This window comes from Papio anubis, chromosome 6 (genome assembly GCF_008728515.1).
Source record: "Papio anubis isolate 15944 chromosome 6, Panubis1.0, whole genome shotgun sequence".
NCBI classification, from domain to species: Eukaryota; Metazoa; Chordata; class Mammalia; order Primates; family Cercopithecidae; genus Papio; species Papio anubis.
Window position 1 is genome coordinate 129202817 of NC_044981.1, and position 576716 is coordinate 129779532.

At 37.2% G+C, this 576716-nt stretch overlaps 1 protein-coding gene, 2 long non-coding RNA genes and 1 pseudogene across 19 annotated transcripts; 3 read left to right on the top strand and 1 right to left on the bottom strand.

Moving 5' to 3' along the window:
- Positions 1–96137: 96137 nt before the first annotated feature.
- EYA4 (EYA transcriptional coactivator and phosphatase 4) lies at positions 96138–380759 on the bottom strand. 17 transcript variants are annotated; one of them, XM_031667414.1, is made up of 20 exons: positions 380366–380759; positions 346937–347034; positions 239079–239128; positions 174954–175078; positions 173498–173566; positions 164968–165045; positions 160428–160494; positions 159071–159213; positions 158784–158927; positions 156678–156757; positions 152793–152976; positions 143128–143264; positions 141310–141393; positions 118059–118148; positions 111768–111826; positions 111509–111669; positions 109127–109241; positions 105086–105207; positions 103002–103102; positions 96138–99511 (listed from the first exon to the last, which is right to left on the bottom strand). In XM_031667414.1, the coding sequence occupies exons 2-20, from the start codon at positions 346967–346969 to the stop codon at positions 99431–99433; spliced, it is 1923 nt and encodes a 640-aa protein (XP_031523274.1). In that variant the 5' UTR covers positions 346970–347034; positions 380366–380759; the 3' UTR covers positions 96138–99430. The 17 variants fall into 17 exon arrangements, with proteins under 17 accessions (XP_031523274.1, XP_031523276.1, XP_021793528.2 ...); XM_031667416.1 differs by having other exon boundaries at positions 143128–143261; positions 152811–152976; positions 164968–165060; XM_021937836.2 differs by having other exon boundaries at positions 152811–152976; positions 164968–165060.
- Positions 111928–113830, top strand: LOC108585265 (annotated as a pseudogene).
- A 31825-nt stretch (positions 380760–412584) lies between the features above and the next one.
- Positions 412585–419713, top strand: LOC108585323. The gene is made up of 4 exons (XR_001901468.3): positions 412585–412955; positions 413607–413755; positions 416952–417094; positions 419564–419713. It is a non-coding gene; the product is annotated as an uncharacterized LOC108585323 (long non-coding RNA).
- Positions 419714–447348: 27635 nt separating this feature from the next.
- LOC103884026 lies at positions 447349–462286 on the top strand. The gene is made up of 3 exons (XR_646469.4): positions 447349–452980; positions 453692–453816; positions 462070–462286. It is a non-coding gene; the product is annotated as an uncharacterized LOC103884026 (long non-coding RNA).
- The last annotated feature ends 114430 nt before the right edge of the window (positions 462287–576716 follow it).

Below are 576716 nucleotides of genomic sequence, written 5' to 3' on the forward strand. Positions count from 1 at the left end.
TGAAGGGTTCTGGATTTGTAAACTGGTTCAAGTCTGGAAATTTGTTGAGAGATCATGATTCCCTGTGGAAGATGTCTACTCACTAGACCTGGAACTTACTCGCTTATACACATCAAACAAGAATTTAGGAGACTTCCCACTTATTTCTTCTCTAGGGACATCATGACAAAGTAGCCAATCCCATAAATCTCTGTCATCAGACTATTCTGACTACTGCTTTGATCTACTTGGCCATTGCAATAACCATGACTACTTTATATTTGGTAATTTAGTGCCACCACTTGGTCCCTGCTGCCCCAAGATCCCACTATCCCATTGCATTGACAGATCCCAGTTGGGTAGTAGTAGGTCCAATGCTAATTTGTGACCTACAGAGAAGAGGGACCACAAAGCCCTTTGAGAATTTTGGAGCTCCCCTGACAAATGTATTCCTAAAATTCACAGTGAAAGGTGTGCCCTTCCAGGCTGGGTGAGCAGCTCTTACATGATAAATCCACCCTAGTATTCTAGTCTCCCTATGCCATGGAACATCTTCTTCTACAGTATATCAAGGCAGTTCTGAAATTTCGACTTCATTTTTCATCAACTTTGGATACATGTTTTAACCAAACCCTTGGAGCATTTTCTAACCCTTAAAGCTACAACATTTAATCCAGAATCTCTGCTTAGAGAGGTCATATCAATAAATTTGGCCAGATCCAGCTTTACATTCCTTCTACCATTATCTTACACCCTTAAGATCCACTCCTACACATATTCCCTGAATTTCTGTTTGTATAAGTTGGAAAAATTGTGCAGTTCTTTTGGAATAGCTAATGTCCACATGGGTCACACTTTGTACTTCAACTTTCAGAGCCTGATGGGACTTGAGTCTTGTTATAAGTGTAAAAGCAAAGAAGGGTGGTGGAGGTGAATCCTGAGGAGAATCAACAGTGTAATTTAAGGCAACTCCCTTAGGGGAGGTCATTACAGCTTCTTTAGGTAAAGCAGTGCTAATTTCCTTGGTCAGGTGTAAAAGGGCTGCTTCTATGAGCAAAGAAGCCTCAGCAGAATCTAAGGATTCAGTGTCCCAGCCTCCATTGGGATCTGCACATATGTCCATATTTCAATTTGCAGGATCCCATTTCTTCTCAATCAATGCCCCCGTGTTAGCCAGAAGACATCCTGAAATTTTGGGAATTTGATTTGTGTTGTAATTCAACTACTCACAGGCTGACACTCTGTCTGGTTTTCAGAAATGTCAGCCCTGAAACTACAAGAGACAAAGGTTTACAAAGTTTTCAAGTCATTAATGCCGAACTTAAATTGGGCATTTTAAGCCCTACCCTCTCACTCTCCCACCAACCACAACTTTCTCCAGTGCATTTAGGAGCCATTAGCCAATCCCAATTATACTTTTTACTTTACCAGAATATTCTAAGATATCAAATACATAGTAGCTCAGAACCTTACTTTCCATGGGTATTTGATTAGGAGTATTCAATGGAGATATTTTGCATTTCTCAGTTGCCACAGGATGCAGTGAGCTATCCGTGTCCTCTTTACCATTGGAATTAGAATCATTAGCATCTTTAAATCTAATCACATTAGACAGCCAATTCAAAAAATTCATCCTTAAGATTCTTTCATATGAGGAGAAGCACTCCTCATATGAAAATCTGTATCAGTCAGAAAAAAAGAATTACACTGTCATCACACTATAACATCATCACCCCGTACTATTGACACATTACACCATCGCCTCCTGACAACATTGTCACACTACGTCGTCACACCACACCACACCATCATCACACCAAACATCATCACACTCACCCTAATCACACTAAACCCTCAACAAAACAAACTGTTCACACCACAGCATCATCTTATCATCTTTCCTACCAACATTACAGCACACCATCTTCACCAATACCTCATCATCATTATCATCATTTTTGGTACCAAATTAGATTGATTTGAAAGCATATTAGATAGTGGCCAGGGTTACTTAAAACAGTAAAATTCTGAAGGAAAAGTAAAACTCAATTCATATTTATCTATATGATCACCATTGTCAAGCTATCTTTATTATTCTCATTAGTCTTATAATCACGTCCCAAGCCACTACAGGCTCTCAATTTTTCATACATGTTTTACTTAATCCTTGTGTGACGGTTAATACTGAGTGTCAACTTGATTGGATTGAAGGATGCAAAGTATTATTCCTGGGTGTGTCTGTGAGGGTGTTGCCAAAGGAGAGTAACATTTACATCAGTGGGCTGGGGAAGGCAGACCCACCCTTAATCTGGGTGTTCACCATCTAATCAGCTGCCAGTGTGGCCAGAATATAAAGCAGGTAGAAAAACATGAAAAGACTAGACTGACTTAGTCTCCCTGCCTACATGTTTCTCCCATGCTGGATGCTTCCTGCCCTTGAACATTGGACTTCACTTTCTTCAGCGTTGGGAATCAAACTGGCTTCCTTGCTCCTCAGCTTGCAGATAGCCTATTGTGGTACCTTGCAATTGTGTGAGTTCATACTACTTAATAAACTCTCATATATATATATGCACATATATATACACACACACACACATCTCATATATATTGGTATATATGAGATGTGTGTGTGTATATATATATTATATCCTATTATATATATTTATTATATTAGTTCAGTCCCTCTAGAGAACGCTGACTAATACACCTTGCAACAATCTTTCAAGGTATTTATTGCGACCCCCCACCTAGTAGATGAGGAAACTGTGACTCACATAGCTGGTAAATTGCAGATTCAATATTGAAATTAACATCTGCCTGCCTCCAAATCCTTTGCTTCTTGCCTTATAGCATGTTGTTATATTTGGAAATACCTATCACTTTCAGTAACTTTTGACCAATAAATGGCTTTTATATATCTGTAACCTATTGAGACAAATAGAAAAATTCATACATCAAATAAACTCATCTCTACAGCTAAATCATGTGAGATAAAACCAAAAGTACTTTTCTAGTGTACAAAAATATTAAGAAGACTTGGTGTGGTGGCTCATGCCTGTAATCTCAGCACTTTGGGAGGCAGAGGCAGGTAGGTCACTTGAGCTCAGGAGTTTGAGACCAGCCTGGGCAATATGGCAAAACCCATCTTTACAAAAAGTATGAAATTAGCTGGGATGGTGGTGCACACCTCTACTCTGCTACTCTGGAAGCTAAACTGAGTATCAGGCGATACTCTGGAAGATCACCTGAGTCTGGGGAGGTGGAGGCTATAGTGAGTCATGATCGGGCCATTGCACTCCAGGCTTGATGACAAAGCAAGACCCTATCTTGAAAAAAACAAAAAAGAAAAAAACTTTTTTTTTTTAAAGTGTTAGAATTTTTGGAAGACAGTCCTTTGTTTGCCCTTTATTTGAATTGCTTTGGTAAAGGACACAGTGCCACATAATAAATGCATTTCATAAAGTAAATTTATTTCGTTCAAGATTCATATGTCGACACGGTACATGCAAATAAGTAGCATAGAGCCCATTGGGGATTCTAAGAAAATCATATTGCCTAGTGTGTGATAGACACCTATGAGACAAATGGAAAATAACAGCATTTTTAAAATTTAACTTTCAGTAGGAAAATAATGGAAATACAAATTAAACTATACAGTTCACCATACAAAAAGAATTTTAAATGAGGGTAAGTAAAGTGCAGTAAAATAATCTGGAAAATAACTATAAACCTTTAAAACACTAATAATAAATAAATGTTATCTGAATTAAACTGACAAGTTTTAATGGGGCATATGTAATTTATTTGTGCCTTGATGAGGCCATAATTTTATCCAAAGCCCATATCCAAATTTTTTTTTCATAATGAAAATAGAGTAGCACACATACCAAAAAGTCCTTTGAAAGATGCTATAATTTAATCCAAAAAGATAGTGAAGGCCCATGTCCATTTTGGGGAGCTTGTGTTTTTTTTTACATAACATGGTTTGCAACAAAAAGCTGGCTGTGGAAAGCACTTTATTCATAAGCAGCCAATATATTTGCTACAATGTGTGTTCTTTTGGTCTTAATCACATTGCAATCTTTTGGGACTATTTCAATAATAATAATTGCAACAATTAATAATATCCAACTGGAAAAAAAATCATGACTGAGTTGCACAGTGATGACCTACAGAAACTTTATGGAGTATATGTCCTACATCTTGATGTTTTTCATGCAGAAGAGCTCATTCTCCTGAGGCACTGCCTAAGTAGTTCGTGGGTGGTATTGAAGACTCTGGTCAAAGGGCATAATACAAGTACAAATTTTGTTTAATGCAAAGAAAGGAAAAATTACACAAGACGAGAGTATAGATTAATTTCAACAATATACACTTTCACAGAATGTGCCCATCTGCGATTACCTGAGCTGTTAATTGATAAACTAAACCCCCGTTACAATTCATTGCCTCTCCAAAGTGATTTGTAGTGTTTTATTTTTATAAATTGTGCTTTAGTCTTTTATTCTTAAATTCTATACACCAAATGATGGAATCCATGAAATTTAGAACCTCTAAAATATCCCAAGATATGTGACCTTTCTCTTACCTTTTACTTCGAAGAGTGTTGGTAAGTTGATAAAGTGAATGCATTGCTTCATTAAACAAGTATTTGTGAGAGATAATTTTTCAGATACTTAAACCTTGAATATCAAACATGAACCCTTGCACCCAGGAGCTTACCATATTTAGAAAAGGCAGATATGTAAATAAATAAATACAGCATAACATGATAGAGGCACACGTAAAATACTGTGATTGAATGAAAGAACAATAAATTCTGGAGTGTGAATGGAAATGAAGAGTTCTCTGTGAAGGTATTCCTTGACCTGGGACTTAAAGGATGTTCTGTAGACAGACTAGAGGGAACAAGCATTCCCAGGAAAAGAAGTAAAGAACAGCTGCCTAGGTGTCAAGGAGAGAAACAGCACGGCATCCTTTCATCCCCCTTGCAAAAGGTTTAGTCAATAAGGAATATTGTATTTTCCAGTTAGTCACAAGAAATGACACAAGTATTTCTGAGCAAGATGTGTCCCTAGTAATGGAGTGTCAGAGGACACAATAGCATATGAATGATGGTTTGATCAAGTGGTATCCACACAGCACAATCCTACAAGCCAACCTTTTATGCTCTTAATGTTGGTGTCCTCCCAGGATTCCAACACTGTACATAGATAATGATTCCATAGCACCAATGATATTTTATTTAGTGACTATTTATAACCCCAAGCACATAAATAAATGATAATCCTGTGTGAGAAGTTCAATAATGAAAGTATCTTCAAAATAAAGAGAAAACCCAGAGAAGGGGAAAATTAATAATTAATAATAACAATTTTGGGATTGAGATGTTTCAAGAAGAATTATTGAAAGAGTAATTTGGGCAAAATATTGTTGGAACATAAATTTTGATGGAAATAAGAATGGTGGAAGATGAGTATGTCGGTTAGGCTGCCATTCTGCAACAATAACAGAGAACCCAAATTAACCAAACAGACAAGGGTTCATTTTTGTAATATAGTCAGGAAGTTTCATTTCAGTAGATCAACTATCAGGGCCAGTGTCTCTGCAATTCTAATGCCCTTTCTTCATGGTCACAGAATAGCTGCTATAGCTCTAGACATCTTATCTTTATTTTTAAGTCAGGAAAAAGGAGGAAGAGGGGAAGTGGAGGGCACTAACATATCTTTTTCCCTTTCCTAAGGATAACAAAAGCCTTTTTTAGAAGTGCCTTCACTGATTCTGCTTGTAAGTCTCTCTTCAGCCAGCATTGTATCACATGGGAGCCCCTAATCCAAAGGGAGGTTGGGGAAGTGACAGTTTAGCTTTTCAGGTTCTATTTCAGAGTGGTAAAGGAGAATAACAGTTGAGCATGAATATCAGATTAAAAACTGTCTCTGCAACATGAGCTTTGAGAGAGAAGCAGATTCTATATCATGAGGATTTTCAGTTTTCTTTTTATATGACAGGTTAAGGACTTTTAATTTTACCTTGTAGGGAATAGGGGGTCCAGTTTTTAGTTTTGAGAGGTGTGAACAAACCTGAATATTTGAATAAAGAGCTGCTTAAAGGCTTGATAAGAGAGGCACACTCAGGAAGGCCTTATAAATGTGAAAGTGGTTTGAAAGAAAATGAATATGAAAAAACCATTGTGCAAACATTGATCTTTCTAGCTCTTGGTGCACATAGTAATTCCATATCTGAGGATGAAAGGATATAATCACACACACACACGCACTTATAGATACACACACAACATCTACGTACTTCCCATGCAAGTTGTAGAGCTACATTCCTACATTAATTTTGTTCATCATCATAGTTACTTCGTCAATTTCCAAGTGGGCAATCAGTATATTTTCTGGTGCATGACTCCATCTTTATTCAGTTCCCTTGGAAGGAGCCTTTGATTACTATCCTGGTTTACAAATGAACTCTTAAAAAATATGAATCGGAACCAGTTCAGTTCCCTAGTTCTATATGTTAGAGTGGAAGCCGATCATTGTCTTCTTCATTATTGTGTTTGTAATCGAATAGGAGTATCCATTGCAACCACACAGGAGAAGGGTAAAATGAACAGTTTTTTTTCATCTTACCACCAGTTAGAAAATTAGTAAGAATAGAAAGGATTCTGGCATAAAATGTGAAAGAAGGACTTTCCCCAGACTGTTCCTATTTTTTTAAAAATAGCCATTTCTCAGACTCAATCTCTGAAGCAAAACTGCTCACTCCACTTTCTAAAATAAGGAAAATCATAGATGAGTTTAAGGAGTAAAAGAGCACTGCACTTATTAAATAAGTGTACAGGAACAAAAACATAAAGGAAAAATGTAGATAAACACAATTGCTTCTATTTCTAATGAAATAAAAGAGGTGAAGAGTCCCTTGGTGAGTCAGGAGAATGCCAAAAGAAAAGTCTATGAATGGGAGCTGGGCAAAGAAGTCAATGGAAGTCCCCCTGGGTAGCACTGGAGTGGGATGTGCCTGAGGTCTCCACAGGCAGGCACTCTCTGAAAAAAAAAAAAAAAAAAAAAAAAGGTATGAGCAGAATGTGAAGCAAACTGCCAAACTGCACAATGGGTCAAGAGGGAGTTGGACAGAGTTTTGGACACAACGAGAAAACACACAGCTGCTCCCAAGATTTTTAAACTGAGGATGAGGAGTTAGTGTGTAAATGAACTGGTATTTCCTGGGCAGCCCTGCACTGAGATCTTGTCTCCTCCAAGTCCCAAGTGTTGCACTATTTTTGCTTGAACTCTTACATCTACATAAGCGTGCATGTTTACCTGCTATATCTAAGAGTTAGTAAGACCTGATCTTGATACTAATGAGATTTTCACTGCACTTCTTGATCTATTTTTCTGTCACCTTGGTGCTGGTCAATCCTTGTAGGACTCTGAATTATAGTGTAGAAATGGAAAGAGGAAAGGATATCTACTTTTATTGATCTCCTGTATCTATACCTGTATCTACATTTTATTCTCTAAACAGCAATAAGCTTGCGAGGCAGATATTATTGTCATCATCATTTGCATTTTAATAATGATGAAATGGGGATGCAGAGAGGTTAAGCAACCTCATGGAAACAAGCACCAAAAGAAAAAAAAAAAAAAAGAATCACAAAAACAGATGCCCTGCTTAGGAGACAAGCTCTGTGCTGGAGAGGCATGGCTGAGGTCTCACTGTTTTATAATCTGGGACCAGAAAGGTTCTGGTTATGCATCTCCAATAACTTAAAAAGGATTCAGGGGACATCAGTGGACCAATGGTATTTACTGGGCTCTCACTGTATGTACAGGACATGATGATCAAGTGCTAGGGGAGAAAAGAAAAGTAGAAAACAAATTAGAGCACCTTCTACCTAACTGTTTAAAATATGAATAATGCATAAATATGTTTGAATATGAAAGAACAAGGATGAAGTGCTGATTATTTGCACGCATACTAAAGGTGGCATGTGTCTCAACTGCTGAGAAAGTGGAACGAGGTGAGATAATTCCACCTTTCATGGAGGCATGTTTATTCTTGTGTATGGCTCCTTTTCTCCCCATCTATAATGCTTGCTTCACTCAATGCTTTTTTGAATATTCTTCAAAGTTTGGTTCTTCGAGAAAAAATCTTTCCCTGCAATGTCAGCACAAATTCATGTTTTCCTTTTACAATTCCCAGATGAATTCCTTTTGTGTGCCCTCTGCTCTGATTTAAAATTTAACTTAGACAGCAACTCCTGCTTTGCATTGGCAAATAATCATTATCCCTGTTAAAATGAACTGTAGAAATGCTGCTGTCAGAGTTTGCAACAGGTAGCTGTGTGAAACAGTGTGATACTGTGTGAACTTCAAACAGAACGAGGCAGGGTCTCCTCAGATTTCTTCTCTTGCTTTAGAAATGTTGAACAGTTCTCATTCTGGCACACAGGATGGGTATAAGGGGTGAACATAGGCTGACTCTTCCTAATGTAACTTTGCTATAGCATTTAACATCCTTTCTTCTTTACACTAGGGAAAGCATGTCTGTAATGAGAATTTCTTCTTTCTTGTTCATCATATACAATAGGTAGAGATTCATCGACATCTGATGACGGTGCAGGAGCCACTGAGGCATACACTATCTCCTTCAGCCATGGTCTTGTGGCCTCTGTGGAGGAAAATGGTTTTCCTCCTGAGAATGATGCTCAGATGGACTCAGATGCATATTTGAACAAAACTGTAGCCTTTAACTTGGAAGGGGGAGGACTGTTTAAAGTTCTTGATATTGAGTTTGAGTTGTTATACTCATTATTTATGCATTATTTATGTGAGTATATAGACATAAGAAAGTCTTCAGGCTCCTGGCCTGGCATGGTGGCTCACACCTGTCACTGCAGCACTTTAGGAGGCTGAGGTGGGAGGGTCACTGGAGCTCAGGAGTTCAAGACTAGCTTAGGAAACATAGTAAGACTCCATTTATACAAAAAATAAAACAAGTTAATCAGGCATGGTGGTACACATTTGTGGTTCCACATACTTGGGAGGCTGAGGAAGAAGGATTGCTTGAGCCCAGGAGGTTGAGGCTGCAGTGATCCATGATCATGCCATTGCACTCCAGCCTGGGTGACAAAGTGAGACTCAATCTAAAAACAAAGAAACTCTTCAGGATCCTGATAATTAGTCCTATAACTATATGCTTTGTCTACTGAAAGGACTTGAAGTTTCTGAAGTGGGGATCCTACATTGGGTCATTTGTCATGAAAAATGAGAACCAGCAGCAGTTTAGACCTATAGCCTACAAGTGCCAGTCACTGGGGTCTTCCCTGAGACACTCTTAAGGATAGAGATGGAATCTACTAAACGTAAGGAATTTGCATCACTCTTAAGTTCCCCTTGTTGATTAATTGAGATATTTACGAGAGTCTGAGTAACTTCAGAATCTAGAACTACCTTTATTTTGTATTAACACACCATGTTTTAGAGAGCTGATATAGAGCTCCCAGTGCTTCACCACGTTGGATATAATGTTTAACCAGAAATGAACCTGGGACCATAACAAATTCATAGGATTTTCTTTTCCTTTTTTGAGTAGGGATGCTTTTCTTCCTTTTTAATTTTTTTATTACATTTTAAATTCTGTGACACATGTGCAGAACGTGCAGGTTTGTTACAGAGGTATACACATGCCGTGGCGGTTTGCTGCACCCATCAACCTGTCATCTGCATTAGGTATTTCTCCTACTACTATCCCTCCTTTAGCATTCCAGTGCCCCACAGACCCCAGTGTGTGATGTTCTCCTCCCTTTTTCCATGTCTTCTCATTGTTCAACTCCCACTTTTGAGTGATAACATGTGGCGTTTGGTTTTCTCTTCCTGTGTTAGTTTGCTGAAAATGATGCTTTCCAGCTTCATTCATGTCCCTGCAAAGGACATGAACTCATTCTTTTTTATGACTGCATAGTATTTCAAGGTGTATATGTGCCACATTTTCTTTATCTGGTCTATCATTGATGGGCATTTGGGTTGGTACCAAGTCTTTGCTATTGTGAACAGTGCTGCAATAAACATACGTATGCATATGTCTATAAAATAGAATGATTTATAATCCTTTGGGTATATACCCAGTAATGGGATTGCTGGGTCAAATGGTATTTCTGGCTCTAGATCCTTGAGGAATCACCACACTATCTTCTACAATGGTTGAACTAATTTATACTCCCACCAACAGTGTAAAAGCATTCCTATTTCTTCACATCCTCTCCAGCATCTGTTATTTCCTGACTTTTCAATGATCGCCATTCTAACTGGTGTGAGATGGTATCTCATTATGATTTTGATTTGCATTTCTCCAATGACCAATTATGATGAGCTTTTTTTCATTTATTTGTTGGCCGTATAAATGCTTTCTTTTGAGAAGTGTCTGTTCATATCCTTCACACACTTTTTGATGGGGTTGTTAATTTTTTTGTTGTACATTTGTTTAAGTTCTTTGTAGATTCTAGATATTAGCCCTTTGTCAGATGGATAGATTGCAAAAATTTTCTCCCATTCTGTTGGCTGCCTGTTCACTCTGATGATAGTTTCTTTTGCTGTGCAGAAGCTCTTTAGTTTAATTAGATCCCATTTGTCAATTTTGACTTTTGTTGCCATTGCTTTCAGTGCTTTAGTCATGAAGTATTTGCCCATGCCTATGTCCTGAATGGTATTGCCTAGATTTTCTTCCAGGGTTTTTATGGTTTTAGGTCTTACATTTAAGTCTTTGATCCATCTTCAGTTAATTTTTGTATAAGGTGTAAGGAAGGGGACCACTTTCAGTTTTCTGCATATGGCTTGACAGTTTTCCCAATACCATTTATTAAATAAGAAATCCTTTCCCCATTGCTTACTTTTGTCAGATTTATCAAAGATCAGATGGTTGTAGATGTGTGGTGTTATTTCTGAGGCCTCTGTTCCATTTCATTGGTCTATATCTCTGTTTTCATACAAGTACCATGCTGTTTTGGTTACTGTAGCTTTGTAGTATAGTTTGAAGCCAGGTAGCGTGATGCTTCCAGCTTTGTTCTTTTTGCTTAGGATTGGCTATACAGGGTCATTTTTGGTTCCACATGAAATTTAAAGTAGTTTTTTCTGATTCTGTGAAGAAAGTCAACGGTAGCTTGATGGGGATAGCACTGAATCTATAAATTACTTTGGGAAGTATGGCCATTTTCACAATATTGGTTCTTCCTGTCCATGAGCATGGAATGTTTTGTTTGCATCCTCTCTTATTTCCTTGAGCAGTGGTTTGTAGTTCTCCTTGAATAGGTCCTTCACGTCCCTTGTAAGTTGTGTTCCTAGGTATTTTATTCTCTTTGTAGCAATTGTGAATGAGAGTTCACTCATGATTTGGCTTTCTGTTTGTCTGTTCCTGGTGTATAGGAATGCTTATGATTTTTGCACATTGATTTTGTATCTTGAAACCTTGCTGAAGTTGCTTATTAGGTTAAGGAGATTTTAGGCTGAGACAATGGGCTTTTCTACATATACAATCATGTCATCTGCAAACAGGGACAATTTGACTCTCTATCTTCCTATTTGAATACCCTTTTTTGCTTTCTATTGCCTGATTGCCCTGGCAAGAACTTCCAATATTGTGTTGAATAGGAGTGGTGAGAGAGGGCATCCTTGTCTCGTGCCAGTTTTCAAAGGGAATGCTTCCAGGTTTTGCCCATACAGCATGATATTGGCTGTGGATTTGTGATAAATAGCTGTTATTATTTTGAGACATGTTCCATCAATACCTAGTTTATTGAGTGTTTTTAGCATGAAGAGGTGTTGAATTTATTGAAGGCCTTTTCTGCATCTATTGAGATAATTATGTGGTTTTGGTCGCTGGTTCTGTTTATGCGATGTATTACTTTTATTGATTTGTGTATTTTAAATGAGCTTTGCATCTCAGGGATGAAGCTGACTTGATCGTGTTGGATAAGCTTTTTGATGTGTTGCTGGATTCGGTTTGCCAGTATTTTATTGAAGATTTTTGCATCGATGTTCATCAGGGATATTGGCCTGAAATTTTTTTGTTGTGCCTCTGCCAGGTTTTGGCATCAGGATGATGCTGGCCTCATAAAATGAGTTAAGGAGGAATCTTTTTCTATTGTTTGGAATGGTTTCAAATGGAATGGTAACAGCTCCTCTCTTTTTTTTTTTTTTTTTTTTTGAGACGGAGTCTCGCTCTGTCACCCAGGCTGGAGTGCAGTGGCCAGATCTCAGCTCACTGCAAGTTCCGCCTCCCGGGTTTACACCATTCTCCTGCCTCAGCCTCCGAGTAGCTGGGATTACAGGCGCCCGCCACATCGCCCAGCTAGTTTTTTGTATTTTTTAGTAGAGACGGGGTTTCACCGTGTTAGCCAGGATGGAACAGCTCCTCTCTGTACCTCTGGTAGAATTCGGCTGTGAATCTGTCTGGTCCTGGGCTTTATTTTTGGTTAGTAGGCTATTAATTACTGCCTCAATTTCAGAACTTGTTATTGGTCTATTCAGGGATTCAACTTCTTCCTGGTTTAGTCTTGGGAGGGTGTATGTGTCCAGGAATTTATGAATTTCTTCTAGATTTTCCAGTTTATTTGTGTAGAGGTGTTTTTAGTATTCTCTGATGGTAATTTGTATTTCTGTGGGATCAGGGGTGATAGCCCCTTTATCATTTTTAATAGTGTCTATTTGACTCTTCTCTCTTTTCTTCTTTTTTAGTCTGGCTAGCAGTCTGTCTATTTTGTTAATCTTTTCAAACAACCAGCTCCTGGATTCAGTGATTTTTTTGAAGGGTTTTTCATGTCTCTACCTCCTTCAGTTCTGTTCTGATCTTAGTTATTTCTTGTCTTCTGTTAGCTTTTGAATTTGTTTGCTATTGCTTCTCTAGTTCTTTTAATTGTGATGTTAGGGTGTCAATTTTAGATCTTTTCTGCTTTCTCTCGTGGGCATTTAGTGATACAAATTTCCCTGTAAACACTGCTTTAGCTGTGCCCCAGAGATTCTGGCACGTTGTGTCTTTGTTCTCATTGGTTTCAAAGAACTTCTTTATTTCCACCTTAATTTTGTTATTTACCCAGTAGTCATTCAGGAGCAGGTTGTTCAGTTTTCATGTAGTTGTGCAGTTTTGAGTGAGTTTCTTAATCCTGAGTTGTAATTTGATTGAACTGTGGTCTGAGAGACTGTTTGTTATGATTTCCATTCTTTTGTATTTGCTGAGGAGTCTTTTACTTCCTGTTAAGTGGTCAATTTTAGAGTAAGTGTGATGTGATGCTGAGAAGAATGTATATTCTGTCTATTTGGGGTGGAAAGTTCTGTAGATGTCTATTAGGTCCACTTGGTTCAGAGCTGAGTTCAAGTCCTGAATATCCTTGTTAATTTTCTGTCTTGTTGATCTCTCTAATATTGACAGTGGGGTGTTAAAATCTCCCACTATTATTGTGTGGGAGTCTAAGTCTCTTTGTAGGTCTTTAAGAACTTCCTTTATGAATCTGGGTACTCCTGTGTTGGGTGCATATATATTTAGGATAGTTAACTCTTCTTGTTGCATTGATCCCTTTACCATTATGTAATGCCCTTCTTTGTCTTTTTTGTTCTTTGTTGGTTTAAAGTCTGTTTTATCAAAGACTAGGATTGCAACCCCTACTTTTTTTTGCTTTCCATTTGCTTGGTAAATATTCCTCCATCCCTTTAATTTGAGCCTATGTGTGTCTTTGCATGTGAAATGGGTCTCCTGAATACAGCACACCAATGGTTCTTGACTCTTTATCCAATTTGCCAGTCTGTATCTTTTAATTGGGGCATTTAGCCCATTTACATTTAAGTTTAATACTGTTATGTGTGATTTTGATCATGTCATTATGATTCTAGCTGGAGTTTTTGCCTGTTAGTTGATGCAGTTTCTTCATAGTGTTGATGGTCTTTACAATTTGGCATACTTTTCTGTGGCTGGGAACTGGTTTTTCCTTTTCATATTTAGTGCTTCCTTCAGGAGCTCTTGTAAGGCAGGCCTAGTGGTGACAAAATCTCTCAGCATTTTCTTGTCTGTAAAGGATTTTATTTCTAATTCGCTTATGAAGCTTAGTTTAACTGTATATGAAATTCTGGCTTGAAAATTCTTTTCTTTAAGAATGTTGAATATTGGCCCCCACTCTTTTCTGACTTGTACAATTTCTGCCAAGAGATCCGCTGTTAGTCTGATAGGTTTCCCTTTGTGGGTAACCCAACCTTTCTCTCTGGCTGCCCTTAACATTTTTTCCTTCATTTCAACCTTGGTGAAACTGTGTCTTGGGGTTGCTCTTCTTGAGGAGTATCTTTGTGGTGTTCTTGGTATTTCCTGAATTTGAATGTTGGCCTGTCTTGTTAGTTTGTGGAAGTTCTCCTGGATAAATCCTAAAGAGTGTTTTCCAACTTGGTTCCATTCTCTCTGTCACTTTCACGTACAGCAATCAAACATAGGTTTGGTCTTTTCACATAGTGCCATATTTCTTGAAGGCTTTTTGTTCATTCCTTTATATTCTTTTTTTCTCTAATCTTGTCTTCATGTTTTATTTCAGTAAACTGATCTTCAATCTCTTTCTTCCACTTGATCAATTTGACTATTGATACTTGTGTATGCTTCACAAAGTTCTCATGCTGAGTTTTTCAGCTCCATCAGGTCATTTATGTTCTTCTCTAAACTGGTAATTCCAGTTAGCAATTCCTCTAACCTTTTCTCGAGGTTCTTAGCTTCCTTGCATTGGGTTAGAGTGTGCTCCTTTAGCTCGGAGGATTTTGTTATTACCTACCTTCTGAAGCCTATCAATTCGTCAAACTCATTCTCCATCCAGTTTTGTTCCCTTTCTGGTGTGGAACTGTGATCCTTTGGAGGAGAAGAGGTGTTCTGGTTTTTGGAATTTTCAGTCTTTCTGCACTGTTTTTTCCTCATTTTGTGGTTTACCTACCTTTGGTCTTTTATGTTGGTCACCTTCAGATGGGGTTTCTGTGTAGACGTCCTTTTTGTTTATGTTGATCCTATTCTTTTCTGTTTGTTAGTTTTTCTTCTAATAGTCAGGCCCCTCTGCTGCAGGTCTGCCGGAGTTTGCAGGAGTTCCACTCCAGATCCTGTTTGCATCGGTATCATGAGCAGAGGCTCCAGAACAGCAAAGATTGCTGCGTATTCCTTTCTCTGGAAGCTTCATCCCAGGGGGACACCTGCCAAATGCCAGTTGGAGCTCTTCTGTATGAGGTATCTGTCGATCCCTGCTGGGAGGTGTCTTACAGTCAGGAGGCACAGGATCAAGGACTCACTCTGTTCCTTAGCAGAGCTCGAGGGTTGTGATCTGCTGATAGATCTGCTGCTCTCTTCAGAGCCAGTAGAAAGGAACGTTTAAGTCTGCTGAAGCTGTGCCCACAGCCACCCCTTTCCCCAGGTGCTCTGTTGCAGGGAGATGGGAGTTTTATCTCTAAGCCCCTGATGGGGCTGCTGCCTTTCTTTCAGAGATGCCCTACCAAAAGAGGAGGAACCTAGAGAGGCAGTTCGGCTGCAGAGGCTTTGCCGAGCTTTGGTGGGCTCAGCTCAGTACGAACTTCCTGGTGGCTTTGTTTACACTGTGAGGGGAAAACCACCTACTCAAGCCTCAGTAATGGCAGACGCCACTCCCCCCACCAAGATGGAGCATTCCAGGTCACATTCAGACTGCTGTGCTGGTAGCAAGAATTTCAGACCAGTGGATCTTAGCTTGCTGGGCTCCATGGATTGCTTAGCTGCTGAACTAGACCATTTGGCTCCCTGGATTCAGTCCCCTTTCCAGGGGAGTGAACGGTGCTGTCTCACTGGCATTACATGCATCACAGGGGTATGAAAAAAAACTCCTGCAGCTAGCTCAGTGTCTGCTCAAATGGTCACCCAGCTTTGTGTTGAAACCCAGGGCCCTGGTGGTGTAGCCACCTGAGAGAATCTCCTGGTCTGCGGTTTGCGAAGACTGTGGGAAAAGAGTAGTATCTGGGCCGGAGTGCACTGTTCCTCACGGCACAGTCCCTCAGGGCTTCTCTTGGCTAGGGGAGGGAGTTCCCCAACCCCTTGTGCTTCTTGGGTGTGGTGATGCCCCACCCTGCTTTGGCTCACCTCCATGGGCTGCACCCACTGTCTAACCAGTGACAATGAGATAAGCAGGTACCTCAGTTGGAAACGCAGAAATCACCCGCCTTCTGCATTGATCTTGCCTGGAGTTGCAGACTAGAGCTGTCCCTATTCAGTCATCTTGCCCGCCACCCCAGGGATGTTTTTCTAGATCATTTCTAAAGTCATTGATAGCTTTATCCTGGTTTGGACATTCATTCATTCAGCAAATATTTATGATATATCTCTTGTGTCCTATACATGCTCATTTCTAGGCCCTGGAGATAAGATAGTAAACAAGATAAACATTCGTCCTGGGGAATTTTCCAAAACGACTAGAATAGAGATAATCTACTTCCTATTCCCAGTTTTATCATTAACAGGATGTTTAACTTGCAATCAATTACCTACCGTGGGCCTTAGTGTCAGTATTTGAAAAAAAGAAAAAAGCTATGGATTAGAATGTTTCTTTCTGCTTTAAAATTCTGTGATCTTACACTCCTTTCATGGTTTCCACACTTCAGGAGAAAAGCACAAATAAAAACAATACCGAAAGAAACCAGTATGTCTGCTGCCCTTAATGAGCAGTTTTCCTTTACCAAAATGTATTCAAATAGCCTGAAAAGAAACTTGACTCAGTCCAAAGTAAAAATTCAGACAGAGAGACAAGGGATTCAAACCATGTTTAAAAAAATTAGCAGCAATAAACCTTTGTAGGGCCAAAGAAGAAGGAATGAATCTGTGATCAGTCTGCTGACCATTTATGTGTTGAAAAAGTAATAGCTGTAGAACTTGTAAGGCTCTTCCTAAAGCTGTTTCACAGATGTGATTACCATAAAGAAGCAATCTATTTTTGGTTTTACAAAGTACACAGAAACAGGAACATAAAAGCACTTAAAATATTTTCAGAATTAGGAAAAGATAAAGTATATACTTTTCCACTTCATTCTAGTTGTGGACCTTTTGCATACTACAAAAGGCTGCAATCCAGCCCACTTTCTGGATAAGCTTTTCTTCTTCTACTTTGTTTTTACACACCAGTGCCTGCCCTCCGGCTATATAGTTTCCCAGGCACAATTATCACTTATTCTAAGACACGTTTCCTGTGAATTTGAAGGGTAAAGTTTGACCTTCAGGTGTCTCAAATGCTCACTCTATTTTTTAATCTTCATGTCAGAAATATAAAGAGACCATGACAAATTAATTCTTACATGTATTCTTCAGCTTATCCTGGGAGATGTTACATATCTTTCCAAAGTCTAAGAACTCAGGCCAAGTACAAATGGGTCAGTTTCCTATGTCATATAAGATTTATGAGAGCCAGACTCTGTCTATCTAAGTGGAATAAAATAAACCTTCCATGGCGAATCCACCTTTAATACCTTAGGGTATAATTTTATATTATCAGCTATCACACAGGTATGTGTTTCAGCAAAAGCTGCCTCATATTATTGGGGTTAGATAATATTTTGACTTTTTTCTTCTCTTCTCCTGTGGCTTACGCAGATAGCCAGCTCAGGGGTTGGCCCTGTGGCAGAGTGGAAGACAGATCACTTTCTGGTTTGTGTTTCCAAAAGCCTAAACTCATCTGAAAACTCACAGGGCTTGCAGAGGAGGAAGCATGGAGGAGGGATGCTGCCATGTTAGGGGCTTGCAGGGCTTGCAGAGGAAGGAGCATGCAGAGGGCTTCTAGAGAAAGGAGCATGGAGAGGGTTGCAGCAGTGTTAGGAGCTTATAAGGGAGGCGGGGCTCCAGCACGGTGTTATCAGCCTCAGCAAAGATCCCTTGCCTTAGGATGATGCAGCAGCAGAGACCAGCCATCTCCATGACAACACAGCATAGAGGAATCTGCTTCCAACTCAGATGTCCTGCTGTTCTGCTCATCTATGATAAGAAGTAGGTGAAGCCAATCAAAGGCTTCCTAAAAGAATTGGCTATTTTTATTTTAAATTCCAAAGGAGGTGAGAAACTAATATGCACAAAGGCACAGAGGTGAGCACCAGAACAACCCACTAGAGATTGCAAAGTATTTCCAAACTCACTGGAGATGGCTGGAGAGGAGACAGACTAAGGGATGCTGAGCAGGGATAGCATGAAAGGGAGGAACTAGTCATTGATTAGGTTGAAAAGACTGGCTATGACCCAAGGGGGTGACCAAAGACTGAGGTAATGAAAACTCTTCCTGTTGAAGAACTATGCCTGTTGCATTTGGGTAAACGGAGATGATCTGGGAGGAAGTTGGAGATGATTCTAGGGAGATAACCACAACAATTCAGGTGTGAAGTGGGAAAGGAAGAGGCATGGCAAGCAGAGTGGGATTTTAAGACAGAATTAACAGCCTGCAGTCATGTTAGATTGGGGGTGTTGGCAAAAAAAAAATGCTTTAAAATGACTAACCAACCAGGAGTCTGATGCTTGTGGTAGGTAATCTTGGTACCATGGGAGGTAACAGCACATTTATAGGAGATGAGAAGGGAGAGAGGGTGAGAAGAGGTGGGAACAAAGCGGAAAATTGTAAAGAAAAGTGAAAATGAAGACCATAGTTTCACTAATTATATGATATGCAAAAATGTTAGGTATAATATTTTTATGATCAGAATATCCAGTGTCTTAATAATTATTTAAACCATATCTTACTGATGAGGACACTGAGGGCCAGGGAGACTATGACTACTTCGTCCAAGACTGTTCAGCTGGTCATTGGAGAATGGGCACCCAAAGCCTGTGTCCTCACTGTCCATTAGGCCCCACCATACTGTGACACTGTAGCTCTTGGCTCCATCCTGCTGCCCCATGCTGCCTTTCTTGCTTACTGACTTTGTTCATGAGGGTCTTGCCCCCAAGGTTGCTGCCAAACTTTGCATTACATTTCTCTAGTGCATCAAAGAAAGGCTGGCTGTCAGGACCTATGCTATTTAGGCCTTTTACTAAGCTATGTCCACTTTCACTCAGAAATGTTCTTTGCCCATCCACTCTATGCCAGGCAATGCTTTGATACAGCAATGGAAGAAGTTGTCCCAATTCGGGGAGCTAACAATTTAGTGGGAAGAGACAGAGAGTAAACAATAAATAAAACGTCCGGTAGTGACAATAGCCATGATGAATAGAATAGGGTAAAGGGACAATGAATAACCAGATGGGTGATCAGAGAGAGCCATTCTAATAAGGTGACATATGGGAGAAACCCAAATGCAAGGAGAGAAGGACTTGTGTGGTTAAGTGGGAATAACCTAGGAACAAAGAGTGCAGCAAAGTTCTGGAAGTGGGAATGTCCTTGGTATGTTTGAGACTGATGGGACTGCAGCAGGCTGAGCAAGGGGAAAGAGAGAATGAGGTCAGAGAGTTGGCATGGACACAGACTCCATGAGGCTTGTAGGCTGTAGCCTTTGGTTTCTGTTGTGAGTGAAAAGAAAAACCATTAGATGGTTTAAAGTAAAGGAGTGACAATCTGGTTTATAATTTCAATCTGGTTTATAATTTATAGGAATCTCTCTGATTGCTGTATGGGGAAAAGACTGTAAGGGTGCATGGGTCAAAGTAGAGACACCAACAAGGAGGTCTTTGCACTAGTCTAAGGGAGAAATGATGGTGGTGTGGTCTAGGGTGACAGGCATAACACAGGGTTAGCACTGGGGTACAATTTGAAGGTAGAGTCAACAGAATTGCTGATAGATTAGATGGAAGTCCGAGGACTCACAAAACGCTTTAGCCATGATAATTTATTTTCTAATTTATGAGTGAGAAAGACTTGGAAGGCACAGATTTAGTGGGAATTAGGAGGGAGAGATAAATAATGACTCGTGTATGGGATATTTCAAGTCTGAGATGCCCTTAAGAAAGAAAAGTAACTCCTGACATCAGAAAACTGTCCTGGTACCAGCTAGCTAGGCCTTAGTGTGTGTTCCTGAGAGTCTTGACTGGAAGACTTTGACAACCTTTAGATATTCCAGTAGAAATATTGCAAAAGTCATAGCCTATATCAGAGAGAGGATCAAGGCTAAAGACAGAAATTTGGTATTCATCTGTGTACTCAAAGCCTCAGCACTGACTTTGTAAGCCATTTCCTGATAGTGGATAGAAGAGAAGATGATGGAGGACTAATTCTGGGTTGCTCAGTATGTGGAAATTAGGGGGACGATGAGAAAGATCCAGCAAAAGAGATTAAGAAAGACTAAAGTAATAATGACTAAAGTAGAAGGAAAACTGAGAGAAAGAAGAATACAAGAGAAGCCAAGTTAAAAAAAAAAATGTATTTCAAGACACAGAGAGTGAGTAACTGTGAAATGTGAGTGGTCAAGTAATCTAAGGATGGAAAGAAACCCAAGTTATTTGGAATGTGGAGGTCATTGGTGATCAGAGAAACACAGTTTTGGTGGAGTGATTGGTATGAAAGCTGGCTTAGAGGGGCTTCAAAAGAGAAAGTAAAGAAAGGAATGTAAAGACGGTAGTATAAATAACTCCTCTGAAGAATTTTGTTGCAAAGTGGGGAGGGGAGAGGTGGAGCAATAGCTGGAGAGGAATATGGGGATATGAGGTAAAAGGAGGTGTTTTTGTTTGTTTAAGATGGTGAATATAGCATGCTTGTGTGCTAATGCGAATGACTTAATAGAAAGGGATTAACAAATGACGCAGGACAAAGGGCACACTGGGGTGAGTCACAGGATGGGATTCAGAACACAAGTTCATCCATCACAGAAGGGCAAACAGAGTGTGAGGTCCAGTCACACCAAGGTTGGCTGATAGACATGTGGGTTCGAGCACGTGAGTGTTGACTCGTAACCCTTCCGACAGTATTCTGTGAGTATTTCTGAGGGAAATAAGGAAGGTGACCACTTGAATGAGGACAGGAAAGAGAGCACAGGAAACTTGAGAAGGAGAAATGGTTGTGAAATAACTCTAAGAGAGTGGGAGAGTCTTCCCATTGATCTTCCTTCTCTCCAAGTCCCCCATCTTAGCAAATAAGGAATCTTAGAACGGATGACAATATTATAGGCAGTCTTTCATTAAGAAATACAACTCTTTCTCTATATGCTATATAGTATATATACAGTTGACCCTTGAACACAGATTTGAACTGTGTGAGTCCACTTACATGTGGATTTCTTTCCCATAAATATTTTGAAAAAATTTTTGGAGGTTTGCAACAATTTGAAAAAGCTCACAGATAAACCTAATAGCCTAGAAATATTGAAAAAAATTAAGAAAACTTAGATGTGTCATGAATACATAAAGTATTCTAGTAGATGCTAGTCGATTTTATCATTTATGACCATAAAATATACATGAATATAAGATAACTTAAAATTTATCGAAATGTAGGCACACAAACACTTACAGACCACCTATGGCACCATTTGCAGTCAAGAGAAATGTAAAGTTGCAGTATTAAATCATAACTGCATAAAACTAGCCATACTACATACTATACTGTAATAATTCTGTAGCCTCCTCCTGTTGCTATTGCAGTGAACTCTAGTATTGCGAGTATCTGCTTAAAATGCCAAATGACCAAAACACGCACATCATCTCCTCATTTCCGCTGAGCAGTTCGCCTCTCCAGTAAATTGCATATTGCAGTACAAAGTGATCTGTCAGGCTTCTCTTGTATTTGTCATTGTGTTTAGTGTGATACCGTAAACCATGAATAACAGCATGGAACCAACATTAAGTGCCACTAGTGATGCTTGGAGTACTCCCAAGAAGCAAAGTCATGACATCACAAGAAAAAGTTGAATTGCCTTATACGGACTTTAGATTCTGCCATTTCAGACACACAATTCATCTTGTCAACAGGCAACCTAAACTTGTGGGATCAATAATATAGTATAGCGCTATATACGCATTTTCTCTTAGATTTTCTTAACACTTTCTTTTCTCTAACTTACTTTTTGTAAGAATACAGTGTCTAATACATATAACATACAAAATATGTGCTGATTAACTGTTTATGTTATTGGTAAGACTTCTGGCAAGCAGTAGGCTATCAATAGTTAAGTTTTTGGGGAGTCAAAATTTATGTGTGGATTTTCAACTATGCAGGAGGTCAGTGCCCCAACCCTCATGTTGTTAAAGGGCCAACTGTATATATACCATACACATATATGTAGTTTCAATTATATGGTGTGTATATATATACACACATATATACACACACATATATATATACACACACAAACATAAATAGAAAATTTGGTTTTATTAAATATGATACTTATTGGAAAAATATTGAATTAAGGAATAAAATAATGCCTGCACATATTGTAAAAACTAATTGAATTTTGGGGTATGTATTATGACTTTGAGATTTTTATGATTTACTACTTGTTTTACTTTTACCCAGAAACCTTGAAAGTTACATCATTTAAATCAGTGGTTCTCAAATGTGAGTGTGCATCAGAATCACTCAGAGGGTTTGTTAAAATATGTATTGCTGAGCTGCACCCCCAGAAAGTCTAAGAATGTCTGGGGTGGGGCCTGAGAATCTACATTTCCGGTGTGTTTCCAGATGCTGCTGCTGGACCAGAGACCACACTGTGAATCGCTGATCTAGAGTCAAGGGATCTTGTTGGTTTTCCTGTGTGTGAAGAGCAAAAGGGACCTGGAGAGAGACATGAAAAAGGTGGGCAGGTCTCTACAGGACACAAGAAAAGAAAAGAACATACCTATGCGTCACAGTTGGGTGGGACCCAGAGTAGCTTTCAATCTTCATTTCTTCCTTTTTTTTTTTTTTTTTTTTGAAATGGAGTCTCACTCTGTATCCTAGGGTGGAGTGCAGTGGCCTGCAACCTCTGCCTCCCCGGTTCAAGTGATTCTCCTGTCTCAGCTTCCCAAGTAGCTGGAAAAACAGGTCCGAGCCACCATGCCTGGTTAATTTTTTGTATTTTTAGTAGAGACGCAGTTTCACCACGTTGGCCAGGCTGGTCTCGAACTCCTGGCCTCAGGTGATCTGCCTGCCTTGGCCTCCCAAAGTGCTGGGATTACAGGCGTGAGCCACCGCGTCCGGCCTCAATCTTCATTTCTTGCTTTAGTTTCCAACTACTGCACTTCTCATCAGCCCTGCAAGAAGAAATGTCTAAATAGACTACACTCTAGAACTAAGATAGGATTGCATTCTCCTAGAAAATAAACTCTGTTAATTATAAAGCCTTTTCTCTTCCTATTTTTGAGGTAGTTCCTAGTATTTATGAATGTCCAGCCTAAAATAGAAAATGCTGCTTTGATAGATAAAGTAGTCAACCTTTTAGCAGCTTGTGCCAGCTTCCACCTTGTAGAGGGTCTTGATTCCAGTTTTCTTAAGGTGATGCAGGCAGTGGCCTTACGTTCCCTCACCACCTACTCTTCTCTCTTGTTCCTGCTTGCCAACTGAGCCTAACAGGCCCCTCGAGACTGGCCAAATCCATTTGTTAGGAGTCCATGCAGTAAATATGCCACTGATCTCAGCCCATTAGTAGAGCTTCTGCCAAAGGGCCATCTGCACCACAGCTCCGCTGGGCTTCTTGCTTCAGTTTCCTCCAGATCTTTATGTTTTGTTTATAGTCAAGTACACAGTTCCCACATAATAAATGTCGACTAATAACTTGACCAACATCTACAGTAACACAAATGTGGATGTTTTGTAATATTAACACATAAAATGGGAACTGAGAAAAGGTGGGCTATTTCATATGCAGTATCAAGTATCTGTAACGTAGATCAAATCACAAGGCAGTTTATTTTATAAATTTCTTACATGGCAAACATTCCAACAGGTAATAGGCATTCATTACAGTTATCAAAGCAAACAAAAAAGAATTAAAGTACCTGTAATGCCATCACCTATACATAGATGCAGTTGTGGGTTTGGCAACTAGCCTTTCACACAAACACACACTTGCATGTGTGCACGCCATGCACAACACATATGTGATAGAACTAGACATGCTTTTTGTGACCTGTTTTATTTATTTATATTTTTACTTAATACATTATGAATAGGCTGGGCACAGTGGCTCATGCCTGTAATCCTAGCACTATGGGAGGTCGAGACAGGCAGATTGCTTGAGCCCAGGAGTTTGACACCAGCCTGGGCAACATGGTGAAACCCCATCTCCACAAAAGATAGAAAAAATTAGCCAGGCATGATGGTGTGCACCTATAGTCTCAGCTACCCAGGAGTCTGAGATGGGAGGATCACCTACCTGAGCCTGGGAGGTCGAGGGAACCTGGGTGACAGAGTGAGATTATATACATATATATAATATACATCCTTACACATCATTAATCTCATAAATTTCTGCATAAGTATTCCATCATCTGGATGAACCATAGTTTATTTATAAGTTAACCAGTCCTCTATCGGTGGATATTTCCTCTCAATTTCTTACTTTTATTGTAGTGCCACATTCATTTAACAGTGTTGTATATAACTTCAGTCCATCTTTACTAAGTTCTTTAAGACAAATTTTTAGAACTTTCATCTTGAAGATATTAATGCATATTACCAAATGATCTTCTAGAAATCTCACGAAAATGTTGTTTCTATGTGTGGAAGAATGAAACTGGATCCCTACCTTACACCACATACAGAAATCAACTCAAAGACAGATTAAAGACTTAAATGTAAAACCTAAAACTATAAAATCCTGGCGGATGACCTAGAAAATACTGTTATTAACATATAATCTGGCAAATATTTCACAACAAAGACTCCAAAAGCAATTGCAACAAAAGCAAACATTGACAGATGGGATATTATTAAACTAGAGAGCTTCTGCACAGCAAAATAAACTATCAGCAGAGTAAACAGACAGTCTACAGAATGGGAGAAAACATTTGCCAAACTGTGCATCCAACCAAAGGTCTAATATCCAGAGTCTATAAGAAACTTAAACAAATTTACAAGCAGAAAACCACCCCATTAAAATATGGGCAAAGGACCTGAACAGACACTTTCCATAAGAAGATTAAATGTGGCCAAACAAGCACATTTAAAAAAAATGCTCAATATTACCAATCATTAGAGTAATGCATATCAAAACCACAATGAGACACCATCTCACATCAGTCAGAATGGTCATTATACTAGTTCCTAACAAGTTCCTAATGGTGCTTATACTAGTTCCTAATTAGTTCAGCCATTGTGGAAAGCAGTGTGGTGATTTCTCAAAGAACTTAAAACAGAATTATCATTCAACCCAGCAATCTCATTATGGGGTATATACTCAAAGAAATATAAGTTGTTCTACCATAAAGATACTTGAATGCTTATGTTCATTGCAGCACTATTCACATAGCAAAGACATGGAATCAACTTAAATGCCCATCAGCAGAAGACCGGACAAATAAAATGTGGTACACATACACCATGGAATACTACACAGCCATAAAAAGGAATGAGATCATGTCCTTTGCAACAACATGGGTAGAGCTGGAGGCCATTATCCTAAACAAACTAACATGGGAACAGAAAACAGAAAACCACACGTTATCACTTATAAGTGGGAGCAAGACAGTGAGAAGACATGGATACTAGGAGGGGAACAACAGACACTGAGGGCCCACTTGAGGGTAGAGGGTGGAAGGAGGGAGAGGGTCGGGAAAAACACCTACCAAGTACTATGCATATTATTGGGTGACAAAATTATCTGTACACCAGACCCCCACGTAATTTACCTCTATAAGAATCCTGCAATATGTACCCCTGAACCTAGAATAAAAGTAAAAAAAAAAAAAAAAAAAAAAAAGAAATTACAAAAAAATACAATGTTATTTCTTGTAGACAATGAGACTGTCCATTTCACTAATATTTTTATAAACTATAGCTACCATCAATTTTCCAAACACTTTGTTTTAATGTGTATTTTCTTCTTAGCTAAGTGACACTAAGTCTTGTCTGCCCAATATTTACTGGCCATTCATATATTTTTCTTTTGTGAATTTCCTATTAATATTTTTTGCTCATTTGTCTACTTTTCCTATTTTGAAAGCATATGTGGTAATTATATTTATGGGTCAGTTTGACTGGATTAAGGAATACCTAAAAAACTGGTAAAGCATTACTTCTTCATGTGTCTGTGAGTGTTTCCGGAGGAAATTGGCACGAGTGAGGATCGAGTAAGGAAGACCCACCCTCAATGTGGTGGGCACCATTCAATCAGCTGGGTGCCCAAGTAGAGTAAAAAATGAGAGAAAAGGATTTTCTCTCTCACTCTCCTGGAGCTGAGACATTCTCCTCCGTCTCCTGCCCTTGAACATCAGAACTCCAGGCTTTCTGGCCCCGAGACTCCAGTACTTACACAAGCAGAAGCTCCCAATCCCTGCGTTCTCAGGCCTTTGCCTTCAAGTTACACCACTAGCTTCCTTGGTTTTGAAGCTTTAGGACTTAGAGTGAGCCATACTATTGGCATCCCAGGGTCTCCAGCCTACAGATAACTTATCCTGGAACTTCTTGGCCTCCATAACTGCATGAGCCAATTCTCCTAGTTAATCCTCCCATATATCTATGTGAAATCTATGTCATCTGTCTACATCATCTCTAAAGCTATCTATTAACATATCTTCTATCGATATTGTCTCTCTGGAGAACCCTAATGTACCATGATTTTTATATATTAGCAATATTTGTTTGTTTTATATGTTGCCATGTCTTTCAAGCCTACTTTTGGCACTTCAGTTTTGTTTATCGATTGCCTTTAACCTTTAGATATTTTAGATCTTGTGATGGTTAACTTTATGTGTCAACCTGACTGGGCTGTAGGGTGCCCAGATATTTGGTAAAATATTGTTCCACGTGTTTGTGTTAACAATTAAATTGTTAGACTCAGTGAAGCAGATTGCTATCCCTAATGTGAATCCAGTCAGTTGTAAGCCTGAAGAGAACAAAAATGCTGATCCTTACCCAAGATACAGAGAATTGTTACTGCCTGATTACCTTTGAACCGAAACACTGGCTCTTCCCAGCTCTTGAGATCACTGGCGTTTAGACTGGAACTAAGTCATTGGTTCTCCTGGGTCTCCAGCATGCCAAATAACCCTGAAGATCTTAGGACTTGCTTGCCTCCATAATCATATGAGCCAATTCCTTATAATAAATCTCTTTATCTCTATAAAATGCATCCTATTGGTTCTGTTTTTCTGGGGACCCCTGATTAATACAGATGTTTGTATCCCTACATGGTCATATTTATCAACATTTTCCTTTAATGTTTCTGTTTCTGGCACCGTTACAAAGGGGTATTTTACAATATGGGGCTTTCTCAAAGTAAAATTTAGAAAACAATTTTTGGTTATTCTAAATAAACTTGAAATGTTTTACCCTTCATTGCAGATCTTGCTCACTCCAGGATTTACAATAGTGTCTCCTCAGCTGGTTTGTTCTCTGATGTGACCCCAGATCTCCAATGAAGAGTTGTTGAAGGCTGCACACTCTTTGGTAAAAGGATGTTAGCTCTAGTCATGAGAGGAACTTAAGAAACATCATTTAAAAAAATATCAGGGATGGCAAAAAATAGAGGTTAACAGTTTCACTTTTGAAGTCATACAGACCGAGTTCAAAAATGCTTTCTATTACTTATTTGCTGACATTGGGTAAATTAAATGTAAGGTCAATAATACTTATCTAACGGAATTGTTAATATTAAATCAGACAATTCATATAATCCACTTTACATGTTTAGTATGTAATAAACGGAAAGTAAATTTTTTCAGAAGTTATTTCCAAATTTCAAGGGTCTTAAATCAATTAACTTTTTCCGTGTCATGCTCAACACACGATGTTGAACAAAATAGCAATTATTCTCAGTTCTTGATTCTAAAGTCTTTGAAGGCAGGGACTTTGCATGTCATTAATATTTGCATTCCCAGAACCTCTTACAGTGACTGACACACATAAATACTTGTCAAGTGAATTAATAAAATTATAAGTTCAAATATCAAAAGAGTTTATTTACATTCTATGAATCAGAAATAAAATATCTTAGCTAAACTCATGTTTTACCTTTAGGAAGACTATAAACGTTTAAATAGAATTATTGAATTGATTGCTTTGGTGAAGACTTCAGAGATCATAGACCTTTAGATAAAGAGGAATTAAGCTAAGAGCACACTACTGTCGGGGATTACAAAACAGAGGGAATGGGAGCACATTTTAGAGAACATTGTATGGTGGATAATATATATTGGGGGTAAATTAATTGCAGCATGGAGTAATAATTCCTTAAGTGACAAAATGTGTAACATAAAGGACACCATGATGGTATTTTTATCAACACAAGGCTCTCTCTTAAGGGTTTCATTCATGTTGAGGCTATATCAATTATCTATCTGTATCTACGTATTTATCATCTATCTCTCTATATGTCATCTTTTTATCTTTCTGTTTAATAGTTTAAAATCTCTATCAATGTGTAGCGGCTTTGTAGTAACACCTTTACATCATGTAGAGACACGAGTTAATAGACTTTTCTCCTTCCACTGAGTGTCCAAGATGATGGATAAATGGTTGACATTCATCAACTGAATATATCGGTCAAAGTAAATTAACTTAGATGAAAGAGATTGGTAAGCATAGAGCAGATATGAAGTAATATAAGAATAGGAGTCCAAAACTGTCTACCATGATGGATGCTATTGTTTGAATGTGTCCCATAAATAGCATATGTTTCAAGCTTAATCCCCAGTGCAATGTGTTGGGAGGTGGGACCTAATGAGAGACCTTGTGAATGGATTAATGCTGTTATTGCAGGAGCAGATTCATTACCTTGGGAGTGGGTTCCTTACAAAAGGATGAGTTTGGCACTCTTGCCTCTCTTTCTACCTCTTTGCCCTTCTGCCAAAGACTAACAGCCAGAAGGCCCTCACAAGATGCTGGTCCTTCAATTTCGGACTTCCAGCATCCAGAACTGTGAGAAATACATTCCTTTTCTTTATAAATTACCAGCGTGTGGTATTTTATCATAGCAGCACAAAATAAACAAAGACATTGGACAACAAATTAGAAAATGATGACAGGATCAAAGATTCATTAACTTATTACTTAATGTTCATCAAGCCCTGCCTGTGATCAGTTACTTGACCAAGGCTTGGGGGAATGTAAAGATAATGAAGAATAGGCTCCTATACCCAAAGAACTTACAAGCTAGTCGCAAATAAACCATCTTATAAATTACAGAGTATTGGCTAGGTGTGGGGGCTCATGCCTCTAATCCCAGCACTTTGGGAAGCTGAGGCAGGTGTATCACTTAAGGCTAGGAGTTCGAGACTAGCCTGGCCAACATAGCGAAGTTGTCTACTAAAGCATACAAAACTTAGCTACTGTGTTGGTGCATGCCTGTAATCCCAGCTACTCGGGAGGCTGAGACATGAGACTTGCTTGAACTGTGGAGGCGGAGATTTCAGTAAGCAGAGATCACACCACTACACTCCAGCCTGGACAACAGAGCTTGACTCTGTCTCAAAAAAAATTACAAAGTATTTATCATAAAATTTGTTGATTAGTCTTCATGCTATCCTTGCAAAATAAGTATGGCATATATTATTAGGCACATAATACACGAAAGTGAAAAAGTAAACTGAGGCTCAGATGGAATTTTCATAAATATTATGACTTAGTAACAAGTTCCAAAACTAGAACCTTAACATTTCAGTACATATTTAATTATACTCTGATGATCTTCTAGGCTTGTGGATATTTTGATTAAAAGAAATAGTGGGAATGACAATTAAGACAATCCCAGACATTCCCCAATCAGAGGTTTTGTGTTTTTTTTAATAAGGTCATGGTAATATGGGACCAAGATGCAGCAGACATTTTTGTATCTCTTTTAACACTTCTGTTTACATTTTAGGATGAAAATTGTGCACTCACTAGCTTTTATAAATCACTGTGACCACATGGTTTCCTCCTATTGTTCTATTCAGCAACTTGTGTAGTTGCAGAGGGATCATCGAGAAATAACATAGTAAGATTCTGCAAGACAATCAGCATCAGCAGAGGAGGATGCATACTTGTCTTACATGTTCTGCTTTCTGAGGAACAGCAGACATCCAGGACAACAGGGTCTGCGAACACCGATGTTTACAAAACCATGAGACAGAGGGTGTGCCTGCTGGATGCAGAGGCTTATAGCAGGATGGAGCTTGTATCCTGAGTAAAAAATAAAAAATAAATAGAAAGATAATACAATAGAGAGAAGAATATACCCAAAGGAAAGAGTTTCTTATGGACTGAGAAGAACCAGAGGGGAAGAGAGAAGGGATATTCACACCACTCTTCAAGTATACTTCCAAGTGTGCTTGTAATGGGCTGCAAGTAAGACCATGTTCTCTGTGGGATGGATTAATAAAGGCTTCTTGGCTTTTTATTTGTAGCAAGCATAATGCATAGCTAGTTTGCCACATATACTTAAATTTATTTATTTAAATGAAGTTTTAAGTAATTTTTAAGATTTTTCTATTAAAAATATTGACAAAATAAATTAGAAATTGTAAAAGACATCATTTGGGCTCTCTGCGTAGCTTATGTTGATCCCTAAGAATGCCTCTCTTCAGTCACGAGGTGGAATCTCTATTACCATGTTTTTGTGTTTACCACTGATCCTTTGGCTACAGTTAATTGGGCACAGATATTCATGTTTCCCAGTGTGGCCAAGAGAATCTTCCCAATCTGCTTTTCTAGAGAATTTGGAATTGGGAGTCAGTGATAATTATTTTTTCTTAGGATTTGAGTAGAACAAACATTTTAGAATTGGGGCTATTGAGCCTCCATCTTCTATACACCAGAGTACGGATAAACAGAGATGTTCAGAGAGGGACAGAGAATGAGAGATGAGATAGCCTACTGCCATTCTGGTTTCCAGAGTCATATTACTACATCAACAGTGATATATTAATGGATAGAAATAATATAGTATGTTAAATATGATTAGCTAGAAATGTGAAATATAAAAGCCAAATAAATCTGAAAAGGAAAGGGGAGATAGCTGGCCAAATGAGAGCTATAGTTACCAGGAAAAGCATCTTTTGAACATAAACTCTGTCATCAGTTATTCCAACTCTACTACCCAACAGCAAGCTCCTGAAACCTTAAGACCCATTCCTCGTAAGTGATCTCTACTTCTGGTATAATCTTTCATCAGTTTTCTAAGTAACTATCAACATTCTGTTTATTCCCTCACTGTGATGGTTAATACTGACTGTCAACTTGATTGGATTGAAGGATGCAAAGTATTGTTCCTGGGTGTGTCTGTGATGGTGTTGCCAAAGGAAAGTAACATTTAAGTCAGTGGACTGGGAAAGGCAGACCCACCCTCAATCTGGGTGGGCACAATCCAGTCAGTTGCCAACCTGGCCAGAATAAAAACAGGTAGAAGAATGTGAAAAGACTAGACTGGCTTAGCCTCCAAGACTACATCTCGCTCCAGGATGCTTCCCGCCCTTGAACATTGGACTCCACATTCTTTAGCTTTGGAACTTGAACTGGCTTCCTTGCTCCTCAGCTTGCAGATGGCTTAATTGTGGGACACCACTTTGTGATCATGTGAGTAAATACTCTTTAATAAACTCATATATTATAATATATATATGTGTGTGTGTGTGTGTATGTATATATATCCTATTAATTCTGTTCCTCTAGAGTACTCTGAGTAATACACTCACCAAATATTTTTAAAGGTCTATTATATGCTAGGAATTTTTCTGTGTAGTGGTTAAACAAATATGAACAGGTCAGAAAAAAAATAGCCCATTTTTCAAATAATTTAGTCCTAGTTATATGAGGAAGAAAAAAGAACAGAGAAAAATCTGAAATAATCAGGAAAATTGTGAGATGATTATAAGCACTATACAAAGAATTGAAATATTGTGATGTGATATTGATGGGCTGATATCATATCATAATATTTTGATCTGATATTGATAGTTGCTTTGCACTGGATGGCCTTGGAGGGTGCTCTGAGAAGTTAACTTTCCGGTGGAGCTCTGGCTTAGCTGGTGGAAATGGAGCTGGAACAGTGGAAGAGAATACTTCAGTGAAGTAGTTTCCAAAGTGTGGTCCAGAGACTCCTGGGAGTTCCCAAGTCATTTCAGGAGATCCACAGGTCAAAGTTATGATCACAATAACACTAAGAAATCATTTCACTTTTTCACTGTTTGACATTGACACATGTTGTAAAAGCAAAGGTGAGTAAGACTTTGAACTTTCAGCAGGAATCAAGTCAGCGGTTATCAACTGTGCCTATAGTCATTGTATTTTTTTTTAACGTTAACCAAATATAGTCTTAAAAATGCTAATATTGGTTGCTCTGAGCTTGTTTGGATTATTTACTTATTTGTTAGAGACAGGGTCTTTCTCTGTTGCCCAGGCTGGAGCATGGTGACATGATCATAGCTCACTGTAATCTCAAACTTCTAGGCTCAAGCAATCCTCCTGCCTCAGCCTCTAGAGTAGCTAGAACTACAGATGTGAACCAACATACCTGGCTAGCTTTTTATTTTTTAGTTTTTTGGTAGAGACATGATATTGCTATGTTACCCAAGCTGATCTCAAACTTGTGGCCTCAAGTGATCCTCCTGTCAGTCTCCCAAAGTGCTGGGATTTCAGTTGTGAACCACTAAGAAATCTGCCCTTCTATCCCCTAAATCTGTAAATATATAGAATTTTTAAAACTGAAAATAAAATGCTAATTTCATTTTACAACTTCTTTGATGAAGTGGGAAAAATGATCAACTTTATTATATATCTTGCCCTTAGAGTACACATCTTTTTAATAGTCTAGGTGGTGACAAGGGAAACAAACACAGCCTACTTCTTCTGCATACCAAAGCATGGTAATTGTCTTGGGGAAAAGCCTGTAATTTAAAATATATATTCTTATAGGAAAACTCCAGCCACTTAATAAAGAAGTGTCTCAGCCTGTTTGGACTGGTATATCAGAATATCACAGAATGGGTAGTTTATAAACAATAGAAATTTATTTCTCACAGTCTGGGAAGCTGGGAAGTCCAAGATCAAGGCACCAGCAGGTTTGATGTCTGGTAAGGGTTCACTTCCCTGCCAATAGATAGTCATTTTCTCATGGTGTTCTCACATGGCAGAAGAAGGAAGTAAGCTCTCTTGAGACTCTTATGAGGACACTAATCTCATTCATGAGGGCTCTACCCTGAAATCCTTGCTCATCTAATCTCGATTACCTCCCAAGGCCCCACCTACTAATCCCATCACATTAGGCTCTCAACATACAAAATATAAATTTGGGGATGGGCGGACACAAACATTTAGTCCCTGCGAGAAGTAATAATAGAATTATAAAATCATCATTACTGATAAACTAATGGATCTAGGCACTTATCACAAAAGTGAAATTCAACCAGATATTATGTGCTTCCTGAGGGAAGACCACACAATGACCATAATTAAATGAGTAAGTAAATAAATAAATAAATAAATAATAAATAAATAAGCAAGACTTTAAATCAAACTACCAACATACAGAAACCATAGATGACAAGGGGTTATGTTAAATAACCCGAGGAAATGCAGTCAGCAAAACGTAGACTTTGGGAAATTCTGCAGGACAAATAATCTAGTTTCTTCAATATAAAATTTAAAAAAGTAAAAAAATAAAGACAGAAAGTTCAGAAGTGCGGACCTATAGGTTAAAAGAGATTATAGATCATAAGAAATGTTGAATAATCATAATACATGGATCTTTTCGACACTGATTTTTAAAAATTCCTTATGATATTTATGAGACAATTAGAATTTGATTATTGACTAGTTGATAATATTTTATTAACTGTAATAATAATTATTATAGTTCCATTTTTAAAAATATCTTTATCTTTTATAGACACATACTAAAATTTTTATAGATTGAATGTGAACAATAAATCCATGAAACCAAAAGTAGCATCAGGCTTACCGATAAACTATAGGAGAAAATTTCTATAAATCAGGAAAAAAAAAATATGTTCTCTATCTCCATTATCATTTAATAATGTTGGAAATGTTTAATAATTGACTTCACAAGTGAACTAAATGAAGACTATAATATTTACAACAGAGGAAGCAACATTATCATAAGTTACAAAGAAAATTCTGTAGAACATGAACTGAAAAACAATTAGAAATAATAACAAAAAAAAAGTAAGTCTACTGGTTACAATAATAATGTAAAAATAATGAACTCTCCTTCACACAAACAAGAGCTTTGAAGTATAAAGATAAGCAATGTCACATTCAAAATGGCAGCAAAAATGTACAACACCCAGGCATAAATGTAACAAGAAGTATGAAGGACTATATGAAGAAATATTTGAAGCTTTAATGAAACACGAAAAGTACACAGAAGAAACTGATATAACAAAGATATCCACTTTGTAAGTTAGTCCGCATATTCTGTACATTCTTAAACAAAAATCAATATGATTTCGCGGTAGAGAAAACCAATATGATTTGGGGGGTAGGTTTGGGGAAAAAGTATGCTAAATTTCTTTTTAAAAATGAGCAGGTAAGTATGACTAAGGAAAGCAGTAGGTTTTAAGTCCTCCATTGCCTGTCTCCCACTCTGAGAATGAAGGAAAGCCAAGACACCCTGCACTGTCCATCCACAGTGGGCTCACTAATGGGGGCTTTGGCTCCCACAGCCCCGCTGAGCCCAGCTGAACAGAAGAGGACACTGTCAGCAGCTGTGAGCCCTCACACAACATCTCACTTAAAATGTCATGTGTGCTACTTGGTTTAAATTGTCACCCCTCCAGCAACCACAAACAATGCAGACACAGCAGATGTGTTTTCTATTTAGAATTAAACAGTTTATCTCAACCACTGTCATTGTTATAGGGAAAAAATAAATAAATATCCATCTTAATGTAAACTTCAAAAGGTACTTTCTGGCAACATGAGATACTTTCAAATCCAAAGTCCTCTGAGAAAACTAGGATTCGACCACAGATTTTTTTTTCAAATCGGGATGCTGGCAGCTTCAAGAGTAGTAAAATGTAGCCTGGTCAAAAGATTTTTGGCTAGATACTACATACAATAACTCATGTCATTGATGCTTAATGGTCCAAAACATTAAGTAAACATCATAAATGTCTTTTGTTATTAAACGTTCCATTCAAACATTTTGTTTAACTCTTGTGTAATGGATAGAAAATAAGAAAGCTATAGTAGAGACTGGCTTTCACGATAATCTCTGATTCACATTTCGGAGATGTTTTTAAAGATGTATGCCATCCTCAAAGTTACAGCAATAAAATAGCCTTCTGTCTTTAGAGCATGCATTCTATCTCTGAAAGTTAGGCTACTTGTAAGTTTGACTCTGTTAGGTCAACTTCAAATTACCACCCATGTGTTCAGAAGACTATAACTTTGTTCTCTCCAAAGTTGGGAGTCAGCCTTCCTCTGTGATAAATAAAGTAGAAATATGGGTGTTTTCTTAATGTGAGGTTACAAAGACAAGGAAAATGCTACTTTTCAAAGATCATTTTACAAGAATAACAATTGCTGTAGTAAAAGGAAAAACTGAAATTGGTTCATAAAAAATGGCCTATCAAGACAGTGATCGCCTAGTGTTGTCCACCCAGTCCACAAATCTTGACATAAATGCACTTGTGTTTCCATAATCTGAAGGTTTTGTTCAGTCGTTAAAACATGACTCATTTTATCCTGGATCTAACCTCAGCTTTTCTCTTGCAGTGTTTTTTCAATCCATAGCTAAAACATTAGTGAAAAGCCCTGCAATGACATTGAAATTGTTATGTTTTCCCATCGAACTTCTTTTCTTCCAGTTAGAGTAAATACAGTTGCTCAGCTCCCTACTTGGATTATATATTCTCATAAGCCTCAAGGACTGAAAGAGTTATCAGGATGCTTTCTGTTTCTATCAGGGAAGAGAACATCCAAACAACACAAACCAAATGGACCTCCATTTATATTTTATAACTTTTATGTAAAAAAGACCTCGAATCACATTTGGTGCATTGTAACCCATCTCAGTCAATTCTAACTGTATGTTTTGCATCACATGCGGGAGGCATTTCTCAGGAAAAGGTACCTACGTTGTTCTAAATTGTGTTTTTCTAAATGAAACTCCTGGAAGTTGATGTTTTCATAGTGTATTTATGATTCGTCAGTTTATTCATTCATTCACTCAATGTTTTATCTGACAATTTTTTATTAAGCGTCTACTATGCTCTAAATCAGAAAATCCTGTCCTTATATTGATAGAATTGCTAGTTATATTCCACTTGGTCTGCCATATTTCTGCTCCTGTACAATGAATACAGTTTTTTCTCTATAAAATTCATCCAAATCCTTTAGGACAATCACCCCCTGTTATCTATTGTGGAATGACCAAGGCCTCTGTGTTGTACATTTAACTATAGTTATATAGGATCTAGAGTCATAGATTTTTGCATGAACGCTCTAAAAATTAGCAGGCATGCATAATTTTATAAGAGTAATAGCAGGTAAGGAGCAACAGCAGCAACTAAAATACTGTCATTTATCTTCTGAGCTTGGGAAAAATAAATATTCCTAACATGTATTCGAAAGCATTTGTATTTTCACTGGTTCCAAGATCTGATGCCTACACACAAGATTATAGAGAAATTTTGAAATATACTCCATAAGCAAACATGTAGTTAGGGAAATTCATAACGTATTGTTTCTCTATCAAAAAGTCTTAACATTTCCTGCTATCAAACCACTATTTGAGAAAAGTGGTATTTCATGGCTCAACTATCTACATTTTGACAATGTCACTGCATTATAAACAAAAATATTTCTGGGTTGATATTTGAAATCAAATATTATGCAAAGGGAATGAGGAAAATCATGAAAATGTATAAATAATAAAACTGGGCTTGCTGTTTTCTTATCTATTTTTGTCGCAACAGAAGCTTTACTGGACTTTTGGAAAAGAGAATATGTTAGTAATCAAAATTGTCAATCAATACCAAAAACAATTCCTTTTCCACTGAAGGATTTTAGAAAGGTAGAAGCAGGAAAGAGAAAAACTATGAGCTTCCTCCTGAAGAGATCAGTAACTATTAAGAGATTCTGGAATATTCGTATCTTGCAAATCATTATTTCATTCTCCCCATTTCACTGCATTAAATAACATCACTGAGAGAAATTTAGCATCCACTTTATTAAAATACCAAAGAACATTCCTAGATAATATTATTTGGTTGAAGAAAATTTAAATGTCCTGAAAAATTCCCACACTATTAACAGCCATAGAACCATTAAAGCATAAAGGACTCTCTTAATGACTTTCCATGGCAGTTCAGAGCATGGGGCATAGGAACATTGTATTACAAATCTCCAATCTACTCCTATTAACAAAGCACGCGCTTACCTCTGTTCATAGGCTTGTTAATGACAACCAGTTTTTTCATTAGCTTACCAGAAGAGATATGCTTTGAAATAAACTTTGGGGAGCTTTATATATTTATGTAGAACTGTTCTTTAAAAAGATGAAGGCAACACAGAAGTCAATAAGAACTGTGAACTGGGAGCCAGGATGCCTGTGTTCTGGTCCGTGCCTTGACTCCATGTAGTCATCCAGGTCCAGGGGTGGCTTGTCCTCTCCACCTCTGCTTCTCTCTTTGAAGACTTTTGTGCTTCCCTCATAATAAAGATTCTTGGCACTTAAAGTGTGTAAAATATGTAAAGATTCTTTACATTCTAAAAAGAAGAAACAAAATGCTAGGGGGGAAGGGAACCAGAAGATTTTCACATGATTTACATCGTGTTGAAGACAGGGCGAGTAATTAAGGAGGATGTCCTTCCTAATGAGAGAACTTAGTAAGGACCTTAGGTTTCAAAGGCAGACTTAGAGGTAACTTAGACAATAGGTCTCATATTGTTTTATGGTTTACCTGTAATACGAGGAAGGAAATCATTCTTTAGGGCACTCCATAGCCTGTAGCACCAACATGAAACTAATGTAAGGAAGAATTTTGGATTATTCATACCAAAGTCTAATTGCAGCCCAAGCAATAATGTTCAGTACATTCTTTCTGTGTGATTATTGCTTTCTGTCTTTTTGTCCTTCAACCTGAGGAATGGCTCCAGTAGAAATGTAATTTTGAAATAGGTCCCGTATTTATGGGCTGCCAGACATTTTTTTAAAAGTTGCATTTTATAACTTGGGTATTTGAGGAGAAATTATGCACAAATGCCCATCCAGAAAAATTCTCTTTATTACAAAGATTTGAAAACGCATTCTGAATTAGAGATTTTCACTGGTTAAAAGAGAATGCTATTTCATCAATTCACTTGTAAAGCAATAAGGATATAAAAACAGGAGTCCAGAGCTATAACAATCCTAACTTCTATTCACATGTATTATATCTGAAAAGGGGTCCAATTTTCTTCTTGTGCAAAGCAAAAGAATATTTAGCCATAATATTTCTTTTTAAATATTAAAATAGTTTATTATGTAAAACAAAACAATTATGGAAGTCCTGAGTGATGAGATGGTTATTTCTTCTTACTAGTACAAAGGAATCAAACATAATGAAATAAATTACAATAAATGTAAAACATCATTTTAGACACAATCAAGCATGAGCCAATGCATAGCCTCTATTTCAAATGAAATGACAGCCTGCTATCTTAAAAGAGTAGTTGGTTCATAAATTGACTAGAAAGTGCTTCTTTTAGCTTTTAGTGAACATCCTTTCATAAGAATGCACCCAGAGATAAGATATTCTCCAATGCTCAAAGTGGTCCTCTGATTACAGGAGAATTTTAGTGTTTACACATCCTAAAGGATTGGAAGAGCATGAGGCAATGGAGAATGCTGGAGTCTCATTCTTGTGACTAATTTTTTTGTAACACATCTCTTTCCATACTTTTAATGGCTAAACCTCTATAGATAGTGGATTAGCCAGAGCTTTTTCAGTGGCAAGTGACATAAACCCAAATGAATTTGAGCTCATGTAACCAAACTATGAAGGGTATGGATGGAACAGAAATGCTCTGACAATTTATGCTAGGTTCTGAATGCTGTTAGCTTATTACCATTCAACCCCCACTCCCCAACTCTCTCTCTCCTTCTCTCTCATGTTGCAGTCACTATCCTAGACATTGGAATACAATGGTGAACAGAGCAGCAATAGAACTCTCCACCCTTATGAGGTAGCATCGTTTCATAAACCTTTAAGCATGAGTTTAGTGTAGTCAGACAGATGGAGAAAGGGCAACACTGGAAGAGGAAGCAGCTTGAACAGTTAACCAAGGGAGGGAAGTGCATGTGATGGAACATGCCAGTAATAGCTTGGGATCAAGCATGGGCATGAAGAGGGAGCTGAAAGCTAAGGTACAGTTGAAGGCCAAAGGGCACTGGGTGCTACAATAACAAGCCAACAACTAAGATATCATTCTGAAGATGAGTTAACAGAATCTGGAAACATTGTAGGTAAAGAAGAGAGAATTGTCCAAAGTGAGTGTAAAGTTTCTAATTCTAGAAACTATGAAGAAGCATACCCCGTTGCCTCCACTCACAGACTTTACATATAGCCACGCCAAACTATAATGTGTCAGTATGAGTCAGGTTTCTCCAGGGAAACAGAATCAACAGGATAGAAATATATATGAAAGAAAGAAAGAAGACAGAGAAAGGGATTTATTATAAGGTACTGGCGTGATTACGGAGATTAAGAAATCCCAAGATCTGTAGTTAGCAAGCTGGAAACCCAGGAGAGCCAATGGTGTAAGTGCCAATCTAAAGGCTAGCAGGCTCAAGACCTAAGAGCCAATGTTCCAATTCAAGTCTGAAGGCAGGAAAAGATCAATGTCCCAGATTGAAGAAAAGGAGTTTCCTCTTGCAGTAGGATCAGCCCTTTTGTTCTATTCAGGCCTTCAACTGATTAGATGGCCACCCACATTAGGGAGGGCAACTGCTTTACCCTCACTAGAGGGCAGTCCATCAATCAAATGCTGATCTGACCTGAAAATACTCTCATAAATACACCTAGAATAATGTTTGACCACATATCTGGGAAACCTGTGGCCCAGAAACTTGACACATAAAATTAACCATCACAGTTGGGTTTGCGCACATTTTTGAGCCTTAGTTCATGAGAATTCCTTGGTTTGAAATATTTTCTCCAACTTCCTGCCCTTTCTTTTCTCTCAATCCTATTAGCTGCTACCTTCATCTTTGAGAATACCTGCTCATCCTTAAAGAATTTGCTCAAATGTCATCTGTGAAGTCTTTTCTGAATCTAATCATTTTTTAGTTCTCCTAGCACCCTACATTAACTCCCAATATAGCAAATACCGTATTATTTTAATCACTGGTTTAAATTTCTGCCATCTTGTACTAAAATGTGATTCCCCCAAAGATATGAATGATTTTTTCTTTTCACTGTTACATTATTTTATTTCTCCTAGTGGTGTGTGTGTGTATATATATATATATATGACTTGAAAACAGAGGCTCACACAGATATTTGTAAACAATGTTTGTAGCAGCATTTTTTCACAATAGCCAAAAGGTGAAAACAGCCCAAGTGTTCATCAACAGATAAATAGATAAACAAAATGTGATATATCTATACAATGCAATATTATTCATCCATAAAAAAGATTGAAATTTTGATATGTGCTACAACATGAATGAGTCTTGAAAACTGAAATAAGCTGACTGTGTTTTTTTGTTTTTTTGTTTTTTTTGAGACAGAGTCTCTTTCTGTCACCCAGGTTGGAGTGCAGTGGCGTGATCTTGGCTCACTGCAACCTCTGCCTCCTGAGTTCAAGCGATTCTTTTGCCTCAGCCTTCCAAGCAGCTGGGACTACAGGTGCAAGCCACCATGATCGGCTAATTTTTTTGTAGTTTTTGTAGAGACAGGATTTTGCCATGTTGGCCAGGCTGGTCTCGAACTCCTAATCTCAGGTGATCTGCCCACCTTGGCTTCCTAAAGTGCTGGGATTACAGATCTGAGCCACCACGGCAGGCCAACCATGTTTTATTCATTGTTGAATAAAATTCAACAATGTTGAATTGATTTTATTCAACAATGAATATCTACCACTTAGCATGGCTGGAATATAGGTGGTACATGTATAATGATTTTGCCTATAGATTTGGAGCCAGAGTTTCCGAGTTCAAATCTTAGGACCTTCACGTCCTATTTATACGATCTGAGCTAGTCATTTAACTCTTATGCCTCTTTTTTCTTATTTGAAAAGGATCAAGAGAAGGTGTAACAAATGTACCTATCTTGTAGGGTTATGAGGATTGAATTAATTTGTAAAGAGATTAGAAAAATATCTGAAACACACTAACACTAACAAATGTTAATTATTATCATTATCATTGTTCATGTTATCATATAATGAATTTATGGATGAGATGCAGGTTGGAGAGAAGTTCTTAATATTTAAGAGATATGGCTTTTAGAAAAAAACTATTAACTCTGAGGAAACTTAAATTGTTTTAAAAGATATTTTGTGTCATATCACTGAGAGCATAAAAGAATGGACACTGAAGCCATGCCGCCCAGATATAAATCATGGCTTACCATGCCCTAGCCATGTAGCCTTGGATAAACCGCCTAACTGTCTGAGCTTCAGTTTTCTTTTCTAAAATGGGATTCGAAGAGGTTGTTATGAGGACTAAATGAGATAATGCATGTAAAGTGCTTGACATAGTGTCTGGCACAAATTAAACACTGTTTAATAAATGTTAGCTGATATTAATAGTGTTAAACTAATAGTCTTCATTGAATTCTTGACTCTCTTTGATTAAAAATATTAGTTGGTGATTTTTAATATTCTATCTACCTTGATTTTACCTACAATTTTAAGGGAAGTACAGGCTATTTTATGTTGTAATAAGGTTTTAGTTAGTTTTCCAGAATGCCTACATATGTAGTCATAAACAAGACATTCCTCCAAAGCTGACCCCAATCATTCATTACTGCCTAGACATGGAGGAGCAAAATTCTTCATCTTTGTGTAATGTTAAGCTCAGTGCATGTCCTAGTTTTAAAAATAAGACAATTATGCAGATAGAGAGAACAGATGGATTGTATCGGTGGGTGTTTATCATTTTTTAATATTTTGAAACCAGATGTGCTACATACACATTGCTGGTTGCCTTCTAAGGAAGCTTCATTGGTGGGTTACTAATCTTTAACAAGAAATTACAATGTTTTCATCCAACTTAAATCAACTATTTTTAATATACAATTGGACAACCACTGCTGTAAGCCTTTAGAAAATAGAAAACAGATGCTTAATACAAGAAATACTATCAGCCAAGAAATTCCTGATGATCTTTTTATAAAATGTAAACTTACATATTTTATGGGTATGTTAATGAACTGCTATAGAACAGCCTCAGCAGTCAAAACATTTCATGAAAATAGACGTGAACAATTTGTCACTTGTTACCATATTCACAGAAAATCCTTCAGTTGCACTCCTGGGAAAATGGGCATAATAGTGGTTCTTACTAGATTATTAACAACATCTGTTATTTGCTATAAACCTGATTGGATATGTTGGAGAAAGGAGGAGTTAGTATAAACAAACCAATATGCCTCTATTTCTCTAGGTGTTTCTGTTAGACCTGGCAAAGATCCCTTGCAAGGGCATGAATACTTCTATGTTTATTGTACTCACAGGAGAAAGGTACAGTGGAGTTCACGGCCATGCCAGAGAGATTGTGTTGTGCTTCAAGATGTCTTTGGCAGAGAAAAGTCCGACAGAGACTTAGACCCTTGTGAGCAGAATTAAGGACTAGAAGAGTCTAAAGGGAGCTTTAACATCTGTTCATTAGGACAACCAGTAAATCAACCTTCCATTGGCTCAGTTCGACTACAAAACTGAAAACGAGGAAGTAGCTAGTTCCATCTCTGAATTGTGCCTCCGCCGGATGCAGTTGTATGTTCCCTGTACCTCCACAAACTGGGACACTGAAGCAAGCGTTGGTAGAGTGGGATTTAACCCCTCCCATAACTCCACCCCATCACCAATGTCAGTCTCATATACCCTTCACCTTGGTTTGTGATTTCTAATGCTGGTTTGGAGTATAAGGGAGCAAAGTGAAGAAAAAGTAGAAGAGCTGAGAGACAACAGTCTAAGGAGCAGGGCAAGTACTTTGCACTTAGCATCATCCCAAAGAAGAGGATGGGCTTTTAAGCTATCTATCTTTCTTTCTTTCTTTCTTTCTTTCTTTCTATCTATATATTTATATATATCTCTATCTATCTATCTTTCTCTATCTATCTATCTATCTATCTATCTATCTATCTATCTATCTATATCTATAAAGCATCTTGTCCATTCCTCCTCACCACTGTCCCTGGGAGGGAACAGAGGCCTGATTATCCAATGGTGCTAAAGTCATCAAATTTATAATAGAAAAGGATTTTCTCTCCTGGAAATATACCCAAGCTATTTTCTTTGTTTAAAAAAATAAAGATCTGCTCTTATGATCCTTTGTTAAGTTTAAAAAAAGAAAGGAGATACGACCATACCAAGAATTTGCTGCCTGTGGAAAGGTTTAGACAAATAGGCTTTCTTACCTTAGTAAGCAAGGAGTGAAAATCCTGGTCTTGAGAAAATTCAACATAAAATACAACATTTATAGCATAACGCCAGTGTTACTGTCAAAAGACTTAGGATATCCATAAATCTGAGGAGGTAGCAGAAGATGAGTAGGCTCTACTTAGTGTTATATACTTTTCAAGATACATAAATATAATTAACATGCTCATAAGGAACTTACAGGCTTCTAGAAGTGATAAAAATGAACGTAAGTATGACAGAGACGGCTATTTACTAATAAATGTATCTTTTAAACATCCAGGTAAATGGCTGCACACCCCTGGCAATTAGGTGTTACATATTATTAGATTCTGGTTAATGAAATGTAAGCAGAAGTATTGCTTGGGATTTCTAGAAGGCTTCCGAAGGGTAGTTAATCCGTTTGAGAAGAGGGCCTTTTTATTCCTTTCCTTCTCATTTCCTTTCCCCTGTTTCCTGGAATATGTATGATTTGAGTTTTATCAGCCAGCTTGAACAATTAGGTGACTTTCAGGATGAAAGTGCTAGGCTGGGCAAACACCAGAAAATAGAATCTAAGACTGGATCCTTTTGAGCAAGGAATCTAAACACCATTCCTAAACTCAGAGATCCCAGTTGCTTTTACATTAAATAACAATGAAGCCTTGTCTTATTTGGACCAAATCAAATATTAAATGCTACACTATATTATTATAATTAATCCTGGGAAGTGATAAGTGCTATTATATAGATACAAATCAAATGCCAGGAGAAGAGAGGAAGGAGAAATCATGATGATCAGGGAGGAATTGCGGACGAGATGGTGTATTAGTTGGCTCAGCTGCCACAACAAAATACCACAGACTGAGCAGCTTAAACAACAGAACTGTATTTTCTCACAGTGCTGGAGACTGGAAATCAAAGGCCAAGGAGCATTCAGAGTTGCTTTCCAGTGAGGCCTCTCTTCCTGTCTTGTAGACGGTGACCTTCTTTGAAGGCTGTGTCCTTATGTGACCTTTCCTCTGTGCACATGCAGAGAGATTTCTGGTGTCTCTTCCTCTTCATATAAGCACATCAGTCCTATTGGATGAGGGCCCCACCCTTATGACCCCATTTAACTTTAATTATCTTAATTAACTCTTTAAAGTTTCCTACCTCCAAATACAGTCACACTGAGGGTTAGGTCTCCAACATATAAAATTTGGGGAGAACTAATTCAGTCCATAACAGGTGGTATGCGAACTCAGCTTGTCAAATTGAGTGGGACTTATATATACAGAAACTTCCAGGGTTAGAAACCAGGGGATCAAATACTTGGAGGTAGGAATATCCAGGGTACACACATAAAATAGGAGTTAGTCCAATCGATTGAACGATAAAGACCATAAAGAGAATTGGACTATAAGAGTCATAAAATAAAAGAGTTGGACAGCAAGCTGGGGGTTTGAATGCCAGGTTCAAGTGTGTACTTCATGGTTCAGAGAATGAAGAGTCATTGAAGGTTTATGAGCTGAGGAATGACAGGATCAGAGTTGAACTTCAGAAAGATAATTTGTGAGTAGTGTATGAGAGATTGGAGTGAGTGGAAACTGGAAGCAGAAAGACCAGTAAAAAGACTATTGCAATCGTTCAGGGAAGAGATAATGACTTGAAAGTTATATTCGATTAAATGGAATCATTGTTTTGCTTTTAAAGTGGAATTCTTAATATTTTCCTTATCACTATTTTTTCCATTTGATTTTTGGCATTCTCATTCTGCAGCTTTTCTTTTGGCTTTTTGTGTTCTGAAGATTTACTCCTACTATTGAGAAAGTCCTATACGGAAATACTTGAAATTCACACCTAGTGATTAATAAATTTTTGGAAGCGTCACAGGGAGAATAAATCACCTGTCAGAGATCCATAATGCCCACAATGCAGTTGTATCTGGTTATCCACATGAAACTTTACAGTTTCGGTATTCATATATTCATAAAAATGTACATCACAACTACAAATGTAACTGTCTATGGAAAATGCTAAACTTGGCATTTGAATTTTATTGAGATGTTATTCAACCATACAACCTGACTACCAAATGAATGCTTACCATGTAATACATACCATTCAAAATAAACACCAATGTTTATTATATAAATAGGAATTTAAAAAACAAAACAAAACTTCTTAGCAAAACCACTTGTATAGCAAAAACAGCATGTTTTGCTTGTATTTTAGCTAAAAGTTGTTTAGTTTTTCATTTTTTTTTTCAAAACAACCTCATTTCTTCTCATGCTGGAGTTCAGCTAATAGTTCTATCTACGATAACTAGAACTCCAAACCATTTGGCATCAACCCAGCTGATACTTAGCCGAAATAATTTAAATAGTTATTGTTTCCAAATAGCCCCTCTCATTTAATAGCTACTTTCTTTCCCAGACTAGAAGCCCGGTGGTTTATCGCACATCCTTGTAGTTTCTCCATAATGCCAGCATCGTAATCCTCTCTCCTAGTTTGCAGAGCAAGACTACTTAAGAAAATAAATAGATAAATTGATAAAATATATCATTAATCAGTAAATAGCTACTAACTTGCCATCAGGAGCAAGAGAATGAGCTAAGCACTGTTGGGAATACAAATAGAAACCCTGCTCACTGACTTACAAGCTTTTGTTCCAGACAATAAAAATAAAAATAATAACTTTTCCCAAACTCTTCCAATCAGATAATTCCAAGAGCTCCAGCCCACTTGAAATTCCTCTGGAATCTTATCCCCGTGCATACCTTTCCTCTGCTCAACCCCCCTGCGATACTTTCTATTGTGGAAAAGTACACATAGTATCTACCATCTTTGCCATTTTTAAGTGTACAGTTCAATGGTATTAAAACAATCATAACAGTGTGCAATCAACACAATTATCCATCTCCACAACTCTTTTCATTTTATAAAGCTGAAGCTCTATATCCTTCAAATAAGAACTCCTCCCCTCTCCTCCCATGCCCTGGAAATTGCCATTCTACTTCTTGCCTTTATGATTTTGACTACTTTAATTATCTCATATAAGTGGAAACATATAGTATTTATCTTTTTGCAACTGGTTTATTTCATGTAGCATCATTTCCTTAGGGTTCTTTCTCTTTTAAGGCTGAATAATATTCCATTGTACATATATACCGCATTTTGCTTATCCATTAATCTGTGGGTGGACACTTGGATTGCTTCCATGTTTTAGCTATTGTGAATTATGCTGCTATAAGCATGAATGTACAAATATCAAGACCCTGCTTTCAATTCTTTTGTGTATATACCCACATGTGGAATTGCTGGATCATATGGTAATTCTATTTTTAATTTTTTTTTTTTTTTGAGACAACTGTCATAATGTGTCCCACAGCAATGGTTCCATTTTAGATTTTTGTTGACAGTGCACAAGGGTTCAAATTTCTTCACGTCCTCACCAATACTTATTTTCTGAATATTTTTGATTATAGCATCCCAATGGATATTAGGTGGTATCTCATTATAGTCTTGATTTGCATTTTGCTAATGATTAGTGATGTTGAACATCTTTTTATGTGCTTATTGTTTTGTTGTATATCTTCTTTGGATAAATGTCTATTCAAGATCTTTCCCATTTTGGAATTGGATTGTTTGTTTCTCTGTTTTTGAGTTGGAGGAGTTCTCTATATTATTCTGGATGATAATCTCTTATCAGAAACATGATTTGCAATATTTTCTCTCATTCTGTATGTTGCCTTTTAACTGTTGATACTGTCTTTTGATACACGTTTTTCAGTTTTTATGAGGTTCAATTTGTCTATTTTTGTTGTTGTTGCCTATGGCTTTGTTTCATATCCAAGAAATCATTGTCAAACTCAATATTGTAAAGCTTTGCCCTGTTTCTTGCTAAGGTTGCCGTAGTTTTGGTTTTTACATTTAGATCTTTGATCCATTTTGTGCTTGTTTTTGTATATGTCGTTAGGTAAGGGTCTACCATCATTCTTTTGCATTCAGTTATCCAGTTTTTCCCAGCACCATTTGTTAAAAATGCTGTCTTTTCCTCACTGATTAGTCTTAGCATACTTGTCAAAAACCATTGAATTATGTATGTGCGGGTTTATTTCTGAGCTCTGTATTCCATTTCAATTGTCTCGTTCTATATCTTTATGCTCGCTCCACACTGTTTCAATTACTGTTGCTTTGCAGCACATTTTGAAATCAGAACAAATCTAGCTTTGTTCCTCTTTTTAAATATTGTTTTGATATTTGGGGTCCCTGGAGATTCCACATGAATTTTAGGATGGGTTTTTATTTCTGAAAAAAAAAAAAAAATCCTTGGGATTTTGATAAGGATTACCTTGAATCTGTAGATCATTTTGTGTAATATTGACAACAATATTAAGCTTTCCAGTCCATTAATGTAAGATGTAGTACCACTTATTAATGCCTTCTTTAGTTTCTTTCAGCAATGTTTTGTATTTTCATCGCGCAAATCTTTCACCTCCTTGGTAAAGTTAATTCCTGAGTATTTTATTCTTTTTGAGAGTATTGTACACAGAATTGTTTTAGTAATTTCATTTTCAAATTGTTCATTTTTAGTGTACAGAAAAGCAACTAATTATTTGTGTTGACTTTGTTTCTTGCTGTTTTGCTGAATTTGTTTATTAGCTCTAACAGGGTTTTTTTGTAGACTATTTAGAGTTTTCTACATATAGGATATTATCTACAATCATAACTAATTCAAATGTTTACTGCTTCCTTTTCCACTTGGATGTGTTTTATTTCTTTTTCTTGCCTAATTGCTCTGGCTGGGACTTCCAGTACTATGTTGAGTAGAAGTGACAAAAGTGAATATCTCTGACTTGTTTCTGATCTTAGAGGAAAACCTTCTAGTTTTTCATCACTGAGTATGACATTTTCTGTGGTTTTTTTATACATGACTTTTATTATGTTGAAGTTGTTTCCTTCTATTTCTAGTTTGTTTAGGTTTTTTTTTTAATCATGAAAAGAGTGTTGGATTTTGTCAGATGCTTTTTCTCCCTCAAGTGAGATTATCATAAAGGTTTTTCCCCCTTCATTCTGTTAATATGATATATTACCACATTGATTAGTTTTTGTATTTAGAACCATCCTTGCATTTTGGGAATAAATCTCACTTGGTCATAGTGTATAATGCTTTACATATATCATTGAATTCAATTTGCTACTATTTTGTTGAGGATTTTTACATCAATATTCATAGGGATACTAGTCTGTAGTTTTCTTTCCTTGTAGTAATCTTGTCTGGCTTTGATATCAGGGTAATGCTGGCCTCACAGTTGGTTCCCGATGAGTAGGAAGTGTTTTTTTCTCTTCAACTTTTTTGAAAAGTTTGAGAAGGCTTGGTTTTAGTTCTTTAAATGTTTGATAGAATTAACCAGTGAAGTCATTAGGTCCAGGGTGATTTTTCTATGCCAGGAGATTTTTGCTTACTGACCAATCTCCTTATTAGTTGTGGAACTATTTGTATTTTCAATTTCTTCATTATTTAGTCTTGGTAAATTTTGTAATTCTTGAGATTTGTCTATTTCATCTCTATTATCCAATTTGTTGGAATACAATTGTTCCTAATACTTACTCTATTATAATCTTTTTCATTTCTGTAGAATTGATAGTAATATTCCTATTTTCATTTATGATTTTAGTAATTTATGCCTTCTCCTTTGTTCTTAGTCAGTCTAGCTAAAGGTTTGCCAATTTTGTTGATCTTTTCAAATAACTAACTTTTGGGTTTATTAATTTCCTGTATTGTTTTACTATTATCTTTTTTTATCTTTGCTCTAATCTTTATTATTTCCTTCTGCTAGTTTTGAGTTTAATTTGTTCTTTTTCTTGTTCTTTCAGTTGTAAAGTGAGGTCATTGATTTGAGATCTTTTTGTTTTTTTAATGTGTTTAAATTTATCCATTAGCACTTTTTTCACTCCACTGCATAAGTTTTGGCAAGTTGTGTTTTGCTCTTATTTATCTTTGAGTATTCCTAATTTCCTTCATGATTTCTCCTTTGAGACTTTCATTGTTAAAAAATGTGTTATGGCTGGGTGCAGTGACTCACGCCTACAATCCTAGCACTTTGGGAGGTGGAGGCAGGCGGATCACCTAAGGTCAGCAGCTTGAGACCAGCCTGGCCAACATGGTGAAACCCTGCCTATACTAAAAATACAAAAAAAAAAAAAAGTCAGCTGGGCGTGGTAGCTGGCACCTGTAATCCTAGCTACTCCAGAGGCTGAGGCAGGAGAATTGCTTGAAACCAGAAGGCGAAGGTTGCAGTGAGCCAAGATCGCGCCACTGCACTCCAGCCTGGGCAACAAGAGCAAGACTCCATCTCAAAAAAAAAAAAAAGTGTTGTTTAATTTCCAAAAAATTGTGAAGTTTCCAGTTTTACTTCTATTATTGATTTCTAAATTCAATGCATTGGGATCAGCTATTTTACATGATATCTATCTTTTTAAATCTTTTTAAATTGATTGCAACTTAATTTGTGGCCTAATATAATATGTTTTCTATCCTAGAAAATGTCCTTGTACACTTAAGAAGAATGTGTATGCTGTTGTTTGGGGTAGAATATTCTGTATCTATCTGCTACATCTAGTTGGTTTATTGTGTTCTCTATTTTGATACTTATTTTCTGTTGGTACTGTTTATTATTAAAAGTGGGGTGTTGAAGCTTCCAACTATTAGTATATAACTGTCTATTTCTCCTTTTAATTCTGATATGCTTTGCTTTGTATAATTTAATGTCATTAGACCTGTCACTAGATATGTAAATGTTCCTGTTTTTTCTTCTTGCTGTATTGACGTTTTTGTTAATATCTATAATGTCTTTCTTTGTCTCTTGTATTTTTATTTAATGTCTATCTTTTCTGTTATTAGAATAGCTACCCCTGCTCTCTTTAAGTTACTATTTACATGGAATATCTTTTTCCCTCCTTTCATTTTCAAGCTATTTGTGTCTTTGTATCTAAAGTAAGTCTCTTGCAGACAGCATAGAATTGAATCATGTGATTTTTTTTCCAGTCTGACAATCTTTGTTTTATAATTGGAGTGCTTAATCCATTTACATTTAAAGTAATTACTGATAAGGAGGGACTTCTGTCATTTTGCTGTTTGTTTTCTGTATGCCTTATTGTTTTTTTGTTCCCCATTTCCCACGTTGCTGTCTTCTTTTCTGTGTAGTTTTTTTAAGTGAAATATTTTAATTCCCTTCTCATTTCCTTTTGTATATATTCTATAGATTTTTTTGTGATTACCATAGGAATTACATATAATATCCTAAAGTTATAACTGTCTAACTTGAATTCATATTATCTTTCATTTAATAATGTACACAAATTCTACTCCTTTACAGCTTCATCTCCACCACTTTTCATTACTGATATCACAAAATTGTGTCTTTATATATCATGTGCCCCAAAAAACAAGCTAATAATCCTTCTAAATACATTAGTCTCTTAAATTACATAGAAAACAAAATGTGGAATTACAAATCAAAGTTACAATAACACTAACTTTTTTTGTTTTTTTTTTTGAGATAGAGCCTTGCTCTGTCGCCCAGGCTGGAGTGCAGTGGAGCAATCTCGGCTCACTGCATCCTCCGCCTCCCAGGTTCAAGTGATTCTCCTACCTCAGCCTCCTGAGTAGCTGGGACTACAGGCGCCTGCCACCATGTCTGGCTAATTTTTTGTGTTTTTACTAGAGGCGGGGTTTCACCGTGTTAACCAGGATGGTCTCGATCTCCTGACCTCATGATCCTCCCACCTCGGCCTCCCAAAGCGCTGGGATTACAGGTGTGAGCCATCACGCCTGACCCTAACTTTTAGACTAATACTTAAAAACAAAATGTACTAGTCTCTTGAATCACCTAAGAAACAAAAGGTGGAGCTACACGCTAAAGTCACAGTAATATTAGCTTTTATAATTGCCCATGTATTTACCTTTATTAAGATCTTTATTTCTTCACCTGGCATTGAGGTAGTTTAATGTACTTTCATTTAACCCTGAATAACTTCCTTGAGCATTTACTGGGGGCCAAGCTAACGGTAACAAACTCTTTAAGTTTTTGTTGATTTGAGAATGTCTTAATTTCTCCTTTACTATTGAATGAAAATTTTGCCAGATATAGAATTTTTGTTGGTAGATTTTTTCTCTTATAACACTGGCCTTCAAAGTATCTGATAAAAAATTTGCTGATAATCTTATTGCGAATCTTGTGTATGTAACAAGTTGCTTCTCTCTTGCCGGTTTCAAGATTCTCTCTTTGTACTAAGAGCAAAAATTGACTAAAATTAATCATAATTTACTGTCTAAGCCTTCTTCGGGAAGTTGTAAACCTTCAGTAGACTTCAGAGTTCCCAAATAGTTAAATCAGATTCTGCCAGTGCAATTGTTTTCTAAGTAAGAAGACAGATTCCTGTTGCTTCCTACTCTGCCATCTTCCTGGAATCCTCCCTATGCTTGCCTCTTAATGCTGCTTCTCCATGATCACATTTCTATTCTTGCTCTACAGGTATCTCCCATGTTTCTGTTCTATAGCTCTCACTGCCAAGTGATGACTGCCACCCGTGCAGTAATCGGATGCTTTCTCTTTCTCTGTCTGTAGGTGGTGGTTGATCTAGATCCATTCTCAGGGTAGTGCCCACCTGTGTTTCACCTGGCTTCAGCACAGCCTTTTCACTACCCCTGCACTACAAAGCAGCCTACAAAGCAGAGCTTCTTGGTGATCTCCAGTTCTTGTAGATATTCTAATTTAAATGAAATGAAGAATATGTTTCTTTATAATTTTTTTTTTTTAATTCTGATACTGGATCACGGGAACTGGACAGAAGGACCATCTTAGGGACTAAAATTAAAAAAAAAAAATTTCCACTTCCATGGTCTTACTACACTTTATCATTTCCTTAGAATGAGTTTTTTTTTTTTTTTTCTCTTAGTGGTTCTCTGTCCCTCAGGCTTCCAACTACCCAGATAGATCTGAATCCCTGGGTAAAAAAGCTTAGGCAGAGAGAAGTTGGAATTGCAACAACAAAGCTTCAGATGGTCATTTAACTGGCTAACTAAAATTTTTCTTCTGGGCCTATGTCTTAGGGAGGAAGTTTCCATCCCATCAAATAGCAGTTGACTTTGCAGTCCATGGGAAAGTGGAGCACAGGTCAAGATATGGGAGAAATTCCTACTGGAAGGAACCAGAAACAAGTTGATGTATGGAATAATCGCATTGCTCGAAATAATGAACTAAACTAACCTATTTCTTGGAAGAGTAGAAGCTGACAACATTCAAAAGATTATGTATTTGAAAACTACATTTGACACTCTCAAAAAACAAAATAACTCCAAAACTGGATCTTATTTCACATCTTCCCTGAAGGGTAACAGCGTTCCCATAACTAGACTCTAGTTAGTGCCCACTTGGTTTTCAGGTGAAGACTTCTGGATGAAGGTCCTCATCCAATAGATCAGGAGCATTCTCCCATCCTGGTCCCCAACATCCCTGCAAGCACCAGGCTTCAACCACGGAGTTGTCTGTACTTTTTTTAAGTATTAGAAGAATATTACAACAGTCTTACATTCTAGGTATATTAGCCTGTTTTCACACGGCTATAAAGAACTACCTGAGACTGGGTAATTTATAAAGAAAAGAGGTTTCATTGACTCATAGTTCCACATGGCTGGGGAGGCTTCAGGAAACTTACAATCATGGCAGAAGGCAAAGGGGAAGCAAGACACATCTTACATGGCAGCATGGGGTTGGGGGAAGTGCCTCACACCTTTAAACCACCAGATCTCATGAGAATTCACTCACTATCACAAGAATAGCATGGGGGAAACAGTCCCCATTATCCAATCACCCCCCACCACATCCCTCCCTCAGCATGTGAGGATTACAATTTGAGATGAGATTTGGGTAGGGACACTGAGCCAAGCAGTATCACTAGGGATAAACCCTACTTGGTTATTATGCTTTGTCCTTTTAGATATTACTGGATTCAATTTGGTAATAATTGTGTTTCTTATAATGTTCTTGTTGGGTTTTGATATTAGAGTTATACTGACATCATAAGTTGAGTAAGAATCTTCCTACACTATTTTTTAAAAGAAAGTTATGTAACATTAGTATTACTTCTTTCTCAAATGCCTCATAGAACTAACCAAAGGATCTGCCTGGTTGTAGGCTTTTCCTCGTGGGAAGGCTTTTGACTATGAATTAAGTTTTTAAAAAATAGTCATAAGGCTATTTATATATATTTTCTATATCTTCTTGCATCAGGTATGGTAAATTTTGTCTTTCAAGGAATTTGTTCGTTACAATTAAGTTGTCAAGTGTATTGGCATAAAATTCTTCATAATTTATTTTTTAAGAGAAAATAATATTATATTAGCTTGAATGCTTTGTTCTTTAATTAAACTTTTTCCTTTCAGATAATGATAGCTTCAGATGCACTTTTGAAAAATTACACAGACAGAGCTCCTGTACACTTTACCCAGTTTCCCCCAGTGGTAACATATTGCAAAACTATAATACAATATTACATTCAGGTTATTTAATTTGATAGAGTCAAGATACAGAATATTTCCATCAGCATAGAGAGCCTCATGTTACCCTTTTCATTCCATTCTTTAACTCTGTCAACCATTAATATGTTTCCCATTTCTAAAATTTTGGGATTTAAGAATGTTATATAAATGGAATCATACCTATGTACCCTTTTGAGACAAGATCTTGCTCTGTTGCCCAGGCTGGAGTGCAGTGACATACTCATGGCTCACTGTAGCCTCTACCTCTCCCCAGCTCAAGTGATCATCTCACCTTAGCCCCCTGCGTAGTTAGGATCACAGGCGTGTGCCACCATTCCTGGCTAACTATTATTTTTTTCCGATGTTACCCATGTTGGTCTCAAACTCCAAGGATCAAGTGATCCTCCCACTTTGACCTCTCAAATTGCTGGGAGGTTGGATTTTTCTTCTTCTTCTTCTTTTTATCTTTTGCTGTATTTTTTATTTCTAAAATTTCCATGAATTCTTCTTCTTCTTTATTTTTTTTGCTGAGTGAAACTTTCTATTTCTTTGCTGACATTTTCTGTTTTCATTTGTTTCAGGCACATTTATATTTTTTGTTGAAGCACTTTTATCATAGCTGCTTTAAAGTCTCTGAGAGATAATTCATCTCTGATTGTCTTTTTTATTGAGTTTGAGATCTTCTAGTTTTTAGTATGACACATTTTTAATTGAAATACAGACATTTTGGATATTAGATTGTGAGGCTCTGAATCATCTTTAAACCTTTTTTTTTTTAAGCTGGCTTCCTCTAACACTATCTGGCAGAGGAAGTGACAGATACTGCCTATCTACCGCCAGGTTGTGGTAGAAGTCCAGGATCTCCACTCAGTTTCTACTGACACCCAAGCAGAAGGGAGCTCCTTGTTACTACTGAGTGAAGGTCAGAGTTCTTGCTCCCCACTAGGTCTCTTCTGATCTCTGTTTTTTCTATCATGGGTTGGGGAGAGATCACAGGGGTGTCTCTCTGTGTGTGTGTGTGTGTGTGTGTGTGTGTGTGTGTCTGTGTGTCGGGGGGGGGGGGTGGGGGGTGTTTAGATACAGAAGAGCAGTTATTTTCTAAAAGTTTTTTCTCTTGCTAGGCTGCCCTTCTCTTGGCCTTTGGGCTAGGGAGCACAGGCTACATTCAGAGCTTTTTTGTTCATGCTTATTAGCATTTCTGGCTTCTCCTGGATCCAGTTTAGAATATGTGAGCCAAAAATCAAACGAACAAACAGGTAACTTAACAACATGTCAATTTTCTGGTCCTGAGGTTTCTAACTAATCTGCTTTCTTCTTTCAGAATCCTCTCGTTTTGTTTTACATACTATTTCCAGGGATTTTAGTTTTTCTTAGAAGGAGAAATACAGAAAAGTACATCTACTTCATCTTCCTAGAAGCAGAAGTCTTATCATCCTTTGAATTTTTGGAAGACCCTTTAGCTAGATTCCCTTGCTCTCCAGCAAACTACAGCTTTTTAAACACTTCGGAATGATGTTTCTTCACTGCTATATGTGTCCTTTTTTAACCCACTAGGTCTAATAACATAGGTCATAATAATAAATTTAGAAATCCCTTTGTAAGTGTATACCAATCAGGTGTACATAGCCATAAAGAATACAAAAGAAAATACAGTTGATTTTATTCAACATACACTGAGGACAATCCGTTCTAAAAATATAGGGCCACTTATTACTCTTAATTCACTCATCTAGACTTGGGAAATCACCTAGATTTGGCAAATTTCTTTCCCTGAATTCTGGTATTCCTCAAGAACTCAAAACTACATGAAATATACTCTTTACTAATATCTGATTGATGCATCTGACTTAATTAAAGATTAGGGAATATTACCAGAAATAATAATAATAGTTTGCATCTACTTTTTCTTTTGATATTTGCAATAATTTCCAGGTAATAATTTAAGAGATGTTAGTCTTCCAATTTATAGATTAAAAAATGGGTTCAAAAAGAAGTGACTTGAAGGGAAGAATGTTTAGTTATAGCTGACTGAAAGCCAAAACTAGTTATATAGTTTCATGTTTTATATCTAGATCTACTATTCATTTTGTGTTAACTTTCATATAAGGCATTAGGCTTCTTCTATATCCTGGAACAGTGTGCAGAATTGTATTTCCTTTTCTTTTCTTTTTCTTTCTTTTTTTTTTTGAGACAGAGTCTTACCCAGACTGGAGTGCAGTGGCACAATCTCGGCTTACTGCAACTTCCGCCTCCTGGATTCAAACAATTCTCATGCCTCAGTCTCCCAAGTAGCTGGGATTACAAGCGTGCGCCAACACACCTGGCTAACTTTTGTATTTTTTTTTTTTTTTAATAGAGATGAGGTTTCACCACATTGGCCAGACTGACCTTGAACTCATGACCTCAGGTGATCCACCCGCCTTGGCCTCCCAAAGTGCTGGGATTGCAGGCGTGAGCCACCGTGTCCGGCCCAGAATTGTATTTCTTCACAAATATTCAGTAGAATCTATTGGTGTAGGCCAGGAGTTTCTTTTTCAGATAGTTTTAAACAATAACTTCAATTTCTTCCATAGTCATAGGACAAGTTATGTCATGTGGGTTGTTTTTAGTGGTTCTGAAGGAGTTGAGTCTCTTCCTTTAAGTTCTTTCTCCAGCCTGCTCAGGTCTCCGTGTCAGCTCTGCGGGTTCTTCTCCTCTCAAATCACAACTCCCCATATCTTTAGTAACCTGCTGCCTCAGCTTTTTATTGTAGGAGAAAAGAAGTAGCAAAACAAATACAACATAAACAGAAAACATAGAAAACAAAACTTCCATCATCCCTTCAATTAAAATTCCTCTCTCTCATTCTGAAATGCTGAAGATAGGGGCAGTGTGATCCCTGTGCCGTCCACCTTGCACACATCTTCCTTCTAATTTCAGATGTTCTGTTTCTGCTCAGGACTTGCAGGAAAATGGCTTTTCCTGTGTTGTCTAGGTTCGGGCAATGTCACAGTGTGTGATGTGTGCAGATCACCCTGGGGCATGATATTTTACCATTCTCATGACGTAAGGGCTTGCTTTATCAGGTCTTCTGTAAGTGTTTTAAACACAATAAACCAACTATGCCTTCACATTGCTTTGGGAAAGTCCGTCTTTCTTACTTGTAAAGAGAAAGAACAGAAGAAAGATTTTTCAAGATAAAAATCTTATTAAGGCAACTCTTTTAGTATAAACAACAACAACAAAAAACCAACAAAATGAATCAAGGAGCCATTCATTCCTATAATAGAATCTTTCATTTACAAAACATTTTACAGGTTTCAGAGTACTTTTACATTATTAGTTTGGCATTTCCAAATGTATTTGACCCCAAGAAATTAATAATATCAAATAAGGGAATAATAGAAAAATATGATATATAAAGTATGTTTAGATTAATGTAAGCAGCAAAAAATTATCTCACAGATTAAATGGCTTCCAAAAAACAATCAAAATTCAATTTATTAAAAACTATACAGAATTCTTATGAAACTTAATTTGGGAAATACATTAGATATTTACAATTGTGTGAGATAGCCGCAGTAAGTTTTATGATGTCCACAATAGAAAAGTAATTCTTCTCAGTTACTAATACTTTCAAATGATTATATAAAACCATTGTGACAGAAAGTAATGGAGAACATGATATAAAATATTGAATTCATCAAATTCTTCTAATGTTCCTTTCCAGACTTTTTCTATGCATATTATTGTTTTAATGCATGGCACATTATCAATTCCTATTTTTCATTCAGCAAATACTATGTCAAAAACATTTTTCTAATTGCTTTATTCATAATTCTCATTTTACTGGTTATACAGTTTTATAGGATATTGATAAGCTAAAATTTATTTGTTGCCTTTCCAACTGTCCTTTCAATTTAAAATAATACCGAAGAGCAAGCAACATGAGCAGAGGGATGGTGTGTCACTTTACGCTGGTCATTGTATTTCCAGTCCCTAAATCAGTGTATTGGAGGTGCTCAGTAATTACTTCTGGACTTTCTGAATGAATGGAATCCTATCTTTTGAACTATGTTGCAAAATTGTTTTACAAAATGACTGCTTGCTTTAATATTTACTAAAACTAGCAATGTATGAATATACTAGTTTAATCATGTGCACATTAAAACTATATATTTCATTGATTTAAAAATACTTCATTATTTTTATATTTTTCTTATATAGGTTGTGATTTACATTTTTTTGGTAATGAAGTTGAATATATTTTCATGTTTGTTGTCTAATAATATTTGCTCTGTTTTTAATTGTTGGTTCAGATGAGGGAAATAAGATTCTGGAATGTTGGATGATAATCAAGAAATATGCACTTAAATGAAATTAGTCAAGTATCAAATCTCTTTCTGATACATTAAAATATGATCTCTACCATGACACCTCAAACATAATTTTTAAGTGACTGTTTTGATTAATTTAGCTCACAGTGTGTTATATATGTGAGACTCTCAAGTTAAAATATTTATGGCTTGTCCTCTGTAGAAATTATAAATACATTATTCTTAAATCCCGGATTTTCATAGATTTAATTTAGTTGGATCATCAGTGATTTTGCTAATATTAGTAATAACCAGTAATTACTGAGTATTTTAATTCAATAAATTATTTTCTAAAATTTTAAAATGTAAAATTACTTAAAATGTTTTGAGACTTAAGAGGTTTTTATTTATAGGTTAGAATCCCTTCCACTACTTATGTATTTTGAGTTAGTTGTATTTTGCAAGTCACAGAGTAATTTCTGAATTTTAAATACATCTTCACAGAAAACACAAACAACTTTGGGGTCTGGGGAAGAAGAATGATCTTAGCTTCTTTCAGAAGGGTTTTATGGACATTGGGGCTAATAACTTTCTGCAAGGAGGTTTACAGAGGGCTAAAACTGCAAAAAATATGACAAATAACGCTTTAACTTCTACCCTAAAGTCAGTTTACTTCATCATTGCTGAGATACTGAAGAAAAATTAGAGTTTCATTAATAAGTTGGATGCTGCTTCTAAGTGTTTAATTTCTAGTACTTCTTGACAAGTTTATTTTATGTGAAGCATATTTAAATCTGGTGTACTAGAGTTAGGGCAATAAGGCCAGGTTTAGCTAGAGGGAGCGCTGAGATTGTCTCATCGAAGGTAGCTGGTTTTAAAAACCTTCCTCGGGATGATACATGCTCCGTGGCCCTCATATGACACACCCTGCTGGGGTAACTAGAAAGAGCTGAGCTTTTAGTCACCAAAGCTCTGATCCTCGCTTCTCAGTGAAACTCCTGTCAATTGCAGGCAGGAATGATGGAATACTATCTGGTATGTTAATATTTGAGAAACTGCTCATAGTTTTTTGAGGGGGTCGTAATTTGTACAAATATACACATGCATACACACGTATGTATGTACATGCACACATATGTATACTTGTTTTCATATGGCAATATACGTGTCTTCTGTAATTCTTTTCCTGAGAACTAATGTTTTTTCTAGATGTTTGTGACAACATCACACGTATCAGGTAGGCAGTGCCGAAAAGGAGCCTATTCCCAGCCAGGAATCGGCCACAGGAACAAAGCGGGCTGCAGTTTTCGAAAGCTTTAAGCACCTACTCTGCAGAGTGTTGTGATTGTACTCCCCCTCTTGTTTAGGCTCGGAATAATCAGTATTTATGCAGTTCGCAGAAATTCTGTGTAAAATACAATATTAATATTGAAGTATAATACATTATACCACGGCTTCTATACAAGACATGCTGCTTCTACTTTATTTCGTGGAATAGTTCTTAGGTTAATTTGTCAGTTGAGATTTGAGACTTTGAAAAAGAAAGACGGGATATTAGAGACAATCCGAACAGTTAAAATACATCGCCCTCTGGTGTTCTTCTGAGGTATTGCTAGTGGGAAGCTTTTCAGAAACCTGAATAATGAAGGGAAGGAGGAAAGAAAAGGATTGATGGCGTTTTTTCCTTTAACTGAATAAATTTTAACAATAATTAGGTTATTTCTAGGGCAGGCTCAGGTGAGGTGTTCTTATGAGGAATAAAGAAACGTCTTTATTTTTATCTCATTCCTTAGGTTTTTGTTTTTGTTGTTTTGTTTTGTTTTAGTTTTGAAACGAAGTTTCACTCTGTTGCCCAAGCTGGAGTGCCATGCGCTATCTCGGCTCACAGCAACCTCCGCTTCCCAGGCTTAAGCGAGTCTCCTGCCTCAGTCTCCCCAGTAGCTGGGATTGCGGGCGTGTGCCACCACGCCCAGCTAAATTTTTTTTTTTGTATTTTTAGTAGAGACAGGGTTTCACCATGTTGGCCAGACTAATCTCTAACTCCTGGCCTCATGTAAACTGTCTGCCTCGGCCTCCCAATGTGCACACTACCACCGCGCCCAGCCTAGATTTTGTTGATACGGTTCGTGTTACTGTTGTTTTTCCTCAGCCTTGGGCAAGTTATTTTCTGCTCAAAACGTTTGACCCTGTATCCTTTGGCCTCAGAAAGCAGTAAGTGCAATCAGCGTGTCATTGAACAAATATCTGTGGTGCTCCTTCTATGTGTCATGTACCGTGTTAGGTGCTAAAAGAAAGATGGAGGGGATACTTGGAATTTTCTCACTTGAGTCTTTTCGGATTATCCAGGTTTTTCTTATTATTTAATCAAACTTGTTTTTTTCACAGACAACACGAATCTGCAAGTAAACATAGGACCAGCTTCCTCTACTGTTTGGGAATTGCAGACAAGTTCAAATTCTTCCCCCAAATTTCTCAGACTCCTCGGAGTTATCTCAAATCTGCTTGAGAATCGTTCTGTATCTCCACGTAGCCCATCTCCAGAAGCTACTGAAGCACATGCATCGAAAGTCACTTCAAGTGGGAAAAGGGTCCCTGAATTCCTTCCGCGCCCCACGCTGCTACATAAAGGGTCATGTTGAGCCCTCAGTGGCAGAGATTTCAATCTATTGTTTTAAAACTTATTTTATTTTCTATTTGCTTAGAGACTTACAGATCAGTCAACTTTCCTCTGTAGAAACTGAATCCTTGGTAGGATGAGGCATTCACTTAAATGAGGATCAGAAACTGGAAGAGAGGGTTGGAAAAGTCTGGAATGTTGGGCACTGTTCAGAAAACGCTGGTTGGGGAGAATGAAGAAGTATGTGAAGCAGAGAGCAAGGAAGCATCACGAGGGCTTTGGACACTTGCAACAGGAATGAGAGGATGCAAAATGCAGGGAGAGTGGTCAGTGCTGGAAAAGTTGCAACAATGCCAAGTGTAAGCTCTGGGTGTGGCAGTGCCATGGGGTGGCATCTCCCTGCCTCTACCTCAAGGGTTAAGTGGCCAGCAGTATCCCCAGGCTTGGGCCTGGCATTAGGGCATAGTTGTAATGGATGAAATAATAACCAGACGCAGCACCCTAGCCGGCCTATTAGTTAGCATTAAAGGATCCAGGACTCAGTTACAAAATCCAAATAGAGAAAACCAAAAGGGACTGAGATCTGAAGCAAAGTGAGTCAGAGACTGAAAGAGCAGCTGTCCTGATAAATGCAAGTATGGAAGAAATTCACAGAACCAAGTTTCCACACCCACCGTGTTTTATGTTTGTTTGTTTGTTGTTTTGTCTTGTTTGGCATACTCAAGGCCTATGCCACGTATAGGAAATTGACATCCTGCAAACGAAAATCATATCCCCAATTCAAGTTGGTTCAAAGCCCAAAGATCCCCAGAACACTGGACTGAATGATGCAGTAAAGTATTTTCAAAATTAGTTTACTTTTCTCCACCTACACATCCTCTCCCTCTTTGTATCTTAGAGACCCATATCCAATTCCAGAACCCTACAATTATTGTTTTAATTAATTTGAGATGAACTAGTTCATAATACATGCTCATCATGTTCTCTGAAATCACTTCTGTTTATGTCTCCACTATAGCCCTTCCTTGTTGGAGTTTTCTTAGTTGTTTTTGTATCTACTATTTTCATTTGTATTAGAGCCCCTTAAAAGCAGAGACCATGTCTTCTTATTTATTTTTGTATTATTAGTACTTAGCACAGGATATGCCTGTGGTTTTTTCTAAAGGTGGTTTGTCAATATTTTGCTGAGTAAATGAATGAATTGATGAGTGATAAAGGTACATTCTAATAAACGAATTGTAGATAAACTGAGACTGGGTCAATTCATTTATATTCACTTACATGGCTAGCCTTTAAGTTTCTATTTGAGATTGGCTGTCAGGAGCTTAAACAAATTAAAAATAAGAAACAATACCCCAATTAGGAAAATGTTCCATATTGTTTAGTTTAGTATACCAAACGGAATTCAAAAGAGGCACCCTGGAATATTATAAAATGTAACTCAAGCTATAAGTTCATTTTGTCCATAAATCTCAGGTGTGCTGTATTTTGGAGGAAAATCTAGGTTTGGTGGTCAGCACTGGGAATGATGACTGATTTCTGATGGTGGGTTATCTAGGTGGGTGAAGTAGAAAATCATAGATGCCACCTCGTGGCTTTTTGGGAGACCCATTTTTTATCATTTTTATTTTAAAAACAATAATTGCTCTAAAACTTTTAGAACTCAAGATATATTTCTGATTAGGCACAAGTAGCAATTGTAATATAGTAAAACTCAAATTAAATAAAATACCTGTAGTTTTGTCTTTCCTTCTTTCTTCCCTCCTCCACTCCCCAGCAGGACTGAATATTTTTAGATTGCTTATCTGAGTGATTGTCTCTGATCCTGGTAAACTTGTTGACCGTGTTTACTCTGTGGGTACAATTATTTGAGCAGAATCAATTCTAGTTTTTTAAATGGGCAATGTTTTACTTCCAAAAATTGGAAACCACTTGCCTATTGGGATTTGTTACAATTATCTAAGTTGGTTTACTTCTTGCAGAAATTATAATCCTGTGTTTCTGAGACCAGTATTTTATTAATATCTGAGGAGTAAAACAGATTCCCATTCAGCCCTTTCCTAGTAATGATTCTTATCCTTCCTAATCTTCTTTGGGGAGTAAGGAATCACCCAAGGTTGTTCCTTTTATTGCTGTTTTGAAATGTTTGGCTCTGTGCCCAGAAATTGACTATGCACAAGGTATAGGAGTAGAATATACACTCTTGATAACCTGGCTCCTTGGTCATGTGAACTGTATCTTGATATTAATACAGGAGTTACCAACAGGTTAAAAGATGTCTTAAAAACTGAGATAACCTCTTTGAGAAAAAAATATTAAACATTTTTTCCCACATTCTTTTTCTTAAAAAATTATTTGCTCTGTTTTTAAAAGTTACCTAATTTAATAGTTACCAAGATTTCAGTATAATAACTCAGTTTCAAGTTTTCTATTATCAATAAACAATTATAAACATTCATAAAGTAGAGTAAATGGTACCCTATAACCTTGATATAACCATTACTCAGATTCAAAAACTATCAATAGTTTACTGCTTTTGTTTGCCTCTTACTTTTTCCTTACTTGTTTTTTTTTTTTTTTTTTTTGCTGAAATATTTGAAAGCAAATCTCATATTATTTCACCTCTACATTAAAAATATTTTAACATAACCACAATGGCATTATAACACTTAACAAAATTAAAAGTGGTTCTTGGTCGCATATAATATTCAATTAATAACTGATTTCCAAGATTGTATCAAAATATGGTTTTTACAGTTGTTTGTAGAGGATGCACACATCCAGTGTCAAAAATGTAGCCGAATTCCAACATAATACACATTGATTAGGAACATAAAGATAAAATCACCTGTATGAACTTTGTAAAACTTTAAAATGTAATTGTGTTCTGCTATTCTCGATATCATCAACATATATTTAGAAAACAATAGTGCATATGTGTGGTATTTTTCAGAATACACACAGTGTTAGATGATCGTATGTATTTGTAGTATTTGTAATAATTTTGCAACCCCTCTTTAGGCTGTGAGTCTTTGATCTAGACTAGGTATGTTAAATGATTAGAGAAAATGCTAATTTAGATAAAGATTTGCATTTATTTCAGTATTTGTTATATTGTTATTGTATTTTGTTTACTGGTTTTATTAAGAATTATAAACTAACCTCTCTTGGTGGAATTTTAGTTATAACTCTGGATTATTCTTCTAGTGATTTTCTAAGGCTTTATGCTGTGGAATGCTTAATACATGAGATAACTTTAGATCTTTTGGCATACTAAAATCTGAGAGCTTCTTTATACTTGATTTTGCCTTATTCCATTTTTATAATACTTTTTTAGTTACTCACATATTCCTAAATCGTGAATTTTACATTATTCGGAAGTTATTTTTAAAATTAAAATGATGCTTTATGAATTAAATTCTAAAAATTATAATCTCAAGGAAGTGAAACTTACTTATTGTAGAAAATTGAGAAACTGCAGAAAAGGAAAGGAAGAAAATGATCTCTTATAATCTGGTGACCTAGAGAGAACCTGTTAATATACTGAAGTATTGCCTTCCAGTTTTCCCTGTTATAATTTGGCTCATTGGGCCTATACAACTAAATATTCTAGTTTTTCCTGTTTCATTACGCTTAGAAATGTGATTTTTACAGATGCCATAATATTTCACCATATTTCACTTAAACACTATGTCTTTGCTGAGCCTATAGTTATTTATAGCTATTATAACTAAACCAATAATTATTATTCTATGATTTCATCTAATTATTTTTTAAAATAATTTAAACTTACTTAGTAATTATTAACTAGTGATAGCTCTTTTAAACTAACTGTACTATGAAATACTGAACACTTTTTTTGTTGTTGTTTACTTCGACCTCCAAATAGCGAGAATCTGTTCTATGCCTTCCAAATTCCTAGGCACATGACATCTGCTCATTCCTTCTTCTCACCACCACCCTTTACATCTTGTTGCATTATCCCCCACCTTATTACCCAGGGAACTTTTAAGTTCTCACTCAATCAAGCTGTCCCTAAAATATTTCCAACTCTTACTCTCTGAGATTCAGTCCTATCATTGTATATCCCAAACAACACAAAATGTTCAGGGGAACAAAATGGACTTTCAGTGACCAGAATCTATCTTTTAAGGGCAGTTATAGAGGCAATTTTCCTTCGTTAAACAAATAAATATCTAATAATTTGCCCTGAACATTTTCCAGGAATAGCTGTGGAGTTGCTAAGAGGTAAGGCAAAGAAATATGTCAGATACTTAGCACAATGCTTGGCACATAGTGCTTAATAAAAGATGATAATGGTGGTGGTGATGATGATGATGATGATGATGATGCTGGATACATCTCCATGAATATATTGGGCTGACCCTTGTGAAATTGGCATTTTCATAAACCAGTGGTATATAAAATTATATTCCATATAAGATGTTAAATTATGTTTAACATATTTAGAGAAAACCTTCTGGGTTGAAAAATAGACGAAACGTACTTGAAAAAAATTCACTGAACTGAGAAAGCTCTGCGGGTTCTATCAATTATTTTACTACTACTAATTATTATTAGTATTACATGTGTATACATGTTCTTCAACTGCAAAACTTGAGTCTAGTATACACAAATCCCTCCTGCTGTGAATAACCTGGAAAAAAACAGGAGCTGGAGGGTTAACATTTTAGCTTGGGGGAAATAAAAGACGAAGCAGGAAGAGACTTGGAAAGACAAAAAGGAAGGCATGATAAAATAAACCAGATCTTGGCTCTGGCGCGGTGGCTCCCACCTGTAATCCCAGCACTTTGGGAGGCCAAGGTGGGTGGATCACGAGGTCAAGAGATCAAAACCATCCTGGCCAACATGGTGAAACCCCATTGCTACTAAAAATACTAAAATTAGCTGGGCGGTGCCTGTAATCCCAGCTACTTGGGAGGCTGAGGCAGGAGAATCGCTTGAACCCGGGAGGCAGAGGTTGCAGTGAGCCGAGATCGCACCACTGCACTCCAGCATGGCAACAGTGCGAGATTCCGTCTCAAAAAAAAAAAAGAAAAAAAAAAAGATCCTAAAAAACAAAAATAGATCGTTTTCGGAATGACACCTGGGCAGCTTAAGAAACAACTATAAACTTTGACATAAAATTATCATGAGTTGAGATAGAGAATAAATTTGGACCCTTACCTTACACCATATAAAACTATTAATTCACAATGAATTAAATAGATTAACGGCCTAAAACCAAGACCTGAAACTATAAAACTCCTAGAAGAAAACATAAAAGAAAAACTTAAGGACATTGGATTTGACAATGATTTCTTGAATACGACATCAAAAGCACAGGCAACAGAACTAAAAATAGACAAATGGGACTACATGAAACTTAAAACTTCTGCACATCGAAGAAAGCAATCATCAGAGTGAAAAGCGACCCTTGGAATGGGAGAATATATTTTCAAATCTGATAAGAGATTATTATTCAGAATATGTGAGGAAATTCTACAACTCAATAACAACAACAAAGATAAACTCAGTTAAAAAATGGGCAAATAACTTAAATAGACATTTCTCTAAGAAGATATATAAATGGCCAACCAGCATAAGAAAAGATACTCACTGTGATGGTTAATACTGAGTGTCAACTTGATTGGATTGAAGGATGCAAAGTATTGATCCTGGGTGTGTCTGTGAGGGTGTTGCCAAAGGAGATTAACATTTCAGTCAGTGGGCTGGGAAAGGCTGACCTATCCTTTATCTGGGTGGGCACCATCTAATCAGCTGCCAGCATGGCTAGAATATAAAGCAGGCAGAAAAACATGAAAAGACTAGACTGGCCTCGCTTCCAAGCCTACATCTTTCTCCCATGCTGGATGCTTCCTACCCTTGAACATTGGATTCCATGTTTTTCAGTTTGGGACTCAGACCGGCTCTCCTTGTTTCTCAGCTTGCAGACAGCCTGTTGTGGAACTTTGTGATTGTGTGAGTTAATTCTTAATAAACTCTCCTTTATATATATAAAAATTCAGAATAAACTCTCATATTACATATCCTATTAGTTTTGTCCCTCTAGAGATCCCTGACTAATATACATTTTGGTATCAGGAGTGTTTCTAGAGGAACAGAATATTAAGAATGGAGTTCTTTAATTGGTTTTGGGGTTTCCGGAGGTGGCTGCTTAATATAATTCGACCCAAAAATGCTAAGGATAATACTTCTAATAGTATGGAGAACACTGATAGTGCTTGGCAGAGACTGTTTAGACAGTTATGCAAAATAAATGCATTTGACACTCCTGATTCATCGCTTATGAGAGGCAAGCAATTTAGTGACTCTATACATAATATCTTTGACCATATGTGGAGAACCAAGGAATATAATAGACCTGGTTGGTTGCTCCTAAGTTCAGCGGACAAAGTGATGAAAAACAATGATGAACTCAGGGATTCTAATTTCCTGCTTCAGAAGCAGATATTGAGCCTCAAATCTGCTAAGATTGCCCTGAGTGAGACTCTTAGCTCCTGCAGAGAAAGAGCTGAAATTGGGGAAAAACAGACACAGGCTCTTATCATGTGAGTGACTGACCTGCAAAGAAAGGTGCATGCACAGCCTTGCCAGGTGTCCACTGTTAAAGTGAGGGCACTGATTGTAAAAGAATGGGATCCTGTAACTTGGAATAGGGAATGTGGGAGGACTCTGATGAAGCTGGGGATAGTGAGTTTGCAAACTCTGATGAACCTTCTTTGCCAGAAGAAACAGCTTCCACATCCCAAGTAGTAGCAACATCCCCTCCCTGACCCATGCTGCCATCAGCCTTTCCACCTTTGTCTAAGGAGATAAATCCTGTGCTGCCTGAGGCAAGAGTGATGGCCTCCCTGAGGCAGTTGTCAGGCAATATAATGTTGATTCTCCTCAGGAGCCACCCCAAACACCCCTGTTTGCTTCTAGAGCTACAACTAGATGAAAGTCCTGGTGGGACCCTAGAGGTGAGATTCCGAGCGTGACCCATGAGGAGGTATGTGACACTCAAAAAGAACTGCTTGAGTTCTCTAATTTACATGAGCAGAAATCTGGAGAATAGGCATGGGAATGGATATTAAGGGTGTGGGATAAGGATAGATGGGACATAAAGTTGGATCAGGTTGAATTTATTGATTTGGGCCCACTAAGTATGGGTTCTGTATTTAAAGTTGCAGCTCGGGGAGTTAAAAACAAAAGACTTTATTAGTTTATTTGCTTGGTTAGCTGAAATATGGATTAAAAGATGGCTCACTGTGAGCCAGCTGGAAATGCCTGATCTCCCTTGGTTTAATGTAGATGAAAGGATCCAAAGACTTAAGGAGATTGGGATGGTGGAGTGGATTAGTCACTTTAGATCTACTCATCCCAGCTGGGAGGGTACAGAAGATATACACTTGACCAATGCCTTGTGAAATAGATTTGTGAGGGCAGCACCTGCATCTTTGAAGAGCTTTGTGATTGCTCTTGTCTGTATGTCAGATCTAACTGTGGGAACTGCAGTCACTCAACTACAAAATTTAACTACAATGGGGATAATTGGATCACGAGGTGGCAGGGGCCAAGCTGGGGGAACTCAACCATCAAAGGCAAGTTGGGCGTAGCTACCGTCATGGACAGCAGAAGCAAAGCAACAATCAGAATAGTCTGACTCGTGTAGAGCTCTGGCATTGGCATTGGCAAATTAATCATGGTGTTACTAGAAGTGAAATTGATAGGAAGCTTACTGCATTCCTACTTAATTTATATAAGCAGAAAACTTCTAGGTCGAATGGACAAAAGACTAATTTGAATTATAAAAACAGAAAATCATGGCCCCTTAATCAATTTCCAGACTTGAGCCAGTTTACAGACCTAGAACCTTTTGAATGAAGGGGTGGCTGGGTCACCTTGAGGAAGGACCCCACTATATTACCGACAATTTATGCAGTGAATCTTTCTCCCCAAGGAGACCTTTGGCTTTTTACCAGGGCATCTGTGCAATGGGAAAAGGGAAATGATCAGACATTTTAGGGACTACTGGACACTGGTGCTGAGCTAACATTGATTCCAGGGGACCCAAAACGTCATTGTGGTTTTCCAGTTAAAGTAGAGGCTTATGGAGGTCAGGTAATTAACAGAGTTTTAGCTCAGGTCCGACTTACAGTGGGTTCAGTGGGTCCCTGAACTCATCCTGTGGTCATTTCCCTATGCATAATTGGCATAGATATACGTAGCCGCTGGCAGAATCCCCGCGCTGACTAGCGTGAGGTAGGGTGAGGGCTATTATGGTGGTAAAGACCAAATGGAAGCCATTAGAGCTGCCTCTACCTAGAAGAATAGTAAATCAAAAACAATATCACACCCTTGGAGGGATTTCCGAGATTAGTGCCACCATCAAGGACTTGAAAAGACACAGCAGTGGTGATTCCCACCACATCCCTGGTCAACTCTCCCATTTGGCCAGTGCAGAAGACAGATCAATATTGGAGAATGACAGTGGATTATTGTAAGCTTAACCAAGTGGTGACTCCAGTTGCAGCTGCTGCACTAGATGTGGTTTCATTGCTTGAGCAAATTAACACATCTCCTTGTACCTGGTGTGCAGCCGTTGACTGGGAAAATGGCATTTTCTCCATTCTTGTCCATAAGGCCCACCAGAAGCAATTTGTCTTCAGCTAGCAAAGCCAGCAATATATCTTTACTGTCCTACCCCAGGGGTATATCAACTCTACAGCTTTGTGTCATAATGTTATTTGGAGAGACCTTGATTGCCTTTCACTTCCAGAAGATATCACACTGATATCACTCTGGTCCATTACAATGATGACTGATTGGATCTAGTGAGCCAGAAATAGCAAACACACTGGACTTACTGGTGAGACATTTGTGTGTCAGAGGATGGGAAATAAATCCTACTAAAATTCAGAGACCTCCTATCTCAGTAAAATTTCTAGGGGTCTAGTGGTACGGGGCCTGTCAAGATATTCCTTCTAAGGTGAAGGATAAGTTGCTGCATTTGGCCCCTCCTACAACCAAGAAAGAGAGGCCCAATGTCTAGTGGTCTTATTTGGATTTTGCAGGCAACACATTCCTCATTTTGGGTGTGCTACTTCAGCCCATTTATCAAGTGGCCCAAAAGGCTGCCAGTTTTGAGTGGGGTCCAGAACAGGAGAAGGCTCTGCCACAGGTCCAGACTGCTGTGCAAGCTGCCCTGCCACTTGGGCCATATGACTTAGCAGATGCAATGGTGCTTGAAGTGTCAGTGGCAGATTAGAATGCTGTTTGGAGCCTCTGGCAGGCCCCCATAGGGGAATTACAGTGGAGGCCTCTAGGATTTTGGACCAAGGCCCTGCCATCTTCTGCTGATAACTACTTTCCTTTTTAAAGACAGCTCTTTGTCCGTTACCTGGCTTTGGTGGAAACGAAATGTTTGACTATGGGTCATCAAGTCACCATGTGACCTGAACTGCCTATCATAAGCTGGATGCTTTCTGACCCATCTAGCCATTATGTGGGTTGTGCACAGCGGAGTTCCATCACCAAATGGAAGTGATATATAGGCGATCGTGCTCAAGCAGGTCCTGAAGGCACAAGTAAGTTACATGAGGAAATGTCTCACATGCCCATGGTCTTCACTCCTTCCACCCTGTCTTCTCTTCCCCAGTCTGCACCAATGGCCTCATGGGAAGTTATCTATGATCAGTTGACAGAGGAAGAGAAGACTAGCCTGGTTCACAGATGGTTCTGCAGGATATGGAGGCACCACTCGAAAGTGGACAGCTGCAGCACTACAGCCCCTTTCTAGGATGTCTCTGAAGGACAGTGGTGAAGGGAAATCTTCCCAGTGGGCAGAACTTCGAGAAGTGCACCTGGTAATGCACTTTGCGTAGAAAGAGAAATGGCCAAATGTGCCTACATCTTTCTCCCGTGCTGGATGCTTCCTGTCCTCAAACATGGGACTCCACGTTCTACAGTTTTGGGACTCGGACTGGCTCTCCTTATTCCTCAGCTTGCAGGTGGCCTATTGTGGGACCTTGTGATCGTGTGTTAATACTTAATAAACTTCCCTTTTTATATATATATATATATATAATATGTAATATGTTATATATAATATATAACAACTATATATATCCTATTGGTTCTGTCCCTCTAGGGAACCCTGACTAATACACTCACCATCAGTAATTATTTGAGAAAAGCAAATCAAAACCGCTATGAGATATCACCTCATACTCATTAGCATGGTCACTATCAAAAGAACAGGAAAATAGCATGCTGGCAAGGATGAGGAGAAGTTGGAACCTTTTTGTTGCACCATCATGGGAATGTACAATGGTGCTGTTGCTATAGAAAGTAGTATAAATCTTCCTTAAAAATTAAAAATTAAATTACCATATGATCCAGCAATCACCCTCATGGGTATATATCCAAACAAATTTAAAGCATGATCTTAAAGAGCTATTTGCACACTCATGTTTATTGCAGAATTATTCACAACAGCCACGAGGTACAAGCAACCCAAGCAGCCATTGATACATGAATGCATAATGAAAATGTGATATATATACACACATACCATGGAATATTATGCAGCCTTTAAAAAGAAGGAAATCATGTCACATGCTACGACATAGATGAACCTCAAGGACATTATGCTAAGTGAATAAGCCAATCACAGAAGGACAACTACTCTACGATTCCATTCATATGAACTATTTAAAGCACTGTAGTCAAAATCATAGAGACAGAAACTAGAAAGGTAGTTGCCAGAGGCTAGGTGGATAGGGGAGGGGCATTAGTGTTTCATGTGCGTAGAATTTGTTTCACATGATGAAGAATTTCTAGAGCCCTGTTGCACAACAATGTGAATATACGTAACATCCCTGAACTTACATTTTAAAATGGTTAAAACGGTGAATTTGATGTTATGTGTCTTATTACAATAAAAAAGTGTGAAGCTGAAGCACATGTCATCTCTTCTCATAGATGTCCAAAGTTTAAAAGTACAGCTTTGGGTTGTAAGTTATTTAATCAATGAAGACTCCAGTTTCACTGAAAACACAGGTGATGACAAAAATGATAGGACTTAATACCACCAAAATTTCACACTTCTGGCCATCTGCTTTTCAGAGTCAATGAGTCTTGAAGACAAATTAACATGTGGCATATGAAAGAAAGGCAAGAAAATTGGGACTCTGCCCAGACCTTCAAAGACTAGCACTATCCATTCTGTTTGAAAGCAGTTCTTTTATATATGGACAGGTCTTTCACATTCCAGGCCAAACTATTTCTTTATATAAACAATCTCCTGTAGCCTAATTCATCCCATGCTCCTCTGTGATAACTATTCAGCCTCAAGCACAGTAACCCAAGTGCCTGATTGATTGCACTTCTGATCAATTCTTTTTGTGTTTGGTGCTTACATCTGACTTACTGTTGCTATGTGAGGTACAGGATAAGTTAGAATAAGCAATGAAATGTAAATCTTCATAGAGCTATAAAAGCTGAATTCTTTTGTTAAGAGATCTGTACACTAGCAACCAAGGGCATCGCTGGCATTTAAATATAGATCAGTGGCTGCACCAGCAACAGGAAGAGTATCTGGGAACTTGTTAGAAATGCAAGTTTTGTGCTTGTAATCCCAGCACTTTGGGAGGCCGAGGCAGGCGGATCACTTAAGGCCAGGAGTTTGAGATCAGCCTGGCCAACATGGTGCAACCCTGTCTCTATTAAAAATATAAAAATTAGCCAGGTGTGGTGTCAGGCGCCTGTAATCCCAGCTACCTGGGAGGCTGAGGCATGAGAATCACTTGAACATGGGGAGGCAGAGGTTGCAGTGAGCTGAGATGGTGCCACTGCACTCCAGGCTGGGCTGGAGTGAGACTCCATCTCAAACAACAACAACAACAACAAAAACAAAAACAAAAAAAAGAAAGAAAGAAAAAGAAAAGAAAAAAGGAAGTACAAGTAAGTTTTGAAGTCTCTCTTCAAACCTATTGAGTAAGAAGCCCTGAAGTTGGGGCCCTGAAATCTGTATTTTCACAGCCCTCCAGTTGATTCTGAAGCCAGTTGAAAAAGCAATTGCAACAAAAGCCAGAATTAAGAAATGGGATCTAGTCAAACTAAAGAGCTTCTGCACAGCAAAAGAAACTGTCATCAGAGTAAAGAGGCAACCTACAGAATGGGAGAAAATTTTTGCAATCTATCCATCTGACAAAGGGCTAATATCCAGAATCTACAGAGAACTTACACAAATTTACAATAAACAAACAACCCCATCAAAAACTGGGTGAAGGATATGAACAGACACTTCTCAAAAGAAGACATTTATGTGGTCAACAAACATATGAAAAAAGTTCATCATCGCTGATCATTAGAGAAATGCAAATCAAAACCACAATGAGATACCATCTCATGCCAGTTAGAATGGTGATCATTAAAAAGTCAGGAAACAACAGATGCTAGAGAGGATGTGGAGAAATAGGAATGTTTTTACCCTGTTGGTGGGAGTGTAAATTAGTTCAACCATTGTGGAAGACAGTGTGGTGATTCCTCAAGGATCTAGAACCACAAATACCATTTAGTCCAGCAATCCCATTACTGAGTATATACCCAAAGGATTATAAATCATTCTACTATAAAGATACATGCACACTTAAGTTCATTGCAGCACTATTTACATTAGCAAAGACTTGCAACCAACCCAAATGCCCATCAGTGATAGACTGGATAAAGAAAATGTGGCATATATACACCATGGAATACTATGCAGCCATAAAAAACAATGAGTTCATGTCCTTTTCAGGGACATGGATGAAGCTGGAAGCCACCATTCTCAGCAAACTAACACAGGAACAGTAAACCAAATACTACATGTTCTCACTCATAAGTGGAAGTTGAACAATGAGAACACATGGACACAGGGAGGGGAACATCACACACTAGGGCCTTTCGGTGGGGTGGGAGCAAGGGGAAGGAGAGCATTAGGACAAATACCTAATGCATGTGGGGCTTAAAACCTAGATGACAGGTTGATAGGTGCAGCAAACCACCATGGCACATGTATACCTATGTAACAAGCCTGCACGTTCTGCACATGTATCCCAGAACTTAAAGTAAAATTAAAAAAAAAAAAAAAAAAGTAAGAACATTGAGAGCCACTACCATAGATCTTTTCCTGTGTGAAAGAGGCCAAATAAAATCCAAGTCCTACCAGCAGATGTGTGAAGAGTGACAGCAGGTGGCAGTGTTCGACTGTTTCTACCTTTTCTAGCACTCTATTCACCATAGAGCAAATGAAATTTGTCACAGGTTACTGGTCATTTAGTGAAAAAAAAAATTTTCATTGCTGTTTTCCATTTCAAAAAACAAAACTTTAATTTTCTGTAGATACAGCACCAAAACCTAAAAATAAAACATACACTTTTTTCCCTTTGTGAAATTTAACTTTGGAGGTAGTTTTTAAACTGTATTCCATCAAGGTAATAAAATGCCTATACTGGGACCCTCTTAAGGTATATTCACATGAAGTCAACAAGATTTCCTCCAGCCCCCACCCCATGCCCTACCACTCTGTACTATTTTGTTTTCTATTCTGTGCTGCCATGACTTTTACTTGACCAATTTATTAATATATAAATATCAGTGCGAACACTGAACTTAAGGATAGTTTATATTTTGAAAAGGGTTCCTTGCGGTGTAGGCCAGAATATTAACCATAGTCCATTGGATGGACTTCAAAAGAACTATTGTTGTCTTAAGAGATTACATGACACATACATGATTTTATAGCAAGAAAGTCAGGAGCAAGTCAGGAGTCAGGCTTTCCAAGCAACTGATTCTTTTCCCCACTAGTGGAACCAACTCCAGTTGCTTTCTGATCCTCAGCGGCCACGGGGATCCAACCTGACCCGCCCAGAGCCTTCTTGAAGGCTGCCCTCTGAATGACCCTTCCTAGATCCCAGAGACTGGCCCACTGCACTGGGCTTGCTCAAAGGAGGACCAGAAAGACCATATTGAGCTCCAGACATTGCCTCGTCCCTTTCACCATACTCTCTAAACACAAAGAGTTTTGAATTTTAACATTATTGGACCCTTAAGAGCTTTTCTTGATAAATGGCTCTTTGGATGACAGGTACAATAGCATCCAATGCCTTCTCCAAGACGAATGACTACTGTAATAACAGCAGTACACTTAGGGCTATTCTGTCTACAACTGAAGCTTTTGTTTTCTGATATTCTTTTATCGCTAACACCAATTTGTTCCTGTCAGCAAACATAAGCTATCGAGGCGGAATGCCATGTACAGAAGGCAATGTTTGGTCTTCCCTACTGGCATGTTAAATATACTTTCCTGATGCAATGTTACATTTAATGTTGTGCTGCTGGGGAGAAAAATTCATCAGTGTCTCTTCAGCTCATGATCCTATCTTGTCTTGAGATCACGTTTCATTATTCCTCAAGCCAAGAATACACGGGGTCTGGTCTATGGCCAAATAATGTGATTCTGGGACATAGATTGGGATTACTGAAGATAAAGTGGCCTGGCTATGAGGCATACTGTAAGAACACATGTGCTTATTAGATTGCATCCCATCTCCGCGGCGGCTGCCCTCCTGCCAAAACTGAATGCTACTAAGCACATACCTCCCCTCAGCTCTCAAGTGAGTCACAAGTTTGCTTTCATTCCAAAAGCAAAACATAACAGTGAGAGAGGCCCAGGGCCGCTTAAGAGCTACAAGCTGTCGGTTCGTGTGGGGACAGAGCCTGCCTTCCAGCTGAGGCAGCACCCCGATAATGCCAAGTGGCGCCTTCAGCATTCTCACAGGTGCAAGCTATTTCTTCCTGAATGAATCACCGATTCTCCTCTAAGTTCTTTGTGCTACTCACTGTTGCTTACATCATAAACACATGGAGGCTGCAAAGCTTCACACTTTGTTCCAAACGTTTAAAAGGAGCCTTTAGCCTGTCTCGCTCCTTATACGGCAATAACTGATCTCTGAACCATTCTCAGCTCAGGCTCTTATCTTGGAAAGGACCATGGAAGTCAAAGGCAGTATCAATAGTTGAAGACCTCCAGTGTTTTTTTTAATGGACCAGATATAATAAGGCAGGTATATGGCCAACCACTTTTCAAATGGAATTACATATGTGAGACCACAAGGAGGAACTCATGAGCCTTAGGAGTACTTTAACATCCAATAGTGAAGCCCACTTCGTCTTAAGTGAAAGATCTAGGAGGCAGAAATGGCTCTGTAATTTTATTCTTCCATTTGCAATCTCCCTTATCCAAAGGGCCTTAAGGTTATGGGCAGGTCTCACAGTTTCTTAAGGGCCCTAAGGTTAGGTGAGGGTCTCATAGTTTCTTAAAGTGTAGAGTGCAGACTATCTGTGTCAAAATCATTGGAAGTGCTTCTTAAAGGTTTATTCCTAACCCCATCACATACCACTCACTCCTCGGTGAACAGAATCACTGAGTTTGGGACCCCAGGCATCAGCATTTTAATGAGATTCTTGGGTAATCTTTTTGGACACTGCATTTTGGGGACCATTTATTCAGGAACTTAAGAGACTTTCACACTACTGATAACAATGTCATTCCCTGAATAGTTGTCATGGAGTATGATGAGCTCCAACCATGCCTTCAGTTAAACCCTTGCACAGAATTGGCACTCAGAGGTGGTTGTTCTTCCTGTGTATATATCATCCGCTGAGATATACACCTCTCAAGGGCAATAATTAGGTCTTTCACTTCCTTTATTTTTTTTCAGCAATGTTAATGACAGTGCCATTGTACTGTGACATATATATGTCACAGTAAACAAGACATATAATCTTGTAAAATTAGATGTAAAACAAGGCATATAGTCCATAAAATGAGCCAGAGAAAATTATTTGAACTTACTGTATTGTATTTGAAGGACATTCTACTGGTATTCTGTTGGAATAGGTTTGCCTGATTGCCTAATTTCACTGAAGCCCACAAGGACGTGGCAAGGTTGACAAGCAGGCTTAACTGGTTATTGGCAAAGTTCTGTTAAGAGGACAGTCCTTACTAGCTGAGTTGGAACCTGGAGTGACCCAACAGAGGTCCAAATGCTAGAATACAGCCTGACATACTAGGTGTTCAATAAATGCTTGATGCATAAAAATGAGAACTGTGATTCTATTGCTTTGAAATATTTGCTGATTCACAGTTTCCTTATATTCTTGTGCAGTTATTTTATTCTTATTATCCTACACATTTGCCCTAATGATCAGAGAGTAATAAATAACAATAAAACTTAATTTGAAAAAATTCATTGGCATTAATTAAGGGAAAGGGTCACAGTGAATTCTATCAGACATTACTGAGGCTCCCAGCTAAAGAGCCTAACTTAATACCACTTAGACAACTTAAAACCTTAGATCGAAGCAGAAACTCTAGGGAGAATTAAGTTTTAGAGAAAATCAAAATGCTCAAACCTCTAGGAAACTATCCCCAGAACCTTTACTACTTCTCCTTCTATACACAGGCACCGTCTCAAATATGGTAGTTGGACAAGAATATTGCACATGTATTACCACATGCAGTTCTAATGCCTCCTTCTATTTAGAATGCAAGCTCAGTGAAGACAGGAACTAAAAATACACTCAATAATCTCATAGGCACAAATAAGTTAGAGTCTAAGTAGCTTGCAGGCAGTTAATAAATACCTAAATACCGGAATGAATGACAACCAGGATTCTGGCAAAAAAAGTAGCCAGGAAATCTCCACATGCCAAGAGGGGTTTGCCGGCTGGTAAGGAGGATGCTCTAGGGAGGGGCCAGTGGAAAGTTCTTGCTTGAAAAAAAAATTCTGAGTCGAATGCTTACTTATTTCCAAGGACCAGCCTGACTCTGTATGTGCCGCTCTGGAGAAATAAAGAAAGAAAGAAAGGAAGGACAAGGAAAAACAAGAGCAACAAAGAAACTCTAAGTGGCAGCAAACAGATTTGAGGCAAAGGCATCTATTTGTGCTCGTTCATACAGCTCCTCAGCCTCTGTCCTGTGCCTGCTGCAAATGAATGACCCCTTCCCATTGGGAAACAGGTGTCTCCTGCCAATTAGGATTTAAAAATCAACAGGGGCTTCTTAAGAGAATGATGACAAGTCTAATTGCAAGAAGCAGCTGTAGAGCCCTTGGCTACACTAGGGCTGGTTTTATTAATCCCCATTTTGCTGGGTGCCTGGCACTGAGCTGGGGTCAGCTCCCCTGTCACAGGGTCGAAGCTGTAAAATGTAGGGCGAGTATTTAATGACCTGAGCTCAGCAGGAGGGATTAGAGTGCCCTTCCCTGACACAGGGAGTTGGGCATGTAAAAGTCAAGAGGGCACAAAGGCACTGTCAACAAGAGACAGCAATTCAAAGGGTTGCCACCACTAGAGAAGTGACCAGCAGGCTTACACAACGCTCTGTTATTTATTCAATCTTACCGTGTTTACTGGTCTGTTGTCAGAACCCCACTCCTATGTCCAAGGGAAGAACCTGGAGTTTCTTAGGAGCATGGCCTCAGTATGATTACTGATGTTTGCATTTGCAAACATACATATTCTTATATTGTGTAAATCCTGGTTTGAAGAGATCAAAAAAGTGTGGTAGTATAGTACATCATCGGTATAGAATTGGCAAAGCAAAGCAAGACAAACAAATCTGTGCATTTGAATGGCCTATTGAGACAGACATTTTAAAGATAAACTGAAGCTGTTGATTTGAAATGGTTTCATAAGATTTCCTAGTGGCAGAGCCTTCCTAGAGTCCCCCTTCTATGGGTGTGTTCTCTAGGCAGCATGTACATTCATATGGGCTCATATGCATTTATATATATACACACACACAGACACACACACATATATATACACACACAAGCATATGCAAATAGCAGCTCTCCAGCAAGCCCTCCTTACCCTCTGTGCTTCCGTAAGACAACATTTCTTCGAGTGCCTTTACTATTTGCTTTTATACCCAGCTCATTCATCACTAGAGTGCAAACTGTGAGGGTTCATTGTGTTTTCATTGTATTTGTATCCTTACCTTCTAACGTGGTACCTGACATACAGTAAGTGCTCAATAAATATTTCTTTGAACTACCACTTCCCCAACCAGGAGGTGTGGAAACTACCTGCCAAAGAAACGCTAACAACTGCCAAGGCAAACATACAGCAATCATGTGGTTCCTTTGCCATCTAAGAAGTCATTCCTCTAAAATGCCAGTGACAACAAGAAAGTCCAAGAAACATTCCTCCAGAAACACATGCAAACATCCACTGTGGAATGCCATGGCCTTCTCTCATAAGAATAGCTCAGTGAGAGCCCAGCAGAGAGGAAAATGAAACCAGAGACTAACACTTGCTCATAGAAATGTATAGACCTTAATTTAGGCAGTGCTGAAAGGTCAAGGTCAAGTGGATTAACAGGCTGAAGAGTTTTCTGTAGGGAAATTCTGCAAGTCCTATGAATACGTTTAGGTCTACATGTAGAAACTAGGCCATATATAAACAAAATCTTTTAAAACTAGCATTTACTGGGGATTTATTATCTTCTGTTCCAGTCAATAGAACCCAGAGTGTGTTGGTCCCACAGTGCCATGCTAAGAAGTTTCCACTTGGTCTCTTAAAAGATCCTGGCATCACGCAGAGAGACAAGCTTAGTTCTGTTCCTTATCACCCCAGTGGGCTCATGCAGGATGTATTAGAAGGACAGGGACTGCGGGAGACAATTTAACTCTATTAATAATCATCTTGCCAAAAAGGAAGTAAAATCTTTAATTAGAGATATGGCCAAGGGAGTGAATTAAGGGGAGAGCTTTGAAGAACATTTTACAGATAATATTGATAAGCCTGGGAAAAAGGGAAAAGTAAGGGTCAATACTAAGTTAAAGTTTGAGAGTTTGGAGAACTAGGTGGATGGTATGGCATAAACAAAGATAGGAAGGGGAAGAGAAGTTTCCGGTTTGGAATTTCCAGTGAAATGCTAAATTTGGACACATGAAAGAAAAAAAAATTTGTTAAGATACACTTGTAAAAAGCTGACAGATATTACCCTGGGGTCTGACCCTATAATTAATAAAGAATGTTTCCTAAATAAACTATTTTAACATAACATTAGTTTGACGCAAAGGTAATTGTGGTTTTTGCCATTAAAACCTAGATCGATATGTAGAAAAACAAGCCTGTATAAAGTGGTAAAGATTCATCTTATAATTTCAAATAATGTGAATATAGCGTAAAAGGAAGAGACCAACACACTGAATCCCAAATACACAAAGCTAAATGTGTTGCCTGAGGAAGGAAGAACTTTGGAAGAGCTTTGCTGGTCTAGGCACAGTTTCATTGAGCAAAGAAAGACCTTACAAAGGATCTGGAGAAGAACTGTTTTGTGTTGTGTTGGTGGCGGAGGCAGGAGAAGGGTGCCGCAGTCTGGGATGCAATGTTTTGTGTGGGTGACAGAGTGGGTTGATTTCAGCCTTAGAAGCATATTCTCTAGAGAGGATGTGTCACTCACTGGCTGACTTTAAATATGTAAGGCTGCTGTTGATTGGCTGGCTTTGAGAATTGTGTTCTCTGCAGCAAGTTGTCACTAATTGGTTAGGTAAGTTTAAAATCAGCTCTGGTGTTTATTTGTTACCACAGCCCTTGAACTAAAATTTATTGATTAAACAGGATTAAAACAAGTTTCTACTCTTTACTGGCTAGCAAAGCTATAGAGCTCTTGGACTTTTCCTGGGAATATGGGGTCTTCAGTTTTTCTTTAATTATTCTCAATAAATATAAGACCAATTCAGTAACAATCTAATAAGCTATTTCACTGCATTACTGCTCTGGAAATCTTTTTTTAAAAAAAAAAGTCTCCATTTTTTCATTGTGAAACCTTGTCTCTACTAAAAATACAAAAAAAAAAAAAAAAAAAAGTTAGCCAGGTGTGGTGGTTGGCGCCTGTAGCCCTAGCTACTCAGGAGGCTGAGGCAGGAGAATGGTGTGAAACCGGGAGGCGGAGCTTGCGGTGAGCCCAGATTGCACCATTGCACTCCAGCCTGGGCGACAGAGTGAGACTCCATCTCAAAAAAATAAGTAAATAAAATAAAATAAAGTAAAAGTGTCTCCATTTTTTAACTTCTCATAACAATAGAAAGATAAGTAATCAATCAAAGATTTCTGAAATTGCCAAATGCAATTTAATTTGTGTGATCTTACCAACTAATTAATCTATCATAATTTGGCTAACACCTAACGCATCTTTTCATTTTGCTTATTTTCATGGCATTATGCACTGTTTTGTCCTACATGGAAGATTTCAAATTCAGTACCGAAGTTAGTTGAATTCAGAATGGTTCCTTACTGCACTTAGAAGCTATGTCTATGTGCTGTGGGTTTTCCCTTGAAAACGATTAGTTGTGCCTGTCATACTGTTTAAATACTTTGAATTCTAAGGCAATTTTTGGTAAGGCACCATTTGGTTCCCTTACAGCTGATGTCTGGGGCTATATGTGCTTCAGCTGTGGTGCTGGTCCTGACAGGCTGACAGAATGCTTGCTAAGTGGATGTCTAAACACATATGTCTAAGCACATATGCTTTCTCTGCACGGGATCAACAGAAGGCCTGCATTTTTTGGAATCCATTACACTGTTTATATTGTGATGTAAGACGTGGAGGCCATTTTAATTTTTTTTCTAACATGGCTGAAAGAGAATCCACCTCAAACATTGTTGAACTGGAAATAGCATTCAATTCCAGATACTATACCATATAACTTTTGTTATAACACTTATTCCAGGGCATTGAAGTTGCCTGTGATCCTAATTCTATCCCTCCACAGTCTCCAAAGTCCCTAGAGGGCCAGACCTGCTTCCTTTGATGTTTGGGTCGGGTAGCTGGACGAGGGTTTGATGCATAATAGGTGCTCAGTGTTTGCTGAATAAACTGATCAGTAAGTTTTTAATGTCAAATGTCAAAATATTTCTTCTGTGGAAACATAACATATTCCTTTTCTTATGCTCATTTCCAACTTCTACAACTACACACACACACACACACACACACACACACACACAGAGAGAGAGAGAGAGAGAGAGAGAGAGAGAGTAAAAATATGATCAGGCAATAGGTCTTTTGATTCTGAATCCAGTGCTTTTCCTATCATCACTTACTGGTCTTTTTACAATATTTTAATTTTTTTCTAGAATTCCAAAACAGTTACTAAGTATCATTTGTATGTCAAGTTCATTGAACTCTTTAAACTTAGTCTCCATATATTCACTAGAATCAAGTGTGGAGAGTGGAGTTCTTATGATCAGCTCTTTGCCAACACTGAACCACTTAAACATTTTCACAATGATTATCCTGGATACTTCAAGCTACTACACTCAGCTTCTTCTTTTACAAAAATGACATTAAAATGTCTCCAAAGAAAGGAATTCTAATGACAAAAAGGAGAAATAAAAAATACATTGTATAATATAAAATCCATTTCAGGTTTGATTAAACATCAAAACATCTTGTAAACCCACAGTCCTATGTGTAACAGGGAAATCACTTGGTTCTCTTTGGTTACAATCTCACATGCTCAAATCACTCATTCCTTCCCTCCTCAGGCAAGAGCACATATTACAACCTTTGACCTCAGGGATGCTTTGGTTGAGTGGCAAAAAGAAGAGCATGCCTTTAGCCAGAAGGAAATAAGCTAGAACATATTGGCATATATGGCTTTTACAGTTGATTAGGAACTGAAACTCACTTTATAGAAATTGGAGCATTCCTATTGCTAAAGAATCTTGGGACAAATCTTGTGTAAGTCAAAAACAAACCCTAAGATACAAATATAAGTGTCCATAATGCATCTGTCAAAGGCACAAACCAGGCTGCTGATATGAAACCAGTAACAGGCTCCTTTACTCTCTTTTTGCCTTAAAATGGAACAGTCACCTGACCTGGAAATAACTAAAGGACAGCTCACATTCCATTGCCCTAAACCAGCAGTCCCCAACCATTTTGGCACCAGGAACTGGTTTCCTGGAAGACAATTTTTCCACGGATGGGGATCGAGTAATGGGTTTGGGATCAAACTCTTCCACCTCAGATCATCAGACATTAGATTCCTGTAAGGAGCACACAACCTAGATCCCTCGTGTGCAGAGTTCTCAATGGGTTTCACAATCCTCTGAGAATCTAATGCCGCCCTGATCTGACAGGAGGCGGAGCTCATGCGGTAATGCCGGCTCACCCGCCTGCCAGCCTGCTGCTCACCTGCTGCTCTGCGGCCTGGTTCCTAATAGTCCCCGGGATTGGGGACACCTGCCCTAAACAATCCAATCATTGAAAACAGGCAGTGGTACTTACATGTAGACACTATAACAAATCAATGTGAGCTTAATGAAAATCAGGTACTTCTCCTGAAGGATATTTAATGAACTGTGAACTGTGCCAACTCAGACATTTTAACGTATTTTCTCCAGAGATTTGTGTCTAGGTAGAAATAAAGAATGGAATGCCTGCAATTTCTGGACCAACTGCTTGGGGGCAGAGAAGGCATATGTGGACGTTTAGGTGGGTCCAAGTCTTTGATTCTGTTCCCCTCCTACTTTTCAATGGAATGAGGTAATACATTTTTAAAAGTAATTGATAGGGCCAGGTGCAGTGGCTCGTCTGTAATCCCAATGGTTTGGGAGGCTGAGGCGGGAGGATCACTTGAGGTCAGGAGTTTGAGATCAGCCTGGGCTATGTAGCAAAACCCTGTCTCTACAAAAAAATTAAAGGTGTGGTGGTGTGCACCTGCAGTCCTAGCTATTTGGGAAGTTGAAGCAGGAGGATCATCTGAGTCCAGGAGTTCGAGGTTACGGTGAGCTATGATTGTCCCACTGCACTCCAGCAGGGATGACAGAATGAGACCTCGTTTCTTAATAAAATGATTACAATAAATTAAACAGGCTTTTAATGTTCTTGGGCAAGAATAGCCAGTTTTTCAACTGCAAGGCACATGGAAATGCCTGACATTGCTCTGTCAAGGAGGGTGTGTTAAGACATTTCATGACAACAGTATGCTGTCGTTCAGGTGTACTGTCAAGAAAATTGGACATTCCTTGGAATAATATAAGATAGTTTATTAATAGTTGTTGATCCTGGTTGTGCATTAAAATATCCAGGGAATAAAATAATGCCATTGTCCAGGTCCCAACATAAACTAGTTAAATCAGTATCACAAGAACAAAAAACCAAACACCACATGTTCTCACTCATAGGTGGGAATTGAACAATGAGAACACTTGGACACAGGAAGGGGAACACCACACACTGGGGCCTGTGGTGGGATGGGCGGAGCGGGGAGGGATAGCATTAGGAGATATACCTAATGGAAATGACGAGTTAATGGGTGCAGCACACCAACATGGCACATGCATACATACGTAACAAACCTGCACATTGTGCACATGTACCCTAGAACTTAAATAAAAAAAAAAAGAAATCACAACTAAAGAACTTATTCATGTAATCAAACACCACCTGCTCCCCAAAAACAATGGAAATAAAATGTTAAAAACAGATTAAAAAAAGAGAGTGGTTTCAGTATTCTTAAACCTCCTATGTAGTTCTAATGTACAGCCAAGGTTTGGAATAATTCATTTAACCCTTTAAAAGATGCGTCCTACTAACTAAATGAGCCATCACCAATTTCTGTCCTTAGACATGATTCTACCTGCCTCTCGGCTCTACTGAAGTTTGGCTTGGGTCAAGTCCATTTCCTCTATGTCTTGTCCTAGTCCTACAGTCTCCTAACTACTCTTGCAGCCCTCAACCACATTTCCACCACCTCCCTCCGTTCTCCACAGAGCTACCAGAGCGGTCTTACCTGAAATGAATCTGACCATGACATTCCTCCACTGAAAACCTACTGGCCCTCCAGCATGTATCCAATATTGGTTTATTAATACATTCAAACTCCTCACAACAGGTATTCACAATCATTCCTAATCTTTTCTGCTGCCTTATTCTGCAGCTTCAGCTTCCACTACTCTAGGCAAATTAAATGTTTTCCCCAAGATAGAGTTGCTAGAGACATTACAAGATAACCAGCTAAATGTGAATTTCAGATACACAAAAAATATTTTTGTTAGTAAATGTCCCAACTATTTCATTATTTACCGTTTACCTTAAATTCAAATTTAGCTGGATGTCCTGCATTTGTATTTGCTAACCTGGCAATGAACCCTAAGAATTCCAGGGAACAGGCCACCACCCCTTTCCCTGTCCACATTGCCACTGCCCCTTTTAGCAGGCATTCCCTTGCTTGAGTGCCCAGAATGGGTTGAGGACCTGCTTCTTTCTCCCAGAAGGTCAGGCCCTCCTTCCTCTGCACACACACACTTCTTTCTTCAAACTCCCACCTAAGGTGAGAATTGTCTCTGTGCCTGTCCCCTCATCTACTCTCCACCCCCAGGCAGGATGAGGGGCAACATGATGTCAGGAGCTGAGTCTTAGTAGTGCCGGGCACACTGGGGTTCAATAAACACTTGGGAAGTGACTCAACCGCACTTCCTGGGCATCCTGGCTGATACAGTAAAGCAGGACCATTACCTTAGTTTTCAGTAGAAAACAATAGGAGCAGAGACAATACTAAAGCATTACCCTTTCCGGATCATTGCCAGCATCCTCATGTCTCCTATAGAAGCCCATTTCTGAGGATACTGTATCCTCCAGATACCGTGGCATGCTATTTTTGGATTCTTTCTTCTATCTTACAAAAAAAAATGTTTTTTGTTTTTATTGTCTGTTATTTGTTTTATTGTTAATTTCCTTTAAAGGAACCTCCACAGAAGGCAGACTCTTTAAATATCATCTCATTTAACCCTCACAGCAACCACAAGAGATGGGTAATGGTTAGGGGTGGGAAGTTTAAGGCTCAGTGAGGTAATTACCACAAGCTAGCAAGAAGCACTCTTGCTACCTGAATGACTCATGTACATCCTACTCTGAATGTGCTCTTTCTAACTGACTGCACCAATTCATCTCACTTTTCAATCTGTTTTTAAGTGTCAATGCCAGCTTCATCCAAGAGTGAGGTGGCCAGCCTCCAAAGTAGCCCCAGCGACCCCCCGCATCCTAGTATTAACATCCCATGTAGCCCCCTCCCACACTGTACCATGTTTGAGCTATATGACAAATAGCATATGGAAAAAGGTATAGCAGTTCTGAGGTTAGGGTAAAAGACTGCAGCTTCCATCTTGGGTCCTCTCTTGCTAGCTTGCTCCGCCTCTTCCTCTTGGATCTCTTTTTGTGAACAAGCAAGCTACCATGCTGTGATTAGTCTCACAGTGAGGCCTATGAGGCAAGGAACTGAAGACTCCAGCCAAGAGCCAGGGAGGAACTGATTCTTGCCAACGACCACTTATGTGAGCTTGGGAGAGAATTCTTCAGCCCATCAGGACTTGAGGTGACTGCAGTCCTGGCTGACACCTTGATTCTCATCTTCTTAAGAGACCCTGAGCCAGAACCATCCAGCTAAGCTGCTTCCGGCTCCCTGACCCTCTAACACTATGTGAGACAATATGTGTTTGATGTTTTAAGCTGCTACATTTTGGAGAAATTCATTATGCAGCAATAAAGAACACACAAGGAAACAAGTAAGTCTCCAAGAGGTTTTCTGGTAACAGTTGTGTAGAAGAAAACTTCAGATGTCTAAAATCACACTACTTAGCCCATTGCTTGCCTCAGCTCCTCAGATGTTGATGGACAAAGACCTTGTCTTAAGGTAGAATACTGGTGTCTAAGCCTTGCTTCGAATGTATCATCCATGGAGAGAAAATTGACTTAGGGCTCTCTTTCACCATCTAGCAACTGGGGAGCAAGTGTTCCCTCTTAAAGCCTTGACTCTCCCCAAGGCGCTGGTGGGTGGTTATTTATGGTTTATTCTGAGTTATTACTGCATAACATCCCCACAGGCAGTTAGCACAGTATTTATTGAGCAGCCTTTAATGATGAATAGAGTGAGAAACACCAGGCAAAGAATATGGTAATAACAGTACATAAATTTTATTTTCATTTAGCATGAAAACACCTGATTTCCTTCAACACTGTAAACATGTCACATTATTACACAGTGAAAGGCTGATGAATTTAAACATTCATGTGTACATTGTTTTGAATGGAAAATGTACTTTCATTCCACTTGCCTCCACCATTACAGATCATTTTGTTTTTATTTATTTCACTTCAGTTTGTTTTAATTAAAAAACAAAATACAAGCAGAGAAAGTAACTGGAAGGTTTTCTCAGGATGGGATTGGTTATTTTCAAGACATTTGACTTCTTATTCTCCTCAGAAACAGAGAGACGGCCTCAGAATAGAACATTTTATGGTCAGAGTTGGCAAGTACCTCATGGTTTGTAGTTAATAAACATGATTAAACTAAATGTTCAGAAGGAAATTCTGCTAGACCATTTTTTTTTAAACAAAACAAAACAAAACACAAAGAATGCACTCATTAATTATGTATAATTTTGTCATTGGATAAAGAAGGAAATTTCAGACTAGGAAAGCAACGTATTCCTAGACATAATGTTAAATAAATACATGCCTTCAAGCTTGAATTATTGCCCTGTAAAAAGACAGACAAATGTCTCAGCAACAGCCTCATTACTGTCAAGCTCATGATTTGTTGCTCCATTGACATGATGATGTGCTTTCTAGCACTAAGGTCTTGTCTGTTGTAGAAATAGAAACTCTTATGTTTAGAATTTATCATTTAGTTATTTTAAAAAACGTTATGGTTGATCAAAAAGCATGGTATTGATCAAAAAGCATGGTAAAGAAGCTCTCAGTATGTGTGCCAGTATGGGTGTGTTGGAGTTACATTAGAAACGGGAGAAAAGGAACACCTGTACACTCCTAACTACTATGCTAGTCCTGTTAAGCAGAATGTTGGAGGCTTAACATGATTCAGCAGTGTCCTTTCTATTTAACACATTGCTTGCCTATGAGTGGGACTGTCTTGAGTCAAGGTTATAGGTCACACATTTTTCCAAAGAAGAAAAATTAAGGAGTGGTCACAGGATCAGGCATCCTATTCACTGAGTTCTAAATTGCGTTTCACGGTAATTTGATGTGGTAATGGGATGGCGTTGGAATGCAAGAAGTGGATGGAGCACTGCAATTCTAGCCCTGGATATCTGTGTTCTCAAGAGGTGTGGCCAAATCGCAGGGTGACATAAAGTGAGGTGCCAGGATTCATCCAAAGCACCACAGTTTAGAGGGGAAAATATTTTAAAGTAACAATGTTAAACTATTGTGAGACATTTGAAGCCCCTTTCCTTAACAATAACTATCCATCTCTTCCTGGTCTCACATGTCTTGGCCACTGTATAGCTGGAAAGAGCAGGAGACCTAGGAAATAACACAGTCAGGAGTCCCAAACTCACTTTTTATAGTTTGAGTAACCAACTCTAACATCCTTTCCTCTCTAACATCTTATTCTAATCAATCCTAAGCACTGATCAGAGGGCATCCTTTGAGCTGCTGGTTCCAACAATTAACATTTCCAACTGGACATTCATGTATACTCTCTTGACCACAGATGACAGAAACTAAAGTCAAACAAATTTAAGGAAAAAAGAATAAATAAGTTTTGGGCTTACGAAACTAGAAATTCCAGGCATGGTCGTTGAGTTGAAGTTCTGTCTCCTGACATCCTAAAACCAAATTCTCTGACAGCATCAACAGGGCCTGGGTTCTGAGCTGTTTCCCACATGTTGGCTTCATATTCAGATTCTCTCTCAATGTGGTAGGAAAGATGGTTCTGGCAGTTTAGGCTGACATAGTCACCAGAGATCCTGATCCCAGAAAGACAGTGCATCTCTCACAATGACTTTGGAGAAAAGTCTTGGGGTGAGTTTTCACAGGCTTAGCTTGGGTCCTGAACCTATTCTTGGGCAAATAAATATGACAAAGAGGGTGGAACATGTTGATTGGCTAGGGTTCAACCATATGCCCAGGAGTATAGTAGTTCCCTAAAAAGGGGGATGCCTTGTACACACACAAAAGTCAAGTTTACTGTGAAAATGGTAACCCAAGGAATGGGAGAAAATGTTTGTAAATCTTGTATCTGATGAGGAGTTAATATCCAGAATACACAATTCAACAACAACAACAAAAACAACCCAACTAAAACATGGGCAAATGATTGAATTGACATTTCTCCAAAGATATACAAATGACCAATATGCCATAATCATTAGCTAAACGCAAATTAAAACCACAATAAGATATCACTTCACACCCATTAGCATAGTTACTATAAAAAACAGAAAATAATAAGTGTTGGTGAAGATGTGAAGAAAAGTAATTTTTATACACTATTGTTAGAAATGTAAAGTGGTGTGGCTGCCATAGAAAACAGTATGGTAGTTTCTCAAAAAATTAAAAATAGATATGATCCAGCAATTCCACTTCTGGGTCCATATCCAAAAGAACTTAAAGCAAGGACTCAGTTATTTGTATACCCATGTTCATAGCATCATTATTTGGAAGAGCCAAAAGGTAGAGGCAACCTAAGTGCCCATCAACAGATAAAGTAGAGAAACAAAATATAGTATACACACGTATTATTATTCAGCCTTAACAAGAAAGAAAATTCTAACACAGGCTACAAAACAGGAGAACCTGAAAGAAATTTTGTTAAATGAAATCAGCCAGTCACAAAAGGATAAACACTATATGATTCTGTTTATATGAGGTACCTTGAGTAGTCAAATTCATAGAGACAGAAAGTGGAGGAGTTGCTATAAGGTACTAAGGGGAGAGGAGAATGGGGAGTTATTGTTCAGTGGGTAGAGTTTTGGTTTTACAATATAAAGAGTTTTGTGGATGGACGGTGATGACGGCAGCACAACAATGTGGATGTACTTAATGCCATTGACTGTACACTTAAAAATGGAGTATGATTGTTACCTTTATCTGTATTTTACCACAATAAAAAAAAAAATCATCTCCACTAGGCAGAGGTTGCAGTGAGCTGAGATTGCGCCACTGCACTCCAGTCTGGCAACAGAGCAAGACTCCATGTCAAAAAAAAAAAAAAAAAAAAAAAATTCATCCTCACTATAGAATTTCAGAAGAGGTAAACTTGGCTAAGTAGCTTTTCTCCACTTACCCTTTTGGAACTTGCTTCTGAACATCTTCCATTCAGATACTCCTAAAATCACGCTGACTCCTCAATGCTCCACCATGGTTTACTTCTCCTATACTAGGTGGCCCCAGAACCTTCCTAATTCTCCACTCTAATCAGAAGCCTGTCCAGTACCCTTTTTGGAACCATGCTGTAGGTTAGGGAGCCTGTAAGTCTGTTGTACTAACAGCAGTTGATATGCATGCTGAAAGGTGTTTTGAAAGGGAGGAATCTGCAAAATGTATCTTACCTTAAATGCAAACTAATTGAGAAGCTTTAATTGAATAGTTATCTCTTGGACCTTCACATAGGACTGGATATAATTCCAATCAACAAGTCAAATAATCAGCTTAGGGTCCTTTGACCACTTATCTGCAAAGCTAAGATTCCTACAGCATAAGGGCCATTTCTCACATAGGCAACACAGGAATTACTTGGATGGCAATTATGTTCACAGAGAGAAAAAAGAGTGACAGTTAACTCCATTGCTTGCAATCTCACCTGCTCTTGATGGCACTTTCTCTCAGATCATACCCCTACAACTGCTAAACAACTCAACGGAAGTCAATGGACAGAAAATACAGTGCAATGAGCCTATTTTTCAGTTCAGATAATATCTGCCTAACGGACTAAGTTCCAACTCTGTCTGTGCTACCTACAGGTTATATAATCTTGGGAGGTCACTTAAACTATACAATTGGACTAAGAATACTGTCTCTCGTGGGTGTTATAATTAAATGAGGTAGCATATGGTAAGGTAAACATTGATTAGTCTCTGCATTAGTTGATTAGTGTCTTCAAATGTTCGTTTCTTTGATTAGTCTCTTCAAACGTTAGTTTCCTTCCTCTTCTTTTCAGTATGCTTGCTGAAGAGCCAGCTACAGAGCGAGTGACTGAATCAAAGTCTGGACACATCCTACATGCTCCCATTCCCCACCTTGCTACAATGGTGTCAGCTGTCTGTGCCCAGAAGATGGTGCTAAGGTTGGATGAATAAAACAGTAACAGGCGCTTCAAGGATACAGAAGAAGGTACATAGATAAATATCCCCATTTTGCCTAGACAGAAACAAGAAAAACATTCTCTTTTCTCTTTTTTAAAACCAATTATTGAGTCACACATGGCAACACTATGTATTGCCAAAAGTGGCCAGTTTGTGGTAGTAGGTTTTATTCAGAAAATCAGTGGGTGATGAAAATTTAGAAGATGCACTCGTCATTTGTAAAACTGTAGATGAAAGTTTAAAAGATGATGTTATACCACTTTTTCTTCACTGCCCTCATCAGTGACTCCATCCCACCCTCCTGCTGTTCTCAAAATTGATGTAGAAATAATTTCATGAGCCAAACAGGATGGTTTTATAGGTGTGTGTTTGGCATTAACTTTATTTCCTATTCACACACCAGATATTACTGCCTGCTCTTATGAAATAGTTTATTCCACCATAAATTTATGTTTTAATGATCACTTTTTTTTGGAATACATTAATCTGTCTAAAAATAGGTGACTAAATCATCTGTCATTCTGCTGTGAAACCCTTTAATGTTTTCTTTGGGAAATAAATTAGAATGCCACATTGGTTTCCAAGCAGACATAAGCTGACGATGACTTTTTTGTACAACAGTTACTGATGAAAAGCTCACTGAGGTATTTGGATTTCTTCAGGGCTGTAAATCCAGGCATGTTACTACGTTATCTACTGGAAATTGGGGTAATGCAGGAGATGGGAAAGCATGGTGTTAAATCAACTGGTGACCCCAAATAATTTTCCATGGTGTTCATCAGACATGCACACTCTATATTACTGTCATCATTCCTAGCCTTTCCACTATGCTGTCTCAAGTTTGCACAAATTGTAAATGCTTTTAAATGATTAACTGGTGTGACATAATCGAATTACTTAGGGTTTTATTTACTGTGCTCCAAGTAATTCAATTATGACCTCGCATGGTGTTCAACAGACAATAATGAAGTTGCTACAAATTCAACTTTGCACTGGACAACTCCATTTGAGGATATCACCACCTCCAAATTAACAATTACAGAAACTGGTCTCAGTATCTTGCTCCAACAACAAGCATCACCCACCACAATAAAAACAGCAAGTAGAATCTTTTTACTTCTTTTGTGTTTCTGGTCTCAGCAAACTGCACTACAATCTACCAAACTGCCCAAGCCAGAAACCTCAAGCTCAGGCTGAATTCGCCTGAGGACATGAGGTGCAGGAGCAAACACTGCGAAGTCCTAAGGTACTCTTAATACCCTAATTTCTTTGAATCTATGCACTGTCTCATACTCACACCCATCACCTAATTCAGGAATCTCTCCAGGATCCTGCACCAGCCTCTTAGATCCCTCACTTTCCTCAGCCTGGCCAGAGTAACTGTTATAAAATATAAACTGGGACACAAAAATCCTCTGCTAACAAACCTTTCATTCAGTACCTACTGATCCCTGGGTAAAACTGAAATTGGTTGATGCTGTATTAAAAATCCTCATGATGTGGTCCTTGTTTATTTTTTCTTACTGTTCCTTTTATTCACTCCATGTTCCAGAAACAAGACTAACTTGCAGTTCCCTGACTACACCATTCTACCCTTCTCCCTCTTACTTGCAGTCTCTTATATATTTTCCACTTTGCTTAGATGCTCCCAATCCAGTCCTGCAAATGCTCTGGACTTCTCAGTTTTGTCCTTGGGACTTCAGCTTTGGACTCATTTTCTCCAAGAATCTTCCCTTTAAGGGCTGGTTAGGTTTCTCTGCAAGTGACTCCTCATGCCCCTGTCCTTTTCCTCTGCTAACACCCTTCATTCGTTATCTTAAGAGTCATGCCCACTGAAAAGCTAAGAACCTTAAGGGTAAGGACGGTGATGAGTTGAGGGTCAGCACTACTCTGCTGTGGTTCCGTGGAGGCTGACTTACTTGGTGGTCTCTCTACCTTTTCCAATACACACTCTTTCAGTTCTGTGTATTTTCACTGAAGGCTCACCAGAAAACTAAAATGGCAACGTCATAGCAGACATAAGGCACGCAAATCTAAGATTTCATGACCACAAAGGACAATGCCTTGTCCTTTAGCCATAGAGACACTGTCCCTGCAAGCTGCAATCAAAAGGCATTTTGTTGCGAGGGAAAATAATCATCTGACTTGTATAGAGTTATATGCATTGTTAGAGATTCTTTAGCATATTACGTTTGGAGATTTTTCAGATTGTGTGCTAACACAGACCTGGAAGGTTCTGTGGATGAAGGAAAACTAAGCAGTAATGGCTACTGTTTCCATTAAAAGTCAGAACTTGGGCACGATGAACATTTTCCCCTTAAGGCTCTGAGAGAGCATCTTTGTTGACTGCAGTATATCCCAAGAATTGACTCTGGCCCAGTCAAATGTAGACTGCTTTGTGTAGTGACCTGTGTATTAGAACACATGTATACTTTGCCAGAATTACATCCAATAACTTTTAAAGAATATACAAAACCATGCAGAGATGTTAAATAAGGGTTATCAGTCTGGGTGCAGTGGCTCACACCTGTAATCTCAGCACTTTGGGAGGCTGAGGCAGGAGGACTGCTTGAGTCCAGGAGTTCGAGGTTACAGTGAGCTATGATGGCGCCACTGCACTCCAGCCTGGGCAACAAAGCAAGACCCTGGATCAAAAAATAAATGGTTATCTTTTGCTAACTAAATAAAATCTGACACTTTAAAACTTCTTTTTGTTTGTTTGTTTCAGGGACTCAGAATCATGAACCGCACAGTTTGCAGACAGATCTGATTTTTACATGTTTTTGTGTGTGTGGCTTTAAGTAATTTCAGTCAATTAAGCCTACTAATATTGCATACTTTTTCTTTTATGAAAGGGAAAAAGGGAGTATAAAGCAGGCAATCACTGATTCATTGTAAACATTTTTTTATCCAGACGATCATTCTCAGGTCACATATAACCTTTTTTCCATGACATCTTTGCTTATGGCCATCCTTGCTCTTTATTTTCATAAGTTATTAGGCCAGCAAATACTCCAGCTAAGGTATAAAAATTTACACAGGTCCTGTGTATGTTTTCTTCTCTCCTTTTCCCTTTCAAATATAGCTCGACCATTTTTTTCTTTTTTTGAGACAATCTTGCTCTGTCTCCCAGGCTACAGTGCAGCAGTGTGACCACAGCTAGCTGCAGCCTCCACCTCCCAGGCTCATGCGCTCCTCCTGTCTTGGCACCACGAGTAGCTGGGACTACAGGCACACACTATCACATCTGAATATTAAAAAGAGAGAGGTGGGGGGGGGGGGGGAGAGAGAGAGAGAGAGAGGTCTCTCTATGTTGCCCAGGCTGGTCTTAAACTCCTGAACTCAAGTGGTCCTCCCACCGGCCTCCCAAAGTGCTGGGATTATAGGAATAAGCCATCACACATGGCTCTCTACCACTTTAAATCTCTTCAATTCTAGATCATGCTCATGTAAGTGTTTTCCTAAAGTTTATACATTGTAATGGATGAATCAACAACACAAAAATAAATGTGTATCATGTTGGATTGATCTAAGAACTAAGTATTTTTTATCAGTAAAGAAGGAAAATGCTAGAAGTGTTGGGGAAGCAGGTGCAATTTCAGAGAGGAGGACCTTTGCAGCCAAGAAGGTGTTCTTTAAGAACTGAAGAAACATAGGGCATAGGTGATACAAAGATCGGGGTGAAACCCTCTTCAAGTAGAAGGAATGGTGAGTGCAAAGGGCCTGCAGCAGGTGGGTGGGTGCAGGCATGTGCCAAACATGGAGGTGGCTGTTTGGCAGTGAGTTGTGAGACAGAGGAAGGGAGAGCTCACCAGGGATGGTGCCTGTGGGCCTTACAGTCCATTGTGAAGGTCACTGGTGTTTGTGCCAAGTGAGCTGGAAAGCCAGCTGCTGGAGGTTTCCAAGAAGAGGAGAGATATCCTCTGATGCACAGCATGGCTCTGGCTAGTGTGATGAGATATGGTGAAAGGGTGTGAGGGCCAGAGAAGGGAGACTAAGCCAGAGGCTGACGTACTTATCTAGGTGAGAAAGGATGCCGGTTCCAGCTGGGGTAGTAGTCGTGGGAGAGGTGAGAAGAGGCCGGTGCAGAAGCACAAGCTCAGATTTAGACACGGTGATTTGAGAGGTCCTTTCTTCCAAGCAGGTATATAAATAGGCAAACAAGATACAATTGTTTGGGGAGCTGGGATATGATATATATAATTTAGTCTTTCTCACAAATTCAATTTTAATGGCAACTGGATATAAGAGAAAACAAAGGAAGTTTACATATTAAATTTATTGTAAACATTTTCCATTGTTTTCTTGTAAACCAGTATTGATTTTTGGATGGTGTAAGGCTTACTAGAATGTTGCCACATAACTCCACTTAAATATCATTAATTTGGAGGCTAACATTTTTAAAGGCTGTGAATGAGCAGAGGTTGATCTGAAACTTGCGTTTGGTTTACACATGAACAACAGATTCACAAATAAAGAAATACTATACACCAGGCAATAAAGGAGCTACAAAATCTGTTACAGAAAACTACCTTTTTTTCCTCTTGGAAGATACTTATAAACTACGTCCCATATTCACCTAGAGGATACTTGCTTTAAATATTCTAATAGGTCTAAATATTTTAATTACTTTATCATTAGTGAATTGTGGCTACGTTATCCATTATACTTATTTGAATGTAGCTATCTGTGTGTAAAAAATTATGCAGCTGACAACTTTTCAGGAAAGCAGCCCACTTTTAGTCGTAATTAGTGATGTTTTACTGGGTTACATCTCATTTTGCTTTAACTGAAAATTATGCAACTTAGGCATAAAAAAGAAAAGTTATGAAGACCAGAAACCTAAATACAAATTTCACATGATTTAGAACCAAGCTAAATAAACACACAAAAACTCTACAACATGGGAGGGTGAAGGAAATGAAAACAATTGCAAAGGTATTTATTGAGAAATAGTAAAGATATACATATTTTTACAAGCTTTTAATATTAATTTACATTTCTTTAAATTACGTAGGCCCCGATAATCTATACTTTACTAATACATAACAGAAACCCTTGACATTGTGAGATGTCCATAACGCTACCGTAGTTGGGAGTCAAAATGCAACTTTGGCTCATGATGCTTAAGTTTGTTTTCAAAAGAAATACTAAATGCCATATTCACTGAGAATGTAGGCTTGTCATAAACAAATGTGCTTTAAAAAAACAACTTCATACAGGAGCATGCTGTTGACACTATTCTGAATCTTAGCTCATCACAGACTAAGGAGAAAACATTTTTAGAGACAGTTATTACCTACTTGTTGTGTGCAAACTGTATGATTCTAAAATATGTTTTTGCCTCTGAATTTGATTTACAAAATTTTGCAGGGGCATAGTGTTCTAATTGTATGCTATAATACTGTAGCCAGGCCACCTATTTTGTTACTGAAATTACGTGGTCTTGATATTTTTAAGGTGCAACACAAGATGGTTATCTTTTGTAATAATATACCAAGCTGTATACATAAGAGCCGAAAACCCACTTTAGTTACAGAACATTTTTCAAACTGGTTTACAATAAGGCACAATAGTCCATATGTCAATAGGAGGTGGGAATGGCCAAGGGGTTCGTTTTGTGTTTTTTAGTTCAGTTTTCATTTTTCAGGTTAGAAAGGAGGAGGATTTTCTGTTCCTAAGGTGGGAAGGGAAGAGTTCTATTTTGTGCATGCTCAACGTCCCATGGCCAAGCTGTGATGCTGGCTTGTGGGCCTGCACCATTGTTGTGCCAGACAAGCTGTTCTCCGTCAACCTAGCATTTAGGTTTTATGCCGGCAGCCTCTTCTGAACACAGAATCAGAAAAAGAGATGTGTGTGAGAAACTGCATGGGGTGATGCAACCAGCCAGCTTCTCTTTGCCCTTCCAAAGGGTGTTTCTTTCTGCACCTGCAGACTTAGCAGCATAAAAAGCCTTGCTTGTTTGATATGAAAAGACTTACAAATTTATACCTAATGTCACAATTCTATCATTTAAAGAAACCAGCTATACAGTAAAGATAATTTGTTTTTATTCACAGTAATAAATACTTAAGGTTTTAGTGCACAACATAATTAAGTACTGATAATCAAGGCAACACTTAAATTTTTTTAACTGCTATTTTCAATCTAAGGGCCAACAGAAGTATAAGATTTACTATCATTATTTTTATATTATTAAACGTATTCCAACTTCAATTTGCCTGGAATAGTACTTGGGGCAGAGGCAGCCAAAAGCTACAAAATTTAAAGGGTAAGTTTAAGGTTTAGATGATGAAATCACAATCTTGTACAAAATTCGGATCTCAGTATCTTTCTGCCCAGTATAAACATGGCCTTAGCATTCAGTAAAGAAATACAGGTTTGTAGCCCAAAGAAATGAAATCTATTTCCACAGTGAATGTTGTAATCTGTGAGCAAAATGTAGACTTTATTGAAGCCACAGAGGCCTCAGTTGATGAATTCATGAACCAGCCTCTGGCTAGGGGCACTGACTAGTAGCCTGACTCTAGCATCCACATTATGACATTTTAAACACAGAACTGCAGGTGCAGACACCATAAAAATACTCTAGTTCTTAAAGTCTTAAATTTCCACAAGGGAAATCATGTCACAGGAAGTAAGAGGAGAACTGTATCGTGTTCCCAACATGGGCTACACACAGGGAAAAAAAACCATGCAAACACAACGATGACGGGCTCTTCTTGTAATGAATGCCATCCATTGCGCAGTAACAATACAGGCAGAAACTAACATATGCAAGTCTGTCATGAGGAGAACCTACATTGATGTATTCAGATGGAGAACCAGGTACTATTTTACTATTGTCATTTCAGTAACGCTGCCAAGATCCAACTCACTTGCTGATTTAATTTATGATGATATTCTAGGTAACATTTTCATAAACTCATTGCTTTCATCAGACGCCATCTGGGAGATATGCCTTCCATTACTGATGATATTATCATTTTTGCAATGGCATTGGGAATAAACACACTTAGCTTTATTTTAAGCCATGCCCACTCAATGTGAATTTTACACCATGTCCATGGCATATTCTAAAAAAGTTAATGTGATAATTGCTCATGATTTGCATGATAATGTCCTCCTCTATGCAACTTACACATATCAAAAGTCTCAACCTCAAAACCGTGCAGGTTGTCATGAATATGGCTCTTAGTTTTCTCCAGTAAAACTGTAGAAGGGGTACTTGAGACTTCTACATACATTTCACTTTCTAAGTGAAGGTCCCACAGTCTTTCCCAAACTTTCTGCTTATGGTTGGATGCGCAAATAGTTGCCTCATACAATTATTGGAATTATTAAGAACCCAAATACAACACAAGCTTTCCTTTATTGTTGTTGTTTTCTTATTGCAACAAATACTCAGTTTCTTGCTGATGCGGTAATTAAGCTTTGAGAGCTTGACTTTTAAATTTGGTCATGTTAAGAATCATCACAAAGGATTTTTTTTTCATTATCTACAGAGATTTTAACCAAAGTTACATTGTAACACACAAATGCTGTCTTGTCTTTAAGGCACAACACATCAGTATGAACATTCTGTTTGCCAAACTTAAAAAAGAGACAATATTATATTCCCATTTCCCCTCCCACTCCCCTCCCCGACAAATGAAAGGAAAATTGCATCCACTTTGAAAGTCAGCTGCTAATAAAGTCACAGTAAATTATTTTCATCAATAATTTACACAAATTACAGGTCTAAATAGGACTGTCCTTATACAGTCTGAGTGCATTCCAATTCAGATTTTCTGGGCTAGGTAGGCTAAAGTCAGATTCAAACCTCAGGGCTGAGAAGATCTCCCAATTTGAGGAATGTTGTTGACCACCTTGTCAGACGGAGCATGTGTGTTGCTGCTTTGCCAGGGTAAGAGTTCTTTGCTAAAGCTGCTCATTCCAGTTTGGACTCATTTGGTGTGTACCAGCAACCTCCACAGATTTTTTAAAAACCCATTAAAGTGTTGTAAATATAAGACCATAGAGTTTCTTTTCTGTAGCACTAAAGTTTAACTCCATTCAGCAATCTGAATTCTTCATTCTGGAATTTTTATTCCAAATATGATTTCATCCATTAAGACAATTTATATGTGTAGAGCCAGAGGCATTGAATCACACATAAAAATTCAGTGTACTTGAAATATAAAAAATGGATCTCCGGCTAGAGAACACAGTTACAAATACTCTAATTCCAGTGCTTGGTGGAGAGCCAGGAGGTCTGAGTGACTGGATATCCTCCAGAAGGGCATGTTGTGCTGCATGGTTAGGAGAAGGAGGGGTGGGAGAGAGAAGGGGAAGGAATGAGGCATGGAGAGAGATCACAACCATTGTCTCAATTAAGCAGCAGCACACACAGGGCTGTGTGGCCCACCCACGTTCAGGGGAGGGAGTCTAAAGGCGGGATGATCATACGTGAAGGCTTGGCAGCACCAATATGGCATTGTCAAAGTAACAGAGAAATAGATCTGAACTGGATTTTAATGAGAATAATAGCAAATAGTAACACTGCTTAGATAGTTTAACATTTATTCTGGAAGTATCACTACCAACATCGACATCTGGGAAAGCAAGTGGGTATCACAATCCTACCTGGCTGATGGAAAGCAAGTTTGAATCAGTGCATCTCTCCTACAGGCCTCTCTCTCAGTCAAAAATAAAATAAAACAAAATGATAAGCTTCTTAATTTTGTTAATCTAGGAAGAAAAGAGGGTGAATTCCTTTCTGTATAAAAATAATTTGAAGCAGGACTATATAAAGTAGAAAAAATATGGGGATTATAACTTTCTTACTTGTCTGGGACAACCGATAACTTAAGCCAGTCGAGTCGACCTGGTTTATTTCACTGGCGTAGAATTGACAGAAAGTATCTAGCATACATTTTCAATGGGGAAGATATCATCCCCAAGGGGACAAAAATGAGTTCTTGTGGGGCAGAAAATCTTAGACATTACAATGGTTTGTGCCCTCCAAAGATATACTATAATAGTATACAGTACATATGTGGCATTAAAATTTCATGAAAGGGAGTAATTAGAAAAAAATTGTCTAAAGAGTCCCCACTGGCGATGATAATGAAAAAGAAAAACACTGCACTACAGGAACTGACAAAACAAAAGCACGATTTGTAAGTTTGGGCTGATGACAACTTCTAGAATATGCACATATAAAATATTCATGTATATAAGGGAAATGAGTATACAGATATAAAACATGCAAATGATATTTTATGTAAGAACTAAGTAGCATAATAATCCTTAATGCTATATAATTCCTTGCTGCACACTACGGTAACCACCAGCCACATGTGGCTATGGAGCACTTGAAATGTGGTTAGTCCAGTTTAAAATACATAACGCATTTCAAAGACTTAGAACAAAACAAACAAACAAAGAGAAGGTAAACATGACTTCAACAATTTTTACATTAATTAGATATCAAGACAATTATTTTGGATATACTGGGTTGACATGTTATTAAAATTAATTCTACCTGTTTCTCTTTAATTTTTTAAAATGTGGCTTCTAGAAAATTTCAAACTACATATACAGCTTGTATTAATATTATATGTTTCTGCAGAAGAGTGCAGACATTCCTATTCCTAAACTTTGATATTTCTTCTTAAATTTCTCAAACAAAGTATGTCTAGGTCAAATTAAGGCACAGAAATTCACATAGAAGTAACTTTTTTTCATTCAGCTCAGATCTATTTGTAACAACAAAACAGTACTTAACATTTCTGCACATGCGATTACTGCTACATCCAAAGAAAAGCATGCATTCTGGGTACTAGAGAAACCAACCACCTCTGCTTTAAAATAGAATAATAAGCCTTCACCATCACCAAAACTGTACGTACATCAACAACCATTTGGAAATAGCATTCTATCTGATATTCTTTTCCATTCAGGGTCATGCCTTTCCCTCCTGAAGTTTTAGGTATAAAGAAGATGGTATAACAACTGGGGAAACCAAATCTAAACATTAATGCTGTGGAAAACAGGTCGACTGGGTTAAGTTTTAATCGTCAAAAGCATACAGTGTTACTGGTTTGGAAAATTGAATTATATTAGTCCTTACCTACATATACGTGAATTTAATTTGTATAGGCTAAAAGACACATACATTGAGCAGGAGTGGGGCTGTATTACTAATCACTGGCTGCTCTTTGTTGTGTATAACTATGGTGTCAATAAGAAACATCACAACATGGACTCACGACATTGACAAACTCCAGAAGATATTTCAGTGGAGTGTGACTGGAAGCATTTCAAGTAGTAGTCAGCAATGAAAGCTGTATTTCTTGAGGCTGCAGCCCTGACCTCATACAGGACGTGCTTGGGGCCAGTGTGCTGTCTTGGGTCATTGACACTGCTAATGAAGGCTGAGGTGTTCTGTGGGAGGCAGAGCCTGTACCTACTCTCTTAAATGTAATCGAAAAGCATGGAGATTTTCAAGTATGGCTGCCAATACTGTCACCAAACCTTCTAAAGTGGAAGTGCTTTCCTTTTCTTCATTTTCCTTGATTTAAATTGACCAGAAAAACACATCAATTCCTTTCTCTTTCTCTTATAGCCATAAACTTTTCTACAAAACTGTTCGACTGTTTTTTGAAAACAGGTAAACACTCCAGCACATGCAAGCGGCGAAGCCTTTATTAGATGATGATTTAAAATCTCCTTAGGGTGATACAGAAAACATTCTTTCTATGTAAAACAGTATAAGCTGGTATGCCATTGTTTAGAAATACTAATTCATCATTTGGCTTTGTTTTGTAAATTCTATCACTTTTATCTTGGCTAGATGATATTTTTCTATCATTCAGTGAAGGCAGCAGTAGACCTTAGGGTGGAGTTGACCAACAGTCTGGTGTTGGGGGCCAATCCTGATATCACTCTTCTTTTGATGTTGAACCAACCATTTAACGGTTTTTAATTGCCTTGGTTTCTTCTTCAGAAATATGGGACAGATGAAAAGGCTTATTAAAATACTGAGGGCCTATGGGATCTTCTGAATGTGTTCAAAGCCAGCTGCTTGGCTTCAATCAAGTACCACTGGCTCACTACAACAGATGAAACTCTTCCAGGAGATGTGAAGCACATTATGGCTAAGACAAGTTGGTACAAAAGGATCTGAGCAATACATCCCATTTCAGTAGCACTTATTAAAATCTCTTGTAGTAGTTTTTCTTCAGCTATTAAATCTGCCCTCAGCATTCCTTATCATAGAGTATGCCTACTTCCAGGCACTCACGAGGACTATATGGCATGTAGGTCTCATGAACTACTTACATGACTTTTGTATGGAGCTCCTTAATCTTTATCTTGCTATATTTCATGTGCTTAACAATGGTTATTCTCCCCCCATCTTTCTTGCAGATCCCCTGGCTCATTTATATCTGTGCACATGGTATGTGTTTTAATATATACAGATGCATCTATATAAGCATGTATATATATGCCCACACAAATATATATATTACTATATATATTTACTGTGTGTACATACATTTAAACATATAAATAAATATAACTAACTTTCCCTGCATTTCCTATCAAATTTCAGGCAAAAAATGCTAAACTCCAAATGGTTTATTTGAATGTAAGTATTGACCCTCTCATGCTCTTATTGCTTTGCATCTATAAATTTAAATCATTTGTCAAGCTGCCATTGGGCCAAACTACAGAAATGCAAACAAAAAGGCTTGCATTAGAAGTATCACACCAACATTGTTTGAGACAGGTTACCTTTTTTGCTGCCTGTTCTTCTTCTACACCATCCCCAATTACAACATACACTACTTTTCTGCCAAACCTTTGCATTATTCGTTCAAAGCAACTTTCTTTTCCTGGAAGATAAACGAGATAAAGTTCAGAGTGAAGTTACCTGGTTAGCGGCATGCTCCTCATCTCGGCCATCTCCAATCACAACATAAGTTATGTTAGTGCCAAATCTGGACACTATACGCTCAAAACAGCTTTCCTTGCCTGAAAAACAATGCACTGCTTATTCTTCCAGCCACTGCATTCATTAACCTAAAGATTCATAAAGTGTTAAGTTAATGCCTCTTGAACATCACTTAAACTGGCTCACAACCTCTGGGTTTATGCAATCAACACATATTTGAATAACGTTAAGGCATTACTTAGGACAGATGATTAAACCAATGTGTTTCACACTCCAAAAATATCAGTAGGGTTAAGCATTTGACCTAGAGAAAATATTAGTGTGTTTTCCTCCACCACCAGAGTATTGGGGAAACTTTACAGGCAACTATAAGTTTTAACAACCTTTGTTTGTTTAATTCTGTAAATCAATTTTCAGTAGTATAGACAAGTCAGCTAAATGTGTTCTAGAGAAAAACTGAAGGTTTACTGCTAAGAAAAGAGGAAATACTAAGAAGTGAATTTACCTTGACAAACAACTCCTTTCTTCAAGTGGATGACAGTTAGCCTGCTCAAATAACTTCTACTAAGGGTGCAGTCTGACTGGGCCACAGTACTGACAACACTGGTGTCCTCTGATTGCACTACGGGAACATCACCACGGAATTTCTACATATTCTTTGTTTTTAAAACATTGGCATTATTCTCTAAATTTCACTCCAGAATGTTCATGCAGCCATGGCTACTTCTGCTTTTTTTCTTAATCTGATGGTTCAGAACTCCAAAAAACACTAGCTTACAGGAAAAAATAAAAATGTTTTTTTTTTTTTTCAGATTAAAGAATATAAGGAACTATTTGGCCAACAGAAAGAATACTGTCTTTACTAAAATAAATGTTTATTCTGCTATAAAATCATCAAAAAGCAAAATTTTCTTCTTTCTATTAGTCCTGCTGACATAAATACACACATTTAGATTAAAAATGTATGGTACTGATATCCAGGCTCTGAACTGTAGGGCTTAGGACAATGTGAAATTTACTCTACGGAAGCTTGGCTCTCCTTAACTGTACTCTTGAAACAGCTGCAACTGGAGGCTCCTTTTGCCAGGGCCAACATCAGACCTCCTCAAAGCCTAGGGCAGGTTATTTTTGGTGGGGGATTTTAGGATTTTGAACTTCTCTTGTCAATGTGCCAGAGCCTAAGTTTGTTGACCTTCAAGGCATATTATACAACCCATTTATTTTCCCAAGTATTTCCTTGACAGACAATGGAATACATCAGTTTTCTTTGAAGTCTTTCAATACAGCAGAAGTTGATGAAGTTTTACTTTTGAATGTTCATTAGAAGTTGGAGTCTGCGAGAAATGAACTTAAAAATCAAAGATGGCTCCACAAACAGATATTATCTAAATAAACAAGGTTGTGGCTCTTTGATTGCTACTGCACATTTTTGGAAATGTAGATTTCCAGTCACTCATGTGTTACGAATATTCCTATTATGTTTTCTGATTCATAAAATTCTTTTAATTTTTTCTGTAATTAAAGGCACTAGTTCAATCCATCAAAGAATCCCCTGCAAAGCCAAAATAGTATTTTTATCTTGGATCTAGATTACTGCATATGCAAGGATGCAACATTATACTCTATACTAATTAAACTATTAAACACTATGGCTAGAGATATTACATATTATTTAGATAACATGTGCTGTAATAGTCTGTGAAATACAAGAATGAAATATCTATACTCAGATATTGAGTTCTTAATGTCACTAGGCAACAGTTCTCAAAATATTCATACATGTACAATGAGTTGCAGGGACTTTGTAATTTGAACTTTACCCAAATTTGTTTCATATACTAAGTGAAATTGCTGAAAAAGGGAACCATGCAGAGACACACAGATGTGGACACATTCCATACAGAGTTCAAAATAATTTCCTTACCTATTTTAGTTGCACTGTAAATATTCTCAATGGGGAAAGCACCTCCTAAACTATAGAGTAGAACCTTCGCAAGTGCTGGGATCAGCTGGGTTGTCGTTACCAAGACATTTACGCAATTACTCCTAAAATAGGGAGGAAATATACACATTTGTTTTCTAATACTAAATAACTTCTAATAGATTTGAAATTGTCACTGTGGTCTCTAAATTCCTTAATTAATGGTCCCTTTCAATATTCATTAGCTATTGCCTATCAGCAGACAGACACTCCTCAAATAATGGCAGATTATTAAGAAGAATACACAAACCCATGACTATCTGTGATGCTTAAAGTTCTACAACATATTTTGTCAAAACAATATGCTATTAAAAGTCATACGTAGGTAAGTGTTACAGAATGAAAACATGGTAGAATGAAATAAAGCTTAGGCTTTTTAAGTTTAGAGATGTGGTTTTGATATGAACTTTCATAACTTGCACTGGGTGATATTCAGAGTTACATTTCTTTTTAAATTATAAACACTGTATATACTTGTAACAGAAAAATTTGTGAAAGACAAATATAAAGAAGAAAACAAAAAGCATTAATTATTATGTAACCATCCAGAGATAACTGCTCTCTCCATTTCATGCATTTACTTTCAGTGTTTCTGTTCACATATAGATTTTGTTTTCCCATTGGGAACATTCTATGTATTCAATTTTGTATTCTACTTTATGTATTTATATCATGAGCCTATTTGTTTATATCTTTTAACTATTACTTCCCCTCTCCCAACAAAACAATGTATAAAAACTACTCTACCATGTAGATGCACCAGCATTTCTTAAAGTTAAATTCAGTTGCTTAAGTGGCTTTTGATTTCTAAATATTATAAGTAATGCTACCTAAATATATTCTTACATCTTTGATTATCCTTAGACTATATTCGTAGAATAATTAGGGTCAGAGGGTAAGTTAATTTTGTTAGGGGTTCTAATACATAATTCAACAAAGCATCTGTTTTTCTGACATTCCAGGCATTTTGTGAAAACTATTGGGTTGGTGCAAAAGCAATTTTGTTTTTTGCCATTAAAAGTAATGGCAAAACTGCAACTGTATCAATATGGTAATACATGTGGATAACTCAGCAAATTCCATAACAACTATTCAATGTATGTTGATTTTTCTCCTCCCTTCCTTGTTATATCTTTATTTATTTCTGGAATATCACATATTCCTTTAGTTGCCTTAAAGCCATCTGTTTAATAATTAATCTGTATATATTATATAGTATATATAATCTAATAATGTAATAATCTTTTTTTAACTTATAGAGAAGACATCTTTTAGAAATAATGAAAGTTATCAACCTCCTTCTCAGAGAAATGCACACTCCACAACATTTTACACATCATGTCAGTGCTCAGGGGTCCTCACACTCCAGCGTCCTTGACATTTGGTCTCTCTTGTCAACAATTACAGGGGACATGAGATAGCAAGTCCATTTCAAATGGCCTTAACTGTTAGACATTTCTTCCTTATATAGAGCCAGAATCTCCCTTGCAGGATTCCTACTCATTGGTCCCAGTTCTTTCCTTTCCAGACACAGGGAGAAATCTAATTGATTTTCAGCCTAATATCTGAAACAGTTGAAATTGGTAATCTTGTTCCACACATGACTCTTCTGACTAAGCTCTCTGGCTCCTCCTTCCATCTGTTTCTTTTATGTGGTTCCCACAGTCCAAACCCCTGTGACTACCATACTTGACACAGGCTGCTTCAACCCTGTCACAGCCCCCACTGGAATATTGTGCCTAGAACCCACAAACTAAGCTGCCATGGCTTCCCCAATCAGACACACGAAGCTGCTTCCCCTCCACTCTCCATTTGGACTTTCTGCTATCCATGCAGCTCCGCCTGTGCCACGGGTCAGAAGCTGTGCAGGATGTGACAACTATTCATTTACTTCCATGTTCTTAATATTAACTTTTTTTTTCTGCCCTGTCAGGCTTTTCTCCATTCTGATTCAATTAGTCCAAATAAATCTTTCTCTGAACGCTGTGTTCCCCATACATTTATTAAGCATGCTTTTTTTCTTCTTTTTTTTTAAAACTAGCAATTTGTCATCTTATTCATTAATCTTTTCTTTTGTAACTTCTATTTTAAGTTCAGGGGTACAAGGGCAGGTTGGTTACATAGGTTAACTTGTGTCATGGGGACTTGTTATACAGATTATTTCATCATCCAGGTATTAAGCCTAATATCCATTTTTTTTCCTGATCCTCTCCCTCCTTCCATTTTCCACCCTCTGAAAGGCCCCTGTGTGTGTTGTTCCCCTCTATGTGTCCACATGTTCTCATCATTTAGCTCTCACTTATAAGTGAGAACATGCGGCATTTGGTGGGAGTGTGAATTAGTTCAGCCATTGTGGAAGGCAATGTGGCGATTCCTCAAAGACCTAAAGACAAAACTACTATTTAACCCAGCAATCCCAGTACTGGGTATATACCCAAAGGAATATAAATCATTTTATTATAAAGACACATGCACACACATGTTCACTGCAGCACTATTCACAATAGCAAAGACATGGAATCAACCTAAATGCCCATCAATGATAGCCTGGATAAAGGAAATGTGGTACATATACACCACGGAATACTATGCAGCCATAAAGAAGAATGAGATCATGTCCTTTGCCAGGACATGGATGGAGCTGGAGGCCATTATCCTTAACAAACTAACACAGGAACAGAAAAACACATACTGCATGTTCTCATTAATCTTTTCTTTTTTTGAGTTAGAGTCTTGTTCTGTCTCCAGGCTGGAGTACAGTGGCATGATCTTGGCTTACCGCAACCTCCGCCTCCCAGGTTCAAGTGAGTCTCCTGCCTCAGCCTCCTGAGTAGCTGGCACTACAGGTGTGCACCACCATGCCGAGCTATTTTTTTTTTTTTTTTTTAGTAGAGACAGGGTTTCACCGTGTTGGCTAGGATGATCTCGATCTCCTGACCTCGTGATCTGCCCGGCCTCCCAAAGTGCACACAGGTGTAAGCCACCGTGCCTGGCCCATTAATCTTTTCTTAATGGAAATGCTGACAGATTCTTTTTTTAGCTTTTATTTTAGGTTCAGGGATACAGGTGCATGTTTGCTATATAGGTAAACTTACCTCACGGGGGTTTGCTATATAGATTATTTCATCACTCAGGTACTAAGTCTAGTACCTAACAGTTACTCTTTCTGATCCTCTCCCTCCTCCTACCCTTCACCCTCAAGTAGGCCCCAGTGTCTGTTGTTTCCCTATATGTGTCCATGAGTTCTCATCATTTAGCTCCCACTTATTAAGCATGCTTTTATTTATTCACCTAACTCAGATACAAAATCATGGAAGCAGACAGTACAGAGATTCAACTCTACCTTACCAGCTATCATGTTCCAGACTTACATCACTTTATGAATTAGCATATATGGCACCTGGTTGTACAACTGGTTACAAATCGATTTAATTCTGCTCTCTATATTGACAGAAGTCAGAATTTCACTGTTTAGTTCAAACAACAAAATGGTTAGAATTTTTTCAAGAGCTTTCTCTTGCTTTTCTGATGTGCTCACATTATGTGTATTATCCATTATGGCCTAACACCTAAAACATGCATTTTTTGTGTAAACAGTACTGTTTGATATTTGCCATCACCACCTTGTACTTTGCCACCTACTGAGTTCTGTTTCTTTTTTCATTAGAAGTCATGTAACCATTCTGTGGGTATTATCAGTTGCTATGAGAAGAAATGGGTGGTGAGATAGGGTCTCCTATTTATTCCGAGAAGTAGCAACCTTCTCTCATCCCAAAACACCTTTCTCTCTCTCTCTCTCTCTCTCTCTCTCCCACTCGCCCCCTCTCATGCACATGCACTGAAACTGAAAAATCACTGAACTCAGAATTGGTAGGTACCTTAAAGTCTAAAACAGTCTAGGAATTAAAACATTTTTTATCTATATTGTACAATCAGAACTAAATCTTCAAAACGATAAACAAGAAAGGTAACAATTCCACTTACCTAGTGCTAATAATTGATAAAGATTTAAGTGCATTTGTTAGCCAGGAATCTGTCAGACCTTCAATCTCTGCCCTTAACTGTAGCCAGGCATCCCTCTTGGCAGGGCCAAGGAGACCTGCAACACCAAAAAGCAAGGCAGAGTTGAGAGATGAATATTTTCTCAGAATATCTAGTTTAGATTCCCTTCTGTCTGGAGTAGATCATTTTTATTTCAGTACATATCAGAAATGCAGAGAGATACAGATTTATGTCCATATTGATCCTTCATTTCTGAATTGATTACCCATTCATTACTTCAATGAATATTTACTGAACTTCTAGGTCTCAGGTAGTGCCAATGAAAAGTGGCCCCAGTTTCTGCTCTCACTGATCCTAGAATCTGGTGCAGTGGATCTCACCTAAAGAGCTTTGAACATGCCTCTGCCTGGATCTCATTCCAAGGGACTGTGATATTTGAGGTCTGGAGGAATAGTTGGGTTCCACCAACCTAGGGACACAAACCCCAAATGTTTTGACTGTCTGAAAAACATTTAGCTTCTTAATAATCACAATCATTCCCACTTTCAAACAGTAACAATGGCATCATCATATGTAGCTGTTAAAATGTGTCTAATACTACTGCTAATGCTACTATACTTTGTACTGTAAGAAGAAATTAATTTTGTTTAAAATCATAAAGTGTAGGACAGTTATAGACAATAGTGAATTACAACATTGATGTTATAAGAAAAAAGATAGATGTGCTAATTTTTTATTTTAAAAGATCCAGTTCTTGCTTTTATGATAAAACGAGATCATGTAAATCCATTAAAAAGGAAGGTTTCTTATTGAAATTGTGTTTTAGAATGTCGGGAGCACATATACACTTGTATGGTTTTTTTTTCAATCAAAATTTATAGTTTCTAGCAAGCGTCATTTGTCCTCATTATAATAAAGAGATGCTCATGTATGACAGAAGACTCGCAGTTGTTTAAAGTTTCTAAGATACAAGATTATTTCTTAGTGTTCTTGTTAACTTAAAATAATTTTATTAATACACCGCAAGAAGGAAATTATGACATCTGAATGATAAAAATTAACTCAGGTTTCTCAAGGGGATATTTATTTTAAAGCTAAATGTATTATCTACCATTGATTTTTAACTAGAAAATCTACTTATTTGATTTTACAAAAGCATCATGTACAGAGCACTAGAGTGAGTCAGGAAATCAGGGTTTCTCCTCAGAACCCCATGCAAGTGAGTAGCTTGAAGGGTCAGTTTCTTATTTGGAAATGAATGTCTTCCATATCTAAGCTCCCTTTTGGGGAGCTTATTAAACTCTTTGGCTCTACATCTTTTGTCCTCTGGGAGTTACTATGTATCCACCGAGCATCTCTTACATGTTTCACTGCTAGGCACTGGGGATACAAGGTGACCAGACACACAGCCCCACCCTCATGATGTATATGGATAGATGTGATTATATACTATATATGAACATTTTACTACATTGTATTCTATGACATATATGTGAATATATGTATATATAGTGTGCACAAGTATATTTAGTTGTATCATTCTGTTTTGGATTCCAGTTTATGTTCCTCGGTCATTCTTCCTTTTTAGAAAAAAAGAGAAGCATATAAAGAAACAAAATCCTGGGAGATTAATCTGATGTGACCTAATAGCAAATTTTAGGAATCTTGTTTACCTAAAATTGATTCTAATAAGATATCATCAAAGTTTATTTTATATATAAAAGCACATCCAGGATCACAGTTTTGATATCAAAGGTTTTGCTATCACCTGTAAAATATGCGAAGGGGTATAAAATGGTTTTGATATTACCTATAGATTATCTGAACTTATGATAGTCATACTTGACACTATGCATGAGAAAGATACACTGTCATAAAACATTATTTTTTTAAAAGATAAACCTGTTGAAAGTCTTTGAAATGACATGAGTAACTGTTTACATTTATTTTTTATGGGATTCTGGAAAGATAATGCTTGCTAACAACCCTCCTTCAATGACTGAGGCTCTCTTCTTGAGAAAGGTCGTCTTCCCGCTGCCTCGGTCAGCTCCTCTGTCTGGTTTTCACTGATACTGCTCCAAGCACCAGCTGATAAAGGGTAAACTAAATGCCCTGCTATAAATCTTGACCAAACATCTGGGCACAAGGTTACACAAAGAATTCCCGATTCATGTGACAGTGATGCATGTGTTATTTTGTAGTAAAACTTTTTCCCACCAATTCTAAGGAACTTCTGGCTCAATGTGGTTTAATATGAGCTTTTGTTTGTTTCTTTTACAGCAGAATCGTCTTTAACATGAAACTACAGTTTGAATTCTACCTATACCCCGAGTGCCTTTGTTAGATTTAAAAAGCCACACATACCTCCAACATTGTTCTTGTAGGTGTTATATAATTCTTTTACTCTTCTGTAACGAAAAGCCAACTTCCTCATCCAGTCAACCCCTCCTCTTACACCTGTTGGCAAACAAAGGTTTGCACTACTTGCAGCTGCATGGAAGCCATCAGTTGCAAAACTGTAGGTACTGTAACACCCAAAATACATTAAAAAGAAATAATTACATGTGCAAAACTCCACAGCCGAATTTCTGTAGGAAACAGCATACTGAAAGGCATAGCTTACCTTAAATCCTGCCCGTTATCATCAGAGGAAACATCATCTATATGAACTTGATCACATTCCTGTTAAAAACATTGGAAAAGTTATTTGTTTTCTAAATGATGCTTGTTATCATGTTTGAAGGTGTTCCCATCTTCTCATTTGATCAGACTACTGCCAGAAGATGGCAGCGTGTGCCCGTCCATCTCACTGCCTCGCTCTTGGTTTCTTCTATTGGGAAATGGCACCATTTCTACCCCAAAACATTTAAATCCAGAAGAGTTCCATAGAAAGGAGGGGAGAAATTACACGAAATGAGGGTTTCTTTAGAGCAATTTAAAAAAATTAATCTTAAAATTATTGATAAGAAATTCTCTCGAATCTCTGTAATCATTTGAGTTCCCTTCCAGCCATTTCCGTTGTGCATACTTAAGCATGGCTAATCTGAAGATACACAAAACTTATTTGGTCTAACACCTCAGATGGCTACTATTATCTGTCATTTGTTGAGCGGCAACAGGGGGTCTTGCCTTCAGATTATGGTGCCCTGTGGAATTTCCACGACTTCCTGCTGGACCAGAACCATGAAAGAACCATGCTGGTGTTATTTTAAAGTCCTGACCTTTTGACACAGAAAAAGGGTAATAATCATAGAAACTGACATTTTCTTTTTGTCAAGTTTTTAAATTTTCAAATCAAAAAGACTACTTTTAAGTAAAAGGAAAATAATGAAGATTTATCATCTCAAATGTGCTATAAAATTCCAATCAAAATAAACTTTATGTAAGTATACCCACACAATTGACCTGATTTTAAGTTACAGTGTGCTCAGAACAAATGGGAACTTTTCTGGAAAAGGATTCAATCCTTCTTTGCTGTTCTGAGTCTCAGTCCATCTTCAAATAATCTGCAAAGTTCCAGAGCAGTATTATAAGCTCTAAAGGTGAAATCTGGTGAGCGCATTTAAAATGCTTAGTTCTCAGAATAATAAATATATAATCAATAAAAATAAATTACTTATAATAAATAACTGCAACCTCAGCGTATAGTTTAACATTTTGGGCCTCCTTAGTACCCCCTCAAAGTATTTTACTCATACACACAGATTCTGACTATGTACATGGTGCTCAGCATTCAAAATTATTATTTTTTTAAAATCATTAAATTTGAAAATACACCATACTAAACAAAGGTTTTTCAGCTACTATTTATATTCATTATTGGGCTTGAAAGTATCTGACAGTCAAATATTTCACATCTAGTCTCCAGATTTCCACACAGAATGTATTTAATCCGGTTCCAGTTGAAAGGTTGAGTTGACTCAGGCTTCCTTTAATATATAAAATTCAGTGACTAGCCCAATCAGTACCTTTTGAGTATGTAACTTGAAAATCCAGGTAAGTTAAAAGTTCATATAATTTACAGAAATTATAGGTTTAGTAAGTTTTGAATAAATCTCCACCTACACGTATGGGTCAAAAAATATAACCTGACTGGAAGTGCCCTGGAGTGCGGCATTTGGTTCACCAGGTTACATCCCCACTTACGGTACAATCTAGCATAGAATAATCACTCCACACTTCTTTCTTAAATAAATGGGAGAAGTCTAGAGAAATGCTAATTCTTTACAGGATTACCACAATCATTTAAATTTTCTAACACAAAGTTATGATGATATAAAATAAAAGCATTCTAAATGGTGAGTAGAGTAAGAAGATATTTGTGTGAAGAGTGGAAGGAAGGGAGAGAGAAGAGTACAGAGACTGCCGACGGAATGGCCTGGCCAGACGGCTATTTAGAAAAAGTCTTCCCCTCTTTGACCAAGTATTGGCTGAAAGGAGTGCAGTATAAACTGTAACCAAAGGAGGCATTATGCTTCCTGAAAAACATCCAGTAAAGGCATTGCAAGCAATGATGGTAACTGCCGGACTGGGCTTTAAGGAAAAGAGTGGAGAGATTTTACCCGTTAGCATAGGGGTTGGAAATAAAGTTTTTCTCCCAGAATATGGAGGCACCAAAGCAGTTCTAGACGATGAGATTATTTCTTATTTAGAGATGGTGACATACTTGGAAAGTCCGTAGACTGAAATAAATCACTATTGAAATGGTGTCACATGAAGTTGCCCATTCCATTGAAGTTCTGAAATCTTTCCTCATGTAAATAACTTCTGTGTCTCTCTTTTATAATAAATTAGTGACATTCAAAAAAGTGGAGGAATCCTTGTAAATTTCCCTGGTAATCAGAAGTTATTTCTCTATCTAATACTCTCTCCTTGTAATTTTTAGAGAAATTCCTCTGACATTAAGTATTAACTCGCATGATTAATTTGTACACAGGTTGCCCAAAAACTTATCTTTTACTCCTGAGGACAACAGTATATCACACTTATTGGACCAGAAGCTCCATGATTGAAGTTATATTTGAGATTTTTCCAAATTTAACTTTTCTTTAAATTTATGCCTAGTTAACTATGCCTGTTGACTCTGGACGGTTGCCTGAGGATTACAATCCAGTGAAAGAAACCTGAACTTCCATTATTTACATTTTTAGAAAAGGCTAAATAATTGTTCGTCAATTATTTTTCACTCTGACAAACTCTTTAAGAATCATTTTGACCAAAAAGTGAAATACTAAAAACGCTATAATGTTTTGGCTTTAACAAATTTTAGTAGAACTCAAACATTTGAAAATATTCTAGAACTAACCTTAAATACTTTAATTTTGTTTTACAAGGTAACCAAAAAGTTGTCACTGATATTTATCAGTTATAATTCACAGCAGTCTTTTCTCACTTTTGCCATCTCAAACTTCCTGGAGACTTCTTTTCTGGAGATTATTCTAACTGAAATAGCACTTTATTTAAATACACAGGTTTCTCTTGTTAGGGGAGGGTAGTGTGGGCATTTGCCTTCTCTGCAGTTGAGCAGGATGCAGTGAAGTGTCTATTAGGAGGATTTAAATTTGTATCTTTTAAGGAATTACGTGAGGAACAGCTGCTACTATATATGTTGAAGTATCTACTGAAAGATTTGAGTGTCAAATTTAGATGTTTAGGTTTTACAAAAAAGCACCCCGAGAGCTTAAATATTCAACATCAACAATGACAACATAATAAGCTAATGGTAGAGTTACTCTCTTGAGGAATTCTTTTTGTCAACAAGAGTAGAAATCATTTAATTCCAGTTATGGAGCCCAAGCCACTTTTTGGCTGTAAGAGGTTTATTGAAATAAAAAATTGTGTGAAAGTAAAACTGCCTTTCAAAGTCAGATGCAGAAGGATAGGGGGCTATATGTGTAACTGTACTGAATGCTTTTGAAAGCTATTGTTTTGATTTTATTAGTTTTAGTGCTTGTTTACTCAAGTCAGTAAAAAACATTTGTGTTTCCTTGGGCACTTTATATGGATGTGCAAGCATTTGTGTGGCACGCATGTGTAGTGACAGTTCAGTCAATTTATATGCAGTAACTCAATTATTTTATTGATTAAGTATAGTATTGTTGAATAGCTAAGGTCTGTGGTTTGAGCCAAATAAAATTCTTATCACATTCTAAAACACAACTAAAAAGCTATATGCTCAGAGAAGAGAAAGTCAATGCCAGTATTTTCTCAGGAACTACTTCTAACAAAGATCCTGCCAGGTATTTCTGAAATACATATAACATAGTACCTGAACTAAAATAATGTCTTTAAGTGCCATGCATGACTGCAACATGTTTTTGATATACCAATATTCATTTCAAACTTGCTAAAGTTAGTTACAAATTCATTATATGCTATTTTCACCTTCTCACTTTAGCATTCTTTTAAAAGTTGGGTAGTAAATTTATTCCACCTGGCTTCTAACATGCCAGTAAAAAAGCTAAAAGTTCATTTATTCTACTTATTTCCAGTAAAAAATAATTAACCAAATGAAATAAGCACTTTTAGTTGGATACTACCACACAAAATTTCTTTTTTCTTTTTACACCTTTGAAAAGACTAGTAATATTAAGATCCTCTTTACAATGAAACTCATCCATACTGATCAACAGAAAAACTAATCCCAAAAGTTACCGCTGTATGTAAAAAATTCAAGTTCTGGAAAGGTTAAGGTGTTTGTTATTATCAGGTATATATAAAATCATTCTGTATTCATAAGTAGCAGGATCAATTTAAATCAGGTTTTAGAGAGGTGATTATTTGTTATCTAAAACTGAAAGCTTGCCTAGTAATATTGACCTTTCATACTGTCCATTGTAGAAAAAACAAGAATGCCTCTTTAATCAGACAGTAATTGTATTATTTAGTAAAAACACTGACTCACTGTAGAGAAGAAGAACAACAACAACAGCAAAATGTTGTTACACAGATTTCAGCACACACATTTATGGACACTCATTTTTACTCTCATGTCTCAAATTTAACTCAAACTGGATTTAAGACCTTGTCATTGAAAAAACAAAACAAACATTTTCTAACTAGCGCGTTGGTGGGAGAGTAAATTAGTTCAACCGTTGTGGAAGACAATGTGGCGATTACTCAAGGATCTAGAACTAGGAATATCATTTGACCCAGCAATTCCATTACTGGGTATATACCCAAAGGATTACAAATCATTCTACTATAAAGACACACGCACATGTATGTTTACTGCAGCACTGTTCACAATAGCAAAGACTTGGAACCAACCCAAATGCCCATCAGTGATAGACTGGATAAAGAAAATGTGGCACATATGCACCATGGAATACTATGCAGCCAAAAAAAAGAATGAGTTCATGTCCTTTGCAGGGACATGGATGAAGCTGGAAATCATTCTCAGCAAACTAACTTAGGAACAGAAAACCAAACACTGAATGTTCTCACTATTAAGTGAGAGCTGAACAATGAGAACACATGGACACAGGGAGGGGAACACCACACACTGGGGCCTGTTGGGGGGTGGAGGGCTAGGACAGGTATAACATCAGGAGAAATACCTAATGTAGATGATGGGTTGATGGGTGCAGCAGATGACGGGGTTGATGGGTGCAGCAAACCACCATGGCATGTGTATACCTACATAACAAACCTGCACGTTCTGCACATGTACTCCAGAACTTAAAAGTATTTTTTTAAAAAGTTATTTAAGTAACTCAATAACTTGGCTTTTCTTTCTCACACACTTGAAACATTTTCAGCATAGGATGGGTCAGAAGTATGTGCTCTGGAACTAGGCAAATCTGCTTCAAATTCCAGTTCTACCACTTAGATAGCAGGTAACTTTAGATGTGATTTGTATGTTGTGGACCATAGAGTTTCTCCCTTGCATAAATAATGTGATAAACACATTTACTTCAATACACTGTTAAGTAATTAATGGAAAGTTCAACATAAAATATCTAGAACAAGGTAGGGGTTCAGTAGTAGTAATCTCCCTCTCAATTCATCATATGATTATAGACAAAAACTTTTATTTAATTATGAAACTATGAGATAAAAAATAAATTTAAACATGCCATCTGAAAAAAAATGAAAGAGAAATCTCTATTTCAGCACAGTTATGCTTGACTGAGAAGTACTTCTGCCAAGAACCTGAACTACTTAGTTATTTCAAATTGTACTATCTGAATGTCTAATAACCTAGGACACAGATGGCATACCTTATTGCAGTACATGTTCAACTACTCTGAGGCTATTTTTCCTTGGGTCGTTTCATTTTGCTGTTGTTTTTATTTTCTTTTTCTCTTATTTGCCATTTAGACACTGTCTTGCCATTTGAGGTTGAAAACGGAAACATAATTTTTAAAATGAGAAAATAAATGCATTTAAATGCATCAAACATGCTTAAATAGTTCTAGCACTGTTTTTTTATCCAGAAGGGAAAGAAATGAGGAATGATAATGTTAGCTAAAGTTAGGCTTCAGATTATCCACAAAATTAAATGATCTATGCTATCACCACGAATAGTGTCTGTGAATATTGTTTAGTGATTAACCTAAATAAGCTCCTGGTTAATAATCTGGAAGAGCTAATGCTGATTCCAAAGGTGCCAAGCCTCTTGTGGCTGAAACACTAAAAGAATCAAGAGTCACGTACAGCTGTGGACAGTAAGGACAGCAAAGCCAAAAGTCTCCTCTTTGGAGACATTTTTGTTCTACATATATATAATTCACGAACACAAATTAACTTTCTGCTTATATTTGTAAATAAAACTTTTCCTCTTGACAAGAACTTTATGCTTCTCTTGAGCTAAATTTTTATCTTTCTGTTTTCTCGAGGTTATCTGCAGATATAGAAACCATCTAAGAGGTCTGCTGTTGGACAAAACTATTTTACCTGGTATAATTCTTACCTCTAAATCATTAAAAAACAAATGAGTGTCAGCAAGATTAAAAATCATTTCTTCCATGCGGAGTCCAAGGGTTACAGCCATGGGGGGATCCTGTAAAGAAAATGTACACATAATGAGGTAAAATTTCAGTAAGCACTTATTATTAAAAATATTTTAAGCACATATTGCTGTGGTGGAAGAGAGAGGAGACTGCATGGGTTTTTACTGAAGATTCAAAAGATTTCTCAGTCATCCGGAAAGGTGACTTTCCAGAAGGTTCAGATATACCAAACGCACAGGCACACCTGGGAATTCAGACATACGTAACGATGACACAGCATACATTTTCACACAAAGCTGTACGTTCAGGAGGGAAGGAGGAAGGGAGCCATTCAGTTCATATGACCCAGTTTACATATAATCTATGGAAGAATTTTCTGGAGAAAGGTATTTGGATGGGGTGCTGAAGAATGGAGTAAACTCGCTAAAAAGAAAGGGTGTCTTTTTAAGAATAATGACAAATAATGAGAATTAAAAGACAGAGAAAAATAGGTCAACTGGGTATTTATAAGACTTGAGCAGAGAATGTTATCCGGAGGTGAAACAGGAAGAGCTGGCAGAGGATGGTGCAACCATCACTTAATTTTTGATTGCATTTTTATCAACAAGGTAAGAGGAATCTCCCTATCCAAACATGTGTAGAGTTTGGTCTAACCTGCATTTGACTAAGGTTGAAAAAGTGAGGGGTGAGAATAGCTAAAAGAACATTAGTTCTCTAAGCATAATCCAGGTATAAAATATATGCTTTGGGAAGTTAATGAAAGTGACGGGATCAGTAAAGAGTTAAAATGACTCAACTTTTGTTTACAGAAACCAAGATATTAAACAGCAGCAAGGAGTTGAAAATCAAGACCAGAGTTGTTACTTTAGCATAATTAACTGCAGCTGAAGGCCTAGCATGAAGCGATATAAGACTAAAAAGTAATGAGCATTTGGGGATAGGGATTGGAATAGAGAAGTAATTCATGCTCAAACATTGTGTTTAAAATTCTCAAAGTTGGAATGATGGCTAAAGAAGAACTGCTCATAGATGCAACTCAGAAGATATGGGAAAGAAAAAACCTGGAAGGGACAAACCCTTAAAATCTGAGACCAGAGGGGTGTTAGCAGGGAGAAGAATAAGGTTTTGAATAAAGCTGACAAGTCCAGAAGGATACTATTGGTTTTGGCTGGGAAGTTATTTTGGAAGACCTCAGAGGGTGATTTGGGTTGAGTGGCTGGGCCAGGAGCCAGACTGCAGGGATTTGAGAAGAGAGAGCCGAAATTGTGTTTTCAACATTCTAATAGTTGGCATTTCAAGAAATGTATCTCAACTTGGGAAAATGTAACACAAACTTTACTCAATTTATGATAAGAACATGCAACCCAGGTCAGGCCAAGCAGTATTCATCTACACCCTGAACTGATTCCATCTGCAAGGAGAAACCACTCTTCATGCCACATCTCCACTAAGATAACCCATTTTATTCCTACATTTCCTTTCATCATATTTTGAGGGGGAAGCCCTAAAGTGTAAACATATTTGAGATGTCATCCTGTGTTCTGTAGCCATTAAAACCTGGAGAATAGGAATTATATGCTAAGAAAAAGGCACTGAGTGCTAAGGGGTCATTGGGGTATGAGAGCTAAACTAAGACTCGATGTGAGTGAAGATAGAGATAAGAAAATAATACGTTGGATTTCAACATAATTTTCTAATTGTTTACATCTCCTCATTTAGAGATTTATGTGGATTGCATAGCCAGAGATTCTCATTTCTCAGTAATGGATGCTGACTCCACATATCTGATGGCATCCTGGTATTCTGTCATCTGGTAGCTTGACTGTGCTGCTGGATTCATCCGTCTTCCAGTGACAGAACCATTTGGCACTATATACCCAAAGATCAAATCAGTTCTGTTTTAGCCAACATTCATTCATTCAAAACAAGAATAAAATTATTAGTAAGTAGGCCAGGCACAGTGGCTCATGTCTATAATCCCAGCACTTTGGGAGGCTGAGGCAGGCAGACCATTTGAGGTCAGGAGTTCGAGACCAGCCTGGCCAACATGGTAAAACCCTGCTTCTACTAAAAATACAAAAATTAGCTGGACACAGGGGTGCGTGCCTGTAATCCCAGCTACTCGGGATGCTGAGGCACGAGAATCCCTTGAACCCGGGAGGCGGAGGTTGCAGTGAGCCAAGATCATGCCACTGTACTCCAGCTTGGGTGATAGAGTGAAACTGTATCTCAAAAGAAAAAAAAAAAAATGTTAATAAGTGCCAGTTTGTGTCTCAAGGGGTTTCAAAGCTCAGAAGGGCCCTTTGCTCTGTTTCCTTCAAGGATACAATTCTTTTCTCTTTCTTTTTTTTTGTTGTTGTTGATCATGTTTTTGTTGAAATAAAATCTCTAAAGGTGGTATAAGTTTAAAAAACACATTTTGTCTTTTTTGGTTGAAAAATTCCTATTATTAATCTCTGTATTTTTGGCAGGGTTGGGGGGAACTAGGCATTAAATAGGCTGAGGACATTCTATGAAACTATTCTGCCTAGTCATGGAACCATGAACAAAGTCTACAGAAATATCAGGAAAAATCAAATGTAATTATAGCATGAAAACATATAATTCCATTAGTGACGCTCTGTGCTTTTGAGGAATGTTCACTGATGCAAGACAATAAAACTGAGCTCCACACTACTCTGTTATGTTTCTGATGATTACTGCCCTAAAGATATATATTTCAGATAGCAGTTCAGAAGTATCTGATTTAAAAGGTTTTCCTTCTGGAGACCAGGTTGGTTAGGCTCTTATCCTGTGATTTGCCAATTTTTCTTTTTAAGTTTTAAATACAATTATTGAATTTCTTCACTTCATTCTTCACATTCTTTGCATTTGCAGATCAGATTTATGGGGATGGGAGAAAACATACTGTTCCTTTTGATTGTTACTTTGATCAATTCCATGCTTCTGAAGTACGTAACTCTCTGTGCTACCCAAACAGTGATAGGAAAATCCATGAAGAATGCATTTTGTACATCTGATAAGCATGCAAACAAGTATAATTTTAAAAAAAGCAAAATGCAAGAATCTGCTAGCAAGCAAGCATGGCATGTGGTATGATAAAAACTGCAGTTGAGCACCCCACTGGAATGCAACCCCACAGCACTAGGAGGGCTGGTCATTTGTTTTTCAAGCTGTGGCGGTTCCACATCACACACTCTATGAGAGCCAGGACTTAGTAAGCATTTTGGCAAAATATCATTTGTAACTGGGAAAGTTTAGGTTTGTGGTTTGCTGGAGTGTGAACTAGCTGTATTTTACTAAGGTTTCCAGAGAGCAAGGCCTATTGAAAGAGAGATGTTTCGTCAGCCATGCCAAAGGCTTGGCACAGATGGGCCGGGGATAGTCATGCCATCAGCCAAGGAAAACCATGCCTGTAAGAGGTGATGATCTTGTTTCTAAGAGAATGTCTGGGGCGGGCTTACTTTCAAATATCTAATTTTACTTTTTGTTTTTTTCCAACTTACTAAGTCACCAGGACAGCTAATTCTAAGTGAGCAGATTACAGCACTGCATTTTTCCAGCTAAAGGACTCACAGATCCAAGAATCCAAGAAAGATGACTGGACATTTGGTGGGTGTAGCCTTAGCAATGCTGGGCACCCTCCATCTTGCCAAACTGCTGTGAAGGAGCTGCCAGCACCTGCAATTGCACTGTTTTATCAGGCATTTGAGAATGAAACATACTTTTGGATTGAACTCAAGTTTTATACAGAGATGTTTGCTCATTTTCATTAGATGTTTGTAGAATTACGGGCACCTTATGAATCAAGCGTTGCTTTTTTTTTTATTTGCATTTAAGTGTAGTGAGTGTTGAGTTTAGGGTCTAAAATGAGGTGATAGCAAAAACTTGGATAGAGGAAAAAAGTGGGATAATAAAGGCACTAACAGGGTTTTGTGGAAGTTCTGATATATATTATACATATTATAAAAGTTCCAAAAGGTTCAAAGTGTCTACAACGGAGTTTAATAGGAGGAAAATTGAACTACTGCCAATTTATTCTGTATACTGCTGTATCAAAATACTGAAACTATTCCCCAGACATTTTACTGAAAAGAGAGAGAGAGAGAGACAGAGAAGAGGAAGATGAAGAAAATAAATAGCTCTTGGCCTTTAAATGTGTGGTTCTAAGCCAGATGTTACCAGTGTATAATCAAGGCAGGATCCAGTAGAGCACTTCTCTAAATCAAAATACTAACGCCTATTAGCCATGTGAACACAGAGCATAAATTGGAGCCAGACTGTCTGTCTATGGGCCTCTGCCCTGCATTGGGCCATCAGCTGGAATTCCTCCTCTAGGGACACACTGCAAAAATATCTCTGGAGAGGCAACAATTATGTATTTTTAAAGAAACTAAGGACTTTTTTTTTCTTTTAAAGACATCAACCTCTTGAAACAGGTTTTTTTTTAATTTTTATTTTGGGACTCGTAGCACATGTGTAGACATGGGCACACAGAGATAGAAGATATGCAAGTTCATCACGGAAGAAAGAAGGCAGACCAGCTCTCATGAACCTGGTGGAAAAAGTTACTGGATTTTTTAGAATACATATACTCTCTAAATCATAAGAAATAAAATGAAATTCAGTCACAAATCACAAGGGAAATTTTACAAATGTGATACTTGTCTATGATGGATAGGTAGTGGGCTTACAAGTTCTTAGGAGGAACTGGAGAATGGTTTCAGGAACATTCATTTACTCATCACATATTTATTGAGTGACTATTATGTATTAGAGACGTTCAAATTCTAAGCAGAGAGCAGATAACCAAAAAAGCAAAGCCCCTACCTTTATGGGGTTTATATTATATTATTACCCGATAAACAGACAAGAAAACAAGGGAATATCAGGTGGTGATAAAGCTACGAAAGAAAAACCAGGATACGCAGATACAGAAGTGATGAGGATGACTGGAGAGGGCTAAAGAGAAAGCCCCTTTCAGGAGGCAATGGCAGAGACAGAAACAAAGGCCTGACAAAGGCAAAGGAGCTAGGCATGAACAGGCGCCATGGTGGCGAACATACGGAGAGCCCAGAGGCGAGGACAAGTGTGTGTGAGAGAAACAGTGTGAGGAAGGGGGACCCTGACCAGGGAGGGGAAAGGAAACAATGATTTTAAGAATGCAAGAGTGCTCCACTGAATGTCTGTGAGAGACCACAGCAAGATAAGCCAAGAAGGAACACTTGATTTGGCAACGAGGTGGCTCCTCAGACTTGGCAAGTGTCATGTTATGGCAAAGCTGGAAAGAGCAGAGAAAGAGAGCAGTCACCGGAGGGGAAAATGGGCTCAAGAAGCTCTTCTAATGATAGGAATGTGACAGCAGACATGATGGTGTGATGGGAAGAATCTAGAAGAGTGAGAAACTGGTGGCTTAGCGAAAGAAGTTCTTTCAGGAATCCTTGGGTAGCTGAGGGGGGCACAGAACCAGGGTGCGAGAGGTGCAAGAGACAGCAGAGACTGTGGCTATAGATGTAGGGGGCACGGATTTGGTGGTGCAAAGATGACAGAATTCGTTTGCTTTTTTCCCCCTAGTAATTGAGGAGGTTTGTACAGAACTGGGAGAGGTATGCTTGCTCTCCCTTCAGCTCTTCAAAACCTGCAACAGGAAGAGTTCATGACCCCAAGAGTGCTTGCACCCACTTGAGATTTGTGGCCACATTCAGCTGCTGAGGTACAGGCAGTCAGTGGGGTTTTCTGCAAGATGAATCTGATGGAAAAATAATGGGGTAAGGATAGAAAGGCATTATGGAAAAGTGAGGTTATAGTGGTACATAAAGAGGACTCCAAGCTGGGAGGATGACATCTAAGACAGGGGTTCTCAGACTCCACTATGCATGGGAAACACCTGCGGAGCTTTCACAATGCCTGTTGCTCAGGCCATACCCCATACCAACTAAATCGGATTATCTGAGGTGGGTCCATGCATCAGTCATGCTAAAGCTCTGCAGTGAGTCCAACGTACAAATGAGATGGAGAGTCAGCAGATGACAACCTTGCTGCTCAAAGTGTGGTACACAGACCAGTACCATTGGTATCACCTGGGAGCCTGTCAGAAAGGCACACCTATAGACCCTTCCCCAGATCTAGTTTGCCAGGTAGTTTAACAAGATTATCAGGTGATTCATATACATGTTACTTTTGAATAAACACTGGCCTACGAGCTATTATAATGAGAGACTGGGATAGTTAAGAAAAATCAGAGCTGGCATGACCTTCTGGCTTTCCAAGAGTTAAGCCTCTGGGGTGCTTCCACAGGATGGCTGGTCTTGAGCCAGCGTGATCACTGAGTAGAACTGCGGCTTAGTGTACTTTCTCGGGAACTAGACTTCTCTAGAGTTGCCTACGAGGAAGAGTGCCTTTTCCACCCTTCACCTCCATAAAGATCATTCTGTGGACTTAACTTCAGGGACCCAATGTCTGATGGTGTCTTTTTCTTAGTGATGTAGCCAATTGTCTGCTGGGGAGCTGGTAAAGGTGAAAAGCCAGCACATTTTGCATTACAAGATTTTGTTCACAATTCAAGTGTTCAGTGTAAGCAATATATTTGCAGTTGAACATAGTTAATGTTGTCGAGCTTAAATTGTGTGATGAAGGGGATCATCACACAACTTACCACTAGAGGCTTCTACAGGTTCAATCATAAGGGAATCCAAATGTATTAAACTAATAACAGAATAAATGTACTTCACGGTGAATTACAGTGGTAGTACATGGCAACAGTGTAACATGGCACTTGGATGGAAAGAAAAATATCATGTTGGTGAGAATGACCGTGGGAGGATGAGTTAGAAAGCACAGGGCCCAGAGAAAAGTGGCAGAGCAGAGGTGGCAAATAAACACAACTAACGAGGCTCCTCAGGACTTCGGGAGAAAGGTGATTGACATGTTAGGAGACCGCTATAGGAGGAAAGGCCTAGGAGAGGGTTGATGATGATTAAAGAATACTTAAGGTAAGTTAATGTTCTAATCCCCCACCTCCTCAAGATATTAGATTAAATGATTATCAACTGAGATCAAAGGAACTGAAAACTTCAGGGCAGTTTACAGAAGGCTGCTCTATGTGTTTTAAAGAGATTAGTTACCATTATCTCCTCTGGTACATTAGCTTCAAGTTAATCAATGTGATGTCCTTTCAAGATCGTTCCCCTTTTCTAACGTAATTCCCACAATTACTTGGTAAAGACGGGCTTAAAAAAAGTAATATATTTGGCTATTTAAGAGATCACACAGAGCCATTCAATTTAATTTTTAAAAGAAATTATCAAAATAAACATATACTCAACACAAAGCTCTGAAAGGGGAGACAATAGGTAGCAATGATTCCCCAGTTCTCTAGGGAAGAGTTTGAGATATGTCACTGTCTTTGATTTGGCTTTATTTTCACATGCATATGTATGATATGTCTGTACACACTATATACGTACACATGAACACACAATCAAACTTACTATAAGCTGCCAGTAAAAACATTATGCATTTTACAAGGCTTGTAAATTCTGTAATCATTCCTTTTATATAATATATACCAAAACCACTCTCTAGTCACCCTGCCATAGGTGCTACTTCTCTGCAACACTGAGCTTGCTGACTCATATTATGAGGTAAAACAACAGATACAAATATAAAATGCAAATTTCCTTAGAAAAAATTCAGTTTCCTGTATTTCAGATTTCCTTGAAACTAAATAAATAGGTCATGCTTACTGAATGTTTATTCTGTGGTGAGTTTTAATGCATTAACTCATTTAACCCTCAGAATCAAATTACTACTTTTATTATTCTCCTCATTTTATATACAAGACAACTGGGGCTCATAAATGCTAAATAAACTACTCAAGGTCACATGGGCACTAGGAGGGAGAGGTAGAATTTGAACTCAGGGTCATTCTCCCTCCAAAGCCAGAGCCCTCTAAGCATATGGTATTTGTTAGCTCTGCCATTAGGACTGCCTCAGATCCATGGTACTAACACTTGATTAATTCTATTACTTTCTATTAAACCATGTTGGTTTTCTTTAGTCCAAATGCACAAAAGTAAGCATTTATCTTCATGACTAGCCTATCATTTAAAATCCAGTCAAATGCCATGTTAGAAGTATTTTTCTACATAAATGTGTGTAGACTATTCAATACACAAGTAATCAATTGATTAATTCTGATGAACATATTATTTCACCAGCACTATTGTTATATGCGATGTTGTCTAAAACAAGTAAGCAGTCTGGGGAATCTGAATCTGAGTTTCACATTATCAGGCAACCATTCACTTTTCCTTCAGTTCCTTCACTTTTTACCCCTGACTTGGGCTATTTCCTCTGTGTCCTTACTGTGGAATAACTTTAGAGTATCACAGCTTCACAGCACATGATACATTAATGATCCAAAATAAACCAAATCCCTAAAGCGCAATTTATTCAGTTTTCTTCACCCTCCCCTGAAAACAAAAGGAATCACTGCAAGTTATCAGGTAAAATGATACATACAATTGATCAGGGAACAGAAATAATGTTCATAAACTCTAACATGATGGATGATTCCTGTTCTACATCCTGTCAAATTTACAAGCTCCTATTTTAGAGTTTTGCAGCGCAGAAACTGTACATGGCAATTGGTGCTCAGCTGCAAAACCCATCACCAGCCTCATAGCAGCAGGGCTCAGATAGCGAGGTTCCTCATTCACCATCATCAGAAATGTCCAGGAATAGTTCTTCTTGGAAAAGCAGTGTTGACAATTGAACAGAGTCAAAAAGTGATAACATATTAGGAAGATGCTTGGGAAATTCACATTATTTAATTTATAAATGACAGTAGACTTTTCCAAAGGTTTCTTTAATTAAAACACAAAAGTTAGTTAGGACAATTTATGGGTAAAAGGTCATTCCTACATTATTGTGGTCCACACATTTTATTTTTATAGGTTGTGGGGAAAGAACATGAGACCAAAATAATATAGAGATTAAGAACCTATCAAATAGATATGGATTCCACTGACCTTGCCACTTACGAGCTATATACAGTGGTACCAATCACACAGGGTGATGGTAAAAGCTAATGAGAGAATGTATTTCACAGGACACTCAGCCAAGGGCCAGGCACACAGTAACCAGTCAAAAATGATACTCATTATTGTCCACTAATTATGGGTGGGGGGAGAGAAAGAAAGACAGTGAGATATGTAGGTAGGTATGGTAACTTCAGGATATGATTGACATCTCTGGTCTTTATAGGTGCAGCTCCCAGCTCGCTATACTTGAGGCCACTGCAGTGCCACTTCACCATTCTGCAGGAGTAAACATTGACCTTGCAGGTCTGAAAACACCTGCCTTTAGTTATTTCTCATTTTGGAGAAAGAAGGTATATGTTTAGGAATTTTCTCTAACCTAGGAGGTAGATGTAGTTATCACTGTGGAGTGTCACTTTTATATAAGTGTATTATCTCATTTAAGCCACCCTGTAACCCCTGAAGGAAATGATTTATAACCATTTTCAGATGAAACAGGCTCAGAGGTCAAACAGTTTGCCCTTAGGCACAGCCAGGCACAGCCAGGCACAGGAGGTCCTTCTGACTTTTAGCTCAGTGTTCCTTCAGCTAGTCGACTGCCTTCCAGGCTGTATTGTGAGCAAGCATCAGGATTCAGGAACCCCTTTCATGGTGACCAAGAACAATGGGAAAGGGGTGGTCATGTAGGGGAAATGGGATCTCTCCAGTCCCCCATCTGTACATTTTACCTAGAGCAGTTCTGCCCTTAGATGTTCTATACAGTGACGCTCTCAGTCATATGTGTGTAGAGGAATCTCTGGCTAAAATAATAAAAAAATCACTATGCTATACCAGAATGTTACACTCTAAAATGCATATTGTGGAAGTAAGACTGATCTAAGAAATGAAAAGAATTAAGAACCCATAATAATTTTAAGGACTCATAATAATTTCAAGCTTAGACAATCTTAACACTATAAAGGTCTTTTCCCCGCTCCCAGAAATAATGGCTCTGGTCACTTTTGTTATCAGCAATGCAAAGTTCTGACTTAACTAATTGTCAGAATGACCTTATTTCAGTCAGTCCTCAAGGTTATTACTGATGACATGAGGGAACTGAGGGATTAAACCTAGTTATAGAGGATTCTTTTAAACATCTCATGACCTTTATTATGACAACATGCATTGAATGGCTATAAAATGTAAGCATTCCCTGTATCTATTTGACCATGGCCTTTTCTCAAAGACTATTAATTAACATGTTCATTAGTTTGCTCAAGGAAAAAAAGTCTGGGAAATACTCTACTCTAGTGGTTCTCAAAATGCAGCCCAGGACTATGAGCTTTACCTGGAAATTTGTTCCAAAACCAGTGGTCCCACTCCAGATCTCCTAAATCAGAAACTCTAGGTTGTAACCCAGCGATCTGTGTTTAACAGGCCCTGCAGGTTACTGTGACTCACACTCAAGTTTCAGAAGCACTGTTCCTATTTAAGGCACGGCCATTCTTACTGCACAGCATCTTCTAAGTGGTCAACTTGTGTACGCTCTTATTCCTCTAAATTCTACTCTCTACATAGCAGATAATGACAAACTTAAAACTCCCCTAACAGCTTCCCACTGCAACCAGAAAAAAAACCCAAACACCTTACTATAATGAAGAGTCCTTGCCTGATCCAGCCCTTGCCTACCTCTCTGTTCTTATCTTCTACTATTTATTTTTTATTTTTGTGGGTACATAGTAGGTGTATATACACATGGAATAAATGAGATTTTTGTTTTGTTTTGTTTTGTTTTTGTTTTGAGACAGAGTCTCACTCTGTCGCCCAGGCTGGAATGCATTGGAGCCATCTCAGCTAACTGCAACCTCTGCCTCTGGGGTACAGGTGATTCTCTTGCCTCAGCCTTCTGAGTAGCTGGGATTACAGGAGCCCAACACCACACCTGTGTAATTTTTGTATTTTTAGTAGAGACAGGGTTTTGCCATGTTGGCCAGGTGGGTCTTGAACTCCTGACCTCAGGTGATCCACCTGCTTCGGCCTCCCAAAGTGCTGGGATTACAGGTGTGAGCCACTGCGCCTGGCATCATGAGATATTTTGATACAGGTATACAGTGCATAATAATCACACCAGGGTAAATGGGGTATCCACCACCTCAAGTGTTTATCATTTCGTTGTGTTACAGACAATCCAATTAAACTCTTTTAGTTATTTGGTAATTTTATTTATTTATTTATTTTTTACTCTGACACCCAGACTGGACTGCAGTGGTGTGCACATGGCTCACTGCAGCCTCAAACTCTGAGCTCAAATGATCCTCCAACGTCAGCCTCCTGAGTATCTGAGAATACAGCCATGTACCACCATGCCCAGCTAATTAAAAACAAAACAAAACAAAACAAAACAAAACAAAAAAACCTTTTTTTTTTTTTTTTTTACTGTAGAGGCAGGGTCTCACTATGTTGTCCAGGCTAATCTCCAACTCCTGGCCTCAAGTGATTCTCCTGCCCCACCTCCCAAAGTGTTAGGATTACAGGCGTGAGCTACTGTGCCTGGACTCTCTTAGTTATTTTTAAATGTACAATAAATTATTGTTGACTATAGTCAACAATATGAGGAGCTCAAATTTTCCTATTGAGTTGAGCTTTTGATGTGCTATCAAATACTAGATCTTATTCATTCTGTCTAACTATATTTTTGTACCCATTAACCATCCCCACTAATGTACCTCTCAACAACTACCCTTCCCAACCTCTAAACCTCATTCTACTCTCAATTTTTAGCTTTTAAATAAGTAAGAATATGTGAAGTTTGTCATCCTGAGCCTGGTTTATTTCACTTAAAGAGCGCCAGTTCCATCCATTGCTAAAAATGATAGGATCTCTGAATAGTACTCCATTGTGTATATGTACCACATTTTCTTTACCATTCATCTGTTGATGGATACCTAGGTTGCTTCCAAATCTTGGCTATTGTGAAAAGTGCTGAAATAAACATAGGAGTACAAATACCTCTTCGATATACTGATTTCCTTTCTGTCGGGTATATACCTAGCAATGAGATTGCTGGATCATATGGTAGTTCTATTTTTAGTTTTTGAGGAACCTCTAAACTGTTCTCCATAGCGGTGGTACTATTTTACATTCCCAAAAACAGTGTATGAGGGTTCCCTTTCCTGTACATCCTCATTGGCATTGACTGTCTTTTGGATATAAGCCATTTTAAGTGTGGTAAGATGGTATCTCATTGTAGTTTTGATTTGAGTTTCTCTGATGATCAATGATGGGAACACTTTTTCATGTACCTGTTTGCCATGTGTATGTCTTTTGAGAAATATCTATTCAAATTTCTTGACCGGTTTTTATTCAGATTATTAAATATTTTCTCATTGAGTTGAGCTCCTTACATGTTCTGCTTATTAATCCCTTGTATAATGGATACTTTGCAATATTTTCTCCTATTCTGTGGATTATCTCTTCACTTTGTTGACTGTGTTCTTTGTTGTGCAGAAGCTTTTAAACTTGATGGCTCCCATTTATCCATTTTTGCCTTGGTTGCCTGTGCTTGTGGGGTACTGCTCAAGAAATCTTTCCCCAGTCCAGTGTCCTGGAGAGTTTCCCCAACGTTTTATTGTAGTAGTTTCATAGTCTGAGATCTTAGATTTAAGTCTTTAGTCCATTTTGATTTGATTTTTGTATGTGGCAAGAGATAGGGGTCTAGTTTTGTTCTTCTTCGCATGGATCTCCGTTATCCCAGCACCATTTATTGAAGAGACTCTCCTCCCCTCAATGTATGTGCTTGGCAACTTTGTAAAAAATGATTTCACTGTAAATGTGTGAATTCGTTTCTAGGTACTCTATTCTTTTCATTGTTTTATATGTCTGTTTTTATGCCAGTACCAAGTTGTTTTTGTTACTATCATTTTGTGTTATAATTTGAAGTCAGGTAATGTGATTCTTCCAGTTTTATTCCTTTTGCCCAGGGTAACTTTGGCTATTCTGGGTCTTCTGTGGTTGCATATACATTTTAGGATTTTTTTTTCCTATTTCTGTGAAGAATGTCAGTAGTATTTTGATAGTAATTGCATTGAATTGATAGAATGCTTTGGGTAGAATGAACATTTTAACAATATTGATTATTCTAATCCACAAACATGGAATCTCTTTTCATTTTTTTGATTTATCCCATCAATTTTTTATAGTTTTCACTGTAGAGATATTTCACTTCTTTGGTTAATTCCTAGGAATGTTATTTTATATGTAGCTATTATAAATAGCATTACTGTTTAATTTCTTATTCAGATTATTCACAGCTGGAATATAAAAATGCTACTGATTTTTGTATGCTGATTCTGTATCCTGCAACTTTACTGATTTTATCAGCTCGAATAGTTTTTTGATGGCATCTTTAAGCTTTTCTAAAAATAAGATTATATCATCTACAAATAAGGCTAATTTGACTTCTTCCTTTCCAAATTGGATGCTCTTTATTTCTTTCCATTGTCTAACTGCTCTAAGTAAGACTTCCAGTACTATGCTGAATAACAGTGGTGACAGTGGGCATCTCTGTTGTGTTCTAGATCTTAGAGGAAAGGTTTTCAATTTTTCCCCATTCTGTGTGATACCAGCTGCAGGTCTGTCACATATGGCTTTCATTGTGTTGAGGTATTGTCCTTCTATACTCAGTTTTTTGAAAACTTTTATCAGGAAAGGACGTTGAATTTTATCAAATACTTTTTCAGCATCAGATGAAATAATCTTTATGTGTTTGTCCTTCATTCTGTTGGTATGATGTATCACATTGATTGATTTGCATATGTTGAACCATCCTTGCATCCCTGGGGTAAAGCCCACTAGGGTCATGATGAATTGTATTTCCAATGTGTTGCTGAATTCAGTTTGCTAGTATTTTGTGGAGGATTTTCACATCAATATTTATCAAGGATATTGGCCTGTAGCTTTCTTTTTTTGATATGTCTTCATCTGGTTTTGGTGTCAGAGTAACACTAGCCCTGTAGAATGAGTTTGGAAATAATTCCCTCCTCTGTTTTATGGAATAGTTTGAGCAGGGTTGCTATTAGCTCTTCCTTAAATGTTTTGAAAAATTCAGCAGTAAAGCCATAGGCTCCCAGGCTTTCTTTTCTTTTCTTTTTTTTTTGTTTTTGCTGGGGGACTTTTTATTACAGCTTCCATCTCCTGTTATTGGTCTCCTCACGTTTTGGACTTCTTCATGATTTAATCTTGGCAGCTTTGTATGTTTAATTATTGGTCCATTTCATCTAGATTTTCCAGTTTATTGGCATGTAGTTGCTCACAGTAGCCTCTAAGAATCCTTTGAATTTCTGAAGTATCGGTTGTTATGTCTCCTTTTTCATTTCTGATTTTACTTACTTGAGTCTTCTCTCCTTTTTTCTTAGCAAGGCTGGTTAAAGGTTTGTCTATTTTATTTATTTTTTTAAAAAACCAACTTTTCATTTTGTTGATCTTTTTTTTTTTTTATTTCAATTTCATTTATTTCTTCTCTGATCTTTCCCAGTTCTTTAAGAACTGGGAAAGCATCATTAGGTTGTTTATTTGAAGTTTTTCTACTTTTTTTGATGCAGACAATTACAGCTATAAACTTTTCTCTTAGTGCTGCTTTCACTGCATTCCACAGGGTTTGCTATTTTGTGTTTCCATACTCAATTTTTTCTTTCAAGAAATTTTTAATTTCCTTCTTAATTTTTTTCATTGACCCATTGGTCGTTCAGGAGTTATTGTTTAGTTTCCATGTGCTTGCATAGCTTCCAAAATTCCTCATTATTGATTCCTAATTTTACTCCATTGTGGTCAAAGATACTTAATATAGTTTCAATTTTTTTGAATTTTTAAAGACTTTGTATTGTCTATATACTATATACTATATACTAATATATAATCTATCACTGAGAATGATCCATGTGTGTAGGAGAAGAATGTATATTCTGCAGTTGTTGTATGAAATGTTCTGTAAATATCTACTAGGTCCATTGGGTTTTAAGTCTGTACAGATTAAGTCCAATGTTTCTTTGTTGATTTTCTGCCTGGATGATATGCCCAATGCTAAAAGTGGGGTGCTAAAGTCTCCAGTGACTATGGTATTGAGGTTCTCTCTCTCTCTTTAGTACTAATGATATTTGCTTTATACAGCTGGGTACTCCAGTATTGAGTGCATACACATTTAAAACTGTTATATCCTCTTGCTTATTTGACTCCTTTATCATTATATAAAGACCTTCTTTTGTCTAATTTTTATAGTTTTTTTTGTTTTACTTTTTGTGTTGAAATCCACTTTGATGGGTGTAACTATAGCTACTCTAGCTCTTTTTTGGTTTTCATTTTCAGGTAATATATTTTTCCATCCCATTATTTTCAGTCTCTGTGTGTCTTTATAGGTGAAGTGTGCTTCTTGTAGGCAAGAGATCAATGCGTCATGGTTTTTTATCTATTCAGCCACTCTATGTCTTTTGATTGGAGAGTTTAGTACATTTACATTCAATGTTATTACTGATAAGTAAGGACATACTCCTGCCATTTTGTTATTTGTTTGCTGGTTGTTTTGTGGTTTCCTCTTCCTTCTTCTTGCCTTCCTTTTACTAAAGATGATTTGTTTGTTTTAATTTCTTGCTTTGTATTTTTTGGTGTATCTATTGTATATTTTTGATTTACAGCTATCATGAGGCTTGCAAGTAATATAACTCATTAATTGAAATTGATGGCAATGTAACACTGGTTACATAAACCAACAGACTAACAAACCACTAAAGAGAAAACTAATTTAAAAATCTACACTTTGACTCTGTCCCCCTGCTTTTTAACTATTTGTTGTTTCTATTTATATCCTATTTTACTGTCTATGTCTTGAAAAGTTGTCATTGTTATTATTTTTAATTGGTTCATCTTTTAGTCTTTCTACTTAAAATATGAGTAGCTTACATACCACAATTACAGTGTTACACTATTCTGTGTTTTTCTGTACTTTATTGTTACCAGTGAGTTTCTTAACTTCAGATGAGTTCTTACTGCTCATTAACACCCCTTTCTTGCAGATTGAAGAACTCCCTCTAGCATTTCTTATAGGATAAATCTGGTGTTGATGAAATCCCTCAGTTTTTGTTTGTCTGGGAAAGTATTTCTCCTTCATGTTTGAAGGATATTGTCACTGGATATACTAATCTAGGGTATATATATATAAAATATATATATATATATATTTAATCCTTAAGCACTTTAAATATGTCATGTCACTCCCTTCTAGCCTATAAGGTTTCCACTGAAAAATCTGCTGCCATGTACTGGAGCTCCACTGTATGTTCTTCATTTCTTTTCTTTCACTGATTTTAGGATCCTTTCTTTATTCTTGGGCTTTGAGAGTTTGATTATCAAATGCTTTGAGGTAGTCTTTTTTGGGTTAAATTTAATTGGTGTCCTAGAACCTTCTTGCATGTGGATATTGATAACTTTCTCTAGGTTTGGGAAGTTTTCCATTATTATCCTTTTGAATAAACCTTCTAGCTCCGCCCCTCCATCTCCTGTTTATGGGCAATAACTCTTAGATTTACCCTTTTGAGGCTATTTTCTAGATCTTGCAGGTATGCTTCACTGTTTTTGTTTTCCTTTTTCTTTTGTTTCCCCTGGCTGTGTATTTTCAAATAGCCTGTCTTCAAGCTCACTATTTCTTTCTTCTGCTTCATCAATTCTGCTGTTATGAGACTCTGATGCATTCTTCAGTATGTCCATTACATTTTTCAACTCCAGAATTTCTACTTGATTCTTTTTAATTATTTCAATATCTTTGTTAAATTTATTTTATAGGATTCCGAATTCCTTCTCTGTTATCTTGAATTTTGTTGAGATTTCTCAAAAACACTATCTTGAATTCTCTATCTGAAAGGTCACATATCTCCATCTCTCTAGGATTGACCACTGGGTGCCTTGTTTGGTGACGTCATGTTTTCCCGGATAGTCTTGATGATTGTGGATGCTCATCAGTGTCTGAACATTGAAGAGTTAGGTATTTACTGGAGTCTCTGCCTCTGGGCTTCTTTATATCTGTCCTTTTTGGGAAGGCTTTTGAGGTATTTGAAGGAACTTGGGTGTTGTGATCTAAGTTTTTGGTCACTGTAATGCTATCTGCATTAAATGAGGGCACCCCAAGCCCAGTAATACTGTGGCTCCTGCAGACTCATAGAGATACCCTCTTGGGGGTCTTGGATAAGGTCTCAAAGAATTCTCTGGATTACCAGGTAGAGACTTGTTCTATTCCCTTACTTTCTCCCAAACAAATGGGGTCTCTCTCTTGTGTTGAGCTGCCTGGAGCTGGGGAAAGGGTGACACATAAGCACTTCTGTGACCACCACCCTGGGACTGTGCTGGATCAGACCTGCAGCCAGCACAGGACTGGGTCACATTCAAAGCCTGTGGTAACCACTGCCTTGCTACCACCTATGTTTGCTCAAGGCTCTACAATCAGCAGGTGGCACAGCTAGCCAGGCTTGTATCCTTCCCTTCAGGGTGTCAAGTTCCCCCTGGTCCCTGGTGGGTCTAGAGATGCCATCTAGGAGCTAGGACCTGAATTTGGAATCTATCTGGTGCTCTATTAGGAATCTACCTGTTATTCTATTCTACTGTGGTTGAGCTGGCACCCAAGCCACAAAATAAAGTCCTTCCCACTTTTCCCTACCTATTCTACAAGCAGAGAATTATCTCCCATGACCACCACTGACTGCTCCAGGCCCATAGCAAGTACTGTCTAGCGATCACAGATGTCCATTCAATGCCTAAGGGCTCTTCAGTCAGCTCGTGGTGAATGCTCTCATGCCTAGGGCTCTCCCTTCAGAGCAGTGGGCTCCCCTCTGATCTAAAGGCAGGTGCAAAAATGCCATCCAAGAGCCATGGCCTGGAATCAGAGACCCCACATGCCGACTTGGTGCCCTATCCCACTGTTGACAAGCTGGTACCTAAGCTGCAATAGGAAGTCCCCTTTATTCTTCCTTCTCCTTTTCTCAAGTAAAAGGAGTCCCTCTCCATAGCCACCACAGCTAGGAATGTGCTGGGTCATACATGAAGACAGCACATTTCTGAGTCTCACCCAAGGCCTGCAGCAAGTACTGCCTTGCTACTACTGTTGATTATTCAGAGCCCGAGGGTGATGAATCTTAGCAGCAGGAGATGAATCTTGTCAAGATTGGATCCTTCCCTTCAAGGAAGCAAGCCTCCTTTAGGACATGTGTAGAAATGGTATCTGGGAACCAGGGCCTGGAATTGGGGCCTCAGGACTCTGCCTGGTGCCCTTTCTTTCTGTGACTGAGTTGGTATCCAAGTTGCAAGGCAAATTCCTCTTTACTCTTTCCTCTCCTCCCTCAAGTGGAAGGAAGACATCTCTACTGGAGCTGTGAGCTGAGATGCCTGGGGCTGAGGGAGGGATAGCACAAGCACTCCCCTGGCTGCCCTGGTTGGTGTCTCACCAGGTCATGTGTCTGCAGAGTCCATTGGCTTCAAGCCCAGCAAAGCAGCAGGACTTGTCCAGGAATTGTGGTCCTTGTGGCCTAAACTGCCTGGACCCCAGAGCACTTCATCCCATGGTGGTGATGCTTTGCCAGAACTCAGGTTCCAACAGCTGAGATGGGAGATTCTTCTCTGGCTAGGACTGGTCTAAATGCCCCCTCCATGGGTGTTGGCTAAGTTCTACCCAGTGTTGCTTTCTGCTGTGAAAGGGCACTGAGTTCCAATGCAAAACCCTACACTTACTGAGCTCTTCCTCCCCCAAGTGCACAGATTCTCTCTGTGTGTCATTCGGTGGCTGCTGGAAGACTGGTGTGGGGTGATGGTGTCGGCAATTCAAGACTGTCTTTCCTACCCTCTTCAGTGCCTCTTTCAGTAATATGACGTAAAACTAGGTATTGTGTGATTGCTCACCTGTTTTTTGGTTCTTACGAAGGTGCTTTTGTTGTGTGGATACTTGTTTAATTTGGTATTGCTGCAGGGAGGACGATCAGTGGGGGTTTCTATTTCGCCAACTTGTTCCACCTCCTTCCCTTTACCTTGTAGTATTCTTTCTCTTGTTTACAACCTTCCAGCCGCACTTGACTTCATATTCCTGGAACGCTGGAAGATCAGCACCCACTGCTGGAATGCTCTTCCCAATTCTCCCTCTCTCCTAATTTGTAGGACTAACTCTTCTCAGTACCAATGTCACTTCCTCAGTCACATACCCCAGTCACTCATTATACGACCTAGTTTTATCTTCTTCACAGAAGTTACCACTATCTGAAATGTGTTTTTTGTTTTGTTTTGTTTTTTGTTTGGTTTGTAAGCTCCATGAAAGCAAGAAGCATGTCTATTGATATTACCAAATATTTGTTAAATGAATGCAGTCTGTCTGAGGAGCTCTAGTTTATCATGTTTCAGCTATGGTTTGTGGTGAAGCTGAAGCTACCCAGCGTCATCTCTGTCCCATCTGCAGTGAACCCTGAGGTGTATGTGGTCCATAGCTTCACAAGACGGGCTTTATTTAGCTACCTCTCAATACGCCAAGATAGTAATTTCTTACTGGCTAAAAGGCAGTGCCAATTTTCTGAATTATATAAAGAAAACTGTCAACGATAAAACAACTTTTAGAAAAAATATAAGCAATAATTCAATAAATAAGGCAATATAAGTTGTTTTTCATGGAATTCAATAAGGGTGTTTTTATTTTTATTAGAAAAAAATATAGCCTAAAAACACTTTTACTTTAGTTTTCTTAAATTGCTCTGAGTAAAAACATTATTCAATGTGGTCAATCTAACAGATGGTATTATTCCCATTTTACAGATTTTGAAACTGAATATTTAAGTAATTTGCCAGAGTCAGAATGCTGTCAGCATTAGAACTGGATTTTCAAACTTAAGTTTATCTGACTCGAAAGCTTTTGCCTTTCACCACCACCCTATTGCTTCTAAAATGTCAAACATCGGCTGAACCACATGACAGGTATCCTATAAATGTAAGTTTATCTTTCTCATTCCCTTCCAATAGAGCCTCTGATTCTTTCCGTACTCTGCCCCACCAGCAGGTACTGATGATTGTCTGCCATATTCTATTTCATGGAATATTTGTTAAGTTTTACCTCTTGATGAAAACACATCCCAAGTGTCTGACAGAAGATCATTAAAATTACAACTTAAAAGAGAACTCACCCAACTGCATACGTAAAACCTCACTAAAATTGTCTTTACTCCTGTTCAGAAATATTACTTTTCTATTGCATTCCCAGTATATTAACTGTCTAGGCCATGCGATGTGCTGTGGCAGAAAGAACGTGGGCTCTGGGGTCAAAGAATCTGGGGCCCTATGACTCATCTCTGCCATTGACTGGTTGTGTGGCTGTGGACACATTATTATTACTTCTCTGTATATGTTTCCTCATCTATAGCTTTGCGAGAACAGCCTACCCCTTCACACTGTGGGATGCTTCCTGCCTGGCACATCATGAGCCTTCCATAAAGGTTAGTTTCCTTCTTCCCCTCACTTTGCCCCACCCTTTTGGTATTCTCTACTGTTTTAACCTTCTGGAAGTATAGAGGATGCACAGAGAGTCTCCATTTTGTATTTGAAAAAAACCTTTTAGGGCAGTACTTTTGAAAAATAAAACTTGTATGTTGAAATGAGTGCTGCATGTTCCATTGACATCCTGGGAGCTGACAGTTTTATTTCCATGATGCAGCAGTGCTGAGAGAAGTTGAACTTTGCTTTTTGGAATTGCTCTTAAAGCCAGTTTATGAGTAAATTGAGAAAGGCAGCTTCATTACTCTATGGTATTTTTGACAAAAATAAAACAAATGTATACAGTGACAGTTTTACCATGCTCCTTATCACTGCCTTGGTTCCAAATGATCTTATTATTTTTAAAGATCAAAATGACCACAAAAGGATAAAGATGTGAAGCCAGGAAATATGTCAAAAGGCTAACGATAATTCCAAAAGATGAGTTCTACCACTGATTTGGCACAATGGGGGCAACATGGATATTTAGGTATAACCCCTCATGGTGACTATTTTACAGGATATTTATTCAGGCCAATCTGCTTATTAGATTGTTTATTTTAAACACTTATCTAATATGAAACTTAGCTGCACAAAAATATTACAATCAGTTCAACAGGATTTACTGTGTACTTCTGATAAGCCAATACTACTTAGAAGAAATCCTTCAGATTATTGTCTGGAAACTTTTTATGGTGCACACTTCATCAGTAGTAGACTATTAAGTGTGTACTCCCAATTTCTGTATAACTTACTGATAAATTATATACTTATATTTTAATTATGATCTTAGGGTAAGCCCTCATGAATGGGATTAGTGCCCTTATAAAAAGACACAAGAGTTTGCTTTCTCTCCTTTTCTCTCTGGTCTCCACCATGTGAGGTGGAGGATATGGCAAGAAGACTGCCATCTGTCAACCCGGAAGCAGGCCCTCACCAGAATTCAATCTGTTGACAGGTTGACCTTGGCCTTCTCAGCCTCCAAAACTGTGAGAAATAAATGTTTGCTATTTAATCCACCTAGTCTATGGTGATTTGCTTTAGCAGCAGAGCTAAGACAATGTATTTATAAAGTATGTGCACTGTGAAACAGATAATAAAAATTAATAAATATGAGATACAAATGTATGTGTGTGTATGTGTGTATTCATTCTAATATTTCCTTTCTTTATCCCAATGGAGTGGCTTGTATGTCTGGTGTACATGTATACATCCTGCTTTGTAGAAGATTGCTTTAGATGATACTTGTGATAAAGGGGTAACACTTCTTGTAAATGGTTGTTAAACAAAATTGTTACCTTCACATCTGTTTAGCAATATCCATTACCTATACCAAAACCAAATGGCAATGCAGATTCACCCAAAGTATAATTCAGGAAGACTAGACTTGAATGCAATTTTATCATTACTTGTCCAGAAGACAAAGCTTAATATAGTTGCTAAAAACTGCATGAGCATGAGATATTATCAAATAATGGAATGCTATGTAGACACAGGAAGACATTTCTGTAAGTGTGATATGTAAAGGAACCAAAGATACAACTTTGAGTATAGTAACTGACAGTAAGCCAACACATTCTGAGTTGGCTCTAGTTTGATTATGAGCCCTACAAAGTCTAAGACTTAAACAGTTATGGCCTAAACAGCTGTTTCCAGCCAAAAAGCCTGTTAGAGTTGCATCAGTCATCGGAGAAGCACTCACAGAGGCTTGTAACAATGATGTTACAAGAAGCTAACTATAAAAATATAGTTTTTTTAAAAAAAAAATATGGTGGCTCACACCTGTAATCCCAGCATTTTGGAGGCGGAGCGGCAGGCAGATCACTGGAGGTCAGGAGTTTGAGATCAGCCTGGCCAACGTGGTAAAACCCCGTCTCTACTAAAAATACAAAAATTAGCCAGGGGTGGCAGCGGGGGCCTGTGATCCCAGCTACTTGAGAGGCTAAGGCAAGAGTATTGTTTGAGCCCGGGAGGCAGAGGTTGCAGTGAGCCGAGATCATGCCACTGCACTCCAGCCTGGGGGACAGAGTGAGATTTTGTCTAAAAAATAATAATAATAAAAATAAAATAAATACATACATAAACAAAAGAAAAAATAAAAACAATAGCAAGAGAGAAAGGCAGGTGAGCACGAGACCATCTATCACTAACTTTGTATATGGGAGGGGGTGTTACCTCGGTTGCTGTTCATATGTGTACTCAAGTTACAGAAAAACACTCATTCATAAATCCAAAAGATCTGTCAGACGAAAGATTACTCGCTATTGCTATACAATTGCAACAAATTAGTTCAAAAAATTTCTTAAAGCTCTTTTATTGGGGATAATATATGATTTTATAATGTTTTAAAGTCCATTTCGATCTACAAATTTTTTTCTAAAATAATGATCTGAGACTAAGAAGCTCGGTATGGATGTAGAAAACTCAGTTCTTTTGAAGAAATAGCAAGGAATTCAATTTATAATTAGCTTTGTTAAATTTGCCAGTTCACATTAAAGAACTATAAGATACTAGAAATAGATAATTAAGAGAAGATTTCACAGACTGCAGTAAAAAACACTTAAAAGCATCTTTAAATGGCCCTTGATTTTAAACCAAAAAAAAAAAAGTATAACAAGATTTCTTGGAGTAATGTTTCTTGATTTCTTACCTTGCCATACTTCTGTGCATAAGACCCGGTGAGCAGTGAGTGAAAAACAATGATGGTTTCATCCAAATCCCAGACAAACACACGCTGAAGACAAAAAATAAATTATCAGAAAATTAAAAAGTCCAAGGAAACAGAAATCTATTTACAAGCAGAAAATGTCTCCGTTCCTTGTTAGAGATCATCTTGATATCATTTTATAGACAATAATACTATTCCTTTTTTCTGTTTCTCAAATTTGCCAAATCTAACTCCTATAAAGCCTGAGGAGCAGGAATTATACAAATAATTATAAGCTTAAGAGTCAGATGTCCTTACTTGAATAAATTCATCCATACATTTACTTGTAGTTAACACCAAAAAGAGATGCATTCAGACTATATGATAGAAGCATGCTTGAAACTCTACATATTTTAAGTTTCATACCTTAGGGATTCATAAACGTTCACAATTTATGCAAAGAATTAGATTTTAAAGAAATATTTGAAAGAATCAATGAGTAACCGCTAAACAGAACTGTCAAGTATGGATCCTGGGGTCATATTAGGCCAGCAGGCATGTTGGACTCTCTGGAGTTTTGAAAGATTTCAAATTATGAATTAACATTTGAAAACTAGGCAATTTCCCACAAACTTCAGAGTTTTGACTGTAGCACAGCAACTAGAAGTTGTGGCCAGGCTGGTTGCCATTCCTACATGGCAGTGACAGGCAGGTCTCTTAGAACATGCCTTCACTCTGAGCTCCTCACAGTCTGCTGGGCAACTCAGCCCGGTCACTCATTTACATCACCTGTCAAGTTCTTGAGGTGATGTGAACTTGCTGCTGTTGTTCAAGAAAAGGAAGTTATCTCTTATAAAGAAGCACAACGTCTGTCACTTGATTTTACGAAATCTGGAAGTTCAATTTTTTTCTTAACTGAAGTATGCAGTATGTAAGAAGTAACATATTATGGTTAAGAATAGTTTCTCCTGATGTTTTATAATAAAAATCAACCCTGCTTAGTACAGAGATATCTTAAAAGAGCTCATAAGTAGAAAAATGACATACAGTGAAATTTTCAGATACACAAATTTTAACACACATTATTAAATTATTGAAATTTGTCCTATTTTTAGAAGATGAATTTTTCTTTCTATACAAATTACTTTTATCTTTTTAAACCTAATGACTCATTTGGACATCTTTCATTACTTTAGTGCTATGAAATACAGTGCTACACAGAAAAGTATCTCACAAACAATGGCTATATTTTTAAAATTTTCCAGTGCCAATTTAGATCAAAACATGCAATGATCTCAGGCCAAGAATTTGCAGAGCCATATCATCTTTATATTGTTGTTTTTAATTTTGCTATGATAATGGATGGAATCTCAAACTTCAGAGTTGTAAAATGCCTATGACAAAGTGGGTCCATTCAATTCATTATATATCTTGTTTTTTTTTTTTTTGAGACGGAGTCTTGCTCTGTCACCCAGGCTGGAGTGCAGTGGTACGATCTCTGCTTACTGCAAGCTCTGCCTCCCAGGTTCATGCCATTCTCCTGCCTCAGCCTCTCGAGTAGCTGGGACTAGAGGTGCCTGCCACCATGTCCGGCTAATATTTTGTATTTTTAGTAGAAATGGGGTTCACTGTGTTAGCCAGGATGGTCTCGATCTCCTGACCTTGTGATCTGCCCGCCTTGGCCTCCCAAAGTACTGGGATCATAGGCGTGAGCATATCTTGTTTTTTAAGTTTGAAACATAATGGAACTGCAAGATAGAGAATGTATCATTCAGTAAAATAAAGCATCATACTATAATCTTTAAGAATGAGTAGGCATACCTCCAGGTCGCTATCAGGAGGCGGGGAGGGATTATTTTTCCGGCCTCTTCCTCTGGACTTTGACCCAGAACTCCTACAGGTTCTCTCATCAAGATCTTTGATGGGTGTGGAGGGACTCTGCATGGTATCGAACTCTGCTATAGATAACATGACTTGTGTCAAGAATAGTACTTCATTATTAGATCAAGTATGAGTCTTCATTATTATCTTAACAAATTCCTATACCATAAAACCTCCGTATGGCAAAAAAGAGATTTATAATCCCAAGCACACACAAGTGAGTCAGAACTTTTGTAGTTTACACAAACTCCTACTAGTTTTAATCTATGTGATCTATCAAACTTGAATGTCTTTTCTATACCATATGCCTTCAGCTTCCTGTCTATACCTTCACCTACATATTTATCTCCATTTAGATATGTCCTCACCTCCTTTTTTGTCACAGTTCAGAGAATGAGATGTCTTCTTCTGGATCAATTCCATCCCTCCACCTGCAAACGTGACTCCCAACCCCACCTCCTAGGAAGTCACGCTTCATTAGTCAAACCCTCTCTCATCTTCCCTTAGACCTCCCCCATTTCTTGGGGTCACTGATAAGTTTAAAAGTCCTTCCCTCTGACCTGCATTTCCATCTAGATACTATTTGCTTCCATTTTCTCTTTTAAATAACACTTCTTAAAATAGTACGTACTAGTGCTATATGACAGAAATACCATCTGAGCCACAAATGTGATCTTATATAAAATTTTAAAGGTTTTTATCAGCTATGTTAAAAAAAAGTAAAAAGAGATATGTAAAATTAGTATTACTTATACGTTAATTGACCTAATATATCCATGTTATCATATCAGTATGTAATCAATGTGTTAATTGACTCAATATATTCATGTTATCATATCAGTATGTAATCAATATACAATTATCAATTATATGTTTTACATTTTCTTTTTCATACTAAGTCTTCGAAATGTTGTGCAGCATTCTATGCTTAGAGCAGATCTCAATCTACACCAGCAACGTTACAAGTGCTCAAGAGTCACGTGTGGCCAGTGGCTGCAGCACTGGACAGCACATCTGTCCCCACTTACTGATATCCAATGTATCATAATCTAGCTTCAGTTCACCAAAACACGATAAAAATACTCCTGCTAAGAGTCCCCAGAAATCACCTGGTTGACAAATGCAATAGACAGACTCAGTCCTTGTCTTCCAGGATCTCTGTGCTGTGTGTGATTCTCTTAAACACCACCTCCTCGAAACTACTATTTGACAGCTGATACTGTGCACTCTCCTAGTTCTAGAATCACTCCAATCAGTCCTTCTCCATCGAGAAAACATTGGTTCCTGTACTTTTCCCGTTCCTTATGAGCTAGTATGTCAGAATTCCATCGTCTGATCACTGTCCTCACTCCACACAATCTAGGGGACTTAACTCTCTCATGTGTTAATGACCCTATCTGTGATGACTCATACATAAACCTATATCTCCAACTAGGCCACATCCTAAGTTTCAGACTTTTTATCTAATATTTCTGCATGTCCCATAGATACCTAAACTCTGAAATGATTAAAGCTTGTGAGCATGTATGTTAGGAGGTAGAGAGTACTGAGTAGTGGCAAACCTGTGGGAACAATTGTTAAGATAAACTGAGGCAACTGTGAGATACAGTATAACAAGCTGAAGAGTCAGAATTACTACATGAATTCAAGTATTTTAGTCAATCTCTCTAAAACTCAGTTTCATAGCAGCTTTCTGGATTACTGAGGGATAAATCTGATTTATATTTAATTTCATTTAAATTATATGTATAAAGTGAAAATTTCTAAGACAGAAGGCAAACCACATTAAATTTAAATTACATGATTTTGAAACGAAAAGATATTATGGCTATCATTTTTTATCATTAAATTTAAAAATTAAAATAAAATAATCCTGAGGACAACCAAGCAGTTATTAATCTAAATAAACAAATCTGAACGAACTAGGCATCACTTTTTCTAAGAAACAGTAATTTTTACATCGCTAACCTCTAACATTTTCTTTGGGAAACACTGCATGTCAGGACATGATCAAAAAAATATGCCTGTGCTCCAGATATTATTTGCACTTAAAATATTGCCAGCATAGTTCATAGTTCATTTCATAGGTCTATCACCTGGGTGAGAGTAGATAGCATAGTAATAAGGTTTTTAAGTTATGGGGTTGAATATAGCCTTGTCTTATAGTCAATCATGTTTCACCTTATTTGTATAGGCATTAAATTAGTCTTTAGGTGTCTGAATATACACCAACTTTTAAATAAAAGAACATAAAAGTTCCATTTTTAATTATTTTTGAAACAGAATTTTCCTGAGGTTACTATATCCCACAAACCAAATGTCTGCTTTCAAATAAAATGGTGATTAAAATTAACCCTCACTTATAAAGCATGCATTTAAAAAACATTTTGGATGACATTCCATAAAACCTCTCCTTATAGTCATTATAGATCAATTTTCAAGTGTTAACTATCATAAGGCAACTTTGTTCCTGCCACAGTGCAAGAGCTGACAGGACAAAAACTTGAGAAATCCCAATCATGGGTGGTTGTAGGCTGAGTCCATAAAGGAGGAGTTTAGCAGGAATAATTCTGCTATTCAAATGAACTGGGATCCAGCAGCTGTCACAGCAAAGGGGTGAAAAGAGCAGAAGAGGAAAGGGAAAAGACTGTGGTTATAGGACGTATCTAGCTTTCAGTAAATCTAAGACTTTATTCCCATTGATGCTTTCCAAATTACTGAAGAATCTTAAAGGGGTTCTAAGAATTTGGACAAAAAATGGGCAGAAGTGTTTTGTAAAGACAGCCTTTTAAGAAAACTATGAAAGGTAACTCTACATTTATTCACCCCTTAGTACATGTCATGCACTGTCTTTAAAATTTTTTTTTTTATTGAAATACGTGTTTGGCTTCATTCACTGCTGTGAGATAATCCATATTCTAGCCTGGGACAGCAGTTGTCCTTTCCTTAATGTGGCTAGAACTTCTTCATGTATATATACTACACTCTATCTATTACAGTGTATCCATTCTGTTGCTGGGCATTTGAGTTATTCACAATTTTAGGTTACTATAAATAAAGCTGCTATATACATTCTTGTACATGTCTTTGTGGATATAAGCTCTTAATTCCTCTTGGGTATGTATACCTGACAATGTGATTCCTGAGTCAGAAGGAAGGCATATGTTCATCTTTGACAGACACTGACCTTTTTTCAGTGTATTACTCTCTTTTCAGTGTATTAATGACCATGCTAACCCATTGCCCATTTTTATTAAAGACAGTATTAATTTACTCTGTTACCACAACGAGAGTTTCCGTTATTCCACATTCTTGTCAATACTTGATATTGTTAGTCTTTTTTATTTTCACCATTTTGGGTGTGTGATGGTATCTCACTGTGGTTTTAATTAGAATTTTCCTGATGAGTAATTATGAAGAATACTTTTTCATGTTTCTTGTTCATTTGATATCTTCTTTTTAATGAAGTAACTGTTAGATCTTTTGCCCATTAAGAAAACTAGGTTGTTTGTCTTTGTCTTATTGATTTGTCAAAGCTCTTTGTTATGAAACATTTTATATATATATGTGTATGTCTGTATATATATGTGTGTGTATATATATCTGTGTGTGTATGTGTGTGCGTGTGTGTGTGTGTGTGTGTGAGACTCAAACCTTACTCCAACCAGTGAATTAGGTCCTTCATTATTGTCTTTTAATAATGGAGAAACTGGAGAAGAGGGAATTAATTTATCAAAATTAAATAGCTTGTATGATGCAACACTGGTATGATTGCAGAACTCCTGCTTTAACCATTTGGTTATACTTTCTCAGGCAAACAGCAGTGGACTCTTCAGGTTACCAAAAGGTCAAACCCAGATCTGCTTCTACTAATAAAAGAGTCATATAACAACCTAGTAGAGAGAGAGAAAATATTTGCAAACCATACATCTGATAAAAGGGTTAATATCCAAAACACATAACGAACTGAAACGACTCAATAGTAAAAAACAAATAACCCAAATAAAAAATGGGCAATGGGTTGGCATGGTCATCACTCAAAAGAAGACATAAAAATGACAACAGTTGTATGAAAAATGCTCAACATGACTCATCATCAAAGAAATGCAAATTAAAACTACAATGAGATACCACCTCACACCTGTTAAAATGGCTATTATCTAAAAGAGGAAAGATAACAAGTGTAGGAGATGCTGTGGAGGATGAAAATCTTGCACACTGCTGGTAGGAGTGTAAATTAGCACAGCCATTTAGTCTGTTTTCACATGGCTATAAAGAACTACTCGAGAGTGGGTAATTTACAAAGGAAAGAGGTTTAGCTGACTCAGTTCAGCATGGCTGCGGAAGCCTCAGGAGACTTACAATCACGGCAGAAGGGGAAGGGGAAGCAAGGCACCTTCTTCACAAGGCGGCAGGAAGGAGAAGGAAAGCAGGAGGAACTACCAAACATGTATAAAACTGTCAGATTTCATGAGAACTCACTCATTATCATAAGAACAGCATGGAGGACACTGCCCCATGATTCAATTACCTTCACCTGGTCTCTCCCTTGACACATGGGGATTAGGGGGATTACAATTCAAGATGAGATTTTGGGTGGCGACACAGCCAAACCATATCAGCCATTATAGAAAACACTATGGAAGTTCCTAAAAACAGAACTACCATATGATCCAGCTATCACACCGCTGGGTATATAGCAAAGGAAATGAAATCAGTATGTTGAAGAAATATCCACACTTCCATGTTCACTGCGGCATTATTCACAAGTAGCCAAGATATGGAGTCAACCTAAGTGTTCATCAATGGATAAACGGACAAACGAAATGTGGTGTATGTACATTATGGAATACTGTTTGGCCTTAAAAAAGAAAATCCCGTCATTTGAGACAACAAGGATGAACTTAGAGAACATTATGTTAAGTGAAATAAGCTAAGCTCAGAAAGACAAATACTACATGATCTCATCTACATGTGGAGTGCAAAAAAGTTGAACTCACAGAAGAAGTGAGTAAGATGGTGGTTGCTAAGGGCTGTGTGGCTGGAGAGGGAGACTGGGGAACTGTTGGTCTAAGGACATAAAACTTCAGCTAGACAAGAGGAAGTAAGTTCAAGATATCTATTTTACAACATGTTACTAGAAGAAATAACAATGTACTGTATTTCTAAAAATCACTAAGAGAATAGATTTTCGGGTTTCTCACCACAAAATGATAAGCATGTGAGGTAATGCATACATTAATCAGCTCAATTTAGCCATGTCACAATGTATATGTATTTCAAAACAATGGGTTATACACAAAAGTAGATACAATTTATTTTTAAAGACTCAAACTCCTGGACTCAAGCAATCTTCTTGCGTCAGCTTCCAGAGTAGCTGAGATTACAGGTGTCGATCATTGAGCCGATATATACACTTTTTTATTTGTCAGTTAAACAAGAAATTTTTTAAAAAGTCACATGGGTGTTATATAATTTCTGTGAGATGGAGGGCCAAAGAATTCACTGAAAGTACTTCACAGAAGTAAAAGAGCATGTCCTGCAAAGGCCATGCGATACATCTGGGCTCCTAGAGCAATAACCCGGGTGGAATTGTACTGACCTCTATTCCTTTTGAAGGTGCTATCCTTTCTTCTGATAGAGGGTAAAACCAGGAACTTGAGCTCAACCAGTCATTAAACATTTGTTGACACTTTTTTTAAAAGGAGAAAGCTGTTAATTCCAGTGCCTCTGCCAAATTTCACTCAGGTAATTGCACAAGGGCATAGCAATGCTACAGGTAGGGAAAATGTAAATTGGCAGAGCAGTTGAATGTGGTCCTTTCTATCTAAATCCTCTTGTTAGTTTCCATTAGATGAGTTAGCACTTTGCTTCCCTTCCTTTCCTTATGTGAAATACCATGAAGTTATCAAAAGGCTGCTGTGTTCTGCCTAAGAAATTGGCTTCTTTTCAGAGAGTGAAATGATCTTACTACATCCTTTACTTTTCTGGATCCCTTGTTAGGTTCAACTAGCTAATGTATTGTAACGTTTTTCAAAGTCTCAGGGTAAAACACAATAGTGTTATACCAGACTAACTGTATTTGATCTTAAAGATGTTTAAAATATTTGAAAAGGAGGAGCTATAAAAATATTTCTCATCTTCATGTGCGAATCTGTCCTCAAACTTTCATATACAAATAAAAAATATGATATACCCAATATAAATTTTACCTTAAAGAAGACCTTTGGAAAGATAATGAAGTAAAATGTCTGCTCTTAATCAGCATTGTAGTGTTTCTTTAAATCCACTGTCAAACTGCCTAATAAGGTAAATTAAATAATGGAATGCTATTTGCAATTTCCAAATAACATCAGTCATTACAAAATTGCCCTAGGCTTTTCTTGACCCAATACTATACATGATTGAATAATTATCCTTTAATCAGTACAGTAATGAATAACTGTACCTTTTAAGTTTGGGATATTTAGATCCCACTTTATTTCATTAAGCTTATCTCTAAATCAGAACAACCAGCTGTCTCTTACCGAATATAAGGTATGTTTTCATTATAAAAGTAGAATTCAACAGTAACTGTTCTATGAAAAACTGTGGGTTTCATTTTAGGTTTCTACTTTAAGTCCAAAATGCAGAACCAGTCAACGGGAAATACTTTTCTTGCCCTTGAACTAAATACATCAGATTCCATCAATAATAAAGAAAAATTCCATAGTTATAAACTTGTTTGCTTTTTGGCTGTATGCCAGATCTAAAAAGGCAAAATTAAACTTAAAACTACATTGACTGAAGGTCTGAGGTCATAGAATTCTTTAAAGATCCAGACATGTGTGTTGTTACAATTCTGGTTGAGAGAATAATATAGTTATAAGCAGAATTAATTCCTTCTTTAAATTCAACAGACAGTCTAATAAAATCCGAAAATGATGTCAAACTATATTTCTTGGCCTTAGCAACCAATGGAGGCCTGATGAAATTGCAGCATTCTGATAGTGAAAGTCAGAATTCCATATGTGAATGTGTCACATCCAAAGTCACATACTCAGACTATCTACCTGCCTGCATTTAATATATTTAATATGAATAAATATCTATTTTCAATACTGATTATTCTAATAAGGAAAGTAACCATCTGTGTTTTTCCTGCAGAGAAGCTTTCTTGTGATTCTATGGAAATTGGAGCAAAAGCAACATTTTACACAAAGCTCTACATAGCATATACCGTATCTGAGTACACAAATGGGTTTCATTCTTGGTAGCTGTAGTCTAGCAAATTAAAAAAACACCCTGCTGGTCTTGTCCGTCATTCAGTCTCTGATATCTTGATGATTAAATATATCTGTGATTTCATTTTTAAATACTCACCCTACCTTGTTTTCCCCACACATTCATCACTGAGAAAAACCTTCCAATATCTCCCTTCCTAAAGTAACTGCTTGTTAAGCAAGGAATTCTGAAATCATTCATTCTTTGAATGAAAGAAGATCTTTGATGCGATGCAAGTATTGACCCAAAGAGGATCATGACAGATTTGGAACATGTGATTTGGGCTGGGGCTAATGAGTAAGGTGCCTAGGGCACAAAATTTAAGAACGAGTTCCACCTTACATTTTTTGCTCTGGGTGCTTCACTGACCTCACCCTAATCTTGGCCTTGCAAGAGGTACAGATACCCAGGGAGGCTAAGGCTAGCTGAAAAATCCAAAACAGAGAGCCCCAAAGGGACAAGGACCAGAAATTCAAAGGGGCTGTCTGTTCACAGGTAGGAGGATATAAAAGGAAGGTAAGGGGAAAGAAACTAAAATGTAGGGGCATCAAAGACAAGCTGCATCTACTAGACAATTATTCCTTGGACCCACAGGTAAAGATTATGTTCTGAACAGGGAACTACAAATCATGAATGTTATCATTTCATCAATTCATGATATAAACATATCTTGGCTGTTCCTTAAAATATCAGTTTCATTTTTACTTTATGTCCAAATTAGTTTACTTGTTAATATCCCCCATATGACCTACCATTTTCCCTTTCTCACTATTGTAATTACTTGCTTGATCCTTGTCTTGCTTGTTAAATGGAAGCTAAAGGTGTGCAAGGAGCTAATTCACTGCTGAAATACCAGTTTCTAGCACAGTGCTGATACTTAACATGCACTCAATAAACAATCGTTTAATGGCATTGAGTCATCTTGGCCCCACTGGTCCAGTTAAAAAGACTGTTTTACAGTATTGTGACCATGTTTCCCTATTTTCCCTCCCATCCAAAGCTGAGTAAAAAAGAAGTAGAGATGAATTTGGATCTTGCAAATAACTGAAGGCAGAAAAATATACTTGAACAAATTACTGATATTTTAAAAATTTCTTAACCTCATTTTTCTTAGTGACTTTTGAGAGTTCTTTATATGTTTCTATAATTCCTTTATCAGTATGTGCATTATAAATACTTTCTCCAAATCTATAGCTTGTCTTTTTATTCTTATAACAGTGTCTTTTGAAGAGCAAAAGTTCTTTACAATTTTTTGAAATCTAATTTTATCTGTTCTTTTCTTGTATGAATTGTGTTTTTAATGTCATATCTATAAAATCTTTATGTAGACCAGAGTCACAAAGATTTTCACCATTTTTTTCTTCTAGAAGTTCTATAGTTTTAGCTTTTTAGATGTAGGCTTACAATCCATTTTGAGGTAATTTTTGTATACAAGTTGAGATTCTTTCCTCTTTTGCACATAGATGTCCAATTGTTCCAGCACCATTTGTTTAAAAAGACTGGCCTTTGTATCCTGATTCAAAAATCTGCTTTCTAGCATAAATACGCCTCTGTTTCTGGACTCTCCATTATGTTTCATTGCTCTATGCGTCTATCCTTTCACATTCTCTTGATTACTGTACATTATAAGTCTTTAAATCAGGTAATCTGAGTCTTCAAACTTTGTTCTTATTTTTAAAAATAGTTTTGACTATTCTAATTCATCCACCTTTCCTTGTGATTTTAGAACCATTTCAATAATTTCTCCAAAAAGTCCTGGAACTTTTCTTAGGATTATGCTGAGTCTCTGTTAAATTTGCTTTTAACTTTAAATACTTCAGCTGTGTCAAATTATGTGTAGCAAATGCAATTTGAATACTGCAAGTTTCAGATAATGAAACACACAACGGATTTTAAATACACACTGATCACACAAAGACATTAAACTACCTACCACTGATTCTACAAATCCCAGGAATGTAGGAAATGTTCACTGGCTAGAGCTACTAACAACTTACAAAGGTGAAGGGCTTATGCAGTCTCTTTAGCATAAAGGAAATAATATCAGTCATACTCAAGGAAGATAATATTACAATTTTGTTGCAAGTTCTTCACAAAATGAATAATGAGTCTGGTAAAAGCTCCATATTCATATGTACACCATTATTTAGAGATTAAAATCGCCTATCTGTCCCATATCTAAAAGAAGGATCTTCTGGAATGCCAGAAGAGCCTCATCTTATACAGTCATGCTACCACAGATCAAACATCAGCACAATTATCTGAGAGCTTTCAGCCATGTTTTCGGAATGTCCACTTTCTCCATTTTACTAGATACTGCAAAACATATAAAAGTATTTCACCTGGGTGAAGATCTGTACCTGGTTGGTTAGTCAGTCCTGGGAGAGATTCCTGCAACTGGTAGGTAGAGGTTGAAGAGGGTGTGCCATCGGCTGTGTTATTTGATGTCATATACGCTCCATACGTTGATGCTGAGTAATACTGTGCATACTGGTTTTGGCCAAAGGCTGTATAGGATGGATAATCCTGAAACAATAATTGAGATGTGTGTGTTTGAAAGAGAAATTACTCTTTAATACTCTCCAAAGAAAACCAGTCATTACAGTAACTGAAAGATTAGTACTCAGCCCCGTTTGTTTCTGAGTCCACAGCTTTGAGGTGCTCCTCATGAGCAGAGACTACTTGGTGGGCATCTCTTATAAGCACGTAGTAGTGAAATACCCTATTGTTTTGGCAAACCAGGTCCAGTATACAAATTTTAATGTGATTAAAGTTAGTATATGCTTCACTTTGCTCCTGATAATTACTTATTCAAGCATTTACATCATCAGGACCTACGTGTTTGAAGAGGAAAGAAGGAGATGGAATCAGCTCATATTCACAAAATCAGTTCTTACATATCTTCTAACATTACCAGCAAGGAGTTGGGGCTGCCCCTGCTAGACTCCACAAAGACCTCAGTCTGCATTTTTGTGATTTTTGTTCCTTTCTGGGCTACCACTGATAATTCTGTTTTCTTGGCAGGAGGTAAAAAGTAAATAAAAGAAGATGAATATGACTTTTTTTTTTTTTTTTTTTTTTACCCAGCCTCTCACAAACTGTATGACACCTGAGGCCTTGACTTAAAGTCTTTAGTGAACTTTTCAATTATTTAGTTTCCCTCCTTTGTTACAGAGATAAATGAAAGCACTGAATCAACACCCTTGACCTGCTTTTTATTAAAAAATTTTAAGAACCTTAAAATGATGATAATAACCCTTCAAAATCCTTTTACATAGTAGGATGATGAGTAAGGAATTGTTGTGATAACTGGTGTTTAATATATCTAGCATGTGTCAGCCCAAAATGTTATCAGTGATGACAAATCCTTGGTCATCACCGATAACATTAAGATCCCCCAATGAAATGTGTTCCAAAGGAAACAAAGATCTACATTTGATGTGGTTTCCAAAAAATAAAAGAAATAATCTTATAAGTAAATATGTATACTATCATAAAGGATTAGGTAATATGGCAGAAAACTAAAATTCTATTAGTCTGAAAATTTCAAGATCCAATGTTTCCTACTATCACTTGTGAGCCAAGAACAAAAACCTCATCATATCTAAACAAAGTTCCTAGCAATATCTCTCAAAATAAAACAGTGATAGCAGACATACATAGTGCTTACTCTGTATCAAGACACTGTTTTAAGGGCTCAAATATATTTACTCATTTAATCCTCATAATCTCTTATGTGGTCTTAATACTATATTCATTTTACATTGAAGGGGACTAAGGCACAGAGTGGTTAAGTGATTTTCACAAGGTCACACAGCTAGTAAGTTTCAGAGCTAGATTTGAACCCAGAGTGCCTAAGTCAAACATCTGTGCTGAAGCGCTCTGTTAGCCCACTAATTCCTGCAGAAGAAGATGAGGTTACATACTGGAAAGGTCCAGGCTATTCCCCACTGGGGAATATAATGTCTTTTCATATTCAAACATATCTCAAAGATCTCCCTTTCTTTTCATTTCCACTGTCGTCCCCCTTGTCCAAGTTCCCTTTTCTTCCTGTTGCAGGCAATGTATTCATTTTTAAATTTATCTCCTCTTTCCATTTTTGACTTTCTCCAAAGACCTTGGTGGTAGAGTTATCTTCTCAAAACATAAATTAAATGATGTAATTTTCTTGCTCAAAATCTCATCATAGCCTCCCACTGGGCTTGGAATAGAATCCAAATTCCTTATTGTAAACCACCAGGCCTTACGTGAGTAGGCCCCCACCTATCTCTGCAAATGTGTTTCCGCACTTGCCCCTCATGCACTAACTAAACTCCAGCCTTTTTTTTTTTTTTTTTTAGTTCAGTGACACACCAAGTCTTCCATCCATCGGGGATTTGGTACACGCTGCTTTCTTTGCCTGAAACACCACTGCCCTCCTTCACCTAACTCTTAGAAGTCTTGGCCTAAATGTGGTTTCCATAGAGAAGCCTTATATAAAACCTCCCCTATTCAAAATTATACTTCAGTTGATATTTTAACAGACCCTGTTCTCTTCCTAAATCTGTATTTGTGTGTTTACTGGTTTATTGTCTGTTTGTCCCAGTAGGCTGTAAGCTCCATGAGGCAGGAATCATATCTGATCCACTCCGGCCCCACCTTCGTGTACCCCAGTATACAGACCAATTCCTAACACTTAATGGGCACTCAATAGGTATTAGCCAAAACAACAAACTGGTGCTCAGGCCATGGTCCCAAATACAGATTACATTTTATATTGTGATCCATTGTATTTAAATCTTCACAGATTTTCGGATCTGTTTTATGATTAACTGTTTTTAAATAAATGTTTTTTTCCTTTAAAAATCTTTTCTTAATCCTCCCAAATAGAGGCAGAGTAGTTTTTCCCTTATAGTACAACTCTGCCTAGTGTATATTTCTGTTATAATATTCACTATATCTCACTCTCTGTCCATCTTATTTTCATATTTGTTTCTTTCAGAGGACTGAATCCTTCTAAAGAGCAGGGAACAATGACTTACCAGTTTTGAATCTTCAATCCCTAGCCAAAAATCTAACACATAGCAAGTACTCAATAAATGCTTGTTGGACCAATAAATAAACGTGTAAAATCAAGTTACAAAAAATTTCTCAATTAAAAAAAATAAAATGTATATACTGATTCTGATGTTTAGTGTTTTAAGACATCGTTTTTCTAACTAATGCTAAATTACAGTTTAATCCTATCAAAAATATTATTATTCCACACTATTTTAACGATCAAAATTTCCTTTCTGCCTTTTGTTATATCAATAAAACTTAAATAAAGTGATAAAATTCCTTCAGTAAATCTAAAAAGTAAGCACTTGTACAGTAACTCACATTTTAGAATACATAAATGTCTAACAATTATACTAAAGTAAAATACTGCATTGCCAGACCAGAAGTCAGCCACTCTTCAATCTCAGCTACTTCGAAAGTGGCTGAAAAGAAAAAAATATGGACAAAAGATTTGGAAGTGTCAACATAAATCACTAATTCATCTCACTCTAAGCTGATTCACTCATTTAGGGACATTCACTCTTGTTTCATGCATAATTCTAACATGCTAGATTTTAAAACTCACAAAAATATTAAGAAAACATAATTAGAAGGAGGACTAAAGACTACCAGAGGCAGGCACAGTGACAAAAGCAAAAAGTTGCAGCTGTCAGGAAAGTGGGAATCAAACATTAAAAGTATTCATAAAACTAAAAAATAGAAAAATTATTTAAAAGCCAACAGTAGTCTTTGAGGCATTTTGTTTAGTAACAAAGGACACTTTTTAGGACTGAAAATGTTATATAGTCTGTAGCATAATCCTATAACTGATTTTAATCAATTAATACTGATTCAACCAATTAATATTCATTATAATAACTGCTTTATCAAGAAAAATAAAATTGTTTTTAGTAGTATTTTAACAGAAAATATCCAATACATTTTGTAATTCCATGCCAAATGATTAAAACAACTACAGTATAAATGTTTAAAACACAAACGTTTAACAATCAAAAAATCTAAAATAGCCAGAATAATACATAGTCCAAGAATTCTAGATAGGTAATTTTTTACTATCCTGAAATGCTATAATAATTTTTAAATAAAGAAACCTTATCCTGGGAGGGTACACACATATATGGCAACCCGAGTACTCTTCAAAAATCTGAAATACATATAAAAAGCATAAACACAAAAAGCTACTATACCTGTTGTGAACCACTGAAATTCGTTGAATTGGAAACTGAATTATTTGCATAAATAGTAGATGACGGTGCAAAACTAGAACCTACAGGTAAAAAACAAACTGCATTTTAAAAGTATTCCTTGTAAAATGATAAAAATATTTCATTTCGCAGAATTCGGTAAGAGAAACACTTTGAAATTTGTCATGAAGACAGTGAAATTTGAAGTTGAGACATTTATACAGAAAATAGGCTTAGCTCTCTCGCTCTTGTAACAGCTGGTAAACCCTTTCCTGTTGAATCTGTTGAGCTAAACAGAAGCACATGGGAACAGTCTTCATAAGGAGTGAGGCTAACATTCAAGGGTTAAGAGTCTAGAAGTGCAGGGGTACGCAAATGATAAAATCTTACACAGACTAAGACTGCCTCCAGGAAATTACTGGAACTTTCAAATCATATCAACTGCATTTACGTACAAAAAAAAAATCACTTGAGTTCAACATTTGTACAGGGTTTTTAGCGTGGGAAATAAACATACAGAACCCCATTTAGCAACTCCCTGTACTTTTGTTCCCTTTGTCTTTTCTTTAGAACAAAAATAGCTGTGAATTAGGGTTCAGACTCAAGGGAGAACTGTTTATACTACACAAATCTAGGGTTTGAGGGCCTTCTAAAACTTTACTGCAAGGTCTGACATTTAACGATTTCTCAAATCACGGCAAAAACAAGTGAGCTGCCAATTATAGGTTTCCTAAAAAAAAAAAAGTCCTTATGGAATGTGCTTGTCAAAAAGTAAAATGAAAGGCTATTGAGGTAGCTGATTACTTGTTTTATCAATGTGTTTTGACTAGTCATGTGTTATGTAATCAATGCCACTGACCTGACCTGGAATAGCCAATATGAAAGTATTTGTGAAAAAAATAAAAATACTGTCTGTCACAGGGCTAACTGAAGCTGTATGAATTTTTGAGGCTACAGCATGCATTCAAATATGTTTCGACCTACATTCTAGGAAAAAAGAGCACTGCTATTCCAGCCAAATGTATCTAAATAATTATTTCATTTGAATCAATTGACCAGAATGTCATACCAGTTGGTTCAAATATGTTAATATAGCCCCAAATTTGTGATTTTCAGTATAGACAAAATGACAGATAGTAACCAGCTTTTAAAGTTTTTACTATGTCACTAAAATTCTTTTGGCAACTATTGCATTAAGATACAACATGGCTAGGCGTGGTGGCTCATGCCTGTAATCCCAGCACTTTGGGAGGCCATGGCGGGTGGGTCACCTGAGATCAGGAGTTTGAGACCAGCCTGATCAACACGGTGAAACCCTGTCTCTACTAAAAATACAAAAATTGGCCAGGCATAGTGGTGCACACCTGTAATCCCAGCTCTCAGGAGGCTGAGGCAGGAGAATCGCTTGAACCTGGGAGGCAGAAGTTGAAAGTTAGCTGAGATGGCGCCATTGCTCTCCAGCCTGGACAACAGAGCCAGACTCCATATCAAAAAAACAAAAAACAAAGAACAACAACAAAAAGATAAAACGCAATTTTAATAGGAGTCTAAAATTAAAAGAAATGTAATGATCCTATATGCCTCTATGGAGGATTGGCGAGTAAATATTATATAATAGTCCTGTTAAGCAATATATTATCAATACGAGAGAGGAATTTTAGGAATGAACAAAAAATCCTCAATTGGTCAATGAATGGAACTTAGAAAAGAGCTAATTCAAGTTGAAGTATAATCAAAACAGCACTACATACTTCAGGAATACTGAAAAGAAAATACTGGTTTGTGCTACAGATCTTTTAAATCGCTTAAGTAGACGCCAAACGTGTGGCTGACCTGGTGTCTGGCTTGGAAGTTGCTTTGCTTGGACTTGGTTTCCTGCTGATGTTACTCAGCTTAAACTTAAGTATTTAAGTTTGGTATAGGTCCTGTTTCCTGAGGTATACTCAACCATTCCATCATGTTTCTGTCTAGTTATCTTTCTTTAGAAATTGTGTGAGCTGTGATAAAGCTTAAAACTGTCTTCATGATCGGATATTCCTAGTCTGAAGCCAGTGAGTCTCACTCAAAGAATGAGTTCTCCCAAAACATGTTTCATGTGTAGCTACTTACCCGGCATTTGGTAAGAGTAAGGTGTCTGGCCCGGCTGTGGGGTAGAAAACCCTGGGCTGTAACTGAGGCAGCCACTCTGTAACGGGGACTGAGTTTGGGAAAGTCCACTCTCTGTCTTGATGGCTGGCAACATCACACCCAAATCTGTTCAGAAAAATGATTGTGCAAGCCATTTAATTAGTAAGATGATTTTCCTTCTAAAGTGTAACCTACAATAGAATACAAAGCTACCAGCCAGCAGGATCACCTGCCTATAACCAAAGAAGAAGATAGAAGATGTGAAATACCGTAAGTGGGCAGGCTGTAGGGCTGTCCTGTCTGTGAGTAGGCTGTGTAGACGGCTGGCTGCTGCATCCCCGAATACTGAGTCTGGCCTGCATATGCAGACATTGTTTGAGCTGCTGGTGTAGAAAGAATGTGTGGATAGGGCCTAAATATCAGAAAAATAGCATTACTGTGGCAACAAAGACTGTGTATTAATTTAGACAGCCTAGATTCAGTGAAACCCTATAATATCCAGGACGTAATCCTCTTTATCCGTAATTTTAATAATATAGGAAAAAACAACAGTCTGAATGTCAGGAGTTCAGGCTCTGCTACAAGCCAGTCTAGTGACCATAGTCAAATGATTTAAACTCCCTACATCTATACCACATCTGTAAAAGCAGAAATTTGATTTAGATATTATACCTAGTGTCTCTTCCAGGTCTATAATTCTTGTTCATATCTGAAATCGCACTCCAGTTAGTATGTAGATGAGGAAAATGGAGCACACGCTAGCTTTATTAATATGCTTATTAGCAAATTCACACTCACCATGAGTGACTTAATGCTATGCAAAGACTACGAAAGTCTATTTAAAAGCCGTACTAAGAATTTGCTCCCAAGAATCGGAAATTTAAAAAAAGAAAAAGAAAGGCAGGAAGCTTCCAAAAAAAAAAAAAAAAAAAGGAACATCATTCCTTTCATCATGCCACATTTTACATCATGTTCTCCATTGGATAGCCAACCTCCAGTCTATATATATGTAAAGGCAGACATTCTAGATGCTGCAGAAAATAACATACTATATTTAAATGTGTATGTATCAGCAATACACAATCTTGGCACGTCTGGCTGATTCCAAACCAATTCAGATATACACCCAATATAGTTAAACTTAAGAAATATCTACGACTGTCCTCAATAAAGTGACTATATTAGTTATAAAAAACAATAAAGCATGTTCTCCAAAAATATGTTTATTAGAACTGGAAATCCAACAAAAGAATTTCAATGATGGAATTAATTATGAAGTGTTGACATTTAGATAAAATGTAATCTCTTTAGATTTTTTAACCAGCCAGCATTTTTGAATTTGAATTAAAATGCAATGTATTCTAATTTGAGCTTGACATTTTTCCTCAAGGTATATATAAATATTCAAGGGAATTATCAAGATAAACGTGGGTGTCTCTATTTCAAATTTCTACAGGATATTTATCTACATATTTAATCTATCCAAGCATGGATATAATACATGTATTATAGTATATACATAAATGTTTGCCAATTTAAACTTGTCAAATTGTGCGAATACAGATTAATAAAGATAATGCTGGAAAAAATTTCTAATGAAACAGAAAGAATCTACTGACCACTTACTTGGAAGGATACAGCTGTGGGGAATACTGATGTGCTGATCTGGGGCTGTAGCCACTACTTGTAATTACTGTAAGACACAAAAATACCAGTGCACCAAAGGTTGCTTCATAAATACATTTCACTAGAGTGTACATAACAAATTTGAAGAAATTACCGTGTTAAACACGTTTCCAAAAATTCATTTTCTAAAAAGAAACAGCTGCCTAAACACTTTCTCCTAATTAAACTGCTTTGAGTTTTGTGCAAAAAGCATGATATAAACATTTGTCTCACAAATCATTCCCTCTATCACTCTTCCACTCCATTTTCTCAAATCATTAGCATGCTCTTATATATTAATATGCTATGAATAAATATCTTTGATTACAGGGTAATTAAGCTTTCATAATATAAAAGTAAATTTTTAAAGTTTGCAAACTTTACATTTTAAGATGCCAAATATAATGGCAATATGTACATATCGCTCTTCTTCCATATTTGTTCTAATTGAAATACAATACAAAATAAGAAAAGTGTGATGTTCCAAACTTCGTTTTCTAACAGTACAATACGATTGTATTCTATTTCCTCTCATTTTACCCATCAGATGAACAATTAAAAATGCAGTCTAAAACATTCCAGTAATAATTAAAGAAAGCACAGGTGATTTCTTTAAAACATAATCACAAAATGCAGTAGCAATTATATTTACAAATAAACTTTGAACTATTAGAGATAATACTTTTCTGAGAAGAACTTAAAGGTGAAAGTCAGGTCCTATTAACAGTTCATCCAAACATGGAGCCTCAAACTGGAATATATCCAAAAGCTTGGAAGTTTCTCTTTCCTTTAACTATCTGCCTTGACTAAGACAGATGTTTTGCAAATATATGGACTCTAAAGTGTGAGCCAGTTCCCTTAGAGCCAATCCACACTGCGTGAGCACACAGAGTGTCTTTATTGGGCCATCTGCTGTTCATTCACTTTTCAAAAAGATTAAAGCAGTACACAATGCAGTGCTGGAATTAGTTTAGTCTAATCAATCATAGTTATACTTCAAAGTACTATGTCCTTTCTAAGTTGTTCATAATAATTCTGGAGCTAAACTTTTAGAATTGTAAAAGTGACAAATAGGTTTAGGTTGCTAACTATTTTATGAAACATGATATATTTCTATATATATCACAAGTACCCTTGTGATGTGCTTCACAAACACACAAAATTTAATGTGTTTAAAATGCTATTTTGCCTATAAGCTCTGAATATGGAAAGAATATTTTCATTTTCATAGCAATAATACAGTAAGTATATTTTTAAGAATATTATCAATTTTGAAAATCATCAAATTTGACTAAAGGTGTTACTTCCAAATATTTTCAGCAATCCAAACTTAACTGAATTTGACATGTATCGAAAATAAATTGAACCAATAAACTATTAATTTTCTACATATTTATTAAAACTTAAAGAATGTTTTAAAAATTTCAAATTTTAATGAAAACAGACTCTTTGTTCTACTACACAATGGGCATTAAATGTACATTTCATAATAATAGTGTTATTCCAAAGATAGTCATTCTAATTTATCAATTCACAATACCAAATACTCTAACAGAAATATAGTTAAATGAGGCTTAATTACATATTCTTTCATCTCTTCTTTACAGAATTTCTCCTTGGTACACTCAAGATTTGGGCCATACTAACTAGTTACGATGAATATTATGAAATAGAAGGCTTTTCCAAAGAGATACTGAATAATGAAGATAAATATTCATTATAGTAACTTCTAATAAGTAAGACATAGATCAAAATCACACATTTCAGAAAAAACCCATATACACGAACTCAATTCTGAATATACAGGATGTTTCTTCTAATGATAAAACTAAACATCATTAGAATAATGTACTCACAACACTATAAAGGCTCAACTAAACTTTACAATTTTCTATTAACGTCTATATGTTCATTTTCTAAATAGAACACAAAACCTTAGACTCAGAAAACTATGATGTTCACGTAGGAAAGTTTATGCTTCTTTACTAAAATACATACATTTTGTTCTAATTCAGAAATTTGCAGATAACTGAAAAGAACAACAAAATTGGATTAAAGTGAGTGGAAATTATGCAGATCAAAGTAAAGACTGCTCTCACAAAGGGCAACCTCATTTCCAGAATGATTCCTGGAATATCTTGTACAAACCTGAAAGACCTTTGTTTTATTCCCCACTGTCATTTGATTAATCATAAACATTACCCAATATACTCATTACATTCCATCATTTCTGTATACAACAGTAAGCAAATCAGCTTGTTTTTGAAATGCCCTGAAAATTAATTTAAATAAATGTTTAATGTCTACTGTCAGTTTCTCTGGTGGTGTCAAAGCAATTTTAAGGTTTCATTCTTATTATCATGCCATCTTAGATTGGTGACTCTCAATGGGATGAGAAGTGGGTGGGGGTGAGAATTTTGCCTGTCAGGGGACATTTAAACAGTCTGGATACATTCTTGGTTGTCTTTAGTAAGACATCTTTGGTTGCTTCTTCAGTAAAGAAGCATCTAGGGGAGTGTTGCTGGCATTCTGGGATAGATGCAGCCAAACATCTTACGGTGCAGAGGACAGCTTTCCCACACTAAATAATCAGCCCGAGTCTTTCACAGTGCTGATGTTGATAATCCCTGCCCTGGATCACTGCTGTGGAATAAAACTTTCCACAGAGTTGGAAATGTTCTGTATCTGAGCTGTCCAATATGGTAGCTGCTAACCACATGCAGCTGTTAAACACTTGAAATGTGTTTAAACTTGAAAATTCAGTTAAATTTTGGTTGCTGAAAATATTGAGAACTTAACACCTCTAGTCATACTTGATGATTTTCAAAATGTATTAATATTATTGAAAATATACTTACTGCATTATTGCTGTGAAAATGAAAATAAAAAACAAAATTTTTAATTTTATCAAATTTTAATAACTACATATGGCTAGTGGCTACCTTATTGGAGAGCACATCCCTAGATAATTCTTTTAAAAATTTGGAAAATATCTATAAAGATAATATGAGTGAATTTCAGACAGGATGATTGTTCATACCTATTTCTTTTTTCATCTATTTTCTGGTGGGGTATTACAGAAAGGACCCAGGGGCTGATCATAAGGACATGGTTCTAGACTCACACCACGGACCAGCTGTGAGGCCTTGACTATATGGCCTTAACCACTTTTAACTTTTCTTGTCTACAAAATGGATCAGAGAGCTCTGAAATTCCTTCTGGAGCTAACACTTTATAGTTTTGTCATTCAGCTTTCAATGAACTTGTAGTATACTACTGAAGTATGTCAGCAATAAATTAATAACTCCATTCCTTTCCTTAAAAATTTGTTCATATAGATTTATTTTGCAGAAAGTTTATAAAACCTATGGTAGGTGTGCAATACAGAATACTGAACTGGTAACTATTTATCTCCCGAGAGGCAGGTAAACTGCTAGAAAAGATGTGTATTAATACACATGAGTCTCTATGCAAAGTTTATGTGCTAGTATTTCTTTCTTGGAGTACTAATATTTATGTAAATATATGGCAACTGCTTTTAATCGGTGTGAACTAGTGAAATTAGATCATCTGTAAAAATCAAATATATGCTATAATGACATAATACTCTAAGACATATCTCAACTATTTTTACATAATACATACTGACAAAAAATCCTTATAACATGAGAATATGGATAAATGTAAAATGTAAAATGTATTAAAGTAGAATAACAGAACCGAGATTCAGTTACCACAGATACATTCCTACGTTTAATGTTCTTTCTGATGTACCCATTCCTCCTCAGGTTAGAAAAATCCTTTCACCAGATAATAAGCCAAAGAAATATTGCAACTTAAAAAAAATTAATTGAATCAACTTAATTCATGCCCTTTGTGCCCAGCTGGGAGTTATCAGGTATTTATATTTTAAAGGGATTGATGTTTAAAGACATGCTATTGTTCTCTTTGAAGCATACGAGCGCTCTCAGAGGCTGGGTTCTAATGCAACCAGCATGTGCTCTCCTGCAGCCCATTAACCTTTAATACTTGTCACTCAGCTGCTTACACAGGAGGAGTTTTTTAAACCCAGAGAGGAAACAAGGTTATTTAGAAGGAATCAAATGGATAGTTTTACATCTCGAATGTTAAACAGAAGGTAGTTTTTATGTAATTCAAATGGATAAGTTGAAGAAGCAAGGTCAGCTACTACAACTTAATTATTAAATTAATTAAGCACTGTATAAAATAATTTTGAAGGAAGTTAAGTTTACTTATCTGTAATAAGAAAGTCATGAAACTTTTGCTGTCAACTACAATATCAAGCAACATTATTCTAAATATAATTTGTAACAGTGCATACTGCTTATGACTATTAGTTCTTAAAAAAATAAGAACTTGTTTCTAGCTTTATAAAGATCAAAGTTCTAAGAGCTTGGATGCTTATGCTGCTTATTCCCAAGCAGGAGGATGTGGACGCACCCCCATGTGTACGTAAGGACACACGAGCTAAAGGCTTTACCTGACCCAGTAAAAGTGTCAAGCGCTCCATCTCCAGTCGTGGTTGTGGTTTCACTGCTGTTCAAGGGCTCTGTTTTGACTGCAAGAAGAGACACTATGTAGAAGAATAAGTACATGTGAGTTTTACTTCTAAATTTATGTCAAAGACTCTGTCCGTTCTACTAGTGATTTTTTCTAGCTACCATGGGCATGCAAGAGAAAACTTGAGAAGTTGATGAAGAGAGTTTGTTAATTTAGCATCTAAAGGGGCATGCATTTAGAGGATTTAATCTAAAATCCTCTGGCCAAGCTAGTTCTCTCAAATCTGGCTTTTAAAGGCAGTCAACCTTAAAAAGTGAAACAGCAGTACACATATTTGTATTTTTAATTCACCTAAACACACTCTCACGTAGTCAATAGGAAAAAAGGAATCATCATCAGTCTTCAGCACATTTAATCAGAATTATACCAGAGAAATTTACTAGTTTATATTTTATTTTTCTCAGGAAGACATTTTTAAGTTTGCATAATAATACAATGAAGACATATAAAAGTATAGAAACCATGGGCTCATTCACACAATGAATGAAAAATGAAGAACTCAATGAAGCTCTAAAAAACACTCATGAGCTATAAGGTGTTGGGCTTCTTATTTTTAATGGTATAACAATTTTTAATATGTTATAGAGATAAGCACAGAAAAAGAGATGACTTATACAGCAACAAGTACATCTTTTGAAAACTGTTTTAATATGTTATTTCTACATGGCAGTGGTGTATTTTGGCAAAATCATTTCTCGGTAACAAAGTGGCCTAGTACACAATATTATCATTATTAGATGCGATAAGGGTGATGGGGGTGATAATAAAGTTTTACCCATTTGGTCACACCATATTTTCCCTTTGTTGGCAAAGCTTTACTACATATATCACAGCAGCAAGGAAATAAACTAAGCTATTTCTACTTAACACCTCTTGTGTTTCCTGGTCATAAATGACATGAACCATACAGTTAAATAACTTAGAAGCAAGCAGAAAATTACAAAGAGGAAAGCTGAAGTCTAGCCAAACGGCAAAAAAAGAACAGTCATAGGGTACCCACCAATCACACAAGTCAGTAATGTTATTCTGTTAGAAAAGCAATTAATTGATAGAAAACCATGCGGTAACGATTATGCTCTTTTCCACATGAAGAGAATTAACCAGGCCCTCAGTGAGCTCTGTGTTAATTTAGTATGCATGATTTATTAATGACTTGATCGGCTGGAAGATTCAGAGGAGAAACGTAAATGTTGGAAACAGAAAGTAAAGAAACTTGGATTGCTTTTCTTAGCAAAAAAGGAAATTCAAGTTCGACTTATCTTTCAATAGCAACAATGATCTGAAGAATAGTCTAATTATTTATATAATGATAAATAATAAATTAGTGGTTATAACTTTTCAGTAGTAATTTGCACAGTAGTCCCTATTATGGTTATACCTTATCAATCACTAAACCTATCATTACAAAATCATTTTATCACCTTTTTATTTACTACTATATAACTAATACTTATTGAGAGCTTACTACATGCTAGATGATGTACATTTAGCTAATCCTTAAAACAACCCTAATTAATACAAATCACTATACCCATTTTATAGACAAGAAAACTGAAGTGCAGTGGGGGCTGAAGAGCCTGCATAAGTTCCAGTGCAGGAGATGGTAGAGCTAAGATTTGAACTCAGGTTTTTAGCTCTAATACGCAGGATCTTTCCACCGTATCAGGCTGCCTTCAGGTATGAAAATGGCTTATGCTCATGACAATGCCTCTTCTCAAAGGCCCAAAGCATAATGAGAATGCAGTTATCTCCTAGATAGAATAATTAAAAATACCTCATTAAAAATAAAAACTGCACAATACCGGAATAGGATACTAAGGCATGTTTCCCATTTCTTCCCCATGGGATATTTTAAAAGACAACAAGAAGTAGCAAATTTGAAATTAGGTAACAGTAACAGCACACCCTTAAAAGGCACTTGATAATTCCAGGCATTGCTCTTGCCCTTTACACCTATTAACTGATTTACTGCTCTCAACAGTCAGTAGATAATATCATCATCTTCATTTTTCAGATAAGGAAACTGAGGCACAAAATGGTTAAATAACTTCCCCAGTCACAAAGCTTGTACGAGCTAGAATTTGAGACCAAGTGGTGCGTGTTCAGAATCCAAACTCTAAACCATACTGCCTCTCAGGCAGCATTAGCTAATCAAGAATTCCTTTTGTCTGTATGAAGATAATGCAGAGTATAATCTAGATGGGTATAAAGGCTACTCCATCTCATGCAATGTTTACATTTGACTTCTAACATTTATGACAAAAAGGCATGGCCCAAAGCCTTCAGCAAAACTAAGAAACAGTTTATCAGAGCTTCTGACTTCTACTTGCAGCGAAATTCCTATGTATGCATATCTAAAGCTATGAACAATATTTGCAAAAGTAGCTTCATTATAGTAATAGTAACACAGATTTTACTTGTGAATGGAGGTGGTAGAATGAGAGCTGTGTCTAACAAAACTCGTCTAGAAGCTAGACATGAAGATTAGTTTTGCTACTTTGAATTTCAACTCTTAGAACTGATTTCAAAAGCTTAGTATTGGTTTTGATTATAATCTCTTTAATTTGAAAGTTTAGGGAGGTCAAAAGGAGAAAGAAGAGGAAGGAGAGAGCGAGTTTTTGGTCTAATTCGTTATACTGGAAACATCTCTCACTAAAATTTTAAAGGTTTGCCTTTAGTCAAAGACAGACAAAGAGGTTCATTTTACTGAGAAAAGGCATCCCTGGGAAAGTATATGAAGAGAGGAGTAAAAAGCACGATGTGTTAGCTTTACTAAAATGCCTGAATTTTAAAGTAATAATTCAACAAAATGGATGCTACCGTTTGGGGGAAGTGGTGCCTGTCAATGTAGAACTGTTTTTTCTATGCAAGTAAGGGTAGAACAAAAGGGAAAAGTGGAAATAAAACATTTATTCTGTCACAGAAAATAAACTGCACTCACATTAAGTGAGCACCAACAGGGACCTCTAAAGCTCGAAGTTAGTCCCAAAGTTTTTTTGGTTTGATTTTTCTAAATAAAAAGCAGTAATATTAGGTAATAAGAAATAACTATTTTTTCAGCAGCAGAAAGCTCAAATAGAGAAGTGAATAGACACTCCTTATATTATTAGCTGATTTATTAAAACATGTTAGAATACAAAGAAGTATTATCTTGATATTTATGTAACAGTTAACTAGTATAAACATTATAAAATAATTATAGATAAAGCTTGGAAAACACGTTATTTTCACTGAAGCTACAAATACATTTGAAATGTAAGCTGTTTTCTTTTATCTTGCTTTTGTTTCTGCACTTTAAATTACATCTACTATATACTTTTCTAGTGGCAGGAAACTTAGCTTTTCATTAAATATATGCAAGACACTATTGGAAAAATGTTCATTAGTAAGACAAATTACTAATAAGTAAGACATGTTCATTAGTAAGACAAAAATTAGTAGTCCTATTACTATTAACTTGTAAAAATCCTTATTCCAAATAATTATCAGTGTCTATTCCTTGACTGTTCAAATGTATTTTTAAGCTATATTTTGTTTTTCTTAAATTAACATGATGTTTAAACGGGGCTTTTAATTTATTTTCAGGACAGCATCCAAATTCATTACACGCAATAAGATGGAAGCAAAATCCTTCTACAGAAGACAAGCACCATATTTCTTAACCAAATGCAAGCTTACACACAAAATGTTTCGATTTCAAAGGAAACAATGATATTTTAATGTCCTAGGTTGAGAAGTTTTGTGAGATTATTATTCTATATCTTCAAAGTAAGGCAGTCAGAGCTCATTTTGCTAAAAGTGGCATAAAATTACTTTCTATAGCACTTTGTCCAGAACTGTTAAGAAATTCTTGTACTGTCAGGTCCAGCTCCCCACTAGTTAGCTACTTGCAACTTGGATGTTTTTGACAGAGCCAAATAGTAAAAATAAATAAATACACATGATTGGCTTTTCCATTTTTTTAGCTTTAAAAATAGTTCTTACATATAGACTGAATTAAGGTCATACATGATTATTGTCAGGTATCAGTAATGGCTACTAAGTCATAGATTTCCTGTCTTCACATCCCAACCTTCATCCCTACTGCCATACACTTATTTTTAAAGCATTCTTACTCTTGTCCCCTTAAATTGTCTTTAGAATTTAAGTACAACATTAATGTTGATTAATTACTTTTAGAGAAAGTCTGTTTTATTATCATAACTCAAAGTTCATATTCATTTGTTGCAATTCAGGCTTCATCCTCGAAAGGGAACCCACATAACTTATATTTCATCTTCATAAATCAGTGTAGTTTAAACATAGATTAAGGTGTGTGTGCACCAGTTTAAGGTGTCCATTTAAAAAACTACATATATGTAATTCCACATACACTTCTTTCTGAACCCCAAAAAGCACATACACAGGCTTTTGACAGCCTAGTTTCTACAAAGAATTTCAGAAAGTTAGATCAGGAAAGTTACAATTTATAACACTGCAGGGAAGCAGTAAAAGTATCGCCTACTGGTTTTAATAATCAGTATAGCCTATGATTTATGCTTGTTTGAATCAATATATTCATTCAGAAACCTATGATTACCAAGTGTCTTTCATTCCTAACTACCCATAAAGTATTTAATTTTGTAAAATAATTTGATGAGGACATTTCTGACTTTTATTCTAAAAAAAAATCTCTACAAAGAACCGACCCACAGCAGTAGGTAGCTCTACTGCATAAATACTAATGCATTACATGTGAGTCAATCGTCTCTACAGTAAAAATTCTAGAAGATTCTTTTCTATATTGCTTTCAAATATAGAAAAAAAAATAAAGCTGATCAGAATGTCTGATTTCTATTCCCCCAAACCTTTCCTTTGAAGTCATTTCTTAATCTCCATGTAGAATCAAATATTCCCTCCCTCCACTGTTCATCCACCTTGAACACATTATGGCATTCATTATTTTCATGTCTGCTTCTCTCTGCTAGACTTTTGGTTCCTGGATGGCTGGTATCGTGTTCTTTAGGTCACTGGGTTCCCATTTCCTAGCATAGAACTTGGCATATAATAGGAACTTGATACACTTCAATTAAGTGAGAAAGTGAAAATTTACTCTTTTAGATCCTGCCCTAGCCCTCCCAATAGATCTAAGTATTTTTGTATATAAAGTGTAGTTCATCACGAATCCTGACACCATTAAGCAAATTAGAATCTGGAATTACCTATATCTGGAAGTAAAGGTTCATATGATTGGCATGCACTCTTATATGTACAACATAACTTATGTATACGCATATAGATCTATATCAGGAGTTGTGCCAAATCTGACTCATGGTCTGTTTCTGTATGGTTTTAAGCTAAGAATGGTTTTTACCTTTTTAAATGACTGAAAAACATCAAAAGGAGAATATTTTGTTACATGAATATTTTAATGAAATTCAAATTCTGTGTTCAAAAGTCAAGTTATTTAAATACAATCATGTTAATTTGTGTAGGTATTGTGTATGGCTGCTTTTGTGCAACAATAGCAGAGCTAAATAGCGACAACAGAGAGCAGACAGCTCACAAGGCCTGACCTCTGCTTTATTTGCTAAGGTAAGCTTGCATTTATGCTATCTTCATATTTTACACTTTAATAATTTTACAAGTGCTAAAAATATCAAAGGAAAATCTATATTCCATATAAATCTGCAGATGTAATTACATAATAAAGATTAAGGTAGGGAAACACCTTAAATTACTTTCAAGAATATTGCAACATACTTAAAGAGCACCAATATAGTATGATAAAATCTAAAGGTGATACTATCAACTTATGTCAATTAAAAAAAATTAGGCCGGGTGTGGTGGCCCACGCCTGTAATTCCAACACTTTGGGAGGCCTAGGTAGTCAGATCACCTGAGGTCAGGAGTTCATGAGCAGCCTGGGCAACATGGTGAAACCCAGCCTCTACTAAGTAAAGTACAAAAATTATCCTGGTGGGCGTGGTGGTGTGTGTCTGTAATCCCAGCTACTCAGGAGGCTGAGGCAGGAGAATCACTTGAACCTGGGAGGCGGAAGTTGCGGTGAGCCGAGATGGCGCCACTGTACTCCAGCCTAGTAGACAGAGTGAGACTCTGTCTTAAATAAATAAAGAAAGAAATAAATAATCTTTTTGAACATCTCAAGTTATTGGAATGATCTTGAAAAGCTATCAAATTAGTTCTTTTCTTTTGCGTTTTGTTTTATTATAATTTTATGAAGTGCTACAATTCCAACAATAAAAACCAAGAATTGAAAATAAAATAGTTTATTCTTAATAGAGAGATCACACAACAAATGCTTAGTCTGTGTCACAAACGCCCACCATAAAAAGTCATTGACATTCGGCCAGACACGGTGGCTCACGCCTGTAAACCCAGCACTTCAGGAGGCTTAGGTGGGCATATCACGAGGTCAAGGAGATCAAGACCATCCTGGCTAACACGGTGAAACCCCATCTTTACTAAAAATATAAGAAATTAGCTGGGCATGGTGGTGGGTGCCTGTAGTCCCTGCTACTCTGGAGGCTGAGCAGGAGAATGGGGTGAACCTGGGAGATGGAACTTGCAGTGAGCAGAGATCACTGAACTCCAGCCTGGGCGACAGAGTGAGACTCCATTCCAAAAAAAAAAAAAAAAAAAGTCACTGAAATTCATTAAAAGTTTCATATAATATGCTACCAGGACTATATTATTAATAATCAAAGTTTAACATTTTGTTACCAAAAGTTTGCTTTCTTTAGCCCAGTTTACACATTTCTAAATGCAAATAAATTTATCTGACCAAATGGAGAGTCTGTTAACACAATGCATATTTTCATTTCCCTTAAAAAGCTTTTGCCTATTATTGCATTACTAATTAAAGAAAGGAAGATATACTGAATTTATTGCTAAGCAATTTATATACATTATCTAAGACAAAAGTCATGCCAAGAAGTACTATTATCATCCTTTTATAGAAAGGAATTGAAGCTCAGAGAGCTTAAGTAACTTGTTCAAGGTGACACAGCCAGTAAGAGTAGTGCTAAGATCCAGATCCATGGTGGCCCTGACAACACAACTCCTTGTTTTTCTCCTATGGCCTCACGAGTTTTAATACTGACATTAAGAACCAGGAAAATTTGATGCTTACCACTTAGAAAAATGTTTCTGGTTGAGATTAGAGGTAAATTACTATTGATTGCACATATTCACTATTATAATGTTGCTTGTGTTAAACACTATTTGAGAACAGACCACAGCCAGTAAGCTAAGAACATTTTTTTACATATTAAATGTTTAAAATGTTGTCAAAATGACAATATTTCATGACACATGAAAATTATATGAAATTTAAATTTTAGGGCTCACAAGGTTTTACTGGAACATAGCCACGCTTATTCATTTACATATTTTCCATGGTTGCTTTTGCACGATGATGGCAGAGCTGAGCAGCTGAAACACAGACATGTGACCTACAAAGCTAAAAATATTTACTGTCTGGCCCTTCACAAAAAAAGATCCTGCTACAGAATTAACAGTATCTAAATTCTAGCAACATATTTTTAAGTATGAAAAGTATACTTAAGTATAAAATTGAAAAAATTAAAACTAAAACTATACAAATACAAATAATGAGCATATTGAAGTACTTTTTCTTCACTGATCATATACTCTAATTTAGTCGGAGATAGAGCAAGGTCCAGCCAAACTGTGCCTATTCTAACTGTTTGTTTGTGATACACATTTCCAACAGGCATGAGCTCCTTTTTGATTCTACAACTGGGTGGTGCCACAAAAATGTGATGGCTTTGTTTTATTTGATTTTTTTAGCATATTAGCATTTGATTTAAGAGAAAGTTTGTTAATATGTGTGTAAGTATGAATGTAGTTAATATCCACAGTACAAAAAAATTTAAAAGCCAGTATTAATTTCTAATTTTAAATGTATAGCTTTCACCACTGACAATTTTTAAGGTGAGGGGATACTGATTATTAATGTTACTTTATATACATTGGAATAATTCTCAAAATCTGTAGAGTAGAAAATATCTTTTGCTTTATTAAGAATTTAATTTAAATTATGAACGTCTATGGATTACGAAGGTGATTAAGTTTGTATGCATGGCCACTCTGCTTCAGTTGCTCTATTTGACATGGCAGTTGTTGGGCAAAATTAATCATGTAATAAAACTGATAAATAGTGAGAAAACTAATATATGCATCATTTAGGTGAAATTATGAAACATTTAAGAAAAGAATACTACTGACCTAAAAAAAATCTAAGAATACAAATTGATAAAAAATCATAACCAACTGCTGTCAATAAACAACTAAAAGGCGTGTTCATTTTTCCTTTTTCAGTACTGAACACAGAAAAGAGATGCAAACATAGACATGGCAACAAACAGCAATCCAGAGGGGCAAATCCACACACCCAAACACATGCAGTGTACCAGCATCTCTCATACTTGTTGCAGAAGAGGGGGTGTTGCAACTCAGCAACCAGTCTGCTGTGTTTAAAACAGTCATGTTGTCCCCTAAGAACAGGAACAGCATAAAAGTTCATTGTCTGAATGCCTGCTGATATGAATAATCTTCAATGCTTGCACTGGTTTCTGAACTTTTAGCCAAAATTGTAACTGTACGGTATGACTTTAACATTTTAGTTTATCAGGTTTGTTTCAGTTCAAATATATGCATATGATGATTAGTGAACTTCACCAGTCTGGTTCTAGAGTGCTTGAGTTTTTAAATTTTATTATTTGTACCCAATTTAAGGTTTAAATGTACCTTCCTCCAGTTTTCATCACTAAATATTCTATACATTTGCAACTGCATAATTAGATGAAATTACAGATGCATGTTTAGAGACAAATAAACATCATAAACAAGGAAAATGTTAATCTACAAGGGAATTGGTGTAAAACATTATTAAATACAGGTAAGTTGCAGTGCACACAACCTTACAAAGAAAATTTTAGATGGCATCGTTATTCTAAAAGAAATTGGAAGAGGTGTATCCATTTCATAGATATTTATTTAAAATTTAAAAGAAAATATGATGTGGCAAATGCTAATATCTGACAATACAGTTTTTACAAATTAAATGTCATATAATTCTAAATTTATTGGCTAGATGGATCTACAAAATTTCAAATTGTGAATAATTTAAAATACAGTCTATATATAAGTGTGTACATAATCTCTCTATAAATACACATTCTGATACAAAAATTGGATCACATTTTCTGACAGGTTGAATATATTTTATAAAAATAATAAAGCAGAATATCTGAAGTAATAGCTATTATTGTTGCCATATGCTGTGGCATAATTACAGGCTAATAGAATGAGAAATTATCTGAAAAAAAAAAGCAATTCCTTTTTAAATAAATGTTAGGTGTTATTCTGTTTGAAAAGAAAATGCAGCAGATATTAGTATTTTTGTATTTCCAAAATCATGTGTTTTTTTTTTTTTATAAAGCACTTATAAGAAAAAACATTTTTAAGAAAAACGTTGAGGTAACCTTTCTTTATAATTCAAAACAAAACCAAAAAGTTGTGTGTGTACACACACAACGCATATAGAAATTTTTGCTAACACCAGGGTGGAAATCCTGTGACCTCAATTTCTAAATTTTGTGGAATATTTATAAGGGCAAATACAAAAAGAAAGCCTTGCTCAAGGCCCTTGACATGTTGCTCAATGCTATCTATTCTCTGTGAAAGTTCCCAGCTATAGAGGAGGAGCAAAAATTTCAAGAAAATCATCAAAACAATCAATATTAATTATATATACCTTGGATATAATGTTGATTTGTGTTATTGATAAGAAGATATTTGTTTATTAGCAGATCCCTAAGAAGTAAAATTAAAGCAAACATTGAAATATGATTCTGGGTATCTTCAGGGTAGTACACTTACCTCCTGTCCCATTTGTAGTAACCGATGTGCTGCTGAGATTAGATTTTTCCAGTTTGGAGCTACCTGGAGTATCACCACCTCCAACAAGAGTATGAGGACTTGCTAGGTCCTGCATGTCCATAGACCTGGTAGAGCAGTAAGCAGCAGAGAAGAGTTGAAATTGCAGCAGTTATTTTTTAATAGACTACAAATATTATTCTATTGACCACGTGATCTCATGGTAATAATTAAAACCAGTATCTAAGACTTAGTCAACCAGATGAACATGCCAGTTCATTAGAAGCAAACATACATACAAACAAACAAATGCATAAATAAATAAGAAAAGCTTCCGTAGTAAGTTAAGCCTCATAACCTGTTTGTAATAATATAACATATTATAACATAATATGGAAAACACATTACTAACATAAAAATAAAACATTTTATGTTATTACTAACATATAGAAATAACAAAAAATAATCCTATGACTGTTCCATACAATACTGTAAGAAAAAATGCAAATTCTGTCATCTTGGCAATTTAAGCTGATATACATACCCACCCTCCTAAACTGATCACCTTAGCTACACACTAGAGAGCTGAAAATGTTTAATTCCCCAAATTTGGCAATCCCTGCCACCAATAATGAAGAAATCAGTAGCTAGAAATAAAGTGTGAACTCAAAATTAAACGGAAGCTTCCAGCTGACCTTGTTGACCCAGGGAGCCGAAAAATGAGCCCAAGTCCTGAGAGCTGGTTTTGTAACACTTTTGGTACAAATTCAGGAATAGGGCTTTGACTTATGTTTGCTCCAGGGATTGTGCTACAATTGGGATAAAATAAAACTGTGATTCTTGAAGGGCTGAGCATCTTTTGAAAAAGAAACTAGAGGCCGGGCGCGGGGGCTCACGCCTGTAATCCCAGCATTTAGGAAGGCCAAGGCGGGTACATCACGAGGTTAGGAAATCTAGACCATCCTGGCTAACACCGTGAAACCCCGTCTCTACTAAAAATATGAAAAAGAAAATTAGCCGGGCTTGGTGGCAGGCGCCTGTTGTCCCAGCGACTCCAGAGGCTGAGGCACAAGAATGGCGTGAACCCGGGAGGCGGAGCTTGCAGTGAGCGGAGATCGCGCCACTGCACTCCAGCCTGGGCCGCAGAGCCAGACTCCATCACGGAAAAAAAAAAAAAAAAAGGAAAAAGAAAAAAGAAAACGAAACCAGGAAAAAGAACTGTGCAGTAGCCCAAAGAAGCTACACATGCTTTCATGAAAGAGAGAAACATACAAGATAAATAAAAGTTGAGAGAATTTCTCACCAACAACCTGAACTATAACAAATACTAAAGGAAGACCTTCAGATCAAAGAAAAGATACCAGACTTTTGAAAACTCAAACCTACAGGAAAGAATTCAGAATAACATAAATGTAAATATATAGGTAAAGATAAGAGATTATCTTTTATTTTTCTCTTAATTCATGAAAGACAGCCTATTGAAGCCAAAATAATTGCATTATATACATGGACTTTAATATAGATGTAATATGTGACAACAATAGCAAAAAGTGAGGTGAAATTATATTTTTCGAGGTTCTTTCATTTGGCATGAGGTGTTATATTAAATTTGGATAAGAGGTTAAGTTTAGGGTACATGCAGTAATCCGTAGCGTTAAATGTTAAGAAAAATACCATCAGGTATAACAAAAAGCCAACAGAACGATTAAAATAGCATTTTAAAGAATTCGATTAACCCTAAGAAGCCAAAAAAAGGGAAGGAAACAAAGAATATATATGAAAAAATGGAAAACACAAAGCAAGATGGCACACTCGAACTCAAACACATTGATGATTACACTAAATATCAATGAACTAAACACTCCAATGAACAGTCAACTATGGTCAGATTAGATTATACAACCAAGACCTAACTACGGAGGATCTACAAGAGAAGCACTTTAAATATCAGCATATTGTGCTACTATAGTACACTGCCCAGACATCCTGAAGAACTCATTCCCATAGCTGCTCAGAGTGTTACCAACTGGCAGCTTTCAACTGAGTTCCTTCCCAAAACTTGCCCTCAACTAAAGAAGGTCACTGTGCCCAAAAGCACACTCTTTCTGAGGGCAGCCCTCATCTACTGACTGGTCAATGGAGGGGTAAAATGACTATTCCCTCTTACCCTAAGGGTCACCATAGCCTCATAAGACTAGCTGAGACCTCTGTTGCAACGGTACTACAGATCAACGTCTCTTAATCCAGCCCTGCTTCTTTCATGCCCCTCAAAAGGAACTAATACTGAGAGCACAACCCAAATAAACTCCTGCAGGAAATACTTCAGCATCTGCATTCTGGGAACCTGAAAAGTGATTAAGGCCCAAATAGGTGGAGGGTCAAAGAATGGAAAATGACATACCACGCAGATAATTAACATAAGAAAGATGTTCAAGCTAATATTACATCACATAAAATGGGCCTCAAGATGAAGACTATTAGCAAATATAAAGAAAAGAATTGGAAAATGATGAAAAACAATAAATTATTCAAGAAGACATAACATGTGCCTACAAGCAGAGTTACAGAATACATGATGCAAAAACTGACAGAATTAAAGGAAGAAACAGATAAGTCTATGATCATAGTTGGAGCTTTTATGACACACTTTTCACAGCAACCAACAGAAGAAAAGTAGACAAAAATAAATTTTAAAAAATATACACATAAGATTTGGAAAGCATTAACACCAATGTGACCTAATTGACAGTTTCAAGACACTAATACCCAGTAATGATAAAATGCACACTATTTTCAAGTGCACATGGAACATCTACCAAAAGGATAGACCTGGGCTATAGCTGGGCTATAAAGTAAATATTGATAGATTTTAAAGTTGAAATGTTACAGGGTATGGTATCTGATCACAATGAATTAATTTAGAAAGCAATGGTAATAAGATATATAAAAAAATCCCCAACATTTGAAAATTAAACACTGCACTTCTAAATAATTTGTGAACCAAAGAAAAAAAAAATACAAGTAAATATAATAAATATTTAGAACAAAATGATAATGAAAAGATATCAAATCAAACTGTGGTGTGCAAATAAGGTAGTGATTAATGAGAAGTTTATATCTTTAAATGGTTATATTAGAAAAGAAGGATTTAAAATCTGTGACCACTTTAAGAAACTAGAGGAAGAAAAGGAAATTAAACAGAAGGTAAGTAGAAGGAAACAATAAAGAGTAGAAATAATTGAAACAAAATTTGTGAACAATAGAGAACATTTACATATTCAAAAGATGATCATGAGAGATACTGATGATTTTAAAAGGGTAATAAGGAAGTATTATAAACAATACTATGCCAATTAATTCAAAGACACACAAAATCAGTGAATTTCCTGAAAGATACATTTATAAAATTTGACCTAATTAAAATAGAAAATGTAAATAGTCCTGCATTGATTAAAAAACTGAATTCATGATTAAATATTTATCAAAAAAACCTCCAGGGTCATATGGTTCAATTAATAAATACTAGCAAACTTTTTTGCTACTATTATTTAAAAAAAATTTAAAAAACAATTTTTTTTTTACAAATTCTTTCAGAAAAAATAGAAGGAAACACTTTTCATTCCATAGTAGGAGACGAGAATTACCCTGACCCCAAAACCAGAAAGGGACAATTTTAAGAAAAGAAAATATGGATGTATAATTTTTATAAACATAGATGAGAAAATATTTAAAATATTCTCAAATCAAACCCAGCAATAGAAAAAAATCATGACCAAGTGTGCTTTATGCCAGTAATGTAAAGCTGATTTCACATGTGGAAATCAATGTAATTCAATATATTAACATAATATTATTTCCATGAGTGCAAAAAAAATTAGACAATATTCATCATCCATTCATGATACAAACTCTTGGCAAACTAAGAAAAGAAGTGTTTTTCCTCCATCTGATAAAAGCATTCTTGAAAAATCTATAGCTTATATCATATTCAATGATGAAATACTGAATTATTTCAGTAGCAAGTCAAAGACATCTTCTTTTCCTACTTCACCACAATATTCTACTAGCAATCTTAGCCAATACCAGACAAAAATAAAGAAATAAAATAAGCAAAGTTTAGAAAGAAGAAACTTTAATTCACAAATGATTTAATGGTTTATAGAAAAAATTCTGGGACATTCATCCCCCAAATCCCCAAACTACTAGAACTAATGAGTGAATTTACCAAAGTTACATGTATAAGGACCTTGCCAGTACTAAATAAAAATATTAACTAAAACATTATAACTTTAGTCAATGCCTCTCTAGTTCAAATATTGAAATATCAAAGCAGTGATTTTTCAGAGGGATGGAAGTTGGGCTAATCACAGTCCAGCTCCAGTTAAGTTCAACAACTTTAGGAAGGGTCTCAATGAACAGATCCTCACCTTAACTGCCAGAGGAAAGAACTACCACTTTTTGGGGAAATAAAACACAAAAGAAATATTATGCTTCAATCTCTATTGATTTATTGTATTTAATGTTCAGAACATTATAAATATTTTGTGACCTAACAAAAAGCAGAAAAATATGACTCCTAGTGGACAGAAAACACAGTAAATAAAAGCAGACCTGTATATGACCCAAGTGTTGAAACTAGCAGATAAGGATTTTAAAACTAATGTGAATATATTAAGTAACTTATAGGAAAAGATACACAAGGTATATAAATGTCTATATGCCATATATAGGTATTAATATATACATATCTGCCATACATACATCTGTCATATACCGATCAATACATATATGTATATAATATATATAAAATATATATGTATTGTTAGATATGAGTTCTAAATTTCTTTTCAAAGAATCAATATGTTAGTATGTTCAATTCTTTGCCTTCTACTTTTAAACTTAACTTCCTCATAAGGCAACGTTTTTCAATTACCTGCTCCACCCTGACGCATTTCAATCACCTATTCCACCCTGACTCATTCCTATTACCTGCTACCTCCTCCGCCCTGACTCATTCTCCACCCTGCATGACCATTTTTTCCCACCAGACAACTCAACCTGTCACTCTCTTTAAATTAGCGGATCGGAATTAGTTTAGCCATCTAACCCTAGCCAATAGGGGAAAGACACAGCAGCAGGGGCTACGTGTGTCAGGAATAAGAACCCCTTTTCCTCTCTTGTCCAGGTGTGCGCTCACCATTGCTCCATCTGTAAGGGCGCACCCTCCAATAGAAGTACATTACATTGCCTTGCTGAGAATTAAAAAGAAAATTTTATATTTGAGTGCTATTTCTTTTGTGGCACTGAAACTTTATTTATAACAGTATGTATCTCTATATTGCATATGGAGAAGAAATGGAAACTCTTAAGAACTAAATAAAATTTTTAGAATGAAAATAACAATACATTACATAAGTATTATTTGAGTGGACTTAACAGCATATTGGACATTGCAAAAGAAAGGACCAGGATATCTGAAGCTAGGCCAATGCAAATTATCCAAACTGAAGCACGGAGGAAAAAAGTGGGAGTGGCAACTGAATTGAGTATAAGTAACCTGTGTAATATTATCAAAAACAAAAACAAAAACAAAACAAAACAAAAAAACAACAGGAGAAAGAGAATGATACAGAATAATATTGGAATAAGTAATGGCCAAAATTTTCCCAAATCTGATGAAAAACAGCAACCCAAGAGCCTTACATCACCATGAACATCAAACAGGAAAAAGAAAAAGCACAGCTGAACACATCATAGTCAAATTCTGAAAATAAGAGAATGCTTTATTAAAGCCAATCATAAGAAATGCATAGAGGGAAACAAAAATAAAGTTATATCTGATTTCCGAGAAATCCAAACTTAGCTCTTATTATATATCTTCTCTTTACAAATATAATGAGTACTATCCTGTCCCAATGCCTTACCCAGACATTCACAGCTCTCCATTCAGCTTTATCTTCAAGTAATCACTACTATACAGTTTCCTGTATCAAAAATGATTATTTTACTGTTGTCACAACTTCCCCTTCACAATTTTAGCTTGTACGGCATCTTTCTTGTCTGATAGCTCCTGAAAACCATCTTAATCAATGTTTAAATACCTCAGAAATGCTACTTTCTCCATGAAGCTTTTTCTGGTCCTCAAAATCAGAAGTGACCTGGTCATACTGTCACACTTTTGTTATATTATTTTTACCTTTCTCTGCAGCACTTTTCATACTCTGTCTTAATTTATTGTCATTTGTGTACACGTTTTTCTAGAAAACAAATGAAAAACAAAAGCTGCCACAGGATGTCTGTGATAACAAGATTCTTTTTCATTTATCTTTGTTAACTCCTGAAGTGCCCTTCCTATTAAAAGATGCAAATAAACAGTTGTCAAACTCAGTAGCTTCCAAACTACTAGATTGTTAATTGAGTAAAAAAGTAAGCACCTCAAATACGTGTACATATTTATTTAGGTGTCATTTATATGTGCTAATGAATTATGTACATTTTCATACAGGCACATTATAGAATATATTTAAAAGCATAGAAAGGAAGTAATAAGAATGAAATAACATTTTATAAAGAGTTTTTCAGATTACTTGACTATAATTCCTGTCTATGATAGAGTAACTGGGACCTAATATTGCCACTATAAAACTAAAACTAAGGAAACAACATTGGAAACAATTGTTTAGATAGCACAGGGCTTGGTCCTTGAGAGAAGAAAGAAAGTGAGGTTAGCCCTTGTGCAGTAAAAAGTGAATCGTCCAAACTCAGCACATTCAAAAGAAAGGCTTGTCCCTTAACCAATTCCTGGGAGGTAACCTTTAAGCCCTTGGAATATCTTAACTTATAAGAGTACCTGTGTTTAGCTGGAGCCCTGGGCCACACCAGACACTCTATGCTAACAATGATGATAACAATGTGATTCTTGGTGGGGGCTTTGGGACACGCAGAATCAGTCTGACTTCTGAAGGGGCTAAAAACAGTAATGAAGATCAGCCACATGGGTGGTCAGACATGTTTATATAACTGACCTCCAATAATAGTGACCCCTGGGCACTAAGGCTTGGATGAGCATCCGCCGTTGGCAACACTCTGCATGTACTGTCACGCATTGCTGCAGGGACAAATAAGTGCTATTTGTACAACTCTGGACAGAAGACAACTGGAAATGAACTCTCGGTTTCTCCTGAACTCTGCCCCATATGCCTTTTTCCTTTGTTGATTTTAATTTGTATTATTTCATTCCAGTGAATCTATTGAAGATTCACTGCTATATCCTTATTGCCTGCAAAGCTGCCTGAAAAAGTAGTTTCTCAAGAAACATTTGAGTAATAAATGAATAACTGAAATGGTGTGTAAGCCATAACCATCTTAGAAACAGCTGTGAAATCAAGCATGTGAGTGTGACAAGGTGAATTTAAGTGTGAAAAACTGGGAGAAATGAGTTTAAATGGCAGTCAGGAATCAGAAGATTTGCCAATCATGGAACAAACAGAAGAAAAAGAGGTAAAATCCAAGAACAAAGATGAGCTCAAAAACAGTACCAAGTAGTATCTGTAGCACACTCCGATAACAGACTTAATTACAGTAAACGCTAAATGCTCGTGATGTCATTATCTTCTACTAGACTCGTCCAACCCAAAGACTTTTAATTTAAATGATCAAACAAATTAATGGTTGCTTATTACATGTAAAGCAGTGTCACAGGTGTTAGGATTGCTGAGTGAAGAAAACATGACCCGACCCTCAAGGAGTTTACCATCTAAATGACAAAGCAGGGTCCTGTGAATAGAAATTTAAAGTATAGTAAGTGTCCATAAAGTGGAACAGATAGAAGTTAATGTAAACTTAAAGATTCTAGAAAATGTCCTCAGAAATTCTTAGCTGGGTTTTGATGAATTCAAATAAGGGATCCTGGGGGAGGTATCTGCTCAATGATATCACTGAAGCCACAAAGTAGTGTAGGGGCTCATAGCCAATCTGGACCACATACAAGATGAGTAAAGAAGGAACATTGGTCAGGAATAAAAGGATGGCGCACACACCACAAAGAAGAAACAGAAAATGTTGCCTCTGAAAAACAAAAACCTCAAAATAAAAATAACCTTGGCATTTTACATTCCAGTCCACAGGAAACCAAAATGCAATTATCTAGATATTTACAATTTAGTTACTTACACTTGAATTCATTTAGGTGGGTCAATGTTTCTTGCAACTAAGAGTCTTCGGAGAACAGAGATACACTATTGCTACTAAGAATATGGCGAAAATATTCCTGTATTTCCTTTTATATGCTTTGTGATTAATTGAATTGTGACACTTCAGATTCTTTTTAATCCCAATTTATACAGAATGTGAAATATATAAATTTTACCTTAGGTTTCAGCAACAGAAAATGATTAATGGGTACCAGTTTTTACTGTATACATACTGTATGTGATATGGTTTAGGTTTTGTGTCTTCACCCAAATCTCATCTTGAATTGTAATCCCCATAATCCTCATAATCTCCACGTGTCAAGGGAGAGACAAGGTGGAGGTAATCGAGTCATGGGGATGGTCTCCCCCATGCTATTCTCAAGATAGTGAGTGGGTTCTCACAAGATCTGATGGTGTCATAAGTGTTTGGTAGTTCCTCTTGCGTTCATTCTCCTTCCTGCTACCTTGTGAAGAAGATGCCTTGCTTCCCATTCGCCTTTTGCCGTGATAATAAGTTTCCTGAAGCTTCCCCAGCTATGCAGGACTGTAAGTCAATTAAGCCTCTTTCCTTTATAAATAATCCTGTCTTGGGCAGTTCTTTACAGCAGTATGAAAATGGGCTAACACAGTATGACACATTCTGTGTTTGGTTTTTCTCATATATACTATCACCTTTAATCTTTAAAATGACATATTAATATACATATTATTTTCCACACTTTGTAGATAAAGAAATTGAGGCTCAGAGAGGATACACAGTAGTCCCAAGATCACAGATAGAAAGTAGCAGCAGCAGAACTTGAACTCATGTTTATCTGATGCAGAGCTCACACTGTTTCTAGCAATTTAAGTCACTTTATTTCATTCACACTGTGAAATCACAATCAGGAATGCACATCCCTGAAATAAAACATTTCGAATAGTTTTCAAAGGTTACTAAAGTCAATATAAGCATCTGCTCTGCCAAGTTTACACTGTTAATAATATTTAAAGGTAGTCATCTTTTTGTTTCCAGGATGTTTATTTCAACCCCTTGTTAGTGGTCCTTATGTCATAAGGCCATTTGAATATTAGCATCTTTCTGGACAATATAAAAAATGAACTTAGCCATAAACACAAAAACTTGGAAAAGAAAGAAAAATGTAAAGACATGCAACTAGTTTCTGGGGATTTTTTTTCCTGCAATTTTTCTGTAGCACAGATGGAATTTCTTTCTAATAGTTTGAAATATCTTCTTCAAACCCAAGAAAGGTGAAGCCTTACAACTGTGCACTTTAGAGTCTACTCTAACTCAGAAGCCATGATTCATTCTGTACAGATCCTGGTAATGAGTCATGGTTCTGCTTATTTATGGGTTGACTCCATCAGTTGTTCACAACCCAAGGAATGCAAAAGCATCCTTGACGTTCAAAGACTCCCACTCTCATGCCACCTTTTTCTCTTTGCACAAAGTGGACATGGGTCTATTTCCCACATTCTCAAGAGTCCACCAAAAAAGCAAATCTGCATTTGACCATCAGAATGATTTTAAGGGCAAGACTTGCTCATAATATTTTTTCCTATGTGACATAAGCCTCAATTCTCCTTAGCTGAAAAGTAAAAATAACAACAATAGCTTCTATTCACATAATTAGAGTGTAAGGCACCACCAGGGTAGGACTGTTTTCTAATTGTTCATGGATTTTTTTCCCCTATTCCTAGAATAGTGGAGTATGTTTAGTGGATTCTAATGAATAAAAGGAATAGAAAAAAATGTAGATGAAGTCATTTGGTTACTTGGAGTCAAATGTAGTCTAGTTCAGCAAACACTGCTTGAGCATCTGCTATGTTCTTGGGACAGTTCTTAGAATACAAAGAATCTTCAAAGATTCCCACAGGCCAGGCAGGAGAGCAAGGGGCTAGGTAAAGGGAGATGGGATTAGTTCTCCGATGCAAATGCATGTGGAAGTTTCTTTCTTTTTTTCCCCCCCTGAGATGGAGTCTTGCTCTGTCACTCAGAGCTGGAGTGCAATGGCACGATCTTGGCTCACTGCAACCTCTGCCTTCCAAGTTCAAGCAATGCTCCCGCCTCAGCTTCCCAAGTAGCTGGGACTACAGGCACATGCCATCATGCCCGGCTAATTTTTGTATTTTTAGTAGAGATGGGGTTTCACCATCTTGGCCAGGCTGGTCTCCAACTCCTGATCTCCTGATCTGCCTGCCTCAGCCTCCCAAAGTGCTGGGATTACAGGTATGAGCCACCGCACCCAGCCTGTAAGTTTCAATATTTTTATGTGCAGTGTTAGATCTCCCGAGTGAGGGGCGTGTGTGTGTGCACGTGCATGTTTGTGTGTGTCTGTGTCTGTGTGTGCATACGTGGGTGTACGCTTTAGAGGCAGAGAGGAAAAAGATATTGTGGAATAAAAAAAGTAATGAAGTACCCTGATCAATTTAGATCATATGAAAATTAGTAGGGCATGCCACTGCTGTGTATCAGTTCCGACTTTCTGGAAAAAGTACGGGCATTTAAAAACGTCAGGTAACAATGCCAGGTCATGTTAAACCAACATATTTCAGATTAGGATCCAAAAACCACTTGTCACAGTTTGTAGCCCTGAGCCAGTGACTCTGCTGGCCGGCGGTCAGGGAGATGTGGCTCCTCTCCGCTGCACAGTGTCTGTATCACTGATCAGGTGGATAGATAGTCCCAGAAGGAGGCCCTCACCAACCCATTTCCCCAGACAGAGTCAGAACTGGGGTCAGCTGCACAGATGGGAACCGCAGGAAGAAGAAGACCCTTAACAAGGACCAGGAAAGTGGGGTATGCATAAAGAAAGGAAGCTGTTCTTGCAATGTGCCAGTGACCTCATGCCTGTCCCTGAGGCCAGCATGACTGCTTGCAGTGTAAGCGACCCATCTGCCAGGGTGACCTCAGGCCTCGGAGTAACAGCAAGTAAAGCCATGAACACACTGTTCTCTGGACACTTTTACAATTTTTCCTTTCCAGGGCTTACAGCTCTAGACTTGAGACCTGCAACTCTTCCCCTTTGTTCACTATGACTCTAACAAATTTAAAACATGTCAGTTCCCTCCACCCCCAAGAAATGTGAATAAATGCTTCCAAAAAGCAGAAGCATTTCCCTAAATTTTTGTTTTTAAAAGCCCCCCTTAATCGGAAAACAAAGAAATAAACAAAAATCCAATGGATGCGCCAATCATTATTTGAATGGCACAGGATTCAGTATCTGTCAGATCAGTTCAAACTATCATGAATGAAGCAGGAAATTATTTTCCTGTAGCAAGTAGTGAAATAAAGCCATAAGACTACAATCTAAACATTTAATGCCATCAATTATACTAAGAAACATATCAATGTTTTTCTAAGAAAAAACTCTACCAGTAAAGATCAAACTGTTCAGAGGATAAACAAATCTAGATTTTTCCAATACTAGAATGTCATACTAACAAGAGCAAAGCATTGATATAATGTACAAAAAAAAAGGTAGTAACCTATTAAAATGATTGGATTTCCAGTTCTGAAGGGACATAAAATGTCCTCAAATGCAAAATAGTGTATTGTGCTTAAGGCTATGAGAGCAGTGTTAAGAGTCTCTACTGCCAACTAAAACCTGAATTTTAAACTCTGCCTCATTTACCAGTCATGGGACCTTAGTCTCAAAATTGGAGATAATAATATCCTCTGGGAGGCTAGAGTGTGAATTAAAGATCACACAAAAAAAGCATCCAAAGGTTGGCCTATAGTGCATGCTTCATAAATTTTATTACTACAGTCACTTCTAAAACACAGACAATGAAACAGCCTGGTTTGCCTATTTGAAAACCTGTAGTGTCAAAAAAATCATTTTCTTAAGAGGCAGCCCTTCATTTTCAGATAACTTACACTACTAGAAAGTTTTCTATCCATGGCTTTCCTGGAACTTTGGCTCAAGAAAATTCGTCTATTGTCATGGGTCAAGTCTAAACCTTCTTTCATGTAACAGCCTTTCACATAACAGTCTTTCACACATCAATGACCCGTCCTGCCCAAGAGCTTTTTCTCTCTCAGGAAGGGCATCTTCAGTTCCCTCAGTCCGCTTAATCCATCTCAGACTCTTTTAAGATCTCCAGGATTCTTCTTTAACGGTGGTCCCCCCAGTCATGCAGTTGTGGTCCAAGACAGTTCAAGGTTATTACAACTCTCACTTGTCAGTGTAGCCTGAAGAGTACATTAGCTTTATCCTCAGACACTGTGCAGTCCTAATTCATGCCTACACCCAGCCATCAAAATTCCTAAGTCTTTGTCCCATGTGATGCTTGAGAGCCCTGTGTCCTCCCAGTCACTCACCACACATGCAGTTGCTATTTGGGCCCAAGTGAACAGCTTTTCATGTGTTTCTCCTAAATGCTATCTTGTTGGACTTGAGTCCACTGTTTCGGGCTGTCTGTTAGATTCTGACTCTGCTGTTCAATATCCTCTTTCCCAGTGAAGTTACTATGTCACCTACAAACTTTCTTAGCATGCCCTCAATGCCCTCATAATAAACATGTTGGCCGGGCACGATGGCTCAGACCTGTAATCGCAGCACTTTGGGAGGCCGAGGTGGGCAAATCATGAGGTCAAGAGATGGAGACCATCCTGGCCAACACAGTGAAACCACGTCTCTACTAAAAATACAAAAATTAGCTGGGTGTGGTGGCACATGCCTGTAGTCCCAGCTACTTGGGTGGCTGAGGCAGGAGAATCACTTGAACCTGGGAGGCAGAGGTTGCAGTGAGCCGAGATCGCCCCACTGCACTCCAGCCTGGCGAAAGAGCGAGACTCCATCTCAAAAAAATAATAAATAAATGAACATGTTGAAAAGCGCAATGCCAAGGGCAGATTTTAAAGAGGGCACTAGAGGTATATCTCCAGATTTATATCAGTTCATCAGGAATAGTTATTAGGCTAATTTCTGTCTTTTTCTCATAAATAACTGAGCCTTTGGCATGCACTTTGCTGAATTCTGTGTGTGCTAAGTGTAATGCATGTCTTTCTTCTTCCTTTCTGGTACTGCTATCATAAAAGACTATGAGGTTACTCTGGCATGTCTTTTGCCTACAGAACTTACATGGGCTTCTCATTATCACTGCCTCCTAAGTATTTAAATTTAATCATTTGAGAATTTCATTTTAGAATCAGCAATCCACAAGAAGTTCAATGGGTCACTGATCTATAGTTTATTATGTTATACAAAAATACAATTGAAGAGAATTATTTTTAAAGCAAATTTCATGATGAAATCTACATAAGGAATGTGCTTTTATTAGATAACAATATGGATTAGGAATCAGGGACATGAATTTACGTCTGTGATCCACCACCTAGAAAAAGTTAATGGGTGTGTGTAGATGGGTTTCCAAATATCTTCTCGGGTTTACAAGGCTAACTAATAACTAAATAACACTGAGACTCTTCCATAGACAGGCATTCTGTAGTCCTTTCCTTTCTCTGCCAAGACATTCTGTATCTTTATGAGGTTACCCAACCCATTCAGTTTGAGTGCAAGGAAGTTAGCACCTGCCACGAGGGATCAGAATGTGAAATGTGATGAGAGGGCCCTGTGATAAGTGCCTGACCTTAGCAAACAAAAATAAAACCTTAAAAAAAAAAAAAAGATGAAAATGCAGTAACACACCAATCAGAGTGTATTTGTCTGTCCCTGAATAGGAGCCATTAAAGTTCCACTCCATAGCAAGCAGTGGTTGAAGTTGTGTACGATTCATGGGACAGTAGCGTCAGGAGATGTCAGGGAACTCCCTCACTGTCCCAACTTTTGATACTACAACATGATAGTCTCCGTGAAAAAACAAAGAAAGAAAAAAAGTCAACCAGTCATCTTAGTGATAGGAACTTGGGCCCATTTCTCATCTGGTGTAATACTTCACAAAGCAGATCCAAACCCAATGCAGCGCCCCTGAAATCAGCAGGAGCTCAGCACTCTGTTCAGTGCCAAAGAGCAAGATGAGAAATGGGGCTGGCATAAATATTCAATTGGGAAGTTATGGCCAATCTCCTTGTGCCGTGTGTTTAGTGCAACTCAAAACTGCTCCACCTGGTCCCTGCTGGCTCCCTCATGTCTACCAGGGACTGGCAGCTGGGAGGCAGGCTGAGCCTTGGAGATCTTTTAATTTGCTGTAGCACCAGGAGAGCAGGCAGGAGGGATGACAATGCATATGCTGCGATTCAATTACAGAGCTGTCTTTTTCCCAGGTGGGAGGCACCACTGACTGAAGAGAATTCAATGCTTCCGTTTGTTAAGGTCCCTAAGGAAATGACTGGTGGTTTGCAAATGCTGGGGGCGGGGGTGGAATAATGCACCATGGTCTGCCCTCATGACAAAGATATTGGCCAAAAAAAAAGAAAAAAAAAATCAAGAAAATGGAGTATTTTGTTGGGTTCATGTGTTATCTTTACTTTTCACTTATTTTCCAAAATGAAATCATTCTGTAACTTCTGCCCTATGAATCTCACTTCCAAAAAAGTTTTTAAATATTGGATAAAATTAGATGTTTTCCAACCACGAATATTTAAGGGGAACACACAATGTTATAAATTTAAAGCACTCCAACAGTTCCTAAAAGCTCCACAAAAATACCTGCAATATAATTCTTTCTTTACAACAGAATGTTATAATAACATTAATTTTAAGGAGACTGATCTCAATAATCTGTGATAATTTGTCCTTGCTGAGGGATGGTACACTTCATATTGCACTGGCTTCAAAACAAAGTTCATCAAATACAAGAGTAAGATTGCATGAGGAGTGATTAGTCAACTAGTGTCAACTGAATGATTTTTTTTTTTTTATACTTTAAGTTCTAGGGTACATGTGCATAACGTGCAGGTTTATTACACATGTATACTTGTGCCATGTTGGTGTGCTGCACCCCATATGAATAGTTACTTTGCTAATTACAAATCAGTATCATCTATTTATTATAGTAGATCTGTCAGTGCTATTACTTGGACAAACTCCCTGAACAGGTAGCTTTACTTTATTATATATTTCAAGGAAACAAAAAGTTACATTTGTTTGAACTTTATCTCCCCAAGCCACACTTGCCCTAGAACAGCCTATTCTCCCCAAGGTAGTTAGAGTAATAACCAATTTACTGCAATCAGTCCTCTGTTCTAAACCCTCTAATGCCTTCTCATGTCTCTTAGAGTAGTTCCCAAATTCCTTCCACAGTCTCTAAGGCCTTGCTTCCTCACATGGCACACTGATGCCCCATTTCTTGACCTCATTTCCTAGGTGATTCCCCTCACTCACAGAGCCCCAATTCCCTACATCCCATCTCCCCAGTCTAAGCTGCTGTTTGTTGAACATACCCATTGTGTTCCCAGGTTAGGACCTCTGCACTTGATTTCCCCTTTCTCAGGAACACAGTTCCCCCAGCCATCCTCCATGTCCTGTGTCTCAGCTCAAACATCCCCTGTTCAGAGATTCCCTTCCTGCTCTCCTCATACAAAATGAAAACGTTTGTACTAATTGCCTACTATCCCAATATCTCATTTTATTCTTCTTCAAGGCAATTATCTCCCTGACATAGTGTATACTGGTTTATTTAATTGGCTCTCCCTCTAGAATGTATACTCTATGAGAGCAAGAAGCCCAGCACACAATGCCTATCACATAGTAAGTGCTCAATGAACACTTGTTAAATGTATGAATAAATTTTCCAGTAATTGCAATTAATCTGCCTAGTTAGACTTAGCTACCCAGGCTTTACTGCACTACTCAATATTGCTAGTTTTTTTTTTGTGGCATAGTTTTATTGTTTTTTTCAGAATCAATTCTCTGATAAATAAAAAATATGGTATAAGAAATTTCTCCAGTATAAATAATTTTATAATCTGATTGACGGAGAATCTCTAATTTAATTTTTCATCTTTAAATATGAAAAGTAGAATAACTTAAAAATTATTTGATGAGTTTCTACCATGCATTAGGCACTATGCTTTCTATACATTTGGAAAAAGCACAGTTTTACCTGAAGTTTAAAAGTTTCTTGCATTCTCTGTAAAACATGGATTTTAGGCTAAGACCAAACAATGATGTAGAAAGTAAAATTAGTCTATTTTGTTTCCCCCAAATGTATTGAAGTCTTGATGGAGTATAACATTTAAAATATCTCCTAAACACACATACCTAAAACATAAACAATATTCTCTTCTTTAAAATATCTTTGCAAAGGACATGATTCCATTATTTTTTTGGTTGTGTAGTATTCCATGGTATATATGTACCAGCTGGAGGTCATCATCCTAAGTGAGTTACTGCAGGAACAGAAAACTAAATACCGCATGTTCTCACTTATAAGTGGGAACTAAATATTGAGTACTTGTGGACATAAAGATGAGAACAATAGACACTAGGGACTAACTGAGGTGGGAAGGAGGGAGGGGGCAAGTGTTGAAAAACTAACTGTTGGGTGCTGTGTTCACAATCTGGGTAATGGGATCATTCATATCCTAAACCTCAGCATCACACAATCTACTCATATAACAAACCTGCACATGTAACTTGTGAATCTAAAAGTTGAAATTATAAATAAAATAAAATAAAATAAAACTGAAGAAAAATATTTCTGAAACCGCCAACTCCATAGGATAAAAACAGCTTTCTTTTTCTCTCTTTAAAAAGATGAGAAGTCAAAGAGATTTGACAAGTTGACTAAGTTCATATAACTGGTCAAAGGCCCTTCATCAGAGCCCAGTTAGAAATCACTAACTTTGAAACATTTAATTGATGATCATGAAAACAAAACAAAAAAGAAACCCCTGATTCTCATTATTTCCCCCCTCTAGCTATTATCTTTATAGTTTCTTTCAAAACTCAGAATCTTGAAATTAGACTCAATTCCTCATATCTACTTTTCCCCTCACAGTCACCCTCTATCCACTTTAATTAGAATCCATGGTGTGTCTCTGGGGTCACATTCTAATTACTGCTGTCACGGGCATTTTTCCGCCTCTTCTTAATTCTTCTCTTGACCCCTGTTTGGTATACGACAATGTTAATAACTTCTCCTCAACCTTTCTCCCTCCTAAGCTTACCTCATGCTTCTGTAGTGCTCCTTGTTGTCTGGTTATGCATTAACTATCTCACTTCCTTTTACCTCACAGAGTCTTAATTTTTATTCAAGTATTCACCTCTCACCAGCAAAGACTGGTGCCTCAAAAGAAGCTAAATCTGGCCGGGTGCTGTGGCTCACGCCTGTAATCCCAGCACTTTGGGAGGCTGAGGCGGGTGGATCACCAGGTCAGGAGTTAGAGACCAGCCTGACTGACGTGGTGAAACCCTGTCTCTACCAAAAATACAAAAATCAGCTGGATGTGGTGGCACACACATGTAATCCCAGCTACTCGGGAGGCTGTAGCAATAGAATCGCTTGAACCTGGGAGGTGGAGGTTGCAGTGAGCCAAGATCGCACCACAGCACCCCAGCCTGGGTGACAGAGCGAGACTCCATTTCAAAAAGAAAAAGAAAAAAAAAAAAAGAAGCAGCTAAATCTATCCTCAGCCCCAGAAGATGATGGAGGCCTAATTCTTAGTCTAAATTAATAAATTAATAATTGTTTTGGGAATCGTTAGTTTACCAAATTTGTGCCAATGGGACAGAAGGAGCACTTTGCTGGAGATTTGGGGGAAAGTTCCTCTTCATTCTTCTAGGAGAGGTTCCTATTCAAACTGCCTCTTCGGCTGAATTTAAATGAGGGAGCAATGTAGTCTGACTTCTATTACTAGTCATTCTATCCCCAGACGAGAAACAGATATAAGACAAATTTATAGCCATGGATGGCAGAGCAAAAGGAAACAAAGGAAACTGGTTTCTTGATGAAGTTATTGAGCTCCTGGATCAACCACTCTTGAGGCCAGTCTACCTCTGGAATTCCAGTTATGAGAGCAGATAAATTACAGTATTGTTTAAAAGTGGGTGGGTCAGGTTCTCTATTACTTGTAGTTGAAACCATTTTAAGTGATACAACTACTCTTTCCTGGTTTCTTGACGTCACATCTGGCCATGATGTACTGTCTTTGTGTGTCATTCTTGTCCTCTTAACATTCTGCTGTCCTTATCTGCAGCCTCAGCCCTTATTTTATCTCACTGAGGTAAGCACCCTTCTGGGGAAATTCCACATGGATTTATGCTTTCAACAACTATTTTTTGTTGATTAATTCCAAATTCATCCTTCCTCAGCCCTCGTATCTCTCTGAGAAACAGAACTTATCTATAATTCTATACTGGTTATCTCCACAGGAATTTTTCATAGACTCTTCTAACTTCATATGTCCACAACCAACCCCATCATCATTCCTTTCATACCTTCTCATATTCTTATCTCTAACTGTATTATTAAATCGGTCACTCAAATCAGAACACTGGAGTGTGTCTTCAAGCCCTCAATTTTTACACAGTTCACCACGTACTATCAGCACTACTGGCAGAATAGATTCCAAAGTGTTCACTCCTTTCCCCCAATCACTCTTAAATTTGGTCATCATAATTGTTCATCTAAATTTTTTCTAGCAGGCTATACTTATAACAGAACCTTAGTTGTTCACTCAGCCCTAAGTATATACCAAGTAGTAGGTGCTTTATAAATGAACCTTGATGAATGAACAAAGAACTTGCTGGTTTTACTATCTTCTGTCTTCTCTATATCATTCTCTAGACAATCACCATAATTTTTTTTCTCAAATTTAACTGGAGCTATGTCACTGCCCTTCTGAAGTCCCCCTCCCCTAAAAAAAATGGTTCTCCAATGGCTTCCATTCAACTATTTAACACGTATCTACTACATGTCAAATTTTGAGCAAAGGGCTTCAACAGAGTGAGTTTTAATTTTTTCCTTTTAAAAATCACGGAGTTTTGAAAAGACTTGCAAAATATACATGTCATCACACTAATCTGGATCCAAGAACCTGAATCTACTTTTTACTTCGAGTACAATGTTCTCATGTCATTTTATGCTCCATTTATCCACATCTGTAATAGAACTATGTTGAGTTAATTTCAATTTATACTAATGCATAAACATTCCAGAAAACGTGATTGACTAATTGCCACTGTCTTGTACAGAAATCACGACTTTTCAGAAGTGGTCCTAAAATTCAGAACTTTAATGCTACATTTTAGATAAGTGAATATGTTTTTGTGATTCCACTTAAGAAATTTCCTCTAAAGTATCACATACTTTAAAATTCAGAAATTCAAGTTTACTCATACTTTCTTCAAAGTGTTTTTCTTCTGAGGAAATGAGGATTATCTGAACCAGCACCGTATAACTGTTAATTTCATACTTTCATTCACTTATTTAAGAAATATTGTGTGTCTCAGCCCTTGGTTTTCCTTTACAGAAAATATAGACAAAAATTCTCTACCTTTGTAGAGCTTATATTCTAGTGTAGGGTAGGGGAGAAAATATACATTCCGATATACATAGAGAAAATATACACATTGTAACTGCTATTCACTTTGAATAGCAAATTGCTATAGTTCGGAAATTCCAAGGAGACGTGATATAAATAGATAGATATAGATATAGATAGAAAGGAGGTATGATGCAGGTGCCAACTTTAGCAAGGCATAAATGGTAGAATTCAGACAGATGGAAAGAGAGGACAAGGGTATTCAGGCAAAAAGATAAATGCGAGCACTGGAACACAAGCTGGAAGGAACACAGCTTGCTATGGGCACGTGGGAAGAATGGGTTAGCTGAAATGGAGACTCTGTTATACAATAGAAAAACGTTTGATTATTAGAGTAGCTAGAGCTTTTGAAAGCCAGGCAGTGGAATCTAATGTGGAAATAACATAATTAAAGCAGTCTTTCCAAGATTAGTCTAGCTAATCTGTGTTGGTATAGTTTAGAAAAGAGGGATAATTTAGTGACATAGGTTAGGAAGCTGATGCAACAATTCAGGCAGAAAGTTAAATGGCTTTTGACTGAGGTGGTGATGACAAGTGAAAACAAGTGAAATACAAAAGGTATATGTTGGCTGGGATATTACAACTTGATGATCAGATTATTTCAGTCACATGTTCATTTATTCGTATTTATTGTACTATAATTTGAGTTACTCATATTTACTGAGCACCCAAAATGTTGCCGAATACCCACTAGGTAACGGTAACTGCTCTTGTACTTGTTACTAGATTCAAGGGTAAAAAGCCACTTGCTGTGGTCACAGTCTAGCATGGAAGATCTGGCAACACAGTGCAAAGGCAGTGTTGTAGACACGTGGCATGGATGAGGAGTGGTTAACTTTACTGAGTTTTTTGTAAATGTACATGTATGCAGGAGATAAAAGAAGGCTTCAAATCTGAGTTCTGGGTTTTCTCCTGGTCAAAGTTGGCGAGACATTCCAGAAGATGGATGGACAGGTTTATTCAATGGCATGGAGATGGGAAACGACATCGTGTGTTCGCGTTCCTGCAAGCAGTTAAATATTTCTGCATGATAGAGGTCAGGGAGAAGGCGTGAAAAGCATAGAGCATCTTCAGTGCTATCCCACGAAGTTTGGATTTTAGCCTACAGGCAATGAGCAGCAAATGGAGACGTAGAAGCAACAAAGTAGCATGGTCAAAATTATACTTCAGAAAAGTGTGTGATGACCATGTGGAGGCTGAATTAGAGAGGCGAAAACAAGTCAACCAGGCAAGATAGATGACTAAGTGCTGAGCTAAGAGATGGTTAGAGCTAAACTAAAGCAGTCATAGGGGCAACAAAGGGGGAGCATTTAGGAAGCAGAATAACCAGAACTTGGAAACTAATTAAATGTGAACAGAGGGACATTACAAAAATCATTCAGGTTTTGAACTCAGTAGTTTGGAAAAGATTTGAACAAAACAGGAAGAAAGTGGAGAGACTGTTTTCAGTGAAAGATGAGTGATTTAATTTAGGATGCCTTGAACTGAAAGAAGGGAAACTTCCAAGTAAGTGCTGATGGCCAGGTCGGGGGTGTCATGACCTTTGGGTAAAAGATGGATATTATTATATTACTGTTTTCCATTCAGTTCAACTACTCTGTGCGCTTTAATTTCTTAGGTCTTCCTGCTTTGTTTTCCTAACTAGATTGCAGATTTTGACAAAATATATCTACGTTCCTTTAACACCTACTTACTGAATACCTATACATGTCAGACACTGTCCCAGGCACTGATTACAATAATAACAGGGATTATTTCCTGTTTAACATTTTGCATACGAGAAAATTTACAGGCACACGTATGTATTCTTCTGTAAAAGATCAAGTGGTCAATTAAACAGCTGGAAACAACACAAATGTCCATTAATAGGTGAGTGCAGAGATAAACTGTAGTACCACCACCCAATGGAATACTGCTCAGCAATAAAAGGAATGATTCATTAACACCCACTTACAACACAGAAGACTCTGAAAGCAACTATCAAGGAAGATCCGTGGTTGCCAAGAGATTGGAGGGAGGGAGGTGGCAGTGATGGCAGTGGCTGCTGCCATCACACCAGCTGTAGCAGGGAGGCAAGGCTGGGGCTGCACACTCCATGGAGCCAGTGGGAGCCCCACCCCTTCTGAGCTGGGGAGGGAGTTCCCTGGATGCTGCTGCAGCCGCCCAAACTGCGGCTGTGGATCCAAACCTCCTTGTGCTCTTGCGGGGTGCCAAGAACAGGCAGGATCTGCCCTCCTGGGTGCAGCTGCAGCCGCCTGATCCACAGCTGCAGACCTGGGCCTCCCACTCCATGGAGAAGGCAGAAGTCGGGGACAAGTGGGAGTCTCGCCCCTTCCAAGTTGGCAGAGTAGGAGCTCCTGGGTTCAGCTGTGCCTGTCCTCCCAGGTGCAGGATCTGGGTCGTCTCTGCTACTTGCACCCTTGGGGCCCCCAGGAAGGACCCCCATCCCTATAGGCTGGGGGGCGTTTGCTCCTGCTGCCTGGCCTCTCTCTGCTCCTGGCATCTGCTCCAAGATTAGAGCAAGGGTTGGGGCCAATCCTGGGGCCATGAATGGCAGTGGGAGGCAGACTGATTCTTGGGCAGAAGGAGGAGGGTCCTCAGTAAGGCCCCACCTTCAGGCCACGGAGGCCCTGAAGGCTGGGGGCTGGGCCGCCGGTCCTGCGGACCAGAGTGGGGACTTCTTGGTGCCTCTTCTGGGCCACCAATGGCCGCCCATGGACCATGTGGCATGTACTTCCTCCCTCCTCCCCTCTGAGGTCTGTAAAAGCCCTAGGCTCAGCCAGAGCAGGGCACAGGACAGTCAGAGTATGGCCGGAGCGGGCAGAGAGACAACAGGATGACCAGCAGAAAGAGGAGCTACTCTCTCTGTTGAGAGCTGCAGACATCTGGATAACCAGTTGCAGAGAGAGGCTACTGTCTCCAGAGCCTCCTTTCTGCTGAGAAATGAACACTCCACGGATGACACACCTACAGAGAGGAGCTACCCATTGTGGGTCTCCTCTGAGCTGTTGTGACACTAAATAAAGCTCACCCTTCACTTCGTGTACCTCATTCTTCCTGGATGCAGGACAAGAACCTGGGTAAAGACACCATGGTCACAGAGGTTTCTGGCTAGAAAACTGACACCCCAAAGATCCCATAACAATAGGTAGAGAGGAATAATTAAGGGGCAGGAGCAAACTTTTGAGGTTGATGAATAAGTTAATTATCTTGACTGTAGTGATGGCTTCATTGGCACATACATATATCAAATTGAGGTACGTTTATGTGGCGGCTTATGGGTTAAGTTTCTACTTTTGCTTGCTTGCATTTTTAATGATATTATAAAACTATACTACCTTTGTAATAAAATTCATTTTAAAAATTATAAAAGTTATAAAAATGCACTGGACAAGTATTCACTATTCTCCTAATAATCAATGAATGAATTATAACTTTAAACAACAATGAAACATTGTATCAAACCTATCAGGCTGGTAAACATGACAAAATCAAACAAAAGGTCAAACCTTAACTAGAGTGTGGTAAAATGGGTAATTCTCACACTTTGGCTGGGAATGTAAATTGGTACAGCCAATTTGGAAAGAAATATTACATTATCTAGTAAAGCTGAAAATGTGTTTACACTACTACTAACTGTAACACCGGTTTTTAATTTTCCATTAATAAGTGCCATTTTAAAGTACTAGCATATATTTTTGTGTACTTTGCATAAATACTGATATTTGAAACTATAGCATCTTAGTCCACCCCTCCTAGATTTTTCCCTGTTCCCTCTCTCCTCCTTCCCCTTTCCTTACTCTTTCTCCTCCCTGACCCTACTGCAAACCCTCCAGTCATTTTACCACTCATGAAAACCCGTTGTGTCTTAGCATTTCCCTTTGTGTTCCCCATCGCCCCATATCTAGCCACTCACACTCCAAAAAAAGGCTGAGTAGAGATGAGAAGTGCCATATGAAAACACATCTCTCCTTTGGGATGGGAAGCAGTCAGAGAGTGGGCAAGGTGGGTAGAGAGAGAAAACAAAACTTTTGCCAGAGACGCAGAAGGAACTTCACTCAAAGCTGCATAAACTCAGCAGGAAGACAGGAAACCCTCACAGGGCCAGCCAAGTCAGAAGGGGCAATTCCAAGGGCATTCTGGGTTGAGGGAACTAAAGACTAGGGAGGCAGCGAAGCCAACAGCAGGCAGAGTGATATTCTACCATTTGTATGTATTAATTTTTATTCAACTCTTTGAAATATTTTTACAAAATGTTATTATTAAATGCACACATTGATACTTTAATTTACTGTTATTAAAACTTGTATTACACAATAAATGGTGAAGCAAGTACCACGCACTAAGTCCCCACATTCCTCTTTTCTGTTTCAACTCCAGAAAAATTATTCCATAACACTGTTTGTTTCTAAGAGTTAAGAATTAGAAATAACTTAAATGTCTATCTGAAAAGAGAGCATAGATAGTCTAAGCCATATAATTACAATGAAATACCATACAGCGTTTATAATAAATGAGCTAGAGCTACATGTATTAATAGGAATAAATATAAAGATACAATGTTAGATTTTTAAAAGTCACACCATTACGCATACAATTTTATATTCATGTGGATTTTTAAAACTGGTAAAAGCATATTATATATTGTTTCTGAATTCATAAATATGTACTAAAATATAGTGTGAATGCACTTATGGGAATGATAAGTTCTAAATTCAGGATAGTATTTTTTCTCAAGGAGCAATGGGGTCGGTATCTCAGAGGAGTATAAAGACCCTCATCAGAGTTTGTAGTGTTTATTTTTATGATCCATAGTGAATATAAAATGATGTTAAGACCTTATACAGGTAGCAAGTGGGTACACATGTATATTTGTCTCTGCTGTTATCTGTTTGCAATATCATAATAAGAAATGGGTAAAATTAATAATTGTGCTCCCTTTCAAAGCAAAAAACACTGGTACTAAAACTTTTACATATTTTCTAAAGAAAAAAGATAGTAAGTTTAAAAACAAAAAAGACTTAGTTTTGTAGGCATATCATATCTTCAAAACCCCATTATAATGGCAAATAGTGAACTGTTCAGTTTTAACACAAGTAATTTAGGCTGACTGGGTTTCCCTTCCAAATTCACAACCCTATCTATAAACACTAGGAAAGTATATGGCTATCCACAACTCTGCCTTTATTAAGCTGATCCTGTATACAGTTCAGCTTTTGATTACGTGAATGGTTTTATAGGCAAAACACCTTCGAAAGCTGAGCTGTTGTTGTTCAAAGTTAGTTTTAAGCAAAACAATAGGAAACCATGGTTTAAATCCCATCCCATAATGTGATTCTCAATTTCAGAGAAGTCCAGACTTTGTAATTCAATGTCACCTCAAAGTGAGGAAGAGCTTCAGGACATCCACAAGAAGATGTCCAAATATCAAGACATGGAAATGCACAATGTCTAAGGCTACTCTTGAGAACTCATGCTAAATAAGACATATCATCACCACATTTTAGGCATATGGAATATATCCATCCTGGCTTGCCCACAAACTCAGTATATTAAATCTTATACCAAGTATGATATTACTTGATTTATTTGGACTCCGTGGCATGTTTGAGTTAATGTTCTGGTGGTCTGATCAGCTCTCCTTCTTAGGTCCTATAAGAATTCTTGGATAGAACTAAGATAATCTGAATGATACTGATGCTGGAATGTGGCTCCAGGTGCAATTGTAATCAGCATGCAGTAGGAACAGCAGTAGTTCTTTCTGCACACTGTGGTTGAGTGCATCTGCTTAGAGATAAAGGTAGACACCTCACATCTCACTATGACCTCTTGCATAATCAGGCTGTAACTAGCCTTGTCTTCACTTGAGATGAGGCACAGTCTAAGAGGAAGCCAAATGGAGGGAAGAAGTGGGGGAAGAAGAATTCTTTAAAGGTGTCTATCCATCTCCTTTCTGCAGCAAAGCTCGAGGTGGAGGCAGGCTGTAGTAACAGTAGTAAGTGAAAAGAAATGTATGACAGATAAAAGGCTGTTAAACAGTACTCTATTCTGTACGCAGGGTGCAGCAGGTCCTTGAACTACTGTAGGACCTGCTTACCTTGTATTAAGTTGAGTGGGAAGAGTTTAGAGAAGTACTTGTCTGATTCCCTGGGCTCATACCATGACTAACATCAACTCTTATCTGTCTGCATGTAGCTCAAATGCAGTTATGCCATGGAGTTAGCATTTTAGCTTACTGCCACCTACGGGCACACCACAAGTTTAGCAAAGTTGATTTTTCTCGTATTTACACAAGTGTTAAAGTTGGTCAAGGTCATCAAGGTTGTTCCTGCTTTGGATGCTGTTATAATATAAGCAAAGGTAAATTCAAGAGTCTGCTGTCAGAGTCCTATTTTAAGTCTAAGTAGGCAGGCAGAAAGAATGGATGCCTGAAAGGCCTGGGCTCTAGTCCTAGCTCCACTTTTTTTCCCAGGTGAGAGACATTACTTAGGCTTTCATGTATAAAACCAGAAAAATAGCTCTTGTCCTATCTAACAAGGAAGATGGAGTGAAGAATAATGTATGTTTGAGACAATGCTTTCAAAATTGTAAGTTGTATGCAAATGCAACATATTGTTTGCAGTAATGGCAAAAATCATTATCAGGAGAGAAAACTTATATTTTATACAAGGTATCCCTTCTTTCTATAGTCTTTGCCTAACACCGAGATGTTTTATCAACATGTTATCAGCTCCTCCCAGAGGGGATACTGAATAAGGGTTCATTCTCTTAACAGTGAATATGAATGCATATTCCCTATTAACATCTCTTAATAGAGGGAAATTTCTGCGTAAGACATGATTCTTTTGGTGTTGTATTAAAGCCAAGAATTACAGATCTCTTTAGAGATTTCCTGTACAGTGGTGTCATTTGCCCAAATAGGTTCCTACAGCTTCTCCACTTTGGCCAATCACCTCAAAAATGTACTCCCTCCATTTTATGAAGACACTATTCCCACCCTCACACATAACACACACTAAATGGGACCTCAAGCAAAAGTAATAGCATAAAATATATTTTCTGAGTTTTAAAGGTGGGGCATCTTATTTGTTCATTCATAAACGTCTATCTTGAATGCCCACTGTGTACTGGCTGCCATGCTAGGTACCACAGATGCAAATGAAGCAGTCATGGGGGTGTTCTGCCTTAATGAGACTGCGCCTATTCAGACTGTCATGGCTGGATGTATTGTTGCATTGTATTGCACTGTTTTTTAATTGCACAGACTTTTCTGGTGGTAGTATAATGGTTTGGTTTGTTTGAGTCTTCTTTTGCCATGGAGAGACGTCCACACAGGGTGACCAATATTTATGGTGTATCTGCATGCTGTCTTCCATTTCAGAATTATTTTATACAGGATAACATTATCTCATTTACTTACAAATACTTATCTGAAATCAACTTCATCGGAGGCATATTTGGAGGATACTGAGTTTTATATTATAGAATCCATTTCCTGCAAGAGTTCAGAGTTCGGGAAGACATAGCATAAAGGCAGTATATCATGAAGGCCAGTGACGACAAGCAGACAAGATGTGTCCTGAAGTGTATCAAGAGATAACACCACTGACATCTCGTGAAGGGCAATGAAATTTAATAAATCACAATTGACTTGCAAAGGGAAATTATTCCATATGCAAACTAAATTTTCCATTTCAATAAAAGATCAGTAACATTTGGGAAAATACATCCCTCACAGTCACAGTGTGTAAAGCTGGCTGACACACTGTTCGTGAGTTTATTTAAGTAAAAACAGTGCAACTGGACATTGCTCCTGGGCTGTATCCCTTATTCATTTGTAAGGCCATGCAGGGCCTATTCCTATCGAAATAAAAGAAATCAAGTAATTTTAAAAATTGATGAAAGGAATATTAACATTCTACTGGATAAGTATACCCTTATAAAAAGAGAGAAAAGCCACCTCATGTCTTATGAGTGGATATTATTAGACAGTATAACAGTGGCCCAGAAACTAGAGGGAGAGAACAGGGTATTATATAATTCAATTCATCCTTATCAACAAAAGGAATAGAATGCCATGTCAGTAAATCTTTATTACTTTAGAAATTATTGCCCCTGGGTTTACTGTTTTCTCTCTTTTCAAATATATGTCAAAAAAAGAAATACACGGTATTCTAGCCTGAAAATGTGTATCTCTAGATCCCTCATACCTGTTTGGTTACCCTTGTTTATAGAGTTGTGCTTAGTTCCTGGACTACCATTTCCCCAGCTAATCTGTCTAAAACATAAAGTACTCATGTTGCACAAAACTTTAACTTCATGTTTCAGATTTCATACAACTTAAATGTGTACTGACTTATCAATTATGTATTTGAAATGTATGGAGAATATACATGTATAGTTTAATATTTGTGTGTCTATATAATGTATGTGTATATATATGTGCATCTGTATATATTTAAATGTTAGATGTCAAAGAAAAAAATCCACAGAATAATGTCAATAATAACTTTCATTTACCATGCGTTCAACAATATTTTTGAGCAATTAATACAGGCAAGGTGCTGTGTAAGGCACTGTAGGGAGAGATTTTTAAGATGTCTAACAGTCTAGCCCATGCTTAACAAAGACCAAAGAGCAGTCACAACTGTCACGTCCATGAAGAATGTGGTCTGTTACTCAGACACCATACTGAAGAGTCAAGCTTCTATGCACAAACTCCTAGGTTGCAGTGAATCATGATCTGGATGGGAGGCTTGGCTTTACAGATTTTGCTAGGTAGTACACAGATTTAGAATGTATATGGCTCTCCTCCAGCTGCTGAAGGATGAACAGCCCAAGAAAGACCCCAAGCAAAATTAATGCCATAAAGCACTACATCTTTAAACACTATGGTGTATGCTGTCAAACAGAGGAAACCAACAGCTTAAGGCAACTTAAATCTGGAAAAGTAGATAAGAGGGTGTGGTATATATGTTGTCCCATACTCTCTAATCTGCTTTTCCAGATTTTCCAGGAGCAGTACTAGGCACTGCCTACAATAAAGGAATAGATTGATATAACAGGTTTAAAAATTAGCCACAGAAGAAAATTCAGAAATATTTCCTATATGCTTTGGGTGCGTGAAAGAGCTCCTGTGGAAATAACAGATTTTATTAAGAAACTTGTCTTCAAGTCCCACCTCAGCTCCTCACACTAATTTGTGACTTCAGGCAAACATTTAAACCCTCTGAGCCTTATTTCTATGCAAAGGGAACAACAATATCTCTCAGTGTTTTTACAAAGATTAAAGGAGAAAATAATGTTTTGACTGCTTTTTTTTTTTTTTTTTTTAGTGATATACCTGTTATGAATATCCAATACAGAGTGTATCTGTGATAGATATATGTATGAGGGTTGTGTGTATGTGTTTGTGCCTATATAGAACATATATATTCTAACTACCAAGTACAAATGCTCTGCATTACCTAATTCATCACAAGTCCTATGAGTTTATCTTGACATATATTGAATACATGTCATAATCACCTTTTCTTTCTTTTTCCCATTCACTCCACCTTAATTCAGGTCCTCTTTCACTGTCTCAGGTCTGAAACACAACATTATCTTCTAAACTTTAATCTTCCTTCCTAACCTATTATAATGACAAACCCACCTTCCTAAAAGATGGCTTTCCTTTCCTTGTCTAGGTGCCTCATAACTCACAGAGTGCAAAGAGAACTGAAGAGTGACCCAAGAAGTTAAGGTCTAGTGTTGGTTCTGCCTGAAATGCCCCAAACACTGAGCAAATCATTTTGCCTCTCTGGCCTTTAATTACCCCATCAATAAACTGAGTAGATTTGCTCTAAATGATTCTGGATCTCTTCCAACTCTAATAATCTTAAGTTTAAGTTTCATATTCAAATGACACATCAAAAACATCATTGCAAAAATCGATATTCAAGACAACTGTTTCAAATAATGATCAGAATAGGAACAATGGAAACAAACTGCTTCATCAACAGATTGCTCTGCTCTCCTTCACATGAGCAGTAGGTGTTCGGCATGCGCCCAAACCCACCCTGCATCCACGGTGGCATAACTACAGAGGGCAGCAGGCCCCAGCCAACTCCACTCATTTCTAGAACATTCAGTTTGAACACTATAGGGAGATGGTGCTTTGCCCTATTCTCCTACTCATGTGTGAGTCAAGGTATTTGAAGAGCAGAGGGACACAAAGACAATATGCAATTTTACATCAAGAAGTGTGGTTCTACTCTTCTGCCAAGCAAACTGAAACACATTTGGGGCCTTTATTCTCAATGTGAAAATATAGGTGTATAAATTCTTATGCATGTGCAGTTTTGCTCTTCTATGATATCAATGTAATATAATATATACCCAATGTTTTATCTTATCTATATGATGTTGAAACTCTATCTGAAGCGCCATCTAGTGATGCACAGATAGGTTCTCTTACTTTCTCATTCCCCTCCTAAGCTCCTCATGGAAAATGGGATCTTGTAAGGATTTTAAAATAGATCAAACAAAACGAATCAACAAAACACCTGATCAGTATAGACAGCTATTAATTGACTTGAGGGAAAAAAAATGTGCAAGAGGCACTGACTGACAGTCACCTGGAGTCACCTGGTCTTTCCCCTTCACTCACTAACCAAATCCCATCAAATACAAAAGCGTGATGCTTTAAATTCCTAAACTTCTATGAGTCAGTCCTTTGTATTTTAACTCCTCCCTGTACTATGCAACAACCTTCCATTTTCTTTCCTGCCTCCAATGTCATCTTCTTCAAATCTATTATTGATACTGTATCTGAGTAATCCCTCCATGAAAGGTTCATCTGCCCATGGCACTCCCTTAACGAGCATCCTTCCATGAGCTCTCACTGTCCAGAGTATCCCATCTTAGTGTCCTCTACAAGGCATGCTGATTCTGACCCCATATCCTTGCACAAAGATTCACTCTGCTCGGAAGACCTTACCTCTTTTTACCTGACAAACTCCAACTTATCCTTAAGGGATTAGCAAAGGCTTCACCATTTTCTGGAAGTGTTTACTGAGTCATTCAGAATAAACTAAGTGCTTGTGATATTCCCTACACATATCTCTACTATTGCCCTTCCACGCTGTTTTATACTTGTTGTGTGTCTGTTTCCTCCCATTAGACTATGAGTTTTTTGAGATGTCTTATCTGGCACAGGACCTTGGACATTAATTAATTAATAAATATTTACTGAGCACCTACAATGTACTAGGCACCATTCTAAGTGCATAAAAGTGCACAAAGGAGGTGGAACTCCTTAACCCCACATGTTCAATAACTAAGTAAATTGTGCATGATGTCAGGAGATGGCAAATTATAGGAGAAAACCTGAAGCAGAGATCAACAGTGTTGATGAGGAGGCAGGGTACAATTTAAATATAATTGGCACATGTGTCTCATAATCCTCATTCATGCGGATAACAGAGGGAAGAAAAAAAGCAGAAGTTACACCATGTCTCTAAGTATATCAATAAAAGTCCACAACTGACATATAACGTCACCCACCTCAAACAGATAACAGACATGGTGTAACTTCTGCTTTTACCGAAGATGAAGTAACAGGGAACTAATTTATCTTCCCACCTGAAAAAAAAACTAAAAAGAGCTAAATAAAATATAGAAAATACTGTTTCTCAAGACACTGAACATCAGGCAGCATGAGACAGTGCTCCCTGGGAAATGGAAAACAAATGTGGTGAGCCCTGTGATTACTCCAGCTTACCCCCAGGAGAAAATTTTCAGGCCATGGTGCAGAAAGGAGGAATCCAGGTGAAGTCCAGTGAATTGAAGAGATATAGCCTGGCATAGCAAAGGGCCCCGCCCTTCTTTCTATTGGATCCATGCCAATGCTGTATCTTATGTTAAATATTTTAAATAACATCTATAGATACAGTGAGGAATAAGCAGCTCAAAGTCTAGTAAAGGTAACACCAAATCAGTAGAACATTACAATACATTTTTCTAAGTTATCTGTAGTAACTTAGGGGAAGTTACTACAAGCTTTGGGGAATATACATGAGGGATTCTTCATGAAATGTTGGGAGTGTGTGAGTCAGACAAAGGCTGTTGGCAGAGAAAACTGTTACCTTTTTTTGAAATCTGAACAGAAGCTAGACAAAGAAACGTAGGACATTCCAGGCAGAGTTGGCAACACATGTAAAAACCAAGACATGGAGATGAGCATAGACAACATGGAGAATAGGAGAAGGTGGAGATGTCAGTAGGCACCACACCACGGGGGTCTTATATGTCTGGATGCATAGATTAGAAGAGAAAACCAGATGCAGGGAAATGATCAAGAGACTCCACTACCCAGGTGACAGATTATGGGTGTGAACTGGAGTAGTAAAAGTAGAGATCAATGAAAGTCAATACATTCTAGCAATTTTAAGAAGACACATTTTTCTAGGGAATTATGATTGATTAAATATGAGGAGAGAGCATGAAAAAAGAATCAGGATGGACATCCAGATTTCTGTGATGATGAAGAAGGCACGATGCACCAAGATAGGCAGAAAAGAAAAAGGAGAACCTTTGCAGATGCATATGAGTTCAATTCTGGACATTCTGAGTTTAAGGTGTGCAAGGGATATGCAAGTAGAGATATCCAGCAGTCAGAAGGACGCTTCATGGAAGAGATCTATGCTGGAAACAGAGATTTGAGATTCACCAGCATATACTGGGTATTCAAGCTATGGGTATGGAAGAGGTCACCCCAGAAAAGTGTGGTAGGTAAAAAGATACAAGTGATAAAACCCTGGGAAGCAACAGTGCTTAACGGATGAGCATAAAAGAGGAACATATACACGATATCAGAAAAGAGAGAATCAAAAGATGGCAGGGAAGTCAGAAGGGTATTGTCTCAGAATAGCTAAAAAAAGAATAATTTAAGAAGTAGTGAGCACATCAACAGTGATAAATTTAGCAGAGGTTAAGAAAGGATTACAAAAAAAAATCACTGGATTAACACAAAAGTTATTGGTAACCTCTGAAACGGTAGGAGACCCATAATATATATGGAGAGAATTGGCCATTGACAGAATGAGGCACATTGTGTCAGAATAGGTTTTTAGTTTATCTGTGAAGTGAGAGGCAGGACCTTCAAATGTGGAACTATGAAGGCAAGATGAAACATAGTAAGTTTAAGGAGAGTGGAGAAGGTTTTAAATAAATACTATTAGAAATGAAAGAGAGTTGTTTGTGAAACAGAATAATTGCCAGGCAGGATTAATGGCCTAGCTGAGAATAAAGAACAAATTGGTAGAGTTTTCTGGCACATTTCATAGTTATCCCCAGTATTTTATGATTTCCCTCTTCCTTTGTAATAAATAGGATTTAAGTTGTGCTCCTGGGCACCCAACCATAATTCTGCACTTTAGAATATCTCTTACATGTAGGTTTGTACACATGCCTGCATCCTATCTAACGGGAGAGAGTGTAAGAGAGGTGTGCAGTCCTGTTCTCTTTGTCCTTACCACATTCAGCTGCTGGGCTGTGATGAGTATGGAAGCAGCCACTTCAAATCCACCAAGGGAAGTCCAATGAAAAGGACAGCAAAAACAACCAGCAGCCAAGGGGCACAAGGTAAAGAAGATGAACAGAAAAAGGGACAGGAACTTAAGACTGTTGGAAGATTAGTGGTTGAAAAGGTGAGCCATGAGATCTACGCTGAATAGGAAACAAGCAAAGATCATTCGGAGACCATGTAAGGTGTATCAAGACATGACATCTTAATGAGGTCTCACTCAATATTAGGGCCACAAAACAAAAATGAATGGAGACTATAATAAACACATGCTCTCACAGCAAAATGCATAAATTTTACAAACACAAAGTTAAGCAAAAGAAGCCAGACACAAAAAATACATACGTTACACGAAATTCCATTTATATAAAGTAGAACACAGGCAATATTAACCTACAATGTTGAAAGTCAGGAAGAAGGAGTATGATTGTGAAAGGGGCATGAGGGAGGATTCTGGGAATTGATCACATTCGATGTCTTCTCTGGGTATGGACTACATGGTGTGTATCCAGTTTTATGAAAATTCACAAAACTGCATATTTATGATATGTATAATTTTCTGTTTGCATATTATACTTTAAAAAAATAAATTAAAAATTTGCCAAACTAAAAAATCTCACAATTTTTACATAACCAACACTTAACATCACGAAAGTCATGATCTGGCTATATATCTATATATTATCTTTGTCTAAACTGGTTTTGCAAATATTAGTAAATTCACTGCATTAAATTTTTAATAGATATGCATAGGTCGAAGTTGTATTTGAAGTGTTTCAGAAGCTTGATAATCCTCTACTTTTTAAAATATCCATTTAAATGACTTTGAAGAAGGGAACAGACCAGCAACAATTATAGTTTAAAAAGACAAAACAAGGTGCTGACAGGCATGAGACAAGAACTCCTCTGCCATGCTGGCTTTGACTTTTCAAAGGTATAAGCTTGGTGGAATGCTATCTGGCAAAATGTTCAAGAGCTTTAAAATATGCATGGCCTTTCACCTGAAATTGCATTTCTAGAAGTTCACTCTAAGAAAATCAGGAATATGAAAAGATTTATGCACAAATATATTCAATGAATTATTTATAAGAGGATAAATTCTGAAACGAACAGAAATATCCCCAATAAGAAAATGATTACATACATAAATTATTATGTGCTCTGTGATATGTTATGCAAATAACTTTCAATTCTATGGTGAAATGTTCATGATATAATGTAGAGTTTTTAAAAAGCAAGATAGACTGAGTCATACATTTTATGAAACTAAAATAAAAAAATAAAAAGAAAAGTAAATATACAGTATTATTCCAAATATATATATATGGAAAATAAAATGTGCCAAAGTGTGGTTAACTCTGGGTAGAGTAACTGTTGTTTTAGTTTAATAAATTGAGTATTTTCTAGATTTTCTAAAAAAAGCATGCAATACTTTACTGATCACAGATTTTTAAAAACCATCCTGGAGTTGCCCTTTCATGTGCTTTTCTTATGGAGTTTTTTATTTGTGCTCTATAACACAAGTAATAATTGGGTCTCGCTCCACAAAAATTTATTAACTATTTTGACTCAGCACTGCCTGGGAACATAACTTTCCCCCATAGTGCCTTACAGAGAACAGAGTATATGTTCAAAAACCACTGAATCAAAAACATAGTAAGTCCTCATGTATTATCTTCTGTTTATACAATTGTGCTATACAATTAAACATCATGCAGTGTTAAACACTTTGTTGCTTGTATGAAAAAGTAAAAATAAAGTGCTTGTAAGTGAACAGTTCATGGTTTAATCACATAGCCCCCTCTGTCTTCTGATTAGGCTTGAGAGGGCAGAAGGTCGGGGGTGGCAGGGGTAGGCTGGGGATCAGGTGGAGGAAGGGCAGGGAGGAACAGCAGAGGGGCTGAGGGCTCATCCCCACCTCTAAAGCTCCAACTACAGTACTGCTACTTTGATCTTCTTCAACTCTCTTCCCCTTCCCCCATGCCTGAAGACTACAAAACAGTAAAATTCAACAATGCCAATGGTGAATCAACACCTGAGGGTAATAATTTTTTTTTTTTTTTTTTTGTTGAGACGGAGTCTCGCTCTGCCGCCCAGGCTGGAGTGCAGTGGCCGGATCTCAGCTCACTGCAAGCTCCACCTCCCGGGTTTACGCCATTCTCCTGCCTCAGCCTCCCGAGTAGCTGGGACTACAGGCGCCCGCCACCTCGCCCGGCTAAGTTTTTGTATTTTTTAGTAGAGACGGGGTTTCACCGTGTTAGCCAGGAAGGTCTCGATCTCCTGACCTCGTGATCCGCCCGTCTCGGCCTCCCAAAGTACTGGGATTACAGGCTTGAGCCACCGCGCCCGGCCTGAGGGTAATAATTTAACGGGCCCACTGGGGAACCAGAGCCCTGTTTGAGCTGGACTGCAGGGAGCCCCCAGGAGGAGAGAAAAGCCCTGCCAACAGGAAAGACTGCTGCTGCAGGACAGAGCAGGGAGCCTTCAATGCAAACGGGAAAACACATGATTGATAGAAGGAATTAAGACTTTAGTTCTATGGAAAAATACAGAAGTTGTTTTTTGTTAGGAGGAGCTCTTTCAGCCAATTCATGACCTTCACTCTTGAAAAAAACAGTTAAACTTCATGTTAGTTCGTAAATTTTTATAAATCTGTGACCTTAATAGTAATTATCCAATGTCCTTAAGTTGGATTTATATAGATTTAAATAATACCTACTTGAAATAATATATTTTCTTTCTCTTTAACTTCCTACAATGCTGTTCACTTTAAAGTTTATATCCAATTTAGAAAAGCAGCAGCAAGTAATTTGCATTTAAGAAACACCAATAACACATCCCTATTTGAAAAATATTTATTTTACATCAACATTTTACTTAACGTTGTATTCAATAGGAAGTTTCAAGGATGCCAACCATTTACTTAGACAAGTTCTAGTACACTATCATCTCATTAAATTAATGAAATCTATTCATCAATAGAGTCTAAGAACACTTAGGATATGGTCAGAATCTGACTATATATCTATATATTATCTTTGTCTAAACTGGTTTTGCAAATATTAGTAAATTTGTTGCATTAAAATTTTAATAGGCATAGGTTGACATTGTATTTAAAGTGTTTCAAAAGCTTAATAACTCTTTTTTAAATATCCACTTAAATGACTCTGAAGAAGGGAACAGAAATTTTATATGGGGGAGGGCATATATTTAAGGTGTACAACATATGTTTTCATATACATATAAATAGCAAAATGATAAGACAATTAACATGTCCTTTCTTTCACAGTTACCTTTCTTTTTTGTGAAAGATTTTCTAACATCCACACTCTTAATAAATTTCTGGTATACACTGCAGTACTATTGACTATAATCTTCACATCAGTGCTTTAGATTTCTAGACTTATTCATCCTACATAACTGCAACTTTGTAACCTTTGATCCATACCTCCTCATCCCTCCTCCCATCTCTGGTAACTACCATTCTACCCTCTCTTTCTATATATTTGACTTTTTTATTTTTAGATTCCACATATAGAGATATACATAGGTTATAGTTGTCCTTGAAATGTTTCAAAAGCTTAATAATCCTCTATTTTTAAATATCCATTTAAATTACCCTGAGGAAGGGAACAGAAATGATATATAACTTCTATCTATCTAAAGAAAGTACATATATTCCACATATAAGTGAGATTATGCAGTATTTTTCTTTTTGCGTCTGCCATATTTCACTTAGCATAATGTCCTCCAGGTTCATCCATGTTGTCACAAATGGCATAATCGCCTTTTTAAGGCTGAATAATACTTCCTCTTGTGTGTGTATATATTTTGCAATTTCTTTATCCATTCAGTCATCTATGAACACCTCAACTGTTTTCCATATCTTGGTTATTGTGAATAATGCTGCAATAAACACGGGAGTGCACACATCTCTATGGGATGCTGATTTCACTTTCTTTTTGGATAGAGAATAGAAGTTTTTATGCTCTAATTTTGGTTGGGAATAATACAGGTTTCTAAATTACGTTGCCAACCCACCCTTGAGTGGGCCTTTGTCATTCAGGACCTTTCCATGTAACAGAGCAGCTACAGACTAATGATCTATGGACCACTGAGTCACTAACTTCATTTCACTTATAATAAAATATAGATCAGAACAGGGGGTTTGCAAATCAAAGTCTAGTGAGAGGAAGGTGAGATCTTTTTTTCACTATGTAGAAAGGAATTAAAGTTACTCTCCACTAAAAATGACCACACAGCTCCATGAGCCTTATCAAAATTAGCAGTGAACCACTCAATATTAATCCCAAATTTAATCCTAAATCATATACAAATGAGAACATATTCTTGTCTGGTGAATACCACGAATACCAAGACATCATGACTAACACTCACTGAGTGCTCAGTACACGCCAGACACTATCCTAAAAGCTTTGACAGTGTAAACCATTTAAACCTCATGGAAACATATGAGGGCGATATTGTTATTATCATCCCATATTTGGTTAGGGCAACCAAGAAGGCACAAAGAGGTTAAGTAACTTATCCGACATCGTATAGCTAGCAAGTGGTAAATCCACGTTTCAAATTAAGTATTCTGGCTCTAGAATCTACATCCTCTACTAGATTGCCTTTGTAATAATAAATTTTATTTTATTTTCCAAAACTGAACTTGCTGAGATTCAATCTTATGCGTAGATTCTAGGAACCAGACCAAATATATGTGTATTTTTAACCTCTACACAAATCATTCAAGAGGACAAGACTATGCAGACAGTCCATCTACAATGTAACCACATAAAAGAATTCTGGGGAAATCCAAGCCCATTAACAAAAGTGTGCGTGGAATCAGCCAAGAAGCCAGATGTCTCCCTCAGAGGAGGAGTATCTTCCTAGCTTTTCACTGAGACCTTCAGCCAGGTATTCCCCAACAAAAGATGGAGGAAGGACGGTCTGTTCACCATGCAAAGGGGCCAAATGTAAAATGCATGATGTGTTTAGTAACAACCTTGAAGTTTTTAGTAGTAAATACTTTTTAGCAAAATCCAAACTGCAGCCCCAACAATTAATAAAACTCTATAAAGATAGGTATTATAGTTCAGGGAAGTTTGCATAATGAAAGAGCTAAAGCTTTGCCTAATCCCTTTTTCATGTTCAGCTCTTAATATAAGTCAGGTTTCCTTTCTTTCGCCCCATACTTTAAATCCTCCAAAGAATGCTAGAGAAAATCAGGCAAGCAAAACAAGCAGCTTTTGATTCTCTGGCACTCTACCATTTGGAAAACAGACTCAAATTGCATGACAGATAGTGGTCTAGGAATTTAAGAAATATGAGTTGGTTTCAATAAGAAATACCTTTATAAGGAAGCTTTAGAAAATAGCAGCAGTACTTTTCTTTTCTTTTTGTTTTTTTTCCCCTGAAAATTAGTAACAAATATCGGAACCCTGAGATGAATTTGAATCTATACAGAGTTCACTGTTTGATTGACAAATTCTTACTGGGCTCAACTTAATTAGAAGACGAAAATTGCTGAAGCTGAGAAGATTTATGATTGCATGTTATCTGTGGCACAGGGAGTCTCTGGATTATTCAAAAGTGAGGGGGGTTGGCACTCTGTGGAACTGCTTCTGCTAAGCTTGCTGTAAGGTGAAGCTACTGGGGAAAAATCCGAAGGCTCCCAGAGCAAGGAAGGCAGGGATGAGTGAGTAAGAGCCAAAGCCCTGGTGATTTGAAGAGTTTGCACCTGTGGGGTCCCTCTCCCTCTACTCCTATCCTCTCATTCAACATCTAGTCCAACTTTAAGAAACATGACAAATTCCCAAAAAGACTATGTAGAATAATCTAAATGAACCTCTTGTGATAAATACGTTTCCTTCCATTTAAAAAAAAAAAAAAAAAAAACAACAACAACAACCTAGACTTCTTTACTCCACAGTGTAGGTTGATAAAACTGAATTAGCACTGTAACAATTAACTCAAATATCCCAACGTAAGGACTTTAATGAGACTTTTCCCGAATTAAAAACTTGATCTCAAAGTTTTTTCTTATCTTCTGAATTTAAAGACATTAGTAATATATTATGTATTACACTGAGATATATCATACCAGCTGTATGTAAAATCTGCTCAAGAGAAACACAGACAATAAAGGTGAAACCTAAAAGCTAAACAAGTGCTTACTTTATTCTAGAAAAGCAAATGCTATATACACATTATTTTTTCTATTCAGCTTTCTCTATAAGTAACTTTAATTTTAAATTATTCTGTATTTCTCCCTAATTTACACTCAAAAAAGTATAGAGGATTGAAATAGTAAGAGACAGATTTCACACATTTCATTTTCATTTTAATAGAAAACCTTCTAGAATTAAAAATCATAATAGTACACTTGGAAATTATTTTGTTAAAGTATAAGAAACAGATTTTATACAACCTGTTAACAGCTTTCAATTTGAAAAATGTGTATAGCTAACTAAAATATCTAACTGAATTTAACTAAAATATAATGGCAATTAGGTGAGGGCAACAGAGAATTTTGAAGACCAAGGCATTGAACATCATGACAAATCTTAGAACATTTTTAATGAAGATAATTCACAAAATGTATACTCATTTAAAGGCTTTCAAATGCTGACCAAAGATTTCCTTTTGACCTTACCTATCACTCCTGCCTTCACAGATCTTGCACTGCCAGTGACTCAGTGGCTGTGCCCCTGTTTATACCACTGCATATGATGTGCTGTTGGCACTGTATGCCTCTCAAGGTGCAGTTTGATGCCATCTCTTTCAAGAAGCCTGGATGTCATTCTCTAACTGCTTCTTTAGCCAATGAGTAGTCATTTCCTCATGAGAACTCATCTTGTGTCGTGAGTCCTGTATGTTTCTTATCTCTGTGATTATTTCATAAACTTCTTTCGGGCAAGAACTACATCTAACAGATTTTAATTTCCTTAAAATACCTAGGATAGAACCTGGCCCATGCTAGGTGCTAAATAATTGCCTGGTCAATTAGTAAATAAAAATATGAATGAAGTTTGACAGTCTATACAATATATATACAAAATAATCTGATACAATGTTACTAAATAGATAGATGGTAGATAGGTAGAGAGAGAGAGAGAGAGAGAGAATTTAGCAGCATTCTCACTGCTCTCCAGCTGACTACACAGTTCCTAAAGAACAACAGACATGCTCTCACCTCAGGACCTTTGCACATGCTGTTCTCGCTTCCTGGGACTCTTCTCTCAGAGAGTTGCACGACCCAGCCTTCATTTCCCTCCTTAGTGAGACCCAGCTCTCACTAAGGCCTTTCCTGGCCAGGCAATGCAAAATTGTCCAGTTTCTAGTCTCCTTGGCTCTTCGTGTGAGGAGAGAGAAATGGGAAACCCTAATTCTGTGTTCACTTGATTCAACAGCTACGATTTCATTCTATTAAAATTCTACCCTGGCAGTACCCTGCTTACTCATTCGTAGCTGCCTTCAGACATGCTATTCTCTCTGCTTGAACGTACTCGCTTTCAGTTCCTCAACTTTTATTTTCTCACGTAGGAGCCTTCATTCTCTCTTCTTTTCCTGCTTTCTTTGCTCCACTGCACTTACCACTTCTAATATACTGTTTTGTATATTAATATTTATTATTGCTTGCCTCTCTTCACTAGAACGTAAACCCCAAAGGGGAAATTTTTGTCTGTTTTATACTTTGCTGTGCCCCACCTAAAACTGTGCCTGGAACACAACTGACATTTAATAAATAACTGTTGAATTAATTTGTTGAATTAATGACTCAAGAGTATTCACCCTTGATACATAGGAAATATAATATAAAATACTGAGAATTATTTTTATGAGATCTGTGGAAATCAATCACATCATCATGACAATGCAAGAATAAAGAAGTTAGTAGATGGCCTTGAGTTTTTCCCAACAATGGCATTTTCTGCCACCAAAATAAATATATTATCCGGTCAGAACCACTGGACTGTAAGAAGTACATTCCTCTCTGGTTTTTATTGGGGGAAAGGATGTTACCACAAGATGTCGGTCCATTTATTCATTCATATATCCAATAGATATTTTACGACCACTTCCATGTGCCAGGAGATGGTTAAGATCCTTGGAACACAGATAAAATGCTACTGTCCCTACCAACTCAAAGTCCAGTTAGGGAGTCAGGGGGTGAAACAATATTCTAGCACAGTGTGTTGAGGCCATGGCAGTGGTGAGCACAGCGGCCTGAGGGAGTGGATGGAAAAGGCACCTCAGAATTATGACACTAGGAAATGATTCTCAGTGAAGCAGGCTCCTAAGTGAGAAAATAAAAGTTGAGGAACTGAAAGCGAGTACGTTCCAAGCAGAGAGAATAGCATGTCTGAAGGCGGCTACGAATGAGTAAGCAGGGTACTGCCAGGGTAGAGTTTTAATAGAATGAAATCATAGCTGTTGAATCAAGTGAACACAGAATTAGGGTTTCCCATTTCTCTCTCCTCACACGAAGAGCCAAGGAGACTAGAAACTGGATATAAGCAATCCATTTTAAGGTGGGTGATGAGGTAGGGCTACACGTGAACACGAAGGACATACCGAAACTCAATGAAAGTGATTTCTATTACACACAACCTTACATTAACGGATAACTAAATGCATAGGAAGTTACTAGTCTCAAAGGTTTTGTGTTAGAAAAAAGCTTTACTATTCAAGTCAACAATTGGAATTGCTCTCTATGACTAGAAGACTGTGGGTGCTGAAACTAGAGATGATTTTTATTTTATTTAGCATGACCATAAGTATTTTCTGTCTGAGGAATCTACGGTGTAGTAGATCCAATGTGGTAAATTTGTAATATGAAACAAAACAAAACAAAACAAAACACAGCTCTGAAAGTTTTACAAAGATTATTAAACTAGGAGTAGCTACTTGTCAAACTCGGTTAAGAGGAGGTATTATCTTTCCTGTAGGATCACAGTGACAGAGACAAACAAAGCTCTTCAATAAACACTGACTGAATGGGTGTGAATGAACTGACAGAATGACGTTATTAATCGCTTTGGTAACTGGGGATCTTATCTCTTATCTGCTCTCCCCTCATCACTGAGTAACATCCACATTAGAAAAGAGATGATGTGCTTTGTCTTTTTTGCCTAATCTCTCTCTTATTGGCAACACTCACTGAACTGAGAAAAATAAGTGAACAGGGGAGTCAGTCCAAATAAAGAACTTAAATTCCTGAGACACTCCTGTTAAAAATACATGACAGAAGGCCGGGTGCAGCAGCTCACGCTTGTAATCCCAGCACTTTGGGAGGCTGAGGCGGGTGGATCACCTGAGGTCGGGAGTTTGAGACCAGCCTGACCAACATGGAGAAATCCCATCTCTACTAAAAATACAAAATTAGTTGGGCGTGGTGGTGCACACCTGTAATCCCAGTTACTCGGGAGGCTGAGGCAGAATTGTTGAACCCCGGGGCAGAGGTTGTGGTGAGCCGAAATCACGCCATTGAAATCCAGCCTGGGCAACAAGAGCAAAACTCCATTTAAAAAAAAAAAAAAAATTACAGGAAAAGCTAATTCCCAGTTCAGAAATACGACTTGTGGAGTGACTTCCTCCTTTATGTAAGAGAGTTTAGTTGATGAATGTGCAAGTAGAAGACTATGATTTATTCAGATTTGAGTGGATTATTTTAAGGAGATAAGCTCAATTACGAAAAATAAATATTGCTTGATATCAAGGAAATTCCCTGAAGTAAATGTAATATTTCTTAATAAACACTTTCTTCAAATTGTCATTTTAATATGGAATTAGCATTATATACTATGTGCACTATTCTTGACTTAAACATACCAGAACAAAGTTGTATTTTTTCCCTTTGTGGTTAAAGCAGGCATTTATAGGAAAATGAGAAAGATTATATATGTGACTATGTCCTCTAAAAATACTATTGTTTAGGTGAGGTCTTCGGGACTTAAATAAACAATGTGAAAAATATCGATAAAGCAACACAGTCAGCTATTTCATAGTTTTCATTCTCTATCAGGCCAATTCCTGTTTTTCTGTATAAACAAATCAAGATGGTTTTAAAGCTTTTTTGTTATTACAATCCCAGAATCATATTAACCTTCAGATGCAATAAAATCACATAAATTAATTTAGTGTAATCACATTTTAATTTTTTTTAGCTATTTGGACCACACAATGTTCATGTTTTCTTTCCACAAAATGCATAAACACAAAATTAGTAATGGAAATAATAAAAATAGCACTTGATGCTGCTCAAAGTGCTCTAGTTAGAGTTAATTTAATCCTTATAACAATTGTAGAAAGCAGGCATTGTTATTACCCCCATGATAAAACTGATAAAACTGCTAAAACTGAGGCACTGAAGGGCCCAAGTTGGTAGAGTTAGTGCTGGAGGGGCTGGGACTCCACTTCTAGATTGTCACAATTCATGGAAACATCAGATAATGAACAATTCTATAAGTCATGAGCTTCCCTAATTCTTACTGGTCTTGTCCCCTGTTACCCTCCCGCTTGTTTCTCTATCAACATGGGAATTTACTACATTTGTAAGTAGATTCATTCTGTTATTCTTTTGGGTTTATATTTTATTTCTCCTAGCTCTGTGTGTGTGTGTGTGTGTGTGTGTATCACATTTCATCTTTACATTGCACAGCTCCCTGAATCAGTAGACTAGACAGAGATGTAAGCATACGACACCCAGTTCCAGACAAAAATTCCCACAGTGCCTCATCAAAATGAATTTGCTCAGGGAAAAGTTGACTACACTCTTTCAGTAGATTTCAACATTTGTGTTGGTAACAAAACAATTTGAGTTTAAGCCTCCAGATATATAGCTAGATTCTCACTTGAGAAATTTTTAAATAATACTGAGTTATTTTATGAATGTTCCATTTTTAGAAATCAGACAAGGAATAAAAAGAATAAGTGCTGTATTTAGAGAGCCAATAAATAAATAATGAAGAGCAACTAATTGGAGAATAAAGATAATATAAGAAGTGCTCACCACTCAATGACAACAGATGTACCAAAGTGGTTTTCCCTCATAAGGTCTTTTGGAGAGGTATTAAGTACTGCCATTAGAAATCCTTCTGTGTCATGATGCAATTTTTGGTAGCTGTACATGTTAATTTTACAATTCTACAATGGTGTAAAGAAGGGGGGGGGTGTGTGTCCCTAGAATCATATAGATCTTTTTTTGATTTAAAAATATGTGTTTTTGCTGAAATGATCTAGATATCTTTTGGAACAAAAGGGCAAAGGAAATCCCTCCCACAGTGAGTAGAAACAGCTGGTGGGCAACTCCTCAGTTCCCACCCCTTTTCCTCTTGATTCATTGTGGTTATGCTCAAAGAACAGAAAAAGTAGTACAGTTCACCCATGGCACTGTTGCTATCATCTTTTCCCTGTGACTACCAAAATATTGAGTTTCTGGTATTACAGAGAGGTATGCAGGGAATTACCCTCAATCTAAGGCTAGTGATCCTGGCAGAGGTGAGCCCTGGATTGTGCCACATTTCAATAGATCAACTAATATTTCTCAAGAGTTATTTGTACAAACGCTGAAGATAACTATCTTTCATTGAGTGTTAACCATGTGTCAAACCTTACACGTAATACCATCTGATTTAATCATCATGAAAATAGAAGAGGATGGTACAAGATTTCGGGGTTAGACAATGAAGCTAAAAGACTATATGAAACTTAGATGTTAGTAAGAAAGGGAATGATATTTGCACTCATGTCTTTTTGCATCTAAGGGCTATAGTTGTTATATGATGTTATTTTCTTTTTAAAGTTGGTACATAACATTTTGGGGGTATGTGTGATAATTTGATACATTCATATAATCAAATCAGGGTATTTGGGATATCCATCATCTTAAATATTTGTCTTTTCTTTATGCTAGGAACATTCCAATTATTCTCTTCTAGAGATTTTGAAAAGAGTAGATTAATGTTAACTATACTCACCCTACTGATATGCTGAACACCAGCTCTTATTTCTTCTATCTAATTGTATATTTGTACCCATTAACCAGAATCGTTGGGTCCCTCCTTCCTTCCTACCCTTCCTGGCCTCTGGTAACTACCAATCTACACTCTATCCTTATGAGATCCACTTTTTTAGCTCCTACACAGGAGTGAGAATATGTGATATTTGCTTTTCTGTGCTTGGCTTACTTCACTTAAATAATCGCCTCCAGTTCTATCCAAGTTGCTGCAAATGACAGGATTTCATTCTTTTTATGGCTGAATAATATTCCATTGTGTACATATACCACATTTTCTTTACCCATTCATTCACTGTGGGCACTTAGGTTGATCCCAGAAGAGAGGGACAGGACGAAATAGGAAACCTTGAGCTATGTCCCCAGTCTCATTCCAAAATCAAAGCTGCCCATATGAAGCATTTGAAACTTTCTCTCCATTCTTTCACAAAAAGGTTAGAATTTATTAGAATTTATGGCAATTGAGTAAGAAAAAGTCTACAATTTAACATAAAGAATCAGGTGCCAACTTCAGTTAAATTTATGTTAAATTGTTGATTCTAAGTCACAATTTTAGATATCTCCAAGGTATTTAAAAATAACAGTTAAAAAATAAGGTAATCAGTAATAATTTGTATACTATATTACTATCCTTTAATTGACTCTGAGACCCTTCAATATGATGTCCAGGGCACAAACACTGTATCTATTTTAATGAATTTTGCTAAATGAAATCCTATATTAGAACAGATTGTTTATGCAAAATGGTTTGCAATATAAGTATATAATTTTTTTTTCTTTTTTTTTTTTTTTTTGAGACAGAGTCTTGCTCTGTCACCCAGGCTGGAGCGCAGTGGCGCAATCTCGGCTCACTGCACCCTTCGCCTCTCGGTTTCAAGTAATTCTCCTGCCTCAGCCTCCGGAGTAGCTGGGATTACAGGTGCGTGCCACCACACCTGGCTAATTTTTGTATTTTTAGTAGAGACAGGGTTTCATCATGTTGGCTAGGCTGGTCTCGAACTCCTTCTTGATTCGCCTGCCTCGGCCTCCAGAAGTGCTGGGATTACAGGCATGAGCCACCATGCCCGGCTGCATATAATTTTCTAACTCACATCTGTATCGGTGTATACTTTTGTAATGGTGTTGTTTTGCGCATAATATGTATTCAGTGTATTTCATTTTACCATGAAACTCTTGAATAGAAAATACATAAGTGCAAAAAGCTATAAATATGTATTAATAGATAAATATGCTGCTATTCTGATTTGCAAACTTAGAAACATAAAAATCAAGTGATGTCAGAGAATAAGGCAAGGAACCCTACGAACATTAAGAAATTTGAAAACCCTAGTTCACTTCTGTTCAGGTCTAACTACCTAATTGTTTCTTCTATGTTTTCCCAGTAATTACACAAAACCTCTTTGTGTTTTCTCTTATTTAATTTTGTTTAAACTATGGCAGAACTTTATACACTGACATTAAACAATTACCTTCCCATCAAAATTATTTTAAGAAACCTACTCTGGAAATCATATAGGCACGTTGCCAATTTATCCTTGTAATGTGAAGGAAAAAAAATGCTGTTAACATTTTTTAAAGTCAGAAAACTACTTTTAAAGGCAGAAAAATAAAGTATTGTCATTTGATGGGAACTTTGTTTCATATCACAGCATAGACTCCTGCCAGAATTCAATGCTATATAACTACTTACACTTTGATTTTCAGCAGATGTAGTCCAAGTTGACAACATTCTTCTGTGAATCATTAGAAAGTATTTTCACTGAAAACATATTCTTGATTTAAAACATAAGTGGCCTCATTGTATTTTTTTTTCCTCAACAGCTTGTATCAACCTGTTTTTAACGCTCTAACTTTTTCCACCTTTCTACACCATACACCAACATCTTGATCTAGTGAACTAACCAGATAATGAATAATATTGTGTATCAGTTTCTCATAGTCATCCTCTACTTGAAAGGGAGAGAAAAATACATTGAAGTACTAGTTTAACAAAAGTAATTTCCTTCTGTTCACCTGTGCTTCATTAGGAATCATTTATATTTGCTCCGAATTAAATTGTTTACTATCAGAAAGAAGAAATTATAAAATGAAAATGCCTGGCCTGACACTGAAAATTATGTATGTATAAATTAGGCCTAGAAAATCCACAGCTAAGCAGGCCGATTCCCTTTGCCTGCTGACCTGAATTTAGAATGATCCAGTGTGGGTACCAGCAGAGCTGAGCTGGCGCTGGTCAAAATAAGACAGCAGAAGTCCAGAAACATGGGAAGGCATATATTTAGCTAAAAGATGAATAAATAGGTAGTGACATTGTATCTTACAGTTATTTAATTCTCTTTTGTCCACATACTTTATGGTTAATCTTTCAACAAATCCCCCCCTCCTGCATCATGTACTGATGTATCCTGTTTCTCTTCTTTGTGCCTAATTCACCAGTTTTATTTGGGGACAAGGTTTTACTAAATACAATTTTGCATTGCAAGTTGGCAATTTTTTTTCAAAGAAGCCACATTAGGACTTTCTTTAGGAAACTGCCTTTCGCTTTCTACAGGATGGCCAATTTACCAAAGAAAAGGTTCACATTCTTAGTGAAATTCTGGGCTCTACTTAAGACTCTTCGCAAAGATTTTAAGCAAGCCTTCCATAGCATGCATGCATGCAAAAGAAACAATTTTAGTAGAAGGCCTTGAAATAAAAAACACATGTCAGACTTAGAAGTTCGAACTCTTATTACTGACAATATAAACAGCCAACTAGATAAAGGCAACATGAAAATAGGAGGAAAAAAAGTAGCAGCTGAAAAAAATCAGACTCCCTAAATAAGAAGAAATTGAAACCTGTCCTTATAGTCATTCAGTTAGCAAGAGTTCAACCAACTGATAACAGCTTCAATTGGGTTGTGAAAATTCAATTTAATGAAAGTCTATTGCATAAAATTCTTTTCCCCATAAGAAAAGGAGTAAGAATATTTAGAAAGTAAAAGACATCCAGAATATCTCAAATAAACTAGCTTCAATAACTCCCTCACCCCTACCGTACACATGGACTCAATTCACATGGTTTGCAAAACCAGTGTGGTCACTCCCAGGAATTGCAAACATGGAAAAAAAGCTTTCTTTTGCGATTCCTCTGGTTCTTGACTAGAAGACAAGGGCCGATATCTTGCACTGTACTCCCTTTTTTTTTTTTTTTTTTTTTTTCCAGTTTTATCTCTTACATTTAGCACAAAATACTTAGTGGCCACTCAGTTGCTTTAACTAAATGGATTCAGAGTGTATGGTCATAGGGGAAAAGATGCACAAAACAATGCACTGTAAGAAACATGGTGATATGGTTTGGCTGTGTCCCCACCCAAATCTCATCTTGAATTCCCACATGTTGTGGGAAAGACCCGATGGGAGGTAACTGAATCATGGGGGCAGGTCTTTCCCATGATGTTCTTATGATAGTGAGTAAGTCTCACGAGATCTGATGGTTTTAAAAAGCACAAGCCCTCTTCTCTTGTCAGCCCCCATGTCTTTTGCCTTCCACCATAATTGTGAGGCCTCCCCAGGCATGTGGAACTGTAAGTCCATTAAACCTCTTTATTTTGCAAATTGCCCAGTCTTGGGTATGTCTTTATCGGCAGTGTGAAAACGGACTAACACACATGGGGATATATCATACATGCAAAGGAATCAGCTCCAAATATTTTCCAAACCCTGTTTAGAGCACTGATAAACAATAAATCAAGAAGCAGTTATCACTATGTGAAATGCCAATTATTTCCAATATTCCTCAAAGATCACTAATTCTAACTGCATGAAGAAAAGAAAATAACCTTTCCATGAAATAAAATTCAATTTTATAAAAATCTGTATGCCCTAATATCAAGAATTTGCTAGATGGAATGGAGCTGATTGGAAATGGAATGGAATGGAAAGAGAAAAGATGCTGGAAATGTAAGAGTTTTGGAAACAATTTGAAACCTCATACTGCTCTTCTTCCAGTGTCAGGAAAAGGCTTTGAATTCAGGATCTGGAGCTTATTGACTCTTTCCGAGCAGTACCTACAGTCAAATGATGTTACTGGGAAACCGACCTTGAGTTGCTTTTCTAAGGTATTGAGGGGTTGTGCTTTGCTGCCTATACCGGCACGTAGATGCCCTCATTGCAATGTTAAGCATCTGGGCAGCCATGCCGTGGTTCATTGTCAGAGGCTATAGAACAGAATGCTTTTTCCAGCTAAGCTGAGTGATTCATTCTGGGCCCTTAAAAGGTCTGCTTCACTAACATTTTCTAAGGCTTGTATTTTCCACATCTTTTTAAGTCCATGAGATGTGAATTTTTAGGATACACAGCATCCTCCTCTGATGAAAATCATGCCTCTCTTGGGTACCCAGGAGAGTGTGAAAACATGGCAGGGAGTTTGAGGTTCTTGTTGTGACTGAGAATGCTACTGAGATCTGGAAGAAGGCATGGTCGGATGGTTGTGTCATGTGCTGGTCAGTCCTGCATAGAAAGAATTAATCCTTCTAAATCCCCTTTGGAGAAATACTGATGGGTCATCCACACTTCCAGTCATGTTGCATGCATGCACACACACACACACAAACACATATAAATAATGAGAAAAATCTAGGATAATAACTACCCCAACAGCACACACATTACATAATGGTTAAGAATATGTAAATGCCAGTGTCTGAGCCACAATAGACTGTTTTGCCTCCCATTCAATGTCAGACATGGTGCTCCCATCTAATGCCTTCCGTCTTTACTACAACAGCTGTTGCACTGAGGAGGGTGTGGTGCATCTGTCTTGGCATCCCACCAAACCACATTAATCATTTTTTCCCAGGCTCTAGCATGATATTTAACATCCCCATTAGTTGGGACTTTAGCTCTTCTATTTGAAGAATAATAGAAAATAAGAGAATGAGGAATACAGAGAAGATAAATAGTATAGGATTGCATCACTTCATGTAATAAGACTGTGTATGTTCTCGAAAAAAATTATATTATTTCTGACAAGTATGGAATTTTGACAAATTAATCGCATGACAGAATGCATTAGAAGAGCTTCCTATGGAAGCCAAGTCTACAAAAACTGAACCATTATTTCCTAAGTCATCTTTCCTTTCAAAGAGCTTTTTCACATATTGTGTTGTATTAAAGATAAAAGTGCAATTCCCATGGTAAAAGTCATCCTAAGATAGGAAAGAAGTCATCCTAAGATAGGAAGGGAGAGAAGAAGGGGGGGATAGAAAAAGGGAAATTCACTGATTATTACATTTTTATTTCAAAAACGTTTGGTAAGGACATGATGACTTTAATTAGGATAACCATTAAATTAATCATGCAAACAAGATTTTCTTGAAAGTAAAGTCTCTATCCAAAACGGAAGCTGGGATACCAAGTGTAAACTGAGACTCTATGTGGGTAAGCTAGGATACACAGTTACTCTACTTGTTAGAGCAAACTTAGAGGGGTTTTTTGTTTGTTTGTTTGTTTGTTTGCTTGTTTTAGATGAAGTCTCGCTCTGTCACCTAGTCTGGAGTACAATGGCATGATCTGGGCTCACTGCAACCTCTACCTCTCAAGTTCAAGAGATTATTCTGTCTCAGCCTCCTGAGTACCAGGGACTACAGGCATGTGCCACCACGCCTGGCTAATTTTTTGTATTTTTAGTAGAGACGGGGTTTCACCATGTGGGCCAGGCTGGTGTCAAACTCCTAAACTCAAATAATCTGTCCGCCTTGGTCTCCCAAAGTGCTGGGATTACAGGCAGGAGCCACCACACTCAGCCCAAACTTAGAGGTCTTTCTTAGATTTGATCCTACTTACAGATGACATTTAAGCCTTCTTATATGGCATACGGTAGTGAGACTAGTGTAGGTAAAGATTGAAGAACTTGCCACTTCGTTCCCCAAAATATAAAAACTAGCTCCTCATTCATTCATTCATCCATTCATATTATAAATATTTATTGCACTCCTACTATGTGCCACATACTGTGCTAGGTACCTGACCTGGATTAGAGAAAAAAAAAAAAAATCCCTAAGTGATCCAGACTCTTGAGTTGCCCATGTTAGCATGTAAAAGGAATAATTCTAGATAACCTCACCTATCCAGAACCTTCAAGGAATTTGGTTATTATGGTTTAGTCAAATATTGTGTGTTGCTGAGCTGTGGTCATTTTAAGCAACAGCATATTTTAAAAGGGATCATTTTGTATATAAATAATTCTAAAATGTTATGATGTTAAATGTAATTTAACTTTTACTGAGAAAATCAGGGTGACCAACACTAGTGAGAATCATCACACAGTACTAAGGCATATCAGTGTCCTCAGGGATTACTAAAGCATACTGGGCTTCTAGTGTTCATGCCAAAATATCTCATGTGACTAAGCATTTTGCATTCTTACATCTATGCTTCGCTATTTTTGTCTCCTTTTTGTCATTAGACTGTCACTTGTCAATACTATCACTATGCCTACTTGTAACAAGAGCAGTCATTTAAATTCACATAATATGGTGGCAGGTACTTTGTTAAACATTTTCAATACATTCCTTCACTCAGAATTTAAAACTATGCATTCCGTAAGACAAAACATTCTGAGACAACATCTCAGAGATAGCTCTATGAAGCCTAGATTTGTCATAGGCTTTTTTTTTTCTCTCTCTCTCTCTGTAATTCTCAAATACGTCTGCATGGGTGAGGTTTGCTAGAACATTGAGTTTGCCAAGTCTGTGGAGCCTTGGAAATTAATTATAACTAAAGCAAAAGTATTTTTAAAATACAAGCTTATATATACATTTTCCCAACTATTCTTATGTTGGATATTCTCTCATTGGAAACTTAAATATTTAGAAAACGTAGAGCTTTATTTTAGCTATGTGAATTTTAGGAATATAAAGACAGTTATTTGGCATAGTAAGTATGCCCGAAAGACATCAAGTATCAGGTGATAGAAATTCATAAACACATGAACAAAGAACCCATTCATCCATTGGCTTATTGAAAAGCAAATGAGAATACTGTGTAGGTTGCTAAGACAACTGAAATGTGATGATTAAATGTAAGATAAGAAGCAGAATCTCTGTACCGTCAGAAATCAAAATTTTGGAATCTCTATTAAGCCCTCAGTTATATTTAAGACTGAAACTTTAAGAACACTACTAAGGCTTCGAGCTCCACTGGTGAAGAATCTTGAATCCTTCTGATCAGGAGAGAGCCCTAGTCTTAGAAGGTATGTGTGGTGTGGCAGAGAGAGGTGCTCCCGGCTGGGGATCAGCCCCATCTTGGAGCAGTGACAAAAGAGGCAATTAGTCCGAGACACTTATTTGAAAATGGTTTATTAAAATTATAAGTAAATATTTCCCAAATATGGAAAAGACTAGAAATAGTAGCTTTTTCTAGAATATTGCTATTTCAAATTTTGAACTCTGGGCTCGCTCTATTCTAGCCACACTGTCCTCCCCTCCTCTGTTGCCTGAACATGCCAGGCAGGCTTTTACTGAAGGGAGTGCACTTCCACCAGCTCTCTGCTTGGCTCACTCATTCATTTCCTTTAAGTTTCCTAAAACATCACCCAATTTAAAACCACAACCGACTCCCCGACCCCCGGCAATGTTCCTGATCCTCCCTTTTTTATTCAATTAGTGGGTATGTATTACCTTCTAACATACTCCTTTACCATGTATGCTCTTGTTTTGTTTTCTGATGTATCTCAAGTATTTCGTGCCTGACCCATAGTAGATCCACAATAAATAGTACCTTTAAAGAGGAGAAGAAGCATTTAATTGAACTACTGAGAGGAAAACCATTAGATCCCCCTTTCTATTCCCATCTCAAGTTGGCCCAGCATGAAGTGGACCCTAAAAGCTTCTATGTTTCTACTTACATTGAGTCTAGAACTTCTGCACTACAGATGCTCTAAGTGTAAAATAAGGATTTATGAAGCTCAATAACCCCTAATCAATCTTGGTGTATACTCAGAGAGGGTTGTTGTCCTCAATCAAGAACATTCTAATTACCCCTGTGATGCAAAGCAGAGTCTTGTCTTAGCTCCTTAGGTCCTCTGGAGAGACGTCACTGCACAAATGCTGCTTTACATGAGGAAGTACTCTGACCAAATTAATTCAAAGCAGCTAACAGTCTCCAGAAGGACAGTTTTAGACTGTTAATCACAAAGATTTCTGAGCTCAGTTTACCGTAGGAGAGGCTGACCAGGAACATAGCCATTTTCTGGAATTAATCACTAATACATGTGGGGAAGTCAGGCATTTTCTCATCTCTAAAGAATAATGCAAGCTGTCAGAAAGAAGAGACCAGATCCTTCCCCCTGCCACCATGCCTATTTCAAGCCAAATCTATTATTTCATGCTTTATATGCATGTATTTGTTCTTAAATCAAAAGAAATAAGTATCCACTGTAGACAATTTGGAAAATGTGTTTAAGCTATGAAAAAAATAGTGTGTAATGCCTCCCCAAAATAATCACAATTTGCTAAGTGTCTCTCCAGCCATTTAAGTAAGTTTCATAGCTGGTCTCCCTGCCTCCAAGCACCTGAGTCACAGTTGATCTGTCATCACCAGCACAATTTTAATTATATCATTACGTGATCAGAAATCCACTGGTGAGCTCTCAATACCTGTAAGAGAGCTTGCCAAGTTTCAAATCTGGGCTCTAGGTTATTGATTGCTGATTGCCTTTCTGCAGGTATGTTTGAACATTGTTTTTTTTTTTTTTTTTTAAAGTTGAAATCTAGACACTAATTTTGGCAAAATTGAGGGCATTAGTCAGACAATTATCTAACAACTAAACACAGGAAATGGAGAAAGCAATTTGCATTTGAATTGGTATTTGAGAGCCAAAGAGAAGACTGGGTCCATTGAATAGGAACTGGTCAGCTTGGGGATGGGTATAGGGAGGCCAAAAAGTGGTACAGGAGTTTATATAAAGAGGGGAACTGAGTTCCTCTTACTTTGCAGTTTCGCTGCCACTCCAACTTAAAGGTCTGTCTCCAGCAATCTCTACTTTCAGATCACGGTTTGTAGATGCCTGACCTATAAAATGAAGCTCGAAGTCTCCAGAGTAGTAAAATGAATAGCCACTGAGTTGTCTCTAATTAGGAAAGGGGGGAGTGCATTTTCAATTTCCTTGATATATGCTAGTTTATATATGCTAGATTATAAAGTGAAGGATGAGGGAGGGTAGGTGCTGGATAAAACTAGCAGGTTAAAAATGTCCTGGGAAGGGAAGGAGTAGAAAGTAGAGGGCACTTGTGGGTTAACTACCCTCATCCTTTGCTTGAAAGCTCCTCCCAACCCAATTCACAGGCTTCCAGAGGTGGCTCCTGAAAGCCACATTTCTGTTTTGTGACCCTGACTCTCTGAAAACATTCCCTTCCCTAGAAATCTGGAACTAAGATAATGAAAAAGACAGGAATCTATTATCTGGGTGGCTAAAGAGGTCAAATGTATAAAATCAGGAGCAGTGTCACGTGAGCATTTTCCTCTTGTTGTGGGGCCTGGAGAAAAATAAGGCTGATCAACCAGAGAGATAAAGACACAGACCGGTGAAGCAAAGGCGACAGAGATGAACAGGGAGATAATCTGTGTCTCCCATACCTTCTGAGATTCAGCAAGCCCTCTTTTCCCGAGTTAAGAAATTAATCCTTTGCTTAGGCGCTTGCCTGTAATCCCAGCTACTTGAGAGGCTGAGGCAGGAGAATCGCTTGAACCTGGGAGGTGGAGGTTGTGGTGAGCTGAGATTGTGCCATTGCACTCCAGCCCTCCAGCCTGGGTAACAAGAGCCAAAATCCGTCTCAAAAAAAAAAAAAAAAAAAGTAATAGATACTAAAACTTCCTTTTTCTGCTTCAACTGGCTGACCACAGTAGCTGCAACCAATAAGAGTCCTAACTAAAACAACTAGCAATCTAAACCAGCCATAAACTGTGCTAAATTTTCTAATCTCATCTACTATTTCTTCACATGGACCAAGTGGGGGACTACTCACCATCCAAAAACCATACCTTTCAATTTCAGCTCCTGGGTTTTTTTGGTTTGTTTGTTTGTTTTTACCTCACTGTGAGTTCTCTTTCCTTCTTTTCTTCAGAATTCATCTATTCTTTGACATTCAGCTATAGCCCCCCAATCTTCCATGAAACCCTTCCTAACCACACTAACCCCAAGTGCTCAAACTGCACTCTGTGCTCTTATTCTCCTCTATCCCTCTAATGAAATGATTTCATCTGTAGAAGTTACCAGATAAGTATTACCTAAAAATAGATGCCCTTGGGTGGCCACAGAGTTCACACATATACGATTTTACTCTATGATATATGTAGGAAATGGAGACAGCAGGGGAGATGGAAAAACATACCTATGTAACTGGTATATATTTTTTCCTAGAATGTTCTGGGACTCATGTTAGAGCCATGCACTGCTATGTCAGTTTGGAATTATAGGAAGAATACAAAACGAGACTCAAGCAACATTTAACACAGCAAAATAAGGGAAATAGGGCCAGGTACAGTGGCTCACGCCTATAATCCCAGCACTTTAGGAGGCCAAGGCGTGTGGATCACTTGAGGTCAGCAGTTTGAGACCAGCCTGACCAGGATGGCGAAACCCCACCTCAACTAAAGATACAAAAAACAGGCAGGAGTGGTGGCGGGGGCACCTGTAGTCCCAGCTACTCAAGAGGCTGAGGCAAGAGAATCGCTTGAACCCAGGAGGTGGAGGTTGCAGTGAGTCGAGATTCTGCCACTGCACTCCAGCCTGGGCGACAGAGCAAAAGTCTGTCTCAAAAATTAATATAAGGGAACTAGAAGAGTGGACAACAGGTAGCCCAGAAAATCCCTGACCTTTTGTGGGCAGTAATTAGGCACAAAAAGTATATTTTCACATTTTTACTTCTTGCACAAACAAATTTTTAAGGTTATTTGCTCATGCTTCTGTATATACTGTCTACTGAATACTGCCTGATCAATTAACCAACAGGGCAACACCATACGGAAAGTGTCATTAAGAAAGGCTCTCACAGTCTTGGCAGAACAGAAAGGCAGGGTCTAGACCCAAGTAAGTCATGTGAAGACCTACTGAATTCATTCAGAGGTGAGGTGGCAAGATTCTGAACTTTCCCAGTGGCAGTGAGATGAAGCAGCATAAAGAGATTCAAAAAGCATGGCAGAGGAAAATTCCAAAAACACGGCTTCATAGAAAATTGGGGGGCTATAGCTGAATATCAACTTGATGGCCACCAGGATTAGGAAAGGGAGCAAGAAGTCAAAGATTGCTCAAAAGTTCTGAGATGGGACCACTGAGAGAATTATTTATCACTAGAAAGGAAAGACCCTGGGGAAAGAAGTGTAATTACAATTTTTCACAAGTGGAGCTGAGATGGCAGAGAGAAATCCCTGACAAAATTATGCTAGGGATTTGTGGTTAAAAGAGATATTCCAGGAGCAATTGCAAGCCAGATTTGTGTATCTGGAAGTTATTCATTCATGTAACAGATATGTACTGGCGACCTGCTATGTGCTAGGCCATGTGCTGTATACTAATGAGGCAATGGTGAACAAAGGCAGATATGAACTCTAACCTTGTAGAGCTTACAGTCTGGTGAACTGAGGAGGCAATTACCAAATGCAGAATCTCTGAAGGAGAAGAACATGGTACCCCGTGGCCATATGACAGTGGGGCTGGACTAGTCAGCTGGCTAGGGAAGGCTTCCTTAAGGAAGAAGCACTGAGCTTCTTGAGGAGTTTGGCTGCCACTCCACTTAAAGGTCTGTCCCTAGCAATCTCTACTTTCAGATCACAGTTTGTAGATGCCTGACCTACAAAATCAAGCTCTAAGTCTCTATACTAGTGAAATGAATAACCACTAAGTTGTCTCTAATTAGAGAAGAGGGGAGTGCTGCAACTGGTGCAAAACATCTGGAAGATGATTTGAAATGATGTAGGTTCGCTGGGCGCAGTGGCTCATGTCTGTAATCCTAGCACTTTGGGAGGCCGAGGCAGGTGGATCACAAGGTCAGGAGTTTGAGACCAGCCTGGCCAATATGGTGAAACCCCGTCTCTACTAAAAATACAAAAATTAGCCAGGCGTGGTGGCGGACACCTGTAGTCCCAGTTACTCTGGAAGCTGAGGCAGGAGAATTGCTTGAACCTGGGAGGCGGAGGTTGCAGTGAGCCAAGGTCGGGTCACTGCACTCCAGCCTGGGAGAAAGAGGGAGACTCTGTCTCCAAAAAAAAAAAAAAAAAAAAAATGACGTAGGTAAGCAAAGGTGGGAGGGGAAAGGAGAAACTGAAAGGGAAGGAGAGTCCCATCCTTTGCAGAGAGGCGAGTAGCACTGGTGAATGCAGACCTCCTAACAAGCAGCACCTCATGCACACTGAGCAGAAGCAGAAGGACGTGGGCGGAGCATGCTAGGCACTGTGGGCCACATCAAGAGTTGTAAACAGAGATTATACATGAAAAAGTATGAAATGAAAGAAAAGCAAAAGCATCAAGAATAAAACCTAGGGAGCTGAAGACAGTGAGGCAAAGGTTAAATAAACACGGTGTGAAAGCAGAAATGTCACAGTGAGGCCCTTCTTCCTTTTGGCTGCAGCCTATCCCTTTTTCCTTAATGGGTTTTAGGATGAGTCTTCTTCAATTTAAACACATAATAAGCAATTATTCTCTGAGTAACAATGACAAGGGACATGTACTATTTTATTCTCATTTGCCCATTCATTTAATCTTAGAAAATGATGAACTCTACAGGGGAAGTGCAGAAAGAAGTCAACAAGTGTACAAATAACACTCAGCGACACTGGCCAATAAAGATAAGATACCAGGAGTTCCCAATGAGCTACTGGAAGGGCTGATTGGGCACATACATGATAAGACATTTAGGAAACAACAGTCTATGTTTTGAGACTTTTTGGGTTTTTTTTTTTTTTTTTTTTGAGACCGAGTCTCACTCTGTTGCCCAGGCTGCAGTGGCATGGTCTTGGCTTACCGCATCCTCCACCCCTCATGTTCAAGAGATTCTCGTGCCTCAGCCTCCTGAGTAGCTGGGATTACAGGTGCCCATCACTATGCCCGACTAATTTTTGTATTTTTAGTAGAGACGGAGTATCACCATGTTGGCCAGGCTGGTCTCAAACTCCCGACCTCAAGTGATCCACCCGCGTCGGCCTCCCAAAGTGCTGGGATTACAGGCGTGAGCCACTGTGCCCGGCTGAGACTGTTTTTTAAATCTGCAATTATCACTGAAATAAGTGACTTGGCAGACACCACAGACAATTATCTGAGGAAATCAGCACAGGATGCCATCATGAACAAAGGATCAAAATAGGCCAGCTACAGAAGACACAATTAACAGCAAAACAGGGGACATCATTCACGCTCATTCACAGCCCCATCTGCATCCACATCTCCAAGAATCCGTCAGCACGCCGCAGAAAAGGTAAAACAAATCAGAAAATCTCCAGTAAATGCCAGCCAAAAATGATCAAAAGACTAGAGAAGCATCCACATGAGGCCACATTTTGAAACAAGACAAAACACTTTCCAAACTGGGAAGAAAAAGATTAAGCTATAATATGACTCAGGTTAAATAAATGACATGAGAATTAAATCACACTCTTAGAATATTTACCTATTAGAATATCTATCATTTTCAGGGGAAATATGCCTTACAATTTGAAAGAGGAGGTTTTTAATAATTATTACTTTGCACGGTGATTAGTAATTTCCTCGGTTCATTAGTCAAAAAGATAATATATGATAATAATATAATTAAGTCCAAGAAATGGTTACCTAATTCTGTGGATTGTACAACCAGATCATGTTACTGAGAGAATCTAAGGTATTTAGAACTATATCCTAAACTTCCAGGTTTGAGAAAAATGCAAACTGGCAGTAATGATTTTTGGTACTTCTTGGAGACAGAATATCGGGCTAGATGGACCTCTGATTTGACACAGCAAAATACTATGCATGTTTCACAAAGGAGCCCTCAGCTTTCCCTGCTTTGAAAACAATACAGCATTTAATTTTGAGATAGGCAATTGTATGCAGATAAACATTTAAGTCTTCGGGAAGTACTGCAATAATTATTTTGCTAGCAAATAAGTATGCATAATTTAATACATTAAACATTATTAAATCACAACTGTCTATATAATAGGAATTGGGAATATCATTTTTTTAAGCTGTTGCATGTAGACATTGAATAGATAAACTCCCTGAGGCTCACTTAAATATTACATATTAAACTGAAACTAATTCCAATGCTTCTTTAAAAACCAGAAGGTCATTTTGCCTTTCTTTTAATAATTAGAAAGTTAGTAAAGACTAGGGCAAGAAGACACAGACCAAGGCCTTTGCTAATTTCAGGTAATCATTAAGATCTCAGCAGACTCAATTTCTTTAACTTATGAAGTGGAGAAGAGTCAATCCTCCCCACTACCCACAGAATCTTTCGTTATTCTCCATGTGGAAAAACTATCATCTTAGCTCATATATACCATAAGTTCTTCCTATATTTTGAGATTATCCTTAGATCTCCTTACTATATTCTACTGGCGACACTGTGGCCAGGATGAAACAAAGCTACTAAAGGACAAGAGATGGCTTAACTCCTGTTAAGTAACTTCACAGCCCAATTTCACCACAATATCTATTTCCATTCACTCCCTAATTAACAAAACAAGTATAAAATAAAAATGTCCTATTTTGAGTTTTATTTCCTTACTATGTCTTTGATCTCTTCTTGATGAAAATGCTAGTCAGTGGCCCAAGAGAGAAAAAGCAAAGAGAAACAGAAATAGAAATTCAACAGAGAAATCATTTGTGTGTTATAGGGACTACTTTAACACAGAGACACCCTAAGATATTTGTAAGGTATGTAATACAAGAATGAGATAAATTATTTCCTCGCCTCATTATCAGAAATAAAAACTGCAAGTAGAGGAGTTAAAAAAATAAGATTCATGGAAACTTCTGCTGTAAAATTCATTTGTCCAGGAGCTATTCATTACATTAAACAAGAACCATGTATTTTCGGTGATGAGTCAAACGGGACCCAAATTGGCACAAATAAATTCACCATGAATACAGAAAAAAAATCAATGAAAAATATCATTTCAGTTTATGTTTTAAGATGGTCTATCTAGTAACAAACTTAATTTTAGGGTAAGGATATTAACTTTGTTTTTCTCATAAATTCATTTCATGCTTAACATTAGTTTTAGGAACAAAGTCTAACAATAGTACATCCTGGACCTGGTTAGCAACACATAGCAAGGCAGAAAAAGAAAAACATTTAAGGAATGTCAAATTTTACACAAAGCACATCATATCCCTTTCCACATGACATCAAGTTTAGCAGCTTTAGGAAACAGGGAAAAAATACTATCCCTAATGTCTGCCTTACAGTATATACATGTAATCCTATTTCAAAGAAGATAGTTTGGTGCCTTATTTATACTCCATGGATTTGTAAATTCTCTTTTTCCCAATACACCATTACATCTGCAGCCCAAGCATTTCTTCCAAAAAAAAGAATTAAGGCCAAGCAAGAAAAAGAATTTGCTGATACACATATGTCACTTCAAGATTTCTCTTGACAAAGCCTCCACACCCAATTTAATTGTTTCCCTACTGTAAAAACACTCTCCATCTGCATTTTTTCTAATCATTTCAAAACCAAAACCAACACACTATAAACCTAACTAAATAAATGAATGATATTAGCTTTAGGTTCCAAGTGAGGCAGCATTTTTTAGGCAGTAGGTCTCTGGCTCACATTTTATGCAGATACAGTATTTCATTTTGAGTTCACTTCTTTACTTGATATTTGTTTAGAAAAAAATTACCTAGCCCCAGGCTTTAAATCTCAGTCTGAATCTCTCTCTCTCTGTCTCTCTTTCACACACACACACACACACACACACACACACACACAGAGAGATAGACATATACACACACAGGGAGAAGAGAGAGAGAATATATATTTTGTGGTTTATTTATTTATTTTTGAGACAGAGTCTCACTCTGTCACCCAGGCTGGAGTGCAGCGGCACAATCTTGGCTCACTGCAAACTCCACCTCCTGGGTTCACGCCATTTTCCTGCCTCAGCCTCCCAAGTAGCTGGGACTACAGGCAGCCGCCACCACGCCCGACTAATTTTTTTGTGTTTTTAGTAGAGACGGGGTTTCACTGTGTGAGCCAGGATGGTCTCAATCTCCTGACCTCGTGATCCGCCCACCTTGGCCTCCCAAAGTGCTGGGATTACAGGCATGAGCTGCCGCTCCCGGCCCTGTGGTTCTTAATGAGCAAAAAAGAATGTACCCATATATGTATGTATTAAAATAATGCTGCCCAGTGTCTATATTAGAGACATTTTTTCTTGTTTGGTTGTCATTTTTTTGTTTTTTGACAGGTTACAAAAACTGAACCTCAGTACATGAATATAATAAATGCTATTTTAAGCATTCCTTGATTTGTTCACTATGCAGTAAATTCTTGTATCCTTTTTGTGTCGAGTGCTCATCAGTATTTTTTTATTCTCTCCTTGGTGTTCCACGAATACGTTAACTAAGTGCCAGTTCTGGCACTCTCAGACCTAATATTGGTGAATAAATACAGGATCCAAGAACAGTCACATTTTTATGTTACTGACAGATATTGACCAGAGTGTGGAGATTGGCCATTGCACCACTGGTCAGGAGAGGAGACGTGTTACTATCAAAATGTCTGCGCAAACTGAACCACCAAATGACTCTAGGTCTTCTTGAAGGTCTTTCCATCTCACATTTTAAGAAAAATTATTGTATTTGTTGCTTGTTTTTGATAGTACAAAGTTATGAAGGTCTTAGAAATTGATTTGCCTGATTTTACCCATTTATATTATAGATTAGGAAACTTTAAGCAGCAGCTAATCCATGGCAACTAACTGCTGATTTCCAGGAGCTCAGGCTACTTTTCCATTTACAGAGACGTTTATTATTAAATGACAAATATATTTTAAGCAGTCTTTAAAAATAACTATTTTTTTCTTAAAAATAAAATTATATTTTTAAGGCCACATGGGCTGGGATTTTCTAGATAAAAAAGAATGAATTTTAATTTAATTCCAGGTTTAAATACACTGAGCTCTGAATTCTTTCTACTTCTTCTCCAACTTGATACCAACTGTGAACAATGAATCAGTTTGATTGCTGTTAGTTTAAAATTTACTTAAGCATAGTATTATCTGTCCAAAAATCCTGAGTAGCCTCAAATTTAAACAATTTTGATATGGAAATGTTAATAATAAGGATGATTATATTGCTCTGTTTTTCCTAACTCCCAAGACCAGCTGCTTGCAAAAATTATCTAATTACATATATCATCCTTACAAAGCAAGTCATAGGTAGGTTACTCTTATAGGTCCGCAAATACTTAGGAAGGAGGTGCCTCCAGGGAATAGAGCCTCAGTCTTCCCTTCTCTTCGCACATCCTAGAACTACTCTGCTTTGTAGGAAAACTAAATTTAGTGGTTCATCCATTTCCTAATGCTCCAATAATCCAAAATTAGTTAGTTCCATTTTGATAACTAATTACATAGAACAAAGATCGAAGATCAAAAATCTGATATCATATTAAATGCTCTTCATGATCCAAAGGGAAAATTCACATGCAATCATTTTAATATAATATGTACAGATCAATTATAAGAATACCAAACTGCATAAAACAAAGCAAGAGTTACTCAAACTATAAGTGGACTATACGTAAGATACTCTACAAAAAGAAAAATATAATGGCCATTAATTTTTTTATTTTTGAGATGGAGTCTCGCTCTGTCGCCCAGGCTGGAGTGCAATGGCACAATCTCAGCTCACTGCAACCTCTGCCTCCTGGGTTCAAGTGATTCTTCCACCTCAGCCTCCCGAGTAACTGGGATTACAGGGACCCACCATCATGCCTGGCTAATTTCTGTAGTTTTGTAGAGATGGAGTTTCACCATATTGGCCAGGCTGGTCTTGAACTCCTGACCTCAGGTGATCCACCTACCTTGGCCTTGGCCTTAACATTTTACCTAGATCTGCAATGTTTTGGTGTACCAAGAAAATCACTACATGCACTATATGCTGGAGCAAGTAGGACAAGGTAAAGTGAGATCCATCTCTCAATTGAATACAAATAGGCTAAGTCATATCACTCATAACATAGTAAGAACATGTGTTTATTATTGTCACAGTATTTATGATACTTTTACTTATCCATTCAAAATTGCAGCCTGGACTTTGAAATGAAAGCAATGAAAATGTATAGGTCTAAAAAAAAATCTGCTGGGCATCTGGTTCAACCACAAACAACTAAATGGTGCTAAATTCCTATATGAAGTGGTCTGACCACTTTAATTCATCATTCCCACAGGCTCCAAACAACCCAAATGAGAATGCCAAAGTTAACTATGAGTTTCCTAATTTGACAACAGTTTCAAAACCTAGCAATGTTTCACTGCAAAGAAAAAGAAATATCATAGTTTTTTTTTTTATTTTTTGTAAATACAGATTTGATAGTTATTCAGTATCTGGCACAATTTTAGACTCAAAACATTATAAAAAGAAATTAGAACAAAAAATGAAGATTAACTTAATGCCAAGGTATTATTTTTTTCACGTATTTCTAGAGATATTTCCACTATGGTTCCTTAAAACTGACTTCAATCACAGTCGTTTTTACTAATATTACGAGTAGTGGTACGCTAGCCAGCATGATATACAGTTTCCATAAAGATAAGTTCTTCAAGAAGCTCAATGTTCCAAATCACAATTGTGTTTATGTACAACATCTTACTAGTGCTCCAAAATTGCAATTCTCTTTAGTGGAGTCTCGGTCTTTATTTTACTGTACCTGGAATTCTGAGATTCTGAAACATCTGATTCTGTGCACGTTTTCTTTACCTGTAAGAAAAGAGTACTAGTTATTCTCACATGAAAATACAACTTCCTCACTCAGGTTCACACGCTATTTAAAGTGGATACAGCTCTGTTCACCAAGTTCTCTATAAAATACCCCCCACACTTTACAGCAGCAGCATACAGTACTAAATAGTGTATTTCATTATTATCCCATGAACAGCTGCCAAATACACTTCCCTGGACTCCATTAGTATGTAAAATGTTCAGCTGAAATAACTGGGGACAAGCCTAACTAGGAACAAAGAAACCAAAGAACCAGGTTGCCCACTTAGGAACTAGAAAGCTATACTGTTCTCAATCCACTAAGAAATGTTTTTCCAATTGATACTGCTTCTGTCTCCTACTAAAAGCACATAATAATAAACACCAGGCTTTGAGGCAAAGCATAGCATTAACTAAAATGTTCATACACTAATTTTCATTTTCTCAATCTAGTGGCTGTATGTTTTATATATGTCTCCACGTATCAATTAAGTTTAGCACTGCTTCACACATATATTTTCAGTATATCTTGCAGACTGTATTTCAACTTTGTGGTTTTTAACCCACAGAGGTAAAGGATGAGAATAACTCATACTTCTAGGGCACGCTACCTATTTCTGGACAAAAGTAGGTGATACATCTCTAAAGATGGTGAAATCCATAGCTTTCCACAATTTCACTTCAAGCACATATATCTATATCTGATTATTATGGTCTTAAAAGTATATGCAGAGTAGACTAAACTTCAAAAATCTCTTGGTTAACATGAAAAATGTACAATATACATTTATAAGCCCACTATTTCTGGGAGTTCATATTTCAATAACTTAACTATGCAACCTACGGAATCCAAGGAGTTTTACTTCCAATACGTGGTTTGAAAGTTAAAAAAAAAAAAAAAAAAAAAAACTTCTACTGAATATATACTATGAGGAACATGTGTGCAATGTGAACTGCAATATGAACAGTACCACTTAAAAGTAAGTCTTACGCTTTGAAGATACAGCATTGTCTTTCCAACTCACAAAGTAATTTTTTCCTCCTCTGTCTCAGAAGAATGCTTAAAAAACAAACTCACAAAAACCCTACATTTTCAAAAATCCCTGTCTTTTGCTTTTAATACAAAGTCCAGACATTTTTATAATCTGGGAAATCAATTATTTTCTTGATTAACTCTGTAGTCTCTTTTGCATCTTGTGTATACACTTACACAATATGAAAATAAAACTGACCAGCAAAGAGATTGTCATCCTGTTTTATTATGTAATGTCTTCTATGCCCTTAACATGGTAATCAGTACCATGAGATGGAGGGGCAAAAAAAAAAAAAAAAAATGGTTTCAGAGAGAGAGAAGAGGAGAAGGAAAAGGAGGAGGAGGTAGAGAAGGAGGAGGAGGAGGGGGACAAGGGGATGAGGGGGAGAAGAGGAAGAAAAGGAAAAAGAAAGAAGAAGAGGAGGAGGAGAGGGAGAAGAGGAAGAAAGGAGGAGAAGGAAGGAAGGAAGGAAGGAATTAGAAATTCCTTTATATATTAAAATAACCATTTATCAGAGTGGTTATTTTTAGGGGTTTCATTCATTTGTTCATGATCAAATGAGAGAAGAATAATATTTAGGATACCATGACTACTGTAGGGGAAGTCTATCTAAAGTATTGTGAGTGTTCATAGAACAAACTAACCCAGCCAAAGGAATATGGAAAAGGCAATGAAGAAAGTGAGTTCTGAATTGAGTCTTCAAAGACTACATGTGGGAAATGGTAGGTATTTCAGTGTCAAGAAGTTTGCCAGGGGAAGCATATTATGAAGCCCTTATGTATGGTAAAGAGTTTGGAATTTAACCTTTGGTCAATGAAGACCATTGAAAGGTTGTTAAAAAACAAACTGGGTAGAGATGCTATAGAAGCTAATGTGGAAGGGGGATGAGGTGAGGGCTGAAAGTTGGGAAAAGCCTAATGCAACAAAAGAGATAGTAGAAGTTCCATGAAGGCAGAGATGGCATTGATCTCTGATCATCATATCCCCAGCCCTGAGCAGATCTCCCCAAATGCTACTTTGAACCATTCAATCTGAGAGATGGTGAAGACCCAAATTAACACAGGAGCCATGGGGTGAACTGAGGGTGTTTTTGACAAACACTTCTGAGATAGAATTGACAGAATATTGTAATTGATTGAAGTATTAACTAGAATATTATCAGATCTTTTTAACTGTACTTGAAAAGAAAGTTGAGATATATTGAAGACAAAAAAGGTTATTTTATGACATCTTCAAATTACTTCAAAACCCTATCTTATTTCTGAATTAAGGTAGAAGAGTTAAAGGAATCATCAAGAAACATATTTCTAGTGTTCTGATCATAGAATTAGAGGCAAATGGATAATCTGAACACACTCTTCCATTTGAGACTTCATTAAATGGCAAGTGCTGAACCATATATGCTACATAAGAATATTCTTACAAAACATATAGAACCTTCAATGACTATCATTTAGGAAGGAGTGCAGTGGCTATTCACAGGTGCAATCATGGTACACTACAGTCTCAAACTCCTTCGTGCAAGCCATCCTCCTGCCTCAGCCTTCCATGTAACTGGGTCTACAGGCATGCACCATCACCCCAGGCTTACTTCTGAATGTGTTTTTGAATAAAGTGGAAAACAAGCAGGCCAAGAAATGAGTCAGAATTTCATGCCAAAAAGTTAAATTCAAATCCTAGTTTTCACAAGACACACCAGGGGGTGGGCAAATAAAAAAAAAAAAACGTTGAAAATTGTTCCATAGAAATATATATATACACACACACAACACACACACACATACCAAGAGAGAAAGGATGGATAGCGTAAATGAATGCAACTTGCTGCAATAAAATGAACTTTAACCTATGCAATATCTCTTCAGAGAAATTATAAAAATACAGGAAAATTCCAAGCACCATGAAAAGGAGTTAAATGTTTAACTATTTTAAGAAAAGTAACTATTAGTATTCAATGAAAACACAAATATCAAAATTCTAAATTTTTCAGATGAAGGAATGGATGAATAATAGCTAAAATTTTTGAGTGTTTACTACATGCCAGGCACAGTGCTTAGATATATACAATTTTCTTCCCAGTTCCCATATAGTAACACTGAGAAGCAGAAACATTAACCTGCAAGCAAGTTATGTAGCAGACTTCAAATTCAGATCTATGAGGGCATTTTAAGCAGAACCTATGAAGAACCTAAAATTCATAAACATATGAATTAAAAATGTTGAAAATGAAGATCAAAACATCTTAATATTTAAAAATTTGATTTCAATTATATAACAATAATAATTACTGCCATTTATTAAGCAAATATTCTTTCCCACTCACTCTGCTAGACTATGTATATATATAATCTCATTTAATGTATGAAGCCAGGTATGATGAATAAAATCCTCCTCTTAAAAACCAGAAAACTAAGGTGCAAAGAGGCTCAATAACTTGCCTAATATCCCACAGCTAATATTAGCAAGGCTGGAATTACAACTTAAGGCCACACATCAAGCCTTTCATTCTCTCCTGTGCTACATTTGCCAGTTGTTTCTATTAGTTTACTTTTCTTTCTTTTTAAAATCTCACTTTATTGAGGTATGATTGATATACAAAAAGGTAGACCTATTTAATGTATACAACTTGATGAGTTTGAGATAAGAATGCACCTGTGAAACTATCACTGTAATCTATGCTGTGAACATATCCATCACTTCCAAAAGTTTCCTCCCAAATTGTGTGTGTGTATGAACTTAATATAAATCTACTCTCTTAGTGAATTTTAAAATATACAATAGTACTGCCTATATAGTTGCTATAGGCACTATTCTGTACAGTAGATTTCTGGGAACTGCCCATCTTGCGTAAGTAAAACGTTGTACCTTTGACTAATATCTCCCATTTAAAACTAAGAGTGGAAATTAAAGTTCTGTGGAACAATTTTCAAAGAAGAACCCACTAGTAACTAGAACTACTAGTAACCTACTAGTAACTAGTAACTAGAACCTACTAGTAACTTTTACAATACATCAGTCATTAAAGGAATCCTTTAAACTAGACTACTGAAGTAACCAGTTTTTAGCAAGCACTAGTAATATTTAAACTCCATGTAGGCAAAATAAATAGTAGTTTTGAAAAAAATTATCCAGATATCTGTAGCATCCACTGCCATCACTACCCCAAAAACAGCCAAAAAAAAAAATCTAATGTGAAAAACAACTTCTGGGTTGTTTCTTTTTCTGTCCAAAATATCAAGATTTGCTCATTCAGCAAGGCTTTACTGAATGCCTGAGATATCCAAGGCAGTGTTCCAGTCACAGAGATGAACTAGACGTAAGCAGTCTGACACAGGAGCCACTAACTACACGTGGCTATTTAGAGCTTGAAACGGGGCTGAATTGAACTGAGATGTGCTGGTAGCGTAAAAGCACACCAGATTTCAAAGTCTTACTATGAAAAAAAGGAAGTAGAATATCTTAGTATTTTTGATACTGAGAGTGAAATGATATTTTGGGCATACTGTGTTAAATAAAACAATTTCCGCTGTTGATTCTTACTTTTCGAGTGTGACTACTAGAAAATTTAAAATACGCATAGGATTTGTATCATTTTTCTAGTGAACAGCACTGACCTAGACCAGCAAACACCTGTCTGCCCTGATCATGCATTCTAGTGGAGGAGACATACAAGAAATAAAGAAACTGGTAAATAAAGAATACAATGCAAGCAGTGGTAATTGCTAAGAAGAAAATAAAGCAGAATAAAGGAGTAGAGAGGACTGGTCAATATTATTACATTAGTCAGACAATTATTTTTAAATATAATTTATCTTATTACACAATACTATGCATCTCTTCCTTCACAATACTATTCACCCCTCAAGTTTTTTAGGTTGTATTTACATGAGTAACATAAAGTATACTTTAAAATAAATTATAAAGAATGTAGGATTTGGTATTGAGAATAATTAATACTTTCAATATCTGGAAAACATATGTAGAAAATGCCATAATTTCTGGAATCTTTTGAATTCTGACTATTACATTAATATATAAAAATCAACCTTAATTTTTTTAATGTTTCCAAACCACTAGGTCCTTTGAGAAGCTCACAATCTTTTGAGGAGAATTAACTAATAAAAAAAGTTTGCAAATAAGAGCAAGGTTCTTTTATTATATCTATCATCTTCTAAAATAGCTGGGCTCGGTTATCCCAATTATCTTCTAGTGAATCATTCTGATTACAAATCCTGAAACATTAATGAGAAGAAAACATGTAAAAAGAATAGAATAATGTAAGAAGACATTTTCAAAAGATCTTTTTTGGAACTTCATTTTGTTTTGAAATGAGCGTTAATAAAAATAATAAAAATGAGTCTTAGGACATATTATACACTGATAACAAAAGATGGATTCAGCAACTATAAATTCTAGATAAAAATTTCACAGATGAAAGTTTGCTTATGTAATGAATAATTTATTAATACATATTCTTATGGATGATAAGACTATTTCTTCAGTGAACTGCATAGAAAATATAAAATGTAATGTAAATTAGATTAAATGCATTATAGATTAAGGAAAACATGGATAAGCAGATGTAAAAATATTTCTTTCCAAAAATGGAGATTATATTACAGATTATTGCATGCCAAACTCTTTGTAAACATAGAAAATGATACAGAATTACTGTCAACAACAATTTAGATTTGTTGGCTTTGTTGGCATTTCAAATGTGAATACTCTAAGATGTGAATCTGACTGAATAAGTGATATCTATTTCAAAAAACTGTAGTATATCAATGCCTAGAGTCTTACATGAATGTATACTTTATAAAATGAATTTTATGACTAGGTTGAATAAAATTGTTGTAAATTATTGCCTGATAAAGCAGAATGATATCTAACTTTAGTTACCTTTAGCTTCTAATTTAGTGAAAATAAAAGACTTCTTGAAATATTCATGGCTATATGACATTTTTCATATTTTCTAATACAAGTTGTTCATATTTGAATTTTAAATTAAATAATGGAATTTAAAAGTATTTTAAATAATTATTCCAGCTTTATTCTAGGAATAGCAATCATATTCTTATTTAATGCATCTCAATTGATTGGCCCTTATCACATTAATTTTTGAAAACATTGATAAGTGACTGATACAGATAGTTTAATGGGCTGCCCTATATCATCCTGGTTTCTATTTAGCAGCACTGAATACATATGAATTAAAATATATCCTTTTCTATTACATATATCCTTTCCTATTACATACCTCAGGAATGTATGAAGGAACATAAAAAAATGTAAAAGTAGGTATTAATTTAAAAATTGAGTTCTAATGTAATACATGAAATAGGCAAAACATAAACAATGTTTACAATATAAGCTTTTACTAAAAATTATTACAAAGTTTAGTTACCTATACTTGTGAAAGAAAATATATGCTCATGTCCTAAATATAATATTTAAAACTTAGTACCACTCAAGGACTTCCCACAAGATGTACACTTTACTGTGATAACCTATGATTATTTTTGGATCCAAGTAAATATGATTTATGTTGTGAAGATCATCGTAGGATTGGTGTACTGCTAGGCCCATAGGGATATGAACTTGGAGATTCACTTTCTCAACTGGCTAAAAATGTGTCAACATTTCTCAATATGACTCATTTTCTATCTTTCACTTTTTTTTTTTTTTTTTTTTTTGAGGGGGGGTGTTCGGTTTTTTCCCCCGGGTTGGGTGCAGTGGCCAGATCTCAGCTCACTGCAAGCTCCGCCTCCCGGGTTTACGCCATTCTCCTGCCTCAGCCTCCCAAGTAGCTGGGACTACAGGCGCCTGCCACCTCGCCCGGCTAGTTTTTTTGTATTTTTTAATAGAGACGGGGTTTCACTGTGTTAGCCAGGATGGTCTCGATCTCCTGACCTCGTGATCCGCCCGTCTCGGCCTCCCAAAGTGCTGGGATTACAGGCTTAAGCCACCGCGCCCGGCCTCTTTCACATATGTTATACTTCACTTCTTGACTTTTAAATCTCGAAACATTAAATCTTTGGAACACAAAAGTTGTCACCAAGAGTTTCAAAAAATACCTCTCTGTCTTAACATGTTCATACAAATTTGAGAGGCTTTTCAAGGAAAATAAAATGTCATTTTGCCAAATGGTGGTCAAAAAATTAAAGTCTTAGAAATACAGTTTGTAGAAATCCAATTATTAAATAATACAAAACTTTTAATAAAGTGTCTTTGTTTTCCTTAGAAACAAAGATCTTGCAGCTGTAAAATGTACACATTTCTGAAATTCTTTTCATGTAGTTAGGGAAGTCTATTTATTCCTCCATTTTCTTACTGTATCACTTTTCAACCTCTTTTCATTCCTTAACCAAGCTTCTCCCTGGCAACCCCAAAACTGTGTTTCTAAAAGCCCAAAACACTGTTTATTTACTATGAAAGTGAGAGGACTCTACTGCATACCTGGAAGTCTGCATCTACTTTCATTCAAAGAAAACCTGCCATAACCCTTCTTTAACTGCTACGCATCAAAGATACAATTGAATACTCTATTTTAAGCGCAACAGTAGACAAAATAGCATACCTATTAAGACTAGTGGAGTTAGAGAATTAATAAATAAAAATCCACCACCAAAAACCTGAAGCCGAAATTATTTTACTCCTTTAGTATTGGGCTGTCACAGGCAAGATCTCACTTGATTTCTGGCCTTTAATGCGAGGGCCTTCCAGGACCCTGGTTTGGGGGAGGGAGGTTAGACAAAATCATGCACTAGGGAGGAATTATGTTTTAAGTGGAAAAACTCCTATAGTCTATAACTCTTCATCAACTACAACTGTCACAATAGCCTCCAAATGATTTGAGAGTTCATAGCAAGGCTGAATATATTCAAAAAGCAACTTAGCAACAATAACAGAAAAACAAAGCACAATTATATATGTACAGTATGTAAGTATTAAACCAAATGTCAAGCCACATTAACTTTTAAAATTCCAAAGCGCATTTTCTCCTTAGCTATGCCATAGTCCTTTTTCACCTGCCATAAATGCCATATCGGCTTTATGAATTATTTAGGAAAATTTCAAACTCCTTCTAATGGTATATTTTTTCATTATTACCCAGTGGGGCAGGCAAAGCTAACACAGTACTTAAAAATGCCACAAAAGGAACTGTAAGATGCTTTAACATATCATGTTACAGCTCATATGAAAGCCGCTACTCTAAGACTGGAAAAAAGACTAGACTGTCCAGCCTTAATACTATGCATAAATACTATACATAAGCACTAAAAGAATTTTTTTTCCTCACAAATGTGCACGATAAACAAACACCTAAAGAGATACTTCCTCATATATCGTGGTCTTCTTTACACTTTTTGTTTATATGTTCCTTTGCCGTCCCAGGTGTCACAAGAAAGATGGATAAATGCTTTACAATGTATTAGAATAACAAAAAGAGCAAAATGAAATACTTTATTCTAAATTAAAGAATTATCACTTAATGATCACAATGTTAATTTGGTAGAATCTTCTGCAACTAAATTAAAATTGCTGACTGCTGTGCAGCTTCACACTGAACCAGGAAAGAAGAATTCCAGCAGTATTACCTATCAGAAACTTTAGATTTCCCTCCATTAAAGTGAATATTTGTGAATTCTCAAAAACATTGCTTTAAAAATCATCTTAAAAATTTACCCTAGTCCTCTAAATAGAGAAAATTTGCTCATGTTTTTGGCAACATCTTCTATATCTTTCTAATTTTTTTCTTTTAAGATATTGGAATGCTTTGGCCACAAGGTTAAGAAAAACTCACCCATTTATCAAGATCTGCCAAGCCCAACAGGACTCCAGACAAGCCAGTGCTCTACCACTTAACAAAGACAGCTCATCTTGGTCATTAAACTTCAAAAGAATTTGGCCAAGGGCAGAGTTACATATCATTTGTTTCCAAACATAAAATATCAATCATTATGTAATATACTCTAGTACACCATCATTTATTTGCCTACTAAGTAGAAATAACTAACCTTTTCAATTTGAACAATAATTAACTATAAAGGTTGTCTCACTTAGCAATATAAAATTGTTCAATTCATATGCAAAAGTTTTGTTAAAGTTCACCTGTGTGTGTATGTCTGTATAAGTACATACATACGCCTAAACTTTAAAAAACATTTTCAAAGTATATATAAAAACTCTCCTAATGTTCCCAATAGTATCACCATCACTTTTTAAAAAATTAGAAATTCTCCAACTTTAAAAAATAACTGATAGAATGCACACAAAATTTTAAAAGCAATTTTAAATTTAACAACATATATCTCTATCTGTAGATTAATTTATATAAAATATAAATATTTCTAGAACAATACAATGATAAAATAAGTGTGTAAAAAAGGCATAGTTTTGAATTTTACATATTTTATCTTCTTGATCTTCCATTAAAATAGCAACATTTATAAAGAGAAAATTCAAGAATATTGGCATTAAGTTCTTTTTAAAATTAAACTTTATACAATAAGAAAAAATGTATTCATAGCATGCTGGATTGAATCTGATATTTTCCACAACATTGTAGCAACATTTTTGAGTTTTAAAATCTATTTTAAAGTAGTTTTATATTAAATCTCTGTTCTATAACCATTATTATAAAAAGAGATTACAAATCACCTTTTCTCAGGTTTTACTCCTAAAATAAAATTCTTCATCAGCAGAGTTAATAAAACACAGAGTGTAGCATAATTTACACACCAAGAATGCAAATTATATGATTTGTTTGAGAAGAAATACTCAAATTAAGTCAAATTTTAAAAAACAATTTAAATTACCTGTAAACTAAAAGCTGAAGAGAAAATAGTTCTATGTGAAACATTTCACACATACAAGTATGCGGCCAGAAGAAACAGCATCATTAACTGTGTAACTTCAACTAAAAACTAAAAAATTTATTACAATATTTTTTAGATGCAGAAGCTTATTCCTTAGATGAAAGTAAAATTTAGTCAGTTAATTTCACAATTTTTATGTCCCTAAATTTTGGACTGTCAGAAACAAATACACTCTGCAGTCTAAATGTAAAAGGGATTCATACAGCAGGAATGCTCAAGGGTTAAAGAGTATGGGAATTATAGATTAGGTATATCTGTAGTGAAGGTCTCATTCTAGGTAAACCTAATAAATAATTGAGATATACTCATGATTTCTTCCTCTTTGACCTCAATTAAAATGGCTTTCTGGGAGCTGGTTCTAAGGACAATTTATCCTGGTTTCCTTAATACACGGAGGAAGTCATCTGGCTTTTCTATTTCTTCAACAGCTGCATTACCTGTTAAATTTGGCTTGCACCATTTCCCTTAAAGCAAAATATGTGCCGCCTCTGGACTCACACAACCACCTTCCTCTACAGGGTTGCTACAGGATCAAAAAGTTAGATCATACAATTTTGAAACTGCTAACAAGAGTTATTGATAAGGAACTTGGAGAAGAAAAGAGAAAAACCAAAGTAGAGATAAAAAAAAAAAAAAAAAATTGGTCTCTCTGGCTCTCTTCCTCCTCCCGCAAAAAGTTAGAACCCATTATATGGTTATTGGTATTTGCATTTATTGGTCATTTTTGATAAGTAATATTTTAGTGGTTTAGTGAACTTTCGGTTAGAAAACAAACAAAACGCAAAATAAGATAGTGTAACATCATTATTCCATTGCAGAGTATTTCAGAAAATAGTACCTACAACTCAGAAAAGAAGTAGGACTGGATAGTGCTGACTGATGCTCAGTAGACCCTGTAAACCAAACAGGAAAACTTATTGACTGGGATAATCTATCCTCCCTTTCTTCCAGCAGGTTCCCTAAACTATCTACCTCTGACAGTAAATCAGTACTCACAAATACTTAGAACAGAGAATATTTTCTCCACCTGAATTGTGTTGTTCTCACAAGAATATAGTCCCAACACAGCAAAGCTTCCCTCAATTGTCTTAAACAAAATGAATAATGTTATTATTGTGACAAGTCTCCCACATCTCAACCCTCTGATGCAGCAAAACAGCAATTTACACTTTTTCTTCTTGAGAAAGACACCAAGATACAGTTAAATAATTTAAACCAAAGCATACCAAAGGCTTCCACAACAAGGTTTTAAATCAAAGTATGTGCTCAGTACACATCTAAAGGAAGGTAAACCTCACTGAAAACTTTAGGATTCTTTAAAAAGTTAAAATTAAACTTGACCTTACTATTATGGTTTCAGAAGAAAATAGTTCCATGAATGGAGCGAAACATTCATTCTGTTAAAAATATGACATATTTATCGAGATGACTACACCTCAAATTCTAATGAAAAGTTCAAATTCAGCACAAAATTTCAAAACAAATTATGCAGAAAAAAAGCCTTTCATTTAAATAGCTGGTATTAGTGTTTTAAAATCCTGCAGTAGCATGTACTATCAGGGGAAAACAAAGTTGACTGTTAAAGTTTTGTAGTGAAATGTAATCTATTATCACTTATCATGTTACCTGCATTTCTCCCAACATTAACATAATGTAATTTGAATAGCTGAATTTTATAAAGTAAACAAAGAGGAAGTGTATTTCAAACTTTAGCCATAAACAGATTAGGGCTTTTCTCTAATTGATTGGCTTACTCAATTCCTATGTACAAGTTTCTTCTATCACACTTGTGCTAAAAAACTGTAAAAAATCTAAACAACTATTTTAACAAGAAAAATATTTTTCTCTGAGATAGAACTGCCTACACTTAAATGTGTGACTGCCCATGGAACATAATAATAATGATAATGCTTCAACCAAAACCTAAATGCAACTTACCTCATTCAAAATCCCCAAACCTGAAATTTATTCCAGTTGCATTTGGAAGTGAGTTCTGTAGTGCATGTGTGTGAAGTTCAATAGCCAATAAATTCCAGTCTCCATTGTCAGTAGAATGAAACCTGGGTAGAGGTTTATGGAATGCTCAGAGAGGTTTATAGTCTCTAACCAACACACAGGTAGCCTTAAAAGCACCTTGCTGTGGTGTGAACCTGCGGGCTCCACGAGCAGTGCAGTTATGTAGGTTAACTAGGAGGAGACCTGGATAGTAAACACTCTTGGTTCTGACCAATGGCTTTCCACGGCCTTCTGTTTATAGTAAGATGACTTGATGTCAGAGGTCACCCTCATCAGCAGCTCCTGTCTTTCAGTGAAATCTAACGTAGAACATTATCCGGAGGTGCTTTTAATGAAGCCACATCGCCTGACTCCTAGACTCTGGCAATCTGCTGTCATGGTGATACATTCATAACCCAGTGTTGTAAACTACTCAGAATTAAATTAAATTTAATGCAGGGGCATTAAATTTTCAAAAAGCAAGTTTTACTTTAAATTTCTTTAAAGCAAAACATTTCTGTAGGAGAAACACTTTATGGCAAGTTAATATCAATAAGGATGGTATTCATTTAAAGTTCCCTAACAACATTTTACATTTTTGTTTGTTCTCGTTTTTTTGGATGAGAGACGAGGTATGTAAGATTTCACTTTCATTATTACTTCACTCTAAAAAGTACAGGACTCTCTTCTAGTCTCAGGCACACATGTATGTCAACAAAATGGAAGGATAATTACAGGCATTTTTATTTAATTCATTTTGTATATATTTTCATCTGAGGTAGACTGAAGGGATGAACACAATTATAAATGCTCACACAGATGTTAACATTTTATGTAATATATTTATAAAATAAAGTCTTTTATGTTTACAAAAGAGGAATATATTAATTTCTAATGAAATGAAAACAAAACAAGAACAGCTAAATTCAAGAGATAAGGATAATGCGAGTAATTCTTAATGATCAGATAATAAAATCAGATAATAATGCTCTTATCTGATATTAATATTCCCTTTTTTTCTAATAACTTACAAAAAATAATTATTTTCTTTAAAGAAAGCAGTATCATGCAACTCTTACCTCTCATCCCTTCAAAAATGTCTTACAGATGTCAAAAGAAAGATTAAACTCATTTCATAAGTTCTTCAGACAGTATTTCAATGTAGCATTTCCTGTCTCTAATTTGTTTATCTAACCCTGAGTTTATTTTTTTTTTTCCTCATAATCTTTACAGTCTGGCTCTAAATGATACAGGAAAAGAGTAAAGGAGTAAATACTGCATCTGAGTAATTTGTAGCACAGGTATTTACTGAAGTCATGTTCATTATCAAGGGAGGATTGAATGAAGAATCATTTACCTATTTCAGGTTTGGACAGAACACAGACGCCCCAGTGGCCTTAGGAACTGAAGACGGCGCTGTCTCCCTACTAGTGTCAGCTGCTTCTGCTGCAGAACTGGGTGAGTGTGAGCATTCCACCTGCAGCACATGGTCAGCCCAGGTTTTGATGCCACTACAATATTAATATGACAGAGAGTTGCCTGACTCTATCAAAGCTCATAAAACGTGTGGATTATTTTAGAGCGCCAGAGATCCCGTTTTGACAGATGCAATTCTTTGTTCCTAGTATGGTTAGGATCACTGAAAATAACGTCTTTGCAGCTAAATCTTTTCAGGGAGTTGGAGCTTGCTGAGTATTGTATAAATTATATTTTTAACTGAATATGATTTTTAAAATGGCTACTTTCTTAAGGGACTGTAAGTCATTCAATATTTTCTAAATGCTTATGAGCTCAAGAAACATTCACTGAAGCAAAATATATGTCTGTTCCTATTACAATAGAGGCCCAATGAACCTTGCCTAAAACTCTGAGAGAAGAAGTAAGTTCTTCATGCATTAAAGAAGCCTGGGTGGATTGTAATTTTCTTCCCTAATCTTAAAGAGGGGTGAGGTAGGGACAAGAAACAAAGTGTGGTGAAGACTTTATAAATATAAACATGAAAACAAATGTCATTCGCAGTTTCAATTTTTAAAGAGTACAAATAACTACAATTTTTCTGATGATAAATATAATCTTTATCTCAGCTTACACCAGGACACCAAAGCGTTCCTAGAAACACAGAAGTAAATGGTACACTTTTACTTGTACTGTTATAACCAAGTAGGTTATAGTTGCATAGATGATTTTTAATAACATTTTATAAACAGAGATGACTGGGATGCCCTACTGGTTCCAGCATACTGCCACCAAATAATTATGTGACCTGGGGACAAACATAGAGGTTTCCATCTCAGAGTGCCAGTATTTATTTTTGAACATGAACCACACATTCCGAAAGACTCCATCTTCCAAATACATTTTATTTAACAATAACTGTTTGCATTATCCCATGTTTAAAACCAAGCATATAGCTATCAGTCAATGCTGCTAATTATTATGACATCCTGTAGGTACAAATTATTAATAGTTAATAAGATAGCCAAAATCAAAGGAACTGGATATTCTTAAAAATCAGTACAGCCTTACTATGAGTAAATTCTTAATTTCCCTTGTTTTAACATGTTGAAAATGGCACCCAGACCTCCAAAACCTCTATACAGTGCTGTTGAGTCCATCAATCGATGACAGTCAGCCCCACATTCTGATAAAAGTGAAGCAATTATGAACTATCGACAGCTGATACATTAAACAGCAGTGACTTGCTCATTGTCAGTGCCACACTGGTATTTGTTGGATGCATGAATATCCTTCAAAGTAATATGCGAATCAAGACTTAGTCATGACACCTGTTAAGTTTGGTAGAAGTCTTGCTACATATATACATATTTTTTAAATCAAGAAAATAAATTAATTACTGCAGTTTCATGGACAGCATCCTTTATATTTACCTTGTCTACTCCCTCTCCATACCATAACTCTTAGCACAAGGAAGCTGCTTACGTATTTCCTTTCTTCATGTCATCTACTCTCCTCAGCATGAGTACACGTAAGTAGGCGGAAAGAATTATGAAAAGTCTGAGATTTTACCCTACTTGTAAGCTAACACAGTAGCTTCAGTTGCACAGATATAGGAAGAAGACCCGAGGATCCGGGGTATGGAAGCACTTGGTGAGCAGTTTAGTAAGATTACTTGTCTAGTAATCTATCAAGCACCCTTCATCTCCAAAGTTGTGAAATACCTCCAGATTCTTTTACAGCATTTCTTGCCACTCTTCATTACTGGCAAATTAACTCTAAGATAACTTCCTGAATGATTCCAAGAAATGATATCTGACATTAAGAGAGATAAAACAGAGCCAACATGGGAGAAGAAAAAAACAAAAGTATAGCCATGTAATTCTGATAACTACTGACAAGCGTTAGAGAAGGAAGAAAAAAAAAATGTATAATTTCTGTATGTTCAATAAGCTCCTAACTTGCTACTTTGAAAAAGACAACATGCAATCAAAACTAAACAGCCACCACAGCTTCCTTAGCCAGGTTACTGATGTGTTATCTACATTAGAATATAAAATCCAAGACCTAAGGGACTATTTTTAGTTAAACACTTAACAGATCATGTCCATGCCACCGTATAACAAATACCATGTAGAAATCAATGCAATAATTTAATTTGCCATTTGCTTAATTGTCTTCCTTCTTTGCCTATTAAGGCTGACAAACTCACGTACATTCAGAAGCCAAGATGGTTATTTAAAAGAGAGAAGTAGGTCAAATGGAGGTAGGGCTGTGGACAAATGCATGATCTTCCCCTAGTCATTCAAACTCTACACTTCCCTCTGGTTAATTCATCTAGTGTCATTCCTTAACTAACTGTCTATATTCTGTAGGTTCCCAAATTTTTATCACCACCTGAAATTCATCCTCTTAGTTCTAAACTCTCTCACTCTCCTGCCTAACTTATATCTCTACATAAATAATCTCACAGCCTTATGGAACTTGAAGATGTCCAGTGCTAAACTCTTTATTATTTCTCTACCAATGCTATGTTTACTGTCCAAAATGTTTCATTTAAGTAAAGCTGGAAACTGGAGTCACTGAGTCCTCCCTTTCCACAAACTATATCTAAATTCATCATCAAATTGAATTGATGCAGGCTTCAAAATATGTCTCAAATCTGTTCATTCTCTTCATCTCCCCAGCCACTTCTCTAGTTAAAACCAATGTCATCTCCTATTTGGATTACTACAGTAGCCCCCTAAGCAGTTTCTCTCCTCTAAAACTGTGTTTTCTTACATTGTGTTTGTCTATTTGGCATCCATTTATCACAAGGCCAGTTATATCAACCCTATTTCATTATTTTCTATATTCCGATGCTCTGGCATTTGTGGCCTCACTGAATGGGAAGAGACTATCCTCCCAGAGCCAGCCAATTCTTAGTGCAAAGGGCTGGCCTGGGATCATGTCCTTCATATGCAACTAACCAATCCAGAGACCACACCTTCAACCATTTCCTTTATCAACTTCTCATCAGCAAGTCCCCTTCCCTAAATCTCCCAGGGCCAGGTACCAGACAACCAGGTATCACCCCTACAGCCCAGAGCCCACTGAAATTACTCAAACCAGCCAGTCCTAAACTGTTTCCTCTGCTCTTCCCTTTCCTATAGAAACCCCAGTAAAGGCTATGGCCCAGGCTTTCCCTTCCTCCCTCTGCCTCCTGACCAAACCCAGTTCTTCCTCATGTGCCCCATTGTGAGAAACGTAAATAATAAAATGACTTACATTTAACGTAAGTGCCCCTTCCTCTTGAGAAATGTAAGTAATAAAAATAATCTTTCGATGGCATTGGCCTCTCCATGTTGTCACTCAGTCACCTCCATAAATTAAAATCCCCTGATACAACCGATACACTCCCCATTTGTACCACTTACTCTTCAATCCATTCTCCAGGAAGTGGCTAAAACTATTTCAATATGTAAGTAGATGTAAATAATTATGAAAGGTCTGAGATTTTACCCTATGTGCAAGCTAACATGGTAGCTAGCCTCAGTTTCATGGCTACAGGAAGAAGACGCGAGGATATAGGGTATGAGGGCACTTGGTGAGCCGTTTACCCAACCAAGTGATCAATATCCTAGGATAATTCAATCTAACAAGAAAACTCAAGTGGCTGAACCAGAATAAATTTGGATTCCTGTTCCATCTTTTGACCAGGCTGCTACCCAGCAGATGTACCAAAGAGTCTGGCCTGAGATAGGTATTAGGAGAAAGGAAGACTCATCATGTCTAGGAATGGTCAGGATGATATCCTGAATTTTCAGAATAGTTCTGTATAACCTCTCTTTTCTTTCATCCTGATCATAACCAAGAAAGGACAAAAAGAGGATGATCCCTAACTGGGCCAGTTGCATTTCATGACCCAAGAGTCTTATTAACGTGTCCAAACCAGGAGGAGATTAGGGAGGCAGAGTTTTAAATCTTTTTGAGTTGATTTTAGGAAGTCATTCCAACATTCAACAATACAAAGTGCCTATGGACTGTAGGGAGCATGGAAAGACTATCAAATACTTTGACTATCAGCCCTGGCTTCTGCAATAAAAGGTGCACCACTGGCTCTGACTAACTGGAATGCACCTGGCAAACTCATAACCTGAAAATGTGTCAGTAGCAGTGAGGCACCACCGCCAGTTTAAGAGGAGTCCAATGCAGTAAATCTGTTAAGAATTGGCAGAAGTAACTCCCTGTATGTACAGTGTGTCTTCCTTCATTGAGACAAACAGGTCAACTATTGGCAGGAGCCCCAAGTCTGTGATGCCAGTCACCTCGATATCAGAAACACATATCACCTTGTGCCCAGTCTGTGCTGTGAGTGTGTTGCCTGTCAAGTGCTCCGATGAAGCGAGGCAGCAGTGGTGGCAATCTGGGTGGTGCAAGTGGAACCAGCAGCTTGATTCCCACTGCTTTTCATCAGAGAATGGGCCCTTACCATCTATATAAATAACTGTGACAGTCCAACCATTTCCACAGCTTGTGGCCCCAAAAAGGGGAGTTTATAATCTTCCAGTTAGCATTTTTTCAAGCGGCAGCCCAAACAACTAGGGTCATTGGCAACACTTCCAGAGACAGTAAAAACACAGCAAGATTCATTAAGGGGAGTATTGGCCAGGGCTAAGAGCACTGCCTTGAATGTGAACACTGAGCACAGAAACAATGTCCATTTCTGGTTGAGTAGGTGATGGTGAGGCTGAACACAACCCACTGGATACCATTAGGTTTCAGGTTAGTTGATCCATAAGTGCGGCAGGCCCAGGCACTTAGGGGAACCTTGGTGAATCAGGTAGCAGAGTGGGGGATGAGAGCTGTCACTTTCTCAAGTGAGATTAAGATGCTGCTTGCCTCAGGCTGGCTGCATTCCTAAATTTACCACTTCCATTGGACAACCCAGGTCTGTTGAGCCTTTCCCTTGTTATTCATTGAGTATGACTGGACCCCAAAGTGGGAATATCAGACTCCAGAGTTACAAGGTCTCGCCGGGCGCAGTGGCTCACATCTGTAATACCAGCACTTTGGGAAGCCGAGGCGGGTGGATCACGAAGTCAGGAGATCGAGACCATCCTGGCTAACACGGTGAAATCCCATCTCTACTAAAAATACAAAAAATTAGCTGGGCATGGTGGCCTGTGCCTGTAGTCCCAGCTGCTGGGGAGGCTGAGGCAGGAGAATGGCGTGAACCCGGGAGGCAGAGCTTGCAGTGAGCTGAGATTGCACCACTGCACTCCAGCCTGGGCAACAGAGCAAGACTCCGTCTCAGAAAAAAAAAAAAAAAAAAGAGTTACAAGGTCTCCACAGGCCAGGCATCTAGTTAACTAGAAGGGACCCCTTTCTAAAGGAATATACCTGTTTTAACGTCAGAGCTATGAGTCCAGAACTCCAAGGGTGAATGCTGCTTCCTTTTGCCAGAGCCTCCAATCAGAAAAACCATGAGTCGTAGAGAACTGAAGCTCCAAAGAGGTCATTAGGGTTGTGGGGCCCCAAAGGGAGAAGCACTTCTCTACTTGCAGCTCTTCCTGGTCAGGAGACTCCCCTCTGGACTTCATAAACATTCACAGTACAGTCATCCACAATTCAGCAGGGGAAGCTACAACAAAGACACACTAACTGGAACAAAAGGCCCCACCCATAAGCTCTGCTAGCTTCCTTCCCCCACTGCAAACCATGTTCAAACCACCATGGCTGAATTCAGCTATCCCCTCCTTCATTGGACTGGGCAGGGTGATAAATTGGGCCAGTTAATACTTCCTTAATGTGTATCTCACAGAGCCATAAAAGTTGAAGTCCTTGCCCTCCCCAGAGTTTCCCAGCATACTTGGAGAGAGACATGTAAGAACTGCGGTCTTCCTTCAGGACAGAGAGAACTCAGCTCCATTCTCTCCTCCTTGAAGAAGCTAAAGCTGAAGAAGAGTCCAAGGCTGGGGATCAAGGGGCAGAGAGGGAGAAAACAGTTCTATGTTAGTAAACAAGATGTATTTACTTTCAGGTTTGATTGTCAGCTGGCTCAAGGCTCAATCAAATAAACTTCTACTATTTTCATTCCATGCAATGCTCTATATTTGGCAGCAAGATCATTACAGACACCATCTATTCCAGTTCTGGGAACCCCTAGACTTAGCAGCCATAACCACTTTCTGGTTGTGGCTAGAGTATTTGTTCCATTTGCTTGATTTGGGCTTGACCTGCACAGCAGCTATTTTTCTAAGTCTGTTTCAATTGAGGGCATTTATTGCCCCATTATGATAACATCTCTAACGTTCTATCACTGCTTCAACAAAAGAATTATGAGAGTTTTGAGAGGCAACAGGGGTGACAGTAAGAATTTGTCTAGATTTCATTAGGTCAGTTTCTCGTTTTCCAACAGGTAATCTTCATCAGCATTACAAACCCATTCTAGGGCAATAAGGGCCCAAAGACTAGTCAATACCTCATCTATGGTTTCCTATGGGAGCTTTTCTCTTTCAAGGAAATCTCCCCCAAGGCAGCAGCGTGGCCCCACTCCAAGACATTCTAAGTCTCCTAGTGAATCTAAGGTTGGCATGATAGTCTACAGGAGGGGATAAGCTGTAAAATGGTGCAACTAAAGAACCTTGAGGGCTAATACTTCCTTAACAAGTATTACATACCCCACACATTCATCTTCTAAGTGAACTACCCAAGGTTATAGTTATTTGCTTGGTTTCTACCTACAGTGGGTACAAATTTTCTTCCTTGTAGGCCAGAGCATGAAATTATAACTGTTGTTACAACGAGGGTCAGAACCTTCCTCCAGAAGGTCACTGGCCTACTTGTCACAATGGGTGGACCTGAGATTGTCAAAAACATCTCCATGCCTGGAATAGGACTAGCAACATCCAGGGCACCTTTCAGACAGCTGACTTTGAACCTACCTTCAGGTACTTAGATTGCATTCATCTCTCCAATTCTTCCTCATCAACAGACAATAAAATGGAGGGTCATTTATTCCCTAACTGACCAAACAAGTTGATCAGCATGTTCACTAATGATGTTCATGAATTTCTCTCAAATCTCATCAATTGGCCCAGGAGGGCCTCATCCTTTCTCTTCCAGAAACTCATGTCTCTATCAGGACCCCCTCCTCATCACTAAAACTGCCAACAATTACGGAGGGTCTGAGTTTTATCTTATTGACAAGCTAACAAGTTAGCCCGCCACAATTTCACAGAAGATGGCAGAATATACAAGACTTCTGGATTAAAGACTTATTACTCACAGTAATGAGACTTATTACTTCCAATAATGGAAGTTCAGGTATCAGCATTTTCTTGTAACAGTTCTCTGATCCCCAGTTCCCTCAAGGTGACATGACACCTGCACATGCAATGGACTGTATTGCAGCAAAACGACCCTGAATGTAGGGACATCAAATATTTTCTATAATGGGCAGTAAACATGCCTTCCCTTGGTTCCAAAGGAAGACATTATCTTTATTATTATACTGGACAGTAAGCATGCCTGCCCTTTGCTATGGAGGGAGGTACTATCACTTTCTTCTAAAGTTATTCACAAACGTCCTTGAAAAGAGAGTCTGTGATGACGGCAGTCAATACCTTCACTCATAATACATACAGAAATGTGAGAGACCCATGGAGAACTGCCTTCTTCCAAGAGTAGGTTCACAATATTCCAGTCTAAAGCCCTTCTGTGTCTTCCCTATGCAGTTAGGACAATTCTAACTCTCAAAGCATACAAGAAATGAAGTTCTTCTCTCTATTCCATAAATATCCCAATCTCTATCCCATTTCAGGACCTTTGTGCCTATGGGTGTATGTGATAAGAGAAAGAGGAGTATCGAGAATGCCATTCCAGTTTCTGACTAAATAGACACAGGGAAGACTATCTGAGGAGGGTGTAGAGGAAAGCTGGTTAGAGAGGAACACGACCAGGCAACCCTCCCTCTATGAGCCCAGCTCCCCTCACTCTCCACATCTGTGTTGAAATGCCACTTTCTTATGGTATCCCAGTTCACCACTATATTCACAGAGACTGGCTTGTCATAAATGCTCAAAAAATGGTTGTTGTAGAATCTGACACTCAATTTTTTTGAAAAATGAAAACAACACTTGTTTGATTATGGTGATTATACAAGATATCCTGAAAAGCATCTAACACATTGGTTGGCATACAGTAGGTACTCAGATGTCATTCTCTTTTCCCACAACCCTTTCATAGTCACCGTAGCATCTGTTTCTCTCAGACAGAGCATGTATTTATAGCGCTCGTTATGACAGATGACGAAACTGGAGCTCACTGTCCTACGGCTTCTCCTAAATAATAAAGTAAGTAAAAGAAGTCTTCTGACTCTCAGCCTACTAAGCCGTAACACTGAAATTATCCTATTTGATATTAAGTAGGTATGTTCATAAGACATAATATCTTTACTTGTAAATGTTGTCTAATTAAATCATAAAGGTTTGTTTTTACCTTAATGTAGAAGAAATCATTTTCTCCCTTTTCTCATATTTTTGTTCCGTTTTATACAATAAAATCTTTCTTGTGAGTATCAGGTATTACTTCTTTCCTTTCTGATGAGTAACAGAAGAATAGGTCACAGGGCAGATTTCATTAACCCTTCCTGGGCTACCTTCTTCAGATGCAGCCTGCCTTCCAGATGTACATAGCGTTCTTTCTGTCTTCTGGTTCTGGAGACAGAGGTCTGATTGCATTTGTTAAGTTCAGCTTGGGTAAAGAAGGGGAAGCATGATTTAGGCCTTACGTTCATGGACAGCTGTCCAATCTGGCTTTATTAACAATAAACCTGGTATTGTCATTTTTGTCTAACTCCTGTGATTATTCACAATTGATTTCAAACTCTTAAGAGAACGGGATAAGAGCGGCTCCTCAGACATCATCAACTTTATGTAAATATCTCCCTCATTTAAACATGATTTATTTTTTTGGCAAAATTTTCAAAGTAAAATCAATTTTACAATTAGGAATAATCAAACATCACTGCCTGACCTGCTGAGACAACATATATTCCAACAGTCCAACGGACTCTCACACAGAAGCTACTGGCTATTACTTTACACATGCCTAATAAACAAAACATGTTGGTTTCTATGTCTGCAGCTCCTCAAAAACAAAAAAGGGAATAGCTGAAATCAAATGAGAACAACCCAATAGCAGAGAAGACAGAAAAACTGATTCAGACATAAGAATTCAAAAGATCTTACAGGGCAATGGGCCTTTCACACCTCAACAGTCCATTAGGGTTTAATTTCAGTGACTGATTACGTAATAATGACCTCAGACATCAGAAAAGTATGAAACTGTTCAGCTAGGAAATTTTCACAGCAGAAAGAGCCCAGGACTAGGGGTCAAAGAAGGCTGGAGCGCTCATCCTCCCCTCCTAGCAGGGTGACCTTGGGCAAGTCAGCCCCCTTAACCCTCAGTGTCTATACATGGAAACAAAAAAACAATGTCTTCATCTCAACTAGTTACTTTAAGCTGTAAAGGTGTTTTATAAACTATACAGGATTCTGTATCTTTTGTCAGACCAGTCTTCTCTATGTTTCCTGTGTTCTAGTCACACTGAATTTCTGTCAGTTTCTTGAAAACAAAAAGGGCCTTTTTTTTCTTACGAGGCCCCTTTTCCTCATTTCCAGTGCCTGGAATGCTCTCCCCCGCATTCTGTAAGGCGGCTGGCTCTCATCCTTCAGATCTCAGCTTAAATTTCACTTTCCCAGAGACACCTTTCCTGACCACTTAAGCTACCGTAGTTTTTCCCCTGTTTCTTCTCATAGTGCCCTCTTGTTTTTCTTTTTAACAATTATCACCTACGTATATCATTTATGTATGTTTGTGTTACCTGTCGAGCGCGTGTCTTCCTACTAGTTCATACACTCTGTATGTCTGTTTTTCCATCAGTTTATGTACAAGGCTTAGCACAGTGCCTGGAGCAGAACAGCACTCAACAAAATTTTTGTTAAAGGCTTAATGAATGAATATACAAATGTAAGGCAATAATACCCAGGTATTTTACAAAGCAGATACATGTAAAATAATGTTTAGAAAAATGCTCAATCAAAATAGTTTAACTAGAAAAAAATGGTGCTTTAAGTGGGTAAAACCTAGAATATCTGAAAATCCCAACATTTGATGATTCCTTTTCACTGTGAGATCCATATAGAAGTATGACTTTATAGATGCACTTCCAACAAAAAGGGAGTTTTTAAAATTAACTTATTAATTTTCTCATTTGCGCTTGTGAGATCATTCTTGTCTTACTTTCACTGAGGAAAATAATTGAAAATTCAAATATTTATCAACTTCCTCAAGGTAACAAAAATAATACTCAACAGTCAAGATTCAAACTCAAGTCCAGTACCTTCCAATACACTAGATTGCCTCTACTTTAAACAGAAAGCTCTGTTCAGAGGGCTCACTAAAAACACTTGTGTTTCTATTAAACTAGTTTCAGACCACTGTGTTTTGCTCTGTTGAAGCATAAACTTCAATAAAATTAACAGTAAGTAAACAGCAGCTGTGAAGCTATTCGGAGGTTCACTTCAGAGTTTGTTTTCCTTTAACATTTGCTTTAATTCAAACCATAAAAAAAGGAAAATATTATATGGTAGCAAGACTTAGCAATACTTTAGATAAACAGTGCCTAAACAGATATAGATAATATAGATAATTATTTTTCTCAAATATATAAATATTTCATATTATATATAATTTTACAGAACTGTATAAAAATGATTACATAAGTATTATATACATAAAATAACAATAAGCATTACCACAGCGTGAAATCTGTGCCACAGGAAGAACTATCAGAAAGACCCTTTTACCTTCCTTTAACCATTAATACAAAACAAACACAACACCAGCAGAGTCCCTCCTCGTGTGAAGTGCCTCCTACGAGAAATACTAGTAAGACAGCTGCTTCTAGGTAATGGGCTCCTGTGTCTGTGAAAGCTGCTACAAACCAAACAGTTTAGATTTTTTGACCTGACCTAGAAATAGAAGTGTTTGGATTTATGGGAAATTCTGAAATGTATAGTGTGAGAATGGAAGGATATTTGGGGAATTTTTCTGAATAATTTCTTCAGTTTAAAAATTATCTTACAATTAGATTAGGTACCATTATTTAATTAGATCAAAACAATTCACCTCTCTAGAGTTCATTTTGCTACTTCAACAACATTCAGATATTTCTGCAAAATACATTTTGTGAGAATAATACAAAGGTCCCCCCTTTTCTTTGCTAGGAAATAAAACTGGTAGAGTTTATGCATAAATAAGGAGACTAGTTAGTTTTTTCTGCTCTTTTATAATAGAAAATAAACTCTTAAAATAGGACTATCTCAGTTTAGAAAGGCTCAGATTAGCCAAAAAGAGAAAATATGATGAATAGAAGACTACTTAAGAACTAGTAAACAAGGATCATGAAATATACTGTAATTGTAAATATACAAAAAAATTACTGATTTAACTTTAAATACATATAATAATCCTTAACCAAGTTTATCAAAAATGATGAATGAAAATAGCAATTTGAGCCCAGATTCGTGGTTAAAATAAACTGAGTTTGATGACAAAAGAATCTCCTGAGTCTAATTACTAGCCCAAGTTTGAAATTAACTTTTTCTAAAATATTCCATTAGACAGTTGTAATAATAGATATCTAAGGTGATGTAGTGATTACTATATAGGTATTTAGTATATTCTTATGTATTTTCCTCTTATTTATGATACCATAATATGATAGAAGCTCTTGCACTTAAAAGACTCACTGAATTAACCAATGCTCTTCATTTCCTCTTTAAAATATACTGAATTAGGCCAGGCTCAGGGGTTCACGCCTATAATCCCAACACTTTGGGAGGCTGAGATGGGTGGATCACTTGAGGTCAGGAGTTCGAGACCAGTGAAACCCTGTCTTTACTGAAAATCAAAAATTATGCAGGCGTGGTGGCACATGCCTGTAGTCTCAGCTATTCCAGAGGCTGAGGCAGGAGAATCACTTGAACCTGGGAGGCAGAGGGTGCAGTGAGCCGAGATCAAACCACTGCATTACAACCTGGGCAACAGAGTGAGACTCTTGTCACACACACACACACACACACACACACACACACACAAAAAATATATACACACACACACACACAGAATGATGCTTTGACACTTCAAATGCTAATAGATAGTAAACTAATCTTTAGTAATCTTATGCTCATAACTCTTTCACATTCACTATACTCTTTGGTCCTTCTAATATTACAAGGCTCTCTCGCTTCATAATAATGGCTCCCATTTCTCAATGTGTAACTAAGTAGACACTACAATCACTTCAGCAGCATTCAACTTCTATCTTCTGAATAACTTTCATAACAATAGTTATAAATAATAAATAACCTCAGAAATAAAACAAAAATATTTAGGAAACGTACCATAGAGTTCTAGTGAAGCACGAAGTTCCCTAACATGACCACATCATCATCAGAAACATCAAAATATGTATTAACATAAGTAGAACACACCAATTTTAATAATGCACATGGGTTACTCCATTTGAGTGAAAAACTATAAATAAGTGGTATAACTCTTGACTTTAATGTTGGTGATATTAAACTGATGGTGTTCATTATGGGCTGAATGTCTGCATTGCCCCAAAGTGTATATGTTGAAGCCCTAACCTCCAATGTGACATTATTTGGAGATGGGCCTTTGATACATAATTAGGGTTATATGAGGTCATGAGGAGCAGAGGTCATCATGATGGGATTAATGCCTTTATAACAAGAGGTACCAGATAGCAAATGTGAGCAAACTCCTTTCTCTCTCTCTCTTTCCCTTTCTCTGTCTCTCTCTCTCTCCACCCACCCCAAGACAAGAAGAAAGCCCTCACTGGAAATTGATCATGCTGGCACCTTGATCTTGGGCTTCCCAATCTCCAGACTTGTGAGAAATGCATTTGTATTGCCTAAGTACCCGGTCTATGGTATTTTGTAATAGCAGCCTAAGCTGACTATGACAATATGTAACTATGTAATATAACAATTTTGAGAATTATATTTCTAATAAAAGCATGTCCTTTTATTTTTACTGCTTTTTCATTCAAGATCCTGAATTCTCGACATATATAACATAAAAACAATTTTTCAACATAAGAAGCTTAATCTTTGAATATAAATAATAATACAAATATCTTTAGCAATCTTATAAAATGTACTTATATAGCAATCGATAAGGACAAGCCATCCCAAGTATGCTTAAGAGTAAGGTTCATCCCCAGGAAACTGCAATCATTAAATAACTATTTTTCTAAGGATAGTGGCCTCTAGCTCCATCCATGTCCCTGTAAAGAACATTATCTTGTTCTTTTTCATGACTGCATAGTTGTCTACGGTATATATGTACCACATTTTCTTTATCCAGTCTATCATTGATGAGCATTTAGGCTGATTCCATGTCTTTGCTATTGTGAATAGTGCTGCAATGAACATACGTGTGCATGCATCTTTATAACAGAATGATTTATATTTCTTTGGGTTTATATCCAGTAATGGGATTGCTGGGTGGAAGAGAATACACAAACACACAGTAGGGAACAACACACACTGGGGCCTCTTGGGGATGGAGGGTAGGAGGAGGGAGAGGATCAGGAAAAATAACTAATGGGTACTAGGCTTAATAGATGGGTGATGAAATAACCTGTACAACAAACCTCCATGATACGAGTTTATCTATGTAACAAACCTGCACCAGTACCCCTGAACTTAAAATAAAAGTTAGAAAAAAAGAAAGGAAAAAAAGAAACTATTTTTCAAAACCATTTATCTGACTCTTTACTAGGATATCTATGTACCCAAAAGGTAGATTTATTATTCTACTGTCTAAAAGCTGTGGCAGCAGTTTTCATGAGAAATGCTGGGGAAAATCAAGGCTGTATAGAAAGACTCTGTTTCTAAGATTTCCTACAAACTTTCTTGTGAAAAAACAACAACAACAACAACAAAGAAAAAAAAACCCACCACACCTCAATCTGTTTTCAATGGATCTGGATCTGAGTCAACAGAAGCTGAATGCCTTCATAAACAGAAATAAAGTTTTCCACATTTTTCTTTTTTCCTGGCACAATTTTTAATAAACCAAAGAACTCTTCCTTTCTGTCTCTATAAACTATTCTTGTTCCAGAAGTCCTAACAAAAATGCATTTTAAAATTTTCATGGAAATTCTTATAAAAGGTTTAACAGAAAAAGAAGCAACATAAGGCAATGAAAATTAGTCCATATTTAGAATCAGAGAGTAAAGAATTTATTTTCCATTTCTGCTGCATACCAGTTGTGTGAAATTCTTCATCAGAAAAATTAAGATAAAACAACAATACCTGAGTCATTCTGGTGAATAAATGACATGTGAACCTTAAACATATAGCACAGAGTAAACATTCAGGAAACAGTAACTAGTCTTTACTTCTTCCTCTATTATTACTAATAGGACAATCATTATGGCTATGACTTTTCAACAATGTCACCATCACTACCACGATGTCCAATAATAATAATAGCAGTAACTATTATTACTGGTAGTATGTTCACTCCTGGTAGTTAAAGATAACAACTTCCACCACAGTTATGTAAGACTTACTCAAGAATTTCAGTGACATTTTGTCACAGAAGCTGTAAATAAGGATTTCTAAAGCATATATAACCTTGTTCTTAATACCACAAACATTAATGCAGTTATCATGTCTGCAATTTTCTAAAAATACTATAGCACATCCAGTAATTATGCATGGTTTACTTAGAATAAGCTATACTGTAGGTGCTATGAGCATTCTATTTAAAAATGCAACAACAGAAAGGTAGCATTCTCATCATAAAGCCCACCTTCGCTCACATGAGTACTAAAAGTCTTCTGGTTACCAGAATTTCCATCAACAAACAACTTTTTGAAAATTAGAATACTTAATGTCAGAAATGGGTTTTCATTGATGAAAACAGTAGCCTCTTGACTAGCACTGTGAATGGGAGAAATTAGCTCAGGACATCTCATTTTAATAGAGGTTAAAAGTATTCAAGATAAGTAGATCACTAAAATATTTTAGCAATACTCGCCACCCTTATGTAAATCAAGTGTAAATATTAGAGAAGCCTGCAGCTTTCACTTTTAGGAGTATGTGTTTGGCTAACTGTTTAAGTATTCCTATGCCTAGTCATGAACTACAGAAGATTCTAACTGCCTGATGCTAGACATAAGGTGAGAGAATTTGGTCTTGGAATTTTTACATTTATCTCAACTGGAGCTTTCATACCAGGCAATGGTCACAGCATCTAAAAGGACATAAGATCTAAAGTATCCTTGATCCTACAGAACAAATATAGGGTTATTTTTTATTGTGTGTTTGCTTGCCAAGAAATGTTCCAAAAAATACCTATATGTAAGCCAGAATTTGGTTTGACATTTCTTTCATTCTTACCTAAAAGCAAAGTTTGGAAGGGAAAGTGGACAGTCTTCACTCATCTCAACATCTATCACCTAATAGAACTAAAGGACCATCATTTTATAACACACATACACATACACAGCATGGAAGCACAGGCATACTCACATGCCAATGCTGTTCTCTGGCAAGATATTAAAAATAGAATCTTGAGTAACAGATAATTGAGAAACTTACGGGTCAAGTAGACATAGAGGATAATGCAATAACTATCATAATACATTATTCAGGAAAGTTATCTCCATTGTGGGAGAATAAACATTCTCAGCACAACTTATAGACATGGTTTTTAAAAACATGTGAAATTTATTCCAAAGTAAAGAAATTACTACCCACAGTGATATTGTATTGTAATATATGCCTGTTTTCAAGTATAATAAGCTATGAACTTACTATCATTTGAACATGTAAGTACATGTCTGAAATATCATTAGTGTTAGGACAAGATTATCAACTCTTCACATCGTCACTGATGATATTTTGAGCTAAGATATGTGAAGCTTTGTTAGTGGTATTAATTTTGTTGGTTTTGCTACGGGCGACTGATTTTCCAACTTTCATTCTGTCTTGCAAGATTCTTCCTCTTCTTAAGCTTGGCTTTAACTGTGTTTCTGTCATTCTCCTTTCAATCCAGCTGCAATTCCGGCCTCATTATCATCATGCATTAGTAAGTTAAGTCAGCTGGCTATGTTCATTAACAATAGATTCCAATTATTTTCTTTTTAATGATTTCTAATTTGTATTTACTGATGAAACAGTGCCAAATAAATTTTTAAAAGAAAAAATATATCCTCATGTATCTGTTAGAAAAATTACTAACTTTATTTTTTCTAGATTCCTTTTAAGATTCAAATTATCTGTTATACCAATTTTAAATGTATGTATATGACATTCTTAACCATTTATGAAATGTAGATGAACATGTTGTATGGTTTCTTTCACTTAATATTAAGTAATATATTGTTTTTAAAACATTTTCCATATTGTTTGTTTACCTTTTAAGCTCCTCATTATAATAAAAAAAAGTCAACACAAGCTTCCTTTTGAACAAGGCATTACTGATCAAATCTATGGTAGCCAATGAATTGTGAGGTTACTGTGTTTCATCAGTTGCAACCAAATCATATCACATTGTATACACAAGATGATGCATAAGGTATACAAACTATTCAAACTATCGGACTATTGTAAAGTTTTTAGGCAACAAAAATAAAAATGCAAATCAAACCTTTATTTAAAATAGATTTGGCAGCATTCAAAAAGATTACGTTGTAAGGTTTCTGTGATAATAAAACAAATTGAGATCTATAGCTCAAGAATAAGTACCAAATAAAGTAGAGATTCAATAAATACTATCTTCTCCTCTTTTTTTTTTTTTCTTAACATAGTATTAAGTTTTGCCATTTTAAATTCTTTTAAGTTCTTCATTATGATGTAGATGGCTAAGGAACTGGGAAGAAGGTATAGGTGAACAAATTTGGCACCATGTAGTTAATTGTTAAAGATGGATGGTGAGTATAAGGGTTCATTAGGTTCCTTCCTCTACATCTGTACACATTTGAAATTTTCCATAATAAAATGTTATAGGAAAAGAATCTTTCTCAACATGGTTCATGACCATGTTAAAGAACTTGTACCCAACACCCCTCCTGTAATGAAACATTTAGAAATCCAGAAATATGTGAAATGGTTGATTTTAGATGTTAGACAAAGGCAATGGAGGACTGTAATCCAGGAAAGAAGGGAAACAAAGAAGGTCAGCACTATAATCATAATTGTCTGTCTACAGTAGCTTTCTGGACTATGATGAGGGAGAGGGTATCCTTAGTTAAGCAGTCAGATAGAGTCCTGGAAAGTTAAGGTGACTGGTATCTGCAGGGCAGGGTACTGGGGATAATACAGTTAAGTAGACAGAGAACTCCAGAAATCTGCATGGGGACTCACTATGTAGTTGCTAAATAATGAATTGCATATACATAGGTTGAAACACAACAAGACTGTGCAAAAGAAAGGGCCAGTTGATGAGTTGTAATCTTAACAATATGCAGTTTACAGGGAGCTAGAAGACATTTGTATTTCATCCAGCCAGAGTACAGGGGCCTCACTAAATATCGGAGACATTCAACTGAGATCCTGAAAGTTCACACCTTAATGGTAAGACAAAACTAACACTAGATTAAGGGCTTCAGTAGCCTCACTATAATACCATTTAAAAACAAGCCTCTAAAATACAAGTTGATTTGGAAGTTACTTAATGGCTTTCTAAAACAAGGTTTAACACTCCATAAAAAAGACAATAAAATCCAGACGGTCAACAGCCGAATATCCAGCATCTCATAAAATGTTACTTGTCATGCAAAAAAATGTAAGCAGAAGAAAAATCAGTCATTAGAAATAGGTCCAGAAATAACAGAGATAATATAATCTAAAGAAATTTATATTAATTGATAATTGATATTATCATAAGCATATTTAAGAATCTAGCGAAAACATGAATATAATAAAAAAGAAATGAAATGTACAGAAATGGAATGAAATGCAATTTCTAAAGCTAAAATCTAGAACATTTAAAATAAAAATAAATTCCTTGGACTGGATTAACAGCACATTTGACACTGAAGTGGAAAAGATCAGCAAACATGAAGATGTAGCAAACCGAAGTATGAAAAAGATACAGAGAGCGACTAACAAAGAATAGAGCCACAGGGGCCAACTCCCCTAACTTCATCAGGCTCAGCTCTCTCCCTCACTGCACTCCAGCCCCTCTGTCCGGTTTGCTGTTCTCCATGCACAGTAAGTTCCTTTCAGCTTTATGGTTTCTTCATCTCATATCCCCATTGTCTAGAAGCTCTGCCCACATACTTGAATGGTTGCCTTTCTTGCCATCTGGTCTGTGCTTAAAAGTCCCCACCCTCATCAACTACTTAGTGTAAACTAGCCAACACCTAACCCTAGCATTCTCTATCAGAAGATTTTGTTTTATGTCCTTACTGCACTTAGGTCTATGTAAAATTATCTTTTTCATGAGTTAATTTGAACATTATCTGTCACCTTTCTCTCCCCTCCAAGTAGGATGGAAGTTTCATACCAAGGTGTACTTTTGTCTTCATTCTTGTAACCCTGGCACCTAGAACAGTGCATGGCACATAATCGGAACTCAATAAATTTTATTTGTTCATTTCTTGGTTCGATTAGACTGTCAACATCAAACATCAGGCCCTTATCAGAATGAATAGCAGACAAAAGAAATGGCAAAGAGAGCCAGCAACACTGCAAAAAGATTCTAGGAATTAATTCTTCATCAAACATTCTTGATTTGATTGATATTTCATGTCCTACATTTTCTACTCAAGTCATTTTACAAACTTATCTGATGACATTTTAAACCAGGTAAGGTTTGCTAAAATAGGTAGATGTCTCAAGTTTATACTTCTTTTCCCAGAGCTCTCAAATTGGCAGCCCACAAGTTGAATCTTGTTAGAAGATGTTTCGTTTTACCCACACAAAATTTTGAATTGGAAATCAATATTTATGAATTGCTAGAGCTCTCATAAAAATCTGGATTTGCAATGGCCTCTTCTAAGTCAAATGGCAAGGCACTGTTTGCCTATGACAGCAATGAGATGTAGCCCACAGATGAGGGGTTATTTGCACTCTGTATTATTATTTCCCTGTATTATTTGCACTCAAAGTATTTCATACACTTACATTTCTGGCCTGGATGATGAGGCATTTTGTTTCAGCATACATTCACTCATAGGCCCTAGCTATCAGAATCAGAGACCAAAACTAACTTGTCATCATTTTCAAATGAAGATAAAAGTTCCTAATAAAACTCAAACACCATTCATTCATTCATTTATTCACATATTAATTCAACAAATGTTTATTAAATGCATAATATGTGTCAAGGACTGTCCTAGGTGGTTAAGTATACAACACTGAAATAAAAATATGCAAAATCTATACCCTCATAACACTTACATACTAATTGATGGAGACAAAAAAGAGTAACAAAACAACAACAACAAAAAATAGAATTTATTACGCTACCTAGAGGATGTTCATTACTATTGGGCAAAGTAAAGCAAGTAAGGAGTGCCTAGCAGTTGAGGAACGAATGCAATTATAAAATCGGTAGTTAGGGAAAGCTCTATTCAAAAGATATTTTGGAAAAGATCTAAAGGGGCTGAAGGAGTGAGTTATACAAATACTTATGAGATGAACGTTTTAGGCATAGAGGAAAGTAAGTGCAAAAACCCTAAGGCAGGCATATTCAAAGACCACATCCTGCTATTTTGGCTAGGGTGAATTAACTGAGGAGGAGACAGATAAGAGACAATGTCAAAGGTGCAACTAAGGGCCTGTTCATGTAGAGCCTCAAAGGCCACTGTAAAGACTATGACTTTGAGTGAGATTGGAAGCCAGGTTTGAGCAGAAGAACAACACGATCTGACTTAATCTTTTAATGGCTTACTTTGGGTGTTGTGCAGAGAATATACCATAAGGAGACAAGTTAGAAAGCTACTGCGATCACCTTGATGGAGATGAAGCCCCCTGAGCTAGTCTGGCAGCAATAAAGATGTTAGAAATTTATTAAATTATGGTTACATTTGAAGGGTAGAGCCAACAAGATTGCCAATAGATTAGATGTCTAGAGATCAGGGACGAGGTCTAGGTTGGAGATAGAAGTGTGAATCTTCCCTATAAAAAATGGTATTTAAAGATCAGAGACTGGATGAGATCACCAAGGGAGTATCCAACATTAAACACTTGAGGCCGGGTATGGTGGCTCATGCCTGTAATCCCAGCACTTTGGGAGGCCAAGGCAGGCAGATCACAAGGTTAGGAGTTCTAGACCAGCCTAGCCATAATGGTGAAACCCCGTCTCTACTAAAAATACAAAAAAAATTATCCGGGCATAGTGGCGCATGCCAGCTACTCGGGAGGCTGAGGCAACAGAACTGCTTGAAGCCGGGAGGTGGAGGTTGCAGTGAGCCGAGACTGTACCACTGCACTCCAGCCTGGGCAACAGAGTGAGGCTCTGTCTCAGAAAAAAAAAAAAAAGAAAACTACTTGAAGAGATGAGGAGGAAGATTTAATAACGGAAATGGAAGAGTGCCCACCACATGGGTTTGAAGGCTTCAAAATTTACGTTTAAGCAAGAATGAGTAGAAAACTTTGCATCTCTGACTGTTGAAGGAGTGATACTTAATCATCACTCAAATGAAGAAGCCGAGAACTTGAAGGATGGAAGGAACTGATTTTTAAAAAGTCACACAATGAATTATGGCAGAAACCAGATTTGAATAAGGGTACACCTAACTTCTGACCTACTCTTTTACCTATCCAATATGCTTCCCTTTATAACATTTAAACACCGCTATCTTACACAGAAAAATAATTCTCTAATGTGAATCAGGAAATGCTTACTGAATATTTATGAATGACCGGTTCATAAATTACAGATTTGCCTCCAAGCTGAGAGGCCCCAATTAAGTTTGAAACATGCAGTATCTAGAATCAGACTTCTTCAGTTCATGTTTGCACTCTGCCACTAACTAGGTACATGACTTTGGGACAAGTTATTTAATCACTCTGTGCCTCGGTTTTATCATCTCTAAAATAGGCATAACAACAGTTACCTACGCATAAAGTTAAGGAAAGTAAATAAAATAATCCATGAAAAATGCTGGCAACAGTGTTTGGCATAGAATAATGCACAATAAGGGTTAGCAATAATTGTTACTAGACACAGTGTTAAATCTGGGCAATCCTCTTGCCCTTTTCTGTATGTCCTATTAAGTACAGCTACAAAACAAAAGGGGAGGACACAGAGAGGCATGCATAATCACCATTTGAATGCACATTACCACTGTAAATCTCCATTTTAAGTGTATAATTGACACATTTTAAATCTCAGAGGTCAGAAAAGAGTTGAATGCAGTTATATAGTTTGAAAAAAAATTTATAAGGGATAATTATTATCCTTCCTCAAGAACCTAACAAAGTAAAATACATGTTTTACATAGTAGTAAAGAGAATGGAAAAGCATACGAAAGCAAACACAATGAAACTGTGGGGAAATGCATGGTTTGGAATACATTGCACAATCAGAAGTCCATGTAAATTTAGATATGAAAAGGATATCACGAAATGTGGAACAAAGTTGCACAGGAGAATGTTACACAAAACTGAAGTGTTTTGCTCTCCCTTGATCTCAGGCATCTGGTCTTCTCCAAAGCCCTCCCCATGACAGAATTGCCACGTTCTTTTTTGACCCTTGAAATAACACAATGCAATTATCTATTAAACTATCTCTCCAGGAACCTGGAGCTCCACAGAGCAGGGACTGGATCTTCATCTTTACAATGTCAGTATTACCAAAGATTTTTAAAATGTAATTTGGTCACACATCATCCTTAAAACAATGCTTCCATTTCCATAAACTGCAGAATTGCAGAAACAGAGAAACCCGTTCTGCATCATATGGAAAGTTCATGCTCTGGGTGCCTTACAGTGTGTGGTTAACACTCAAAGCCTAGAGGCAGGCAACAGGAGATGAAATCCTCATTCTGCCACTCACTAGGTAAGCCACCTGGGGCAAATTATTGCCCGAGAATGGGAAAATGAGCATACGTGCCAGATGAAAGTGATAGGAAGACAGAATGAAATAAATTATTAGAGGGACTTAGTGTGAAGTAACACAGGAGGCACTCAATAAATATTAGCAGTTATTTTGTAGAAATAGTAATAATTAAGGAGCTGCACAAATAAAAGACTTGTAGAATATCCTAAGACTATAATTTTGAGATCCCAAGGTTGCTAATCATAAGATTTTTAAAGATAATAAACTTTCTGAGAAAAATGAATTTGGATTGGTATTAATTCTATCTGGATATTGCAGAACATGCTTAAGATGGTTTGTTCATCTGAGTATGACTTCGTCTGACCACTACTAGTCTTTCAAGCCTGTGAAACTGTACATTCTAAGTCCACGTCAAGATTAGAATGTCAAGAAAGATTATGTAACTATCCCTTGAAAAAAAAAAAAAACTGAATGACTATATCAAATTTTAGCCCCAAATCTGACCAAAATTAAACTTATTTAGATCTAGAATTTAAAAACAAAGAAAACAAACTTTAATACTTCTGGAACATACAGATAACATAACTCAAAAAGACTAAAGCATAAACCAATCACTTCAATCATATCAAGCAGTCATTTATTTCTGCAAAAGTAGTTTCCTTTCAGGATCCCTAAGCCTGACACAGCCCACAGATGGGAGATAGGGAGGGCATCTGACTGAGAAAGGAGTGAGCAAGTCAAGTGTCTATTGCACTGCCTCCTGGAGTGTAGATTTTCATGATCTCTAACTGCTAGTCTGCCTACAATCAAGTCTTCCACTCCAGGTAACCAGTGTTCAAATAACTCTGCACTAGAAATACTCTGTTTCTCTAAAAGATGTCCTTACCTTCTCTTAAGCACTGCATAGCAGTGTGTAGAAGAAAATAGTAAAATATGCCTCAAAATGTATTACAGTCATAAGAGACTTTTCCTTAAAAGTTAAGGGAGAATCTAATGAATAGACTATTTTTATTACTTTAACTCTTTCTAAAAAATCAGTTTTCTTATAGTTGACTAAGTGAACAGACAGATTAACGATTTAGTTATCATTACTCTCAATTTTAATTTCTAAGATACAACCGAAATGTTATTTTAAAATGTGCATTCTGGGCCGGGCGCGGTGGCTCAAGCCTGTAATCCCAGCACTTTGGGAGGCCGAGGCGGGCGGATCACGAGGTCAGGAGATCGAGACCATCCTGGCTAACATGGTGAAACCCCGTCTCTACTAAAAATACAAAAAAAAAACTAGCCGGGCGTGGTGGCGGGCGCCTGTAGTCCCAGCTACTCGGAGGCTGAGGCAGGAGAATGGCCTGAACCTGGGAGGCGGAGCTTGCAGTGAGCCGAGATCGTGCCACTGCACTCCAGCCTGGGTGACACAGCGCGAGACTCCGTCTCAAAAAAAAAAAAAAAAAAAAAAAAAAAATGTGCATTCTGTCACTTTATTACTGAAACAGATGATGAAAGAGTAATGCTGTCCAATGTACTCTCTAAATATGCTGTTTTCTGGTTTATTGACAAAGAAAAGGTCAATGAGATTGATAATCAGAAAAATTTATATTTCTTTGGAAATTAAAGGTTGAGGATGCAGGTCTTAGATTTACATTTTTAATTTCAAATATTTTAGTAAATCTTGTTTGTGTATATGTGTCTATGCAAAGATATATACGTCATACTTACTATGCATGTTCCTCATAAGAGTATGGGAAATTCTAGTTTGTTAAGATAGATTAGCCAAAGGTAACTCTTAGAAATGACAGACTCAACATCTCATCATATCTGCAACTTTCCCTCCACATATCAGCTGCAGTATTTAATTGGCAAACTATAAGAAAATAGCATATTTAATAATTTTTCTTTCATAGCATAGCTTTACACAGAATTTTTTTTCTTTTAAATTTCTTAATTCCAGTGATTCATTTCAAAAGGCTAGATAACATCATAGGTCCCATACATACACAGAGTTAGGAAAACAGTATGTTGAAAGTTAACAATTTTACCTAATTAGACACCTCAAGGAATATCTGGTCCTTTCTCAGAGATAAGACTATTCCTTTCTAAAATGGAAGTCATCTATTTAACCCTATTAAGTAGAAAGAAGAAAATCTCAAGGCATTAATGATATTTCTAGAAGATAAGTTAGTAAATTTCTCAGTTCTGATGATATTGATATATGGAGTAATTATTATATAAACACATAATTTTATACCATTCACATTGTTATAAATAACTGAAGATGGAATGAGTAAAGGAAAAGATGCAACTTTGGTATGATTAAAAGAATATGTATCAAAATCCATAATTTGGGTTATGCATAGTACCTGCAAATTTGGATGCAATATTATATTGAAATGTTGCATTAATATAATCTCTGATGCATAACGTGTAAAATATATATAATATTAACATCAAAACGATCATTTCAAATGCTATCTCATTTTAAAATAACAACTACATCTAAGGGTAGTTTTCTTCCTTAATTGGTTTATTACCTACAATGGATCAGTATAAATGGACCATATCAAATATATTGTAAGTTGATCTGAAGTCTTGACCAACCAGATACAATTAAAATAAGTAACAAGTTATTATGGTGACAAGCAAAAGCAAAATTCTCAAAACAGTGAAATTTAGTTTTGGACTCTTAAATTTGTAAAATTTTATTTTTCAAATATCAAGAGACACCAGAAATATTTTCCAAAGGAAAGGGACATACATATCTCATTACATATATTCGAATAACAGGGTCCTACATCTAGTTCACATATTTCAAATGTAGAAATGGAAGATGTGAGATAAGTCAGACCAGTCATGTACACAAAGGCTTGGGTCTCCTGATATCCTCCAGTCCAATGTCCTTGGCGTTTAACTGTGCTCGTATGTATCCAGTGTTTAAAACATGTCCAGCCTTTCTCCTATAATGCTCTGGGTTGCTGTCTCCATCTTCACTCATACTGAATGAATACTCTCCTGCTCTCACTTCTCTTCTCAAGAATAAGAGGTTGCTTTTAAATCAGATATGACAAACATCACCAAAGTAATGATTTCCTCAATAATGAATACAATGTATTGATAAATAATGGCTCTCAAATTAGAAGACTTGCAGAGCAATATTTTTCTGATAAACAAATAAAACTTTGTATATATCATAAGAGTCCATATATATTTGGTCTCCCATCCTATCACTAAAACATATTTATAAACACTTATGTGGACTCTTACTACATGTAAATATGTGTAAATATTTATGAAAAATATAGTTCTCCTTTAACCCATATCTCACTCTTCCTTTTCTATTTTGAAACAGGAACCACTATCTCAAAGGGGAAAATGAATATGTAAACACTTTGTAAATGATAATGTGGTGTGTTATTTGTTACTATTAGCCTTTGTTAAGCTTATTAAGGTAAGGATGCCAAAAGACAGTCTACCCGAGTGTGTATGGAGAGGGTCAAGGGGTGGTGGTGGTGGTGGTGGTGGTGGTGATGGTGGGATTGTTGAGCTAGGGTCAGGCTAGTTGCTAGGGAACTTAGGGGAAGCATCGAGGAATGAAAAACAACAACACTGATCTAGGATAGCAGCTAAAGCTGAGTTCAAGCATCAGATCAAGGTCTGTGCCAAGGAAGCCAAAGTGGAGCAAGATAAAGAGCTGAGCTCCAGGATGGCACAGGGTAGGGACAGAGTAAAAGTGTGAACAAATGAATAAGAAATAAATCAACAATCTAAAGTAAAAGAAAGGTCACAGGCTAATCCTGGTAAATACAGTTGAGGAGTCACATACAAGAATTAATCTTTTCATATGTACAATTTTGTTCTGATAGATTTCTTCACAACCAAGCTTTTGTTAGGTTGGCCTCAGGTCATTCTTTTCTGTAAAGAAACTCACCCCTCCATTTCCCCAGGATATCTGCACACATTCTAGAACTGTCTATATAACATTTGAAAGAAATGGTTGCCACCTTCTGAGCCACCTATAAATTAAATAACTCCAACAGCCATTGATCTGTAAATGTTCATAGTTATGGCAACTGTTCACGTCTCTATAAATTAGAAAATAAATTAAGCAAAAACTAATTGTACAAAAATCATGAAGGTCAATATGCCTAATATAGATAATGGTGTTCAAAATGCAGAACTATTAGTAAAGTACATACCTAGGAATCAAATCTGTACCATATTTTAAAAATATGGTACAGATTTATATAAAATATAAAGGAATTTTCACTTTTAAAATAAATCAGTACTTTTAAACTTTTATCAATCCTAGTTGTTGATTTAGGTATGCCAAATAAAGATTTCAGAAATCTCAAATTATCTTGGTCAATACCTGTTCATCCTAGCCAGGCCCAGATATAAAGATGCTAAATAATTACTATATGAATGATAAATTCATGTGCTTTAAGCTAAGTTTGGTTAAGCCCACAGAAATATAAAGAATGATATATATGGCAGTGTGTACCTTAAACTGGATGGCAGTAATATACCATGTTATCAGGTAATCCTGGTAATGAATGACAGAAGCTTAGAGCTCACTATAAAACAGGCTTTCCTATCCCTTACTACACCTTCCGATCTGAATCTGTGCTTCCTTCCCTTGGATGGACCCATAAAATTGTCCTGAAATTCAGTCCACTAGGCTGGACTCCGAATATGTGCCCAGGCTTGGCAAGCCCTTCTGCGTACTGGACCCTCCCTTTCCAGTTCCCAGAGGGGCTTCCCAAAGCCTGGACACATCCTTGAATCTAATAATGAATTTAGCCACAGGTACGATCCAAAATGCAAGAATTGCCACCTGGATTAATCTATAGCCCATACCAAGAAACCCACAGTGGTTGGTGTACCAATCTAGATTGGTCTCAATTTCAACTCACTGTCTGTAATTTTATGATCTTGATTTGGGGCTCTGTCTTAGGGTCCATAAGTTACCCTTAAGCCCTGATGATTCCAAGATAGTGCTTTCAAGTCAGTCAACCTCTTTAGAAGCCCAGCATGTTTCAAATGACTTGTCAAGATATTTATGAGACAATTCAGCAGCATTAGACCAAATCCTGTCATAAAATTCATCCTGAATTTCACTATGAGAAGACATGATACAAAAGTAAATAGTTTGAAAAAATTTATTCAGTCACTTGGGGAGACTGCTAAAAATCAAATTTCAAAGATGCTATCCATTCCACACTATTTCACTTGTTCAATGGTAAGGGTTTTTTTCCCCTTAAGTGGTAGTTGGCTTAAAGCCACCGTCCCCATTAGTTCCATGGTTGGTGAGAAACAGTGGAGATTGTTTGTCCTGCTTATCTAGAAATCCTGCCCTCCACTAGCTATTCATTTGTGAGTCAATGTTTTTTTTTAATTCAACTATTGCAAAAGTTCTTTGTTTCAACATGAGAAAATGATTTTCTAAATTCTGTTCAATGTTACACCTTTAAACTAGAATTTATTAGGCCATTCTTATTTGGAAGTCCATAAAGCTAAATCCAGCTGGAATTTAAAATTTAATGTTATAGTGGATTTCATAAAGGGCTCCACTGTTAATGTTTCATCCACATCTCTCAGAATAGTTCACAGGTTAAAGTAGAAAGAACAGTTGCTCTGATCAAAATGTGGCATGAGTATAAATCCTGGCTTTTCCACTTACCTTTAAAATTTAAATTACCATATAGGTTAAATTCATCCACCTGTCCATCAAATCATTTATCCATTCCACTAACACTTAATGGATACCTACCATGTTCCAAACACTTTGTAGGTACGCAGGAATAAAACATGAAGAAAACAGACGAAAATCTCTGTTTTTTAAAGTGCTTAAATTTGTTTAAAGTCAAAAAATAATAAATAAAGGAACAAAATATATGGCATGTCAGATGATGATAAGTGCTACAAGAAAGATGCAACTGAAAAGGAGGTGAGAGGGAGTTAAAGTAGGGTAGGTGAGCCCCATTGATAAGGTGGTATCTATAGAGAGACTTCACAGACATGAGAGAAGGAAGTGTATGTGTATCTGGGAAGTGAGCATTCCAGGGAAGGATGTGCACTGGCCCCAAGGCAGAACTGTGCTTGAGAACAGAAAAGAAGCCAAGAGGCAGCAGAGGAGGGAAAGAGAGGAGAGGGACTCAAAGCTGAGGTCAGAGGGAGTGGTGAAGTTTTTGATATCAAACCCTGTGGGTCAATAAAGACCTTGGCTTTTGCTGTGAGTCATATGGCAAGCCACTGGAGGATAAGATCAGAAGAGTGGCCTGCTGATCTAACTTTTCAAAAGAATCCCTCTGGCTGCTGTGTGAAGAAAGAAATCACATCCAGGTGGCTCAGCCTGTACCACTGAGCAGCCTGAAATTAGAAGGGGTGGGAAGGAGCAGTTAAAGTATGAATGTATTCCAAAGATTTAGCCAACACGACCTGCTAATGGACTGGATTTTAAATGGAAGTTATTTATCGTGGAGCCTAAAACTTAGAAAATGGTAAGGTCTAGCTTCTATGTTTACATTTGCCATGGCATAGACCCTGGACATGAACCCTGGGTTTGAAGACCCAAAACACACATTGTAAGAGAAGATCTTGCAACCATCCAAGGAAGATTATGCAAACCGAGGAACTGAGTAAACACAGCAAACAGTTGCCTAGGTTACCTGAGGGAACCACACTGTAGAAGTGTGAACAAAAGAATGTAGACGACCTCGAAAACAATCTAGGTAAAGCATGCCTATGTCCAGGCCCTTTCAAATAGCGTAAGTCCTGAAGGAAAGACGTAGATGTGAAAAGAGGCAAAGGCAGCAGAAGAACCATTCTTGCATCCAGAGGGATAGTCCAAAATCAATTTGGCAAAGAACAGGACACAGGATTATACCATCCGTTGCTTCAGTTTTAAATTGTTTTTCTGTGTCTGTATCTACAATCCCTGTAGTACACAGAAAAAGCAGGGAATGAACTTTTGCCCATGTTTTAACACATTAAGCCTATATACAGTCTTAACATTAGAGACTATTTCCTTTTAACCCCTCTAATGGATATGCTAACTTCTGATATTGTGACGTAACATCCCCTTCTCTTTTAAGTCTTTTCACCACTTATATGAATACTATGAATACAAACCTCTACCCCTACTGGTTGCTAAATTCTATCAATCCCAGGAGCACTCTTCCAAACCTATTTGTTGGTTTTAGCTACTACTTTATGCACCTCTGTAATCCATCCTTGGCCACTGTCCCTGATGATTTGACATCATGTTACTAAGCTTTTCTGCCTTGTAAGCACAGTCCTTCACTGCCTCAAAGTCAATGTCTTCCCAGTTTTTATCTACTTTAGCTACCTATAAACACCTAACTGGACTTGTCCTAACTTGTTATTAATCAACCAAGAGTTCAACCAAGTTAGAACTCTTAACAGGCCCTCTCTAAATACAAGGTTTTCTCTTCTTATCATCTCAAAAACCACAATTCTATTGAGCATTCTGCCCTGACCACATACCATAGGCCCTTTCTGGCTGTTGTGTTTCATCAGGCAGCCAAGAATCCATGGTCATCCTTTCAGAGCCTAATTTTTCCAATAAGCAAGTATAACTCATTCCCCTCATTTCTCTTGCATATTTCCTTCTCCTCTCCAGGGACAACCTCTGCTTTGCAGACACATGTTATCATATTTCCCCAATTCTAAAAACAAACAAATTTAATACTCTTCCACTAATGGCTCTGTACTACCTCTATCCATACAGTCTGACCTAACTGGAACCATCACACACTTGCTGGTCTTTAAAGGCAAACAGTGAACACTCATACTGGTATTAATAGCAACTGCTTAGGTACTTTGAATATACAGCTCCACTCATTCTACCAGCTCTTTGAACTTGGTATTTGAACTTGTCTCCTTCAGAGATGCTAACAAAATGGACCTGGGGTCTATCTTGATGCACTCTACTACCTTGCCCTGCTTTAGTTCCTTTTTCTGACTACTTAGTTAGTTCCCTATACAGGCTATGCAAACTCTCACCTAACAATGATTTCATCAATAATGACTTAAGTAGAGACATATGACAAGTCTGTGGCCCAGTATGCACAGAACCCAGGTGTCCTGATACACAGCACATGCTTTCCTTACCTGACCCTGCACCCCCAGCACTGATTTCTGCATCTAATAAGGTTTTCTGATAATGATAAAAATGAAGTGACAATTTATAAAAGAGCCAAGTGATGCCCAGAGACATCACCTTCTTTACAGGATAAACCTGATTCTTAAGGGTTTATATTTTGAGTACATAATCCCTCTGCCCATTTCTGAGGAGACAAAAAAAAGAAGCAATTGGTGATAATTTTCTGAATTGTATTATGTGTATGTGCATCCATGTAATATTGTTTAGTTTTAGCAAGAACTAAAATTATTACTCTTCTATAGTCATCATGCTGTAGTGAAACGCTAAGCACTACCAACTGGGGCTGCCATAATGTTTCCTTAGAAATTATTTTAAATTATTTGTGACAGTGGGTAAAAGTACAACACATCCAAAGTGTTGTAGCAGGATTCATGGTTTTATGTCATTTTTTTGTGGCTATAGCTTTAATAGAGGCTGAATGATTATGATATCTAACTTCTAGCAGTAAAAATGAAAGGCTTAATTTGTATGAACTGTTATCACTATAAATAAGTAGAAAACTTCCTGACAGAGCCATCCTGGGATATCAATACACATTCAAGTGAAGTGACATAAACCATCTAGTTACCGCTCATTGAATAACTATAGTAAAATACACATAGATTGTACAAAAAGTAATCATTTCATTCACTACATGTAAGATACAAATAGATTTTGAGTTTAAAATGAGTACAAATTATCTGCATCAAATGCTAGTAAAATTGAGCAACTTTTTTTTCTATTTACTCATTAAAAATTTTCAATGTTTCTAAAATGGCTGTCTATTACTTGTGGTAGAAATATTTTGGTAATTTTTAAGCTAAAGACTAGATGGTAAGCCCACGAAGTAAGCTTTCAAGTAAGTATTTAGCTTTTTCTAATTCCTACAAAGAATTAATGTTCCCCTTTATATCTGAACAAATTCTGGAAAAGGAATAGCGTATATAATATTTTTATATAGCAGAGTTTCCTAGAGAACAGCATAGAAAAGTGCTTTCTACAATGTTGCCATTAAAAAGTTTATTATTTGTCTTGAAAATGCTTTAAGTGAGAGCAATGAGAGATGTGTTCCAAATTAGTGCTACTTTGTGCAAAAGTAATGTACTACAGTACTTTCTGAAGGTCTATTTTTACATCTGAGCTGTGTTTAACTACCCAATCTATACAAATGATGCATTTCCATTTTGATTTCAAAACCCATGATGTCTAGTACCAAACCTTGGATCTTCCTTCCCAAACTTGCCCACTTTCAGAGTTCTGACCTCTGTGTCTCACACCAACATTCCTCCATTTATACAAATAAAAAACCAGGAGTCATGCATTAAATCCCTCTCTGTCTTATTCCCCTATTAACAATATAATATGAAGTCCAGTCATTTTTTAACCACCTAAAATTTATTCATTTCTCACATCTTGTGCTTTTCTCTCTCATCACCAGCATCCTGGTACGAAGCAATCACATTTTCTGCTATCAGGTCTACCATATAGCCTCCTCACTGGTGTTCCACAGCCATCCATTCTGCGTGGTTTAAACCAAGCACAAAGACTCTCTCTGCTACAGACACTAACCAACCCTAAGCCCCAGGTTCCTGCTGGAGGAATCCACAGACTGAGACTCAGACCACACAACACACATTTACACTGACAATGTCAGCACAACCTTCACAGATTGGGGTTTTAGATGTCAGGGTGACTTTCTGAGTTGGTGAAAGATTTACCAAACAGCTGTAGTTAGCCAAGGACCAGAAACTCTGTTTTCGGCCAGATGCACAGGGTGAAGCAAGTAACTACCCAGCCTGAAATCTACTCTCTCTCTCCGACGTTTTATTGTAAAAATTTTCATAGATACAAAAAAAATTGAAAGATTAGTACAATGAACACTTAGATATTATCCTCTAAGATTCCACAGTTCTTAACATGTTTCTATATTTATCTGTATCTTATATGTATCATTGCTTTTAAATCATTTGGAAATAAGTTGCATATGTCAGATTTCACCAGTAAATACACATGATCTCCTAAGACTAGGCTTATTATCAAACCTATAAGAATTAACAACACCATAAAATCCTCTAATATCTGCAATTGTCCTAAGAAGGTCTTTGATAGCTTTCTAAAACCAAAATACAATGCTTTACTGTTACATGTCTTTAATCTTGTCTGAAATATCCAGTCCAGGATTCTTATAGAATGTCTCACCTTATGTTATAATTTAACTCATCCTCCATTTCTTACATTCTCTACAGACTCAGAATTCTGTTTAGAGGCTTGATCGTTGTCAGGTTTGACTTTTTTCTTCTTCGGTAGAAGCATTTCATTTGTAAGGTTACGTATTCCATATTGTATCACATCACATAATCTGTGATACCAGGCTGTACCACTATTTGTGAAGTTAAATCTAATCCCTTGATTAAAGTGGTGACCCTAAGATATCATCACTGTAAAGTCACATTTTTCCTCTCTTATTAGTAAACAGTCTTTAGAGCAGTATTTTGGCATCACAGGAATATATTACTCCCCAAAAGCATTCCTCTAACAATTTTAGCATCTGTTAATGATACTCTGATCAGTTATCCTATTGGGAACTGTAAAACTGGTGACACTCCATCATTCTTTCTATTTATAATAGTTGACATTTTTTTGTAAAGCAGAGCTTTCTTCTATCCTAGCCAATCCTCAAGCATCATTTTGGAATCATGAATTTTAATTTATTCCATTTGTGTTATAATAAATCACAATCACTATGTTTTATCCTTTATTAATGCCTCTAACCTATGGTCTACAAGTACAGCCAAAGTCACCTTTGATAAAAGCAATACTCACTCACTCTCTCTTTAACTTGTTAAAGCCTTCCTATTGCTCTTAGGATGAAGACAAAAAAGACCCTAAATGTGGCCTATAAGTGCTTGATGTCCTTCCTGGTCCCTACTTACCTGCATAGCTTTACTGCACCCACATGCTTCACTTTGTTTTCGGGGTTCCATTCACAATGCACCATGCTCCCTCCCCCTACAGAGTGTGCACATTATTCCTCCACCTAGAATGTCCTCTCCAAGAACCTCTTCCCACTTATCTCCTATTTATTAGTTTTAGTCTTCAATCAATCCCTTCCTCAGAGAAATCATTTAACTACTTACCTAACTCTGCGGCACTTAAGACAGTTGGATTGTATACTTATTTGCATGGTTATTTGTTTTATCCCTCTCTTAACAACTTGATTGCAAGCAACATGAGGGCAAGAACAGAATCTATCATTTGTTCATCAGGAACAGTGCCTGGCATTTAGTAGGATCCTCAATAAATATCCATTAAACAAATTAAATGAACCCAATGAATAATGTTACTAATTATTTTTATTTTTGTTTAGGACAATTTAAAGATAGAATGAAAGTGTATATAAAGATGCATAAACTATAAGTCTTGAGCACTTATTGTTGAGTCCTTCTGTAATTAGCCAAAAAGGAGAAGCAAAGCCCTAGGTATACAGAGGTGCATTGCTGAACCACTGCTGCAGTTCTTCTAGATTTTTTTTAGATGTTTAATTTTCTTTTAGTGATCCAGATCAATAAACTTTCTTGAAAAAAGGAAAGGCAAAAAGGCCTCTTCCAGGTCATCAGCCATACCTAAATATAATTATCCTTTCTTTTGTGGAATAAGAATTATCTCACATAACAAACACACCATCCCATAGCAAAAGCCATATCAAATGGTCAATTAGCACTTTGATGACTTCTCACTCCAAAAGCTAGCTAAAGAGTATTCTTTATTAGCTAGAGCTGTATGTAACTCAGTCATTGGCTTGATTTTTAAATTTCAGCAGTAAAAGCAAATTTTCAACCAAAGACAACTGGATCATAAAATATTCTTTATATAGGTACTATTTCTAATATTTATACTAATACTTACCAAGATCTTCAGAGTACATAATACAGCCTTAATAAAATAAGCCTTTGTTAGGTTTATTTTCAATAGCCTATTTATTTATAAAGAATTTGGTGCAGGTCACTAGGGTTCTTTTTTCCTTGCTAAGAGAGATCAAATAGGTAGATTGGCAAATGCAGACTCATGTAGGAAAACTACTGAAACACAATACAACTTCGAGTTTGTGCTAAAATGTTCAGCCCTGGTGACACATGCCAACCAGACACATGGTAGCAGGAAAATACATTCAGGCAGAGCCTGCTAATCACAATTACTAATACAATTTCCAGATATCCCTCAAGAACAACAAAAAAAATCCTACTGTGACAGTCTTACTATTACCACTAACCTGCAAATGGACAAATCGTGTTGAAAGAAAAGTTCCATTCTGGACTAGGCTGTTTTAAATCTCTGGTTCCAAAACACTGGTGGTTTGACTCTCTTCTCTCAGGCACAGGAAAGTGAGGAGTTACACAAATTCTGTCCCTATGTGGCTTTGAGACACATCACGGACAATTTAGTCTTTAAAATCGGACTTTTTAAAAAAGATGTTTTTCTTTTAGCATACGCATCTGCTAATTCAAACTTCTGTTGTCTTGTAAGTTTAAAGTGATTAAGCTCTGTGGGAAATAGTCTCCCCAAAGACTGACTAATTTTCACGGACTGAATGGCAAACTGGGCTGGAGAATTATAAGGAGGCTCAAAGTTGTTCTGCTCTGTCTTTTTAATTACACTAAGTGGTCAAGATTGAAAGATAGCTGAGAGCAGTGGAATTTTACCAATTAAAAGAAAGATTTCCTTAGTATACACCCAGCCCACCAGTAAAGTTCCTTGTCCTAAAAAAAAAAAAAAAAAAAAAAAATTCAGAAGGCAAGATTAGCTTAGCTATCTGCAAAATGTTTGTCTTTACATAGTAGTAATGCTCAAAATTTATAGTACAACCTAGTCAGATATTACTCACTACAATTATCATGTTACTTATTTTCCTTTTTCTATACATTCATCACTATTGTAATATATTAAGACAAGTGTTCTTGCTAACACAATTAGTATAAAAAAAAGGAAAAAAAGAATCAGGGATTCTTTGGTGTTAGACATTGCTGTGGCTAAAACATTGAACCAGTTGTCTCAGTTTTCACAGTATTCTGAATAAATGCTTAAAGAATAAATTAGAAACAATATTCAATTTCTTCAAGAAAGCAAATATTGAGAGACTGTCACCAAGTAGATGCAATGTCTTAGTCAATTAATAAGCAACTATTGATTGATTATTTCCTAGCTGTTGGAACCATCACCACACAGAATTAGAGTAAACTGTTATGGTCATCTATTTCAATTTCCTTTCTCATGCGTCAGTCCTCTCTCTGGAGGCAAATCTAACACAGAGTTGTCTAGTCTCTTTTTAAACATTTCCATGGATGGAAAACGCATTGCCTCTTAAGGGGGCTCCTTCAAGTGTCTGACAGATTAAATTGTTAAGTTCTCATCTCTGTTGTTTTCATTCATTTATCAAGTATTCATTAAGGGAATACTATGTACCAGGCAAGGTGCCAAGGTTTCAGCATGATCGTTGCCTCCTCAAGGCTTACTACAGTCTAGCGGGAGAGATAAATCAATAATCATAGAGGATGACTATATAATTACACATTTTGATAAGTTGTAGGAAGGAAAGCAAAAGCCTTGGCACATGGTAGGTCTAAAATAATTTAGCACAATACTGAATGAATCAATGGATGCCATGAGAGAACATAACAAACTGGAAGAAATTAGACTGGGAATCTGGGAAGGCTTCTCAGTGGACGTGACATTTAAGCTAGGTCCTGGAGGATGAGTAGGAGCACATCTGGAAAAATCCAAGAGAAGGCAGCAGAAACTGAACTGACTAAACAACTGCACATAAGAAAGCCTCAGGCTGGGCGCGGTGGCTCACGCCTATAATCCCAGCACTTTGGGCGGCCAACGTGGGTGGATCACGAGGTCAGGACATTGAGACCATCCTGGCCAACATGGTAAAACTCCGTCTCCACTAAAAAAAAAAAAAAAAAAAAAAAAAAAAAAAAAGCATCTGGGCATGGTGGCGCACACCTGTAGTCCCAGCTACTCAGGAGGCTGAGGCAGGGGAATAGCTTGAACCCAGGAGGCGGAGACAGCAGTGAGCCAAGACACAGCCACTGAACTCCAGCCTGGTGACACTGGTGACAAAGCAAGACTGGTCTCAAAAAAAAAAAAAAAAAAAGAAAAGAAAAAGAAAGAAAAGAAAGCCTCAAAGTCGAAGAAGTCTTAGCACTTTCAAATTCCTAAAATAATATCACACAGAGTGTAGCACAATGAATATGTAGGCCGAGGAGAACGCACAGAGGTGAGAGAAGTGGGAAAAGGAGGCACAACAGGCATAGGCTGAAATAAAGCTGAAGGAGTGGGAGAAGCTTTGAGTTTAGTTCAAATAAAATTAAAAATCCAATGAAGAGCTTTAATTTAGGGGGATGAGACAAACAGGTTCTGTTTTGTTTTGTTCTTAAAGACCCTCTGTCTGCTTTCCTGTTACTTTGGCCCTAACCCTGATTTCCATGGCCTCAAAGAACTGGACTCAAGCCTCCTCTTTATGGCCATCTTCCATTCAGGCAACTAAGGGAAAGGAGAAGCCAAAAGAACTGGGCGATATGGCCAGAGTCTCGAGGAAGGCTTCTGTTTGGTGACCACGTGGAGAGCCAGTACTCCACGGCACTGCTGAGTTCCCACTGAATTATAGGTAAGTCCACTGATTTGCCTTCTCCTTAGTACCCATATAACCCTGGTCGGAGGCAGTGACCCTCCACTGGTGCAGATCTGGGGGGGTCAGGAACTGACAGACCATCTACACAAGAGCACAATAACATACCTACAGTTGATACCAGAATGTGACTGCATTACCTATTTTTGGCCTTTAAAAGGTGACATTTTTGTCCCTGAATTAGGAATCCCCAAATGCTCTGAAAAGCATTTTCTATTCTTGACATCCTCAAAATATTTTTAAAATTTAAAATTGCTTCAACAATTTGGAATCCAAATCTGAAGGCATTGGTCAATTATCCTCTCTCTAGGTTCTGAAATAAAAATCAAGCCATCTTCTTGGATGGCACATTGTGAGGACTCAGCATGGCTGTATAAAAAGCACCGCTGCAGTAAAGTAGGTCCTTTCTTAGAAATGGAACAGACAGAGCCTTTCATTTATTATTCATGATGCCTTGTGCCCATGTCAACTCCTGATTAATAATTAAAATTAATCTCATTACAGAAGATTTCATTACAGGATAATTTAATTAAATGATGAATTGGCTCCCAGATGTTACCTTCTGTGCCATCTTTTAAATAATGCTGATGATGACACAGGGATTCACTAGGTATCAGCAGGTCCTTAAGACAGTGAATTATTTATTGGGTTCTGCCATTCTGCTGATAATAAATGATAGTGATCACTACTACGCATTATCCTTCTCCAAAGTCATACATTCCCAAGATTTCTGATATTTCACCAATTTTTAAAAGTCCATTAGCGATTCTGAGCCATCCTTTAGTCATTTTGTCATTTCACAAAACCATATATATTTGGTAAAAAATTTTAATGCACAGAATCCATTCATTTTATAGGATAAGTATACAATGGGGTCTTTGAATTAAAAACCTAAAATTTCATCTTTAAAATAAGTATGAGGTAGGATATATTAATCATTACACTACTTCTGGTGCAAAAAAAAAAAGTTTGATTATACAAAATAATCAAATAGCATTAGAAATGAAAACCAGAATTTGTTTGATTTACTTATATAAAAATTCTCACAAAGTCAATGTACTTTAAAAAAAAAAATGTCATGAGCCAACATAAATCACAATTTTTAGGCCCTTCCAGTTACCACATACTTCACTGATGTAAACATACTGTTCTTGCCACACTTTGCACAAGATACATATCCTGATATATCAACATAAGAAAGTATTAAAACCACTAAACCAGACTTTTAGAGGTGAAAGCATTTAAAAGACATTTCTTTATTTACTTGGGACAAATCTGGGCTTTTTTGAATACCACAGTGTATGACAAAATCTGTGCCATTCCAAAAATTACCAGCTAAACATACAGCTTTTAATTATTCTACTTCATTTATTTTAATGCTTCTTATCCCCCAAAAAGTATATATATACACTTTTTAATATATTTATATTTAATGTATACATTTATATATTATATAAATACATATTTATATATAATATATATATTTTTATATATTTACTGAAATATATATATTTATATTTCAGTCTAAAATTGTAGTTTTGATATTTGTCATTTCTAATAACAGAGGAGATTTTTTAAATGGGATTTACAAAATCAGTTAGAAAACGTGACATAATCTTCCCATAAAGAAATGTACTGCTTCATTTAAAAAATCTTCCAAAAACTTCATTGTAATTAGCAGAGGGGGTAATTTATAATTACAGAGCAATCAATTGTGTTGTCATATCTTTCACACACTATATTCATTGGCTAAACAGCAATACAAATAGGAGAATCACAGCATTTCAGAGGTAGAACATATCTTAGAAAGCATCTAGTTTGTCTTCTATCCAGTGTATGAATTCCTGAAACAACATCCTATAAGGAGACGCTCTTGACTTGATTATCTCTATTAGTGGATGTCACAACTTTGCTAGGAAGCTCATTCCACTTTCAGTCAGCTGCTATGATTAGAAGTTCTTATAGATACCCTTTCCAACTCTCTTGAGACCTTCCATTCCTTTTATCTTTTCTCTCCTGCTCTCCTGCCTCACTGTACATTGTTTCATTAAATGGTCAAGTTCCTGACTCTGGCCCAATTCAATCATCTTTCTTAGATAACTCTTGTTCATTCCTATGCAACGTGAGTCTCCAAATCATGTTCCTTCTTTAGAATTGATCCCAAACACACCATTTCAGAATTATTTGACATCATGTCACCATTCACTTCTATAAATAATTCCTATTAGTTCGTATGTGATTTTTACCATGCCAATTTATTGTAAGTATATACTGTACACTACTACAATGGCAGATGTCAAGTATGTTAGACCCAGGGTATTTATGGGGAAATATGAGTCCTTTTGAGAAATCCCAAGCACCATTATATTTCATTTTATTGGTATGAACTAGAAACAATTTTACTAGAAGACATATGCAATGTAACATCATTCATGGGCACCCACATTTCTCACAGAAATAATCTAGGTTAATTATTCAATCAATAGTGACTATTTCTGAGATTTCTGTATTAACTGAGGCTTGTGACTTGTTCACTTACATAGTAAATACTCATGGTATCAAAGGTTTACCCAAACTGTAAAAACAAAACAAAACTATGCAACAAAAATTGTCATTTGATTTCAAATTCTCCGGTCAGAATTTCAGTTCTTTCATGAGAGGTTACACATTATCATTTCTTCTTTATTCCTCTATAGCATTTGTAAAAATGGCATAGTAGTTACTCAACAGACTGGCAGTCATTGCACTCTAGACTGGGCATGGATTTGCTAGCACATAATAAGACTATTAACATGGATCCTATTTATGTTGGGAAAATACACATTGGAAAAAATAAGTTCAGAAAAGCTTAACAACTTTAAAAAGTTTGGATGACATAAAATCAGACCTAAGAATCGTCAAGTCATATTTTACTAGAATTAATTGTTGTTGACACCAGAGAAATGTACAGTTGGAGCAAATAAAAGGAAATTTACCTTCAGATTTAAAGTGAAGGATCATATTACTCTAAGAAAGGCTTCTGCTTATAAGTGTTTTAAAAAGAATTAGACAAATTAATAAAAGACACATAGAAACACACTGAGTGGGAAAATTTCTTTGCACTCAGGTGGCCCTCTATTTGTTGAAATGATTTGAATTTCATTTTAAGTTAATATCAGTTGGGAGCTTTTGCATGAATATCCAGTACCGTTTTTATAAGCCAGACATTTACCTGTAACAATCTAGTATCTTCTGCAAACCTGTGTTTTCATCAAAATGATCCATCTTCAAGATTTTAAAATTTACCAATATTGGGTTTGGAGAGACAACCCTTTATATATGCATTTGTCTGGGTTTGCTTGTTTGTTTGTTTGTTTGTTTTTATCTATTTGTCTATCCATACAAAATACTAAACTGAATTTAATTAGTCAGTACATTTAAATATATTTGTCAGTGGAAGGAAATCCGAAATTAATTTTGAATAAATGACATACAGTAGATAGATTTCACTTCTACATGTATTTTATTCTCTCCCTAAAATCAATCAGGTTATTTAAACCAAGTATTTTTCTCTTTAGGAAATGAAAATTAGTGCTGCCATTTATTGAGCCATATTCTCTGTGTTAGAAGACTACCTACATTGATCTGAACAAACCCCTAAAGTCATCCTACGCAAACAACCCCCACAATAAAGAGAAGGGTACTTAGAGAGTTTATTTAATTTTCTCACAGCCATACAGCTAGTAAATAGTGGAGGAGTGATTTAAAACCATGTGTATGTGACTCCAAATAATAACAACAATAATGATAACATTTTGAGTGTTCTAAGTGTCTTATTTGTATTGTTTCATTTAATCCCCAAATAATCAACTCTGTGATATTGTTGATTCTTCACTGTACTATTTTAAAGATAAGAAAACTAAGCACAGAGAGGTTAAATAATCTTCCCATACTCAGGCACAGAACCAGGCTTTAACATCAGGTAGTCTGACTTCTTGGTAGCGCTCTTAGTCTCTGCTCGAAGATTGCTTTCCCAAAGACTCTAACTTATTCAGACCTTGATCCCAGAGAATTACACTGGTTATGTAAATAATCCTGAGCTTTATTAAAAGTTTACCAATGTGACCCATATGAAAGTGACACTGACGACTCTATAGTCTCTAGGATTTTTTTCCATTTTGCTTTTACTATCCTGCCCAGGCTATCATCTGGACAATCACAATGGCTTCCTAACTAATCTTTTAAGCACGTATCATTTCCTCTCTCTCATCCATAAACACAGGAGGGAGCCTCTACAGACAGATTTTATAATAAAAGAATAATTTCCACTTATGTGTATTCTGAGAATTTTTCTGATATAAAAGGTAAAGCATCACTAGTCCCTTATACAATTCCATTTGCTGAATTGGATCAAGCATTTTGACTCTAGGATAGTAAAAGGCAATTTAGGAGCAGAAATCCTCCTAATATGTCTTTGTTACTGGGGGAAAAACAATCCAATTAACATTAGTTTTATTTCCTGTTAATTTCAAATTGCTCCCTGTGTTCCATGACCAATATGAGGCCCCACTGGTCCTTTTCTACAGCTTAATTTATTTTGACTATCTTTGAGCATTGATGATGAGGTTCCTTAAAAAAATATTTTAAAGCCCAGGTGCTGTGGCTCACACCTGTAATCCCAGCACTTTGGGAGGCCAAGGTGGGCCGATCATCTGAGGACAGGAGTTTGAGACCAGCCTAGACAACATAGTGAAACCCCGTCTCTACTCAAAAAATTAGACCGGCGTGGTGGCGGGCACCTGTAATCTTAGCTACTTGGGAGGGTGAGGCAGGAGGACTGCTTGAACCTGGGAGGCAGAGGTCACAGTGAGCTAAGACCATGCTACTGCACTCCAGCCTGGGTGAAAAAGCGAAACTCTATCTCAAAAAAATAAAAATAAAATAAAACAAATTTTAGTGTAAGATTTATTTGTAATTTAACTACCAATGACTATAAAATGTAGGAGTTTGAACAAAAAATCAAATTATATACCACTCCACTGAAAAGAATCTGTACTTTGGCAAAACTCATGCTGGCCTGACAGTGAAGGCAAGAGCCCTCAGGAATAAGGGTCAGTGAGAGGTCAAGGCACAGGGGCAGGGGGGATGGAAGGTGGCAAGAAAGTGCAAAGACGTTTGGGTCAGGCCAGCTCTGAGAGCCTAGTAATGGCCAAGAGATAGAATCATGTAATTGGGCAGCACACAGAAGACGAGGATGTCACTGGTACTTAAAGAACAGAGTCAAACCTGCATGTTGTGCACATGTACCCTAGAACTTAAAGCATAATAAAAACAAAACAAGAACATTTAATTTATTTAATAAGTAAAGAACTAGTCAAGTTATCAAAAAAAAAAGAAAAAAGAACAGAGTCAGTTGAGAGCAATCTGCCCGTTAAGAGCAGCACTTCAGCCATGGTGAAGAGATGAGGAAGGGAATCCAGGACTCTGGGGAACAATAAGTCCCTGTGTCCAGGCAAACAGGCAAGGTCCCACTCCCTGCAGAGGAAGAAAGGCCTGTGAACCCGAGAGGGTGGAGGGTCCGGTTTGCCAGTCACACAACCTTGCCCAGATGTGGATGTCAACAATACTAACGTTGGTAACTAATAAAATGGTCCACACCAACAACACACACCAAAAAGATACATTATTTCAGTTCTCTTTCTATATATACAGATTGTCCCTCATCCAAAAGGCTTGGGGCCAGAAGTGTTTCAGATTTCCAATTTTTTTCAGATTTTGGAATATTTGCATTATACCAGTTGAGCATCCCTAATCCAAAATCTGAAATGCTCCAAAGAGCATTTATTTTGACAGTCATATTGGTGCTCAAAGAGTTTCAGATTTGAGAGCATTTCAGTTTTGGGATTTGGGATTATCAAGCTATCTATCTATCTATCTGTCTATCTATCTATCTATCTATTTCCCAGACCTACCTGGCACCAGTCACTCATCACACACCCTGCCAGCTTCCAGAGCTAAGTTCCCCCAGTATGGGTCAAGCTCTGGTCAAAGCTCGCTCTGGAACCAGGCTTCTCTGGGCAGAAGAGTAAAGGGCATCACTGCCTCCATATGTGAGGAACAGGAAAGAAGGGCAGAGGTGACACACATTTTCCTAAATCTGAACTTGAAAGATGTATGGAAGTCCCCACAAGCTTCTCCTACAAGAAGGTCAGTGAGGCATAAGAAGCAAAGAGGCAGACCACCAAACAAGAACCTGTAGATACAGCATACAGCACAACGAACCCCAAGACGGATAGCTAATGACAGAAGAGGATATGGCAAGGAGCGACTGGCAAACTACAGCCTGTTTCATGCTCCTATTGGTACAGCTGAGCCAACAGAAAGCTAATAGCTACATCTTTCATTTACACCTCGTGGACGGCTGCTTTTTCATTGCAATGGCAGAGCTGGGTAACTGCAGCCATGGCTCTATGGTCCAAAACATTTACTACCTTGCCCCTTACAAAAAATACCTGCTGACCGCTGCCTTAGAGAAATATCAGTCTTTCCAGATGCAGATTTATACACGAAAGTGCATGCAAACAGTGAAAATTTAGAACCATAAGGTTTGAAAGGACAGATCATAAAAATGTCGTAAGTCAATCTTGATGACTTGACAGCTAACCCATCCTGATCGGATGGATCATACAGATGTGAATATCAACAATAATGCTGATACTAACAAAATGGTTTACACCAGTAAGATGATATTTCAGTTCTCTCTCCCTATGTATATATTATTTTTCCCATCCCATGGATATGTTCACCTTCCACAAGATCATATAGGTCCTCGCTTCTTGGAATAATCCTCTTCCTGCACAGCTCCCACTGGTACCTGACTATACGTGCATGCTGCACTGATCACACTCTTCCCATCTGATGCGTGGATCTGTGACTGCCACAATGGACACTTTACCTGATGGGCTAGCCTGACATCCTATAAATGTGCCAGCTGGCTTTAGAAGATTACACCACCTCTGCCAAAATAGCTTTTGAAATATACTCCATAAATTTTCAAGAAAAACTAACAAAACTTGAAAGAAAAGACCGGATTTATTAATTTGATTCTTTTGAAATACTGATTTCCCAATGAAAACCTTTCTTTAATCGTTATTTTTAAGAATCCATATTCAATGAAGTTCATACAATCTTCCACTCAACAAGCATTTACTGAGGGTCCTGAGCTATGCTGAGAACCAGCTTGGATCAGAGAAACAGCCTGGTATTGGTTTCCTATCTTTCCACTTTTACAAGGATCCTCTTTCTCAGTATTACAGACACATAATAGAATAACTTTATAGATTTACTTCATAGGAACAGAAAAAGAATTCATAAAACCCAAATAGGAATTACAATTACACATTGTACATTATACATAAAAAAACTTTTAAAATAAAAGATACTCGAAAATAGAATGTTGCTGAATCAAGTACTATATAACACGTCCCTCTGCCTCCTGACCAAAAACAACCCCAGAAAGCAAACAAACAACAAAACCACAGGTTTAAGATCTTCCAAGATTCTAAATTTCTTCCATTTCCTTCAAAATTGCAGAAGCTTAAATGGAATTGTAAATAAATATTGTAATTATGGATACTATTCACAATTATATCCAGATTGCTAGAATACAGCATAATTTTTGGTCACATAAAGAGATGCACTATATAATAATTCATGCGCTTTCCCCAATTTAAGAATTTTAATTATATTTCTACTATGAAGCTACAAAATGACTGTTTGGACAGGAGTGGAGAATATATATGCATTATATATGAATTGGTGTCCAATTTTCAAGTTGTCTTTGAAAAGTTGAAGGGCTGATTTTCCAAAGAAGAAGAAATCAGTAATATTCGAACTTGTACACATGGAGATGGAAATTCTAAAGATTTAATGGAGAGTGAGTTTTATTCCCAAAAAGTTCATTCTTATTGTGTGAGAAATGAGAGTGGCCACCCAGATATCCAGATATTACATCATGCCACTTCTTACGGACCTATATTAAGAAGCTTAAGTTTGTACTATCTCTTCCTTGAGGTGTATCTTGTAACCTGAGAGCAAGACTATTAAGCATTTATGACAGAAATAGCTATTATAATTTCTTTATTATTTTTGACCACATTAGCATATCCAACCTGTTACTGGAAAACGAGGTTTTAGAAGCATTCTATCCTGATACATTCCTATTCCTTCTCTCATTCTCTCTCACATATATACACACACCCAACATCCTTCTTCCCCTAGAACCTCATTATCAACTATTTTTACTATATATATGCAAAAATTAAACATTTTTGCTGAGCTGTTTGGTGACATGAGTAATTCAAATTTTAGTAGAAAATGAAATAGCAATATAGCTGGAGTTGACAATCGATCTGATTAACCAAAGTTTATGTAATTTTTCAGTCTCAATTCAGATTAGTATGTCAAAATACTAGATCTTATTAAAAATTTTTGAAGGAAGCAGCAGCAGAAACTTTTCACACTTATGTTGAAATTCAAACTCAGAAACCTAGGCAACACTGCGGTTCTGAGTCTCAGAGCTCTTCTTGGAGCCACTTTAATTCTTAATGTCTTAATTACTTGCGCTTATTAAATAATTGAAACCTTCTAACAAACAAAAGATGAGATGGCTCTTCTTCTATTTGACCAACCTGATGGTAGGAGCTTATTCTAAAATGAGAAAAACAAGAATTATGTTGACTTGGGGAAATATGCTAATAAGTAGAAAAAATTTAAAGCCTGTTATTCATTATGAGTTTTTGATCCTCACAAACACACACACACACGAATTTTATGCTGATATACATACAGATATAGAGAATAAAATGAATTTTGTCTTGAGAAGCTGATAACATTTATATTTAGAAACAATCACTAGAATCATAGGCTTTCCAAGATATGGTAAATACAGCTCATTTTGTCACATCTCACCAGTGACAACACATGTAGGCAGGTGTGGTACACATATAAGTTCTGCAACTCATAGAAAGACTGAAATGTGTTTGCATAACATGAAGCTTTACTTTTACTAGGGGTAATTCAAATTCTATATATTGGCTCATTCCATATTTGCAAGACGTAACTGCTATAAATTTCTCATATATGCTTATTTACAAGATTTATTAGGAATTATAGTATGTTATAGTAGTTAAGACATAGTCTTATGATACAATGTGCCCATCAACTTTACCTCAAAATTAACTCCTACTGCTGACATTCTTCCTCTGGCTGTTTTTTGGAAAATTAGGCCCAACTACTATGAGATGTAATACTGTAAATATTTTAAAGAGGGAATGGTACATATTGCTGAAAAACTTCATGACTAACATTAGTTTCAGATTTACTCATACCCACACTTCTTTCTCAGCTCCATACTCCATGTTTTCAAAGACTCCTGGCCTTTATGTTTATACAATAATCATGTGTTCCTTGTAGAAAACGTTGTCTTATAACATAAATAAAAATAACTATCTGTGATATTGAATCATAAATATTCCTTTCTAAAAATTTAAAGAGGACAGTCCTTTTATAGCACTGTGACCACAGAATTCTACATTCCTATAACAACTCTGGCTTACACTTATAATCCTATATCACTACTAATAATGTCTTCTGTCACTCTCAGAAGTATCTGAGTTTGAATATTAAATGATATAGTCACTTGATCAATAATCAATGCTTACCCTTTTACATTTTTTTCCCAGCAGTTATTCCCTAAGTCTAGCCTCAACTTCCAGTCAAGTTGCTTCCAAACAAGATGACACATTTGATCACTGACATAAGCCCTCTGGCTCAAAATCCATAGCAATGATAAATACAATCTGAAAATATACAAAGTCATAAGGCTGTAACTGACACCTTTTAAATATGGCAAACACTTTTAGGCAGGAAATGGGAAAGTGGTAAGAAAGGAGAGGCCATGGGCCCTCGGGCCTCTTCGTCCACAGCAGGCAAGAATCTGGCTCCTGAGACCATGAGCCTAAGGGAGTTCAAACAGTAGAGAGGACACACCTAGTATGACTCCGTGGAACTGAGCTCATGTGGTGCTCCTTTTCCCATTTCATACCCAATTTCATCTAATGTGAAAAGATGCTGGGCGAGGGGAAGAAAAGACTTTTGCTGGAATCCTCCAACTCAAATACAAGCCTGCATACCAAAATTCCAAAACACAGAAATAAATTCTAATCCCAAGAAATACAGTGAACAAGATCAACCAATTTAAACATGAATTTTCCTCCCTATGAAATTATTTTTATGGAAGTTTGTTTAGGATTTTCAAATAGGTAGTAAGGGGGAAAGTTCCTTGCCTTCCTCCCGCAAAAATAAAACTTCTGCAAACAACAACTGGCAGAAATGTAAAAAGAACAGGAGATACAAGCATTATAAATTTAAAACATGAGAAAGGAAATGTAAAGCTGCTGAAATGAGCAGACAGCACAGAACAACTGAGAGGCTCCATCATCTATCTGATAAAAATTGCAGAAAAGGGGACTGCACATAAAGACAAGGAAAGCCTATTTGGAGATATAAAAGTTGAGAATTTTAATAAAGTTAGAATTCCTGACATCAAGAATTTATCTGTCCTACATGGGATTCAGGACAAATAAAGTTGAATCAACACCTAGATACAACACAATAGACTACAAACAAAGTTAAGTAAGTAGCAAAAGCCACTAGAGAGAAAAAACAAATTACTAACAAAGAACCAACTGATAGACTGACAGCAGATTCTTATCAGCAACAACATGTCATTCATTCAAAAATATTTTTGTTTATTGTGTTCTAGGCAGAAGACAATAGGATAACATCTTTAAAGTGCCAAGAAGAAAATAAATTGTAATCTAGACTGTTATGCCCAGCTAAAGTATTACTCAAAGCTAAAATTAAAAGAAAGCCACCCACCCTTAGACCATTGTTGTATCAAGTACTTGAGGATACACCTCAGCATGTAGAAAAATGAATCCAGGATACTAGGAGGCCATAAAAGAGAGTGAAATCATGTCTCCTGCAGCAACACAGATGGAGCTGGAGGTCATTATCCTAAGTGAAATAACCCAGAAAATCAAATATGGCATGTTTTTACTTTTAAGTGGGACCTAAACAATGGGTACACATGAACATAAAGATGAAATTAACAGACAAAGGGAATCCAAAAAGAGGGGAGGGTTAAAAGAGGGTAAAGATTGAAAAATTACCTATTAGGTTCAATGTTCACTGTTTGGGTGATGGGTATGCTGGAAGCCCAAACCTCATCATTACACAATATGCCTATATAATAAATCTGCACATGTACCCCCTGAATTTATAATAACAAAAGAAAAAATGAATCCATAAGAATGCAACAGGATAAAAGAGAAAAAATACAAGTAAAATATAGATTTAATTAACTGTTTAAAATAAATAATTACATTGCATTTAAAAAGATAAAACCAAACTCTAATTAACAATGAGAATTATTCAGTGAACATTTATAACATGTTAAGGTCCTCTCAGGAAGAAGATATAAATACAGATTAAATTTTTTAAATGTATAAAAATTTATGCATATTTTAAAAGTAAAAGGGTAAAGTGACCCCTAAAGAAAGAAAACCATGCTGTAGAGCTTTCAAATAAGCAGAGAGAAGTAAAGTGAAAACAGAAATCCCTAACAATCCAATAGAAAGCAAGAAGGGGAAAAAAGGAGCTAAAAAAAGAAAGGAATGGTCATCGAAAACTCAATAGAACATGAATACATACAAACACACTTACAAAGACAGTAAATGTAAATAACAAACTCCCTATTCAAATACAGAAATTATCAGAGTTATTTTTAAAATTATGAAGTAGGCTGGGCATAGTGGCTCACACCTGTAATTCTAGCACTTTGGGAGGCTGAGGTAGGTGGATTGCTTGAGCCCAGGAGTTCAAGACCAGCCTGGGCAACAAAACTCTGTCTCTACTAAAAATACAAAACAATTAGCTGGGCATGGTGGCACACACCTATAGTCCCAGCTACTTCACAGGGCTGAGGTGGGAGGATCGCTTGAGCTGGGAGATCGAGGCTGCAGTGAGCTCTGATAGTACCACTGCACTCCAACCTGAGCGACAGAGTGAAGCAATATCTCAAAAAAAAAAAGAAAAGAAAGAAAGAAAGGAAAAGAAAAAAATTAGAAGTAAAACATATTCTGCTTAGAAGAGATACACTTAAAACAAAACCATGCAAAACAATTTTTTTTAAATGAGAATGTAGGGTTAGAAAGAATATCAAAATAATACTAGTCAAAAGAAAGCTGATACAGCAATGTTGATATGAAAAAAATAAAGCTGAATTAAAAATAATCATTAATACTGGTAAAAAGGGACACTATCCAATAAGCAAAGAGAAGTCCACCAAGATGTAATAATTATGAACTTGCACGCATAAGCGGCATGATCTCAAAATATACAACATAAAAACTGACAGGGCTATAAAGTAAGAGAAAAAGATGCAATCATAGGGAAGATTTTTACTCATCCAGTTTCCTGGCAAATACAGATATTTATGCATCTCTAAATTCTGACTGCTAATTCTGCGTGCAGAGTCACAACTTCCGACTTATGCCTTGTTCTGAAATTCTCTATCTTTTAAAAGATAGTACCATGTGAATATCCTCAAAGCTTGGAGCAAAGCCCTGGGGATGAATTCTTCCCTCTTCTCTTATAGCAGTGAAGAGAGGTTTTCTGAGGTCTCAAATCTGATAGAGGAGGTGGGAGAGGGAAAGAAGGGATGAATTTTTTCTTCTGCACAGATGGATCTACACAATACAAATCAGAATGAGGACTTCCTAGATAGCACGGAGCTGCCTGCTAGACTGGCTGTTAAGCAGAAATGCTGTAAATGTGGCCTTCTGTAACCAGATTCACTGCTTGGACACAACTCCACAGATTCATATGAGCTTTAGAAAAATAGTACTTTGTGCTCAGATCATCGTATTAATATAGTGTGTGCGTAAAAACCATGAATAGTACAAAGAAAGTGGAAGAAGAAAGTAGAAAACACAGTTCAGGACTTGCAAGGAAACTCAAACTTAGGAAACATTTACATACAAATGAGAGTACCAGGTAAAAATAAGAATGAGTGATATGTGTTAGCAACATCTATGGAGGTATAGAACCCATTCAGGTGTGCTGGATGTTTAAAAGGGTAGTCAAAGCTGCCAAAGGAACTAAATTAGCTCAGGAGACTCTGGATGATTTAAAAAAAAAAAAAATTGTTTAAAATTATTTTTTCAACCAAGAGGGTTCTGCGTAACAGAATAAAAAGAGCACCTGGAAACAGAATAAACCAACCTCAAGTTTTATCAGATGAGAAGGACAGAATAGATATGAAGATGAAGACGGCACCAAGCGAACTAGGATCTGAAATTAGGACAAGCAAAGAGAAAGCCTTTGGTTTTTGTTTTTGTTTTTTTTTACCTCCACCCATGAACCACAGTTTAAACAGTTCATTCACTGCCAGAAAAATGTTTACATCAAATTCTGAACAATCTCCAAGCCTTTTCAGATTTAAAATTCCAATTCTACACTTGTGGTAATTCCTCTCATAATTTTCCCCTAAGTTCTATCCTCAGTGAAGCCAATAAAAAAGAACACTCACACCCATAGAAGGGTCCAACCCCTACCACAAGGCAGAGACTTAAATTGCTCACAAACTGCCATGCTTCAGGAAGAATAAAAAATCCCAACTAAATAACTACATGCTAAGAAATAAAGCACTGGGACATCATTTTCCTGAATTGTAGGTCAATAAACAATTACAAGTGACTTCTACAAATATATATTATTTATCTTCAAAACTACATAAAAAAAGCAAGTTTCATTATGAGATAAAGGCTGCACTTGTATAAGAGGGCGGATGAATGTGTGGGTAGATGGATCAAGGAAGGAGGATGGATGGATGGATGGATGGATGGATGGATGGATGGATGGATGGATAAGGGAATGGGTGGATGGGTGGGTAGATAGGGCACAGGAGGATGGAGGAATGGGTGAATCTGTGGATGCCTGGATGGGGGCATGGGAGGATGGAGGAACTGATGAATCTATGGATGGATGGATGAATGGGGGGTTGGATGGATGGACAAAAGGGGAGATCATTGAGAGTGAGATTGAGAATGATTATATAGAAATTCAGATACCCAACTATTAGGTGATTATTACCTTGAGAGTAGAAAGGACACAATGAAGAGAAGATATCACTTGTTTTTTATTTCATACACTTAATAACAATTTTACTCCAGAACATTGAGATGTATTATTTTATAATTATTTTTACATTTATTAATCTTAAGCACATTTTTCCAAATAATGATATAACAAAAATAACTATTAACTTAGAATTGTGTTAAAGTTGAGTAGTTCCTATAAAAAAACAAAAAGAGAAAGCAGAAATACATTATTACTAATTACATACACAAATAATTCATAATAAAATCATAAGTACTTTGGTTCCAGTGCTTACCCAGGAGAAATGATGACTGGATTTGTTACTGAAAACTCAATTTGGTCACTGCTTAGCTGACAGCTAAATTAATCTTCGGCTGTTTATTTATATGGGTCATTATAACACTGCTCTCGAATGAACTTGAGATTCTTCAGAGCATCATGAAGATCTGCACACACCAGTCCTTTGGTAATTACAGGTTTGTACTATGAGCTATTGAAATGAGCTGCCCACAAGTATCTCTTTCTTAATGTCTCAGAGCCTTCTGACTTTTTGATAAGCCAAGAGAACACATGGAGCTGTACAGTTTTGAGCAGCTGTTTGAAGGTGATTAACACCATTTGGTGGAGACTCTGTCTCTCTAACCTCTATTTCTGTCTCTCCTTGTCATGTTCTTTTTTGATCCAAAATGAACAAAGAATTTACATGAGGTCTCAATGGTCCAAAATGAGTAAAGTTTTGCTTCTATGCAGGCCAAAGGAAGAAACCACTAGGTCCTAGTAAACCACTAGGACCCAGGGAAGGCCCCAGAGTACCTCTCTGCCATCACAAGGCAGTTACGAAGTGGTAAGAGCTCTAGCTCCAGCTGACAGGTACCTTCAACTAATATACACAATGAAAAAGAAGGCCATGCCAGATGCATCAAAATCGTGTTTTCAGAGGAAAATAGAGAGATGGACACTTTATGCATCTGTTGGTGTGGCATGAATGAGAGGCAAAAAACAGTATGAATAAATAGCCATACATAAGTACAGCAGGGCCAAAGAGGAGTAGTGTAGACAATTAATGGAAAGTAACTAAAAGAAGAAAATGACAGTCGTGGAATTGGTAGGTTGAAGTCAATTTCAATTAATTGCTTCAGTATTAATTTTCTAAACTATCAAGTTATCCAAAAAGAACTTTGGGACTCAACAGCTACAAAGACAACTTCACTACACAGAAAAATCTGCTCTAGCATATATTTATTTTAGCTAATAGCTAAAGCCTATTTAAGTAGCTGATTATATAACTATTATGTAAGTCTAACTGTCAGATTTTTACCTTGGGGGCTATAATTATGCATGGTGGGAGGATTGTACCTATGAATTTAAGGGAACAAATAAATGCAGCTTATTTTTTTTTCTATGATCATCAGCACACTTTATAATATCAAAGAAATCTCTAAATAGGCCTTCACTAGTATCAACTATTTGCTGAGAAAAACATAAAGCTTTCAGGCTTTTAAGAGAATCAGGGAGTTTCCAGCTTACTAAAGTGACAATTAGGGACAGCCTCTTGACCAGAATACGTATCACATACCCACCTACACAGGGACATCAACAAGAAGGTGGTACTGAGTCCAGCCAGGGTCTGCGAGAAAGCAAATTTTCCTGCCCCACAGGAGGAGGAACAAGGTCCTCCTATCCACAAAAAAAGGAAATGTCTCCTTCACTGGAAACCAAAAAGTTAACAAAGCAAGCTCTCCCACACCCTCGCACTCTCATACCTTGTAAGTCCAATATGTAACTTCTATCTCAAAACAAGTAATACAATGTTATCGACATGAGTTTGGGGAGAGGTTTTAAATAAGAGAACCTGCCTACTAAAAAGAAAATGAAAGAAGTGCTTTCTGGAGTACACGCAGCCTAGTGTCCCAGCCTGCTCCCATTAGCCAGACCTTGCTGCTGACACTTCAAAAAACACTCTGTTCCTGTTGATTTTACATCACCCCCTTTTTTGAAGTTACCACACTGTGGCTGCCATTCTATTCCAACATGAATTTCTATTAGAAGTTGCAAAACATCTTTCCAATAATACAAACTTTAGCAGTTGGAAAAACGCTTTTAAAATGAATGTAAAATAAGAATCCATATATCTCGTGATCTTACTGTAGAACACATTTCTCACCATCATTCACTTCCACAAGCTTCCTGTTTGTGTCTGTGGTTTACGTTTTTATTTCTATTTCAAGGCTCTATGACTTTGCTTCAGTCACCCTAATCATTTCTGTTCCCAACATTGCTTCAGTATCTTCCCACTTTTCTATCAGTGGCGCTTTTCTTGCTCTAATCTTTTACCATTCTGGAAGGAAAATTCTCAGCAAATTTTCTGAATTTAAAAATATCTGACAGCCCAAACTCACATAAAGGTAGATGCTTCCCCTCTTGCTTAATAATGTCCCACAAAATTGTAATTTTAATGTAATTTTCTCATTTAAAAAAGTTTACACATAATTAAAGAAGTATTTCACCTCAAGGTTGAAATTGCCATAAAAGGAGAGAAAAATCTTCAACTTTCCCAGAAAATACTGAGTTTTAACACTTGATGAGTTTCCAAAAGCACTGGGAAAATATTCTATAAAAAACAGACTCTGTGGTTGCTGCCCTGAATAATATCTGCAGCCTCCCCTGACTACGCAGCTGTGCAGGCCAAGTGTGATTTAGTGGCCTCAAAAATGAAATTCTGAGCCGCTTCAGTAATCACACATCTTTATTGTTCAGGGGTTCCATCAACCATGTTCTCCGAAGACTGGCTCCATTCCATGCCGGTGAATTTCCCCTCAGCTTAGACATGTGGTTTTCACTGAGGGTAGCTGGGGAGATGCAACAGTTTATATAGAATGTTCTCTTAAAGTTGTATTAAAAAGTCAGTCACCACCCCAAATTACACATCCATTTTAGATGAGGAAGGAAAACAAGGTGGCTCCTGCGTTTGGTTCTTCATGGATTCCAATTTCAGCTAGAAATTTCCATTGGTTTGGAGTTCCTATCACCAGCTACTAAAAGGAGAGTGCCATACAGTACTTTAAATCACCCTATTAAATATTTTATGGGCTAAACATGTCTTAACAGTTAAAGATAATAAAAACAGTAAAAATCAAAATCAAAATCAACCATTTTTAATACCAGCACTTGATTTTTATGGTTGTAACATTTCTATGTTAACCAAATTTCAGTTGAAAAACATTTGATAAACTGAAATATTTTCATGAGGAAGGCAAGTTATACCAGTGTACCTGAAGAAAAAACATGTTTTATTACCATGTTGGATAATTAATGCTATCTATAAAATAGACTAATAAAAATAAATATGCAAGCATAGATGTTTTCACACAAATTACACCATGAATGGTTAACTTTCTGCCATTCTCACTACAGGAAAGACGACATGCATGACTAATCTAAAAACAAAAATATTTAACTGTGAGATGTTTTCCCATTATTTTTCCTCACATTTTGTCACTAGGTTTCATTTAAGAACATATTTAAATGGTCTTTCTAAATCAAATAACTGAAAATTAACAACGTAAACTGAAAACAGTCAAAGTTTTGCAGAAGTTAACAACTTTTCTGTATAACGTATACATGCATATAGTCACACACGGGCACACACGGTGCTACTTATATTTTTCTCATCTATATTTTTTTTTCCAGCATTTCATTTAATCTGCATCAGAAGTCATAAGTAATTTGCAACAGATGAATGATTTAACCGTAGTTATATTTTCATCACTTTAACCACATATGTACCTCCATTAATGGCTTTACTCAGATACTAACATAAAACATACAAGCTTTCTACAACTTAAAATAAGATTTTTTAAATACAGAAATAGCTTTCAAGATAACAGCTTCATATTAGGGTTTAGCCATTTTAATTCCATGAAAGTTATTTTGAAAAGACAGAAAGTTAGCATAGTAACCAAAGTCAATGCACAGCCTCTCTCAGAAAAAAAAAATAAGACATCAGAAAGATCCTCATGGAAAGGGAGAAATAATTCATATACATTTGCTAACATGATTCCTCTATAGTCAGCTTAAATACAATGATGAAATGAATGAAACTAACAGAAAACAAAGTCCCACTCTAACAACTGTGTCAGGAAAAGAAGTCAGGGAATTACTGCCAGTATTTATTAATGAAAGAATGAAAAACAGAGTTATAAAATACATTTTACAGCTCCAAAGTTATCCAAATAGCTGAATCTTGGTTAGCATACTTTAGCAATAAGATAACTGAATCCAGTTTGATTTTCCTATTAGAATAGCAACAATTAACCTCACACAGATTTTATATTTCACTAAATTATCCTAATCAGTATCTAAATCTACTTTCTCCTAGAAAATATACTGTAGATCAGCTGGAATGGAGATAAAATTAAAAAGAGAGAAGTCTTCCATCTAAATGATTTTTCCCCAAAATAAAGGCAATAAATGTTAAATATGGATGACAGTAAGAATCACTTCACGTGGCTAGATACTCACTCTCCACCTCTATTATAACTTTCTCCAGGCAATGTGAAGAATAGAGGGAGGCAGGCAGCTATTCCTCCGTCCTCAGGAAGGAGGCACACTCGACTTGGAGCAAACTTTCCTGCTCCACAGCAGGAGGAACAAGGTCTTCCTACCCACAAAAAAAAGGAAGCGTCTCCTTCACTGTAAACCAAAAAGTTAACAAAGCAAGCTCTCCCACACCCTCGCACTCTCATACCTTGTAAGTCCAATATGTAACTTCTATCTTACAAAAAGTAATAAAATGTTATCGACATATGTTTGGGGAGAGGTTTTAAATAAGAGAACCTGCTTACTAAAAAGAAAATGAAAATAAAATATAATCTTAAAAGATCTTAGGAGATGTGGATACAACTATGCTTAATCCTAAACCCCGCTCCCCAACAAGGACAGGCAAACTAAACATAAGAGGGCATAGTCTTAGGCTCAGTGCTATAGAGGAATGGAAGAAAGCCCTATTCTGAAAGTGAAATATAGCCCAAGATGGAAGGAATGGAAAAAAAAATGAGAAGGGTGGTAAGAAAAAACTAAGAAGAGAAGATAAATTTCTTAGAAGTAGAAAAAGAGGATGGAAGCAAAGAAGCTATTAAAGAGTTAGAGCTCCAGTTAAAACATTTACATTGTTTTTGAGGGTGGAGTCTTCAGCAAATGCTGTATGGTGAGGAAGAATATCAAAATGACAGTCCAGCTTGAATGGCTGCAAATCAATATTGAGGAATGCAAGGAAATATCTGAGAAATAATAACTATGATCATCTACATGTATACCAATACCAATTCACAATTTATAATGTATTTTTACAATTCCATTTGACTTTCACCATAATGAGTTAGGCATTTTTAGGTGTGTTTTTCAAATGAGACAGGAATCTGCAACTCAAAAGGTTAAGTGATTTGCCTAATGTAGATCTCATATTCTCTTGCTTTATCTCTGTGTGTGTGTCTCTCTCTCTCTCACACACACACAAGTACCACTAAGACTTGAACCTTTCCAAATGTTAATGTTTGCCAAGATCCATCCAAGTGCTTAACCAAAAGCCTACTAATTCCTCCCGTTTCCTCACCCCTCCCCACAATCAACTTATTAGAAATCCTTAACAGCAGGTAAACCACCACTGCTTCTGCCTTCTAGCCATGGTCTGCTCCTGCCCCCACAGGCTTTGAGCATGCCAAGTTTTCCTCTAGAAAACCCCCTGCCTACATAGCACATCCTCTCCTCTCCCCCCTCACACAAACACCCCATCCTCCTGCACTCCCACTTATCACCTCAGTCATGACTATCTCAGTAAGACTTCACTGTTACCCACTTTCATAAAATCATGAAACTATTCTTCATAGCATTTATCAGTGTTGTACTTTCAAGAGATCTTTCTGTAATTATGTGGATAATATCTATTCTACCAGTAGATGAAGTTCCATGACTAGAGTCCACAGATGTTCCTTTTTTCCATTTCTTTTTCTTCTCTCATGCTTATTTATTAATGTATTACTATGTCCCAGTACTCAGCACAGTGCCATTGTTGGACACAAGTATTTTAATGAACATTCCCGAATGATAACGAATGTCCTCGTGGAGCTTACAATCCAGGGGAAGCAGACCATGCAGGGTTTGCAGGACATGGTAAGGAGTTGGGATTTTTAGAGTCCAACAGGCTACTGAAGGGCTTTGGAGGTGAGGGAGATGTTATCTAATCTAAAATTTAAGCTGGGTGTGTGGCTCAGACCTATAATCTCAGCATTTTGGAAGGCTGAGGCAAGAGGACTGCTTGAGCCCAGGTGTTCGAGACCAACTTGGGCAACACAGAGAGACCCCTGTCTCTTCAAAAAATTAGCCAGTTGTGCTGGCGTACACCTGTAGTCACAGCTACTTGGGAGGCTGAGGTGGGGGGACTGTTTGGCTGCAGTGAGCCGTGATCACACCACTGCAATCCAGCCTGGGCGACAGCATGAGACCCTGTCTAAAGATAAATAAATAAATAAAAATTAAATTAAATTTTAAAAATTTAATTTTTAAATTGTATAAACAAGAGATGCCACAAGAAAGAGGGGAAGGAAGGGACACTGCCAGAAGCAACTACAATGGTCCAGAGACGGATTATTACAACCCGGCAGTAGCAGATGTGAAGGCAGTAGAACTGGAAAGGTGTGAACAGGCTTGGAACAGACTGAGGGATAAAATGGACAAGCCTGGGTAATGGTAATACTAAGAGACTGTATGTGGGGAATAAGCAAGAAGAAAATAGAAAAACCTAGATTTAGGCTTGAAATACTAGAGAGACAACAAGACAACTTCAAATACGGTATAGGGAAAAAGTCTAAGCTCTTATGAGAGCTATAGGATAATCAAAAGAAACATTCTAAAAATAAAAACTAAACAAGAATAATATGTCCTTTCAGAAACTGAATACAAAGGAAAGTTCAAAACATGAAGCATGCAGTTGTTTCCTAGAAAATTAATGGTAGGCATGTTGTTAAATTATCCTAATACTTTAATATTCAGAAATCCATTTTTGGATTTTTGATTTGGCTAAACACAAGACATCTAAATCACATAACTGCTACAATCTGAGATGCTTCAAATTTCTCTGCAGCGTTTTTCACAATTTAGTTTTCCCCAGGACTCCTCCAAATATCTTTTAGTCATTGAAGTCTTGAAATCAATGGAAATACGGTCAACCAAATCTTAGTGCCATATTCAAGTTCATAAGTCCTCAAAACACTGTCACCGAATATTTGATGATCATTTCTCATGTCAGTTATATGATACATTTTTCTTGACAATGGCAATTAATAATTCACTCATCAAAGCTAGAAGAAAAATATTAAACTTCAAACGAAATCTGTATCCTAGCATATTATATTAAAATTATATGTCGAATGATTAGCTGATGTGGGGAGGGTAATAGAAGACACATGTTACAATAACATATTGGTGGGAGATAAATGAGCAACTATTCAGAATCCAAAATAATCATAAAGACAGTGAAGTAGTTTTCAAGTCAGAATAAGACGACAAATATACAGATGAGAAATAACAAGGCACCAAGATCTCTTCCTGTTCACAAATCAATATTTTGCTAAGAAATAAGCTTCTTTTCCTTTTGCAAGTAGAAATTATTGAGGATCCTATAAGGCAGGAATTACCAAAACACAACCCAGTGCTTTCACACATGTGATGCTTTCACATTAAATTGCCAAATAAGTAAAACTGACCTCCTCACTTTCGCTGTTGTATGATAAATGAGGCCACTGGTGTGAATACCAGGCTCCAACACAACATCACATAAAACCTCACATTAACGGAAGATTGCCTGTTTAAGACTTGTTAATTGTCAGCAAATCACAGAGATACCCTTCTTCTTTTACATATCCCTCCCAAATATCTTTCTTTTTGACTCTCCTACAAATCCCAGAAACGTCTCCCTACCACTTTCTTCGTCATGACAGAATACTGTTTCAAAATCACAAGAATAAAATGAAGCTCTAAGCCAGACAGACAATACATTACAATGGGGTTTAATTGTGCAATCTTCTCTCCATGGCTAACCTCACTTGCCTTCTTGTGCCAGAGAACTTTCAAACCAGAAAAAGAGATCTGGTTTCAAATAAGGAGGCATGTTGGCATGTTAGTACATTATCTTACTGTGGCACATGGTTTTATTAGTCTTCTATTGAGGAAAGAAAGCCAGAATGGTAAGATTAATAGCAAATTAATGAAAACCACTCCTAAATATTTTGGAGTAGTACTGCCTTAATCAGAATAGGGAACAAGGATTTGTTTGAAAATGTCTGGGAGGCTTTAAAACAGAAACTTTTTATGAAAAAAGATATGTTTCCCCCACATTTGCTTATAGTATATATAAGAAGCTATAACTGCCTAATAAGTTAAAATTGAATATTTTAAGAGAATCATTACTGTACTTCCAGATCACCATATAACCATTATCAGACTCTACTTAAACTCTTTAATATATTGACATTTGTTCCCTGAAAACAAGTGCAGTTCTGCATTAAACCTCAACTTCAATATATTTAATTTCACCATTTAGGGATGTTTTTTCGTAACCTATAAAAGAATATTATATCGTTTTAATAATAAAAAATATATTTAAAGTAACTACTAAAGGCAACTGTGTCATACTGGAGAATAGCATAGCAAAATTATACATAAATCTCCTCAAACATAATACTTCAAGTGCTTTTCTGCATTTGTTATATTTTTTGCTATATTTTGTTTTGAAAAGTGAACATAATATTCTAGTCCACCTACAGAAAGTTTGGTAGCTATGAAAAGTCACATCCGCAGTCACAACCTTGCATCCTCTCCAATTCAATTTAGATAAAAAATTCCAAAAAACACCTCTCTGAATAATTTTTAAGTTACATATGAAACATATTTAAAATATTTTACATAGTTGTATTGAAGTTTCTATGCATAAAAATGCATATAATTGTTGAAAATGAAGGAACATGTTTTAGTTTTAAAAATTATTGAATCTGGATTTAAAAAATGTGGTACAGAAACACTATGAGATACAACACAGATATAAAAAAGACAAAATCATGTCCTTTGCAGCAACATGGATGTGGCTGGAAGCCATAATCGTAAGCAAATTAACACAGTAACAGAAAACCAAATACCACATCTTGTAAGTGGTAAAACCAAATACCGTCACTCACAAGTAGGAGCTAAACACTGGTACTCATGGATACAAAGATGGTAACAACAGACACTGGAAGCTATTAGAAAGGGGAAGGAGAGAGAGAGAATCATTGAAAAAGTAATTATTCACTACTATGCTTACTACCTGAGTGACTGGATCAATCAAACCCCAAACCTCAGCATCAAACAATATACCCATGTCACAAACTTACGCATTGTACTCCAAATCTAAAATAAAAGTTGAAGTTTTTTTTTGATTACTGAATTTGGAATTAAAAGTCATGGATTCAGCTCCTTTTTCTATTTATTACATATGTGATTTGGGTGAGTTATTTAACCTCTCTGATCCTATTATATCACCTGTAAAAACAGGAATAATGCCTACATTGCCATGAAAATTAAATTAGAAGGCTAGCACTCACTAGCTGTATTAGTCCATTTTCATACTGCTATGAAGAAATACCTGAGACTGGGGAATCTATAAAGAAAAAGAAGTTTAATTGACTCATGGTTCCACATGACTGGGGAGGCCTCACAATCATGGTGGAAAGTGAAGGAGGAGCAAAGGCACATCTTACATGGTGGTAGGAGAGAGAGCATGTGCAGAGGAACTGCCCTTTATAAAAACCATCAGATCTCATGAGACTTATTCTCTATCATGAGAACAGCACAGGAAAAACCCACCCCCATGATTCAATCACCTCCTACCGAGTCCCTCCCACAACACACGGGGATTATGGGAGGGAGCTGCAATTCAAGATGAGATTTGGGTCGTGACACAGCCATACCATATCACTAGCCACCCAACCTCCAGCAGGTTCTACAGCCTTTCAAATCTTCAATTTCCTCACGGGTAAAATGGGAATTATAAATGTATCTACTTCTTAAGACTTTTCTTATGAATAAGTGAGAATTTTTAGAAAGTACTTAGAACCATGCCTGTATATGGTAAGGCCTCAGTAACTATCACTACTTGTACTGTTGTCATTACATAGGGATAAGGCAACAAACAGTTTCCTGAAAGAAAAACACTCACATAAACTTTACAGCCAGTCAAATCTGGATTAGAATGCCAGATTAGTATTAAGGTTTGAACTGCCTCCAGCCCATAGCACTTAATGGGTACTTGATTAAATAGCTACCTGTTATCATGGCAATAGGTTCTCAATTAAGGTGAGTCATCTTTAAAAGAGAAATTGTTCCTTTCAAACTGTCAAATCCCAGTAAGAATTTTTCCCAACAGATGGGGCATTTCTGCTGAAGCTTTTAAAAGATACAAACTTGAATTTTATCTCTCCAGACTCAAAGAAAATCTAAATGCAATAATGTTTAACTTCACTGATTTCGTTCTTTAGGAGGCCACAAAAAATGTCATGATCTATTAAAAACACTCAAAACCTCAGGGAGCTAGGACGGATGTTGGAATTCTTTCAAACCGTGGAAGAAATGATTCAGGATGCAGAAACGTGCTAGGAGGCTCCTAATGAAACTCGCCTCACATCCATCATGTGCTGGATCCTGGAACAGCTTTTGCTTTGTCCCAGATGGTGGCTTAAATACATTTCAAACTATTGTTGGTTTATATAGTACATGACAGAAGATAATTTAAACACAGTGTCCCAATTGTATATTTGTTTTGGTTATAACACTTACTGTGTGTGCAATAAATGCCCCACTACAAAAATAACAAAAAAATGTTTTCCTTGTACATAAATCATTCCCTGCTTTGTTGCAATGACTGGAAAGTGTGAATTAAATACATGTGATACTTATTTTTTTTAAAGTTCTTACTGAGGATCTCTGTCAAGTTCAATTCTTCTATGATTTAAATTTATGTGAGTTATAAATAAGACATATTTTATTCCTTATATTTGATTTGTAGAAATAACTATTTAAATATGGCTACAATATCAGGTTTTTAAAAATGTTAGCTATCAGAAATGAACATGAAACAAATGAGAGAATCTAAATTTGCTGATTTTTCAATATAATTAGATATAAAACAACTGAAAGATACAAATCTGATTTTCAAATTAAAGATTCAGTTTTTAATAAATCTTTCACATTAAAACATTCAGTCACTCAAAAACTTTAAGAGAATAAAGTATTTGTTTCTTCCCTTGGAGAATATACTTTTCATCTGGAAAAACAGCTGATCAAATTAAGGCTGTGCCAGGTAATGGAAGTGAGAGGCACAGATTACAGTACTGGTTCTACCAGTTACTGGCTACAGCAAGGCATTCTACCTATCAGAACCCCAGTTTCTCACATGCAAAATGAAGAGCTCTGTCTATAAGGTCCTTTCTAACACCACATGCCTATAGTTTTGCCTTGGGGTGATCTACTCAGCAAGAACACGGGCTGAATGCAGAAACTGGAGCCAATCTGTTGAATTCTCAAATGAACTCTGCCACTTAGTAAGTATCTTTGGTCATTTAGCCTCTCTTTTCTCTAGTCTCCTTGTTTGTACTTCGTGATAATCATCATGCAATATGAATGCATTGTCTACATCAGAGAGAAAAGGACCCAGAAGCATCACAGACTCTTGCAACACCATTAAAACCTCCAGGAAAAGTGGTCACATTTGGCCCAATGTCATCTTTGATCATATCGAACATACCATTTAGAAGAACAAATACATACACACACACACAATAACATCTATTAAGCACATATATAATCACTATTACTTAAGAGTTACCAATAATGGCAGAAATATAACAGACATGTCCTTCATATATTTCTTTCCTTACATATTTTATTCTTTGATAGAATCTACTGGAAATTTTGAATCGATAAGATGCAAACTAATGGGCATAGTTGAAAAAGACAGACCTGGTTTCCAGTTACCAATTCTGTGGTCTTGAATACCTTCAACTTCCCCAGTGGTAGCATATGTAGCAAAGATCCTGGTATAAGGAGAGCTACCACCTTGGGTTACTGAGAAGATTAGAAGAAAACATGCTAAGGAGGCGGTACAATGCTAACTCACCGTGAATGCTCTTGCTAAATGATAACAACTATTATCTTAGCCAGCAAAGTTCCTATTCTTACAAGGGAAACTCAAAGATCAAAAACGAATTAAATCCTGCTTGCTGAGCATAGACAGAAGCTTTAACAGTCAAATGCTAGCTAATATTTATTAATTCCTTACCATTTGCCAGGCACATGGTAAATATGAAGTGATTTACAGGTTATTTAATCCTTACAAGCACCACTTCTCACCACTCTATTCCTAAAAACTGGCCTTGTAACCGGTCTTCCTTGTGCCCTCGCCCTAGCTAGGCTACTCTCAACACAGCAGCCAAGGTGTCCTTATGAAATATATTATGTTGGCCAGGCGTGGTGGCTCAAGCCTGTAATCCCAGCACTTTGGGAGGCCGAGACGGGCGGATCACGAGGTCAGGAGATCGAGACCATCCTGGCGAACACAGTGAAACCCCGTCTCTACTAAAAAGTACAAAAAAACTAGCCGGGCGAGGTGGCAGGCGCCTGTAGTCCCAGCTACTCGGGAGGCTGAGGCAAGAGCATGGCGTGAACCTGGGAGGCGGGGCTTGCAGTGAGCCGAGATCGGGTCACTGCACTCCAGCCTGGGCTACAGAGCGAGACTCTGTCTCAAAAAAAAAAAAAAAGAAAAAGAAAGAAATATATTATGTTATTACTTGCCCAAAACTCTCCAGTGGCTTTATCTCACTCCAAATCCTAACAATGACCAATAAAGATCTACAAACTCTGGCCCCTACTACTAGCCTGACCTCATCTCTTACTGTAACTCCCACTGCCCCAACTTTAGTGACTCTTTGCATTTCTCAAACACTTCAGGCATTCTATTTGGGGTCTTTGCATTTGCTCTGCCCTCCAAAATGCTCTTCCCTCAAATACCCTCATTAATTCGGCCTCTATATCCTCAGGTCTTCATTCAATTGTCATCTCAAATAATTCTTTCCAGACAATGTTATTTAAAATTGAAGCCTTCCCTCTTCCTCACTCCTAACCTGGTCCCAGGATTCTTTATCCTCCACCCACCATTTAACAGACTACATATTTCACTGATATTGCTCCTTATCTCTCTCTCCACCACACTCAGAAATATAAGTGCTTTGGAATAAGGATTTATCTCATGCTTAGTGCTGTATTCCCAAGGCCTAGAGAGTCCTGGAACACAGTATGCATTCATAAATTCACTCTGGAATGAATAAACAAACCCTGTAAGATAGATCATTTGTATCCCCATTTTATGTGAGAAAAACAGAGAAGATGTCTGACATTTAGAAAATGTAGAGGCAAGGGTAAAACTCTACAATGGACACTTGACCACTGTCTACTCTACTTCCTCTCAAGATAAAGTTCAAGTTTCCTTACCATGATACACATAACTCTCCAGAAGCTGATCCCAGTGTATTTCTCCAGACTCATCCACCAACAACACAGCTTGAGATTCCTTGTCTGTACCTCATTGTCTCACCCACCTCTGTTAAAGTGAGCCCTTCAGCTTAAATTTTCTCCTGCTCTTCTTCCTGTTATTTCCCTAGTTTGCCTATACACATATTTCAGGATTTGGCTGGGAATGTAGGAGACAGAAAAGACCGTCCATCTTCCTGAAACAAAGGGGCGTGACCTCCTCTAGACTCCGAAGAATCCTGCACAGGTCCCAGAGTTGCACCTGCCACATTTTATTTATTATTTATAACATTAACACATATTAAATAATATGTTAATGTTTGTCTTCCCCACTAGATAATTAAGTAATTGATTACGTATCCCCAGAATCTAAAATAATACTTAGGACAGGATTGATGCTTAGTTAAGGGTGAGCTAAATGATGGCCACAAAAGCCCACTAGGAAGTTTTATGCATTTAAGGTATATGAGGGAAATGACTGCTAGCAACAATATCATACTCATCACCCATATTCCTTCAAGTGGAATATCTATCCATTTATTCCATCAACACATAATGACCTGAACCTTCTGCATGTGAAGCACTCCATTAGACTCCAGGGACAGTTGAAGATAAAGGAGGCAAGTCTTCCCTGTCTGACCCCTGCACCCACCACTCCACCTTCACCTTCACCTCCAGCCAGGGGCTAACAATCTCATATTAAATTTAGTGCCATAGAAATTTCATATGACTGATATGAACAAAGTACTACTGGAACCATGGCACATGAGATACCACTTCAAGCTGGGGCAATAAGGAAAGATGGCATGAATCAAGTGAGTTTAAAGTAGGAGAAATTGTTATATTGTAACATTTGTGATTTTTATGACAGAGAAAGAATATTGTTCCTAAACCAAGTATTAAAGGAGAAAGTGAAATATTCTCTTTTCCATCAATTATATGAGCCCCCTAAATTTTGTGTTTCTAAACTAAAATTTTACTGTGTATCAGTATTCAAAATATCTATAACTAACCCCAGAAATAGAGGAAGGCAGAAAAGAAGGAAAGGAAGGAACCCAGTCACAGCCACTATCTTGGAGGCAGTGGAGAGAGAGGCTGTAAACTTTGGTCCCTCCAGGTTCATACCACTGGCTGCAAAATACTGGTCTAGCTCTGGCACATGCCTCCAGTCGGCCTTTTGATAGACACAACAACCTCTCTAGTTAAGTGAATATCTGAAAGAATTAAAAAGAACAAACCACAGTTAAGTCACCATGAAATCCAAATGACAAGAAGACGTAAAGGCCAAAACAAATAAATTAATGTATCTCATTCTACCAAATATAAAATTAATGTATGTCACTAAGGGGAAAAGCATCATAGAGAATACACTGAATACTAATACGGTTACAATAAGCATCTATTAGAACCAAACACAGTATTGTTCAGTGCAAGCCTGCATCATTATAAAATTAAGAATCGAGAACAAGTAAACAAACAAAACTATAGAGCAAATAACTGCCCACATACCAAACCCATCCTGCCATTTGTGTTTGGAAATAAAGTTTTATTAGAACACAGTAACATTCGTTGATTAACATATTGGCTGCGGACGTTTTCATTCTGTAATAGCAGAGTTAAGCAGCTGCAACCGAGACTGCATGGCCCGTGAAGCCTGAAATACTTACTTTCTGTCTTGTTAAAGAAAAAATCTGCAAACCCCTGGATTAGGCAAATGATATAAAACTTTTATCTGTGGTTGATGTTGCTAATGTAATACTTCTTGACTACAGCAAACATTCCAAATTCTACAAACTTTTCAGAAAGGTTTTCATTTAATAAAAATAAATTTATTATTGTCATATTATAATACTATCATCTGTTCATGAAGATTTAAGATCTTAACTTTTACAACTTAAACCAATTTGAGACTTAGTGTAAGCTGATAAAAAGTAAGTTGTTGTGTAAGCATGTGTGTGTTTGTGTGTAGTGTGTATATATTTTCTTAAAAGTCTCAACTTCATTGCAGAAGCTAAGAGCTAGGCTAAAAAATTAAAACAAGCATAACTGATTGTTTGCTATAAACAATTTTGTTTCTAGAATATCAAAGTTTCTGGCTGAATAAGTTCCAAACACATTCAATTGAGAAATGATTATTAATGAATATACTGTCAAAAATGTTAATTAATTTTTGTACAACTTTAGTATTAAATTGAAATCCCAGGTACTCAAACCTTTTTATCTCTTCCTATTCCCATAAGGACTTTGATCTTGGACTCCTGACAGGCAGCCTTCAATATGATCTTCCTAACTGGAAACTCTCCACTCTAACAGAACTTCTACACCATTGTTAGAGAAATCTTCGGTTTATTTATTTAAAAACAGCAAAAAATAAAACAGAAAAGGAAATCTCATTCTATTATTGCTTACACTCTCTTAATGGTTCCCCAGTGTTCACACTGCAAAACTCAGAGCTCCTTCACTAGGCATGCAAGGCTTTTCAAAATCTGGTTTCCGAGTCATTTGCAAAAACTGCTGCTTTGCAAATTCCATCCTTGCTTCCTGGAATATCTGGAATACCCTTCTCCCTTTCTATACCAGCTAAGCCCAAATATCACTCTCCAAGAAGTCAACCTGATGCCTCCTCTCTCTTCGTCCCAGGCAGATGTGCCCACAGCTCAATGACTCTCTAATCAAGTAGACTGCAAGCTCCTTCAGAACATGGGGTATGTCATTTTCATCCTTCTGCTCCTGAAGCCCAGCGCTTCCTCCTCCAAAATGCAAACTGGCAAAAACATGTCACATAAATGAAAGCATCAATGAAACCAGCAGAATAAATCAAGTGTAACATAACAGATAAGAGCTTGAGTTCTGAAGGTAGGTCCAAATCCCAGTTCCGATACTTACTAGCTCTTATATTGTACAAGTTATTAAACATCGCCAAGTTCCAATTTCCCTATAAAATAGAAATAAAAATAGCATTTTCTTTATACAATTGTGTGAAGATTAAATTGAATAATACATATAGAATACTTAACACATGTTTAATATGCAGTAATTCCTTGATAAATGCTGGCTATTAATATCATATGTGCAGCTATTTTCATTCACTTTGTATTAGAACATTGTTTTCTTCACCAAATAAAAGGCATCTGGGAATCCACTAAAATCTTGATAATCATAAAAGTCAAATTGGTGCATCAAGGGAAAAACCTGGAAATTCAGAATGTACACAAAGGAAAAACTCACCAGCCAAAGATAACAGTGGTTAGAATTTTCATCATGTGTTATTAATACAATCATATAATGTTTAAAAGATAAACATCCATTCATCATGTTTTCCTTAACGAAATTCTCTGTAAATGGTTTTTTTGAATGCATAGTTTACATGTTTAAAATTTCTTATCAGGATGGCTTCATACACTCTTATGATTATAATAATTCACATACTCCAAAAAACCCTCATACAGAGCATAAACACAAACACACATCCTATTCATCAGCATGACTCACATGGATATGTCAGTCTCATTATAGTCAAAGTGTGTAAAATATGAAACACATGATACAAAAAGTCAAGGCCTGGCTAGAGTTCGTCTTTAGCAAGATGTTTCTTAGTACTTTGCAAAAACTTTGCTTTTAATTTCATAAGGACTGGGAAAATAACTGGACGCATAGAATACAGAAGGGAAGCAGACTAGCTGTGGTAACCATCTAACTATTGTGCTCATTAACAGTTATAAAAGGCACTTCATGAGAAGAGTCTCATAATATTTCTCCGTTCTGACACTTTCATCAATTAAATCACTTCTGAAAATAATTACAGCCATTGTAAGAATGCAACATGCCTACAAGAAACAGAGTTAGAATACGTTTTGCCTGGCCAACATGGTGAAACCCTGTCTCTACTAAAATACAAAAAATTAGCCAGGCGTAACGGTGCTCGCTTGTAGTTCCATCTACTCAGGAGGCTGAGGCAGGGGAATTGCTTGAACCCAGGAGGCGGAGGGTGCAGTGAGCTGAGATTGCACCATCACACTTCAGCCCGGCGACAGGGCAAGACTCCATCTCTAATAATAATAATAATAATAATAACAACAATAATACATTTTGTACAAATATTTGTGATTTAATACAGAGATTAACTAAATACTGGCCAGTAAAAAAAACTAACTTCTGGCTGGGTGCAGTGGCTTACACCTGTAATCCCAGCACTTTGGGAGGCCGAGGCGGGCGGATCACAAGTTCAGGAGATCAAGACCATCCTGGCTAACATGGTGAAACTTCGTCTCTACCAAAAATACAAAAAAATTAGCCGGGCATGGTGGTGGGCGCCTGTAGTCCTAGCTACTTGGGAGGCTGAGGCAGGTGAATGGCGTGAACCCGAGAGGCAGAGCTTGCAGTGAGCTGAGATTGCACCACTGCACTCCAGCCTGGGTGACACAGGGAGACTCTGTCTCAAAAAAAAAAGAAAAAGAAACTTCCGAAGGAAGATCAGGTACCTTCAGCCACATATTTGTGTTAATTCCGTGTTACTCTCATTACATTAATATTTAACAGAAGACGATGACAGAATCATGGAATAAACTACACTGGATCCTTGAACAACGTGAGTTGAAACAGCGTGGGTCCACTCACTTGATTTTCTTTCATGCCATCCCTGAGACAGCAAGACCAACTTCTCTTCTTTCTCCTCCTCCTCAGCCTATTCAATGTGAAGATTATGAAGATGAAGACCTTTACAATAATACATTTTCACTTAATGAATAGTAAATCTACTTGCTCTTTCTTATGGTTTTCTTAATATTTTCTTTAGCTTACATACAGTACATAATACATGTAACATCAAAAATGTGTTAACAAACAGCTCATGTTATCAGTAAGATTTCTAGTCAACAGTAGGCTATTAGTAGTTGGGTTGTTGGGTAGTCAAAAGATATATATACATACGTATACATATATATATATAGCTCTTTATATATACATATCTATGTGTGTATGTGTGTGTATATATATAAAGTTAGCACCCCTAATCCCCATGTTCATCTTAACACGATCATCATAGAAACTTCTAATTGCGGTGCTATTGTGAAGGATAATCACATGTTAGCTTGATTTCAAGTGTTTAATGGCACCATTTCAATGGTGAAAATACTGCTCCGAGGTTGGGTTTCTGGCACATAAGAAAGACACACAGAAAATTCTAAAAAAGAAAAACAACAAAGAAGTACATAGAATTTTAACATATATTAAATTTCTTCATATTATGGAACTAGCTTCCTGATTATTAAAGACTTTTGTCTGCATTACAATTGTGTGTCAAATTGCACACAGCATTGCACACATGTGGTTTGTTTTCCTAAGTGACTTCCTGAGGACATCCCATTGGAATTCCCACCTTAATTCCAGGGTCTTCAATCTAAAATTCCACCCTGTTCAGCAGACTGCCAGATTTTGTCTCCTTCCCCCAAGTTGCTTATGGTAACCTAAGAAGAGTCCTGTTTCATTCCCCCCACTACAGGCAGAAAGCACTACAGTGCTAGGAAACTTTATTTATAGCTCTATTATTAATCTCTCAGCTTCCTCAAGGCAGAGACTCTTTTACTTGTCTTTATCAACAGCAGAGCTGAGGATACCAACAAAATGGACCTTAAAGCAAATGGACCTTAAAGCAAAGGGTGCTACCCCTAAAAGGCACTCGGTCAATGAAGGTGTTCACATTTATCAGGATGAACCGCACGAAGTTATCATTTTTGTAGGTTAAAGACAGTCAAGTAGTGTTAGTTTCACATGGTCCAACCTCATATTTTTAGCAAATAATTTAAAAGTACATACTCAGCCAGGGACTGCTGTGAGCACTTTATATAAATCCACACACTTACTTCTCACAACTATCCTTGAGGTACTTTTATGATTCTGATTTTGGAGATGTGGAAACTAAGAAAGACAGTAAAGTTAAGTAAATTGTCCAAGGTCAAACAGCCAAAAGTACATCGAAAAACTGGAATTATTTACCTCTATGCTATAATTTCTGACACTACTTTTTTAGAGAAAATAAACTCTTAGTTGAGAATATCAACACAGACTTATGATTTAAACACACACACACACACACACACAATTTTCTTGTTCTTTCCACTAAAAGGGCCCAAACACAATGACACTTGTAGCAACGGGTACATCCAGAACTCCGATTTTGTTTCTAAATGTCGTTTCCCATCAAAAAAAGCAGGATTCGTCGGAAAAATTGGCTGCTTCCAGATCTGGAGCAGAGAAAGTATAAAGCCAGCCTGGGACATCTTATTCTGCCAAAAAGCAAAGATTGACTCAAAGACTTTAGTGACACATAGCAAAAGGACAAAGGAGTTGGCTTCAGGGGCTTCCACCCTAAAATTCAAGAAAATCTGAGCATCAAAATAATTATCATTGTAAAGAATTATAACACATCAAATTAAAAAATGATCCATGAGACCACAAGATAGGAAAAAAGTAAAGAGATGTTGGAGAAAAACTCTTTCCTTTACAGAAAAAATGGCAACAAACAAATGTAAAAGAAATAATAGAATTTGAAAATCACCATATTGTAGCTTCGGTGTAATAATTAATTCAGACAATAATAATTAGTGGAGGCTAAAACCACGGAGTGAACGGTTGTGAAGAACAGGATCTTCATGCAACCTGAAAATATCCACCCCACGAAGCTGGTGAACAGATACCACAGTGCTAGGTTTGGCTTCAAACCCTCCTATGTTTACAACATTGCATGTCAGCAAGAACTACTGTGAATTAGATGTTCAGAGAACCCTTTGTTGGTACAACTGATGAAAAATATTATATAAAAATGAAGTATCTTTTAATGCCTGGTGGAGATGGCAGGAAAGTAAGGAATATCTCAGACAACAAAAACGAAAAGACTTGAAAATTCTGTAGGGTTAGCAAGCACAGGCTGTGTTTGCCCTGGACTCCAACTTGGGTGTTAGTAAGGCAAAACCAGGAGTCCAACTTGAGATATTAAAAGTGGGATGGTCACATCACGGTGGATTCCTTGAAGGGCTGCACCCTCAGTGATAAAGTAGAAAAGGCCCATCTTGCAAAGGGCAATGATGGGGATACAAGCCTGTCTTGACCTTGGCTCAGAGGGAGGGGAAAAAGAAGAAAATCCTGTTCCTGACAATTCCTCACTACAAGCCCACAATATTCAATTTGGGATCAAAATTCATGCTATCTGTGAAGCCAAACAAATCCTAAATCAAACTTTAGTTTAAACTAACCCCAGATGATAGGGTTTCCAAGGATCTGACAAAAGTGAATCTGAATTCAAACCCCAGGGTTTCCCACAAATAAAGTTCAAAACAATAGGAGCTCAAAAACAGAAACACAAATGCTATCCAAAGAAATCATGTGTGTAGATACATTCATAAAAAACAACGTGGACCTTAAAGCAAAGGAGGGTATTTGATAAACAGCATTACATATTGAGGAAAGTTTAATTCACCAGGAAGAATTAATGCAAGAATTAGTGCATGCATCCAGCATAATTTCAATTATGCATATAACAATAGAATTGTAAGATAAACTGATAAATCTACCATCACAGTAGGAGATTTTAACACACCTGTCTTGCTAGTTAATAGATGCAATGACAACAGCAAAATATTTTACAGGTCAAGTGATAAAGATCAGTAAGATGCAAGCTTTGAACAAGAAGATTGGTAAACCTATTTTCATGGACATAAATGGATACCTGATAGATGATAAATAAAAAAATAGATGATAAATGAAAAAGGAGAAACGCTAAGAAATGTGCTGGGAATGGTTTGCCATATAGATGAGAGAAAAAACCTACCCCACATCATACAAAAACTGAACTCTTAATTTTTTTCCCATCTTCCCTCCCGAAAAGTTTTTCATCATAATACTTAGGGTCAAAAACTGACAGTCATTACTGACCCTTCCTTTTCCTCAGACCCCATATCCATCATCAGCTTATCTTGTTGGCTCTACCTCTGAAATAGATCCAGAATTCTGCCACTTCTCATTACTTCCACAGGTACAACTCTAGCTTCAGCCACCACCATCTCATGCCTGAACTACTGCAACAGCCTCCTAACTGGTTTCCTGGATCCTTCCCCATTGTCCTACAGTCTAGTCTCCACCTAAAACACAAGGCACACTATGTCAGACATTTGCCCAAAGCCTTCCAGTGACTTGATGTCTCCCTCAGAGTAAAAGCCAACGTCCTGACTGAGGTCTACAGGTTTTGACACCATACCACCTCTCGGACCTTGTACCCTACTCTATCCCCAACACTCACTCTGCTTCAGATACACTGGCCTCATTTCTGTTCCATGATCATGCCACCAAGTCCCCACTTGAGGAGCACTGCATGAGCTCTTCCTTTCGCTTGTAGGCTGTTCCCTCATGTATTCCCATAAGCTCACGCTTTTACTTCCTTCAGGCCTGTGCTCAAATGTCAGTTTTATAGAAGGAGCCTTCCCTGATCACTGATCTCCATAGCGATACAGTACAAATACCTCTTAGACCATCACTTTTGATCCTGTTACATTGCTTTGCTCTTTTCTCTGTAGCACTTAACGCCACTAGACAAATTTGTATATTCTATTTCCTTCACTAGAATATAAATTATTTGAAAGCAAGAACTTGGTGTCTTTTTTCACTGCAGCATCTTCAGCATCTATAACAGTTCCTGGCAATGGCAAGGGCTGAATTAATTTGTTTAATACATTTGTTTAATGCATCCATCAATGAATAATAAATATGATATAGCAGAGTAAACAAAGACTCTACGATCAGACAGACCTGGATTTGGATCCCATCTTTGCTAATTTCTATATGAGTTTGGGCAAAATCCTAACCTTACTAGATTTTATTGTCCTGTCTTTAAAAAAATACCCCAATTATACTTGTCATTTTTGCAAGGAAAAAAACTGCAAATATACATACATATATTTAATGTCTATGAAAACTTATGTGTCATATATAATCACTGTGGTTTATAATTAGTAGGTACCAAATAAACAATAGGCTTATCATTTTATTTCTAGAGACAACTTCCTACTCTACTTCCCTCCTTAACAGTCTCTGAGCAAATGCAGGCATTTATTTCAAGCCCAATCTCAATGCAAAACTTTACAATGTTACATGAGAATGACAGTTGTCCTGGTAAGGCTAAATGAAATTCTTTGAATACAGCTTTAAATGTAGTTTTTCTAGGTCAGCTTAGAGTCCTAGCACTAACCGATGATTTCACTTATCGCCACCCTAGGGGAGCACTTGTACATAAAATTAGATGAAAAGTATAATTATGGAGCTGATCATCTGAAGAGTCCTTTTGAAATTCAGATATCCTTTGAAACATTAATTTTGTATAACATTAATTTTGTATAACTAATTTTGTATAACTTATATTCGTCATGAATAAGCTTTCCATCCACAGCATATTACTCAAAATATTAATTTTGAAACCATTTAAAACATTTACATATATTTAGTATAACCCTTACTGTCTAGTGTGATATATTTATTGATATTAATTCAGAGTCTAGCAATTTAGCTATATGACACTAGAGCAAAAGAAATACAATATTTTAGATACTCAAATAAGAGAGAAAGTTAAGAAATATCTAACAAACGCAATGTTGACATCTACGTTTCAATAAGAAGAAATTGGCCGGCTGTGGTGGCTTGCACCTGTAATCCCAGCACTTTGGGAGGCCGAGGCAGGTGGATTACTTGAGGTCAGGAGCTTAAGACAAGTCTGGCCAACATGGTGAAACCCCATCTCTACTAAAAAAAATAAAATAAAATAACAAACATTAGCCGGGCGTGGTAGTTCATGCCTGTAGTCCCACGTACTCTGGAGGCTGAGGCAGGAGAATCACTTGAGCTCAGGAGGAGGAGGTTGCAGTGAGGCAAGATTGCACCACTGCACTCCAGCTTGGGTGACAGAGCAAGACTCCATCTCAAAATAAAATTAAAAGAAGAAGAAATTTATTTTGATGTTGAATGACAACATAAAGGGCAAGAGACTGAGCCTGGAGTGGTGACACACACCAGCTACTCAGGAGGCTGGGGCGGGAGGACCACCTGAGTCCAGGAGTTATGACTGCGTCTGTGAATAGCCACTGCACTCCAGCCTGGGCAACAAAGTAAGATTGTCTCTTAAAACAAAAAACAGAAAGAGCAAGAGACCAGGAATATCCTTTTTCTTTATGTTTCCTCAGTGGACTATACATTGTGTCCTATGTAGTTATTTCGAGTACATATAAACACATTACTTAGGAGGATAAGCCTGTGAGCAGCCTACCTGTGAAGAGTCTGCCAGGGAAAAGAGACCTGCCTAGTTTAGATGATGACTATCATCACTGTCACAACTCATAATATCTAACAGTTGTTTTAATATATATCTAGAGTAGAATGTTATATACGTGTGTATGTATATGTGTGTGTGTGTATATATGTGTGTGTGTGTCTCACCACCCTAGGGGAGCATATATACATATATACAAAAAACATTCCTGTCTCCGAGGATAGAGTGCAGACTGGATCACGACTGAGGTTGGAGGATCACCTGAACCCAGTGCTGTAAACTAGTTCAACCATTATGGAAAACAGTATGGCGATTCCTCAAGGATCTAGAACTAGAAATACCATATGACCCAGCCATCCCATTACTGGGGATATACCCAAAGGATTATAAATTATGCTGCTATAAAGACACATGTGCACGTATGTTTATTGCAGCACTATTCACAATAGCAAAGACTCGGAATCAACCCAAATGTCCATCAGTGACAGTCTGGATTAAGAAAATGTGGCACATATACACCATGGAATACTATGCAGCCATAAAAAAGGATGAGTTTGTGTCCTTTGTAGGGACATGGATGCAGCTGGAAACCATCATTCTCAGCAAACTATCACAAGAACAGAAAACCAAACACCGCATGTTCTCACTCATAGGTGGGAATTGAACAATGACATCACTTGGACTCTGGAAGGGGAACATCACACACCGGGGCCTATTATGGGGAGGGGGGAGGGGGGAGGGATGGCATTGGGAGTTATACCTGATGTAAATGACGAGTTGATGGGTGCTGACAAGTTAATGGGTGCAGCACACCAACATGGCACAAGTATACATATGTAACAAACCTGCATGTTGTGCACATGTACCCTAGAACTTAAAGTATAATAAAAAATAAAAATAAAAAAATTTAAATTTAAATTTAAAAAAAAAGAAACAAAAGAAAATTATGCTTAATAATTTTTAGGTGAGGTGATGATCAACTGTGCTTCCCCTCAGCAGTGGAAGATGTATGTAGATAAATGAGATGAAGTTAAAGCTTCCATGCTTTTATTTGACATGATATATTAATTTGTGTAGCCAATTTTTACATAAACCAGAGTCTCAAAACTTTTACTCTGTACTTTGCTGGGACTGTGAAGTTGCCACAGTGGTGCTTTCATATGAATAAATTCAGAAAATAAAACCACTTAGAGACAGACAGAAATAAATAAATAAATAAATAAATAAATAAAAATAAAAACATTGTCATCTTTTAGAGGATCTTTGGATGAAAAAGGCATAGTTATCTGGGCATACATTGGATGATTAGGGTATAACACAGACAGCTAAATTTCTGCAAAATGAAGTAGGAGGAATTAAGGATGCTGAGGACAAAGAAGAGAAATTCAAAACACTTAGGGAAGAGGAGGAGATGCAAGGCGGGTCAGAGAAAGAGACCATGGGAATACAGTGCAAGCCAGAGAGCCCGGGTGAAGATGACCAGTGGCCAATGAATGACCAATGAATTTCTATCAACTGTGTTGTGTGACAGTGAGTGTCAAGTTCTTTTTTATACTTCATTATACTCAGACTGATCCTTAGTTTACTCTAATTACATCTATGAAATGACAGAGTTGGACTGTGTGATCTCTACTCGCTCTTCAAGCTTTAACATTATAAACACTCTGCCAAAAGGTTGACATTCAGGAAAAGGACAAAAATATTTAAACAGACTTGCTTAAATTTCTGGGGGTGTAAATATACATCTAGACATGTGAGTCAAAAATATTGTTTAAAGATGCTTTAAAGTTTTAAAAACATTAACGCAAAAATTCTCCTTTTAGATCAACTCCTAAATTCGTTACTTTTCACAAACACAGAGCAACCAGGGACTGAGAGTACATTTCTTCCCAGCTTCCTTTTATAAATGTTGATACACTCAATGTGATGGAATCTAACAGCAAAGCAACTTCCCGTTTAAAATCCCAACATCAACATTCAATCCATGTTCATGTAATAAACACCCATATCCTAAGGCCTTCAATTAATTCCCTTAATGCTCAAGCTATTTGATATTAAGGGCTCAAGAATTAAAACAATGTACATATAATTCCAACAATTATGCAAGAATAAAAGTAAGAAGAAAACTTAGTCTAGCATTATTGAAATATTAAGCCTATTAAACTAGAAACAATTGGTGTAAAACTTACTCCTTTGAAGATTAGCAAATTGATTCAACATTCTAAAATCAGCATGCATAACCTGAAATTATCATTGATGATTCCTGATTTACTTTTGCAGAGTAATTTTTGTGCAATGGAATGTGTCTGCATCATCCAAAAAATAAGCAGATATGATTACAGTAAGTTCCATATAAATGTGCAGTGGACAAGCACTCTGGAAAGACCTCTTAGCCACTGATAACAAGTTACTTAACATAACCTTTTAAACACCTCTTAGGATTTTTCACAAAGGTTTTCAGTCACAAATTATTGCCCTAGGATAGTATGCAAGTACTTTAATTTTGAAGGACTTTCAAAATCTAAAATATTAAGCAAACAAACGAAATAAGAAAAAAAAAATCAGTCTAACTGGGATCTCAGCCAATGAAAACTTTATTTCATGGAAAGAAAATAAGACGTTCACAATCTCATAGTGAGGAGGGAAACAATCACCCCAAACATGAATCAATGTGGATAATACTATGCAAATTACAGAAGAAAGGGGAAAAGCAGTCAGTCCTGGAGAGAGTGAGCTGAGGTGACCACTTTTAAAAGAAGCTAAAGGAAGAATCCTTGCACTTCTAGACAGCTGGAGTTGGTAGCACCTTGGCACTATTCGCCTCTTTCATCTTATGAAAATGCTCCTAAAACTGAAACTGCAAAGCCTTTTTATTTAGAACTTAGGAATCTTCAGCCTTAATACTTTACTTTCCTTAATATTAGCTTTATTACCACTTGTAACACCTACTCCATATTTTTCATTACTGAGCACCATAACAAAACTATGGCCTACATATATAGTTAAGCAATATACAAAATCATGTTTATATCAATCTGCCAAAGATGTTCATTTAAAAAACACTGATTATACACAGTAGTTATCAAATATATACATTTTATAAGATTTATGAAATAAACAGAAAATTCTTTGAGGCAGGAGCTATTCAGACAAGAGTTAGCTAAAATAAGAAAATAAAGCTATAAAGATACCCTTAGGAATTTGGAAATAACTGTAAAATGCTTTTAAATCTTTGTTGAATAAATATTTTAACTTCCTGAATACAACTTAAATCTATTGTTTAATTCCGGGTCAAAATGAGTAACCCAAATATGCACTCTGTTATATAAAAGGCCCAGGGGATGAAATTACATCTCTGTCTAATAAGGTCCTTTGAAATCCTATACTAGAGCAACTTAGCAGCCAAATTATTTTTCTTCTGTTAATGCTGATTGAGCAGTAAATAATAACTAGGAGAAAAACAAACATGCAAAATAAAGTTTTCACACCTTTGCTTGAGTTTTTTTAGATGACCCTGATCCACCAAATTTAGTAGCAGCTCAAAAGCAATTATTTCATTAATCTTTATATATAGCAATAATTCACAACAGTTTTCAGGGAGGCTTGGGCTGATGTTAATTTCCAAATATTAAGAAACTGTACACAAAAGTATGCTTTCAAATTTTAGTATGAAGGTTGGAATGAATCAAAAAAGCTTGTTTCAAAACAAAGTGTTGTTAATGTTCTCACCCTGCTTAACCCCTTTCAGTCTCCATTTTTGCATCTGTAAAGTAAAGGATTTGGATAGCATAATCTGTAAAGGTCCTACCACCTAGCAAACTAGGCCTGGAGCCCTCTGTATCAAGCATGGCAATGTGAAAAGGAGATTAACTGGGCAAGGCATTTAATGTGAAACAAATGAGAGTGCGCTCTGTTTAGAATCTCCCTAAAATCCCTGGTGTAGAAAAACCATTTCAGACTCCAAATCTCACCTAACTCCTCCCCTTTTTTCTTTACATCAGCAGATTGAGAAATAAATATAGTCTAGGTTGTTGTCAACCCCTTTCACATCATGTCTGATATAACAGATTGTAAATCAAAGAAAATGTTAATAGGGGAAAATAAACCCACATCAATTTTTTTTTCTTCATATGTATAAACTCAAAATGTTTCAAAATTTTGCTGAAGGCACAAGTCAGGGTGGAGGACTGAAAAATAAATAAGGCTTTTTTCTAACAAATTCATCCAGCAGTTACAATTGCAAACTATGGAGCCACACTTCCTGGGGTAAGATCCTGCTCCCCTATTCACAAGTTGGGTGATCCTGGGAGACAGTAATAGAGCTCACCTCTTCAAATTGTCATGAGAATTAATGAGTTAATGCATTTATATTATATATACATTCATTTATAGCACTTAGCCCATGGCACACAGTGAGCATTACATAAGTGTTAGCTGTGGGCATCCGGGGCTCAGAACCTAGTTATAAACTACTGTCCACGTGTGTCAACCACAACAGTTTAGGCAAAATAATGAAAGCAAAGCAAAGTAAGCAGGTAGTGTTTACCCTTTCGTTTTTAACTCTCCTTTGTTTGTTTGTTTGTTTTCGCAGTTCTCCTTCTACCCTGCTATCCTAGCTCCTGCCAAGAGAGTTAACACAAACCTTTAAACAGATTAGCCCTTACAAAGTTATTTGTATTCTGAAGAAGTCTGAGCAAAGAAATCAATCCCTAATCCAAGAAAATATGAAATCACCAAATTTCAAGTACTTTGAGGGAAGTACTTTTAAAGTCAATGTCAGCTAACTTTAGTCTGACCCTATTGTCAAATTTGATCCAATCATATTTATGAACATAGGCTCTTCTATTTGTTGGAGATGCTAATAACCAAGGAAAACAGGCCACATAGTTTCTTTCGAAGACAATGAGAGGCGTATTCATTACTCTCAGAAGTGTTTATTTTTCCCCTTTCTCTTCTTAATTGTTTCAATACAAAATAAAATAAATTTTCAATGCTAGCACTACAGCCTTAAGTTCTAGTCAATGAGAGATATTTTGCTAAAAGAAAACTAAGTATGTCTCAATAATCCAAGTATTGAGTTCTAGGAGATCACCTACTATTTTTTTTAAACAATGGCTACTGCAAATCTTCTTTATACTACTTAAGCCCTTAATCCTAACCCTGCTTCCATCTACTTCCTGATCTTGCCTGGACAAAGGTATTTCCCTCCTGTAAAAAGAATGCATCAAGGAAGACCACTTTGGAAAATTCCAGTATATACACATTCTCTTACATTTCCAGAGTTAGAGTGTATCACTCCTCTCCAGCTAGTTCACCTTCTTTCTGTCCTCCATTAGCCCCATCATCCCCTCTGCAACAACTTGAAGTCTATTCTCCACTGAATCCTTCTCAAAGTCTGTCATCAAACACAAGCAAGCCTCCCCTTGGAATAAGGTGCTCCATTCAATTGCTTTTCTGCTTCTCTTCTTTAAACTTACAAACTTTCTCTTAATTCCTCATTATCTTCTCTGAATTGAATCTCTGGGATGCCTTTTCTTACCACAACTCTCTTGGGACTTCCTTTTGAAGGGCCACCAGTAACCTTCTGGTCAAGAAACAAAACAATCTCTTTCTCAGCGCCATTCTGCTTGACCTCTCGGAACATCAGACAGTAATGACCAATTCCTCCTGAGAGTTAGCTTGGCCATGGCTCTGAAGACACTATTATCCTATTGGTTCTCATTTCCCATATCTTTTCTCAGTTTCTTACAGTTCATCTTCCTCCTTGCACTTCATAAACATGTTGGTCTTCTATGTTTATCTTCATCCTTCTGCCCTTCCTCAGGTATCATCTCCCCTTAAAAGCATCACCTCAAGGAAAATACTGTTCTGCTTCACACAGCCAGCCCAGACTTCTACCCCATGGCCCAGCAGGGCTTCACCAATTGCTAGTTTTACATGTTCTCAAAAGTCCTCAATTCAAATGCACCTTTCTCTTTCCTTAAGTCATTGATACTTGCTCCTAAACTCTATTAATGATATCTTCTAGGCTTGAAACTCCAGGATAATCTTTTTCCTCCTCCAAGTCCACCCTTTGCCCTTCCTCCCATTAACTCTATTTGGTTTAGTTACCAAGTTCAGCAAAGCTTTATTTCCAAGTTCCTTTCATTGATTCTTTCCTTGATGTCTTTCTTTCCACCATCACGTCATAAGCTTAGGCCAGGGGTTGTCAAAGTATGGCCCACCACCTGACACCTGCTTTTGTAAATAAAATTTTGTCGGAACACAACAATGCCCATTCATTTATTTAATGTCTATGGCTGTTTTCACAACATTTCAAAAAACTGTCAATCCCTGACTTAAGCCTTTTTTGTTGTTGTTGTTGAAACAGAGTCTCACTCTATCGCCCAGGCTGGAGTGCAGTGCAGTGGCACAATCTTGGCTCACTGCCACCTCTTCCTCCTGGGTTCCAGTGATTCTTCTACCTCAGCCTCCCGAGTAGCTGGGATTACAGGTGTATGCTACCATGCCCAGCTAATTTTTGTATTTTTAATAGAGATAGGGTTTCACCATGTTGGCCAGGCTAGTCACCTGACCTCAGGTGATCCACCCACCTTGGCTCCCAAAATGCTGGGATTACAGGCATGAGCCACCATGCCCAGCCACTTGGCTTAAGCCTTTCTGAGTTCATGCACAAACTCCTTCAAGATCCCCTAAGCCATCTCTCGTACTCTCAATTTCCCACCTTCAGTAATCTCCCTACCATCTGGTTAATCTTCCTAAAACATCGTTTTAAATATATTAATCTCTTGCTGAAAAATTATATGTAATTTTCCGTTATGTCCAAGTTAGAAAGTCCAGAAATACAGGACTGTATCTTATACACCTCTGTCTTTTGTGCAGTAATGAGCATCATGGTGGCCACTCAAGAACACGGAAACATCTCAGCTTGGCTTCAAAGTCTTTTTCAGTCTAGTCTCAGTGCTTCTCAGCCAGATTTCCCACTGCCCCACATCCTCGTGCCCACAGAGCTTTTGATTCAGTAATTCTAACCAAGCCACAGTCCTAGGCAGGCCTTGTCACCTTATATTTGGTACCTCTGAGCTTTTATGCCTGATATTCCCCAGGCCAGGAGAGGTTCTCTTTTGTCCATACAAATTCATTCTGTCTTTCAAGACCCAGTGAGGGTGTAACCTAATCTATCTATAATTCCTTTCTTGTCTTTTATTGAACACATTTTCCATGCTGATAGCATAGTACTGTGACCTTTGCAATATTATTTTGCTTTCTTGCTTAAATTCTTTGTTATGTCTTTGGCTTTCATTGTAGTTCACTCAGTAATATATCATAGCATAGTATACATTATATTAAATGTTCAGGTAAACTTTCTCAAATGTTTTGCAGGCAGTAAGTATATAAATAAAAAACTTATTGGAAACAGATGTAATATAGAACAGTGGTCCCCCCAGCACACACAGAGAAGTCATTTGGCAATGTCTGAAGACATTTTTTATTGTCACAACAAAGGAAGGGGGGGTGCTACTGACATCTAGTGGGTAGATACCAGAGATGCTGCTAAATAACACAATGTACAGGACAGCACCCCTCCCTAACACTATAAAGAATTTTGTGACCCAAAATGTCAACAATGCTGAGGTTAAAAAACTCTAATTAGATTAATTCTTTTCTAACCTGAAATGCCTAGAAACATCACATCCACAAAGCAATGAAAAAATGAAAACTATTTGTTGACTGAATTTTCTTCTAAATATTTCACGATTTTGGTTACTTTGATGGAAATCTCAAATAAGTGAATATTGTCTCAATACCTATTCATAGCTGTATGGTGCTCTTTCTGCTATGATAGAGGTGCATCCAGTAATCAGTGACACGGATACGTGTTTTCGGCAATTTGGAAAAAAGCACCTCGAAGGAAAATTCACTGAATGTGGCCACATACAGTCTACAACATAACTCAGTGCTCATGGGTATCAGGATCAAGCAGCTATCTATGTAAACTAACATCTCCTTGATCTCTAAATTTAGGGTGCCCAGGGCTTAGTCCTTTTAATTTGTCCCTAGCTAGACTTATTCTTTTGGGGATTTCAACAAATACAATGTTTTGAAATGCCACTGATATCCTGAAGCCTCCCAAATGTATATTTCAAGTTCAACTCACTCCCCGGGGTCCCCAATGGTTATATCTGATACATATGCCTAAGAGAAAGTAAAATTTCACATGCCTTTATTAGCTTAGTTGGTTAACACGCCCCTGAGAATGTACCCCCATGCAGTGCATCAGCAATCCAGCATTCTCTGTAACTGGGGATCTCCCTTGTTTCCCTGAGGCCTTCTCCTCCTTCATCACCCTAGGAGAACACAGAGACCAAAGAATCTTTCTGGGGCTTCTCACTGCCTCAGTCTCAAAATGATCCACATTATCACTTCTCCTTACATTTCATGAGCCAGCACTAGTTATATGGCCCTGCTGACAGAAACTGAGATGCACCAGAAAAGAGGTGTATGAAAGAGGGTTAGTGAAAACACAGCAATGCCTCTGCCATTGAGTCTAAAACTGACCTCCTGATCTGCACCCCCAACCTATTCTTCCCAAGTCATCCAATCTCAGTCAATGCTAACGCCATCCTTCCCGTTTCTCTGCACAAAGACCTTGAAGTTGTCTCTGACGCCTTTCTGTCTATCATAATCCATATCCAATACATCAGAAAGTCATCTTAGATTAACCCAAATGCAACCACTTGCTACCTCCAATGCTACTTTGTCAATTTTTCATCTGGATAGTTACAATAGCCAGTCTCTGCTCTTGTCATCATAGTCTATTTTCAAAATAAAAGCCAGAGTGGTTATTTAAAAACTTCCGTCACATCACACAATCCCTAAGCCCAAAACCCTCCAATTGCTTTAATGTCATTAAGAGAAAAAGTTTAAGCCTTACAATGGTCTGGAAACCTCTACACAATATGTATTCCTCCACCCTCACATGCCCATGCTGAACACCTTTGTAGCCTTATTTCTGCCTTGTTCTGCCCATCACTACCACCAACACTGCCATTCTTTCTATTCCTTGAACCTACCCTGCATGCTACCACCCCACGGTTGCTGTTCCTTCTAACTAAAACCCGCTTTCCCCAGATATCCACATGGCTCACTTCCTCGCCTCTCTTGAGTCTTTGCCCAACATCTTCTCAGTGAGGCCTCCCTAACTACTCTCCAAAAACTGCAGCTGTCCCTTCACCTACCTACCCTGCCCGCAAGCACTTCCTGTCCTCCTCCCTGCTTTATTTGGTTTTTCTCCTTGCATTTATTACTACCTGATATACTATATTTCTTTACTGTTTGTCTCCCCCCAATAATATAAGTTCCACAAGAACAGTAATATTTGTCCATTTTGTCCACCAAGTATTTCCAACAATGAAAACCATGCTTCAAATATAGCAGTGCTCCACAAATATCCACTGAATGAATTAGTACTAACTATCCAAGTCTCGTTTTAAAAGAATTAAATAATAGAACTTACACAGTATCATATAATCTTAGGCTAAACTAAAATTTAGCGGGAGAGTAAGAATTATTATAGTCATCTTTTAATCCCTAGTTTAGCAAAGTTTCTAGAAGACAGCAAGAAGTCTTGAAATGCTTATTTAATTGAATTTGCTGAACTACCATTCAATTTCCATACATTCTGCTATCTTACGACTGCCTGTTAAAATATTTACTAATGGGGTCAGGTGCGGTGGCTCATGCCTGTAATCCCAGCACTTTGGGAGGTCAAGGCAGGTGGATCACATGAGGCCAGGAGTTCAAGACCAGCCTAGCCAATGTTCCAAAACCCCGTCTCCACTAAAATTACAAAAAATTATTCTGTTGTGGCGGTGTGCACCTGTAGTCCCAGCTACTAGGGAGGCTGAGACAGGAAAATCACTTGAACCCAGGAGGTGGAGGTTGCAGTGAGCCAAGATATGCGATTAATGAAGCTTATACATTTAATCTGTAATCACAGTGGAGTAATTTAAATTTCTCACTCAAACCCATATTTAAAATTGTTCAATTTCCATATAAATAATCTAAGATCATGTTGAGTTTTAATACATACTTTATGACACCAAGTGGACTGAAGGGTCTGAAAATCATGTAAGCTGATAGAAGCAGGTGAGTTCATGTGTTTAACATGAAATTGTGTCTTTTGTAGCAGCATGGATGGAACTGAAGGCCATTATCTGAAGTGAAACAACTCAGATACAGAAAGTTTAATATCACATGTTCGCACTCATAAATGGGAGCTAAATAATATGTACACATGGAAACAGAGTAGGATAATGGTCACTGGAGACCTGGAAGGGTAGGAAGGTGGGTGGGAGTGAGGGATGAGAAATTACTTAATGGTTACAATACACACTGTTCGAATGATGGTTACATTGAAAACCCAGACTTCATCACCATGCAATATATCCATGTAACAAAACCACACTTGTACCCCTTAAACTTACATATTTAAAAAAAAAAAAAAAAAAAAAAAAACTATGGATTCCGGAATAAAGACTATGTGAGTTCATATTCCATCAGCATAGCTTCCAAGCTCGCACAACCCTGAATAAGACACCTAAACTCTGCTTCAGTGTACTTTTCTTCACACTGGGGTTATGACAGAGCCTCCACAAAGGGCCGTTATGAGATTTAGTGACATGAGTTGCATAAAGCACTTAGCATGGTACCTCTATCAATGAACGTTAACTTTTTTCATCAGTGAATTTTTCCATTTGTTGTATACCTTATAGCAGAAATAGCACTATGTTTATGAATGTTTTCTATTTCTCAAAACTATTAAACCATCAAAGAAATAGATTATACTTCTAGCACAAAAAATATTTTCATTTTATTTTTTATTTTTTAAAATTATTATTATTATTGAGACAGAATCTTGCTCTGTCACTCAGCATGGAGCACACTGGCACAATCTCGGCTCACTGCAACCTCTGCTTCCCGGGTTCAAGTAATTCTCATGCCTCGGCCTTCCAAGTAGCTGGGACTACAGGTATGCGTCACCAGGCCCAGTTAATTTTTGTATTTTTAGTAGATACGGGGTTTCGCCTTGTTGGCCAGGCTGGTCTCGAACTCCTGACCTCAGGTGATCCACCTGCCTCAGCCTCCCAAAGTGCCAGAATTACAGGCATGAGCCACCGCGCCTGGCATAAATTATTTTCATTTTAATTTATAAGGTAGAATTATTAGATAACAATATGTAACTTGTAAGTTCAGATACAAGACTTTTGGTACCCAAAGATATCATAGCTCTTATTTATATCTATACCATCCAGCAACTTCCCAGGGATCTTGACAACTCATCAGCCCAGAATTAGCAGGTATGAGGCTTGGTGCTACCCTTCTTTCTTACCAAGTCCATGGCAAATCACACCAAATTGATAACGTTACTTTTCCAATGAGCTAGGATGTAGCCATAGGTTCCTTCTCAACACAAGCCCCTGCTACCAGCTGATCACACGTGACAGAAGAAAACGTAATACTTAGTCTCCAGATCTTGGCAAGTGGCATACAATCATAATCCATATTCTGCATAATATGAGGCTCTCCATATATACATATATACACATATATATCATATGTATTCTAAGATTTGAGAAAAAGTTTTAACAAATCAAATTATAATTTTAGAAGGCCATAGAAGATAATAATTAATGAAATCTTGTGCTGAATTTTCATAAACTCACACAAAAATATAAAAACTCAAGAGTTAAAAAAATACTTAAAAGTAGGAAAAGGATATGACCAGACACTTCTCAAGAGGACATACAAGCGGCCAACAAACATGAACAACTGCCTGCTTAACATCACTAATGACCAGAGAAGTGCAAATCAGAACCACAACGAAATACCATCTCACACAACTCAGAATGGCTATTATTAACCAGTCAAAACATAACAGATGTTGGCAAGGCTGCAGAAAAAAGGAAACACTTATATACTGTTGGTGGGAATGTAAGTTAGTTCAACCACTGTGGAAGCAGGTTGGAGATTTTTCAAAGAACTTTAAACAGAACTACCATTTGACCCAGCAATCCTACCACTGGTTATAGACCCAAAGGAAAATAAACCATTCTATCAAAAAGACATTATTCACAATAGCAAAGACATGGAACCAACTTAGGTGCCCACCACAATGGAATGGATAAAGAAAATGTGGTTTACATACACCATGGGATACTATACAGCCATAAAAAAAAATGAAATCCTCTCCTTTGCAGCCACATGGATGCAGCTGGAGGCCATTGTCCTAAGTGAATCAATACAGGAACAAAAAAACAAATACCACATGTTCTCACTTAGATGTGAGAGCTAAGCGGTGAGGAAACACGGACATAGAGACAGAAACAAGACAGTGGGAACTACTAGAAGTGGAAGGGAGGAAGAGGAACAAGGGCTGAACACTTACCGGTTGGGTATTATTCTCACAACCTAGGTGCTGGCATCAATCGTACCCCAAACCTAAGTGTCACACAATATACCCATGTCACAAACCTGCACATGTACCCCTGAAATCTAAAATAAAATTGAAATTAAAAATCTTCCTCAATAAAATTTAACTCAAAATGAACTGAAGACCTAAATATAAGAGCTAAAGCTATTGAAAACTATAAAATTCATATAAGAAATCATAGGAGTAAATATTTGTGAAGGCCATTATCTTAAGTGAAGCAACTCAGATATAGAAAGTCAAACATCACATGTTCTCGCTTACAGATGAGAACTCATAAAGAAATGAAATCATAGGAGTAAATCTTTGTGACCCTGAGTTAAGCACAGATTTCCTACACACAACACTAAAAGCACAAGTGACAAAAGAAAAAAATAGATAAACTGGACTCAAATTTAAAACTTCTGTGCATCAAAGGACACTATCAAGAAAGTGAAAAGACAACCCACATAATGGGAGATATCCTTTGAAACGTGTAGATCTGGTGAAGGACTTTTATCTAGAATATAGACAGTACTCTTAAAACACAATCGTAAATAAAGAAGTAACCTCATAAAATACGGGCAAATTTATATTCTTTCTATTTAAAGAGTATAAATAGAAGTGCCTCCATACAATGGAACATTTTTTGGCAATAAAAAGGAATTAAGTACTGATTCATGCTACAACATGGATGAACCTTGCAAATATTATGTCACATATAAAAAGCAAGCCACAAAAGTTCTCATATTGTATGACTCAATTTATACGAAAGGTCAAGAATAGACAAATCCATAGAGAGAGAAAGTGGACTGGTGCTTGTCTAGGGCTGAGGGGTGCTAGTCGGGGGAATAGGGAGTGTACTAATGGGCATGAGATCTCTTTTTCAACTGATTAAAAAATCTCTAAAACTGTGGTAATAATTGTACATCTCTATGAATACCCTAGAAATCACTGAATTGTACACTTTGTGGGTGAGCTGTATTGTATGAAAATGACATCTCAATAAAACTACTATTGGCCGGGCGTGGTGGCTCACACCTGTAATTCCAGCACTTTGGGAGGCCGAGGCGGGCAGATCACGAGATCAGGAGATCGAGATCATCCTGCCTAACAGAGTGAAAACCCATCTCTACTAAAAATACAAAAAATTAGCTGGTCGCTGTGGCACGTGCCTGTAGTCCCAGCTACTCAGGAGGCTGAGGCAAGAGAATCGCTTGAACCCAGGAGGCAGAGGCTGCAGTAAGCCGAGATTATACCACTGTAGTCAACAGAGGGAGACTCCGTCTCAAAAAAAAAAAAAAAAAAAAAAAAATTAAAAAAAAAAAAAAAACTATTATTTTTAAAATGCCTAAAATGAAAGAGTAAGCCTTAGTGATTACTAAACATTAAAATATACTTAATATATCTACTTTGTAACTTCAGTTTAGGTACTCTATTACATAACTGCAAAGTCAAGCTGTAACTGGCAATTTGGAGTTAACAGTAATTCTGAAACTGAGCTTTGAACAGAATTCCACAGAACTCTGAAGTATGTTGTTCAGTTGGATAGTATAAAAATTACATGTTGTAAACAAGATTCTTTTAACTAGTTTAAAGGTCAAGTTCTTCCATATAGAATTTGATCCTCCAAAAGAATAATCCAACGTTGTTTAGATCTAAATAAAATGTATTTAAGATATTCAGTACAAGTATGCCTGCTGGTCGAATTGGTTTAGAGTACCCAAGAATAAAGCAACAGAATAATAGGATTTTAGGATTTTGATAATGTCACATTATGAAAATACAAAAATGATTTAAATGAAAATTAAAATAATTATAATCAAAATAATTATATTCTGATGGTGTTTAAACACCATCAGAAATTGGTGGTTCTGAAGTTCTATGTCCAGATGATAAGTTTAATGGCAAATTCAATTCTATACAATAGTTAGAAATCTGACACAGAGAGGAACACACATTTTAAAGATGGGCTACTGGCTATAATCGAAGATAATACTGTGGGATCTCTAGGAACAAAGATCTGAGGAATAATCAAAGTCATGAGTACTCTAAAGAAAAACAAGGGAGAGAGATAAAAATAAATTAATTTACTAAACTAGTTCTAGAATTTTAATAGACATTATTAAATTAGCATGTTTGGTGCAGGCAAATACATACAATTTTTACCTACAAACGTATGTAGAAACGAATTTCCAAAAGTATTCCTGAAACGTCTATGAATATGTTTCTTAAATACAAATAGAATAGCTTTGAAAGAAATGTATTATATCTACAAATGTACATAGAAATGAATTTCCAGAGGTATTAATCAATCATACAATACGTAACATGATCCAATGGATGTGAGTTAATTTAGATGTCACTAATAAAATCATGCCACCAACAATATAAGTGAATTGATTTAGTAACAATGTGGAAATACATACGAATGTTCAGGCCCTTAATGCATAACATTTAGGGAAAGCAATCCTACTGTAACATCCATTTTACTTAGTTTTACTTAATATTCACTAATGTTTTATTTTATAACATACAATACTTAACACTAATAAAACATATTTATTTTCAAACCTGCTGGCTTGATCGTTAATTTAGGCCAGACTCCATCTCCCGTTGATATGAACGTTTTAGATGAGAAAAAATCTGAAGTAGTATTCAGGAGCATGAAAATAGGATTATAAAACACCTCAATCTATAAGGATACTATAGAAGCTATAAAACTAATACATATTGCTCATTCTCTGCTTACATACAAAAAATACAATATATTTCATGGTATGAAGGGAGCTATTGCTAGGTATAACCTACATTCATAGCCATTTCTATTATCAAGAGCATTTCATTAAAAACTGTATTAAGTTGCAACTGGCTATAACTTAAATCAACTCTAAAGAATTATGAAACTCTAAAATAGAATTGCAGATAAATTTATGAAAGCTAAATATTATTTTTAGTTGCTTATCTCTTAAAATTCTCTACATCCTCTAATCCAGAATGCCAAATAGGAGCCAGATATACTAGAGGAAAAATGAAGGACTGAACTTTGTTTTGGTCACATGCAGTTAAACTCATGTTAGACCTTCTATGCAATTTTTTAAGTGAGTGGAATATAAATTCATGAGTAAGTAATCTACTCTGAGAATAACATTTTGGCTTTCTAAAATTTGTCAGGCTACTTATTAACACACCTCACTACAAGTATATAAAAGCTTTTGAAGAAAACATTTACTGAACACTGGCAAGAATCATGCTAAGAAGTAAGAGTACAAAATGAGCAAGAACCACCATTACTCTTAAGTAGTTTATAATCTAGTGGTGAGATAGGCAAGTAAACAGATAGGGTTTCAGTCCTGTTGGGTAAGTGCTGGGTTAGGGGTAAATGCCAAAGGGTTATGGCAGCACACTGCAGAGGGCCCTAACCAGAAGGGCTGATTGGGTGAGAAGAAAGGAGGTAGTCTGAGAGGGCTGCTCAGAGGGATGGAAACCTAAACAGAGTCTTCAAGAATCACAGGTTATCCTGGTGGGAAAGAGACCCCTCTGGGAAGACGTTAAAGCACTTGCAAATGCATAGAGACCTCAGAGAACCTGGGAGATTCAGAAACCAGGGAAAAAAAAAACCTGAAGAAATAAATAAGCATTAAGCTCTGTATGCTTGATGACACACTTGAGCCTCTCCCTTGAAGGCAAGAAAGGGCTTGTGAAGGATAAAAATGAGGGTAGTGATGTGATCAGGGTTGTATTTTAGGAAGACAACTCTGGAAGCAACTTAAAGTAAAATAAGAAAGTCAAGAGATAAAATAAAGATCTCAGCTAAACTAAGGGAGCTCCAGCAAAAAGAATAGCTTTGAATGACATTAAACATTAAGAGTGGACAAAGCTTTGAGATGAGGGATGAAGAAAAGGAGGATTACTACCTCTTTTCTGCCATAACCCATTCAGTAGCTGATGATGCCATCACACTGAGATGAGTAATACCGGCACAAAGGACAAAAGGAGAAAAGCTGGGAGAGGGGAGGAGAGCTGGTGAATTTATTTTTCATTTGCTGAGTGTGTGGACCTGTGAACTTCCAGGAAGGGATGTCTGGTCAGTAGCTGGATATGCTAGAATGAATGAATATCATTAAAGAGCATCTGAATATCTCAGGTATTTGTGACAGTAGCTAACATTTATTGAATGTTTACTCTAAGTGAGGCATATGCAAGCACTTCATAAAACATCTTTTTAATATCCTTCCACTCCATAGAGGAGGAAGAGTTTAAGTAATTTCCCAATGGCTTTAAAGTATTTAAGTGATAGGGAAATCTGATTTTATAGCTCATGACCTTAACTACCATATTATGTTGTATCATGCAAAATCCATTAAAAGTTTTGGGACCAGCTAGAAAGAAGTAGGTTTAATTCTGATCTCTGCTACTTAACAGCTGTTTGACCGTGACACTCTCTATGTCATAGTTTCATCTATAAAACGGTGAGCTTAAAAATTGCAATGAAGGGATACATGGTAAGAACTGGAGAGAGTATATGGAAAATGCTAGATGCAGTGTGCATGTGCCATAAATGACTCCTACTGCTATGTCTACGCCCAAAGAATCCCCCTTGAACCAAAATAGCAACGATATGTGTAAATTCACTTTCACCGAACTATGAACTTTAATTCCACCCCTACTTGTTCTATATCTTAATAAATTTATCATTTTTCAAAATATTTTGAGACATTAATATACTCCACAAAATTTAGAGTCATTTAAAGATTTCATTCAAAGATAAATCACTTCCATGTAAAAAGGCTGACTCTTTTTCTTTTCTTTTTTTCTTTTTCCAACATTTCTATAGATGCCATAATATGCATAACCCAAAAGCAATGAGGCATGTTGATGTTAGGGAGAGAGCTTTGGACTTGGAGTCAGAAGAACTGTGTGAAGTCCCAACTCTGCCTCTTACCAGCCATGCCAATATGGGCAAGCCATTTAACAGTTCTAAGCATCTCTTTCCACATTTGCGAGGTGAATACATTGGTCTACATGTTTGAAATTTAAATTCAGCAAATGGGTTCAAGCTGAGAGGGTAGGCAGGTCACCCTAGATTTCCTGTTCTCAAACCTGACTGCTCATTAGCATCACTGGAAACTTTTAAAAACATACTTCAAAAAGAAATAGTGAGCTCCATGACCTTAAAATATCACTAGAAGGACACCATATCTGATTTACAAGTTCTGTGCTTCATTTTGTGAACGGTGATATGATGCATCTTTAATAACACGTCACTTTAGTGTTAGACATAAAAATACATTCTCAACTGCATTGAAAATAAAATTCTTTCTTGAGTATATACACACCCTATAGTAATTAACAGAATCAACCATCTGGTTTTCCCCAAACTCTGCCTGCTTTAGAACTCAAAGTTCTGTGTCCCTAGAAACCCCTCAGTCTCTGGAAACAAAGACCGTTGGTCACTCTAACATATACACACACATACATACACATACTTGCATATACACACACACTTGTATGTGACCCTCGGTGTATTAGAACAAAGTTCAGATCAACAGTACTCCTTTAATGAAGCATCACCACTAAGATGTTATCAACACTTACTACTAACTATTCAACTCCACCATAGTCACACAGACAGACCTCTGATTCCAACAGTCATGATGACTAACCTCCATTTTGCCAGAGTCCATTCTGTGAATATTTACAGTCAATAACCAGTATTTTTAAAAGTTTTAAAACCCTTGCCTTCCCATAGCCATTTCTGTTTACCTTACTAAAGGAGTCACACAATTCTAGAGGAATGTATCTCTATGATTTGACAGATTTTGTAGTTTTTTCACTTTATAACTTTTTGTTACATTTTTCCTATGATGCCATGTGAAATAAATAATAATATATAACGAAATTAGACTATGGTCATGTCTATCCAAATTAAAGGTATGGCTATCATTTCTTTTAAATAAAATATTCACTACAAAGCAAATCAAATTAACTTCAAATGGCACCAGAATATACATCTGTCTTAAAATTAAACTCATCACATGTACCTTTTCTAAAACCCATTATTATATATGAGTATCTTTTCCTCAGTTGCCTGATGGAGAAACATTTGACTGTAAGATTAGGTCATGATCACATAAGCTAATAAAGAATGGCATCAAAAAAAAAAAAAAAAACAGAACAACATCAGACTGCAGAACACACTCTCAGTAGCTACAGGTCTTGTTACTTGTAGCACCATGAGTTGCCTGTATGCAAAACAGCTCAAAGGACAGCTTCCAGTAGTGTGAAGGTGTGGGGGTGTGAGGGAAGCCCTCCCATTGCCTCTAGTTCCACACACTAAAGAACCACTGTCACAGAGACACCACTAGCAAGCTAGGAGGAAAGGTTGCAAAGAGCCTTTCCCTTTGAGAAATCAGAATCTTCAAAGTATTGCCGTCAGTCTGGTGCATCCTTGGTCCTGCAATGAATCTAGTAAAATACAAAAAGCCCTTGAGAACTATGGTTTCTTTCCTCCTTAAAATGAGCAACAAGCATGCTAATGACATACTTTCTCCTTTTATACTTCTGATAGTCAGCAATATCCAGCATATCGGAAATAAAATAATAAAGGAAGTGTATACAATTGTTTAGACTGTCTAAAACATGCATCATGATCTCAACGCCCTAGTCTTTCCACCACTGGCTTTCCAAGTAGAAAATCAAGGAAGACATCAAAATGTGACATCCTCATTAAGCAGAAACAGCATAAATCTCCAAGTCTGTTTCATGGTCTTTGAAAGAAAATTCAAAAATTATTTAAAAATATATTTAATGACAAACTTACTTCTTACAATATATCCCTTTTACGTATGATTTTCAGTAGTGTTATCGCAACTTTTTTCCAGCAAAACTGAGAATGAAGACTTACTGATTGTTCATTTAAATCCTGGGAGTCTTCCATGTGGTTTTCTCACTTCTCCTGCCACTCCCAAGTAGAAGCAGCTTCCTTCAAGTAAAAATGACTATCTAAAACAAGAAGATGGAAACAAAGTGGAAAAATAGTTACCTTTATATTCATTTGTAAAGTTACAAAAACATATTAAGGCATAGCATGGTAATTAGTAACTTATAGGAACATTCTTTCAAGAAGAAAATCCCCTAATATTGTCTCCATATCTGATGCAATTAATGATCTTGAAAGTAGTGTCGTGGTAAAAGTGGGATATGTGAACAGCTAGTCAGGAATCCTACAGATCAACAAAAATACCCATAGTCTGCAATAAACACAGTCTGTAATAAATAGTTAATACACTATTTTGCTGAGGGAGGTATGTCATCAAGCATCTGATAGATTAACAATCAAGAGTTTGAACTAACCATTTACTTTCAAAAGTACATAAAATAATTTGAAAAAATAAGTGTGCATTTTAATATGACAGCTTTCTCTTACAGGAAAACTTGTCTGAATTGTCTGATGATTATTCTTCTGAAAAATAATTACTCTTCACTTTTAAAAAATATAAAAATATAAAATACATGACCAACTTTAAAAAGACAATATGTTAAAGAATGTATTACAAATAAACATGGGAAAGATAATTAGTAATACACTATGGTGAAATAACTGGTTAACTATTCAAAAAATATCTTTACTCCATACCATACATTAACATATTTTCAAGCGAACTAAAGTTAAAAAAAAACTCTAAGAAAAATAGGCATATATTTTTAAATCCCCAGATAGAGGACTTTATCATAGTAGCAACAGAAGACACACCAAAAACCCAAATAACCCTAAATCCTCTCTCTTGCTCTCTCTTTTAAAGCACATACACGCAAACACACACACACACAAATGCACACACATAATAATGAAAATTAAAAGGCACAGAAAAATCTAGAAATACCTGTGCAAATATCAAACACAATGGGTCAATGTTCTTAACAAATAAAGAGCTCTTACAATTCAAACAAAAAGGCACACACCCTATAGAAATATATTCAATCATCATAAAACAGTGTTCAAATTCACAAGAAAATGAAATGTAATTTAAAATTGCAATGATACACTTCTAGTGTTCAAATTCTAATTCTAAAAAAGAAAAATTAAAAGATTATAATAAAAACAATTTAGATTTAAAAAATTATTCATCGTAGATGAACACAGATATAATCATTGAAATCACATTTCAAGAAATATCTACTGACATCAAATATTTCTGAAAATACAATTTAAATGGAAAAGAGTATTACAATCTAAAGAAATAATTGGACACTGTGGTGGTTAATACTGAGTGTCAACCTGATTGGATGGAAGGATACAAAGTATTGATCTTGGGTATGTCTGTGAGGGTGTTTCCAAAAGAGATTAATATTTGAGTCAGTGGGCTGGGAAAGGCAGATCCACCCTTAATCTCGCAGGCACAATCTAATCAGCTGCCAGCGAATATAAAGCAGGCAGAAAAATGTGAAAAAGAGAGATGGGCCTAGCCTCCCAGCCTACATCTTTCTCTCAGGCTAGATGCTTCCCACCCTCAAACATCGGACTCCAAGTGCTCCAGTTTGGGGGCTCGGACTGGCTCTCCTTGCTCCTCAGTTTGTAGGCAGCCTATTTTGAAACCTTGTGAACACGTGAGTTAATATTTAATAAACTTCCCTTTATATTTGTATATATCTCCTATTAGTTCTGTCCCTCTAGAGAACCCTGACTAATACAGATTTTGGTACCAAGAGTGGGGTGTCTGATGAGCATCAGCATCGGGTGCCTTAACCCGGCATTCAGTTCATCCCGCAGTGCTAGTTCTGCTTATCAAAAGTGGACTCACATCCCACGCCTGGCTCTATGCCAGCAAGCCAGGTTTCTAACCCATTTAAAGTTTGAGAATAGGTTCAGACCATTTTAGCCCCAAGACCTTCAATCATTCACTTTACCAAATAAAACAGCCTGGCGTCCAGAACAGGAGAAGGTTCTGCAACAGGTCCAGGTTGCTGTGCAAGCTGTTCTGCCACTTGGGCCATATGACCCAGCAGATCCAATGGTGCTTAAGATGTCAGTGGCAGTTAGGGATGCTGTCTGGAGACTTTGCCAGGCCCCCATAGGTGAATCACAGCAGAGGCCTCTAGGATTTTGGAGCAAGGCCCTGCCATCTTCTACAGATAACTACGCTCCTTTTGAGAGAGAGCTCTTGGCCCATTACTGAGCTTTGGTGGAAACTGAACGTTTGACTATGAGTCAAGTCACCATGCAACCTGAACTGGCTATCATGAACTGGGAGCTTTCTGACCCATCTGGCCATAAAGTGGTCTGTACACAGCAGCACTCTATCATCAAATGAATGTGGCATATACGTGATCGGGTTTAAGCAGGTCCTGAAGGCACAAGTAAGTTACATGAGGAAGTGGCTCAAACGTCCATGGTCTCCACTCCTGCCACCCTGCCTTCTCTTCCCCAGGTTGCATAGATGCCTTCATCGGGAGTTCCCTATGATCAGCTGGCAGAGGAAGAGAACCAGGGCCTGGTTCACAGATGGTTCTGCAGGATATGGAGGCACCACCCCAAAGTGGACAGCTGCAGCACTACAGCCTCTTTCTGGGATACCTCTGAAGCACAGCACTGAAGGGAAATCTTCCCAGTTGGCAGAACTTTGAGCAGTGCACCTGGTTGTGCACTTTGCATGGAAGGAGAAATGCCCAGATGTGTGATTACATAGTGATTCATGGGCTGTAGCCAAGGGTTTTTGGCTGGATGGCCAGGGACTTGGAAGAAGCATGATTGGAAAATTGGTGACAAAGAAATCTGGGAAAAAGGTATGCGAATGGACCTGAGTGATCAAAAACCAGGAAGGTATTTGTATTCCATGTGAGTGCTCACAAATAGGCTACTTCAGCAGAGGAGGATTTTAATAATCAAGTGGACAGGATGACCCATTCTGTGGACACCACTCAGCCTCTTTCCCCAGCCACCCCTGTCATTGCCCAGTGGGCCCATGAACAAAGTGGCCGTGGTGGCAGGGATGGAGGTTACACATGGGCTCAGCAACATGAACTTCCATCCTCCAAGGCTAACCTGGCTACAGCCACTGCTGAGTGCCCAATTTGCCAGCAGAAGCAAGCAACACTGAGCCCCCGATGTGACACCATCCCTCGGGGTTATCACCCAGCTGCCTGGTGGCAGGTTGATTATACTGGACCTCTTCCATCATGGAAAGGGAAGAGGTTTGTCCTCACTGGAATAGACACTTACTCCAGATATGCGTTTGCCTATTCTGCACGCAATGCTTCTGCCAAGACTACCATCCGTGGACTCATGGAATGCCTTTTCCACTGTCTTGGTATTCCACACAACATTGCCTCTGACCGAGGCACTCACTTTATGGATAAAGAAGTGCGACAATGCACTCATGCTCACGGAATTCACTTGTCTTGCCATGCTCCCCATCATCTTGAAGCAGCGGGATTGACAGATGGTGGAATGGCCTTTTGAAGTCACAATAGCAATGCCAAGTAGGTGACAATACTTTGCAGGGCCGGGGCAAAGTTCTCTAGAAGGCTGTGTATGCTCTGAATCGGCATCCAATATATAGTACTGTTTCTCCCATAACCAGGATTCACGGGTTCAGGAATCAACGGTGGAAGTGGAAGTGGCACCACTCACCATCACCCCTAGTGATCCACTAGCAAAATTTTTCCTTCCACTAGCAAAATGTTCCCACGACATTACCTTCTGCCAGCCTAGAGGTCTTAGTTCCAGAGGGAGGAACGCTGTCACCAGGAGAGACAACAACGATTCCATTAAACTGGACATTAACATTGCCACCTGGACACTTTGGGCTCCTCCTACCTTTAAGTCAACAGGCTAAGAGGGGAGTTACTGTGTTGGCTGGGGTGACTGACCCAGACTATCAAGATGAAATCAGTCTATTAATCCACAATGGAGGTAAAGAAGAGTATGCATGGAATACAGGAGATCCATTAGAGTGTCTCTTAGTATTACCATGTCCTGTGATTAAGGTCAATGGGAAACTACAAGAGCCCAATCCAGGCAGGACTACAAATGGCCCAGGCTCCCCAGGAATGAATGTTTGGGTCACTCCACAAGGGAAAAAAAACACGACCTGCTGAGGTGCTTGCTGAAGGCAAAGGGAATACAGAATGGGTAGTAGAAGAAGGTAGTCATCAATACCAACTACTACCATGAGACCACTGCAGAAACGGGGAGTGTAATTATCATGAGTATTTCCTCCTTCTTCTGTTAAAAACATGTTTGTACACGTATACGCTTGTACTAAGTGTATATCTTTATTTCCTTTTCCTTTATCATGTGGGCATTTAAATATTATTAACTTTATGTAATAGTATTTGGGCTGGGGATTGATGCATTTCCGGTTGTACAAAGGACAGCTGTATTATGTTAGGCATAATTATGACCTTATAATATTGTCTTTATTTGAAGATGATGTATGATCTCAGGAGATATATATGGGTTCAAGTTGACAAGCAGTGGACCTGTGATGGATAATACTGAGTGTCAACTTGATTGGATTGAAGGATACAAAGTATTGATCCTGGGTGTGTCTGTGAGGGTGTTGCCAAAAGACATTAACATTTGAGTCAGTGGGCTGAAGAAGGCAGATCCACCCTTAATCTGGTGGGCACAATCTAATCCGCTGCCAGTGCATATAAAGCAGGCAAAAAAATGTGAAAAAGAGAGACTGGCCTAGCCTCCCAGCCTATATCTTTCTCCCATGCTGGATGCTTCCTGTTCTTGAACATCGGGCTCCAAGTTCTTCAGTTTTGGGATTCGCACTGGCTCTCCTTGCTCCTCAGCTTGCAGACAGCCTATTGCAGGACCCTGTGATTGTGTAAGTTAATACTTAGTAAACTCCATATGTATGCATATACACACACACACATACATGTACATATGTATATACAAAATATCCTATTAGTTCTGTCCCTCTAGAGAACCCTAATACAGATGCCAATTCAGTTTATTGAATATTCAGTATCAGCAGATGTGTTGCTCAGTTTTACATATACCCAGTCATTTATTCCCTACTGCATCCAAGTAGGCATGGTCTTAATTTCTTCAATTTCTTTTATGCTTTGCAATATTTTCCAAAGTATACATGTTACTTTCCTTATTAGATTACAAGATGTTTTAACAATTACAAGAGAAATTTAGAATGTAAATTGCAAAATGTTTTATGCATATATAAACAGAGACAGATCAAATTTTTTTCATTCTTCAAAGTTAAAAGTCATAAAATAATAATAACACATGTATATAATGTGACAGTTTCAGTGAGATATTGATTTAAAATACTCCAAAACTAGAAAAGCATCATTTTGAAGAAAAGCACAATTTTAAATTTCATATGAAAACGGAAGGGAGGATGTATAGAATATGGCGGATTATCAAGCACACTGAAAGTTGATGCAGTACACATGTGTTTTTTGTTTGTTTGTTTTGTTTTTTTGAGATGAAGTCCTGCTCTGTCGCCCAGGTTGTCGTGCTATAGCACACTCTCTGCTCACTGCAACCTCTGCCTCCCAGGTTCAAGCACTGTCGTGACTCAGCCTCCTAAGTAGCTGGGACTACAGGAGTGCGCCACCACACCTGGCTAATTTTTGCATTTTTAGTAGTCTCACCATGTTGGCCAGGCTGCTATTGAACCCCTGGCCTCAGGTGATCCACCTGCCTCAGGCTTTCAAAGTGCTGGGATTACAGGCATGAGCCACCATGCCTGGTCAGCAGTACACATTTGAATTCAAGAGGATAAGTAGGCAGAGAGTTCTAGATTTAAGGTGGTGTTTTTGTGTTGGGACACCATGGGGTGTGGAGGCTGAGAAACCATGATGGAAAAGCCCGGCTTTTTGCCTCTTAGCTCACACCCCCACCTTCCTCTTCTCCTGATGGACTGGTTCCTCCCCTCAAATCTGGGTCTCTCAGCCTGATCCTGATTCCTACTAATTCCTTTCTTGTTTATCCTTTCCTAGCTGGCCCATTGATCCTTGGTCCTATAAACTGTCCCCTGGCCCAAGTAACCTAGACCACTCTGGCTCAGGTTCACCTTGGAAATGATGCATGCAAATAGTAAGTGCTGGCCACTGGTCAGCAGGCACTGAGCTGCCCAAGACTTGACACCTGCCCACATCATGTCAATCCCTCTATTCTCCCAGACTGAATTGTGGCTGGTCACCTCCTTTAGAGCCATTTTCTCCTCACTACCTTGATAACAAATTAGCCAAGTGCTCTCTTTCAAAGGAAAATCTGATGTTCTTTCTTACTCTGATAGATACATGGATTAGATAAATGGCAAAAATACTGCACTGGATTGCAAAGAGACCAGACAATTGATTGCCTACATAAACAAAACAAAGCAAAACCTTTGCATTTCTGAATAAAGAAAAATAGCCCCAAAAGTAAAAGGATACAATAGATTATGGAAAATTCTTTAGTAAATAAATATGACTATATATACACTTATTGAGGACATAAAAATTAGTGAGGAAAAGTTTAAATGCCCATTAGATGATTAGGAAAGAGTAGGAGAACACAATTCATTATAAGAAAATGTAAATAATAAACAAACATATGGAAAAGCGTTCATTTTCACAGTTACTGAAATACATAAAGCTGAGCAATAAGTACACGTTTCTTGGATCATTGTATACATATTCAATGCCCAAGCAATTTATATATGATAATACTTAATATATCAAAAACACCATGAACACGGTGTCAACTATTTGCTAGTAACAATGTCAAGTTTTCTAATATTTTTAGAAAGCAATCCATCTATGTGCTTTAAGAGCTATAAATATGTTTAAGCTCTTTTATCCAGTATTAACTTTCCTAAGGAGTAACCTTTCCCCCAAAAAAGCCGCAAAATATAAACTACAGAATAATTCATGACAATGAAACAAGTAACAGCCTTATCTTTGTAGTGGATTAATTAAACAAATTATGGTCAGTTGTGTAATACAATTTAATAGTCAAAAATCTAATTATAAAAATGATGAGGGGCCAAGCACCATGGCTCATGCCTATAATCCCAACACTTTGGGAGGCTGAGGTAGGCGGATCACCTAAGGTCAGGAGTTTGAGACCAGCCTGACCAACATGGTGAAACCATGTCTCTACTAAAAATACAAAAAGTTAGCCAGGCAGGGTGGCAGGTGCCTGTAATCCCAACTACTTAGGAGGCTGAGGCAGGAGAATTGCTTGAACCCAGGAGGCAGAGGTTGCAGTGTGCAGAGATCACGCCACTACACTCCAGCCTGGGTGTGACAGAGCAAGACTCTGTCTCAAAAAAAAAAAAAAAAAAAAAGTGGAAAAGTGAAAATTGTTGACTGTGAATTAGGTGAAAAAATAACACCACATTTTAGCTATGCTAACACTGATGTACAACTAAGAATGTATTTGGATACTGACGAATGGGAAACACTAAAAGAAATTTGGTAAAGAATTACATTTTTGGTTTCACATACTTTAATTATTAATTTTACGTTGTCTGTGCAATAAGTAAAATTTTATTTGTCTCCAATATAATAGAGAAGCACAAAGTAAAACCAAATGATGCTAAAATGGTTTCACAGGATCAGGTAAAGCTATAGCAGATAGTGAAAATGAATTTTCACAGTAGGCTCTGCAAGTGGCCTCTTTCACTTCTTCTACAGATTAAATTTCATGCCAAAATCATCTCTTTAGGGGAAAGGAATGTTTGTCTTATTTACCCATCTACAGTACCTAGCTCAGGGCCTAGCAAATTTTAGGTATTTCATAAATATTGATTGAATGAAACATACATAATGTAGGAAATCATTCATAAGGTATTTGACAATGTAAACAAAAAAATGAGTAAACAGCCAGATGATTTAACTTTTAAAATTCTTTCTCAAATGTATAGCTATTTTAAGGAAAAATCTTTCCTAAAATATTTTTCTTTCCTTTTTCACATTTTTCAGGTACATAACTGACTCCATTTTAATTTTTACTTTGTTTTAGGACAATACAGATAGAAACTTTTAGACAAGTATTATTTACCGAATGGGAATATTTTAACTTTTCAGAAAATACAACATTGATAATTAGTCTACCAGGTAATTTCCTACTCACCTGATCTAATAATAAAATATACTTAAAAATATTATTTATACCAATTAGAACTACTGTTTATTTACAATATAGCATGTTGCATTAGTTTCCTAGGACTCCTATAACAAAGTACCACAAACTGGATGGCTTAGAACAGAAATTTATTCTCACAGTTCTAGAGGCAAGAAGTCCTAAATCAAGGTGCTGGCAGATTTACGCTTGCTCTGGAGATCCTAGGGAAGCATCCTTCGTCTCTCCCCAGCTTCTGGGGGTTGCTGACCATCCCTGGCTCATAGACGCATCACTCCAATCTCTGCCTTCATTGTCACACTATGTTCTCCGTGCCTAACGTCACATGGCCTCCTTTTGTGTGTGTGTATGTCTCTGTACAAATCTTCCTCTTAAGTACAACAGTCATTGTATTAGGACCCATCCTAATCCAGTTAAAATCTCATTTTAACTGATTACACCTGCAAAGACCCTGTTTCCAAATCAGGTCACATTCCCAAATACAGAGATTGGACCTAGAAGCATCTTTTAGGGAACACAATGTACTCACCACATGTGTACAATTATTACACTGAAATTAGTTTTAAGATGTCATCGAAGTATGAATGTAATATTTCCAGAAAGCATATGTAAGAATTAAGGATACTGATTGTCAGGAAAGAAGTGATAATTTTCCATATGTACCACCATCTCAGAGTACTGTTGCTAACTCAAGTGAAATTAAATAAGACTTCAGGGAAGATATTGGAGCATAAGAGAATTAAGCCAAAACTAGCCCTTCTTTGTTAACTGCCAGTTCAGAATCTATTTCATGAACTGTTGGGGAGTTATTTACATTAATGTTCCATGTTACAACATAATACTTTGCTTTATATTTCCTTGAAATTTAGATTAATTGTTACTTAGTATGACTTTTTATGGTAACGTGAATTTTTTTCTTGGCCAATCACACTAAGGTACTAAAATATTATGAGCCTGGTGATTTTATATTATTGAACCAAGTAAAACTACCTAGGCTAATTGCAGACACAGTATTATTTTACATCATAATTTAGCAATGGTTGTTATGTTAAATCCTTTAACATTTAGTTTTCACAAATATATGAGAAAAAGATGAGAACATTCTCCAAATCAAGTAAGAGAAGCATTACCTCATAATAAAGATATAAGATTAAGGAATAACAGTAACCTCATGCTGTTTTATGAGCCAATAATCTAGTTCCCGCTCTATCTCAAGACCATTCCACCAGAAAAGGTGAATTTCAAACAGTATTATTAGGTTGGTGCAAAAACAATTGAGGTTTTTCGCACTGAAAGTAATGGCAAAAACCACAATTATTTTTGCACCAACCTGTAGCAACCTCACCCATTCCATATTAAATTATTTCTTCTGCAGTTAAGTTTTCAATATATACACCATTCATTATATCCTTTTTCTTAACTCCGCTAGAAGTGAGCTACAAACTCTTGTCTTAGAAAATGAGAATTAAAAATTTAACATTTCTTCTCGTTTAAATACATAAATATCAAATTTCTATATAAAGTTTTAAGACAATTCTCAGAAATGGAATGAGGCATCATGGCTCCGTCCAGATGGGAGAGACTGCAAGGTCCCTTAAGGAATGAGATCCTGAAGGAGGTTTGAGAAGTTTGTAGAGATTCTGTGATGTACACCTAATCCTCTGATTCCTTGAGGCCAGGAGTTCAAGGCTGCAGTGAGCTATGATCACGACACTGCACTTCTCCTAGGTGACAAAGCAGAGACCCTCTCTCTCTCACGAGAAAAGAAAAGAAAGAAAAGAAAGAAAAGAAAGAAAAGAAAGAAAAGAAAGAAAGAAAGAAAGAAAGAAAGAAAGAAAGAAAGAAAGAAAGAAAGAAAGAAAGAAAGAAAGAAAGAAAACTGGGTTGTCCAGGCATGCTTTGCTCCAGCTAAAGAAACACGAACGTGGAGTGGAAGGGACAGATCTCAACTCCACACCACGCTGGCATGGAATGAGGGCTGACGCTGCACATGGAAACACTACACCTCTGGATTCTGTACACAAATGGCACAGTCTTAGCCAGTCATCAAAGCCAAACAACTAGGCTTTGTCACTGACTCCCTGCTCATTTGCTCTCCACCTTCAATATATTACCAAGTCCTATCAATACCTCCAAAAGTTCGTCAAATCCCTCCTCTCTCTCCTCACTGCCACTACAGGAGTTCTGCCGTCATTGTCCCCTGCTTGGGCCAGAGCAACAGCCACGTAATGGTCTCCTTCCCTCCAGTCCTGCTCCCTGGACGTCACTGTTCACAGTGCAACCAGAGTGATGGTTATAAAATAAAGATCTGAATGTAGTCTCTAAAAACAATTCAGAGCTTTATCCTGTCCTAAGGAGAAACCAGAAATTCTTTCATCAGTCCTACCTGCAGCCATGGCAGTGTCTAGCAGAAGTACACCTCTGCCAAAAGGCCCCTTGAAGGGGCTCCGGGGGTGTTTCTGCTCCCCGGGACCACTGCCCCAAGTGGGAGTTCTGGGGATGATTCCTCTTCCTTCTCCCTCAGTCCTGTTCCATTGTTCTCGCCATTCTCTTGCCCTATCACCAGCCTCACACTGTCCTGCAACCACAGCCCGGGACCTGTACATGAGTCTCCTGTGTGGGTACAAGCACGGCTGAGGGCTATACTTGCCTCTTGCTGCAGTGAAAAGGAAAAAAAAGGGAAAGTGGAAGAGTACATTCCCCACTGCTTCAAATCCCTAGCATATCCTTGGAAAAAGATTTAAAAATTGCAGCTGCCAAAACTTTTGTTCCAGGTCACGTGCAGACCCTGGGATGGGGAAACAGGTGCCTGAAGAGTCCTACTCATGGCCTCCAACACAGTCCCTTTCCAACCTGGGTGGGGCTTTCAAGAATCTTTCTGCCTATGCAGAGTCGCCTGGGCCACAGAAAGGGTCACTACACTAAATTTTAACACTCACAACAGTTGATCTACTGTTTGCCTTCCAGATTTCCAAACTGCAAGTAAATTTTCCGAAGCATATCTTGTATAATATTAAGGTTTGCCTGCATATGTATTATACACATACAACATATCTCCCTCCCACAGATGCATATCCAGCTTAACCCATTAGGTAGGGTCTGCAAGTCTTCTCCAGTTACACCAAATTACTTGGATCTAATGATTCATCTTCCTTAGGATATGAGTCTGGGAAAATATCAGGCTAGTCCTCCTTCAGTGGCAAAACCTCTAGGATATAAAACTTAGAAACGTTTCATATCCATGTGGAAAAAAGCTGGTCTGTAGGGAAAGACAGAAGAGAAGTGACCGAGAAAGAGGAGCAAAAATGAAGATGGCAAGAAAGTCCTGGCAGAATTTAAGCACCCAGATCTTGTGACTCCCAAAGTCTCACTGTTTCTCTGCTCTTCCTGCTGCTTACTTGTCCAACTCTTCCTTGCATTTCATGAGCTATCCTCACGGCCTTTAATTAAATTCTCTTCTTTATACTGCAATGGTATAGGAAGTCTAACAGTTTATATTCCTGTTATATTATTGAGAAGTTATAGCTGTGATCAACTGTCCAGATGGGCATTGCTTTACAGTTCCTGTGCACCTAGTCACCTACTCTACCCTCCAAATTTCATTACCGGGTCTGTGAAGCTGGGTCAGGCACTGGCTGGCTCCAGCTACCAGGGAAGCATGCCAGAGAGGAAAGCCAATGGCATAAACAAAGAACACCTAGCTCCAATTCTACGGCCAACTGTTCAGAGACATGGAGATGCACATTCTTGGACTATGCACATGACTCTCCTCTCTGGCCATAGAAAAGAAAAACAGCTGAGGTGTCCAAGAAACAGATCTGGGTGAATAGTAATGAGCACCTTGCCTGACTTCAAGCTCCTTAAATGGAGCCAACCTACAAACTAGATGCTGAGCTATTTTTGAACTGTCTGTAAAGATAGAACATGGACTTTGCAAAACGGTTCATTTAACTCAAAATGTTTAAAAAATGATGATGGGGTTCATACTTCTCATGCTAAAAATTACAACAAGCTCTACTTTGTGACAATCATTTGGGGCATTTGACATAAGTTCATTTGATGGCAGGTCTTCCTGGAATTATGAATTAGGATCACTTGATTTTTCACAAGCAGGTCCAAACAAGGTGTTCTATTTTGTTTGTGTTTGCTAATTGGTGATGGTTGCCTAGATAGCCTAGAAAATACAGAAGTAATTATGTGTGAATTGTCCCAGGGAGACATGTGAAAGAATTCTTAGCGCAAGCAACCTCAGCACCCCTACAGATACTAAGGCAGACTCTGCAGACCAACTTTCCTTCTCTTATGTCACTCCTATTGCTCTTCCCTACCAGTACTGAGAAATTATTCTGCTGAGCACACTGTAACGGTTCATCTAGCTGGCTCTCCTATAGCCTGCCAGAAGAGAATATATTTGAAGTCTTTCTTAGAAGCGATCTGCCTTTTTCTCAGCCATAAATCTCTCTTCTGTGTAACCTGGAAACCTTTATTGATGAAGAGTATATGACTGTATATATTGCTTAACACACATCTGATGACTTTATGATCCTCCTGAGGAAAATGTGTTGCACTTTGAGAGAATTTAAGAATAGATCTCCCAAGTTTAGAATTGAACTCTTGAAACCCTAGAGATGTAAACGATAGTTTTGCTAGAGGGGATGTAAGTTTAGTGATTCCAAGTAAAGACCGGAATAAAATAGATCAGCTTGTGAACCCTTGCTTTTAGTACTGGATAAATGTGTGATCTTGGAAAAGCTAATTAATATCTCTAAATATCACTGTCTTGATCCATAAAATAGGGTTTTTAATAACATTTGTATTGTATTTTGTTATGATTAAACAAAAAATATATTTCAAAAATGTAGACCACTTTGCTTGCTAGTGAGAGTGGAAGAAAACCTGTTTTTATATTTTGCTCTTCATATACTGAATTAAAACATTTTAACATTCTTTGCTGTATAGTAGAGTGGTCTCTGCAATTTCTCAAACAAATGTAACTATTTTTGACCCTGCTTAACTAACAGTATCATACTAACCACTGATCTCCAGAAGCTACATTAACCAATTGTATTTAGATAGTAGCCAAAAGTCACCAGTCTTTTACCAATTCTCTGAACTCAGCTACGCTTGTAAAAATGAACAACACCTTGATTAAGTCATTAGCACTTGTCACCTTTTAGTTGTCATTGTGTATAGCATCAAAGTTGTGACTGGTGCCTTTAGTGTTGAGAGACTGATATAATCAATAAACAATTATAGATGCACATGTGAAAAAGAAGGGAATAGGAAGGCATGACCATTCAGTGTTAACGGGATGTTAAGAAATTTTAAGTTGGCAAAAGCAGGAGAGTAAGTACAAAATACAATGAAGACAATCGATCATTACAATATTTTGATAATCTTAAAAGCCTTAAAATACCCAAAACAAAGAACGGCACATGTGATATCATTGCAACAACACATCTACTTCACATTTCTGACAAACAAGATGAACAAGAAGTGGAGTTAAGTGGCAACTTAAAGGCTGTTGTGACGCTCCAAGTGAGAAGCCAAGAGAATCTAGACTGACATGGGGTGGAAAAAGGCCTGGAGAAGAGGTGGATATGAGGGATAATATGCTAGATACATCAATAAAACAAAGAAACTATATGAATATAACTGATAAGGCAAATATGACTTTCAGGTATCACACCTTAATTCATGAGAAATTGATGATATGGAAAAGGCATGTTTGTGTTTCTGCTGTTACTGTTTTGTTGTCATTATCTTCATTTACGGCGATCGATCGGCAGGAAGCAAAAGCAAGAGGCAATCCACAGAGGAGAGAGTCTGAAAAGTTTGTCACATTTATTGGAGGGGGGCTAGAAAAACTCGGCCCACCATCAGACTCAGCAAAGAAGCCTGTCCTATGATGGAGCCTTTGGGAACAGAATAAAAGAAAATAATTACTTGAGTGAGATAAATCAAAACTTCAGCCTTGCAGAAATCTAAATTCTAAATGTTTACCACATCTGTGGTATGGAAACCTCAAGCCAAAAAAAAATAAAATCAAGACTGACCTAGAGATCTGTCTGAAATCCCTAGACTCTAGGGAAAGGCAAAATTGCTCCATAGAGTACAAAGGGTTCTGAGAGAGAAATCCACCAAAAATTATAAACTACAGGCCAGGTGCGGTGGCTCATGCTTGTAATCCCAGCACATTGGGAGGCTCAGGCAGGCAGATCACTTGAGGTCAGGAGTTCGAGGCCAGCCTGGCTAACATGGTGAAACCCCGTTTCTACTAAAAATGCAAAAATTAGCTGGGCATAGTGGTGGGCGCCTGTGATCCCAGTTATTTGGGAGGCTGAGGCAGGAGAATCACTTGAACCCAGGAGGCAGAGATTGCAGTGAGCCAAGATCGTGCCACTGCACTCCAGCCTGGGCAACAGAGCACAACTCCATCTCAAAAAGAAAAAAAAAAAAATTATAAGCTACATAAAGAAACAAAACACAGTAGAGAGTAGCCACAATAACAAATTAGGAATCTAAGAATTTGAAACTACAGAGCAATGTGGAAAAAACTAGGTAAGCATACTTAAAACAGAGACAAAAGAAATAGAAATAAAATGGAAAAGCCACACACAAAAAAAATACACACACAAATCCGGAAGACAGCCATAAAAATGTTTTTAAAAATATGTTCACTGAACTTTTTTACAAGAAACAAACTAATTAAACAGTAAATTAGATACATCTAAAGAAATAATTTGTGAACTACAAGGTAAATCTGGTAAATCTCAAGAAGGAAGTGCCCATCCTCATAAAAGAAAACAATAACAACAAAAACAGTAACAAAAACACAATTATAATCTTTCCAAGCAACTTTGCTATAACATCAATGTCTCAGGAATCAAGGTGTGACACCGGTGAGTCATACTCTTTATTATGGGAAGGGAGGAGTCCCAAACACAACAAAGTAAACATGAGAGCTACATAATATAGCAATAAATCTGATTCACTTAATGCCAAGTTACTGATTTGAATTGTGTCCATAATGAATACTAATTAAGAATGTAACTAAATAAGATGCTGTTTGCCTTCCTTAAATTTGGGACACTTGAGGATAATTTTACTGATCCAGATTTTTAATTGAGGCATCCAGGAAAGTTTGAGTACCCTTTTTCCTCTCAATAAATCCCCCTGTAGCATTTGAATATAACAATCATTCCACTGACCCTGTAACTGAATTAAAAGTACGGCCACTTTTACCAACAACTGTTTTTATGGCTTCTAAAAAGCGAAAGACCTTTAAAAGGGCTGAAGTTGTAAGAATTCAGAAAATAATGTATCAAATACATTTGGTGATTTGATTCAACTCAACGTTATGCTTCCCTGCTATGTGTCCTGACTTTATGGGCAAATTTGGAGAGAGATATATTAAGAGACACAGAAAAAGAAAATGAGAGAGAATGGATACAAATGGAATCTATATAGTTCTCTTTCTTTGTCTTGGGATTATGAGGAAGATAGAAATAGGTGAGATTTATTAACAGGCTGATCACATGAGTCTGTAGGTATAATACTTGAAGCTTCTTAGCTCCAATGAATAGAACCACCTCCTCTCCTTGTTCTTTCTTTTGATTATTCCTTATATATTAGTTTAAAAATCTGCTTTTCAAAACTTCCACTTTCTGGCCTGCCCAGCAGAGCCACAAACCATAAACTGAATCCTGCTTTCACATGTATGGCAGGCTGTTAGATATCAGGAGCATGCTGTCATTCATGTCACTCCTAATCTTTTTTTCTCAAGTTAAGTACAGTGCCTCTGGTTAACAAGAGCATATCTTCAATTTTAAAAAAGTCTTTGTTTCCCAACAGGGAATTATGAGGGAATTCAGTGAGCCACAAAAGCATAATTGCTTAGGAAATGCATTAAATGGAAGGTAGATATAAACTAGGTCAGAGTGCAACATTATTTTTAAATCACTCAATTGTAAATTGACATATTAATATAGATCAACATTAATGTATACCAAAGTATCACATTTATACCCAGATAAAAATGTAAAGGAAAACCAATTAGCTGAAATAGAAATTAATGATGACAATCTTCAAAGCAGCAAGAATGCGCCTTTGAGAAAGACCCTAGGGTTCTGTCTGTTTGCTTGTTTGTTGGAGACTAAATTATTCTTCAGTAAAACTGAAGGGGGAAAAAAAGACTAACATTTAAGCTACAGGAAGATGTGGTTTGCCTGGTACTTGGACGTTCTTCGTAGAATCTACAAGTTCAGCTCCCAGGGGTCCAAATGCCCTTGGACCTGAAAAGCCTCCTGGGAAAGAACGCTTCGAAGGGAAGAGTTGGAAAACCATACAAGCAGAAACCAAGTCTGAGTCCTAAGTCTTGGGGCTGCAAGAAAAGAACAAGAGAACAAGCCAAAAAAAGTTGCCCATTAAACTCTCTATAGAAGGGGAGGAGGGCAGGTGTCATCACTATGTACTCTGAGGTCTCTGTTACAGGGTACTGGGCTGAGGGAAGTTGCTAGACACTTTCCTCATTTCAAATTCCTTGTGACCCCAGAAGTTCCATCAAAAAGTGAGGTCTGACCCAGAGAAATCCTATTTGCTTTAAATATAACTCTGCAAGCTTGTGGAAAGAAATGAATTTGGTGAAGAAAGCGTGGGAAAATACTGGTTAAACTAGTAAGAAAACGATCTCAATAAAAAAGAATTTAAAATGTGAGAACTGAAACTCAGGAAGATGGCAGAATGAGAAGCAGAATAATTTGCCCCCTCTCTCTTGATTCAACCAAATATAAAGACATCAGGTGGCAGAGATGTGGATATTAGTCCTTATAGTACTCTCTAAGAGTGCCATAGTTTTTCCTGGTCCCCACTCTATGCCCCAGGCATCTCCTCCAGGGCTTCAGCCAGTTCTTGTTCAAGCACTTGAACAAACTAGATTCACTCCTGAATTAGCTTCAGGTGCTGCCCATAGACACTGCTATGGCCCACACTTGGACAATTCAGCTTGGTTTTCTTAATGTCTTAATTTCTTTTTTATGATTGTGAAAAAAATGTAATGAGTTTCTTTCAAGAAATATCTAAGATATATATATTCAAAATATTTATAGTCCCTAAATCAAGACTGTATCATACAAAAACACTGATTCTTTCAAAATGCATGAATGAGTGAATGAGTGCATAAACAGGCAACAGTGCATAAATGCATGAATGAATGGATGAGCACATAAATAAGCAAATAAGGCAATATACTTCTAAAGCACATGTCAGGAAATGGATAAATTACGTTTCATGAAGTTTCAGATCGAATCAGGCAAACAGAATTGTTGATTTCTATGTCTGCCATGACTCAGTGTATAGCTTTGGGAAAACCTTGTAATTTCTCCATACTTCAGTTTCTCACCCTATAAAAGGAGTATATTGCTTGAAATTTAATTCCCTCACAGCAGTGAGAGTTTTGATTCAACGTTTATAAAACGCTTTTTAGCTTCCCTGATTAATAGGCAAAATACTGTGGTAGTTTGTATAATACATTTTCCAAAAAGGATAAAGGTAACTGGTCGAATCTGATGTAAAATAATACTTTACTCGAGAAATAAGTATCAGTCATATTTATTACCTCTCCATTTCATTTGCGAAGTAATAAAAATTACTTCTAACAGAAAAAGTATCAAATTAATATTCAAGCCAGTTGAAGTGTTATCATCATAGGTCTCACCTACGTTGGGGGAAGGAAAGTTGTTTTGTTTTTCCAGCCTACCCCACATGTTTATATGGTAAAGTCAGGAATGTTGGGCACAGTTTTGAAGGCCTCTAGCGTATTCATTGGTTTCTGGCATTCTAATGCACTCTACTCTTATAACCATAAAAGTACTCTTGAGTGCTTCTGGAAATATATAACAAATCCTTAATCAATTTAAGAGTGTTTTAACTGAACACATGAAATTTCTTGGGAGGAAAATATTAGCTATTCTACATACACACAGTACTTAAGTTAGCAAGAGAGTTCCTTCTCAAAGGCACAAAGCAGTTTCCCCATAGTAATATAATTTTCAGTTTTATATGTGTAAGTCCTATTGAATCCCTTAGAATAACAGGAAATTCTGCAGGAAAAAAACCCACAAAAATTGATAGCCATATTTATTCAATGCCAGAGGAATACATTGGCTATTCTGAGTTGGACTACTTTTTAAAGGCATTAGATAACCATTGAAGATTAATCAAAATCTTAACCAAAAACTACGAGAACTGAATATTCCAGAGACAGAATTTTCTACATATAAGAACCTAACAGTAAAATCAACAGATTAATATACTTCATTTTAAAATTGTATCTATCAGATTACTTTAGCCAGCACTTGAGTAGCAATTTTCTGAATTTTGATGCATTAATTTTTATCTTCACATTAAACAGATTATGATAACAGATTTATAAATTAGTCATTGATATGATATAACTGATATTGTGACATGTGTAATAATATTTATCAACACATTTAGAATGGAGTAATGTCATTTATTATTTATACAATGTCTACACCTTTCACTTCTATGTTAAAAAGCTATCACAATATATGTAAGGTGCTTAGAACTGTACCTGGCACAGAGCAGGCTCTTACTGGAATAATAATATATCATTCCTCATAAGTTCTCACCAATCGCATGAGAGTTACAACCATTTCTCCTAATAATTCTGGCAAATATTTGATGGTACTAAGTAAAAAATGTAGTGAATATAATATATACTGATTTATGTCTTCCTACCATGCGGACTTAAGAACCATAAGTATATATAATATACATTCATAAAAATGAATACTAACTATTCTTAATTGAGAAACTAATTATAGAAATTATATGTATACATTCAATATACCACTATAACGATTCCTCTTAACCAGAGCACAAATAATTACAAGGTTCACTTAAGTTGAAATTTTTGCACCTGGCTTTTGTGATAAAGATGAGAATACTACCTTAAAAGATGCAAGATTCATAAATCTTTTTTAAAAGTATGTTGGCACTTTCTATGGAAAATGCACATACATATTTACCTATTAATCTTGCATCTAGAGGTTTGTCTACAGATATTTTTGGCAGGTGTACAAAGAGACATAAAAATCATCAATGCAACATACTTAGTAATAGTAAAAATCTGAAAGCAACGTAAACATACACCAAGAGGGGAACAGTGAAATTATGAAACATCTGCATAGCTTAAATAGAAGCACCCAAAAGCATATGTACTGATGTGGAAAAATATTCAAGATTCAGCAGATCAAAAGCAAGTTTTAAGGATCAATGATCCTATTGGAGTTAAAATGTAAAATGAAAATAAATTACATCCTCATATAGTTCTTACATTTACACGTACATAGAAAAAAAATGCCTGAAAAGATACACACCTAAGTATAAAAACTTATCATGATTTGCAGAGATTAAGAAATGAGTAAACACACTTTTTACTTTAAATAGAGCCATATTTTTTAAATCTTTTAAGAAAGTATAACATATGCACAGTAAAATAAAATATACATAAATCAAAAGTTGATCACTGATGAATTTTTATTGAATAAACACTTCCACATGACCAGCAACCAAACCAAGATAAAAGACATGATCAGGATTTCAGAAGCCTCTCTCTTGCTCCCTCTGGTCATTCCTCTCAAAAGTAACCTCTATCATCTCTGTTGTAATATGTTATACAAAGTATGAATTATTTGTATTTTTTAAATAACAGAGTAAAAAAAAAAACTTGCTTTTAGCAGCAGGAATTTCCCTCTCTGAATATCAAATACACTCAGCAATTTATTCCAAGATATCAATTCAAACTCTAACCTGAGCTTTTACAGTGGGCCAGGCACTGAACCAAGTGTCTTTCCTGCATGAATTCAATTCTTCTTTACAACTCCATGAGGCGAGTACTGTTCTTATTCCTTATGTACACATGCTGGAACTATGGCTTACAGCCACTCAGAAAATTATATGACCAAAGTCACATCGCTGATGAGTGGCAGAGCCTGGATATACACAAAGGTAGTGATTCCAGCTTTCTCAACTCCTCGTCAGAAACAAACAAATAAAAATGAAGTGGTAAGATGTAGAGCTGGGAGCATGAAGGGTCCCCAGCATGAAGTTCTCTTTTTTTGTTGTTTTGTTTTGAGTAAGTGACTTAAGGTCTTAAGGTCACATAATACAGCAACTCATCTGCAGAATGGAGGGGTTAGGCTAAATCTCTCTTCTGATCTGATGATCTGACTCTGATAAATAAAGTGACCCACTAAAGCAAAGAGCAAATATGCTTTGTCATGATGTAGTGCAATCATGTACTGTACTATGCTCAAAAATGACTCATACAAGAAAATAAAACCACAATTTTTGAAACTATTGGAAACAACAATCTTAATTTAATGTTATTTTGGGACATAGGAGGATTTTCCCCCCTAAATAAGCAATTGGTGGTTTTTGAAGGGTCTTGCTCATCTTTGTATGGAAAATGCCTAAAAACAAACCACTAAAAACTAAACAAATTTTTTTTCCTTCCTCAATTGTGCCTGAAAAAAAAAGATGTAACTTCCCTCACCAAAAGGCCACATATATTTTCAATAGATACATCTGGGATTTGGGCTCCCCACATTTTGAAACACTGACACAAACAAATACAGAACATGCTTTCTCTCAAATGAAATCTATAATTCTGAGGGTTAAAAATTCTTCAAAATAACATGAAATTGATCTCAGCAGAAGTCAACCAAAGAGATCAAGGTTTGTTTCTGGAGAAAACTAGAATTATGAAGACCATAAACCTCAACTAGAAATCTGTCTTTTAAATGTCAGTTTATTGAAAATACCTATGTATGCTGGACATACCTTTCCTTCCACTAGAAAATCAGTAATACTTTGGTACAAATGAGGCTTTAAATAAGTTGGAGTAGAAAATCACCAATAAACCAGCTTCCATGACCACAAGCAAAAGAGAACCAGTTTTCCAAAAAGTAAACAGGATTCGTCCTTTGTAGATGTCTGGTTTGAGACCTATGCCCTTTAAAGACATGCATGGAACAGTGCAGTTACCTAATTTCCATCTATATCCCCAGGTGTTGAGGTTACAGAGGGAAAAAAGATATGATCTCTCCCCTCTGTGAACTCAAAATCTCTCTAGAAGACAGACCATATAATGAACACCAACACACTGTGCTGTTATATTAATAGTCCAAATAAAGTGCTATGGTATTACACAGAGAAAAGAATTAATTCTGCCTGAGCCTTAGGGAAGGCTTCACAGAGGAGGTGACATTTGAGCTAAGCCTTGAAAGATGAGTAGATTGTTTTTTTTGTAGTTCAGGTAGGCAGCAAAAGAGCATTAGGCAAGTAGGTTAAGGGAGTTGGGGCCATGGAGGATAAGGGTGGTGAGAATATGCTAGGGAGAAAAAAAGGAAGTGACTGATGGCATTATAAGAAATAAAACAACTATAAGTAAGTCTTACCACATTAGGACCCACTATACGAAGAATCAACCTGAGAAAGGAGATATGTGACTTGAATTCTCTGCGGGGTTCCTTGATTTATGAACCCAGGAAGTGCTCATTTGGAAAAACAGAATCTCTGGGTTTTTGGCCGTTCTCCAGTAACTAAAGGACTACTAGCCTTCCTGTTCAATATCTGGCATAAAGTGCCTGGATGGACCTGTGGTTTGCTGTGCCTTCTTTGGACCTCCCGTCCATGAATGAAGCAGAACTTTCCCCCACCATCTGTGATTTAAACCCCTGTCTTAAATTCTCCGCGACACTCCCCGAGAATGACCCCCACCTGTCATTGGGTTGCCCAGCACCCACTTTATGTCTCTGCTAACAAGTAGCTATGCAGGGTCCTTCTCCACCTAGGAAACAGAAAAATATTTTGGTCAAATACAGTATGCTGTATTTGCAGCCACTCTGCCACCTAAGCACACATTTCAAAATTAAAGCACAAATCAAAGGAAGTGAGAGAGAAAGAGAAAGAGAGAGAGAAAGAGACAGATTGTGTGTGTGTGTGGGTGTGTGTGTGTGTGTGTGTGTGTGTGTATTTTCAAGTACTTCTACCCTGCCTACTTGGGCATCAATTAGTAAATGATGTGAAATCTCTAGGTTCGTCTGACTGCTTCCATGATTATCTACCTAATACAATTAAAGTAAAACCACTAAATTAGACAATGCATATGTGTAGAATTTCAAGTACCTTTGCAACTTCTAACAAGATAAAAATTATCTACTGGTTAGAACTCTTAAGAAAATTAGTCTAATCATATATTTATAATATTAATGTTTCATATTTCAGAATAGTCTTGAAATTCAACCCAAAACTCATATGGGAAAAGTTATCCTCTCTCACTTTATGTGAACATTATTGTTCCCATTTTGTTCTTTGCGAGTGATTTTTGAAATGTCTTCCATATACGCTTAAATTATGTAAGAGTAGTGCCCAGACAACAGTCATATTTACTTACATCAATTATGTATCAATTCATAGATAAAATGTATCGGTCAACATCAAACCCATAGAATGAGAACATAAAAGTTTGGATCTGAGAATTCACGAAAGAGAGTTTTTACATGTAATATATTCATTTTTACTTTCTTCCAGCTGTACAAATGTTATTAACTCAAGATCTTGAACTTGTGGTTACAACTGAAAGTTAAACATACTTCTTTTGAAAAGTTCTCATTACATATGAACAAATGATTTAATTCATTAAGTATTTTAATATTGAGCAGTTGTGATTATTGGTAACTTTACCCTTTCTAACACTACAGACTTAATAAAGTAAAAGTTTCTTATTACTGAATACTTACCCACAGAAATGGAAAGGCAATGGTCATTATTCAAAAATAATTCCAAAGTATCCACTGACAAGTAACAGGAAGAAACGACACATAGGTGATTCAAATAAATATTTACTTCCTATATACTGTCTCTCAGATATTGTTCCTCCCACCCACATATTATTTCCAGAAAAGGAAAATATGCTGGAGATGGTCAATCTGTGTGAAGCTTATCTGTATATCCCCTCTGTGGAAAGTTAATCTATCAACACAGACTAATGAGAATTGTTTGACTTCATGTTTAAACTTGGGAGGAAGGTATTAGGATTCTCCACACTCGACTGGAAATAGAACAATCCTCTTATGCAGAGCCCTGGGAGTTTTTTGACTATATCAAATGATATTACGATCTGCTTAGGTTATGGGTTCTCAAGAAGAGGCAATTTTGTTTCCAGAGAACACCTAACAGTGTCTGGAGACACCATCATTACCCAGGGGAGGGAGGGTTCCTGGCATCCAGTGACACCACTAAGCATCCAACCAGACACATGACAGTATCCCCTGAATAAATTATCCAGCTCAAAATGTCAATAACCACTGCTTGAAAAACTCTTATTTAAATATACTGAAGAATTCAAGTACAACATCAATATTATCATTTAAAAATATATAGAGATACACCTGGTAGCAGTTCCAGATAAGATGTAAAAATGAGACCTTGACAATTAATACTTTAACTTTCCTTTTTCCTTCAGCCCCATCCTGCCACATAACCATTATATCTGAATCCAAGGACCCAGTGATAAATTCTATAAGTAGAGGTACTAATAACCTCCTACTGTCTCTCCAAGGTAAGAATCATAACAATATGTAAAGTTACCTTTTAAAAAGTTTACATTGAGTTCACCAAGCCCACTACTGAAAACTATACAAATTCTCATAATTGTACCTTCAGGCTAAAAAAAAGCAACTGAGGAAACTTAAATATTGGCTATAAAGTACCACCATTATACAATGTGCTTAAAATTGCTTAAAGTAGTTGAGGAACCACACAGATTAAAGCTCTAAAGAAATCTGGATTACTGTCTGTGGAAATATTTAATAAAAGAAATACTACTGCACAATGTAAATGGTCAATGCCAACTGTTGAGCACCTATAGTGTCTTCTCTTAAGGCTCCAAATACAACCTCGGATTTGCCAAGGACCCACAGTATCTAATTTATACTTGGACTGTTGGACACTCCACTTATGCTCACCAATCCATAGCCCCCCAAAAAAGACCTTCGGCTCTAAATACCTCTGGAACATTTGGGGGTAATCTAATGAAAGATACTCAATCATAGTAATAATAACTGATGCTCATATCAAGCACTACTCTAAATATATTTACATATATTTACTCATTGAATTCTCATCAGAACCTGTGAGGCATGTTCTGTTACACATGAGAAACTGAAGCAAAATCCATTTCAGTAATGTGCTTGATGTTACAAACTCTTCAACGTCAGAGCTGAGGTCTGAACCCAAGTGGCCTGGCTCCATATTCTTTTTTTTTTTTTTTTCTTGAAATGGAGTCTCACTCTGTTGTCCACGCTGGAGTGGTGTGATCTTGGCTCACTGCAACCTCTGCCTCCCGGGTTCAAGTGCTTCTCCTGCCTCAGCCTCTTGAGCAGCCGGGATTACAGACGCCCACCACCATACCCAACTAATTTTTGTATTTTTAGTAGAGATGTGGTTTTGCCATGTTGGTCAGGTTGGTCTCAAACTCCCGACTTCAAATGATCTGTCCGCCTCGGCCCCCCCAAGTGCTGGGATTACAAGTGTAAGCCACTGAGCCCAGCCCCCATATTCTTTCTACTTAGTCGCTGTGCTATAAGAAGAACTGAGTCCCTCAGATTTCAAGTACTATGAAATTACCGTATCTCCAGAGATTTTCAGGATCCTTGGCTTATCCACCAGATCACTGACTTCCCAGTGGTAAGAAATAAACACACTTCCACATTCACATATACATACATATAACCTAGGTCTGGATTCACAGCTGCAATTCTACTGGGTTTATACCAAAAACCCCTGAGGTTGTTCTTGAGGTAGTCTCACCTTGTAATGGTCACTGCCCTTCTCACTGTTCCCAGTCTCAAGTGGGAGATGTTCAGTGTCACAATCTCTGCTCTCATTCCCAGTCCCTTTACTCATTCATTCAATGGGAATATAACAACTACCTACTGACTATATGTCCAGCAGTGCACTGTGCATTAGCGATACAGAAATGACAAATACAGCTAATCCTTCCAGTAAATTATTAGCTTAAAGCAGGATTTAGACTAATGTAACCTATTACATTTCAATGTGGCAAGGGCTACGTTAAATGTAGAAGCCGGATGCTTTGGGAGTAAAGAGAAAGAAATGGCCAACTCAGACTCTGGAGGTCAAAGGAACTTATCAGAGGAGGTAACATTTTGCGCCTTAAATCTTGAAAAAGCAGCAGAAAAAGATATTTGCAGGGGGAGAGGGGTAATGTTTAAAATAATTCCACACACAAAGAAATGAAGTGGAAATGTCCAAGGTATAGTTGAGAACTGCAGTTTTCCATACAGCTGGAGAAGAGAGTTGTGAGCGGGGAGTAAGAGATGAGAAGAGCAACTTGAGCAAGGTTCTCAGTATGAAGGGTTATCTTCCCTGCACAGAATTTTGGAATTTGCCCTATAGGCAGCAGGCAAATTTTTTAGGGAATTTTAAGTCCAGGAGGGATCTAATAAAAATCATGAACAAATGTGGTTGAATATCTTAGGGATGGGAGAGAGTGTCAGAGACAGCTCCAACACAGTCCAGAATGGGCCCCCAGGAGAGTAATGAAGATATGATAACTATACTTGTTAAGACAAAGACATTAATATGAACAAGCATGTATAGGACAACTGTCCACCTAAAGCTAATTTGAATACCTGAGGATTAAACCTGTGACCTTGGTTACAACAATTATCTCTCTAAATATTCCTAGGAATGGTATGTAAAACTATAAGAATACAATGAAAGCGCCAAAGTCTTCAAAGCTATGCAGAGTAGAAAAGAACTCTATCCATCCCACTCTAATTTGCAAGTCTTCAGCAACACTGATAATGAAAAAGCATTTAACAAGCATTTACCAAATACCCACAACTTTGCTAACCATTTTCATGAATGAAACCTTTAAAAACTAAAGTCAACAATTAAAGGAAAAAAACTAGACCTAAATTAAAATTCTTCATGGGTCAACTAAGAAAAATAACAGTAGCATCATCTTATCAACTAAAGTTAATGCAAAAAAAAAAAAAAAAAAAAAAAAACCAGTAGAATTGCAGTTCTTGACAGGTTTATTGAGGTTTGCATGCTTAAGTTACCTACTAGAAGTATTGTTTGAGATTACTGGGAAACCTGCAAAAGGAAATCTGAATGTGATTCACCCACTACGTGATTAAATTTGGTGAGAATGACTTGAGTCATAACCATACATGAATATATATTTGCATTCAAATATAAGTGAAAAGAATCAGGTAATGTAGAGATCTGTTGATTACCCCAAGTCATCATCACTTTCAACATACTGAAAACATTAAGTTAGAAATATTCAATCTCTTAATCAGAACATTCGGTTCTTTTCAAATCTTTTAACATTAGGGAGTTCAAAGTCAGAGGTGAAATATAATGAATAGATCACTCCGTTGGGTATACGCAGAGGTCTGTGAATTGTATATATGACCTTGTGGATAATGAGCCCTCCCGGTATGTGGTACACCTACTTGATTAGGGATAGAATTTCAAACTCTGTGCTATTGCTTTTGTGAGTAGAATTAAACTTAATGGCACATGAATGTAAATTTTTATGATTTAATTGTAGTCTTTCACAAGAAATGTCCCTTTCATTTTAAAAAGAAAGGGGGAAAGGACAACAGAAACAGTAGCAATAATTTACGTGAAAATCTAAAATCATGTCAAGTTAGGCCACTGCTGGCGTTTCTTCTTAAAGTCTTTAGAGGAGGAAAGATGTTCTAATTAATGAAGTCAACCTTTGCAGGTACAAGCCCTTTGTGCCTCATTCAGACCTGGAACTACACATAGGGAACATTTTGATCAGTTTTAATTTTCTCAGCGCTAAAGCGAAGTTGAAGATTGGTTAATAAGGATACTCAAGTTGTACAAGTGAGAGCAGACACATCTTTCTGCGATATATCACACTGGGAGATGTTTTACGGTGTCTGACAGTCTGATTTTTAGTGACGCCACATGAACATGTTAGAGCAGGTACTCTGAATTAACCCCTTTTGTCAGAAGACTCAAATTTTTTTGCAGCAGTTTCCATACATTGAAGACACTTAGAGAGAATTCCAGAGGCGGCCACGGTGAGAGGGTACCTCAGGCCACCTACATCCTGCTTCACCCAGAGCAGTGGCACATTTCTCTACTGGGCATATCGTCAGTTTCCACGTAAATGAAAGGATCTGTGGCTGAGTATATAAGTAAATTTAAAAAAATAGAAAACCACTGCTTCAGTGGAAAAATACTATAAAATTGTAAAACAGGTTATTAACAGCAAAACAAAAGTGTTTACCTAGAGAAAACCTTACACATGCGATAACCAGACAAACTGAATGTATTTCCAAAATATGGGTGTCTCTATTATAATTTAAACCTGCCTCCAGAAGTCCATCATGCACTCTTTAATTCTTCAAGCCTTATTAGTTGGTTCAACATAAATGTGCGAATTTGAGATTCAAAACCAGCATTAAAACAACAAAATACACAAACAAAGAAAATACAAAGTTGATAACATTTAACCAATTTGGACAAGGCTTGAAAAGCAAAGGAAAATTCTACATGTGAGTTAAATATTTAAAAGATCTGGTCATAAATTCTTGATAATTGGGAAACACTACAAAATATAGCATTTCTCCAAATTCAGTCATTTGCTGTCCAGCCTTCATGACTGTGGTTATTTAGGCCATATTCTTGTTCACTGTTACTTAATATGTTTCTTCAGATACTTAATTTTTTTTCTTTGACTTCAATACTTTTTTTGGTCTGGTCTCAAACAATATAGCCCATGAAATTACAGGTCTAATACAAAATTTAACAAATTTTTCTAATATTCAGTTATCCTTACATAACTATACAAGTATTATTAAAACAAAATTTCAGGTACCACCTAAAAATGGTGGTATACGACTGATGGAAGCAAGTGTCCAGCACACGCTTAAGGATAAGGGTGCTGGCTTCATACTGGGGAGTTAGGACCCTGGCTCCACTGTGCTGCATGACTGGGTCTCAGCTTCCTTATCTGTAAAATGGGAATAACAAAAGTACCTAATTTACGGCATAGTTAAAAAGATTAAAATTAGCTAATCCATATAAATGCTTAAAACAGTGTTTTGCATGAAATTCCTTAGTAAATGCTAGCTATGATGTTATGATGGTGAGAGGGATTAATATTATAGTAACAATGACAGCCAAATTGCAATTATCTAAAGACTAAAGTGACCACTTTTATTTAAAAATACACTTTAGGATATAAATATACAGAAGAAAATATGTTCTCATATTTGATACCTACATTAATATATGCCTTGGTGATATGAAAGCTATTCCACATTGGTTTAAAGCAATTTCACTTTGAAAATATTCATGCGATAATAGGAATCAGACTTTGCCTAAAAATCATAACCTAAATAAACTACCCACGCAGGAAAAAAAAAAAAAAAAAAACTTAAAAATTCTAACACGATAGAACATATAGGTCTTTCTGCTACAGTGCAAAAGTACATTAAAATAAAATCACTTACTGTATATAAATAAAAGCTTTACAAATATGAACATGCTGTATTAAAACATTTCATATTGGGAAAAAAATGAGAATTTCTGGTATTTTAGAATGGTGTCTTTCTTCATCATTCATGCACTGAAATCTCAGGGTAAGAAAAGGGCCAGACCAACTCTGAAAGGTTTCAAATATCAAACTATACTATTGTGTCAGTGCCCTAAGATCAATTAGCACCTTTCAATGACAAAAAAGGTTACAGTGAGACTCAGAGGTGCACTCTCTGAAACTGTCTCAAATCACTATATAAATGTGGTTTTGATAACACAAAATGGTTTCTATTTTAAATTAATCAGCTTCATCTCTTTTTCTGGAGGTGTGAAAGGGGTTAAGGGAGTAAGAATAGTGGTGTTCATGTTCAGTATCTCTTTACTAATAAAAACACAGATGGAGAAACACTAAGAATGACAAACTTCAAGCGTAAAATGACGTATCACCAAGGCGTATATTAATGAACAGCTCCACAAGCAATACTGAGTGACAGTAATGTTTACAAAGTCTTCAAACCTCTTAAAAGCAATCAAAGTTGCCTGTACTTCTTTTGAATGTGTAACCTTTGCTCATTTTCTTCCACTTAAGTTCAAGCTAAATGACGCCAAGTTTGGCTCCAAAAATTATTTTAATGAATATGCAGTGTCCCCTTCGTTAAAACACATCTAACTATAAGATGCAGTATTACACATATTGCATCTCACCCATCTCCAAGGCAAATGCCTGAAACAGCATGTCATTTCTTAGTTTAGCAGGAAAAATTCATGAGAGAAGCAGGTACACTGCAGTGCCACCCCATTCCCCCGGTGTTGATTTCCTTCACCTAGTAACCATTGTAATAAAATCCCCCAACTGTATTTCTGAATATAATTAGTTTAAGATACTCTACAGGGAGACATATTATAAGAGTTTAGCATTTAGTTCATGTAAGAATAATATCCATTTGGAAAAAGAAACTGTCAAGATTATATTCTCACTGAAAAAAAGAAGAAGGTGTTTTGATAGAGGTTTGTTCAGCTCTTCAATGAGAGGATTCAAAACGTTTCCTACTTTTGATAGCACGCTTTTCTATTTATTTCTTAAATGAATGATCTGAAATATTTACAACCAGACAGTACCTAATTTTAGGTTTTAAGTGCTTTAACAGCTCCATGAAATATGATCAGCAGCTGCAATACAGAACTATGGTGAATAAACTCCTTATAAACAGGGGCCTGTTTTTACTGAATGTCCAGTGTTCTTGCATTTACCTAACAGAAAAAAATGATAATGAGAAAGCACCATAAATACTCGCATTCTTAAATTACTTAACATTTAACTAAGTATTGAAAAAGATTATCTCCCCTCTTTTCGAAATCTGTATAAAACCTGTGAGGTTTTGTGGGGCAAAATAAGTTTGATTATTTGAAAGTCAGAATGTGAACTTCCTAACATTCTAACTTTTTATAACAATTGTCATGGTTATATTCTACCTTTCTAAATATTCTAAATAATCTAACTCCAATGCATAAAATTTAAAAATGAAATATCAAGCCATATAAATATATTTTTAGACACAACATCAGTCATTTAGAGCTTGCAACAGAGATTGAAAACATGAAATTGGATACTCTATTTCCCGTGGCTATGTAAAATTTATTTACACCCCAAAGTACAACATAAATAAAAAGGAAACTCTTAGAAATGGAGAACTTGTTTTTCTTTTTTTTTTTTTAACCCAAAGAGGCTTATTAAAAGAAAAAATATATATAGCAAAATGACAATAACTCATCTGAAAGTCACCCCTCAAAAAAGAAACTTCTATGCAGACAATTTTTTTCTCCAGCTTCCAGAAACCCTCTGAAATTCAGCATCTATTTTTCTTAACAATTAATAATAATGATTATTCCTTTTTATACAATCACTCCTTTTTATACAAATCTTAAGATTTTTAAAATTTTAAAACTTAAACATACTACTTAAAAGAAAGGTTAATTGTGAATACATACATATATGTGAAACGTTTTATTTTGGAAATGAGAAATTCAATTTCAAATATTCAATAAATACTAATAAAAAGAAAATAACTGAATAAATCTTATTTTAGCTATAATTGTGAACCAACCTGTAGTTACAATGATCTTTAAATATTGAAACATACTATTTTCAGGAAATTTACAAAGAAAAACACGCTTTTGAAAACCATATTGATTTTAGACCTTTACTTCTTATGAAAGACAAGTACATATCCCTAACAATCAAAGAAAGGAGCCGTTTTCAACAAATCTAATTACGTTGCTTTCAAAGCTGTAGCTGTCAAAGGTTTTAACATTCTTGTACAGTCATTTCTAAATACTGGTTTAACTTTGAATGACTTACAACTTTTAATCAGGTGGAACAAACTATTTTTACGGTTTATAACAATAAATGTGGGTGTAGTTATATCTGCTTTCGATATTGTTGCCATAAAAATCAGATTCTGGCAGTCTTGCTCGACACAAAACAGTTCGTCTCTTGTTACTATTGCTTTTTGTTTCTTGGGATAATGCTATTTTTAAAAATACACAAATGTCTTTGAATGCAGTCTCCTAAAACGCTCCATATGACGTATCAAATATTTTGGGGGGGGATTCTCTCCCTGCCCCCTCTGGTTTTTGGTTCTTCAGGTTTAAGCTTGCCAATAACATTTTAAAAGACCAAAAAAAAAAAAAAAAGAGGCACTCATTCTACTTGAAACCAAACTGTACCCGGGAAAGGAATTCAAGTGCAATCCTTTCCCTAAGGTTTTCAAAACAAAAACAACACAACAAACAAACAAAAAACCATCGTCAACTTTCAATCCTGTCAGTCACCTACGTGTAAGTGAAACTTCAGAAGCTGTTGATGGGGAGCCCGCGGTTGTTAAACGCTCCTAAGACTCCCACCTAAATCCCGCAGGAGCCCGCACTGAAACTGACAAACACCCGAGGGTTCACAAAGTGGCTGCAGATGAGAAGAGGAACAAAATGCCATATTCCAGGAGATGTATTTCGCTCCAACAATTACGTTGATCCCAGGGTGCCAAGCCAAAAGGGGTAAGGGAGAAAGAAAACTGTTAAGTATGAGCTCTTAATGTGAAACCTAACCTGTTGGTTCTCTTAGGTATCAGATTTTGGAAGTGTCTGTAATGACAGCCAGGAAAGCAAACTAATGGCCAACGGCCCACTGGGTTTGAACACCAGACTCCTGTTACCTCCTCACAGATCAAGTACACAACACACACGCACACGGAGTTGCTCCACGTGGAACTGCTCTGGAACCAAAACACACGCCCAGGCGCTATTCTGCACCTTGGCAGAAAGGGCAAAGGGACCTGCACCTTCCTCCCCTGCCCTCAGGTTAAGATTCATGAATGACTCTCTAGGCCCGCTCGGGATGGCGGGGAAAGGCGCAGGGGACGCGGTGAGAGAGGACAGTTTCCACACCACCCTCCCGCACACACTGTCACCCCAGGCGCAAACCCGTTGTCTTCATAGGAAGGAGAAAGAGGGGTGGTGGTGAAGGGAGACACTGTGCCCCCAAGCAGGGAAGAGATGACAAAAATTAAATTGCGCTCTCCGCTTTCGCCCCAGCTCTGCCACCCGACTCAGTCCGCAAATTCCCTAATCGCTCCGAACTGTCCAGAATCTCGCAGACAAAGGGAGAAAACTCTTTCAAGTGCTACCAAACGAAAGTTCGGGTTGCTGTGCGGCGCAGAATAAAACAAGCACACACACGTCTACTTCCAAACCCCGCTTCAACACGCTAAAAATCCGAACCATTTCAAGTCCCAAAGCCTCCCCAGACCCAGCAGGCTTGGAAGGAGAGAAAAACCTGCTCTCCTCAGCCAGGTCCCTTCCTTTGGAGAAGTTATAAGCCTTCCATGGCACCCGCTACTCGAGCCAATGAACGCGACTGCTCTGACAAGGCGCTTCTAATTTCACCGACCCTGGCAAACTGCAGGAGACATTCAGTCCACGCCACATAAAAACTATTAAAGTGGGATCGCCGCAGTTGAAAAGCCCGATCAGTGCCTGGAGATTAGAACGCCAGCCTTTAAAGTACACACGCACCCGGCACCGGGAAAGCCCAGGCGCCTGTGATCCTCCGAAGGACTCTAGGTCAGCATCCTCGCGCCTGGACCATCTAGGGGGTCATCAGAAAGTAATACACGTCATAAGAAAGATGTGGGGGAGACCCCGATGCGCGCGCCTCTGCCAGGTGGAGGCGGGGTGCAGGTAGAAGCCGCGCGCTGGACTGCTGGATGAACGCCGTTACGCGCAGGCTCCGCGCCGACCCCGGAAGGGACAGGCAGGCTCGGAAGGGACCCTTGGGACGTGGGGACGTCTTCCAGGGCAGAAAGCACCGCTGCGGTCCGAGGGGCCTGGGCCCTTAGGCGTGGGGCACCTGGCCTCCAAGTGCCCCCCGGGGACGCAGGCGCCCACGCACCGTCCAGCTGCGCGTCCTCAGTCCCCATCGCTCGGCGTCCCCGGCAGAGCCTGGCGCACTTTCCCGGAAAGTTTGGGGGTTCTCCAAACTCAGGCCCCCCGGGAGCCCTGGGGCGGGAGTTCGAAGAACGGGACACTCACCTCGTCGCCCGGTCCGCCTCGGGTTCCCGAAGTATCTGTCCCAGCCGCGGTTCCGTGCGTCCGTAATTAAGTATTTATTCTCGTTCCTTCCAGTGTCGAAGTTTCCCCTTCGCGCTGTGCCTCTGGTGAAAACAGGACATCCCCTTCGGCCGCCCCACAACAAATAGCGTACACAAGCAGCGGAGAAGCGGGGCGGGGGGAGAAGCCGGCTCCGAGGGGGAGGAGGAAAGGAGAGGAGCCAAAACTCCGGACTGCGACAGGGGGGAAAGGAGAAGAAAAGAAAAAGAGAGAGCGCGCCCAGCCGCCGCAGTCGTCACTCCCTAGCTTTTCCCGCAGCTCTTTCCCCCTCTCTAAGGCAGCGACAACTTCACGTGGACAGGATGGAAGTTTTGCGCCGAAGCCGGGAGCGACCGGAGCGTGCGCCGCGCTGCGGGCAGCCTCGCACTTGCGCACGGAGGTGGGGCGGGGGCGACGTCGTCGCCGGCTACTGCGGGCACTGGAGGCCGCCGGGGGCCTCGGGGCAGGCCGCCAGGGACGCGGGGGGCGGCGGTGAGCGGGGGACCCACTCCGTTTTTATTCGACCTCGGGTGACTGCCTATTGTCATGGTTTGCGATCTCGCGTGGGGACCGCCCAGGGCCTCGGGGCCCTGGATGTCCCGGGTGGCGCCGCCGTAATCTCCGTGCCCTCCGCGCCGCCCCCACCCCGCCCCCACCCGGGCCGACTCGAGCGGCTGCAGTCTCCAGGCTGAGGGGAGGGACCCGCGACCGCGCTCTCCTCGCTGGGTGAGAGAGCCACTGTCGATCCCCACCTGCTTCTGTGGGGCAGCCCCCGGAATTGCCTGGAACTCTCTTGCTAGCCAGTTCCCCTGTGCAGGCCACTGCGGGCCCCCTGCCGGACTCCATTCCACTTACCCCAAGGGAGGAGACAGAAGGGACTTCGCCTACTTGCAACAACGTGAAATAAAAACCAACCCAGACCAGACTGGGGCGCTTTTTCTGACGGGAGGAAATACCCTTTTCCGTGGAGATATATGTTATGAAGGACTAAGCAGTCTGGGGATAGGCTGTGCTGGGAAGGGCCTGGGCCCCTTCCAGTGCTGGGTGCAGGTATAGGCATCCCTCCCAGACACCCAAAGGTCAAGCAGCAACGACTTACTTCCAAGGCGGCGTCAGAGCTTCCCTAGGCACATTGCTGAAATGACATTTCGTGCCTAAGCCTTCTGCGCATGCATTACGCGCCCACATAGGATTTACGATTCTATACGCACACGTGTGTATACCACAACCAGGGGACACAGCAGTGGTAGCACGGAATAAATAATCCATAAATTTCGCATCCATTTAATCACTTCTTCCAAAAACCTATTGTCTATTTTAGCGTCACCTTCTTTGTCATATTGAAAATAAATGTTTTAATTTATTGATAAATCACTGAGTGTCAGTCATTGTATTGGTCACTTATGGTACATGAGTTCATTTAATTTCCATGGCAACTCTACCGTGGTCATTATTAAGCCGGTATAAAAGATGAGGAAACCAAAGCCCAAAGAATCATGAGTGACTTTTCCAAAGACAAATCCAGTGGTCTCTAATTACAAAGCCTATGATACAACAACGTCTACATCACTTTAGGTGTGGTCTAAGAGATTATAGATTAATTCATAGAAATTATTCCCATTCAAAGAAAGTTTAGTTTTAATATATTCACTAAGTTACGTTCTGAAAAAAAGTTCAGAAAAAAGATTTCATCCTCTACTTTAGGTTGGTCTTCTGCAACTGACATGAGCACGGTCCAATTCAAAAGCAGTATCAACACTGAATACTTATGGTTACAATTTATTTTTTAATGAGTGGGGAATTATCTACAATGCTTAAGAGGCTCTAGAAAAGGTGGTGTTGTAAATTTAGAATAATAAAGGCAGTCGTTGCTGCTCTCATCACTTACTGGGTGTTCTTTCCTGCAGATTTATTTTGGAGGGTGTAGGCATTGCCAGGCATAATGTTTCCTTTTCTGGTTCTCAAGGTAGAAAGGGTTCTGGCAGTGGGGTTGGCACAAAGGGGATTTGGAGCATGGTTGAGAGCACAGTCTGGCCTAACGAGGAACGCCAGTTAATATACACTGGAGAGAAAAATATCAATGGACAGATTTAATTAATTTTGTAAGTTTATTTTCTCCATTTCACATGTGAGAAAACTAAGGGCTCAGAATTTTTAGAAGCTTGCTACTAATTGGTAGACCTGAGTTTCAAGCCAGCCTTTATTTAAGTCCATATTCTTAGTCACTGTGATATTATTATTAGTATTAATCGTATTCAGAAAAATAGTAATTCTTTTTAATGTGTAATATGTTACAAGCCAAATATGCAATTTAAATGTTTTGTGAATCATAGTGTCTAAGAATGTTCTGTGGCTATAGCAAATATCATGTAAGGATTAAGTACAATGATTAATTTAATACTGTCCAAAAAGGCAACAACATTTTGAATTTCATTTTGGCATAAAACATTATGTGCTAGTTTCACCTATAAATAAAGGTGGGAGATGCATAATTTGAATAAAATAAAAATTCATACTTTAGCATAAATATAGGGTGGGTTTTCTTAGCATGTTTCTTTGTACCCTTCTAAAGTCAGATTTTTCAGTTACACTGACCTTGCTTTCAAGGTCACTTTGCTCCTGCATGGTTTTTTATATATCTAGATAAGAATACATGTACAGAAATTATTTTTAAAATCCAGAATAATATATTAGTTATTTGACTTTATATTACTACCTTCTAATAGTTGTCTTAAATATACATATATTAACATGGACACCACTAGGTGTCAGATAAAACGTCAATTTTCAGTCCACATTTGAAATAAGGTTAACATAGGAAACAGAATTTTAGGGTTATAAAGGCAAAAATGTATTGTTTGCTTAAATGAGCCTTATTTCCAGCATTTACATTGAATATCACTTTTATAATTATAGCCATATCACCTATAATATTATTGACTTATATGTATCTTTAAATAACCTATTTTTATTAAGTAAGTTTATCTGATAAAGGACTTTTTTATAGTCACCATAAATGCAAAACTAATAAAACCCGCCATGAATAGAAGATGATCTTGCAAAGGAAGCTATATTGTAGAAATAAAAGTTGTTTCTCGTGTACCACCTAAAATTATCTCACATACAGTTTGAGAAACATTGGTTTAAAGAATTACATTCCATATGTCCCTCAGGGTCTCCAAGAGATATTTTCAAGCCTCCCCTTTTCATTACCGGAACAAAATTGTTGAGTCCAAGTTACTTTGAGGTATTGCTTTTTAAATTCTGTGCTTATTTAATTATTGCTTTTCTTGTCTAAAGTATACTTGAAGTCTCTGAAGTTGAGGCATATTTTTAAAATTCATGTATTATTTATTGTTTTGCTTACTATCTTATTTGTGGTAAAATGCAAACAATTCGTAAGTACACAATTAAAAAGCAAATCACTTTCCTGAAATATTGTACCAGTTACTCATTACCCTTCCCCAGCATCTATTAGCCCAGTAGTGCAATACAGTACAGACAATGAAGAAGAGAAGGAAAGTAGAACAATGGAAGAAACGCAAAGGGCCTAAAAGGACACGTGGGGGAAACTGAAGTCAGATACCTGCTGCCAGATTCTTGAAGTGATTCAAAAACACCAGTGGGCCCTGCATGACATGAGTCAGGCTCTCAGAATATTCGTACATGTTCAACTCAGTCTGAAAAGGGATGTGTTTTGGGAGCAGTGGGGAGATAAAAAATATAATACTTTATTGTGTAAATCAGTGGAAATATGAGATTCACTTATTAGCAATTCCCTTAACCAATTCCTCTGGAATGGGAAGCCTCTGCAGTTACTTTACTATTTGTTTATTTTTCAAATGTGCATGGCACTGTTTTGGCATTAGATTTTGTGTAAGTCAAATTAAACAAACACAGCACTCTAGGAGCTCATAATCCAAAACATAATTTTTGTTTTAATATCATTTAAAAGCAACCTTAAGGGGAAAACCAGGTCATTACTTTAGTAAGAACAGATTTTAGGCTAAAAAAATGGTATAAGACACTAAATTTATCAAAAAAGAATGCAGAGGACTGGATGCTTATAGAAGTAATCCCAAAGTAAATCTCTTGAGCACCTTTTGGTATGTCTATGAACTCCAGCTGGAAGTATACACAATTTTTCAAAAATACAATAATTCAGTTGTTTCTTAGTAAATTCTAAGCCAAACCATTTGAGCTTTGGAAGTATGAAGTTTTAAAGACCAACCTTAATATGAACAAGGTTGAACAGTCTTTTAATCTACCTCTCTACTGATGACAGACTACAAGAATGAATGAAGATAAAATATGATTGCCCAAGTCCTATGCTGCCGGTTTTCTAAAATCTATAAATAAACACACTTTCTGAGTAATTTTGTGCAGACAGATGAAGCTTAAAAAGGTTTCTACTAGTTTGTGAAAGTGAAGAAATCAAATCTTCAGGGGACCTGCTAAATTTCCTCATTCTTGGCAGGGCCTCTAAAAGAAAGGAAATGCACATTTTCTGGGAGACAAGTTCATTATATTTACTTTTAGATTTTCTCTTGAAAATTCTCTCCAGTTGAATCAGTTTAGTAGCATATTAGGCAACTCTACTCCTTCTTCCATGCTTACACTCTGCTCTCAGATGTTTATAAACAGATATCATGCTCACTTTTAAGTCATGTTAGCCACGTTAAACAAATATAAGGCCTTTTAATCTTGTGGCAGTTCAGTCTTTACAAACCCGTAATCATTCTTATTGCTTGTCTCTGAACTATTTCCAGTTTCCTAGATGTTCATTTTTGTTAGCGGTATCCCACATTGAATGCATTGTTCTAGGTGTGGTCTCATTAACATATTAGAATGAGTCCAAATTTTTTTTCTTTGGTTGCATTATATTTTTGCCTCACTTTGAATTCCTACCAACGTATGCTACTTTCATAGTCTAACAACTTACATGTAATTTCTTTTTCTATTTTCACTTCACACAATATTTTTCTTGGCATACTAATCAATTCAGAGTTCCTAAGTAATTTGAATGAACATTTTAAAATATTAATAATAGTCAAAATATGAACAATATTACTTTCTTGTCCCTTTGAATTCAATGGCATATAGTCACCCACATTTCAAAATAGGAAAGATTTAATTAACTTCTTTTCATAATATCCCATGTCCACTAGTTATGATTGGAAAGTCTCCACATATGCAATTCAATGACTGGTGGAAGGAGGAATTTGACTTTATGGTAGACAATTAAATTGATTTGATGCTTCTAACGTAATACATTTGGCATGGTTAACTCTAGGACCAATTGCATAAAATCTTAAAGTTAGGAACACTGATAAATTGCAACAATCTACTTGTACTGAATACTTCTGAATAAGAATATTATATCAATGAAAAGTATAATGAAAGCTTTTCAACGTGTCTTCTTTTCACCATATTTAATAGTACTCTTGGAAACAATTTCTTCAATGTTTTTCTATTTTGAGCATATATTCTCAGCACCCCCAACACACCTTAAAATGACTTTTCCTGTTCACCTGATTCCTTTATTCCACCACCAACTTTCTCAAAAAAAGTGATCAGCCCTCAGTGCATCTACTTTGTGACTCTTCCTAATCCTAGAAATTTTACTTCTGCTCCTGTTCCTTTACTGAGACTACTCTCTTTGAGGTATCATCAATGGTCCCCTATAAGTCATTCCTGAATCTTCAACATCTTTGATGTCCAAGAAGCATTTGATATTATTGACAGTAGTCTTCTGTTAATTCCCTTTTCAACTTTCACAATTCCCTATGACTGCTGTTATTTGAGATTCTAAAGAGATTCTTCTTTCTTCTTCTTTCATTTCTTTCTTTCTGTCTTTTTATTTTTATTTTTTGAGACAGAGTGTCACTGTCATGCAGGCTGGAGTGCAATGGCAGAATCACAACTCACTGCAGCCTCAACCTCTTGGACAGCCTCCTAAATAGCTGGGATTACAGGCACGTGCCACCACACCTGGCTTTTTTTTTTTTTTTTTTTTTTTTTCTGAGACAGGGTTCCACTCTGCTGTCTGTTGTGGTCTCAAACTGCTGCTCTTAAGCAATCCTCCCATCTTGGCCTCCCAAAGTGCTGGGATTACAGGCTTGAGCCAGTGCCCCTAGACTCTTTTTACTTAATGACACTCAAAAATGGACTTAGACACAGGTTCTCTTCTCTTTCTTCACAATGCTGTCTCCTTTGATTCATCCTGTAATCTCTTCTTTCACCTCTAAATTGGTGGCTTAAGAACATGAATGTCGTTCCCAGAATCCTGGTTATCTTCACTTGCAGGTCAAGGTAGCCTCTCAAGCTGAACATACTCCGCATCCTCTCATCTGTTTTAGTCCATTTTCTGTTGCTTATAAAAGTATACTTGAAACTTGGTAATTTATAAAGTAATTTATTTATTACAAGGGCTGAGAAATCCAAGATCAAGGGGCTGCATCTGGTAAGGACCTTCTTGCCGGTCCTTCTTTAAAAAAAAATAGATGCTTAAGTGAAGGATGTCTAAATTCTCCAGTTTATAATCCAATTCCAATACAGCAGCAAACATTTAGTGTGATGAGAAACCTTCTCTGGTATTTAATTTGTTTCGAGAGAATGCCAACTCATGTAGCACTTTGGGCAATTTGCTATACCTCTAAGCTTATTGTCTCTCTTTTGTATTCTACAATTCCATGTTTTGTTTTTTACTATTCCACATTAGCAGAGATGAAGGGGTCTGCTTATGTACTATAATTTGAGATCCGTGATAAGCAATTTCAACTTTGTAATATAATATCAAAAGCAGTCTTTAAGTTCAAAAGAGAAAATAGAAAGATTGGGGGGTGTGGCCCAGAGGGGAGCTTGAGCACAATCCACTGAGACAGAAAGCTTTACATCTACAAGAGAGATGACTGGATTAGAAAAAGGCAGAGGGAAAGTACTATGGTTTGCATGTGTGCCTCAAGTTTCATATATTGGAAACTTAAATTCCATATTCATATGTTGATTAGAGGTGGGTCCTTTGGGAGATAATTAGGATTAGATATGGTTATTAGGGTGGGGCTCCTATGATGGGACTAGTGACACTATAAGAAGAAAAAGAGAAACCTGAGTTGACAAGTACACTCTTGCCCTCTTTGTCAATGAATGTCCTCTGCCATGTTATGAGGCAGTAAGAAGGCCCTTAGCAGAAGCCAACCAGATACTTGTGCCATTCTCTTGGACTTCCCAGACTCCAGAACAGTGATCCAAATAACATTTTTTCTTAATAAATTACCCAGCCTTAGGTATTCTGTTAGAGCAAAGTAAGGCAGAAAATTGGTACTGAGAAGTGGGTCCATTGCTAATAATGAATACATGAAAATGTGGAAGTGTTTTTGAAACTAGGTAATGGACAGAGGCTGAAAGAGTTTGGAGGAGCAGGCTATAAAAAGCTTATGTTGTTGTGAATGGAGCATTAAAGGAGATTCTGGTGAGGGTTCAGAATAAAAGAAGACTGGAGAAATTCTGGAACTTCTTAGAGATTACTTAAATTGTCATGACCAGAATGGTCCTAGAAGTATGAACAATAAAGGCAATTCTGACATGACCTCAGATGGAACCAGGGAACAAAGTATTGAAAACTGGAGCAAAGGTCATCCTTGCTATAAAGTAGTTAAGACATTTACTGTATTGTGTTCATGTTCTGGGGCATTATGGAAGGTGGAACTTAAAAGCAATGCACTAGGATTTCGGGCAGAAGAAATTTCTAAGCAGCAAAATGTTCAAGATGCTGCATGGTGACTTTTGGCCGCTTACAATGAGATTCAGAGCAAATAGATGGTTTAAAGACAGAATTTATAATGAAGGGTGAAGAATAACATACAAATCTGGAAAATTTGCAGCCTCAAAATATAAAAAACAATTAGAGGGCTGGGCACAGTGGCTCATGCCTGTAATCCCAGCACTTTGGGAGGCTGAGACGAGAAAATCACTTGAGGTCAGGAATTCGAAACCAGCCTGGGCAACATGGTGAAACCCTGTCTCTACTAAAAATACAAAAATTAGCCAGGCATGCTGGTGGGCATCTGTAATACCAGCTACTCAAGAAGCTGAGGCAGGAGAATCACTTGAACCTGGGAGGTGGAGGTTGTGGTGAGCTGAGATTTCACCACTGCACTCCAGCCTGGATGACAGAGCTAGACTCCACCTCAAACAAACAAACAAACAAAATAATTAAGACTGCTAGAAGGGAGACAGAGGCTATTCATGAGGACAATGGGAGAAAGAGCCCAAATGTATTTCAGAGATCTTTAAAGCTGCCCTTCCTACCAGAGAGCCCAGAGGCCAACAAGGGCAGAATAGTTTCTCAGGATGAGCTCAGAGCTCCTGCTACCCAGATGCAGCTCATACCACTGGCCTAGATGCAGCTCATACCACTGCTTCAGAGGGTATAAGGAGCAACACTTGGCAGTGTCCACATGATGCTAATTCTGCAGGTGTGCAGAATGCAAGAGCTGTGGGGCCATAGTAGTCTCCACCTTGATTTCAAGGATGTATAGAAAAGCCTGGGTGCCCAAGCAGAGACTTGTCACAGGGGCAGAGCGTACTGAGAGACCTCAATAAGGCAATGCTGAGTGGGGGTGTAGGGTCAGAGTTGGAGCCACCCTCAAGCCCCCAGAACTGTGGGGCCACTGGCAAACATTCAATGCTTGCCTGTCTAGGAAAGTTTCAGGAATCAGTGTGTGACTCCAATCTGTGAAAGCAGTCGTGTGGGCTGAGCCCAGCAAAGTCACAGGAGTGGGGTGGCCTGATGCATTAAGGATATACCCCCAGCCTCAGTGTGTCCAGGAAGTAGCACATGGGGTCAAATAATTCATTTAAGGCTGAATTATTTTCAGCTTAAAAATTTAATGTCTGCTCTGCTTGTTTTCAAACTTACTTAGGGCCTGTTATTTCTTTCTTCTGGCTAATTTCTTCCTTTTCAAATAGGAATGTGTACCCTATGCCTGTTCCACCATTATGTCTTGAAACTAGATAATTTGTCTTGATTTCACAAGCTCACAGATGAGACTTTGGACTTTGGACTTTTGAGTTGATGCTGGAATGAATTAAGACTTCGGGTCTATGAGGATGAAATGAACATATTTTATGTGTGAGAAACGCATGAATTTTGGGGGTCAGAAGCAGAATGCTATGGTTTGATGTGTATCCCCAAATTTCATGTGTTGGAAATTTAATCCCCAAATTCCTATGTTGATTGGCAATGGGTTCTCTGGAAGATAATTAGGATAAGATCAGATTATAAGGGTGGGGCCCCCCATGATGGGGCTGGTGGCTTTATAAGAAGAGAAAGACCTAAGCTAACAAGCACACTCTTGCCCTCTTGTCATGTGATGCCCTCCACCAGGGTTATGATACAGCAAGAAGGCCGTCAGCAGTAGCCAACCAGATTCTGCTGCCATGCTCTTGGACTTCCCAGCCTCTAGAACAGTAAGAAGTGAATTTCCTTTCTTTATAAATTACACAGTCTCAGCTATTCTGTTATAGCAACACAAAACAGACTAAGACAGGAAGAATTAGGGTTGGCTGCCTTTAATTCCTCTCTCTATTTACAGTGCTTTGCCTAGGGCTGGGGACATAATAAGCACTCATTATTATTGTGTTGAACCAAGTGAACTCATTCCAGCTGCAGTGTCTTGCTAACGCGATTTAACTTAAAGTGAGCCATAGCTACCCATCTGAAATGAGAAGATGATCCCTAAAGATGCTATTTCAAGACGAAATGAGACTTTTTAATTTATAAAGTGATATATACACATGTGAGATGAAATTAGGGAGGCCATTGTTTTATTGCTCCTCAGTTCTGCCTCACCTGAGTATTTGAGTGGTTACACTGGTGTAGCATTTTTCTTTCTCATTAATGTTCAGATAAGCAGTGGTCTACCCAGGTATCCAAGAGCGAGAGAATGGGGACAGCCTTCCCACGGGGGACTGTGTTGGCCAGTCTGAGCTCCTGCCCTAGAGGACTCTACCTGCTGGCATCTGGAATAGCAGTTTCCTGGTTTCCAAAGCCTCACCTTCTACACCTACTTTTAAAGCTTAAAATTTCCTCTGATTATATACCCTATAGTTGCCGCACACCTAAGAATAAATTTACAAGTCCCTTACAGACCTCTTTCTCCCTCTGTCTACAAGAACAGAGGAAATGCAAAACTCCTCTGCAAATGCCAGCTCCACCATCTGAGTCCAGGCACTCCAAATACGAAAACTCCCTGCCTTGAGTCCCTGTATTGCCATGCTCTGTCTGCTCTTGGAGTGTCAACATCTGCCACCATCATACCACCCATAACCCATGATGCACTGCAAAGCCCATGCATCATCACCAAGGGTAGAGACAATGGACTAATAGCAACTGACACCTATGGCTACCTCATCTACCTACACTAGGAGCATCCCTTGAGAATGTTCACATTTACAATCTCCCTCATCTGAGCTATCAAGTGAATTTGGACTATTTGGAACTAACATATCTTGGAATAAAACCTCTGAGAGAAAAAGAAAAGGAAAACAAAAACAAATCAGCAGGCAATCTAAATTATAAAAATAGATTATTTGTCCCCATGAGAGTCAAGGAAGCTATTTTAATTTTGAATTTATAAAAAAAGAAACCCATAAACATCTAATACTTTTTTCCCCAAAATTGGCCCTATTACCAAAACGTTGTTTTTAACTGCCAGGGAGGAAGCCACCTGGGACACCAGTCCAGAGGAACTGGAGGACCCCGTGGCAATGCATTTCCTAGTTTCCATCCTGGGTTTCAGGATATCAAATTTCTCTCTTCTTTCCCTGGCAAATTCTTTTCTCAGTTCTCCTACTTGAGGACCAGTTCTTTGCTGACAAACCTCATGCTGGAATTTTCTTCTCCTTTGGCTTCTGTGGGTCTGCTCTGGCCTCAGTCAACTCCAGCTTCCTGACCACACTTTCTTTGTCTTTTTACTTAAATCCTCTCTGGCCATTTAAAGGTGGATACTCCTTAGCATTCTGCTCTTAGCATTCAAGGATGCTTTATTTGAAATAAGGAAGTACAAAGATGAACCACGCATAGTGCCTGTCTTCCAGAAACTTTTAGTCTAGAGCAGAAAATTGAACATTTAAAAATTGTCATTACATGGGGGAGAAAGTGTTGAGCTCCTAAAGAGAAACATTGACAAACATGTTGTTTTAGTTCAGAGCAGAGAGAATTTGCTTCCAGCTGAAGGAATGAAGGAGGTGTCATTTGGACCTGGCCTGAGATCATGAAGACTATTTATGCTTAGAAATATGTACAATTCAATATAACAAAAACAGGAATGGTTGTCTGTCTCCACCCTCCCCAAGACAAGATACTCCTCTACCTAAGTTCCTTTATATTAATGGGTGCCAGTCACTAAAGTTAGAAATAAGTGCACTTATTCCTTGGCCCTGTTCATCCAGTCAGTTGCTAAAACCAGTAGTTTCCAATTCTGCAATAAGCTGTGTTTTGTTTCTCCTTAGTATAAGCTTTTTAATGCCATTTTAATCTGGGCCTCATTTACTTTTACACAGGCTATATGTTTGGGTCAATTCTCAGATGAGTAAAATTAAAAGTAGTTTTCTATTTCCAAATAGCAAACTTTGCAGCTCATCAAAGCTCACACACATTTCACAAATTAAACCCACAACAGCACTGTTTATACATTTAGTTCAATGTGCAAACAATGCCTCATTGAGGGTTGTATTTCAAAACAAATAAAAACTTGCTCCAGTTTCTTTTTCATTTCATTGTAACTTTGAAGTGTGTGCTTAAAGGAAAAAGTTCGCTTTTCATAGCTATCACCGGTCTGTGTACTATGAGTAACTAGTTAGATTAACTCCTAGTTTAACTTTACTACTTGTTATGAAGTCTACAGATTGTACCTTGGTGCCTCTCTTGACCAAACATGAAAGATTATATTTTTTCAATACACATTTCACTTAGATCTCTTAAAACATTCAACGTTAAATCTATTATGTTAATGTCATCAGTATATCTGTTAAAGTAGTGGTAACATACGAGTAAATTTTCAAGTTAAAACTCATAAGGGATCATTCAACTTAGTACTTATGAGAATTTTATATTCTCAAGGATTGCACACCATTTTGAAAATGAGTATCTGTGAATTTCCTCTTGTTTTAAAAATTGCTATATAACCTGAGATTTGAGATGGCCTAATAAACAGAACAACCTTCTCTGCCTATTAATTTGACCCCAGAATTCTAGTTTTTATTAATAACCCATTCTTATATATGAGTTAATCTGTACTTTCAAAAATCTTCGTCTCTTGCAAAGACTGTTCCCTCATTGTAATATTCTTAAATGCTTCCTCATGACTTTATTACTTGATTAACTTTTACTACAAGGCCTCTGGAACTTTCTTCTGAGGAAACTGAAGAGCTTCAACTGTTGTATAAAATAAAGAAATGAATACACATAAAACTCCTTAAAGACGATTGCCTTTTGTTTGGATCTTCCCAAATCCCCTAAGATTTTTCATGAAGTATGGTCACCAAAACTCTGATCACATTTTAGATGCAGGTGAACCATAATTCTGAGCTAGGCTATAGCAATCATTTCTCTTAAGTTTCTAATGTTTTTCTTAACAATGTCAAGAAGTAGCAAAATACTTTGTGATCGTTTCACCAGTCTTGGGCCAATGTCTTGGGCCAATGTCCTCAGGAAAGCCTCTCATTACAATAGCTATTTCTCCGGGGTTGTAACCAATAATTTAGAAGACATCCCAAAGTATTGTTTGTGGTACTTTCTGCTAAGTCTACCTTTCAATTTACATCCTGAAATTCACCTGCATAGAGTTGTTCATGCACACAACCTTAAAACATTCTTCTGAATGTTTACTTGGCATTTTACAAAGTAGAATGGCTTAATATCACCTAAAAGGTTAAATACTTAATTGAACACTTCTCCCTTTAGATACTCAAAAATATTATATGTCTATTCTTTATTCCAGTACCCTGTTTGATACCAAACCTTAAATGTGCCATTTATCTTATTCTGTTTTCCAGCTAGATATCAGTTAGTATCTATGTCAAAAGAAAACCTTCAGTTCTATTATCTAAAATATAATCTTTGATACAGAAAGAATTTAGCTCCTAAAACAAAAAAAAAGCAAAAGCCATACCAAAAAATGAGTGGTTCTTTGTCCAAATTAGTTTGTATTTCAACATTTATTCCAGCGATTTTTATGCTATTTATGTCATTTTTGTGTTTATAATTTGGAAGTGAGATTCATAAGTGTATTACACTTTTTACAGTCCCCTCAAAAAACTTTTCAGTAATTGGGAATCATATTGGACATCTGCCAGATACTCAACACCTTAACTGTAATGAAAGATGATACATTATGTCCAACAATTGCATTGCCCAATTTCATTATTAAGTGTCTTCAGATCTCTCTAATCTATTCTGTGTGGTCCTGGTAATTTATCTTTATGGTTTCATATCAAGGGAAAGAGGAGTTGGAAAGGGGGCTGCCCAATTAGTAGAAGGTAGAAGGAGCTGGAAGTAGGGTTACATACAGTAGTTAGATGATGATTCTAGTTGCAGTCATAGCTAAGAATATCCACTTCCCACTTTTACCAATAATTCTTTTGACAGAAACCACATTTAACACTAGCTCAGGACCTGGTACATAGTAGGTACCAAAAAACCTATTTGTAACAAACAAGTAAATCTTTGTTACATAAATAAATGAATCCAATCTCAAATTTAGAACTTGATAGTGTTGATACTTTCTTACGTTTCCCTGAAGCCACCGCTCCTGTATTTTGGGGCAGTCATGATTGTTTACCTTTTGAGAGTTCTGTATCATGGAACAACAGTATTGCTCTGATGTACCTTAATCTGAATAGCAGTGTTTCTTGAGGGAGGGAGGGGGTACTTCTTTTTGTGTGTGTGTGTGTGTGTGTGTGTGTGTGTGTGTGTGTGTACAAAGTGAAAGTTATTAAGGGCTCAGTATTCATAAAACAATTGGCTTTTATGCTACTTTGGTTCAAGTTTTAAATTTAATAACTCTTAATTGATGTCACATAGATGAAAGAAGAGGCTAGGATGATTAGAGAATACATATAAAATACCCAAATATTTAATGATACTTTAAGTTTTTCATTGAAATTTACTACTTTGAATGTACTGATTTGGCAAAGAATGACCTTTTGGCTCTGCAGATTATTATTTCTATAACACTAAATGAGTGTCAAGAAATTAATCCTCCCAGCACACTTATAGAAGCAATAATGGTACAAGTTGGTTATGAGCTGCTTTGATAGGTACTGTAAAGCCCTTTAGTCTTTAAAGAGTCCTGGCATTGGGTAACTTTAATCGTTGGTTTCAGATGTCAGTCTCCATCAAGAACACAGCTGGATACTGATAGGTGTCACTTGGGAATAAGCATTTTGGATAACTTTGAAGTCAATTGGACTGAACATGAAAATTTTATAGTTAGTGGCAGATTTAAGATATATTTAAGTAAAGTATCACTTAAACCAATTACATTAAAAACTACCCAGAATAAAAAAACCTCAAAGGAAAATTCTCAGTGGCAAAGTGTTAATCAAATAAACCAAGAAAACATTTTTCCCATACCCATAATTTCCATGCTTTGGGTTGCTCTCATTGGAAAGCAGCCTGTTTTGACTCTGTCCATTTCATTTCTAACCATCTTCAGTTTTAATACAGTCATTTTGAATGGTAGCATACCCAGGACAAGGGCAAAAGTTGTTCTGGTTAAGTACAGCCGGGAGCACATGCCCTGGAAATTCCATCTATGCCTGATTGTGACTGATCACTCTCGTGTTCACTGGAAAATGTGAACCTCCCTAGAAGAGGCAAGACTAATGCCTCTTGGTCCTCTGAATTGTCTGATTTATAAGAGAGTGGGTTAGGAGTGATTCACTTCCTCTCTAAAGGGTGCAAGAGGACAGCAGGGCTATATTCTCTCAGTGATTGCAATGCTTCAATTTTGTTTCCTACTAGAAGGTTAACATATATCAGTTTTTAATTGAATAGTGATTTATAGCAGAATTTTAGCACCTTTGAATCAAAGTGGAAAGTAACATAATATCGAAGTCCATGAATTCTAAATCAGTGAGCAGATCTAAGTGCTAAACTAAGATCTAAACTAAGTTTAATACAGTTAACAGTGCTAAACTAAGTGCAATGTGCTGGCATCAGACAATGAATTGCTGCTTTACAAAAGGCAGAATAAAGAGCATAAAAGAATAAATAATATGTAAATTGGTTGACTTCAATGTGTCATCCAAAGTTACTTCCACCATGTTCCCAAGTTTTCAAGCTCTTCTTTACTACTTTAGTATAAATAACCTTGTGTTAACACTAGATAAATTACTTCATGTTTTATTCTCTCAATTTTCTCACTGTAGGCATTCTCTGTAATACTATTAGACAGCTTCTTCTATTCTCCAATTAGATCACGGAGAAACTTTTGTTCCAAACTTTTTGTTGTTGTTGTTGTATTACTGGTATACATAAAGAGCAAAGTGAATCTGGGGGTGATGACTGTTTTATGGTTATCTGCCACTAAATCACATTTAGGTTTATCTCATCATCCAATTGTAAGCCAGCTGTGAAACAAATAAATTTGGTTTTTTTTTTTGTTTTGGTAAATAGAGATGCAAAGATGAAATACATAAATGGAAACTGTGTAATAGTAGAGGCTATTATAAACATTATCCAGCCACAGAGTCAGAAGAGTGACATGTATTTTAAGATATGTATCTATCAATGAGCTATGCAGTTCTTCCTAATGATTGGTGATGACGTTTTATAGCTTTAGCATCGAACTGTGTCTTTTGCCCTTAGTATTTTCTCTTTGACACACAGACCAGCAATCATAATAGAAGGAGCACTACACTAGAATTCTGGGTATAAGTTTCACTTCTGTCACCATTTGTTGTCATTTAATCTCTGTGTGTTCAGTTTCCTGATATGCAGAAAAAGGGGATCCAGGTCAGTGATTTCTTTCTAAAGCCTACTGCAGCATTAGTGTTAATTTTCCTCTTCTCACCTTTTAAAGTTGCTTGTTTGCCAACCAATGAATAAGCATTTAGTTGTTCCCTAATATGTACCTTGGTTGGATCAATTTCTTAGTGACTAAATAAATCTGTTTCACAACTGAGGCCAGGGCTATAAATGGTAAGTAAATTAAACCAATAGCATAAGGACTGCTCTACTCAGATTTCTCCAGGTTTTCTGTGAAGTGTAACTGAGGGTCAGGAAGCAACTGCATGCCTGGATCTGGCTGCTAATTTAACATCAGAGAGGGCCTGTGCTAATCCAGGATAATTACTTTTCAGGTCCAGCTTATCATGGGTGTGCAAATATGGCTGTCTTTCAGATAGTGTTCCCTAACAACTTTCAAGTCATGGTGGGGAGGGTGAGATGGGAGTCATGTTAGCAGACATAATTACAGGTAGTGAAAAAGTATTAGCATTTCAGTGAACTCACACAAAATATGCTGTGTGTGTGTGTACCTATGTTTATGTGCAAGTGGATATGTTTAATCAGGACTAGGATTGCCATGGGCTATATAGTCATTGATAGGTTGAATGATTTGATCTATTAAAAAATGCACTTTCCCCAGATGGTCTCACTTACAGTTCTGTAAAGGATTCTCCAAATCCCACCATTCAGAATTGGTTCCTTTGAGTCCAATCAAGATTTTCTTGTTCTCATGAACATATCTTTAGACAGGTGGTTCCATAATCTTTAAAGCTAACTCAATGGGACTTTTCTCTTTCCAATGTGAAATCAAAGTGGGTCACATTTTAAGATTGTATCATACAATAAAGATGTGAGATAGGGAAATACAGTGTTTGACTGGCCTGGGAAGGAGAAGGCTGGGAGAAGTGTCATGGTGAAGATAAATGGAAACCAGTAAGGATCAGCAGGACAGCTGAGGACTCCAGGAGAGGAAAGTGAACAAAAAGGGGAAATACAAGGATAAAAATACACATATTTAGTCCACACCCTGTTGTGTTTATAGTCCATTGCTGGCTTAGGTTTACATCTTGGGTATTTTTGGTAAAATGTTGCCTCTCTGATTCCTTGAGTACTTAAAGGATTTCATGTACATTTATGCCACTTGGGAACTTGTGTGAGGCAGTTTTCTTATTAATTCTGCTCACCTATTAATTAGGATGCACAGATCGATTTATTGATTTCTCTAAATCTAATGTAGAGATAAAAAGTTACTTTTTCTAAGTTCTGATTCTAAAAAGATCAATGACTAAAGAACAAGCAGATGAAGAATACTACTACCAAAATTCTAGCAAAGTTTACAGATAAAGGCCATGTGTTAAAGCTGTGTTGTAATTTGTATATAGTAAAGTATGCAGCAATATTAGCCAACCTGATTCTGTGCTTAGTCCATGAGTTACATGGTTAATCTCTTTTAAACCTGACAACTCTAAAAGATAGATGCTATCCTTAGCCCATTTTACAGGTGAAGAAACTAAGGCTTAGGTAGGTTCAGTCACTTAGTCAACTCACTCTGCTAAGTAGGAAACAGAGCATAGATTCAAATCCAGGTCCATGAGACTCTGGGGATGAAATGTTTAAAAACTCTGGGAGGTGGCTCACTGTGGTCAGGTAGTGGTGGGCTCACAATATTAGAGAACAGAAAAACAGACAAAAACCAAAACCAAAAAAAAAAAAAAAAAAATTGCCGTGGAATTGATGGTACTATGTAAAAAATACATAGGCGTAAAGACCTGGAGTCTGGGGTTAATTAAATCAGGATGAACTGCAATGATCACTAATCGGCATTCCTGCAAGCACCTTTCCAAGTATTTGTATAATGTGCTAGCCATTATACAAATTGAATTAAAAGTTGGTTTTCAACCTAGGAAGTTATAGTAGGCCCATGAATAAGTAAGAAGTTTTAGAAAAATGGAAAATACAGCTGAAAACATTCATAGTTTGGCATTATTGTTATTCTCTGTATTGCTGCTTGCCTTCTTTTTGGAGGAGCACTGCTGGGAAAATTTCTCCAGCTGGTCCAAATGCTGTGGGCTAATTCATTCCTCTGGATGCCTTTCAGTGAGGCTGTGCTTTTGGTTACTGTGACCACTCACATAGGATAACATTACCATAGTGGTATCCGTGGCCAAGAGACATGACAGCTAAGGCTGAGATGTTTATTCCACTCTACCCTCACTTGTTCTAGTTCTCTGCAATTTTTTTCCAGTTGGATTTTGATATTTGATGCGAACTCAGCAGAATCTTGACTTCGAATCAGATTTTTCTCAGTCCCAATTTAAGATAAAAAATAAACATAAATGTGCAACTGGGATGACCAATGTCAGTTCTAAGGTAGGATATTGGTCCAAATGACGTATGTGGCTAAAGACAGGAGTCGTGTTCCTGTGTTACCTAAAAGTACACAGTAAGGCTGAGACACAGGAAAGTACCTAGAAATAGAAACAGCCATGTTCCTCGACATCTTTCCCAGGCTTTATACACCTTTCTTACCACCATCCTCTCACCATTAAAGCTCCTTTCTCAAATATAATTATGTCTATAAATTAGCCAGAAAACGACAATGATAGAAAAATAGACAAAAGTGTTCAAGAGGTACCTCAAAAGAAAGTACATCGACAGCCAAGAAACACATGAACAATGCTCAATTTCATTGCCATCAGCATAATAACAATCAGCAAATTAAAATTATAGTGAGACATTACTATATATACACAAAAACAACTACAAGGAAAAGGCAAACAATAACAAGTGTTGGGGAGGATTTTGAAAAAACAGACACACTAACATTCTGCTACAGGGAGTATATATTGGTTAACTAGCTTGGAAAACTTTGAATGTTTTGCAAATCTTTACTAAAGCTGAAAATATGTGTACTCTATGAGCAGACAATTGCACTCCTATGTATATATTCACCGGAAATGCAATGTTAAGTTCACCAAAACACTAAACAAAATAAACAAACAAATAAAACATGTGAAGAATATTCATGGCACTGTTTATAATATCCTTAAACAGAAAACTACCCAAATGCCAATTAACAATAAAATGAATAAATTAAATTGTGGAATATTCACACAATGGAATGTTATATTCACAATGAGAATTCCTCACAAACACATGAAACAATATAAAGGAATCTCACAAGCATAGTGCTAAAAGAAGTCAGGCACAAAAGAGTATATACATATATCATTAAATATATATATATTATGTATATAAAATTCAATTCAAGTGAAGTATAAAAATGGACAATATGCTGTGAGAAGTTAGAATAATACATACTTTTGGGGCAATAGTGCTTAGAAAAGGGCTGTTGGTAATGTTCTGTTCCTTAATTTGGGTACGGGTTGTTTGTGTGTGTTCACCTTCATTGAATCATATACTTATGACTAATTCATTTTTTCTGACTATATGCTATTATTCAATAAAATCATTTTTACAAAGGGAAGACTTCTTTCAAAATGTATTCATCTGAATATCACATAGAAGAGGCTGAGTTCATCAGACTAGTGAGCAATCCCCTTGAAAAGCAGAGAATGGGATCTTAACACTATGGAACTCAGAAGAAAGTTTTGATATAGATGGGAAGATGCTGGAGAATCTGAAAGAGTTTTGAGCACAAGACAGCTCACATTAGGCCCAGATAAAGAGCTATTGTCGATGTAGTTGCCTCTAGAAAGTAGCTCATGCATCCTTTAAAGGGCCTGGATCAAGGCAAGTGCAAGCAGGCAATGGAAGAAACAGATTCTGGGACATAAAATGGAAATCTGGAGGGTAATGGTTAAAAATAAGCTTCCCTTTTTTCACAATTTACCCAGAGCTAAATTTCACTGAAAATAAATTTGATGTCATTCCAAGTTTCATAGAGTTTAATTAAACTCTTTCTAATAATCCAGAATTACATCTCGCTCTCCTTGCTAGTGGTGTGGTGTAGGTCTGAATAAAGAATGGTTAATTCTTTATTAACAATTTACTAGGAGGCCGGGCATGGAGTCTCATACCTGAAATCCAAGCACCTTTGGGAGGCTGAGGCGGGAGGATCACTTGAGGCCACGATTTTGAGACCAGCCTGAACAACATAGTGAGACCCTGTCTCTCCAAAAACAAAATTAAAAATAAATTTGCCAGGGACAGGAATGTCCACCTATAGTCCCGGATACTCAGGAGGTTGAGATGAAAGGATCGTCTGAGCCCAGAAGATCGAGGCTTCAGTGAGCCACAGCTGTGCCACTGTACCACCCCGGACAACAGAGCGAGACCTTCCCTGTCTTAAAAAACCAAATGAAACAAAAAGAGTTCACCAGGAGAGGAGCTGAAAAGGGAAGAAAGTTAGTGAGCATCACATGCTTATAGAACTTTCACTCTGCAGAGACTCTGAACAGTGAAGTGTTACCAATAGGACTATAACAATTTAGTCAACATACACTCAATGCAAGTCAACATAGTTCCAATACTAAATACAAAAGCTTTAATTAATTAACATTATTCATAGCAGAATTACTTTTGTTTAAGGAAAACAACTTCCTATACTAATTCATTCATTCATTCACTCATTCATTCATTTATTTCATAAACAGTTGATGAATCCCTGTCATATATTACTGTTAGGTACTTCTCTTCAAATGTATGACAGCATGAACTGTAGAAATAGTCCCAATCATGAATGCCTCAAAACATTTGAAAATATAATTATAATATAAATTATACAATTTTAAATAAAAGAAATGGTAGGCACCTAAACTAGAATGTGTTTTTTAGAAATCCTTCTGACGAGTTAAAAAAGATGGCAGAGAATTGAGAAATAAATTAAATAGCATAAAATATCCAGGACTTTAAATTCTGTCGACTATGTTTCTAATACCAGTAAAAATGTTTGCTTCTTTCTGTATGTTCAACAGTGTTAGATCTGAGTATTGAGGCCCTCTAATGAAACTCTTATGTTGTTTATTTTTGTCCATTTCTACAGAAAGAATATGCAATTGAGAAGTCATTTGTTTTCATCTCTTTTTGGGGGGGACCTGTTACTCTCTTGGATTGCAACAAAGACCACAGTTTCCACAGTAGTTTTTAATGTCAGTGGATTCTTTTCTTTCTTTAAGTCAAGAATAGCAGAGATGGCCTCAAACCAAGATCTACTAAGTCAAGTTAACTAGAGCTATTCAACGTCTTTTCTCTCTGAGTGATTGGTTCTTCTTGGTACCAAAGACTTTTATTTTGTCTTTCAACAAAAATGTTGCTTAATCTCCATAGAGATTTAATACTGTGATTCCTTTCTTTCTCCTTCCTAGAGCCAATTTCCCTCATTTTTTAAAGAAGAAACATACCTCCTCATAATTTGAAATTGAAGCATATATCTTTAAATCAACAGGCTGTTTTGAATTTAAAAAGTGAAGTCTCATCAACTGAAGTTTGTTTGTGGGCTTCATATTTCTTAGGAAAGGACTGGCCTATTTTTTTTCTGGGCTAACCTGGCTCCCAACTCTCCCTTCCCCAACTCAATAGGAAGCTCTATGTAGGTATCTGCAATTGCAATTAACAGAGCTCTGGGACAGAATTCTAAGTGAAATATAAGATTATGCTTTGAAAGTTGTGTATTTATTTGTTCCATCTTTTTTTAATTGGCCATCAGGGCATTTTCCTTTTGAGGATAGTCATAATCCTCCTCCCTATACCCTCATCTTCTCACAGAAGGCTTATAGGTAATGAATAATTACAGTGTCAGTCAGATACTGTAACTCTTTCTCTAATGAAATTTTGTGTTATGTGTTAACATTAATGTTACTTATCTAAGAGATGGGGTTAATAATAATATGTCTCACGAGTTAAATAAAATAATGGGAATTAAACAACATAGTGCCTATAAATTGTTTACATGGTTCCTGGTCCATAGTTGACACTCAGTAAATTTTAGCTATCTTTCTATTGTCATTATTATCATTTTACTTACAGAAGATTCTTGTTATTTGTAGTAGTTATGTTCTAAAAAGTCCCCTTGAACACTGCATCAGCAAATACTAAATCATTGCCACTAGGGAAAACACAGAGGTATGCTCCTACAAGTCTCTGGTCACAATATTTCATTAACCAAGCAATACATAACTTTAGTTGATGCATGTTTCTGTTTAAAGACACTTGAATATACAGTTGATTCATTAACATTGAACTCAGACAACAGTACTATAACTTATACCTAAATAAGGCTTATCTAGCGCAAGTATTTCCTACATAAGGTGCATCACAGTCTTCTTGCTCTTAGGAATTGTATTAGTTTGTTTTCAGGCTGCTAATAATGATATATCCTAGAGAGAGTAATTTTCAAAGGAAAGAGTTTTAATTGACTCACAATTCTGCAGGGCTGGCGAGGCCTGAGGAAACTTATAATCACGATGGAAGGGGAAGCAAACACATCCTTTGTCATATAGTGGCAGGAAGAGAAGTGCCAAGCAAAGGGAGAAAAGCCTCTTACAAAACCATCAGATATTGTGAGAACTCACTCTCTATTATGAGAAGAGCAGCATAAAGGTAACCACCCCCATGACTCAATTACCTCCTACTGGGTTCCACCCATGATATGTGGGGATTATGGGAATTATACTTCAAGATGAGATTTGGGTAGGGACACAGCTAAACGGTATCAGGAATGATAGGCAACATTTCAGCACTGTGTTTGAGAATTATTTTAAGTAGCAAAGTCACTAACAAAAACCACAAATGTGCAAAAAAGTCACACCAAATAGACCACACAAAGGACATTTGTTTACAGTAAGAGAGCTGAAACCAGAAGACAGGACATCATCTCATTCATCTGCAGCTGGGAACATGCACTTCAGGTGACTAATGTTTTTCACTGCTCTGAGCATGTTGGTGAATGACTTTGAAAGCACCAGAGTATTGACTTCCGAATTACAAATAAATGTCAGCCAGTAAGCGAATTTGCAAATACAGAATTATTGTCAATAATGAGGATTAATTGTATTGCACTTTCAAAAAACTAAAATAAGTTCAATCTGCCCAGATAATAGAGTTCAAAAGGAGAGCAGCAGGAAAAGAACTGGAGATTTACACTTATGCCAGGAAAGGTAGGATATAGGCACATTGTTAGGAAGTTGGTCCTTTTTTTCTAATAATAATGATGAGGCATAGTATATCCATTTCTACTTGAAAATGGCATAACTTTGTAGACAGAAAATCCTAAGGAATCTACTAAAAGCTATGAGAATTAATAATTTCAGCAAGGCTGCAGCATACAAGATCAATATACAAATTCCAATTGTATTTCTATATAGTGGCTATGAGCAAACTGAAAATGCAATTAAGAAAACAATTTCATTTACAATAACATCCAAAAAATACTTAGGAATAAATTCAACAAAAAAGCCAGAAACTTCCACTCTGAAAGCCATGAAACATTGTTGAAAGAAATTAAAGACCTAAATAAATGAAAAGACATTCATGAATGGAGAGACTTAATATTCTTAAGATAGCAATATTCTCCAATTGCATATTACACATTCAGCATAATCCCTATGAAAATTATAGCTTTTGTTTACATAAACTGATAAGCTGATGTTAAAATTCAAATGGAAATTCAACTGATCCAGATAGCCAAAACAATCTTAAAACAAACAAACAAACAAACAAACAAAGTTGGCAGACTAACACTTCTTTATTTGAAAACTTACTATGAAGCTACAGTAATTAAGATAGTGTGGTACTGGCACAAGGATAGACATAAAGATCAGTGGAATAGAACTGAGAGTTCAGAAATAAACCCTTACATTATGATCAGCTGATTTTCAACAAAGATGCTGAGACAATTCAATGAGGAGAATAGTCTTTTTAGCAAATGTTACTGAGATAACTAGACACCTCATGCAAAAGTTGTACCCATAACTCACACCATGTACAAAAATTACCCCACAATGGATGAAAGATCTAAACGTAAGCTAAAACTATAAAACTCATAGGAAGAAATTATAAATCTTGATGACAATTGATTTGTCAATTGTTTCTTACATATGATACCAAATGAATGAGAAATAGCAACAATCAAAGATAAATTGGATAGCATAAAAATTAAAAACTTAAGTGCCTCAAAAAACACGACAAAAAAGGTGAACAAACTGCAAACAGAGTGGGAGAAAACTTTCGCAAATCATATATCTGATAAGTGTCTTGTATCTAGAATATACAAATAATGATTACAACTCAGCCAAAAAAAAAAATTAAAAATGTGCAAAGTATCTGAATAGAGAGCCCTCCAAAGAAGATAAAAGCACAGGAAAAGTTGCTACTGTTATTAGCTATCAGGAAAATGCAAACCAAAACCTCAATGAAATCCTACTACACAACCACGAGGATGGCTACCATCAAAAGGCAGTTCATAACAAGTGCTGGTGAGAATATATATAAATTGTAACCCTCAACACTATAGTGCAAATGTAAAATGGTATAGCTTCTTTGAAAAGCAGTCTGGTAGTTCCTCAAAAATTTATCCACACAAAACTTGTACATGAATGTTGATAGCAACATTAGGCAAAATCGTTGCAAAATGGAAACAGCTTAAATACCCATCAACTCATTACTAGATAAATAATATGGTATATTCACACGATGGAATATTATTTCACAATAAAGAGTAATGGAGTACCAATCAATAGAATCTATGACATGGATAAACCTTGAAAACATTATGCTAAATGAAAGAATCCAGTCATAAGGGACCACATATTGTATGGCTTAATGTATAAGAAATTTCTAGAATAGGCAAATCTATAGAGACAGGAAGTATATTAGTAGTTTCCAGAGGCTGAGGAGATAAAGTGATGGGGAATGACTGCTAATGTGTTTGGGGTTTCTTTTGGGAATGCTGAAAACATTTTGGAATTAGACAGTGGTGATGGTTACATAACTTTGTGGATACACTAAAAACCACTGAATTGCATGCTTTATAAAGGTGAATTTTATGTGTAAATTATATTAAAAATTTTTAAAGAATTCTATAAAATCTCAACTTTGATCATGATGCAGTAATTGCTAAGAGAAATGCCCTCCTGCTGGTAATCATCCCAAACATGGATAAAATTGGCCATGAAGACTTTTGAGGCTTTGGGCAATGGGTGGTAAAGAACTGTCATTTTCAAGAAAAGGAAAAATGATGAGCCGTTTTGAATTTGACTATATGAAGAATGGAGCCCAAACAGAATATAGGAATCTTGTGTTGCTGAGGCAGTAGTTATTTGCTTTCAGAGGTATGGAAGAAGGTGAAATTTGAGAGGCAGGTTTCCAGTGTTAAGGAAGCTACTGAGGAGGGTGGAATAAGTATGGATGCAGGTTCCATCCCTACTGTGATCTCTGGACTGTGTATGACCAGGGTAAGGCTCCATGAGACCTAGGAGAGAACAGCTCCTGTGAGGCACAGGGCAAATGAAGATTTCACAGTTTTCTGTGGATTGGGAGGGTGGGAGGAAGGGAGAAAGAGGGAGAAAAGACCTTTGAAGAACAGAAGATACGACTGGATATATAGCATAGCGACAGTGCCACATTGTGATGGTCTTCAAATTTCAAGGGATCAGACAAAACCAAAACCGTCTTAAATAATTATTAAGCGTTGTCAACAATGTCAACCCATAACAATTTAAGAAAAATCAAAATGGAAAATGTTAAATACTAAATTCACCACCCAGAAGACTCATTAACTGTGGGGAACACCACTGCAGAGTGAGGATAAGAAGGAGGGGTAAGTCTAAGCATTTGGTAGAATTTGTTTAGCTTGGAATGTTCCATTTATGTGAAGTGATGGGCTGAGAGAGGAGGAGTAATAGGCAAAATTGAGAGAAATTCCATGATCACTTTTGACTCAGTAAATTATTCTATAGAACAGAATTCTTCCAGAAATAGACTTTTAGAAGATCAATCCAGTTAGTTTACTCACGTAAATGGAATCCATGATTTGGAGTCAAACTAAGTACAGTTATACTAGAAACACTACTCAATTTTAAAGTAAGGGATTAATGTCCACAAAGGTGTCAGTCAATCATTTCCACTAATACTTTACCCTTGTGTCCTTTCCATTTGAGTAAAGAATACATCTGTCAAATGCAAACTTTTATTCACCTATTGGCTGAACAAAAGGGCCAATTGAAAATGAGGCTAGGGAAAACCTGAGCCTGGTCTTATCACATTAGCAAGTGATTTTAAAAATTGTTTTAAGCTTGTAGTACGTGGTTAGTCACCACCATGTGCACCACTAACTCAAACTAGATACTTGTTCTTTTGCCAAATAATGTCACTTTAAGTGTGTGCAAATATCAACGTCACGGTGAAATTTAGGACCTAAATTCTGACAAGGTGTAACCACATGCGTGGTAACGAAATTTCATCTGTTCCTTAAAAATTTCTTCTCTAAAGATGCTTTATTTGAGGAGAAATGAAACCCATTTAAGTTTAAAATATCCATTCAGAACAGCTATGAAAAAATAAACTGTACTGACAAAATCCTAGCTCTAAGTATATATGGATTTGTTATTCACTGTAACTCATTTGTAATGTTTTCTAAGGGACTGAATTTTTAAATACATTATGTATGAGAAAGCAAAGTTTTACTGTATTGTATATTAGGTTAAATCCTTTAAAATAAATACTAGACAGTGAAATTCATCACAATATGCCTTCATTTAACATTTTCCTGCAGCTAATGTTCATTTTTTAAAGGTCTGGCTAAGGGCCCAAAGAGGATCATATATCACTGAAAAAAAATCCTAGATTTCTGGAAAACATTATAGGGAGACATTCCAGTGCATTTAATTTTTAAAAAATGATATTTGTCAAATTGTTAGCCATCTATTAGACTGTGCACTCTGTGAATATACCACCATTTTAAAGTGTTGATAATACATCTTATTGGCCTTCCCACTAGTCAAGAGTTCCTGGTAAAATATTTTCCTACCACATAAGCCGCTAGTCATCAACCATGTCAAACAACATTTTCAATCTGGATAATAAAATTCTAAGTTGACTATACTCAATAAATAACAAGAGATATATGACATTAATCATCTAATATTTTAACTATATTTAAATGAAGTTATATAACATATTGGAATTTAAGGCAAAACTTTTATGTTGATCAGAGGTAAATCTATTAATTACTATGTTTTATAAATGTATAATTTTTAACCCTGTCTTCTTCAGGCTGAAATTCCATTGCATATCTGTATTTAAAGTCTAGGACTAGAAATCAACCCTAGCTGAAGAGTAAAAATATCAAATAAATTTACTTAACTTCTGTTCTCTTTTCCAAATATGTTATATATTTTGTGTATGTTATAAACATAATATGTTAATGATATTAATCTGATATTTATTATATATACAAAAATATATAATTATATGTATTATATAATTATAAATATATAATAGATATAATATATTAAAATACATTGTGATAAATATAAAATATGTTTTATATTTATACATGAATATATTCCTAGCTAAATATATACATAAATATTTTATTTATATATAAACATATATAATATATAATACAGTAATCTATATTATATATAGCTCTCAATAAAAATGTATTTGTATATAAGTATATACATTTATGTATATATTTAGCTAGAAATATATTTATAAATATAAAACATATTTTATATTTATCATTATATGTATTATTATATATTATATTTATGATATATACAAATGTATACTTTATTTCACTATATATGGTGATAAAATATGCATAACATAAAATTTACCCTTTTAATTAGTTAAGTGTATAGTTTGGTGGCATTAAGTACATTGACATGTTTCTGCAACCATCTTCACCATCCATCTCTGGAACTTTTTCAGCCCAGACTGAAACTCTGTACCAACTGAACAATAACTCCCCATTATGCCCTTCCCCCAGTCCCTGGCAACCACCTCTTCATTTTATGCTTCTATGAATTTGACTACTTTATGTACATCGTATGAGTAGAATCATACGGAATTCGTCCTTTTTGACTGGCTTCTTATACTTAGTGTAATGTCTTCAAGGTTCATCCACATGGTAGCATGTGTCAGAATATCCTTCCTTTCTAAGGCTGGGCTGTATTCTATTGTCTGTATACACCACATTTTGTTCATACATTCCACCATCAATGGACAGTGGAGCTGCTTCCACCTTTTGGCTGTTATAATAATGTTGTTAGGAACATGCGTGTATTTGTTTGAGTCTCTGCTTTCAAGTCTGTGGGGAATGTACCCGGAAACAGAATTGCTGGATTCTTTGCAGTATATATATATATATATATATATATTTTTTTTTTTTTTTGAGACGGAGTCTCGCTCTGTCGCCCAGGCTGGAGTGCAGTGGTCGGATCTCAGCTCACTGCAAGCTCTGCCTCCCGGGTTCACGCCATTCTCCGGCCTCAGCCTCCCGAGTAACTGGGACTACAGGCGCCCGCCACCTCGCCCGGCTAGTTTTTTGTATTTCTTAATAGAGACGGGGTTTCACCCTGTTAGCCAGGATGGTCTCAATCTCCTGACCTCGTGATCCGCCCGTCTCGGCCTCCCAAAGTGCTGGGATTACAGGCTTGAGCCACCGCGCCCGGCCTGCAGTATATTTTTAATACATGTTTGGGTCTACCCATGGGTTCATTTCATATTTTCAAAGTGGTTGTTGCTCTTTTGAGGGACAGGACTGTCACCATATCCTTCCCTTAGAGTGTTCCCAGTCAACACATTTCCTCATTTCCTCTCCATGTCTCCTTGCCCTCAAATTGATAGGTCTTTTTATAAAACAACAGTGAAGAGACTTCTTAAGAAAGTCTACCATTGACCTATTTATAAATTATGAATATTTATTTTCATAAATGGGGTATGTAAGAGTTAGCTTTTGAAAAATTAAACTTAGAAGAGGCTTGGGGAAAAAAATATTGTCTATTCTTCAGTCTTCATGTAGAGTCTCAACATAACCCTCTGCTAGTGCAAACTTCTAGAAGACAAAATTTCAAAGCCTTCCTCATCAATCTCTTCTTATAGTCAACACTCTCTCAAGAGGTTTCTTTATATCTACCTGAATTCTCACTTTGTTATTATGCTTCTTACCCTGCTTCTCTGTCAGCTCCTCTATCTTTCTTTCCACCCTCAACACCATTATCATTCCAAAAATGTACGCATTGATCTTTGATAATTCAAATAAGTGCCATCCCTTCTTGGATGTCCTTCCTGATCCAACAAGATCCAACAAAAAAAAATTCTTTTTTTTTTCCCATTGGTTTGTTGTAAAGACTCAATTGTAAAAGAAATACACTGAGCAATTCTAAAGAAGATAGTAAGCTCTCAATAAATATTAGCTGTTGTTACTACTGAAAACAAAATGTAAGGGGAATAAACAACACTTGCTGCATATCTGTATATTACAGTTTTTGTGTGCAAAACCATTATTACTTTGCCATTTAGCTGAATCATATTTTTGTTATCTTTTCTAACACATCTTATTTTCTCACTTTTTACTTAAAACTCTTTCCTGAGTCTTCACTCATTAAATTATCCTCATATACTTCAGCTATCCCTAAGCTTGATATAAAAATGGGAATGAAAAATGTCACATGTAATTGAAGATGGGAAGAAGGGAGATTCCGATTTAATTAACTATCATCTATTGTTATGATGCAAGTTCTTTAATACTCTGCTGTGCCAGTGGTGTGTCCTTCTTAGCCTTTTTTGGGTCACAGACTCCCTTCACAAATACGATGAAAACTATAGATTGTCTCCTAACTCCCCAAAAATGCAACTCACAATTTTGCAGTGAAATTCTGAGAGTTCATGGACCCCCATGAGTATTTCCAGAGAGTCCATAAATCCTTGATAATACTGATTACTGTATAATATAAACTCAGTAAATTTCAATTTTTCTCTGAAACACACTGCATATATTTTCCCATTATTTTATCCCATTCTATTTCTTCTTGTCTATACCTCTTTATGGTTTGCCAATGGTTAGACCAAGGCTGATTTAGTCAAATGTTCTAAGATCTGCAAAAAGTCATTCTAAGTACAAGGCAGGGAATTATCTCAGTGTATAAGAAAAGTTATTATCTTTTTCCCTCACACTTGTGTAACCAGTGTTAGGAAAGTCCTCTTTAGGCATGAACACAGCACATATAATTTTTAAAAATTCATTAGGGTATTTAAAAATTCCAAACCATAGAAGAGTTAAAGTTTCTGAATTTAGATAATAGTTTAGAAGATTTACTTATATGAAATTTCTTTCTTAAAAAATGTTTTCCCTATTCTATAGAAAACTGAACTAAACTGGTGGCTTTTGTAACTTTTTGTGAGATACTACATTATCAGACTAAATCTGATACATCCAAGGGCTTTTAAACCAGTGAATATGATTTTTTTCTAGTCTGTGATATTCTTATACACATGTTTATAGATAATCAAGCTCCATTTGAAGGCAAAATGCAAATCCAGTTGATAACAGGGGAAACACATGGGCCAAAATTTCTCCCCATGATGAACAAGGCAATTTGATTCTAAATCAAATACATTGATTGCCAAAAAGTCCTAACAATGTCATCCTACAGTGCTTTAATTTTAACTTTGGTCTATACTAAATATAACTTTAACTTTGGTTTGATTGTAATTGACCTTATTACATTATATTTGATCAGATAAGCCTTATTCTGCAATACTCAAGAAGTATTCCAAAGAGATGCATGCCAGTGATCAACCATCCCTTTTTACCTACTTAGGGATTGAGTAGTTATGAGTTCTGTTGTGCTTTCAGATGCCACCAATGCCCCCTGAGTAACAGGCACTTAAAGCCATTGAAAACTCCAGGTATCATTGAGCAGGAGCTTGACGATACAAATGAGAATTTGAGATTGCTCCCAGTAAAGTTGTGGAATAATTGATGAACAAAGGAGAAGGGAGAAAGAGCATGACTGAAATGCAAATGCTGTGAGATCATATAATTCCACCTGCTTATTCCGTAAATGAAAACATGAAGTAACTGATTGCTCTTAGATTAGGACTAAAGACATAATTTAGGAAGGAGTTTAGTCATTTGACATTCAAGAAACCTGATTCTAGACTTGAATTTGCCACCAATACTATGCAAGATAGCTTTTCTGTGTCGCAGTTGCCATAAACATTAAATGAGAATATTGGGTTAGGATTCCATGATGCTAATCTCTAACCAGGCTGTTTTAATTCCCAGGCTAATACTATTTCTTCTGAACATTTACATTCAAAATATGAACGTAGAAAATGGTGGTCTTTACCACCAAGTTAACATCGGGAAGTCCTGGTTATAATAATTATTATTCAATCAATATTAACAATTATAGGACAGAAAATATGACATGTACTTTAAAATATGTTAGATTTAAGGTGTTTTGGTTTAAAGTTATCAAGCAAATTTTACTTGTTTCTTAACAATAGAAATTTTTTTTTTAATTTAAAAAAATATATTATGCACTTACAGAGTATCACCCACACTTCTGGATTCTAGAGATATTCTGAAGTATGTAGTAAAGGATTCTCCGTCCTCAGAAACAGCGAATTGGTAATATTTCGATACAAATTAAAGATAATCTCAGAGTGCGATCATTCCTTTAAAAAAAATAAAACTGACTTTTATAGATAACATTGGGTGAAGTGGCTGAGGGATGGGAAGATGTTGTTATAGATTGGATAGTCACCTCTATCAAGGAGAAATTCAAGCTAAGGAACACATTAAGAGAATCCATCAGTCATGCTAAGATGCACAGAGATAGTGAGAGGTGAAGCCAGCTGGACTTCCTGGGTCAAGTGGAGACTTGGAGAACTTTACTGTCTAGCAAGAGGATTGTAAAACGCACCAATCAGCACTCTGTAGCTAGGATTGTAAAATGCACCAGTCAGCACTCTGTAGCTAGCAACGGAATTGTAAAATGCACCAATCAGCACTCTGTAAAAACGCACCAATCAGCACTCTGTACCTAGGATTGTAAAATGCACCAATAGCGTTCTGTAGCTTGCAAGAGGATTGTAAAATGCACCAATCAGCGCTCTTTAAAATGCACCAATCAGCACTCTGTGAAACACCAATCAGCAGGATTCTAAAAGTAGCCAATCATGGGGAGGATTGAAAAAAGGACACTCTGATAGGACAGAAATGGAACATGGGCGGGGCCAATAAGGGAATAAAAGCTGGCCACCCCAGCCAGCTTTGGCCACTCTTGCCCACAGTGGCAACTCACTTTGGGCGCCTTCCACACTGTGGAAACTTTATTTTGCTCTTCACAGTAAACTTTGCTACTGCTTGCACTTTGGGTCCGTGCCATCTTTAAGAGCGGTAACACTCATTTCAAAGGGCCGTGGCTAAATTCTTGAAGTCAGCGAGACCACAAACCCACTGGAAGGAACCAACTCCAGACACAATAGGAAGGTTCAAAGTTTTCACGATGGAAATGAGCTTGCCCTTCAAGGAACAGAAAGGTTAGTTGGCATGATATGGGATGAAGACAAAGGTATAAGCCAGGGCCAACTTGGAGGATAAGTCAAAAGTGTCCACTAAGATACTATCCGTCTATAATATCTATAAGCTTTTAAAAATTTAATATAAGTGTATTCAAAAGACATTTTTGCTTAAAACCCAAGCTGACTAAACTGACTATAAATACTTCCACTTTCTATGGGATGTGAGTGTGGAGACAGTGGTGTATGTGTGCATGTGTGTGTGTGATGAAGTACAAATATTTCTCAAGAGTGCAGTAAAATTTTTTTACACCCCTTGAAGAGACTGGCAAAGGACAGACAATTGGGAAGTCCTGAAGTAGATATTCAGGAATGCACTTAGTGAGTCTTTACATGTGCCTTGGCAATGCAGAGCTGAGTTTGGATTCCGTTAGAGAAAGTGATTCTCTTGTAAAGGATGAGAGGAAGTCTAGTCCATGTGATGTGGACACCAACATACCTTTAAGTCGAGAAATCTCCAATATTGAAAATTGTGTTACTGTTCTGTAAACTGCTTTAGTTTCACCAAACTTTCAGTAAAGTCAGCTCTAAGAAAAATACTTTTTGTGAGCAGATTTGCTTTTTTGAGGGAATGAAGGAAAAGGGCTGAGTTCTATGCTTGATTTCATGCAGGGCAGAGAGAATGGAACTGATACAGGAATGAGACTTGGAATCCTGTGAAATGTGAAACTTGAAGCCAGAAGAGACCGCAGGAATATAAGTCCCCCAGGAACGCACAGAAATCTTAAGAATTACATGGGATGGGTGGCTTGAGCTTTCATGTAAGTTGTATAAGTGCTTATGCATTTGTGCATTCATTTCCAGTGTCTCATCTCTGTGAAGACTCTTAAAGAAAAGGAAAGTAATTGGAAAGGGAAAGCAAGGCGGGTGGGGAGGAGGAGAGGGGAGTGTGGGGAGAGAGAGAGAGAGAGAGAGAGAGAGAGAGAGAGAGAGAGAGAGAGAGAAGACTTCTTTCTTTGAAACTAAAAGTATCCATGATGCCAAAACACCCAATCAAGTTGGCAAGGGGGAAAGCAAGTTAATTTAACTCTTTAATTCTTTAATACAGGGTGGTCAAAATAATTGGCCGACTGGCTAAGTTTTTTTACTTCCCAACCACTTTCTCTGGCATAATATAGACACAGCTCAAAAATAAATATTTAAAAGTAGAGTTACATTCACTTTATTCCAAATTCTGAGGAAATTTCATGAACATGTTTTTAGTTTTATCAGAGTGAGAATTCACGTGAATAACTTGTCCCATTTGCTCTGGAACTCTGGAGTTTAAGTGGGTCAGGGTTTTGAAGTGTTGAAAGATATTATAAAGCACTTACAAGTATTCAGCTAGTCAGACTGCTCAATTAGCTGAACATTTATAACCTCAAAATTTTGACAGCGCATGATTCATGTAGGAATGACCCCTTGGACAACAGATGGCTTTATTGTAGGTATGCTTGAAAGAAAACACACAAAGCAATAGGATTTGAAGGAAAGAAAAATGGAACATTTAGAGAAAATAAAATTGAACTGAGGAGTATGGATTGTACTCTTAAAAGGAAATTGTTGAAAAAATTCGCTGATATATTTCTAACGACGGGATGCCCTTTTTAATTTTCACTTAAGAATATTCAAGACATACATTTATGGGATATGCCACAAAACCAAAATAGACCATAACTAATATCATTAGGTGCAACCCATACTCAATTCATTTTACAAATCTAAATTAAGTACTTAAAAAAAATAACAGGTATTGGAAAGTAAGAACCAAAATGCCAACTAAAAACTGAAATCCAGAACATTTTTTTTTGTCTCCTCCCTACCTCCCTGCTATCGCTAGGGCTGCTTATATTCTAGAGAATACTCTGGAGAAACTAATTCAAAAGTATATTTTAGAATAACATTGTTGCCACCAAAATATGTCAAATTTTAATTTAAAAAGTTTTATCAAGGGGATACACAAGGGGTAACAAAAGGCATCCTGTGAAATATGAAGAATGGATACTGTCATTACTGTCATCTGCAGGCCTGAAACATCTGTAGTAGAGAAAATATTGCATGCCAGAGTGCTGCAAGCTAGTAACTATCCTTTTCTCCCAAGTCCCACAGCCCCGAGGAAGTGAATCAGGGCCACTGGGCACCCAGGATCAGCTCTGGTGTCCAGCAATTGGGAGCCTGGCCTCCAAGAGGTCTGGCAGGTCCCAGGCAGAGGAGAGCATGCCTCTCTGTGGTTCGGGAGAGTTGGGAGCCCTGTATGTGGGTGATCAGCTTTTCTAAGCTGACTACTCCTATTTCATAGTTGAAACCCCCAGAGTTATGGAGCAGTAAAGGGACTTCAATCTGGCCACACTGAGTTAGCCATCAGTGCAAATAGAACATAGTCCTTTAAATCCTGCCATCATTACCTCTTCACGATTACTACCTACTTATTAAAGGCACAGCAAAGTAGTCTTCCTACTTATCAACTTTTTAAAAGTAAGTATGAAAAAATTAATAATGAAAAAACAGAAAAGAAGCAAAAACAAGTTAGTTTATACTTACCCCCTCTGTACTTATGTGATCATTTATTTCTCCTTTAACTCCATTAAGTAAGAAGCCATTTTCATAGTGTAAAATATTAATCCTCTACTAAGTATTTTTTACAAATGTACACATACACTTTAATTCTTGCGTTTACTTGGTTCCCATTACAACTCTGAAGAGCTGATTATTGTTATTATTGTTACCTGCACTTTATAGATTAAGAACCTGAAGCTCAAAGAAAATAATTTATCAAAGGTCAAACAGCTGATGCAGACTACAGTCAATGTTTAAATATGGAACTTCTGGCTCTAAATTACATTTCCTTTCCTTTCATTATGCACCTATAACTCGAACGAACCTAAATAAGTGTTTTTCTACCAATTTATTATAAAACCTACTGCCATCCCAATAGGGACACATAGTAAAAGTATAATTCTTGGTTAATTTTTAGAAAGACATTATAAAAATTTATCAGTGTTGCAGAGATCATTGTTTACACACGCAAAATACCTTTTTTTTCTTTCAGTGTTCATAATTTAAATGATCCAGTAAATCCAAACAAGAAGCCCAACTTCAACATCTTAGATGTTTACTATTAATTCCTCAAACCTCTCCCGTTTTGTATATACATTCTTTTTCTTTTTATAATATGAAGAATCAGAAAACCCTTTAAGAAATGTAATCATTACAAATAAAGCTGAATTAAAAGAGGAAAAAAATTAGGAGCGAGAGAGTGAAATCTAACAATGATTCTAGTTTGTTTTTATTACTGTGGTTTAATCAAGAACAAAAGTGAAATATTTTATTCTGTGACTGCACATATCATTTATACATACAAGAAAGAGCAAAAAAATGGCTTTGTCTACAAATATTGTCCATGAATGAACTCTTAGTTAAGAAGCAAAATAAAATAAATGCAACATACATTATTACTGATAGAAAATACAGTTAAAGTGCAGAACACAGTTAATCTAGTAAGTGCACAATAGTCCACAAATTACTTACAAGGACAATTTAAGCCCTATCAAGTCTTCTGTGGTCTGCTTCTATGTGAGATATTCATTGTCACTGCGTAGACTTTTTTGCCCTGCTGCTAAATGCTCCATGACTTTCTTGCCAAAACTGAAGGTAAGTTATTCTTATCAAATATCAATACTGTCAAAATTATGATTTTTAGGATCATCCAAATTAATTACAACTTCAAATACTGACACAGATTAAAATAGCAAGAGCTACTGGTGATCTAAAACTACTCACAGCATGCCCCAGAGAGTCCTTGGCCAGGAGTACATGTAGCTTTAAAAAAGCTCATAACACTTTAGGCCCAGCAGGCAATTAAGGCCTTGGTAGAGATGTCGGTCATAAGTAGGAAAAGACCTTTCAATTGTTTACATATAATTTTCCTCTAGTTAGTGAGAACTGATTTTAATTTTTTCCCCTTCTTTTCTCAAACAGGACCATATGGGATCAAGTTTAGTGGGCAGCTGCTTCATTAGAGAGAGAGAGAGAGAGAGAGAGAGAGAGACAAAGACAGAGACAGAGAGAAAGGTCGTCATTTCTGTCTATGAGATCCTGTGATTCTTACAGAGATGGGATGAGTAAATGTCTATTCACTTATTAATGTTTAAAAATTTCTAAGGAACATTGCTAGGGGCTGTACAGACCATGTAAAATAAGAAGAAATTTTCAGACATATATGGCAAATTAATTTAAAAAATGAAGTCTGGTGTCCCGAGTTACTGATGCCTAGGTGGTCAAAGTGAGATCCTCTACAGTTATTTGGTTGTCATGTTGCTTGTCAAGTAACTATACATAGGGCTTTTAATCAATTTTGATTTTAAAATGGTATAGTCAAAAGAATGTATTTAAATTAAACAATTTTGAAAGTGTTCTGAAATATTTGAATAGAATTGACTATGGAATAATGGCAACTGCTATCTAATCACTAATAGCGATCTAGAGTTAGAGTATCTTTGGGGCATGGTTTGAGAAAACCTCCACAAAAGTACATGCCTTTCATTTTTTATTCCATGGAATTGATGGAATAATCCCATCAATATTCCATCAAATGTATTTTATTCCATGGGATAAAATACATTTCATTAATTCCATGGAATAGAATACATTTTCATTCTGCTGAAATTTTAATTTTACTTCTATATTTGAGAATATCACCTTCTAGAAGAAAAACCATTCTGTGCCTTTCTAAATACATTAACTCTTTAATAGAACTTTTAAAGGTGTTTGTAGGTCATCCAATTATGAACAGTGACTTGGACACCTTTACACATTCAAAAGTAGGGTTAAAAAACAAATCACCTTTCAAAGTTTAATTTATTTGTATTTATTCATTTAAAAAATGTTAGCTTGAAATTTACACATGGGAATTTCCAAATGAGGTAGCAGGCATATGATAGTCCTCTAGCACTTTTTACATTATGTTAACAATAAGAAAGATTGACATAAAAGAAAACATTAAGAATTCACAGTTTTGTTTTTATTTATCTCGACATTGTTATTTAAGACAAACTACCTAAACTTTCTTAAAATCCAAACGTATGGTACAAGAGCCCAACAGAACCCTCAGACTTCCACATATGGCTTTAATTCAAAGAAATTTCACAAGCCGGATATAGGTAACTACCCCCTCAAATTTCTCCAAATTCCCTGATTCACTGTATGAAGATAATTCACACACACACACACACACACACACACACACACACACACACACATACAGAACCAAACTAAACAAAAAAAATCTTAAAAAATCCCCAAACAGGCTCTGTATGGTGGCTCACACTGGTAATCCCAGCACTTTGGGAAGCCAAGGCGGAAGGACTGCTTTAGCCCAAGAGTTCGGGTCCGGCCTGGGCAACATAGTGGAACCCTGTCTCTACAAAAATTAATTTTAAAAATTAGTCAGACATGGTGGTGCACGTCGTGGTCGCAGCTACAGGGGAGGCTGAGGCAGGAGGCTTAATTGAACCCAGGAGGTCAAGGCTGCACTGAGTCACAATTGCGCCACTGCGCTCTAGCCCAAGTGACAGAGTGAGACTCTGTCAAACAAACCAAAACCAAAACAAAATCCCCCAAACAAACCAAGAACAAAAACAGAAAACCTGGGTAGATTATGTCTGTATTTACATGGAAAAGTTTCTGCTAATAGGATTCCTACCTGATCTGAATAGGATGGAATGAAGAATTCAATTAATTCAGTCATCTGGGCAGGAAAGGAATCTCTCAAGAACCAATGAGGAGGTGCGGATTTTGTAGGGAACAGTCATGGCTTTCTCTGCCAACTTTTCCCATCTTCAGATTGAGTCACTTCGGGGCAGTGGGAAAGCACTGCAGAAGAACTCAATCGAGAAGTGAGGCAGAAATGGGCTAGGCTTGAAAAACTTCTATCCCAAGAGAGTCTCTGTGTTTTTCAACACGACAAGCTCCAGCACCACCCCCAAGCTTGTGTCACCTTGTTAGGCTCACAGCTGCCAGGTGATTTTGTGAAAATGAGGTCTACTGGCTCAGGCATCCTCTTCTCTGAAGCTCCTGAAAGAGATTCCTGGCTTCTGTCTCCTTTCTGCCATCAGCTGCTTCTATTTGGGTGATATTTTCCCTAGTCCTGAAGCTATTAACCAAATAAGTCTTGACTGTGCTATACTCACTACATAAGTGAAATCAGGGAATCTTAGTGTTATTTAGTACCAGAGAGTTGGGCAACACCGTCATTTTTTTACAAAGGGCTGTAGAAATGGCTTCCTTTTAGCTAGCCTCTATGATTTATTATTATGAATTCCTCCAATTTAAGTCCATGCTATATGCCAGAAGGACTTTGCCAAAATGAAATATTTCCTAACTTTTTCATTTCCTTTCCGATTTTAAATTTTTTGCAGCTCTTCATTACCTATATTGATAGGAGTGATTCCAAACACAGCACACGGTCCAAAAACATGACAAAATACTCTTTATCTTCAACATGTAAGAGTTGCTATTTCCCAAATACCTCCCGAAGAAGGTCTACTAGCATAGGAGTCTTTTCCTTGAACCACCACAACTCATTTTTGCAGGTACAGATGAAGATGGATATTTCCAATCAGTACAGGAAGAGTCTGATTCTGGGGTGAAGAGGAAAAAAATGTTGAAAAGCGGGAAGAACTGCCGAGGCTGAGATGAGAGAACTGCTTGCAGCCAGGAGTTTGAGACCAGCCTGGGCAACATAGTGAGACTCTGTCTCTACAAAAAAATGAAATATAAATAAAATAAAAATACTAGCCAGGAATGGTGGCATGTGCCTGTAGTCCTAGTTACTCAGGAGGTTGAGGCAGGAGGATGGCTTGACCTCATAAGCTCCAGTAGTTTGAGGCTGCAGTGAGCTGTGATTGTGCCACTGCACTCTAGCCTGGGGGACAAAGCGAAAGCCTGTCTTAAAAACAAAGTTGGGTGGAGGTGGGGAAGAATCATTGTAATGGGGAAGCAAAGACAAGGCAAGATTTCTCTGCCAATTCTGTGGAGATGGCCTAGCCAGTGCCTACCAATGAGGATAACTGGCACAACAATGGGAAGGATAAGTCAGAATGTGCTTCCCACAGGGCCGGCTTCCTGGGCAAGCATCTTCTGTGCAGGTGCACAGTTCCCCACACTCAGTATAATGCTCTGTGTCTCCATCTTGAAATTCTCAAGACTTTTATTTTTGAACTTATGTTTTACAAATGAAGTCTTATGAGACAATTGAACATGCACGATCAGAGCAGAGATATGCTCAAAGTGCAGGTACACTGCTCCTTGCCACCCATGAACAATAATTCCAGTTGGTTCACAATGCATGAGAGTTCAGTGAGACTCTTGAGTACAAAGTAAGCATGTTATGTCTATACTCAAGAGCCCCAAGAGGGCATAATTTTCCTTAGAACCAGAACATGTCTTGAATGCAGAAAGAAGGCAAGGATGTTCTAAGAAACACAATTTCCAAAGGGCTCTTTCATATATTTTCTTACTTGTGTTTCCTCCCTGTGTTAACCAAATGCTTATGCTAAAAATGCTGACCTAGAAGAAAAGGGAAAGATGCGGGAACCCACAGGTTCCTTTCTTTCTAGTGATTCCTTAGTACCATTGGTAAGCTGAAGGTAGGAAGTGTTGGTAAGAATGTATGCATATCAACAAGTGAAATAAAAAACAGTGTTAGTGGTGTGTGTGTTAGTTTTGTGAAGCACTCCCGCTGTTGTGGTAAGAATGAAATACACCGACATGTAAGAGCTATGAAATACAAACTAATTTCAGTGATTCTGCATGTGAGTTAAATACTTTTACATTTGCATTTAAAACTTGCATTACACCCTATAAAGATTAATGGCAAAATTCATGTTAACAATTATAATTTTTCACTTTACTTAAATCACAAACACCATGGTAAGTTTAGAGAGAGAATATAGAAGGAAGAAAAAGCTCTACATTTTAGTCCTTTTAATGGCACTTTTTCCTGCTTTTTGAACAAGGGATCCTGCATTTTCATTTTACGCTGGGCCCCACAAATTAAGTAGCTGGCCCTGCCACTTCTTTATCTCTCACTCCCATTTTGGATCCACAGTTGGTTTGCTTTTGCTATTCAAACCCCAAGTACAAGACTACTTGATAGATTCTTCTCTACCCTGTGGCTTGACACATTAGAGCTAGAGTCATTTCAGGCACAGACTCAATGCACGCTTTCATTCATGATTGGGACATAGGCAGGATCGTGGCTGGAGACAGCCAAAAAAGTGGTTCAACGCTGGAAAAAACTCTCCTAATTTATCATCTTTTCAACAATTTTTAAAGGTAATATATTTACATGACAGTTGTTAGAACCATGGGGAAAAGTTGCTCAAGGACCCCCTATGAAACACTAAATTGAAATTTCAACGTTCAGAATGTGAGATGTATGGATGAGTGCACTTTTTTGAGTACAGAGGTGCCAGCACCCCACCAGAGCAGCCAGCATGGAGTAAACACACTGAAGAACACTTGAGAAAGAAATCCTGAGCCTCCCCCTTGGTCCCACGAGGGGTGGATATCACTGTGAAAATACTGCCTTCCCCACTTTGCTGTCTTTTAATTCTGTTTTTACTGATTGAAAAAAACAAAGGAAAAGTAGGTAAAATAACAGAGTTAAGCAGGTACAATGGTAAGAGGAAAAAAGTATCCTTTCCTTTCAAATTCAGAACCTGGCTGGGCACAGTGGCTCACGTCTGTAATCCCAGCATTTTGGGAGGCTGAGGAGGGAGGATTGCTTGAGCCCAGGAGTTCTGGACCAGCCTGAGCAACATAGTGAGATCTCCATCTCTACAAACACATTTAAAGATTAGCTGGGTATGGTGGCATGCACCTCTAGTCCCAGCTACTGGGGATGCTGAGGCGGGAGGATCTGAACCCAGGAGGTTGAGACTGCAGTGAGCTGTGACTACCAGGCCACCGCACTTCAGCAGGGGCAACAGAGTGAGGCACTGTCTTAAAAATATAATAAATTTAGAACTTTTTGTTTTTGGTAAAAGCCTTGAGTGACTGGATGTGCAAGTTGTGTGGGAGGGCTTGGGCAGAATTGTTTTGCCAGGGGAGAGAAGAGGTGATAAAGAAGGTAGGGGAAGGCAGAGGCAGGAGAGAATCAGCTGCTGCATTGGGGTGGGGTAAAAGAAGAGACTCCCCAAGACATTTCAATAGATAGAGAAAGGAGATATTTTCAATGTGATTGCTGGTTTGTGATAGAACTCCTCAGTTCGTCTTAAAATCAGATCTACAGTTCTCTTGAATGTTTTGATGGAAATGGATTGAGTGTGTGAGGAAGCCTGGGGGTTAAGATTGAAATGGGCACAGGGGTGGGTGAATTGAAAGGAAGTTCCACAAAGAGGATTCGAGAAGAGACAACGCCAGCTTGGGTTAGATTTTAAAAGAAAGTCTTTTTTTTTTTGAGACGAAATTTCGCTGTGTAGCCCAGGCTGGTGCTCACTGCACTCCAGGTGATCTCGGCTCACCTTAATGTCCGCCTCCTGGGTTTAAGCAAAAGATTGTCTTTAACCTTTAGGAGGATAGGAAAAATAGCTCATGTCTCATCCAATATTCTCTGTCTTCCTGATACCGTTTAGCTCTTCAGGCTGACTTCTTTCTAGGTACAGAATCAGTTTGCTTCATCCCCTTGGTTCCACTCCAAAGGAAAGAACTAACTCCAGTGACTCCAATTTTACTCTCTAGCATTTTGTCCAGCAAGTGGACTCTTTGGAAAGATGATAAAAGGGAAATGTCAATAACGATATGTGGCAAAGGCAGACAGCATTTCCACTATGAAGGGAAAGCCTGTTTCCTGGCCACCCTTAACGGCCTATTTCTTTCACTCTAAGTATAGAACACCAGGGCTTTCCTCACACCTGACCCCTGATGCTGCCAGCACCAGAGAATCGAGTCTCTCTTCCAATTTCAGTTCCATCTTTCAATAATATGTCTCAGCCATTCTTTCAGTGTATGGACCTTTTTTTCTTTAAAATTATGCTGATGACATATTGTTAATATAAAATATCTTCTGTGTTTTTTAAGTTTCTAGGTTTAATCTGTAATTGTCATCATTACCATAAGTAGGAAAAAGTTTTCTTGTGCTGCCTTTGCATTTTGGACCCTTCCACAGAGTGTCTCATGCTTGAGAACGTTATTTTCTGGACTGAGCTACTAGAGGTCAAGTGCCTCATGGAGATGAATCACTTTGACTCCAAGTGGAAATCATAGGCAATTGCTCACAATACCTTCTTTATGTTGATTCATGGTATAGCAGCCTTCAAGCCTCAGGGGCCTCACCTGCCCTGTGTCATGAAGAAACCATTTGTGGTTTTTGATCACGTGTGATCCTCCTCTGTGCCTACGGCTTTCTTTTTCTGGTCAATCCATCACATGCAGACAAAGTCAGCTTTTCTACAACACAAATTATATTGTGTTACTTCCTGCTCAGGCACCTTCAAGACACTTTATGGATTTCAGAGGAATCCAAACCCCTTAGCACAGCATCCAAGACCCTTCCCAATCAGAACTCAGCCTCCCTATCTGATACCTCTTCTCCTTGCCCTTCCCCTTACCTGTTCATGCCTGCCCCTTTTTAATATACATTTTTAATACTCTATTAATTCTGCCTAGCAGTCACTCATAGAGTCGGAGACATTCGTTCACTCATTCATTTAGCATTGGACATTAAACCTTCCTTCTTTATTCTTATATTGATGGAATGAGAAGAGGTTAGTTAAATGCTACTCATTCGGCCAAATTTTGTATATCTAAGTCTCATCAGAATAATTTGGAACATTTAATAAAAATGGAGATTTTTCAGCACCACTTCAGACCTAAATCAGAATGTTTGGGAATGGGAGAATCTGAAGGTTATGTGAGTTACTCATATCTATCTGGTATATGCTAGAGTTTTAATATTCTATGTAATTGGCATTAAAACAACATCATTTGGCTTATTAATAGCATCTCTTCTACTCAATACTCTCTATGCCACTTGAATGATTCTGTATGCCACAAGAATCATTCCGACTTTGGAAATACACAAAAGCAAAGCACATAAAGATTCATAAACTCCCGTCAAGTTCAGAGCCCCATCTTAGTGTGTGATGGGAAATAAGAGAAGTTAGACATGGGGAAGAAAGTGAACCTCCATAAACGGCAAGATTATAAGTGTGCACATGGAGGTTTTTGATGGGGAGCTTATTCAACAATTATTTATTAGATTTGATATTAGAAGAAATAGAGTTCCAAGAAATATGGAGTCATCCAATGGCAGTAATTAATATTCACTTAACAAATATTTACTGGATGCTTTCTACATGTCAGTCACTGTTCGAGGTACTAGAGTTCAGCAGTGAACAGAGCAGACAAAACAAGCCCCTGCCCTCATGAAGACAGCTAGTAAACATCACAACGGACTCCCAACATCCCTTCAGCCTTTCCTCTGCCAAACAGCAGCAATAAAGTGTGACGAATGTTCCTCTGCTCAAGAAGTGGGTCAACCTGGCTGATGGCAACCCTATTCTCTCTTGCCAATAGTTTTTGAAGAAAGGGCCTTATGACCCAATTCTGAATAATTAGATGAAAGGAAAAGTCTGCTGGAAGACAATAAAGGTTTAGGAAACTAATTTCTCTTTCCTGTTGGACAAGAAGGAGGGAGAAGCATATGGCCTCAATTTCCAACACCAGAGGAACTATCTTGGGATGAAACCAACACTGTTGTTGGAGAAAAAGAGATATGGAAATAACTTACAAAATCCATCATTCCAGAAGCCTGCACTGTCTGTGGCCTTTCTTATTATATCAACTAATTCTGTTTAAGTTTTATTGTTGAAGCTTGAATAGTTTTACTTATAACCAAGGACATCCTAACTTATATACATGCATAACAATGTTTACATATCGATTCGATCCTTGACAACTTTGCTCAGGAGGAATATTCTCTGCGAACAAAAATAGAAAAGAAAAAAAAAACCTGGAAGTAAAGAAAATACCAGAAAGTTATTTTTTACCAATGTGCAAGCATGAGGCTTTGGGATTTAGAAATATATAGTACGGAAGCAAGCTAACAGTCATTGAGCATCCTCCGTATGACAATTCCTCTGCTAAGCACTTCACAGATTATCTAATTTTAATTTTTATAACAACTTTATGAGTTAAATATTATTATTCTTGTTTTACAGATGGCTAAATGGGCCCTGAGAGAGTTTAAGGAATTCACCCCAGCCATAATGTGCTGCGACAGGAATTCAAACTCAAATATTTTGGTCAGCAAATTCTATGCTCTTTACACTTTACCATAAACTTACTACTAGTGAGGAAAAAAAATTCTATGAGTGAGTTCTTATAGAGGAGTAATTGTCATGGAATGGTTGCGTGAGAATTTAAATAACTATGTTAAAGGAGAATGTGTGAATCTTTGTGACTAGAATTATAGCGTGCAAACGGTGAAAGCAATGAGATATCAAGGAATAAACCTCCAATAAAAGTTAACTAAATAGTATCAGCAAAAATTTCAAAGGCACAGCTAAAGTGACTATTTGGGAATTATTTGCATATTGCATAAGTATCACAATTCATAAGTATGGATTGTGGGGGAAGCCCAGTAAAGGATCTATTCATAGGAGGAGCTGGCAAAGCAGAGCATAAAAGGTATGAGAAATATTGGCTTAAGTATAAGCAAAATCATATGCTTGGTTCCTGGAAGAAGAGTTTAGAAATAATATGAAGAAAGCCTGTCAAAATGAAAAATGGACTAATTCATCATGGTACTTTTGGACTCATATTTAAGCCAGAATGGTAATGTAGTTGAACCAAGTTTATTTGTCTATTCATTTGAGCAAAGAAGTGTCTGGAAAAATCACCCAAAATCTGGGAGGTTGGTAGACATTGGAACTTCAATTCTCTTGCATTCCCAATATAATAAATTCCCTGTTATTTGGAGGGGAAGAAAAAGTGTAAGGAAATTTACTTGTACCTATCATGGGGTAGATTAGACTGAGAACCTCACATGCAATTCTTGATCCATCATGTTGCACGGACCTCAGAACAGATTCACCATAAAATCTGCAAAGAAGTGGTAGACATTTAATCCTGACAATAATCACATGGAATTATTGTGTTGGCTTCTGTTTCACAATTGAAGAAAGGGGGCTGAGAGGGTAAGTAGCCATAGGTTACGTTACTTAAGGGAGAAGATTAGGATGAGAATATAGGTGTGTATGACTCCAAAGCCCTATGTTTATCCATTTCTTGCAGATCTCTCACCCAAACTTTTAAAAATATTCCTTCCAGAGGAATAAATATAAAGTGAAAGATTCAGACGCAATGTTGTTCTTACAGCGTTTACTATTAGTTAACAGATGGACACGTAGAAGAGAACAACACACACTGGGGCCTTTTGGAGGGTGTTGGGTAGGGGAGGGACAGGATAAGGAAAAATAACTAATGGGTAGTAGGCTTAATACATGGATGATAAAATAATCTGTACAACAAGTCCTTATGACACAAATTAACCTGTGTAACAAACCTGCACTTGTAACCCTGAACTTAAAATAAAAGTTAAATAAAAAGAAAAAATAACAATAATAATGCAGATCTTCACTAAAAACACAAGTTTATTTAGCTCAGTCATGGTACCCTTTACAGTGCTTCCTTCTTTTAAGTTTAATTTAATTTTGGATTCATGGGGTATACCTGCTCGTTTATTACACGGGCATAATGCACAATATTGAGGTTTGGGCTTCTAATGAACCCATCACCCAGATAATGAACAAAGTACCCAGTAGGTAGCTTTTCAAATTTTGCTCCCCTCCCACCCTCCACTTTTTCAGAGTTACCAGTGTTTATTATTTCCGTCTTTATGAACATGTATATCCATAGTTTAGCCTCCACTTGTAAGTAAGAACATGTAGTATTTTATTTTGTTTCTCTTTACAGTACTTTCTAATTAATGTTTACAAATACCACATTGTAGCCATTTTGCAGGCTTTTGTAGAGTAACTGAGATTAAATTTACCCTTCTGCCTAAAATAACTAGAAAACTAGACGAAATCTATAAAACCATGATTTTCAAGAGATAGATAACAGATAGCACAAGTCAGTGATTCTTAGGAGAAGCAAAACAAATGAAGTAACTCCAATTATCCGTCTAAGAGAGATTTGAGGCCATAATGCAGGGAGAATGAACCCAAAGAGAGCTCAGTGATTGTGCTGAGATGAGACAGAGTTGGTAGTTTGAGGAGGTTAAGGTAGCTAGATTTCAAGTGGCAGAGTCAGAGCAAAGGTATCCCGACAGAAAGAGAACTCCAGAAATCTACAGAGGAGCTTCTTTAAATCTTTGGCTGAGTACCATACATACATTAGAGGAAAATGCCAGAATCCAGAGAAAGAACCACTGGAAAGAAATATCTGGATAAATGACTCCAGAGCTCACAGAAGGGAGGTAATGGGTTGCGTTATCAGCAACACTTCAAAGACCTAGTACATGAGACATAGAATTCTCCAAAGGTATTGCATCAGTAGTGAAGATAAAGTATCTCTAATTAAAAGCTATTCTGGACTCAATCTAGTAAAGCCTAAAAGCAAATCTTAAAACTGATTCCTAAAATTCATCTGTATACCAGAACAGAGATTAAATCATTTTTTAAAATACAAAAAAATCCAGCACTCAAAAACATAAAATTTACAATCTTTGGCATCCAATAGAAACTTACCAAACAAGCAAAGTAACAGGATAATAAAAGCCATAATGAGGAGAAAGATCAGTCAATAGAAACAGACCCAGCAATGAAAATATGGCAGAATTAGTACATAAGAATATTAAAACAGGTATTATAAAACTAAAGAAATAGACTATCAGCAAATGAGGGACAATGTTACCTGGAATAACATATGTCTAATTGGAGTCCAACCACAATAATGCAGAACTAAATTATTGAATGAATCACTAATTATGCTCAGTAGAGTTTCACTATAAAGTACAATGAATATACAAACATTTACCGTAAGTCAAATACCATAATAATATTTTCTACAATGAATGAAGAAGGAAATACTTATTGTCCCTGCTGTAAAGGATTTCACATTTTGTTCAGAGTCAGAAGTCAAGTAGAAGACTTGCAGATTTGTCTGGTACGTGACAGATTTAAAGCACCAAAAAAAAAAAAAAAAGAAAAGAAAAGAAAATACAACAGCCAGTCTCAGATAAATGCTTTGTAGAAGAGGGAACACTGCAGCTGGGTTTTTGAGAATGAGTCAAAGAAATCTGAGTAATAATTACAAGGCACAGAAAATATGTTCTATATGTAAGAAATAATTAAGAATAAACCAAGGATGCAAGAGAATAATGAGTGTGTTCTCAAAGTAGTAAGTGCCATAGTGCTTCTCATCAGCTGGAAAGGGAAGCATAACAGTCTCGAATGTCAAGAAGAAAGCTAGGGTAGGTACAGTTGTCTTACCTCCCTATTAATTTCCCACTTTCCTTACCAATTCACACCATGGTATGTTACTTTAGAAAATCCAAGGAAAAAAATTAAAAATGCAGTATAAATGTTGTACTGGTGGGTGTATTGTTTTGCTAGGACTGCTGTTAAGTATCCACAAACTGGGTGACTTAAGTAATGGAAATGTATTGCCTCACAGTTATGGAGGCTGTAAATCCAACATCTACGTTTTTACAGAGTTAGTTCCTTCTGAAGGCTCTGAGGGAGAATCTGTTCCCTGCTTCTCTCCTAGCTCCTTGTGGTTTGCTGGCAATCTTTGGCACTCCTTGGCTTGTAGATGCCTAACCCTGATCTTTGCCTTCATCTTCATATGCCATTCTGCCTGTGAGTGTGTCTGTGTTCATATTTCTCCCTTTTATAGGGACAGCAGTCATATTGGATTACAGATCAGCTCTGCTCCAGTAGGAACTCATCCTGACTTGAATAATTATATCTACAATCACCTATTTTCAAACACATTCTGAGGTACCGGGGTTTAGGATTTCAACATAAATTTTGAAGGGAACACAATTCAAACCATAGCACTGGAGAAATGCTGAGGTCTTTTAACAGGATCTTGATCAGGGTGGTCCTTCAGGAGAATAATGGCAACAGTGCATGAATTGGGCTCTGAAAGTCTCTAGTCACATCTTTCCTGCTTTGTTCAATATCTAAACACACCCATACTTCGTTACCAAGCAATTTCCTATATCCACCATGCCTGCCTTCCTTTCCGCCTTTCCTATGCTGTTCCCAATCCTGGGATTTCCTACCCCACTTATAGCTAATTCCTCCGCTTCCTTCAATTCTTATCTTCTAAAGTGTCCTAATCATATTCATAATACATAGGATTATGGCTCCAACTTTTTAGAAGCCTTTCCTAAACATCTCCCCATCTGAAAGGCAGGGTTCACAATCCCTCTGTCATGTAAAAAGCTTAACCTGCATGTATTAGAGTATGTATTATATTTTCCTATAATTTGTGTACATATTTTTTCTTCATGAAACCATGATACATTTCAGATTAGATACAGTACCTCATTCATCTCATCTCTTCCAACTAGCTTGGTGAGTCGTACCTGTTAAATAAAGAGACTGGAGGTATGGAGGCAGCTAATTTTCTGTATATACTAAGACTTACTCTTGGAAAAACTGGTGTGGATTATAAAACATAACCTCTGCATAGTGCTTAACATGTGCCTAGCACTGTTCTAAGTGCTTAATATGTATTACTCATTTAATCTTCACACACACTCTGTGAGTTAGGTACTACTGTTACCCCATTATATAGACCATGAGTCTGAAGCACACAGAGGTTATGTAACTTGCTTGGGATTACATATCCTGAGTGAGTGGCAGATGTTATAATCTGGCCCTTACCCATGCTGCCAAATTGCCTTTCAAAGACATTTGCTCTCTCAGAGAGAGCCCTTTACTTTGGAACCATTTTCAGCTCTGCCACGAATGAGCTGTGTGATTTTGAGCAAGTTATTTAGCTTCTCTGTATTTCTCTCTTCAGTTCTGAAATGGGGATAGTAATAGCACCATCCTCACAGAATTAATCCGTGTAAAGCAGTTACAACAGTGTCCAGTACTAAGGCCACCACACACACACACACACACACTCTCAGAATAACTGAGAATTTATTGAACACTATGTAGCTAATTGAAGCCATACTGCCTCCTGCTGATGATTAATAGTGTCTGGCTTCTGAAGAAAGATGGTATTGGCAGGGTTTTTTTTTTTTTTTTTCCTTTTTATGAAGGATGGGACAGAGCTGTCACTTTATATGAAAACAAGAAAGAGGAGGTCAGAGGTGTTTTTGATAGCAACACAAAGGACCTTTATATGGCTTTAAAAAGTATTGCAGTGTTGGAAGTTGAAGACCCTGGGCTTCCATTGACTTACAGCAGTCATCTTGACCTCTCTTCCCTCCTTATAAAGTGGGCAATGGAAAGGCAGCAGGAAAGAAGGAAGAAAAATTTAGAAAATATTTTAGAAAATAGGACCTTGAAAGAAAATTAAAAATTTGAATTCTGCACAATAAGAAAATCCTGTTCACTGAGCCTGTTGAACAGTTATCAACAATTCTTGAGAAAACTCTAGCAGTTTCTATGTGGAGCCAGTTGCTTTCTAATTGCTACAGCAGGCTACCACTGGGAAGAACAAAGGAAATATTTAGCACATCGTAAATTCTTCTGCTGCCCCGTAGAGTGGCTGGAGTTCAGATTACACATTTATAACTAGCATTTGAGAGCAATTTCTCCTTCACTTTGAGAAAGTTTTTGGGAGGCTGCTCAGCACTGTTCCTCCTACGATTCTGGAGGAATACAGACCCAGTGTTTAAATTTAACAATCCAGTTCATTTGTGTTGGGATATGGTGAAGCTTGGAAAGATGTAACAGTGACATACATTTCCCCTTCCCGAATTTGCTTTTTAATGGGAAGTCGATTTCTCAATGATTGGGAAAGTGTACCTCAGATACTGGTGAGTTGTTCTGACAGCTCTCCGACCTGGGTAGTGGTCTTCTCTGAGGACCAAGACTGAGACAGAAGAATAGGCAGGACCCAAAAACAGACTCAGTTCACACAGCGAAGACAGCAAGTGGGAGAGAAGCAGTAAACATGTTTCATGTGGAGTGAAGAAGCTGTACTACAGAGCTAAGGAAGAAACCACCACAATCCAGTAATGACAACAAGAAGCCATCTGAAGCTAAGAAGTCAGAGGTCAGCTGAGATGAGCCTTGTAATTGCATGTATTTTACAGCTGAGGCACACATGTGGCTGCAGTGTCTGACTTGTCTTTGCCTTTGGAGAAGATAGTTCAATTCTCTACAAATTTTGATGGGCAAGTTTTCTTAGCCAATAGAAAGACCTTGTCAAATAATTGGATGGTTTATTATTTATGAGTCGTCTCCAGATTTAGGTCCTTATGGCTGGCCATACCCATAGGAGTATGTTGTAATTCTTTACCCAGATGATTGACAGAATATAGGAAGCCATTCTCCCCCATGACAATAAGTTGATGCTTCACTCCAATACATGGTGGAAAAGGCTGATATTCATATCTTTCCAATGAACAAAAACAGACAATGTATGCTATTGGCACTTGTGCAGCTGTATTTCCCATTCTCCCTGCCTGCGAAAAAGAATTGATAATCTTCTCACTAATTTGCCCTAACTTTACTTGTGTATTAGCTATATTGGGGAAAATTTTCCAGATAAAATTGAAAAAACAAAGAAATAAAAACTAGATAGATTTTCTATCTATATGAGACTTATTCCAAGTTAAAATTTCTGTAGATTTGAACCACAGAACAAATTTTGTCTTTTTCAGGAGGAACCTAAGCCGTAATCTCACTATCTTTTCTACCCAAATTTATAATTGCAGCTTCATTTTGGTTTTATAATGAAACATTACTGAAAGTTGGATAAATTTAACTTATAGTTTTGCTATGTAAGTAGATAAGCCGATTAAATTGAATAAAGTAGCTATTTAGTTGTCACATTTGTTCATTTAGTGTTTATCTTCCAATATCTGCCATAATTTTGTCCACCTATCTGTTGCTTGACATGACTGAATTTCTTGAATTTCTCAATTATATCTTCCATATAGGCCATACCTCAGTAGGAAAGAAATAATCTCTTTGTTTACACAGCATATTATCTGAACATAATCTAGCTAGGTAGTAAAGTTTGTTTGTTTGTTTAATCTAGCATGATAACAAGTGTTAAAGGCAAATTAAAAATGATTCTATACCTTTACAATATCTGATTTTCCTGCACCATCAAACAGATGCACATATGAACTGCAAGAGTTTATGTCATGTGCCCACCATTGCTTAAGAACAAAAGGAAGACTAGCCATATGTTTGTAAAAGTATATATATCTTAATAAATTTTCAATATTCAAAAAAATGAACAGAAAATTAGTGAAACGTATGGAGTGAGGAATAAAATAAGAATATTCACTAACAGCTTGTCAAGAAATATGGTGTTTGTGAGTCTACACTGTCAGTTGATTTTTCACAACAAATATAATATCTCTATGCAGCCAAAAGATTTCTAAACTCCAGTCAGTGACTCACTTATTTGAAGCAACACTTGATACAAACAAAATCCAGTACAACCACTCTCTTGGATTTCATTTTGGTAAAATTTATTCCTTATTCCTAGGCATCAATAATATTGGTCTAGAATAACCAGATGCCTATGGAAATTTTACTGAATAATTAATTAATTACTACTTAAACTACACATTCTTACTGACATTTTAGTGATTGCAAGAAATTCAAGTATATAAAAAACGAGCACAATATAAGAACAACTTCTAATAAATGTAGTTCTAAGAGGGAATCTTTTATTGTTTTGAAGCTTATAAAATTGAAGGTCTCATGTTTTAAGAAGATAAAAAAGGAATTCTTTCTCTGCTGTGGAATCAATGGACTATCTCACCCATGAATAATGATTAACGTCCTTTCATTCGGAGAAAAGGCTCCTAGGAGTTTACACCTGCAGCATTTGTGAATTACAGGCCCCCTTCCCTTGAAAGAAACTTAATAATCACTATTCACAGGTGAAGTGTGCTTCGGTTGGATATAAAAAGTTGAGATAAAACCTGTCTGCTTTGTTTCCAATGCTGTTATTTTCCCAGCATTCCATCCCAATCTGTCACTGCAAAAATACTTGAGCAGATTTAAAGTTATCCAAAGGTGATGTTGTAAATACCTTTTCTTTTCAGCTTAGTTCTGTGTTTATCACGAATTCAAAGGTGGTTTTAAAGGTCAGAAAAATAAGCTGCCTAAAAACTTGGATGCAAACCCAAGTAATAAGGTCGGCATTTTTACAATTGCACTCTTCTTGTTGCCATCCAGGTCTAAACTACCCTTCAGTTTCTTCATTTTGAACCGAAACCTATCAAGTCTGGCCATAGAAATATAAGTATACATTTAAATAAGAGTATAACTATAAAGTATAAGTTTACATATAAGCTTGAGTGTAAAATTAAACATACGCAAATGTAAATAAGAATATAAATGTATTTTTCCAATAAGGATTTTCATTATTCTTGTTGCTGTTTTAATCTAGGGTAGATGGTTATGTCATCTTCTCTTTACTTAGAGGTCACATTGATAGCCCCATATGCCATCTACAGTTTGTTAACATAGTTTCTTGACTCACAGGATGTTTTTAGAAATATCGAGCTGTAATTTAAGATCTAGAACATTTTACATTAAAATATATAAATTTTGTAGTTACTTAAAAAGTCTTCAGCTCTGGCAACAAACGCTCTACTTATGTCCCCTCATGCTAAAAAACTGACTGAAGCTGAGCATTGGCTGCTTTCTGTAGATCCAGCTTCTATCCTTTTTTTTCAAAGTTACACGATTCATTTACTGCTTCCTGCCTGATCCCTGAGTGTGTGATCCTAGAACAACCAAGTTATCATTCTTTCATCAACTCTCATCTTTTCATAGATGACTAGTTACTATTCACTAGCCAAACCGATCATAACTGTGTTTGAGTCTGCGCTTATGAGTAGTTAGGTTTTAGTAGTGGAAATTGCATATCTTTCATTTCTTGACTTTTAGACAAGCATTGTATGAAACACTGAGGATAAAGATGACAGGCAATTCTACCTTCAAGAAGATTACAATTTAGTTGGAAACAAAGAGATATGCAGTAAAAACACAAATAAAACTTGCCAGTGCAATGGTAAAGGTATGGTAGGGGAATTAGAGTGTGTAGAAGAAGGTCACCTGACCGGGGCAGGATATGGAAGACATGGCAAAGTTGAGGGGAAAGAGGGATATGTTCAGATTTGGGCAGGGAAGTCTTCTCTGCTGGGCCTTAGAAATTATGTAGGAGTTGGGGCAGCCAAGGGCACTCATGAGGAACAAGGAGTGAGCCAGTGGTTTGGTATTTCTCCTCTTTTGTCTTGGATTTATTTATGATAACCTGCTCTTTAACTTACACAAGGGTTACGCTTTTATTAAAGAAAACAAGAGTACTCAATATGCAGACATTCTTATATTTAAACTATCTATCAGCTATTTCACCACAAGTTTTTTTTTCTTTAGTTCTGAATTCAGCATTACATCTAATACTGTGATACTTTATAGACATTGCTCAAAAACAAATTTTACCTCTGTAAGTCATGTATTTTCCAAATACATACACATATACACTTGAGACATCATCCTTAGATTTTCATCTATGACCAAATCTGGAGAGACTTTAGCTCATGTATGAGAAAAAGAAAGAAAGTAGAAACTAAGACTGTTTAGTAAAATGAAAACCCACCCCCACCCCCAACACACACATAAGAACACACAGAAAGAAACCTTATACAGAAACACAATTTGTTAGGAGCTAACGTTATTAGCCACTACTGAGATAAGCAAAATTGATCTCAGACACAGAAAAGGAGGGGAAATAGTTTTTTCAGTGTTTTGTAATTGAATTTTAATATTTGATGATGGTAAACATTTTGTTTTGATGAAGCCAAATTGTTCACTAGTCTTAAGATTACAAATTAATTACATTTATGATTACAATAAAGAAGAATGCCTACCAAGTAGAAGCAATAAAACATTCTAATGTAACTGCATGGTTAGAATTATCTCATAAATAATTCATTTGTCACATGCAATTTTTGTTCCTCATTTGAAATACAAAATTTTTTAAAAATAACTGAAGGTCTTGGGGGTTTGTAATTGCTGTGTATTTAAAGATTAGTAATAGTTTTCTCATATAACAGAAATGAAATCTGCTAATGTTTGGATATCTGAATTTTTTAGATTATGTTGTCTTTTATTTGAAAAGAAACTTAAGCTATAAAACACAAGACAAAGTGCTTAAGTACCTTCACACATATTCTTTTCAGTGAAATAATGTCAGTCATCAAAAGCCGTTTCAAGTGTAATCCGTACAGTAATAGTTAACTAGATAAGTTCAAGTTGGCAGTTCTTGCAGTGAGTTCAGCTTCCAACTCTATTACCAGTTCTCGTTTCTTTGTTAGTTGTAATAGTAGGTTGCCAGGTTTTTTTCTTTCAAAAGCTTATAAAATTCATAGTTAAGAGGCAGGTCTATGAAAATTTAAAAACAAAGGAGAAGATGAATTCAAAAGCAGCTGCTTATGGAGTTTTATTGCAATATTTCACTGCAAGCCATGATGTCTTCACAGCAGCTTCATACTTAAAAGATTCTGAAAGTTGATTGATTGTTTCCAAACTGCTACATAGCTTTATTTGATTAACCATGTATATTTTTGCCAATATGTCTGGCTACCTATTTAAAGTTAGTGCATAGCTGGCAGTATTACAAAAACAGATTTTAAGGATTGGAATCAGATTTGGCAGTAAAGGATTTGGTTCCAAACTCATAGGTGATCTTAAAATTTCATTTGACATAAAAAGAAAAACCTTCCCAGTCAAATAAAAACGACTCTACTTTCATTGAAAAACAGCTTCTTGGCTGCCCAATATGTTTATTTTTCTTATGTATTTGCTCTATCACTGATTCCTTGGAAGAAAGAACCTCAAGTGATATTATTTTAAAATATATGCGCATATACACACAAAAAATTAATCAAGATCTTTAGATGTGAAGTAAAAAGCTTACTCCTTTAAAGTAAAGGAAAAAAAGACATCTTTTCAAAAGTTCATTGCAATAAAAGAATCTTTTGTCCTTCCTCTTGGCATTTTAAGGTTTTAACGAGTTGTTTATATATCTCAATGGCTTGAAAAGACAGATGTATTTTATGTAATCTTCCATGTAAGCTTTTTTCATTTCCCTTATAAATTACTTTTCCATATTTTAAAATGTAGTTGTGTTTTCAAGGAAAAATGGCCAAAAAATATGAGCCGTTATTTGTTGGCCACCATGAACCTTTAGATAAAGTAGGTATAAATCACAGTAAGCAATAAAATTCCATCCTAACTATAAACCACAACTTTATTGAAGAAATGTCTATTAAAATTGTGTTGTCTCATTTTCATTTTACCTGAACATTAATGTATGAGTTTCATTTGAAAGCTAACAGTTAACAACCCATGTTTCATATTCTAATTAACATAAGGGACATCTGTTTCAATTAGAGAAAGCAAACTTCCCAAAGATTCTATGATAAATTGCTTTTATCCTCAGTGAGCTAGGGAAGTAAATTATATATAACACATGAAGAAATAGAAAACAATAAAGAACAAAGATGGCAAACCCCTGAAATATATAATCGAATAATAATAATTTAAGTACACATGTCAAGTTGTTTGTGCAGCAAGTTCAACCCACAGAAGCACAGACCTAATGAAATGGTTTCTTGCTTTTTAATCTCCATAAACCTTTCCTCCTGCTTTTAACTCTTATAGGTTTGAATACAAATCAAACATAGACCTTAACTTCATCTGAAGAAGTTGGAGTCCAAAAAACAAACAGAAGACAAAACAACTTCTGCAATGATTTAAACAGACCAACAAACGTGTGCTTTGATGGATGATTAAAAAGCCCTCAAAGTTAAAGGGGCACAGCTGAATACATGGCCTACATTAATATTGCTGTAGTGAGTAATGAGATGCCTCTGGCTTATAAGTTCCTAATTGTAATGAAATAATCCAGTCCAATCTTTGCAATTAAGATAACGTAAATTCTATTATTTGTGGGATACATAAAAAAGCAATGTGAGAGCTCCCCCTATTGACCCACAATAAGGCATAATGTAACCTGAAATATACTTCCAAATATACATGAACAATATAAAATTTCAGAGGTTTAAGGGATTTTTTAAAAAAAGATAATTTGAGTTCATCAGTTTATCTTTGTAGAATCTGAGGCCTAACAACATTTATTGTCATGGGACAAGTTAGAGTGGCAGATTTGTTTCTGCACTGTTTTCTCTGTATTGGAGTTTGACATCATACAGGTTGTATAATTCAGAAGTAGGAAAGGGCTAAAGAGACCCCCTTGACCTAACTCCTACTTTCTCTTGTCAAATGGACCCGGAGATGGTAACGGATCTGTATAGGTTTATGGCTGCTTGCTAATAGTTTGGAATTATTGGGTTAGGAGCAGAATTCCAGTTATATGTTATCTTTCTATTATTTCTACTCTGGCAGTGTGTTTTGTTTTGAGCCTGACATTTTTATGTTCTTTCTGTAATTTAAGAATATGTTGTTCAAAAATATAAGGATTTGAAATTCTGGAAAACAAGAGGACATTCGTGGTCAGTAAATTATTCTTCGCCTTCTAATGACACATTTTTTTTGTAAACTAACTAGAAAATGTATATTGATACGGTCTTTATATTTTCATACATGCCTCTAGCTATTAAAATATTTATATGATGTGTGTAATTGCTGAAAATGGTAATCTGTACTCCTATTATGAAATCACAAAAAAACATGAAATATATTTCTCTGATATGCTTTCTGGTGAAAATATTTATTGGTCACTAATTTGTTAGTACTTATTGGTAATTAATTGGTCAGCATTTATATTATCACTACCATTCCTGTAATGAATCATGAGATGTTATTGTTTATATTTATGAGATGAACAGGTTTTTCTCCCTATACTTGAAGGTATGTGAAGATAACATGTATGAGTTCAATTAGTATGTTAACTCCTAGAGGGCAAGGGTTATTTTGTGCATCTATTTTTACGCATCTTTTTTTTCCAAAGAACACAGATGCAATGAATGCAGGGCTTTGAATGCAAGTTTTTGATTTGTCACTGCTTGTTATGCAGCTTCTATTGACGTCTGCTCACAGGTGCTACTACTGATAGTCATATTTCCGTTGGAGTGCTTTCCAGAATCCCACAACCTTAATGCCATACTCTACACATGGCATTCTTTCAAAACGTACATATTATCAAATTACCTTCCTTCATCCTATATGCTTAGGCTCTATTGTAGTTAATTGTAGAAGTGTATGTGCAGAGAAATCAAATGAAACCGTATTTATTGAAGAAGATCTTGTGCTTGGTTATGAGAAAGATAAGATCTTTGTTCTCAAATACTTTAGTACTAGAAAAGAATAATCCTGTTTCCTTAAAAAGTTGACTATCATCCATGTATTCTTCATACCTCTATCATCAAAAACACAAAAGTAACAGAAATGAGGGTTTTTTTTTTTTTCATCAAAATGAAGTGTATACATGACTTTTCTTTTCTCTGGTGTTGCCCTTGTATTTTAAATTCTTCAGTTGTCTGTTACCTTTCTGTGTCCCTCTTCATCCTACCCCCAAAACCCATAAGGTAGAATCAGTCTTCATAGAAGCTCAATGCAGGCAAAGACAATGTATACAATATAGTTAAGTTTGAGAATCAGATTATTGCACTGCAAGATGCTACCCTCAAAGTGGAAATCACATAATTATGTATCAGCTCCCAAATTTGATTTTGCCTTTCAAAGAAGATTAATTAATAATGGTTAAAAGGCATTTTGTTTCTCCCACAGACACACAAACATTTCCTTAAGAAGTATATAGAATTGCTTTCATACTTAATGAATACATAAGGCAGCTAATAAAATATACCACTGCCTTCTAGAGATCTAATATCCTTATGGTAAGTTTGACACTTGGTTAAGTACATCTTGTCTTTTAGTCACTTAAAAAACCTTTTTCAAAATTAACAATTTCATGGACTTTGGGTAAATTCGTTGCTAGCTTCAATTTCTGGTTTTCCAGAACTCTTCCTGGAATTTAGAATTGGAAGATAAAAATAAGTCATATTAAGGTAACTTTGATAGTAGAACTTTTAGAATTGGAAAAAGAAGAACTAATGGGTGTTAGTACTTCCTACAATATAATACGAATAAGCAATCTCACATATAATCAGAGGATGCTCAGTCTGGCCAGGGTTAGAGATGAAGCCAAAGCAAGGAAAAGAAGGCAGGTGACACCACAAGGATGCTATCTAGCCTCCATAGGGTGTTAAATCACACAAATTATTATGGCATCGAAAAGTCTATTGGCTTCATTTGTATTTTTCCCTGTAGCCCTATAGCTGTATATATTTTTGTGTGAGGGTAGGGTTGGAGATAGGGGTGGTGGATTGTAGCGGGGCGGGCACTGGTGAAAGGCACTCAGCTGGATTGTAGCGGGGAGGGCACTGGTGAAAGGCACAGCCAGGTGACATAAAGTTTAGCCACTGGCAAGTAAGAACAGTAGAGCTCATAGCCACATTACTTGCTGAAGACATCTTTAAAATAAATTTAATCCCCATTGACCTGATCCCAAGCTCAGCAGTCAGTGTCATGGGATAAACCCAGATTCTAGCAGTAGACATTTTTGGTAACCAGCCATTAGACAACAGGCAAGTGCTTTACCTTCATTGAACTTCATTTCGTGCACAAAATGTTAAGATAGTTGCATGAAGATAGTAGTATTTAACTTCCAAGGTGGTTGTGAGAATTAAATGAGATAAGGCATATAAAATACCAAGTAGGCAGTAAATTATAAGTGTGAATATCAGATAAAAATTGATCCAAGAATGAGGACAAGAGACATTATAGATGAAAGTGCTAACTACAGTTCTGAAAGAGTTTTACTCCAGAAATACAGTGATGATGTAAATTCAGATACTGCCCCCCGCCCACTTTTTTTGCTTTGTTTTGTTTTGTTTTGAGACAGGGTTGTGCTTTGTCACTCTTGCTGAAGTGCAGTGGCAAAATCATGGATCACTGCAACCTCCATCTCCAGGACTCAAGTGATCCTCTCACCTCAGCCTCCAAAGTGACTGAGACTACAGGTGTGCGCCACCGTGCCCAGCTAATTTTTGTGTTTTTGTAGAGACAGGGGTCTCATCATGTTGCCCAGGCTGATCTCAGACTCCTGAGCTCAAGCGATCTGCCCACCTCCAGACCTCCCAAAGTGCTGGGATTACAGGCATGAGCCACTACACCTGGCCTAGATATCCATTTCTGAAATATTCGGAGTAGCAAGTCAAAAGGGAAAAACTACATAATCGTTTTGATAAATTCTGAAAAATCATTTGATAATATTTTACATTCATTTTTGACTAAAAGTAAACTTTAATAAATTAGAATTTAAAAGATATTTTAATGCAGTTAAAATGTATATACTTGTTGGTAAAACAAAATGCAATTAAAACAGGAATAAAGCAAGAAGGATTGCCATTCCCATATTGTTTAATATTGGTCTTGTAGAGTTATCATTCCAGTGGATGAAATATTAAGAATCAGGTAAAAAGATGCAATAATATATAGAGGATATGGTTTAAATCTGGAAAATCCAAGATAATTGCCCTAAAGAAGAAAACAATCTTATTTGTAAAATACTTTCTTAATCCAAGTATTATGTTAGAAATTGGATATATAGGCTATGAAAGAAAAAGTTTACTTTTAGCTACTAGGAAAGAAAGTTCTTTAGTGGGAAAAATGAAGTCCCACAAAAGATAGAAATTAAGTCCAAATGTGGACACATCTATAATAGTTATTTTTAAAATAATCAAAATCACAAAACAAACATCACAATACATTTAATTCCATTTTTGGAAGGTTGAAATATATTTATAATTAGGATTGTAATAGCATTTTGATGCAATAATAAGATTAGTAAAAACTCTAAGTTAGTAGATAAAAGTAACTGCAAAGGGTACTTGATTGTATCAGATCAGTTCAACTGGCAGAACAGTTTTCTTACTGTAAATCAGTGAAACAAAGCTCAGATGGAAAAGGGTATTTTTTCCTACCCTATCCTTTCAACTATTGCCCTATTCTTCATCCTAAACTTTGAGAAATACTTAATTTTCATTTTAATAATCTTTACTTTCAGTTACAGATCATTTCTTTCTTTCTTAAAGTACACAGTAAATTCTGATTCACTGTGTAAAGTTGGGGCATGCGATTATAATACATGTGTAGTTTGAGATTAGAAATTCATCTTGAAAGAATTATCAGGTAAAGTTAATAGAATTATAATTTATATTGGCTGGGTGCAGTGGTTATGCCTGTAATCCCAGCACTTTGGGAGGCTGAGGTGGGTGAATCCCTTGAGGTCAGGAGTCCAAAACCAGCCTGGCCAATGTGGTGAAACCCCGTTTCTACTGAAAATACAAATAAAATAAAATAAAATAAAATAAAATAGCTGGGCGTGGTGATGGGTGCCTGTAATCTTAGCTACTGAGGAGGCTGAGGCAGGAGAACTACTTGAACCCAAGAGGCGGAGGTTGCAGTGAGCTGAGATTGCACCACTGCTCTCTAGCCTGGGCAACAGAGCAAGACTATGTCTCAGAAAAAAGAAAGATTATAATCTATACCAAAAAGTAGTAGATGTTTTATTCCTACTCAAAAGTTCAGGAGTATGGTCCTAAGAGTGATTTGGGAGTTCTAACCAAATGGGTGTTGATTATTAACTGCTACAGTTACCGGCATAACCATCCTTCTACCAAACTGTTTACTACCCACACACAAAAGTTTAGACTGAAAGATGAAAATCCTCATGAGTAGATGGAAAAATGAGTTGGTTTTCACGATAAGAGAATATGTTCTTATTACATAGTTAAATTACGTGGGAATCAGAACACACAATAGGTTTCATTCTGAATTCTGGATATACTTCTAAAAAGCCAGTTCATGATGGAACACAGACAAAAATATTTACAGTAAAATAAACTTTAGACATGGAAAGAGTAAACCTTCACATTTGTGACTTAAGCAACATAGCACTAGTGAAAACCTGATTCAGTAACCCTTTTTCACATGTCTTGAAATTACGAAGTTTTCTTCAGCTATTTTAAAAAAGAAATAGCTTATTAAATTACTTGCATGAATAGTTTCTGGACTTTCATTTCTGACAATACACAAATTAAGTGTCTTTAAAAACAAACAATCCACATTAAAAAAATCCTAAAAGTGCTCGATAAAACTTTTAAAGACATCTTCTTAAATACTTAACTATTCTGGCAAGAAATAAAGGAAGCAGATTCACGAAGGCCAAAAGGAACACGAAAGTATAAACCCAGAGATCTTTTACAGCACTAAGTTGGACAGCTGCCAAGTGGGACATCTGCCAGGTCATGGTACCCAAAGTTTTCTTTCAATGAACCAAGTGAATAAAATATAGATGATAAAGACTATAGACTGATCAGGTGGGAAGTTGAATTAAACATGGCCTCACGATGCCAGCACCTTCAAAAGGCAACATCTTTAGCAAAGAATTAACTAGAAAAAATATGATATCAAAAGAAAAACTAAAAAAATTGGCTGTGAATATAGGGGGGGAAAAAGCCTGAAAATTTTGTAACCACAAGCAAGGCATTTACTCGAGTTCTGAGCCAGAATTCATTCTATTTGTGTGGCCCAAAAACCCCAAGATGAAAAGTTAGTTTAAATTGATCCTGGGTTGCTAGTGCCTTTAGCCACCTGGCAGAAACAAACATTTATCTCCTGTGGGGGATACATATCAAATCAGGGCCACAAAAATTACCCCTGTAAAGTGCTACTAACAAGGTCTCAATTCAAAAGTATAAAATACACAAAGACTACAGGCTTACTTATTATAAAATAAATATACTTAATGCATTTTTAAAAGGTAGGGAACTTATCACAAAGGAATACCAGACAATCCCAAATGTTCAGGAATTTTTTTTGGTGGGGGAGAAAAATAGAATCTCTGTAAATAAAAACTAAAATAATTAATAGAATTCAGTAGATAGGTTGAATGAAAGATTTGACACAGCTGAAGAGAGATGTAGTAAATTGGAAGATGAATAAGAAATTATTGTTTGTAGAACAGAGATACATACAGGAAATATTAAAAGTCAGTTAAGAGACAAGCAAGGTGGAGGAAGCATGTGAAACATATATCTGTTCGGAACTGCAGAATGCAAGATGAGAAAATGTGAAAAAGGCAATACCTAAAGAGGTAGTACTCAGGGACTTTCCATAATTAGTGAAATATATTCAGACTGAGACAATTCAATGAATCCCAAGCACGATGTATATTTTTAAAAATTCACTCTTGGACAATCCCAAGCATGATATATATTTTTAAAAGTCCACTCTTGGACAAATTGTAGTAAAATAATAGAACTTCAAGATAAAAAGAACTCACACCAGTTAGAATGGTGATCATCAAAAAGTCAGGAAACAACAGATGCTGGAGATGATGTGGAGAAATAGGAATGCTTTTACACTGTTGGTGGGAGTGTAAATTAGTTCAACCATTGTGAAAGACAGTGTGGTGATTCCTCAAGGATCTAGAACTAGAAATACCATTGACCTAGCAATCCCATTACTGGGGATATACCCAAAGGATTATAAATCGTTCTACTATAAAGACACATGCACACGTATGTTTATTGTGGCACTATTCACAATAGCGAAGACTTAGAACCAACCCAAATGCCCATCAATGATAGACTGGATAAAGAAAATGTGGCACATATACACCATGGAATACTATGCAACCATAAAAAAGGATGAGTTCATGTCCGTTGCAGGGACATGGATGAAGCTGGAAACCATCATCCTCAGCAAACTAACACAAGAACAGAAAACCGAACACTGCATGTTCTCACTCATAAGTGGGAGCTGAACAATGAGAACACATGGACACAGGGAGGGGAACATCACATACTGGGACCTGTTGGGGAGTGGGGGGCTAGGGGAGGGATAACATTAGAGAAATACCCAATGTAGATGACAGGTTGATGGGTGCAGCAAACCACCATGGCATGTGTATCCTAACCTGCATGTTCTGCACATGTACCGCAGAACTTAAAGTATAATAATAATTTTAAAAAGAACTGATAGGAAAAAGAGATTACCTATGAAGAAATGAACACTAGGCTGGTCTCTCAATAGAAAGAACAACATCTAGAAGACAGCATGGTAATATCTTTAAAGTCCTGAGGATTACCTGCAAATCTGGAATTGTATGAAAGAGCCTATAAAAATATCTTACACAGAAACGAAGGAATTTTACTACCACCAACATACTCTAGAGGAACATCCAAGGGACAAACTTTAAGAACAAAAATGTTTCAAAATGAAAAGCCTGCAGTACAAATAGAAATGATGGGAAAATAAAATGATAAACAGGAGGGTCATCAATACAGAATTTGACTCTATAAAATGATAATTGCCTAATATATGAGGTTAAAAAACCAGAACTAAAATGAGACAAGTATAACATGTAAGTGAGGGAGAAGGGTGTTTACAATGCATTCTGATTTTCAAGAATTGCATGTGAAGAGTAAAGAAATGGATTAAATGTGGATTTTCTTAAGGTACTTTGGCAAACACTAACAGAATAGAAACAGAGCATAGAACTTCTAAATTGCTAGACAGATAATACATACAAACATACATGCATAGTATGCAAATCAGTGAGTTGGAGAAGACAACCAATAAGTCAATTTAGGAACTAAAAAAAATTTTAACATGCTGCACAGATTGAAAAGATAAGAGACTGTTATGCCAAGAAGTTTGAAAACATAAATGAATTAAACAAATTTCCAGGAAAATGTAACTAGCCAAAACTAACTACCAAAAGAAAAGAACATCTGAAGAGTCCTATTATATTAGAATATTGACCAGTGATTTAAAATATTACCACAAAGAAAACAAAACAGAGTAATTTTAATCTTGAGTTCTATAAAATATGCAAATATTCAAGGAAGAGTTAATCTCTATTTTCACTGATACCCCAGAGTCCCCCAGAATGAAAGAACACTCCCTAACTTGTTTTGTAAGAAATTACCTTGATTCAAATAATCAGAGAAGTATGAGAAATTGGAATTTTAACTCAGGAATATGGGAAAAAAATTAAAACAATATCATATGAAATTAACAATGATTCTATATTATGACTAATTGTATTTATCTCAAGAAAGCAAAATTAATACATTAGAAAATGACTTAATGTAGTTTACTACTTTAACGGATTAAAAGAAAAACATCATATACTTCCCTCTTATTTAGAAACATTCAACAAAATTCAATAGTTATTCATGCTTTAAAGCAAAAGATAAAACAAACCAAAATCCCTCAGCAAACTTTCTCAAACTGATAAATATCCTATCTGAAACTATTCTATAATAAGTAGTATTAATAGTAAATTGTTAAACATTTTCTTTAATGGCAGGAACAAGAATGCCTGCTATGATCAATTTTATTCAGCATTGTACATTGTAAGATTTGACCAATATAAGGTAAGAAAATAAATAAAATATCAAAGATTGGAAAATAAGTAATAAACTCTTACTATTCCCATATAATATGATCATCTACATAGAAAACCCTAAATAATTTAAGATATATTAGCATAATTAATAATTGTAATGCTATTTTGCTGATGTAAGATCAGTAATTAAATTCAATTTCATTTCTATATACCAACAACAAAGCACGAAATAAATGTTTTGATATTTTCAATTTATTTGCTTAAATTGACATGAAATAACTGTACATATTTAAAGGATACATAGTGATATTTTGGTACATATCATGTATAATGATCAAATGAGGGTAATTTGCATGTCTATCATCTCAAACATTTATTATTTCTTTGTAATGGGAACATTCAATATTTTCCTTCTGGCTTTTCAAAAATAATATATACCTATAGTCATCCTACAATGGTATTAAACACTAAAACTTATTTCTCCTATCTAGCTGCAATTTGACCTGGTTAGTACTTGAATAGGAGAAAAAAAATTTTAAAGAAGACATTATTGTCAATAATATATAGTTACCTAGGAATAAATCTAACAAAATATATACAAGACTATTATTGAGAAAATTATAAGCTTTAATACAAGACAGTATTTAAAAAGTTAACAGAGGGACAAAGCATATTTATGGGTAGGAACACTCAATATTAGGAAGATACCAATTCTCCCCAAATAATCAAGATAATTAACTTAAACTTGATTAAAATTCCAAGTTGGTTTTAAAAAGTATATATGGAAAAGCAAAATGGCAAATACAGTCAAGACAGTACTTAAGAAGAACTAACAGTTATCATGACTTATAATAAAGCAACTGTAATTTTAGAAGTATGATACAGTGTAAGGATAAACAAACCAACCAATGGCACAGAACAGAGACTTCAATGGACCAACTCACGCATATATGGGAACTACATATGTAACAAAGATTGAATAACAGATCACTGGGGAAGGCATTCAATAAATGAAACAAGTCCAGTTGGTTATTCATATGACAGTAAAAACTAAGTAAACTCCCTAACTTATGCCATAATAAATTCTAGATGGATTCTGAACACATGTAAATGATAAACCTTCAAGACTTTTAGAAGACAGTATTAGTGGGTCAAGCATGGTGGCTAACACTTGTAATCCCAGCACTTTGGGAGACTAAAGCAGATGAATCGTGTGAGCCCAGGAGTTCAAGTGAGACCAGCCTGGCTGACATGGTAATCCCATCTCTACAAAAAAACACAAAAACTAGCTGGGTACAGTGGTGTACTCCTGTAATCCCAGCTACTCAGGAGACTGAATCAGAAGGATCACTTGAGCCTGGGAGGTAGAGGTTGCAGTGAGCCAAGATCACACTATTGCATTCCAGCCTGGATGACAGAGGAAGACCCTGTTTCAAAAAAAGAAAAAAGAGAAAAAGAAGAAGAAGGAGAAGAAGGAAAAGAAGAAGAAAGAAGAGGAGAAGGAAAAGGGGGGAGGGGTGAGGATGAGGTGAAGGAGATGGATGAGGTGAAGGAGAAGAAGAGGAGGAAGAAGAAGGAAGAAATAAGAAGAGGAAGAAGAAGAAGAGGAAGAAGAAGAAGAGGAAGAAGAAGAAGAAGAAGAAGAAAACGAAGAAGAAGAAGAAAGGGGGAAGAAAGAAGAAAGAGGAGGAGGAGGAGGAAGGAGGAAGGAGGAAGGAAGAAGGAAGAAGGAAGAAAGAAGAAAGAAGACGGTATTAGTGAATATCTTTGCACCTTTGACAAAGGAAAGAATTTCTTAAATATGACGTATAGAACACAGACTAAAAAGTAAAATATTTATAATTTCAACAATATTGAAACTGTTGAATTTTGATTTTATGATCAAAAACAGCAAACAGAAAGTGAAAATACAAACTACAAAATGGTTGACAGTATCTGCAATATCTCTGTTTGCCAAAGGATTAGTACTCAAAATACATAATTTCTACAAATTGACCTTTAAAGAGGCAAATAGGCAAGTAGAGAAAAGAGGAAAGATTGGAATAGCCACTTCATAGAAGAAAGTCCCAGAAGATCAAACAACAATGGAAAAGATGCTCACTTCATTAGCAATCCAGAACTCCAGTTGAGGTATCATTTTATATCCAGAATGGTAAACATTTTAAAACATCTGACAATATCAATGGTTAGTGAGAATGTGATGCCATGACAACTTTTATAGACTGCAAGGGACAGAATAAATGCATCACTTTGGAAAATAGTTTTGGGACATTTTCTAGTTCAAAATGTGCATATTCTGGGAGCATCTCCATTCCTAGATAAATGTTTTCACATTACATAGGAATCACGTACACAAATTTTTTTTGTAAGAGACAGAGTCTTGCTCTGTTGCCCAGGTTGGAGTGCACTGGTGCTAGAACGCCTCACTGCAAACTCGAAGTTTTAGGCTCAAGTAATCCTCCCACCTCAACCTCTTGAGTAGCTTGGACTACAAGCACTTGCCACCATGGCTGGCTAAGGTTGAAATTTTTTGTTGTAGAGACGGGGTCCAGTTATGTTGCCTAGGCGGACTTGAATTCTTGGCTTCAAGTGATCCTCCTGCCTTGGCCCCCTGAAGTGCTAGGATTGCAGGCGTGAGCTGCTGCATCCAGTCTACGTACATAAAATCCTTGGTTATAGTTATGAAAATCTGAATATTACTCAAATTCTTTCAAAAAGAAAACAGGGTAAATATATAAAACACTAAGCAATATTTTTAGAGGGTGTATACATATGTGGTAAAACTGTTACGGGATCCTTGGGCTGTCGCTTCACTAGTCAGAAACCTCTGTGGTCAGTGGTGCCTTTGCCTGAGTTTTGCTCAGGCCCCCTGGGCCATCTTGGCCTAGCAGGTTGCACTTGGCTTACACTATTGGCCTGGATCCCATGCCTGTCAAGGGTAAGCAGAGCAGTGAGCAGTGTGTGAGTGAGAAAGCATGGGGTCTGGCCACTGCACACAGCCAGGCACACTGGCTGTGATGGGGCAGGTGCCAGCTCTCTGTAAGGCTACAGCTGGACCAGGCATACCGCAAGCAGCTTCCATGGCTGGCACTGGGGAACACAGTGGCACCTGGAAGCTTGAAGATGCCAGAAACCTCAGAGCCCCAAAGAGGTGTCACAGCGCCAGCTCAGGGAGCTCCTAGGTTTGGGCTCCCTGAACAGTTGCAGCTCTTCTCTCCTTCTTTCTTCTCTTCTTCTTGTCACCTGCAATGTGGCAAGCAAGGGGCGTGTTTCAGCCCTGTTTGTGTTACAGTTCTTTTAGCACTGTCATTCAGCAGATCCCAAGCTCTTGTCCTGTGTCCAGGAAGAATGAGGTTTGCGAACAAGTGGAGGGTGAGCAAGGCAAAGAGTTTTATTGAGTGACAGAATGGCTCAGTGGAGACCTGCATTGGGTAGCTCCTCTCCACAGGCAGGGTATCCCCACTAGGTCAGCACTCAGTAGAGAGGAGACCCAGGAGTGAGTAGTTCTCTGCAGGTAGGCCATTCTGTTGGGTGTTCAGCTCTTAGCAGATAGGAGACCCTGGAGTAGGTAGCTCCTCACTGCAACTGGCAATCCCGATGTCTGCTCAGCTCTTAGCAGAGAGGAGACCCTGGAGTGGGTAGCTGCAATCTGTGGCTGGTCATCTCATCCTCTCTTCAAGTCTGGCTGAGGTTTTTATGGGCTTCTGTCAGGAGGAAACGTGCCGATTGGTCCATAGGCAGCCATGGGTGGGCCTGGAAAAAGCACCATAAGTTCTCACTCTGGTCTGTGGGGCTGGCAGCCCAGACTCCAGGTTTCAGGCCCTCCCCAATTTGAAGGTGGGGCTTCACTGGGACCCATCCCTTTCCTGTCTGCCTCTTGCCAACATTCATGGCACCTAGGCTGTTGGTGTGGAGGAGGGGTGCCTGCAGGCCAGCACTAAACCACCCCTGCCCCAATTTGGCCTTCCTCCTGTGCGTGTCAGTGCCCAAAGCACAGAGGGGATCGAGGTCACAGAGGGCTGGAGTGTCAGTGCTGCCCCAAATGTGCACACACTCAGCCGGGTTGTGGCAGTGCCCAGGATTGGCTGCAACTTTGCTCTGAGATCGGAGCAGGTCCCAGGAGCAGGGAGAAGCCAGCCAATGGGAGCAAGCAGTTCTGAGCTGTGACTGGGCAGCCCCAGCTGTACCCAGGGAGGGCAAGACTCCCATCCTGCCAACTTGGAAGGGGGCGGGGCTTCCACAACTCTGCTTAGTTCTCACCAGCTCCATGTGGTGTTCAGCCCCAGCTGTGCCTCCTCCACTGCAGCTGGTATCATGTGAGTGGCTGCTCCAGATGGGCCACTGCTGCCATCAAAACTACAAAGAAATACAAGAGAATGATGATTCTAAAATTCAGAAGAATATCAATAAATCTTTCAGAGATGCGTGTAGGACTTCAAAGTATTAGTAATATTCTACTTCAAAAGTAGAGTGGCGTATTTTAACAGGCCTGTATGCTTTATATATACTTTTTGAGGGTATAAATTTTTAAAATTGATATATTTTTTGCAAAAAATTCTGAGTATTTGTTGGGTTTCGCAAAGAGTAATAATTTATTTTCTCCAAAAGCAATGGTGATTTTGCTGCTAACTTTAGAGGATGTGGAAAGAAGGCTAAGGAAATACTCTCAAAAACAGTATACTTGACATTGAAAGTGGAGACAATCTTATTCTATGTATGTTTGTAATTCCAAAGGATTTGTACTCACCATCTTTTGTAAAAGTTTTACTGGGTACAGTATATTTCCCTACTCTTTAAAAAATCTAATGAAACTATAGATTTTATTGTGTATACAGTATAGAGATTTGAAAGAGGCCACTACAGTATCCCAATGATGAATATTGTTTGGTTATGTATATAGAGTCTCCAATCAGGTATTATATCCTGCCTTGAGACACATGCTGGGATTGTCCCACTCATAGGCTAAGTGTTGATTTTGTATTTCTACAGGTATTTCTTGTGCTAAAATTCTATAGGTAGAATGTAAAAACTGTTTTGTTGTAGTGAAATGTGTCTACCATTGTTACTCTGATATTTGGATGAAAAGATTTTGTTGTGTGTGTTTTTTTTTTAAACAATAATAATGTCATGAAGTAATTATTTTTCACTTACACACAATGGAATGTAAGTACAACTTTATGGTTTAATTAGGCAGATAGAAAGCTGATAGTTTTTATTCAAGCTTAAACAAGGACTCTTGCTCAATACATTAAGCTAGTTTTGTTGTTAACATAGGGAAACAAAGAAGGAGAATGTGCCTGGTGCTTAGGATGTCTGATAAACCAAAACACATCTAGCAAAAATTCTCAGTTTGAGGATTTAAAAATTATTAGTTCCTACTGAAGTAGGAATAAACTCTTTACACTGACATCCTGTTAGTGTCTTTAAAAACAAAATGCCTTGTGATAAGTAATCAGATACATCATTATACACCTGTTAGAACAAAAAGTACTGTATGCTGACTGTCATAAAGAGTAGGAAGTAGGGACTGGATGCTTCAAGAGATTGGGCAATAATAAAAAGGCATCCTTTCAGCTCAGAAGACAGTAGCTGATTTTATTCCAGACAATGCTGGGAGATGCTGGAACTCATTCCTACCTGATGACTAACAAGGGCCTTATACAGGCCATCAGATGGTATCAGTATCAGTTCAGAATCTGATGGAAAGCTGTCCGCACAGTCAAAGTTAGTATGAAGTATCATGATACGTTGTAAGCAACCTCAGCTTGGAATATTTTTTTCATCTCCAAAACTAGAAATTAAGCCTGATCTTAATTTGTTGTAGTTGAAAGAAAAACACGTTATAGATTTTGTCTCTTTCTATTCAGGATTGCCAGAGCTACCAAATAAAAATAAAAGAAGCTTAATTAAATTGTGATTTCAGATAAACTGTGAATATGTTTTTATTATACCTGTGTCTCATGTAATATGTAAGACACACTTATCCTTAAAAAAATGTTTATTTTTATTTTAGCTTCCTGTGTTTTAGGTAACAACTCTTTCCCCACATGCTCCCTAGTCAAGTTCCAAGGTTTTTGTGGTAGTTTCTCTATGGTGATTTTTAAAAAGCAATATGGACTGATAACCCTGAATTCAGCTTGGACCTGAGACTAATTCTGAACATCCGGAAGAGTTAGATGATGTAGGTTTATTTGTTACAGTTCTTGGACTATTCATGCCAAGAGAAAATAAAGTCTCTAGGTTAGCCAACATGGGTGGTGAATCTTTGGATCTTTGCCAGGTGGTGCTTCATTGATTCTTCCTGGCTTGATTTGCATAGGAATAAAGGATTCAGTAAGAATGGTGAAATGCAACAGCCTTTGTAAGATACTTAGAGTTTGTTTTGCACAATGTGACTAAAAGCAACTGGTCTTTCTGAAACAGTCTTTTTTCTAAAGAAAGCCAATATCAAGAGGAAAATGGCAAGTGTTTAAAATATAGATTGAACAATCATGTCCTGTTAGAATTTTGTGTCACTTCAAATCACTCCTAACAAATAATATAATTTAAATAAGTGTTATTTAAATTGCCTTATATCTCAAAATGGCAATAAACAATACTTTCTACAATCAGTCTACCCATAAGTATTGACATGTGTTAAAAGTCTCAAAGGAAAAGAAGAAAATGTGTAACACATTGTGCTGGTCCTTTCCATACACATTATATTAACGTTATAATGGAGTTATAACTCTTTGGTAGAAGCATGGTAGAGCTATTCAAATGCATTGAAGATAGTCAGAGGCAGTATAATGGACTGGAAGGAATGTGGACTTTGTAATTAGACCATTACACGGCACTTATTTTTGAATTCACTTGGGAGATGGCCTCATTCTTTCACATGATTGCATTTTTCTCTTACCCTCCTAAGCATGCCTTGAAATACATCTCTCCAATTTCTTCCCCCAGTGTGTGCGATAGAACCCAAGCAACCCATGGTATTGCCTTCATAGCGTAAGCTCTCTGCCCACTTTAGGCACTCCCAGAAAATTTTTTAGCCTCTACTAAAAAAGCCCGAAGGCATTTGGAGAGTTGGTGTGCCCTGGAGTTCAGTCTAAGAAACTGTGGCCAACAGAACTCATGGTGGCTACCCTGGGAAGTAGAACTTTGCAAGTTGGCATGAAGGTGGGCCTCTACAGGCATCTTTACTACAGAAAAGATGATGCTAACTGGAAATAAACTCAGCAAGCCTGCATCATTTATTTTATCCCACATCGAGAACAGTGAATGACATTAAGGACTGTTTGGAGATCAGAGCCCAAGAAAGAATAGAGTCACACCAGCACCAGGAAGGAGAGGTGGGAGTCTGTCAACCTACAAGTGCTTAGCCCTTCAAAAAACAATTTTTTGGGCTTAATTCTAGCTAATAGCCATTTTCTGATGACAACAATTTTGCCTAAGGCTGGCTTTCCTCAAAATGGTACTTTCTGAAGTCTGATGAGGCTCATAATGAAGGGTAGCTGTAGTGGTTAATTGTATGTTCAACTTGACTGGGTCACAGAGTGCTCAGAGTAACTATTACTGCGGGTGTGTTTCTGAGGGTGTTTCTAGATAACAGTAGCCTTTGAATTGGTGGAGTCAGTAGACCACCCTCCTCAGTTTGGGTGGGCATTATCTAATCCACCGAGGGCCTGAGTAGAACAAAAGGTGTAGAGGCCGGGCGCGGTGGCTCAAGCCTGTAATCCCAGCACTTTGGGAGGCCGAGACGGGCGGATCACGAGGTCGGGAGATCGAGACCATCCTGGCTAACACGGTGAAACCCCGTCTCTACTAAAAAAATACAAAAAACTAGCCGGGCAAGGTGGTGGGCACCTGTAGTCCCAGCTACTCGGGAGGCTGAGGCAGGAGAATGGCGTGAACCCGGGAGGCGGAGCTTGCAGTGAGCAGAGACCCGCCCACCGCACCCCACCCGGGGGGGCGAAAGGGGGAGACCCCGTCACAAAAAAAAAAAAAAAAAAAGGTGTAGAAATGAGAAATGAGGAATTTACTCATTTTTTCCTGTCTCACAGCTGAGTAGGAGCCGCTCATCTCATCTTTCCCTGCCTTTTGAACTCAGAATGAATTATACCACTGCTTCTTTGGGGTTCCATCTTGCAGAAGGCAGATTTTGGGATTTCTCAGCCTCCATAATTGTGTGAGTCAATTTTTCATAATATCTCTCTCAATATATATATTTCTCTCCATATGCATGCATGCATGTCTCTCTCTGTGTGTGTGTGTGTCCTATTGGTTTTGTTTCTCAGGAGAACCCTAATACAATACTCATAATGTAACTCAGCCTGGTGAGTGAAGAAAAACTCCCTCTTTAAGACAATTCTGTGGATTCAGAGCAAACATACCATGCCCCATTTACACTGACTACTCCTCTTTTCTCTTTTAAATTCTTCTTTAGCTGGGCATGCTAAATAGAACCCCTTCCCACAATGAAAAGATAGCTGCTGAATTTTCCTATAAGAAACTCAACCCAGTCATTACTCCTTAGCACTTATTTATTAAAAACAGAAACGACGACATTCATCCTTATACATTGGAATGCCCAGTTGGGCATTTCTAGAAGAGAGACTGATTTATAAGTTAAAGCCAGTTCTTTTATGAATAAAGGGACAAAATAAAGCGTAGGCAATTATATGAACAGGAATATCAATGTTGTTGATTCATTTTATATCACCACTTGTAATACTGTTATTAAATTTGCCTAAGACCAAATCTTTCTTGCAGGGTTTCTGACCTAATTGAAAGGTCACTCATTGTAGCACTTGCCATCCTCCTTAGGAGTTCTACATTTATTGACTTCACTCAAATCAGTTAAGAGTGATGCTCTGGCATGTGGTCACTGGCATGTCTTTACATCTCATCACAGCCTTGCCATTGACGTATGCCACTCTTCATGCCTGACTTCCTCCTTCATGCCATCACACCCATTATAGGCTATCCTAGTGGTTCTAAACATGACTGTACAATCAAAATCTCTGATGCTGGGGCTCAGGAATCTACAATACTGAAAAGTTTGCTGCCCGGGATATTCTAGTGCAGCTAGTACACTGACAATTATCTACAGACTTTATACGATTAGCCTGGGCTAATCCCCTTTGAAAAATTTTCCCAACTCATTGTCAGATTCTCCAATACTACCAAAATTCTTATTTTAACTTTTCACAGCTCCAGGACCTAACCTGCTACTATCTGCTTTCCTACATTTTATCCATGCCCTTGGACCTTCCTCACTGAGTTTAGCAGTGCCAGGTTCTAACTTCCAGTGGCCTGTTACCTGGCATCTTAAGCATTGATCCTACTTTATAAACCCACATGGCCCTTGAAATCCTTCCTTCCCAATTCCCAGGCTTCTACAGTTGTCCCTTTCCTCTAAAATCATCAATGTCTACTTTTTCTCTGGCATACTACACGCTGAAACTCAGCACACCTGTGACTGCATGTCAATGTCTTAAAGCAAATCTCATCCTATTTACGGAATAGCATTTCCCCTTCACCTGCCATTATGCACTCTCTGTTCTGAGAGCTGGCAGGCTTCCTGAGGGCAGGGACAATGTTGCAGGCATCTCTGAATCCAGTAACACACACTTCTTCACACATGAAATGTGTTCAGGGGCCAAGTGTTGAATAATTTATTTCACCCTGCTCTCCTTATTTGAAATTCCCCCTCTACGCATGTTCGCTCATCTACTTGACCTATCATTTAAAACATAGCAAAGGCTTATTCCTGATGACTCACAAGTACTGACTATTCCCATCATTAAACTCTTTCAAGCCTAAACTTTATGAAACAATTTAATATTCATCTATTCACTATCAAATTTTATCCCATATTTTATACAATCTTAAATATACATCTAGATTTCTATTTCTTTAAGGAAAAACTGCATCTACAACTTTGTGAAAACACTCACAGCATGCATCACAAATGAAGCATTCAATAACAGTTTGAAGGCTGGTCACAGCCTGTAAACGGTTATGAAGGACTCATGCCTGTAATCCCAGCACTTTGGGAGACCGAGGTGGGCAGATCACCTGAAGTCAGGAGACCATCCTGATCAATATGGTGAAACTCTATCTCCACTAAAAATACAAAACTTAGCCAGGCATGGTGGTGGGTGCCTGTAGTCCCAGCTACTCAGGGAATTGCTTGAACCCAGAAGGCAGAGGTTGCAGCGAACCAAGATCGCACCAGTGCACTCCAGCCTGGGTGACAGAAAGAGACTCTGTCGAAAAAAAAAAGAAAGAAAGAAAGAAAGAACAAGTGAAAAGAAAGAAAGTCTGCAACGTAGACTTTCAGGAGAGCTGGGCTAGGAGCTGTGCTAGACCTGCTTCTTCTATAAACTAGACATGGAATCCTGGAGAAGTCATTGACCTTATTTCAGCCTTGGTTTCCTTATCTGTGAAAAATAAAAGTTCAGTCATATGATTTCTAGTGGTGCAGCCAGTTCTGATGTTCATCATCTGGGGACATTCCAGCTGCCTTAGGAAACTGCTGGAGTTGTATATTTGTTCCACCTGTTTCCTCTGCCTGGGCCACTGCTCTTCCAGACACCCACTTGGCTTGCTCTCTCACTTCCTTCAAATCTCTGCTCACTTTTCACCTTCTCAATGAGGTTCATCCCGCCTACCCTATTGAAGAATTCAATCCACACTTCTCCCTCACCCTCTACCCTGCCACAGCATACTCAATCCTTTTCTTTTGGCATATGTGTAATTTTGTTATTTATTATACTTTTGTTTGTTTGTTTGGTGTTTTAGAGATAGGGCCTTGGTCTGTCTTGCAAGCTGGAGTACAATGATGTGATTATAGCTCACTGCAACCTCGAAATCCTGGGTTAAAGGGATCCTCTTGCCTCAGCCTCCCAAGTAACTGGGCTTACAACTGTGGACCACCAAGCCCAGTTATTTTTGTAATATTTATTTATTTATTTATTTATCTATTTTGTCGACATGAGGGTCTCACTGTGTTTCCCAGGCTGGCCTCAAACTCCTGGCTTCAAATGATCCTCCTGCCTTGGCCTTATTCTGTTTTATCAAGTCTCTCCCCAGTAGAATGTAGCTCTCAAAGGCCATAGAACTTAGGCTGTTGTGCTCCCTGGTGTACCAGGAGCACATTGAACAGTGCCTGGCAGTTGATGCTCAACAAATATTTGCAGAATGAATGGATCCATTTATAATGGGAACAACCTTTTATAAACTAGATTTTTAGAATCCAAACTCTCTGTAACCTAAAACCATAAACATCATTTTGACTTTGCCTAGTAAAACTGACTAAAAACCAGAAGGTCTAAGGCAGAGGTAGGGATGTGATTCTAATAATAATAGATATCACATTGCTGAATTACTTCTTAAAAATGGGTTAGAATGAATTATTCTAAATGTGTCCTCGACAAGCTTTATATATAGTGAAACTGTAGCTCTTTGGAATCCTGGGGAAATGATACATTTTGGTTATAAATTTTAACCACTGATGTTGAAATGTGGTACCACATATTCATAAACACAATAGTACTGAATATTAATGATTTTTCTTTGATGAATACATATTTTATTACTCAGTGTTCTAAATTGCAAATAAGTCTCTTGCTGTAACTGTAAAAGAACATAAAGAAAATGTAGAAATGTAAGATAAATTTATTTTGCTCAAGTACATACCCTTAAATTGATAATATTGCAGCATTCTAAAACTCTTCTTGTGATTTGCTAATCATTATGATCTATTTAAAAGCAGTTTTTAAAAAGTGAATTTGATCAATTAAAGATTACAATTTTAATCAAGATTTAGTCAAGACTTTACAGTGGAATAAATTTTATTTTTCTTCCTTTCTATCACTATTCTATATATTTTAAAGCTTTGTCTTCTCTCTGGTCTGTGTCCAATTTTTGGACTGTTTTTAGTTTATTTGCATCTCAGCACCTCGTCATCTTTCCAATATTAAGAAAATTGAAAGACAAAACAATGTCAGGATTGGTTCTCTGGCACTCTAGAGGAAGACTGAAGAAGCCATCTCAGTAGAAGCAGTTGCTCTATTTGAAGAAGATTGAAGATGTAGGGCTCAGGTGGGCATGAAGCAGAACCACTGTGCCTGAGGCCACAGTGATGGACAGAAAGTGGAGCAACAGTGGCCTGCCACCTTGATAAATCAGAAGTTCTGTCCTATGGATGTCATAGGGAAGTGGGATTACTTCCTGGTTCCCCTGGAAATATAGCTTACATTATGATCCTCCAGAAGAATCCACTCTCTACCACTGTTGACCAAGAGGAACCAATCCTGTTGTAATATGGTTATTAAGCGTTCTATGCCCACAACATTTCAAACTTTTGAGTGGCTCCATAGTGACTATGAGGCATTTTAAGGACTAGGAAGACCATTCTTGTGTATTCATTCCCTTGTCTACATTTTCCCATGATTCAGCCATTTTGCATTTAATTTCACTACGACTGAATGTGAGATTTCAGTTCCTTTCCAGGAGCATTGAGTATTGTTAGTTCAAGCGTGACTTTCTAGCTAGCAAGTATGTTTCACACGCTAGAAAGATTCCCTTAGCTACCTCACTCTATCCCTAAAGTGATTCACTTTTTGTTTTAAAAGAATTTCTGATCCCTTTGTGGATGTGAACATTTCCTAATATCTTAGCCCCTGCTGGGACTCTGAGCACTTGTGGAGAATTTGTCAGTATGAAAACAAGTAATCACTGGCATGCTAGTGTAGATCAGGTATAGGTCCATGCCCATTAAGATAGCATGGAGGGAAATAATAATGAGATTTTCAGCATGATCTTACATGCTTACATTTTCAGCATGATCTTACTGTTACAAGATCAGCTTGAGTCTTGGACTTTGGCGAGTTGGCAAGTATTTAAATGTTGGTTTTTAAAATGTTCCTTCTATGGATGGACTTACATTTTTCAGAAAATTTTCCATGAAAATTAATACATTTTCTGCTTTCAGGTTAATTTTTACGTTTTTATGAATAGATGTGAAATAGAATTTAAGATCTGGAAGAGACTATCAATTCAGTCTTGAAATTGATAGAATTGTTCTGTTTCCCTTGAAATCTTTACACATAATTTCAGAATGTTGCCCTCTGCTTAGAATATCTCCACTTCTACTACCACCTCCTGCTTCCACCCCATCCTCCAGCTTATTTCATACTAGGAAAATTCTTCATTCATTATTTTGTTCAGATGTCCCATCTCTGAACTCTTGGCACTGATAATTGTTTCATCTTCATTGCTTCCATTACACTTTGTACAGGTATGTCAGAACTTATCTTGCTATATGTTGCTATCTTGAGGTATTTATCTCATCTGCTAGACCTGAGCTCCATAAGAGTGTCGACTTAGTTATATTTCCATCTATGATATGCATAGACTATGGTAGAAATTTAATAAATATATCTTGAGAGAGCAAGTTAAATTCTCACTGAATTAATTTTAAACACAACTTTACTTGGGTATAAAATCTCTTATAACTAGATTTATAACTTACTTGTATACCTGAAGAGCTAAAATTTTTCCACCACTTTCAGGTATTATATTTTAATGTAATAATACACCAGAGTGCATATAAAATTAATACAAGGTACTTAAAATGAGAAAAAAGTGCAGAAATAAGAAAATAGCTTTTTGTTCAATGATTCTTGGTTGTATTTATGTTCTAAATTTCTTATAACTCAAACTCAAACTAAGTAAATGCAAAGATAATGTACATTTGGAGTTTTACGGTATATAAAATGTAGTGTTGTATGAACTTAGTATGTGACACATAATATATAATGTATAACTGTTCTGAATCTGTGAAAAATTACATTAATAAGGTTAGTTTTTAAAAATAGCTGGCTGGCTGGCCATGGTGGCTCACGTCTGTAATCCCAGCACTTTGGGAGGCTGAGGCGAGCAGATCACCAGGTCAGGAGATCAAGACCATCCTGGCCAACATGGTGAAACCCTGTCTCTACTAAAATACAAAAAATTAGCCAGGCATGGTGGCATGCACCTGTAATCCCAGTTATTCGGGAGGCTGAGGCAGGGGAATTGCTTGAACCCAGGAGGTGGAGGTTGCAGTGAGCCGAGATAGTACCACTGCACTCCAGCCTGGCGACAGAGCAAGACCCCATCTAAAAAGAAAAAAAAGAAAAAAAAATAGCTGGCTATAAAACTGTCTTTGATGTCCTTGTGAAAATTCCCAAAGACTCTCTCTCTCTCTCCATATATATATGTGTGTGTGTGTGTGTGTGTGTGTGTATATATATGTGCCAGACATCTTTGCCAGAATGATTCCCCAAGTAAATTTATCATTGAAGACGTCAAGGTCATGATTGAAGACAATGACCATAGTAAAATAAGATTAACTGGCAAGATTATATATTGTAGTTCTGTTTAGTCTTCAATTTTTGAGGCTGATAGTTTAACAAATGCTTTCACCTTCATGATAATTAGCCAATGTAACTGTATTGAAGTTTGTATTTCTTAGATTTGTTGGATATATTTTTCAATTCTACATTTTACTTCTCATAAATCACATTCTCTGTCTCTTAAATTCTCTCATATTTTTCCTATTCATGGAAACTTACATAAATGTATAAAACTTACTGTAACTAATTGAATCTGGAATGTAAAACTTTCTTATTTATTATTCTGCTGGCAAGCTAAAGATTTTAGGTCCCTAATGGACCAAAGGGCACATGTCCAGCTATCAGATATCAGACATTTCCACAATGCATCAGTGAGATTCTACATTTTCACATTTCTCTTAATAGATTCTTTTCGTCAGTATCAATAGAGAAATTTTACCTTTGTGTTTCATAATTTTAGCATAATATCTGTTCTAAATCTATGAAAAAACTAACATAGATTATAAGTTTGTCTATTCCATATTTATTTTGTCATCATATACATAACTTATAAAATTTAATTACTCTCACGAACAGGCTAGAACAATTTCAAAACTCTTTATAAAAATAAACATATATATAATATGTTCTTTAAGGTATTATTGTGAGGAACATTTCCAATCAACCTATCTGAAATATGAATTGAACCCCAAAATTATTTGGATTGATGTAAATGGATAGATGTTTATGCGGCTTTTTTTTGGTAAGGGCAGCAAACTGTCAATGATGGATGAGGTGATAACTCCATTACTGATGGCTTCAGATGCCCACACAGAGTGCCTGTGGTCTTATCCTGCCCCCGCTGTGTACACATACAGCATTCTGCAAGGAGGCTTATCCGGAGAGACCATTTCCTTTGTTTCTCCTACAGAAGGCAGTCTAATGGCCTCCTGAAACACGATGAGATCTATCTTACACAAGTTGGTTCATGCTCTAGATTAATGTGTCTCTAGCTGTGGCCGCAAAATCCAGTGGACAAGCAAGTTATTGCAAAGAGTCCACAATGCACTTTCCAATAAAGTTAAGCATTATCTTTATGCGGTGTTAGCTTCACATATAATGAATTTATGTTGTGATTAACTAGATACTAATAATTAAAAGCACCTCCGAATTCATTCATGGAGTAGTAGAAACATCTCTGATTACATTATGTGGCAGCACAGGGAATTTTTGACACTTAAAATAGAATATTTGTACAACGAAAGTTTGGGACTCTACGTCTTAAACCATTCTGTTAATTTCATTTAAATACTCAATACATTAATAGGAAAAACCGTGAAATGCTATGACATTAATGCGAAAACTACATATGAATACAACAAGTGCCCCTTTATCTGAGGGGGATACATTCCAAGAGTCTCAGTGGATGCCTGAAGCCTCGGATAGTACCGAACCCTATACATGCTATGTGTTTTCAATCTAATAAGCAAGGGGGTTTCCAAGTGAGTAACTGGCGGATGGATACACTAGACAAAGGAATGGTTCATGTCCTGCTTGGGACGGAGTGGGATGGTGAGAGATTTCATCACACTATTCACAATGGGGCACAATTGAAAACATATGAATTGTTTATTTCTAGACTTTTTCATTTATTATGTTTGGACTGCAGTTGACCATGGGTAACTGAAACTTCAGAGAGGAAAACCACAGATAAGGCAAACGACTACTGTAAATTTTTCATTGAGAAGCTCTTGAAAGAATGCACCTTTCAAAAATAATTGTTGTTTCTATTTGCATATCCCCATGGGAAAAGAAAATGATCAATAGTAGCATCGCATAGTGAGTTTCACTTTGCAAAATCACAGCTTCATATAATCACTTGCTAATTTGACTCAAGATGAGCTCACGACATCACTTGCATAGTATTCCCTAGCAAAAACCATTTGGGTTTCTGGACATGACACATGGCAAGAGTCTTGCAGATGACAGTCCAGCTTCAAGGGAAAACAGATTTGCTTGTACTTTGCTAATGTCCTCTCTATCCCTCTCCATTGCAGGTCAACATGGAACATCAAGATATTGCTTAGGAGAACCCTGTTAACTTTTTGTATTTATCTTCCAACCCCCAGAGCATCAGTGACTTGCTTGCTGTTCCCCTGAAAATTAGCTTGGCAAGTATTGAAGGCTTAGAATGAAATCAATACAATGTGTAAATAGACTGACTAGAAACCTTGCTCATTTTCTGTAATCAACAAGTCATTAATCAACAACAAATACTTATTGAGCACATCTTATCTGACTTGTTAGTTCTGATGAATTCACAATAGCCAAAGGGGCTATCATAGTGCTTTTAAACAGTCTTCCCCTCTGGTAAACCTTCCCCATTGCTCCTGTGTATTTAGTTCACTGTATCACATGCAAAATGAAGGAAAACGACCCTTCCTACTTCCTGTATTTCAGAGAGAAAAGGTTCAGATCCACCTGTCCTGGGAGAGCCTGAACCAAAATAGCAACCTAGCTGATATTTGCACAGTTAACCTGTGTGTGGATATGATCTTTGAGAGACTCATTTATTAATCCAACATGTATTTATTCAGAGCTAGAACATCTGAGGCTCTGTGACACATATAGATTGAGCTGGAGATAAAGACTCAAGAGACAGAGGAAGCATATTAATGAGCTCAGTCACAGTCATGGCATTAGAATGCACTTTACTATTTGCTGATGTGTAGAAATACAGAGAATCAGAATGTTAGAGCTGGGCTCTGAACACTTTCCCTATAGGAGGAAGAAAATGCAAAGTACAAAGAGACTATCTCCTCTCCTTTCTTGGCATTTGAAAATGAGACTCTGTGTGAGAAGCTCTGGGATAGCCTTTTGCTGTTCTGCGGGGCTGCTTTGCATAGATTCATCAACTCTGGGAATAGCCAGTCCTCCAAAGAGAAAGGGGAAATCTGGCTCATTGCATTCTGTCAAGTAAAAGAGGAAAATTCACGTTTGAATCAACTTGAAGGTTAGTAGAGAAAAGAATCACATAAATGCATTCCTTTTCCCCAAGGCTAGGCTACTGTCAGCAGAAGATGATTGAGTTAGCAGAGGCATTTCCCCTTTTTTCTAAAATTTTCAGCATCGTAAATTCCACCCATGCGTACACACTGCCCCTACTTGACACCCCCCTTAAACACACCCTTTACAGACAGCATCTGAGTCTGCCAGCTTTGTAAACCTCCTTATTGAACTAGGCCAGATTTCTCATCACAAACATATACCATGGAGGAAATAGCTGAAATTGGCTTAAATGGTTTAAACTAGCCATCCCATTGTATTGGTGAGAAAGGAAAATGAGAAATGCAAACAAACTAAATAATTATGTCCTGTTTACATCTGTAAAATGGTGTAGAAAACTTTTGCAGACTTTACTTTTTGTTCTACCTCAATATTCTCAAAACAATTGCTCTACTTCCCTTATAGTTAGTGATCTATACAGAGAATCATAGAAGAACACATCTTTCTGAAGGAATGAATGACCACAGTATATATACCAATTATTTCATTATTGTTCATTGGCCCAAGAATTTATACATACTATGCACATTATAGATTTATTTATATTAATTTGTAATACTTAGTGATGATGCCATTGTATGTTTTCATACTTTTAAATTTCATTCGTAACTGGTTGCGGGAAAAAAAAGTCCACTTTTGTGTGGATGAATTTGTAAGAAAGATCCAGGTATCTTATAATTCCTTTCTCTCTTATTGTTCCATTTTAAAACATCCTACTAATTTTCTATCTTCTCTCATTGGCCCAAGTAGCATTAGAACTTTTATTAATCCTTAATGTTTTATCTCATTATTACTTTTTGCTCCATTACTAATACTCACAAATAGGACTTCAGAACATGCAAAAACCATCTGGCATACTCCAGACCATGAGATCTAGGAGACTCATGCTACCTGGAAAAGACTTGATTCATTTAGCATTGCTCATTTAAAATATTTTCTTTGGTTAGTCTAGTGCTTGTTTTAAATACTTGCGTGCTTCACTTTAAGATTTATTACGTCCATTAGCATTGCTTTGTTGAAACTGTAGTATGCATTCTAACAAGTATCTACAATTTATGGTGGTAAGTTCAAAGTTGTGTAATTATTGTTGTAATTTCCAACTCATTCACTTGTCACTTTTTATTTCCAGGCCTTCCCACAAAAATTTCCAAAATTAAAAAGGCTCTTGTCCAACTTGGTCTTTGTTCAAAAGTTAATCATTTTAGCTTTTAGTGAAGCAAAAATCTGCCTTAAAATATGTCATTCTTTTTTTTTTCCTATTTAACTCACAAAGATGGGTCACCAAAGCTCAGAAAATCTGGCAAAGTGAAACACTCAAATGGCTGATTTGCTAAATGTAATTTTTTCCGAATATAATGTTTTTAACTAATATTTTAGAGTTAATGGATAAACGTATAGTAAGCTTTCTTCCAACATGTTTTTGAAATCTCAGTTGAGAAGACCTTGCTAGATTGCACAGAGAAATGAAGCTTAGTCTTATTTCCCTCTCTAATTCATCCATGCTTGTAAATAAAGCCAGTATAGTCAAGAAGTGTTATTTGAGCAGCAACACCATGCACCACATTTGCATAAGTATCCTGTTTTTCTGCTATTGCCTATTTTCACCATTAACCATTTTTCTAGCCAGTACTGTGACAACAGCTGAAGGATCACATTTGCATTTCACAGAGGTGCTCATGTACCAGTCTTTGGGTTCAGTAGGTGCTTTGTCTTAGTTTTTAAAAAGTGTGTCACCTCCCATGTAACTAGGTCATCTCTCATTGATTATAACAAAAAGTTATGATCAACTGACAGAATATGGCATGTATATTTTCAAGAAATATTTGTTTCTTGCCATAGTAAATTACTGGGTTTCAAAAAAAAGTGTTTTTTCCTACAATAGTTGAATCTTCTATTGAAAATTTTCATGAAAGTTGTTTGCCTGTAGGTAATCCTAGTATCTATTTTTTAAACTTTTTACAGGAGTGAAATCCTTCCTCCAAATAAAATATGAACATAAATTCCAATATATAGAAAGACAAAATGAAGTTTCTCCGGTTAAGGTGAGGGTAGTGATTTAGAGCTGCATCAGCTCAGCCCTTCTTTTGCTGTTTAAGATGGTTTCTGAGGCAGCTCCATGCACTCCTAAGGCTCCAAAAAGCAAAGTGCTTCACATTCTCCTAAGGTTTTACTTTTATCTTTTTAGCTATAGATATTATGAGTTAACAGGCATGAGGCATACACAGTTTCACGCAAATTAACGTCAAGTAAGGGAGGCAACATCTGCATTTGTCACTCTGGAGCTAACCCAAATGACAGATCTAAATTCAAATCTCTAACCAGTTGCATCACCTTTTGCAGCTTTAGTTTCTTTCTCTGAAATTCATTATTAATCGCCTACCTTGCACAAATGTTGCTAGGATAAAATGTAATAACATATAAAAAGACCTCAGTAAATGTTAGCTTTCATCCCATGTAGCTATCAGTTCTTCTTTTGATGACTTGGTGTTTCAAACAATTTTGTAGATCATCTATAAAGCTCTTGTTATTATGTGTACAGGCATAGCTCATTTTATTGTGCTTCACAGATACTGTTTTTGTTTTATTTTTTAAAATTGAAGGTGTATGGCAACCCTGCGTCACCATTTTCCAACAGCATCTGCATATTTTGTCTCCGTGTCATATTTTTAGTAATTTTCACAGTATTTCAAACTTTTTCATTATTATTATAATATCTGTTATGATGATCTGTAATCAGTGATCTTTGATGTGCTATTGTAGTTGTTTTGAGTCACCGCAAACCATGCTTATATAAGATGGTATACTTAACCCATAAATGTTGAGTGTGTTCTGATTGCTCTACTGCCCCAGCCATTCATTCCACTGTTTCTCCTCCTCTTTCTGTTACCTGAGACACAGCAAATTGAAATTAGTCAACTAATAACCTTACAATGGCCTTTAAGTGTTTAAGCAAAAGGAATATTATCTCACTTTAAATCAAAAGCCAGAAATGATTAAGCTTAGTGGGGAAGCCATGTCGAAAAGCTGAGACAGGCTGAAAGCTAGGCCTCTTGCACCAGTTGACCAAGTTGCAAATGCAATGGAAAAGTTCCTGAATGACATTAAAAGTGCTACTTCAGTGAACACACAAACTAAAAGAAAGTGAAAGCCTTATTGCTAATATGGAGGAAGTTGGATAGAAGGTCAAACCAGCCACAACCTCACATTTCAAAACCTAATCAAGAGCAGGGTCTAATTCTTTTCAATTCTATGAAGGCTGAGAGAGGTGAGGAAAAGTAGAAGAAAAGTTAGACACTAACAGATGTTGGTTCATAAGGTTTATGGAAAGAAGCTACCTTCATAACATAAAAGTACAAGGTGAAGCAGTAAGTGCTTATATAAAAACTGCAGCAAGTTTATTCAGAAGATCTAGCTAAGGTCACTAATGAAGATGGCTATGCTAAACAACAGATTTTCAATGTAGACAAAACAGCCTTCTATTGGAAGCATATGCCATCTCGGACTTTTGTAGCTAGAGAAGTCAATGCTTGGCTTTGAAACTTCAAAGGACAAGCTGACCCTCTTGTTATGGGCTAATGCACTGCTGAACTTTTAGTGGAAGCCAATGCTTATTTGCCAGTCCAGGAATCCTAGGGCTTTTAAAAAGTATGCTAAATTGGGAGGATCTGGCAAGATGACTGAATAGGAACAGCTCCAGTCTATAGCTACCAGCGAGACCAATGCAGAAGGTGGGTGATTTCTGCATTTCCAACTGAGGTATCCAGTTCATCTCACTGGGATTGGTTAGACAGTGGGTGCAGCCTACAGAGGGTGAGCAGAAGCAGGGTGGGGCATTGCCTCACCTGGGAAGTGCAAGGGGTTGGCGAACTCCCTCCCCTAGCCAAGGGAAGCCATGAGGGGCGGTGCTCTGAGGGACAGTGCTCTCTGGAACAGATACTACACTTCTCACATTGATTTCCCATTGTGTAACTCACAGACCAGGAGATTCCCTTGGGTGCCTATACCACCAGGGCCCTGGGGCAGCTGTTTGGGCAGACACTGAGCTAGCTGTGGGAGTTTTTTGTTTTTTGTTTCTTGTTTTTTTTTTTTTTTTTTTTTTTTTGTACCCCAGTGGTGGCACCTGAAATTCCAGCAAGACAAAAATGTTCACTCCCCTGGAAAGGGGGCTGAAGCCAGGAAGCCAAGTGGTCTTGCTCAGCAGGTCCCACCCCCACGGAGCCCAGCAAGGTAAGATCTACTGGCTTGAAATTCTCACTGCCAGCACAGAAGTCTGAAGTCGACCTTGGATGTTTGAGCTTGGTGGGGTGAGGGGCACCCACCATTGCTAAGGCTTGAGTAGGCAGTTTTCCCCTCACAGTGTAAACAAAGCAGCCTGGAAGTTCGAACTGGGCAGAACCCACCACAGTATAAAGCCACTGTAGCCAGACTGACTCTCTAGATTCCACCTCTCTGGACAGAGCTTCCCTGAAAGAAAGGCAGCAGCCCCAGTCAGGAGCTTATACATAAAACTCCTATCTCCCTGAGACAGAACACCTGGGGGATGGGCACAACTTCAGCAGACTTAAACGTTCCTGCCTAAAGAGAGCAGATCTCCCAGCACAGTACTAGAGCTCTGCTAAGGGACAGACTGCCTCCTCAAGTGGGTCCCTGACACCCCGTGCCTCCTGATGGACAGACACCTCCCAGCAGGGGTCGACCGACACCTCATATAGGAGAGCTCTGGCTGGCATCTGGTGGGTGCCCCTCTGCTACAAAGCTTCCAGAGAAAGGAACAGGCAGCAATCTTTGCTGTTCTGCAGCCTCCACTGGTGATACCCAGGCAAACAGGGTCTGGAGTGGACCTCCAGCAAACTCCAGCAGACCTGCAGAAGAGCGGCCTGCTAGAAGGAAAACTAACAAACAGAAGCAATGACATCTACATGAACAAAAAGGACACCCACACAAAAACGGCACCCAAAGGTCATCAGCATCAAAGATCAAAGGTAGATAAATCCACAAAGATGAGGAAAAACCAGCGCAAAAATGCTGAAAATTCCAAAAAACAGAATGCCTCTTCTCCTTCAAAGGATCACAACTCCTCTCCAGCAAGGGAACAAAACTGGATGGAGGACGAGTTTGACTAATTGAAAGAAGTAGGCTTCAGAAGGTCGGTAATAGCAAACTCCTCCGAGCTAAAGGAGCACGTTCTAACCCAATGCAAGGAAGTTAAAAACCTTGATACAGGACCTGCTAACTAGAATAACCAGTTTAGAGAAGAACATAAATGGCCTGATAGAGCTGAAAAACACAGCATGAGAACTTAGTGAAGCATACACAAGTATCAATAGCCAAATCAATCAAGCAGAAAAAAGGATATCAGAGATTGAAGATCAACTTAATGAAATAAAGCATGAAGACAAGATTAGAGAAAAAAGAATGAAAAGGAACAAACAAATCCTCCAAGAAATATGGGACCATGTGAAAAGACCAAACCTATGATTGATTGGGGTACCTGAAAGTGACGAGGAGAATGGAGCCAAGTTGGAAAACACACTTCAGGATATTATCCAGGAGAACTTCCCTAACCCAGCAAGACAGGCCAACATTCAAATTTAGAAAATACAGAGAATGCCACAAAGATACTTCTCAAGAAGAGCAACCCCAAGACACATAATCATCAGATCCACTGAGTTGAAGCGAAGAAAAAAATGTTTAGGGCCATCAGAGAGAAAGGTCAGGTTATCCACAAAGGGAAGCCCATCAGACTAACAGTTAATCTCTCTGCAGAAACCCTACAAGCCAGAAGAGAGTGGGGACTAATATTCAACATTCTTAGAGAAAAGAATTTTCAACCCAGAATTTCAGATCCAGCCAAACTAAGCTTCATAAGTGAAGGAGAAATAAAATCCTTTATAGACAAGCAAATGCTGAGGGATTTTGTCACCAACAGACCTGACTTACAAGAGCTCCTGAAGGAAGCACTAAACATGGAAAGGAAGGACCAGCATCAGTCACTGCAAAAACATACCAAAATATAAAGACCAATGACACTATGAAGAAACTGCATCAACTGATATGCAAAATAACCAGCTAGCATCATGATGACAGTATCAAATTCACGCATAACATCAACTTTAAATGTAAGTGGGCTAAATGCTCCACTTAAAAGACACAGACTGGCAAATTGGATAAAGAGTCAAGACCCTTCGGTGTGCTATATTCAGGAGACCCATCTCATGTACAAAGACACACACAGACTCAAAATAAAGGGATGCAGGAATTTTTACCAACAAATGGAAAGCAAAAAAAGTAGAGGTTGCAATCCTAGTCTTTGATAAAACAGACTTTAAACCAACAAAGATCAAAAAAGGTGAAGAAGGGCATTAAATAATGGTAACGGGATCAATGCAATGAGAAGAGCTAACTATTCTGAATATATATGTACTCAATACAAGAGCACCCAGATTCATAAGGAATGTTCTTAGAGATCTACAAAGAGACTTAGACACCCACACAGTAATAGTGGGAGACTTTAACACTCCACTGTCAATATTAAACAGATTGAGGCAGAAAATTAACACGGATATCCAGGACTTGAACTCAGCTCTGGACCAAGTGGACCTAATGGATATCTACAGAACTTTCCACCCCAAATCAACAGAATATACATTCTTCTCAGCACCACATCACACTTATTCTAAAATTTACCACATAATTGGAAGTAAAACACTCCTCACCAAATGCAAAAGAACGGAAATAATAACGAACAGTCTCTCAGACCACAGTTCAAACAAATTAGAACCTAGGATTAAGAAACTCACTCAAAACCACACAACTACATGGAAACTGAACAATCTACTCCTGCATGACTACTGGGTAAATAGCAAAATTAAGGCAGAAATAAATAAGTTATTTGAAACCAATGAAAACAAAGACACAACACACCAGAATCTCTGGGACACAGCTAAAGGAGTGTTTAGAGAGAAATTTATAACACTAAATGCCCACATGAGAAAGGGGGAAAAGATCTAAAATTGACACCCTAATATCACAATTAAAAGAACTAGAGAGGCAAGAGCAAACAAATTCAAAAGCTAGCAGAAGACAAGAAATAACCAAGATAAGAGCAGAACTGAAGGAGATAGAGAAACAAAAAACCCTTCAAAAAATCAGTGAATCTAGGAGCTGGTTTTCTGAAAAGATTAACGAAACAGATCGCTAGCCAGACCAATAAAGAAAAACAGAGAGAAGAATCAAATAACACAATAAAGAATGATAAAGGGGATATCACCACTGATCCCACAGAAATACAAACTACCATCAAAGAGTACTGTAAACACCTCTATGCAAACAAAATAGAAATCTAGAAGAAACGTATAAATTCCTGGACACATACACCCTCTCAAGACTAAACTAGGAAGAAGTCGAATCCCTGAATAAGCCAATAACAAGTTCTGAAATTGAGGCAGTAATTAATACCCTACCAACCAAAAAATGCCCAGGTCAAGAAGGATTCACAGCTAAGTTCTACCAGAGGTACAAAGAGGTGCTGGTACCATTACTTCTGAAACTTTTCCAATCAATAGAAAAAGAGGGAATCCTCCCTAACTCATTTTATAGGCCAGCATCATCTTGATACCAAAACCCTGAAGAGATACAACAACAAAAAAAGAAAATTTCAGGCTAATATCCCTGATGAACATTGATGCGAAAATCCTCAATAAAATACTGGCAAACCGAATCCAGCAGCACATCAAAAAGTTTATCCACCATGATCAAGTCAGCTTCATCCCTGGGATGCAAAGCTGGTTCAACATAGGCAAATCAATAAATGTAATCCATTGCATAACAGAACTAATGACAAAAACCACATGATTATCTCAATAGATGCAGAAAAGGCCATCGATAAAATTCAACACCCCTTCATGCTAAAAGCACTCAATAAACTAGGTATTGATGGAACATATCTCAAAATAATAAGAGCTATTTATTACAAACCCACAGCCAATATCATACTGAATGGGCAAAAGCTGGATGCATTCCCTTTGAAAATCGGCACAATACAAGGATGCCCTCTCTCACCACTCCTATTCAACATAATATTGGAAGTTCTGGCCAGGGCAATCAGGCAAGAGAAAGAAATAAAGGGTATTCAAATAGGAAGAGGGAAAGTCAAATTGTCCCTGTTTGCAGATGACATGATTGTCTATTTAGAAAACCCCATCATCTCAGCCCAAAAGCTCCTTAAGCTGATAAGCAACTTCAGCAAAGTCTCAGGATACAAAATCAATGTACAAAAATCACAAGGATTCCTGTACACCAATAATAGACAAACAGCCAAATCATGAGTGAGCTCCCATTCACAATTGCTACAAAGAGAATAAAATACCTAGGAAAACAACTTACAAGGGATGTGAAGGACCTCTCCAAGGTCAAGGAAATAAGAGAAGACACAAACAAATGGAAAAACATTCATGCTCGTGGATAGGAAGAATCAATATTGTGACAATGGCCATACTGCCCAAAGTCATTTATAGATTCAATGCTAGCTCTATGATCATCCTGATAACCTTTCTCTTTGATCCTTTTGAATGACTACAATGTTCTACCCTCTTCTATTCATTCTTTATGATTCAGTATTCTTTTCCTGAAGTTGTAACTTCCATTTCAGGTGGTATAGTTCAGTTTATACTCTAAGCCAGGATCTGGATCCAGCACAGGTGCTATCATCCCAAAGCCTGCTGACCTCTATCACTCCGTTTCTCTCTGACCACACCTAACTGCTCTCTGTTTTTGTCCAGACCTCTTGCCAGGTATTCCAATATGTTCTTATTTCTAGTCTGAAATTCATGTAGATGACACATCTATATCACATCACAAGACATATCCTAAAACCAATTCAAAATTCACCCTTCAAGGTCTCAGGTTCATCAACTTCCCCTGATTTTTCCTAGTAACCAATTCAAATGCCCTCCAGGAGGGTGGTCTTCTGAAATCTACAACAGTTTTACAGTACCAAAATATCTCGAGTGGACAATGGGAAAAAATCACTATAATTTACTACAAGGGAGAAGGAAAGCTTTTGAATTAAAGCCTTATTTATGCTAGCATTTCTGAAAATGTTTAATTCTGGATAAAAATTGTTGTATCTTAATATTCTGGAAGCATTAAAGTCATAACAAGATTTATTATACTTTTGTTCAATTCAGTGGCATTTGACATCATTGCCACACCTTCATGAGTTTTGTGTGCCATGTATATTCCAACAGAATAATACTGCTCAAAAATTCAGAGTTTGTTTATATATGGGCTACCAAAATGTATAAAGCACTATAGGTGTCAAATATTTTTCTTACTAAAGCAAATATGATCAGGTACTTCTTTCATGAAGCATAGCCGCAAAAGGAAAACATTCTAAACTCAAATACAGCTTGTAACCAATGAACGACTCTTCAGTGTTAATTAGTGGTCATATATCTTTCAGTTTAATTAACTTGGAGAATACATGGGTTAAGTATTGGATTTATGTTAATTTAGTGATTTTATGTCTCTGAGCCTGAGTAATTTGAAGAATACATCGATATATAGGCTTAACTGTGCAATTGGTTCAGAGATTAATTCTGATTACAAAGAATGTCTTTGAACAGATTTTTCTTTAATTTTTTTAATTTTTTTTTTTTAAGATCAAGTCTCGCTCTGTTGCCCATGCCGGAGTGTAGTGGCATTATCTCAGCTCACTGCAACTTCCGCCTCCTGGGTTCAAGCAATTCTCCTGTCTCAGCCTCCGAAGTAGCTCGGACTACAGGTGCACACCACCATGCCTGGCTAATTTCTGTTTTTTGTTTGTTTGTTTGTTTGTTTGTTTTTAGCAGAGACAGCGTTTCACCATGTTGGCCAGGCTGGTCTTGAACTCCTGACCTCAGGTGATCTGCCCACGCTGGTCTCCCAAAGTGCTGGGATTACAGGCCTGAGCTACTGTGCATGGCCTTGAACTTGCATTTCTATGTGCCATAGTCACAGGCTAGAAAAACAAAACAAAACAATAATTAAACCAATTTGGCCATTCTTCTAGGGCTTAGTCTTTTCTGTTTTGGAGGGAGATGTTGAGGAATAGAGGATGGAAGAGAAAAAATGGACTTAGGTCATTCAAGGGAGAATCAAATTCAATTACAGTTAAGCAAATTAATTACTCAATTACATGCCACACTTTTGAAATCTTCTATAGTATGTATCCTTTGTCATTCTAACTTGAGTCTCATGGGAAACCATCAGTACAATTTATGGCCCACTACTATTTCAGTTTGTTATTCATCTTTTAAAATAAATTTTTCTGTGCATGAGTATATGTCTTTCCTCTTTGAAAGAGTGATTGTAGCTATTTAGGGGAAGCATGCCCACAAAACAGGGAGAAGTTATGTGTTGAATATAAATATGGGGTCTACATTTTTAAAAATGTAGTAAGTATTTATTGGAATGATTTGGTTATGTTTTCTAGAAGATCTGAAAGTTTCAGCTTCTGTATCTAATAAGATAGAATAAATTTCAAAGAAAAATAATATTTGGAGTCTGAATAGAGAAGTATTGTACATGTAGGAAAACCCCTGTGGTCAATGATATGCAATAAGAGGATTTAGTATCAGCCTTACTTCCCCTAGGAGAAAAGCTTTTGGTAGCTGTTGTATGATTAAAATACACTTTTCTATTAGTCTGTTCTCATGCTACTAATAAAGACATACCAGAGGCTGAGTAATGTATAAAAGAAAGAAATTTAATGGACTCACAGTTCCACATGGCTGGGGAGGCCTCACAATCATGGCAGAAGGCAAACGAGAAACGAAGTCATGTCTTACATGGCAGCAGGCAGAACATGTGTGGGGGAACTCCCCTTTCTAAAACCATCAGATCTTGTGAGACTTATTCATCATCATGAGAACAGCACAAGAAAGACTCGACCCCATGATTCAATTATCTCCCACTAGGTCCCTCTCACAACATGTGGGAATTATGGGAGCTACAATTCAAGATGAGATTTGGGTGGGGACACAGCCAAACAACTTTTCATGTCACAAAATACTAAAGAAACTTTTAAATGCATTTTGTCCATATAATGCAAGCAGCAATCTATGTCTAGTGGATGCAGCAGAGCATTGAAAGGTGTGTCCCAGAAAGTGCTCAGATACCACTAACCCTTGGCTGCACTTACAGAAGACCCAATCTGTGCACTGATTGCAAAGTCATGTCTCAATAGTGTAGATTTTATAAGAGAAAAAAATCACCTGCAAAGAATGGCATTCCTAATCTCACAGGCTGAAACCCAGGGGCTCTTCAGAAATTCCTAATACTGGACAGCAGGCAGTTATGACTATTGATCTAGCAATAATGTCCAGGGGTTGTTTCATAGTCAGATATTTCAAGGATATATTTGACTGCTACAATATTTACATAACATTTAAATTGGATGTCACCAAACACTCAATTATTAGGTCCTTACTACTTGTAAAACACTGAATTGGGAGCTAAGAAGGCAAAATTAAACATACAGGAATCCATTTCCAAAAGATAATCATGTTTTAATTTAAGAAAGTCAATGGGAAAGATTTTCAGAAATCTACAATTTTAATAAAAAAGGAATTAGAGTTAAAAAAAAAAAAAGAAAAAGAAAAGATTTGGGATAATAGGAAATTCTGGTATCTTCATTGCTTTATTGCTCAGGTACCCCTGTTCTTCATGGTTCTCTTTAGGGAAAGTTTCCCTTCTCCATGACAGCATTTGAAATCATCTCTTTTGGTTCTGTTCTCTGTTTGTGATCCTGTTTGCACAACCTTGCTGCAAACTTATCTCTGCTGTCTTGATTCTTTTCCTTTCTTGCCCATGTCTCTGGACAGCCAGTCCTGTGGTTTAAGATGCTTTGAGCCCCGCCAATGAATGAGGTGTGGAGGAAAGTGCAGAGCTAGTTTGTTACACTTATAATTAGGCATTGTCTGCTGTATGAATGAGACTGTATATAGAAAAATTAAAAGATCTGATTTTTGTTTACTTGTTATGTAACTTTATCCTTTTTTCATGTCTTTGTATGTTTTAAATTTATCTACAGTTTATAGCACATGATAACAACTCATAATGATTTTCCTGGCAGTCTCATTTAGGATAATCACTTAGCTTCTTCAGCATATCAGCCATAATAGAAGTTGCCTTTTTCTTCCCAGAAACTGAACAGTAAAAAATTATTCCATATACTTATAAAACTGGATTTTACTTGTTTTTACACATATCCCACAGATGTGTAGGACTTTTCATTTTTATGTTGTTTTAAAGTACTTTGGGTACAATCACAATTTCTTAAACTCGTGAGATTGAAAGTCAACCAATTTCTTTTCCTGCATTTAAAAAAAAAATCTACCTGAATTAAGCCTTGTAATTTCTCCTTAAAACTTCCAATCTATCCTTTAATGCACAAATAAAAATATATTTCAGAGACTTCTTGTTTCTCTGACAGAATTTTATGGTGAAAAACATTGGCCACATACTGTTGAAATGAATATTTTCCCCATTGGTACATTATGTAATAAGCTACCACCTCAGAGCAAACATATGTCCTATGGAAACACCACGTGTAGAATTCTGAGGTCAAGTTCTGTTAAATGGATGTTCTCCAAAGTCATAGTTTCTTTCATAATAAATGACATACAAATGTCAACTTTATTCTGTACCTAACAGCTACACATCTATTATTATTTTGACCCTACAATAAAATTTCCTTATGATGATGCCATTATTTTAAGTGTATAATATATCCAGTATGCTGAGGGTCAAACAGCAGGCTGCCTCTTTTGTTCTCTCTTTTTCAGAATTTTGTGGGCAATGATTCCTTTTCTTCTGCTATTTTTGGGTTTAGTTTGTTCTTTTCCTAGCTCCTTAAGGTGCGAAGTTAGGTTATTAATTTGAGATCTTGTTTTTATATATAGACATTTATAGCTATAAATATCTCTACAATCACCACTTTGCTGCATCCCATAAATTGTGGTGCGTTGCATTTTTGTTTTCATTTGTCTGAAGCATTTTCTAATTTCCATTGTGATTTCTTCTTTGAACCGCTGGTTCTTTGAGAGTGTTATTTAATTTCTACATATTTGTGAATTTTCCATATTTCGGTCTGTGACTAACTTCTGGTTTCATTCCATTGTGGTTGGAAAAGGTACTTTGCATGGTTTTAATCTTTGTAAACTTATTGAAACTTGTCTCATTGCCTAACGTGTGGTTTATCCTGAAGAATGTTCTATGTACACTTAAGAAGAACGTGTACTGTGCTGTTGTTGAACAGAGCATTCGTTAGATATCTGTTAGGTTAGAATATTGATTTTTGATAAAGTGACAAGAGCACTTCAGTAGAGAAGGGATAATATTTTCAACAAATAGTGCTGGGTCAATTTAATATCAATACAGTTTTAAAAATGAACTCCTATTTATACCTGGCACAACACACAAAGTTAATTTAAAATGGATCACACACATAAATACAAAACCTAAAACTATAAATGTGAAACAGAAAATTTTTTTTGACCTTAGGTTAGGCAAAAGTTTATTAGAAATTATACCAAAAGCATGATTCATAAAAGAAAGACTGGATAAATTGAACTTCAAAATTAAAAACATTTATTTTTCACAAAACAAGCCTCATACTTGGAGAAAAATATGTGTAAGTTATATAGCTGACAAAAGATTTGTATCAAGAATTTCTAAAGAACTCTAAAAAAAATTAGCAATAAGAAAATTTTAGAAAGCCCACTTTAAAAACTGACAAAAGATTTAAACAGACATATCATCAAAGAAGCTATACAGGTAGTAAATAAGCACATGAAAAGACGCTCAAAATCAGCCGTCAGTAGGGAGATGCACATTGAAACTACAATGAATAGCACTACACACCTATTAAGACTGGTAAAATTTAAAAGTCTAACCACACTAAGTGCTGGCAAGGATGTAGAGAGACTGGGACCCTCATACACTACTGGTGCAAATGTAAAATAGTATAAACACTTTAGAAAACTGTTTTATAATCTTTTAAAAAGTTAAATATGACCTATCACATGATCCAGCCATTTCATATAGACAAAAGTATATACCTAAGAGAAAGAAAGCTCATGTTTATGCAAAGACTCATGCATGAACATTCATTGCAGCTTTGCTTGTAATAGCTAAAAACTGGAAACAACTCACATATTCATCAACAAGCAAATAGATAAACAAATTGTGGTATAACCATATAGCAGAGCACTACTCAGCAATAAAAGAGAGTGGAACATTGATACACACAACACTGACAAGTCTCAAAATATTAGTATTTTATGATGTGTGCTAAACTAAAGAAGCTGGATAAAATAATTGTGCCAAACTAAATAAGTTGGATAATATTGATACATATGTACTATCTGATTCGACTCATGTAAAATTCTAGAAAATGTTCATTAATCTACAGCAACAGAAAGCAGATCAGTAGTTCAGTGGTTTTCTAGGTTTGATTGTGGGAGAGAGGGAAGGGGAAGGGATTATAAAGAACCTCAAGGAAACTTAGGGGAGTGATGGATATCTTCATTATCACGATTGTGGTTATATGGATTTATACAATTCCATGTAAAAAAACCAGTCTGTTGTATGCCAATAATATCTCAATAAAACTGTTTTGAAAAATAATAAATAGAATCATGCCACTTTCTTCAGAGCCTCTATGGTCTGAGAAAAAAGTCAGCTCCCTGGCATGTCATACCATGTTTTTGATGATGTGGTCTCTTGTAATTTCTTCACATACATCTAGTGTTCCCATGATACAGAACAACATGGAACCCCCTAAAAAGTCATAACTTTTAAAGTCTGCTCACTGGACAAACACTGCTTTTTCCTGGGTTTCAAGCCTCTACCTCTCTTACATAACAGACAGACACGTGCTTGTCCTTTGACACTCAGTTCAAATCGCTTTTGTTGTTTCCTCGCCGATTCACCAAGTAGTGAGGGCCTGCCTTTTCTGTAATCCCATGGCACACTGTTTTAGCTACTCTCCTTACACTCTTTATAGACTGAATTTGTTTACCTTTTAGTCTTCTCCGTTAGATCATGAGCCTTTGAGGGCAGCTGTTCTGCTTTGACTTTCTTTCCAGCAGGCAGCAGAATTCAATCTTTTTTTGTTGTTAAATGAATGTATGATCTCAAGACTAATAAGGAAAAAAAATAAACTGTGTATATGAAATCATGGTCCATCAGAGCCAACTATTGTGACTGTTCTAAATATGTCTTGAAGATAGAAATTATTGAAGAAACATTCTAAGCATCTCTCATAGAAAGGAGAAACAGGTTTATGTCACATTTTCCATCAATAAATTATTCCATAGGCATCATCATCTAGATTTGTACCTCTCTTTGAGCCCAGTGAGATCTTGATGTTCAAACGTCTCATGTATCCTAGCTCCCTTGTTATTGAACTTAAAACAAATTTATTTGATTATTACATTGCCAGTGTTTTTTAGGTAGAAAATTGTCTATAAAACTTCTCATAAGGGAATAAAATTGACTTAAAACCAACAGTGGTGGTATAATTAAATTTTTATTCATCTTGTCACATTTTCTTTAGGTAATTTTTAAAAAGAATACAATACTTTAAAAATATTTCCTGCTTCCTGGTTTTTCCACCTTGATTCTGAAAAATGGCTTTTCTTTCTTAATTGAAAGGGCTGCTAGAGGATAAAGAGGTGGTAATACAATCAGGCCAAACTTTTTCAAATTTTCTTCTTTATTGCTTTCTACCTTAATGAAAACATTCTCACACTAGGCCTCAGTGATATCAAAGAACAACATGACATTGTATTCAGCATTAGTTTAAATCAAAGAAAACAATTTTCTTGCTCTTTAAGAAATCTGAAAGCAAGATAAATCTATAATTTTTCATGTTTATATTGGGCACAGAAATATAATATTTACAATTAAATTTGCTGTTAATTGCATCATAATTCTTTTCACCTATTGAGTCATGTGAGAAAGGAACCTTCTCTTTAAGCGAGTTTGAAAGGCAAAATGACTGGGAAAATTCAGAAGGGACAAAGTTACAAAATCAGCTTCAGAAGAGAGACTCCTAATCCAATTGATTATGCCTCAGAGAGTCTGTGAGTTCCTTTTCCAGAGCTGAGCAATTCTTGTCTGCTCAGCTTTAAATAACTGTAAAATTCAGACTGATGGAACTATTCCAACCTGTGGACAGTGTGATTAATTCAGAGAACTTTGGCATGGTAACAAAGTCAAGTGTTTCTCACTGTGAGAAATTTTCAACTTATTTCATGGATAAGACCAAACAGATTTGGAAGTACTTTGCTTCTATGGGAATAGCATTAGAGAGGGAATAGCAATAGCATGGTAAGAAACAACGCTGGAAAAGAACTGTTTCTACTGGTGGTTTCTCATAGAGTTTCACTGAGAGCTTTGAAAAGGTTTGAGGAATTGCAGACAACAGGTGGGGGGTAAAACCCTGAAGGTTGTTATACTGCAGATAGGTGACTGATTAATCAAGCATCAGTGTTGACCCAGTTATTCACTATACAATGAGCATCTATGATATGCAAGGTGGTGCTAGGGATGCAGAGTGCAGTGAGAAAGACACAAGATTTCTGGTCTGAGTGTTTTTCAAGGTATGATTTTAGGACCATCTACAGCCTTATGTGTATGCCAATAACCTTGCCATCACCCAGGTTATTAAATAAGAATTTCTAAGGGGCTGGGAGCGGAGGCTCACACCTGAAATTCCAGTACTTTGGGAGGCTGAGGCGGGCAGATCACTTGAGATCAGGAGTTCGAGACCAGCCTGACCAATATGGTGAAACCCTGTCTTTACTAAAAATACAAAAATTAGCCAGGCATGGTGGCAGGTGCCTGTAATCCCAGCTATTCGGGAGGCTGAGGCAGGAGAATCGCTTGAACCCAGGAGGCAGAGGTTGCAGTGAGCCAATATCACACCACTGCACTTCAGCCTGGGTGACAGAGTGAGACTCCATCTCAAAAAAAAAAAAGTGTCTGAAGGTTTGACCTGGGAATATGTAGCGTAGTTTAACCTCTTACTAGCAATTGCTATGCATTCCTAAGTCAAGACCTACTACCTGAGCTTCCATTCAATGCAGAAATAAGACAAACAAGCTATTATGCTGTATGGCATAATTTGATTTCTGTAACAGAAGAGTCAGAAAAACTGCTATATAGGTTTAAAGAAGAGGGAAATTATGTCTGAAAAAAAGAATCTGAAAATACCTGAGAGAAGGAGTGTTTGAGATAAATTTCCATGGGATTATGGAGGATTTCTATGGTTAGCGTTTAGAAGAGTCATGCTCCAGATGAAAAGAATGCATGAAGAAAAGCAGAGTGTATTTGTGAAACATTGATTTTTTTTATTATTTTTGAGACAAGGTCTTGCTCTGTTGCCCAGGCTGGAGTGCAGTGGTACAATCACAACTCACTGCAGGCTTGACTTCATGTGATTCCCCCTGTCTCAGCCTCTAGAGTAGCTGGGACTACAGGCATGTGCCACTGGGTTTAAGTTGGAAATTGGTTAAACTCCCTAATTGGTTGATTAGACATTCCATAAATGAGATGGTAAGTCCTACTTTCTTAGGGCTTTACACATATTTCATAACTCTCCCTGTAAAAATGTGACATCAAATCCTAATATCTGCCCAATTTTATTTGAACCCTGTCATTTTTTTCTGTCGAAATCATGTCTCTTTTCCAGATCTTAGATACTATAATTTGTGGCATTCGAACAAAGACTGAGTCAATCTAAGCCAACTCTGAATTTTTCTCTTTGCATTACAAGCTGGCTTCCAAAATACAATTATATTCAGAGTCAGAACACTAATAATATTGTCAGAGTATTAAAGAGCCACAATACAGAGATAACTACCATCCCTCTGTAGTCAAAATCAATCAGATAGAAATTCATTATATATGCAGCATAAATAGAAAATGGATATTTAACAGTCATGTTATCTCTGGTATTAAAATTTTAGCATAAAATGTCCTTTTATGTCTTCCCATATGTTATGAACACAGAGATTCAACAACTAAAACGAAAGTAGAATATAGCTTTCGAAAGACACAAATAATTCTTTACTTCTTGGCAAAAATAAATCATCAGAGAGATGACTTCAGATGAAGGCCGTGGCTGTATGATGTGTTCTTTCATTGCTTATTCATGAATAGCCTGTTTTCAATTGTTCTGCCTAACAATTTTTTAGTTGTTACATAATGATGTATTCAATTTAGTAATCTATTACATGAACAGGAGAAGAGAAATAAAGCATAAAACGATAGAAAGTATTCAAACTATCCAAACAAACCTAGAAGTTAAATACTACCGAGAAGCAGTAGATGTTTCCATAACACACATAATAGCCACACATTACAATGCATTTGAAACACTCGTAGAAAACAGTGATCTGCAGTTTATACTGAAGCAGTAGGATCACTACTGTGATTTAATATGAAATTTATTCTGTAGTCATTTTATAATAAATATCTTATGGTTTTAAGGATATAAAAAACCATGTGTTTAAAATATGATAGTGAATATATTTTCAGACAAATATATTTATTACTTTTATCAGAGATAACTTATTACTCAATACTAATGCTAAATGAAACAGTGAATAAAGAGAACTGCAAAATAGAAACATGCAAGGAAACAGTCTTTCAAACATAAAACTGATGTTAATAATAGCTAATATTTACTATAACTGTCATAGAATATATAATTATTTTTAATAGGAAGAGATGTTAGACAACGTCCATTAATTAACATTTTATTTTAAAATACAGGTCATTAAAGTGGTATAATTTGCCCAAATTCACATCAGGAGATAATGAAAACTTTGATAATCTATTCATTCAACTAATATTTCCTGAGTGTCTACTATATGATAGAAGTCAGAATAGTGTTATTTTTTGCTGACAGCAACGGCTTGGAGGAGGCTTGAGTGATGCTTACGGGTACAGGTAGTATTCCACATCTCGATCTAGGTAGAAGTTACACAGGTCTATTTTACTTTGTTAAAGGAAATCATGGAACAGTTCCCTTAAGATTTGAGTACTCTGCTGTATGTGATATTCATTTACAAAGCTTACCAAAAAAAAAAAAAACTGAAGGAACATTCTATAAGACAACTAAACTGGAGTTTTTAAAAAGGCAACATTAAAAAAAAATTCATGCGAAGAAACACAACCCACAAAGACCAACAAAATGCAATTAATGCATCTTGACTAGATTGTGGATTAGGGAAAATAGCTATAAAAACCTATTGGGCTCAACTGGGGGATATGTGAATATGAAATAAGTCATAGATTATATCACAGAATTACTGCTAATTTTCTTAGGTGTGATAATGTATTGTCGTATGGTTCTTAGGAAATGCTCACTGGTGTACTTAGTGATAAAATATCAGGATATCTGCCACTTATTTTTAAAACTATATGGGTGTGTGTGTGTGAGAGACAGTTTGAGAGTATGTGTAAGAATATGTGAATGTGATTTTGCGTGCAAGGTGAGTGTGTGAGTGTGCATAGTAATGTGTGAGTGTGTGAGCATGACTGTATGAACATGGATGAGAATGTGTGAGTGTGTGTGTGTAGTAATGTATGAGTGTTTGAGCGTGACCGTGTGTGTGAACATGGATGAGAATGTGTGAGTGTGTGTAGTAATGTGTGAATGTGAGCATGACTGTATGAACATGGATGAGAATGTGTGAATGTGTGCGTGTGTGTAGTAATGAGTGAGTGTGTTAGCATGACCGTGTGTGTGAACATGGATAAGAATGTGTGAGTGTGTGTAGCAATGTGTGAGCATGATCGTGTGTGTTAACATGGATGAGAATGTGTGAGTTTGTGAGTGTGTGTAGTAATGTGTGAGTGTGTGAGCATGACTGTATGAACATGGATGAGAGTGTGTGAATGTGTGAGTAGTAACAAAAAGAGTGTGCGAGCACGACACCTGTATGAACACATGGACATGAGAGTGAATGTGTGAGTGTAAAAGTAGTAATGTGTGAGTGTCAGCACTGACTGTGTGTGTGAAACATGATAAAGAATGCGTGAGTGTAATGCGAGTGTACTGTCAGCACAACCGCAAAAGAAACACATGGATGAGAATGCGTGAGCAGTGTATATAGTAACAAAGAGTGTGAGCACGACAGAACCTCTGACCTGGAACCCCATCCATGACCAACGCCCACAACAGTGAACATGGATGAGAATGCGTGAGTGTGTTGAGTGTGTATGTGAGTGTACAAGAGAGAACAAACTACAGCAGAGACAAAATTTTAACAAGTGTTAAATTCAGATGTAGAGTATCTTGTACTTTTCTTTCAACATTTTCGTGTTTTTAAAAAGGTTTCCAAATAAAAGGAGGACTTTAAAAGAAAAGTAAGGGAGAAAAAGAAAAAAAAAAAAAGATCACTTGACCTAAATTTCAAGCCTTGAGCTTCCTGCTGAACGGCTCTGAGGCCCGAGATGAAACTGAGAGCTGCAGAAGAATGTGGAAATAATGGGCCCGAGCCGCAGGATGAGTTATATTCTTCACACACAGGGCTCTTGAACACTCACCGTCCTCAATTTTATTTTTATATGGCACACATTTAGAAAATTTAGGAGCGTCCTGGAAAGTTGTAACAGCTGGTCTGCGAGTGTTGGGCCCCGGGGCTGGGGACGGTTGAATGTCTGAGGAATTCGGAGGCCTCTGAGAGAAGCATGTTTCAGAGAAAGGCCCCAAACTGCCTGGGAACCCACAGTGTGAGAAACAAGTCACGGGACGGGCCCTGACAGATGTTATGAAAGGGTGGTGTTAAGTGCCTTTTTCAGGATATTAAACCAGCATCCTAACTGGCAAAAAATGAATTGTCACTGACATTATGTCGGCCCAGCAGAGACCCTCTCTGCTACTTTCTGTGATCTGGGAACCATTATACACAGGCGATCGATATGCTCCTGGGCTGGAATTTAAATAATGATTTCTAATAAAACCTACTTTAGACTGTTCGGGCCAGAGGACAGAGACAAGTCGCAGAACATAATGTACTTAAAGCAGCCCTTCCTCCTTTTCTCTCTTTTTTAAAGACCTGAATAATAGAAGAGAGATCTGGTGATAACACACTAAAAAAAAAAAAAAAAAAGCCTTTTGGTCCTGGCCAATCTGCTTAGCTAATGGCTGTAAACCGACACCCGTCATGAAATAAAAAATGTCTCAGTTCAAGTGCATAGCTGCACAATTGTTAACAACGCTGAACTCTGGCTACAATCCTGGTGATGGGTACTAAGTCACACACTGACAATTTCCCGTGGCTTCCTCCCTGGCCCCCGCCTGTTGAAAAGCAAATAAGGGAATCCTGCCCAAAATTCAGGGACAGTAGCATCAGGGATTTCGGTCAGGGAAACAGCAGGCTTTATCATTTTTATCTCTTTTCTCTGCTTGTGCAAGCGGACTGATTATTTTGCATTTCCAATCCCAAGGCCCATGGCGGGTCATTGGCAAGGAGTCTTCTGTCTTGCCCAGTGCTTTTTTAAAAGGCGCGGATGAGACGGAGACACAGAGAAGTGTGCATCCTTGAACCTTTCCCGGCCCCTCCTTCTGCCCTTGGCCTCCTAGTGTTGCCCAGCTCCTCTGAGCCCTGTCCAAATGTGCTAACACTGGAGGGCTGTGGTTAAAATGGGTTCCCCTGGCTCTCCCGCACAGCTTGCAGTTGTCTGATTTCAATCAGTGGCAGTTCCCTCCACATGTCCAGCCATCAATCTTCCAGCGCCCCTGGATGAGTGAGGCACAACACGGGGCATGTTCCAGTTAAAAAATAGCCTTTGCCACAGCTTTCCCTCCTCAGCCACCGATAAGTATGCCTTTGATATTTTTATTAAAAAAGAAAGAAAACACATTGGGGAATATGTTTCATTTCTTAGAGCCCAGACCAAAGACCCCGACGTTGAAGAGGATTGAGGTCTGTTGAGAGCGAAAACAGAGAAGAGGGCTGAGTTCTACCTTTGAAATTCCAGAGTTTTGCCAGGTGGAAAAGGCCCACTCTCCAAAAAAACAGAATCTTTGCAATCTCTAAAAGGATTTCCCATGATACTGATGGGCCTCAGCATTTTTTCCACAAGCAGCAAACCAACATCACAATCTGCCGCCTCTGACCGGGAATGTGCAGCACGATTTTGAAGGATATAAAATTTGGAAATAAATTGTGGTCCCCACGGTTTTAGCTTTTCCTTCATATGCACTGATGGATTTTATAGCACCTCAGATAGACTCATTCTGTCTCCTGTGTCATTGCACACCCAGTGGCAGGAAGGCAGAGAGGGTGGTGGTTGGGAGCGTGTGGGAGGTGGGGACATGTCTCTCCAAAGCAGGGCTCTCCTGGCTGGGCTCCTGGAGATGCCTGCCCACTTAGTCACTCCAGGAGACTGCACAGTAAACATTCTGTAGCCAGGTTCTGGTGCCTGTTTTAAAACAGGCTGTTCCAATTCACTTACGCTCAGGGGCCCACCTACCTTCCTAGCAGAGTTACTAGAGAACTCTCTGGAGGTGCAGGGATGTAGACACTCCAATCTCTGCGCCTTTTGTTAATCTTTAAAGCTAAGGAGAGCCTGGCCTGTGTGAGGTTTATTCCAATTAGATTTTTAAATGAGGTCACTTGTCCATTGCTGGGAGGAACTTTTAAGTTATCAAGTCTTGTACATGGCAACCTAAAAATGGAACTTAAAGTTTAAAAGGGCCTATCTGCATCCCACCCCATCATGCCTAATATTCTTTGGGAGCTGCAAAGTCATCTGCCGTCTTTGTGGTGTATAAGGCCGTTTATAAGTGGTTCCAGTGCCGAAAACCTATAAAGGAACATTGGGGAGCTAAAGAGGGAGGGTTTCTAAGTGGTATGGTGTGGTAATTTGAGATGAACAAATCTGTGGGTCAGGGAGGCAATTCTATTTTGGAAAACCTTAGAATTAGAAATAACAGAAAAGAACCCGGAATTTGAAGAAGCTACCAGAACTTGTTCTAGGCATCTGGTACTGTGTATGCTTGGGATAAGGTTTCAGGAACACGGCTAGCCTTCTGCCATGTACGGGTCCACAGACAATATTTGCAGAAGGTGGCATCCCCATTTTAAAGATGAAGAACTGACTCATGCTAGAATGGGGAAAGCGAGTCCTATCAGTTCCAAAAGGACATGAAGGAAGCAACGTTTTCAGCAAGTACAATTTTCATGGACAGGCTGAATCCTGTGGCTTCCCCTAGTTGCTAGCTTGCCAGATTTTACAAAATTTTACTAGCTCTTAAATTTTAAGTTGTTGAATTATATTACATTTTTATTATTTATCTTATTTCATTTTGAGACAGGGTCTTACTGTCACCCAGGCTGGAGTCCATTGGCTCAATCATAGCTCAATGCAACCTTGAACTAGTCTCTCGTGATGCTCCCATAGCTCAATGCAACCTTGAACTCCTAGTCTCTCGTGATGCTCCCACCTCAGCCTCCAGAGTAGCTGGGACTACAGACATGCACCACCATGCCCAGCTAATATGTCTATTTTTATTTTCATAGAGATGGGGTCTCCCTATATTGCCCAGGCTGGTCCCGAACTTCTGAGCTCAGGCAATCTGCCCCTTCATCCTCCCAAAGTGCTGAGATTACAGGCATGAGCCACTGCACCCGGCCCAAATTGCTGAAAGAATGAATGAACACAGTTGCTGTTTGCGTTGATATTGATGATTATGATGCCTATAGTTTATGACATAACAACTAGACTAGAATAAAAAATTATTCTTTCACTCAACAAGTATTTTTGGAGAGGCTGCCATGTGTTAAACACAGTTCTTAGTGACAGAGATACACCAGAGAAGATATAGCACTGGCACTTCATGTAGTTTACATGTTAGAGGAGACATACAATAAATAATTAAATGGAAAAGGGAAAGATATATTGTTAGATGCCCACTGATAAATGCTACTACTACTAATAATACAGGTGGTTAGGGATGGCCCTTCCGAAAAGATTTATTTGAATAGAGAACTGAATGATGAGAAGGAATAAGCCATAGAAGTATCTTGGAGAAGAATGTTCCATGCAGAGAAACCAGCCTACGTGAACACCCACGATAGGGTAACCAGCTATCCAGTTTACCTGGTAGTCAGAAGGTTGCCAGGACACAGGATTTTAAATGCTAAAAACAGGAAAGTTCTGGGTAAACTAGGAGGAGGTGGTCACCCTGTGCGTGGCTGCATGTGCCAAATGAAAGGCTGTGAGAGAGGATGGGTAGGAGAGGTAGGCGGGCTGAGGTCATGTGGGCCCCTGGAGACCATGGCCTGGAGTTATTTTATTCTGAGTTTGATGAGAGGCTGTTGTGGGACATCTGTGGGTTTCAGGCACTTATTCTTAAAAAGGTTCCTATTGCATAAATGCAGTGACACTTGAATAATTTATTATTGAATGTGAATGGATATGGGGTTAGATTAGTAATGTACTCATGTGTGCTTTCAATTCTGTGGAATTTGGGGAAAGTGAAAAATACAACAAACTTACAGTTGAAATGGCCAGGTTTGTAATTTGCTGAAGTTGCTACACAGGTTCCAGTGAAAGAATGGGAGTAAATGGCAGGGAGATGGCCTGGATGTAAAGGTGTTAATATTGCAGCCCTTCATTTCTCAGTGAATCAAAGGAGAGAAGATTCATTTTGTTGAAAATTTAATTTATTTTGGGGAAAAGTTGAGTAAGGGTGCAGCCCATTGCGGAGACTTTATCTGTGTAAGTTTGATAATAAGGGGGACTGTGTTGTAAATTTTGTACGGTGACAGGAAACATCAGGCATTTATGTTGGCGTTGAGTTTCTTGGACTTTGTTGTAACTTGTATTCGTTGTATAACTCTTTCTGGTGAACTGGGCAAAAGTAGAGCGGAACATAAATCCAGATGGAAAATAGAATGGAAGGTAACAATTGGAGACACTGTAGAGTGTTACTGTTGAAGAATATTCTTATCCTTTATTGATCCTTAGCAGAAGCTTCTGGAGTCAACATCAAACAGGACTTCATAAAAGGTCATGGGAGACTGAACTGATTGGCTCATTGTTCCCATGTGGCTACATAGTGGCCAAAGACTAGCAGAACAGCATCACGATGGTGCTGGCAGGATGTCTCTGACACTTTGCTAAGCTTGCTTCTCAAGGAAGACAGTCCGTCTCTAGTGTGAGTCATTAGTCAATGTTCCCATCATCTCTGAAATGAATGCAAGAACATTCTCCTAATTGGTCTCCCGAGTTCCATTCTTGCTTTCTCTCCTGAAACCTGTTCTCAGCAAAACCATCAGAGTGATCTTTTAAAAGCAAATACATTCATATTTTGCATCCTGCTTGAAAATCTCCCAGTAGCTTTCCATTATAGTAAGAATAAAATCCAAACTCCTTTGCACGGACTGCAGAGTCCTCCCTCATCTGGCCCCTGCCTTCCACTCCAGGCTCATCTCCTAGTGTTCTCCCCTTCCTCAGCCTTCTCCACCCATGCTGGAATTGCTGTTCATCACAAAACAGTCTATGCTTGTTCTGTATCGATGCTTTACACTTGGTAGTCCCATTTGCTGGAACATTATTCCCACATCTTTAGTGGAGTTACTCCTTCATATAGTTTAGGTATCTACCTAAATGTCATTTCCTTAGAGACTCTTTCTGTCTTCAATAACTAAAAGAGACACTGCTGTGCTTTCACTTTCTGTCACCTTAGCCTGCTTTATTTTCTTCATAGCACTCACCACTCAGCAGTCATCTGTTCCTTTTATTCTGTCAGAATGATAGGAAATTCAGGACCACTCTCACCAGCTCTGGCCACCACCTCCTCTTCCTCCTTCTTCTTTTTAAATCTTCAGAATGTTTATTCTTTTGCTACATGGCAGTCAAGCCCAGGGTTGCTGTTCTTGTCTAGGAAATGATCTCTTGGTCCCTTGCTCTCTTCTTCTTCTCTGGTGTTGATGGCTGTGCTTTGGATCGATCTCTTACTATGTTGCAGTGGTAAGATCTGAGGCTTGGGTTTGGTCTTTAGGGTTGAAGTAGATAAAGATCACATCTGACGTGCTTTGGTTTTGGTGACTTGGGCCTACTTATAATAAAAAGAAAAGGACTCCTGTGCTTTATCCTTCCTAACTCATTGAAGTTCTGCATTAGGCAATTATTAGACTAGCTAATAATAAAAAGCTTTAATTCTTGCTTTTACCAGTCATTTTCTTATACATGTATCTCTCCCAGGTCCCAGGAAGGAGTTTTTGGTCTGGCAGGTGATTCAGACATTCCTGGGTTCCCTGCCCAACACAATGTTTACATCATATCTTCAGAATACTCCACTCTATCATTCTCAATATTTAGTCTCACCAGAAGTACCTGGAATACTATTAATAGCATTAAAAGATTAAGAAAAAAAGAGAGCAAAGGAAAAGCTCTAGTTATTTTAAAGTTCATTCGAGGCAGTGCCTTATCATTTTCTTCTTGCTTGCACCTGGTCCTTTCAGTGTTGAACTGACCAATGCCATACTGATAAATTAAAAGACAAATAAACATCTTCACCATAAAACAGTGCAAAAAGTTAAATTTTCTGTTTTTATGTTGGAAGTTTACACTACATAAACTAGGGAAAGTTTAGCATGTATTTCCACGTGAAAACTCCCTTTTCCTAAATTACATTAATGTGTTTAGATACAAGGTAATTAAATTTAATGAGGAACACTTTGCATATTGCTTTAAATCATTTTTCAGTTTTTGTGTCCACTTACTTACCACAGAAGCTATGTTTGTACTGGGTTCAAGCCGAATTTCTAGGGTTGAAAGCAGTAGGTATGAATTTTTCCTGTCTGGCAACTGAGTGCATGGTTTGGTTCTTGAAAATCTTTTCTCAGTTTGGCTCGATGGCCTTTGAATAATTTGTATTTGAAATTCACTCTCCATTGAGTATAAGAGTTTCTTTAGTCTCTTGCATGTTCTCTGCTTACTTCTTCTTCTTCCCAGGCTGCCTCAGGATGATTAGAGAGAGAGAAAAAGAGAAAAATGTGTGTTTGGTGGGAGGGACTGAGGGAGGGGCTGGCAAATTTTATAGTTGTTTCCCTCCCAGCTCTTCCTCTTAACACCTTCTAGCTCCTTGATTTCTTGTCTTATTTTTAGGGGTCAATCTTCCTTTTCTTTCTTCCAATACTGCTTCATATTGTAGTATCCTAAAAACCATTGAGGAGAATTGAGCACCACATTGCAGAAAGTAAAATATAGTGGTTAAAAGCCTGTACCCTGAGGCCAAATTGCCAAGACTTGAATTTCCAGTCTACTGCTTACTAGCTGTATGAAGTTAAGTGATTTGTTTTAGTGCTGAATTCCTTCTACTGTAAAATGGAAATATATCAGTGTTAACCTTAAAGGTACTGTTATTTTAAACTATGGTATGTTAATTAAATGCTTTAGTACATGTAAAGTGCCAATAACAGTGCCTCGCAGTTAGTAAGCATTCAACAAATGCTTTGCTCTCATTTCAATCTTCCTTCCAAATCTTGAGTCATGCATATCATTTCCAAAAATGTTACACCTGAGAAACCCTGAGCCGCACTCTGGCTCCCCATATGGCCTATGCTACCCTATCCAAACATGTTTGTAAGTTTAAATCAGGGTAAAATCAACAATATGGACAGCTTGCAAGGAGAAAACTAATCACAATAAGTATCCACAGTGACTGGAGGAAAGGCAAAGGCACATACACCCATTTGTCTTGAGAATGGAAAAGAAAGTGTGGATTTGGAAGTAATTTTATAGCTGGGAACCTTGGGATACCGTTAGTGCTGGCTTGCAGGGGCCACTCTGTTCTCCAACAAGTTCTCTCTGAGACATAGCACAGACCTACCAGCCCAGATCCATTAGTATGGGACTCCGGACACTCATTCTAATTTGATGAACACTTAGAAGAGCTTAACTACCCAGCATTTAACATTACCACCATGTCTCACTCTTTTATTTTGGGTAAAGTATTATGTAAATAGGTAACTATTAATTTTTACTTATATTCTCAAAAATAGGATTTACTTATTAATGATATATAATTGTTTCCACAATCACTTATTTCAGCATGTAAATTCCTAATGTATAAGAAATTTACACATATGAAAGATGCATAGTAAGGCTGGGCATGATGGCTTACATCTGTAATCCCAGCACTTTGGGAGATCGAGGCAGGTGGATCACTTGAGGTCCAGAGTTCGAGACCAGCCTGGCCAACATTGTGAAACCCTGTCTCTACTTTAAAAAAAAAAAAAAAGAAAATACTCAGAGGCATAATATACTATTGAATGTTTTGAATGATAGTTTCTTTTTTAAAAAAATTATACTTTAAGTTCTAGGGTACATGTGCACAACGTGCAGGTTTGTTACATATGTGTATACATGTGCCCTGTTGGTGTGCTGCACCCATTAACTCGTCATTTATATTAGATATTTCTCCTAATGCTATCCCTTCCCCCTCCCACCACCCCATGACAGACCCTGGTGTGTGATATTCCCCGCCCTGTGTCCAAGCATTCTCATTGTTCAATTCCCACCTATGATTAAGAACATGCAGTGTTTGTTTTCCTGTCCTTGCGATAGTTTGCTCAGAATGATGGTTTCCGGCTTCATCCATGTCCCTCCAAAGGACATGAACTCATCCTTCTTTATGACTGCATGGTATTCCGTGGTGTATATGTGCCACATTTTCTTAATCCAGTCTATCACTGATGGACATTGGATTGGTTCCAAGTCTTTGCTATTGTGAATAGTGCTGCAATAAATATACGTGTGCATATGTCTTTATAGTAGCATGATTTATAATCCTTTGGGTGTATACCCAGTAATGAGATCGCTGACCAATGCTATTTCTAGTTCTAGATCCTTGAGAAATCATCACACTGGAGAGGGCGGAGCAAGATGGCCGAATAGGAACAGCTCCAGTCTCCAACTCCCAGCCACACAGAAGACCGGGTGATTTCTGCATTTTCAACTGAGGTACTGGGTTCATCTCACTGGGGAAAGCCGGGGTTTATCGGGTGGTGCTGGTCAGCTGCTGCAGCCCCACCTCAGCCAGAGCTGAAGCAGGGCTGCAGGCATCGGCCACCTGGGAAGCAAGGGGAAGGGAATCCTCCCAGCCAGGGAACTGAGACACACAACACCTGGAAAAATCGGGTAACTCCCACCCCACACATTGGGCGCTTTTAAGCAAACAGCACACCAGGAGATCATATCCCACACCTGGCCGTGGGAGGGTCCCACGCACGGAGCCTCCCTCATTGCTAGCACAGTGCTCCAGATCTACCAGCAAGGCAGCAATGCAGGCTGGGGAGGCCCGCCTCATCGCTGCTGAGGCTTTTGGCAGAACAAAGCTGCTGGGAAGCTCCAACTGCGGGAGCTCAGCAGCTCAAGGAAACCTGCCTGCCCTGTAGACTCCACCTGGGGACAGGGCACAGGCCACACAAACAACAACAACAACAAATAACAACAACAAAGCAGCAGAAAACTCTGCAGACGCAAACCACTCTGTCTGGACAGCTTTGAAGAGAGCAGGATTCCTAAACACGGGAGGCTGAGATCTGAGAACCGACAGACTGCCTGGCCTGGCGGGGTCCCTGACCCTGAGTAGCCTAACTGGGAGACATCCCCCACTAGGGGCAGTCTGACACCCCACACCTCACAGGTGGAGTATACCCCTGGAGAGGAAGCTTCCAAAGCAAGAATCAGACACAGGTACACTCGCTGTTCAGGAAATATTCTATCTTCTGCAGCCTCTGGGTTGCTGATACCTGGCAAACAGGGTCTGAGGACCCTCAAGCACTTCCAACAGGACGATTGAGGTCCCGACTGCTAGAAGGAAAACTATCAAATGGTGAAAGCCGACACTCTTACACCTGTCCCCCATCAGTACATCACCATCATCACACCAGAGGCAAGATAAAACCAATAAAAGATGGGGAAAAAGCAGGCAGAAAAGCTGGAAATTCAAAAAATAAGAGCACATCTCCCGCAGTGAGCGAGTTCATCGCTAAAAGCAATCCGGATCAAAAGCTGGACGGAAAATGACTTTGACGAGATGAGAAGAAGGCTTCATCCATCAAATTTCAGAGCTGTAAAGCGGAGGAATTCATTTACCCAGCAGAAACGGCAAATTTGAAAAAGTGGAAGAACGGATCGGCTAGACTAATTTTTAATGCAGAGAAGGTCATAAACGAAAACGGAAAGAGAGAAAAAAGCATGACACGAAATACAGATTAAATGCAATAAGCTCATAACCGACCTGGACAACTGAAGAAAGAGTATCAGCTGTGATTGAGGATCAAATGAATGAAATGAAGCTTATATTATAAAACCAAAAGAAAAGAAGAAAAAAAGAAAGCTGAACAAAGCCTGTGGCAGAAGTAGCGGGATTAAGTAAAAGACCAAATCTACGTCTGATTTAAAGTGCCTGAAAGCAGGGAAAATGGAACCAAGTTGGAAACACTCCTTTCAGGATATCATCCAGGAAACTCCCAAACTCAAAGGCCAACATTCAAATCCATAAAATACAGGAGAACTTACAAAGATACTCCTCGAGAAGAGCAACTCCAAGACACATAATTGCTGATTCACCAAAGTTGAAATGAAGGAAAAATCTTAAGGGCAGCCAGAGAGAGTTGGTCACATCCACAAAGGGAAGCCCATCAGACTCACAGCAGATCTCTCGCAGAAACTCAAGCCAGAGAGTAGCCAATATTCAACATTCTTAAAGAAAAGAATTTAAACCCATAATTTCTACATCCAGCCAAACCAAGTTTCATAAGTGAAGGAGAAAGCAAAATCCCATGGGCAAATGTGCTTAGAGATTTTGTCACCAGGCCTGCCTTACAAGACCCTGAAGGAAGCACTCAACATGGAAAGGAACAACCGTACCAGCCATTGCAAAACATGCCAAAATGTAAAGCACCACGAGGCTAGGAAGAAACTCAGATCAACTAACGAAAACCAGTTAATATCATAATGGCAGGATCGGGGTTCACACATAACAATCTTAACCTTAAATGTAAATGGACTAAATGCTCCAAATGAAAACACACAGACTGGCAAACTGGATAAAGAGTCAAGACCCATCAGTCTGTTGTATTCAGGAGACCCATCTCACACGCAGAGACATACATAGGCTCAAAAATAAAGGGATGGAGGAAGATTTACCAAGCAAATGGAGAACAAAAAAAGCAGGGGTTGCAATCCTAGTCTCTGATAAAACAGACTTTTAAACCATCAAAGATCAAAAGAGACAGCAGCGCCACAAGCATAATGGTCAAGGGATCAATTCAACAGGGAGAGTTAACCATCTAAATATATATGCACCTGCCCAATACAGGAGCACCTGTGATTCATGCCCTAGAGACTTACAAAGAGACTTAGACTCCATACACAATAATGGGAGACTTCAACACTCCACTGTCAACATTAGACACCCAACGAGACAGAAAGTTAACAAGGATGTCCAGGAATTGAACTCATCTCTGCAGCAAGCAGACCTAATAGACATCTATAGAACTCTCCACCCCAAATCAATAGAATATACATTCTTCAGTTAACACCACATCAAAATTACTCCAAAATTGACCATATAATTGGAAGTAAAGCACTCCTCAGCAAATGTACAAGAACAGAAATTATAACAAACTGTCTCTCCTCAGACCACATGCAATCAACTAGAACTCCAGGACTAAAGAAACCCCAAATCAAAACCACTAACCATGGAAACTGAACAACCTGCTCCTGAATGACTACTGGGTACATGCTAAATCTAAATGAAGGCAGAAATAAAGATGTTCTTTGAAACCAATGAGAACAAAGATACAACATACCAGAATCTCTGGGACACATTTAAAAGCAGTGTGCAGAGGGAATTTATAAAGCACTAAATGCCCACAAGAGAAAGCAGGAAAGATCAAAAATCTGACACTCTAACATCGCGAATTAAAAGAACTAGAGAAGCAAGAGCAAACATGACTCCAAAGCTAGCAGAAGGCAAGAAATAACTAAGATCTGCAGAACTGAAGGAGATAGGAGAGATACAGAAAACCTCCAAAAAATCAATGAATCCAGGGAGTTGGTTTTTGAAAAGATCAACAAAATTGACAGACCACTAGCAAAGACTAATAAAGAAGAAAAGAGAGAAGAATCAAATCGACGCAATTAAAAATGATAAAGGGGATATCACCACCTAATCTCCACAGAAATACATACACAAACTACCATCAGAGAATACTATAAACACCTCCTACGCAAATAAACTGGAAAAACCTAGAAGAAATGGATAATTTCCTGGACACTTACACCTTCCAAGACTAAAACCAGGAAGAAGATGAACTCGAATAGACCAATAGTAGGCTCTGGAAATTGAGGCAATAATTAATAGCCTACCAACCAAAAGTCCAGGACCAGATGGATTCACAGCTGAATTCTACCAGAGGTATAAGGAGGAGTTGGTACCCATTCTTCTGGAAACTATTCCAATCAATAGAAAAAGAGGGAATCCTCCCAACTCATTTTATGAGCCAACATCATCCTGATACCAAAGCCTGGTAGAGACACAACAAAAAAGAGAGAATTTTAGACCAATATCCCTGATGAAACATCAATGCAAAAAATCCTCAATAAAATACTGGCAAACCGATTCAACAACACATCAAAAGTTTATCCACCATGATCAAGTGGGCTTCATCCCTGGGATGCAAGGCTGGTCTAACACTGCAACCAATAAACATAATCCAGCATATAAACAGAACCAAAGACAAGAACCACATGATTATCTCAATAGATGCAGAAAAGGCTTTGGACAAAATTCAACAGCCTCACATAAAACGCCAATAAATTCGGTATTGATGGAACGAATTTCAAAAATAATAAGAGCTATTTATGACAAACCCACAGCCAATATCATACTGAATGGGCAAAATCCGAAAAAATTCCCTTTGAAACGGAAAATAAGATAGGGATGCTCCTCTCTCACCAATTCTATTCACATAGTGTTGGAAGTTCTAAGAAGAAATTAGGCAAGAGAAAGAAATCAGGGGTATTCAGTTAGGAAAAGAAGAAGTCAAATTGTCCCTGTTTGCAGATGACGTGATTGTATATTTAGAAACCCCATTGTCTCAGCCCAAAATCTCCTTGCAGCTGATAAGCAACTTCAAAGCAAAGTCTCAGGATACAAAAATTAATGTGCAAAAATCACAAGCATTCTTATACACCAATAACAGACAAACACAGAGCCAAATCATGAATGAACTTCCATTCACAATTGCTTCAAAGAGAATCAAATACCTAGGAATCCAACTTCATAAGGGATGTAAAGGACCTCTCAAGGAGAACTACAAACCACTGCTCAGTGAAATAAAAGAGGACACAAACAAATGGAAGAACATACCATGCTCATGGATAGAAGAATCAATATCGCGGAAATGGCCATACTGCCCAAGGTAATTTATAGATTCAATGCCATCCCCATCAAGCTACTCAATGGAGTTTCTTCACAGAATTGGAAAAAACTGCTTTAAAGTTCATGCTATGGAACCAAAAAGAGCCCGCATCTCCAAGACAACTTAAGTCAAAAAGAACAAAGCTGGAGGCATCACGCTACCTGACTTCAAACTATACTACAAGGCTACAGTAACCAAACAGCATGGTAATTGGTACCAAAACAGATATAGACTAAATGGAACAGAACAGAGTCCTCAGAAATAATACCACACATCTACAGCCATCTGATCTTTGACAAACCTGAGAAAAACAAGAAATGGGGAAAGGATTCCCGCTTAATAAATGGTGCTGGGAAAATTGGCTAGCCATCAGTAGAAAAGCTGAAACTGATCCTTTCCTTACTCCCCATAATGGGGTAAATTAATTCAAGATGGATTAGACTTAAATGTTAGGACCTAATACCATAAAAATCCTAGAGGAAAACCTAGGTAGTAAATTCATTCAGGACATAGGGCATAAGTAAAGACTTTACGTCTAAAACACCAAAAGCAACGCAGCAAAGCTAAATTGACAAATGGATCTCATTAAACCAAAGAGCTTCTGCACAAAAGCAAAAAGAAACCACCATCAGAGTGAAACAGGCAACCTACAGAATGGGAGAAAATTTTTGCAATCTACTCATCTGACAAAGGGCTAATATCCAGAACCTACAAAGAACTCCAACAAATTTACAAGAAAAACAAAACAAACCCCATCAAAAAGTGGGCAAAGTATATGAACAGACATTTCTCAAAAGAGGACATTCATACAGCCAACAGACATAGCGAAAAAATGCTCATCATCACTGGTCAGAGAAAGTAACCAAAAAACCATTAATGAGATACCATCTCACACCAGTTAGAATGGCAATCATTAAAAGTCAGGAAACATGGGTGCTGAGAGGATGTGGAGAAATAGGAACACTTTTACACTGTTGGTGGGATTGTAAACTAGTTCAACCATTATGGAAAACAGTATGTATGATTCCTCAAGGATCTAGAACTAGATGTACCATATGACCCAGCCATCCCATTACTGGGATATACCCAAAGGATTATAAATTATGCTGCTATAAAGACACATGCACGCATGTTTATTATTGCAGCACTATTCACAATAGCAAAGACTTGAATCAACCTGCAAATGTCCATCAACAGTGACAGATTGATTAAGAAAAATGTGGCACATATACAACTACGGGAATACTATGCAGCCATAAAAGGATGAGTTTAAGGCCCTTGTAGGGACATGGATGGAAGCTGGAAACCATCATTCTTAGCAAAACTATCACAAGAACAGAAACTAAACACCGCATGTTCTCACTCATAGGTGGAACTGAACAACGAGATCAGCCTTGACTCAGGAAGGGGAACATCACACACCGGGCCTATCATGGGGAGGGGAGGGGAGGGACTTGCATTGGGAGTTATACCTGATGTAAATGACGGAGTTGATGGGTGCAGCAGACTAACATGGCACAAGCATACATATGTAACAAACCTGCATGTTATGCACATGTACCCTACAACTTAAAGTATAATAATACTAAATAAATTTAAAAAAAAAAAGAAATCGTCACACTGTCTTCCAAAATGGTTGATAATTTCTTAATCTAAAAGTTATTGTCTAATATATTAGGAGAGTTTAAGCATGTAGTCTAGACTCAAAGAAGTTAATATTAAGGATATTGACCAAATTCTATTTTATTTTAGACATACATTTTGATTAAATTAAGACATGTGGAAATCATGCAAAAGCCAGTGTGCTTATCAGGAAGTCAGCCACTTTTCAATAAAAGGGCAATTATTTATTTGTAGGATTCCTGTGGATGATAATAAAATTAAGATGAATTCAAGAGCTACCTGATTTTGAAGTACAACTTTGCTTGCATTGTTCATACATGAATTCTTGCTTAATGACCAAAGACAGAATGACCAAAGACACCAGAGGTGTAGATTGTAAGTCCTGCTTTTCGATAAGGAACTCTGATCTTATACTGTCTCTTTTCATCCTCAGTCTCTGAAAAAGCCACTCCTCCCACCAAGTAGTCATTGGAGGTGGAATGACCTCCAGCATCTATAATTGCTCAAGCTTTTCATGGTGCAAAGAGTTGTAAATATTTCCTTCTGGCTCTAACCTGAGAGCAAAATAACCACTGGTTTGGCATTGCACGTCACCAAAAGCAAGTTTACCTCCTAAGTATTCAAGGCTATAAGTGTTCTTCTTTCTGAAAGTAATGATGCCACCTAGCCATATTTTAATTATTAGCAAATTATTGGGGATGTATTCTGAAAATCAGGGCTACATGTGAGAGAACACATTAAAGGAAAACAAAATGGTGGGAAGATTATTTCACATTCTTCAGAAAATCTCATAAATATTTGAAATCTTATTCTAGTAAATTTCCTTTAAATAAACTGATTCAGCTCATAGAAATATAAGAATGGCTTTCAATGATGCAATTAAAGAAAATAAATTAAGATAAAGTTGTGCACTTATGAAAGTATAATTTAAATAAAACATAATAAGAAATCACATTTTAAAAATATGTTGGTATTTATAATTTGATTTATAATATGTATGATTAGACTAGAAATACATAAATATATATAGAAATCAAATTATAAATCAAATTATACATCTTATAATACAAATTATAATCTACATAGTCAAAATAATATGAAATGTTTTAAATTTTAGAACAAAATCTCTAAGTCAGTGATAAATCTGGAAATTTGCAGATTCTGGAACCAGTCATACTATCCAATTGTAAGCTCCAATTCAAATTAGCTCAACTAAAAGATAAAATGTATTGACTTATATAACAACAAATACCAGACTCTAGTTTCAGGCATAGTTAGATCCAGACACTCAGGCCATATCATTAGTAATTGTCCTCTTTCTCTTCATCTCTTCATTCTCAGGCAAGCCTTTTCCCATATTGAGGTAAAAATAACCACAAGCAGCACTGGGCTTGTAGCTTGAAATCTGGAAAGAAGAAAAATTATCTCCACCCTGATACGCTTTATAATCATGTTGCAAAAGAAAAGTTTAAAGCATTTCCCTTGAGAAGCAGGACAAGACAAAGACATTCACTTTCACCACTTCTATTTAACAAAGTACCGGAAGTCCTAGCCAGAGCAATCAGACAAGAGAAAAAAATAAATGGCATCGAATTTGGAAAAAAAGGAAGTCAAACTGTTGCTGTTGGCTGATGGTATGATTGTATACTTAGAAAACCCTAAAGACTCATCCATAAAGCTCTTAGATCTGATAAATGAATTCAGTAAAGTTCTAGGATAAAAAAATCAATGTACATAAATCAGTAGTTCTGCTATACATCAACAATGACCAACTTGAGAAGCAAATCAAGAACTCAATCCCCTTTACAACAGCTGCAGGAAAAATAAAATACTTAGGAATATGGTTAACCAAGGAGGTGAAAGATCTCTACAAGGAAAACTACAAAACACTGCAGAGAGAAATCATAAATGACATACAAATGCAAACACATTCCATGCTCATGGATAGGTAGAATCAATATTGCAAAAATGACCATACCGCCAAAAGCAATCTACAGATTCAAAGGAATTCCCATCAAAACATCATCATTATTCATTACAGAACTAGAAAAAGCAATCCAAAATATCATAGGGAACCAAAAAAGAGCCTGCATAGCCAAAGCAATACTAAGCAAAGAGAACAAATTTGGAAACATCACATTACCTGAATTCAAATTATACTACAAGGTTATAGTTACCAAAACAGCATGGTACTGGTATAAAAATAGGCACATAGACCAATGGAACAGAATAGAGGACCCAATAAAGCCAAATATTTACAGATGACTGATCTTCAGCAAACCTAAAAAGCTTCTTCACAGCAAAAGAAATAATCAGCAGAGTAAATACACAACCCACAGAGTGGAAGAAAACATTTGCAAACTATGCATCCAACAAAGGACTAATATCCAGAAACTATAAGCAACTCAAATCAGTGAGAAAAAACAACAATAACAACAAATAATCCCATCAAAAAGTGAGAGAAGGACATGAATAGACAATTCTCAAAAGAAGATATACAAACAGCCAAAAAAAAAAAAAAAAAAAAGAAATGAAAAAAATGCTCAAAATAACTTATTATCAGGAAAATGCAAAGAAAAAACACAATGGGATATCACCTTACTCCTGCAAGAATGGCCATAATTTAAAAATCAAAAAGTAATGGATGTTGGCATACAAGCAGTTAAAAGGAAACACTTTTACATGGCTGGTGGCAATATAAAGTAGTACAACCACTATGGAAATAGTACGAAGATTTTTTAAAGAACTAAAAGTAGAACAACCATTCAATCCAGTAATTCCACTACTGGGTATCTACCCAGAGGAAAAGAGGTCATTATATTAAACCCATGCACACATGTTTGTAACAACATGATTTGCAATTGCAAAAATATGGAACCAACCTAAATGCCCATCAACCAAGGAGTGGATAAAGAAAATGTGATATATATAAATATACACACACATACACACACATAAATGGAACAAAATAATACCCTTTGCAGGAACTTTGATGGAGTTGGAGGCCATTATTCTAAGTGAAGTAACTCAGGAATGGACAGCCCAATGTTGTATGTTCTCACTTATAAGTGGGAGCTAAGCCATGAGGATTCATGGGCATAAGAATGATATAATGATCTTTGGGGACTAGAGGAAGGGTGGGTAGTGGATGAGGGACAAAAGACTACATACTGGGTACAGTGTACACTGGGTGACAGTTGTACCAAAATCTCAGAAGTCACTTCTAAAGAACTTATTCATGTAAACAAAAATCATTTGTTCCCTAAAAACTGGTGAAATAAAATTTAAAAATGCATATTTAAAAAATGTCACCAAAGAGCTCTGATTGATGCTGTTTGGGTCATGTGCCTAAACTGGGCTAAGTGCTTTACCTAAAGAGATAAAATCATGTGTCCACCCCTGTATTCAGGAAGTATGGTGATGAAATTTATGGGCCCATCATAGCTACAGTATGAGGGAAGGGAAACTGGACAGAAAAATACAAAAAATAAAATTGGATATTTGGGATGATGCATCAAATATTTAGTTACTCTGTAGGATTAATGCAACATTCCTAGAAGCTACTGGTTGGAGTCACTTGAGAATTTATCAACTTTGGTATAGACATGGCAATGTATACTGAGGATTCTCCTCCTTTATTTTTGGGTACTATCAGAAAGAAAACAAACAAAACTAAAACCAAATGGACAAATGTTGTTTTTAACAACAGAAAGAGCTACCCAATGTCTAAAGACTGCTGAAAAGTAGAGTTCATGCAAAAGCTTCATGGAGAGGAATAAAGAACAGTGGTGAATGCATGGTGGCAGCAGACTTCTGAATGCAAAACCAAAATGTACTTCTTGAAGTAGGGAGTTATGCCTGAGGATCAAAATCTTAAGGGAGTACAGAAATAGGAGTGAGCTGGTTGAAGGCAGAAGCCACCCATCCCTTACCCACAATTAAATAGAATGATTAGTTCAGAAAAAGAAAAGAGAAGAATATACAAAAGCAATCATATAGCAACCCATGTCCACATGAAGCAATCTAGGTTTGTGCTAACTGAGGATAAGACAGGGCCTGTGTTATCAGAAAAACAAAAAAGCAATACCCTGGTAACTTAGAGCACTACTTTGTCCCATCTCCACTTGCAGGAAACTCATCTTATACCTAGTCCACAAACACTCAGTTTATTTAATAATAAACCATTAGAAGGAATTAACATCTATGCAGAGAAGCCATAGAAAATGTTGCTATGTAACAGATTGAATTTTAAGCAAATATTGTGCCATATTTTTAAAAGTTATTTTAGTAGTGGCCTCTGTGAAAGAAGAGCACAAAACAGAAGATCTAGAACTTAGGGAAGAGATGGATACACAGTGGTAATAAATAAACTAGCATTAGTTAACATGGAAGTACTAAAAATAAGTTAAATGAAACAAGGAAGAAATTAGAAGGAGCTCAAAATTGAATAAACAGTAGAATAAACAATAAAATAGTAATGAACACAAGAGAGAAATGAGAAAAAGGAAATACAATCAAGATAAATAGTTAAAAAGAATTAGAAAGTTGAAATAGAAAATAGTAAAAGAAGACAGAGACACATAATATGCATAATTGGAGTCTGTATAAGAGGGAATATGTAACAGAACAAATATTTAAAGCTACAATTCAAGAAAATTTTTCTAAAATAAAACAAAAGCAGGAGTCTAAATACAAAGAAAAGGTCATGTGTAATGGATATTCAACCCTGAACATTTTTAGTAAAGTCACTGGACTTAAAAAATAAAATCCTTTTGGCAGCTAGAAATATCAAGAATATCAAGAAATATCAAGTCACTTATATGGTAGAAAAAATATTAGTCATCCCTTATATATTTGCATAACAATATTTAATATCAGGATATGATATTAATATTATTACTAATATTATTATGTCATATATACAGATGACATATAGAAAGTACTAAATCCTGGAAATAATAGCACATCTTGTTTTCATGTGCCCATAAGCCTTTTACAGACATGAATCACACTAGCCAATACAGAGAATCTCAGCACATTTCGAAACATAAAATTAATACAGAAAACATTATCTGATCACAATGCAACAAAACTAGAAACTAAAAGAAGGCAACAACAAAGTGCTCCCACTTCCTAGAAATTGGAAAATTCTTAACATCAACTTTCTCAAAGAGAAAATTTATTCTAAAATTATAAAACGTCTAAAAAATGATGATAATGAAAGCACTTTACATCAGAACTTATGAGATATAGCTAACAGTGTCCAGAGAAAAGACATATATAGTGCTAAATATTTTATTAATAAACAGAAAGATTGAAAACAAATGAATTAAACGTGTGTTGAGTTAAAAAATGAACAAATAAATATCACAAAAGAATTAATAAGGATAGAATTAATAAGAAAGTGATCCAATGAATAAATAAGTGAAACCAATATATAAATCCCCAAACTGCCTTTTTGAAAAAATATTGAGGGCATGCTCCTGTAACCCCAGCTACTCAGGAGCCTGAGGCAGGAGAATCACTTGAACTCAGGAGGCACAGGTGGCAGTAAGCAGAGATCATGCCACTTCATGACAGCCTGGGCACAAAGCAAGACTCTGTTTAAAAAATAAAATAAAAAATTACTTTTGGAAGGAGGTTCCAAGATGGCCTAATAGGAACAGCTCCAGTCTACAACTCCCAGCCTGAGCAATGCAAAACATGGGTGATTTCTGCATTTCCAACTGAGGTACCAGGTTCATCTCACTAGGGCTTGTCGGACAGTGGGTGAGGCAGGCCAAAGAGCAGGATGGGGCATCACCTCACCTGGGAAGAGCAAGGGGTTGGGGATTCCTTTTCCTAAAGGGGAAGTCATGACAGATGGTACCTGGAAAATCGGGACACCACCACCCTAATACTGAACTTTTCCAAAGGTATTAGCAAATGACACAACAGGAGATTATATTCCGTGCCTGGCTTGGAGGGTCCCATGCCCACAAAGCCTCACTCACTGCTAGCACAACAGTCTGAGATTGAACTGCAAGGTGGTAGTCAGGCTGGGGGAGGGGCATCTGCCTTTGCTGAGGCTTCAGTAGGTAAACAAAGTGGCCGGGAAACTTGAACTGGGTGGAGCCTACCACAGCTCAAGGAGGACTGCTTACCTCTGTAGACTCCACATCTGGGGGCAGGGCATATCTGAACAAAAGGCAGCAGAAACTTCTGCAGACCTAAACATCCCTGTCTGACAGCTTTGAAGAGAGTAGTGGTTCTCCCAGCATGCAGTTTGAGATCTGAGAATGGACAGTCTGCCTTCTCAAGTGGGTCACTGACCCCTGAGTAGCCTAACTGGGAGGCACCTCCCAGTAGGGGCCAACTGACACCTCATATAGCTGGATGCCCCTCTGAAATGAAGCTTCCAGAGGAAGGATCAGGCAGCAACATTTGCCGTTCTGCAATATTTGCTGTACTGCAGCCTCTGCTGGTGATACCCAGGCAAACAGGGCCTGGAGTGGACCTCCAGCAAACTCCAACAGACCTGCAGCTGAGAGTCCTGACTGTTAGAAGGACAACAAATAAATAGAAAGGACATCCACACCAAAACCCCATCTGTACCTCACCATCATCAAAGATCAAAGGTAGATAAAACCACAAAGATGGGGAGAAACCGGAGCAGAAAAGCTGAAAATTCTAAAAATCAGAGTGCCTCTTCCCTTCCAAAGGAATGCAGCCCCTTGCCAGCAATGGAACAAAGCTGGATGGAGAATGACTTTGATGAGTTGAGAGAAGAAGGCTTCAGACGATTGGTAATAACAAACTTCTCCAAGCTAAAGAAGGATGTTCGAACCCATTGCAAAGAAGCTAAAAAACCTTGAAAAAAGATTAGACGAATGGCTAACTAGAAAAAACAGCACAGAGAAGACCTTAAATGACCTGATGGAGCTGAAAACTGTAGCATGAGAACTATGTGATGCATGCACAAGCTTCAGTAGCCAATTAGGTCAAGTATCAGTGATTGAATATCAAATGAATGAAATGAAGCAAGAAGAGAAGTTTAGAGAAAAAAAGAGTAAAAAGAAATGAACAAAGCCCCCAAGAAATATGGGACTATGTGAAAAGACCAAATCTATGTTTGATTGTTGTACCTGAAAGTGACGAGGAAAATGGAACCAAGTTGGAAAACACTCTTCAGGATATTATACAAGAGAACTTCGCCAACCTAGCAAGGCAGGCCAACATTCATATTCAGGATATACAGAGAATGCCACAAAGATACTCCTTGAGAAGGGCAACTCCAAGACACATAACTGTCAGATTCACTGAAGTTGAAATGAAGGAAAAAATATTAAGGGCAGCCAGAGACAAAGGTCAGGTTACCCACAAAGGGAAGCCCATCACACTAACAGCGGATCTCTCGGCAGAAACTCTACAAGCCAGAAAAGAGTGGGGGCAAATATTCAACATGCTTAAAGAAAAGAATTTTCAACCCAGAATTTCATAACCAGCTAAACTAAGCTTCATAAGCATAGGAGAAATAAAATCCTTTACAGACAAGCAAATGCTGAGGGATCTTGTCATCACCAGGCCTGCCTTACAAGAGCTCCTGAAGAAAGCACTAACCATGGAAAGGAACAACCGGTACCAGCCACTACAAAAACATACCAAATTTGTAAAGACCATCAATGCTAGGAAGAAACTGCATCAACTAATGGGCAAAATAACCAGCTAACATCATAATGACAGGATCAAATTTACATATAACAATATTAACTTTAAATGTAAATGGGCTAAATGCTCCAATTAAAAGACACAGACTGGCAAATTGGATAAAAAAATCAAGACCCATCAGGGTACTGTATTCAGGAGACCCATCTCACGTGCAGAGACATACATAGGCTCAAAATAAAGGGATCGGGGAAGATCTACCAAGCAAATGGAAAACAAACAAACAAAAAAAGCAGGTGTTGCAATCCTAGTCTCTGATAAAACAGACTTTAAACCAACAAAGATCAAAAGAGACAAAGAAGGCCATTACATAATGATAAAGGAATCAATTCAACAAGAAGAGCTAACTATCCTAAATATATATGCACCCAATACAGAAGCACCCAGATTCAAAAAGCAAGTCCTTAGAGACCTACAAAGAGACTTAGACTCCCATACAATAATACTGGGAAACTTTAACACCCCACTGTCAACATTAGACAGATCAACGAGACAGAAAGTTAACAAGGATATCCAGGAATTGAACTCAACTCTGCACCAAGTGGACCTAATAGACATCTACAGAACTCTCCACCCCAAATCAACAGAATATACATTCTTCTCAGCACCACATCGCACTTATTCCAAAATTGACCACATAGTTGGAAGTAAAGCACTCCTCAGCAAATTTAAAAGAACAGAAATTATAACAAACTGTCTGTCAGACCACAGTGCAATCAAACCAGAACTCAGGACTAAGAAACTTACTCTAAGCTACTCAACTACATGAACACTGAACCACATACTCCAGAATGACTACTGGGTACGTAATGAAATAAAGGCAGAAATAAAGATGTTCTTTGAAACCAGTGGGAACAAAGACACAACATACCAGAATCTCTGGGGCACATTTAAAGCAGTGTGTAGAGGGAAATTTATAGCACTAAATGCCCACAAGAGAAAGCAGGAAAGATCTAAAATTGACACCCTAACATCACAATTAAAAGAACTAGAGAAACAAGAGCAAACACATTCAAACACTAGCAGAAGGCAAGAAATAACTAGATCAGAGCAGAACTGAAGGAGATAGAGACACCAAAAAACCTTCAAAAAATCAATGAATCCAGGAACTGGTTTTTTGAAAAGATCAACAAAATTGATAGACCGCTAGCAAGACTAATAAAGAAGAAAAGAGAGAAGAATCCAACAGACACAATAAAAAATGATAAAGAGGATATCACCACCAATCCCACAGAAATACAAACTACCATCAGAGAATACTATAAACACCTCTATGTAAATTAACTAGAAAATCTAGAAGAAATTGATAAATTCCTGGACACATACATCCTCCCAAGACTAACCAAGAAATGGTTGAATTCCTGAATAGATCAATAACGGGCTCTGAAATTGAGGCAATAATTAACAGCCTACCAACCAAAAAGTCCAGGACCAGATGGATTCACAGCCAAATTCTACCACAGGTACAAAGAGGAGATGGTACCATTCCTTCTGAAACTATTCCAATCAATAGAAAAGAGGGAGTCCTCCCTAACTCATTTTATGAAGCCAGCATCATCCTGATACCAAAGCCTGGCAGAGACACAACAAAAAAAAGAGAATTTTAGAACAATATCCCTGATGAACATTGATGCAAAAATCCTCAATAAAATACTGGCAAACCAAATCCAGCAGCACATCTGAAAGCTTATCCACCATGATCAAGTGGGCTTCATCCCTGGGATGCAAGGCTGATTCAACATATGCAAACCAATAAACATAATCCATCATCTAAAGAGAACCAAAGACAAAAACCACATGATTATCTCAATAGATGTAGAAAAGGGCTTTGACAAAATTCAACAGCCCTTCATGCTAAAAATGCTCAATAAATTCCGTATTGATGGAATATATCTCAAAATAATAAGAGCTATTTATGACAAACCCACAGCCAATATCATACTGAATGGGCAAAACCTGGAAGCATTCCCTTTGAAAACTGGCACAAGACAGGGATGCCCTCTCTCACCACTACTATTCAACATTGTGTTGGAAGTTCTGACCAGGGCAATCAGGCAGGAGAAAGAAATAAAGGGTATTCAATTAGAAAAAGAGGAAGTCAAATTGTCCCTGTTTGCAGATGACATGATTGTATATTTAGAAAACCCCATCATCTCAGCTCAAAATTTCCTTAAGCTGATAAGCAACTTCAGCAGAGTCTCAAGATACAAAATCAATGTGCAAAAGTCACAGGCATTCCTTTACACCAATAACAGACAAACAGAAAGCCAAATCATGAGTGAACTCTCATTCACAATTGCTACAAAGAGAATAAAATACCTAGGAATCCAACTTACAAGGGATGTGAAGGACCTCTTCAAGGAGAACTACAGACTACTGCTCAATGAACTAGAAGAGGACACAAACAAATAGAAGAACATTCCATGCTCATGGATAGGAAGAATCAATATCGTGAAAATGGCCATACTGCCCAAGGTAATTTATACATTCAATGCCATCCTCATCAAGCTACCAATGACTTTCTTCACAGAATTGGAAAAAACTACTTTAAAGTTCATATGGAACCAAAAAAGAGCCCACATTGCCAAGACAATCCTAAGCAAAAAGAACAAAGCTGGAGGCATCATGCTGGCTGACTTCAAACTATACTCTAAGGCTACAGTAACCAAAACAGCATGGTACAGGAACGAAAACAGAGCTATCGTCCAATGGAACAGAACAGAGCCCTCAGAGATAATATCACACATCTACAACCATCTGATCTTTGACAAACCTGACAACACCAAGAAATGAGGAAAGGATTCCCTATTTAATAAATGGTGCTGGGAATACTGGCTAGCCATATGTAGAAAGCCAAAATTGGATCCCTTCCTTACACCTTATACAAAAATTAATTCAAGGTGGATTAAAGACTTAAATGTTAGAATTAAAACCATAAAAGCCCTAGAAGAAAACCTAGGCAATACCATTCAGGACATAGGCATGTGCAAGGACTTCATGATGAAAACACCAACAACAATGGCAGAAAAGCCAAAATTGACAAATGGGATCTAATTAAACTAAGGGGCTTCTTCACAGCAAAAGAAACTACCATCAGAGTGAACAGGCAACCTACAGAATGGGAGAACATTTTTACAATATACTCATCTGAAAAAGGGCTAATATCCAGAATCTACAAAGAATTGAAACAAATTTACAAGAAAAAATCAAACAACCCCATCAAAAAGTGGGCAAAGGATATGAACAGACACTTTCTAAAAGAAGACATTTATGCAGCCAACAGACATATGAAAAAATGCTCATCATCACTGGCCATCAGAGAAATGCAAATCAAAACCACAAGAAGATACCATCTCACACCAGTTAGAATGGTGATCATTAAAAAGTCAGGAAACAGCAGGTGCTGGGAAGGATGTGGAGAAATAGGAACACTTTTACACTGTTGGTGGGACTGTAAACTAGTTAAACCACTGTGGAAGACAGTGTGTGATTCCTCAAGGATCTAGAACTAGAGATACCATTTGACTCCACAATCCCATCACTGGGTATACACCCAAAGGATTATAAATCATGCTACTACAAAGACACATGCACATGTATGTTTAATGCGGCACTATTCACAATAGCAAAGACTTGGAACCAACCCAAATGTCCATCAATGATAGACTGGATTAAGAAAATGTGGCACATATACACCATGGAACACCATGCAGTCATCAAAAAAGATGAGTTCATGTCCTTTGTAGGGACGTGGATGAAGCTAGAAACCATCATTCTGAGCAAACTATCACCAAGGACAGAAAACCAAACACTGCATTTTCTCACTCATAGGTGGGAATTGAATAATGAGAACACTTGAACACAGGGTGGGGAATATCACACACCGGGGCCTGTCATGTGGTGGGGGGAGAGGGGAAGGATAGCATTAGGAGATATACCTAATGTAAATGACGAGTTAATGGGTGCAGCACATCCACATGGCACATGTGTGTAGATGTAACAAACCTGCACGTTGTGTACCCTAGAACTTAAAGTACAATAATAATAACTAAAAAATACGGGTTGCATAAACTAACAAACAAAAATAAAAGGAAAAATATTGATTAAATCATTCACTAACCTAATTTGTTTTTGTTTAGAAATTAAGAAAATAATTAGACTATTTTTGCTTAATTCTCAAAAAAATCTAGATGCAAAGGTCATTTTTATTGGAAAATATTATTTACAAAAACTGACTCCAGAAGAAATAGAAAAATCTAAGCAGACCAAATTACACAGAAGAAATAGAAAAGGTTGGCAGAGAACGTCCTCTCAAAAAAAAAGCACCAGGTGAAAACAAGTTAACAGAGGGTTCCCACCAATGTTTTGGAAAATAACATTATTTAATCAGTTTCAGAGTTAAAAAGCATGGCTTCTGAGTCTTTTCCAGAAAATATAAATAAAGCATAACCTGGATACCAAAACTTAATAAAGATCATGCATACATCTGTGGTATAGAATTCAGGGCAGTTTGATTTCTCAAAGTCACCAATAGAGAAGGAGCCCCTAGAGCAAGTTTGCTAGCAAGATGAAGATTTATATAATGTAGCATAAGTATGGAAGTCATACCCCATCACCTTTGCCATATTCTACTAGTTAGAAGAAAATCATGGACCCAAACCATCCTCAAAGAAACTTGATTATACAAGGGTAAGAATACCAGGAAGCAACATTAAAGTCTGTCCATCATAGCCCCTAACACAAAACTATGTAAAACTGTAATTCATGAATATCAACACAAAACTCTCAGATAAAATAATGACAAAAATATATCAACATCCTAAAACAGAACATTGAAATCTAGTAGAGATAATTCCAGAAATGCAAGGATGGTTCAACGTTTGTAAATCTATCAGTATAATCCATTATATTTATAGGTCTAAAAGAAAAAACAGATCATTTCCATAGTTCCACAGATGCTGAAAAGGCATTTAACACAATTCAGCATTCATTCTTATTTTTAAAAACATTTACATACTTAACACTTAACTAAATTGCTCCTTATCATAATAAAATGTATGTTAGCTTGATAGCCAGTTAGTTGATTCCCTCTAAATTAGGAAAAAGAAGGACGTGCCGTTGTATTGGAAATGTCTGTCATTGCAATTAAAACATAGGAAGAAATTAGAGACATAAAATTGGAAAGGAAAAAGTAAAATTGTTAGGTTTTGTAAATGACATAAATAGGTACCTGGAACACCAAAGAGAATCAGTTAAAAAGCACTACAGGGAATCCAGTAAGACAACAGAGTGGAAATAAATATAAACCAAGATCAAGCCTAAATAAGAAGAGCATGGCCCCTTTCTCTTGATGAGAGGAGACTCAAGATACCAGTGTTCTACCTTCTCAAGGCACCAGTCCTTCAATCTCCCTCAATGACTTAAGAGTTTAGTTTATTTCTCCACATTTGTAGTTGTCAGAATGTTGCATATGCAACACCACACTGTTTATAACACCATATCTCTTTTATCTCAAACTAGACATGCAATTCAATTCCCCCAAGAAGACAACTCTAATTATACTCAGCAAATTCTCTGCATGCCATTACTCTTTATACTCCTACACTTATGACAGCAGTTTGTCTTGTCCTAATTTGTGTTTACTGGTATGTTGCTTACTAAGTAAGTGTTAAGTGGTGCACGTTTGCTTGTCCAAATAAAGAATTTGAGAACTCTGTCTTTTCTATTCCCTTCCACCCATAGTGCTAGCTGTAGTGGTTCATACCCAAGTGCTTCATAAATGCTGCTTTTAATTTTTAAATCAATTTTCAAAATAGGGAACATATTTCCATAGTTCAGACATTAAAATCGATACAGTAGCATCTTTCTCCTATCTGACTCCCTATCTTCTCAGTTTCCATCACCACAAAATGTAGTCCCTATTGTTATTTTTGTGTTTATTTTTCCAGAGAAGTTTTATGCTTGTGAAAGCCAATACAGTTATAGGGTCTCTTTTTTCTTACCCTTTTTATGTAAATGTATATATCATTTATTTAAACTTTGTTTTATACCTGAGAGTATATTTCAAATATCTTTCCATTAATATATTAAAGGACTTTTCAATTTTTAAATCATACATATTATTTCATTATAAGGATATATTTTAATTTATTTAACCAGTACACTATTGATAGACATTTATATTTATTTCAAACTCTTGCTAATACAGTGTTTTCCAATTGGCATGACAGTTACAGATAGATTTACATTAAAATTCTAGATCGATAATAGATTCATTTGCAGTGAAATCATATATTGATGACCTAGAACCACCCTAACAATCTAAGGTAACTTTTCATATCTATGTTTTAATTGATGATGTGTTGATTTCCCATTTTAATCATGAAAGATTCCTGGAGAACTTCTCATTAACAGCCATCTCCCATGTTTCCTGCCCCTGCTTGCATGTTAATTATAGTAGGAATTCACTCATTTCTGCCACTCACACATAGGCAGATGATTCATGTGCATCGAGGCAGAAAAAATAATAGTTACAATTGTGAGCTATATATTGCCACGATGGTTAAGAACTTAGACTTTGAAACCATACTGCTTCCACTTGTGACCTTGGGGAAATTAACTTATTTGCATCTGAAGTTAGTGCATCTCTAAAATGTGAATAATAATAGCCCCTACCCAGTGTCTGATGAGTAACACTACCTGTTAGTTAATATTATTACTCTTTTTAGTAAACGTTAGCAAATGTACTTATCATTCGTTATAACAGCAAAATCCTTACATTCTGCCTTTAGCTGACTAGCAGATACAGTTGAGGTGGACATTCTTAGAGCTTGTTCACATACTGCCTAGAGCTATCAAACTTGATGAGAATCTGCAGAGCCCTATGGCCAAGCACACTGACCAGAAGCTAACATTTGTACCAATAGTTTTGCACAACCTCCAATTATTCATGCAGGCATAGACAGGGACTTGCATTTATGAACTGCCCCAAACTCCTGATTTTTAAGTTTAAACATAGTGATCTGCACCTGTACTTACTTCACTGTGGTCCTCCCTGCATGAATACTTAAATGTTATTGATATAAGTATATATAACTGTTATACCGTTCTCACACTGCTCTAAAGAGCTACCTGTGACTGGGTAATTTGTAAAGAAAAGAGTTTTAATCGACTCACGGTTTCACAGGCTGTACAAGAAGCATGGCTGGGAGGCCTCAGGAAACTTACAATTATGGCGGAAGGCGAAGGGGATGTAAGCACATCACACCATGGTAGAGCAGGAGAGAGAGGGTGAGCAGGAAAGTGCCACACACTTATAAACCATCAGATCTCGTGAGAACTCACTATCATACGAACAGCATGGGGTAAATCTGCCCCCCAGGATCCAATCACCTCCCACCAGATCCCTCCCCAAATGTTGGGAATTACAATTCAAATGAGATTTGGGTGGGAACACAGAGCCAAACCACATCATATACTAAGTCTGACACCTACCTATTTTTTCAGTATGGTGAGTAATAAAGTAACAAAATTATCAGTAACTATTAAAATTAAAGCTATGTTTTAAAATAATAACAACCAGAGAACTCAAGCAAAGTAAAAATGAGTAAATAAATAAACCCCTCATTGTACTGAGCAGCCCACTGAGACCCCACACAAAAATCACCAATAACATTGAGTCTATGATATGACTAAACTTTCCCTGGGATGCTGGAGCAAAAATTAGAGACAAGATGAAGTCACTGTTGCTGAAAATGGTAAGGGTTAATAATAATATTGATTTAATTCATTGACTAGTTATTGCTCATCAATTTAATGGTGGAGCAATGGCATCTGTGCTCAATCTAATGGCTTTATGTTTATCTGTTCTCCTCAAACCTCTTCAGAAACAAATCAATCTTAACTGCCCAGTTAAACACAGTTTTTCAAATACAAATGTGCTATTTAACTTCCCAAATATTATACTTTTAAAGCTGGCTCTGAAAAATAAAACAGAGGTTAACAAATATAAATGGTGAATATAGTTCTAGTACATAGGATTCTAATACATAGAGTTTTTTATTTCTCATTTTCAAAATAAAACCTGTATAAAGAAAACAAAAATGCATCCCTTGAGCTGGATTGTCTTGTGGCACCTTGGAACCATTTCCACTCCCTCCTTTGCTCTTTCCTCTACTGCAGGAGCTTCAGGCCTGAGTACATTACCCAGATGTCCTAGATACTGGGCTCCCATTGGAGGTCTGCAAATCAGTGGTACCTGTGTGAGTTACATGGCAGAAGGGAAGAAGGGTTATAAGGTCTCCCATGATGGAGGGAAATCACATGGGCTTCAGCAGAGGACAGATCTGATAATTTTGCTCCCATTTCCTGGAAACAACGCTACTTCAGGACTACAGTCCATCAGGCCATCAGTGGTGGTTCTCTGAGATTCCTGCCCTTCCCGATTTTCTGAAGAGTAGCAGTGGTTTCCTTGACTTTTGTGCACTCTGCTCTTACAATGATTTTGTAAATCTTTGATCTCCTCTGTTAAATCCCTTCCCACTTGAACATCTTAGAGCAGATTCTATTTTCCTCTCTAATTGAGACTGATACAGAGGTTGGTACCAAAGGTAAAGACTAGCAGAATGTTTTCCTAACTTTGGACTGACACAGGGGTTTCCTGGCTCTTCTGGGGCTCCACCTTCCCATCAGGTGTGGCCATGCACCCAAGAGCTGGCCAAAGGAATGGGAGCAGAAACCAGGTTCCCTCCTCCAGCCTGGCGCTTACAAACCTGCCAGATGTCACCCACTTTTCTTTCCCCAGCACCTGCTGAATGGAGCTGACTCCTGAGGAGAACAGATTTCATGATGGAGAAGCTGCATGTTCCCAGTTGGGTATAGAACTCTTCTATTTTTGCTTCCCACCCCCTGAAATCTTCACTAGAATAGGAAGAGCAATGTTTTATTGTGAGAAGCCACTGAAATATTGTGATGATTTTTTATAGCAATTATCCTACTCCAATTAATGTATTGTCCTTGAAAGTAGGGACTATGTATTAGGCCATTTGGACTGTTATAATGGACTAAGACCAGATACTTTGTACACAACAGAAATGAAGTTCCCACATTTCTGGAGGCTGGGAAGTCCAAGATCAAGAGTCTGGCAGATTCTGTATCTGACAGGGTCGGCTTTCTGGCTCATAGATGGTGCTTTGTTGCTTTGTCCTCACATGGTGAAAAAGGCAAGGTGGCTCTCTGGAGCCTTTTTTATAAGGGCACTAATCCTATTGTTCTCATGATTAAATTACCTCCCAAAGGCTTCATTTCCTAACACCATCATATTGGTGATTACCTTTTATCATATGAGTCTTGCGAGGACCCAAACATTTAGATCCTGGCAGACTATATGCCACAATTTTTGTTTTTCCCATGGATCTAAGTATATATCTCTGTATATGTATATGTGTATATATATACACAAGTATATATCTAATAGATAGTAAATGCTTGCTTTGTGAAAGAAGAAAATAAAAGAAAAAGATAGGCCGGGCGCGGTGGCTCAAGCCTGTAATCCCAGCACTTTGGGAGGCTGAGACGGGCGGATCACGAGGTCAGGAGATCGAGGCCATCCTGGCTAACACATGGTGAAACCCCGCCTCTACTCAAAAAATACAAAAACTAGCCGAAATGAGGTGGCGCCAGTCCCAGCTACTCGGGAGGCTGAGGCAGGGAGAATGGCTGTGAACCCGGGAGATGAGGAGCCTGCAGTGAGCTGAGATCTGGGCCACTGCACTCCAGCCTGGGTAGCAGAGTGAGACTGCCTCAAAAAGCATAAAGGTATTTAACAAGGATAGTTTAACAATTGGGTGATCATTGGAGAAGGCTAGCTTCAATCTATAGTAGTGATTATTATGTCACATGTGTTTGAATGAGGAGAATGTACTAATCTTCCAGGTTGTGTTGGATGTTATGGCTGAAGGCAAAAGTTAGTAAATATAACAGAGAGGTTGAAAGCACAGACACTGGGTTCAAACCTGCTCTGTCACTTACTAGCTGATTATTTTGAAAAAGATACTTAGACTCTTGGTGTTTCAGTTTATTTATCCATCCATTTCATCTGGGAATGATACTCACAGTGTAACGGTCACAGGGCTGCTGTGTGGGTTCCATGATTTTACATTTTTAGAGTACTGTGAAGAGTGCCTGGCACATCATATTGTGTTTGTTAGTATTGAACATAAAAATATTAACAGGTAGCCCAAGTCTTCTTGGTTTTGGCCATATTTTATGCTGTTTCTTTTCTATAATATCCTCCCCTCCTACATTAGTTTTGTGCTGGTTGACATAGAGTCCTATTTAATAGAGTGATAGAAAAACATGTGCTTTTTCCTCATCTTTACAGTGTTTAGATGTATTCTGGTTTGTCAGAATTCTTGATTAGAGTCAATAACAGTTTCTTATCTCAGACTTATCATTATTGCATTCTGTTCAAGTCAACAGTAAATTTCCTTTTTCTTTCACAACAGCTTTAAAACTTAGTAAGGGTTTAATTTTGTCTTACGATTTTTGAAGACCTTATGGAAATCTTTTAGCAATTCGGGGTTTTATAGCCTGAAAACACCATGGCCTGTGCCACAGATTTCTCTTTCTATTTGTATTTTGTGTGTAATACACAGCCAATGTCCCTGCTTGCTGTAACACTTTTCTCTCAGTTGCATGTTGTCACATTCAGTATCTCTAACTTGTTTGCCCACCACTACTTTATTCATCGCACTCTCAGTTTTCCTTTCCTCCCTTTACTAATGCTGGATGCCCAACCCACCGACTTTTATGTCTTTCAGTTTCTCTGTGTTCCCATCTGTACATTCACACACACAGCTGTGATTTTCTTCTCCTGTCACACCTACTTTTTTGCTGAAATCAGCCATGTGTTCTCAGTAAAGCTTTCATACGCCCTCCAAAAGAACTTTTTAATGTAATGTGTAGTCTTTTGTCACTGCAGTGAACAGCACTTACGAAATGCTGTTTTTAATTTGTGCTGCAGAGCTCAAATGCATCATGTTCCTCTCTGAATTAGAGATAATGACCAGGTCAACTACCCAATATTATGACAACTTCCAACTAAATATCACTTCTCCCTCCACCTCCACCCACCCAATACAGTCATATAAACTCATATAAGTCAGTGGAGTGTAGGAAGAGTCTTCAGGAAGACGGCATGCCTTTGATACCAGTTTGTTGCTGTCCTTTATATCTTTGAAATAGAGTGACACACACATTAAGACCCTTAAACCAAATGCTGTGTCTTTCTTCTTTGATTAGAAAGAATCTTTACCAGAATTTTGTCATTGCTTATTCCTGAATTCAAAAGACAAAGAATAGCTTATGATGAAGAGACCAATACTTAGTGTTCTATGTGCAAGGTTCTTGGTGGAGTTTACAAAGTAGACCCTTTACAAATTAAAATGTTTTCTAAAGAAGTTATTTATTAAAAGAGCAGTTGTTAAATGTGTCTGTACTTGCATTGTTAAATGTGTCTGTACCTTGCATTAGTTTGATGTTGTCTTCAAGGGCTCCAGTGTCTTGAAATTGCAGACAGAGTTGGGCCACAAAGAAGAGGAGTGGGTAGGGGTAGAGACAAACACAGAGATACACAATGGAAGGCTTTTTGCGACATCTGAGTTCATTAAATCTATCCTAAATGGAACAAACTAGGCCCCCAAGCAAGGTCCCACCTTGGGGATGGCTCTGACATCTCTAACATTCTAATATCACTGCAGTTCATCTTCAGTCTCTTCCCATCACGGCTTTGGCAAGGCCCTTCAGGCCCTTTTTCGTCATTCTCTGAGGCTCCCTTGCCTTGCTTCCTCCCACTGGCTCCCCTGCACCCCCTTGGCTGCACCCTGTCCTGTCTGGGTTTCAAGGTCACGTGTTCTAAGTCTTTCTCCCCCACCTCCCACTTCCCCACATTGCTCCTATCACATTTTATTATCCTCTCAGCTTCTTACTCATTTATTAGTTTGTTGAGAGAAAGAATGAGATCTGATTTATCCTTTCTGCATATAAAACAGGGATATCCTGCAGGGGTATAGTACAGTGCAAAGGTTCAATATATGTGTAGTAGGAAGAATGAATATTGACCCTGTGCCTCAAGATCTTGTTGGCTTATGGGCTGACTGATAAAGTGTACGTGGGTAAGAACGCACCTGTGATTTAGCCTTCCTTGAACACATTTAAATATTTTTATTGTTAGAAAATAAACATGCTCATTTTGAAAACTTCAACAAAACAGAACTATATGAAGTAGAGAGCTTCTTTTCTGTTTTTCCTCTAGCCCACTGCTCAAAGAGATCCATTATTGGTGTGTAACCTGAACACTCTGATAATAACGCACTTCTGTGCACAATCACACAAACACATTTATAATATATGAGTTGCTGTAGATTTATCTATCCATCTATCTATCTATCTATCCTTTATTTAAACAACTATGAAGAAATGCATGACAATCTTGTCCATGTTCTTCAACAGTGAATATGGCACCTGACCTTTCCTTATGACTCATGCTTATCTATATGAACACCTATCACGACACACCAGTGATTTAGAGCCTCACACTTGCTGAAATCCTGTGATGCCCCCTAAAACTGTAGAGTCTATAAAGGTTCTTCACCCAGTGATGACAGAGAGCGCTGTATTTTTTCCTATGCCTGATTTCAGCATTTCTCCAACTCCTGCTTAACTCTCGGTTGTTCTTTATGCTGCTTTCAGTTGCTTGCTTCTTTCCTTCTAATTTGTTGTCCATAATTTATTACATTTGCAAATGAAGTTACCAGTCTTCCTAGAGATGTACATAAAGTGAAGGTGAAGAAGTTCTAAGAGAGGGCTTCAGAGGGTTCTTTCCTAAAGCAGATACACATACCTTTGCGCATGGCCTTTGTGATTCAAGACTTACATGCAGAAGAGTTCCATGTCAGGTTGCTGACAGGTGAGATCAGCCAAAGCAACCGAGACCTTGTGTTCAAAAGTGTCCCTACCACAGGGCTCGGCTCTGAACTGCAGAGTGTTGCTGGTTGACAAGACAGAGAATCATATTGCAACCTAAAAAAAAGGCTTACAAAAACAACAACAAAATAAGCTTTCTTCCTATCAGCCACAGGATAGCTTAAATCTTGGAGTCATGTGAATTGTTGAGAGTAACTAAGAACTATCAGCTTTAACATACAGACATATTACAGGCAAAAGAAAATAAAGGGTTGGGGGAAGGGGGAGAAAGCCCTGTCAGTAGCTTTGAGCTGCCTCATTTTTTTAATGAAAAAATTGTTACAAATGGGTTCTTCAGCATATGTTATTAATTTCATTATCCTGGCTTCTTGCCAGTTAAGCATCAAGCCCTGGTTTTTGTGATTTCAGTTGCAACTAGTAAAACTCATGAGGGCATTAACAGAAACAGACAAGAGAACGTTTTTTCAAATCCACCGCAAGTGACTATTTTAAAGGCTTTTATTTCATAAAACTAGTTGGAACGTTTGTTTTTGTTGATGAGAAGAATTATGCTTTCCTAAAATATGATATTTCCAGCCTATACTAGCCTTATTTAAAAGACTTTGAATAAATTATTGATACTGGCAAGTAAAATATATTTATGTTATGTTTTAGAATGTATAAAACTTTATAAATGTTCATAAAAGTCTTACTTTTTACTTTTTACTGCACTACATAGTTTTTTTTAAAAAAATAATAATGAACATTATAAAAACAAAAATGCTTTTCTTCCAGATGAAGATATTATGATAAATACTTTGAGAGCAGAAAAGCAAATGCAGTATTAAAATTTCATCATGAAGACTCTTTATTATACCTTTTGAAATAGTGCAATTCTATTATTAAAAGGCATTATCCATGTCACACAAAACACTCAGGAATTAGCATGTACCTTACTCTTTAAGCCGACATTTATTGAGTGCCAATTATCAACCAAGCACTTTAATAATACTACCTCGCTGTTTATCCAGCGAACATTTCATACCAGGCAATGTGTTAAGTGTTTTATATAGAGTCTTTTAAAAGAAATATCTACAAACCTTTGAACCAGGTATTTCTAGCCCCGATTACAAATAATAAACTATAATCAGAGACAGTTTGTCTTGCCCAAGGTCTCACTGCTAATAAATGTGCATAAGGAATTCTAATCCTTAGGGAATATTTAACTGTAAGTTTTAGGGCGACCAACAGTTCTGGTTTGCCTGGCACTGAGGAGTTGCATAGGATAAGGGATTTTTAGTACTATAGCTGGAAAATGTCTAGATCCTCCACAATGGGTTGGTCACCCTATTAGAATCTGTGATTTTACCTGCTGTGCTGTCCAAACTTGCCCTGCCCTGCTCCTCCTGCTTTCTTCCTTCAAAGTCCATCAATTGCCTGAATGATGCATTCTTTTTCCTTTCTTTTAACCTTGAGCAATAGTCCTCACTCCACTTCATATTTTCAAATTTTGAAAATCCTTCTAAGAACCAGGACATTTTAAATTAATATATCCATTCACAGATGCATTCATTCCTTTGTTCAACAATGATTTATTGAATACTTTCCATGTGGCAGACTCAGGGGTTACAATGGTAAACCAAGTCTGATTCTTGCAGTGCTTACACGGATGGGAGCAGGGACAGATAAGAAACAGATAAGTATATTCTACATCTGCCAGTGATTGAGGTTTGTGAAGCAGAGCAAGGACAATGGAATGAGATCAGGCTTGTTTTGTAATTTCATATGCTGTAATCAGGGAAGGTGTCTCTGATGAGGTGACCTGTGAGCAGTATTGAGATACAAGGGAGCATGGTATGGAGGTCATCAGGCAGCACAGAGCCAGCGGAGGGAGCAGGGTTGGTTGAAGTAGGACCTCCCAGGCTCTACTAAGGAAATTGTTGGGAGGAAGTTGTGTATGAATGGGAGGTCCACTCTTTTTTTTTTATGTTTCCCTTTCTTTGTGTAGAAGGCATAAAAGCAGAGTATGGAACCCGAAGAAGGCTTCCTTGAAATTTTCTACTTTGCAATTTAGCCCTGCTGACTAAGATCAGGTTAGAAGTTAGGACTGGAGAAGTAGAAATAGCCAGATGGTGATGAAAAAGAATTATGCCTAAAGTCTCATATTCCCGATCTTTATTGTGATTCTCAATGCACAACTTGGAATTGATGAGACTCAGTCATGTGAGCTGATACTTTCTTGAGTCCCTAAATCAAATAAGACAGTTATTAATAGTAAGCAAGTTCTCAGATTTTTTTGGTTCTAAGGTTTTAGCTGAGTGAAAGTATTAATAATAATGACAATAATCACATAAATAACTTGCATTTGAATAGTGATTTATAATTCTCAATGCATTTTTCTTAGCATTATCATTTATTCCTCACAAAACCCAATGGGGTAGGCAGCAAACATATTAGCAATGCCATTTTATACATGATGAGTTTAAATTCTCAAAAGTAAAAGTTAGGTGATTTGTCCAAAGCCATATTTGTAGAAGTCGATGGGGCCAGGACTGCAACACAGACTTTATCCTTCGTTCAGTACATCCATGTATATTCTCCATGTTATTTTAAAGTGATGTTTCTATTTGGAAACTGTAAACTAAGGGAAAAGTGTCAAGTCTAGAAGTACATGTTTCCTTCGCCAACATCAAGCACCATTCCACTGCCACGCTGCAGTGACTCAATCCATTCTGCTTTCAGGTTGAGTGTTCTGCTCATTGTGAAAAACTTCTTCGTGATCTGAAAGGTGAGACAGCAGTTGAAGGTTCTTATTCTCACTCTGCTCCCAACTGTCTTCTGATCATCTTTTAATTCCCATTTACGCAGTGGAGGACTAGGAGAGAGGTGGGAATGGTTAATGGGTACCAAAAACACTTAGAAAGCGTGAATAAAACCTACTAGTTGGTAGCACAACAGGGTGATTATAGTCAATAATAACGTTTTGTACATTTTAAAATAACTTAAAAAGTGTACTTGGAATGTTTGTAACTCAAAGGATCAATGCTTGAGGAGATGAATACCGCATCTCCAAGATTTCCTTATTTCACATTGCATGCCTGTGTCAAAACATTTCATGTATCCCATAAATATATACACCTCCTATGTGCCCAAAAAATTAAAAATAAAAAACTAAGCAAATTCTCATTTCTCTTTCTTTCTGAGCACCTATGTAGTCTAGATGAAAGTAGACCTCTTATCGGCCCCTTTTTTTTATCTCCTATCTCAACCCAGGAAATATTAAAACATTATTTCAAACACATTGGTCTCAATTTAGACCAACCTCAAATTTTACTTACCCTTTAAAAAATTGTTTGATTCTAACCCTTCTTCAAATTACTTTCCGGACTCTCTAATTTTCACACCCAACCTTCTTTTAAAAAATATATTCCCTATCTTCTTTCTTCTTCATCCTGTTCTTGCTTTAATCATTTCATTAAATACTGTCATTTTTGCCAAATTGTCTTCTTTCTTCCCATCCTCAGAGACTGCCAAAGCTTTCAGCCTTCCTTATCTTTTGCACTGAACTCACCTATCCCTAGTGCTCCTATTACCAGTTTTCTTTCCAATCTAATCTTTCCTCACATTGCTGCAGAATGTTCTTTCCAGCCCAAACTGATTCTGACAGTCTCCAATGCAAAGCAACCTCTGTTGACTTCCATGACCTGCAATATGTAATCCAAATTCCTTAGCTTGGCACACAAGACCCATCACAAGCTAGTCCAAACCTCATTTTTGAACTTTATTTCCTGCCTCAATCATTCTTTCTCCTTTCATGGCTCCATGCAGGTGCAAATGCTATTTCTTCTGCCTGGTAAATGCTCATTCATCCCCTAACACCCAGCTCAAGGGTCACCTTCTCCCATTCCCCTGTGTAATTCCAAAGTATGTTGATTATATCCTTTCAACAGTTCTCACCATATGGCAATACTGTTTTTCCATTCATGTGTCCGTCTCCCCAACTATGCTGTGTTTTGCTCAATGCTTGGCACATAGTAGGTTCTTTATAAACTTTTCAGTAAGTATTGATATGAATAAAGAAATTTATGAATGAAGTAAGGGAAGTAGGTAATGTTATAACATAAATATCAACACTTATGTCCTTTTTTTATTCACCAAGAGGGAATAAAAGTTCAACGTTAAAATAAATAACTTACATGAAAGTGTGTGTGTGTGTGCGTGCATACACACATTTGCCTCAGTAACTATTCCCTAAGTGTGTTTCAACTACTGTAGTTTTAACAGCTGTCATATATGTAAATATTGCAATAAATTTGAGGTTGCAGTTTTATGGCACTGAAGTGAAAATGAAAAATTCCAGTGAAACACTAGACTGCAGCAGTATCATAGAGGCTAAACATTACAGAACACTATCACAAGATGTAAAACCATGTGAAGTCGTGAACCTTTCTTAACCTCTTATAAAAATGCACTTTTAAGGGATTAATAACATAGCTTCTATAAGATATAAAAAGATAGATATAATATGTAAATAAGATATAGAACGATAGGAGCATATCACAAAAAAGTAGATAAAATTGGATCAAGAAAACTAAATATTCAATAATACGTAAAAATTATTTCTCTTTATTCTTTTATCTTTTCAAATTTATCTGTAACATACATGTATTATTTTAATAATGGGAAAGGCAAGTAAAAAATAGTGTGCTTACATAACTGTAAGCTCTTTAAGTCAAAGAAACAGTTTAACCAGTGGCCAAATAAAATTTTTAGCTACTTCGCTATTTCAATGTTATCATTAACAAATTTAATGTTTTAATATTTCTTTAAAAATAAGATTGTTTTCTTCTAATTTTAAGAATAACTTATTTGTTGTGGTGAATATCTAAAGGACAAAAAATTTAAATTACTCATAATTACACTAGCTACAGCAAGTGGAATTACGGCTTATTGACTAATTGTTTCAATATATCTTCCTTATTCAGCCATATAGCATATACATTTCTGTGTCCTTTTATTTTAACCTATTAGTCTGTCTGAATTTCTGATTATTTCCTTAGGAAAGTTAGTCTTTGTATAGAGATGATTCCCAAATTTACATCTCCAGTCCTGACCTTTCCACTGAGTTCCAAATATAAGCTCACATATAAAACTTCTTCCTTAACGGCTTCAGGCATTTCAAAATCTAGCAGGCATCTCAAAGTCAATCAGGTCAAAGCAACAACTGACTCCCCCTGCCACATTTCCCTGTTGAAACTCTCCCTCCCAAGTGTTCCCATGTCATAAAAGAACCCCAACATGGGTAGGCCCAGTTGCTTAGGTCAATAATCCATGGGTCATTCTTAATTTCTCTCCTTGCAGCTTCCCCCATCCAAGAGCTATAAGTACCCCATTCAAAATGTGCCCTTCAAAGCTTTTAATCTCTCCTGGTGCCTGCCATACTCTCGTGTAGTCTCCATCATCTCATCTCTAGACTGCTTCAGTAATCTCATTAGCCTTTCTACTTGCAATCCTGCCACCCTATGAAACCTGTTCAAGAGTACACTACAATATGAATTATTTTGACTTGTATGTAATGTGACTGGAAAATGTCAGTCATCACACTGAGACTGAGAGCTAAGCTGATAGACATGCCATCTAAGGCCCATGCCCCCCCCTTGAGCTCTTCCCATCAGTACTTTGCAGGTAAATGTTTAAAAAGTGGGAGTAATAAAAGTCCTGGTTTGTAGCATTTGCTGATTACTCTGGTGTACATACTCCTCTGGTATAAATACTTACTGATTTCAAGCTACCAGTGTGATGTCACTGACCATGGAATTGAAAAGAGATGTTTGTAATCAGCTCTTAGAGGCAGTATGAGGATTTTTGCATCGATGTTCAGCAAGGATATTGGTCTAAAATTCTCTTTTTTTTTTTTTTGTATCTCTGTCAGGCTTTGGTATCAGGATGATGTTGGCCTCGTAAAATGAGTTAGGGAGGATTCCCTCTTTTTCTATTGATTGGAATAGTTTCAGAAGGAATGGTACCAACTCCTCCTTATACCTCTGGTAGAATTCGGCTATGAATCCGTCTGGTCCTGCATTTTTTTGGTTGGTAGGCTATTAATTATTGCCTCAATTTTAGGGCCTGCTATTGGTCTATTCAGGGATTCAACTTCTTCCTGGTTTAGTCTTGGGAGAGTGTAAGTGTCCAGGAAATTATCAATTCCTTCTAGGTTTTCTAGTTTATTTGCGTAGAGGTATTTATAGTATTCTCTGATGGTAGTTTGTATTTCTGTGGGGTCGGTGGTGATATCCCCTTTATCATTTTTTATTGCGTCTATTTGTTTCTTCTCTCTTTTCTTCTTTATTATTCTTGCTAGCAGTCTATCAATTTTGTTGATCTTTTCAAAAAACCAACTCCTGGATTCATTGATTTTTTGGAGGGTCTTTAGAGGCAGTATGAACAGGTCACAGCACATCACTGGGACCCAGCACAGTGGGTCTTTTTGCTCCCAGTGCACACTCTTCTGCTTTAGAACCTTTGCATCTCTTCCACCAGGACCAGACGTGGCTGGTAACATATTGTTATTCGATTATCAGCTGAAATATCACCTGTGGTAATTAATTTGATGAGTCAACTTGGGTAGGCTACAGTGCTCACTTGCTTGGTCAAATAAGAGCAAGACCAACTTGCTTGGTCTTCATGACTGTGAAGATAAATTTTAGATGTGATTAGTCAGTAGACATTGAGTAAAGCATCTCATCCTCCATAATGTGAGTGAGCCTCATCCAACAGTTGAAGACCTTAAGAGAGAAGACTGAGGTCCCTGAAGAAGAAGAAATTCTTCACACCTGTAATCCCAGCACTTTGGGAGGTCGAGACGGGTGGATCACGAGGTCAGGAGATCGAGACTATCCTGGCTAACACGGTGAAACCCTGTCTCTACTAAAAATACAAAATTTGGCGGGTGTGGTGGCGGGCGCCTGTAGTCCCAGCTACATGGGAGGCTGAGGCAGGAGAATGGCATGAACCCGGGAGGTGGAGCTTACAGTGAGTGGAGATCCCGCTACTGCACTCCAGCCTGGGCGACAGAGCGAGACTCCGTCTCAAAAAAAAAAAAAAAAAAAAAAAAAAAAAAAAAAAAAAAAACAGAAGAAGAAGAAGAAGAAATTCTGCCTGCAGACTGATTTCAGATGCAGTAGTGCAACGTCACTCCTTCCTTGGGTTTCCAGCCTCCTGGTCTGGTCTGCCCTGCAGATTTCAGACTTTCCTGCTCCCACAATCATGTGAGTCAATTTCTTTTTTTCCTTTTTTTTTTTTTTTTTTCCCGAGACAGAGTCTCTCTCTGTGGCCCAGGCTGGAGTGCAGTGGCAGGATCTCGGCTCACTGCAAGCACTATCTCCTGGGTTCATACTATTCTCCTGCTTCAGCCTTCCGAGTAGCTGGGACTACAGGCGCCTGCCACCAGAGTTATTTCTTAAAATAAACCTTTTTCTGTCTCTGTTTCTCTCTCTCTACACATACATATATGTATGTACTTAAGTGTGTAACTATCTATCCATCTATGTATCCATCTGTCTATCCATCTAGAGAGATGTATACATATCCTACTGGTTGTTTTTCTGGAGAACCCTCACTAATACATCACCCTTCAAAGAGAGTTTCCCTGACATTCCCTGGTCACTCTTTAACATATTACTCCAATTTATTTTCTTCACTCTATGTATCACTTTCTATAATATCTTACTTATTTGTTTATGTACATGGCTATTGTCTGTTCTCTCCCGGCCCCACTAGAATTAAAGTACTATAAGAACAAGTACCTGGCCTGCCTTGTTAATTGCTGTATCTATCATCCTCTTTGCCTGTCACAAAGTGGTGTTTTTCAAAAGTTTGGTCAATGAGTAATGCTAAGAAATGTAGTTACGGGGTCAAAGAAGATATTTTTTAAAATGTAAGACTCTTGGTACTTTAAATGGTTTATAGAAAGCTTGTATCAGTTAAAACTGTCATCAGTGTCAGTATTAGAGCAACTATCTCAATATTCTCTCATTTACATCCTGCATTACTATTTTGGACAAGTTCTGCTAATATAACAAACCCCTTAACCATCCCTTATGTCCTACTAGTCCACTGCTCAAAAGAATATCTTCAGATTAGACAACCTGACATACACATGTATCTCATAGCATGATACAAAACACCTCTTTACTTTCCTTCTAAATGACCAACTATTTCCTTCTAAATGACTCAACTGAAATGAGGCTATTTCAGACAGACATAAGAGAGTCATCCTCCCTTTCCAACTATCTCAGTTTTATTTCTCTCCATCCTAGCCCTGGGGTCAAAGAGGGATCTCCAGTAGCGTTGCAATCCTGCAAAATAGGAGGGAATCAAGAAAAACAGTTCCTCCAGACCTAGGCTCACAGCAAAACATTAACACAGCAATTAACCTGCTCTTATAACATGATACTTGTTCTCTGTCTCTTCCCTATACTTGAAGAGTAGCTGATTATTGTAGCTCTGTATTACATTTTTAATAACCAGTAAAGCAAGCCCCCCAGAATACCTCTTCAAGCATTTCTTTGATTTTTTTATCTTTTTTTATTCTCAGACTATGGTCTCAGAAGGGAGATTGGGTGAGCAAACCCCTCTAGTATAGGGTTGGGCTGGCAGGTGGGATGGAGGATGTGTGAAATGTCGTTGTACCTCCCCTTGTCCCCCCAATCCAGGAGACAAAGTGATATCTCATTTTAAGTTGGTAACATGTTTTATTATATTTATTAGTGACATATATTTTCCTCATCTGTGAGCTCTTATTTACAGGCACTTGGACCTTTTTCCTCTTGGTAAACTTACTGGTTGGCATGAGCTCTATTTAATGACATAACCCTTTGTCATTTTTCTGAAAATACTTTTCGAGTTTATTGCTGACCCCTTAATTTTGCTTATGAAAGGATTTAATGTATCACAGTTTGGGCTTTTTATATTGACTTTTTTCTTCTTTAGTGATTACTTCTTCTTTTTCTGAAATCTGGAATTACATTATTATTTATATAAATTATCATTTTATTTTGTGACATTTTTAATTTTCTGAAATGTGGTTATAATATTTGAACATAGTTGATTTAATCCACTGTTACAGCAGCATTCATTATATATCTTTGTAACTTTTTTGATTTTTCAATTGTATTTTTATTTAATGATTTCATTTGGTTTATTGGAGTTTTGTTTGTTTGCTTATTGTTATTTGCAGTGGTACTGTTGTCATATAGAAAATACTTATCATAATTAGGATTTGTTTCTAGTTTTTTTTTCCTATTTCTTGAATCTGCCTTTTGGTTCTTGAATCAAAACCACTCTGCCTTGTTAATGTAGCCCTGTATTACATTTTTAATAACCAATAGATCAAGCCCCAGAATACCTCTTCAAACATTTCTTTGATTCTTTATCTTTTATTCTTTTATTATAAGCATCTTTAATAGGTGCTTATGAACTCAAGAAAATCCCACTAGGAGTTCCACTGTCATACACAATAACTAGAACCTAGTATGAGAAAAATGTCTCCCTTTAAAATGTCAAGGCTGTTATCCAGCAACATGAAAAGACGACTGACTCTTAATTAAACTTAAAAAATTATGGTAAACAGGTTAAATGAATCGATGATAGGTGAAAACTACAGAGAAAATTTTGGGTAAATACCTGATTTCTGGATCCAAGGCCATAATACCAATCTCCCCATCTCCCATCTTCACACAATTGAACATTCTGATTCTTAATGAGCACATATTCTTTGTGATGAAAAAGATTTTGTCTTCTTTCAACACTCAGTTGTATATGCTACACATTCAGATCCCTGAAGTAAATTTTTGACCTTGCATCTACAACATAGTACGCATGAAAAATTCATTTCAACTTTCATTTGAAGTGTGAAGGAAGCATTATATGTCTTATAATACAGGAGGGAGATTACCAAAGGAAAGAGGAAAATGATCAAATTAAGCAAATCTCATAACTCTTTTATTTAAACAGAGGGGTAAACCAAAGCTAAAAGCATTCCAATGCATGACTCAATTCTCCTCCTGATCCTGTATAGTTAAAGATTGTGTGTTCATAGAAGGCTCGCTTCACTAAGGAAACCACAGTGAATCTATTATGCAGGAGCTCTTATTTCAGGATGTTGCTGCAAGAATTCCTTAGGGTTTTTCCTGTAACCTTGAGCAACCTCTTTAGACATCATTCACCAGTTACACACAACTATATATAATCATACACTACAAGGCACAAAAAATTTCCCTTACTTTCAATTAGATTAGAAAGCCATATTTTTCTCAAAAATATTTTTAGTCCTTTTCCCCCCAAAGTTTATAATTACTTCTTTTATTTATGATTGTATGGAACAACTACAGTTCTTAAATTAAGAGGATTTTTCAATGAACTTTAACCTTTCTGTTGCAGGGGAAGCATAAATACTCGATTGTTGTTTGATTATTTATCAAGGGCTGGGCTGTGGGCTTAAAGTCTCCCATTGCATTTTTTAAATTTACTAGATGTTTTGGAAATATAAGAACAAAGGATAACTAGAACTCCAGAAAAATGTGGTATCTGATGAAAACATGGGAGTTTTAAATCTTACCATTTCCCCAAATTAATTTGCTTATAACCAATTTCTTTCTCACTTAGAAAAAAATATTTCCTGGCCCCTAACTAAAGAGTCAATATTAGAAAACGCTTCACAGAAGCATAAATACTGGAATTCCTGAGAAAAACAAAATTCTTCTTCAAGTGGGATTAGAACTCTATTAATTCATTGGATAATAACAATTCATTTTTTTCCTTTACTCTTGCAATAGTGCAATGACTGCATCTCTTTCAATCTAAGAAGCAATTGCACCACTATTGTTTTATCATGATATAATACCTGTGTCTGCCTGTCAAATACAGTATATTGAGTTGAGAGCTAAGTTTGAGAAAAGTAGTATATAAATACGGCTAACTTCCCCTTCAAGTCCTAGAATAAAAACTTTAGACCTTCTTAGAGATAATTGTTAACAGTGAGGAATTCTGACATTACCACATTTTTTTCAAACAATAAATGTGTAAAAAGTAATTTATTATTTTTTAAAATGTGTATGTACAGATAATAGCAGGAAAAATGTTTATGTATGCACTTATTATTTGTAAAAAAGTATATACATATTTATTATTTGTAAAAAGTAAGAGCATCATGAACCTCATAGTGTCTAGTAAATATATAAATTGATCTTTAAAGCCTCTATTAGTGATAAAGGATCAAATCAAGATTATTAAAAGTGAAAATGAGTTTGGTACAATGAAATTACTTCTTACAGGCAGCATGTTATGAAACTCTTATCATGCCCTGTTGTTTAACTGGAAGAGTTTCTACAGTTTAGGATAGAACTGGAAAGACTTCACATAATAATTGATGAAGACATCTGAATAGCTTGTATTAAGAATACATTCACACTTTACTTCTTTCATTGCCAGAACTTTTAGGCCATCCGTAGAAGCAGTAAATTTTACCTAAGGTATTTAGAAATATTCAGGAAAAATAAAGATGCACATTCTGGAAAAAAACAGTTCAAAATATGCTTAAAACACTTGTGTTTACACACAAGGAAAGGAAAAATAAAATTTAAAGCATGAGAAAATTAAGTGACTTTTGTGGGCTCTTACACATTACCTGTAACAAAGGGGAATAAAGTCATTGTGGTGTTTTTTTAATGAACAAATATATTTTTGTAAAACATGAAAAATTTCTGAAAACCAGTAACAAAGATATCTGGTATATGCAACATCAACATTCATTTGACACATTTTTATTACAAATTTAATATATACTAGATTATACTCAGAAACTTCCAAAATTTCCATTGCCTCCTAGAGTCATGATTCTTAATTCCAGCCTAGAAAGCTTTTTTTAAATGCTTTTGTCTGAGTCTTTTTCTTGGATAATTCAGTATCTCTGAAGGTGGAGCCCAGGTATTGGTGTTTTGATAAGAGTTTCCCAGGTAAATCTACTGTCCAGCAAATGTTGGGAAAAAATACCAAATGTCTCAATCTGGCATTCAAGGCTTAGCTGTTCAAGCCTTGGCTCCCATTATTTTCCTATCTGAGTGTATATTTCAATCTGCATGATTTAATTACTACATTTGCCTTGCATTTTCCAATCTCTAGACACATCTTTGCTAATGCTATTCCTTCTGTGGATTTCTCATACCTCATACTAAAGTTTAACCACTTGTTAAGACCCTTACAAGACACTAACAGCTACTGAGTGCCTATTCATGTTCAATCTTCTCATTCTATAGTAGTATTTACATTCCATGCTATATTTCACAGCCAAGTGGAGAATGTGAGTAAGCTAAAGGTGAGAGTAAAACGGGGCTGTGATAACAAGGGTAGAGGGTGCTGTGAGAGAGCACATAGTAATGTGTCTGGAATTGGTGGGTTCTTGGTCTCACTGACTTCAAGAATGAAGCCGTGGACCCTCACGGTGAATGTTACAGTTCTTAAGGATGGTGTGTCCAGAATTTGTTCCTTCAGATGTTCAGATGTGTCCATAGTTTCTTCCTTCTGGAGGGTTTGTGGTCTTGCTGACTTCAGGAGTGAAGCTTCAGACCTTCGCGGTGAGTGTTACAGCTAATAAAGACTGCACGTCTGGAGTTGTTCATTCTTCCTGGTAGGTTCATGGTCTCACTGGCTTCAGGAGTAAAGCTGCAGACCTTCGCGGTGGGTGGTACACTCATAAAGATGGTGTGGACCCAAAGAGTGAGCAGCGGCAAGATTTACTGTAAGGAGCAAAAGTAAAAAGCTTCCACAGTGTGGAAAGACACCCCAGCCTGCTTTTATTCCCTTCTCTGGCCCCACCTGCATCCTGATGATTGGTCCACTTTACAGAGAGCTGATTGGTCCATTTTACAGAGAGCTGATGGGTCTGTTTTGACAGGGTGCTGATTGGTGCATTTACAATCCCTGAGCTAGACACAGAGTGCTGATTGGTGCATTTACAATCCTCTAGCTAGATATAAAATTCCTCCAAGTCCTTACCAGATTAACTAGACACAGAGCACTGATTGGTGCCTTTACAAACCTTGAGCTAGACAGAGTGCTGATTGGTGCATTTACAATCCTCTAGCTAACATAAAAGTTCTCCAAGTCTTTCCCAGATTAACTAGACACAGAACACTGATAGGTGTTTACAAACCTTGAGCTAGACACAGAGTGCTGATTGGTGTATTTACAATCCCTTCGCTAGACATAAAGGTTCTCCAAGTCCCCACTAGACCCAGGAGCCCAGCTGGCTTCACCTAGTGGGTCCTGCACCAGTGTTGCAGGCAGACCTGTCTGCCAGTCCCGTGCTGTGCGCCCACACTCCTCAGCCCTTGGGCGGTTCATGGGACCTGGCACCCTGGAGCAGGGGCGGGTCTCCTTCAGCAGGCTCTGACTGGGCAGGAGCCCACGGAGTGGGGAGACTCGGGCATGGCGGCCTGCAGGTCGTGAGCTCTGCCCTGCTGGGAGCCGGCACTGCCAGGGGACCCAGGGCACCCTCCGCAGCTGCTGGCCTGGGTGCTAAGCCCCTCACTGCCTGGGGCCAGCGGCGGCGGCCGGCTGCTCCGAGTGCGGGGCACGCTGAAACCACGTCCACCCAGAACTCACTCTGGCCTGCCAGTGCAGCGCATAGCCCCGTTCCCACCCGCGCCTCTCTCTCCATGGCTACCTGCAAGCAGAGGGAGCCGTCTCAGGCCTGGGCCAGCCCAGAGAGGGGCTCCCACAGTGCAGCAGCCAGCTGAAAGGCTCCTCAATGATGGCCAGAGTGGGCACTGAGGCTGAGGAGGCACTGAGAGAGAGTGAGGGCCGCCAGCGTGTTGTCACCTCTCAGTAAGAGCACCTGACTCAGACTTGGAAATCTAGGAAAGCTCCTAAGGAGCTGGGGCCTGAGGGATGAGTGAAAGTCAGGACAGGAAAAGAGCATGTTCAGAAGAACATGTGTGGTAGCTTAGAGTCAGGAGACAACATGGGTTATAGAGCAGGAAGTGCGCTATATATGTAAGATGGGAAGCGGTTGTTGGCAAGTCTAGAGGGAAAAACAGGCCAGGATATGCAGAGAGTGTCAGTTTCTGTTAAGAGCTTGGGTTTTAATTAAGGAACAAGAGTGAGCTAGGGAAGAGTTTTAAGAAGAGGGTTAGCATGATAACAAGCAGTTTAGAAAGATCATGTTTGCTATGGTGTGGAGGCAAAATTGATTTGGGTGGGAGGAAGGCTGGAGACAGGGAAACCAGTCAGAAGGTTTTTGCAATAATCAAGATGAAAGATTATGGTGGCATGAGCTGGGCAGTGCCAGTGGCTTGGACTGTGACACTGTCCTGCACACAGCTGCAAATGCAGGATTGTTCTTTGTTGAGAACTCCCTAGAGAGCAGAAGAAAAAATTTTCAGAGCCATCTGCCTGAAAGTGGTGGCTTAAGCCATGGAAGTAGAAGAGTTTCCCAAAGAAAAAAAAATTAGAAGAAGGCAAAGGACAGAACCTTAGGGAATGCTGACATTTAAGGGAAGAGTTAAGAAGAGGCAAGAAATAAAGAACAGGCAAGTACTGAAGGGAAGCAAGTTAATCATGTATTGACTAAAGCGAGATTTTTGGACTCCTGCTTGACAAACTGTCCACTGGTACCCAATCAGGCACCTGATCAGGTAGCACAGCCATCTTTTATTGCATTATATTGTGTATCTGAATTATTCACAAAACTGGAGTATAGATTCATTTAATTTTGCATACCTTGTCTTAAACATGCAGAAGTTGGGTTCAGTGTAGCACATCTTGGTGTCACCCTGATACAATATTAGTAGAAAAAAAGAAACTGAAGACCAGAAATGTTAATAAAAATAATAAAAAAGAAGGGAGGCAGAAGAGGATGACAGCAGGAAAAAACATAGTTTTAACAGTTGGTAGAGATGAGGAGTAATAAACACAGTCCCTAGAATTTTATTAAGATGACATCTGTAAAGAAAGATTTCTCTGACTTTCCAGGCGGGACAGATTATATGCTCCCAGGCGCTGTGTGATTCACCTTTATAGCATACTTCAAAATTTTTATAAAATACCTAATTATAAAACTAGTTAAAGTGTGCTCCCAACTCGGGCTAGAATATAAGCATCTAGAGACCCAGGGCCAAATTTGTGTCTCTAGCTACTAGAATAATATCTGACAGGTGGAACATGCTCATTAACTTGTTATTGAATAAATGGGGGAGGGTAAAGAGATCTCACATAGAAAGCACAGAAAGAGAAAATACAAGATGAAGGGAGGTGGGATTCAGAGAGATGAGAAGTATGGCCCAGAATGCAGGAGTCAACAACTGTTGTAACTCGAAAAAGCCCTAATCATAGGGTGGCCATATGTCCTGATCTGCCGAGGACGTCTCCAGTTGACACCTGTTCCCTTAGTGTAATTATTAAAAGTACCCCCTTTCATTCTCAAAACAGTCTCAGTTGTTGTGATGAATAAATATCTAGAATATTTAGCTAGATATTTGAATGGAACATCAGATAAAGAAAAAATATATATGTGTGTTTAAAAATACAACTTTAGTTATATTTCATTTGGGGTGAAAGTTTATGGTGAGCAAAATAGTATAGAAATTAGCATTCTATACCAATTTAATTGTAAACTTTAAGATGTATTAACCTTCACTGATCTCTCTTTAATTATTTAATTGTTTTATTTTAAGTATATGAACTTGGTCACAAGGTCCTGATTTTGTATTCTCAAATGCTGTTTTCACCCTGACATAATGAAACATTTTGGAGTATAACTCTGCTTTTGATAGAAGGCACTACCAGGCTGTTCTCCTACTTCAAACAACTGTCTGTAAACCCCATTCTTGAACATCAACCACCTAAATTTGCAAATCCCTGGGAATTCTTTGGATCAAAGCATCTTTTAACTGAACAACACTATTATTAATTTGAATGTGAATTTGAAAGTTTGCCTGGTGGGTGGAATTGAATTGCCCTGCTGATTTTATTAAGCTGATCAAACTTCACTATCTCGTAGCAATTCCTTTCTATCTACTGTTCAGGATAAACAGATTCTCAAACTAATCCCAGAAAATACCGAGTAATAACTTTTCATTTCAGTGTGGGCCATGACAGGCACAGGTGAGGAGAGTTAATCAGTTGCAGGCTGTCCTGCTGCTCAACGCAGCCAGAAATGCCTCTAGAATCTTGTTATTCCACAGCAGATGCCCCAGTTTGAGGAACAGTTGGAATTTTTTCCCTGCTATAAATTTGTCTTATTCATTTTATACCCACACTATCTGGTATATAGTAGTGGCTCATTATAAAATATTCTGGCTTTTTTTTTCAGCTTTATTTAGCAAGTTTTTGTTTTAGTTTAGTTATTTTAGACACAAGGGTCTTGCTCTGTTGCCCACACTGCAGTGCAGTGGCATAATCATAGCTCACTACAGCCTCAAACCACTGGGCTCAGGTGATTCTCTTGCCTCAGCCTCCTGAGGAGCTGGGACTACATGCACACATACCATACCCAGCTAATTAAAAAAACAAAAATTGTAGAGAGGGTGTCTCGCTATGTTGACCAGGTTGGTCGTGAACTTCTGGCCTCAAACAATACTCCTGCCTTGGCCTCCCGAAGTGCTGGGATTACAGGCTTGAGCCACTGCACGTGGTGATTTAGGAAGTTTTTTATACAGTTTAGCAAAATGTATATAGTGTGGAAAACAGAGAGCACTTACAAATATTTGTTGAACTGATAAAATTGTTATCTACTGATTTCCCTGTAAAAGGATTTGAGAAGGCTCATATAAAAGTCATTTATAGTTTTTTTAAAGGATTAATTGAGGTCATATTTTTTAATATTATTGTTGGCCTTACAGATTTTTATAACTATGAGCCTTATTTTTATTATAATCATCATGCCAACACTTAGAGAATCAAAGTTACATAGTGAAGGAATAGTGTAGAGGTCATTCATCCACATGAAATAGCTTCCATCCTCCTCAAAGTCCTTGGCTAGTCTTCAGCCTGATCTTACCTGGGCCCTTATTTGCTAAGTAGGGTGCTTTCAACTACTGCAGATCAGAGTTAATTCATTTCTGTTCCTGGTTCTGTTACTCACTAATTGTGTGAATGCAGAGAAGCCTATTGTTCGCTGAGTCTCATTTTTTTTCATCTATAAAATGCTACCATTGTCTGTTCTTTTATGCTCCCATAAGACCTTACAGTTGCCTCTGTTATCTGAGCTGAGATTTATTGATTTCTCACTGTGTCAGATGCTGTTCTAAGCTTTTTATATCTAACTCATTAATCGAAACAAAAACTCTGTAAGTTTTTCCATTTCCTTCCCTTTTTCTCTCCCTCCCTACCCCTCTCATTCCTTTTTCCTGCCTCCCATAACAAGTACATATATATATATGTGTGTGTGTATATATGTATATATATGTGTATATATGTATATATGTGTGTGTATATATGTGTGTGTATATATATGTGTGTATATATATCCTTCCTCCTATAGCAAATATGTATCCAAAGTTATACAGCTACTACGAAATAGAGCCAGAACTCAAGCAATATGGTGCCCAAAATTCAAACTCTAACCACTTATTTTATTTTTTGTTTTAATTAAATGAGTGCACATCTTTTCTCACCACTAAAATGAGAGGACTGTATTTTGTCTGCCTTATACCCAATTGTTTTGCTGGTATGGGGCACATAGTAGGCATGCCATCAATATTTGCCAAATATACAGCTGAATATTTGCCCTGCTATCTCAAAGAGATCACCTATCACTCCTGTGATTAGGCTATATTATGTGGCAAAGGTAGAAAGATTTTGTAGGTGAATTAAGGTCCCTGATCAGTTGACTCTGAGATAGTCAAAAGAGAGGTTATGCTGGATGAGCCTGACCTAATCAGTTGAGCCCTTTAAAACAGACTCAGTCAGGCATGGTGGCTCACGCCTGTAATTCCAGTACTTTGGGAGGCCGAGGCAGGTGGATCACCTGAGGTCAGGAGTTTGAGACTAGCCTGGCCAACATGGCAAAACCCTGTCTCTAATAAAAATAGAAAAACTAGCTGGGCGTGGTACTGCACACCTGTAATCCCAGCTACTCAGTAGGCTGAGGCATGAGACTTGCTTGAATCCGGGAGGCAGAGGCTGCAGTGAGCCAAGATCGCACCTCTGCGCTCCAGGCAGGGTGATAGGGCCACTCCGTCTCAAAAATAATAATAAACTAAAAGAGACTCAAAGTAGCAGCCAGAGAAGCTCCTATTGGCCTCAAAGGAGCAAACTTCTGTGATGTGCAGAGGAATCACATGACAGGAAATGGCAGATGGTCTCCAGGAGCTGGGGACTTCAGTCATATGTCACCGAAAACTGAATTCTGACAACATTCAGTGAGCTTGAAAGAGAGTCATGAGGCTTAGACAAAAATAATGTTCATGGCTAATACTTGATTTTAGCCTGGTGACACCTTAAGCAGAGATTCGGCTAAACTCATGGCCAGACTCCTGACCCATGCAGACTGTGAGATAATAAATATATGTTGCTTTTATATAGCAATTTGTTGTGAACGGTGGAAAACTGTTCCAGAGCCACTCTAACATTAAAATGTGGGTTTTGTTGAATTTCTAGATTTGTGTGTTATAATGATTGGAAATATGAATTGACTTTGGAAGAGAGAAGTAAAAAGGCTGTCCTTCCATGGCATCCACCAGCATTGGTCTGTACAACTTTCCCACGTTTTTTTTCCTCTTTACTCCAGATCCTCACTACTATTCCTCGCTCCCCATGGGCACCCTCTTTCATGTTGTAACATGTATCTTTGGCTACGTAATGATCCTCACACAATACAGTGTTATTGAGCAATTGTGTGTGTGTGTGTGTGTGTGTGTATGTGCGCGCTCTTAATTCATATAAATGGTACTGTGTAATACTTCTCATTCTACTTCTAATTTTATTCTCTCAAACTTACGATTTCAAAATGTAGCCACATTGGTACTATTCATTATTATCTAAAATTCATCTGCCACTTATCTATTTCCCTAGGTTTTGGACCTTTACCTAGCTTCCAACTGCCTTCTCCCACCAACATTACTGTGGTAAGTATCTTCAAACATGTCGGTGTATGCTGGAGAAATATACTCAAAAGGGGTATTGACTGATCATAGGGTATATGTTTACATGGTTTTATTACGTGTTGTCAGATTGCTTTCTGGAAGACTCGTTTACATTTCAACCAGCAGTGCAGGAGAGTTCCTGTTTCCGCTTAATCTTACTAAAATTTAGTGTTGTTTCATTTTTTTTTAGTTTATTCAATTCGATGGGCGTAAAATCTTACCTCATTAGTCATTTGAGTTTCCCCTTCTGTGACATTCCAGTTCACATACTTTACCTATTCTCTTTCATTCTTTCTCTCCCTCAGTCTCTTCTTTTTTCTCCCTCCCTCCCTTCCTTCCTTTCTCTCTCTCTCTTCCTTCCTCTTTTATTTTAATTTGCAGAAGTTTCTTATACATTCTGATATTGATCTCTTTTTACATGTATTATGATTATCTTTGCCAAATCTGTCACCTATGTATTTAATCCTCAATTTTTAATGTATCAATTATTTTCTTATGATTGAGACTCTGGGGATACTTTTTGTAAAAGCCTTTCCCACCACAGAATCACAATTTTTCCTTTCACATTTAGTTTATTTCATTTGAAATTTATTTTTGTATGCAATATGAGGAAGGCACCTAATCTTACTTTTCTCCCTATATGGAAATAATTTCCCTCAATACATTCAATTAGAAATCTATTTTCCCCACTAATTTGTGGTATCATCTTTTATTATATATCAAGTACAATAAGCAGATTAATTTCTGGGCTATCCATTCTACTTTATGAGTCTGTTTCTTTCTGTGCTAGTGCCACACTGATTTTTTTTTTTTAAATAACTGTTAAGTTTGAGTCCTATAAAAAGCAGACACAAAGATAGAGAGAGGGCTGGGAGCTAGGGGAGTCATCAGACCATCATGCCAGTCTGACCTCAGGTGGAGAGGTGATGGAAGGAAAGAAGAAGGGTTGGCAAAAGCCTCTTGGGCTGCTGTGCTGTTTTAAGGAGAGTTTGGCAAGGTTGTTGGAGAGTCCCAGAGCCAAAGCTGCCTATTAGAAGCCTTCCATGTCCTCCAGTATTGGACTTGCCCTACTATTCCCACCATGCTTAACGCTTGAGTAGGAGCAAGCCTATTCTCAGGCACAAATGCACCAACATGGTAAAGCATTTCAGAGTGCAGCATCTAGGGACTGGCCCACTCACGCTTGCTGCATTGGAGATAGAGAGGGGCACCCCTTTGTTACCTATATGGTGAAGCCACATGTGGACACAAGAGTGAATCTTCTTTTCAAGACTGATTTGGTGATTCTTGGCTCCTAAATTTCAGACTAAGTTTGTCAAATTCTTCAAAACATCCTGGTGAAATGTCTATTGGAATTGTATTGAATTTTTGGATTAATTTGGTAAGAATTTGTGTCTTTAAAGTGTTAAACCTTGCCATTCATAAATGTATCATACAATTTTATTTTTTGAGGTATTGTTTTATGTAATTGAGGAGGATTTAAAGATTGTCCCATAAAAGCCTTGTGCATTAATTGTGGTTAAATGTTATATAATTTAGAAGATTGATTGCTATTTCAAAGTCTATTCATCATTTATTGTCCTCAACACATCATGCTTTGCTTCTTTGGGTCTTACACATGGTGAACATCTTTTTTTTTTGTTTTGGTTCGCACTTTGTCCTTATGATTTCCATCTCTACCATTTACACAGACATGTCTCCTCTTTGTTTAAATGGTATTATTAATAATACCTTCTCCACTTCCAAGTGTTTATGAGTGTGTCAAATAAGTCAAAGTATATCAAGTGCTTTGTAAATGGAAAAGTGCTAAATAGATTAGCATTTTCCCAGGGCCTAGCAGAAAGTGAATGCTCAAGAAATGCTTGCAGACTGGAGATGGAATGAAATATTAGCATATTATAATAACATATTTTCATTTTCCATCACCCAAACACTCTACTCGTTGTCTTCAATTATACAATGGGCATAGTCACTTGAATTTCTCAGACTCGATATCTCTTGTATTCTGTAAATGAATAGTGCCCTCTTCTTACTCCTTTCCCATAGTAACTTACATTTAGTAAGAGCTTCCATGTACATGAATGATATCTGCCTCCTGGGATGCATCTCAGCTTTTTAATATTAAGGGTGAAAATAGCCTTTTTGTGTAAGTTCAAATAAATATTTTGGATAGTGTCTTCAAATGTAGCTCCAAATCTTAAGAGGTTTACCATCAGCTACCTGTCACAGACTCAAAGATAGTGAAGCAGAAAGCAAACAAGAGTGCCAAATATTTTGCAAATTATGACTTTGTATTACCAAAAACAATTTATTCTAAGTGTAACATAGGGAATATGCTTGTTAAAAATTCATGGAGTACCATCATTTTTATAATTTTACTAATTTATTAATGTGATTTCTAAATTAGTTTTCACATATCAATAAAATTATTTTAAAATATTTATAATAGCTAAAGAACAGCTTCCCACTCTAAGTCCTTATTCAGAAAGTGACATTTTCTGTTTCCCTCTACTGCTAATTTGCCATAATATGTCTCTTTTTATCATTGACTTTGGATGTTTTTGTACCTTGTGAAAATACTGAATTTTCAATTCCCCCTTGAATATTTCCCCATGATTTCTTTAAGCCATCTATTGGCCACCTTCCTTTAGCTCAGTAAAGACTCAAGAACAGTGTCTGCCTAATCCTCTATCACCATATAAATAGGTAATAAAGAATTTACAGCAAGGTCAACTCTTAGGGGGAAAATATTTAAAAGATCATTAAAGTAATTATTCCCTGGAACCCAAGGTAATTGTTTTAAAATCAGATTTCTAGAGTTGTATGGCTATCAAATGAGCAAAAAGTTAAGAGAGTTAGGCACAAAGTGTGTCATTGGTACCACATTCAGCAGCCTTTCAAATGATAGTTTAGATTTCATGGTGAAGTCACACAGATTGAACGGCATTCATCGTGTCATTGGGTTTTACTGTGGGGCTGAAGATACAGGTTTCTCTTCTAGTTCTGCTTGATGTGATTTGAGTCATTGGTCAAGGCAACCTTCTTGACGGCTCGGTTTTCTGATTTATACTATGCTTGTCACCCACTTAAGGAAGTTTTAGGTGAGGAGGATGGAACTCAACCTGATTCATTCATTGGTGATGCGCAGTAACTGTATACTTCCCACCAGGTTTATTTATTCTAAACTTCCAGACAGCTCCTTCTGGTGTTTGTTGGCCAAGACTTCTGTGTTATTATGGATGGCCCCAGAGCAGTTCTCGCCATTGTAAATAAATCTCCGTATTACAAATGGGAGGAGTCTGGCACAGAAAGAACACCAAAGAGCAGCACTTTCAAGTATTATATATATTTTAACCAGGGTCAAGACTTAATGAATAAGGAATGTTTAATAAAACACTTAGGAAATACAGGCACATACATAAGTGCCAAATTATCAGAAATAACACTTATTGACATAATATAAAATGTTAATACACAAACCCCCAGGATATGACAATTTTGTGTTTATTTCTAAAAAGAAACATGACTGAAGACTTACCTGGTGTCAACTGATTAAACTATATCAGAAGGTGTGTTTGTTTTCTGTCGCTCCCGTAACAAATTCCCACACAATTAGTGGCTTAACACAACATAAATTTACAGTCTCACAGTTCTGTAGATCGGAATTCTGAGTAGTCTTGTCTGGTTTCTCAGTTCTAGGTCTCACAAGGTCAAAATCAAGGTATCACCAGCCTGGCCTCTTATCTGGAGGCTCTGGAGAAGCCTTTTTCAGACTCATTCAGGTTGTTGGCTGAGTTTAGTTGCACGCAGTTGTGGAACTGAAGTCTTTATTTCCTTAGTGGTTGTGGCTGGGTGTCAGCAGGTTCTCAGCTTCTAGAGGCTGCCCCCATTCCCTGGTTCATAACCTCCTTCATCTTCCAAGTCAGCCACTGCAGAAGTTCTCAGTCTTCAAAACTCCCTAACCTCCCCTTCTGCCTCATCTGTCCTGTCCCCAGCAGGAGAAAGTTCTCGGCTTTTAAGGACTTGTGTGATTAGATTGGGCCCACTGGATAATCTAGGATTGTCTCTCTTCTTAATTACATCAGAAAGTCCATTTTGTTGTGTAGTGTAACATAGTCATAGTTCCATGAATTAGGGTGTGGGCATCTTTGGAGGACATCCTACCTACTTTCCACAGAAGGTAAATTACAAAGAAAAAAGTCATTCCACTGGATTTGGTCTATGTGCATCCACCTTTGGCAGGCCTGGTAAGAGGCAACATACTTGGGGAGAAAATCCATTATATGATGCTTCCAATGGAAGCCTCATCTGTGAACCACCTCCCAGTTGAGAGCAGAGTTCAGTAGCCACAGAGTCTACTTAAAAGATCAAACAGAAAATTCGTGGATTTTTCAGTTTTTAGCCTCTGTAATGCATCAGTGTCATTATTCAAAATGCAATATTCCAATCAATGGTTCATACTTAGGTAAAATTATCTCCTAAAATAAATTTTCAATTGATAACTTTTAAAGTAAAACAAAAGGCAGCCATCCAGGGAGAAATATTAGCTTGCTATATGACATTGGTGTAACCAGTGCTTCTCAGACTAGATTTCTTGTGCCTTGTGCCTCTGGGCTCAGAATTACTGAAAAGCTAACGAAAATTTCTGTTATTTAAACTAGCTTGGGAAATAAAAATGAAGAATTCATTAGAAGGTAAATTCCCTAAGGAAAAAGATGGAGAATTTTATTCACTGATGTATTTTAAGCTCCTAGCATAGTCCCTGACACAGTATGAGCATTTAAGTAACATTTGTTGAATGAATAAATGAATGAATGATGAATAAATGAAAGACATTCTATTATCAAGTACAGATTAACCTAATCTGGACAATCTGTCATTATTTTGATTTGTGTCCTTGTTCATAAACAAGCTGATGATGTGATGTAAAAATACATATAAGGAGTTATTTTTCATGGACATCTCTTACAGTTTTCTTAATGCTATAGATCTATTATTACAATACGACAACCTCTGTGACTATACTGGGAACAGACTTGTCTCATGGATTAATAAAAAAGTATTAAATGACACCCAAACTCTAAATTATATGTGCTAATTCTGTTCATTATTTCAAACCTTCGTATTTATAAAGACTATTTCCCATAATTATTACATGTAGCAAAATTTCTGTTTTTAAAATGAATAGAACATGAGAATAGCAAGTGGTATGTTAAAACATTAATATTGGTAAAGGCCATGGATTATTGTTTTTATTTATAATCATAAATAAATATTATATGAGCATTTTACTTTTATAGCCAGAATGCAGTATCCTCCAGAAAGTAGCAAAGGACTAGTCTTGGCACCTCCCCTGACACAATGACAACCATTTCCTAATGGCCATTAAGGTGGAAGAGGAGGCAAAAGGAAGATTTCAAGAAGTCGCAAAACTGGGATGCCACCTGTAAAAATAAATAAGGATTTGAGATGCCAATAAAATTCTTTTAATAACTTACATAGTCTTTCACATAGATTTTTTGATGTTAATGTTTTACATACAATAGTTGTGAATTGAATGAAAATAAATACAAGATAGAATCAGTTAATAATCTTAAGGACTTGTATGTCTTAAGGTCTATGGGCTTGACAGACTCACAAAACAGGCTGGGAAAATATCCACAGATCAGGCATCGAGGCAATCTTCCATTCACTATACTTTCCTCTCTTGCATCTGGTAAGGCAGGAAAAATTTACCTTACATTTTTCTGGAGAAGTATTTGCTTCCCTAGGGATATTCTGCTATTGAAGCCTGCATGGATATAAAATGATGATGAGAAAATCAAAGCTTTTAAAGCTCACAAAATAAATCTTATGCTTCTCACCAACACAAATTAAGATTTGAATTCTTCAATCGTAAACAGAGTTTGAGAATTTGGACTACGAATCAGTTACATTCTATAAGCTGTAGGATGTCACTAGGGTCTATGCAGAGTAAATTGGCTAAGGCTGAAGGGGAAGTCAAGAGAGCATGCCTCGCCTCCAGGGACTCATACAGCTGTTGTATCAGCAGGGAAATGTGTCAGTCTTTGGAAGCAACAACTACTAAAAAAAGACTGCAATTCACACTTTCTTATATGTAGTTGCCTAAAGCTTTCGAAATTATAAAATGGGCAGATTATAGTTCACAGTTCGTTTTTTATTCGAAGAGCTATTCTGAGCACTAAGAAAGCCACACAGAAAAATACCTACAAAACCATCTAAAAATGTGACCTGTATACACGTGATTTTTCTATTTGCTTTCTGCATAATCTTTAGGGGATTTAAAAGAATGTTTACATCCTAGCTTGTAGGCATATATATTTGCAGGAGTCTTCAAACAGAAGGAAATATTCTGAAGAACTGTGAATAAATTTGATATGGGATGCATTTAACAGCTGGAAGGATTTCACACTTTGAGCCCAATTTATAAAACTTTCAAGTTGGCATTGTTTCAATTCTAGTCCTGGAAGTCATAATTTCCCAAAGAAATTTTCTGGATTTAGAAATTATTTGTGTAGGGAAAATGCATCATTTCAAAAATAGTTATCATAGCAGAACCTGGTCAAGCATAAATGTATAATTGCAGAAGAAATGTCTGAGAGCATTATCCCACTCCTACTCTCATTCAGTTCAGACAGCCAACTTCATTTCTTAATGATCAAAGTCCTTTCTTTGCAAGAAAGTAGTCTATATTTTCACATCCCATATCCTTAATTAGCCCAAGAAACTTGCTACTGCATTAAAAGAGAAAATACAAATTCCAATATGGTAAATATTAATAAAAAATAGAAACTAATTCAGTTTTGTTCTAATTTGTGTGTGTGTGTGTGTGTGTGCATGTTTTGGTAGTAATGTGGGAGATAGAAGAAAAGTGAGATTAAAATGAAGAGACTCTGAGGAAGTGGAGTGGGTTTGCTTTTACTGGTAAGATTAAGTATGGAAAAGAATACTTGCCCAAGAGACAAACAGCAGGGAAGTGAACCAACCCTATTCTGCTATTGCTACTATTAGCTGATTTGCTCTGTATCAGGTCTTGTGCTTCCAGAACACTGGAACGTTGATGGACAGTGAGAAAAGTGGGCATTGTGTCCTTCCTTTCATAGCATCTCCTTGGAGAGGCCCCCAGAACCTTTTTGTGTTTGCAGATTTCTCTAGATTTGAAAAAGTGAATCAAAACTTGGACTCCGTTTTCAAATTGTAATTTGATGCTGCCTCAAAGAAAATTTTACAAAATTGCCAGTAATACAACCACCATCATGAAGTATCAGATTGTCTTGGTCTTGCCTGGACTTATTGAAATGTCTCTCTTTGGCTCTATGAACCATTCTTTTAACCCTATCTGTGATTGCATTTTGAACCTCACGTTATTACATAAATCTGCCTTGCTCTCATTTGTTTTACTATTTACATTCAAATGCTTTATTTAAAATAATTTTGACATTTTTAATCTTATGAAAATTACCTTAGTACCATGGAAATGGTAGGGACCTGGGAGTTGGACAAAATATTTTGTATACTGGTGCTACTGTTTATTCACTGTATGACTCTGAGCAAATTACTGTACTTCTCAGGGACTCACTTTAATCATTTGCAATGTATTGCACTAGATTATGGTAAAGATAGAGTAATATATATAAGGAGATATTTTTCATGGACATCTCTTACAGTTTTCTTAATGCTATCGATCTATTATTACAATACGACAACCTCTGTGACTATACTGTGAACAGACTTGTCTCATGGATTAATAAAAAAGTATTAAATGACACCCAAACTCTAAATTATATGTGCTAATTCTGTTCATTATTTCAAACCTTCGTCTTTCTAAGACTATTTCCCATAATTGTTACATGTAGCAAAATTTCTGTTTTAAAAATGAATGGAACATGAGAATAGCAAGTGATATGTTAAAATATTAATGTTGGTAAAGGCCATGGATGATTGTTTTTGTTTATAATCATAAATAAATATTATGAGCATTTTACTTTCAGAGCCAGAATGCAATATCCTCCAGAAAGTAGCAAAGGAGTGGTCTTGGCACCTCCCCTGATACAATGACGACCATTTCCTAATGGCCATTAAGGTGGAACAGGAGGCAAAAGGAAGATTTCAAGAAGTATTTTACATATATACAGAAAGAGTAATATTATATAGTGCGTGTGTGTGTATATATATACACACACACTTGAGAAAGCACCTGGTGTAACACATGAAGGATGGTGAGAGTTCTGTAAATTATTATTTCTCATGCTATGTCATGTCAAATGCTGCACAACATTTTCAGGTTTTGTAAGAAGTGCCTATACAAGGGTTAAAAATAATTTTAGAATTTCTTTAACATTTAAAACACCAGCGTATATTAGAGTCTCTCTCAGTCTAAAAGAAATGAGCCAATGGAAATCAAACAAATACGTCAGCAAGAGTTTTATGCTAATTGTTGAATGTACCAACTTATATAATGAGTAGTCTGAAAGATAACTTTCTTAAGGAAAATGGCAGGAGGAACCACTGGAAGCCTATGCAACTGTAGGTTTTTCAATACCTGGAATCTGGTTTCATTAACAAATTATGTTGACTATCATGAAGAATATAATTATTTTAACTCCTGAACATTTTCTGATACAACTAATACAAAACTGAACATGTGGAATATCTCAAAAAATTATCTGCTATCACTCCACCGCTTACTTTATATAGATCTTTGGTAACAGGACTAATTAAATAAATAGAAGTATGTTGTGCTCCTGGTGATGTCCTACTTAATTCTTGTCTGGCCACTGTGAACTGTGCCATGAAAACAAGCCACACAGCTTCTGCTTGGCTCACAGCAAACAAGATTACAAAATCTGCTGATCCCTGTTTTGTTTTAACACCTGTGAACAAAAATACAAGACTGTCATGTGGCACACAAAAGGCTCAGGTGTCTGCCTGTTTAGAAGCTAGTGATCCTGAACTGCAGGAGGAAATAAGGTTGTAATATTAATAAACACCTGCCAGTATTATTATACTCATTGGCTCCATCCCAGTGAAATAGTTAATCAGCTAAACCTAACAAAACAATTGTCTAAGCACTAAGGCAGTGTATATTATCACATCACTCCGAGTCTGCCCTGTGATAAAACATGAGAAACTCAGGTACTGTACTGTTCTGTAAAGTAGGAGAGCAGAGTCTATCCCTGGACATGAGGTTAAAAATAATAACAGTTATTTTGAGAACCCAGTTCATGTGTGCCAGGCACTGTTGTAGATGGATCCTAGGGAAATTTCAGTGAATAGGAAAAGAAAGACCCCTGCTTCCATGGAGGCCACATTCCACTGGGAGAGACAGATGACAAATAACAAGCCCAGTGATTCCCCATCCTGCGACACTCACTTCACTGGGCTCATCTTCGTCATAGTATTTATCAGTGAGATGGAGAATCAGAGATGGGTAAGAGGCAAAGAGAACAGAGGGAGGACAGGAGAGGCCTGACTGAAGAAGAGACATTTGAACAAACATGCAAAGAGGGAGGAGGAACCAGCCCTGAATAAAACTGGAGAAGTCAGGCTGGGCACAGTGGCTCACAGCTGTAATCCCAGCACTTTGGGAGGCCAAGGCAGGTGGATCACTTGAAGTCAGGAGTTCGAGGCCAGCCTGACCCACATGGCGAAACCCTGTCTCTACCAAAAAGACAAAAATTAGCCAGGCATGGTGGCAGGCACCTGTAATCCCAGCTACTTGGGAAGCTGAGGCAGTAGAATTGCTTGGACCCAGGAAGCAGAGGTTGCAGTGAGCCAAGATCATGCCACTTCACTCCAGCCTGGGTGACAGAGTGAGACTCTGTCTTGAAAACAATAAAAATAAAAAATAAAAAATAAACTGGAGTCGACAGATTGGCAAGATAAATGCAGATGGTAAGGATGTGATACAAGAAAATGGAGGAGTAGGATTTAAACCAATTTCTGAACGACTACAAGCCTATGCTCTTCCTATGACACCAGGCAGAATCACTTCTTTGGAGTAAAGGAAACATAGATGATACTATGGGTATTCATTATAATATGTGACTTTCACTTTCTAACAGTGTGAGCATGTTTACCCAGGCCTTGAATATGTGAGATCATCTCAGGTACCATTCCACAGGGAGGTTTTGAAGCACCAAAGCAACGTTACTGTAAAAACTTTCTTTACCAGGAACAGCTCCAGTCTCCAGCTCCCAGAGTGAGCGACACAGAGGACAGGTGATTTCTGCATTTTCAACTGAGGTACTGGGTTCATCTCACTAGGGAGTGCTGGACAATCGGTGCTGGTCAGCTGCTGCAGCCCGACCAGTGAGAGCTGAAGCAGGGCGAGGCATTGCCTCACCTGGGAAGCACAAGGGGGAAGGGAATCCCTTTTCCTAGCCAGGGGAACTGAGACACACAACACCTGGAAAATCGGGTAACTCCCACCCCAATACTGCACTTTACCAAGGGTCTTAGCAAACGGGCAATACCAGGAGATTATATCCCACATCCAGCCAGGAGGGTCCCATGCCCATGGAGCCTCCCTCATTGCTGCTAAGGCACAGCAGTTTCATGCATCTATAAGGGCAGCAAGGCTAGGGAGGGGCTTCTGCCATTGCTGAGGCTAAGTAGGTAAACAAAGCCACTAGGAAGCTCGAACTGGGTGAGCTCAGCAACTCAAGGAGGCTCTGCCTGTCTCTGCAGACTCCACCCTGGGGACAGGGCACAGCTAAACAACAACAACAACAACAACAAAAGCAGCAGAAACCTCTGCAGACGCAAACAACTCTGTCTGACAGCTTGAAGAGAGCAGCGGATCTCCAACATGGAGGTTGAGATTCGAGAACGGGATGACTGCCTGCTTAAGTGGGTCCCCTGACCCCTGAGTAGCCTAACTGGGAGACATCCCCCATTAGGGCAGACCGACACCCCACACCTCACACGGTGGAGTACACCCTGAGAGGGAAGCCCAAAGCAAGAATCAGACAGGTACACCTCGCTGTAATCTCAGCAATATTCTATCTTCTGCAGCCTCTGCTGCTGATATCCAGGCAAACAGGGTCTTGAGCGGACCTCAAGCAATCTCCCAACAGACCTATGAAGCGAGGTCCTGACTGTTAGGAAGGAAAACTAAAACAGGAAGGACACCCACATCAAAACCCCATCAGCACCATCATCAAAGACCAGAGACACATAAAACCACAAAGAGGGGGGAAAAGCAGGGCAAGAAAAAGCTGAAATTTAAAATAAGAGCCCTCCAAAGGAACACAGCTCATCGCCAGCAATGGATCAAAGCTGGACAGAGAATGACTTTGACGAGATGAGAGAAGAAGGCTTCAGTCCATCAAACTTCTCAGAGCTAAAGGAGGAATTAATGCACTCCAAAGAAACTAAAAATTGAAAAAAGAGGAAGAATTGATAACTAGAATAATTAATGCAGAGAAGGCCATAAACGAACTGGACAGAGATGAAACCATGACACGAGAAATACGTGATGAAATGCACAAGCTTCAGTAACCCACTGATCAACTGGAAGAAAGAGTATCACCATTGAGGATCAAATGAATGAAATGAATGCAGAAGAGAAATCTAAAGAAAAAAAGAAGAAAAAGAAATGAACAAAGCCTGCAAGAAAGTATGGGATTATGTAAAAAATATTCAAATCTACGTCTGATTGGGGTGCCTGAAAGTGAGGGGGAAATGGAACCAAGTTGGAAAACACTCTTCAGATATCATCCAGGAGAACTTCCCAACCTAGGTAGGGCAGCAGGCCAACATTCAAATTCAGGAAATACAGAGAACGCCACAAAGATACTCCCTCAAGAAGAGCAAGCAACTCCAAGACACATAATTGCCAGATTCAATCAAAGTTGAAATGAAGAAAATAAGTTAAGGGCAGCCAGAGAGAAAGGTCGGTTATCATAAGCAAAGCCCATCTAGAACTACCAGTCGATCTCTATGAACTCAAAACTGTAAATAGAAGTAGTGAGCCACACCAATGCCTAACAAACAATTTAAACCCAGAATATATCCAGCCAAATCCAAGTTTTCAAGTGGAAGGAGAAATAAAATCCTTTTACAGATAAGCAAATGCTTAGAGATTTTGTCACCACCAGGCCTGCCTTACAAGAGACCCTGAAGGAAGCACTAAACATGGAAAGGAACAACCAGTACCAGCCATTGAAAACATGCCAAAATGTAAAGACCAGGCTAGGGGAAGAAAACTGCATCAACTAACGAGCAAAATAACCAGTTAATATCATAATGGCAGGATCAAGTTCACACATAACAAGGAGCAACCCTTTAAATGTGAATGGGACTAAATGTTCCATTAAAAGATTACAGACTGGCAAACTGATAAAGAGTCAAGACTCATCGTTTGTTGTATTCAGGAGACCCATCTCACACGCAGAGACATACATAGGCTCAAAATAAAGGGATGGAGGAGATCTACCAAGCAAATGGAGAACAAAAAAGCAGGGTTGTAATACTAGTCTCTTGATAAAACAGACTTTTAAAACCATGAAAGATCAAAAGAGACAAAGAAGGCCATTACATAATGGTAAGTGGGATCAATTCAACAGAAGAGCTAACTATCCTAAATATATGCACCCAATACAGGAGAGCAATCTAGATTCATAAAGCAAGTCCTAGAGACTTACAGAGAGACTTAGACTCCCCATACACACAGCTGGAGATTGCAACACCCCACTGTCAACATTAGACAGATCAACGAGACAGAAAGTTGTACCAAGAATATCCAGGGAATTGAACTCATCTCTGCAGCAAGCAGACCTAATAGACATCTACAGAACTCTCCACCCCAAATCAACAGAATATACATTCTTCTCAGCACCATCACACTGACCCAAAATTGACCACATAATTGGAAGTAAAGCACTCCTCAGCAAATGTACAAGAACAGAAACTATAACAAACTGTCTCTGCACTATGCACCAAACTTAGAACTCAGGACTAAGAACTCAATCAAAAACCGCTCAACTACAAGGGTAAAACTGAACAACCTGCTCTGAATGACTATCAAGGGCTGATAACGAAATGAAGGCAGAAATAAGATGTTCTTGAAACCAATGAGAACAAAGATACAACATACCAGAATCTCTGGGACACATTTAAAGCAGGTAGAGGGAAAATTTATAAGCACTAAATGCCCACAAGAGAAAGCTGGAAAGATCTAAAATTGACACTCTAACATCACAATCAAAAGAACTAGAGAAGCAAGAGCAAAACACTATCTTCAAAAGCTAGCAGAAGGCAAGAAATAACTAAGATCAGAGCAGAAACCTGGAAGTAGATAGAGACACGAAGAACCTCCAAAAATCATGAATCCAGGAATTGGTTTTTTGAAAAGATCAACAAATTGATAGACTGCCACAGCAAAGATCTACACACAAAGCAACAAAAGAGAGAAGAATCAACACAGGACGTTAATAAAAATGATAGTGGATATCACCAAAGACCCCACAGAAATAATAAACTACCATCAGAGAATTATAAACACCTCTACGGAAATAAACTAGAAAATTCAGAAGAAACAGGTTTCCGACACTTTTACACTCTCCCAGACCAAACCATAGGAAAGAAGCTAACTCTGAATAGACCAATAGCAGGCTTTGAAATGAGGCAATAACACAGCCTACCAACCAAAAAGTCCAGGACCCACATTCACAGCTGGATTCTACCTATGAGCTGGTACCCATTCTTCTAAACTATTCCAATCAATAAAGAGGGAATCCTCCCACCATTTTAAGAGCCAACATCATCTCTTTGATACCATAGCCTGGCAGAGACACAACAAAAAAGAGAATTTTAGACCAATATCCCTGATGAACACCAATGCAAAACTTCTCAAATAAAATACTGGCAAACAGGATCCAGCAGCACATCAAAAGCTTATCCACCGTGACTAAATGGGCTTCACTCCTCCTCCCTCCTCCCTCCCTCCCTCCTCCTCCTCCTCCCTTGGATGATTCCACATACGAGCACACAACACCCAGTATATAACAGGAAATCCAAAGACAGCACCATATGATTATTCAATAGATGCAGAAGTGCTTTTGATGTACCCAACAGCTCTTTCATGCTAAAATGTTCACACAAATTTGGCTGATGGTGAATAGCCTTGTGGCCACAGAAGCATGAGGACAAACCTGCCAGCAATATTATATTGAAGGGGTAAAATTCGGTACTTTGAAATTGCAGACAGTATAGGATGTTTCTTTCACCACTCCTATTCAACATAGTGTTTGGAAGTTCTCATTAGCAACCAGGCAAGAGAGCGAAATAAAGGGTATTCAGTTAGGTTAGCAGTCAAATTGTCCCTTTGCAGATGACATGATTGTACATTTAGGTTCCATTGTCTCAGCCTAAAATCTCCTCCTTAAGCTGATAAGAAAAATTCAGCAAAGTCTCCGGATACAACAATGCAAACTCACAAGCATTCTGCACCAGTAACAGACAAACAGAGAGCCAAATCAGGAATGAACTTCCATTCACAATTGCTTCCAAAGAGAATAAATACTCAGGAATCCAACTTTACAAGGGATGTGCTGACTTCTTCAAGGAGAACCACAACCACTGCTCAGCGAAATAAAAAGAGGACACAAACAAATGGAAGAACATACCATGCTCATGGATAGGAAGAATCAATATCGTGGAAAATGGCCATACTGCCTAAGGTAATTTATAGATTCAATGCCATAATCCTATCCAACAGCCACTCTTCTAAAGGACTGGTAACCATTTCAGTGCCTTTCTTCCGCGAACCGCAGTTCTTATCGCCGAGAACTGTCGTTGCTGGAGGTATTCAGCGCTACCCGATCAACTGGCGGTGTCGGTATCTAAACAGGTATATTCACTGAACTGAAGCCTTTGGCGCCACACTGGCATCTGCGTCATCTGATTCGGAGCAACCGAAAATAAAGAAGAGATTCTGCTTCATTAAATGGAATTGGCGCCAGCTCGATAGTGAGTGTTTTGTCCGGATCCTTCTGCCTTTGTTAAAGGACGACCATGATGGATTAGAGACTAAACAGCGAGACCCCAATACCAGAAAACCCCGAATAAAATCATGCCATTCGAGGATGCAGAACGCTGGGTGGTGATCTCCAGCCAGTCAGCAACACCAAAGAACGCAACGTTTGCCAATGACAGTCTGGAATCCATTAAATGAAGATCTCGCACAGAAACTACCATCGGAGGCAGTATCCAAGAATGGGAGAGAAAATTGCAATCGGTCCCAGGCTTACCATCCAGAACCCACAGGACCCGAACAACCCATAAGAAAAACAACAACCACCGCGCGGCGCCAGAACAGAGATTGCAGCAAAGAGTGATTACGGCGCCGTCATCACCATCATCGAATGCACCGCAAACCCACAAATGGTCGATTCCACCGAAATCATACACCGCAACGCCAGCGCCCATAAAACAACCAGAGGATGGAACGACCAACTGTTGGTGGTATCAAAACTCCCGGCTTGCCATCTTCGGCGATCTAGAACTAGATGTACCATATGACCCAGCTATCCCATTACCGGTATCTACCCAAAGGATTATATAAATCATGCTGCTATAAAGACACATGTACACGAGAAAACCATTATGCACTATTCACAATAGCAAAGACTTGAATCAACCTAAATGTCCATCAGTGACAGACTGGATTAAGAAAATGTGGCACATATACACCATGGAATACTCTGGCGCAGCCATAAAAAGGATGAGTTTGTGTCCTTTGTAGGGAAATGGATGCAGTTGGAAACCATCATTCTGAAGTGTAAACTGTCACAAGAACAGAAAACCAAACACCGCGATGTTCTCACCTCCATAGGTGGGAACTGAACAATGAGATCACTTGGACTTGGGAAGGAACATCACACCCAAACATCATGGGGGAGAGCCGGAGGGGAGGACACCCGGGAGTTATACCTGATGTAAATGATGAGTTGATGGTGCTGATGAGTTGATGGGCAGCACACCAACATGGCACAGCCATACATATGTAACAAACCTGCATGTTATGCACATGTACTCCTAGAACTTAAAGTATAATAATACACACTAAAAAAACACTTTTACCAAAGCATTTTTTTTTTCCACTTTACTTTTGCAGGACTGTGTTGGCTCTTTGTCTGTTGAATTATTCAAGTTTCTGATTTTTAAAGGTAGCATGTAATATGTAATACCATTTCCACACACAGATCAAATAGTTTAGAGGGGGAAACAAAGCTATCCACTATGGGGGAGAAAAGCATAGGAAATCACAACTTTATAAAAGTACCTGTTAATACCAAATATATTTTACTAATTCTGTTTTGGAATTAAATAAAAGAAGGAGATAAAATAGAAAGGGAGTTATGCATATTATTAGGTATAAGCTGCTGAAGACAGGATTAATGGCAGCTTTATCTCTATGTTCCAGACTGTGTCTTGCACAAAAAAGAACTCAACAAATATATGTTTAAAAATGAAAAATAAGTGATAAGCATATAATTGATCAGCAAATGCATTGTAAGGAGAATGATAATAAAATATTTGTATTATGTGGACAATAAGAAGGCAAAGAATATATGAAAGAAACCACAGAACAATAAAACAATGGCATTGCTTTCCTTAGGTGAAAAGATAGCAAATTAATAAACTTTAAAAGCCAGATAATGATATCTTGTGCATCAAATAGTTGGTATAGACATTCATTTTCCTTATTACATGGGAATACGGCTCAGGAAATAAAAAAGAGCCTTTTATCACCATTTGTTTATATGAATAAAGATGGGGAGATAAAAATAAGTTTTAAAATATCACCACTTGCCTCCAAGGCTTTTAATTATAAGCAACTGAAGAACTAGAAGCTATGGAAATAGAAAGGGGAGGCTGAGACCCAAGCTACAAAACCTGGTTTCTTTACATTTCCCAGTTGGACTATTAGTACTGAATTAAAGAACTTTGCTGAATTATTCTGTTGGCCTAAGTAAGTCTGGTCAGAAGTTCAGAAACAGAAACTTATTGCAGAGGGCACGGAGGGAGTCTCTTCAGACAAAGAACTGTGGCTTCACCTCACACAATCCACACACTACAATAAAAATACACAACTTTCTTGTTGGCTTAATCAAGAGAGTAACCTCTTTAAACCTTAAAATTAGAAAAAATAGGCATGAGTGCTCTGAACCAGAACTACTTTAGGAATGCTATAAGCCTTTGTCTGTTTCAATAAGTATGTAGTGACACAATTCATTATTAACCATCGTGGAAAACATAATCGTAAAATGATAGACACCTGAGTCTATTATAGTGACATCACATGCCCCATTTCTATATTGAACCTCACAAATTCAGACCTGACCTGGTTATAATAATGACTATTTTAAATCATTAATGCTAGCATTGCACAATTACATTATTCTAACATGAAGCAAAATATTAAAGAGAAGTTATCATTTATGCAACAACCACTTAAAACACTTTGGACCTTAGAAAACTAAACGAGCATGCAAGGGATCATCAACTCCACTGTAAATGAAAATGTGCGATATAAGCCTATGTTAGAAATCGGCTAAAACCAAAGAAGAGAATTTTAAAAGGCATGATTATTGATAATAAAAATATCACAAAATATTTGATTGGGCAACTATAGTAAAATGTTAGTGGCAGTAGTGAGTATGAAAATTCACCATAAAAATTATTTTCCAACTTCACTGTATAATTTGAGAAAATTCTAAATCATAATGGGTGAAAACAAGAATTAGGGAAACATTAAAAGTGACAGCTAAGAGAAATGCATTAAGAACAGAAAGACCTGGAAGGGTGATGATTAAATGCAGCATCGCTGCCCAGTAGAGAGGAAGTACAGCACGGTACCAAAAGCATACTCTTTGAAGTTAAACACATCTAGAAGCAAATCTTAGCTCTAGCATTGGCCAGTTGCGTAACTTTGATGTACTAACTCTGTAAGCCCCTCTTTGGCATCAGTAAAATGGAGACAATATTAAGCCTACTCATAAAAATATAAACATAAAAAGTCTCCACAAGATATTAAACATTATTCACAGTTGCTATTACTAACAATTATAAAACAAAATTCCACCAAGTATAGATGAATAAAGTAAGGCATAAAAACTAGCCCCTCAATGATACATGGCTAATGATCTATCAGTTAAGATAAGCTCAGGGGTGCAAATAGTGAAATAAAGCAAGACCAATTTTTGTTGGCTCACATAACAAGAAGTCCATAGTCGAGGGCTTCATGGTTGGTTAATTCAGCAGTTTAATGAAGTCAAATGCTCGAGGGAGAATTTGGTTTCTCACTGTTATAAGCTGGTAGCAGTAGCTTTAACTATTTCTTCTCAATATGACATCCGGAAGCAAGAATAAAAGGACATTATTCCTTGTACATCTCTTTATTATCAGGAGGAAGCATTTGCCTAGGAAATCCTATGCAACCTACTTCTTACTTTTGTGTCTGTTAACGAAATGAATCACATGTTTTCCCCAAACATTCACTGACAGTAGCGATATTGCAAGGCTTGGCTTTAAAACAGTCGTGGTTTATCCCCTAAATTTAGACAAGGCATCTTCCCCTGAATGTTGTATTGCCAAATACCTGAAAAAAAAAAATCAGAATAGTCTTGGTAAGAAAATGAGGAAATGGCCATTGTGTTGGTAAATTAACCGTTGCCAGATACTATATATGCATAATAATTATATGTTAATAAAACACACACATATTACATGCTGATCATAGTACCTGAGTGAGACATAAAATGACAAGAACATCCATGACATAAGAGAGTCTTTAAACTTGCTAAAAACCTCCTGCAGCAGATGTTCTAACAAAGTATTTCACACTGAAGTAGATTATTTGGTGAATCTATACTATGTTCACCCTTTGACTATAACGATGGAAGACTTTCATGAAACAGCTATTCCCTTTACAACCAATGCGTTCACTCTATCCAAATGTCTCTGAGAAACCAAAATATACATAAAAGCAGTTTTTTCTCTTGATACCTTTCTTCAGGTAAAATTTACAGTTAATTAATGGATTCATTCATATTATGGAATAAAAGCTTACAAAATGCCCATTGTTAAGAAAAAAATATTTGATTGAGTCTGTGAATTTCTTAGTTGGAAATACACGACAAGAAACTTAAACTTAAATGTACAGTTCAGTTCAAATTTTACCATAAAGATGTTCTGTATATAAATGTGATATATTCTGACTGTTCGGGTTAATGGAAAAATACAGTTTACTAATATTTGCTATAATTGTGTTAACTAAGGCCAGTTAGGTAGATTGTCTCTGTCATCGCATGCTAGAAAAGGACAGAGTTGGAGCAATGTACACAGAACTTCTGGATAAACAAAGTTTTACATGAATAGGGACCAAGCAGTGCCCTCTGAAAACATGCCCTAGGTCCCCAGCTAATAGGTATTTTGTGAGCCTTGTACTCAAGCCAAAAACTTTGAAAGTCCTGAGGGAGCTACAGTACCCAAGTTTCAGCTAATTTAGCATCATTTAAATGGGGCCATGCTATATATCTTAGGAGTCTGGATTTCTTTATTTCCAATTGTTTAATGGACTCATTGAAAAACAATTGTATAAAAAAAGACACACATGATTTCTTCTTTTGTGTAGAAAATACATCTCACTCTTGGTATTAAATTTGTTTCAATCAGTAAATATTTCTGAGTTCTTAAGTGTCAAAACCCTATTGTGTTAGGTGTTTTGGAAGAGCAATGGAATCCGGGGTAAAAATACAACCCCTGGACTTCCAGGATTTCTAGTAATACCGTTAAGTTATGGGTATCCTCAAAGAATATTTCTCAAGAATAAGTTCAAGAGATTCTACTGTACAGCATGGTGACTATAGTTAATAACAATAAAATTGTATACTCAAAAATCATTGGGAGTAGATTTTGAGTGTTCTTACCCCTGGCAAATGATAAAATATGTTAGGTAATGCAGTTAATTAGCTTGATTTAACCATTCCACAATTTCTGCACATTTCAAAACATGCTGTGTACCATAAACATGTGAAATTTCTATTTCAATTGAAATAAATAAATAATTTGAACAAATCTTTTTATAAGTATATTCTGTCATTTGCAAACCTTCTGAGTAACAAGCCCTGGATGAAAGAAAATTTAAAATATGAAGGCAGGGCTGCAGTGAGGGACACCGTAGGGAGACATCTGCTGTGTTTATGCACATCTATATTACTCAAATACTTTATTTCAAATGAACACATGTTTCCTTGTAAAAAAAGAAAAAAACATTTGTTTTACTTTTAACATTTTTGTAACACCAATGATATATTCCATATTCACAACCATCAAAGAGGTTATTATATTATGTATGCTGGAGCCAGCCTCCAAAATGCTCCCTGAGTGATCTCTTCGCCTGTATTCTTAGCCTCCTGTATTGCCCTCTCATGGCACTAGGGTTTGGTGGGTATGACCAGGGAATATGGCAGAAGAGATATATATCACTGGAGACTAAGATATAAAAGACTGAGGCTTTCCTGGGGGATGAGGTTTTCCTCCTGATGAGGCTTCTCTCCGAATTCTCTCTCCATCTCCCTCTGTCTCTCAATAGTGCTGTTGAGGAAGTCAGATGTAACGTGATGAGAACACTCCTACACAGCCCATTGAAGAGGCAGAGAGGTTCACGAATGAAGAATTAAGGTCTGCCAGCCATCATGGAGCTTGAAAGTGGATTGTCGGGCCCCCGGTTGAGCATGCAGACTGTAGACCCAGCCAACATCTTGACAGCAAACCTCATGAAGGCCACCAGCTAAGCTCCTGAGCGTCAGAAACTATGTGAGATAACAAATGTTTCTTATTTGATGTCATTTTGGGATACAATGTTTAGTTTTGGGATAATAATGTTATCCCAAATGATGCTTAGTTTGGGATAAGTATTATGGAGCAATAGATAACTACAAAACAGAGTAGTGTCATCCCTTGACAGATGATCCCATCACAGGGTCTAGTTTGGTTACTGGACATTTATTCATTGCTAGGTTGGATATGCTCAGATTTTCTAACACCTTAAAACTTTTATTCCTAAAAAGTCCGTTATTCCTCAAAGCCAAGTATCTTTAGCATTTATTTTTGTCTCATTTATTAACAGCTAAACAATTATTAAAATAAGTTATTTTTATATGCAAATTAGAATTTCATATTTTCAAATAACCTCTGTTATTGCTAGAAATGTAGGTTTGAATACCTCTTTTTCAATTTTTTAATTTTAATTTTTGTTAGTATATAGTTGGTATAAGGTATTTAATGGGTATATCGGCTTTTGATACAGACAAATATGTGCACAATCACATCAGGGTAAATACCGAGCATCCATCATCTCAAGCATTTATCCTTTACTATAAACAATCCAGTTATACTTTTAGTTATTTAAATGTAAAATTAAATTATTATTGACTATGGTCAACCTGTCATGCTAACGAATGGTGCCTATCAAACTTCTTTTACCACCATATTTTTAATAGTTATATAATGCTATCTAATATAACAAAGACCCAAATCTCAGTGGCTTAAATCCATCAATCTGTTTCTACTCATGTAAGTCCACATGGATATCCTGATAAATGGAAGTTTATCACGTGGTTCTCAAGTACTGTGGATTCTTCCATTTCATGGATCCTCGGCCATGATTCGCATCTGGCCAGTAGATCAGGAAGACAGAGTGTGGAGATCAAGCAGGATGTTTTATGCATCAGATATGGAATTGGTCACTTCCACTATTCTGCTAGTTAGATCTTTTATTTTTCGCAATTCCAGGACTCGTATTCAAAGCTTAGAAAACTGACCTCTTTCCTAATCTTTTATACACTGATGAGACTTGAAAAATACATTCTCACGCACTGCCTGTTTTAAAATCAAAAGCAGGCTGTCAATTTTTGTCCTGTTTCTCTGCTGTACAAGTTGAATTTCTTCTTGGTTTTGCTGTTGTTGCTATTTATATTTCTTTAATACCCAAATAACTCCCAAATAGCTTTAGCAGAACTGATGGGAATGCTATAATTTGACAACAAAAAATAGGTAAGACTAATACAATAAAAATAAATTCTTTGCCATTTAAATTTCACCTCAAGTTTTCTTTATTTGTAAAGTACAGAAGGATTTAGAATCCTTAAGTTAGATCATATCTACAAAATATTTTTCTTTATAAAGCCATTTACACAGAATTACCTTGTATGTAAATCTAATTTACATGAATTTTTATTATGAACACTTCGTGATTTACACCAATAAGTGTACTTTTAACAATTATAATATTAGTATTTACTGTGAATGTGCACTTACATGCATACACTTGCTACATTTATTTTCATAATATATGTTTACACTGATTCACAGGCCATCTGTTTCATGCTGTGATTCCCACATTATTTTGCCAGTAAGTGGAGGGCCACCAGAGTAAAAAACCATAGATATATAAACGTCTACTCTCTTGGCATGAATACACAGCTACCCAGGAGGATAGTAACAAGTCACTCTAATACTACAGAAAACCTTCTAAAGTTTTTTCCTCAGTCAAAATACATATTACTGATGCAAAAGAGGCAGGAAGAAACCAAATCTCCTATTTTGGGGCCAACTTTGTAGATTCGTAGTCTTATTTCAAGTACACCACAGAGGAAGGAAAACTGATAAATCATGAAAAAATTACATAGAACTATGAGTCTTATGTGTCTTTTTCTTCTGAAGAAAAATTCAAGATTTAATGTGATTATGGCTTATATGGAAAAAGGAAGCAAAACAGCCCCAAAATCTGATAAGCATTTAGCAATAATATGAAAGGTGACCTAATTCAGAATTGTAAAATGACACCCTGTGGGATATTTATATTAATACAATGAACAAACATATGGATTGGAAATTTTGGTATCTCAAATAGAAATTCTTTGAATCACCCTAGAAAGTAAACTGTGAATAGTTTATTTGAAGAATTAATAATACAACTGTAGCACAAGGCTTCATTTGAATTTTGATCAAATTCTTACTTTGGGGTTTTTGTTGTTGTTGTTGTTGTCTTGAGATTCAGTAATGACTGTAATAATCCCTATAATGCATTAGTCTGAGGACCAAAATTAAAACCTGACTTTTAATTCTTCCTAGTTTTATGTATTTAGGCAAGTTTCTACCAGAAGCAAGTTCAATACCTTTTTCATCCACGTAACTAGGGCATAATGCCAGCCTGTAAGCCCACTCTCACCTCCGCCAACACAGAAATCTTGCATAAAATAAAAATATGCTCTTCAAATACAGCGAAATTCACCAAAAGTGCTTCCCATGTGCTTGGAATAAAATGAGAACTCGAACATCAGCATGGTTAGCTTCCATGAGCTGATACTGCGGACTCCTATAGTATAGGATTTATAATTCAGAATAATAAAATATCCAGGGATATAATCTTCCATGAACAAGATTCAGAAGGCATAAGAAACAGCACATTTACACCTCACAAGGAAATAATAGAAATAATTTGACAGAATATACAGAATAAGTATTTTTAATCATTAAAAACACAAAAGGAAAAGTTGGAAACTATATAAGCAAACAAAAGCATCATGAAAATAAAATTGTCAGGACTTTGAAAAAGAATCAATACGCACAGGTAAAATAAAATTGCTAAGAATTGGAAGACAGATAACTTTGTTTTAAAAATAAAAAACTAAGAAATTCGTTCCAAAGATAGAAAAGGTAGAGATTAAGAGTTGGAAAACATGAATGAGATTAAGAGATATGGAATATGAAATTCCATCAAGATACAATCTATTTGTAAAGTTCCATGTGGAAAATTTAAAAAGGAGAATAGGAAGAAGGCAATATTTAAAGAGTTGACCCTTGACAATTTTTCTAAATTGATGAAGGCTTGAATACTCAAATTAAAGAAATATTATACCAAGCATGATAAGTAAAAAGTAACTCCCCATCTAAATGAATTATTGCAGAAACCACAATTATAGAAAATCTTTTTTTTTTTTTAAAAAAAGAAAAACCCTTGCTTACAAAAAGAACAATGATTAGATTGTGCTATTCCTTCAGCAAGGATGTAGTCAGAAGAAATGGAATAAATATCAAGTCGTTGTGCTAAGTGAAACAACTGCAAAACAAATAAATCAACTTTTTCAAGAAAGGGGTTTAAAGGTAAACACTCTAAGGGGAGTTTTGTGAGGACAAAGATTCTGAAGGAGCTTATAATTGACAAAGTTTTTCTCTGAATAAAACTCTTGCATTTTAAGAAGAAAATTTAACACAGAAGGAATATATAGAATGCAAAAAGCAATGATGTGAAATAAAATTGGTCAGTGGTTGAACAATGATATATAAGATTTGGTTGCTATTTTTAAATGATTCATTTGGAAGTATATAAAAATAAAGGAAGTAAAATAGTGGATAAATCGCTACATAGAGGAAATAAATTGGAGGAAGATGCTTCAATGTTCCTTTTACTGGCTAGGAAAAAAAGTTAGGGTTTCTAAGAACCTCAGACTGTAAGTTAAGAACAGTAGTACAAGTTAAATTTTAAGGCTGATCTCTTATAGAGAAATAGACTATAAGATCTTTCAAATAGTAATGGAGGAAAAAGGATGGAAAAACTTGATCAATGTTAAAGAAGGCAAGCAAACGGAAGAAATAAAGAAGAGAGGATTAAATAAAGTGCATTTACCTATACCTTATATCTAAGAATTAAGTTCAAAATCCTCATCATGAAATATAGATGAGAATATTGAACATTTCTTCAAGATATTACCAAAATGGAAATGAACTACACTATATTATTATATTTATAATGAATCGCACCCAGCTAAGATTAATGAGACTTAAAGGAATATGCAGCAACATGTAATCACTGAACAATACAAAAATTAAAGTTAAAATAAATTAAATGCTCAGATTTTTAGATAATATTTTGTGACCTCTTCTAACAGATAGAATATCTGGCATGATAGAACAAGCACAAAAGATTTTGGAATGTCCAGTTGTACTGGAACAGATGTGGTGGCTGGAATGAAATAGTTCCTTCTGATGTGTTTTTTCTTCCATCTTCACCCAAGGTTGCTAAAGTGAAGACATTTTATATATTAAAAATATGAGAAAATTAAAAACAAGTAGAAAGATATGTTGTTACTTTCACAGTTGCTTTGGTTTACTTTCATACCCATGGGACCAGTTCTAGTCAAATAGTGATCGCTCGCGGTTTTGTCCTTCATCTTAATATCTCATACCTCATCACCAATGTGCCTTGCCCAGCTCCTCCCTTCAGCTGTGCAGAGTGTGACCTAACTCTTTCCCTCCCAAACCAGAGCTATAAATGAAATATTTTTCACGGTCCTCTTACAATAAATGTAACTGTCCTGCATTCTGTTTCCTATGACTTTTTTTTTTTTTTTTTTGGCTTCCAGCAACAGTAATAATATCATCAGTAGTGGAATTCATTTGAATTGGATTTCTTTTTACCCTCCCTCTACTTCTAGGGTAATATGTGAATTTTAGTTCAAGACTTGTATTGAAGGCTAGGCTATAGACTTCTACTAGATGTGAGACATCATGAAAAAACAGCTAATCTCTTTGGGCCTTTAGGTTCTTCATTTACAAAATGGAATAATACCTGAACTGCTCACCTCAAAGGATTATTGTAATCAGTAAATGAAATAAAAATACATTAAAGTATTTGAAATGTGTAAGTCTCCACAAAGTTATTTAATTGTTTTTAAGTCTCATTCTGGTGGCTTTCTGACTTTACTAGAGACAATTTTTGAATATGATGACTTTTGGACCCTGAATATTTTTCAGGCATCTTCAAGTAGTATTATTTATTCTTCAAATAAATGCACAATCTAGTTACCTTTCTAGTCACTTGAAAATTTCTCATTTGAATGCGAAATTTCCAATCCCATATGTTTGTCACTGTATTAATATAAATATCCCACTGGGTGTCATTTTACAATTTAAATTAGGTCAACTTCATATTATTAAGCAAATGCTTATCCATAGATTTTTAGGCTGTTTTGCTTCCTTTCATCTAAACCATAATCACATTAAATCACTTGAATTATTCTTCAGAAGAAAAAAAGACACATAATCATAGTTCTGTGTAATTTCTTTGAAACACATAAGTAGTCATCTATATTTTCTTCAAATATGTTAAAAGTCATCTTGAAATGATTTAGTTATTCTGCATTGAGTAATCCAATTTTCCAAATAATATGTACTCATGTACTCCTGATTTCTATTCACCTAGGTTCAAAAAGACAAAAAATTAAAAAGTCATCTAGAGAAAATGGAGTTTACCCACACCCATTTATTCTGTTTGAGAACAAGTAATGTAATCTTTACAACAATGTACAAGATATCAAATCAGCCTTCATAAATATTCATAAACTGACCAAGCTATGAAAATTGAAAATTTAAGCCTCTTATTAGCTATTTTGCAAGTTCACTAAAAGGAACCAACCACAGAAAATATAAAATATTTGACTCTAATGTAAAGGAATACTCCTCCTTTTAAAAGGAATGAATCATACTTGCTAACTATAGTATGCTGTAAAGTCAATAACAGATTCCTTCATCAAAGTAATATTAATTAATCACAAAATGATCTCTAAAAGTAACTCAAATGTGTCCAAGTAGATTCATCAGATTTAGTAAACTAATAAAAAAAAAAAAAAAAACAGAGAGATCATCAGGGACCAGGTCAGTCTCATAATAAGGTTACAAACACAGACCAGACACTCAGCACATAACATGCAGACTGGACATACACACAACATCATTTCCAATCACTATTTACTTCTCTCAAATAAATATATAATGGCATATAAAAATCTAGATGGTTTAATATACATTTTAAAAAATATTATTTAATAGGTAATAGAAAGAAACATGTATATTCACCAATTGCGACTGGTCAACAGTCACAATTTAAACCAAAGAAGGGAAAATTGAGAAATTTTGTTGGTATTATGTAAGTAAATAAAAAAATTGTCATTTGTGCATCCCATCTTAATACGAAATCCTTATACTGACCAAATGACAGTGACTTCTCTGCAAATTCCAACTTTGACATCATGAAAATACAAAAATATGTAAGAGATGGTTCTATCCTTCGAGGGGCTGGCCAGCAGCCATGTTTACTATGAATTGGCATACTTGCTCTCTTTACTACCTTAGTGAAACCAAAACAAAAATCCTATCATACATGTATAATGCACTTAACTAGTCTTGCTGGTGGTCCTTTCCACAAAATTGTTTTAAAATAAATATTTCAAAATGTCAGAGGAAAAGCAAAATGCCTTCTTAACAGATGAAAATTCAGCTTTGAAATGTGTCTTCATTACATAGGAGACAAATCTTCCAAGGCATACCCGTGTAAGCAAATACTATACTAACATTGTAGGTAAATACCAACATCCCAGTGACTTTTTCAGGAATAATCAAAGTCAATGGAATACCAAAGTGGTCTCCAGGCACTGCACCTTTAAAAGCAGAAAATGAGCTGCCCCTCGATCCTTCAACAGAGATTTATGAAACAATGCAGAGTAAGAGTGAAGTAGGTTTTGTTGGTTTTAACCTGAGTCTGGTGGTGTAAGTTCATCCAAGCCATTGCCTTGGCACTCACTTTGCCTGTTCCACCTTTCTATTTGGAAACACAGCAAACATTTCTACGTCAGATTTTTCTAGTTGTTTCTAAAAACGGTTTATGGTCACAGCTGCGGTAGTTATGGGTTGGTTTATAGTGCATTGCCCATAGAGGGCCCATCTGTCCAATGAGTTTGTGTGCATACCATACCTTCCACAGACATGGGCTGCTCTTGAGGAGTGCCTATAAACCTGCTTTTCGTTAAATGGACCAGCTGTACTATAAACCACATTAGCGGCCTCAACCACCAGTCTTACAAAAGTCATTGGCAATAAATCTATGTTCAGTCTATATATGCACTTTTAAGTATTTTTTACACTTCTGAAAAGAAAATATAAAATATATCCAAGGTTTCAGGATCCTGACTGAAACAAGAGCTGGATTTCTTTGGGGTGTATAAATCACCGCCTTTAAAGGCCCCATTTTCTATTTATTTGCAAGATGTTTGTCTTTTTTCACACTCTTTTTCCTCAGCTAAAGAAAAAAATAAGGAGAAATGATCAACTTTGCTCTTTTTTCTTTTTCCCCTTTTGGAAATCCTTTTCTCTCATAGGAAGTTTGAGGGCTTCTTGGGCATGAATTAATCCATAGTCACTATGTCATTTTTCCAGTGTGGCAGCTCACTATGGAACCATGAGCCAGCAGGTGTGAGTCCAACCACTCCATCCTGGTTCAACTGTGTTGAGAGGTGTGCGTCTTCAGTGTGGCCAGCCAGGGACCACACACAGTAGCCTTGTGAATAGACCATCCTCACTTCTTCATTCTCCATCAAGAGCTTTCAGTGGTGATTAACCAGTTCTTACAAGAAAGGGACTCATTTGTTACTTTCCATCAGAAAGAGTTCTGGACTCATTTTGTTTTAATCAAATGTGTTTTACAGAACATACTTCCAATGAAATTTTTACTACTATTTTAGCTCTTTTTATTGTATATATTTATGATAATGCAACATGATGCTTTGATCTACATATACATAATGAAATAATTACTACAGTCAAACAAATAAATGTATCATCTCATCATCTCATATAGTTACCTTTTGCGTGTATGTATGTAGCAAAAGTAAATCTAAAATCTAATCTCTTTGCAAATTTCCAGATACAACATTTTAGTTATCATATTTATACTGTACGTTAGGTTCCTAGACATGTTCCTTCTGCATAATTGAAACTTTGTGCCCTTTGACCTTTTTATCTCTCCATTTCCTCTACCCCCTGCCCCTGGTAACCTTTCTACTCTCTGGTTTCTATATATTTAAGTTGTTTTTCTATCAGCATTTGTTATGGCTTTTATATTAGATAATGCCTTGCATTTGAAGTCAGAAGTCTAAACCATAGATGCTAGGTCTGTAAACTTATATTAAACAAGTGTTTGGGGACATATTATCACATCTCTCTGAATTTCCTCTTCCACAAAATGGAGACATTTGCTGAATCTCAACTCTATGTCTTCACTTCCCTAATACTTAGTCTTGGCATCATATCAATTTTTCTACCTATTTCCAGAAACTGATTTTTTTTCCCATTCCCATTTCCCACTGTAGATGTTCCGAACTAGAAATATTTAAATCAGGACTGTTGCAACAGCATCTGATCTTAGTATCCACTTCCCAATTTTTCCTCTTCTAGGCTGTCTCTGAGATCCTGTGATCTAGTCATTTTCTTACTTAAATCATTTAGTTCTAAATGTATGCACATATTTAAAGTTTTTCAAATGACAAGACATTTCTTCCAATCCCAAAGAGGCAACAAAAATATTTCTTTGTTAAAAACCAAGTTTGAAAAAGAATTCCTCAAGTTATTTTGAGGATATAAGAGACTTCCCAAACAGCCACACAAATGTCTCCCTGCAAGCCATCTCGTGCCACGTTTGAAATTAACAGCAGGTTTTCTATCATCAGTAATGGGTACTATCTCTATGGGGCACCCATCGGCAATGAAACTGGGGGTAGTGCTGGATGAAGAAGTCCAATAGCCCTAAGGTCCCCAGCAAGGCAATTATTATTCAATGGACTAGGTTTTATATCCATATTCGCATATATATCTATGTCTATGTCTATGTCTGTCTACCCATCTATCTATCCATCCATTCACGAATATTTTCCAGTAATAAGAAAAGAGTAACTTATATCTCCACTTCAATTCTTTTTGTAGCAGGAAGGGAGGCAGTCAGATTACTCCCCTTCTCTCAGGCCCATGTAAAGTATTTCAGATGATCTTGCAAACCTTCAATGTTACTGGTCCCTTCTTTAATTTTACTATTTTCCATGGTTTTTTATATTACCTCTTACTTTCTGCACCTCTCACTCTCTTATTCATTCATTCTATTTTATTTATTTCTTTCCTCAAATTTCAGTAGTGAGTCCAGGCCAAGTCACAGATGAAGACCAGGCCTCTGTCTCTTAAGAAGCACATTTTCTTCTACTCTACATATTAAATGTTGTTGTTGCCCTTTGTGCTTTAGTAGTCCTTTCCCTCCTCTGCTTTCTCTCTCTTATATCTCCCTAGGTGATCTATTTACACTCACAACTTCAATCACCTCACCTCCACTCAGATGACCCACAGTTTCATCTCTCTAGCTAAGACCTTTGTTTGAGTTACAGATGCATATAATCAGTAGCTGATTTCATATGTCTACCAAATCAGTCCTGCGGTAATTGCAAATTAGTATGTCAAAATAAGTCATGATTTTCTCCTCTGTGACTTTTGTTTCTTGTTCACGGTGAAGGGAACCACATTCATCAAGTTATATAAACCAGGAACCTGAGCTCATCCTTGACTTACCTTTTAACAAACTCCTTGCTACCTCTATCCTTCATGAAATTATGCTACACTTCTATCTCCTAAATAAGCTCTGAAATCTATTCCTTTCTACCCTTTATTATGAACTCTGTAGTACTAGCCACCACAATCTCTCTTTGGCTGGTGTAAAAAGCCTCCCTGGTCTACCCAACCACCTTGCCCTTATTTAATCCATCTGCACGTTCTGTCATATGTTCTCCACTGCTCCCTCAACCTCACTATTCCCCAGCTAAACTTTTCTCACTGGTTTGCCATTGATCTCAGAAAAGGGAAAAAATATTTACAATGACTTTTCAGACCCAGAATGGCCTTTGTGCCTACCTGCTGTTTAAGCTCCATCTTGCACCACATGATTCCCTTTGGCCATACTCAGACCTCTTAATCACCATTTTCTTTGCCCCTCATCCTTGATCGGGAATACTTTATTTTCCAAATTGTGAAGTTCAAGCTTACTTTTACTCTTTCAGACTTTTAGGATCCTAACACCTTAATAAGACTAAATCTATTTACTGTAAGCTCTTAGTACCACACATATCTTCTTCTTTTCTCATACAATTCAAATTTTCAACTTTTTATCGAATTTTGTGATATTTTCCATTCCCTCAAGCATTTATTCTTTTTGTTACAAAACAATCCAATTATATTCTTTTTAGTTATTTTAAAATGTACAATTAATTCATTACTGACTACAGTCACCCTTGTTGTACAGCAAATAGTAGGTCTTATTCATTCTTTCTAACTACTTTTTGCATGTGGTATTTTATTGCTATCTTTTTGAAGAGACTTTAAATTTCATAAGGATGTTGTCCACTTTTTACTCACTATCATATCTCCAGTGCCTTAGATAGTATGTGTGGTATATTGTATGGTCAATATTTGTTGCAAGAATGACTTAACAAATGAACATCCCTTTCAGCAGGTCCACCTTTTCAAGGTGACCACAAAGCAAAACATTCTGTCTGGGTAAGAAGCAATGGAATTGAGAGGGGAAGCATAGGATCTTTGAGTCAACAGAGGCTAAGGAAACCCCCTACTGTACCACTTGGAATGCTTGCTACCTAGAACCTCTGTGAATTATTTTCTTCTTTATCAAAAGTGATGCTAAAGATGCCATCTTTCAGAGCTGTTATGAGACAAGGGACACTGGCAATTTATTGGGTAATTAATTTAACAAATATATTCACCAACAGCAATTGTTAAGCACCTACTATATGGCAGGCTCATGACTATCCCTTCTGCTCCTCTGTATGGCTATTTCTACCCATCTACATTAACATTAACTTTGTCACTTGTTTGTCACCATGTGCTGCCCCATAGTTGGCCTTTCTATGTGTACACATAGATTGTCATGATTGGGGACAAGTATAATGCACAAACATTTTTCTTAAATGATCTTCAATTCCTATTTTTGAATATTTCACATAATAAGGGCAATAAATATGTTAGTTGATTTGTTTAGTAACTTTATATATACTCAAATATTTCTTAGATAATCATCACCAGGAAACTCTTAAAGAACAAAAAGTCCATAATCTTTGTTCCTAGACAATTTAAAATCGTTCCTTATGGAGTAACAATGAGAATTGTTTAAATAAAGTATAAACTATCTAAAAGCATGAGTATCACAGTGTATGTCAAGAACTGTGTCATTATAATAGGGTTTAAATATGAAATGTAAGCTTAGAACAAATTAGTAGTTGCCCATAAACACTCCTTAAATATTTATTGTTTTAGCTCTTTCCAAGCTCAAACCAACTTTTAGAGACACTATGTAAATTATTAGAAACATTTTCACATAATCTTTAGAGATAGCAAATATGGGGAAGTATTCTATTTTTATTTTTAAAGCAACCTTCACCCGCATTGCCAAGACAATCCGTCAAAAGAACAAAGCTGGAGGCATCAATGCTACCTGACTTCAAACTATACTACAAGGCTACAGTAACCAAAACAGCATGGTACTATACCAAAACAGAGATATAGACCAATGGAACAGAACAGAGTCCCTGCTAGAAATAATACCACACATCTATAGCCATCTGATCTTTGACAAACCTGAGAGAAACAAGAAATGGGGAAAGGATACCCTATTTAATAAATGGTGCTGGGAAATTGGCTAGCCATAAGTAGAAAGCTGAAACTGGATCCTTTCCTTACCCTTAAATGAAAATTAATTTTGTTGGATTAGAGACTTAAATGTTAGGACCTAATACCATGCTAAAAACCCTAGAGGAAAACCTAGGCTGTACCATTCAGGACATAGGCATGGGCAAAGACTTCATGTCTAAAACACCAAAAGCAACGGCAGCAAAGCCAAAATTGACAAATGGGATCTAATTAAACTAAAGAGCTTCTGCAGCAAAAGAAACTACCATCAGAGTGAACAGGCAACCTGGCTGGTGAATGGGAGAAATTTTGGCAATCTACTCATCTGACAAAGGCTAATATCCAGAACCTACAAAGAACTCAAACAAATTTACAAGAAAAACAAACAACCCCATCAAAAAGTAAGTAAAGGATATGAACAGACTTTTCTCAAAAAAGAAGACCATACAGCCAACAGACACATGAAAAAATGCTCTCATCATCACTGGCCATCAGAGAAATGCAAATCAAAACCACAATGAGATACCATCTGACACCAGTTAGAATGGCAATCATTAAAAAGTCAGGAAACAACAGGTGCTGGAGAGGATGTGGAGAATAGAACACTTTTACACTGTTGGTGGGATTGTAACCAGTTCAACCCATTATGGAAAACAGCATGGCGATTCCTCAAGGATCTAGAACTAGATGTACCATATGGTTCCAGCCATCCCATTACTGGGGATATAAATTCCAAAGGATTATAAATTATGCTGCTATAAAGACACATGCAATAATGTATGTTTATTATGCACTATTCACAATAGCAAAGACTTGAATCAACCCAAATGTCCATCAGTGACAGATTGATTAAGAAAATGTGGGTACATATACACCATGGAATACTATGCAGCCATAAAAAGGATGAGTTTGTGTCCTTGTAGGGACATTGGATGCAGCTGGAAACCATCATTCTAGCAAACTATCACAAGAACAGAAACCAAACAACGTGTGTATGTTCTCACTCATAGGTGGGAACTGAACAATGAGATCACTTGACTCAGGAAGGGGAACATCACACACCGGGGCCTAATGGGAGTGGGGAGGGAGGAGGGGAGGGATTGCATTGGGAGTTATACCCCTGATGCAAATGACGAGTTGTTGGGTGCTGACGAAGTTGGATGGGTGCAGCACAGCAACATGGCACAAGTATACATATGTAACAAACCTGCATGTTATGCACATGTACCCTAGAACTTAAAGTATAATAATAATAATAATAAAAGCAACCTTCAAAGGAATTTATTAAATGCCAGGGTCAAGATGTGAGTTTCTATGTAACAGACTTAGCTATAATTTAAATGCAAAAAAAAAAAAAAAAAAAATTTCAGATGACTTAACAAAACTAGAGACATCTAGATATGAACTAAGGGCTTAACTTCAACTTCAATTTATTCAATTTAAAATATCTAAATGTTGCCTATCCTGCCTGGGATAAGGTAAAATGTAGATCTTGATCTTTAGCTCGGGAAAAAGGTCTTGCTAAAGATTCAACATCCCTGGGCTAGGAACTCACAAAATAAAATTCGTATTTTTCAATACACATAATGTTTACTCTTAAAATGGCATCTTTAAAACCACAGAAGCAAATGCCAAACTCACGACAGAGATCAGAGAAAATCCCAAGACATGCAAAGAACCAACTACTCATGCAAGTACATGATGTTCAAAGAAATAAATAGCCACGAGAAATAGCCAGGCCGAGGAGAAATAGCTGATGAGAAGAAGGAGCAAATAGCTGATATAAAGAATAGACATGACAGCATGAGGAGTGATGATGAAGAAGAAGAAGAAGAAATAGCTGAAGAAGAATAATGAAGAAATAAAGAAATAAATAAATAAAGAAGAAGAAGAAGAGGGAGGAGGAGGAGTGATGAGGATGTGATGAGGACAAGGAGTGAGGATGATGATAATGATAATAAAATAAAGAATTTATAGCCATTGAAGGAGGAGAAGAAATAATGAGGAGAAGAAATAATGAGATGAGAAGAAGAAGGAGGAGAAGAAGAAGGAGGAGAAGAAGAAGGAGGAGAAGAAGAAGGAGGAGAAGAAGAAGGAGGAGAAGAAGAAGGAGGAGAAGAAGAAGGAGGAGAAGGAAGGAGGAGAAGGAAGGAGGAGAAGGAAGGAGGAGAAGGAGAAGGAGGAGGAAGGAGAAGGAGGAGAAGGAGGAGAAGGAGGAGGAGAAGGAGGAGAAGGAGAAGAAGAAGAAGAAGAAGAAGAAGAAGAAGAAGAAGAAGAAGAAGAAGAAGAAGAAGAAGAAGAAGAAGAAGAAGAAGAAGAAGAAAGAAGAAGAAGAAGAAGAAGAAGAAGAAGAAGAAGAAGAAGAAGAAGAAGAAGAAGAAGAAGAAGAAGAAGAAGAAGAAGAAGAAGGTCGTCTCACTTCAACTTTAAGGGCAAATCAGAGAGGGATGAATATGTCTGGTGTCTTTGGGATTTTGCTATTGCAGGAAGCCTGAGAGGAAATCCCCAACAAAATAAGCCTGACCCCTAGAAAGACTTAGTTATTGGAAGGGAGCTGCTATTCCAGTCTCAGTGCCACATGGGGTCTGGTATTAGAAGTGGGCTCTGTGGCCAGTTCTTTATTAAGATCATACATTGGTCCAACAGAAGGCTGGGGAATCCAAGAAAAGCTATTCCAATAAAAATTAGTAAGTATCTGGGAAATAAAGAAGATGAGGCAGGTATTTCCTTAAGAGGAGGTATCACCAAAAGGAAATAAAACGTATCTCCATTTTATCCAAGGAGCAATGAGGAGGTATTTGGTATCTGGAGGGAGGTCCTCGGTGTTTCAGCTGGGGTGGGAGAAAACGATGCCTAGCAAATACTGGTGGGAGACAGCTCTGTCCAACCCAACCCAGGGCAACAACAGCAGGGGAGGCAAGGTCTACAACAAGCCTGCAAATGCAACAAAGACATCCCCTGGTACATGGATTTGGCAAGGAATGACGTCTTGTTTTAATTAGCATGTCTTTGATTACTAAGGAATGTTTAAAATGATGTGCAAGTTTATTGGTCATATAGATCTTCTGACTTGCCAGTTCATGTCTCTCTTTTAATGCTGTGATGTTCATTCTTTTCATTTAAAATAGTTTATAATCTGAAGATATTAACAATCTTTCTGCAATGTGTTGATCCTATTTTTTACAGTTTGTAATTTGCTTTTTGGTTTTATTTATGTTTCCAACCCAAATCTATCAGTATTTTCTTTTATTTTCTCTATACTCCATTCCAGTATCAGCAAGACATATGTCTATACGCTATTATATTTCATTCTGTAAACCTCCTTAATAAATTTTTTTTAATGTAATAGCTGTCTAACTGCTTTTTTGCATTTTTAAGCCAAAGATCTGATTACCATTATTTGGATAATCCATTACTTCATCACTAATTTGAAATCTCATCTTTATCACATTCATTTTACACTTATCTATTTATTAATGTATTTATCCTCTATCCAATTTATTTATGCTTCCAATGATCTGCTGTAAATTCTAATGCCAGTGCCACACTGCTCTAAGTAATGTGATTTATAACTTATTTTATAATATATGATAATGCAAGTAGGCCTTATTATTTTTCTTTTAAAAACAATCTTGTCTACTTTCCTCCATTTATTTTTCCAAATAAATTCTAGAACTAGTGGTCAAATTTCAAAGTAAAAGTCTGTGGATATTGGGTTAAAATTTCATTAAATGTATACATTAATATGGGGAAGAAGCGACAACTTTATAATGTTGAAAATTCCCATCCTAGAACAAAATGTCTATATTTATTTATTCTTTTATATTTGTTTTGAGTAAAGCTTTATAGCTTTGTTTTCATTCATTTCTGCATATGTCTTACTACGTTTATTCCACATTAGTATATATTTTTGTATATTTTGTATCTCTTGAAAAGAATCTTTTCAATCCGTTATATTTTAAGTGTTATTTTTCTGTCATATATAAAGATAATCATATTTTAACATAGAATTCTTGATGAATATCTCTTTATACTCAGTGTCTCCTCCAAATGCTTTACAATTGATGACATTTTAAGTTTTAGGTAAAGTGAAAAACCCATCGACTTTAGCATGAAAGATACCTACCTTTCAATCGTGTTTTGACCATTTCTTCTTATGCAAATTTGGTATGTCTAGCATACAGTAGGAAGAAAAATATTAGTTCCTTATTTCTCATCCTGTTCCTCGTAGAACAATGACTTGGGAATTTCATTCATTAATTACATGAACTAGAAAAAATAATTATGTATAAACATATACACATATGGGCTTTACTCATTAATTGCGCAAACATTCACTGACTAAGCACAAACTATCAGGCACAGTGCTAGGCACTGAGGATGTGAAGGTGACAATATCTGCCTACTGAAATATGTGGTAGTCTCAACTACATCCCAAGCCATCAGTGGGTTGACTGTTAGAAAGCAGTGGTTTCCTCTTCTGGATCTTTAGATAATGTGTCTGATCAATCTATTTCTTTCCCCTGAGCAGGTACTCTCACTTATGACTTGCCCATTTTACCAGCTTAATAAATTGTTCTCAGCCTGAGCAAACTGAAGCAAACTATTAGGCATTCCCATTTTCATTTCTGAAGTGACTGCTCAAATCCTTATTTCATTTTATGTCGATGCCTCGGGAGCTGACTTAGGATAAATGGAAGCTACCAACTGCCAACTGTGCTGTCAGCTGTGTGGCCGGGTCAAAGGTGCTGGCTGAGCTTGCAAATTCTGATGGTTTGCCAGCAGTGAAGGTATTTGCCTTAGAGGGAAATGATGCCTTGTACATATCTCATCCCACAGTGCTGCTGAATGTGTCCATTTCAGGCAATGCCCAACTTGGAGAAAAGAAGAAGTGCAAAAAAAGATGTTTCTTTGACCTCCCCGCAAATCCATAAAACCACCTGCAGATCCACAGTCACTCTAATCTTTGCCTTGGGCACACCCCTGTGCTTTAACAGTAGAGAAGAAACAAGTTTCTGTTCCCTCCAAGTGCTCGGAAGTGGCATGACAGCTGGTTTCCATGAGCAGAGCACATACTCCAACCCTGCAAAGAAAAAAAATCTCCCGCAATGCTCTTTTATCTATTAAACTAAAGGGAGTTTTATTACACTTTTGTACATTCAATACATTTATCTAAATATTCCTCACATTGAATTATTGTCAAGAAAAGGCTCTTCTTGCATATATATATAATATATACACACATATATTATATATATATACACACACACACACACACACACACACTTGTGATCAAGCATAACCTGAATGCTAAATTTCTGATTTTTTTGGAGAGGATAACATTTAGAAAAAAATCTGTTGACTAAACAAAACTCATTTGACACATGAGGTCAAACCTTAATTTAGCTGTAGGAATCATTGTCATATCAATGTGAAAGTAGAAATAGCACTAAAAGAATGTTCTTTTTCTCCTGAAAGATGCACCCTCTGACCCACTTTGTGACACATAGTGAGGACTTCAGTAACTATAAATGTTACCGATGACTCTTATCCTTGGTTTAACTCTGGGTTCTTCTAAATGCTTACATAGCGTACAAATTATCTGCTGAAGGGTGGCCAAGGTTGCCAAGTGAACGGCACTGAAGACGTCAGAAGGGAGTGAAGTTTGGAAGTGAAACAGCAGCCTTTAAATAGCCCGACAACACACATCATAAGATGACTGCGGTGGATCTCCCATCGCTATGGATGGGCTATAAAGGAAAAATCCTCTGAAGTGTTTAATCCAGAAGATAACTTTTTATTCAATTGCCACCAGTATAATTACTGTACTACTGTTCAAGATTGTATTCTTTCTTCCTTTTTTGTCCACTTTGTCTTTCCTTCCTCTAGAAAATTGTCAAACATTCAGAACCTGAATGGTTTCTCATTTGAATCAATTTTGATCACTGCAATCATTAAATTAGACATAATTTAGAAATTTCTAATGGAAAAAGAACATAATTAAGCTAAATTATCAGATGTTTTGAGGATTGAAAATGTTATCAAACAATTGTAATAGTATTTTTGCTAATAAAAATTCTGAGGCACTGGATGAAT

Bases quoted from the DNA above. Each gene is read 5' to 3' on its own strand.
- EYA4 (XM_031667410.1), bottom strand. From the start codon at position 346,969: ATGGAAGACTCCCAGGATTTAAATGAACAATCA. The intron at 239,129-346,936 runs GTAAGTCTTCAT...CTTTTCTTACAG, and splicing joins AGGATTTAAATGAACAATCA to GTAAAGAAAACGTGCACAGA. The intron at 156,758-158,783 runs GTAAGTAGCTAC...TTTTACCTGTAG, and splicing joins TTACTCTTACCAAATGCCGG to GTTCTAGTTTTGCACCGTCA.